The following is a 462,201-nucleotide window of genomic DNA, read 5'->3' on the forward strand; positions in this document are numbered from 1 at the left end:
ATCGAAATAGAGCCACATAAGTTAATTTATTTTTCTAATCTGTCCATCAGATCTGTGAAACATGTCTTGCTGGTTCGCCTGATAATTCTCGATCCGACACCCTGAAAATATCGTGTCACTACCAAACATCGATCGAGTTCCCCTATAGCAGGTCAACATTTGGGAAGATCAAAAACGCTCATAAATTTTAAAATACGCATTCATTCATTTATACAATCCCGCATTCAGTATTTCTACTAAGACAAGCTCAGAGGAACGGATGGGATTTATCGGCCCACTCCTTTGGGACCTTCACTACAAAAAGGTAAACATCCGGAACAACCCAATAATTCTATCAACCCAAGACCTTGTGTGGAGTTGGAATATATTTGTCCTCGCCGGCGGATCTACACTGGTAATACCCACCAGCTCTCAATGAAAAATTCTCCGATTCCATCAAAATTTCACACATTCTTCTTGGTTGGATATAATCTTCAAAGTTGGAATCTATACGTACTTTGATACAAACATAATTTGATCAAATTATTGAAATCATGGTACAATAAAAAGGTAAGGTAGATCTGAAAGCTGATTACAATTTTTTTTCCAAGTGTGCCCGACTTCTGTCATTATTGTGTATTATTTGTTTTGAAAATAAAAAAAAATATTTTCAAGGTCAATGTTTGGAAAAACGAACACTGCGTGGCCGGCGTTCAAAATATTACCCTGTTTTGTCCTGGAATTGAAGGATTAAACAGTTTGGATCACATTTTTGAAAAAAAAATCCGTGCGTTCAATAACGCATTCAAAAAAAATAACAATTATCAAAACATTTTGTCGCATACAATTTTGCAGTATTTTGACAGAAAGCGGGCATAGCCCTAGGAATGTATTTCGGTACTTTTTTGTTTGTTTTGACCAATTAATAACTTTCATTCCTTAATAGGTGGTGAAACATTTTGCATGCGGAAATATTTGTGCCTATGCCTGTCTTGTCGTCGTGGTTGCCGAACAACGGATTTTGTATGCGGTATATGCTGATGTGATTGATAGGTAAACAATTGCCATAATCGTGGTGTCTACGTGATTGTCTGGTAGAATGTAGTTTTATGTATGTTCGCTTTTTATGTATGGGAATCTTTCATTAATTTATGCCGGAATAAACCAGATTGTGCTATTTTTATCGCCACCGGGGGTGTTTAAGTACATTTTTTTTTTTTTTTTTAAATTTGTATGTCGCGTAGAATATATTGTAAAAGAAATTAGACAGCTGTGATAAACGTGAAACTAGAGTCTGATTAACTTGAATTACCCAATTAGGGGAACAGATCAGCTGATATTTTTGAACCTTAATACGAATGAATTCAGTACGAAGGTGATTTTACTATCGTATTTAGTTTCCTCAGACACATTTTCTATGTTTTGTTTTGATTCATTCGATTTTGAATTAAACCATTGCTGATAAATGTGATATAGAATTGGTAACAAATGTGAAATAGTTTTTGAGAGTTATTTTAGAATTCTTTTTATAAAAATTGAATTGGGAAAGGGGATTGAAAAGACTTTCTTTTCCACTTATCTTTTAAGATCTTTTGCATGACAGATTCCAATCGCCTTTCCATTTAGATCTTCGAGAGAATACATATTATTTCCTATGGGCTTTACTATACGACACTTCGTAAATTTCCGGGCAAACTTAGCATTAAAATTTTTCCCAAAATCGCTAAGAACATAGTTTCTTTTATATACCTCTTGACCCGGAGAGAAAATAATCGTACGAGCCCTTGCGTTATACCTTTTTGCGCTTTGTTGATAAGCCTGATGCATATTCTGTCTAATTTTATTTCGGATTAGTTCCATCTTGTCGTTACGATCTAAATGTATAATTTCATGGTCCGCCAATGAGTGGAGCTTCCGAGCTAATTTATAATCTGAACCATGGGTATACATACTATGACCAAACAGCGCGAAAAATGGCGTTACACCAGTTGCAGTATGAATCGATGTTCTTAAGGCGCACTCTATGTCTGTTAGATACAGGTCCCAATCTCTGTGGTCATTTTCTAGATATGCCCTAATCGCCGCCAATACTGATTGATTGACTCTCTCAGATGCATTAGACTGCGGAGCATATGGAGCTGTTTGGATATGATTGATTCCATATGTTTCAATCATGTCTTTGAAAGTTTTAGATACGAACTGTGCCCCATTGTCGGAATGTATCGTCTCGGGTACGCCAAACTTACGAAATATATCCTCAACCATAAATTTTACCACATTGGAAGCTGTTGCCTCTTTCATTGCCTTAAGAAATGTAAATTTGCTAAAGTGGTCCACCACTATAAATATAAAGGCGTTGCCACTTTTAGACCGGGGGTATTTCCCGAGGAAGTCAACGTAGAGTTTCTGGAAGGGAAGATTGGTCACGACTTCATTTCCGATCTGAGGCTGAGTATTTTCATTGGTAGGCTTTGTCTCTTTGCAAACAGTACATTTAGACACGTATTGCCTAACCTGGGATACCATTAGAGGCCAGTAATATTTTTCTCTTAAACGAAAAATGGTTTTTGATATGCCTCCGTGAGCTGACGTAGTTCTATCATGGGCTTGCTCTATTAAAGAATGGGTCAAAGACTCTGGGACCCACAATTTCCACTGAAACTCTTGTGTTTCTGGGTTATAGGACTTGGGATCTCTTTTAAATACCATATTGTCGACAATCTTTAGATCGGGGAGATTCTCCTTTTTATTTGCTATAATTTCTCTAAGCTGTTTGTACGAATCACTTTCAAACTCGGTGGTCTCGAATTCAAAAACCCGATTCATGTCTATTTCGTCGGCATTGGGTAGGCGGGATAGCATATCGGCGACAACATTTTCCTTTCCTTTTCGGTGCTCGATTTTGAAGTTAAATCCCTGAAGTTGCAATGACCAGCGAGCTAAACGACCACTGAGGTCCTTTAGACTCATCAGCCATTGTAAACTAGCGTGATCTGTTATCACGGTGAATTCCATTAGCTCCACGTAAGGACGGAAAGTTTTGATAGCCATCACCGCCGCCAAGCATTCCTTCTCTGTCACGCTATAATTTCTCTGACACTTATTGAGTTTTTTCGAATAGAAAGCGATCGGATGTTCATGTCCTTCGGCATTCAGCTGAAATAGAACAGCGCCGATGCCATATTCCGAAGCATCACATTGAATAAAAAAGGGTTTGGAAAAATCTGCGTGGCGTAACACCGGTGCGGAAGTTAAGGCCCTCTTTAAGTTTTCAAATGCCTCCTTTGCCTTTTCCGTAATTACGAATTTGGGCGATTTCTTCAGGGTATCAGTAAGGGGAGCTGAAAGTGACACGAAGTCTTTAATAAATCTTCGGTACCATCCTGCTGTACCCAGAAAACTTCTCACTTCCCTAGCACTTTTGGGAATTCTAATTTTTCGAATTGCTTCTACTTTTTCGGGGTCAGTACGCAACATGCCTTCTCCAATAATAAAACCCAAATATCTCAACTGACGAAAACAAAATTTTGACTTGGTTAACCCGATTGTTAAATTCGCTCGGTCAAGGCAATCGGCTACTTCATTCAATAGACGAAGATGCTCGTCGAAATCACTTGAAATAATCAACAGGTCGTCCAGGTACACAAAGACATTCTCCTTGAGTCGTTGGGGAATGACTTTGTCCATCAGTCGACATAACCTTTGTGCAGCATTACACAATCCAAACGGCATCACACGGAATTGATACAATGGACGACCTGGGACCGTAAAAGCGGTGTACGGCTTGCTTTCTTCGTCTAATTCGATTTGCCAGAACGCATATTTAAGATCCACGCTGCTAATGTAATGAGTTTCATCAATGCGACTTAGTATTCCTTCAATGTTTTGCAGGGGGTATGCGTCCTTGACCGTGAGCTTATTTAACTTTCGAGCATCCAGACAGAAACGATTTTTTCCGGGCTTTCGTACGATAGTTGTACGATTGCTCCAAGGGCTTTCACTTTCCTCAATAACATTAAGTGCTAACATATTATCGACTTCTTGGTACGTGATAGCTTGAACCGCTGGAGACATTGGATAGTGGCGGTCTTTAACCGGTTCCGCACCTTCCACGAGCTTAATCGAATGCTTTTCTAACTTAGTACAACCTAGCCCATTTTCTTCAAAGGTCTTGAATTTTTTTACTATGCATTTTAATCGATTCTCTTGATCATTTGTTAACTCGTGAGGGTTGAGTTTGTAGTCGGGACCCGTATCAGTCATATCCCTGAAAACTTTTTCTATATTAATTTCAGCAGCTCCTATCACATCAGGGGCTAATTCGAATGTTCGCCAGAAGTCTATTCCAAGATATAGTTCTTGTTCCAATTGAGGACATAGATACAGTGTCATAAATTTTTCCTGCTCTTGGTATTTTATGATGGCTTTAATTTTCCCTAAAACATTATACTGTGTACCTCCGGCGGTGGTTACCCTGCTGGACATTGGTATAATTGGAATGCCAAGTTCTTCTATTATCTCTCGGCAATTTTTCCCTAACATAGTAACCGAAGCGCCGGTGTCTAGGAGCCCATTCATGATTTTTCCTTGCATACTGATTTCCGAGAAAACTCTGGGATCTGAGGCAATACCAGTTACTCTCGAAATCGTTTCTATCAAATATCTTCGCTGCTCACGCCACTTCTTGGATTTTTGTCTCAATTCAATAATTTTTTTCGGGATTACAGTAAACTCTGAGTTAAAAATTCTCTCCTTGACCTTAGCATAATTTCTTTGGCGATTTTCTAATGGAATGTAATGCCTCTGACCTGCAGAAAAATTTTTCGATTCTACACTACTCTTATCTCTAAATACATTATCGTTGTTTTTTTTTAAAATTCGGACGTTTTTGGGTGCTGATTCTTCCGATTCACAGGGTTCTCTGACGGGTGTGTTTCCCCTGTCACTTCCACACCCCTTCGGGAGTTTCCCTGTTGACAGACAGAACACTTTGGGGTTACTGTGTCCGGCTTCCCACACCTATAGCAGAACAATTTCCGGACTTCTACTGGACAGTCCATAAAAACATGCCCCTTTTCTCGACAGTTCCAGCAGATAATTGGAACTCTAATTTGGCTTTGTATCCGGATAGCTGACAGCTCTTCACCAATATTCTCCTCCGGTACTTCTACAGGCTTTTCATAAATTTCATCATATATTTCATTTACTTGGCGGATAGGTCGCTGGGGGAACGTTACAGCTCTATTTGCGCGCCTAGGGAAATTTCTCTCAGCTTCAATACATTCTATTCGTAGCTGTTCAACCGACGAAATGGTCATCTGATATACATGTCGTTTTATATCTTCACGTATATTTCCCCTTAGGATCTTAATCATTTCGTACTCGTAAATAGGTTGAAGTAATCTAGATCGCAAAATTCCCATCTCGTGAAAATAACTATTGATGCTTTCATTTGGCCTTTGTTTCCTTTCTAACAAATCCCTGAGTATGTCGAATTTGGATTGTGGGGTTTGATACTGGCTTATCAGCGCTTCTTTAAGACCCACCCAATCGGTGTAAACATTACTTTGTCTATGCAGCCAATACCATTCTCTGTCTTGACCAGAAACCAGAAAGGCGAAATCCCTCAACACTTCAGACCATGGAATGTTATATTGAGCCTGCATGATCTCTAACCGCTTAATAAAATCCATAATTCTTAAGCCTTTCGGGTCACCACTGAAATTTAAACCAAGTTTATCAACTCGTATTCCTAGTGGTTCCACTCTAAACGTATTCGTTATCGGGCCAGTAAATTGATCTGATAATGGAGTTTGACTAGCACTCGGAAATTGGATAATTGGTGGCATATTCCTATTTACTGCGTCATTATTATTGTTTGACGTCGGATTAGCATTACTATTTGTAATAGAATTAGAGGCTACTGTGGCCGTTGGGGGTACAATTAATTGTTTACGCACAGTGTCGGATAGTTCTCTCATGCCTTTTGATAAAGAATCTATCATTTTCTTCACATCAGATATTTCTGTTTCGACCATTTTTTTAACTTTATCTTCCAATGACTTCTGGACAGACGCTGCTTCATCTTGTACTAGTCCATGTAAGTCGGAAGTAGTTGGACCATTATTATTCAAATTATCACTCACTGTTGGCACATGATTGGTATTCTGATCTCTTCGCATTATCGTGTCTGCTAGATCGATAAATTGCAAAGCACTCATATTCCTATCCTCATTCGCCATTTCGTCCGACCCTATTCGTCTTGCTTACTCTGCTCTGGAAAATAAGTCGATCGGTTTAGGTCAAAATTTTCGGGTCTGCCTCTCTTATTTCTTTTACTATTGCGGGTATTGTAGATCATGACCTATACCCAAAATTTATCTTCTCATTTGCTATCAATTGAATCTCGGACGAAACCTTTTCTTGTAAGTAAGTTTTAAATTCAGTTAACCTTTTTTTCAAATATGAAACATCGGCAAAACAAATACTTTTTATAAATACATTCGATTACAATTACACATACAAATTTTCAAATTTGACAATTACAACATAGATCTACGGGGGAAGTGTAATTTTCAGAAGCAGTGTGTGTGTGGTTTTTTTTTTTTTATTTATTCATTATTATTATTATTATTTTTTTTTTTTTTTTTTAATAATAATTTTAGTGCCCTTTATGAGGTGTATGACTTTTCCTTTAGACATTCTTATTCTTCTCATAAATTATAGTGCTTCGTTAACTTCGGACCCATGACATATCTATTACATTTTATAAATGAAAGCTCAGGGTTTTTATATGCAATACTTGGATTTTTGCATCTCTCAGATCAAAATCGCTATTGCTGCTACTCGAAGTACTTATTCCCGTCTATAATTTATTTGGGTTATTTCACAAAAACAAATTTTAACAGTAGGATTCTCAATACAAATTGTTTTATTCCAGCTCGGAATTACAAGCTATTGATTACACCCTACTTAGAACAGTGGAGAAAACGTTCCCATAATATATTTGATATAGTAATATCGCACTTCGTAACCCATCTCTCTAAAGTTCGGATGCATACTAATATCACAGAATATTATTTGTCAAAAACATTTTCTTTTGTCTATTTAAAATCTACTAGCATTCTATGGCTGTGTGCGTCGATGTTACTGCACAGAGTTACTAACCTAATATCACAGTTTAACACGGCCATGTTTGAGTCGCCATTTTTTACAGTGGTATCAGGTACAATAAAGCTTTATTTTAGAATCTTGGGCGCCATCTCTGTTATGTGTGCATATGCTCGGCATACGATTAGGCCATCCGACTGTCACAGAGACTCCCAGGGCTAGGGATCTCAACCCGCCAATCGAATCCAACACACTAACATTGAAAGGGGACTTTACTACAATTGCTCTACTCTACGATATACAAAATAGGAGTCATCATACAGGGATCTCGGTGGATCGATCCCACACTCGCCCACCCTACCTGGATCCAGTATTTCCATTTCTTGCGTTTCTCTGAATCCCCTTGAACCACACGCTTCGAATCACACACTTACTTCATACCACCTTCCCCCCCCAAGTTATACAAATTTAGCAACACATGTTAGTATCTACTGTTTACAGAAGAATCATTTTTAATTTTATTAAAAAAAAAATAAGTTAGCTTTAAATATTTTCTTAATTTTTTTCTCTACTATTTTTTTTTTTTTACACTAAAATTGACAAACTGTATGGTTTATAAAAAAAAACAAATTAAGAATAATACCGGGCTTTCTTAAATCTATGGCTTTAATTACTCGGTAGAAACCAATATATTATCCTTTGCCTTGCTTTTCCCGCGCAATATTCACGCGTCTATACGAAATTACTAGCCACCTAAAAGAGCTCTCTTAACCGGCCTAATTGCCGCTAAAATTCCACGGCCTAAACTATCAGATCGAATCACAAGGACTCAAGATAATTTTACTGTAACACCTCCTAGCCTTTGAAAATAAACGCGGTATTTTTCCCTTACAAACTGATTATTACTTAAATCCTAAGAACTATAACCTATCTTATTACTAAATCTTTATACTGAATATTATATTTTTTTCTCGAAATTTATGATTATTAACTCTTTTTTTTTTTTCTTTTAGTTCCAAAAAAGGAGACAGCAAACTTTATAGACGTCACATATATATAAATATATCAAGGACAACACAACGGTAAGACACCTTTTACCTGAGCAGTGATTTATAACGTTATTGATTAATTCTTCTTATCTCTCCTTCCAGTTTACGCTTCTTTCCGGAGGAAACAGATTTTGAACGCCAGGCAAACCCTCAAATGAAGCTGGACTTGTTGACTGGTCCTTTTACAATGCCGGCGTTCTGGGCGGGATCAATAACCGGCACAGCAAAAAGCTCAAAGTTGCAGCTGGCCAGTTTACAATTCAAATCTCCACACCCTCAATGTAACTTTTTTTGGCTTTCTTTTCCTGTGGACAACTTGCCACTACCTTGCGTTACCAAAAAGAAAAGGCAATTTCCCGCCGTTGTGCTGACCAAAACCGGACAATTTTCGGTGCTTCCAAAAAAGCTTGATACACCACCGGAATATTCCTGTTGGAGCAACACACATCACATATAACAACACATTACTCAACAAACCACTGTTACAAACTACTTACACAATAAAAAAAATCGCAACACACAAATTAAATTTTTCCACTTCTGCACTGCTCTCTAGCTAAGTTTCACCGGTAACGTCTTATTCTTAACTTTGGCTTTTCTTATGCTCGCAGCCTTTTATACCCCTCTTCTCAGTGAATCCCGCCAGACGCTCATTTTCCACGAAACACCATTTTCCTGAGCCATTTTCAATTTTCATTCCTTTTTCTTTTCAACTGTCAATAGCCATTTTTTATTCTATTGTGAATTCTCATTTCACCTCACCCCTGAGTCTCTCATTTAAAAATCAACGGCTGTCTAACTATTCGCCCAACCCTTTTCACATACGTTACCAACTCGCCCAAACAACGCCAATTTCCTTTAACCTCATACGGCAGCGAGACATCAGCAAAAACATTTTAATATTTCTCTCGAAATCTTTTGTTTTTCTATTCTTCTGATATTTCTTAAATTTTTATTTCAACGTGCCGCTTTTTTTTTTTTTTTCATAATCATTCATTCAAATTGTGTCTAAACAAATTTTGATCATATTTATAGTAGGTTCCCACCTACTCAGCAATCATAGGGCTGCCTAGTCACTTCTTAGCCTGAGTCACCCTGTCATTCACTACCTTTATAATACTCTTTTACTCCACCCTGTTCGAGCCTAATTTCGTACGTAGCGAACCCTAACAAACCATTTCCGGCATTTTGATCCCATCGCCACCCAGACTACACACCCCGCAGAAATTACAAGCAAATTGAAATCTCGAAGCATCCTCACCATCCTCACTAAAAACCCAAGAAAACTGAGCAAATCCATTTGAGGACCAATTATGGGATGCACTACCAACAGAATTGGGATAATTTCTGCGGTGGTTGTGGACAGGTTTTGCCAAAAAACCCGGCCCCATATATTTGTTGCCTTTTTGCGCCGAATGTGAACGGCCTGCAACAAATTATCTACATAGGTCCACGATATCGTATAGCCCCCATATATTGGTACCCCCGATATTCCGTATTTTCATTATTTTAGCCACATTTTTCAACGGATTTGTCTAAAATTCCACACAAAGAGTTCCTTGTAAGTACTTTATATTAGAGGCGCAATATGTGTGATAAATTATTTTAGAGAACAAATGATTCATTCATGTACTGATTCAACAATTGACATCGCTTAACTTAAAAGATACCACCTTGACATTGTTCAGCCTTTGTGGGAAATCAAACATCTGATATCTCAGAACACATTGAAGTAGTACATTGGAAAAATGTAGACTCTGTAGAACTAATTAGTAACGAACTCTAGTGGCATGGACCCCAATGACTCAAAATACCTAAAAATATTTGGCCATCATACAAGAACCCCGATAATACAAACTTAGAGGCAAAAACCCTAAAAATCCTGACCCTATTCCAAGAAGGAGGTGACCCTTTACTACATTTTTCATTTTAAACAAAGGTCTATCGATCATATGTATATGAATTAATGTTTTGGAAAAAGTAGACGGAAACTTAGAATAACTTCAACGGATCTTACAGCTGCAGAAATTCAGGATAGTAAACGTCCTAGCTTGATGCAAACGAATATGAAAACAATACATAATTGCAAATCTGCTTCACAAGAAACGAACCCAGTGCCAGTTAATGGTGTCAGTACTTCCTGAATGAACCCGCTTATTGAGACCCTTTACAAATAAAGGAGTAGATTTTGCGGGACCCTTAAATAATAAAAGTTATTCTGGCAGAGCCTGCTTTTGCTATGTCTGTTGGTTTATTTGCTTTGCCACCAAGGCCATTAATTTAGAGCCCACAAGTGACTTGTCGGCATATGCTTTTCTTGCCGCGGGGTTGTCCGTCGAGTATGTATTGTCATAACGGAATCAATTCTGTGGGCAATATACAATACACCAATTCATGAAAAATATACAAAATAGTCTGGCTTTATCCCTTTATTGTCGTTTTTATAAAAACAACGTTTGTTTATTAGTGGAGAACGATGGTAATGTTTACCAGGGGGTAAGGCAGGGAATACCTAGGTTTCGGAAAGAGCCACCAATCCTCATCAGTTCCCTTGTTTTTGCCTGGGATATTCTCCCCAGAAGTTATTTTAGAAATAACTTCTATGACAAAAAACATTTTTTACCCAAGTGACGAGATCGAAAAAACAATATATATTATATACATATATCTATATATATATATATATATATATATATATATATATATATATATATATATATATATATATATATATATATATATATATATATATATTTAAAAATTAAAAAAAATTAATTTCATAGCAAATACCAAGCGTACAGGAAACTGCAATTTTTTGAATTGGATTGGCATTTCTATTGCAATTAGTGAATTCGAGCTAGCAACATACTTCCCGTATTTCAAATCAATTGTTGTGTTGTTTTTTAGTGTTAGCCTAAGGCGTTGTGGATCAATGGTTCTTATTAAAATCATATCCCAATCTGATCCGATTTAAATATAATTTTAAAAAAAATACTTTTACACCAAACTCCGCCACACCTTTCACATTTCATTGAAATTGGTGCATCAAATATGTGAAATCGGCCGAGAATATATATATGGGAGCTATATCCAAATCTTAACTAATATATTAATTTATCACATTTATTATTATAACCAAATTCCGCCACACATTCTGAATTTCATTGGTATCGGTCATATATATCGTGTTTGGTGCATAAAATGTATGAAATCGGCCGAAATATATATGTTAGCTTTATCCAAACCTCAACTGATTTCAATATAATTTGGCTATTTTTTCTGGTGCCAGATTTTGTCTCTCTCGCTTTGGGTGCATCAAATATGTGAAATCGGCTGAGTATATATTTGGGAGCTATAATCACATCTGAGCGTATTTGAATATAATTTGTCAAATTTATTTTTGTACCAAATTTAGCCACTCATGCCGAATTTCGTTGGAATCGGAAATACGTATCGTGTTTTGTGCATCAAATATTTGAAATTGGCGGAAAATATATATGGGAGCTATATCCAAATCTGAACCGATTTCAATTTAATTTGACAAATTCATTTTGGCTCCCAATTCCGTTACTTATTTTAAATTTCATTACAATTGGAAGTACATGTCGTGTTTGGTCCACCAAATACATGACCAAACACGTCATGTTTGTGTAACCTTCATATGAATTTGTCCCTGATTTCACCTAATCTCGGCCACGTTTTTCTAGGGACTCAAATGAACAATTTGTGGTGCTATGGTATTGGGTATAAAACCATAATTAACTTTGATAATTCAGAAATTATTCTGCCCTCCTTCCATAGGCATTTATTTCTATTTAGACAAGTCAATATTTAAAATAGAATGTGTGCACTTTTATGAGTACTAGACTAGAACTACGGGCAGGCATATATATATATATATATATATATATATATATATATATATATATATATATATATATATATATATATATATATATATATATATATATATATATATATATATATATATATATATATATATATATATATATATATATATATATATATATATATATATATATATATATATATATATATATATATATATACATATATATATATATATATATATATATATATATATATATATATATATATATATATATATATATATACATATATATATATATATATATATATATATATACTAGCTGGCCCGGTCCGCGTTGCCGGCCCGTACTTTTAGTCTTTAAAGCATAATAAATCACAGATCTGACTTATGTAGGCGGCACAATTTTGATTATAAGTAATGACGCCATTATAATTACTCCAATTTTGATTATAAGTAATGACTTGATTATGAGTAATGACTCCATGACTAAATATAAATTAATATTCATGGCAAAAATTATAATTACCGTCGGTTTTAGACATTTTGAAGAGCCTGATCTTATTTTTCAGCTATAGGCTTTAATTTTAGTGTTAAATACCTATATGATAAAGAACATCTATAATAGCCCCATGTGAAAATTCAGCTCAATTTTTGATATTATAAAAATTGAATGCTTTTGCTATAATTTGAAATTTGTATTTCCAACGTTTCAAATCCCGTACTGCGTGGTATTCAGTTTTGTCCACCTCATACTTGAAGGCAGAATGTAGTCATAATAGCCAAAAAAATTACTCTTTTGCTCCGATTACCGTAAGATGGACATTAATTGTTTGTCATTTAAATTTTGTGGTGGAGATCCAATAAAGTTCCTTTATAATTTCGTATTTTTTTCATGTTTCTGCCACAATTTCCGACTGAATGAGTCCCAGATTGACATTTCGGAGTTTATTTCATATAGACGTACATCCCAAATCTACGTTCCCAACCAATATTTTCTTGGGGGTTACAAATTCAATAGAATACCAAATTTTCTTTTCTGACCACACATTGGTTGGGAAAGTGGACTTGGGGGTATACTAATGTGGGGACTATACTTAAATAAATTCATATGAGGATAATTATCTGTAAGATGATTTTCCACTCCATGGTTTTTTACCCCAGGTAGCCTCAAGACTAAGATGCGCGCTTTTCCGAAAAATAAAAATTTATAAGAAGAGGTTTTCTTCCCCCTTAGAAACAAAGATGTTAAATAAGGGCCAAAAAATGAAAAAGTGAGCAAGACCACGAAAATACCTTAAATCATATGATGGTGATACCAAAACGTGATAATTTTTTGCAAAGATGGTTTCTTCTTAAATTATCAACATAAGCTAAAATTAGTACGAAAAATATGGTTAAAATGTAGAATATACTTAAAATCGGGTTGTTCCGTTATCAGGGGTTATGATCCATATCATGACCTGCCAAAGCGATTAAAGGTATCTTGAATGTTTAGGTAGAATTTCTATTTTGCGTTCTTTATAGTCGGCGTTTGACTGATTGCAGTCCCAATGTATTTTGCATTTTGTGTTCTCATTTGACAATTTATTGAAAGAAGTAGGTCCACTTTTTGAAATTAGCCCCATAACGCTTCTTCGGTCATTTTTGTTTGTTTAAATGTGTTCGCATCTTCCAGCTGAAGCACGATGTAGGTCCTGGAGTAGAAAGCATTTAACATCGTATTGCGCTCTCATTTCATTTTTATATTATTCATTCAGAATTCAAACCAATAAAAAAATGTACACTTCAATATAGAAAAAAGAAAAAGAATCTTCAACTGGTTCGCTGATTTTTTTGCGGTAAATTTTTAAAGGTGATTACTAAGTTTGTCGGTAGAATGTACTATTATTTTGAAATTCGATTCCATTGAAAAATTGTCGATTTTTCCCGATTCTAGAATTTTCGTAAAAAGCGACAACGGATAAAATTGTTATTTATAGATTTTATGTATTTTTTGGGTATTACGAATAAATACATAAAATCTATAAATAACAGTTTTATCCGTTGTGGCTTTATATTACCCAAAAAAAAACCTACACATCATATTAGAATTTAAAAAAAAACACTACAAATGTACATTCGAAAATAGTAAGTCAAAATGGAAAAAAATATGCAATATAAAACATTACTATTGTACATTTTAAAAGTCAAAATGAAAATGTTCAAATTTCACATTTTTACGCGATTTTTTTGGATTTTATTCTTTTCTGCCAAGAGGCAATTCCGAATTTGTCTAAATCGTTAAAATCAGACCGGCGGTCTTTATGTTATAAGAGTAGTAACTAACACAACTTTCTTTTACATATAGAGAGATAGATTTAAAAGTAGGCGCGTTCCTCAGCCCCTAAATAAGTACTTAGGGTTGGATGGAAAGCCAACAGCATCTCGTGTAATAATTCTCAAACCGATATCTTCACTATTTTGGCAAATATAAAGATTTCAGATAAATCGTAATAGTGGGCGTAAAAGGAGGCGTGGTCAATATTTTTTTCTTCAAAAACCTATGTAACTCGGGGTATGACGAACGTTTGTACAAAAAATTATGCAAATTGGTCCAGCCGTTTTCAACTGATTCCGTTACCAACAAACAACAATTGATTTTTATATATATAGACTAGCTGGCCCGGTCCGCGTTGCCGGCCCGTAGTTTTTGTCTATTATGCATATTTGTCAAAGCATAATTATTTAAAGATATGAATGTTATAAATGTTCACGTACTGGTCGATTAGTTTTTAATTTTTAGTCAAATGAGCAGTAATTTGGAATTTACTGTACTTTGTACACCTCATAATTGAGGGCTAATTGATTTAAGAATAGCCAAAGTTAATTAATTTTTTAAACCCATTAGCACCTCAGATTGTGCATTAGAGTCCTCATAAGTCCCCCTAACCATGTCGGTCTGTTTGTCCGCCAAAAGGTGGACTTGAGGGGGTACTATTACATGGAGAAAATTCTAAAATTTGTAGATATGTTGAAATTTTTGTGTAAGATTTTCACCCCCAAATCCTTTGAAATATGGTAAAATGCGAAACATCGACCTACATTGAAAACTTTCTTCACCCCTTATAATCCAGGATGACAAATAGAGGCCAAATCGAAAATATAGCAGAACAACATAGCATGTCAAACTGAAAAAAAATCACGTGATTTAAATAAGTAAAAATAGTTTTATCCACCTCATAATTGAGGGCAGACTGATTTCAGAATAGTCAAATATAATTACTATTTTACACCCATTACCCTAAGATGGGAACTATTTTTATTTGTCATTTAAATTGTAAATTGGAGACCCCATAAAGTCCATATTTTTCATCATTGTATAATTCAATGACGATTCAACAAATATTCGGTCCTGTGCTACTTTCACATATTTGTTATTTGTTCATGTTTCACAATTTATTTCATATAGATGTATATCCCAAATCTACGTTCCCAACCAATATTCTCTTGGGGGTTACAAATTCAATAGAATACAATTTTTTTCTTTTCTGACCACACATTAGATGTGAAAGTGGACTTGGGGATACTCCAATGTGGGGACTTTACATGAATAAATTTCTATGTGGCAATTATCTGTACGATGGTTCCTTACCCCAGGGTAGCATAAATACAATTTTTTAGTGGTCAAGACCAATATGGGCCCTACTCCGAAGATTTTATGCGAAGAGGTTCTCTACACCCCTTAGAAACAAAGATGCCAAATAAGGGCCAAAAATAGAAGAAAGTGGCGAAGACTCCAAAGTGGCTTAAATCATACGATGGTTATTTATGATCGATATCATGACCTGCAAAAGCGATTTAAGGTATCTTAAATGTTCAGGAAGAATTTTTGGAAGGATAGAAATCTTTTTCTTTCCCGTTCGCTCTACTATTTTGCACCCTTTATATTTGGTATTTTACTGATTGTACTCCCAAAATTTTTTGCATTTTGAGCTCTCATTGGACGGATTATTGCCACATGAAAGAAGCAGGGCCACTTTTTGAAATAAGCCCCATTAGTCTTTTTCGGTCATTTTTGTTTGTTTAAATGTCTGCGCATCTTCCAGCTGAAGCACGATGTAGGCCCTGGAGTTGAAAGGTAGATGTCAGTTACCATCGTATTTCTCACTTATTTCATTTTTTGGTGAAAAATTGTATATAGTGAAAAATTATTCTTTATTTTGTTCACAAAAAATCCACTGAATTCAATATGATTTTACAAATTGAAAAAAATTTACAAAAGAAGAATAACAAATAGAAAAAATCAAAATCAAAAAAGCCTCAAGACTAAGATGTGCACTTTTCCGAAAAACAAAAATTTGATAAGAAGAGGTTTTCTTCCCTCTTAGAAACAAAGATGTCAAATAAGGGCTAAAAAATGAAAAAAGTGGCCAACACCCCGAAAAAACCTTAAATGGTGATACCAAAACGTGATAATTTTTTTTGCAAAGATGGTTTCTTCTTGAATTATCAACATAAGCTAAAATTAGTACGAAAAATATGCTTAAAATGTAGAATATACTTGAAATCGGGTTGTTCCGTTATCAGGGGATATGATCCATATCATGACCTGCCAAAGCGATTAAAGGTATCTTGAATGTTTAGGTAGACTTTCTATTTTGCGTTCTTTATAGTCGGTATTTGACTAGAAAGCATTTAACATCGTATTGCGCCCTCATTTCTTTTTAATATTATTCCTTCAGAATTCAAACCAATAAAAAAATGTACACTTCAATATAGAAAAAAGAGAAAGAATTTTCAACTGGTTCGCTGATTTTTTTGCGGCAAATTTTTAAAGGTGATTACGAAGTTTGTCGGTATTTTGAAATTCGATTCCATTGAAAAATTGTCGATTTTCCCCGATTCTAGAATGTTCATATAAAGCGACAACGGATAAAATTGTTATTTATAGATTTTATGTATTTATTGGGTATTACGAATAAATACATAAAGTCTATAAATAACAGTTTTACCCGTTGTGGCTTTATATTACCCAAAAAAACCTACACATCATATTAGAATTCAAAAAAGGAAAGAAACGCTACAAATGTACATTCGAAAATAGTAAGTCAAAATGGAAAAAAATATGCAATATAAAACATTACTATTGTACATTTTAAAAGTCAAAATTAAAATGTTCAAATTTCACATTTTTACGCGATTTTTTTTGGATTTTATTCTTTTCTACCAAGAGGCAATTCCGAATTTGTCTAAATCGTTAAAATCAGACCGGCGGTCTTTATGTTAAAGGAGTAGTAACTAACACAACTTTATTTTACATATAGAGAGATAGATTTAAAAGTAGGCGCGTTCCTCAGCCCCTAAATAGGTACATAGGGTTGGATGGAAAGCCAACAGCATCTCGTGTAATAATTCTCAAACCGATATCTTCACTATTTTGGCAAATATAAAGATTTTAGATAAATCGTAATAGTGGGCGTAAAAGGAGGCGTGGTCAATATTTTTTTTCTTTAAAATCCTAACTCGGGGTATAACGAACGTTTGTACAAAAAATTATGCAAATCGGTCCAGCCGTTTTCAACTCATTCCGTTACCAACAAACAACAATTGATTTTTATATATATAGATTTACTTCAAATAAATTTCATGGAAGGTTACGGAATATCGGGAGTTACTTTAATTGGGAAATAAAAATATAAGACCTCAGACGATTTTATTGACGAAACCCATCAGAATACCGAAAATTGAGCTTTAAATACATGGGCGTTCATGAAAACATAAGATAGAAGTGAAAAAAATACACAATGAGTCCATAATTATATATATATATATATATATATCTATATATATATATATATATATATATATATATATATATATATATATATATATATATATATATATATATATATATATATATATATACATATATATATATATATATATATATATAGTTTATATATACACTGGTGGCCAAAACTAAAGCAACTAAAATCGCAAAAAATAAACAAAACGTAATTATTTTTCCAAAAATAATTTTGAACGAAAAATAATATATGGAAAACTAAAATGACCTAATTTTTGCTTGTTCAAAACTGAAGCAACTCTTAGATTTTTTATTTTAAATAATAATTAAATTTTGGCTGGTAGTCGATAGCATCCATTATTTTTGATAGCAGCTGCACACCTACGAGGCATAGAATCTATAACACGCTCAATTTGATCCTTGGGTATGCTTTCCCAGGCACCCCGAATTCTTTGTTTCCGAATCTCGCTTGATCTTCCTGTCTACGATACTCCAAAGGCTTTCTATGGAGTTTAGGTCAGGTGATTGTGCCGGCGATGACAAAACATCGATTTTTGACTCCCGCAACCAATATTTGACAAGTTTTGATGCAAGTTTGGGATCATTGTCATGCTGAAACACCCAAATGAGCTGAATATTTTACTCAGCGTTTATTTCAAAGGCCCAAGTCCATAGAAAGAAAAACAGCGCCACGCCATTTTTGACCCTCCCTCATGCTTCACTGTACTTTTGCAACACTGCGGCTTGAGTCTTTCATTTTTTGGTCTTCTCACCGTAAAATTTGTCACGTCAGAGCTTTTAATATTAAACGTAGACTCATCCCAGAAATTATGTTTTTCCATTGAGCTGGATTCCACTTAATATTATCGTCTCCGAAAGCCTTTTTGATTTTTTAGATATAAATGGCTTTTTTGATGGCTTACGGGCATGCAGACCAGCTACCACTATTAGTCTACGCACTGATCTCGAGCTTATATCCGATGATTGCTCTCTCACCAATCCAGTTGTACTGTACTTTTGCAACACTGCGGCTTGAGTCTTTCATTTTTTGGTCTTCTCACCGTATAATTTGTCACGTCAGAGCTTTTAATATTAAACGTAGACTCATCCCAGAAATTATGTTTTTCCATTGAGCTGGATTCCACTTAATATTATCGTTTCCGAAAGCCTTTCTGATTTTTTAGATATAAATGGCTTTTTTGATGACTTACGGGCATGTAGACCAGCTACCACTATTAGTCTACGCTCTGATCTCGAGCTTATATCCAATGATTGCTCTCTCACCAATCCAGTTGAACTGTACTTTTGCAACACTGCGGCTTGAGTCTTTCATTTTTTGGTCTTCTCACCGTAAAATTTGTCACGTCAGAGCTTTTAATATTAAACGTAGACTCATCCCAGAAATTATGTTTTTCCATTGAGCTGGATTCCACTTAATATTATCGTTTCCGAAAGCCTTTCTGATTTTTTAGATATAAATGGCTTTTTTGATGACTTACGGGCATGCAGACCAGCTACCACTATTAGTCTACGCTCTGATCTCGAGCTTATATCCAATGATTGCTCTCTCACCAATCCAGTTGAACTGTACTTTTGCAACACTGCGGCTTGAGTCTTTCATTTTTTGGTCTTCTCACCGTAAAATTTGTCACGTCAGAGCTTTTAATATTAAACGTAGACGCATCCCAGAAATTATGTTTTTCCATTGAGCTGGATTCCACTTAACATTATCGTTTCCGAAAGCCTTTCTGCCTTTTTGATGGCTTACGGGCATGCAGACCAGCTACCACTATTAGTCTACGCACTGATCTCGAGCTTATATCCAATGATTGCTCTCTCACCAATCCAGTTGAACTGTACTTTTGCAACACTGCGGCTTGAGTCTTTCATTTTTTGGTCTTCTCACCGTAAAATTTGTCACGTCAGAGCTTTTAATATTAAACGTAGACTCATCCTAGAAATTATGTTTTTCCATTGAGCTGGATTCCACTTAATATTATCGTTTCCGAAAGCCTTTCTGATTTTTTAGATATAAATGGCTTTTTTGATGGCTTACGGGCATGCAGACCAGCTACCACTATTAGTCTCCGCACTGATCTCGAGCTTATATCCAATGATTGCTCTCTCACCAATCCAGTTGAACTCTTAAATTGTGTTTTTTTATTTCTCTCACAATTTGTTGATCAGTACGGGCTGAAGTTTTTCACGGCCTTCATCCGTTATAGACTGTTACTACTGATCCAGTTTCATAAAACCGACTTAGTATACAGAAATATTTATGAAATCACAGAAGTATTTATGAAATATTTCTCGGAAATCATTTTCTGCGATATGTTGTTTTTATATTCACTGATAATTTGCTGTTTAATTCATGTACTGTATTTGCTTTTAGCCATTTTTAAACTTTTTTGGGCAGTACTTAAAGAACGAAATCTCAAAAAGGATTTATGACAAGCGAAATTGTCGAAGGAAGCAAAAAGCGATAACTATAACAGTAAAAACTACTGAAATTGCAGCGGTCATATGAATGTATAACAGAGTTGCTTTTGTTTTGTCCAAGCCAAAATCAGGTTAATTGACTTTACCATACATTAATTTTTATATAAAAATGAATTATGGTTTTTTGTTTTACAGGGCATTCATTCTCCTTAGTTTTGGCCACCAGTATATATATATATATATATATATATATATATATATATATATACTGGATATATAACTCCCATATACATTTTCGGCCGATTTCATGTATTTGATGCACCAAACATGATATGTATGTCCAATTTTAATGAAATTCAAATTATTTTGAAATCGGTTCAGATTTGGATATACCTTCGACCGATTTCATGTATTTGCTGCACCAAACACGCTATGTTTCTCTAATTTCAAGGAAATTTGGAATGTGTAGCGGAAATTAAAACGAATATACATTTGTCAAATTATATTAAAATCGGCTCAGATTTGGATATAGTTCACATATATATTTTCGACCGATTTCATGTATTTTATGTATGTTCGATTCCAAAGAGATTTGGAATATGTAACGGGATTTTGATTAGAAAATAAATTAGTCAAATTATATTAAAATCGGTTCAGCCTATTTCAGTATATATATATATATATATATATATATATATATATATATATATATATATATATATATCTATATCTATAAAAGAGGAAAATGTTTGTATGTTTTTTTGTTTGTAATTTATGGACTTGAAAACCGCTAAACAGATTTTCCTGAAAATTTCAATGTATATTGCAATATCGCCTGAAAGTAACATAGGCTATATACATTTTTGAAATTCCACTTGGAACTGGAGATATAGCATCAGAATCGGAGGTACCTCGCAAAAATTTAGATTTTATATGCACATATCTATTGATCGATTATACAGTCTCCAAATTTGGAAAAAGTTACCGGATTTGATTAGAAAATATATTTGCCAATTTATATGGAAATCGGTTCAGATTTGGATATAGCTCCCATATATAGTTTCCGCCGATTTCACATATTTGATGCCGATTTCCGATTCCAATGAAATTCGGTATGAGTCACTAAATTTGGTACAAGAGTAAATTTGTCAAATTTTATTGAAATCGATTCATATTTGGATATAGCTCCCTTATATATTTTTGGCCGATTTCATGTATTTGATGCAGAAAACACTATACGTATGTCCAGTTCTATGAAATTCGGTATGAGTGATTAAATTTGGAACAAAAAAAAAAAATTATATCTAATTATATTACAATCGATTCAGATTTGGATATAGCTCCCATTAATATTTTCGGCCGATTTTACACATTTGATGCACCCAGCGCGATGTGTACGTCCAATTCCAAAGAAATTCGGACAAAGGGAAAATTGCCAAATTATATTGAAATCGGTTGAGGTTTCAGAATAGCTACCATATATATACTTCGGCCGATTTCATATATGTTATGCATCAAATACGATATATATAACCGATTCCAATGAAATTCAGAATGTGTGGCGGAATTTGGTTACAATAATAAGTTTGACAAATTATTTGGAAATCGGTTAAGATTTGGATATATATGTCCAAAAAACATATTTTCGACCGATTTCACGTAATTGACGCACTAATTTCAATGAAATGAGTCAAATTATATTAAAATCGGTTCAGATTTGAATATAGCTCCCATATATAGTTTCCGCCGATTTCACATATTTGATGCACGAAACACGATACGTATTTCCGATTCCAATGAAATTCGGCATGAGTGACTAAATTTGGTACAAAAATAAATTATATTCAAATTCGCTCAAGTTTGATTATATATACTTAAGTTTGATACTATAACTTAAGAACCGCTGGACTGATATTATACAAATTCGGAATTGTCCCCTGTCTGAAAAGGATAATATACAAAAAAATCGCGAAAAAATGTGATATATTAACATTTTCATTTTCATTTTGACTTTTGAAATGTACAATAGCAATGTTTTATTTTGCATGATTTTTTTCCATTTTGACTTACTTTTTTCTAATGCGCATTTGTAGTGCTTCTTATATTTTATTTTTGAATTCGAATATTAATACCAATTTATTTAATTGACTTGATTTCTTGAGAACTGAAATTTATGTCGATTTACATGGAAGTGTAGTACCGAATTATGTGGTGGCGCAACTTAATCGATTTTTAAAATAATAGTACATTCTATTGACAAACTTTGAAGGATCTTTAAACATTTACTGTAAAAAATCGGCGAACTAATTGAAGATTTTTTCAATTTGTTATTCTTCTTTTGTCAATTTTTTCCAATCTGTATTATCATATTGAATTCAGTGGATTTTTTGTGAACAAAATAAAGAATAATTTTTCACTATATACAATTTTTCACCAAACAAAAGAAATAAGTGCTAAATTGGATGTTAACTGACATGTACCTTTCAACTCCAGGGCCTACATCGTAGTTCAGCTGGAAGATGCGAACACATTTAAACAAACAAAAATGACCGAAAAAGCCTAATGGAGCTCATTCCAAAGCGTGGACCTACTTCTTTCACCTGACAATAATCCATCCAATGAAAGCTCAAAATGCAAAATTCTTTGGGAGTACATTCAGTAAAATACCACATATAAAGGGTGCAAAATGGTAGAGCGAATGGGACTTTTAGTAAGGAAAGGATTTCTATCCTTCCAGAAATTCTTCCCAAACATTCAAGATACCTCAAATCGCTTTTGCAGGTCATGATATCAATAATAACTCACGGATAAGGGTACCGATATCCGATTTCATATTTATATAGCCATCGTATGATTTATGCAATTTTTGGGGTCTTGGTCACTTTATTAATTTTTTGGCCCTTATTTGGAATCTTTGTTTCTAAGGGGGTAGAGAACCTCTTCGCATAAAATTTGAAATTTTCATAGTAGGGTCCATATTGGTCTTGACCACATTCATCAATTGATTTGGCTAAAAAATTGTGTTTATGCTACCCTGGGATAGGGAACCATCATACAAATAATTGCCACATACGAATTTATTTAAGTAAAGTCCCCATATTGGAGTATCCCCAAGTCCACTTTAACATCTAATGTGTGGTCAGAAAAGACAATTTTGTATTCTATTGAATTTGTAACCCCCAAGAGAATATTGATTGGGAACGTAGATTTGGGATGTACATCTATATGAAATAAATTGTGAAAACACGAACAAATTACAAATATAAGAAAGTAGCACGGGACCGAATATTTGTTGAATCGTCATTGAATTATACTATGATGATAAATATGAACCTTATGGGGTCTCCAGCTTACAATTTAAATGGGAAATAAAATCAATTCCCATCTTACAGTAATGGGTGTAAAATAGTAATTATATTTGACTATTCTGAAATCATTTATGAGGTGGATAAAACTATTTTTACTTATTTAAATCACTTTTTTTTCAGTTTGACATGCTATGTTGTTCTGCTAAATTTTTGATTTGGCCTCTTTTTGTCATCTTGGATTATAAGGGGTGGAAGACAGTTTTCAATGTAGGTCGATGTTCAAAGGCTTTGGCTTAAAATGTGTATTTGGGGGTGAAAATCTTACACAAATCTAAAAATTTTAGAATTTTCTCCATGTAATAGTACCCCCTCAAGTCCACCTTTTGGCGGACAAACAGACCGACATAGTTAAGGGGACTTATGAGGACTCTAATGCACAATCTAAGCTGTTAATGGGTTTAAACAAGAAATTAACTTTGGCTATTCTTAATTATTCAGCCCTCAATTACGAGGTGTACAAAATACAGTAAATTTCAAATTTGATAAATCATTTGACTGGAAAATTTTGCTACGATTTTTACCATACTAAAAATTAATTTGATTCCTTACATGGGGATACGATTGATATATACTTTTTAATAGATTTGTATAGCACATCCACAAATTTGAAGCCCATGGCTTAAATATTGAAGCCCACGGATTAAATATGGGTACAGGTATTTTAAAACACTTTTAATCGACCAGTATGTGAACTCTTATGTATGTATATATATATATATATATATCCATGAAAATCAAGAGGGGTAGCGAAGCGCACAGGGTTCAGCTAGTATATATACATATATATATATATATATATATATATATATATATATATATATATATATATATATATATATATATATATATATATATATATATATATATATATATATATATATATATATATATATATATATATATATCCACCTTTTGGCGGATATATATATATATATATATACATATATATATATATGTATATATATATATATATATATATATATATATATATATATAGATATATGTATATAATTATGGGCCACATTCATTTCGGCAGCCCTATAGGACTAATTGTGTATTTTTTCCACTTCAATTAAAGCTCAACTTTCGGTATTCTGATGGGTTTCGTCAATAAAATCGTCTGAGGTCTTATATTTTTATTTCCCAATTAAAGTTACTCCCGATATTCGGTAACCTTCCATGAATTTTTTTTTATTATTTGAAGTTGCTAATGATTAAAAGTAAAAAATGAGTTTACGATTTGGGCTTAATTTTTTACCACACAAAGGTAAGGTTTGTGCCATCTTTTCACTTCGCAATATTTTATTCAATTGAGATCATGTGTAAATATACAGCTTTGTTTTGGTAAAACACTGAAACGTTAAACAATACTATTGACCTTCAAATTAATCAAGATATTGAAATTGGGCCGTTGTAACAATTGTTTGAAAACATAAATTGAACTTATTGAATAATAATATTTAGCAACAAGTGATGAATTGCTTCGGATTGGAATCGATGCTAGAATCAATCAAGCTGGTGAACTATAAAAATAAAATATGTCATACACTTTACATGTTGATTTTTGTTAATTTTTTGTAGCCCGTTACACGTTGCTTGGCTTTTTATACCCTCCAACTTGGAGAGGGGGGTATACAGGGTGAGATGTAAAAACTAAATTCAGTTCGCTGTTATTTCTAAGCCACTCGTCCGACAGCTGTTAACATTTTTCCAGTGACAGCTCATTATGTTGTTCATAAGCGTACAAAAGCATTTTGGTGAGAATTTTTCAGAAAAAAAATTATTCGTGATTGAATTCAAGCGTGATAGTGTGATTCCTTCATATTCGGCTGGAAAACCACAAGTGGCTATCGTTAGAGCACTCCAGCATTTAAATGTGAATAAATTTTTTGTGTCTCGTACCATCGCTCGTTACCGTGATGCTGGTAGCGTAGCCTGACGTCAAGTAAGTGGAGGGAAGAAAAAAGCAACATCAGCAGAAATGGCTCGACAAGCAAAGAATCGACGGGCAGCTTGTGACGGTTTCATTGGCCGTTTGAAGGTCATGATTCCAAATGGTGACCAATTCGAACAAATCTAAATTTATTCTAAAATGTGATGCTTTTTCAGACATTTTTTGCTTTCATTCAATAAAATTTAAAAACAAATCTAAAAATTATGGCGTTTGACTTTGTTGTAGTTTTTTATCTCACCCTAAAATTAAATTTGCCATTACGTTTGTAACACCTCTAAATATTCATCATAAACCCCATAAAGTTTATATATTCATGATGTCGATTTAACGATGTCCGTCTGTCAGCTTGTTGAAATCACGATACAGCTCACATTATTTGACGTAGATCTTTAAAATGGGTTCCAGCTTCGGTGACAGAACATTGGTTATATAGGTCCACGTTTTCGTATAGTCCCCATATAACGCAACTCGCGATATTCGATATATTTTTGATTTTAGACCTATTTTTCCACGCATTTGTCTAAAAATTGGTATTCGTAGTTCGTTATGGGTTCTATGTATTTGTAGGTCGAAATGGGTTCTAGCTCCGATGGAGGAAAATTGTATATATATATGTGCACGATATTCGGTATTTTGATAGTTTTACCCACATTTTTCTACGGATTTGTCTAAAAGTTGGTATTTGTAGTTCGTAATGGGTTCCAGCTCAGGTGGCAGAATATTGAATATATAGATCCACGTTTTCCAATAGAGCACATACATCGGTTCCATCAGATATTCGGTATTTTGACGATTTAAGGCGTATTTTCCAATAGATTTGTGTGAAATTTTGTATTTGTATTATGAAGTACAACCGCCATAAAAAATTTCCATATTGGTTTTAGTCATCTTAGTCGCATTTACACACCAAAATATGTAAAGTTGGTATTTAAGACTGGCAATAGATTACAATCGTTGTAATATAAAACTGTCTATATAGACTCCCGTTTTAATATGGCCCCCATATAATTGCTCCAACCATTCTCCAACCTGGAGTTTGTAGTTTAAAGAAGAATACGTTTGAATACAGATACTTTTCCATAAAAATGGTGGATGGTATTAGAATATCGGTCCGGCCGAACTTAATGTCTTTTTACTTGTTTTGGACTTCAAGTCGTTTACGTGGTAGAAGAATACAGCTAAATGCATCAACGCCTGGGAGCATTGATATGTCAAAATTTTCAAAATGTTTCTTCGAATGTAAGTAGATTTTTATACGTACGACGTCAATCGAAGAATATTATAATATGCATTTTTCAACAGTGTTTACAAATTTGAATAATTTTCATTTAAAATTTTAAATTCCAAAATTGGTTTGACAGTTCATTGTCCCAGCAGCTTTGTCGATGCGTCTACCTGTACTCTTCTACCACGGTCGTTTATTTAAATGTCGAACTCTAAACATTATACGACATATAAAAACAGCTCTTCCCCTTTAGATGGTAAATCGACATCGCTGCTATCTGAAAAAAGAGTCTCCCGAATTTTTGATGAATGAGATATAGCAATGTCATCCATTGCAAGAAAAATAATTTCAAGCTTTTTTCATCCTTAAGAGGAAAACCTCGGTAGGTTTTTATCAGTGAACCTTTTGTAACTTGGTCAACCCATATAAACGAACATTTCGGATTTTCGCATTCTTTTATATTTAATTTTCGTAGCATTTAGCCAGAAATGCATTCCAATGCGTCTTCTTGAAGAGTACCAGAATCATCTATATCCGTTTCTTTTCTTTGGTAGTGGAAATTGTGATGTGACGCTGAAACTTTTATTAAACAGGAATGTATTTTCCCCACATATCCATTCGGTGGTATCAACGTCTACATTACGTGTGCCAGAAAGTAATTCTGTGTTGGGTGCTGAAAAGAAGGACAAATATATTCATTGGTAAAAACAACGAAGTTCAATTATTTGTCTAATATGTATTTCCTTATTCGATACTTGAACTCTTGCAGATTTCCGGAAGAAATGATAGAACGTCTCGATTGAGGCACCACGTAAGTATATATTTAACGTAGTATTTTTTCGTACTCATGCAATTATACCAAGGCATTATTCGAAACGAGAATACCTTTGTGGAAGATTTCCAGACTCTTTTTAGGCACGATGGGCACAGGCATTATTTCATTAATTCTATGTAATATTTTCTTGCGTTTTTCTATATAAATCTCAAAAGGTTCCTAGCAATTTCATAGTTATATATTACTAGCTGATTCGGACCGCTTTAAATGTATAACCATATCAAATATGGGTCATGTCGGTCTACGCTGTGTTCATTTGAGTTATAGATTGGGGAAAATGTCTTTTCAAAAAATTATGAGTATGGGGTCACGTTTTGTATAACCTTCATATGAATTTTTGCCTGATTTCACCTAGTCTCGGCCACGTTTTTCTAGGGACTCTAATGAACAATTTGTGGTGCTATGGTATTGGGGATAAAATCATAATTAACTTTGATAATTCAGAAATTATTCTGCCCTCCTTCCATAGGCATTTATTTCTATTTAGTCGAGTCAATATTTAAAATAAAATTTGTGCACTTTTATGAGTACTATATACATACATACATATATATATATATATATATATATATATATATATATATATATATATATATATATATATATATATATATATATACGCTGGACTGATTTTAACGATTCATACAATCGGAATCGCCTCCTGTCCGAAAAGGATAATATCCAAACAAAAAATCGCGTAAAAATGTAATATATTAACATTTTCATGTTTACTTTTGAAATGTACAATAGTAATGTTTTATTTTGCATGATTTTTCTTTCCATTTTGACTTACTTTTTTTAATGTACATTTGTAGTGTTTTTTTATATTTTATTTTTGAATTCGAATTTTAATACCAAATCGAGAAAATATCGAAAAAAAATTTCAATGGAATCGAATTTTAAAATAAAAGTACATTCTATTGACAAACTTTGTAAGGATCTTTAAACACTTGCTGTAAAAAATCAGAGAACAAGTTGAAGATTGTTTTCAATGTGTTATTCTTCTTTTGTCATTCCGTTTGTAACTGCTCGAAATACTTATGCCAGACCCAACAAAGTATATATATTCTTGATCAGCGTAAAATTCTAAGTTTAGATTTAGCGATGTCCGTCTGTCTGTCTGTCTGTCCGTCCGTCTGTTGTAATCACGCTATCTTTCGAATGAATTGAGATAGATGGCTAAAATTTTGCATACATGTTTATTTTTTCAGTAGGCAGGTTAAGCTCGTAAATGGGCCATGTAGGTCCACGTTTTCATATAGCCCCCATATAACGGTACCTCCCGATATTCGGTATTTTGATGATTTTAGCGACATTATTCACCGGAATTGTTTCAAATTTGGCATTTAAAGTTCGAAAGAGATACTACACCCTAAGACAGAAAATTGTCTGTGCATGTCCACGTCTTCGTATAGCCTCCACATAATGGTACCTCCCGATATTCGGTATTTTGATGATTTTAGCGACATTATTCACCGGTATTGTTTCAAATTTGGTATTTGAAGTTCGAATTGGATACTACACCCTAAGACAGAAAATTGTCTGTGCAGGTCTACGTATTCGTATAGCCCCCATATGACGGTACCCCCCTATATTCGGTATTTTCATGATTTTTGCGACATTATTCACCGGAATTGTTTCAAATTTGGTATTTGAAGTTCGAATTGGATACTACACCCTAAGACAGAAAATTGTCTATGCTGGTCCAGGTCTTCGTATAGGCCCCATATATCAGTACATCCCTATATTCGCTATTTGGACGATTTTAGGTACAATACCCACCGAAATTGGCTGATATATGGTATTTGAAGTTCGTAATGGATGCTACAGCCTGTGACAGAAAATTGTCTATGTTGGTCCAGGTCTTCGCACAGCTCCGATATAACGGTACCTCCCTATATACGATATTTTGATGATTTTAGCTACATTATTCACCGTTTATTTCAAGTTTCGAATTTGAATACGGTAATTGCTTATGACAAACAATGACTTTGTAAGCCCACGTCGTATACACCTCAATATAACAGCTATATTTGGTATTTTTAAAATTTTAACAGAATAAAAATTGTGTTTATGCTTCCCTGGGGTAGGGAACCATCATACAGATAATTGCCAGATAATTGCCCATATTGGAGTATCCCCAAGTCCACTTTAACATCTAATGTGTGGTCAGAAAAGACAATTTTGTATTCTATTGAATTTGTAACCCCCAAGAGAATATTGGTTGGGAACGTAGATTTGGGATATACATCTATATGAAATAAATTGTGAAAACACAAACAAATTACAAATATAAGAAAGTAGCACGGGACCGAATATTTGTTGAATCGTCATTGAATCATACTATGATGAAAACTATGGACCTTATGGGGTCTCCAACTTACAATTTATATGGCAAATAAAATTAATTCCCATCTTACGGTAATGGGTGTAAAATAGTAATTATATTTGACTATTCTGAAATGGATAAAACTATTTTTACTTGTTTGAATCACGCTAATTTTTTCAGTTTGACATGCTTTGTTGTTCTGCTAAATTTTTGATTTGGCCTCTATTTGTCATCTTGGATTATAAGGGGTGGAAGACAGTTTTAAATGTAGGTCGATGTTTCGGAGCAGTGCCCATATAAAGGTATCTCCTGATTTTATCATATTTCAAAGGATTTGGCTAAAAATGTGTATTTGGGGGGTGAAAATCTTACACAAATCTAAACATTTTAGAATATTCTCCATGTAATAGTACCCCGTCAAGTCCACCTTTTGGCGGACAAACAGACCGACATAGTTAAGGGGACTTATGAGGACTCTAATGCACAATCTAAGCTGTTAATGGGTTTAAAAAAGTAATAAACTGTGGCTATTCTTAAATCATTCAGCCCTCAATTACGAGGTGTACAAAATACAGTAAATTCCAAATCACTGCTCATTTGACTGGAAAATTTTGCTACGATTTTTACCATACTAAAAATTAATTTGTTCCCTTACATGGGGATACGATTGATATATACTTTTAATAGATTTGTATAGCACATCCACACATTTGAAGCCCACGGCTTAAATATGGGTACAGGTATTTTAAAACACTTTTAATCGACCAGTATGTGAACTCTTATAGCAGTGATGTATGTATAAGTCATGTATATATATATATATATATATATATATATATATATATATATATATATATATATATATAGATATATATATATATATATATATATATATATATATATATATATATATATATATATATATATATATATATATATATATATATCAGCTCTCTACCCCCTTCGAAGCAAAGATGCCAAATAAGGGCCAAAAATAGAAAAAAGTGGCGAAGACTCCAAAAATAGTTTAAATCATATACATATATATATATATATATATATATATATATATATATATATATATATATATATATATATATATATATATATATATATACATATACATATATATATGTATATATATATATATATATATATATATATATATATATATATATATATATATATATATATTAATTAATTTTATTTGTCATTTAAACTGTAATTAGGAAACCCCATAAAGTCCATATTTTTCACCATAGTATAATTCAATGACGATTCAACTAATATTCGGTCTCGTGCTACTTTCTTATATTTGTAATTTTTGCATGTTTTTATTTCATATAGATTTACATCCCAAATCTACATACGATGGATATACATATCTATATATATATATATATATATATATATATATATATATATATATATATATATATATATATATATATATATATATATATATATATATATATATATATATATATATATATATATATATATATATATATATATATATATATATATATATATATATATATATATATATATGTATGTATGTATATCCATCGTATGTAGATTTGGGATGTAAATCTATATGAAATAAATTGTGATAACATGCAAAAATTACAAATATAAGAAATTAGCACGAGACCGAATATTTGTTGAATCGTCATTGAATTATACTATGGTGAAAAATATGGACTTTATGGGGTTTCCTAATTACAGTTTAAATGACAAATAAAATTAATTCCCAACTTACGGTAATGGGTGTAAATAGTAATTATATTTGACTATTCTGAAATTATTCTACCCTCAATTATGAGATGGATAGAACTATTTTTACTTATTTAAATCATGTGAATTTGTTTCTGTTTGACATGCTTTGTTTTTCTGTTATATTTTTGATTTGGCCTCTATTTTTCATCTGGGATTATAAGGGGTAGAAGAAAGTTTTCAATGTATGTCGATCTTTCGGAGTAGTGCCCATATAAAGGTACCTCCTGATTTTACCATTTTTCAAATGATTTGTGTATTTGGGGGGCGGATGATAAAAATTTTACACACAAATTTCATCATAACTACAAATTTTAGATTTTTCTCCATGTAACAGTACCCCCTCAAGTCCACCTTTTGGCGGACAAACAGACGGACATGGTTAGGGGGACTTATGAGGACTCTAATGCATAATCTGAGGTACGAATGGGTTTGGCTATTTTTAACTCATTCAGCCCTCAATTATGAGGTGTACAAAATACATATCTGTGAATAATTATGCTTTGACAAATATGAAAAAACTACGGGCCGGCAACGCGGGCCGGGCCAGCTAGTATATATATATAAGAGAAAAATGTGTTAGTTACTACGCTTATGACTTAAGAACCGCTGGACTGATTTTAACGATTCATACAAATTCGGAATTGTCTCCTGTCCGAAAAGGTTAATATCCAAAAAAATCGCGTAAAAATGTGATATACTAACATTTTCATTTTGACTTTTGAAATGTACAATAGTAATGTTTTATTTTGCATATTTTTTTTCCATTTTGACTTACTTTTTTCTAATGTACATTTGTAGTGTTTTCAATTTATTTAATTGACTTGATTTCTTGAGAACTGAAATTGATGGCGGGTTACATGGAAGTGTAGTACCGAATTATGTGGTGGCGAAACGGAATAACGAATGGCGAATAATAAGGGAAACGAAATAATTTAACGCGATCACACCAAAGTTAAAAGATAATTACTTTTTCAAAATCGCTAAAAAATCACGAAAAAGAGATCTCATTGCAAAAATTCTCAAATCGGTAAAAAATCGAAAAAAAAAGTTGAAGATTCTTTCAATTTGTTATTCTTCTTTTGTCAATTTTTTTCAATTTGTATTATCATATTGAATTCAGTGGATTTTTTGTGAACCAAATAAAGAATAATTTTTTATTATATACAATTTTTCACCAAAAAAAAAATGAAATAAGTGCGAAATAGGATGTTAACTGACATCTACCTTTCAGCTCCAGGGCCTACATCGTGGTTCAGCTGCAAGATGCGAAGACATTTAAACAAACAAAAATGACCGAAAAAGCCTAATGGGGCTCATTTCAAAGCGTGGACCTACTTTTTTCATGTGACAATCATCCGCCCAATGAGAGCTCAAAATGCAAAATTCTTTGGGAGTACAATCAGTAAAATACTAAGGGTGCAAAATAGTAGAGCGAATTGGACTTTTAGTAAGAAAAGGATTTCTATCCTTCCAGAAATTCCTCCCAAGCATTCAAGATACCTTAAATCGCTTTTGCAGGTCATGATATCGATCATAACTCACGGATAAGGGTACCGATACCCGATTTCATATTTATATAACCATCGTATGATTTATGCAATTTTTGGGGTCTTGGTCACTTTATTCATTTTTTGGCCCTTATTTGGCATCTTTGTTTCTAAAGGGGTAGAGAACCTCTTCGCATAAAATTTGAAATTTTCAGAGTTGGGCCCATATTGGTCTTGACCACATTCATCAATTGATTTGGCTAAAAATTTTATTTATGCTATCCTGGGTAGGGAACCATCATACAGATAATTGCCACATAGGAATTTATTTAAGTAAAGTCCCCACATTGGAATATCCCTAAGTCCACTTTCACATCTAATGTGTGGTTAGAAAAGAACATTTTGTATTCTATTGAATTTGTAACCCCCAAGAGAATATTGGTTGGAAACGTAGATTTGGGATGTACTCTATATGAAATAAATTGTGGAAACATGAACAAATTACAAATACAAGGGAGAAGCATGGGACCGAATATTTGCTGATTCGTCATTGAATTATACTATGATGAAAAATATGGACTTTATAGCGTCTCCAACTTACAAATGGCAAATAAAATTAATTCCCATCTTATGGTAATGGGTGTAAAATAGTAATTATAGTTGACTATTCTGAAATCATTCTGCCCTCAATTATGAGGTGGACAAAACTATTTTTACTTATTTAAATCACACGATTTTTTATTTCAGTTTGACATGCTATGTTGTTCTGCTATATTTTTGATTTGACCTCTATTTGTCATCTTGGATTATAAGGGGTAGAAAAAATTTTTTAATGTAGGTCGATGTTTCGGAGTAGTGCCCATATAAAGATACCTTTTTATTTTACCACATATCAAGGGATTTGGCTATAAATGTGTATTTGTGGGGTGAAAATCTTATACAAAAATTTCAACATATCTGGAAATTTTAGAATTTTCTCTATGTAATAGTACCCCCCCAAGTCCACCTTTTGGCTGACAAACAGACCGACATGGTTAAGGGGCCTTATGAGGACTCTAATGCACAATCTAAGGTGTTAATGGGTTTAAAAAAGTAATTAACTTTGGCTATTTTTAAATCATTCAGCTCTCAAGTATGAGGTGTACAAAATACAATAAATTCCAAATTACTGCTCATTTGACTAGAAAATTTTGCTACGATTTTTACCATACTAAAAATTGATTTGATCCCTTACATGGGGATAAGCTTGGTATATACTTTTAATAGATTTGTATAGCACATTCACACATTTGAAGCCCACGGCTTAAATATGGGTGCAGGTATTTTAAAACACTTTTAATCGACCAGTATGTGAACTCTTATATCAGTCATATCTGTGAATAATTATGCTTTGACTAATATTCATAATAGACAAAATGAGTCCCAGTTTGACATTTCGGAGTTTATTTCATATAGGCGTACATCTCAAATCAACGCTCCCAACCAATATTCGCTTGGGAATTACAAATTTATTAGAATACAAAATGTTCTTTTCTGACCACACATTGGTTGGGAAAGAGGCCTTCGGGGTACAGAGATAGGACTTTACATAAATAAATGCCTATGTGGATAATTGTCTGTAAGATGGTTCTCTATCCCAGGGTAGCCTAAATAATTTTTTAGGCAAATCAATTGAAGAATGTGGCGCGAAAAGTGAAAATTTTATGCGAAGAGGGCAAAAAAAAGGAAAAAGTGGCCAAGTGAAAATAGCTTAAAACATATAATGGTTATACCAAAATCTGATCATTTTTTGCAATGATGGTTTCTCCTTAATTAGCGACATTCGCCGAATTTAGTATGAAAAATATGGTTAAAATGTAAAATATCCACGAAATCGGGTTGTACCCTTATACCGGGGTTACGCCCCATATCATAACCTGCAAAGGTGATTTAAGGTGTCTTGAAAATTTAGGACGAATTTCTGGATCCTCCTTTTCTTATTAAATCACTGATAGCAGTACCAAAGAATTGTGCATTTTGAGTCCTTATTGAACGGATTATTGTCAGATGAAAGAAGTAAGTCCTCGTTTGGAAATGAGACCCATAACGGTTTGTCTGTCATATTGCTTTGTTTAAATGTGTTCGAAAGCTAGATGCCCAAAAACATTTTTTCCATTCTTATTTTATATTTTCAAGCTATTTTTTGCCAAGATACCATTCCGAAATTGTATTAATTGTTAAATCTGTCAACCGGTTCTTGAGTTATAAATTGAGAAAAAAGGAAGAAGAAATTGAAAAATCTTCAATTTTTTCGCTGATTAGAGCAAATGTTTAAAGGTCCTTGCGATTTTAGAATTTTTGCAATGAGATTGTTTTTCGTGATTTTTTAGCGATTTTAAAAAAGTAATTATCTTTTATGTTCCACCACATTTTTCGGTACTAAGGAAATATAGATATTTCTCGGTTAATAGCATATTATCTTCTAAAATGATATTATTCGTATAGTTCCATTTACCCAATAAATACATAAAATCTATATAAAACAATTTTTTCCCCTTGTCACTTTATACTCCACAAAAGGAATTTACATCATAATAAAAGTCAAAAAAAAAAAAACACTACAAATTTACATTTGAAAATAGTAAGTCAAAATGGAAAAAAAATCATGCAAAATAAAACACTACTATTGTACATTTCAAAAGTCAAAATAAAAATGCTCAAATTTAACATTTTATGCGATTTTTTTTGATTTCATCCTTTTCCGCCAAGAAACAATTCCGAATTTGTCTAAATCGTTAAAATCATGTCAGCGGTATATATATATATATATATATATATATATATATATATATATATATATATATATATATATATATATATATATATAGCAGGGATTTCCATTTCTCTGTTTGTTCTTTTCATTTTCCAGGTCAATACGAAGCCAGATATATGAGCCCTCCGTTGTCCATCCCTATGAACAGGTCCATGTTATTGACCCCAACAATTTACATATTTAAGTCGCCACTATTCGATTGTCCTTACCTTGTGGAGATTACCAAACTTGTAAAATGGAAATGATTTGATTCGACCATGCGTGTCAACGTTCATCCCATTTGGGCTAATATTAGACATTTTGTGCACAATAAACCTCAAATCGGATGAAGATATATATGGGAGCTATATCTAAAAATAATTTGATTTTCAAATTTTACAAACATATGCACAATGACAAAATCATGATCCACGGAGTGATGTAGGGTGTAAATATCTAATGAATCGCCAGCAATATCTTAAAATACAGTAGCATCATAACAAAAATACAATTATTTCTTTTGGGAAATAAAATTGTGGTCTTTCTTTTTGCCATAAATCTTATTTAAATATTCAACTAATTCATTTACCCTTCGGGGAAATTCTTTTTAGATATTTTGGGAATGTATTGTGCATTTGTACATTTTTGTGACTTGTTCCTTCTTTGTCAACGCCTTTAGAAGTCTTGGTATTAGCGGTTGCGGAGTTCGTTATTTTTCCATTCGTTTGATTTTTTTTCATTTACTTTTACCTGGACCTTCAGAAGATATTTCAGTACTGGCAGTGATGTCCGAAGAAGAAACGACTACTTTTTTCGATTTTTCCAAATTTTTAAAGGGCGTTACAATAGCTTTTGTTTTAATTGTATTTTTTGAAAAATCGATGTTACCCCCAACGTTGTAATGTTCTAGCAGGAAATAGGTTAACTGATTTAATGAGTAGCTGAACATATCCGTTGCTCCACAGTTCCAGGGTAGTATTGTCCAACAACATTCCGGAAGATGCAGTCGTCCAAATTTACATCTATCCGCCTTGCGGTACTGACATGCACACGGTACATATGTATGTTTCGCTGCCCTTTCAGACTTTCCTAAGCTAAGGTACACGATTTCTGACTGCAATCCATCCCTACAAATATAATCAGAACCAGATTAGTATACATTTAATATAAAATACCGTCACCGCAACACCAGTCCAATATGTAATATTGTTTTTCTACCAACAAAATACCAGATTTTAATTCAGTTGCCTGTGTCAATTCCATTTCCCAATTCCAATCTTCATGTAATGAATTGTTACCATTGCGGGCCTCACTTAATTTTTTTTTGTTTTGTTTTTTGTTAAAGCGTCTTTCGTTTTATTATACCCTCCACCATACTATGGAGGGTATATTAACTTTGTCATTCCGTTTCTAACTCCTCGAAATACTCATGTCAGACCCAACAAAGTGTATATATTCTTGATCAGCGTAAAATTCTAAGTCTGTCTGTCCCGATATTCATTTTGAGTTCGAAATGGATACTACAGCCTAAGGCAGAAAATTGTCTGTACAGGTCTACGTCTTCGTACAGCCCCCATATAACGGTACCTCCCTATATTCGGTATTTTGATGATTTTAGCGTCATTATTCACCGGAATGGTTCCAAATTACGTATTTAGAGTTCGTAATGCGAAATACAGTCTGTGACAGAAAATTGTCTATGCAGGTCCAGGACTTCGTACTTTTTTTTTGTTGAAAATTTAAACATTCGATCCGAATAAAATTCTATTCTATTTAACGTTGTCCAGAATTTTGATGATTTTTGACACATTTTTCCACGGATTTGTCTAAAAATTGGTATTTGTAGGCATAATGGGTTCTAGCTCCGATGCAAAAGCATAAAATATTTAGGTCCACGTTTCCTATGGGGCACGATACCCAACATTACTCGGTATTTTCATAATCTTGGTCACATTTACCTACGAAATAGTTTCAAATTTGGTATTTAAGAAGATTTGGTAGATGACAATCCTTGAAGTATACATTTGTCTATAGAGGTTCCCGTTTTGGTATTACCCCCATATAACAATCTGACCCACTTTATGGTTTTTCTTAACAGCATTATTTAAACTCCTCGAAATACTAATGTCAGACCCAACAAAGTGTATATATTCTTGATCAGCGTAAAATTCTAAGTCTGTCTGTACCGATATTCATTTTGATGATTTTAGCGACATTATTCACCGGAATTGTTTCAAATTTAGCATTCAAAGTTCGAAATGGATACTACAGCCTAAGGCAGAAAATTGTCTGTACAGGTCTACGTCTTCGTACAGCCCCCATATAACGGTACCTCCCTATATTCGGTATTTTGATGATTTTAGCGTCATTATTCACCGGAATGGTTCCAAATTACGTATTTAGAGTTCGTAATGCGAAATACAGTCTGTGACAGAAAATTGTCTATGCAGGTCCAGGACTTCGTACTTTTTTTTTGTTGAAAATTTAAACATTCGATCCGAATAAAATTCTATTCTATTTAACGTTGTCCAGAATTTTGATGATTTTTGACACATTTTTCCACGGATTTGTCTAAAAATTGGTATTTGTAGGCATAATGGGTTCTAGCTCCGATGCAAAAGCATAAAATATTTAGGTCCACGTTTCCTATGGGGCACGATACCCAACATTACTCGGTATTTTCATAATCTTGGTCACATTTACCTACGAAATAGTTTCAAATTTGGTATTTAAGAAGATTTGGTAGATGACAATCCTTGAAGTATACATTTGTCTATAGAGGTTCCCGTTTTGGTATTACCCCCATATAACAATCTGACCCACTTTATGGTTTTTCTTAACAGCATTATTCAAACGGTTTTACTGGTATTTGTAGTTCAAAGTAGAGCACGTTTGAATCTAGATACTTTTATATAAAAATGTTTTCTTTACCCAATGGTGGAGGCATGGTATAATATTGTTGCACAACAATTTGAAACAACAATCATATGAAATTTGTAGGTGTAAAGTATAAACAAATGTCTCATGAAAATGCATAATAATGTAAACTAAGACGAACAAAAAACCCCACTTTCAACAAATATTTCTATATTACCATGCTTCAATTTAAGCTTCGTTTAGTAAAAGGAGTTTCTTTGTTTTTAATTTTATTTCAATTTCATTGACAATTTAATAGCCTGTTCACAGAACTTTTGTTTAAGGCAGACAAGCAATTGCTACCCAGACAATCAAGTTTTTATTTCAGTTCATTTACTTTTTTCGTCTGTGACGTTCCGTTGGTTTTAGACGTGGCGTGTCGGTGCCCGGACTTAAGCCCCATTGTAATTGTGGGGATAATTCCCGGTTTGTTTTTGGTCATAATCCCCATAATAATGTGCGGATAGTGTCCGCTTCCAACACAGACACGACCCCCAAGGGGAGTATGACCGTTTGCTGTGTGGACTACTTACAAAAATAATTAATTTTAGTAATCTTTGATTCACGGTAGCTGGTGCAGGACACCCTTAGAGGATAAGATCTCAAGGGTATGGGTATGTCCAAAGACTTTCCCTCTGGATATTTTTGGCACCGGCTAACGCGAATCAAACATTTCTGAAATTAATTATTTTTGTACGTAGTCCACACAGCAAACGGTCACACTTTATTATTTGGATTATGGGGATTTTCACCGAAAAAAGGTCATAATCCCCATAATTGCAATGGAGATTGAGATTTGGATTTTGGATTTTCCATTTCAAATAAAAGTGTAAATGGAGGGGGCGGAAATATCAATCTAATCCGAAAAACGTTAGGTTATACCACAAACCTCGAAATATTAGTTCTAGACCCACGATTTTACATATGTATCTACCTATATCTCCGTCGATTTAGGTATGTGTGTCCGTCTGTCAATTTTTATTTGTACTCACGCTACACGTCACAATTATGACGCAAACCTCACGAAATTGGGCGTTGAGTCAGGGTTAGGGTCAGAATAAATACCTATAGGACTTGCAATGGATCAACAAGAGATTTTTCCGATTTTGTAGTCTTTCAGGTCAATTTGCTCCTAATTTTGCGTGGAAGAAGCGCACCCATTGAGATCGACACAGCACAGCGGATGAAATGGACCATACCTTTTGTGTGAAATATAAATTTTCAAACACAATGATTTACTTTGCTCAAATTTTGTGAATGAACGACTTGAAGTTAGGTGAACCAAAATTTGCCTATAGAAAAAAGCTCTCGGAAACCAAAAATTCTATTTGTCTGCCATATGCCTTACAATTGGAAGAAAAATAAGTTTGGCTATAATAATTTTTTTCTAATAACTTCCAACAAAATGCAATCACTTCTAATTACCAGTTATACGCCCACAATCAACATTTTTGAAATTTGGATTATAAAATAAAAATTCTTGAATGCAAATTTTTTACAATTTTTATTTTTACGTCATTCAACTGAATGTACATATAGTACGAAAACTAATAGGAATAACAATGCAATATGTACGTATGTTATCTCAGGGTACAATTTTGACAAGTACATTGTTTTAAGTATACCAACATTTATTGAGACCAGCGCATGCGTGGTTCTATTCTATTAACTAACGCTGGAAAACAGATATTAACTTGGCCAGTGCAGGAGTATACTGCCACAAAGACAAAAACGTTGAACTGAAACGTTTTAGATTTATTTACATTTGCTCGAGAAAATCACAGCTTTTCTCCCTTTTTTTGCAAATATATTAACTTATAGAATTTGCTACGCCGAAATTAATTTCTGAAATGGTTATTTTCGAACTTTTGGTAATAAGTGTGGTGATGGTAACCATTAGAGAGGCAAAACATGTGTCCAATCTCCATATGGAAATCCCTGAAAGGCACATGACATTGAGTGACCAATTCTTCGTTGATGTTAGAGCACTTCTTAAGCGACAAACTGTGGATGAGGTATGCATACGATAGATATTAATAAGAAGATATATATATGGTTTTGTAGATAATGGATGCGCAAAGACAGTACAAAGAAGACGATTTCGGAATGCAGAGTGGAGAAAAATCTATTGGAACGGTTGTACCCACTCCAGTTCCAACTCCAGTGCTTGTTGAAAACTGGCCCAAAACCAATCACAAACTCGGTCAAGTAACAGCTGTTTCAATTGATACCCAAGGAAAACCTGTAATTTTTCATCGTGCCGATAGGTATTGGAATGCCAAGTAAGTCCCCGATGTCATTATCAAGATTAATACTTATATATGTTTCTGTCCTACTTTAAGCTCATTTAATGATAGTCACATCTACCATATGATTGAATATGGTCCAATTAAGCAGAAAACTATATATATTCTGGACCCGAAAACTGGTGATATTATTTCAGGATGGGGTGAAGACCTCTTTTACATGCCCCACGGAATGACTATAGACACACATGGAAATTATTGGATCACTGATGTGGCTATGCATCAAGCTTTCAAAGTAAGATATTATTTTTAGGACGTCATGACAACAACTTATCTATGTTTAGAGTACATTATTTTTCTTTTCGTCCAGTTTAAGGCAAATGAAGCTAAACCTCAGTTGATAATTGGAAAACGTTTTAGGCCAGGCTCATCTTTAAAACATCTCTGCAAACCTACCTCAATAGCGGTGGCAACAACAGGAGAAGTAAGTACATTCAGGCAAAATAAAGAAAACAAGAAGGCTTTTACACTTTGTGAGAATTTAAGTATGCATATACTTAATAGAGTAGCATATGTTATTATTGAGCAGACACAAAGGATAATGAAGTTATTTAACTTTAATCTTCTACCAAAGCGTGCGGGTGTACGCATGATATTATGAAGGCAGGGCAGGATATGTTTCAGAAAGTGGTAAGAAAAGCATCATACGAATGTCAGAACTACTACCAACAAAACTACTTGTTGTGTTCCCGAACTTTTTAATGATAAAATTAGTTAAAAAGACATAGGGTAAGTGTACCAGTAGTCGGCACTTTTAGGATTTTCGATTTTTCAATCTTTCAACATTCTGAGTGAAATCTTTCAATTGCAGAAAATAAAGTTGTTCAGATTTCAAATTATATTTAGTTTTCGATATAATAAACAAAAATTGAATTTGTTTTTATTAAATTGGCAAAGTTTGCAATTTTACTAAAATAGTAGTTTTTTACCAGTAGTCGGCACCATTTTCCAATGCTCGGCATGTCTATTTGTCAGTAGTCGGCATATGGTACTTCAGTAAAAAAAAATATTTTGTATATTTTTTTTAATTCAAATAGTATAAAACAAAATTCACAGTGTAATCCAGAATTTAATAACTTAATTTCGTTTTTAAATAGTGTTTTATTTCATTATCATTCTAACTCAAAGGTAGAAAATCAAGAATAGTATGGTTACCTTCAGTAACGTATGAATTTTCAATTAAAATAAAAACGAGATTAAATAAAAAAATAAAATGTACCTTTCTTACATTTGGAATTTGTGAATCGATCTTTTTCCTTTAGATAGCCAACATTTTTTTTCAAAAATGCCAGTGCTATCTTAGACGTCAAATAGTTCATTTAAAAAACCTACTTAATTTAGAAAAGTTGGTCAAAAAGCACTAATAAAAGCAACTGCCGACTCAAAACTATTTTTTTATTTGAGTAGTTTTTGGATTATTTGTTAATACTTTTCTCAAGTTTTGGTGAAATTGGTCAAAAATTATATTTTTCTAGTAATCGGCAGCCCCTGCCGACCACTAGAAAATCGCTTTTTTTCTGTTCCTAATGTCGGCATTAAATAATATAACAGAAAAATGCTTGATTTGTATGTTTTTAAGTTATAAAATGATCTTTAGACTCTTATTTACTATTATAAAATATTTCTGATTCCAAAAGTATTAAATTTAATTTACTTAAATCGATTATTAAGTTGACGCCACCACTAATTTTACCGTTATTCTCTCGGAATAAATGATCGGAGCTCATTGTTTTTTTACAGAAAGAGAGCAGAGAACACTGTTGACGTTTTTTCGCAATTATTTCATTATTTGGTAAATTCTATTCTTAGTTATTTATGTTTAAATTTCAAAACTGCCGACTACTGGGACATGCCGAACTTAGGCGCACTTACCCTATATTACATTCGCTTTGAGAGGGCTGATTAGTGTCAGAAAGTTGTAGAAAACTAGTGTTAAAATGTCAAACATGTTACTATTTTGCTAAATTTTCAGAAAAAGTAAAGAACATGATTACGATTTCGGACATTTTTCTAATTTACCAATTTAAACTAAATGTCATAGAAACTCTGCTTCTATTTCTGATATGCAATGGATTGAGAAATATACATTTAGATATATACCATAAACCAAAGCCCAATAAGTAAGTGGGAGTGTTTTCTTACCTTATAAATATAATATCACTCAATAAATATTAATAGGACGTTGTTAAAAATTTCCTGGTGCGGGTTTTGCACCACTCGACAACTCAAGATCAAGTGACTGAATTTGGCATTCGATTTTGATTATATATTTTTACTGAAATCCATTCCATTTTAATGAAATCCAGCTTTGAGTTGTGAATTCTAGTCATCATTCGAATAGAAGGCAGAAACACCCAGTGACTGGAACCCAAGCTGGATTTCTTTCGAATAGGAATCGAACGAAGCAGAAAAGGCAGAAAAATACACGTTCGAAATATGTTTGGATCCAAGTATGTATATATTTGGGGCAACTTGCAAACAAATATATATTTGGATGCAAGCATATTATGCTTGGGTCGAAGTATATATGTGTTTGCAACATTTTGTAACATATTTAAAATTTAATTGTTTGAGTTTAAACATATTTTTTATGTTAGAACATATTTTTTAACGGGTGAGAGAAAATCTTTGTGATACAGTGCGTAACAATAGCTCTCTCACACATTTTATAACAAAGGGCTGTTTGTATTGTGCAGCAGAAGACGCAAAAGCGATGACAAGGGGGTGAAAACTTTGTTTTTGCTGCGCGGTTAAACTCTTGTGTTTTGTTATTTTTTGATGCTGTTGCGTGGAGAATGATGAAAATGTTTATAAGTGTAAAGATTGTAAGATTTTCTAAAAGAATTTTAGTTTTATTTAATTATTTGGTTCCTCTTTTATTGAGCTTACAATCACGTCACTTGGGTAAAAAAAGTTTTTTTGTCATTGAAGTTATTTTTAAAATAACTTCTGGGGAGAATATCCCAGACAAAAAACAAGGGAACTAATGAGGATTGGTGGCTTTTTCCGAAACTTAGGTATTCCCTGCCTTACCCCATGGTAAACATTACGTTTTTTTATAAAAACAACAATAAAGGGATTTGCATCCATTTTGCAACAAGAAAATACTATGAATTCAAGCATATACATACACTTGCATCTAAGCATATATTAACTTGTAGTACCCAAACATATTATATGTTTGAGACTGTAGCATACATATATATATGTTTGCTGCAAAATATGTTTGGAGACATATGTTAGAGAGGCAATTTTTTTCTCCGTGTAGAGATGAAGAAGTTTACCATATTCGGTTTATCAACTGAGTCTTTCGCCGTGATAAAAATATAATACAAAAATTTATCAGGCCATGGAAAAAACAACGTGCCATACGCTATTAGGTGTCACGCGTTATCAATAAAACAACAACCACAAGGAGATGTTTAATAACGATATAGCTATCTATTTGCAGTTTTCGTTTTATCGGTGACGTGCCACATGGGCTGGCTGGCGAGTTTATGGTATTCATTAACCCATAAACGACAAGTTGGTATACTGTAAAGGAAAAAATAGTTCTATGTCACTTTTACAATCGTCACTTTTTTCCGACAAAATTTATAAATTTGGGACTTAACAAAGGTCAATTTCATATTCCTTCTTCTGAGGAGAAGTGCATTCCACTGCATTCGTTCTGCGTCAATCGAAACAAATAGCGCTTATAAGGTTGACATTCTTGTAATTTAGCTCTAAATACCAAGATAGAACCCACATTACAGTCTAAGCGTTTGGGCTTAACCCTTTCAGTGTTTTTGTCAAATATATTTGACATTTAAAAGTACTCTCTCTCTCTTTGCCATTTTTTGTTTTTCTTACGAACCATTAGTTTTGATATTTTTTAATAACAGACACGTTCGCTATTTAAAAATATTGCAGTTATATTCTATTAGTTTCGTTTTCGAATTTCTGAGCACATTTTAGTAAATTAGTACGGAATTTCAGATTTTTATCTCGACAAAAATTTTCATTGACACTGAAAGGGTTAATGTAAATTCAGTTTTTTAGACAGGCGTTTTCCCCTACAAACGCTAATTATTGACACAATCCAAATTCATTATTTTTGCCTCGCATTTCGTAATTGGAAAGTATTAAGCTTCATACATTACCAAAATGGTAGCGTTTCGTGCAAAACTACCCACCTTCTCGCCACAATCTGCCATTGAATATTGTGCACATACGCAACCATTATTGTAGGAGCCTTAATATTTTTTCTAACCCTTTTCGGAGCTTATTATTAACATACTAAACAAGTCAAATAGCTAAGTACCCATTACGAACTTTGAATACGAAATTTGAAACAATTCCGGTGAATAATGTCACATACAGACGGACGGACTGACCGGAAGACAGCATTTTACGCTGATCCAGAATATCCAGTTAAAAAGTATCTGTCGGTTTTGCCGACAGATGTATACCCTCAGCCAATGCACCATTACTTAAAAATATTTTGACTTCTTTTATGATTATTCAAATGTTTAAAACCTTCCGTTCCGAAGTTCCGAAGAACTGGGCCAATATTCGCCATTTCGTATCGGAACTAAATAAATATGATAAAAATATTGCGACGTGCCAGGTTTGGACTATATTGGTAACTTCCTTCACTTTATATGAGAAATATGATAATTTTTAGAAAATGTTAACGTGTATCTCATGCACACGTTAACAATACTTCTATAGTCGATCGAAGTATTCTAATTTAATGCTTCATCCAATACAGATAAAAATATTTTTATGGGCAATATTACAAGAAAATCGAACATTTATATCCAACTAGCTGGCTCGGTCCGCGTTGCCGGCCCGTAGTTTTTGTCTATTATGCATATTTGTCAAAGCATAATTATTCACAGATATGACTGACATAAGAGTTCACGTACTGGTCGATTAAAAGTGTATTTTACTATACCCATATTTAAGCCGTGGGCTTCAATATTTAAACCGTGAGCTTCAAATGTGTGGATGTGCTGTACAAATCTATTAAAAAGTATATATCAATCTTATCCCCATGTAAAGGATCAAATTAATTTTTAGTTTGGTAAAAATCGTAGCAAAATTTTTCAGTCAAATGAGAAAAAAAAACTGAAAAAAATTCGCGTGATTTAAATAAGTAAAAGTAGTTTTATCCACCTCATAATTGAGGGCAGAATGATTTCAGAATAGTCAACTATAATTACTATTTTACACCTATTACCATAAGATGGGAATTAATTTTATTTGCCATTTAAATCGTAAGTTGGAGGCGCTATAAAGTCCATATTTTTCATCATAGTATTATTCAATGACGAATCAGCAAATATTCGGTCCCGTGCTACTTTCTTATATTTGTAATCTGTTCATGTTTTCACAATTTATTTCATATAGATGTACATCCCAAATCTACGTTCCCAACCAATATTCTCTTGGGGGTTACAAATTCAATAGAATACAAAATTTTCTTTTCTGACCACACATTAGATGTGAAAGTGGACTTGGGCATACTCCAATGTGGGGACTTTACTTAAATAAATTCCTATGTGGCAATTATCTATATGATGGTTCCCTACCCCAGGATAGCATAAACACAAATTTTTAGCCAAATCAATTGATTTTTTAGCCAAATCAAGACCAAAATGGGATCTACTCTGAAAATTTCAAATTTTATGCGAAGAGGTTGTCTACCCTCTTAGAAACAAACTAACAAATTAGGGCTAAGAAATGAAATAAGTGACCAAGACCCCAAAAATAGCTTAAATTATACGACGGTTATATAAATATGAAATCGGGTTGAATCGGATAGAAATCCCTTTCTTACTAAAAGTGCCATTCGCTCTACTATAAAGGGTGCAACCTTGCAATGAATTTGGCATTTTGAGCTCTAATTGGACGGATTATTGTCACATGAAAGAAGTAGGTTCACGCTTTGAAATGAGCCCCATTAGGCTTTTTCGGTCATTTTTGTTTGTTTAAATGTGTTCGCATCTTCCAGCTGAACCACGATGTAGGCCCTGGAATTGAAAGGTAGATGCCAGTTAACATCCTATTTCGCACTTATTTCATTTTTTTTGGGTGAAAAATTATTCTTTATTTTGTTCACAAAAATCCACTGAATTCAATATGATAATACAAATAGAAAAAATTGACAAAAAAAGAATAACAAATTGAAAAAATCTTCAACTTGTTCGCTGATTTTTACAGCAAATGTTTAAAGGTCCTTACAAAGTTTGTCAATAGAATGTATTATTATTTTATAATTCGATTCCATTGACATTTTTTTGGATTTTTTCCCGATTTGAGAGTACATTAGAAAAAAGTAAGTCAAAATGGAAAAAAATCATGCAAAATAAAACATTACTATTGTACATTTCAAAAGTCAAAATGAAAATGTTAATATATCACATTTTTACGCGATTTTTTTGGATTTAATCCTTTTCGGCCAGAAGACAATTCCGAATTTGTATGAATCGTTAAAATCAGTCCAGCGGTTCTCATGTTATAAGCGTAGTAACTAACACAACTTTCTTTTAAAAATATAAATTTCATATTCATCTTAGGTTTCTGGCAATGACTTGTTTTACTAGTTATGACAGATAAAAGTATTGAAAATTGTGACCCTATTGTGAATGAGGTACCAGAAGGGGTTCAGAGATATATATCATCTTCAAAACAGATTAGCAAAAATGTTTGTATGTGTGAAATCTGAAGAGGGTTGAATGCTTATTTCGCTTTATTTGAGCGTTTTGTTTTACAAAACCTTGAACCCTATGTGGCAGGTAGGAAAAGAAATGGTCCGATCTTTACCAACTTTATACCCTCAGCCATATGGCTACAGAGGGTATATATCATTTAATAGGTTAAAATGTGCCTAGTCGAAATAACGGTTTTAGACCCTAGGTCTCTTTAGATAAAATCCGTTTCAGAACATTTGGAGTCGATATAGCGATGTCCGTCCGCCGAAATTTTTAAAAAGTACATTTTTTGCAAGGATACACCGATTTGGTTCCAGCAAATCCTAATATTTGCGTCAGTGTTAGGTCAGGTGTGAAAATGGACAATATCGGTCCTCTCCATCAAGTGCCTTCCCCACAAATTGTCATCATTTTAAATAATTACCACTGTGACGTAAGAGTCCGATTGTCTTCAAATTTCACATATCCCAATATTTATATTAACCCAATGTCTGGTGTTAAGATGGAATATATCGGTCCACTCCTTCTGATACCTCCCCCACAAACACTCAAAATTTTGAATACCCATGAAGCTCATAAAAACTACATGCGATTCCATTCCAGACATGGTAAATCTCAATATTTCAGCACAAGATCTGTTATAAAGATTGTAGAGATCGGACCATTTCTTTTGCTACCTGTTCCACATAGGGTTCAAGATTTTGAAGATTTTGCTTGAAAATTCATAACAGAAGTCAAAATATTTTTAAATAATCGAACATTGGCTGAGGTTATACATCTGTCGGCAAAACCGACCGATACTTTGTTACTTGTTATAACAGATTTGTGTTGATGGAAATATTAAGATGTACCTCCTAAATAGAATCGAATGTTAATTTCGATTTTTATGTGCTTCATGAATATTCAAAATTTTGAGCCTTTGTGGGGAAGGAGGAGTGGACCGATAAATCCCATCTTCACAACAGACCTTTTGATAGTGGAAATAATGGGATGTGTGAAATACGAAGAGAACCTGATGCTTATTCGGATTTTATAAACGTGTTGGTTATTAAAAAAATTGATCCTTTGTGGGGGAGGTACCAGAAGGAATGGTCCGATCTCTACCGCTTTTATAACAGATCCTGTGTTGATGGAAATATTCAGATGTCCCAAATGTAAATGGAAGCGAATGTTTATTTCGCGTTTTATGAGCTTAATGGATATTCAAATTTCGAGTTTTTGTGGGGGAGGTACGAGAAGGAGTGGACCGATATATTCCATCTTAACATCAAATTTTGTATTTACAAAAATATTAAGATGTGTGAAATCGGATTCTTACAACACTTTTTATAAGAGTTATAATTCTTCAAAATGTTGACCATTTTTGGGGGAAGCACTTGATGGATTGGACCGATATTATCCATTTTTGCACCTGACCGAGAACTGAGGCAAATATTAGGATTTACAAGGTTGGAGCAAAATCGGATTATTGTTTCCCTTTATGTGCAGAAAAGATTTCTTTGTTTTTTTTTTTTTTTTTTTGAAAATTTCGACCTTTTTTTGGGGAGATACCAGAATGAGTGGACCGATGTATTCCATCTTAACACCGGACCTTGGGTTAATATAAATATTGGGATGTGTGAAATTTGAAGACAATCGGATTCTTACATCACATTTTATAAGAGTTATAATTATTCAAGATGTTGACCATTTGTGGGGAAAGCACTTGATGGAGTGGACCGATATTATCCATTTTTGAACCTGGCCAAGCACTGACGCAGATATTAGGATTTGCTGGAGCAAAATCGGATTATCGTTTCTCTTTTTGTGCAAAACATATATTTTTGAAAATTCCGACCTTTTGTGGGGGTGGTACCAGAAAGAGTGGACCGATATATTCCATCTTAACACCAGGCCTTGGGTTAACATAAATATTGGGATGTGTGAAATTTGAAGACAATCTGACTCTTACATCACATTTTATGAGAGTGGTAATTTATTAAAGTTTTGACCATTTGTGGCGGACGTACTTGACGGAGAGGACCGATATTGTCCATTTTCACACCTGACCTAACACTGACGCAAATATTAGGATTTGCTGGAGCAAAATCGGATTATCATTTCTCTTTCTGTGCAAAAAATGTACTTTTTGAAAATTTCGAACTTTGGAGTGGACCGATATTACCGAGCACTGACGCAAGTATTAGGATTTGCAAATTTGGAGCAAAATCGGATTATTATTATTATTAAGTTTGACAAAAAATATTCCGACGTACCATGTTTGGACCAAATCGGATACACCCTTCGAGAATTATCGTGCGCACCAGCCAGCCAGACGGACGGACGGACATCGCTAGATCGACTCCAAATGTTCTGAAACGGATTTGGTCTAAAAAGACCTAGGGTCTAAAACCGTTATTTCGACTAGGCACGTTTTGACCGTATCAAATGATATATACCCTCTGTAGCCATATGGCTGAGGGTATAAAAAATGGGTTCAAGGTTTTGTAAAACAAAACGCTCAAATAAAGCGAAGTAAGCATTCAACCCTATTCAGATTTCACACATACAAACATTTTTGCTAATGCAATATCTGTTGCGAATCTGTGAACTCCTTCTGGTACCTCATTCACAATAGGGTCACAATTTTCAATACTTTTATCTGCAATAAGTTGTGAAACGAGTCAAAGATTCTTTACGACTTGCTATATCTAAATATATCTCTCATTGCCAGAAACCTGAGATGAATATGAAATTTATGATTTTCCATAAATCTATATATATATATATATATATATATATATATATATATATATATATATATATATATATATATATATATATATATATATATATATATATATATATATATATATATATATATATATATTTTTTTTTTTTTTTTTTATATAAAATTTGTAAATGTAAAATTTGAATGTATATCGCCTTCTTTTAATGACGCTGTTCGTAGCATAAAACACTAGCACGTGTCGGATTTGTTCCATAAAAATCGGGAAACAAGAAGTTAGTAAAATCAAACCAAGCACATTGCTCATTTTCATTGACTGTTCATTTTCTCCAACTATATTGCTTTTGAAAAATTATTATACCCTACAACACTATGTGTTGGGGGTATTATAAGTTTGATTGGCCCAAAAATTATGAAACACCACGAAATATTGATTTCCCACATAGGAAAGTATATATGGATCTTCCTATCTCGCCGAGCTGAGTCGATATAGCTATGTATGTCCGTCCGTTGAATACCCTACAACACTATAATAAACGATACAGTTTACATAGGCAAGATACTCGAAAGAATTCCACAAGATATTGTGACAAATAATAAAAGAAAACCATCAGGTTTCGTTCTTTAATTTTCGAATAATAGCAACTTAAACTAATTTGCTCATTTCCAATTTATTGGTAGATGTTGCACTTAAATGGTCTTCCTAGATCTGGAACCAATATTTCCCAAAGACCTATAATCTCTCAGAAGTGGCAAAAGATTAACATTTATTATTGGTTTTTGACTGAAACGCATCTATATCAGATACAGACATTTGACTATATTCTTCAACGAAATCCGCCTTAACGAAATAGTCAGAAGTGCGTCTTTCCTGTATTTGTGAATTCTCCAAAAAGTCACTGGAATGGACATTTTCGTATTTTGTCTACAAAAGTTGGCAAACTCCTTCACACATTGAATATTTTTGGATGGCCATCCAGAACTGCTTGGCTTTTGCAATGTCCGGTAACCCCCATAATTACGACCTGCTGACAATTTTGCAGTTTTTTGGTCCATTTCAACCCCTAAATATATGGCGATCATCTTCAAAAAGAATAGGTTTTTATTCTGACCCTCATCTTATCTCCATGCAAAATTTCGTAAGGATCGGGCCATAAATGCGATCTGTATATGATATCCTGATATTCTAACTACTTAGTTTTGTTAGCTGTAGAAATATTACCAAATGTTCAAATCAAAATGAAAATATGCCAAAAATATGACAAAATTAAAAAAATATGAGAAAATTTTACAAAATCAATATTTTCATCTTTAGAGAGATATTTTTATGCGATTTTTTTTCGACGTTTTATGTTTCCTGCCAAGAGGTCATTCTGAATTAATGAGAACTGTCGAAATCAGTTCAGCCGTTCTCGACATATAAGAGATTTTTCAAGCATATCTTCTTTGGTAAACATATATATCGCACATATTTTGGATGTTAACATCAATATAAAGATCAGAAGTAACCTTGTCATGGCTTTGTGATTTCGCCGGGATTTAAAATATTCGCGGTTTAATGAAAAATTTTGAATTTTTTCAACAAAAAAGATATTGTCTATTTTACCCGCTAAATATTATCCGATGACCACCCAAATAGGTAGGCTTCTTGCCAGCCCTAAACCCTAGCTACATGCGAAATTCCGCGTCGATTGGTCTATAATTGCGACCTGTAGAGCAAGTGCAAAATCAGGATTTTTTTCAGTTTTTGGTCCATTTCAACCCCTAAATATTATGCGATCATCACCAAAAGAAATAGGGTTCTATTCTGACCATAGCCCCACCTCCATTTTAAATTTCGTGAAGATCGGACCATAATTGCGACATATATACACTTCATTTAATATCTCTTGACCAATTTGCACATATATCTATTTTGCCAGTAGGCAGGTTAAGTTCGTAAATGGGGTCCAGGTTTTCATATAGCATGTAGGTCCACGTTTTCATCTAGCCCCCACATAACGGTACCTCCTCCCTATATTCGTTATTTTGATGATTTTAGCGGCATTATTCACCGAAATTCTTTCAAATTTGGTATTTGAAGTTCGTAATGGATACTACAGCCTGTGACAGATTGTTGTCTATGGTCTTTCAGGTCCAGATCTTCGCTGTACGAAGATCTGGACCCATATAACGGTACCTCCCGATATTCGGTATTTTGATGATTTTAGCTCATTATTCATCGTTTATTTCTAGTTTTTAATTTGAATATGGTAACGGCTTATGACAAACAATGCATAGGTAGGTTCACGTCGTATAGACCCCAATATAACGGCTGTTATTTTTTTTAAATTTCTAAATTCGTTCCAAATGGTGGAGGGTATTCAAAGTTCGGCCCGGCTGAACTGCTTTTTAACTTGGTTATAAAAACTATATGGCTTGTGCTAAACCATAATTGGTACATATATCTCAGCACTCTGTAACAAAGTTTGTTTTAACGCAATATGCTTGCTTTTCAGGTGAATACAATATAGGGACAAAAACTAAACTAAACAATGTTATATTTCAGTTTTTTATTGCCGATGGCTATTGCAATCAAAGGATTTTGAAATTCAATGCAGCTGGAAGACTTCTCCGAACCATACCTCAACCTCCAGGTGAGTTTTTTGCATAATATTATGAGAGTTTTGTCCCTGTACTTTATTAAAAGTTACATTATTATTAAGGTATGGACGAAGGAACACTAAAAAAAACCGCGGTTAAGTGTCATAGACAAAAAATCTGAATTATTAATAATTTTCGGGAAACTTTCAAGATTCTCTTGTTTAGTTTTGTTTCACGATATAGCTTCCAATTAAAACTTTGAATATATTATATTTAGTTTATTAAAAATCTGTATTTATTGGCATTCGAAAATGCGCAGAACGGTCGGCTAACTCAATTCGAACAAAGTTAGTGAGAGTTTTCGTCTATACCTTTATTTGATAGTATACTCGTAATACATAAACTAACTGGCCCATAGTTAAAGCGTTTAACGCATATTTTTAAAAATATATACACACAATACGTCTTACAAGTTGTTATTGCAGTTGTAATCAAATTGTTGGTGTTGGAGTAAAAAATGTGGAGGTTTTTGTTTTTTTATTAAACATATAAATGTTCTGATCCCAATCTCTAGCCACATAGCTCAATTTCAAATTAAGAAACTTAATAGGTCTAGCACATCTATCAAAAATAATATGTCATCGGCTCATTACAGACTCAATTATTATTATTGTATATAAGGAAGATTTTACAGTCAAATGGGTTGTGATTTAAGACGTCTATTTGCAACTTTAAACATACTTGTATATTAATCTACGTTCCTCGTTTATGATGATACTTATCTCCCTACATTTTTCGACCAAATTAGCCCTTATTTGACATTTGAGATTTTCAGTACAGTAAAATTTTTTCAGGAAATAGTCGTATAATACTCGTTCACTATGGCGCATAGCCTCCATTTATTAGACAGATTTAAAGTATTTTGAAGGTTTCAAAAGCATTTTCGACAATATTTGCAATAAAAGTCCACTGTTTGCTTCATTCCCCATACAACAGTGCCTCTTGATATCCCGTATTTCACTACATTTCATTTTGGGTTCTCATTGGATGAAAGTTTGTTATACGAAAGTAATAGGTCCACGTTTCGGTCAAATGTCATGCCATGTAAAAAATATATCACCCAATGCAATAAAATTATTCCATTTTCATTGCCATATTTGTATCTGTTTTTTTAGTAATTATTTGGAATGTCTTGGTCGCTTAATTCAGCTAAAGTGACTACAAATTTGTGTTCTCCATGTCGGCCAAGCCGCTGGAATGCTAGATTCCCATAAACACTAATAAACAAATGTTGTTTGTATAAACATTCAAATTAAATAAATTATCTAGCTCATTTAAGTTAAAATCTTTTAACATTTTTTATACCCTCCACCGTAGTATATTAAGTTTGTCATTCCGTTTGTAACACCTCGAAATATACATTTAAGACCCCACAAAGAATATATATATTCTTGATCAACATAAAATTCTATGTCGATTTATCAATGTCCGTCCGTCTATCCGTCTGTGGAAATCACTCTAGCTTCCGAACGAAATGAAGTAAGTCGATAAAAATTTACTCAAATGTGAATTATTTCTGCAGGATTTTTGGTATTGAAAATGGGCCATGTAGGTCCACGTCTCCGTATAGCCCCCATATAACGGTAGCTACATTATTTACCGGAATTGTTTCAAAATTGGTATTTTAACTTCGCAATGAATACTACAGCATAAGACAGAAAATGGGCCATGTAGGTCCACGTCTTCGCATAGCCCCCATATAACGGTACCCCCCAATATTTTGATGATTTTAGCAACATTATTCACTGTTTCATTGTTTCAAATTTGTTATTTGAAGTTCGTAAAGGATACTGCAGCCTGTGAGAGAATATTGTCTGTGCAGGTCCACATTTTGGTATAACCCCATGTTACCTCCCTATATTCGGTATTTTTAAGATTTAAATAACAAATTTTATTTATTTATTTATTTTTTTTTTTTTTTTTTGGAAATTGTGAAATTCGTTCCAAACGGTGAAAGTTATTCAAAGTTCGGCACGGCCGAACTTATATCTTTTTTACTTGTTTGTTTTAATCAAATCATATCACTCACTTAACTAGGATGAATCAAACCGATCAGACTCATTATACAGGGCTGTCAGATATGGTGATTTCTCACCAAACGTGGCGATTTTTAATTTGGCGACATGGCGATTTATAGATTTGTTGGCGATTTCGTTGGCTAATTTTAGGAAATGTTCTGTCTCGTTATTTATTAAGCATGTATTTCATTACTGTAGACTTGGTTCAACTTATAACAGACTAGAGTAGACAAAAATCCATGCTCCAAATATGGCTTAAGACATTTGTTATCATGTCAAAGTGAATGCCATTTTAATTTTCAAATGAATTGCTAATTGAACTTTGGCAGAAAAACTACACATACATGATTTAACTATTTCACACGGTCCTGATATTGTCAATGCTTTTTATAACCACTATGTTAATACATTCCGTGAAAACGTACCCGATGAGCCACCGCTAGATATCGAAGAATCTATATCATCATATTTAGATCCTACTTCTACTCATATATACACATTTAATAAAGAATTTAACTCGCTGGATAATCCGGACACCTATCACTTCACATCTACATCCGTTGTCAAACCTCAAATTGCCTGTATAAAGAAGAAGAAATCAAGTGGACAAGACGACATATCAAACTATGTAATTAGAAAATTCCCAGATACAGCTATTAAATTCCTAACAATTATTTTTAATAATTGCTTGAATAACGGATATTTTCCAGAACCGTGGAAGTCGGCGAAGATTATCCCAGTAAAAAAAAGCCTAGCAGCATAAATCCTGACGAATTTCGTCCTATTTCCTTACTTTCAACATTGGAAAAATCTTCGAACGTGTGTTACACGAAAAGTTGGAAAACGAATTTGTTATTAACCCTATTTCCCCATTACAGTTTGGATTTAAACCAGCTCACTCTACAAATCACGCCTTACTTAAATTTCACAATGCTATAACGAGTCACCTAAGAGAGAAAATATGCACAGTGGCAATCTCTCTAGATATCCGGAAGATATTTGATTCTGTATATCACAAAGGCATTATTTACAAATTAATTAAATTGAACGTGGATCCGTTTTTGGTCAAAATTTTTCAAGTTTTTTAAACAACAGAAAATTTACTGTTATCAATGATTATATGTCTAAATTTGGCGCAATTGAAAGTGGTGTACCTCAGGGTAGCGTCCTCAGGGTAGCGTTGGTTTTCCACATGTTTCCGAAAATTCTAAATCTATTTTATACGCGGATGATTGTCTGATATATAGTCATAACAACTCACCAATTACTGCTCTTAATAATGCAGCGTACCATCTTCAAATTATAAAAGCATATTACACGGCATGGGGAATATCCATAAAGGCAGCGAACTCGGAGGCAATTTGCATTAGAAATGCTTCAGGAAAATGCCATAGAACAGCAGTGCCTGAATCCAAACTATTGAATCTCTCGCTTGGTGGAACAGAAATCCCTTTTAGGAACACCTTAAAATATTTGGGAATAAACATAAATAAACTTTTTAAATTCAATGATTAAGTTCATCAGAGCCGCCCTGAAAAAAGCCAAAATGACAGCCGGTCGTTTATCATATATTATGGTTTCCCAATGTGGTTTTCGATTTCTCCAACAGTGGCAAATGAAATTGAAATGTTTGAACGAAAAATCCTGAGAAAATGTGTATTAAAAAACTTTCAGAATCCCTCCAAGCGCTTCTCAAATCAGCACCTTTACACCTGCGCAAACATTCTGCACGTATGCTCTCCCTTCAAAGGAGATTTGTGGAAAACCTAGCCGTACATAATAATGAATTTTAAATGAGATATATGCTGCTGAACAAAATATTTCATGGTCTGGCTCAACTTACCTTTCACCAGTAGGAGTTCTAAATGAAAATCTTGACAACAGTTCTGGCCAGTACTTACTACCTGCTTTTTTCACCAAGACGACTCCCGGAACACATAGGGGATAAGTGAATGAAAAAAAACCAGTAAAGAAAGTCCTAAAGTCGGGCGGGGCCGATTTTATGATACCCTACACCACTTTGCTAATTTAGTTGAGCTCCACATAACAAGTAAAAGTTTTTATGGGAGAATTCAATCATACACCCTATGATTATAATTTAAAATTTAAAGGACTAAATACGCCGAAGCATTTGTATCTTTTAAATTCGGACTTGTATTGCCCATTTGGTGCAAAATTAATTCTAAATCAGATAAAGATATATATGGGAGCTAAATTCAAATCTGAACCGATCTCGATAAAATTTGGCAAAGATATTTCTGAGCTGTATTTGATATATTTCCCTGAATATCGTTGTTACGGAGTGCATATTACGGCTGTGGGTAACAAATAAAACAAATCGGATGAACAATATATATGGGAGCTATAGCTATATCTGAACCGATTTCCATCAAATTTGGCATGCTTATTTTTAGGCCTAATTCGGTTGCATGTGCAAAATTCCATACTATTCGGGCTGATATTAGACGTTTGGTGCACAATAAAAGGCAAATCGAACGAAGATATATGTGGGAGCTATATCTAAATTTTTACCGATTATCTCCAATTTCAATAGGGTTCGTCCTTGGGCCAAACAAATGTTGTTTGGAAAATTTCATCTCAATCGGATAATAAATGCGACCTGCATTTTGATCACAAAAATACATGGACAGACGGACTGACATGCATAAATCAACTCAGAAAGTGATTGTATGCAAATCATCAAAAGGAACTATGGGTCTATCTCGTTTCCTTTTGCCTGTTACAAACAAATGCACAATGACACAATACCCTGACCACCTTGTGGTGTAGGGTATAAAAACGATTCTGTGATATTTATACCCTAATAACAAGGTGGTCAGGGTATTATGTCTTTGTGCATTTGTTTGTAACAGGCAAAAGGAAACGAGATAGACCCATAGTTCCTTTGATGATCTGGTGGTGTAGGGTGTCATAAAGACGGCCCCGCCCGACTTTAAGACTTTCTTTACTGGTTTTATATATATTTTAGACTTAAGTCAAGTAGTATCTGATTAATTACACATAAATAGATCATTTCACACCTCATGTTTATTTACTTGATATACTTATAATTTATTTGTTGCACAATTAATGTTCCCTTTACACTGTAGGTAATTGTCTATTATCACAATAATTGCTTTCGCAATTTTTTTCATGTAAGATCTCTACATTACATACTATATATGATCTCATTTCATATATACCTAGCTAAAATTGTCACACTATTCTAGTGTTAACTAGTGTTTAAGTAGTTATGCAGATATGTACACTGCACGCTAAAATATAGACCGCGAGCAAGTCTAAAAATCTATTTTTCACAATTGTTTACATTTTGTAAATTTCTGTTTATTCACTTTGCATGTACCATTTACGAACGCCAATGTGTAGCAAAACAAAACGATTATAATTTTGCGTTTTTTATCACTGTTGTTATCGATAAGTACAACATATTGTAACCGAAAAAAAGAAGAGAGAAGAAAAGAAGAGTTTGTTGCCTATACAAACCTACATATGTGAGGAGTAGTAAAACAAACTGAAACCGTTATTTGGAAGTGTTTTGTTATGGCGTCTGCATCGAAACAGGCAAATTGGATAGACGTTATAAAAAAGAATGGGAAAATGAAAATTGGGCAAAAGGTAAACAAACCAACAACATGTTCTTCCATAAAATTACAAGCTTCAATTTTCAGGTTGGCTAAGACCTATCTCTGAAGCTCCAGTAAGTTACCAATCAACGTGTGGTCCAATGAACACATCATGGTGCTCTGCTTGCAAAACTGCATTAATATCACATAAAGTTGATCTTAAGAAACATGCAGAATCAGTAAAGCATAGTAACAACATGTCCGCATTATTTAAACAAAGCAGCATTATAGAGTATTTGTGTTAACGTTCCACCCTAATACACAATGGTGACATTGTAGCACGAACCATCCTAATGTACAGTATATGATCTTCTTCTTCCTTTTGTTATTATTTTTTACTGTATGCAGTTACAAGTCTCATTTACTCTTACTCTCATCTATTTATCTTTGAGTGATTAAGATACATGATTGCTTGTACATGCATACACACATAAATACACACATACTGGTTGTTAGTTCTACGCTTTGTTATGTTGATGAAAAGAAATAAAGTATCATAAAGCATTCGAACTTGAACAAAAGTGGTTTCACTAATGTAAATACATTACAAGCATTAATTAATTTCGAGTAAAATATCAAATGTTTTTGTAATATTCATTTTTTGCATTGTAGTTTAAGTTCTTCAATCAAATGGGTCGAAAATGTTTGACATCAAGCTAGCAGTGTTTATAGCAAAGCACTGTTCCATAGTTTCTGTTGACCCTCTTTCCACGCTATTACGAAGCTGTTACCCAGAAGATACCCCATTTGCAATATTAAGACTGCACAAAACTAAATGCACTTCAATTATAAAAAGGATAGTTTCACCGTCAATTTTACAAAGTCTGGTAAACGAAATTGGCCGTTCAAAATATAGCCTCATCATAGACGAGTCCACGGATGTTTCACAAACGAAATGGATGAGTGTGTTTGTACGCTTTTTTGATGCAAAGAAACTTATCGTAATGACACAGTTATTGGGTATTTTCTTGGTAGAAAAAGCAACTGCTAAGCATCATGGATGCAGATAGCTTGGAATTGTTTTTGAAAAAGGTAGGATTAAACATTCAAGGCATGATTGTAATTGGGACGGATGGGGTTGAAATCCTGTGCGGCAAGAACAAATCTTTATTCGTACTTCTTAAAAAACAAAACCCTCAACGTGTGCTCGTGAAATATACTTGCCATTCTCTTCACCTTTGCTGCTCCCAGTCTTCGGATTAAATTCCGAAGACTTCTAATTATACCCTCCACCGTAGTATGGAGGGTATATTATGTTTGTCATTCCGTTTGTAACACCTCGAAATATACATTTTAGATCCCACAAAGTATATATATTCTTGATCAGCATAAAATTCTATGTCGACTTAGCGATGTCCGTCCGTCTACCGTCTGCGGAAATCACTCTAGCTTCCAAGCGAATTAAAATAGATTGATAAAATTTTACTCAAATGTATGTTATATCTGCAGGGCTTTTGGTATTGAGAATGGGCCACGTAGTTCCACGTTTTTGTATGGCCACCATATAACGGTACCTCCCGATATTCGGTATTTGAATGATTTAGCGACATTATTTACCAGAATTGTTTCAAATTTGGTATTTGAAGATTGTAATGGACACTACAGCCCAAGACAGAAAATTGTCTGTGCAGGTCCACGTCTTCGTAAAGCCCCCATATAACGGTACCCCCGATATTTTGAATTTAGCAACATTATTCACCGGAATTCTTTCAAATTTGATATTTGATGTTCGTAATGAATACTACAGTCTATGTCAGGAGATTGTCTGTGCAAGTCCACGTCTTCGTATAGCCCCCATATAACGGTACCTCCCGATATTCTGTACTTTGTTAATTTTAGCGACATTATTCACCGGAATTCTTTCAAAATTGATATTTGATGTTCGTAATGAATGCTACAGTCTATGTCAGGAGATTGTCTGTGCAGGTCCACGTCTTCGTATAGCCCCCATATAACGGTACCTCCCGATATTCGGCATTTTGATGATTATAGCGACATTATTCACCGGAATTGTTTTAAATTTGGTATTTGAATTTCGTAATGGATACTACAACCTAAGAGAGAATTTTGTCTGTGCAAATCTACGTTTTGTATAGCCCCCATAAAACGGTACCTCCCGATATTCGGCATTTTGATAATTATAGCGACATTATTCAACGAATTTGTTTTAAATTTGGTTTTGAAGTTCGTAATGGATACTACATCCTAAGAAAATTTTCTGTGCAGGTCCATGCCTTCGTATATCCCCAATATAACGGTACGATATTTGATTTTTTGATGAGTTTAGCTACATTATTTACCGAATTGTTTCATTCAAGTTTCGCATTTGAGTATTTCAATACTTTACGACAATACGTTTACGACAATAGTTGCCTATGCAAGACAACGACGTCGTATAGGCCTTAATATAACGGCTACATTCGGTATTTTTAAGATTTTAATAGAATTTTTACCGGATTTTATTTTATTATTATTTTTATTTATTTATTTATTATTTTTTTTTTTTTTTTTTTTGAAAATTGTCAAAATCGTTCCAAATTGTGGAGGGTATTCAATGATCGGCCCGGCCGATCTTACAGCTTTTTTACTTGTTTTTTAATAAAAGAGTTTATAATTATTTTAGCCATAGTCCACTACTTGCTTTGCTTTATAAACGTGCATTCGAATTAATCAACACGATAGTTGATAGCAATAATTTTAGAAAACATGTAAACATTTCTGGTACGCGTTGGCTCTCCCATGGGGGTGCCATAAAACGGATTTTGAAGCAATGGGTTCAGCTGAAGTTCCATTTTTCACTAATATCTACCGACGAAAAGGACATAGCTGCCCAACATATTTATAATGAATTCTGCGATAGAAAACATACTTTTTTAATATTTGTAAGCCCTATTACATATGAAATGAATCATTTGAGCTTGGAATTTCAAAATGATAATATAGATGCGGGAAGTATGCAGGCAATTTTTAAACACTCAATTTTAAATAAAAGCCAAAATATTGAAGTTGTTTTAGATTAACTAAACACCGCCACTGACAAATCCAATTGCTTTCTCCCTCTAGACGCTAATGATTTTGGATCAGATTTTGAATTGGAACTAAGCAAGGTGGAAATATACGTAGGAGAAATACGTATACTAAAGAATTTTTTTTTCATACTTGAAACAACAACTTGAAATTATTAAGAGAATACCGGAAAATATGAATATTTTTAAGGTCTATGCACAACTCTCCGTTTCAAAATATGACAATCAATTATCACAAACTAAATTTACGGTTGTCCGAGAAGCCATAAAACAATTTATGGACTCAAACTTTTCATTAGATGTGTATGAAACTCAGTTTAACAAAAAAATCCAACAACTCGATTTTTGGCCAAAAGTTTATAACAACCGTGATGCGGCAGGTACATACCACTTTAAAGAAATATCACTAGCTGTTTTGAATATGTTAGTCATTCCAACTTGTAATGCATGCGTTTACCAAAACAAGGTATAACATCCAATTTGATCTTGTGGATGCCCTTTTGCGGGTAATCAACCATTTTAATAAAAACAAGTAAAAAAACTATAAGTTCGGCCGGAACTTTGAATACCCTCCACCATTTGGAATGAATTTGACATTTTTCAAAAAAATAAAATCGGTTATAAATTCTGTTAAAATCTTGAAAATACCGAAAGTAGCCGTTATATTACGGTATAACGGTAACTCCAGAAATTTCCAAATATTGTTCTTATTCTTACAGAGTGCATATTACGGCTGCGGAGGACAGAAATAACAAATCGGATGAACAATAGATATGGGAGCTATAGCTATATCTGAACCGATCAAATTTGGCATACTTATTTTCAGGCCCAATTTGGTTGTATGTGCAAAATTCCATACTATTCCGTCTGATATTACACGTTTGGTGCACAATAAAAGGCAAATCGGACGAAGATATATATGGGAGCTATATCTAAATATAGCTCGGTCTACCAACGCGTGAACGTGATAGGAACACCTGACCATGAAAAAAGCAAGAACATGCCAAATTTAGTCCGCATACACGAATAGTTTGTCCTTCGGATTTATTAACTTCATAGCAAATGCCAAGCGGGCAGGAAACTGCACACTTTTGAAGTTGAGTGGCATTTCTGATAATCGTATCCTCAATAAAATTGCTTGTGCAGTTTTTTACTGTTAACCTAATACCATTAAAAGGCTTTGTGGGTTAATGCTTCTCAATAAAATCATATTCCAATCTGAACAATATAATTTAACAAACAAACAATATAATTTACACCAAATTCCGTCACACCTTCCATATTTCATTGAATTGATGTCTCAAATATGTAAAAAAATCTTAACCGATTTCCAATTGCTTTGTCACATTTATTATTGTAAGCAAATACCACCACACATTCTGAATTTCATTGGAATCGGTCATACATATCATTTCTAGTGAAATGAAATATATAGCTATACCCTAACCTTCAATATAATTTGGCAAATTTTTTGGTACCAGATTTCGCCTCTCTGTCCGAATTTCATTGGAATCGGTCATGCATATCAATCCAAATTTGAACCGATTTTAATATAATTGGACTAATTTATTTTTTGGATTCGAACATACATATCGTGTTTCGTGCATCTAATAAATGAAATCGGTCGAAAATATACATGGGATCAATATCCAAATCTGAACCGATTTCAATATAAATTGGCAAATTTATTTTCTAAACAAATCCCGTCACTCATTCCAAATGTCATTAAAATATAACATTCATATCGTGTTTGGTACATCAAATAAATGAAATCGGTCGAAAATATATATGTTAACCAAATTCAATATAATTTGACAAGTGTATGTTTGTTTTAAACTCTGTTACACATTCCAAATTTCCTTGGAATTAGAGATACATAGCGTGTTTGCTGCATCAAATACATGAAATCGGCCAAAGTGTATAAGTGAGCTATTTTCCGATTTCAATATAATTTGGCAAATGTAATTTAGGTATATAGCCTATGTTACTTTCAGACAATGTTGTAGTATACTTGGAAATTTTCAGGAAAATCTGAAATAATTTTTAACATATATCAAGTTATTTTCGGTTTGGTGATTTCTGACACTCAATTTGGCGATAGAGCAGAAAAAAAAATCTGACAACCCTGTCATCATAGATGATCGCGCCGTTATGAACAATTCAACATTAGTTCGTTAAACAAATCACTAATTTGAGCTGTTTGATTGCGAACACAGAACTTCGATCAACTCATGTCTGTTCACGACTTTTTCGTTTCGCTTGAGCAACTCGAATGAACATGTCATATCTGACCAATTGATCGGGTTTGATTGCATTTCCACTAAGTGTGATCAAGCCTACTCAATCATACTCATTGCAGCCCTCGGGTGTGTATGTGTCTTCTGTAACTTTTAAAATGTCTTTTGTATTTTATTCACTGGCTAATGTAGTTCCTGTAGCCAGTGTGAACCATAGCTAACCCGCCTTGGTCCGGAGTTTGTTGCGTACGCGTTCTCTACGTATGTACAAAAATTATGTTTATCCTTTTCTGTCATGAGAACACTTCGCAACATTTCAACGGGCAGTGGATAGCGTAATGGATCAGATATGGCGCCACATGCGGTTACATATATACACTAGTGGCCAAAACTAAAGAAACTAAAATCGCAAAGACAAGAAATGCACTATAACTTTTACAAAGCTAAACAAATCGTAATAATTTTTCCAGTTTTAAATGAAGTACTTTGTTCACTTCTAAAAAAAAAATAAAAATACAAAAATAATTTTGAATGAAAAATAATATATGGAAAAATAAAATTACCCAATATATTTTTATACCCTCCACCATACTATGGAGGGTATATTAACTTTGTCATTCCGTTTGTAACTCCTCGAAATACTCATGTCAGACCCAACAAAGTATATATATATACTTGATGTCTGTCTGTCCGTCTGTCTGTTGTAATCACGCTATCATTCGAATAAATTGAGATAGAAGGCTAAAATTTTGCACACGTGTTTATTTTTTCAGTAGGCAGGTTAAGTTCGTAAATGGGCCATGTAGGCCATTTTTCATATAGCCCCATATTACAGTACCTCCCAAAATTCGGTATTTTGATGATTTAAGCGTCATTATTCACCGGAATTGTTTTAAATTACGTATTTAGAGTTCGTACTGGGAACTACAGTCTGTGACAGAAAATTGCCTATGCAGGCCCAGGTCTTCGTATAGGCCCCATCACATCATCATACATTTGAGATACTGTATATGACGTTAGTAATGGATGCTATAGCCTGTGACAGAAAATTGTCTATACTGGCCAAGGTCTTCGCACAGCTTCGATATAACGGTAAATCCCTATATACGATATATTGATGATTTAAGCTACATTATTCACCGTTTATTTCAAGTTTCGAATTTGAATATGGCAATGGCTAATGGCAAACAATGCCTATGTAGGTCCACGTCGTATAGACCCCAATATAACGGCTATATTCGGTACTTTTAAAATTTTAACAGAATTTTTTAAGGATTTTATTTTTTGAAAATTTCCAAATTCGTTCCAAATGGTGGAGGGTATTCAAAATTCGGCCCAGCCGAACTTACTGCTTTTTAACTTGTTTATTTTAAAATAATTAAATTTTGGCTAGTAGTCGATAGCATAACCATTATTTTTGATAGCAGCTGCATACCTACGAGGCACTGAATCTATAACACGATCAATTCGATACTTGGGAATGCTTTTCCAGGCCACCTGAATTCTTTGAAAATGTTGTGTTTATTTGTTTCCGAATCTCGCTTGATCTTCCTGTCTACGATACTCCAAAGATTTTCTATTGGGTCAGGTGATTATGTCGGCCATGACAAAACACCGATTTTGACTCCCGCAACCAATCTTTGATAAGTTTTGATGTATGTTTGGGATTATTGTCATGCTTTGAACACTGCGGCTTGAGTCTTTCTTTTTTTGGTCTTCTCACCGCAAAATTTTTCATGTCTAAGCCTTTAATATTAAACGTAGACTCATCCCAGAATAAAATGTTTTTCCATTGAGCTGGATTCCAATTATCTGAGATTATCAAGGATAATCTGACGTTGCTCCAACTTTGCATATCCCAATATCTGCATCAATGCTAGGTCAGGTGCGAAAATGGACAATATCGGTCCACTTCATCACGTACCTCCCACACAAACGGTCAAAATGTTGTATAATTACAACTCTTATAAAATGTGATGTAATAGTCCGATTGTCTTTAAATCTCACACATCCCAATATTTTTATCCATCCAAGATCTGATGTTAAGATGGAATATATCGGTCGGCTCCTTCTGGTATCTCCCCCACAAAAGGTCGAAATTTTCAAAAAATATTTTTTGCACAAAAAGAGAAAGGATAATCCGATTTTGCTCCAACTTTGTAAATCCTAATATTTGCGCCAGTGCTACGTCAGGTGCGAAAATGAACAATATCGGTCCACTCCATTAAGTACCTCCCCTACGAAGGGTCAATATTTTGAATAATTACAACTCTTATAAAATGTGTTGTAAGAGTCCGATTGTTTCACACATCCCAATTTTTTTTGTTAGCCCAAGGTCTGGTATCAAGATGGAATACATCGGTCCACTTCTTCTGGTACCTCCCCCACAAAAGGTCGAAATTAAAAAAAAAAAAAAATATTTTCTGCACAGAAAAAGAAGCAATAATCCGATTTTGCTCCAACCTTGTAAATCATAATATTTGCGTCAGTTCTAGGTCAGGTGGAAAAATTGATAATATCGGTCCACTACATCAAGAGCCTCCCCCACAAAGGGTACAAATTTTGAATAATTATAACCCTTTTGAAATGTGATGTAAGAATCCGATTGTCTTAAAATGTCAAATCTATATATATAAAAATCAATTGTTGTTTGTTGGTAACGGAATCAGTTGAAAACGGCTGGGCCGATTTGCATAATTTTTTGTACAGACGTTCGTCATACCCCGAGTTAGGTTTTTGAAGAAAAAAATATTGACCACGCCTCCTTTTACGCCCACTATTACGATTTATCTGAAATCTTTATATTTGCCAAAATAGTGAAGATATCGGTTTGAGAATTATTACACGAGATGCTGTTGGCTTTCCATCCAACCCTAAGTACTTATTTAGGGGCTGAGGAACGCGCCTACTTTTAAATCTATCTCTCTATATGTAAAAGAAAGTTGTGTTAGTTACTACTCTTATAACATAAAGACCGCAGGTCTGATTTTAGCGATTTAGACAAATTGGGAATTGCCTCTAGGCAGAAAAGAATAAAATCCAAAAAAATCGCGTAAAAATGTGAAATTTGAACATTTTCATTTTGACTTTTAAAATGTACAATAGTAATGTTTTATATTGCATATTTTTTTCCATTTTGACTTACTATTTTCGAATGTACATTTGTAGTGTTTTTTTTTTTTTTTTGAATTCTAATATGATGTGTAGGTTTTTTTTTGGGTAATATAAAGCCACAACGGATAAAACTGTTATTTATAGATTTTATGTATTTATTCGTAATACCCAAAAAATACATAAAATCTATAAATCCGTTGTCGCTTTTTACGAAAATTCTAGAATCGGGAAAAATCGACAATTTTTCAATGGAATCGAATTTCAAAATAAAAGTACATTCTACCGACAAACTTAGTAATCACCTTTAAAAATTTGCCGCAAAAAATCAGCGAACCAGTTGAAGATTCTTTTTCTTTTTTGTATATTGAAGTGTAAATTTTTTTATTGGTTTGAATTCTGAATGAATAATATAAAAATGAAATGAGAGCGCAATACGATGTTAAATGCTTTCTACTCCAGGACCTACATCGTGCTTCAGCTGGAAGATGCGAACACATTTAAACAAACAAAAATGACCGAAGAAGCGTTATGGGGTTAATTTCAAAAAGTGGACCTGCTTCTTTCATATGACAATAAATTGTCAAATAAAAACACAAAATGCAAAATACATTGGGACTGCAATCAGTCAAATACCGACTTTAAAGAGCGCAAAATAGAAATTCTACATAAACATTCAAGATACCTTAAATCGCTTTGGCAGGTCATAATATGGATCATAACCCCTGATAACGGAACAACCCGATTTCAAGTATATTCTACATTTTAACCATATTTTTCGTACTAATTTTAGCTTATGTTGATAATTTAAGAAGAAACCATCTTTGCAAAAAATTATCACGTTTTGGTATCATCATCATATGATTTACGGTATTTTCGGGGTCTTGGCCACTTTTTTCATTTTCTGGCACTTATTTGATATCTTTGTTTCTAAGGGGAAAGAAAACCTCTTCTTATAAAATTTTTATTTTTCGGAAAATGGCGCATCTTAGTCTTGAGGCTACTTGGGGTAAAACACCCTGGAGTAGAAAATCATCTTACAGATAATTATCCACATAGGCATTTATTTAAGTATAGTCCCCACATTAGTATACCCCCAAGTCCACTTTCCCAACCAATGTGTCATCAGAAAAGAAAATTTGGTATTCTATTGAATTTGTACGTCTATATGAAATAAACTCCGAAAAAAAGGAAATTATAAAGTAACTTTATTGGATCTCCACCGCACAATTTAAATGACAAACAATTAATGCCCATCTCACGGTAATCGGAGCAAAAGAGTAATTTTTTGGCTATTCTGACAACATTCTGTCTTCAAGTATGAGGTGGACAAAACTAAATACCACGCAGTACGGGATTTTAAACGTTGGAAATACAAATTTCAAATTATAGCTCATTTGAATGCTTTTTACAATACCAAAAAATGAGCTGACTTTTCACATGGGGCTATTATAGATGTTCATATAGGTATTTAACACTCAAATTAAAGCCTACAACTGAAAAATAAGATCAGGCTATTCAAAATATCTGAAACCGACGGTAATTATAATTTTTGCCATTATAATTACATAAGTCAGATCTGTGATTTATTATGCTTTAAAGACTAAAAGTATGGGCCGGCAACGCGGACCGGGCCAGCTAGTATCCATATATTTTTATAAACCCAAGATCTGGTATTAAGGTGGAATAAATTGGTCCACTCCTTCTGGTACCTCCCCTACAAAAGGTGTAAATTTTGAATATCCATTAAGCTCATAAAACGCGAGATTACCATCCGATTCCATTTTGATTTGACACATCTGAATATTTCCATCAATCAAGCGATCGGAGTACTCCTTCTGGTAACTCCCCCACAAAGGGTGAAAGTTTTGCTTCGGTCGACTATATCTGGTACCTCACGCACATTTCAACATTTTGTAAAAAATATCACATATCTCATATAAAGTGGAGGAAGTTACCAATAAAGTTCAAACCTGGCACGACAAAATATTTATATGATATGTGTTTAGGTCTGATACAAAATTAACAATATTGACCCATTACTTCATAACCCATTACTTCAGAAGGTCAACAATTTGAATAATTATAACAAAAATCAAAATATACATTGGCTGAGGGTATACATCTGTCGGCTAAACCGAGATATACATTTTAACTTGTGTTTATTGTCCAAGTCTAAATCGGGTTAATTGACTTTACCATACCATGTTTTAAGTTTTTAATTTAAACCAGAAAAAAAAATACAGGGCATTCATTATCCTTGTAATTTCAGTTGCTTTAGTTTTGGCCACTAGCGTATGTACACATAAGGTTTCTGCCTGGATTAATAGCCAGCAACTGATATTAAATATTGACATCTACGGCTAAAATAGAACATGATCAGCTATTTAGCTCAGGACATAACTATTTAGTTCGTTTTTGATAAGCTAGCTATTTTTGTTTAGCCCTAACTCACAATGAAGCTAAGAATTCATCACACAATAAGCTATAGCTCGGATTTGGCTGCTATTTTCGTTTTAGCCGAAAACATATTTTTATGGTTGTGTGTTGTCAACGTAAATTAAAAAAAAACACGTACATGTGTTTTCGAGCTCGTCAGCTAATCTAATTTAGTTTGTCATTCCGTTTGTAACACCTCAAAATATACATTTTAGTCCCCACAAAGTATATATATTCTTGATCAGCATAAAATTCTATGTCGATTTAGCTATGCCCGGTATTTTGATGATTTTAGCGAAACTTTTTCACCGGAATTGTTTCAAATTTGGAATTTGAAGTTCGTAATGGATACAACAGCCTGTGACAGAAAATTGTCTGCGCAGGTTAACGTCTTCGTATATCCCCCATATAACGGTACCTCCCGATATTTGATACTTTGAAGATTTTAGCGACATTATTCACCGATTTTTTTTCAAGTTTCGCATTTGAATGTTGTAATGGCTTATGGCAAAAGTTGCCTATGTAGGTTCACGTCGTCGTATAGACCCTATTATAACAGCTACATTACGTATTTCGGCCCGGCCAAACTTAAAGCTTTTTTACTTGTTTTTTTTTTTATTTTATTTTTTTGTAATGTGTTGCTATATGTTGGCGTAGCTCATTGATAGGCAACATATTTCGAAGGATTTTTTTTTCAGGCAAGGCTGAAAATTTTTGGAGCTATTGCTTATTTGGCGTTATTGAAAAGTATGTTCTCTCCTTGCAAAAAATGTTCGCGTAGGGTCCACTAATTGGTATTGCAGATCTGCTTCATATCAGTTGAACATTTTTTTTTAAAAAACAATGACTCGACTTAATATAAATAAATACCCATGGCAAATTGTCAATATATGTTTACGAGCCGATCGATTTTAAGTGTTTTAATAGACCTGATCCAATTTTTCAGCAATAGGCTTTAATTTGAGAGTTAGAAACTTGAATGATATAGCACATTTATTAACAATTATATATCAACTGTTGTAAGAGCTCAGCCTAATTTTTAGTATTGTAAAGAGCTTAGCAACATTTTCCATTCAAATGAGCTGTTGAGAAGAAGCATAAGAATTTCAGAATAGTAAAATTGAATTACTCTTTTACACTCATTACCATAGCACCTCAAATTGTGCCGCTTAACCAACGGCACCAAAAATCGTCATTTTTAACAATTTTAGGCAACACTCAAATTTTAAAATGTTAAAATAAATTGTAAAATGTGGCGTAAAAAGTCAATTTTATTTTTCTCTTTTACAAGATATTTGCTCAACTTTGATCTATAATTACATATTTTACATTTGCAATGCGACCTATGTGTCACTTCATGCATGTAACCTCTATAAATGAATATATTAAACCTGCTATTTTTGTTAATATGTTCGCAGAGTGCAAAGGATTGATTTAAGAATTAAATGCTTCATTTTCTATTTAGAATTCCTTTCCCTGCAAGTGCCTCACGCTATTACCCTTTTGGAAAAGCTAGATCTTCTCTGCATTGCCGATCGTGAAAATATGAGGGTTGTATGCCCAAAGTAAGTACTGATAGCCATAAATAAAAATGTATACATGATTTATAAATATATATTTTTCAGGGCAGGCCTAAGGTCATCTCAAGGAGAGGGACAACCAGCAGTAACCATTCAAGAACCGGACTTCGGGAGAGTATTTGGAGTTGCAGCGTATGGAAATTTTGTGTATGCAATAAATGGGCCTACTTCCATGCTACCAGTTAGAGGGTTCACTTTAGATCCTCGTTCTGAAACTATTATTGGTCATTGGGGCAATTTCAAAAGCCCCCACTCGATCGCTGTCAGCGTAAATGATTCCGCTTTATACGTCACAGAAATAGGAACAGATCAACTTACCAACCGTATCTGGAAATATGTTTTGGTTTAAACTGCGCACAGCAATTATTTATGTCATAAGCACTGAGTAGCAATTGTAATGTATGTACACACTTATGGCAAATCAAAATAAATGAAATATATTTATGTTCGAGTAGAATTACAATTGCTGTAGATTCGTATACAGAAACTTCGTTATAAAATTTAAATCGGATAACCATGACATGTCGGATAACCATGATCAAATCGGATAACCGGATCACAAGGATTGCGTGATCCGGCTTTAGAGCGGTTTAAATTTGGCAATGAATAGAACCGACATATGAAAGTTATATCTTAATCTTAACCGATTTCCACTTAATTTAAATAAGGAATTGCTCCAGATGTTCTCTGCATACTGATATCATATGACTTATATATCTTAACTGTCCTTCGTATAACCCCACATAACAGTAACTCCCTATGTTAGGTATTTTTATGATTTAAGCAGTATTTTTCAACAGACTTTTTTTTTCAATTTGCAATTTCCTTCATGTTCGGCCAGGCAGAACTTGCTGCTTTTTTAAGTGTTATAAAAACGACAATTATGGGATTATTCCCAATTATTTTGAAAAACAAAATAACTAAGTTATTCCAGACAAATCTGGAGTGGTATTTCTAGGTTATGTCTAATATCGTAGACAAAATATCAATAGTATAGAATGTAACTTACGTCTTTGGGGAACTTAAATATCAAAAAACGGATGAAACACATATATGAAAGCTACAGCTATATCTGAACCTATTTCCACCAAATGAGACACACAACCCCTAAGCCTGAAATCGGGCGAAGATATATATTAGAGTTATATCAAAATTTGCACCGATTGTCACCAATTTCAATAGCCTTCGTCCTTCAGCCGAGCAAACGATCTGTGCAAAATGTCATCTCAATCGAATAATAAATGGTATATGTACTTTACTTTACGCTTCTCACAAACAAATGCACAAAGACATAATGCCCTGTACCACAATGGTAGTAAATTGGTAGCAATGGATTGAAGGAAACGAGTTTTTAATGTTTCTCCAGATTTATAACGACCAGCGTTCCAAAATAAATAGTACACAAACATAGTGTACTGTACCGGTACAGTATGTCTAAAAATTATTTTAGTGATACTGTACCGGAACACAACGATGATCGTAGTGTACCGCAGTCGGAACACTAAAAAATTGTAGTGTACCGGAGTCAAAGCACAAAAAAGTAGTGTTCCGCAATCGGAGCATTTAAATATCGTAGTGTACCACTACTGTTTTTAAAAACTCAGCCATACTTAGTAAAATATTTAGTTTTTTACGCGTACATTCAATGATTTCTCGGTACCACAAAATAACAGGTAAATTATCTGCAGAATAACCCATTACAACGCAACCAATAAAATACCATTTTTCGCGGAAGATTAAAAATTTTAATTTTCAATGGTTAAATACAAATTATTATCACTTCAGATTTGGTCATTTTTTATTCTTTCTACCTATTCTCATACTTTTCTACCATCTTCAATTTCGCAAACAATCTAATGACATGTAAAAAAAAATCAACTTTTATTTCATATTATTGAATTGTATTAGTCATTTGTGATCAGAAACATCCAACATGTATTTTTTCAAAAATCGTAAACAACAAACATGTTCCGCAATGTGCTCCGGTACGGTATCCCTTTTTATATATATGTAAATATTTTTTAAGTGTTGTGCTCCGGTACGGTACATTATCTTAGTGTACCACTCCACCTCGAAACTGTAGAAACACTACGGTACAGTACTATACTGTTTATTTTCGAACGTTATTAACGACACCACACATTTCGTGGGTTTCTAGCTAACCATTAAACGATGTTGGCATTTTGAAGGTCGATTTGAATTAGTTCCATTCGCTACGCCCAATCAGGATTGTTTTAAAAATCACTTGTAGGATTACAGTACTTTGAGTTTTTTTACATTTCCGCATAAAATTTTGAGCGAAGCCATATTTTTTGGCCACATTTTAGCTGTCATTACATTCATAATCAAATAAAACATTGATCGTGAAAATCCATCTATTGGACCAGCGGTTACTAATGCATTGAAAACAGGAAAAGCGTAGTAACCCGAATATATTTCTGATATTTCCACTTCAATAAAGAAACTGTTGCACCTTCCGTGTTCTTACGGAATGAGAGATTTAAAATCTTTACTAGTAAGAAAGCCGTACATCAAAAACATCATGATGAGTCGTTTTTTAAATTTGTTTTACATCCATTCTGATGTTCATGGTAGATGCTGAATTCCGACGAGCTTCAAGGGTGTATGAACTTAAAAGAGTAGCACAAGACGAATTGTGCGAACTGTGCTATTTATGATATGATCGACATTGGCACTCAACAACAACTACCATTTTGATTCATGTCTGTCACTGTCAAAGGTTCCATCGTGACATGATCGAGCCGACCATTTACATTGTGTTCTCAAAAAAAAAAAAAAAAAAAAAAAAAACAGTGTGTCGACGATGACAGCAAACCATGTCATCAACATTTTTGTACGTGTGCTTAAGTTAATAAAACGTACAAACATTTTCCTCCTTTAAAAATTATAACTTGCTGACCGGTCCGCGTTGCTGTCCCATCGTTTTATTATTTAATGCTTTATAATCTTCAAATCAAAATTGTTGTTGCAAAGCTATGCCATTTAAAACAAGTTAAAAAGCAGTAAGCGGCCGGGCCGAACTGTGAATACCCTCCAGCATTTGGAACGAATTTATACATTTTCAAAAAATAAAATCCTTAAAAAAATCTGTTAAAATTTAAAAAATACCGAAAATAGCCTATGCCTACATAGGCATTGTTTGTTATAAGCCATTACCATATTCAAATTCGAAGCTTGAAATAAGCGGTGAATAATATAGCTAAAATCATCAAAATATCGTATATAGGGAGGTACCGTTATATCGGACCTGTGCGAAGACCTGGACCAGCATAGACAATTTTCTGTCACAGACTATAACATCCATTACGAACCTTAAATACGACATCTCAACCACGTTTTTATATAGCCCCCATATAAAGGTTCCTCCCGATATTCGGCATTTTGATAATTTTAGCGACATTATTAACCGGAATTGTTTCAAGTTTGGTATTTGAAGTTCGTAGTGGATACTACAGCCTATGACAGAAATTTGTCTGTGCAGGTCCATGTCTTTGTATAGCCCCCATATAACGGTACCTCCCAATATTCGGTATTTTGATTATCTTAGCGTCATTATTTAACGGAATTGTTTCATATTACGTATTTAGAGTTCGTGATGGGAACTACAGTCTGTGACAGAAAATTGTCTATGCAGGTCAAGGTCTTCGTATAGGCCCTCCCTATATATTTTAAAAAAATTTAACAGAATTTTTTAGGGATTTTATTTTTTGAAAATTTCCAAATTCGTTCCAAATGGTGGAGGGTACTCAAATTTCGGCCCGGCCGAACTTACTGATTTTTAACTTGTTAGAATTCCATTTGGAACTGAAGATAAAGCATCAAAATCGGATGCACCTCCAGAAAATTTAGTTTTGAATGCACATATATATTGAGCGGTTATAGATATAGTCTCCGAATTTGGAATGTGTGACGGAAATCGATACAAAAATAAATTTGCCAAATATCAAATCGGTTCAGATTTGAATATAGCTTCCATATATATTTTCGGCCAATCTCACATATTTGATGCACCACACACTGTCCGATTCCAATGAAATTTTAAATTAGTGACGGAATTTGGAACAAGAATTATTTTGCCAAATTATATTGAAATCGGTTCTGATTTGGATATAGCTCTCATTTGTATTGCTACCTCGAATCCCACTAATAGATAAAAAATACGGTTTAACTTTAAACAAGTAAAAAACCAGTAAAGAAATTCTTAAAGTCGGGCGGGGCCGACTTTATGATACACTACACTACTTTGCTAATTTAGTAGAGCTCCACATAACAATTAAAAGTTTTGATGGGAGAATTCAATCATACACGCTATGATTAAAATTATAATTTAAAGTTCAAGAGACTAAATATGTCGACTTGTATTGCCCATTTGGTGCACAATTAATTTGAAATCGGATAAAGATACATATGGGAGCTATATCCAAGTCTGAACCAATATCGATAAAATTTGGAAAATATATTTCTGAGCTCTATTTGATATATTTCCCTGAATATCTTGTTACGGAGTGCATATTACGGCTGTGGGTAACAAATATAACAAATCGGATGAAGGATATATGGGACCTATAGCTATATCTGAACCGATCTTCACCAAATTTGACATACTAGCTTCTAGACTCAATTCGGTCATAAGTGCCAAATTCCATCCCATTTGGATAAATATTAGAAGTTTGGTGCACAATAAAAGGTAAATCGGACGAAGTTATATGTGGGAGCTATATCCAAATCTGAACTGATCTCGAAAAAAATTAGCAAAGGTATTTCTGAGCTATATTTGATATATTTCCCCAAATATTGTTCTTACAGAGTGCATATACGGCTGCGGAGGACAAAATTAACAAATCGGATGAACAATATATTCGGGAGCTATAGCTATATCTGAACCGATTTCGATCAAATTTGGCATACTTATTTTCAGGCCCAATTTGGTTGTATGTGCAGGATTCCATACTATTCCGGCTGATATTACACGTTTGGTGCACAGTAAAAGGCAAATCGGACGAAGATTTATATGGGAGCTACATCTAAATTTTGACCGATTATCTCCAATTTCAATAGGGTTCGTTCGTGGACCAAACAAATGATCTGTGCAAAATATTATCTGGATAAGGCAATAAAAGCGAACTGTACTTTGTTTACAAAAAAACATCGACAGACGGACGGACATGCATATATCGACACAGAATGTGATTCTATGCAGTTCATCAAAAGGAACTATGGGTCTATCTCGTTTCCTTATGCCTGTTACTAACAAATGCATAAAGACATAATACCCTGACTACTTGTGGTGTAGGGTATACACATTATGTTCGGCCGGGCCAAACTTTTAATACCCCCCACCTTAAAGGTAAAGGAAACATTAGAACCCATTATGAACAACAAAAAATGTGACAAAATCATCAAAATACCAAATATCGGGAGGTACCGTTTTATGGGGACTATACCAAAACGTGGACCTATACATACAATGTTTCGCCACACAAACTAGGATCCATTATGATCTACAAATACCAATTTTCAGACAAATCAGTGAAAAAATGTGGAAAAGCACCAAAATACCGAATATCGGGAGGTAGCGTTATATGGGGGCTATACCAATTGGTGGACCTATGAATGCGATGTTTCGCCACCGGAGCTTCAACCCATTATGGCGAAGAAATACAAATTTTTAGACAAAAATGTGGCAAAAATGTGCCAAAAAAATCAAAATGCCGAAATTACCTTTATATGGGGGCTATACCAAGGCGTGGACTTATACATACAATGACTCGGCACACGAACTACGACCCATAATAACCAACAAATACCAAATTTCAGACAAATCCGTGAAAAAATGCGGCAAAAATCATGAAAATACCGATTATCGGGAGGTACCGTTATATGGGGACTATACCAAAACGTGCACCGACATATTTCATTTTCAATACCAACCATCATAGACACAATACAAATTGCTCTGCTTAATTTTGGCGATCCACGTCAAATAATGTGGGCTGTATCGTGATTTCAACAGACAGACGTCTGTCTTAGATTTTATGCTGATTATGAATATATATACTTTATGGGGTCTACAACGAATATTTAATGATGTTACAAACGGAATGACAAAGTTAATATAACCTCCTTTCAAAGGGGGAGGGTATAAAAATTGATTTCCCTGTACATTTGTCATTTTAATCCCAAGGACAAACTCTTCGGGTATCCGGACTAAATTAAGCACGTATTATAACCTCCACCATACTTTGGAGGGTATATTAACTTTGTCATTCCGATTGTAACTCCTCGAAATACTCATGTCAGACCCGACAAAGTCGATTTAGCCATGTCCGTCTGTCTGTTGTAATCACGCTATCTTTCGAACGAATTGAGATAGAAGGCTAAAATTTTACACACATGTTTATTTTGCCAGTAGGCTGGTTTAGTTCGTAAATGGGCCATGTAGTCTACGTTTTCATATAGCCCCCATATAACGGTACCTCCCCACATTCGGTATTTTGATTACTTTGGCGACATTACTCACCGGAATTGTTTCAAATTTGGCATTTTAGATTCGTAATGGACACTATAGCCTACGACAGAAAATTGTCTGTGCGGGTCCACGTCTTCGTATAGCCCCCATATAACGGTACCTCCCAAAATTCGGTATTTTGATGATTTTAGCGTCATTATTCAGCAGAATTTTTTCAAATTACGTATTTAGAGTTCGTAATGGTAACTACAAATTGTCTATGCAGGTCCACGTCTTCGTATAGGCCCCAAATATTAGTACCTCCCTACATTCGGTATTTTGACGAGTTTAGGTACAATACCCACCGAAATTGTTTGACGTTCGTATTGGATGTTATAGCCTATGACAGAAAATTGTCTATGCTGGTCCAGGTCTTCGCACAGCTCCGATATAACGGTACCTCCCTATATACGATTTTTTGATGATTTTAGCTATATTATATATATATATATATATATATATATATATATATATATATATATATATATATATATATATATATATATATATATATATATATATATATATATATATATATATATATATATATATATATATATATATATATATATATATATATATATATATACATATATATATATATATATATATATATATATATATATATATATTAGCTGGCCCCGTCCGCGTTGCCGGCCAGTACTTTTAGTCTTTAGTGCATATTTTCTAAAGCATAATAGAGCATAGACTTATGTGAGCCGGACAATTTTTATTATAAGTAAAACAACTCCATAGTAATTTTTAAATAGAAATAAAAACATTCATGACAAAAATTATAAAAGATAATCACCCACCGTCGCTTTTAGATAGTTTGAATAGCTTGATCTTATTATTCAGCCGTAGGCTTTAATTGAGTGTTAAAAACCTATATGATATAGAACATCCATAATAATCCCATGTTAAAACTTAATTTTTGGTATTGTAAAGAGCTTAGCGAAATTTTCCCTTCAAATGAGCTGTAATTTGGGATTTGTATTTACAACGTTTAGAATACTGTGCTGTGTGGAATTAGTCCACCTCATTATTAGGGGCAGAATGATTTCAGAATAGTCAAAGACAATTACTCTTTACTTATTTACTTATTTTTGTCATTTAAATTGTGCATTCGAGACCCCATAAAGTTCATATTTTTCATGATAGTATAATTCAAAGACGAATATTAAATATTAATTACGAATATTAAATCATTGATGGTTATACCAAAACGTAATCATTTTTTGCGAGGATTGTTCCTTCTCAAATTACCAACCTTTGCTGAAATGAGTATTCAAAATATGGTTAAAATGTAAACTATACTCGAAATCGGGCTAAGTGTATAGCCGAAGGTCATATATCATGACCTGCGATTTAAAATATTATGAAAGTTAAGGAAGAATTTCTGGAAGAATATAAATCCTTTTTTACTAAATGTTCAATTCGCTCTACCATATTTACTGATTGCAGACCCAGTGAATTGCATTTTTGAGTTCTCGTTCTCACATCAAAGAGATTGTTTTTCATTCACATTTTTATTGGCATATTTTACCGCGATTTTTGGCAGGATAACGTTCCAAAATTGTATGAATAATCAAAATCCGTCAAGCCGTTCTTTAGTATAAGCGTAGTACCTAACATAACATTCTTTTATATTGTGAAAATAATTCTTTATTTTGTTTACAAAAAATCTACTGAATTCAATATGATAAGCCAAATTAAAAAAAAAATTGTAAATTATACAAAATTCATAAAAAAGCAAACTGAAAAAAGAAAAAAAATCTTCACCTTGTTCGATGATTTTTTACAGTCGAAGTTTAAAGGTCCTTGCGAAGTTTGTCGATAGAATGTACTATTATTATAAAATTCGATTCCATAGAAATGTTTTTTCCGTTTTTTTCCTATTTGTGAATTTTTGCAATGAGATCTCTTTTTTCGTGAATTTATAGCGATTTTGAAAAAGTAATTATCTTTTAACTTTGCCTTCAGTTTCTGTTCTCAAGAAATCAAGTCAATTAAATAAATTGGTTTTAATATTCGAATTCAAAAATAAAATATAAAAAGCACTACAAATGTACATTAGAAAAAGTAAGTCAAAATGCAAAAAAAAATCATACAAAAAAACATTACTATTGTACATTTCAAAAGTCAAAATGAAAATGTTAATATATCACATTTTTACGCGATTTTAGTGGATTTTATCCTTTTCGGCCAGGAGACAATTCCGAATTTGTATAAACCGTTAAAATCAGTCCAGCGGTTCTTAAGTTATCAGCGTAGTAACTAACACAATTTTCTTTCTTTATAGATGTTATATTTAGATTAAAAAGTAGGCGTGGTTAGTTCCTCAGCCCCCAAATAAATACTTAGGGTTGGATGGGAAGTCAACAGTATCTCGTGTCTAGCTGGCCCGGTCCGCGTTGCCGGCCCGTACTTTTAGACTTTAATGCGTATTTTTTAAAGCATAATAAATCACAGATCTGACTTTTTTAAGCGGCACAATTTTAATCATAAGCAATGACTCCATTATAATGACTCTAATTTTGATTATAAGTAATGACTCCATGACTAAATATAAATTAATTTTTGTGTTAAATACCTTACCATCTATAAAAGCCCAATGTGATAATTCAGCACAATTTTTATTATTGTAAAAAGCTTAACATTTTCATTCAAATGAATTTGTATTTCCAACGTTTAAAATCCCGTACTGCGTGGTATTCAGTTTTGTCCACCTCATACTTGAAGACAGAATGTTGTCAGAATAGCCAAAAAATTACTCTTTTGCTCCGATTACCGTGAGATGGGCATACATTTTTTGTCATTTAAATTGTGCGGTGGAGATGCAATAAAGTCCACATTTTTCATCGTAGTGTAATTCAATGACGATTAATGAAATGTTCGTTCTCGTGTTACTTTCTAATTTCGTATTTTTTCATGTTTCTGCCACAATTTCCGACTAAATGAGTCCTAGATTGAAATTTCCGAGTTTATTTCATCTAGCCGTACATCCCAAATCTACGTTCCCAACCAATATTCTCTTGGGGGTTACAAATTCAATAGAATACCAAATTTTCTTTTCTGACCACACATTGGTTGGGAAAGTGGACATGGGGGTATACTAATGTGGGGACTATACTTAAATAAATGCCTATGTGGATAATTATCCGTAAGAAGGTTTTCTACCCAAGGATTTTTTACCCTAGGTAGCCTCAGAACAAAGATGGGCCCTTTTCCGAAAAATAAAAAATTTATGAGAAGAGGTTTTCTTCCCCCTTAGAAACAAAGATGTCAAATAAGGGCCAAAAAAATTGAAAAAGTGGCCAAGACCCCGAAAATACCTTAAATCATATGATGGTGATACCAAAACGTGATCATTTCTTGCAAGGATGTTTATTTTTTTATATTATCAACATAAGGCAAATTAGTACGAAAAATATGGTTAAAATGTAGAATATACTTAAAATCGGGTTATTCCGTTATCGGGGGTTATGACCCATATCATGACCTGCCAAAGCGATTAAAGGTATCTTGAATGTTTAGAAAAAATTTCTGGAAGGAATTCGCTCTACTATTTTGCGTCCTTTATAGTCAGTATTTCACGGATTGCAGTCCCAATGTATTTTGCATTTTGAGTTCTCATTGGTCGAATTATTGTCATATGAAAGAAGCAGGTCCACTTTTTGAAGTGAACACCATAACGCTTTTTCGGTCTTTTTGTTTGTATAAATGTGTTCGCATCTTCCAGCTGAAGGCCCTGGAGTTGAAAGCTAGATGCCAATTTTATACATGAAAGATCGCCATTTAACATCGTATTACGCACTCATTTCATTTTTAATATTATTCATTCAGAATTGAAAACAATAAGAAATGTACACTTCAATATAAAAAAAAGAAAGAATTGAAAAAATAAAAATAATCTTCAATCTTTTTAAAGGTCCTTATGAAGTTTGTCTGTAGAATGTACTATTATTTTGAAATTCGATTCCATTGAAAAAATTTCGATTTTTCCTGATTTAAGAATTTTCATATCTTATTCTCTTCTGATATTATTCGTATTACCCAATAAATACATATAATCTATAAATAAATTGTCCGTTGTCGCTTTATACTACCCAAAAAAACTTGGAATTCCAAAAAAAAAAAAAAAAAAAAAAAAAACAGAAAAAAAACACTACAAATGTACATTCGAAAATAGTAAGTCAAAACGGAAACAAATCATGCAAAATAAAACATTACTATTGTACATTTTAAAAGTCAAAATGAAAATGTTCAAAATTTCACATTTTTATGTGATTTTTTTGGATTTTATGCTTTTTCGCCAAGAGGCAATTCCGAATTTATCTGAATGGTTAAAATCAGACAGGCGGTCTTTATGTTATAAGCGTAGTAACTAACACAACTTTCTTTTACATATGGAGAGACAGATTTAACAGCGCGTTCCTCAGCCCCTAAATAAGTACTTAGGGTTGGATGGAAAGCCAACAGTATCTCATGTAACAATTCTCAAACCGATATCTTCATTATTTTGGCAAATATAAGGATTTTAGATAAATCAAGATAGTGGGCGTAAAAGTAGACGTGGTCAATATTTTTTTCTTTAAAAACCTAACTCGGGGTATGGCGAACGTTTGTACAAAAAATTATGCAAATCGGTCCAGCCGTTTTTAACTGATTCCGTTACCAACAAACAACATATATATATATATATATCCTTTTAGAACGCTATCCTTTTAGAATAAAATATTATGGCCGTAGCTAAAATTAAGTTTTTACAATACAATAATGTAATATATTTGCTGATAAGTTTGAATGTAAGAAAATTATTATATTACAGGTAGCAAAATGTCACCTCATTTTCCACTTGCAAGAATCGCTGTTAGTTACTACGCTTATAACTCAAGAACCGGTGGTCTGATTTAACGATTCAGACAAATTTGGAATTGAAAAGGATAAAATCTGAAATGTTCAATTTTTACTTTTGAAATGAACAATAGTATTGTTTTATTTTGCATGATTTTTTCCATTTTGACTTACTAAGTTCGAATGTACATTTGCAGCGTTTTTTTTTTTTTTTTTTTTTTTTTTTTTTTGTTGAAATTGTTATTTATAAATTTTTTTGTATTTTTTGGGTAAAGAGATAAGATATGAACAAAAATAATCTACATTTTATGGTGTACGAAAGGTTTTTCCAATCTGATAAACTTTATTTAATTGACTCGATTTCTTGAGAACTGAAATTACAGGCGGATTTCATTGAAGTGTTGTACCGAATTATGTGGTGGCGAAACTAAATAGATGAGGTCGAAATAATTTCACGCGGCCACACCATAGTTACAGGACAATTACTTTTTTAATTTCGCTAAAAAATCAAAAACAAAAATATAGACTATTCCATTGCAAAAATTTGAAAATTGGGAAAAAAGTCAAGAAAACTTTTTCACTAGAATCGATTTTCAAAATACTAGTTCCTTCTATTAATAAACTTCGTAAAGACCTTTAAACATTTCCTGTAAAAAACCAACGAACAAGTTGCAGATTTTTTTTTTTCAATTCGTTTTTCTTTTCTGTCAATTTCATATAATGTATGATTTTTTTTCAATTTGGCTTATCATTGAATTCAATCGGCCTGATTTTGACAATTCACACCCATTCGGAATGTTCTCTGGAAAACGATAAATCAAAAAAAAAACAAGTAAAAAAGCGGTAAGTTAAGGACCGAACTTTGAATACCCTCCACCATTTGGTACAAATTTGGCAATTTTCAAAAAAATAAAATCCGTTAAAAATTATGTTAAGGTCTATACGACGACGTGGACATGCATAGGCGAGTTTTGTCATAGCTATTACAATATTCAAATGCGAAACCTGAAAAAAATCCGTTTATAATGTAGCTAAAATCATAAAAATACCGAATATAGGGAGGTATCATGGAGATTATAAAACAATTAAAACATATAGGGAGGTACCATGGGGGTTATAAAACAATTAAAATATAAACACAATTTTCTGTCATAGGCTGTAGTATTCATTACGAACTTCAAATACTAAATTTGATATAGTTCCGGTAAATAATGTCTCTGAAACCATCAAAATACCCAATATCGGGAGGTACCGTGATATGGCGACTATACCAAAACGTGGACCTATACATACAATGTTTCGTCACACGAACTAGGTCCCATTATGATTACCATTACCATTACGAACTTCAAATGCGAAATTTGAAACAATTCCGGTAAATAATGTCGCTAAAATCATCAGAATACCGAATATCGGGAGGTACCATTATATGGGGCTATACAAAGAAGTGGACCTACGTGGCCCATTTTCTGTTTTATGCTGTAGTATCTATTACGAACTTCAAATACCAAATTTGAAACCATTCCGGTAAAAAATGTCGTTAAAATCATCAAAATACTGAATATCGGGGGGTACCGTTATATGGGGGCTATACGAAGAAGTGGACCTACATGACCCATTTTCTTTTTATTCTGTAGGTAAATAATGTCGCTTAAATAATCAGAATACCGAATATCGGGGGGTACCGTTATATGGGGGCTATACGAAGAAGTGAACCTGCATGGCCCAATTTCTGTTTTATGCTGTAGTATCTATTACGAACTTCAAATACCAAATTTGAAACAATTCTGGTAAATAATGTCGCTAAAATCATCAGAATACCGAATATCGGGGGGAACCGTTATATGGGGGTTATTCGAAGAAGTGGACTTACATGACCCATTTTCTTTTTTATGCTGTAGTGTCTATTACGAACTTCAAATACAAAATTTGAAACAATTCCGGTAAATAATGTCGCTAAAATCATCAAAATACTGAATATCGGGGGTACCGTTATATGAGTTCTATACGAAGACGTGGACCTACATGGCCCATTTTCAATACCAAAAGTTCTGCAGACATAATACCCATTTGAGTAAAATTTTATCAACCTACTTCATTTCGTTCGGAAGGTAGAGTGATTTCCACAGACGGACAGACGGACGGTCATTGATAAATCGACTTAGAATTTTATGCTGATCAAGAATATATATACTTTGTGGGGTCTTAAGTGTATATTTCGAGGTGTTACAAACGGAATGACAAACTTAATATACCCTCCATACTATGGTGGAGGGTATAAAATACTTGAAATCGGGGTATACCGTCATGATCCATATTTTGTGCAACTACATGTAACCCATTAGATTGGATCAAATTTAAAACTCTATAGTAAATTTTGCAAAGCATAGAGCAAAATATTTGAGTTTTTTTGTGTATTGTTAAGGCTAAAAAAGTTTAGCCTGGTAATTTTAATCCACTAACCGAATACTATCCACTAAGAATTTTCCAACCCCAGATTGGCTGTTGCGCAATGTCGTTACTCGCTATTGCATAAAACGGAATTTTTGGAGGATATGAATCCTTTTCTTACTAAATTTTAAATTCGCTCTTCCATTTTGTATAGACCGCATATTGTAGTGCCTTTTTATATTCGGTATTTCAGTGATTGCAGTCCCAATGAATTTTGCATTTTAAATTTTCATTAGACGGATTATAGCCATATGAAAGTAGTAGGTCAATATTTGATATGAGCCCCATACAGCTGCGTTGCCCATTTTTGTTTGTTTGAATGTGAAATGTGTTCGCATCTTCGCGGAAGTACGATGTAGGACCTGTGATTGAAAAGCTAGATGACAATTCTAGTCAGGAAAGAGCGTATTGTGAACTTATTTTATATTCTTCATTTTACAAACCGAATTAAAAGCAAAAAAAACCAATAACAATTAAAAAATGTAAATATAGCATGTGGAATTGATAAAAATTCTAGCGGTATAAAAAATTAAAAAAAAAAATTCTTATTTGCATATTTTTACGCATATTTTATACCCTCCACCATAGTATGGAGGGTATATTAAGTTTGTCATTCCGTTTGTAATACCTCGAAATATACATTTTAGACCCCACAAAGTATATATATTCTTGATCAGCATAAAATTCTATGTCGATGTCCGTCCGTCCGTCTGCCGTCTGTGGAAATCACCCTAGCTTCTGAACGAAATGAAGTAGGTTGATAAAATTTTACTCAAATGTGTATTATGTCTGTTGGAAATGGACCATGTAGGTCCACGTCTTCATATAGCCCCCATATAACGGTACCTCCGATATGCGGTATTTTGATGATTTTAGCGACATTATTTACCGGAATTGTTTAAAATTTGGTATTTGAATCGTATTGGAATGGTTTCAAATTTGGTATTTGAAGTTCGCAATAGATACTACAGCATAAAACAGAAAATGGGCCACGTAGGTCCACTTCTTTGTATAGCCCCATATAACGGTACCTCCTGATATTCGGTATTCTGATGATTTTAGCGACATTATTTACCAAAACTGTTTCAAATTTCGCATTTGAAGTTCGTAATGGATACTACAGCCTATGACAAAAAATTGTCTGTGCAGATCCACGTTTTACAACTCCCATGGTTTCTCCCTATATTCGGAATTTTGACGATTTTAACATTATAAACAGATTTTTTTCAAGTTGCTTGCTTGTGACAAAAGTTGCCTATGTAGGTCCCCGTCGTCGTACAGACCCTAATATACGGCTACATTCGGTATTTTTAAGATTTTAACAGATTTTATTTTTTTTAAATTGCTAAATTTGTACCAAATGATGGAGGGTATTCAAAATTCGGCCCGGAACTTACAACTTTTTTACTTGTTTTTATCTAACCGTGTATATATTATATATATATATATATATATATATATATATATATATATATATATGTTTCCTTTACCCTAAGGTGGAGGGTATTAAAACTTTGGCCCAGCCGAACTTAATGTTTTTTTACTTGTTTTTTTTTTTTTTTCTAAAATAGTTCTAATTAAAAGAAAGAAATTGCCGATTTGCAGAAAATTGCCTGTGCAGGTGCACGTCTTCGTATGGCCCCTTCCGATATTCAGTATTTTGATGATATTGTAATGGCTTATTACAAAAGTTACCTATACAGGTCCATGTCGTCGTATTGACAAATATGATAGCCACATTCGGTTTTAATTTTTAATTTAATTTAACAGGATTTTTTTGTTTTTGAGAATTGCCAAATTCGTTCCAACTGGTGGAGGGTATTCAAAGTTCGGCACGGCGGATCTTACAGCTTTTTTACTTTTTGTTTGCTTCAATGTGTTCGCATCTTCCAGCTGAAGCACGATGTAGTTCGTGGGGTTGAAAGCTATATGGCAATTTTACACTTGAAAGATCGCCATTTAACACCGTATTGCGCATTCACTTCATTTTTGATATTATTCATTCAGAATTCAAAACAATAAATATAGTACGTCAAATTGAAAAAAAATTCACCGAAAAGATTTTTTAATAGTATATTTTAACGCGATTTGGTTTGCCAATATACCATTCCGAAATTGTATGTCAAAATCCATCAAGCCGTTCTTGAGTTATAAGAGTAGTAACACTAAATTATTCTCGATTTTTTCTCGACTTTAGAATTTTTGCAATGAGGTATTATCTTTTTTCGTGATTTGTTTGGCGTTTTTAAAAATGTAATTATCCTTTAAGATTGGTGTGACCGCGTTTAATTATTTCGACATCCTCTATTCAGTCTCGCCACCACATAATTCGGTCCTACACTTCAATGTAATCTGCCTGGAATTTCTGTTCTCAAAATATCGAGTCAATTCAATAAAGTTTATCAAATTGAAAACTGTTTTTTTGTTTTGTTCCTATCTTATCCTATTCTGAAATGATATTATAGTTCCACTTGCCCAATAAATACATAAAATCTATAAATAACAGTTTTGTTCGTTGTCCTGTACTACCCTAAAAAGACAACAAATCATATTTGAATTAAAAAAAAATAAAAAAAAACATTACAAATGTACATTCGAAAATAGTAAGTCAAAATGGAAAAAAATCATGCAAAATAAAACATTACTATTGTAAATTTCAAAAGTCAAACTGAATATTATCAATTTCGACATTTTTACGCGATTTTTTTGGATTTTATCCTTTTCGGCCAAGATACATTTCCGAATTTGTCAGATTCGTTAAAATCAGACCAGCTGTACAAAATACTTTGTATATACTTTTGAGTGCGGTTGAGGCGCCGGGAAAAACTAGCAATAAACAATAAATATTCAAAACTTACATATTTCCCAGCCGCCATAAAATACCACATGTGAACAATTCGGTGATATATAAAAGAAAGTTATGTTAGTTACTACGCTTATAACTCAAGAACCGCTGGTCTGATTTTAACGATTCTGACGAATTCGGAAAGGTACCGTTATATGGGGCTATGCGAAGACGTGGACCTGCATAGACAATTATCTTGATGGCGGTAAAATACCCACAAGGAACTCCTTGTGTGGAATTTTAGACAATTCTGTTGAAAAATGTGGCTAACATAATCAAAATATCGAATATCGGGGGTACCGTTATATGGGACTATACGATATCGTGGACCTATATAGACAATTATCTTGCAGGGGTTAATACCCACAAGAAACTCCTTGTGTGGAATTTTAGACAATTACGTTGAACAATGTGGGTAAAATCACAAAAATACGGAATATCGGGGGGTACAGTTATATGGGGGCTATACCATATCATGGACCTATATAGACAATTCTCATTCAGGGGGTAAAGTGCTCCTTGTGTAGAATTTCAGACAATTCCGTTGAAATATGTGGCTAAAATCATCGAAATACCGAATATCGAGGGTATAGTTATATTGGAGCTATGCGATATCGTGAACCGATATAGTCCATCTTCGAACTTGACCTGCCTGCAGACAAAAGACAGATTTGTGCAAAATTTTAGCTTCTTATCTTTGTTCGTTTTGACTGTAGCGTGATTGCAACAGACGGACGGACAGGGCGTCTTAGAATTTTACGCTGATCAAGAATATATATACTTTGTTGGGTCTAAGATTATTATTTTGATGAGTTACAAACGGAATGACGAACTTAATATACTATGTATGGTGGAGGGTATAAAAATGTCTCTGTAACTATATATATAATTTTATACCTACTAAAAATAAAAATGTTTTGTTATTTTTCCTTCTATAAATCTAAAAGTTTCATTTGATTTGCAAAAAGTTGCATTCCGGTTGCAAAAGGTTTCATTTCCGCTGCAAAAATTTCATTTCAATTGCAAAAGTTTTCATCTGAAAATGCTATAAATGCCTATGTGGATAATTACTACAAGATTGTGGACAATTACTATATATTGAAAATGGACCATGCAGGTCCACGTTTTGGTATAGCCCCCATGTAACGGTGCCTCCCTATATTCGGTATTTTTATGGATTTAGTGTCATTATTAACCGGAATTGTTTCAAATTACGTATTTAGAGCTCGTAATGGGAACTACAGTCAGTGACAGAAAATGTCTATGCAGGTCCAGGTCTTCATATTAGGAATTTTGACGATTTTAGGTACAATACCCATCGAAATTATTTGAGACGCGGTTTTGAAGTTCGTAATGGATGCTACACCTTTTTACTATGCTGGTTTACGTCTTCGCACAGCTCCGATAAATCGGTACCTCCCTATATACGATATTTTTGATGATTTTAGCTACATTATTCACCGTTTATTTCAAGTTTCGAATTTGAATATGGTAATGACTTATGACAAACAATGTCCTTGTAGGTCCACGTCGTATAGACATCAATATAACGGCTATATTCGGTATTTTTAAAATTTTAACAGAATTTTTTAAGGATTTTATTTCTAAATTCGTTCCAAATGGTGGAGGGTATTCAAAGTTCGGCCCGGCCGAACTTACTGCTTTTTAACTTGTTTTTTATTATTTTTATACCCTCCACCATACTATGGAGGGTATATTAATTTTGTCATTCCGTTTGTAACTCCTCGAAATGCTCATGTCAGACCCATCAAAATATATATATTCTTAAACAGCGTACAATTCTAAGACGATTGAGCCATGTCCGTCTGTGTGTCTGTCCGTCTGTCTGTTGTAATCACGATATCTTTCGGACGAATTGAGATAGAAGGCTAAAATTTTGCACACATGTTTATTTTGCCAGTAGGCAGGTTAAATTGGTCATGTAGGTCCACGTTTTCATATAACCCCCATATAACGGTACCTCCCAATATTCGGTATTTTGATGATTTTAGCGTCATAGTTGAACGAAAACAGACTGGAATCTGTTTTCGTTCAACAGCATTATGTCCCTCTCTTGCACTTGCTAGTTGTGTGGACAGGTCATCTTTCCCAGCTTCGACGACTTGCCTTTCCTTTTGTTCCTTGTCCCCTTTTTGATTGTTGCTGGATTGCTGCGATAGGAACATCTGCTCAATTTCTTCCATAATCGACTTCATTTGCTCCTGGTGCTGCTGGATCATCACATTCTGGAACGCCTGAAACTCTCGTACCATTTTTACCATATCGAACTCGGATACATTCAATGCCCCAGGATTGTCGAGCTCAATATCTCCTGACGCTGTTGTATTTTCTCGCTCCTCTTCTTGAAACTTTTGATTTTGGAACTCCTTTTCCAGTTTTTGCTTATATATATATATATATATATATATTTTTTTTTTTGTATATTTTGCTTCTTCGTTTTTTTTTTACTGCTTTTTTTTATTTATTTATTATTATTTTTTTTTAATTTACTTCTTTTTTAATTGGGACTTTTGATGTCCTCTTTTCAAAATTGCATGTTTTTTTCTTTTTGGGACTTTATTGTCCTCCTTTAGTTATTTTTTTTTTTTAATTTGCCCCGTGGGTCTTTTTTGTTTTTTTTTTTCTTGCTCCTATGGCGTATTTTGTAATTTTTGCCCGTTGGGTCTTTTTTTATTTTTGCCTTTATGGTTTTTTTTATTTTTGCACTATGGCTTTTTCATATAATTTTGTCCCTTCGACTATCTTTTAAAATGCCCTACGGTCTTACATTTAAAATGTCTCAGCGGACTTTTTGGTAGCAGTTCTCCTCCTTTTTGAAGAGCAGCTACTTCTTTTTTGGCTTATTGAGTTTCTTACCACTGGTGGGGGATAACTCAAACCAATTTTATTTAAGGTCGTCGATTCTTCATTTTTCGAAGGACCAATGAATGAGAAGAGAAAACCAACCGAAAGGTTTGGCTGTTGATTCAATTCTAGTTTTATTTCCAAAATATTTTTCTTTATGTACTACTGAAACTAATCTAACTTAACCTATTGAATGGAGAACATTGCAGGGCTGCTTTACATTTCATTCAAGTGATCTTGTGCATCTACTGAGCGCATCGATATCTGTGCGTGTGGGTCATAACCTTTATTATCTGACACATTATCGTATGCGTCAGCGCACAAGATCACCGAATTGTTCACATGTGGTAATTTATGGCGGCTGGGAAATATGTAAGTTTTGAATATTTATTGTTTATTGCTAGTTTTTCCCAGCGCCTCAACCGCACTCAAAAGTATGTACAAAGTATTTTGTACAGCTGGTCTGATTTTAACGATTCTGACAAATTCGGAAATGTATCTTGGCCGAAAAGGATAAAATCCAAAAAAATCGCGTAAAAATGTCGAAACTGATAATATTCAGTTTGACTTTTGAAATTTACAATAGTGATGTTTTATTTTGCATGATTTTTTTCCATTTTGACTTACTATTTTCGAATGTACATTTGTAATGTTTTTTTTTTTATTTTTTTTAATTCAAATATGATTTGTTGTCTTTTTATGGTAGTACAGGACAACGAACAAAACTGTTATTTATAGATTTTATGTATTTATTGGGTAAGTGGAACTATAATATCATTTCAGAATAGGATAAGATAGGAACAAAACAAAAAAACAGTTTTCAATTTGATTAACTTTATTGAATTGACTCGATATTTTGAGAACAGAAATTCCAGGCAGATTACATTGAAGTGTAGGACCGAATTATGTGGTGGCGAGACTGAATAGAGGATGTCGAAATAATTAAACGCGGTCACACCAATCTTAAAGGATAATTACATTTTTAAAAACGCCAAACAAATCACGAAAAAAGATAATACCTCATTGCAAAAATTCTAAAGTCGAGAAAAAATCGAGAATAATTTAGTGTTACTACTCTTATAACTCAAGAACGGCTTGATGGATTTTGACATACAATTTCGGAATGGTATATTGGCAAACCAAATCGCGTTAAAATATACTATTAAAAAATCTTTTCGGTGAAATTTTTTTCAATTTGACGTACTATATTTATTGTTTTGAATTCTGAATGAATAATATCAAAAATGAAGTGAATGCGCAATACGGTGTTAAATGGCGATGTTTCAAGTGTAAAATTGCCATATAGCTTTCAACCCCACGAACTACATCGTGCTTCAGCTGGAAGATGCGAACACATTGAAGCAAACAAAAAGTAAAAAAGCTGTAAGATCCGCCGTGCCGAACTTTGAATACCCTCCACCAGTTGGAACGAATTTGGCAATTCTCAAAAACAAAAAAATCCTGTTAAATTAAATTAAAAATTAAAACCGAATGTGGCTATCATATTTGTCAATACGACGACATGGACCTGTATAGGTAACTTTTGTAATAAGCCATTACAATATCATCAAAATACTGAATATCGGAAGGGGCCATACGAAGACGTGCACCTGCACAGGCAATTTTCTGCAAATCGGCAATTTCTTTCTTTGAATTAGAACTATTTTAGAAAAAAAAAAAACAAGTAAAAAAACATTAAGTTCGGCTGGGCCAAAGTTTTAATACCCTCCACCTTAGGGTAAAGGAAACATATATATATATATATATATATATATATATATATATATATATATATATATATATATATATATATATATATATCTATATATATAAAAATCAATTGTTGTTTGTTGGTAACGGAATCAGTTGAAAACGGCTGGGCCGATTTGCATAATTTTTTGTACAGACGTTCGTCATACCCCGAGTTAGGTTTTTGAAGAAAAAAATATTGACCACGCCTCCTTTTACGCCCACTATTACGATTTATCTGAAATCTTTATATTTGCCAAAATAGTGAAGATATCGGTTTGAGAATTATTACACGAGATGCTGTTGGCTTTCCATCCAACCCTAAGTACTTATTTAGGGGCTGAGGAACGCGCCTACTTTTAAATCTATCTCTCTATATGTAAAAGAAAGTTGTGTTAGTTACTACTCTTATAACATAAAGACCGCAGGTCTGATTTTAGCGATTTAGACAAATTGGGAATTGCCTCTAGGCAGAAAGGAATAAAATCCAAAAAAATCGCGTAAAAATGTGAAATTTGAACATTTTCATTTTGGCTTTTAAAATGTACAATAGTAATGTTTTATATTGCATATTTTTTTCCATTTTGACTTACTATTTTCGAATGTACATTTGTAGTGTTTTTTTTTTTTTTTTGAATTCTAATATGATGTGTAGGTTTTTTTTTTTGGGTAATATAAAGCCACAACGGATAAAACTGTTATTTATAGATTTTATGTATTTATTCGTAATACCCAAAAAATACATAAAATCTATAAATCCGTTGTCGCTTTTTACGAAAATTCTAGAATCGGGAAAAATCGACAATTTTTCAATGGAATCGAATTTCAAAATAAAAGTACATTCTACCGACAAACTTAGTAATCACCTTTAAAAACTTGCCGCAAAAAATCAGCGAACCAGTTGAAGATTCTTTTTCTTTTTTGTATATTGAAGTGTAAATTTTTTTATTGGTTTGAATTCTGAATGAATAATATAAAAATGAAATGAGAGCGCAATACGATGTTAAATGCTTTCTACTCCAGGACCTACATCGTGCTTCAGCTGGAAGATGCGAACACATTTAAACAAACAAAAATGACCGAAGAAGCGTTATGGGGTTAATTTCAAAAAGTGGACCTGCTTCTTTCATATGACAATAAATTGTCAAATAAAAACACAAAATGCAAAATACATTGGGACTGCAATCAGTCAAATACCGACTTTAAAGAGCGCAAAATAGAAATTCTACATAAACATTCAAGATACCTTAAATCGCTTTGGCAGGTCATAATATGGATCATAACCCCTGATAACGGAACAACCCGATTTCAAGTATATTCTACATTTTAACCATATTTTTCGTACTAATTTTAGCTTATGTTGATAATTTAAGAAGAAACCATCTTTGCAAAAAATTATCACGTTTTGGTATCATCATCATATGATTTACGGTATTTTCGGGGTCTTGGCCACTTTTTTCATTTTCTGGCACTTATTTGATATCTTTGTTTCTAAGGGGAAAGAAAACCTCTTCTTATAAAATTTTTATTTTTCGGAAAATGGCGCATCTTAGTCTTGAGGCTACTTGGGGTAAAACACCCTGGAGTAGAAAATCATCTTACAGATAATTATCCACATAGGCATTTATTTAAGTATAGTCCCCACATTAGTATACCCCCAAGTCCACTTTCCCAACCAATGTGTCATCAGAAAAGAAAATTTGGTATTCTATTGAATTTGTACGTCTATATGAAATAAACTCCGAAAAAAAGGAAATTATAAAGTAACTTTATTGGATCTCCACCGCACAATTTAAATGACAAACAATTAATGCCCATCTCACGGTAATCGGAGCAAAAGAGTAATTTTTTGGCTATTCTGACAACATTCTGTCTTCAAGTATGAGGTGGACAAAACTAAATACCACGCAGTACGGGATTTTAAACGTTGGAAATACAAATTTCAAATTATAGCTCATTTGAATGCTTTTTACAATACCAAAAAATGAGCTGACTTTTCACATGGGGCTATTATAGATGTTCATATAGGTATTTAACACTCAAATTAAAGCCTACAACTGAAAAATAAGATCAGGCTATTCAAAATATCTGAAACCGACGGTAATTATAATTTTTGCCATTATAATTACATAAGTCAGATCTGTTATTTATTATGCTTTAAAGACTAAAAGTATGGGCCGGCAACGCGGACCGGGCCAGCTAGTATATATATATATATAATATATACACGGTTAGATAAAAACAAGTAAAAAAGTTGTAAGTTCCGGGCCGAATTTTGAATACCCTCCATCATTTGGTACAAATTTAGCAATTTAAAAAAATAAAATCTGTTAAAATCTTAAAAATACCGAATGTAGCCGTATATTAGGGTCTGTACGACGACGGGGACCTACATAGGCAACTTTTGTCACAAGCAAGCAACTTGAAAAAAATCTGTTTATAATGTTAAAATCGTCAAAATTCCGAATATAGGGAGAAACCATGGGAGTTGTAAAACGTGGATCTGCACAGACAATTTTTTGTCATAGGCTGTAGTATCCATTACGAACTTCAAATGCGAAATTTGAAACAGTTTTGGTAAATAATGTCGCTAAAATCATCAGAATACCGAATATCAGGAGGTACCGTTATATGGGGCTATACAAAGAAGTGGACCTACGTGGCCCATTTTCTCTTTCATGCTGTAGTATCTATTGCGAACTTCAAATACCAAATTTGAAACCATTCCAATACGATTCAAATACCAAATTTTAAACAATTCCGGTAAATAATGTCGCTAAAATCATCAAAATACCGCATATCGGAGGTACCGTTATATGGGGGCTATATGAAGACGTGGACCTACATGGTCCATTTCCAACAGACATAATACACATTTGAGTAAAATTTTATCAACCTACTTCATTTCGTTCGGAAGCTAGGGTGATTTCCACAGACGGCAGACGGACGGACGGACATCGACATAGAATTTTATGCTGATCAAGAATATATATACTTTGTGGGGTCTAAAATGTATATTTCGAGGTATTACAAACGGAATGACAAACTTAATATACCCTCCATACTATGGTGGAGGGTATAAAATATGCGTAAAAATATGCAAATAAGATTTTTTTTTTTAATTTTTTATACCGCTAGAATTTTTATCAATTCCACATGCTATATTTACATTTTTTAATTGTTATTGTTTTTTATATATATATATATATATATATATATATATATATATATATATATATATATATATATATATATATATATATAATTTTTTTTTTTTTTTTTTGGCCTTACATGAGTATTTCGAGGAGTTAATATACCCTTCATAGTATGGTGGAGGGTATGACAAGTAAAAAAGTAGTAAGTTCGGCCGGGCCGAACTTTGAATACCCTCCACCATTTATAACGAATTTGAAAATTTTCGGAAAAGATAACATTCGCCAAAAATTTATTTTAAAAATACCGAATATAGCCGTTATATTAGGGCCTGTACGACGTGCACCTACATAGGCATTGTTTGTCACAATCCATTGCCATATTCAAATTCGAAACTTGAAATAAACGGTTAAAAATTTAGCTAAAATCATCAAAATACCGAACATATGGAGGTACCGTTGTATCGGAGCTATACGAAGACCTGGACTTGCATAGACAATTTTCTGTCACAGGTTTTAGGTTCCATTACCAACTTCAAATGCGACATCTCAAACAATTTCGGTGAGTATTGTACCTAAAATCGTCAAAATACCGAATATAGGGAGGTACTGATATATGGGGCCCATACGAAGACCTGGACCTGCATAGTCAATTTTCTGTCACAGACTGTAGCTTCCATTACGAACTCTAAATACGTAATTTGAAACAATTCCGGTGAATAACGTCGCTAAAATCATCAAAATACCGAATATCGGAAGGTACCGTTATATCGGAGCTATACGAAGACGAGGACCTGCATAGACAATTTTCTGTCACAGGTTTTAGGTTCCATTACCAACTTCAAATGCGACATCTCAAACAATTTCGGTGAGTATTGTACCTAAAATCGTCAAAATACCGAATATAGGGAGGTACTGATATATGGGGCCCATACGAAGACCTGGACCTGCATAGTCAATTTTCTGTCACAGACTGTAGCTTCCATTACGAACTCTAAATACGTAATTTGAAACAATTCCGGTGAATAACGCCGCTAAAATCATCAAAATACCGAATATCGGAAGGTACCGTTATATGCGGGCTATGCGAAGACGAGGACCTGCATAGACAATTTTCTGTCACAGGTTTTAGGTTCCATTACCAACTTCAAATGCGACATCTCAAACAATTTCGGTGAGTATTGTACCTAAAATCGTCAAAATACCGAATATAGGGAGGTACTGATATATGGGGCCCATACGAAGACCTGGACCTGCATAGTCAATTTTCTGTCACAGACTGTAGCTTCCATTACGAACTCTAAATACGTAATTTGAAACAATTCCGGTGAATAACGCCGCTAAAATCATCAAAATACCGAATATCGGAAGGTACCGTTATATGCGGGCTATGCGAAGACGAGGACCTGCATAGACAATTATCTTGATGGCGGTAAAATACCCACAAGGAACTCCTTGTGTGGAATTTTAGACAATTCTGTTGAAAAATGTGGCTAACATAATCAAAATATCGAATATCGGGGGTACCGTTATATGGGACTATACGATATCGTGGACCTATATAGACAATTATCTTGCAGGGGTTAATACCCACAAGAAACTCCTTGTGTGGAATTTTAGACAATTCCGTTGAACAATGTGGGTAAAATCACAAAAATACGGAATATCGGGGGGTACAGTTATATGGGGGCTATACCATATCATGGACCTATATAGACAATTCTCATTCAGGGGGTAAAGTGCTCCTTGTGTAGAATTTCAGACAATTCCGTTGAAATATGTGGCTAAAATCATCGAAATACCGAATATCGAGGGTATAGTTATATTGGAGCTATGCGATATCGTGAACCGATATAGTCCATCTTCGAACTTGACCTGCCTGCAGACAAAAGACAGATTTGTGCAAAATTTTAGCTTCTTATCTTTGTTCGTTTTGACTGTAGCGTGATTGCAACAGACGGGCGGACAGGGCGTCTTAGAATTTTACGCTGATCAAGAATATATATACTTTGTTGGGTCTAAGATTATTATTTTGATGAGTTACAAACGGAATGACGAACTTAATATACTATGTATGGTGGAGGGTATAAAAATGTCTCTGTAACTATATATATAATTAGTTGTTTTCATTTTATACCTACTAAAATAAAAATGTTTTGTTATTTTTCCTTCTATAAATCTAAAAGTTTCATTTGATTTGCAAAAAGTTGCATTCCGGTTGCAAAAGGTTTCATTTCCGCTGCAAAAATTTCATTTCAATTGCAAAAGTTTTCATCTGAAAATGCTATAAATGCCTATGTGGATAATTACTACAAGATTGTGGACAATTACTATATATTGAAAATGGGCCATGCAGGTCCACGTTTTGGTATAGCCCCCATGTAACGGTGCCTCCCTATATTCGGTATTTTTATGGATTTAGCGTCATTATTAACCGGAATTGTTTCAAATTGCGTATTTAGAGCTCGTAATGGGAACTACAGTCAGTGACAGAAAATGTCTATGCAGGTCCAGGTCTTCATATTAGGAATTTTGACGATTTTAGGTACAATACCCACCGAAATTATTTGAGACGCGGTTTTGAAGTTCGTAATGGATGCTACACCTTTTCACTATGCTGGTTTACGTCTTCGCACAGCTCCGATAAATCGGTACCTCCCTATATACGATATTTTTGATGATTTTAGCTACATTATTCACCGTTTATTTCAAGTTTCGAATTTGAATATGGTAATGACTTATGACAAACAATGTCCTTGTAGGTCCACGTCGTATAGACATCAATATAACGGCTATATTCGGTATTTTTATTCAAAGTTCGGCCCGGCCGAACTTACTGCTTTTTAACTTGTTTTTTATTATTTTTATACCCTCCACCATACTATGGAGGGTATATTAATTTCGTCATTCCGTCTGTAACTCCTCGAAATGCTCATGTCAGACCCATCAAAATATATATATTCTTAAACAGCGTACAATTCTAAGACGATTGAGCCATGTCCGTCTGTGTGTCTGTCCGTCTGTCTGTTGTAATCACGATATCTTTCGGACGAATTGAGATAGAAGGCTAAAATTTTGCACACATGTTTATTTTGCCAGTAGGCAGGTTAAATTGGTCATGTAGGTCCACGTTTTCATATAACCCCCATATAATGGTACCTCCCAATATTCGGTATTTTGATGATTTTAGCGTCATTATTCACCGTAGTAGTTTCAAATTACGTATTTAGAGTTCGTAATGGAAACTACAGTATATGACAGAATATTGTCTATGCAGGTCCAGGACATCGTATAGGCCCCATATATATTAGTACCTCCCTATATTCGGTATTTTGACGATTTTAGGTACAATACTCACCGAAATTGTTTGAGATGTTAAGAAAGAAGAAAATTTCCTTTCAAAAAAATTATAAGTATGGGCCAAAGTGTTGGTATAACTCTCATATAAAGGTATCCTCCTGATTTATCTTTCCGGGGCCTTGCCATATTGTTCAATTCTTGGCTTCTAAGGGGATGGAAAACTTCTTCGCAATGTAGGTCCATGTATTGAAAAGCGCCTATATAAAGATACCGACTAAAAATGTGTATTAAAGTGTAAAGTGTAGGTATATATTTTGGTATAGCACCTTAAAACAGTACCTCCCAGGTACACCGATCTATAGAGATTTTAACAGATTGGCGGAAAATCAGACGGATATAGTTTAATTGTCACTGCATTTTACTATGATCAAAAAACACCCTATATGGGGACTCTAACCCACAGATTATAAACGGTTAATATATACTTTTTAACAGGTGTGCTTTATTATTTGGGTCCCTAACTCTCAAATTGCAACCTATGGCTGAAAAATAGGTTATCCGACCATATTAACTCACAACTGGAGTTATTTAAATCCGACAGGGACTCTTCACGCTAACGGAAAGCATCGCTGGGTATTGGAATAGTACCACATTGGTACTGCAGTACTCTCCAAAGTAGCAAATGATTCCACTAAGGCGTTCTTTTAATTTGTATGCGAACAATGACAAAAAATCTAAACATCTGATCTGCCCACAATAATACATTAAAAGATGAATTATTTACCATACAGAAACTCACCACCAATCAATTATCAAAGTCAATTGTCCTCATGTTATAATTTTTGACTATTTTTTGCATTCTCCTCTTCTCAATAAATGTTACACTCTCATCTGTCCAACCATGTAATATAAACGTATGTTTTCATATTTTTCAATCGGCCCAATTACGGTTGTCGTTTCTATAGTCGTCGTCGGATTTATGTGCAAGTCGCCCTCACCGTCGCTTCGATTCAAAATTGGTATTACGGTAAGGCATGGAAGTGACATCGACAGTTTAAAATAAAAGTTGGCAACAATTAAAAAAGCGTTGGCAACACTCCCTTGTTATTTACAAAATAAGATAAAAAATTGTTTGTATTGTTAATTCTAATTTCGTCTCTTTCGGAAAAATAAAAAATATAGTGAAAAAATGGATATTTAAATGCGTTACATATCTTAAGATCAAGTGAGGATGAAGTGGAGAATATATTAGTGGTGCAGCGGCGAGTGCTAAGGCAGCAAACAAACATATTTGCATTGCCTGACTCTTGATTGTGTTGTTCCAAAAGTTTATACTGATCTTTCAAGAGTTCAAAAGCTTATTCTTTCCTTGATGATAGTAGTTACATCAGTCTCGTCATCAGCATTGTTCACTGGCTTATTTTCATGATCTATAACGTCTGTTACAATTATGTTTTTTAGTATTTTTTACTCCAAGTGCACGACGGATTCAGTAACTTTTGAAACTGCATTACATTCGCGAAGGACTCCTCCCAAAGTCATTTGCTTAAAAACACCATCTCCAGTGCTGCTGGCTTCACCCTTATTGTGCACAATTGGTTTTTAGTTTTAAATTTTAAATCTTTCCAAACCTAGAAGAACTTTAGAAAACTAACTAATAAAAGCATACAAAAATAATTTTAATTTTAACATACTTTTTGCCAGTCTCTAATCGGTTACCCGTTTGCATTTAATTTTGTAGCAATGGATTCCAATCTGACTTATAATTAGCTGGAAAATGACCTTTGGCCCTTTTTCCAATTAGGAAACCAACATTTCAAATTGTCTTGCTGTTGTTATTTTCATGGTCAAATATCAAATACAAAAAAAGTTACAATATCAATCGACTTAATGTCGTCTGTTGTATCGACAATTATAATAGCAATCATTTGTCGCTATCGACAAAAAACGACAACCCTAATATCATTATTGTCGCCTCGGCTTCATTTTGCGACGCCGACGACAACCATAATAGGGCCGAATATGTATCTTAAACTTTCACAAATTTTCTGTCCATTTTTTTGTATTATTCGAATTCAGAATAATGTTAGCTAAAGTATAATTCAGAAAAATTTTCAAAAAATAGTTTAAATAGATACTTAATTATAACAAAAATAACCAGTAAAGAAAGTCTTAAAGTCGGGCGGGTCCGACTTTATGATACCCTACACCACTTTGCTAATTTAGTAGAGCTCATACACATACACAATCATACACGCGATGATTATAATTATAATTTAAAGTTCAAAGGACTAAATATGCCGAAGCATTTGTATTTTTTAAACTCGGACTTGGTGCACAATTAATTTGAAATCAGATAAAAATATATATGGGAGCTATATCCAAATCGGAACCGATCTCGATAAAATTTGGCAAAGATATTTCTGAGCTGTACTTGATATATTTCCCTGAATATCGTTGTTACGGAGTGCATATTACGGCTGTGGGTAACAAATCTGACAAATCGGATGAACAGTATATATGGGAGCTATAGCTATATCTGAACCGATCTTCACCAAATTTGACATACTAACTTCTAGACTCAATTCGGTCGTAAGTTCCAAATTTCATTCCATTTGGGCAAATATTAGACGTTTGGTGCACAATCAAAAGTAAATCGGACAAAGTTATATATGGGAGCTATATCCAAATCTGAACCGATCTTAATAAAATTTAGCAAATGTATTTCTGAGATGTTTTTGATATATTTCCCCAAATATTGTTGTTACAGAGTGCATATTACGGCTGCGGAGGAAAAAAATAGCAAATCGGATGAACAATATATATGGGAGCTATAGCTATATCTGAACCGATTTCGATTAAATTTGGCATACTTGTTTTCAGGTTCAATCTGATCGTACTTGCAAAATTCCATACTATTCGGATTGATATTACACGTTTGGTGCACAATAAAAGGCAAATCGGACGAAGATATACATGGGAGCTATATCTAAATTTTGACCGATTATCTCCAATTTCAATAGGGTTCGTCCTTGGGCCAAACAAATGACTTGTACAAAATTTCATGTGGATAGGGCAATAAATGCGAACTGTACTTTGGACATGTTACATGGACAGACGGACGGACGGACATGCATAAATCGACTCAGAATGTGATTCTATGCAGATCATCAAAAGGAACTATGGGTCTATCTCGTTTCCTTTTGCCTGTTACAAACAAATGCACAAAGACATAATACCCTGACCACCTTGTGGTGTAGGGTATAAAAAGTAACAAGTAAAAAAGCAGCTCAGTTCGTTCGCGCCAAACTTTTTATACTCTCCTCCATTTGGAGAAACTTGAAAATTGAAAAAAAAAATCCGCCGAAAAATAGTGCTCAAATGAAAACCGTTATATGGGGGCTATACGAAGACGTGGTCCTGCATAAGTAATTTGTGTCATAGGCTATAGTAACGGTTCCGAACTTTATATACTAAATTGGAAACAATTTCGTTGAAAAATGTGGCTAAAATCATCAAAATACCGACTATTTGGGGGTACCGTGGTTGGGGATATAGTGGTTGGAGCAATTTTATACTACAAAATTTTTTATCAAGTCTTAAATACCAAATTGGACATAATTTAGTAGTTAAATATGACTAGGATTATCAAAATACCGAATATGGGTCTATATTTCAAACACCGAACCGTTGTATAGAAACCGTTAATCAATATTGGCAATGTTTTGCCTCCGGTTGCAGAACCCATTATGAAGTAAAAATACCGAATTTCACACAAATCTATTAGGATATGTGGCTTAAATCATCAAAATACCGAATATCCGAACGTACCGTTATATGTGCGCTTTAGTAAAACTTGGACTTAGATATTCAATATTCTGCCACCGGAGCAAACTATAAATACCAATTTTTAGACAAATCCGTGGAATTTCGGGAGGTACCCTTATATTGGGGATATACGACAACCTATTAACAATGTTCCTCCACTGAAGCTACAAATACCAATTTTTAGACAAATTGGTGGAAAAATTTGGCTAAAACTATTTAAATACCGAAAATCGGGAGCTTTCTTTAAATGTGGGCTATCCCAAAACGTGGACCGATATATCTCATTATAGATACTGTGCCAAATTTAAAAGCTCTACGTCAAATAATATGGGCTGTATCGTGATTTTGACAGACAGACGGAGATCGTTAAATCGACTTGAAATTTTATGCTGATCATGAATATATATATATTTATACTCGTATTTAGAGGCGTTTCCTAATAACTAATAACTAATTGAAATAAATGATAGATAAATAATTAATGAAGAATATATTGTAGGTACATTTAAACATTTAAATTTAAACAAAGAAATCCAGAAGTATTTTTGCAAAGGGGTGAATTAATTACGTCTCAATAATCAATTTTTGTTGGGCATTGACATTCCAATGAATCTCACATAAACTCCAGAAATCCAAATTTTTCGTCGATATTGGTCAATAAACATACATACATAAATATTGTCAAAATGTGTATCACAGATGCAGTGAAATTTGACGTTGTAAATTTCAGAAAATTCATAGATGAATATGTATTTTTGAAATGATTTTTCCTTATTATTTTACCATGATATTTCCCAAGCCCGAAATATTAATTGTCAGCATCGGTAACAAACTCAATTTTGATCCAGTTTGGTTTAAGGATGCGCAGCTTCAGCCTGGGAAGAAAAATGTTTTTGATGGTAATAACGGGAAAGATAAATATGTTGTAGAGAGAATAGTTAGCAGGATGGTTTTACTAGCCAGGAAATGCTCTTAGAAAACAGATGATGGTGGGATCTATGTCTGAGAAAAACGTTCGAGTTCTTATCTCCCACCTACCAAATAGCCAACGTCTTTTGTTTAATAACATGGGACATGTGCTCAAATATCTCCAGCTCTCCTTCATATTCACATTGTCTACAATACACAGTGGTCGCTGCTATTGGCCAAAATAAAAAAATGAAAATCAGATATTCATTGTCAAATGTGTACACCTGAACTCTTAAGAGGTTAAGCTTTTTAGAAAACACAATTGACTTAATTCTAACGGCCCACTTCGAGAATAGCATCAAAAAAGAGAAAATGTAGGTATTTGCTTTTTTCAGTGAAAAATTGGAGTAAAAATAGAACTGTATTACAAAATTAAATACATTTTAAAACGACAAATCTTTGCATTATTATTGAAAAGCAAGGTATTGACTTATTTTTAGTGCAGTAATTTGTGTGTTTAGTAGTTGTGTATAATATAGAAAATGTGAGTGATCTGAGTTGCCTTTAAGATTAATTTTGAAAATAAAATTGGATTTCAGGTAAAGTTTTAATTGTTTTCCCCCCTGAATCCTCCAATGTGATTCTTTTCACGCCATTAGTAATGGCCCTACGATTTTAAAAGTGCTAATTTAACTTTCAGATTTTGTCAGATTTGTATGTTATGCCCAATATACTGAAGTGACTTCGCTGCAATTTTGTCAGTTCTATGGTGCTAGTGACATAGAATATGTTTTTGTTGTTTGGGATTGATAAGGATGTAATTGAGGGGTGTTCAATAATGTTGCGAGCATTGTCTTCTGATTAATGCTGAAAAATGTAAGGCCATTGCACTGGAAACTGCTAAAAAATTAACAAATAGATATCCATGGCACTATCTTCCACCCACAGTTCATAAAACTTTAATACATGCACCCGACTTTAGAAATTTGTCATTGTATAGATTAGATAATTATAGGAGGAGGCCGTGGAGTTTAGAAACAAAGATATAAAAAAGTTTCGACTAAATCATACCCGAAAAAAGTCTCGTGTTTCAACAAACACAGATCTTATTAACCGTCTTCTTCTGAGCTCTGACCCTTTTATAACGGGACAGCGAACGTTACCAAACAATAACCAGTAAAGAAAGTCTTAAAGTTGGGCGGAGCCGACTTCATTTTACCCTACACCACTTTGCATATTTAGTAGAGCCTTACATAACAAATAAAGTTTTTAATGGGGAATTTGTAAGAATTAAATCATATGATTATAGTAATAATAAAAAGTCCAAAGGAACTAATATATGGGAGGAATATCCTCATCTGAATCGATTTCTACTAAATTTGTCGAGACGTTTGCGCCTTTTCAATTCGGGCTTGTATTATCCATTTGGTGCAGAATTATCTTGAAATCGGATAGATATATATGAGAGCCATATCTAAATCTGAACCGAACTCGATAAAATTTGACAAAGGTATTTCTGAGCTGTATTTGATATATTGCCCCGAATATCGTTACTACGGAGTCCACATTACGGCTATGCAGAGCAAATTCAACAAATCGGATGAACAATATGTATGGGAGCTATAGCTATATCTGAATCGATTTCCACCAAATTTGGCATACTGGTTTCCAGACTCAATTTGGCCGTAAGTACCAAATTCCATTCCATTTGGGCTAATATTACACGTTTGGTGCACAATAAAAAGCAAATCGGACGAAGATATATATGGGAGCCATATCCAAATATTTACCGATCTCGATAAAATTTAGCAAGGGTATTTCTCAGTTATATGTGATATATTTCCCCAAATATCGTTGTTACAGAGTTCTGGTCGCACGTATATTCCATACTATTTGATCTGATACAAGTTTGGTGCACAATATAAGGCAAATTGGATGAAAATATATATGGGAGCTATACCTAAATGACCGATTATATACAATTTCAATCGGGCCTTGGGTCAAACAAATTATTTGTGCAAAATTTAACTTTGATTTAATTTTATATTGAATTGTTATTTTATTTTGTTTACAAAAATCAAATTTGGAATTGATTTATATAAAAAATACTTCTATTTTAAGAGGTATCTCTACAGGGGGACCCGCAGGTAAAGGCGGACCGTTCCAAATAATTTTCAGTAAGATTATTTTTTAACTCCTTAGAACGTAAAATATCAAATCACATTACAATCTGGTGTAGAAATGTGACAAGAATTGGGCAAATAACCCTTATTCGGGAGGTACGTTGTAAGGGGACCATGCCAAAACATGCATCGACCATATCCATTTTGTCACATTTTTTATTTTTATCCCATCAAGGTACCATAACCAAAGATTCATATTGATATGTGCACTGAAAGTATTTTTGGCCGCTGTTCCCATACGACCTCGACCACTGTGCAATAGTCAGAAACACTGTTATCCCATTTTGAGGTCATATATAGGATACTGCTGTCGTCAGTCAATATGTCTACTAGGGAGCTTGTTCTTCTCTAAAAAAAACCGTCCAGTTGGTCTTAAATTCATTGCAAACATTTTCCAAGGGCCACCTTTTACCAGAGTCTTCGATGAGAAACTTGTTGAAGCATATCGATGGTTTGGCAGTCTCATCACTCGTTAGATCAAACCACTCTGTTGCTATGTCCTGGAACCCGACAAAGCTTAATGAATTCACGCTTTTCAAGGAGGGTTGTTTTGCAGTCTACCCCGACAACTGTATAAGTCCACTTTGCATTTGTCTCGAAACTGCAACACACTAGTATTTCATCGATGAAAATTTTGCACAATTAAAACTTCTGCTGCAAATTCACAACACGCCAGAACACACTTTATTAGAACTAGGCACTCAGTCCACAAATATTGAAACAAGCTTTTTCAGAACATTTGCCAATTTGTGTGTTTTGATTATCTCTTTGTACGATTCTTGGTAGTGTAGACCTCACTTGTACGTTATTTGGTAAATGAAGTTTAGTGTTCTTTCTTACAGAACATACACCAATGAAAACTAAGGCATTCCTGAGAAATATCACAACTTACTAAGCATTTATTACACAACCTTTTTTCTTTTGCGAATTCAATTCTCTGATTGACACTCATACTATACGCTATGAGCGTTCAACTTTTGCTGCCGAAAGATTGAATAATTTTTCTAGTTATTATTACTATTATTGTTTTTATTATTATTATAAATATAAAAATAATAGTATTTAAGATATGAAAACTTGTTGTTATTTTCACTCAAATGTATGAAAAATTCTATAAAAAAATCTTAAAAAAATATTATTTCATACGAAATTTTGAAAACGACTCTAACAACCGCCGATCTTCTGAGAGTTTACAAATAAGAGAGTCTTCCATATTTAAAACATATTGCCAAAACTTTATATTATTCATGGCATATCAGCATGGTTTTGAGCAATGTTATAGCGTATTGTACTCCTTATGTGAATTAAACATAGATTCATGGAATTGAGGCTGTGGTACCTTCTTCGATTGAAGAACGTATACTTATCCTATGTTGGTGTTTGCAGCACAAAATTGGTCGCAAAAACTAAAATATAAAAATATTGTTTAAGATTACGTCTACTTTCAAGTGGCGACTCTTAAAAGGCGGACTAAGTTTCGTAAAGCGGAAATTAAAAACTGCATTTGCTCCATGATATGTAACCATATTCTAATATTAAACGAATCAGACTTACAAACAATCCTTTGGTAAAGTAAGGATGATCAAGCTCTTCGTCCGATTTTATTTATTTTATGCACCAAACACGCTTCGTATGTTAAATTTCAAAAAAGTTTGGAATGTGTGACCGACGTTGGTCTAAAAATAAATTTTGTCAATTTACATTGAAACCGGTTCAGATACGGATATTGTTTTAATAAGGAACGTAGACCAACAACAACAATTTAATTGAAAATTTAAATTATATGAACACCACAAAATATTCCCATATAAAATTTTGAATTTATTGACTCAGAAACCGCTAAACATATTTTCTTAAATATTTCCAGATATATTATAGCATCGCCTGAAGGTAACATGGGCTATATCATATGGTAGACTCAAAATTCACTGAACAAACATGCAAATTTCCAAATATACTACAACATCGCCTGAAAGTAGCATTGGCTATTTAAAGTTTTAAAAATCCACTTGGAACTGGAGATATAGCATCAGAATCGGAGTAACCAATCAATCAATCATCAATCAAGTGATCATTAATAAATAAATCCGTTGTATTGTTACATTGAACCGAATCGAAGGAGGGAAAAATAAGAAGGGGATACAAACGATCGGTGAGGTATTGTAAAAGCTTCATCGGTCGTGATCCCCTACAGATTACAGAGAGGGATAAGGCCCTGATTAAGAGGACGGTCAACGGAGGAACCACACCGCGAGGCAAAGAAACCGTCAACGGGCAAACTTCCTCCTCCGCCAACTGCGTTTTCGGTGGTAGAAACAGCCTCAGTGGATCCTAAGTCTGCTAAGGCTAAGTCTGCCACCACCAACCCACAACCTTCGAGCCAGAATTCAAGGAAGAGGAAATATTCCCAAACCCTATATCCGGACAATCTCCGTGTAGCGGTCATCGACCAAGCTGAGCCGGAAGGCAAAATCAGCGAAAGTCGGTGGCTTCTCATTGAGGACCGTCTGAGGGAGCAGGTTTTTCTAGGGGATGATCCCTCTAGGCTACAATTTGGCAGTGCTACCGTCTACAAGGGAGTGAAGGTCATCTGCTGCGAAAATGAGGAGTCGAAGAACTTTCTTGTGACAGCAATAGCTGGCCTTCAAGGACTTTGGGATGGAAGTGCACTTGCTGCTGTATCCCTGAAGGAAATCCCCTGCAGGAGGATATTGGCAGCATGGGTGCCGCCGCCCTCTGTGGACCCATCACGCGTGCTGACAATATTGGGGAAACATCCCAATCTCTGTACGGACAGGTGGCGCTTAGTTTGCTCAAGTACGGAGGGAGGAGGCCTGGTCATAAAGGTATCTGTTGATACTGCTGGCCAGGAACACCTTCAGGCGCGTGGGGGGAAACTGCACTTCGGCACAGGATGGATTCGGTTCCGTCTAACGCCGCTGTCGCAGTAGGAAGAACGAAGCCACAGCTGCTTAACATCGTGCAGATAAATCTGCATCACTGTAAGGCAGCAGGGGCTGAGCTTCTCCTAGCCCTCTCCAAGCTTGAAGTTGACATAGCCCTGGTCCAGGAACCTTACATCTTTAAGAATAAGGTAACTGGACTAGGGAGTGAGCGGTTCATCACCTATGCCACCTCCAACGGGGAAAAGGTTAGAACGTGTATCGTTGCTAGGAAAAACTTGAACTTAATCTTCCTCAATAATTTCAGCGGAGGAGACGCCACGGCGGTCAGACTGGAGACTCGGACGGGCAAAATCATCTTCCTCGTCTCCTTGTACCTACCCTTCGAATACCCCGACCCGCCAGGACAAGTGGTAGAGGAGCTGGTCACAAAATTGGGTGGAAAAGGCGGTCTCATCGTTGGATGTGATGCCAACGCTCACCACTCTCAATGGGGCAGCAGCAACACTAATGCCAGAGGTGAGTCCATTTTTGATTTTATTTTAACACATAATCTCAAAATTTGTAACCGGGGAAAGGAGGCAACTCTTTGTAACAAGAATGGAGAGGAGGTCATAGATCTCACTCTCACTAACATGGATGAATCGCTCATACTGAACTGGAAAGTTTCGACTGAGTGCTCCTTCTCGGATCACCGGAAAAAAAAACATTCCAAATTTCGGTAGAGGGATTGCATTAAAAACCGCATAGGAACTCGAGAAAGGCTCGATGGAACCAATTTGCAGAGCACACTGCATGGAAGCTAAAGTCCACTGGAGATCTTCCAGTGGCTTCTGCATCGGATGTGGACGACTCTGTCAAGTTGTTAACAAAGATCTTGATCGGTAGCTATGAAAGAGCTTGTCCGCTAACCTTCCCGGGAAAAAGGCACCAGCCTGTATGGTGGTCAAAAGACCTAGCCCAGCTCAGGAAGACAAGCAGACGTTTCTACAACAGGGCCAACAAGACCAAACTGAGTACAATAGTGAGATCAAGAAGGCCAAAAGACGGTCTTGGGTGTGTTTTACCGAGTCCATAGATGATGTCAACGCGACGGTAGAGTACTTTCAAAGGATCCAAAATCCATTGGAAGCATAAAGCGGGCTGACGGTAGCTGGACTGACTCAGGTCTAGAGACTCTCAATCTACTAGCCAATACTCACTTTCCGAATTGCTCTGATGCGGTATATGACCGATTGGTAGATCTGCCTAGTCAGCATCGTGGAACGGAAGACGTAAGTCTGGCTGATAGAATTGTAAACGCCCCCAAGATCTTGTGGGCCATAAACTCATTCAAACCTTTCAAGTCACCGGGTCCAGATGGCATTTTCACCGCTATGCTACAGCATGCGTCGACGATGATAATACCATTCCTGGAAGTGATTTTTAAGGCTTGTTTGCGTCTTTCTCACATTCCATTATTGTGGAGGGAAGTAACAGTCACTTACATTCCCAAAGCTGGGAAGCCAAGCCATGTACTTCCAAAAGACTACAGGCCTATCAGTCTCTCGTCCTTTTTATTGAAAACGTTAGAGAGACTAATAGACATAGAGATCAGATCTCTATACCCTTGACATCGCTAAGCACTGCTCAGCATGCCCATATGAAACGCAAATCCGTTGAATCAGCGCAACATGACGTTGTGGGTTATATAGAGAAGAACCTGAACAGATCATGTTTCACGTTGGCGGCCTTCCTCGATATCGAGGGGGCTTTCAACAATATTACAATTGAGGCAATTCATAGTTCTCTCGAAAGACTTAGTGTGCCACCACTTCTCATTGATTGGATTGATGTTATGCTTAGCAGCAGAATCATCAACTCAAGCATCGGGGAGTGTTCTGTTAGGAAAACGGTCACTAGGGGTACTCCACAAGGAGGCGTTTTGTCACACTGCTTTGGCTTCTGGTGATAAACAGCATTTTACTCGATCTGGAACGCAGCGGAACAAAGGTCGTGGCTTACGCCGACGATGTGGTCCTGCTGATTGCTGGGAAGTTTCTGCAAACTGTTTCGGATCTAATGCAGGGAGCTCTAGTTAAACTATCCAGATGGGCGCGGCAATGGTTAAGGCGTGAACCCATCCAAAACTGAGCTCGTACTCTTTACAAGGAGGCGGAAAATACCTGTCTTCTCTCTACCAATGCTGGACGGTGTAATTCTAAGCCTTTCTTTGGAAGCAAAATATCTCGGTACTATTCTAGACCAGAAACTAAGCTGGAAGAGGAATATCGAGGAGCGAGCGAGTTGGGGGCTTAAACCCCATATTATCCGATGGATATATGAGTCAATCGTCCGACCAATCCTAACATATGGGGGACTTGTTTGATGGCATTCCTTAAGGAAAACCACCCTCTGCAAGAATATTGATAAAGTTCAAAGAGTTGCATCGCTACTAATTACAGGTGCGGTCAGGAACACGCCACAATCCGCTCTAGATACCCTACTTAATTTAAAGCCGCTAGGCTAATTTGTAGAGGAACTATCTGCTAGGTGTGCCCTGAGACTCAATGAACTGGGACAATGGCGGAGTCAATCCATCGGACACTCTGTCATTCTTAAGTATGTGGAGAACGTAAGTTATCAGGCTAGCTAGTGACTATATACTCCCTAGGCACAGCTTTGAATTACTCGACATCCGCATACCAAACAGGGATATCTGGTCCCGTGGCACTCCACCTTTTAACGGTATAGCTGCCTATACTGATGGTTCAAAGATGGAAAGTGGATCGGGGGCTGGAGTCTACTGTGAAAGTTTAAGTATCCAACGATCTTTCAGACTAAACAGCGACTGTAGTGTTTTTCAGGCAGAGATTTTTGCTGTCAGAATGGCCATAGAGCTGTTGGAAAACAGAATCAATGAACGGGATGGACACTTACTCTGTCACTGTCCTACCCTGATCGGAGTAAGGCATAGGCTTCTAGGTAAGCAAATTCTGCCCGATTTGTCATGCCTCTCCGAAACCGAGCCAGTAGCTATTCTTCAGTTAGCCAGAAGACTAAAATGGCTAAGGACGACACGCTGACTACACCGTGGATGCAAACCCACTAACTCTTTTATTTCCTATCTATTCTGCTCTAACCTCCTAACTTTTTCACTTTCATTTTTTCTAAATTAGGATGATCACAATGGGCCAATAGGTCTCCGAGTGGAGTGGTTGTTTTTACACAACCACACATCCTGTAACCTAACCTAACCATTGTTACATTAAATCCTTCTAATAGCAACAGAAATGCCGGTAAACTTTAAAAGAATGCAGTTCCCTGTACGTTTGGCATTTGCTATTACAGTTGATTAATCCCAAGGACAAACTCTTCTTGTATGGCATGTTCCTGTTTTTTTCTCTTGGTCAGCTGTACATGGCATGTTCACGTGTTGGTAGACCGAGCGATATCTTTGTCTACGCTCCTGAAGGAAAAGCAAAAACATTACATTCGTTTTTATTATATTCTTAAGTTTGTTTTAATTTAAAAACCTCAAACTATTCGTATATAAAATTTTGAATGCATACAAAATCAAAATAGTTTATGTGAGAAAATATCCCAGAAAGTATCGTTCTAGAAGATTAACATTGAAGACAAAAATATTTTTCATCAAATTTCCCTAATTCCATTGTATATAAAAAAATATTTGCATCAACATTAAAAAAAATACACGAAAATAAATCCTTGTTTTCTTATCAATTTTTCCTCGGCTTTTTTTTCGAGTTCACGCCTAAAAGTAAAATGTCGTTTTAGGTAAAAGGTGTCAACAATTTTACTATGAATCTCAGAATAAACAATATATCCACGTACAATAGCTTTTAATATATTACATTCGAAATTTATATATTGCAAGCGAAAATTGTGTGCTTCAGATTTAAATTGTCGATTCAAATCTAAGTCATGCTTTCCATTATGCTTCAATTTTCGTGGAAAGTGTCAAACGAAGAATTGTTCTAGATCAGATTTCATTGTGAGCCTTCGGGCGAAACAAAAGAAAGTTTTGTTAGCTCTCCGCTTATAACTCAAGAATGGCAGGCCTGATTTTGACAATTCACACCATTATGACATATATTTTTTTTTAAATTTCGTAGTTTTTTATAGTTTTTATAGTACCGCATGAAACCTTTTCAATTTGACATGCTATATGTTTTATTACTCTGAATTCTGAAAATAAGATGAAGACAATTAAATTAGTGCTCAATACGAAGTCAAATGTGATCTTCCCCGACTAGCATCTATCTTTCCAATCCTAGAACCTACATCGTGCTTCAGCTGGAAGATGCGGACGCATTCTAAATAAACAACAAGTAAAAAAGCAGTAAATTCGGCCGGGCCGAACTTTGAATACCCTCCACCATTTGAAACTAATTAGAATATTTTCAAAAAAAAAAAAATCCATTAAAAATTCAGTTAAAATCTTTAAAATACCTAATATCGAAAGGTGCCGATAGATGGGGGATATACTATATTGTGGATCTATATAGACAAATCTATATCTGGGGGTAAAGTACTCACAAAGAACTCCTTGTGTAGAATTTCAGACAATTCCGTTGAAAAATGTGGGTAAAATCATCAAAATACGGAATATCGGGGGGTACCGTTATATGGGGGATATACGATGTCGTGGACATATATAGATAATGCTCTTCCAAGGGATAAAGTATCCACAAGGAACTCCTTGTGTGGATTTTCAGACAGTTCCGTTGAAAAATGTATCTAAAATCATCAAAATACCGAATATCGGGGGGTACCGTTATATGGGGGATATACGATATCGTGGACCTATATATAGACCATTCTCTTTCAGGGGATAAAGTACTCGCAAGGAACTCCTTGTGTGGAATTTCAGACAATTCCGTTTAAAAATGTGGCTAAAATCATCGAAATACCGAATATCGGGGGGTACCGTTATATGGGGGATATACGATGTCGTGGACATATATAGATAATGCTCTTCCAAGGGATAAAGTATCCACAAGGAACTCCTTGTGTGGATTTTCAGACAGTTCCGTTGAAAAATGTGGCTAAAATCATAAAAATACCGCATATCGGGGGGTACCGTTATATGGGGGCTATACGATGTCGTGGACATATATATATAATGCTCTACCAAGGGATAAAGTATCCACAAGGAACTCCTTGTGTGGATTTTCAGACAGTTCCGTTGAAAAATGTATCTAAAATCATCAAAATACCGAATATCGGGGTGTACCGTTATATGGGGGATATACGCTGTCGTAGACATATGTAGATAATGCTCTACCAAGGGATAAAGTATCCACAAGGAACTCCTTGTGTGGATTTTCATACAATTCCATTAAAAAATGTGGGTAAAATCATCAAAATACCGAATATCGGGGGGTACCGTTATATGGGGGATATACGATATCGTGGACCTATATATAGACCATTCTCTTTCAGGGGATAAAGTACTCGCAAGGAACTCCTTGTGTGGAATTTCAGACAATTCCGTTTAAAAACGTGGCTAAAATCATCGAAATACCGAATATCGGGGGGTACCGTTATATGGGGGATATACGATATCGTGGACCGATATAGCCTATCTTCGAGCTTGACCTACCTGCAGACAAAAGAGCTGTGCAAAATTTTAGCTTCCTATCTTTATTCGTTTTGACTGTAGCGTGATTACAACAGACGGACAGACGGACGGACATGGCTAAATCGTCTTAGAATTTTACGCTGATCAAGAATATATATATATATATACTTTGTTGGGTCTAAAATGATTATTTCGATGAGTTACAAACGGAATGACGAACTTAATATACCCTCCATACTATGTATGGTGGAGGGTATAAAAATGGCCGACACAGTTGTATGGGGCCCATATCGAAGCGTTAACCTACCTCCTACATATTGCAATAATCCCTCCAATGGAAATCCAAAATGCAAAATTCATTGGGGCTGCAATCAGCGAAATACCGGAAATAAAAAGAGTAATAAAACGATTTATATCCTCCGAAAATTCTTCTGAAACATTCAAGATACTTTTATTGCGTGTAGCGCTATACGGCGGACCATGCGCAATTAGAGATAATGACATTGTGCAACAGCCAATCTGGGGGTCGCGCAATTCTTAGTGGATTGGATAATTGGTTAGTAGATCAAAATTCCAGAAGGGTTTTGGGTTCCCATGCTAAACTTTTTTAGGGCCTACTATATATGGCATTAAGCAAACACAAAGGGGTTCAAATATTTTGTTCTATATTTGCGACAGAGTTTTACATTTGCTACAGTCCTATGTATTAAGTGTAGAATCATTTGTACAATATATGGGTAATGTAAGTCAATATTATGGGATAGCCGCCACATAAGGTTTTACCATAATTTCAAGTTTTTTTTTTTAATTTTAGCCATAATTTTCAAACTAATTTCCAAAAATTTTGGTAATTTGAGTTTTTAGAAAGAAGAAAGCATTATTTTAAAGAATTATAAGTATAGGCACACTTTTTGGTATAGCCCTCATATATAACCCAAGATTTCGGCTACTTCCGGAGTATTGGCCACATGTTTCAATTGATTTGACACCTATTTCGCATCTTTGTCTCTAAGGTGTTAGAAAACCTCTTCGAAGATTTAAGCGATTGACGGACAAACAGACGGATCTTCTTCTAAACATTGCAAATTTCAAACTACAGGTCATTTGAATGGAAAATTTTGCTAAGCTCTTTACAATATTAAAAATTAAGCTGAACTCTTAAATGGGGCTAATATAAACAGTTGATATATACTTGTATATAGATGTGCTATATTTTTTAAGTTGCTTACTCTCAAATTAAAACCTAAAATTGTGTCTCTTATGTGCTTTCAAAAATACATTAAAGACTAAAACTACGGGCTGGCAATTGGGACCGGGCCAGCTGTTATACACTACAAAACATATCAAAACATAACATATCAAAAACGTATGTTTCTAAAAAAAGCTTGTTTATTTTTGAAAAGTTCAGGACTTTTACCTATTCGCTTCAAGTTTTCTTATAATTTCACTGTCCACTTTTTAGAATAGCCTCTAGTTAAGGATAACTCCGATTTCAATTTTTTTTACGTTTTGGTCATGTTTTCCATTTCTAATTTCCATTTCAAATTTGGGATATTTTGGCATTGTTCTCATTATGTAGTTATATTATCAATGGCGCAGCCCTTATATAAAGATGCCCCCGACATTAGTTATTGCAACGGATTTAGGCATATTTTCCAATCGATTTGGCTGAAAATTATTTGATTTCTTCATGAGCCGATATGACAAATTGTACCAAAATGTATCTCATACAATAGAAGTCCCTTTGTATGGTCAATGCTCTTCTTCTACATTGCCGTTTAGAGGGAGTTTTCAACCTTACTTTTAAAAAGGACCAAAACTACCCCTTTCGTGACTCATTTGTAAAATTACATTTTCGACAAAAATAATTCTTGTAATTCAATATTGCCGAAAAAACAATATCCCCTAAATCGAGGGATTTCAAGGGATCTTAATCCGAACATTTCAAAAAATGTGGAAGGTAACTTTGCAATGCACAGTCGTCGCATCCATTGGCCAGAATTCAAAAAATGAAAATCGAATATTCATTGTCAAATGTGCGCACATGAACTCTTAAGGGAGGGGTTAAGCTTTTTAGAAAACACAATAATGACTTCATTCTAACAGCCCACTTCGAGAATACATAAAAAAATAAAATGTAGTTAGTTGCTTTGTGGAGCAAAAATAGATCTGTATTACAAAATTAAATACATTTCAAAATGACAAGTCATGGCATAATTATTGAAAAGCAAGGTATTGACTTAATTTGAGTTTTTAGTAGTTGTGTACAAGATGTGCGTGTTCTGAGTTGCCCTTAAATATTAATTTTGACAATAAAATTGGATTTCAGTTCAATTGTTAATTGTCTTCCCCCCTGAGTCCTCCAATGTGATTTTTTCACGCTATTAGTAATGGTCCTAAGATTCTAAAAGTTCTCATTTAACTCTCAGATTTTGTCAGATGTGTATATTATGCCCAATTGCTTAATTTTATATAAGCCAAAAGTTGGAGGCAGTGGAGCTTCAAACGCCGGCAATACTGCGAGAGGATCTTTAAAAGTTTAAGCTTATCTGCGGAGATAACAGAGATTGATAAAGATGTAATTAATGTCGAAAAAAATTAAATGGAAACTGCTAAAGAGCTAAAAAAGATATCCATGGTACTACCTTCCTCCCACAGAACATAATATTTTAATACAAATACAGATATTATTAACCGTCTTCTTCTGATCTCTGTTCCTTTTACAACAGGACAGCGAACGTTAATAAACAATAATAAATCTATATTATTAAAACCTGTATTTGATTTACTTGAATATCACTGGAATTTATAAATATCCATTAATAACTTATATTGAATTCTTATTTTAGTTTGTTTACAAAAAATGTGAAAATAATAAAACTTGGAATGGATGTGTATAAAGAACACTTCTTCTTTTGGAGGTACCTTTACAGGGGGGCTCTACCAGAAGGCCCAAATTATTTTCAGTAAGTTTATTCTTTAACTCTTTAGAACGTGGGAACCATGCCAAAAGATGCACAGACCATGTCCAGTTTGTCACATTTTTATACCCTCTACCATTCTATGGAGGGTATATTAACTTTGTATTCCGTTTGTAACTCCTCGAATTCATAATAGACCCTACATAGTAATATATTCTGGATTAGCGTAAAATTCTAAGACGATCTAGCGATGTCCGTCTGTCTGTCTATTGTAATCACGCTATTTTTCGAACGAATTAAAATAGAAGGCTACAATTTTGCATACATGCATAGTTTATCAGTATGCAGGATAAATTCGTAAATGGGCCATGTCGGTCCACGTTTTCGTATAGCTCCCATATAACTGTTCCTCCCAATATTCGGTATTTTCATGATTTTAGCGACATTATTTACCGGAATTATTTAAAATTTCGTATTTGAAGTTCGTAATGGGTACAACAGCCTATGACAATAATTTTTGTATGCAGGTCCTAGTCTTCGTATAGCCCCCATATAACGATACATCGCGATAATCGGTATTTTGATGATTTCAACAACATTATTCAGCGGAATTGTTTAAAATTTCCTAGTGGAAGATCCTAATGGGTACTACAACCTGAGACAGAAAATTTTCTGCACAGGTCCACTTCTTCGGTATACTCCGCATTTTCATGATTTTGCGACATTATTAACCGTAATTGTAACAAACTATGACAAAAAAAATCGTATACAAGTCCACATCTTCATACAGGGTGAGATGAAAAAACAGCAAAACAACCAACTTCACACTGCTGTCACTTCTAAGCCACTCGTCCGACAGCTGTTGAAATTATTCCAGTGACAGCTCATTATATTAAATATTAAAAACTGAGCTCGGGTTAAAGCCATTGCAATTCCAAAAAAAATCAAGAACTTACTCCGCAATAAAAAGAAAATAGATTCAAAAGAGCTAAATAGTTGCTTCGTTTGACCGAAAGAGGTGAACAGCCGTATTTGGTTTTCTCCGATGATAAAACATTCGTAGTCCATCAGTTTGTAAACAAACAAAATGATCGTGTTTACGGCCATGGCGATGGTGTGGGCCGCCATAACAGCCGATGGTCGCTCTCCGCTCGTGTTAATTGACCGTGGCATCAGAACAAATGCCGAATATTATCGCGAAAATATTCTGAAGAGTGCATTAAAGCTTTGGGCACGCAAACATTTGGCCGCAGACCTTGGACATTCCAACAGGACTCAGCACTATCGCACTCAGCACGCGCCACCCAAAAATGGTTACAAAATGAAGTTCCTTGCTTCATTTCCAGCGCACAATGGCCACCAAAATCTCCGGATACCAATCCGTTGGACTTTGTGTCTGGAGTATTTTGGAAAGCAAGGTTGGCACTAAAAAATACCAAAGTGTCGATCACCTCAAGCAAGCGCTTCGCCGGGAATGTGTCCAAATACCCCAGGACTTCATTGGCCGTTTGAAGGCCGTAATTCGTGCCAAAGGTGACCAATTCGAACAAATATAAAATTATTCTAAAATTTGATGCCGTTTACATCTTTTGCTTTCATTCAATGAAATTAAAAAAATGTAAACATTATGGCGTTTGGCTTTGTTGCAGTTTTTTTATCTCACCCTGTATAGTCCCCATATAACGGTTTTCATTTAAGTGGTAGTTTTAGGATTTTTTTAAATTATTCAATTTTTTTTTTTTTTTTTGAAATTGTGGAGGGTATTAAAAGTTCGGCCTGGCCGAACTTACCTTCTAGTTTTACTTGTTTTTTACCATAACCAAAGATTCATATTGTTATCTGCACTGAAAGTATTTTTGGCCGTTGTTCCCATACGACCTCGACCACTGAGCAATGTAAACTTTCACATCATCGTTCGGAAGACGGCGTTAGAAGTATTCGGGTAAAAACGCAGCAAATAAATTAGCAATCAATGAGTCATCAGAATATTCACTACTTTCAAGTTGGAAAGTTTCCGTGTCTTGCTTTTGGAATTTAAAAAGATTTTTAGATTTTGTCCCACATTTATTAAACGTTGACAATATCTTGAGTTTTCAGTTGTTTTATATATTCTTTGCAGAAGAATACTTTCAATATTTCAGTGTAGTGTTCAAATAGTGTTCATCATCATTTATAATGGCAGAAGTTAATATTAGGGTCTGTACGACATCAGTAAGTGGGTTTGGTATTTCAATTACACAGTTATAATTGAAGTTATATCGAAAGCTACATGTATACTATTAAAACTTTCTTCAAAATGTCTTTAAAATGCCTCAAACTCGTTAAAACAACAACATTTCTTTAAGACTTATTGAGTAAAGCATTTGAAATTTTTGTTGATGCCGTGTAAATAAGCCCCAAAATCGTATTGACAATATTGATAACAATTAATAATTTGACATTTTAATTCTTTAGATCAAATACGTATAAAGTGTTTTTATTTACATATGTTATATGATGCAATGTAGTTCAATTAAAGAATATAATTAAAATTTGTTGGCAAGTCAGTAGTGTATATAACGCGGTGCAGGCTTCAGGCACAATACATGTCGATGATCTTGGTCCTTTATAAAAAGAGCATCAGACATCCATCCATCAGATGGTTTTTCATTTAGGAGAGTCATCAGAAATATTTGTCAACAGCATTTTTAAGATTTTTAAGTTTTCTTCTAATATAAATTAAAATCTTTCTTTTACTCTCGATTTCAGACTTACTTTCCTTAAAAAGGCAATCATCAACAAGAAGATCTCTACATTTAAAACAAGACCAACATAGACCTTTATAATATACAGATCTCTACATTTAATAAAATCGAACTGCCTGCCGTTAAAACCTGCTCAATATATCGAAAATAAGGAAAAATTGTAATTTGAAAATGGTATAGAAGTATGCCAAAAAATGCAAATTATTGACGTACTGAGCTCCTTACGGAGAACTAGACACTTACTTTAAAGCGCAGACAATGCGCTACAACATAGGTTACAAACAAATAAAAAAGGAACTAAGTTAAAAACCCTCCACATTTTGAACGAATTTGAAAATTAAGAAAGTCCTTTAAAACTTTTCAATTTTCTGTCATAGGTTAAAGTATCCATTGCGAACTTCAAATATCTGGCGAATAACGTCGCTAAAATCATCAAAATGCTGAATATTGAGAGGTACCGTTATATAGGGGCCAAACGAATACGTGGGCCGACATGACCCATTTAAGAACTTAACCTGCCTACTAGCAAAATACACACGTGTGCAAAATTTTAGCCTTCTATCTCAATTCGTTCGAAAGATGACGTGATTATAACAAACAGACAAGTAAAAAACTCCAAGTTCTTCCGGGCAGGGACTTTTAATACTCTCCACCAAAGGTTTTTCATTTTAAACTGCAAATAATAGATGTGTAGGAGAATGAAGTTAAAGTTTTTTTAAATATAAATATTATATGGGAGCCATACTAAAACAGGAGCTTATATTTTCTTTTCTACTACAAGGTTTGTTATCTATTGCTATTCTTAACTACCAAATTAAAAACAATTTTTTGGAGAAATGTGGCTAGGACCATCAAAATACCGAATATTAGTGGGTACCGTTATATGAAAATCGTGAACTAGTATGCACAATGTTTCCATACCGGTTCTGCCACGGGAGGTAGAACTCACTTCAAACTCTATATCTTACAACCGCACTAATTAATAATAATATGAAAAAAAATCACAAATATTTATATACATTAACTTCAGTATTTAGTTTTATTATTTCTTGTTAACATTTAAATTTCATTTTGTAAACGCTGTGACGACGTAAGTCGCTGTTCATTACAACATGCCGTTAGGACAATGCATTTCGTCCATGACCAAAACAAGTAGTAACAAGTTAAAAAGTAGTAGTGGTAGTAAAAAAATAAAAAAAAAATAAAATGCATTAAAAATTCGTTTAAAATCTTAAAAATACGGAATATAGCCGTTATATTGGGGTCTACACGACGTGGACCTACATAGGCATTACCATATTCAAATTCGAAAAGGGTGAATAATGTAGGTAAAGTCATCAAAATACTCTATAGAGGGAGGTACCGTTATATCGGAGCTATACGAAGACCTGGACCTGCATAGACAATTTTCTGTCACAGGCTGTATCATCCATTACGAACTTCAAACACGACATATAACGGTGTGTATTGTACCTAAAATCGTCAAAATACCGAATAGTAGGAGGTACAGATGTATGGGGCCTATACAAAGACCTACCTGCATAGACAATTTTTTGTCACAGACTATAGTTCCCAATACGAACTCTAAATACGTGATTTGAAACTACTCCGGTGAATAATGAGACAAAAATCACTAAAATACCGAATATTGGGAGGTACCGTTATATGGGGGCTATACGAAGACGTGGACTTGCACAGACAATTTTCTGCCATAGGCTGTAGCATTCATTTCGAACTTTAAATACCAAATTTGAAACAATTCTGGTGAATAATGTCGCTAAAATTATAAAAATATCGAATATAGGGAGGTACCGTTATATGGATGCTATAGGAAAACGTGGACCTATATGGCCCATTTTCAATACCAAAAGTCCTGCAGTCCTTCATTTCCTTCGGAAGCTAGAGTGATTTCCACAGACGGACTGACATCGCTAAATCGACATAGAATTTTTTGCTGATCAACATGATATATACTTTGTGGGGTCTAAAATGTATATTTCGAGGTGTTCCATTCCGTTTGTAACAACAACAAACTTAATATGCCCTCCATACTATGGTGAAGGGTATAATAACAAGCAGCAACAACAGCGTTGACTGGGTCGTTAGTCTGCAATGATTGATTGATTGATCGGTAACATAAGCCGTCGGCGAACTGAGCCACGTCACCCAGATATATTTACACACATAATAATATATGAACTCTAAATTAAACTATTAATATAAAGACCACCTTTGTTTCTCCATGTTTCAAATTTTCGCATTGGATTTGCTTCCTGTACTTTGTTTCTTTTGCGATGTGCCACAAATGTTTGAATGGAATAATCATCTCCCAAATTTGCGGATGATATTCACTTATCGCTTTACCTTGAGTGCACACAATTTTGGTGAATCATCTCGCGTTTCCAATGCAATAACAAAACGATAAACGAGACTGCCTAGAATTATTATAACCACGAGTTCTTCAGCTATTTCTGCAGATGTCTGAGACAGCTTATACACGATGGACGTAAATTCGCATCAGAATTCCGTCGCCTTCTCTCTGAGTACGGACTTAAAGCAAGTTTAGATTGAATTTAGTAACTTCAAATATCAATTCCATATGCGTATATGTCACGTAAATCGTATTCATAAATCCAGTGGATATTATTCGTAAATCTAAACGTCCTTTTAATCTATCGTTGTCGGCACACAATGCAACTTGAAAGGACACAGTTAACGACTCACAAAAATATCTTCTAAACTCCAATTTTTCTGTTTGTTTAGCACAATTACATTGAATCTTCCGTTTTTGCAATGCGTAGTGCTATCGATTATCCTGGTCATCAATTAATACTTTATTTTTTATTTTTTCAATTATGAGTTGTTATTGATCCTGGGCGTTACTTACTCATACATAATACATATTACAAACTCATCCAAATTGTTCTGTACGTGTGTTTTGTGTTGCACCGTTCCGGGGGAATGCTGAAACTACAACAAACATTTTGTAAGTCAATGTTTTTAACCTTATATATACCTCATTTATTTTAATCTAATATAAAAGACAAATGGTTTTGTTAATAGATGTTGCATATACGTCTTGCAATACAAATTTGAACGATTAAAAACTTTTAGTATATAACAAAATGTATAATTACAACGCAAAATAGTTTTAATTATTGTCTTTCATATAACCAAAAATTTATTAATGATAAAGTCCGATTTATATTTATTAGCCACTCATTTAAGTCGTCTTGTGTATCAGCAGCGAAAAATATATTCCTCTCTGTAGCATTTGCCTTCAATTCGGGTATTGTGCATGTTATGTAAAATGAACGTGGACGTGCGCACTGATTTCTAGGGGCAGGCCCTATTACATCCTTATTAGCTTTTAGATACAAACGTGACAGGGGCACTTCATTCAATACATTCTCATCCCGCCATATCTGCATACGAATACCGTCCAATGTACACCAGCGTCGATTCCAGTTATGTTTTACGTTCGGATCCTCAACATTTAAGTAGCCCGCATAAATATTTGTTGGAATACGTAATTCAGAACGGCCTTTCACTTGTATCTCTTCCAGTAAATTGGATGAAGTAGAAGATGAAGATAGAACTATGTTGCATGCTTTACTTGATCTTAAATAGATGCGATCTGACATGATAGATTCGTGTGATACAATATTAAATGGAATAAAATCTTTAGTGGTTAAGGTAAATGAAGCTTGGAAACGGAACCTTGAAACAATATCAATTGACGATGACGATGATTTGCAGGAGGAAGATCCTTTTAATTCTTTAAATTTCTGTAAAATAAGTAAAAAGTAGGATATTAGTTTTCATTTTTTTTTTTAATATAATTTTCAGATTTATACAAAAGACCAAGAATATAACGAAACTTTGATCTGCAAATTGGTTCAGGGGCCAAATCACCGCATGATTTTTTCCATTTTGACTTACTTTTTTCTAATGTACATTTGTAGTATTTATTATATTTTACTAGCTGGCCAAGTCCGCGTTGCCGTCCCGTAGTTTTTGTCTATTATGCATATTTGTCAAAGCATAATTATTCACAGATATGACTGATATAAGAGTTCACGTACTGGTTGATTAAGTGTTTTAAAATACCTGTACCCATATTTAAGTCGTGGGCTTCAATATTTAAACCGTGGGCTTTAAATGTGTGGATATGCTATACAAATCTATTAAAAAGTATATACCAATCTTATCCCCATGTAAGGGATCAAATTAATATTCAGTATGGTAAAAATCGTAGCAAAATTTTCCAGTCAAATGAGCAGTTATTTGGAATTTACTGTATTTTGTACACGTCAAAATTGAGGGTCTGTTTGTCCGCCAAAAGGTGGACTTGAGGGGGTACTATTACATGGAGAAAATTTGTAGATATGTTGAATATTTTGTTTAATACAAATACACATTTTTAGCCAAATCCTTTGAAATATGGTAAAATCAGGAGGTAACTTTATATGGGCACTACTCCGAAACATCGACCTACATTGAAAACTTTCTTCTACCCCTTATAATCCAAGATGACAAATAGAGGCCAAATCAAAAATATAGCAGAACAACATAGCATGTCAAACTGAAAAAAATTCGCGTGATTTAAATAAGTAAAAATAGTTTTATAAACTCAAAATTGAGAGCCATTTAAATTGTAAGTTGGAGACGCCATAAAGTCCATATTTCATCATAGTATAATTCAATGATGATTCAACAAATATTCGGTCCAGTGCTACTTTCTTATATTTGTAATTTGTTCATGTTTTCACAATTTAATTCATATATATGTACATCTCAAATCTACAAATTCAATAGAATACAAAATGTTCTTTTCTAACCACACTTTAGATTTGAAAGTGGACTTGGGGATATTCCAATGTGGGGACTTTACTTAAATAAATTCGTATGTGGCAATTATCTGTATGATGGTTCCCTACCCCAATATGGGCCCTACTCTGAAAATTTCAAATTTTATGCGAATAGGTTCTTTACCCTCTTAGAAAGAAAGATGTCAAAAATATGAAATCGGGTCGTACCTTTATCCGTGAGTTATGATCGATATCATGACCTGCGAAAGCGATTTAAAGTATCTTGAATCTTTGGGAAGGATAGAAATCCGTTTCTTACTAAAAGTCCTATTCGCTCTACTATTTTGCACCCTTCATATTTGGTATTTTACTGATTGTACTCCCAAAGAATTTTGCATTTTGAGCTCTCATTGGACGGATTATTGTCACATGAAAGAAGTAGGTCCACGCTTTGAAATGAGCCCCATAAGGCTTTTTCGGTCTCTTCTGTTTGTTTAAATGTTTTCGAATCTTCCGGGTTAACTACGATGTAGGCCCTGGAGTTGAAAGGTAGATGTCAGTTAACATCCTATTTCGCACTTATTTCACTTTTTTTGGTGAAAAATTGTATATTGTGAAAATTTATTCTTTATTTTGTTCACAAAAAAATCTACTGAATTCAATATGATAATGCAAATTGAAAAAAGAAAAAAAAAATTGACAAAAAAATAATAACAAATTGAAAAAATCTTAAACTTGCTCGCTGTCGCTAAAGGTCCTTACAACATTTGTCAATAGAATGTACTATTATTTGAAAATTCGATTCCATTGAATTTTTTTTCGATTTTTTTCCGATTTTAGAATTTTTGCAATGATTTTTTAGCGATATTGAATTATCTTTTAACTTTGGTGTGACCGCGTTAAATTATTTCGATATCATCTATTTCGTTTCGCCACCACATAATTCGGTACTACACTTCCATGTAACCCGCCATCAATTTCAGTTTTCAAGAAATCAAGTCAATTCAAATTAATATTCGAATTCAAAAATAAAATATAAAAACACTACAAATGTGCATTAGAAAAAAGTAAGTCAAAATGGAAAAAAATGATGCAAAATAAAACATTACTATTGTACATTCCAAAAGTCAAAATGAAAATGTTAATATATCACATTTTTACGCCTATATACCAAATTTTTGACATAATTATGGAAAAATGTCCCAAAAATCGTCAAAATACCGAATATCGGGAAATACGGCTATATGGGGCTATACAAAAACGTGGACCTATACATACAGTGTTTCGCCAAAAGAGCTAGAACCCATTAAGACCAACAAATACCAATTTCTAGACAAATCCGCGAAGAAATGTGGCAAAAACCATTAAAATACCGAATATCGGGAATTACCGTTATATGGGGGCTATACCAAATCGTGGACCTATAAATGCAATGTTTCGCCAAAGGAGCTGGAACCTATTGTGACCAACAAATACCAATTTTTAGACAAATCCGCGAAGAAATGTGGCAAAAACCATTAAAATACCGAATATCGGGAGGTACCGTTATATGGGGGCTATACCAAATCGTGGACCTATAAATGCAATGTTTCGCCAAAGGAGCTGGCACCTATTATGACCTACAAATACCAATTTACAGACAATTCCATGAAAAATGTGACAAAAATCATCAAAATACCGAATATCGGGAGGTACTGTTATATGGGGACTATACCAAAACGTGGCCCTATAATTACAATGATTCGCCACACGAACTGGGACTCATTATGACCTACAACTACCAATATTTGGAGAAATCCGTGAAAAAATGTGTCAAAAATCATAAAAATACCAAATATCGGGAGGTACTGTTATATGGGGACTATACCAAAACGTGGACCTATACATACAATGTTTCGCCACACGAACTAGGTCTCATTATGATCTACAAATACCAATTTTTAGACAAATCCGTGAAAAACTGTGGCAAAAACCATCAAAATACCGAATATCGGGAGGTACCGTTATATGGGGGCTATACCAAATCGTGGACCCATACATGCAATGTTTCGCCACCGGAGCTAAAAACCTATTATGACCAACTAATACCAATTTTTAGACAAATCCGTGAAAAAATCTGGCAAAAATAATCAAAATACCGAATATCGGGAGGTACCTTTATATGAGGGCTATACCAAAGCGTGGACCAATACATGTAATGTCTCGCCACACGAACTAGGACCCGTTATGACCTACAAATACCAATTTTCAGACAAATGTGGCATAAATCATCAAAATACCGAATATCGGGAGGTACCGTTATATGGGGACTATACCAAAACGTGGACCGATATATCTCATTTTCAATACCAACCATTCTAGACACAATACAAATTGCCCTGCTAAATGGCGCTCTACGTCAAATAATGTGGGCTGTATCGTGATTTCAACAGACAGACAGACGGACACCGTTAAATCGACTTAGAATTTTATGCTGATTATACACATTATGGGGTCTACGACGAATAATTAGACATGTTAAAAACGGAATGACAAAGTTAATATACCCTCCTTTCCAAGGTGGAGGGTATAAAAAAGCAATTTATTGAGACTGCAGTCAGTGAAATACCGAATATAAAGGTTCCAAAATGATAGAGTAAATTGAACACTTAGTAAAAAAAGGATTTATATCCTTCTAGAAATTCTTTCTAAACTTTCAAGATATCTTAAATCGCTTTTGCAGGTCAGGATATATGACCCTCGGTTAAGGACACAGCCCAATTTCGAGTATAGTTTACAACCATATTTTGCATACTAATTTCAGCAAAGGTTAGTAATTTGAAAAGAAACCATCCTCGTAAAAAATGATCATGTTTTGGAATAAGCATAATATAATTTAAGCAATTTTCGGGGTCTTGGACATTTTATTTTTTTCATTTTTAGGCCTTTATTTGTTTCTAAGGGGGTAAAAAACCTCTTCTCATGAAATTTTCAATTTTCGGAGTAGGGTCCATCTTGGTCTTTAGGCTATTCTGGGGTAGAGAATGATCTTACAAATAATTGCCCTTATAGACATTTATTTGAGTATAGTTCCTACATTAGTGTACCTCCAAGTCCACTTTCCCAAACAATGTGTTGTCAGAAAAGAAAATTTTGTATTGTATTGATTTTGTAACCCCCAAGAGAATATTGGTTGGGAACGTAGATTTGGGATGTACGTCTCCATGACATGAACTCCGAAATGTCAAACACTTTCACTCGGAAATTGCGGCAGAAACATAAAAAAATTACTAATATGAATTTCTTTGATCGTCATTTAATTATACTATGTTGAAAAATATGAACTTTATGGGGTCTCCAACGCACAATTTAAATGACAAAAATAAATAAATTCCATTCTTACGGTAATGGGTGTAGAAAAGTAATTATCTTTGACTATTCTGAAATCATTCTGCCCCTAATTATGAGGTGGACAAAATTAAATGCCACACGCACGGTATTCTAAACGTTGAAAATACAAATCCCAAATTACAGCTCATTTGAATGGAAAATGTTGCTAAGCTCTTTACAATACCAAAAATTGAGCTGAGTTTCCACATGGGACTATTATAGATGTTCTATATAATATAGGTTTTTAACACTCAATTAATGCCTATGGCTGAAAAGTAAGATCAGCCTATTCAAAATATCTAAAACCGACAGTGGGTGATTATCTATTATAATTTTTGCCATGAATGTTTATTTCTATTTAGAAATTACTATGGAGTTATTTTACTTATAATAAAAATTGTGCCGCTTACATAATTCAGATCTTTGTTCTTATAGGCTTTAAAAAATATGCATTTAAGACTAATAGTACGGGCCGGCAACGCGGACCGGACAGCTAATATTATGAAAATAAAAGCTGAATTTATTTTATTTGTCATGTATGTTTAGATTGACAAAATATGAAGTGATAATAATTTGTATTTAACCATTGAAAATTGAAGTTTTTAATTTTCCGCGAAAAAGTGTATTTTAGTGGTTGCATTGTAATGGGTTAGTATGCAAATAATTTTCCTGTTATTTTGTGGTACTGAAAAATCAATGAATGTAGGTGTAAAAAACTAAATATTTTACAAAGTATGGCTGTGTGTTTAAAATCAGTTTTATGATTTCGATTTTTTTAATGTGGTGCATGTGGTACACTACGTTGCGGACATACTCCCTATAATAATGGGTATGCCCAAAACGATTGGGTATGCGAAAAAATTGAGATTTTCTCCTCGAAGTATGTCCTGCACCTATATTTCATAATTTTTGCACATAGCCGGCCTTTGGACGGGGCTTCAGATTTTTTCCTCTAAGATGTCCCCGGCTCCGCAAATCAAAGATTCCTAAAATTAATTATTTTTGTAAGTAGTCCACACAACAAACGGTCATACTCCCCACGGGGATTGTGTCCGTTTTTGGAGCGGACATAATCCCCACATTATGATGGGGGTTATGGCCAAAAACAAACCGGACATAATCTTCATAATTATAATCGAGATTATGTCCGGGCACCGACACGGGTCCTCCAAAACCAACGGACGCAATAATTAAAAAAAAAAACAACTTTTCTTTTTGGAAACATAAACAAATGTTTGACAGTAGAGCAATAGGTGAAATGGGCTTTTGCTCCCAGACGAAAGAAGTAAATGAATTGAAATAAAAACTTGGTAGTCTGGGTAGGAATTGCTTGCTCTCCTTAAAGAAAAGTTTGTATCCTTGATGGGTAAGCTATGAATACTACCTTGATGGGTAAGTTATTTTTCAACTTTCGATTTTTGCAAATTTGCAAAAACTAGACTACCGATATTTTCGTCGACTTTTTATGCCTATTTTGCAGCTGTGCAGTTGTCAATTTTGTCCAAATTTTCATATGAAAATACAATCTACGGTGAGGAAATATACTTAATGGTCCCGGGTCCGTCCCCCAAGAAAAAAATAATTTCCCGGGATCAGGGTAAAAATACCTACCACTGGAAAAAAAAAATCGAAAAAATTGAAGAGTTTTTACTAAACTAGAGTTAAGCCAAAATTTTAGAAAACTAACTCACAAAAACATACAAAAATAATTTTAATTTCTCTGATCAGAGGCCCGTTTACATTTAATTTGGTAGCAATGGATTCCCAATCTGATTTAAAATAAATAACCCTTTTGCCAAACATGAGTTTTTTTCCAACTCGGAAATCAACATTTCAAATTGTTATTCTCATGCTCGACTCAAAAATACAATGTCGGCACAATTTTTTACGGCGACAGATATTCTCAAAAATCTACTTCACGTCGACTGTTGTATCGACAATGATAATAGCAATCATTTGTCGCTACCGACAAAAAACGACAACCCTAATATCATTATTCTCGCCTCGACTCCATTTTGCGACAACGACGGCAACCGTAATAGAGCCGAGATACCATTCCGAAATTGTATGAATTGTTAAAATCCGTTATTGAGTTATAATCGTAGTAACTAACATAACTTTCTTTTATATGGTGAAAATAACTCTTTATTTTTATCCTTTTCTCAAATGATATTATTCCTATAGTACCACTTACCCAATCTATATATATAAAAATCAATTGTTGTTTGTTGGTAACGGAATCAGTTAAAAACGGCTGGACCGATTTGCATAATTTTTTGTACAAACGTTCGCCATACCCCGAGATAGGTTTTTAAAGAAAAAAATATTGACCACGACTACTTTTACGCCCACTATCTTGATTTATCTAAAATCCTTATATTTGCCAAAATAATGAAGATATCGGTTTGAGAATTGTTACATGAGAAACTGTTGGCTTTCCATCCAACCCTAAGTACTTATTTAGGGGCTGAGGAACGCGCTGTTAAATCTGTCTCTCCATATGTAAAAGAAAGTTGTGTTAGTTACTACGCTTATAACATAAAGACCGCCTGTCTGATTTTAACGATTCAGATAAATTCGGAATTGCCTCTTGGCGAAAAAGCATAAAATCCAAAAAAATCACATAAAAATGTGAAATTTTGAACATTTTCATTTTGACTTTTAAAATGTACAATAGTAATGTTTTATTTTGCATGATTTGTTTCCGTTTTGACTTACTATTTTCGAATGTACATTTGTAGTGTTTTTTTTTTTTTTTTTTTTTTTTTTTTTTTTTTTTTTTGGAATTCCAAGTTTTTTTGGGTAGTATAAAGCGACAACGGACAATTTATTTATAGATTATATGTATATATTGGGTAATACGAATAATATCAGAAGAGAATAAGATATGAAAATTCTTAAATCAGGAAAAATCGAAATTTTTTCAATGGAATCGAATTTCAAAATAATAGTACATTCTACAGACAAACTTCATAAGGACCTTTAAAAAGATTGAAGATTATTTTTATTTTTTCAATTCTTTCTTTTTTTTATATTGAAGTGTACATTTCTTATTGTTTTCAATTCTGAATGAATAATATTAAAAATGAAATTAGTGCGTAATACGATGTTAAATGGCGATCTTTCATGTATAAAATTGGCATCTAGCTTTCAACTCCAGGGCCTTCAGCTGGAAGATGCGAACACATTTATACAAACAAAAAGACCGAAAAAGCGTTATGGTGTTCACTTCAAAAAGTGGACCTGCTTCTTTCATATGACAATAATTCGACCAATGAGAACTCAAAATGCAAAATACATTGGGACTGCAATCCGTGAAATACTGACTATAAAGGACGCAAAATAGTAGAGCGAATTCCTTCCAGAAATTTTTTCTAAACATTCAAGATACCTTTAATCGCTTTGGCAGGTCATGATATGGGTCATAACCCCCGATAACGGAATAACCCGATTTTAAGTATATTCTACATTTTAACCATATTTTTCGTACTAATTTGCCTTATGTTGATAATATAAAAAAAATAAACATCCTTGCAAGAAATGATCACGTTTTGGTATCACCATCATATGATTTAAGGTATTTTCGGGGTCTTGGCCACTTTTTCAATTTTTTTGGCCCTTATTTGACATCTTTGTTTCTAAGGGGGAAGAAAACCTCTTCTCATAAATTTCTTATTTTTCGGAAAAGGGCCCATCTTTGTTCTGAGGCTACCTAGGGTAAAAAATCCTTGGGTAGAAAACCTTCTTACAGATAATTATCCACATAGGCATTTATTTAAGTATAGTCCCCACATTAGTATACCCCCATGTCCACTTTCCCAACCAATGTGTGGTCAGAAAAGAAAATTTGGTATTCTATTGAATTTGTAACCCCCAAGAGAATATTGGTTGGGAACGTAGATTTGGGATGTACGGCTAGATGAAATAAACTCGGAAATTTCAATCTAGGACTCATTTAGTCGGAAATTGTGGCAGAAACATGAAAAAATACGAAATTAGAAAGTAACACGAGAACGAACATTTCATTAATCGTCATTGAATTACACTACGATGAAAAATGTGGACTTTATTGCATCTCCACCGCACAATTTAAATGACAAAAAATGTATGCCCATCTCACGGTAATCGGAGCAAAAGAGTAATTTTTTGGCTATTCTGACAACATTCTGTCTTCAAGTATGAGGTGGACAAAACTGAATACCACGCAGTACGGGATTTTAAACGTTGGAAATACAAATTCATTTGAATGAAAATGTTAAGCTTTTTACAATAATAAAAATTGTGCTGAATTATCACATTGGGCTTTTATAGATGTTCTTTATCATAAAGGTATTTAACACAAAAATTAATTTATATTTAGTCATGGAGTCATTACTTATAATCAAAATTAGAGTCATTATAATGGAGTCATTGCTTATGATTAAAATTGTGCCGCTTAAAAAAGTCAGATCTGTGATTTATTATGCTTTAAAAAATACGCATTAAAGTCTAAAAGTACGGGCCGGCAACGCGGACCGGGCCAGCTAGACACGAGATACTGTTGACTTCCCATCCAACCCTAAGTATTTATTTGGGGGCTGAGGAACTAACCACGCCTACTTTTTAATCTAAATATAACATCTATAAAGAAAGAAAATTGTGTTAGTTACTACGCTGATAACTTAAGAACCGCTGGACTGATTTTAACGGTTTATACAAATTCGGAATTGTCTCCTGGCCGAAAAGGATAAAATCCACTAAAATCGCGTAAAAATGTGATATATTAACATTTTCATTTTGACTTTTGAAATGTACAATAGTAATGTTTTTTTGTATGATTTTTTTTTTGCATTTTGACTTACTTTTTCTAATGTGCATTTGTAGTGCTTTTTATATTTTATTTTTGAATTTAATTGACTTGATTTCTTGAGAACAGAAACTGAAGGCAAAGTTAAAAGATAATTACTTTTTCAAAATCGCTATAAATTCACGAAAAAAGAGATCTCATTGCAAAAATTCACAAATAGGAAAAAAACGGAAAAAACATTTCTATGGAATCGAATTTTATAATAATAGTACATTCTATCGACAAACTTCGCAAGGACCTTTAAACTTCGACTGTAAAAAATCATCGAACAAGGTGAAGATTTTTTTTCTTTTTTCAGTTTGCTTTTTTATGAATTTTGTATAATTTACAATTTTTTTTTTAATTTGGCTTATCATATTGAATTCAGTAGATTTTTTGTAAACAAAATAAAGAATTATTTTCACAATATAAAAGAATGTTATGTTAGGTACTACGCTTATACTAAAGAACGGCTTGACGGATTTTGATTATTCATACAATTTTGGAACGTTATCCTGCCAAAAATCGCGGTAAAATATGCCAATAAAAATGTGAATGAAAAACAATCTCTTTGATGTGAGAACGAGAACTCAAAAATGCAATTCACTGGGTCTGCAATCAGTAAATATGGTAGAGCGAATTGAACATTTAGTAAAAAAGGATTTATATTCTTCCAGAAATTCTTCCTTAACTTTCATAATATTTTAAATCGCAGGTCATGATATATGACCTTCGGCTATACACTTAGCCCGATTTCGAGTATAGTTTACATTTTAACCATATTTTGAATACTCATTTCAGCAAAGGTTGGTAATTTGAGAAGGAACAATCCTCGCAAAAAATGATTACGTTTTGGTATAACCATCAATGATTTAATATTCGTAATTAATATTTAATATTCGTCTTTGAATTATACTATCATGAAAAATATGAACTTTATGGGGTCTCGAATGCACAATTTAAATGACAAAAATAAGTAAATAAGTAAAGAGTAATTGTCTTTGACTATTCTGAAATCATTCTGCCCCTAATTATGAGGTGGACTAATTCCACACAGCACAGTATTCTAAACGTTGTAAATACAAATCCCAAATTACAGCTCATTTGAAGGGAAAATTTCGCTAAGCTCTTTACAATACCAAAAATTAAGTTTTAACATGGGATTATTATGGATGTTCTATATCATATAGGTTTTTAACACTCAATTAAAGCCTACGGCTGAATAATAAGATCAAGCTATTCAAACTATCTAAAAGCGACGGTGGGTGATTATCTTTTATAATTTTTGTCATGAATGTTTTTATTTCTATTTAAAAATTACTATGGAGTTGTTTTACTTATAATAAAAATTGTCCGGCTCACATAAGTCTATGCTCTATTATGCTTTAGAAAATATGCACTAAAGACTAAAAGTACTGGCCGGCAACGCGGACGGGGCCAGCTAGTCTATATATATAAAAATCAATTGTTGTTTGTTGGTAACGGAATCAGTTGAAAACGGCTGGGCCGATTTGCATAATTTTTTGTACAGACGTTCGTCATACCCCGAGTTAGGTTTTTGAAGAAAAAAATATTGACCACGCCTCCTTTTACGCCCACTATTACGATTTATCTGAAATCTTTATATTTGCCAAAATAGTGAAGATATCGGTTTGAGAATTATTACACGAGATGCTGTTGGCTTTCCATCCAACCCTAAGTACTTATTTAGGGGCTGAGGAACGCGCCTACTTTTAAATCTATCTCTCTATATGTAAAAGAAAGTTGTGTTAGTTACTACTCTTATAACATAAAGACCGCAGGTCTGATTTTAGCGATTTAGACAAATTGGGAATTGCCTCTAGGCAGAAAAGAATAAAATCCAAAAAAATCGCGTAAAAATGTGAAATTTGAACATTTTCATTTTGACTTTTAAAATGTACAATAGTAATGTTTTATATTGCATATTTTTTTCCATTTTGACTTACTATTTTCGAATGTACATTTGTAGTGTTTTTTTTTTTTTTTTTAATTCTAATATGATGTGTAGGTTTTTTTTTGGGTAATATAAAGCCACAACGGATAAAACTGTTATTTATAGATTTTATGTATTTATTCGTAATACCCAAAAAATACATAAAATCTATAAATAACAATTTTATCCGTTGTCGCTTTTTACGAAAATTCTAGAATCGGGAAAAATCGACAATTTTTCAATGGAATCGAATTTCAAAATAAAAGTACATTCTACCGACAAACTTAGTAATCACCTTTAAAAATTTGCCGCAAAAAATCAGCGAACCAGTTGAAGATTCTTTTTCTTTTTTCTATATTGAAGTGTAAATTTTTTTATTGGTTTGAATTCTGAATGAATAATATAAAAATGAAATGAGAGCGCAATACGATGTTGAATGCTTTCTACTCCAGGACCTACATCGTGCTTCAGCTGGAAGATGCGAACACATTTAAACAAACAAAAATGACCGAAGAAGCGTTATGGGGTTAATTTCAAAAAGTGGACCTGCTTCTTTCATATGACAATAAATTGTCAAATAAAAACACAAAATGCAAAATACATTGGGACTGCAATCAGTCAAATACCGACTTTAAAGAGCGCAAAATAGAAATTCTACATAAACATTCAAGATACCTTAAATCGCTTTGGCAGGTCATAATATGGATCATAACCCCTGATAACGGAACAACCCCATTTCAAGTATATTCTACATTTTAACCATATTTTTCGTACTAATTTTAGCTTATGTTGATAATTTAAGAAGAAACCATCTTTGCAAAAAATTATCACGTTTTGGTATCATCATCATATGATTTACGTTATTTTCGGGGTCTTGGCCACTTTTTTCATTTTCTGGCACTTATTTGATATCTTTGTTTCTAAGGGGAAAGAAAACCTCTTCTTATAAAATTTTTATTTTTCGGAAAATGGCGCATCTTAGTCTTGAGGCTACTTGGGGTAAAACACCCTGGGGTAGAAAATCATCTTACAGATAATTATCCACATAGGCATTTATTTAAGTATAGTCCCCACATTAGTATACCCCCAAGTCCACTTTCCCAACCAATGTGTCATCAGAAAAGAAAATTTGGTATTCTATTGAATTTGTACGTCTATACGAAATAAACTCCGAAAAAAAGGAAATTATAAAGTAACTTTATTGGATCTCCACCGCACAATTTAAATGACAAACAATTAATGCCCATCTCACGGTAATCGGAGCAAAAGAGTAATTTTTTGGCTATTCTGACAACATTCTGTCTTCAAGTATGAGGTGGACAAAACTAAATACCACGCAGTACGGGATTTTAAACGTTGGAAATACAAATTTCAAATTATAGCTCATTTGAATGCTTTTTACAATACCAAAAAATGAGCTGACTTTTCACATGGGGCTATTATAGATGTTCATATAGGTATTTAACACTCAAATTAAAGCCTACAACTGAAAAATAAGATCAGGCTATTCAAAATATCTGAAACCGACGGTAATTATAATTTTTGCCATTATAATTACATAAGTCAGATCTGTGATTTATTATGCTTTAAAGACTAAAAGTATGGGCCGGCAACGCAGACCGGGCCAGCTAGTAAATACATAAAATCAATAAATAGCAGTTTTGTCCGCTGCCGCTTTGTCACATCATTCAAAAAGAAAAAACACTAAAAATGTGCATTTATTTTTGGGGCGTATAAAGCGACAACAGACAAAACTGTTATATATAGATTGTTTGTACAAGGTGTTTATTTTTAAACCCGATAGAACTTGAAATTGTAAAAAATAACACAAAAAATTAAATTTTAATCAAATTTTTTTATTCGAAAGATCAATACGTGACATTAACATTTGAAAATGATTTCGGGCATATGGGCACCGCGGCTGTTCTTGACGAAGTGCATACTGGACGTCCAATTTTTGGCCACTTTTTCGAGCACTGCTGGCCGTATGTCACGAATAACAGGAACAATGCTGGCCTCCAAGGCGTCAATTGTTGCTGGTTTATCAGCATAAACCAGTGACTTCACATAGCCCCACAGGAAATAATCGAGAGGTGTCAAATCGCACGACCTTGGAGGCCAATTGACAGGTCCACTTCTCGAAATCAACTTATCGCCAAATTTTGATTTCAATAAGTCGATTGGTTGCGTTCGCCGTATGGCACGTAGCGCCATCCTGTTGAAACCACATCTCCTCCGGATCAATGTCATCCATATTTTTAAACAAAAAAAATCATTGATCATGGTGCGGTAACGATCTCTATTGACCGTAACGCGAGCTCCGGCCTCATTTTTGAAGAAATTAGGTCCAATGATGCCAACAGCGTGAAAGCGCACCATACGGTGCATTTTTCTGGATGTAATGGAGTCTGTAGGGTCTCTTGTGGTTGGTCTCACTCCATATGCGGTAATTTTGCTTATTAACAAACCCGTTAAGCCAAAAATGAGCCTCATCGCTGAACACAATTTTGCGATAAAACAACGGGTCATTTGCCAATTGCTCTAGAGCCTGATTTTCAAAATAAATTTGGATAATTTCGTAGCGTTGTTCAAGCGTGAGTCTATTCATGATGAAGTTTTATCTTATCTTAAAAAACACCCTTTATTTATTGGGTAAGTGTAACCATACGAATAATATCGTTTCAGAAGAGGAACAAAAAAGTCAATATTTTATCGTGTACGAACGATTTTTATACCCTCCACCATAGTGTGGAGGGTATATTAACTTTGTCATTCCGTTTGTAACTCCTCGAAATACTCATGTCAGACACAACAAAGTATATATATTCTTGATCAGGTAAAATTCTAAGTCGATTTATCGATGTCCGTCTGTCTGTTGTAATCACGCTGTCTTTCGAACGAATTGAGATAGAAGGCTAATTTTGCACACATGTTTATTTTTCCAGTAGGCAGGTTAAGTTCATAAATAGGCCATGATGTTCACGTTTTCATATAGCCCCCATATAACGGTACCTCCCGATATTCGGTATTTTGATGATTTTAGTCTTATTATTTACCGGAATTGTTTCAAATTTGGTATTTGAAATTCGAAATGGATACTACAGCCTAAGACAGAAATTTGTCTGTGCAAGTCCACGTCCTCGTATAGCAGCCATACAACGGTACCTCCCAATATTCGGTATTTTAATGATTTTACTCTCATTACCGGAATTGTTTCAAATTTGGTATTTGAAGTTCGTAATGGATACTACAGCCTATGACAGAAAATTGTCATATAGCCCCCATATAATAGTACCTCCCAATATTCCGTATTTTGATGATTTAAAGAGTTTAGTTACAATACCAACCGAAATGTCGTATTTAAAGTTCGTAAAGGATGCTACAGCCTATGACAGAAAATTGTCTAAGCTGGTCCAGGTCTTCGCACAGCTCCGATATAACGGTACCTCCCTATATACGATATTTTAATGATTTTAGCTACATTATTCACCGTTTGTTTTAAGTTTCGAATTTGAATATGGCAATGGCTTATGACAAACAATGCCTATGTAGGTCCACGTCGTATAGACCACAATATAATTTTTAGAATTTTAACAGAATTTTTAAGGATTTTATTTTTTTTAAATAAAATTTCCAAATTCGTTCCAAATGGTTGAGGGTATTCAAATTCGGCCCGGCCGAACTTACTGTCTCTTTAACTTGTTTCATTTTAATTAACTTTATTAAATTGTTTTTATTTCTTAAGAACTCAAATTGTTCTTAAGAAATCGAGACATTGAAGTGCAGTACCGAATTATGTGGTGGCGAAACTGAATAGATGATTTTGAAATAATTTTAAGCGATCATCCCAAATTTAAAGTATAACTACTTCTTCAAAATCGCTAAAAAAAATAAAAAATCAGAAAAAGAACAACAAACAACAACATTCTATTGACAAACTTCGCCAGGGCCTTTAAACTTTTGCTGTAAAAAACCAGCGAACAAGCTGAAGTTTTTTGTGCTTTTCTATCTATATATAAAAGAAAGTTGTGTTAGTTACTACGCTTATTACTCAAGAACCGCTGGTCTGATTTTAACGATATTGACAAATTCGGAATGGTATCTTGGCAGAAAAGGATAAAATACAAAAAAATCGCGTAAAAATGATCAATATAAAATTTCCCAGTTTCACTTGTGGAATGTACAATAGTAATGTCTTATTTTGCATGATTTTTTTTATTTTGCCTTACTATTTTCGAATGTACATTTGTAGTGTTTTTTTTTATACCTTCCACTATAGTATGGAGGGTATATTAAGTTTGTCATTCCGTTTGTAACACCTCGAAATACACATGTTAGACCCCACAAAGTATATATATTCTTGATCAGCATAAAATTTTTTGTTGATTTTGCGATGTCAGTCCGTCTGTCGGTCTATCCGTCAGTCCGTCTGTCCGTCTGTGGAAATCATTCTAGCCTTCGAACAAATTGAAGTAGATTGATACAATTTTGCTCAAATGCATGTTATGTCTGCAGGACTTTTGGTATTGAAAATGGGCCATGTAGGTCCACGTTTTGGTATAGCCCCCATATAACGGTACTTCCCGAAATTCCATATTTTAGTGATTTAAGCGACATTATTCACCGGAATAGTTTCAAATTTTGTATTTGAAATTCGTAACGGATACTACAGCCTAAGACAGAAAATTGTCTGTGCAGGTTCACGTCTTCGTATAGCCCCCATACAGCGTTACCTCCCGATATTCGGCATTTTGATGATTATAGCGACATTGTTCACCGGAATTGTTTCAAATTTGGTGTTTGAAGTTCAGCCTAAGACAGAAAATTGTCTGTGCAGGTTCGCGTCTTCGTAGAGCCCCCATGTAACGGTACATCCCAATATTCGGTATTTAAATGATTTTATGGACATTTTTTCAAACAGAATTATTTCAAATTTGGTATTTGAAGTTCGTAATGGATACTACAGCCTATTACACAAAATTGTCTGTACAAGTCCACGTCTTCGTATAGTCTCGATATAACGGTACCTACCGATATTCGGTATTTTGATTTTATCGATATTATAACAGATTTTTTTAAGTTTCGCATTTGAATATTGTAATGGCTTATGACAAATGTTACCTACGCAGGTTCATGTCGTCGTATAGATCCTTATATAATAGTTACATTCGGTATTTTTAAGATATTAACAGAATTTTTAACGAATTTTATTGTTTTTGAGAATTGCAAATTCGTTCCAAATGGTGGAGAGTATTCAAAATTCGGCCCGGCCGAACTTACAGCTTTTTTACTTGTTTTATTGTAATATGATTTTTAGACTTTTTTGGGTAGTATAAAGCGACAACTGACAAAACTGTTGTTTATAGATATTATGTATTTATCAGCTAAGTGGATCTATACGAATAATATAGATTCAGAAGAGGATAAGATATGAAAAAAAAACATATTTTATCGCGTACGAACGTTTTTTTTTTTTTTTTTTTTTTTCAATTTCATTAACTTTATTGAATTGACTTGATTTTTTGAGAACGGAAATTGCAGGCGGGTATAGTACCAAATTATGTGGTGGCGAAACTGAATGGACGAAAAAGGGAGACTAACTCATTGCAAAAATTCTAAAATCGGGAAAAAAAAAATCCAGAAAAAATGTTCAATGGAATCGAATCTTCTTCGCAACAGTCTTTAAAAATCTGCTGTAAAAATCCGCGAACAAGTTCTTTGTTTTTACTTTTTTGACAATTTTATATAATGTACAATTTTTTTTCAATTTCGCTTATCATATAGAATTCAACACGATTTTGACGATTAACATCATTTCGGAATGGTCTCTTGCAGAGAAGGATAAAATTCAAACCATAATTCCATAGCGAAAAAATAAGCCAATAAATATGTGAAAAATTATTTTTAATATTAATATATTTTCATATATATATTTTTTTTCAATTTGACATGCTATTTGGATGTGTAAATTTGTTGTTGTTTTGAAATCTAAACGAAAGATGAAAAAAATGATATTAGTGCGGAATACGATGTTAAGTGGACCTACCTTTTTCATATGCAATAATCTGTCCAATGTACAAAAAATGCAAAAATCATTGGGACTGCAATCAATGAAATGCCGAATGCAATATGCGGACTATACGAATGATAGAACGAATTGAAAAATTAATAGGAATACATACCTTCCGAAAACTCTTCCGAAACCTTCAAGATACTTAAATCGCAGGTACCGATATACGGGGACTATGCGCAATAGCAACTAATTACATTGTGCAGCTACCAATCTTGGGGTTGGGAAATTCTAAGTGGAAATGATTCGGTCAGTAGATCAAAATCCAAAGGAGGGTTTGGGTTACGGCCCATTATAACATTAACAATAAACAAATTGGTCTCAAATACTTGGCTCTATACTTCTCAAAATTTACGATAAAGTTTTAACTTTTAGCAATCCAATGGGTACCATGTAAAATCATATGTACAAAATATGGCTCATGTAGATCTTTGTTTTGGTATAGGCCCCATTTAAGGGTGTACACCGATTTCAAATTTTGTTAATTCAAGTTTTTAGATTGAAGAAAATTTCCTTTCAAAAAATTATAAGTATTGGGCCACGTTTTGGTATAACCCTCATATGAATGTATCCCTGATTTCAGCTATGACAGTCCCCATATAGTGCCCAGGTCACGGGCATTGTTTAATCGTCATTGAATTTTACTATGAACAAGAACATAGACTTTTTGGGGACTCTAATGCGCAATTTGAGGTGTTATGATAATGGGTGTAAAAGCGTAATTAACTTTGACTATTCAGAAATATTTTGCCCTCCTTCCATAGGTATTTATTTCTATTTAGTCGGATGAATATTTATATTAAAATTTGTTTGAAATATTATGCTATACAAAATTTGCATTAAAGACTAAAACTACGGGCCGGCAACGTGGACCGGGCCAGCTTATTTAAAATAAATTTTGAATTTAATGGGGTGCCACAAGCAGCAAAGTCCTAATAAATGTAATAAAATGAAGAAAATAATAATGGAAGAAAGCTTTTAACTTTTTATAAAAACCAAAATTAAAACGAATGCTTTTGAATACGAATAAGGGCGAAAGTAACTTTTTTTAAGTAACAAAGTTTACAAAATAATTACAAAACTAAATTTGTATTTTACGATGTTGATAAAAAAAAAATGCTGGGAAAACGGCTTCCGCCATTTAACTTTTCGAACAGAATTCGGAATTTCCCAGCGTTGTTTATGCACATACACATTAATTCCTTCAGCGGAAGATTAAAACTAATCACCTCTCAAATCAGACATAAGCTGGTATTAATTCAGTGTTTAGAAAACGAAAAGTTATTTTAAAATTAAACAACTTTTGATTTGTTATTTTTAATTTTAATAGAAACTTCTAACATAAAACACATTAAAGGAAATAAAAAGGTTTTTTTTTTTTTGCAAATTTTAAATGTTTTTCTTGAAAACCATTTTTTCTTAAAACAAAAATTATTAATTTGTGAAAACTAAACAGTCTGGTCTTACGAATGATAAACTGAAGAAGCAAAGCAATTTTTAATTGTTTCTTAATATGTTTCTTTTTTTACCATATGACATATCATTTGATACGGTCAAAACGTGCCTAGTCGAAATAACGGTTTTAGACCCCAGGTCCCTTAGGACCAAATCCGTTTTAGGACATGTGAAGTCGATCTAGCGATGTCCGTCCGTCTGTCTGGCTGATACGCACTTTAACTCTCGAAGGGAGTAAACGATTTGGTCCAAACTTGGTACATCGTAAAATTTTGTTAAACTTAGATCGAGTTCGTAGATGGGCAATATCGGTCCACTCCTTCTGGAACCACAGCCACAAAAGGTCGAAATTTTTAAAAAAAATATATATTTTCTGCACAGAAAGAGAAACGATAATCCGATTTTGCTCCAACTTTGCAAATTCTAATATTTGCGCCAGTGCTACGTCAGGAGAGAAAATGGACAATATAGGTCCACTCCTTCTGGTACCTCCCCCACAAAACGTCGAAATTTGCAAAAAATATATTTTTTGCACAGAAAGAGAAACTATAATCCGATTTTCCACCAACTTTGCAAATTCTAATATTTGCGTCAGTGCTACGTCAGGTGAGAAAATGGACAATATAGGTCCACTCCATCAAGTACCTTCCCCACAAAGCAAAGCATAAAGCAACTTCGAAATCAGTAATTTCTCTAGGCTCAGACCACCTCCCCATTATTGTCGCCATCAACAGACCATCCGACTTCATAGACTCGGAACGCCGCACTTTCCTTAACCACGGGAAAGCCAATTGGCAAGAATTCAGAGAATATACCAATCGCCGTTTCAGAGAACTGCCCAACCCATCTGATGTTCAGGTAGCAGATAGGTGTTTCCGGGACATCATCAAAGCTGCAGCCGCTCGCTATATACCTGCTGGTCGAATACCGGAAATAAAATTTCCCAGCAGAGGCAGCGGGATTAGCAAACGAGCGAGATGAGCTTCGCCGTACTAACCCTAATAACCCCAGAGTGAGGGAACTTACTCTGGAGGTAAACAGGTTAGTAAGTGAGCATAAGCGGAAAAAAGGGCTAGAACATCTGAAGCATTGCAACATCAGTACCGGAACGAGTAAATTGTGGACAACGGTTAAGTCACTCTCGAACCCTGGAAAAAAAGGCGATCGGACATCAGTCTCATTTATCCCGATGCCTGGAAATGGACAGTCTTGTCCCGCTACTGAAGCCAGGCAAGGATGCCAGCAAAATTGATTCATACTGGCCGATATCACTTTTATCACCAGTAGCAAAGACGCTTGAGGCTTTACTCCTCCCCAGCATAAGATAGTGTTTCCCAGTAGCTCATCATCAACACGGATTCCGTACATTGCACAGCACAACACAGCTTTACACGCTATTTCCACACATGTCAGCAGAGGTCTCAACCAGAACAGGCCGTGCGATAAAGCAGTTATGGTGGCACTTGATTTATCAAAAGCCTTTGATACAGTCAATCATGCCACACTGTTCGAGAACATTGAGCGCACCGCCCTCCGACCAAGTTTGAAACGTTGGATAGTAAACTACATGTGTGGACGCCAGTCGTATGTGGAATTCAAAAACAAGAAGTCGAGCATCCGTAGAGTTAAACAGGGAGTTCCCCAATGTGGGTGATATCTCCGGAACTGTTTAACCTCTACCTTTCTGACATTCCACGCCCTCCAGATGGCATAGAGATTATAACGTACGCAGATAATTGTAGGTTCGCGGCGTCCGGACCCATTATTGATGACATTTGCGATTGCTTTAACGCTTACCTTGTTGATCTTACCGCCTTTTACAACACGATAGGCCGGTCTGTGGCCAACGTCAGTGCTATACAGTGGAAAAATATTCAGTCCTGCCAGAATGCCGCCCTTAGAACCGCAACAGGGTGCCTCCTCATGACAACTGTCGATCACCTACATGAGGAGGCGTAGGTCTTACCGGTGCGACAGCATAACAAAATGCTGTTTATGCAATACCTGCTTGGGTGTTATAGACAAAGCCATCAAAATCACCATCTTGTGGATAGGCAACCTCCGCCCAGGCACGTAAGGAAAGATCTTCATGATCTAGAGAGAGAGGTGTAGAGGTATAAGAGAGAGCCTCTAGGTCAACAGGTCTATCAAGCGGGACTGAATAGTATTCACTCTAATGCAGTCTCAGAAGCCATTGAAGGATATAGAGTGAATACTGTGCTAGGAGAACATCCCCCGCCCGTCGCAGCTGAAGAACGAGAGCTGCCCGACAAACCCGAGTAGTTTTGGATCAATTACGATCCGGATGGTGCAGCCGCCTAAATTCCTACTGGGCCCGGATTAACAGCGATACACAGAACATCTGCCCAGCTTGTGGCCCAGGCCCACATGACACGCTGCACCTAGTTTGCTGTCCAGCCAAGCGTACTTACCTAACTCCGGTCTCGTTATGGACACAACCCATACAGGTTGCATCCTTTTTGAGACTTGACTTAGAGCCAAAACCAGATTGAATGGAGTCAGGAAATGGAAACCGAACGAACACAGATGTATGAGCTGCTACAACAACAAAAAAGCTTCAAAATTTTGAAAAATTATAAAATTTTTTAAAATGTGATTTAAGAGTACGATTGTCTTCAAATTTCCACATCCAAATATTTTTATCACCCGAAGGTCTGGTGTTTAGATAAAATATGTCCTTCTGTTACCTTCCCCACAAAAGGTCGAAATTTTCAAAAAATATTTCTGGTTAATTCTTCTCTAAAATGTTATAAGCGTAAATTATATGATCACTTCAATCAAAATATTGTTTAATAATGTTCTCGGCTTTCTTGTTTGTTTTTGTATTTCTCTTGCATATCTGATTCATCTTACTATTTAATCAATTGTTATTTTTTTTTGTTAATTTGTTTTAATGTTAATAATTTTAATTAAGATCTTATAAATAACCGTCCATGGCCCTATGGGCTAGGCAACTGCGTTAATTGAATATAAATAAAGTAAAGAAAGTCGTAAAGTCGGGCGAGCCGACTTTTTGATACCCTACACCACTTTCATAATTTAATAGAGGTCCATATAACAATTAAAAGTTTTTATGGGAGAATTCAATCATATACACTATGATTATAATTATAATTTAAAGTTCAAAGGACTAAAAATGCCAAAGCATTTGTATCTTTTAAATTCGGACTTGTATTGCCCATTTGGTGGAAAATTAATTTGAATATATGGGAGCTATATCCAAATCTGAACCGATCTCGATAAAATTTGGCTAAGATATTTCCGAGCTGTATTTGATATATTTCCCTGAATATCTTGTTACGGAGTGCATATTACGGCTGTGGGTAACAAATACAACAAATCGGATGAACAATATGGCCTAATTTGGTTGCAGGTGCAAAATTCATACTATTCGGGCTGATATTACACTTTTTGTGCAAAATAAAAGACAAATCGGACGAAGATATATATGGGAGCTATATCTAAATTTTGACCGATTATCTCCAATTTCAATAGGGTTCGTCCATGGGCCAAACAAATGTTGTTTGGAAAATTTCATCTCAATCGGATAATAAATGCGACCAGCAAGAATATATGGACAGACTTTACAACTTGCTATGATGGTATACATCTGTCGGCAAAACCAACTGAAACTTTTTACTTTTTTTTTTTAAAACTTCTTAATTTTTAAAACAAAAATTGTTTATTTGTGCAAACTAAACAAGCTGGTATTACGAATGATAAGCTGAAGAAGGTTAGAAAAAAATAACTCAAAAGACCTTTTTATTTACAAAAATGTAAGTCTTTTTTGAAATATGTATTTTGGAAGTTAATTAGCGTTTTAATCGTTTAGAAGCAAACACAGGAATTTATTTATAAGTTAAAACTAAAGTTGTTATGGAAATGCTCACACTTCACTGGGATAGGACAAGTGATCCAAAACATCTCTCAAACTCCCCAGCGTATTTTTACCGTTCATTACTTTGCGCCTCAATTGCAAAAACAATCACAACACCCGGCATTGTGTAATAATTAACAAAAATAACTTTCTTTTCATTTATTTATAAGAACATTTATCACAATTTAACGGAACATTTGCCACAATTTCCAAGTCTACAGAATTTTCTAATCATGTAGTTTGTTTTGATTTGTTTTATTCCTCTAATGTTGCCATATTTACACTAAAATATAAGAATTTTTTCTCCAAATCGATTGGAATCCGAAGAGCTAAAATAAAAACGATCAATACTAAATTACGGTCTTGAAACCATTCCAATCAGAATCTGTGACGTGCCTAGTAAACTAGCTATAGACGATTACGAATTAATCCACGAAGATCTGACACAACATCATCAGACATATATTCATCGGCTCATGCATGCATCGCACAATATTCGGACAGAAATGCTTTTGTTAAAAATGTATTTTAATTGAAGACGACAATATGCGAAAAAAGTCCAACAGGAAAATATAAGCTCTTGAGCAAAATGTTCCAAAAATGTCATCAAATTTACCGATTCGGAGAGACCCACGCCACCCCTGGCTACGTCGATTATGTTTAACAGCTCATTAAAATAAACAACAACAATGTTCTCTGCTTTAGGAATTACACAAAAAATATTAAGGTGCCATTATTACTTCGTAAGTGAATGCGATTTCTATCGTAATCCGGGATTGCAACAGACGCGAGTAGATGAATTTGTTTCGAATTTTACGTTGATAAAAATACTGCAGCTAATATTTTCTTTTTAGTCAAAACACATTGCTTTGATTCCAAATATTTAGTAATTATTTTTTAATTTTGACAAGGATATTTGTTTTTAAAATATTTTTAATGTTTTCTTCTTTTTGAAAAGACCAAGCTGCGTCTGTTTGACCTTATTCAATTAAATAGGCTTTTAATGACATGAAAAGAACTGAACATCTATGAAGTCTCAAAGATTTTGAGTTGTGAAAAAACTATTTTCAATATCAATAATATGTACTTACCATTTTATTGGTTTCGGTTGTGAGACAAGACACTTTTCTTAAACGCAACATAAATATTTTACATTTTACTGCTGTTTCGTGTTCTTTAATTTTATCCGAATGCAACATGAATTCGATCCCACAATCACGAAAAATCGCCAGACCATTTTGGCATTCAGCAGACTGAGAAGAGCGAATTATGCCACCACATTCGAACGTAACAATGTAAAAATAATTAAAAAATATATCTCGTGTGGGATCTTCTCGGATAGGCAAAAGCATTTCGTCTATAAATATATATTTTTTTGTGGAGGATTCAATCTCTCGGTTGAAGTGATTCGGCCATGATATTCCTTGACTTTCGCGGCGCAATGTTGAAAAGAGTAGCAATCGTTCAGCTTCCACCATTTCAGAAGAAATTTTTGATTCCGGCAAACTTCGACAAATATTTACTACGTGTACTAATTGGTCACAAATTGAGGGACTTTGGCTAACTGATAATAAATGATCCAAATCAATGCTGGTGCCTACTGTCAGATTTCGACAATATGTTTTATTTTTGCACTTATTTGCAAAATCTTCAGATTGAGATCTCTTAAAACTCAAGGATTTCGGAATCTTTCTTGTCTCTCTCTTTATGAAATCTTTGCTTTTTCGAAGTGATTTGTTAAGGGCACTTCTTAAACTGGGAAGCACTTTAGATGATTGCGAATTCGTTGAATTCGACTTAGTATCTAAAACTGTATCAAAACTGCAGATGCTATTATTTTTTGGCGTTTTCATTTCGATTAATTTGTTAGGAGTATTTGGACAGCTGCTGCTTAAGTGTTCCATTTTCGGACATTTCACAACCTCAACTAAAGCACATGTTTTTTCCTAAATTGAAAAATAAGTGTTATAAAACGTTAATTTTTTCATAAAATGTTCTAACTAAGATTCAACATAACTTGGAAAGTTCATTATATTTATTTCAAAATTTAGTACAGAGATTTAGTATTTTTTAAGGAATGTAGAAAACAGCGAAACATTTAGAATGGTGGCGGTTTCTGTTAGATAGCATTTATAGTACAGCTTCATGTGTGTGAATGGAAAGATGAAAGCAATTTTAATAGGAGTCAATATAAAATTCTACCTTTGATGTAAATGATGGTTTCTTCGGAGTACTTTGATTGTTTGATAAAGGTGGAGATATAGTGTTACACACGTTTACCGAATCTACAGAATCCGGATCACTTATATGGTATACTTCCTCGGCTGGCAATTCATAAGACACTGCATCGTTATGCGCGATATAACCTTCATTTTCTTCGGGAGTGTCTTTAGATGATGTTTGTCCACCATGCAAACTTGGTAACCTTGGATTGTTCTAAAAAAAGAAAATTGTATTGCATTCTTTTTTAGATATGAAACTTTTTTATTACGTTTTCAATCTTCTGTAAATTTTGTTCTCCTATGCAAAAGCTATGACTATCAAGGATAGCGTGACTTCGGCACAAGTTGTCAAGAAAAAATTCGCTACGATGCAAAGACAAATCGGATTTACTAAGATTTCTTTGTCTCTTGGGAGGTGAATGGTTCTCCATTACACGGACATTGTTCAGCGACTTATAGTCCATTAACTGACTTTCAAATAACGAAGGAGATGAATATGAGGTTACTTCACCACCAGATGGTTCCGGTAGTGGCGATAATGTTGGTATTTTCTGCGTATTTCGTTTCGCCTTAAGTGAATCATGTTGTATTTGTTCCAAATAACCAGAATATTGCTGCTGACAGTTGTTTGATTGACTATTCTTATTAGACTTATCAACTAGAGCATACAATACATTTGGGTTGTCCTTTAAATTAAAGTGTTGTATGCCAGTACTGTTCTCCAAATTGGGGCTTTCCAAAACATGCAAGCTATCATCCTCTATTTCGGAATATATAGGTTCGTTGTTGCAATTAACGCCATGTGAACACTCTGTTTGGGAACCAACCCCTGGAAGGTTAGTTTGTTGTGTATAGCCAAGATCCTAAAAAAAATATATATATATATGGGGCAATTATTTTTTTTTATTCCAAAAAGTTTTTTTTTTATCTATTAAACTTACAAATAGGCATTACAAGTATAATATAAGTAGCTATGGCTACAATGGCCTTAAGCTAAGTAACGTATGTACATGAAATTCATTTTAGTAATAAATTATATAACTAATAATATTTTTGCTTGCTTAGCTACAAAATCTGCGAACTCATTTCCTTTGATATTTGAATGTCCTGGGACCCACACTAATACATGCTTATCATTGTTAATTATATCCCTAATCATGGAGGCATAAATGTTGGAATTATTTGGGTTCGCGATACTGTCCAGAGCTGATAATGAGTCTGATACTATAGCAAATTTGCCTTTTACATCTTTAGTATATTTTATAGCTTCATATATGGCTATTATTTCGGCAGAGAAAACTGATGAATATTCCGATAGGAGTGAAGACTTAATAACTTCATCTTTGGTTACTATGCTGTAACTGATACAGTTATGGGACTTGGAGCCATCAGTATAAATGAATTGATATTCTTTGTATTTCTCTTGAATGCTGTGGAATTCATTGAAATAAATGTGAGGGATTGTATTTTCCTTGCAATATTTTCGATGAGATGTATCTATTGGGTAGGTGTTAAACATCCAAATGGGCTTCACACATTGCGGGGTTTTGCGGTTATATGGAATGCAATATAACTCACAAAAAATTTTTATACGTGTTAGAGCGGAATTGATTTTGTTGAATTTTTTAGTTTTGGAAGCTTTTTTAAACAACTCCAAAACTGGCGAATTATCATTTAGTAAGATGGTTTTAAAAAGTTTTACTGTCGATATTTCTCTATAATTTTCAATTCTCATGAGATTTTCTTCGCATAACATGCAGTTCTTACTGCGGAATTAAAAATGGTTTTGATTTTATTTAAAGTCGATTTTGCGGTATATCCATACAAGAAAATTCCGTAGTTAATTTTTGATATTATGAGAGAACGGACAATAGATATTAAAGTGTATGTGTTACATTGAAATTTTTTATTGGATAAACATTTAATTACATTTAGTTTGGTCTGAAGAGATATACACAAAGAGTCAATATGCGAATTCCAGTTATATCGTTTGTTGACAATAATTCCAAGGATTTTCAGCGCTACTACCGACGGAATCGTGTGACTGCTACAGATTAAATCTGGGTGACAATCATGTTTGCGACATATATGTAGATGTTTGCATTTTTCCAGCGATAATTGAGCACCGGAAAAAGCACACCATCTTTCTATTTCTGGAAAAAGGTTACCAACATTGACGGTTGAATATTTCTTGTTTGACAAATTTTTTCATTATTATAAAATCATCGGCATAGGAAATAAATTTGAGATTTTTGTGCGATTCCAATAGTTTTGTTAGTTTGTTGTAGGCAATTAAAAATAAGACCACAGAGAGTGGAGAACCTTGAGGGATGCCATTGTACAGATTTTTTGTTTCTAAAAAGTGGGAGTTAACCCTTACTTTTATTTTTCTATTATTCATATAGTTCCTGATGTAGTTATAAGTTTTAGGTCCTATTCCCCATTCTTCAAGTTGACAGAGAATAGCACGTATACCAATCCTGTCAAAAGCTTTTGAAAAATCAAGGGATACTATTGAAAGGTGTTTGTTTGATTTTAACGAGCTGTTTATCTGATAGTCTAAAAATATCAGAGGATTTGCAATAGATTTAGCCTTTTTAAACCCGAACTGAAAAGGACTTAGAAGGTTTTTAACACAAATAAACCACCATAACCTTTATATGCGTGAAGATAAAAACGTTTTAATTTGACGAAGACTTTCCGTTGTATAACAGTGTATAACAGTTCAAAAACGTTTTTGTATATGAGCGAAAAATAAAAACGATTTTCTAGGTTATAATAAAAACGATTTTCAACGTATTAGACTTTTACTCTTAGTCATTTGTTTGATTTACGAAAAACGATTTGTATTATCTCCTAGTAAATAAAATACTAATACAATACAATATGTATTGATCTAAGCATTTCATTGTAGAAATTTTGAGAAAAAAAATTATCATCGAAAAATACGATTTTAAAGGACAAACTATGTTTTGGCCTATATCTCCGGATCAAAAAAGGATACGCGTATATGGAAGGTATCGTTAGAAAGGTGATTCCTTCTACTTTCCGAATATGTATTGATCTAAGCATTTCATTGCAGAAATTTTGAGAAAAAAATTTATCATCGAAAAATACGATTTTTAAGGACAAAATATGTTTTGGCCTATATCTCAGGATCAAAAGAGGATACGCGTATATGGAAGGTATCGTTAGAAAGGTGATTCCTTCTACTTTCCGAATATGTATTGATCTAAGCATTTCATTGTAGAAATTTTGAGAAAAAAATTTATCATCGAAAAATACGATTTTAAAGGACACATATGTTATGGCCTATATCTCAGGATCAAAAAAGGATACGCGTATATGGAAGGTATCGTTAGAAAGGTGATTCCTTCTACTTTCTGAATATGCCTTACTGAATTAATTTTTTTATGAAAGTTACCAGTACATGTCACTATGCACGGAGGTTTAGGTCCAATACCTGCCCAATTAATATATTTTTGTACAAAAGAAAAATATGTTAAAATTCACAATTAGGTTGTTTAAAAAGTTGTCATCAAGTAGGAATCGAACTTAGGTCGTTCTGAAATCAAGCGAAACGGTGGCGCGCGCGCATTCCACTAGCCTACAGACGCACGGGAACAGGCGATAGCTTACATGCTATATATACTGTTATATTGGCTTTGCTTATATGGCAGTATACTGAAAATCTGTTATAAAAGAGCAATCGTAATTTTTTGGAATTTTTTACCTTGGGAAAATTTTCAACATAATTCCCAAATAATGGCACCATAGTGTGTTTGTTTCATTTTCGAAATGAAACAAGAATATATTAAAGTTTTTGGTAATATAAAAAATAAAGCTTACTACAATTTTATAACAATGTCCTTGTCGGGATTTGAACCCACGACACATTAAATGTCAACAGAACTGCTTAGCCGACTCGGCCACAATTTCGACGTGGGCGGGGTGGTATACTGTTTTTAATACTACTGAACGTAAGATAATACGTAGATCTTTTTTTGCTGTTGTCAACTTTGAAAATCAACACAAAATCGGTTACGTTAATTTCATTGATTTAACCCCTTAGACAGTGTGTTACAGGTTAACGTATGTAGGCATGTTTAAGAAACTACATATTCGCAACTATTTTGGTATTTATACTAATAATTGTACTTTTATTTTTAATTTGTATATATTTAAATTCTATAAATTTATATGTACTTATTCTTTATTGATTTATGCTAATATTTGTATAATTCCGTATTTATTTATTTTTATTTTTTTCTTATTCCGTATTTATATATATATATATATATATATATATATATATATATATATATATTATATAGAATTTAAATATATATATATATAAGTTAACGACCGGAACATATGGAATTTTTAACAAACAACACAAAGTCAAACCAACCAAACGTGCCAATGCTAAATCTGCCGATTTAGCAACATCAAATTGTCGAATGATGTTCCCAGACGAAATATGATCCACACAGACAGCAAGAAGTCCAAATGAAATTTGTATCCTAAGGTGCATGAGTGAGCTGATGGTGGGAAATGCAGATTAAGCAGTTTGGAAGTTTAGGTAGTTGTCATTAAGAATCAAAATTGTAAATTCATTGCAGTCGGTTTTGTAAATTCATAAATAACAAAAATAAAAAATATATTTTTTTAATCTTTAAACATTTAAAAACTTAATTGGCGCCCGAGCAGGGACCCTTAAAAAAGGTCCTTATTCGTAAAAAAAACCCTCGGGAAAAGGGTTTTCCGGAAAAAAAATTAATAGATCACGTATCGTGCCCTAGTAACCTCTTCGGAAAATAAGAGGTAAACCGGAGATCTTAAAATAGATCAGCGGCCGTGATGTAGTGTAAGGAACTTAGTGAAAAAATTTTAAGTACAATTTTTAAGTGAACAGTAAAAAAATTAAAAAGGCAAAAGTGAACAAAAAAGAATTATAAAAAAATATAAAAGAAACAGTTTTCTACAAAGTGAATAGTAAAACAAAATTTAAGTGAACAAATAGAAATTATTAAAAATTAAAAGAAACAGTTTTGTACAAAGTGAAAAAAAAGAAATTTAAAAAAAAAAAACATACAAAACTAAAGGGAAAAGAGAAACGTTTTAAAATAACAAAAAAAATAAATGATGAAAAAATATATGAAAACAATAAATTAAAGAAAAAATTCAAGGTAAATCAAAACTTAATTGATAAAAAAAATGAAATAATAAATATTCGAGTGTGATTAATAATATAAAAAAGATAAGAAAAAATAAACGGAAACAATAAATCAAATTTGAAGAAAAAAATAAAGAAACAGTTACAATTTAAAAATAATAATAAGAAGAAAAAACACAAAGAAAAGAGAATCATATAGTGAACATTTATAAAATAAATAAAAAAAAATACAAAAAAATAAATAACTGTTAATGAAAAAAAAAAAACATAAAGAAAAAAATAAACAATCAACTAACAAAAAAAATCACTGAGAAGCAAAAATTATTGAACAATCAACGAGAAGAAAACAGAACAACATCGGAATCGCTCAGAAATCAACAAATATCCAGCTATGTTCCAGATATTAACGTAAGATCATAATAATAAGTTATTATTTTGCTTAAATTAAAAGAAATAGAAAGAATTAAGATTGTACAAATTTTATTTTTATCGCACAAAGTTTTTGTAACACTTAAATATTCATTGTTTTGCTTCCTTATTCCTTAAAACTGATTGTCCTTTTATTACAATGCCTGACGAAACGATCAATAATCTTACGGACAGACTAAATAGAACACTGACAATGACCCAACCAACTGTACAAACAACAGGATCATCAACGGGTTTTACCACATTACAAATGGAACAGATATCTCTAATGATAAAAGAAGCTTTGCAGATATCGTCTGATCATTTGGCTGACGAGGGAGCTGATCACCCCATAGGGACAGTCACTGCAAGGTTAGAAGAATTAGATAAGTTTCCCGACATAGTTAGGTCCTTGAAAGAGTTTTCTGGTAGGCCGGGAGAGTTTAACTCTTGCCGAAAGTCCGTAGAAAAAGTTTTGAAGCTCTATGAGTCGGTAAAAGGAACTGGAAGATACTACGCAATTCTTCATACAATTCGCACTAAAATCGTAGGTGATGCAGATACCGCGTCGTATCGGACACCACTAGATTGGTCACGCATTAAAAAGTGTCTTTCAATGCATTATTCGGACAAAAGGGACATTGGAACGCTGGAATACCAGATGATGACATTGTGTCAAGGTAATAGGAGTATAACAGAATTTTATCAAGCCGTTTACCAGTACCTTTCTCTATTACTTGACAAAGTCTCTTCCCTAGATCTGGAAGAAAGTAGCCTTCACGCCATGACAAACACCTACAGGGAAAAAGCATTAGATACGTTTGTAAGGGGTTTGAATGGAGATTTGCCGAAATTATTAAGCGTACGCGAAAAAACATCCTTGCCACAAGCATTACATATTTGTCTAAAGTTGGACAATATGACATTTAGGAGAAATTATGCCCATGGACAATCCATCAGAAATAATGTACAAAAGGATAAGATCGGTGCGGCGACTTTTACAAATGGGAGAATATTTTATCCCGAACTTGCCTATGTTGGTGGAACACCGTCCTTGATACCACCTCTTTCACCTAGACGTAATATGATCCCAAACTTTAACCGTAACCCAACCAATCATTTGAATTTTAATCCGACTTTAAGTCGCAATCAAAATTTAACATCCTAACGTTAATCCAAATCTCAATAGTAATATTAGTTTCAATCACAACCGTAACGTTCCTGAAACTTTAGAAGGAATTCAGCTTTCACAAATAATCTTCAAAATCGGCGACCAGAGCCCATGGATGTAGATAATTCAATCCAAACCCGCCAGGTCGATTACATGAACAGACCACCTAACAATTTAGCAGTAAAAAGACCAGAAACATCTTTTCAAATTCCAGCGAAATTTCCATATAAATGCTGATTGTATGCCGAAGGAAACCTTCTATGATTACTATCGGCCGGAAGATGGTAATATGAGCCATCATAACCAGAACGTGGATTTTGAATATGATGCTGATTACTTTCATCAAATTCCTGAGGAAGTAACAACGCTCGAAAAGAAAGAAGAAGAAACTGATGATGTTCAGCTTATAGTTAATTTTTTAGATTAAACTGTTCCTCATTACCATATTTCGAAGCAAAAATGGGGAACGACAAAAAATTAAAAATATTACTAGACACTGGCAGCAATAAAAATTACATTAACCCAAAATTTATAAAAAGTCCGAAACAAAACGAAAGAAATTTTAAAGCAAAGTCCATTAAGGGTGACATCGAAATAACACAGCATAAATTTATAAAATTGTTTGATAATACTCCCATAAAATTTTTTCTTCTACCAGAATTAGAAACATTTGATGCAATATTAGGAAACGATAGCTTAAAAGAATTCTCAGCTGTGATTCATACAGCCGAGGATTATTTCACCATTAAGGGAGGTAGAAAAGTCCCAATTAAACAGTTCATTTCTCAGAGCGTAAATAAAAGTAATGTTGTAGCTCATGCACTTTCTAGACCCCCTGGAACGAATATTAACTCTTTAACGGGAACAGTGCATAGTAGCGACAGCTCACCAGAAAAACTTATTCCTAGTGTTGAAGTGCCAATAAATGCATTTAAAAATCAAATTTTTCTTGAAATCAACGACACCCCAAATTACAATTTTCAAATAATTTTTCCAGGATATCATAGACATTCGATATCGGAACCAGAATATGATACTGAAAGACTTATTTCAATTTTAAAAAGATACCTTAACCCATCGGTCATTAATTGCATTAAAACTCCAGAGTTTATTATGGGAAAAATTCAAGAAATTTATCCATATCATTTTGTAAATTTTAAAATTCGTTTTACTCAACTTTTTGTAGAAGATATTTTGTCGGAATCTGATCAAGAAACGATTATAATAGAAACTCATAATCGTGCGCATAGAAATGCTGTATTTTCCCAGTATGTTTTCTAAAATTAAAAGAATATTAAAATTGTGCTCCACATGCAAAAGAAATAAATACGACAGGCATCCAAGTCAACCAAGACTGAATGCCACACCAATACCAAACTACCCAGGTCAGGTTATTCATATTGATATTTTCTCAACAGATAGAAAGTTAGTTTTGACGGCCATAGATAAGTTCTCGAAATACGCTCAAACCAAGATTCTCCAAGGAAAATCAATAGAGGATATTAGGAGACCTTTGAGAGATATTCTGTTTTTCTATGGAGTTCCCAAAACGGTTGTCATGGACAACGAAAAATCATTGAATTCTGCAACCATACTTTTTATGATGAAAGATGAATTGGGAATAGAGGTGTTTACAACTCCACCATACAAAAGTGAAGCCAATGGCCAAATCGAAAGATTTCACTCAACATTGGCCGAAATTTTGAGATGTCTCAAGGAGGAAGGTATTTGTAGGAATTTTGGGGAGCTTTTGGAACGATCCGTAAACGAATATAACCATTCAATACATTCTACAATCGGTAAGAAACCAGTAGATATGTTTTTCGGGAGGACTGTGGATTTTTCCCCAGGAAGCTATGAAAGAACAAGGGAAAATAATATCAAGATGCTGAAAAGGAAACAGGAAAAGAATTTAAACTGTCACAACAAAGATAAAGACGAAATCAAACAATACATACCCGGACAGGAGATTTTTGTCAGAGTTAACAAAAGACTTGGAACAAAATTATCCGAAAAATTCAAACGAGAGCTAGTAAAGGAAAACATACATTCAACTGTAGTGACCGAAAGTGGGAGGGTCGTTCATAAGAAACACATTAAGAACTAAGTTTTATTACATTTATTTACAGATTTTTTCTGCTGCTTGGTTACTCTAAAGGAGAGTTCCAGATGATGGATTACTCTAACTCTAGACTAGTAGTGATCAATACAGGGACCGCGAAAATTCAGAACGGCGTTTTCAAACTTGTCCATACAATTGACTTGATACAATATGTAAATTTGATAGAAACGTTAGAAAATTAAATGGACATACGTGACAACAACAATAACTCATTATTACCGTACCTATCCTATTCCATATCCCAAATTAAATCCAAAACAATGAAAAAAAGATCTCTGGACTTTATTGGTAGCGCCTGGAAATGGTTAGCCGGTAGTCCGGACCACCATGATTTCGAAATAATAGAAAATAAAATAATTAATGTCCTTGTTAACAATAACAATCAAATTGTAATTAACCAATTGACAATAGAGAAAGTAAATCAAATTTCAAAGATTACCAACAATATTTCTAAATTATTAGAGAGTCAAGATATGCAAGAAAAATTGTTAGATTTTAAGTATAAGTTGGAAATTATTAAAGAAGAACTGTCTAATATAGAATATGCCATTCATTGGGCCAAATCAAACATTGTAAATTCATTCATTTTTTCTAATACAGAGGTAAACATTTTAAGAGATATTTTTTATAATGATAACATACCATTTGCTAATATGGATGAGCTATTAAATTTTTCAAAAGCTAAAGTCGCTTCAAATAATAATGAAATAATTTATATTGTTAATATTCCTACAACTAATAATGAAAATTGTGACAATTTGCTAATCAAACCCGTTAGGAAAAATAATAAAATAATTAAGACAATATTTAAAAATATTTTAAGTTGTAATAACAAGATGTTTGGTATTGAGAATGACTGCAAGAATTATAATAAGATAAGTATTTGCGAAATTGATAATATCCTAGACATAAGTAAATCTGAATGTATTCCAAATCTGCTAAGGAGTAAACCATCCCGCTGCACAACACCAACGATGAACATGTGGCACTAGTCGAAGAAATTGACGACAGCATGATATTACTGAACGAGTACAAAGGCCAAATAGAAATCGACAATTCAACAATAAATATAGATGGCACTTTCATAATCCATCACCTAAATTCTACAGTTCGAGTTGGAAACCAAACATATCTAACAAATCAGGTCTCTCTTACCAAGCCTCTGCCTGCCCTATTGCAGCCAAGTAGTTCCAGTATTCAGGAACAAGTGATAACTTTGGAAAGAATGGAAGCAGTAAATGTTAACAATACCCACATAATCGATAGACTAAAAATCGAAAATAAAATAAACCTTTCCATCAACATTGGATTGCTAATGATCTTTATAATTTTGGCTACCATCATCTACTTAACAAAAAGAAGGAAAAGAAATGAAACTCCCAAAAATGAAAATAATTCACCCAAAAGTAAACCAGAGTCCTCTAATGCAGAGCATTAAATAGAAATTTTGGAAAATGCTCAACGAAGCACCCTTTCAAAATCAAATCTATCATTACCATTAAGAGGTCCTAACAGTAAGAAGATTCACGACCTTCCATTCTTCTAATATGTGACTGATCATGCGAGGACGCATGAACTTAGAGGGGGAGGAGTTAACGACCGGAACATATGGAATTTTTAACAAACAACACAAAGTCAAACCAACCAAACGTGCCAATGCTAAGTCTGCCGATTTAGCAACATCAAATTGTCGAATGATGTTCCCAGACGAAATATGATCCACACAGACAGCAAGAAGTCCAAATGAAATTTGTATCCTAAGGTGCATGAGTGAGCTGATGGTGGGAAATGCAGATTAAGCAGTTTGGAAGTTTAGGTAGTTGTCATTAAGAATCAAAATTGTAAATTCATTGCAGTCGGTTTTGGAAATTCATAAATAAAGGTTGTGTTAACAACCATAAAAAAAAATATTTTTTTTAATCTTTAAACATTTAAAAACTTAATTTATATATGATTTTCAAAGTTGAAATATATAATTTCAACGATTCAAAATACTTTTGAATTAAATTTTTTGTATTTATAATTATATTTATATTTCATTTCGTTATTATTTACATTTTTACTGGAAATTTTATTTTATTTTAATTATTATATTTATTTTTATCATTACAGTTTTATTTTTATTTACGTTTTTATGTACAGTTATAATATTTTTTATATTTTTTTATAATTATATTTATATTTTCATTATATTTATTTTTATATTTAAACTAATACCTTTTTACATTTTTATTTATTTTGTTGTTAAATTTAATCATTTTATTGTATTGTAATACCAACACTACGTTATTTTACACATGCTGGTATCACTTCATATTTTTTATCCATTTGCATTTATGCGGCATGTTCTATCTAAAAAGCAAAAATGCAAAGAATGTGTGAACCGTTACTTTTCGCACGCACCATTGTTGTTGTGTGTGTTTCAAGTTGATCGTTTGACAAACAACCCTTGTTTATGTTTCCATGAAAAAAAAGGTTTATGTTACTTTTACAATTCTGGTTCACTATCGCCGCGAGCAAGTGATAGCTCAAGTGGTAGAGCGGTTTTGTTTTCGTGTCCTGTGCCGCGGGTTCGAGCCGCGGTATAAATAAATATATATAAATACGGAATTATACAAATATTAACATAAATCAATAAAGGATAAGTACATATACATTTATAGAATTTAAATATATACAAAACTAGCTGGCCCGGTCCGCGTTGCCGGCCCATACTTTTAGTCTTTAAAGCATAATAAATAACAGATCTGACTTATGTAATTATAATGGCAAAAATTATAATTACCGTCGGTTTCAGATATTTTGAATAGCCTGATCTTATTTTTCAGTTGTAGGCTTTAATTTGAGTGTTAAATACCTATATGAACATCTATAATAGCCCCATGTGAAAAGTCAGCTCATTTTTTGGTATTGTAAAAAGCATTCAAATGAGCAATAATTTGAAATTTGTATTTCCAACGTTTAAAATCCCGTACTGCGTGGTATTTAGTTTTGTCCACCTCATACTTGAAGACAGAATGTTGTCAGAATAGCCAAAAAATTACTCTTTTGCTCCGATTACCGTGAGATGGGCATTAATTGTTTGTCATTTAAATTGTGCGGTGGAGATCCAATAAAGTTACTTTATAATTTCCTTTTTTTCGGAGTTTATTTCATATAGACGTACAAATTCAATAGAATACCAAATTTTCTTTTCTGATGACACATTGGTTGGGAAAGTGGACTTGGGGGTATACTAATGTGGGGACTATACTTAAATAAATGCCTATGTGGATAATTATCTGTAAGATGATTTTCTACCCCAGGGTGTTTTACCCCAAGTAGCCTCAAGACTAAGATGCGCCATTTTCCGAAAAATAAAAATTTTATAAGAAGAGGTTTTCTTTCCCCTTAGAAACAAAGATATCAAATAAGTGCCAGAAAATGAAAAAAGTGGCCAAGACCCCGAAAATAACGTAAATCATATGATGATGATACCAAAACGTGATAATTTTTTGCAAAGATGGTTTCTTCTTAAATTATCAACATAAGCTAAAATTAGTACGAAAAATATGGTTAAAATGTAGAATATACTTGAAATGGGGTTGTTCCGTTATCAGGGGTTATGATCCATATTATGACCTGCCAAAGCGATTTAAGGTATCTTGAATGTTTATGTAGAATTTCTATTTTGCGCTCTTTAAAGTCGGTATTTGACTGATTGCAGTCCCAATGTATTTTGCATTTTGTGTTTTTATTTGACAATTTATTGTCATATGAAAGAAGCAGGTCCACTTTTTGAAATTAACCCCATAACGCTTCTTCGGTCATTTTTGTTTGTTTAAATGTGTTCGCATCTTCCAACTGAAGCACGATGTAGGTCCTGGAGTAGAAAGCATTTAACATCGTATTGCGCTCTCATTTCATTTTTATATTATTCATTCAGAATTCAAACCAATAAAAAAATTTACACTTCAATATACAAAAAAGAAAAAGAATCTTCAACTGGTTCGCTGATTTTTTGCGGCAAATTTTTAAAGGTGATTACTAAGTTTGTCGGTAGAATGTACTTTTATTTTGAAATTCGATTCCATTGAAAAATTGTCGATTTTTCCCGATTCTAGAATTTTCGTAAAAAGCGACAACGGATTTATAGATTTTATGTATTTTTTGGGTATTACGAATAAATACATAAAATCTATAAATAACAGTTTTATCCGTTGTGGCTTTATATTACCCAAAAAAAAACCTACACATCATATTAGAATTCAAAAAAAAAAAAAAAAAAAACACTACAAATGTACATTCGAAAATAGTAAGTCAAAATGGAAAAAAATATGCAATATAAAACATTACTATTGTACATTTTAAAAGTCAAAATGAAAATGTTCAAATATCACATTTTTACGCGATTTTTTTGGATTTTATTCCTTTCTGCCTAGAGGCAATTCCCAATTTGTCTAAATCGCTAAAATCAGACCTGCGGTCTTTATGTTATAAGAGTAGTAACTAACACAACTTTCTTTTACATATAGAGAGATAGATTTAAAAGTAGGCGCGTTCCTCAGCCCCTAAATAACTACTTAGGGTTGGATGGAAAGCCAACAGCATCTCGTGTAATAATTCTCAAACCGATATCTTCACTATTTTGGCAAATATAAAGATTTCAGATAAATCGTAATAGTGGGCGTAAAAGGAGGCGTGGTCAATATTTTTTTCTTCAAAAACCTAACTCGGGGTATGACGAACGTCTGTACAAAAAATTATGCAAATCGGCCCAGCCGTTTTCAACTGATTCCGTTACCAACAAACAACAATTGATTTTTATATATATAGATTAAAATAATTATTGGTACAAATACCAAAATAGTTGCGAATATGTAGTTTCTTAAAAATGCCTACATACGTTAACCTGTAACACACTGTCTAAGGGGTTAAATCAATGAAATTAACGTAAACGATTTTGTGTTGATCTGTCTGTACCTACAAAAGATCAAAACGTTCAGAAATAATGTATTGCAAAAGCTCTGAAAGCTTTTATTAGCAAAAGCTGTTGCTCTTTTATAACAGATTTTCAGTATACTGCCATATAAGCAAAGCCAATATAACAGTATATATAGCATGTAAGCTATCGCCTGTTCCCGTGCGTCTGTAGGCTAGTGGAATGCGCGTGCGCCACCGTTTCGCTTGATTTCAGAACGACCTAAGTTCGATTCCTACTTGATGACAACTTTTTAAACAACCTAATTGTGAATTTTAACATATTTTTCTTTTGTACAAAAATATATTAATTGGGCAGGTATTGGACCTAAACCTCCTTGCACAGTGACATGTACTGGTAACTTTCATAAAAAAATTAATTCAGTAAGGCATATTCGGAAAGTAGAAGGAATCACCTTTCTAACGATACCTTCCATATACGCGTATCCTTTTTTGATCCTGAGATATAGGCCAAAACATATTTTGTCCTTTAAAATCGTATTTTTCGATGATAAATTTTTTTCTCAAAATTTCTACAATGAAATGCTTAGATCAATACATAGTCGGAAAGTAGAAGGAATCACCTTTCTAACGATACCTTCCATATACGCGTATCCTTTTTTGATCCTGAGATATAGGCCAAAACATATTTTGTCCTTTAAAATCGTATTTTTCGATGATAAATTTTTTCTCAAAGTTTCTACAATTAAATGCTTAGATCAATACATATTCGGAAAGTAGAAGGAATCACCTTTCTAAGGATACCTTCCATATACGCGTATCCTTTTTTGATCCTGAGATATAGGCCAAAACATATTTTGTCCTTTAAAATCGTATTTTTCGATGATAATTTTTTTTCTCAAAATTTCTACAATGAAATGCTTAGATCAATACATATTGTATTGTATTAGTATTTTATTTACTAGGAGATAATAAAAATAGTTTTTCGTAAATCAAACAAATGACTAAGATTAAAAGACTAACACGTTGAAAATCGTTTTTATTATAAAAAAAATCGTTTTTATTTTCCGCTCATATACAAAAACGTTTTTGAACTGTTATTCACTGTTATACAACGGAAAGTCTTCGTCAATTAAAAACGTTTTTATCTTCACGCACATCATAACCTTTTAGCAATGATTTTATCAAGCACCTTTGAGCAACATGTATTTAGGTATATAGGCCGATATGACATAACGGATGATTGATCGGAATTAGGTTTTGGGATTGGTATTATTAGGCTGTTTTTATAAATTTGCGGAATGAAAGAATTCAAAATGTTGTTATAAAGTATGACTATACGCTGTTTTAATTTCATTCCTAGGTGTTGAATCATATGATAGTTGATTCTATCAATTCCTGGAGTTGTTCCTTTGAGTTGATTGAGAACAATTTTTAGTTCGAAAATGGTAATGTCATTTTCAAGAAAACTGGCATGTTTGTTTGGAACAAGAAATCGAGGATATTGTGAGCACATTTTCTTTTGTGTTTGAAATTCAATAGGGAATTTAGAATCTTCTGATAAACTCGACCAAAAGTTGCAGAAAAGATTAGCAATTTCTTCTAGATTAGTGATATTAACACCATTAGGATTAGAAATGCAATGAAAGGAATTTTTTGCTTTATACCACAAAATCTGCGAATATTACTCCAAATTCTTCCTGTTACCAGGGGACAAAGTTATTTTTCGAAGGAGTTTTAAATTGAGGTATTGACTCATTAGCAGCCTGTATAATAATTTTTTGAATATTAGCTGTTTCTTTATTAATGTTGGTACTGTATGGCCTTTCTGCACTAAACTTTTCAGATAGATACTTGAAATGGTCCCAATTTGCATTTTTTGGTATTAAAAGCTGGTTTGAGTTTATGTTGATTTGTGGAATTGTTTGTTGAGAAAAGAGTGATAAGTATAGGAAAGTGGTCGCTTCGTAGAGATCGCTTTCAATTTTCCTATTTGCATGTAGTGATAATAAAGAAGAAATCAATGTAACATCAATATGTGTAAACGTTTTGTGGGTGAAAAAATGTGTTGGTGAACCATTATTTAAGATCGTTAAATTTGATTGTTTTATGAATTTAGCTAGAATTTTCCCTCTAAAATTGGTTGTTGTGGAGCCCAGAGAGGATGCCAACTATTCATATCACCCGTAATAAGCATTGGATTTTGAGATGAAAAAAGGTCTACAAGATCATTTGAATTGAAAGATCTTGCCGAATTTAAATATGTGGAATATAAGTAGAATGTCTGATGTGAAATCACTTTTACTATCACTGTATCCATATTGTCAACACAACCTATGAACTCATGGGGTATGGATTTATGAATTAATACGGCTGAGTTTTTTGAGTTGTATAAATAAAAATTAATAGGAATTGGAATGTTGTTGTGTTTTTTGAAATGCGTTTCTTGCAATGATATTATATTAGGTTTATGTACTTTTATCAAATTTTGTAATTCAGCATAATTATTACAATAACCTTTAATATTCCATTGAATTATTTTTAAACCCATGAAAATATAAACAAACAAAAGAGAGAATGCATAAAATAAGAGAAACCTAAGAATTATTTACTCAAAAAAGAAACAAAATTGTCTTAAACATTGTAGTTTTAAATGTCACTGTCAATTTCGCTTTCAGCACTGTTTGTGCACAATTTTTTGTTGTTTTTTATTGGGGAAATTTTATTTTTAATCTCATTTCTCATTCGCTTCGATGTGTTCTTTGGGAGAATGGTGACGTTCGTTGACTTCTTTGAGTTAGCAGATGATGTTGTTACTTTATTTTCGTCTTTTTTCAACAATGTTTTGTTGGTTTTGTTATGTTGTTGATCGTCATATTTGACGAGATTGCGTGTTGTTTGTGCAAATGTTTCGTTTGGGTGACGTTGTTTGTACTTTTCTAATGCAGTCTTGTTGTCACATTTATCGATTGTTTTTATTGTTTGGAGTTCTTTGAACTTTAAAAACACGGGACATTTCTTATTGAGAACGGAGTAGTTGTTTTCACTTCGATTCTCTTTGCTGCAGTTTGCACATTTTGTTGTTCTTGTACACTCATCATCGTCGTTTAAATGTTCTTCTTCGCCACAGTTAAAACCTATTTTGTTATTGTTGCAAAAATTTATTGTATGTCCACAGAGAAAACATTGGCGGCATCGAAGTGGCATGGGTATGTATGGACGTATAATGGTCCGTTCATAACCTATGTTAATAGTCTCTGGCAGGTTTACTAAAGAAAAGGTTACAATAATAAGACCGGTCTCCACCAGCGAATCATTAACCTTTTTTAAAATTTGTTTAACTTCCGTAACGTTTTGTTGCTTCAGTTCTTTTAATATTTCTTCTTCAGGGATTCCTCGAAGATCGTTATTGTAAATAACACCTTTGCTGTAAGTGTGTTGTGATAATTGTGTTCTTTCACTTCTACTCGTATTTCATTATTGAGAGACACAAGTTGGATAAGTTTTGTGGCTTGAGTAGCATTTTTAGTTTTCACTAAAAGTTCTCCGCTTCGAATTTTTTTACACATATCGACTTCACCGCATACATTGTCGATCACTTTTTTAATAAGAAACGGGGAAATATTTTTTAATGTTTCATTGCTGTTTTTTCTTGCAATTAGCAAAAATTTTGGACCAATGGTAATGTTTTTTTTATCTAATTTTAGTTTTATCTAATTCAAACATTGCAGAAATTGAAGTTGAAGTCATTTTGGATAGTTTGAATTTAGATGTAAGTGTTAAGCACAGACGTTCGATCGCTTTCACAGTCAAGAGACGACTGGCAAAAAGTTTTTGCAAATAAGTTATTAATGAGAAAAGATTAACTTGAATAGTATATTTATTTATTTAACGCGTATTTTTTCTGTTTAAAGTTTATGGATACTTATATATCAGCGCATTATTTGCAAAGAAATTTCATCAAAAATAAACAATTTCAGATCTTTAAGGGATAGTTATATCAAAGTAGTTCCGGTACTCCAGAAATGGTTTTACGGAAGTAATAAAATTTAAAATTTATTAGATATAGTAATAACTAATTCCCTCGGAAAAAGTCTTGTCGATTACATCTCAGAAATGCCTTCGGCACAGCTTCTTAATTTCGTAGTGCCATTTTAGCAGTAGCACCGAAAATGTTGCCTAAATATGAGTACGATGTAAAAAATGCAAACCAAATTTCCCGATAAAGTTACCAAATAGTTAAATTAAAATGTTTCTTTTCATAATAAAAACAACGACTTAAACATTAAGTTTGGCCGGGCCGAACTTTTAATACCCTCCACCTTATGATAAAGGAAACATTAGAGCCTATTATACCAATTTTTAAACATATTCATACGTGGGAAAATTGGCAAAAATCATTAAAATACCGAATATCTGGAGGTAGCGTTATATGGGAGCTATACCAAAACGTGGACCTATACGTTCATTGTTTTGCCACCGGAGCTAGAACCCATTTTGACCAACAAATACCAGTTTTTAGACAAATCAGTGAAAAATGTGAGAAAAACCATCAAAATACCTAATATTAGGAGGTATCGTTATGTGGGGCTATACCAAAACGTGAACCTATACACCCAATGTTCCGCCACCGGAGCTAGAACCAATTATAACCAACAAGTACCAATTTTTATACAAATCGGTGGTGAAATGTGGCAAAAATCATCAAAATACCGAATATCGGGAGGAAACATTATATGGGGGCTATACCAAAGCGTGGACCTATACATAGAATATTGCGCCACACGAACTAGGGCCCATTATGACCTACAAATACCAATTTTCAGACAAATCCGTTAAAAAATGTGACAAAAACCATCAAAATGCCGAATATCGGGAGTTACCGTTACATGGGGGCTATACCAAAACGTAGACCTATACATGCAATGTTTCGCCACTGCAGCTAGAACCCATTATGACCAATTTTCAGACAAATCCGTGTCAAAATATCGAATATTGGGAGGTACCGTTATATGGGGACTATACCAAAACCTGAACCGATATATCATTTTCATTTTTTCATTTTCAATACCACCCATCCTAGGCACAATTCAAATTGGTCTGCTGAATTTTGACGCTCTATGTCAAATAATGTGATCTGTATTGTGATTTCAACAGACAGACGGACATCGTTAAATCGACTTAGAATTTTATGCTGATATATACTTTATAGAGCCTACGACGAATATTTAGGGATGTTACAAACGAAATGACAAAGTAAATATACCCTCCTTTCCAAAAACATCATAAAAGTTTTAATTCAATTCGGAAAAAATAAATATTTTAATTCATTATATATATGAATTTAAATAAGCGAATTATGTCAGTCATTAAAAAAAATCTTTTGCTTCCAATACATAATTTGGTCATTACCAAAAGTCAGTTCTTTAGCCAGCATTATAGATTTTGACAGAATGGCAAAAAGACATAATATATCATTATTATGTTCATTTAAATATGAAAAAGCATTTAAAAGTTGCAAAAAAGAATCTTTGGTTTTATTAATAACCTTTTTTGATGTCATAACGACAACAATTAAAATCAATTTTTTTTCAAATCTCTTTTAAGTTGTTCTCATTAAGGGTTTCGGTGGGGTTGTAGTACTGCGGATCATCTCTTGGACCTCACTGATCTACACTACATTGCTATTGGTCAACATGTGGATCTCCCTCTAATGGTTTGGCTGTCAATGAAGCTGTTCTGTTTAATAATCCCCGTTGTGTTGCTCTGCAGCTGTGTTGGCTTCTTTGTTGTTATTCACACCAAGCTTAGTTTCTCAGCGCATTTTGATTCTTTGTTGTCTCGTGTAGTTTTCAGCTAAGGAGGCTCTTTAGTCCCCAAGTATATTTGTCACTTGGTGTTCAGATGATGGTAGCCAGCTCTTTATTAATGTATCATGTCAACTAATGTTTAGAGGTCATTTCTGGTTCGAATGCTTGTCAAATCGTGTCTCACGGTTTGTTATTTAGTTTCTTGGTCTGTTCTTTGACAGATGTGTAGTTTATCGCCTGCTTTTGTGTCATTGCAGGATGATGAAGAATGTTTATTCTCACTTTTATAATAAGTTTGTGATTTCTAGATCATCCCGGTATACTCAATTGTTGTTTCAAATATTTTCGTCTATAGTCGGGGTGAGGGCGTTTCTTGTCAGAGTTGCGGGAAAGTGGAATCAGCTGCATCTGACCCTGCGTAATTTTACTTGTTTATAAAAAGAGGTGTTTTGTGTATGTATTTGTCTGTTCATTGCCACTTTTATGGTTGTTTATTTTTCATAGAATCGCTTTATTATGATGTATTGATACTTCTTCCTGTTTGCCCCACTCCCCAGCTGTTGTTCGTCTTGATGGAGCGGTTGAGTCGGAAGGTTTGACCATGAATAAGCGGGAACAAAACAAATTTAGTTAGCACATTCGAAAAGTTTGTTCTTTGGATTTATTATTTTTTTTCATGGCAAACGCCAAGCCTACAGGAAACTGCAATATTTTAATGCGACATTTCTGTTGCTATTAAAAGAGATTCGAGGTGGCAATACATCTGAAGTTCTAAGAAGGATGGATGGAAATGTTATACTTTCTTTTTAGGTGCGAAAGTGATTTTAATTCCGTATTTAGCTTCTTCAGAAAACGAAAAACGCAAAATTCTTTCCGTTGAAACCACTTTAATTTTGCAAAGTGAAATTGTACTTTTGTGAGAACTTGTACCTTCAAAACACTTTTTAATTAATAAAAATAAAAATGATGTTTTAATAACACATACGCAACTAAATTTAAATTTTTTATCCTTCTATTTGAAATAAATAGCAAATTTTAATTGTTTCTCAATTGACGAAGCCAATTGTTAAAAAAAATGTGTTGCCACATCATTTTTTTCTTGAAAACCAGTTTTTTCTTCCAACAAAAATTTTTCATTTGTGAAAACTTAACAATCTGGCCTTACAAATGATAAACTAAAGCGAAGAAAAAAAAAAACAAAAAAAGCTGAAAAAAGGGATTTTGTGGAAAAATGTATTTTGAAATATATATTTTAATCATTTAGGGACTAGGAAGTAGTGTATTTATAAGTTAAAACTTAACTTCTTATTAAAATGTGAATTTTAATCCGGCACATTTTCCGGTATTGTGTTCATTACATTGCGCCTTAATTACAGCGACAATCGAAACTTCCGGCATTATTAAAAAATTAACAAAAGTAATTTTCTTTTCGCACATAAAACTTTTTTAAACAGAATATTTTTCACAATTTCCACTTCCACAGTGCTTTCTAATCATGTGGTTTGTTTTTATTACTCATTTATTTGTTCTTTCATTCTTCTAATGTTGCCATATTTACACTGAATAATAAGATTTTCGTAGTTCACCAAATCGTACGGAATCTGAAGAAGCCAAAACAAAAACGATCGGTTTTGAATTACGGAATTAAAATCATTCCGATTCGATTCTGTGACTGGCCTGATAGATTTGACGGACTTTTATCCAGTCCAAATTTCGATAGCAATTTGCAGATGTAGAGTAATTAAAACGAAACTGAAATTAGTCATACATAGCGTGCTGCATCAAATAGTCGAAAATGGCCGAAAATTCAATATAATAAATTAAAATATAATATTTATTTAACATAATAAAATTTAATATAATAGTTGTAATATATATATATAATCTTATAATCTTAATATAATTTTTCAAACTTATAAAATGTGAAATCGGCTGAAAATATGTATGGAATCCATATCCAAATCTATATAATATGGAAAATTTATAATATAAATATATAATATATCCAAATCAGAACCGATTTTCGTATAATTTGACTAATTTATTTTGGTACGAAATTCATATCGTTCATGTATCTACAACCGATCAATAGATATGTGCATACAAAATCTATATTTTGGAGGTACCTCCGATCCTGATGCAATATAACCTATGTTACTTTCAGGCGGTGCGGAGTTAAGTTTGGAAATTTGCAGGAAAATCTGTCTAGCAGTGGACATGTTGGCCTATTCATATTGAATTTGATTAAGAAATTTTATGAAAATTTCAACTTGTTAACGTTCCGATAGATTGTATCTTTCAAATTCTTTTCCGCTTCACTTCCAATAAATACTTCCGGTGTAGGTAGAAAGTTTTCAGAATTATAGGATTCAAAATTGTTTAAACATTCGGTGCTTCTTAAACAAGCTACAACAAATAAGGCATACGGACCGTTTCGGTTAAAATTCCTTATTTAGATTGTTAAAAATATGCAATATGTATGACTACAATAACAAAATTTGGCATTTCGATGGGCTTAACACCGTTTTCCTCGAGTGCACACGGTAGGAAAAACAGCTGTAGGGGCTTACACTGCTCGATTATCCGTGAAACGACATCTTTCAGTGCAACCCATCTAGTTAAGTGGGTCAGAGTTACAATACTCTTGAAATACGTTCAGTTCTTGGATTCTTTTAGAACAATGCGCGAACAATTTTAAATCTTTCTGCACAGATTTTCAACATCCAGCGGCAGTGCACTGAACATAATCGGCTTGTCAATAATAACACATATTGTAGCATTTTGCCTGCCGAGTCCCCAAAGTAAAAACTTTTCCGGAATCAACTACAATTACCTACATCTGGAAAAAAATTTTAAATTAAATCTGAGTTTTTATTAAACTAGAGTTAAGCCTTAAAGATAAATCAAGACAAAAAACTGTTTGAATATATTTGTCATAAAAGAGTAATGTTGAACTTACTTATCCATATAGAATACACTTTTTAATGTGTCCAATTTTTTTAACATAAACAGAGAAACGTAAAATCAAAGCCGAACTATGACATATGTATGCATATAACGCCGTTGAATAATTTTGCGTTTCATAGGTGGTTTAAATGTTTTTCTCGTTGAAGAGTATTGTGGAAAATAATAAATAAGTACATACCTAGATCGGAGTTTCACGCTTTAAAATCTTACCAAAACAAAGTAGAAGTTACCAACACTTTCCCATTTTTGTAGAATTCTACCAACTGTGGCAACCGTGTATATGAGCTACGGAAACAAGTAGCAACATATCACAAACAAGTTAAAAAGCAGTAAGTTCTGCCGGTTCGAACTTTGAATACCCTCCACCATTTGGAACGAACTTGTAAATTTTCAAAAAATAAAATCTTTAAAAAATGCTGTTAAAATTGTAAAAATACCGGATATAGCCGTTATATTGGGGTCTATACGACGAGGACCTACATAGGCATTGTTTGTCATAAGCCATTGCCATATTCAACTTCGAAACTTGAAATATACGGTGAATAATGTAGCTAAAATCATCAAAATATCGTATAGAGGGAGGTACCGTTATATCGGAGCTTTGCGGAGACAATTCTCTGTTACGAACTTCAAATATGACATCTCAAACAATTACGGTGGGTATTGTTCCTAAAATCGTCTAAATACCGAATATAGGGAGGTACTGATATATGGGGCCTATACGAAGACCTGGACCTGCATAGACAATTTTCTGTCACAGACTGTAGTTCCCATTACGAACTCTAAATACGTAATTTGAAACAATTCTGGTGAATAATGAGGCTAAAATCATCGAAATACCGAATATTGGAAGTTACCGTTATATGGGGGCTATGCGAAGACGTGGACGTGGAGAATTTTACGGTGATCAAGAATATATACACTTTGTTGGGTCTGACATGAGTATTTCGAGGAGTTACAAACGGAATGACAAAGTTAATATACCCTCCATAGTATGGTGGAGGGTATAAAAAGAAGTAAACAAGTTGAATACCCTCCATCAATGGGAACGAATTAGGAAATTTTCAAAAACTAAAAAATGTCGATTTTGGGGTAAAGTACTCAAAATGAGCTTCTTGTGTGGAAATTCAGACAATTCCATTAAGATGTGTGGTAAAAATCATCAAAATACCGAATATCGGGGGTACCGTTATATGGGAGCTATAGGATATCGTGGACCGATATGGCCCACTTTGACAACTTTACCTGCCTGCAGACAAAAGACAGATCAGTGCAAAATTTTAGCATTATATATATATATATATATATATATATATATATATATATATATATATATATGGTCCATGACATTTACTTTTTGAAGATCATTTCATTTAAATGTTGACCGCGGCTGCGTCTTAGCTGGTCCATTCGGAAAGTCCAATTTTGGGCAACTTTTTCGAGCATTTCGGCCGGAATAGCCCGAATTTCTTCGGAAATGTTGTCTTCCAAAGCTGGAATAGTTGCTGGCTTATTTCTGTAGACTTTAGACTTGACGTAGCCCCACAAAAAATAGTCTAAAGGCGTCAAATCGCATGATCTTGGTGGCCAACTTACCGGTCCATTTCTTGAGATGAATTGTTCTCCGAAGTTTTTCCTCAAAATGGCCATAGAATCGCGAGCTGTGTGGCATGTAGCGCCATCTTGTTGAAACCACATGTCAACCAAGTTCAGTTCTTCCATTTTTGGCAACAAATAGTTTGTTAGCATCGAACGATAGCGACCGCCATTCACCGTAACGTTGCGTCCAACAGCATCTTTGAAAAAATACGGTCCAATGATTCCACCAGCGTACAAACCACACCAAACAGTGCATTTTTCGGGATGCATGGGCAGTTCTTGAACGGCTTCTGGTTGCTCTTCACTCCAAATGCGGCAATTTTGCTTATTTACGTAGCCATTCAACTAGAAATGAGCCTCATTGCTGAACAAAATTTGTCGATAAAAAGCGGATTTTCTGCCAACTTTTCTAGGGCCCATTCACTGAAAATTCGACGTTGTGGCAGATCGTTCGGCTTCAGTTCTTGCACGAGCTGTATTTTATACGGTTTTACACCAAGATCTTTGCGTAAAATCTTCCATGTGGTCGAATAACACAAACCCAATTGCTGCGAATGGCGACGAATCGACATTTCACGGTCTTCAGCAACACTCTCAGAAACAGACGCAATATTCTCTTCTGTACGCACTGTACGCATTCCTGTGGTTGGTTTAATGTCCAATAAAGTAAACTGAGTGCGAAACTTGGTCACAATCGCATTAATTGTTTGCTCACTTGGTCGATTATATATATATATATATATATATATATATATATATATATATATATATATATATATATATATATATATATATATATATATATATATATATATATATATATATATATATATATATATATATATATATATATATATATATATATATATATATATATATATATATATATATATATATATATATATATATATATATATATATATGACGAACTTAATATATATATATGACGAACTTAATATACCCTCCATACTATGTATGGTGGAGAGTATAAAAATTAAAATAGCAGTTAAGTTCAGCCGGGCGAACTTTTAATAAACTCCACCAACCATTCGGAAGGCACTTGAAGAATTTCAAAAAAAAACCGTCGAAATATACCACTCAAATAAAAACCTTTTATATGGGGGCTATACGATATACGAACTAATGTTGCATTATTTATAAGGGGCGGTCATCTATGGTGAGTGTAATCGCTTTGATTCATCCTAGTTAAGTCACTCACTTATTTAATTTTGATTTAATTAAAATACAAATGATTGAATCTGAGCGAAATCATTTTTACTATGCATAATTTTACTAAGGATTTCGTAACTAAAAACAGTCTCCATTAAAGAAATTGGTACCTGTAAGAATCTTCTAGTTTTACAATTTTCTTCGACATCATAAAGGGAGAATCGGTTATCGTAGTAAAAACTTTTACATTCTTGCATATATTTATTGAACAAATAATTTTTAATTTTATTTTGGTTTTTGGAATGTTAGACTTCAGTGACTAATTTGTAAAAAAAAACAAAATCATTATTTTTGATAAAGAACTACGTCAATTGTATGGGTAATAAACAAACTATGTTTAAAGATTATTCACACAAAACTTCGACCTCTTCTTTTACCAGACAGTGTGTAGTTTCTACTTGCTACACTTTCACAATTTTCTTCCATTTCTGACCACGTACCACACCGAGTATGACTGAATTTTTTCATCATAGATGCACAAAACAGTACGTTTGCGGTGATCTCAGTCGTTGATGAGACTTCAACGAATGTAGACATGCGTGGGGGATGGACGCATTGTTGCTCCGCTAACATTAAGAAACCACATTATAGATAGCTTTTGTAGAAAAAAATGCAAATATATTAAGCTTATATTTAATGTTTTTTAATCATTTTGCTAACATAAAGTATGTTTCTTGTAACAAAACGTCTACAAGAAAGAAGAGAGGTCTATGCTTTTCATACTCGTTGCAGCACTCATCATAATAAAGGGTGATTTTTTTGAGGTTAGGATTTTCATGCATTAGTATTTGACAGATCACGTGGGATTTCAGACATGGTGTCAAAGAGAAAGATGCTCAGTATGCTTTGACATTTCATCATGAATAGACTTACTAACGAGCAACGCTTGCAAATCATTGAATTTTATTACCAAAATCAGTGTTCGGTTCGAAATGTGTTTCGCGCTTTACGTCCGATTTATGGTCTACATAATCGACCAAGTGAGCAAACAATTAATGCGATTGTGACCAAGTTTCGCACTCAGTTTACTTTATTGGACATTAAACCAACCACACGAATGCGTACAGTGCGTACAGAAGAGAATATTGCGTCTGTTTCTGAGAGTGTTGCTGAAGACCGTGAAATGTCGATTCGTCGCCGTTCGCAGAAATTGGGTTTGTGTTATTCGACCACATGGAAGATTTTACGCAAAGATCTTGGTGTAAAACCGTATAAAATACAGCTCGTGCAAGAACTGAAGCCGAACGATCTGCCACAACGTCGAATTTTCAGTGAATGGGCCCTAGAAAAGTTGGCAGAAAATCCGCTTTTTTATCGACAAATTTTGTTCAGCAATGAGGCTCATTTCTAGTTGAATGGCTACGTAAATAAGCAAAATTTCCGCATTTGGAGTGAAGAGCAACCAGAAGCCGTTCAAGAACTGCCCATGCATCCCGAAAAATGCACTGTGTGGTGTGGTTTGTACGCTGGTGGACCGTATTTTTTCAAAGATGCTGTTGGACGCAACGTTACGGTGAATGGCGATCGCTATCGTTCGATGCTAACAAACTTTTTGTTGCCAAAAATGGAAGAACTGAACTTGGTTGACATGTGGTTTCAACAAGATGGCGCTACATGCCACACAGCTCGCGATTCTAGGGCCATTTTGAGGGAAAACTTCGGAGAACAATTCATCTCAAGAAATGGACCGGTAAGTTGGCCACCAAGATCATGCGATTTGACGCCTTTAGACTATTTTTTGTGGGGCTACGTCAAGTCTAAAGTCTACAGAAATAAGCCAGCAACTATTCCAGCTTTGGAAGACAACATTTCCGAAGAAATTTGGGCTATTCCGGCCGAAATGCTCGAAAAAGTTGCCCAAAATTGGACTTTCCGAATGGACCACCTAAGACGCAGCCGCGGTCAACATTTAAATGAAATGATCTTCAAAAAGTAAATGTCATGGACCAATCTAACGTTTCAAATAAAGAACCGATGAGATTTTGCAAATTTTATGCGTTTTTTTTTTTTAAAAAGTTATCAAGCTCTTAACAAATCACTCTTTAGCTCAACACCAAAAAAGCAGCTCGACAGTTACTGCTTTGCTCAATTTCCTATTCGTACAAAAAGCGCGTTTTCAAATCACATTTCAAATTTTTATGCGAATATTATGTAAGCCTTTAAATTAATGTCTATTTTCCATCTATACCATATTATTCATCAATTTCAGATAAAAATATTGACAAATACAGTTCAAAAATTCGATTAGCTTACGAACTTAAATTAATATGTACGTATTTCATTAATTTGTATGTTAACAACACGCAGCCATTAAATGTATTTTCGGTTTTTTCAGTTTGAAACCACTTTGGACTTTGCAAGTGAAATAGTATTTTTATTAGAACTTGTAACTTTAAATCACCTTCAAGTAATAAAAATGTTGTTTTGTTTTTTTATCTTTTTATTTAAAGTAATTAGCAAATTTTAGTTGTTTCTTAATTGACGAAGCCAATTGTTAAAACAGTGTTGCCATATCATTTTTTCTTGAAACCCAGTTTTTTCTTCCAACAAAAATTATTCATTTGTTAAAACTAAACAATCTGGCCTTACGAAAAATAATTGAAGCACAATTGATTCCTCATTCATTGGTTATTTTATTCCTCTAATGCCATGTTTACAATGAATAATGCGATTTTTGTAGAAAAAATCGATCAAAAAAACGATCGATTTTGAATTACGGAATTCAAACCATGACATACATGATAATACCGATATTCTATATTTTGTCTGTCATTTTCAAAAAGTTTTATGTGGGTCAGATATTCCTAAGACCGCCCTTTCCACGATAAATGAGAAATTTCAGTTTCTTCGCTCACCTTTTGGTCTAAAAAATGCTACGACAATATTTCAAAGAATGATTGATGACGTTCATTAAGAATTTCTGGAAAGAAATACAATGGTATTTGGACAGAGTGAAGAGTAAACCTTCACACCAAATTTAAAGGCCAATACAAAGAAAACACATTTTATGCAAACGGATGGAATATGGATGGATAATAGAATAATGCCGTATAGTAAAAAAGTAGAGGCCGTTGAACAATTTTTGCCTCATAATAATCTAAAGGAATTTTAGGGATGTCATCGTACTACAGGCGTTTCATTAAAATTTACGCGATGGCAAAACCACTGACAAACTTGACCAGAGGCGAAAATGCCCATGTATAGATTAGCCAGTCAAAAAAAAAGTTCAGATTAATTTGGTTAAAAAGAAAAAATGGTGTTCCAAACATTAAAAGCTGTTCTGACTAAAGCAGAAATTCTAAAGTTTCACAATATTGAAAAATTGGAAGGATAAACCAATCACGTTCATAGCAACTCACAAGCTACAGCGGAGGATGCTAGAAAAGATGATACATTATCACAATACAATACAATTTCGAAAAGCTTCTTGATGTCATAAAGAAAGCATTGTATCCACGCTATTAAAAATATTTCTTAAGAACTACTTAATTAACCTAACTTAGCATTAATTGTAAAAGAGAGAAAGAGAGTATATATTAAATATTAAGAATGTTGCAAGCAAACAAGCTAAACATGCTTATCAGCCTGTAATCTAGATAAAACATTTGACAAAGGATTCCAGTTATAATATCAAAGACGCGCTGCATCTTAAAGACAGAATTCAAGAACTAAAAATTGAAGAGGACGAAATCTTATTATCATTTGACGTTGCATCGCTATTTCCCAGCATACCTATACATTTGGCTTTGAGGACAATAACAGAAAAATGGGACATTATTAAAACACATACACAAATTCCGAAGGACCTCTTCATGACATACTGACTCTTTGCATAAAAGAATCAAGATATTTTATGTGTGATGACAAGGTGTATGAACAGAAAAAAGGACTTCCTATGGGATCTCCGGCGTCACCGATTATTTCGGATATCGTAATGGAGGAGTTATCGGACGCTACAAAAAAATTGATGATAAAACCAAAAATATTAATAAAACATGTTGACGACCTATTTTGCATTGTAAAGAAAACGGAAATTGATAATACTTTAAATGTTTTAAACTCCTATGATAGAAATGTGCAGTTTACCCACGAAACCGAAGAACAAGGAAAGCTCGCATACTTGGACGCCCTTATAATCAGACAAGGCAATGAACTGATCCTTGATCGGTATCAAAAACCGACATCTTCAGGACGACTTATCAACTATTATTCAAAACATACAAGACGAATAAAAATAAATACAGCCGTAAATTTTATTAAAAGGGTACATAGCATAAGCGACGAACAATTTCACCAAAAAAACGAACAACGAATACGTAATGTCCTTCAAAAACGACTTCCCGAAAAACACTATTGAAGATCTTATAAAAGGCGCAAAAAAAAAAAAAAAAACAATAATAAAATCAAAACGAGGGATACAATGGAAAAGTTATACAAGCCAGTTACATACATACCTTGACTTTTGGAGCGATTCTGCAACTCCAATATTTATAATAATGACAAGTATCAATAAGCCTCTAAATGTAAGAATATAATAACGTCAATTCTTTATTTAGCAAAACAAAATCGAAATTAAAAAAAGAAGATAAGTGCAATGTAGTATATAAGATAAAATGTGCAGGGGACGAAACTAACATATGCCAGAAGGTATATGTTGGTACAACAAAAAGCAAACTTAAGACTAGACTAGTCAGATCAAAAATCGGACAAACAACTAGAACAAAAGACGGCGCTTGCCGCACATTGCACGATGACTGGCCATAAACCAAATTTTAAAGACGTTAAAATACTGACACAAGAAAATAATTATAAAAGGCGTTTTACTCTAGAAATGTTAAATATTATAAACATACCAACAGATGTTAGAATGAACTATAAAACTGATACTGACCACTGTGCACACATTTATAGGAACTTAGTTCAAAAGCAATAACTAAAATTGTGTGTTATTATTTTATCCTATTTGTTAATTGTTTTGTATCTTTGTAGTTTTTTCCCTGAAGTCGAAATATCGGAAAATAAAAATCAAAATTATAAAAATAAAACACTGATGTTTTCAACTGACTTTAAGCCAAAATAAAGTTAATAAGAAAATAAAGAATAATTTTTCACTATATACAATTTTCAGCAAAAAAACTCCAGGGCCTACATCGTGGTTCAGCTGAAACAAACAAAAATGGCCTAATGGGGCTCATTTCAAAGCGTGGACTTACTTCTTTCATGTGACAATAATCCGTCCAATGAGAGCTCAAAATGCTAAATTCTTTGCAAGTACAATCAGTAAAATACCAAATATAAAGGGCGCAAAATAGTAGAGCGAATGGGACTTTTAGTAAGAAAAGGATTTCTATCCTTCCAGAAATTCTTCCCAAATATACAATATACCTTAAATCGCTTTTGCAGGTCATGATATCGATCATAACTCACGGATAAGGGTAGAACCCGATTTCATATTTATATAACCATCGTATGATTTAAGCTATTTTTGGGGTCTTGGCCACTTTTTTCATTTGTGGCCCTTATTTGGCATCTTTGTTTCTAAGAGGGTACAGAACCTCTTCGCACAAAATTTAACTTTTCAGAAATTGTATTTATGCTACTCTGGGGTAGGGAACCATCATACAGATAATTGCCACATAGGAATTTATTTAAGTAAAGTCCCCACATTGGAGTATCCCCAAGTCCACTTTCACATCTAATGTGTGGTCAGAAAAGAAAATTTTGATTCTATTGAATTGAAAACTATTGAAAACTATTTTTATTTATTTAAATCACGCGATCATCAGTTTGACATGCTATATTTTTGATTTGGCCTCTATTTGTCATCTTGGATTATAAGGGGTAGAAGAAGGTTTTCAATGTAGGTCGATGTTTCGGAGCAGTGCCCATATAAAGTTACCTCCTGATTTTACCATATTTCAAAGGATTTGGCTAAAAATGTGTATTTGGGTGGTGAAAATCTTACACAAAAATTTCAACATATCTACAAATTTTAGAATTTTCTCCATGTAATAGTACCACCTCAATTCCACCTTTTGGCAGACAAACAGACCGACATGCTTAGGGGGACTTATGAGGACTCTAATGCACAATTTTAGGTGTTAATGGGTTTAAAAAAGTAATTAACTTTGGCTATTCTTAAATCATTCAGCTCTCATTTATGAGGTGTAAAAAATACAGTAAATTCCAAATTACTGCTCATTTCACTGGAAAATTTTGCTAAGATTTTTACCATTCCAAAAATTAATTTGATCCCTTATATGGGGATAAGATTGATATATACTTTTTAATAGATTTGTATAGCACATCCACACATTTGAAGGTCACGGTTTGAATATTGAAGCCCACGGCTTAAATATGGGTACAGGTATTTTAAAACACTTTTAATCGACCAGTACATGAACACTTATATCAGTCATATCTGTGAATAATTATGCTTTGACAAATATGCATAATAGACAAAAACTACGGGCCGGCAACGTGGACCGGGCCAGCTAGTTATTTATAAATCAAATAAAAAGGCCGACAAACAACCATTTCTCAAGCTATGAAAGAAATATAAACAAAATTAAATAAATACAATAAGATTTTACCATCAGATATCTGAAATTTATAATATACTAGCTAACACGGATCACGTAGTTTTAGTGTTTGGTGATATTTTTAAAAACATTATGTTCTACAAAACTACTTTCTCATATGTAGGTGGTTACATGTCTTGTCTCTCTGAAAAAGCTAAGTCTTATTAAAAAAGTTGTTACTGCCAATGTAGGGAATTGCCGTTTTTCATGGTTAAAGTTATTGATGTTTTCCTTGTTTTGTAGGTCATTGCTGTAGTATGTTCAAACCATTTCTTTAACGGGCATAATATATTTGATCCTTAAAGAAATGTTGCATATACAGGGTGAGATAAAAAAAACTGCAACAAAGTCCAACGCCATAATTTTCAATTTTATTGAATTAAAGCAAAAAATGTCGGAAATAGCATAAAATTTTAGAATAAGTCTAGATTTGTTCGACTTGTTCACCTTTGGCACGAATGGCAATGAAACTCCCACACGCTGTCCGAATGTTGCTCTGCGGTTTTTTGGCCCATTCACGGCGAAGCGCTTGATTGATACTTTGGTTGTTGTTATTGTAGCAGTAGTACATGCATGTGTTTGAGTTCTGCTAATCTGGTTCCAGCTCCAGGTTTAGAAATTCGGCTATTTTAATGGGCTGTAACCAGAGATCTTCTGGAGTGAGTTAGGTAGGTTTGGCTGTGCAATTAAAGAGGTGCAGCGTATTGTGCACGATTGTATCGCACCTCGGGCAGGCGTCACACACATCTTCATCAATTCGTGCCCAATACGAATTGAGATGACTTCACCATCCTGAACGTAATTGTGCCAAAACTACCCTTGTTTTGTCAAGGCAGTTGACGTTCTTCAGCTGCAATGGATGGGGGTGGACTCCGAGGACGACATTCACTTTATAATTGCTCAAAGCATCCGCGACTGCATCGGTATGAATGCCACTCAGACCTGCCTCATAGGCTTCTTGATCTAGAGGTTCTCTCTTGTAGCGCGGGACCTCTCTCTCTCTAGATCATGTATGTCCTTCCTGACAGGCCTGGGTGGGGGAGATTTATCCACCATATGATGGTTGGGATGACTCTCACGGTAACAAGCAGGTACTGCAACGAAAGCATATGATTATGCTGATGTAAGGGAAGGACTTTCGCCTCCTCATGTAGATGGTCCACTGGTGTCATGAGAAGGCACCCTGTCGCAGTTCTCAGGGCAGCGTTCTGGCATGTCTGGATATGCTTCCACAGCGTAGCACTAGTATTCGCAGACCACACTGGAGCCGCATAATTGACCACAAACCGACCTATCGCGTTATAAGAGGTTAACAAGGTTTCTTTGTCCGCACCCCAAGTGCTGCCGACTAGAGCCTTGAGGACCTTGTTCCTACTTTTCATCTTGTCGCAGATAGCTGTGGCTTGCGCGGACGATTGAACATGCTGTCGAACGTGACCCCAAGAATCTTGGGGTAGTTCATGATCGGTATTAGATTCCCCTCAACCTGCACATTCAGCTGTGTTCTCATCTCCGCAGACCATGTGGTAAAGAGTGTGGCCGTTGATTTCGTGACGGATATTTTCATATTCCTCGCGTGGAAGTATGAGGCAAGTACCGAGATAGGGGTTCAGCTTTTCGTATATGTCATCGACCACTGGGCCCCACGCCATGATCGTACAATCATCCGCATACGTTACTATCTCAATGCCGTCTGGAGGGCGAGGAATTCCGGATGGAAATGGCATGTAATGCTGTTGTGGTACTATGTTGTGGACTGATTCCGTGCTGGTGGTTGGCAACTGTATAGCTTTCTCCAATGCTGGAGAGGAGTAAACCCTCAAGAGTCTTAGCTACTGGCGACAAAAGCGAAATCGGCCTGTACGATTCGCCTTTACTGGCATTCTTGCCTGGCTTCAGTAGCGGGACCACCCGGTCCATTTTCCAGGTTTCGGGCACTATGTGGGTGGCTAGCGACATATTGAGAACTTTCGTTAAGTACTCGACTCCTGGCGTATCCAACTGCTTCAACATTATCATTGAGATTCCATCCGGGCCCAACGCTTTGGATGACTTAGCGTTACGGATGACATTTGCAACAACACCCATCGTAAACTGTGGTGGTTCCTCCTTGGTGGGAAGAGATCTGATACGACGTAGTACTCTTCGCTTCGGCCTATCGCTCTCGGGGTGCTCGACAAATTGTCGGGGTTCGAGAGCGACTTAACCGTTACCCACAATTTACTCATATCGGTTGCTACACTTCAGATGGTCCCTCCACTTTTTCCTCTTATGCTCCTGTACCAACCGGTTGACTTCCACTGTCAAATCACTGATTCTAGGATCAGTATGTTTGGTACGACGGAGATCATCACGCTCGTTTGCTAATCCCGCTGCAATTTTCATTCAGCTTGGTTTCCTGCACCGCTGCGTTCTTAATATTCCTCCGACTCATAAATTCCACTATCTCATCTATTTTGCCTCGGATTCCGTTGCAATTGAATTGCAAGAATGATGCAAAATCCGGAGTTGGAACAGCAACATGTGGCGTTAGGTGCTGCGGTGTTGGTTGCTGTTCTGGAGACTGCAGTGGAGTGCCATACTCCGACGACGTCTCTGATGAGGACGACGAAGAATTGACTCGCTGGGAACTACGTTCCTACCAGCAAGTCGCAAAATAATCCCTTTCTTTGTAGTCTAGCAAACGCCTTAGTCCGGAACAGTTCTTAAAGTGCACCCATTCTCTACATCCATTACATCGCACCGAAACAGATCTGTGGTGGATGACGTTCTAACAAACCGAGCAGAACGAAGGTCGGGGGTTTTCCTCAAACCCGGCACCGACCAATAAAATCCGGAGCAAACACTCCGGGATATGCTGCTCCCAATGCAGAAAAATAAACAAACACAAACATGTACATACTGGGATGGCAGCCGCTGGCCAAAACTGGGATCTTATTGTTTCGGGTCAATCCGGTATCGTAGAACCCGCTGCCGTGGTATTGATCGACACTTTGGTATTTTTAGTGCCAACCTTGCTTTCCAAAATACTCCGAAAGTCCAACGGATTGGTATCCGGAGATTTTGGTCGCCATCGTGTGCTGGAAATGAAGCGAGGAACCTCATTTTGTAACCACTCTTGGGTGGCGCGTGCTGAGTACTGTTGGAATGTCCAAGATCTGCGGCCCAAATGTTTGCGTGCCCAAGGCTTTAATACATCATCCAGAATATTTTCACGATAATATTCGGCATTTATTCTGATACCACGGTCGATTAATACGAGCGGAGAGCGACCATCGGCTGTTACGGCGCCCCACACCATCATCATGGCCGGCGCTTGAGATCTGGTGGCCAACCGAAGGTGCACATTTTCAGCTGACCTTTTCGGCAAGGAAACACGATCATTTTATTTATTTACAAGCTGCTGGACAACGAATGTTTTCTCATCGAAGAAAACCAAATTCGCTAGTTCACCATTTTCGTCCAAGCGAAGCAACTCTTTAGCTCTTTTGAGTCTATTTTCTTTCCGTTGCGGTGTAAGTTCTTGCACTTTTTGGAATTTCAATGGCTTTACCCCGACTTAATTTTGCAATATTTGCCTAATAAAATATTACGATATGTTCAGCTCACGAACCAGTTTTCAGCCACTGCGTCGCGGTTTTCGATCAACTCGCTTCTTTACTTTTCGAACCATTTCTGCTGATGTTGCTGTTTTCTTCCGTCCACTTCCTTGACGTCTGGTTACACTACCAGTATTACGGTAACGAGCGATGGTATGAGAACCAAAAGATTCATTTACATTTAAATGCTGGAGTGCTCTAACGATAGCCACTTGTGGTTTTCCAGCCAAATATAAAGAAATCTCCCTATCATGCTTGAATTCCACCACGAATAACTTTTTTTCTGGAAAATTCGCACCAAAATGTTTTTGTACGCTTGTAAACAATAAAATGAGCTGTAACACTGGAATAATTTCAACAGCTGTCGGACGGGTGACCTAAAAATGACAGCAGTCTGAAGTTGGTTTCAGTTTTTTCATCTCACCCTGTACACCTGTATTACCAATAAAGGTCTCTTACATACTAATGTATATTTTCGGTATTTTAGAGTTTTCGTCCACCGAATCGGCAGTAATTTCAAAATAGTAAAAAACTATTTTTTAAATAAACACTTAAATGTTTTATTTATTCTGACCACATTTTCCACCATTTCATTATTTGAAACTCAGAAACTTAAGTAATGGGTACAGAAGATCTGTCAACAGCCCCATGCAACAGCTGCATTTTTAGTACTGCAAAGAGCTTAGAATTTCGGAATTTTGAATTCGTTATGTCAAACTTCACCTCAAAATACTCGTTGGTAACTCCATAAAGTTCGTGTTCTTGACCAGAGTAAAATCATATGTCGATTTAATTATGTCCATGTGCCGCTACACCTTCCACTTTAAATCAAGCTAGAGGTCTCGTTGTCAGATCTGTCTTTGAAACTTTGCACATATTTTATATTATTTCTTGGAAGATTGATATAAAATGTGGTTTATGTTGGTCCTCGTTTGGAACTTGGAATTGGAAACTTAGTATCATTTGCTAATAAAATGGGCTGAAATTTTGAATTCGTAATGTTATTGAGGATATTAGGTGCTTGGGCAGCCAAACAAACTCCTATATTATTTGTTCTCTTGTGAATTTGAAACACCATAAACAATTAAATAGTGTTCTTGATCAGAGAAAATTTTGTGTCGATCAAACTCTGTCTATCTGCACTCTGCTGCAATTGCAATACAGTTCCCAATATTAAAAATAAATATTTAAAACATTGCACTGACGTTAACGTTATTTCTGAAATGATTGATGTTGGAATAGGCAGACATCTGTTCCTGTTTAGATATAAAGCCCCACATAATGTTACCACCTGACTGACATTCGTAAATTATGTATTCTCAAATCTTTTTTAGCAATAATTGTTTAGTTCAAAGATTCGAAGGTTGAACAAGTATAAATGATGGGTCAAAAACGATTTTGGTCTACTTTGTTCTTTTACGAAGAAGCTAGTCAACGACTTTTACTTTTTTCAGGGGAAAGCTGATAATGTTCCCTGTCAAACAAAAAATTAAAATTAAAAGGTTGTAGAATTTTCACCAGGAAAAACGATTCTGAACCACTGTGCGGTCTTGGTACAACCACAATTCGCGAAAACCCTAGGACAAGTTACATAAAAAAAACTTTATATTCAGGAAGTATACTCTGGACCAAACGAAATTACTAAATTATGAGTGGTTTTTAACATTTCGACATTCTCCACGTCCGTCCGTCTTTACAACAAGACTTAGTCTTCCTCATATTACGAGGGAGATACGTACGGTAGAGTGGGATTCTCCCGATAATCCTATCCCAGACGGCAAACTGCGGATTGTGACTTTTCGATTTAAATGCTCTCTATTTAGATACCGGACATAATTACAGTTGACCGATGATACAAGGTCCGATTTCCCACCTAGACACAAATTACGGAGGTACATGTAGTTTACGACGTCCCAGCGGGATATCGTGATTTGGAGACGTGGTTAAGTCCGGTAATAAGAATGCCAAAAATTCTATTTAAATACCTCGTTGGATCAATTATGTGTCTGATTATCAGAACCATGGTACAATAAAAAGGTAAGATGGTGCTACCAGCTGATTACTAAGTGTGGCCGGCTTTTGCCAATTTTGTGTATGTATTTATTGTTTTGGAAAATAAAAACAGAATATTTTCAAAATCAATGATTGGAAGACGCGTACATTGCGAGACACGCATTAAAGCTATTCACCATTTTTGCAATGGAATTGAAAGATAGATTTAAAAAAATCCAGGCATTTAATTTTTCCGGCTGTTTAACTGATTTAAGAGGAAAATATTGAATTAAAATTAAAACAACTTGTTGTATGAAAATTTGAGAGGAAGCGGGCCATAACATTTGGGCTGTAATTCTGTAGTTTTACGAAGCTGTTCTACCTCCATATTGTACCATGATCAGAACCAGATTTTTGCATGTTTTTTTTATTTTCTACCCGATTGGAACCAAACTTTGTATTAATATGTTTTGTCATTCAAGTATAGAATATTTGAGCTCATATTAAAAATATGCAAAAAAAGCGGTACAAAAAGGATAGAATTCATGTAGAATAACTGTATGTTTCCCCAAATGCTCGTTCAAGGTAGAATATTAGAAAGTGTTAAAAAAGGTTTAATAAAAATTTGATAGAAAATCAATGATTTAAGGACTATAAAATATTTCCAAACTTTATTAAGTGCCTATCGACGGATTCCTTTCTTTTCCGTTCCATTTTATTTTCTTTACAACACAATTAATAGAGGAAGATGTTGATGGTTAAAGTGCAAAAAATATAAAAAAAATGTAAAATATACAATCAATAAGAGTTGCCATTCATTGCAATTAAAACAACAGTATATACACATTGCCGGTGTCATGTTAAGCATTCCATAAACACAATCCACCTGGAATGAAATGGATTCCTTAAGAAGTAAATGTTAAAATAGACGTGTCATAACAATAACCATGGTTATGGCACCGCTAATCTATAACATTAAATATGATGATATTATTGGTATTGTTTAACTCAGATGAGTGGAGGAATGACAGACATCGGCAACAACAACAACAACAACTCCCAGAGTTATTATGCGATGACCAGAGGGAGGATGATTCGCGTGTTTTGTGATGGTTATTATAAGAATTTGTAAAGAATAAACCACAAGAGATTATCTTTATATATAAAAGAGGAAAATGTTTGTATGTTTGTAATTTATGGACTCGATAACCGCTGAACAGATTTTCCCAAATGAAATCGGTTCAGATTTGGATATAACTGAAATCGGTTCAGATTTGGATATAACTCCCATATATATTTTCGACCGATTTCGTTTATTTGATGCCCCCAAACACGATATGTATGTTCAATTCCAATGAAATTTGAAATTAGTGACGAAATTTGATCTGAAAATATGTTTGCCAAATTATATTGAAATCGGTCAGATTTGGATACAGCTCCTATAAAATAATAATATAAATAATAAAATAAATTTGTCAAATTATATTGAAATCGGTACAGATTTGGGAGCTATATCCCACATATAATTTCGTCCGATTTCGTTTATTTGATGCCCCAAACACGATACGTATGTCCGATTCCAATGAAATCCGGCATGAGTGACTAAATTTGGTACAAAAATAAATTTGTCAAATTATATATTTAAATCGGTTCAGATTTGGATATTGCTCCCACATATATTATATATATTTCATATATTTGACGCACCCAACGCGATATGTATGTCCGATTCCAATGAAATTCGGGCAGAGAAGCGAGATTTGGTACCAAAAAGAAATTGCCAAATTATATTGAAATCGGTTGTGGTTTGGGTATATCTCCCATATATATTTTTCGCCCGATCTCACGTATGTTATGTACCAAACACGATATGTATGTCTGATTCCAATGAAATTCAGAATGTGTGGCGAAATTTGATTACAATAATAATTTTGTCAAATTAATTAGAAATCGATTAAGATTTGGATATAGCTCCCATATCCTCGGCCGATTTCACATATTTGATGCACCAAACACAGTATGTACCTCCCATTTCAATTAAATATGGAAATTGTGATGGAATTAAAATTAAATTTTGTCAAATTATATTGATATCGTTTCAGATTGGGATATGATTTTATGAAGGAGCATTGACCCACAATGCCTTTGCAATGGTATTAGGCTAACAGTAAAAAACTACACAACTACAAAACTACTACTAAATGTCACTCAACTTCAAAAGATTGCAGTTTCCTGCACGATTGTCATTTGCTACGAAATTATTTAATCCGAAGGACAAACCCTTCGTGTATGCGGACTAAATTTGGCATGTTACTGCTTTTCTCATGGTTAGCTGTTTCTGGCATGTTCACGCGTTGGCGGACGAAGCTATTTGTTTAAAGTATTACAATAATGACGATTTTTAAATTTTTGAATTTGTTTCATTTATTTATTTACTAAACCAACAAATATTTATATATAAAATTTTGATGCATATAAAAGCGAAGCGGAGTAGCGAGTAGCGTTTGCCAAAATAATAAAGATATCGGTTTGAAAATTATTAAACAAGATGCTGTTGACTTTCCCTTTAACCCTAAGTATTTATTTTGGGGCTCAGGAACTGGCCACGTCTACTTTTTAATATATAACTAAAAAATCAATTGCCGATGACCGATGTAGACTCTTTATTTACAAATGTTCGTCCTGCCCGAGTTATTTTTGTATGCAAAGAAAAATTGACCACGCCCACTTTTATTCCAATTTTTTCGATTTACTTAAAATCCTTTTATTTACCAAAATAATGAAGATACCTATCAAAAAAAAAAGAATAGTTTTTCAAAAATATTTTTATTTTTCAATATAATCGCCTGAAACTTCAATACACTTAGTCCAACGCTTTTCTAGCAATTCTATCCCTTTATTAAAATCGTTTTCCTCAAGGTCTTCAACTGTAATTGCATCATCATTTAAGGTAAAACGCTTGCCAGCAAGGATTTTTTTTAGATTTGGGAACAAGTAAAAGTCACTGGGAGCTAAATCAGGAGAAGAAGGTCAAGCAACTCGTAGTTTAATTCGTTCATTTTAGCCATTGTTAAAACACTCTTTTCTTTTTTTCTGTTGAAAGCCAGGACGTTTTTCTCGAATTTGTACATTTAATTGATCCAAAAGGTTGCAATAGTTTTACCCTTTTGCAGATAGTCAATCAATAAAATACCTTTGAAGTCCCAAAAACCGTTGCCATAACCTTACCAGCCGATTGAATATTTTTTGCTTTCTTTGGGGCACTTCCTCCAGATTCAGTCCATTGTTTGTATTGTTATTTAATCTTTGGATTATAGTGATGGATCCATGTCTCATCAACAGTTATGAAAGGACAACTAAATGGGTGGTAATGTGTCTATCCACATTGAATTTTTTTTTTTGCAATTAATGTTTACTTCAATTTAGAAATTACTATCGATTCTGAGGACAAAGACTCCAAGACAAAGAAAATATATATACAAGTGTATATTAGAAATTTCCTCCATTTATCACAAATATTATTATTAGAAACAATAAGAAACAATAAACCACAAAACCACAAGGAAAACATCAAAATAACATCAACGTTTACAACTTATATAAGGTTTCTAATAATATGAATTAAACACAAATACTGTGGGCCAGCAAAGCGGTCGGGGTCAGCTAGTTAGTAATAAATTCTTAATGATTCAAAGTTTTATTCTTTTCTAATACATCACAACCTAATAACTAACCTAAGTTGTTGTTGTTGCAGCAGCTCATACAGCTGTGTTCGTTCAATTTCCATTTTCTGACTCCATTTAATCTGGTTCTGCCTCTAAGTCCAGTCTCAAAAAAGATGCAACCTGTATGGGTTGTGTCCATAACGAAATAGGTGCACCTAGTCATGTGGGCCTGTGCCACATGCTGGGCAGATGTTCTGCACGTCGCTGTTAATCCGGGCCCAGTAGGAATTTAGGCGTCTGCACCATCCGGATCGTAATTGAGCGAAAACTACTCGGGTTTGTCGGGGCAGCTCTCGTTCATTAGCTGCGATGGCTGGGGGTGATGTCCTAGTACATTATTCACTCTTATACTTCAATAACTTCTGAGACCGCATTAGAGTGAATACTATTCAGTCCCGCTTGATAGGCCTGTTGATCTAGAGACTCTGTCTTATACCTCTGCACCTCTCTCTCTCTCTAAATCATGAAGGTCTTTTCTTGCGTGCCTGGGCGGGGGTTGCCTATCCACAAGATGGTGTTTCGGATGGCTTTGTCTATAACACCCAAGAAGCTATTGCATTGACAGCATTTTGTTATGCTGTCGCACTGGTAAGGCCTTCGCCTCCTCATCGACAGGTGTCATGAGGAGGCACTTTGTTGCAGTTCTAAGGGCGGCATTCTGGCAGGACTGAATATTTTTCCACAGCATAGCACTAACGTTGGCGGACCACACCGGATACGCATTGTTTACCACAGACCGACCTATCGCGTTGTAAGAGGTCAACAAGGTTTCCTTACAGCTCCCCAAGTACTGCCGGCCAGAGACTTGAGGACCTTGTTACTACTTCTAATCTTGTCGCATATAGCTGTGGTATGCGCAGACGACTTAAAGAGACTATCGAATGTGACCCCTAATACCTTGGGATAGTATACACGAATACATGTTCGTGTAGATTTTGTAGGTGTATACGGTGATATAAGCATTTTGAAAACACCCGAAATTAAATATTTTCTGCACATTTTGTTATTATTGCACATAGCACCATTATTACACATAGCACCATTATTACACATAGCACCATCGACCTGTACATTCAAAGATAGCCCCATCTCCGCAGTCCATATGGTGAAAAGTGTGGGCGTCGATTTAGTGGCGGATATCTTCGTATTCCTCGCAGTGAAAAAGGCGGTAAGATCAATAAGGTAAGCGTTTAACCGATCGCAAATGTAATCAATAATGTGTCCGGACGCCACGAGCGTACAATCATCTGCATACGTTATTATCTCCATGCCGTCTGGAGGGCGTGGAATGTCAGAAAGGTAGAGGTTAAACAGTTGCGGAGATATCACCCCACCTTGAGGAATTCCTGTTTAACTCTACGGATGCTCGACTTCTTCTTTCTGAATCTCACGTACGACTGACGTCCACACATGTAGTTTACTATCCAACGTTTCAAACTTGGCCGGAGGGCGGTGCGCTCAATGTCCTCGAACAGTGTGTAGAAATGGCGTGTAAAGCTGTTGTTGTACTGTGCAATTTTCGGAATCCGTGATGATGAAATCCGTGTTGAGCTACTGGAAAACACTCTCTTATGCTGGGGAGGAGTAAAGTCTCAACGTCTTTTCTACTGGTGACAAAAGTGATATCGGCCTGTATGAATCACTTTTGCTGGCATCCTTGCTGGCTTCAGTAGCGGGACAAACCTGCCCATTTTCCAGGCATCGGGAACTACCAGGGTGGCTCAATCCCACGGCAGCGGGTTCTACGACACCGGATTGACCCGAAACAACAACACTCCAGTTTCGGCCAGCGGCTGCCAACCCAGTGTATACATGTTCGTGTTTGTTTATTTTTCTGTTTTGGGAGCAGCACATCCCGGAATGCTTGCTCCGGATTCTTCTGGTCCGTGCCGGGCTTGAGGAAAACCCCGGACCATGGTTCTGTACGGTTTGCCAAAACACCATCCACCATAGATCAGTCTCGGTGCGATGTAATGGATGCAGAGGATGGGTGCATTTTAGAAATTGTTCCGGTTTAACCCGGTTGCGAGACTATAGCGATAGGGACTATGTTGCTTCGTGCTGCACCAACGTAGTCCCCAGTGAGTCCACGACCTCGTCGTCAACTTCCGAGTCGTCGTCGGAGTATGGAACTCCCCCGCAGTCTCCAGAACAGCAACCTTTACCGCAGCACTTAACGCCACATGTTGCTGTTCCAATTCCGGACAATGCATCGTTCTTGCAGTTCAATTGCAACGGACTCCGAGGTAAAATTGATGAGATAGTGGATTTTATGAATCGGAGGAATATCAAGATCGCAGCGGTGCAGGAAACCAAGCTCAATGAAAATTGTAGCTTACAACGTTGCAATGGTTACAACGTATTGAGGAAAGATCGCACCAGAAGTGGAGGTGGGGGATTAGCGTTCCTGATACACCATTCTGTTCAATACAGACCTATCTCGCTTGAGCTAGTCTCTAGTGACCCGTACATGGAGTGTATGGGGGTAGCAGTCAAGTGTGGTACTGCCGAGGTAGAGGTGCTTAATGTGTATATCCCGCCGGTTAATAGCTGTGAACCGCGTTACTTGCCTAATATAAGCCCACTTTTGGAAGGCAATAACCGCCTGGTACTAGGGGACTTCAATGCCCACCATGAGTTGTGGCATTCCGTCCTAGGTAATGACCAGAGGGGATCAGCGTTGGCAGAGCAGATTGACTGCTCCACATTTTGCACGGTAAACGAGGATGCCCCCACCCGAATAAGAGGAGAGTGTCACAGTTCGCCAGACTTAACCATCGTGTCACCCGGTCTGATAAATGACGTGACTTGGCAACCCGTCATTTCTCTTGGCTCAGACCATCTCCCGATAATCGTCTCCATCAGCAGATCGCCCGATTTCATAACCTCTGAACGCCGCACTTTCCTTAACCATGGGAAAGCCCACTGGCCCGAGTTCAGAGAGTTCACCAACCTTCGCTTCAGAGAACTGCCCAATCCTTCTGATGTTCGGGTAGCTGAAAGGATTTTCCGGGACATCATCAAAGCTGCAGCCGCTCGCTATATACCTGCTGGTCGAATACCCGAAGTAAGACCAAATTTCCCAGCAGAGGCAGCGGGATTAGCGAATGAGCGTGATGAGCTCCGACGTACCAACCCTACTGATCCCAGAGTCAGTGAACTGACAGTGGAAGTCAACCGGTTGGTACAGGAGCATAAGCGGAAAAAGTGGCTAGACCATCTGAAGTGTTGCAACATCGGAACCGATTTGAGTAAACTGTGGGTAACGGTAAAGTCACTCTCGAACCCTGGGAAAAAGGATGATAGGACAGCAGTCACATTTAACGACGTAACTGTGACTGATCCGAAGAGGTGCGCTGGCTGTTTTAACCGCCAATTTGTCGAGCACCCCGAGAGTGATAGGGCGAGGCGAAGAGTACTACGTCGTATAAGAGCTCTTCCCGCCGAAGATGTACCTCCACAGTTTACGATGGGTGATGTTGCGAATGTCATCCGAAACGCTAAGTCATCTAAAGCGTTGGGCCCGGACGGAATATCAATGGTAATGTTAAAGCAACTGGATACGCCGGGAGTTGAGTATTTAACCAAAGTCCTTAACTTGTCGTTAGCCACCCACATAGTTCCCGAAGCCTGGAAAATGGGCAGGGTGGTCCCGCTACTGAAGCCTGGCAAGGATGCCAGCAAAGGCGAATCATACAGGCCAATTTCGCTTTTGTCGCCAGTAGCAAAGACTCTCGAGGCCTTACTCCTCCCCAGTATCAGAGGAAGCTATTCAGTTGCTAACCATCAACACGGTTTCCGTCCACTACATAGCACTACAACAGCATTGCACGCCATATCCACACATATCAGTCGAGGACTCAACCAGAACAGGCCGTGCCACAGAACAGTAGTGGTGGCTCTCGACCTATCAAAGGCCTTTGATACGGTCAACCATGCCACGCCGTTCGAGGACGTTGAGAACACTACCCTCCGGCCAAGTTTGAAACGTTGGATAGTCAACTATATGTGTGGACGCCAGTCGTACGTGGAATTCCGGAATAAGAAGTCCAAGCCTCGTAGAGTGAAACAGGGAGTTCCCCAAGGTGGGGTGATATCTCCGGAACTGTTTAACCTCTACCTTTCCGGAATTCCGCGCCCTCCAGACGGCATCGAGATCGTAACTTATGCGGATGATTGTACGATCATGGCGTCGGGTCCTGTAGTTGATGACATATGTGTCAGGGTGAATAATTATCTCGCGGAGCTTGCCGCCTTCTTCCACGCGAGGAATATGAAAATATCCGCCACTAAATCGACGGCCACACTATTTACCACATGGACTGCGGAGATGAGAACACAGCTGAATGTGCAGGTCGAGGGGCATATAATTCCGACCACCAACTACCCAAAATTCTTGGGGTCACATTCGATAGCATGTTCAAGTCTTCTGCGCAAGCCACAGCTATTTGCGATAAAATGAAAAGTAGGAACAAGGTACTCAAGGCGCTAGCCGGCAGCACTTGGGGTGCGGATAAAGAAACCTTGTTGACCTCTTATAAAGCGATAGGTCGGTCTGTGGTTAGCTATGCGGCTCCAGTGTGGTCGGCGAATACAAGTGCAACGCAGTGGAAATGTATTCAGACCTGCCAGAATGCCGCCCTGAGAACTGCAACAGGGTGCCTCCTCATGACGCCTGTGGACCACTTACATGAGGAGACGAAGGTTCTTCCCTTACGTCAGCATAATCATATGCTTTCGTTGCAGTACCTGCTTGGGTGTTATCGCGGGAGTCACCCTAACCACCATATGGTGGATAGAACTCCCCCACCCAGGCGTGTCAGGAAGGACCTGCACGATCTAGAGAGAGAGGTCCAGCGATATAAGAGAGAGCCTCTAGATCATGAAGCCTATCAAGCAGGTCTGAATAGCATTCATACTGATGCAGTCGCAGAGGTAGTCAATAATTACAGTATGAATGCCATACTCGGAGTCCACCCCCCATCCATTGCAGCTGAAGAACGTCGGCTGCCTAGGCAAACCAGGGTAGTTTTGGCCCAACTACGTTCAGGATGGTGCAGCCGTCTCAATTCGTATTGGGCACGAATTGATGAGGATGTGCGGAACGCCTGCCCAGCGTGTGATACAGACCCGCACAACACGCTGCATTTGTTTAATTGTCCTGCCAAGCCTACCCAACTCCGTCCAGAGGATCTATGGCTACAGCCCATAAAGGTAGCAGAATTCCTAAACCTGGACATTGAGGAAGAACCAGATTAGTCGGAAAAAACAACAGAACGTGTAAAACTGCTACAACAACAACCAGGGTGGCTAACGACAGATTGAGGAGCTTTGTAAGATACTCAACTCCTGGTTCATCCAGTTGCTTCAACATCACCATAGAGATTCCGTCAGGACCAAGCGCTTTGGATGACTTTTCGCTTCTGATGACATATGCAACATCTTCCAACGTAAATTGTGGTGGTAGCTCCTCGGCTGGAAGAGATCGTACACGACGTAGGATCCTTCTATTAGCCCCGTCACTCTCGGGGTGCTCTACAAACTGCCGGTTGAAATAACACGCGCACCCCTTCGGATCTGTCACTTATACGCCGTTAAATGAGACAGATCGTCCTTTTCCCAGGGTTCGAGAGCGATTTAACCGTTGCCCACAATTTACTCGTTCCGGTGCTGATGTTGCAATGCTTCAGATGTTCTATCCACTTTTTCCACTTATGCTCACTGACTAACCTGTTTACCTCCAGAATAAGTTCACTGACTCTGGGGTTATTAGGGTTAGTACGGCGAAGCTCATCTCGCTCATTTGCAAATCCCGCTGCCTCTGCTGAGAAATTTGGTCTTATTTCAGGTATTCGACCAGCAGGTATATAGCGACTGCTGCACCTTTGATTATGTCCCGGAAACACCTATCTGCTACCTGAACATCAGATGGGTTGGGCAGTTCTCTGAAGCGGCGATTGGTACATTCTCTGAATTCTTGCCAATTGGCTTTCCCGTGGTTAAGGAAAGTGCGGCGTTCAGAGTCTATGAAGTCGGGTGGTCTGTTGATGGCGACATGGAGGTGGCCTGAGCCTAGAGAAATGACTGATGGCCAAGTTACGCCATTCGTCAGACCTGGGGACACTGGATATGTCCGGTGAACTGTGGCAGTCTCCCCTTATTCTGGTGGGCGCGTCCTCATTCACTGTGCAAAACTTGGAGCTATCAATTTGCTCAGCCAACGCCATGGCTCTCTGGTCATTAGCTAGGACGGAATACCATAATTCATGAGGGGCATTGAAATCCCCTAGCACCAGACGGTTATTGCCTACCAGAAGTGAACTGATATTAGGCATATAACGTGGGGCACAGCTATTTAACGGCGGAATGTACACGTTGAGCACCTCTACCTCGGCGGTTCCACACTTGACCGGTACCCTCATACATTCCATGTACGGCTCACTAGAGTCAAGCTCGGTCGAGATAGGTCTGTACTGGACAGAGTGGTGCAATAGGAACGCTAATCCTCCACCTCTACCCCTGTGGCGATCCTTCCTCAGTACGTTGTATCCATCACAACTTTGAAGTCTGCAGGTGAAACTCAGCTTCGTTTCCTGGATCGCTACGACCTTGATGTTCTTCCGATTCATGAGCTTACGATTTCGTTAATCTACCTCGGAGACCATCACAATTGAATTGGAGAAATGACGTATTATCCGGAACTTGAACAGCAATGTGTGGCGTCAACTGCTGCATAAAATGCTGTTGAGGACATTGCGAGGGAGTCTCATACTGCAACGACGATGAGCACGCCGAAGATGAAGACTCACTGGGGTCTACATTGGCGCAACAGGAAGCAATGTAGTCCCTATCTCACCGAGACCGATCTGTGGTGGATGCGATTTCGACAAACGGACCAGAACCATGGTCCGGGGTTGGTCTCGATCCCGGCTCGCACCAAGAGAATACGGAGCAAACATTCCGGGTAATGTTGCTTCCACCATAAAAAAATGGACGAACACGAACATGTATATGCTGGGTTGGCGGCCCCTGGTCAACGGATTGTCCCTCCGAGTCAAGAACCGGCCGCCGTGGGATTGAAATAACCTTTATAATTTGGCGTCAGAGGCCAGGTTAGTATAACCACGTTGTTGCAAAAATCGTCAGGCTTAATCCCATTATTGTTGTTTTTATAAAACAACATTTGTTTATTAGTGGAGAACGATGGTAATGTTTACCAGGGGGTAAGGCAGGGAATACCTAGGTTTCGGAAAGAGCCACCAATCCTCATCAGTTCCCTTGTTTTTTGTCTGGGATATTCTCCCCAGAAGTTATTTTAAAAATAACTTCTATGACAAAAAAGAACTTTTTTACCCAAGTGACGAGATCGTAAGCTCAATAGAAGAGGAACCAAAGAATTATATAAAACTAAAATTCTTTTGGAAAATCTTCTTAATCTTACAACCGCACTTATAAACATTTACATCTTTCTCCACTTGTTATGCTTTCGTTTTACCTCAACGAAAAAAACATAACCATGTAAGTTGGTTTTGTCTGTGACAACAAAAACCCTTTCGTCGACGGTGCCTTGTCTACAATTAGAACAGTGTTGGCATGTTTGTTGGTTGTAGTATTTTGTTGTTGCAAAAATCGTCAGGCTTAATCCCATTATTGTTGTTTTTATAAAAACAATATGCACAAAATTAGAAATTGATTTTACTTTCAATTTGAATAAATAAAAAGTATGCAAATGTTTAAAAATCCGATACCTACTGATTATTTAGCTGAACACTATTTTTTATGATTCCTGAAAGGGTTAAGAAAAAGGAAAAGGGAAGGCGAAAACAATATTGGACTGATTCGACGAACTTGGACTTGAATTGGCTATAGAAAAATATTTCCGATGAACACATTGTAATAATAGCTCGGAAGATTCACTATGCTAAAGAGTATAATTCAAAAAGTTCCATTTACCCTTGAATCGCTTCAAAGATGACATGCGCATTGTCCGACTAATGGACGTCCATCCCAAATGCTTTCATATTCAGAAAGACATCGGATCTTTTTACCCTACCATAGCAAATTTTCTCTTCTTTTGATACAAAATTTGCATAGTATTGAGAATTGAGTACCTGTGCTTGGTTGTTGCAAAATAAGAAAGCTTAAGTCCGTCGTTATTTATTTAAAAACAACTTTAAACTTGACTAATATTCAATCACCGCTTTTCTGCACAGGCCATCTATACAGCACATCAATGTTTTTTTTTTTTCCGAAATATTTTAGAAAAAAAATTTTTTATCTGAGCATAGCCCCCAAAATCAACATAAGCCAAATCAGGAACAAGTAAAAAAACATTAAGTTCAGCCGAGACGAACTTGTAATACCCTCCACAATTGGGTAAAGACAACATCTTTATGGAAAAGTATCTGAATTAAACCTTATCCAATTTTAACTCTTATTACCAGAAAGATCGTTTAGATAAGGCAATAATAAACTACATGGCAATAATAAACTACATGGATTGTTTTCTATTGTGAGTCTTAAATACCAAATTTGAAACAATTTCGTGGGTAAATGTGACTAGGATTATAAAACACCGAATATCGGTAGGTACCGTAATATGTGAGCTATAGGAAAACGTGGCCCTAGATATTCAATTTTCTACCACCGAAGGTAGAACCCATTATGAACCACAAATACCAATTTTAATATCGGTAGGTATGTAGACCAAAACGTGGACCGATACCAACCACCCTAGACACATACAAATTGCCTAAATATTCAATGTTCTGCCACCAGAGCTAGAACCCATTATGAACTACAAATACAAATATTTAGAAAAATCCGTGGAAAAACGTTGCAAAAATCGTCAAAATACTAAATATCCGTTTTGGTATAGCCACCACATAATGGTACTGTGGTGGCTATACGAAACGTGGACCTATAAATACTATGTTCCGCCACCGAAGCTAGAACCACTATGACCTACAAATACCAATTTTTGGACAAATCCTTGAAAAAATGTAGTAAAAATCACCAAAATACCGGGAGGTATCGTTATATGGGGGCTATACAAAAACGTAGACTTATATATACAATGTTCTGGCACCCTCGCTCCGGTGGCACCCACTATGACCCATTTTATAGACAAATCGGTGAAAAATTGTGGCGAAAATCATCAAAATATCGAATATTGGGAAGTACCGTTATATGGCGGTTATATCAAAACGTGGACCGATATACCATCCTAGACACAATACAAATTCTTCTGCCAAATTTTGAAGCTCTACGTCAAATAATATGGGCTGTATTGTGATTTCAACAGACAGATGTACATCGTTAAATCGACTTCGATTTTTATGCGGATTATATATATGTATATTTTATGGGATCTACGACGAATATTTAGGGATATTACAAACGGAATGACAAATAAAGCATGAAAGCGACCCACATGATTCAAATTGAAATGCGAACATGGTATTAGGTAACGACGTTACGCCGTGGTAAATGATCATCAACGGCGTTTTTTACAAAGCAAATGAATTGTATCACTCTACTGCAAACAGTGTTGCCAGTATTTTATGTGTCTACTCTCCGAATTTGAATAAAAATGGATGCATTTTTACCATAGACAAATGAAAATATAGACAACGAAAAGTTAGTTTTGTCTTTTTTTTCCAGATGGCTCTCATCATGTTTTGCATAGTCAACATGCTGATTTACGCGTTCAAGCCACTCGACTTCGAAAACACATTTTATCGTTTTTCAAGAATTTCACTGGAATATTCCTATATTTTTCGATGTCATCACGTTCTTTTCACATTTCTTTTATTATGAAATAATTTTCAACTGGCAAATATCCTACAGTTTTTGTTATTTTTAACGTTTTAGAATTGAGTGACTTCAATATTCCCACTCAAACCCCTGAAACGATATGAACGACATCTGCTGATTCGATTTTTTTCGAAGATAAACGGTGAGAGCATTTCGTTGTCTATATTTTCATTTGTCTATCAGCCTGTTCCACGATGTCGAAAGAACACGTTCGCACAACTTTTACACGACAAACAGCTGATTTCCGTTCCACTAAAATCCATCAGAACGAAAATTTGTACGAAAATCAAAGCGAACGAAAACGTAAGCGTTTCAGTGTAATTTTGCGTTCCACTATCTTTTTTCTTACGTACGCATGCGAACACAAATGTCAAAATCAGTCACTTGTGTGTTTGCTGTCGAATGATAAAAATTAAGGAAAATTGTTTTAACATAAACATTCCTTGATTGAAAATGGAAAGAAAAATGTAAGTAAAAATAATAAATGCAATTTAATCTGTGAACAACAAATATACATTTTTTTATTTTCTCAATTCCAGCACGAAAAAACTACACAGCTGCGGGCACTAGTTGAGTATATGGGGGAGAATCCTAAGTTCGGCAGAGGAGTGCCAATTTTTGGAAGCAGCAGGCAATCCCATGAAGACCACTGGAAGACACAAACCTAGAAAAAATCATTTTTTTATTATTTCAAAAATGTAAAAATACAATCATACTTACTGGTTGTTATGTACTTCAAATAAAGTCGAAGCATCTCTTAAATGCCTCCGTGGCACAATTTGAACCTCCTCCTCATCATCCATAAAAAATAGGGCTACAGAAATATTCATTTTTTTCTTTTTTAAGAACACAAATAATCTGAACACAATCACTAGAAATTTTATTTTGTTTGTTTATTTACAATTTGTTTGTTTACAACTGAACTGTCAGTTGATACAGAGCCACTGCTGCTTTTTCGCGTTTAAATTAGACATTTGGCGCTTTTTTTGCCTTATTTCGCGATTAATTTTGCCAAAAAATATTTTGCAACACTGAATCACGTAAGGCTATGCGCAAGAAAGAACGAAAGTTAGTGAAACGCATTCTTATGCGAAAGTGAGTGAGTAGCCTTCGTTCGCACAAATTTTCTTTCGAGATCGTGGAACAGGCTGTATGTTTTTACTTGGGTATACTCATGGTAAAAGAATACAGGTAGTCGCATCGACACAGCTGCTGGCACAATGAAATGTCAAACATATTTTGGAATTAAACATCTTGAATGGAAAATCATTGACATTTGTAAAAATTGCGTCGTATAAGAAAACATATAAAAAAATCTCCTTATTTTTGACAAAACATTTTAAAAAATTTGACATATCAATCCCAAGCTCTGACGCATCTACCCATATTCTTCTACCATGGGTATACCCAAATAAAAATGCATCCATTAACATTGCATCATAACTATAATGGCTTAATAAAAGCCATACTTTGTTATTTGAATTCCTCGCCATATCCAGCAAATGAGTTTTCTGTCCCCAACTTGAAAACAAATTATAAAAATTGGCAACACTACGTAAGCAGCTGATAGTGTCAACAGAACCGTGTTACTTGATGTTCGCTTTGTTAAATAATACAAGAGTATTTGCAAATGCTTTAAAAACAAACATAATATTAAGACCTTACAATTATAATATACGTATCTTCTTTACAAACACAAGCGAATTAAGCACAATAACAATACCAACCAAAATGCAGCGCATTTGGGTGCCATCAGCAAAAGACTTCTTGGATAGTTCTTGTCAACAGTACCGCCTGCTGTCGTACAATATTTTGGCGCAAGAATTACTCACGGATAATATGTTTCTCTATTATGATATCAAACAAAAATATCTTCGTTGGAAAAATAGAATTGCACTTTTGGGAGAGGAAATTCGTAAAATTCGTCCAGATATTTTTTGTTTGCAGGAAGTTCAACATATACATCTGAAAGATATTGTTAACCTTTTGGCTTCTAATGACGATGGTCATCTTAAGCTAGAATACGTTTTTAAAAAAAGGACTGGTAGTCGTTGTGATGGATGCCTTATATTATACGATAGAGAAAAGTTTAAGTTAATTAAAGAGCATTGTGTTGAGTACCACACTGAAAACCATTCGATATCTGACCGAGAAAATATAGCCGTACTAGCAAAATTTGCCCCCAAGAATGATCTTTCAAAAACATTTGTAGTCTCTACGACGCATCTGCTGTATAATCCACGACGCCACGATGTCCGAATATGCCAAATCAACAAGTTATTAGCTGCCATTATAGACTTCGCAAAAGAGTCTACAAAAAATTACAAACTTTGTCCCATCATACTAACTGGTGACTTTAATTGTACCAATGACAGTGGCCCGTTTCGTATACTAACTGCTGAGCGCAGGTTCGTATGTGAAGAAACAAACAAAACTAATCAGCAATTTAAAATGTATCCTTTACATTTCGGAGACGGCACTGCATCTACATATCAAAACCAATGGACCACGGTGGATTACATTTTAAAATCGTCCTCGGAGGAAGGCGAAGATTTTATACAAATTAATAGTACATACCATTTGCCTCAATTGGAAACATGCCAAGCACATGGAAAATTGCCTAACAAATATATTGGTTCAGATCACTTTTGTTTAGCTATTCAATTCTCGATTATTTAGATGAATGTAAATTTAATTTTTAAATTTTTACTCAAGTCAAAAAAGATTAAAATTAAACATATTTATATTACAAACGCACTTAATTTGAAATATTGTCTTAGATTTATGTTTGGAAATACCATCAAGGTAAAACTTTTTGCAGTCGCTTCAAAATCGAATAAGAGCATCTGTGATTATCATATGCTATTGTATTTAATTTAGACTCTATTATAATTACTGGCATTTGTGGGAATTATATTATACTAGAGAAACATATATTATTTCCAATTAATGCATAGTTGACATCATATAACAAAAATTTAACACTAATAAAAACTTACCCGGAATGTTCTAATTGCATAATCATCTCTTGCTTCCAATTTTGCACGAATAGTACTGAGAATATAACCCATTTTAGAGAGGGATACATCTTTGTCCAATTCATCGTTAAAGGATTTGTACGTTTTCTTCTCTTCTTTAAAATTCTCATTTTTTGATTTGCTTGTATTGGAACAGTTTAAGGGGAAATTCAGTTTTCGTTGGCTGGATCGCGTTGGCTTCTTTGGTGGTGAATTAACATGGCGGGTAAAATCAAAATTAATATCGCTACAATCAATTTCATTAGTTGTAATGTTTTGCGATTCACTGCAGTACGAAGTATGTGGCAAAGACGACTGCATTGGTGAGTGATAGCTTCCTGGTGGCGATAACCGGTCAAATCCTTCGTATTCCGTTTGCACAGCAACATTACGGTAGAGAGGTTTAAGTATTTCATAATTTAAATTCTGCTTGTTATCTTTTTTGGGAGAAACCAACCGCAATATTCTTCTTTTTGACGATTTAAAAAAGTTTTTAGAGCTTAAGCGAACGTCAATGTTTTGAGACTCGGAGGAAATGTCTTTTTTTGTTGACCAAGGCGAAAAATTGCGGAAATGCTCAGGCCATACGAACTTTTGCATGTGAGATGTTCGTTTGCAATTTTTCGTTTGAATTGCTTCCGCTTTAATTGGTGTTTTTTTTATGTCTATACATGAGGCAATATTATGTCGACCAATTCCATCTACAGTATCTATATCAACCTTTGGAGATATACGCCAACCTACACTTTGCGAACTTTTTTGTGGCTCGGCACGCGTGGATGTGCTTCGGAAATTGTTTTCATTTCTGTTTAGTTCGTAATTTAACATATAGTTAATTTTTTTATCTTTTTCTTGTATCTTTACATTCTCATCATCTATGTCCCTCAAATTTTTGCTGTAAGTAGCATTTTTGTAATGAATAGCGCCTTCCAAATCACACAGAGATGGATACGTAGCTAATACCTGCTTAGCACAAGACGACAGTTCTTCCGAAGCTAAAAATAATAATGGACATGGTAAGTTTATTAAAGAAGGAAGTTGATATGTGTTTCGTTTGGTCAGGCCAAACATTTTATGCCGCCTACGAATAGGATTTTTAAAACCATTTGAAATCTAACCCAAATCGGAATTATTCTACATTAAAGAAAGTCTTAAAGTCGGGCGGCGCCGACTTTATGATACCCTACACCACTTTGCTAATTTAGTAGAGCTCCACATAACAATTAAAAGTTTTTATGGCAGAATTCAATCATAAACGCTATGAATTTAATTATAATTTAAAGTTTAAAAAAAGACTAAATATGCCGAAGCATTTGAATCTTTTAAATTCGGACTTGTATTGCTCATTTGATATATATGAGAGCTATATCTAAATCTGAACCTATCTTGATAAAATTTAGCAAAGATATTTCTGAACTGAATTTCATATATTTCCCTGAATATCGTTGTTACGAAGTGCATATTAGGGTAACAAATATTACAAACATAACAAATCGGATAAACAATATATATGGGAGCTATAGCTATATCCGATCTTCACCAAATTTGACATACTAGCTTCTAGACTCAATTCGGTCGTAAGTGTCAAATTTCATCCCATTTGGGCAAATATTAGACGTTTGGTGCACAATAAAATGTAAATCGGATATATGGGAGATATATCCAAATCCGAACCGATCTCGATAAAATTTAGCAAATTTATGTCTGAGATGTGTTTGATATATTTCCCCAAAAATATTGTTGTTACAGAGTGCATATTACTGCTGTGGAGGACTAAAATAACAAATCGGGTGAACAATATATATTGCACCTATAGCTACATCTGAACCGATTTCGATCAAATTTGGCTTACTTATTTTCAGGCCAAATTTGGTTGTATGTGCAAAATTCCATACTATTCGGGCTGATATTACACGTTTGGTGCACAATAAAAAGCAAATCGGACGAAGATATATATTTGAGCTATATCTAAATTTTTACCGATTATCTCAAATTTCAATAGGGTTCGTCCTTGGGCCAAACAAATGATTTGTGCAAAATTTCATCTGGATCGGGTAATAAATGCGAACTGTACTTTGTTTACAAAAAAACATGGACAGACGAACGAACATGCACAAATCGACTCAGAATGTGATTCTATGCAGATCATCAAAAGGAACTATGGGTCTATCTCGTTTCCTTTTGCCTGTTACAAACAAATGCACAAAGACATAATACCCTGACCACCTTGTGGTGAAGGGTATAAATATTTTTCTTAATATTGCTTATATTTATGAAGAAATTTTAGTTACTTATTGTTCTATTCGAAATCTTCAATTTACTAGTTTTAAATTTTTTTACTATTTTTCTTTTATAGAAAGTTTTCCAATTTTTTACAATTAACAATTAGGAGAGTCGTAGAGTTCACACTTATGTAGGAAGTACGACGTTTGTTATTAAATTACGGATCAAGTAATACATGTCATTAATGTTATACAAAACAACTTGCAATAACATTCTTTTTTTCTAATAAATCCTTTCTTAATTTTAACAAGAACAGTTAAGTTCGGCTCTCCCGTTCTTTACCATTTAAAAATATTTATTTCCGCTAATGGGTTCTTGCAAAGGCAAATTTAAAAATATCCGCTTAAAAGGTGGCTAATATTATAAAAATACTGAATATCGAGAGATACTTTTTATGAGTAAAACATGGAACCACATGGAAGCTTTTCTGCCATACTAAGAAGTGTTCATTAATAACTTCCAATGGCAATAGAAGCCTATCAGAAGATCTGAGTGGCATTCATACCAATGCAGTCACGGATGCTATCAGAAGTTATAGAATGAATGCCGTCCTCGGAGTCCACCCCCATCCATTGCAGCTGGCTAGACAAACCTGGGTAGTTTTGGTGCAATTAGGTTCAAGATGGTGTAGTCGTCTCAATTCGTATTGGGCACGAATTGATGTGATACAGGCCTGCACCTCTTTAATTGCACAGCCACCTACCCAACTCACTCCAGAAGATCTCTGACTACAGCCCATTAAAGTAGCCGAATTTTTAAATCTGGAGCTGGAACCAAATTACCAGAATACAAACACTTACATGTACTACTGTTACAACAACAACAACAAAACCGAAAACGGCAGGTGCCAATCATTCACATACATTGTAGGTGACAATAACAGCTCAGCAATTAAACACCTCCGTCGCAGTTCCGAGTAAAAAGTTTTATATATGACCAAAACATGAAATATATGACCAAAATATAAAATGCACGAGCCTGTGAGGCTCATTTAAGATAAAGAACGTAAATAAACACATAAGCAAATTGTATTTTAACGGCTGTTCATTACATTGGGAAATTATGCCCATCCTAAGATAAAACTCATTAGATTAATTCTTTCACGTCTCCGGAAAGGAAAAAATTTTCTTAGTACTGCGCGATATGAACCATAGAACGCCCCAGAGGAAGTTAAAGACTTCTTAGACTCTGAAGTACCGGGCGCAGTGACACAAGTTTCCAGACTACTAACAAAGCATTCCACTCAAAATAAGTGCGACAAGTAATTATACATTGTCACCTTACATTCAGGCAAAACAAAAAATTACAGTACTCACATTAAGATGATTTCAGACCAAGTTGTCCAATGATCAGCAATGTAGGCGTTGTCAAAACTGAAGACACCTTTCCAAAAATTGCAACTGTCCAAAAAATAGTGGCAAGACTAATGAGCCTGTTTTTTTAAATTGTTGGAGGGGCTGCTCCTCCTATAAGAAATGTATTTATTAAGAAAAGTCCGAGAACAGCAAGAGGCAGCTGTAAAGAACGTTAAGAACACTTTTGGAATTTTTGGAATTATCTAAATTTTTCATGGAGCCCGAGGAACCAACCACTGAAGAAAGAATCGAAAGATTTCTTAATGAATACCGTAACATGCAAAAAATGAAGCCAAGGCTGTGTTTTTACCTATTCTAAATAAAGTCAAAAGTGGTCCAAAAGGATCTAAATGTATTGATTTTTAATGTGCGACCGCTCGTAGACAAGACGCGACAAATTTAATCACAAAATATTTTATATTACGGTAAAATTAATATTTTTTAATAAAGGTTATAAACTAAACTCAGACGATAGTACTTTGGGTGTGGCAGTTTTAATTAAAAAACAAGTAAAAAACATAAGGTTCGGCCAACTTTTAATACTCTCCATTTTAGGGAGGAAACATTAGAACTCATTATGACCCACAAATACAAATTTTTAGACATATTCATGGGAAAATGTTCCAAAAATCATCAAAATACCGAATATCGGGAGGTACCGTTATATTGGGACTATACCAAAACGTTGACCTATACATACAATGTCTCGCCGCACGAACTAGGATCAATTATGGCCCACAAATACCACTTTTCAGACAAATGCCTGAAATAAGTGGTACCGTTATATGGGGACTATACTAAAAAGTGGACCGATATATCATATATCGTTTTCAATACCAACCATCCTAGACACAATACAAATTGCTCTGCTAAATTTACGTCAAGTAATGCGGGCTGTATCGTGATTTTAACAGACAGACGAACGTCGCTTAATCGACTTAGAATTTTATTCTGATTATGAATATATATACTTTATGGGGTCTACGACGAATATTTAAAGATGTTACAGACGGAATGACAAAGTTAATATACCCTTTCTTTCCAAGCTGGAGGGTATAAAAATATATCCTTCAAGCGGATAACGACTGAGGATCATAACTTTAACTCGTAATTTTTGGAAATAAATTTCAAAAGCAACGGAGCTCAAAAAATGTACATGATTGGTTCCTTATATGTCCCTTCAAACTTTCGCAGACTAGATTTAATTTCAGGTCTGGATAAAATGCTCAACCTAGCCTCTATCTTCGATGGTATGATTGTTGGCGATGACTTAAACTCAAAAAATCCTGAGTAGGCGATCTTACTCATAACCAAAATGACGCTTTTCTGTTCAATTGGCTTCCTGATCACACGATTGATGTTCTCAGGATCTGCAATATTAACCAATATTTTTCTAACGGATCGACGATTCTCGATCCTTTTGTGATTTGCTGACACCTTATTAGCAACGATCTTGTAAACTACAAAATTTCGTCCTTAGGCACCTTTTCGGATGGTAATGTTATGCCTGAATAACGGATATTTCCCCGTTTCGAAAATACTACCTATGAAAAAGAAGAAATAATCTGAGATTGTTGGGGATTTTCTTCTAATATCGCTGTTTTCTAATGTTTTCGATTCCATAATGAAAGTTAAAATGAAAAGTGAATTCGTAATTGAACCTATCTCGTGTTATCAGATTGGATTTAGGTCTGGGAACCCGACCCATATCGATATTGTAAGCAATCTAAGACACAGAATTTCCACCGTCGCTATTTCTCTGGACATACAAAAGGTATTCGACTCGACCTGGCATAAAGGTATTGTCTATAAACTAATTGAATTTGGCGTCAACTTTTTTCTTACCAAAATATTATTTGACTACTTCCAGAACCGATAATTCTGTGTCCAAATTCGCAATTCAATGTGTGATTTCAAGTATTAAGGAGTGGCATCCCCGAAGGGAGCGTTTTTGCGCCCTTTTATTCAATATATACCTTAACGACTTCCCTCATTGCTACAACAATTCTCAAGCGATTCTATATGCGGATGATTGCCTTATTTACTCCCATAACAAATTCCCAATAGAAGCCCTAAACCATCACCCGAAAATCTTAACATCATACGCAATTTTTATAAAGTAAAAGCGAAGCTATCTGCATACGTAATGCAAGTGGAAAACGTCATAGATTTGTGTTGACGCAAAGCAAAAACCTAGACGGAATCGAAATACAGTTAAAAACTACTTTAATGTATTTGGAGTAAGTTTTAATCTGCTGTTTTAATGTTTTAAATGAATTTTTATAAAAGCTTTAAATTTATTTTTTGAAGATTTATCTATTGACAGCGTTTAAAAGTTCCATACGTTTACAGAACTAAAATTGAATTCAGATATTGTTATTTAGTTATAAGACTACTCTGTGGTTGTTTAAAAATCTCAAATAAAAATAAATTGAAATGTACTGAAAACTGTTCGTTTACCCAAAAATCCAGTAAGTGAGAGCGCAATGAGAGAGAAATTTTGACATTTGAGTTGCCGAGAGTTTGCAATTTCTTACTGGGAAAATTTCCCGAGTAAGAATTATTCAGTAACATTAGCCGTTTAATAATCCGATGTTTTATAAACAAACAAACAAATTTAAACAATATATTTTTTGTTAAAAAAGTTATTAGCAACAATGGATAAGAAAAGCTTAAGTAAAGATGAAAATAAAAAATTAAAAAAAAATTGAGCTATCTTCGTCCCTTATTTTGCCTTTACTTATTTATTTATTTTTTTGCATTCTTCTTTCGTGCATTCGTCATATTTTGCAAGTAACACTTTCGCTATTAATATTTTAAATTCAGTTTTTTTTTCTTAATACAAATATTTTTAAAATCATACGTTGTTAGTTATCAACTCCAAAACTGGTCTCCTCCTCGGGAGGAAACTTTAACGCTCCCCGGGAAATTTATCGCTGCTTCTCCAATCACAAAGAACATATACATTTTCCCTTGTTAACTATCTTCCATATAAATTCACTAACCCAAGAATACGTAGGGTTTAAGAGCAAATATACTAAAAAACCGCTAACTTCAGTTAGCGGTTCAGAAAATATGAAGTGAACTAATTAAAATATTCTCATGAGGGATGGTAATATGATTTTCTTAACGATAAATTAATCTCAAGTCAATAGCTTTGAGTGTTCTCTAGACCCAACTTTAAACATTGCCACTGGGTTTCCAGCATTTCCACCTTTTAACAAATCTGATTAAAGTCCCGAGGTTCAATGGAATGCCAAAAAATCAATTCAAAATTGACAGTGTCTAATACGCAATGCTCGCTTTAGATTTCAATAACTATGATATTCCAAAAATGGAAAGTTAGACTTATTGCATGCAAAATTAAACAATATATGCCCAATCCACTGCAGTGTAAAAACTGCTTTAAAATTGATCAGCTCACAGAAAATTTAAAAAATATCGTTCCCAGAGAATCTAATATTGGTCTGGTAAAACTGGTCTGTGCTGGGTAGGAAATCGAAAACCAGCTACAGAATCTACTTTCACAGGTTTACAAAATAATACAACTTAAATATATTAGTCATTTAAAAAATAAATTATTCTAGATTTTATCATTTCTAAACTCATACTAAAATCAACATTACAGTAAACAGTATAAATTTAACACACATCTTACAGGGAGGTCACCTATTGAATAATTCGTGCAGTGAAAATCGGTGTATAAGAGCCTAACAAGAGACGTAAATAATCGTTTTGTTATATGGATCAGAAAATGCTTTGGCCTATCGTTTTACAAAACCAAAGACACCATTTGCTGTTTTACAGAGTAATTACAATTTAAAATCTATGTACATTCTGTACATTCAATATCGCTATGACTATTACAAGGCACACAGAGGTCCAGTTTACGGAGGGGATAAGGATACTAAGTTTGCAAAAATTATTTTTTTTTATAATCACGAATAGTTTTAAACGAAACTGACTGATTTTTATCAATTAGACAATTGTGTATCATGGAAGACATAAGGTTGGACGATGCATATCTTCAGGATTGCATATCGGAGAAATCCTGAATATTTGAAACGCTAAATCGAGAATTCTGTCATGGGAATTCTTCACTTCGAATGTATATTGGTTACTATTTGCTTCGGACGTCAAAAGAATCAAGGCTTCAGAATCTGGCTATGGAAGCCACCTAAAATGATATATTGAAATCACCAAGAATTAGTATACAGTCTGATTAGTTCATTTTATTAGGATTATTGAAGAAAAGTAACAATGTAATGTCCCATCTTATTATTTGTCAACACTCACCCCTGTCTTTCGATCAACTAAGAACCCATGACAATGGTGTGGGAGTAAACCCAGCATGAACTGAACTAGTGCTGTTAATTAAAAAACGAAAAGTAAACAAATTTTCGCTCCCAGTACAGGATGCCAGTACTTCGAGTGACAAAAAATTAACCACCGTGCAAATAGCCACGTCGTTACTAATAACTGGAACTCTCAAGAGCACTCCTCAGTCTGCGTTGAATGTGATGCTAAACATCCAGGCGTTTAATCTTTTGGCTAAGTTTCAAACATCAAGGATTGCACTGAGACTATGGGAAGCGGGGTGATGGTACCATTCTCGTTTTCGTCTTGCACAGATCCTGCACATACCTACAGGTCGAAATAATTTAGGTGAAGGTAATACAGTAAGTGAACACATGTCACTTTATTGACGTAACTATACCGACGTAACCTCCTCCGCATGTCAGCACATATACACAGACGGTTCAAGATGGAAGTATTCTATTAAAATCCAATCATTAAACGCTCATATAAGCGGATTTTAAAGTTGAGAGTTTCACAATCAAGAAGGCAGCCGAAATGGTAAGAACTTTGTTACAGCATAACAGAATTAGTGATTATATCGATCGTGTTGAGATGCATGTAATACTAAACTCTAATACTAAACTCTTTAGATTCTTCACCATTGGCTTAACGCAGACGACTCAGACATAATGAGCTACAAAAAGATAACTACCAACAACCATTTTGTTAACATACAGATTTGATCGCAAATGGGTTGAACATTCTCCATGCAAACAGAGATCTAATATCATAAAATATCTATCGAAGCTTTCTTCCATATCAACACCATTACTTATTTAGTAAAAACATTAGTACTCAGCACGCTTATCAACAACTGTAGGATATTTGTCAGTCTAACAGTGTCCCATAACAGCGTCACCTAAAATTCGACATGCTTAGCCGACATTTTGTTGAACTATTTCAAGATTGACAATTGAATAATTTATTTTTTTGTGTGTTGAAAATATCAATTTATAATTCATTGATATTTTCAACACACAAAAAAAAATGTAAATGTTTGTAATTGAAATGGAAAATGGCATGATGGGGTGAATTTAATAAGGTATCAATTTTGAAAACGTTATAATTTGTAGATTTTAAGATATGGACCTGACGTATTTTGGTGAATTTTAATAGTTGTTTACAGTATGTAGAATTTTTGGCTCAATCAACATGTTGACCATGCAAAAGCGTCCTGAGAGCTATCTGCATAAAAAGACAAAACTAGCATTCCTTTGTCTATATATTAGTTAGTCTAATGCCCAAGGCCCAAAATAAATATTTTTTCTTTAAAAAAAAACACCAATCAAAACTAAGTTCCTTAAGGTATGGACCGATATGTCTAAGTAACGAAGCTTAAGGCCAGTTCTAGAACTCCCACCAAGGACCAAACGTCAAAACCCAAAAGTCAGCAGATAATGACCGCAACAACAGATTCTCAATTCTCGAACGAGGCTGACGAAATAATACAACTGGTTAGATCCCAAAAACCTCCCTCACTATATCTTACAAAGAAACAAAAAAATCTCGTGAAACTGTGAAAAATGCATTATATGGACCTAGTTCGTGTTCTGGATTGCGAAAAGAAAAATTACTACAATTATCAGCTCAAGATATCAAAAGGGCTTCATAGTTCTACACCCATAGAAGATATAAAGGATGCTCTCGCAGCAGAGTGATTCGAAACAAAGTCCATCATCAAAGTTTTTAATAGATAAAGCTCCGCAACTTATATTCAAAGTAGAACTAACATGTGAATCTTCGCAACTAAAAAATGGGAAAAATTCATTCAATTTATCACCTTAGGTTTGTTTGTAATCGTGGAGAAAGAATAGAATAACCTCAAATAAACTGTACAGACTGCCAAGAGTACGGTCAAACTTATTGCAAACTGCAATCTGTATAGTAACACATCCAGCGATTTCCACAAATCGTTGGAATGTCCACATCCTAAAACTGATCTAAACGTCAAGAAGTGCAGCAATTGTGATGGAAACCATACTGCGAACTACAGAGGATGCTCTTTATATGCCCATATAAAAAATTCTACCTTAGCCACAAGGTAGCTGTACGAGAAACTCCAAAATTTAATAACAAAACGGTTGATTCCCTGAGCAAAAAAAGAGGAAAGAATTTACCACTCCCAAACTCCCTTTGAAAAATGACTCAGCCAAGCATGCAAAGCATGATGAGAAATCAATCTATGTTAATGCAAATCGTTTTAAAACAAAAATAAGTGAAATTCTAATCTGTTTTTGGAACTCAAACGACTTAAGCCAACATGAACACGAGGTCGAAAACTTTATTCAATCACTCAACATACACATTTTATTGGTATCAGATATTCATTTTACATCTAGAAACTGTTTTAGAATAAACGGTTACAGAGCTTGCGGTGGCGTCTCGATGGTAATTTATAATAAAATTCAATATTACTCCATGCCAGAATATAAGTGTAATTACATACAAGCTACAACAGTTAATCTATCTTCAACGAATACAGTTATATCTGCAATATATTATTTTCAGCTCTTGTCTGGTCAACTGAACGTTTTTCACCATCTACTGTTATATTTCGACAGCTAGTTATACGCTAAATTGGAAGCAGCTTCTGCGAAGAAGATAAGACTATTACTGCAGTCTGCGAAATAATTACATATAACTGTATCTAACTAAAGCAACATTATATCCGTAAGTCTATTCCTGCACTAAACTGAATTACCTAGTCAATTAAATCACAGATTTATCTCAATCCCACGGCAGCGGGTTCTACGATTGCAGCCTACAACGTTGTTATGGTTACAACGTACTAAGGAAGGATCGCACCAGAAGTGGAGGTGGGGGCCCATAGCCTATTATTGGTAGGCAATAACCGCCAGGTACTAGGGGATTTTAATGCCCACCATGAGTTGTGGCATTCCGTCCCAGGTAATGACCAGAGGGGATCAGCGCTGGCAGAGCAGATTGACTGCTCCACATTCTGCACGGTTAACGAGGATGCGCCCACCCGAATAAGAGGAGAGTGTCACAGTTCGCCAGACTTAACCATAGTGTCACCCGGTCTGATAAATGACGTGAGTTGGCAACCCGTCATTTCTCTTGGCTTAGGCCATCTCCCGATAATCGTCTCCATAAGCAGGTCGGCCGATTTCATAACATCTGAACGCCGCACTTTCCTTAACCATGGGAAAGCTCACTGGCCAGAGTTCAGAGAATTCACCAACCGCCGCTTCAGAGAACTGCCCAACCCTTCTGATGTTCGGGTAGCAGAAAGGATTTTCCGAAACATCATCAAAGCTGCAGCCGCTCGCTATATACCTGCTGGTCGAATACCCGAGATAAGACCAAACTTCCCAGCAGAGGCAGCGGGATTAGCAAACGAGCGTGATGATCTCCGTCGTACCAACCCTACTGATCCTAGAATCAGTGATTTGACAGTGGAAGTCAACCGGTTGGTACAGGAGCATAAGAGGAAAAAGTGGCTAGACCATCTGAAGTGCTGCAACATTGGAACCGATATGAGTAAGCTGTGGGTAACGGTTAAGTTGCTCTCGAACCCTGGAAAAAGGATGATAGGACCTCAGTCACTTTTAACGACGTAACGGTGACTGATCCGAAGAGGTGCGCGGAATATTTTAATCGACAATTTGTCGAGCACCCCGAGAGGGATAGGGCGAAGCGTCGTATCAGATCTCTTCCCGCCGAGGAGGAACCACCACAGTTTACGATGGGTGATGTTGCAAATGTCATCCGTAACGCTAAGTCATCCAAAGCGTTGGGCCCAGACGGAATCTCAATGGTAATGTTGAAGCAGCTGGATACGCCGGGAGTCGAGTACTTAACGAAAGTTCTCAATTTGTCGCTAGCCACCCACATAGTGCCCGAAACCTGGAAAATGGGCCGGGTGGTCCCGCTACTGAAGCCAGGCAAGGATGCCAGTAAAGGCGAATCGTACAGGCCGATTTCGCTTTTGTCGCCAGTAGCAAATACTCTTGAGGCTTTACTCCTCCCCAGCATTAGAGAAAGCTATACAGTTGCCAACCACCAGCACGGATTCCGTCCACAACATAGTACCACAACAGCATTACACGCCATTTCCACACATATTAGTAGAGGACTGAACCAGAACAGGCCGTGTGACAGAACAGTGTTGGTAGCCTTTGACCTATCAAAGGTATTTGATACGGTCAATCATGCCACACTGTTCGAGGACGTGCAGAGAACTACCCTCCGGCCAAGTTTGAAACGTTGGATAATCAACTATATGTGTGGACGCCAGTCGTAAGTGGAATTCCGGAACAAGAAGTCCAAAGCCCGTGTGTGGTCTGCGAATACTAGTGCTACACAATGGAAGCATATCCAGACCTGCCAGAACGCTGCCCTGAGAACTGCGACAGGGAGCCTCCTCATGACACCAGTGGACCATCTACATGAGGAGGCGAAAGTCCTTCCCTTACGTCAGCATAATCATATGATTTCGTTGCTAGAGAGGGAGGTCCAGCGCTATAAGAGAGATCCTCTAGATCAAGAAGCCTATCAGGCAGGTCTGAGTGGCATTCACACCGATGCAGTCGCGGATGCTATTAGCAGTTTTAAAGTGAATGCCGTCCTCGGAGTCCACCCCCCATCCATTGCAGCTGAAGAACGTCAGCTGCCTAGACAAACCAGGGTAGTTTTGGCGCAATTACGTCCAGGATGGTGTAGTCGTCTCAATTCGTATTGGGCACGAATTGATGAAGATGTGCGTGACGCCTGCCCGGCGTGCGATACAAGCCCGCACAATACGCTACACCTCTTTAATTGCACAGCCAAACCTACCCAACTCACTCCAGAAGATCTCTGGCTACAGCCCGTTAAAGTAGCCGAATTTCTAAACCTGGAGCTGGAACCAGATTAGCAGAACGCAAACACATATATGTACTACTGCTACAACAACAACAACAACAACAACAGATTTATCTGTATCCACAAGCCCACAAAAAACATGAAAAAAAAATCATGAAAACTATGGGGTAATTGCATTGGCAACCGCCCTATAAAATTAATATTATCTAGATATGAAAATTTAATGTTATTTTCATCCAAATATATGAAAGATTCAATAAACAAATAAGTACGTTAAAAAATTATTTTGGTTACCTTCCTTATAAAGGGTTCATGCGGACGAAAACAATGTACTACTGATATTATCTACATTGAAAGAATATGGTATATAAAGTGTGGTACTTCTCACGAATACAGAATAATAACGATGCATAAAACTTAAATGAAAAAATTTGAATAATTTTCCACGATTTGCATGTAGATTTCAATTTTAACAATGTTCATTTGGTTGATAATTTTGATGTTTTCTCAATGTTAACTTGGACATTTCATTATTAACATGTCTTTCTTCTTGTGATTGGGATGGCGAAATTTACGTAAATTAACATGGTATTTAATAGAAAAAACATCTTATAACATTACAAAACATATAAAGTTGTCAGTTGTAAATGTAACGAAAATTTCATTCGTATCCGCATTTTTTCCGAAAGGTTCAGGTTTTATTCTTTTCTGTCAAGAAACCATTCCAAATTCATGTGAATTGTCAATATAACTCAAGCCGTTCTTGAGTTATGAGAGTAGTAACTACCATCACTTTATTTTTTATATATATAAAGATAGAATATATAAAAAAAAATATATTATATTTACCCAATGGATACGATCTCCGCTTTCCTTTTTCCAAACAAGTCCTTTGTTCGTTTGTCGTGGTTTGTTTTGATTGTGTTTGGTGATATAAAAGTGTATGATTTGCATCGCCTGTTCTCTCATTTTGAAATCTTCTACTCGCTAAAAAATCGTCTAAAATACTCTCAGCTTTTCTTACTGAAGATGATGTGGAATAACTAGATTTTGAGGACTTTTCATCTACACTAAGTGAACTTCTTGGAGGCTTTGGTGGAGGATCTTTGAATTCACGATGTTCAAACTTAGCGTTTGAAATAGATAAACGCTTCAGAAGTAGCCGACCACCTGACTTATGCAGTTTTTCTATGGCAGGTTTTTCAGCGTTATACGTATATTCTTCTGATATATTATCTAGAGGTGGCGCACTTGGAGTATGTGGTATCGCAAGTTCTGATTGGGGCAAATTATATGGTTTTTCCTGCACACTTTTGTCGTATCTTTCCGAAAAATTATTGGAGACGGTATCGTATTTGGACTCGTCTTTCTGACATTTGGTATTTAATTTATTCTTATTGATTCTGACCTCAGAGACAACACAATTATCACGGAACTCTTGTATTATATGTATAAGAGGAGCATCATTGCTAGTTGTTTCCAAGCGGCTAATCGCTGAAATATTGCGAACGTTTGATATCCGAAGTCCCTTTTTCAGATGAGAGTCGCCCACTTTGGTGCTTCTTGGAATTTTGTTTCCTTTACTCGGTTTAGTGTCAAAGGTCTGTACGAGCAAAGAATACCATATTATATGAACAAAATTCATAAGATTACAATACAAACCTTATGACATTCCGAGCTTATCTTAGCAAATCGTCCTGGGCCACGCACATCTTTACGATAAAACGATTCCGGAACGCCACCATCACCACTGTCGCTGGTAAAGCAATAACAGAATCCATCTTTACATGGCTTAGACCTTCGTTCTTGTTTCTTGTTGGATAAATTTTGATTGATTAAATCCTTATCGGAGTTATCATGTTGTTTTTCTACGAAATGTTTGGTGCCTTCCCCTTGACGACTGTGAGAAGATACACGACGTATCCGTCGAGCTCGAAATTCATTCATGCATTCCTCTAAACTGAATGAGGTACTAGTAGCACCATCATTATCCGTATTTTCATCAGTTTCTAGTGACCATTGCGGTTTAGGAATATCCTTCATGCTATATTAAATAAAATAAGATCAGTGAAATGTAGAAAACTTTATATTAAGGTTTTAATTACTCTATATATTGATCTCTGGTTTATCAACTACAATTGATTCTTAATTCTACAATTGATTCTATTCACCTAACTTACTTTTTAAAATTGACCTGAATGAATGTTTTACCTGATCAAACAAAACAATAAGAGAGCGGTTGAGCGGTTCCAGACAGATCACCAAAACACAAATTTGACGCCGATGGCTCAATTCAATGACGGAGAAAAATTAAATTGCTGAGTAAGTTATCTACCTAAATGCCAACGCTAAGTGAAAGCGGAAAACGTTGCTTCAATTCACGCGTTGACGAGCACATACTTATATAAAATATATGGAATTCAGTGTTACCAAGTTCACAAGATACGTGACTCGCTCTATATTCGTTGTTCCATGGCTCAATAAGAAAGGTAGCTCAACTTCAAAGAAACGAGAAAAATGCAACTCTGTACTGGGGTCTTAAAGTGTCAAATAGACTTTTAAATATGCAAAAGATTGTTTTGTTTATTTTTCATTTTTTTAAGGAAATTCTTATATTGGGGAAACAAGAATGGAATTATGGGGTTATTCCACAATATTGAATCCAAAATAGTAGGATAATATATTTTTATCCCAACATTTTACACATTGCCCATCAACGTCGAAAATATGCATTTATTTGGCAACCGAATTCGAAATAATTTCAAATTATAGTATTTTTTTAAAACAATATACACACATACGCAAAATGTGTATATGTTTTGAAAGAATAAGGACACCAAAAGAAAAAAAATGTATTTAGGGGGTAGCTTTGTTCTACCTTTTGCAATTGTGTCATGCGTTGTTCGACCTCAATTGTCAAAAATCTACTCAATTCCCACACCAAAATTTCTGATTCTGAATTCCTTCAAATCACTCATAGAACTCGATGAAATATCTTACATCGATAACAAATAAGTGCATTTATCAAAAAATTAATTATGACACTTGAAAATAGAAAATTTCCATAACATTTAAAATAATGGAGAAGGATACAGTTATGAATGAAATATATTGATCTGTTCCAAAACTGCAAGAATGTAACAAACTATCACTGAAATTATTAAAACACTAAATCGTCCAAAAACAAATGCTGCACATAATGAAAATGCAAACAGTGTCTACAAACAGTACGAATAAACAAAAAATTGGTGTATGTAATAAACAATGAGGGACCCAGGACAGAACTTAAGGCACACCACTATTTACTGCCAAAACATTGACTGTCAACTTATGTAACTAAAATACTGCTTTCTACACGAAACAAAAGAATACATACCTCAAAGGAGCTTCTCAATTTAAAAAGTATGGTTAATTTTATGTATTGCTTTTTCAAAATCAAGAGAAAAAAGGACACACCGTCATACGTGGTACTGCGATTGGAACGAAAACCAAACTGGCTATAATGAAGCAAATCATCCAAGTAACCAACAACCTGTTTTTTAATCACATGTTCCATCATCTTGGATAATATTGGCATAATGGATATCGGCTGAGGTTTACTTTCGCTACTTTCCAACCCACAGGAAACAGAATTTGTTATATTGGAAGTAACAATATGCACAACATACAAAACAATACACAGAAGTCAAGCCCTAATTATTTATATCCGGACTGTCACAGCCAACCGCCCTCAATTAAATAAACATAAAGCTTCTAAAACCTCATCACAATTCACACATCTCACAAACACCCTCAGGAATACATGGTACACGAACATTACTACTTGACTGGAAATTAGAACTAAAAGCAGTGATTTCTCCGATGAGGTAATTGCTTCTCAAACTTCATAATACTTTAAGTCTGCAGGAACAGTTAAATGGATTCTATGTCTGAAAGTATACCAATATTAAATAATTATTGCTAAAAAAGAGTTTACAATACAGAACTTTAGAAATTGTGGCGGAAGCATGATAAATGTTAACATTATGTGGGTCTTATATCTAAACGGGAACAGATGTTTACCTTTTCAAACATTAATCATTTTAGGATGCAAAGTTTTAAAGATTTATTTTAAATATTACGACCTATATAGCAAATGGAACACTCGACGGATAGAGGAAAGATTTCAATTGGGTAGACTTTAATCGACACAGAATTTTCTGTGATCAAGAATACTATTATATTTATTGTGGCGTTTCAAATTGATGATGAAACAATATACACTCATTTTATGATGGAGGGCTGCCCGAGCTTTTAGTAACCTCACCACATTTCAATTTCAATATTTCATATCATACACAATTTCAATATTTCATACCATTTGATTAGCAAATGATGCTAGAATATCCCCATTCAGTTGGGATTTTTATCGAAAAGTGGCCCACTTCTTTCGCAAACTTCCATCCAATGAGAATCCAAAAGAAATAAGCGACTATTTCCACAAAAGAATTTTAATTTTAAATGACAAAATAGAGCTCATTTTGTCGAAGAATGTAAGGAGATATAATTAAATGAGAGCTACTTATAAAAAAGGATCAATATAAACCACATTTAATATCAATATTCCAAGAAATAATATAAAAGTCTGTGCAAAATTTCAAAGACATATCTTAAATAAGAATACATCTAGCGTGATTTCAAATGGCGGGTGGAGCGGAATATGGACGTAATTTAATCGACATATGACTTTAATCTAATCAAGAATGCAAACTTTATGGGGTCCCCAATAAATACTTTGAGGTGAAGTTTGAAATAAAAAAAAAATTCCAAAAAAAAAAATCCAAATATCCATAAGGATTGGATAAATGTTCCTAAGTACTTTGCAATGCTAATAATTGAACATGGGACATCCGTAAACCGAAAACACATACTTTTTAACAGATACTCTTTACTTATTATTTAAGTAAACTACTTTTGAGTAAGTAGTTTCGTAGAACATTATTATTAAACATATTAATTTAATACTAAAATATAAGTACTCAAATAATTCCAACCACTTAAAGTTTGCGAATTAATATTTGTGCATTCAAAAAGCCAGACTGGATGAGCGACAACACACCAACTTCGTTATTAAACATTCTTACACATTGATTAATGTCGACGTCTCATCTTCTTTCATATCAGCCAGAAAAAATGAGGCTTTGGGATTGACATCACTTTGTAGTTTGAACATGTATATCAGCATTAACTTAGAAGCTGCACGTTTGTCGATTATAATTATACTCTACTTGAAATAGCATAGCATCTATAAGACTAAGAAGGATGACACACTAAGTAAATATTTTTCAAATCGGGTCTCTCAAGTTTTAATACATTCCCAGAAACCGTTATTCTTCTAAGGATGTCGTTTTCAACACAGCTTTTTGCATTGCTTGCTCAATTCTTATCACAACTGCACAGCAATCCTTCACACTTGCTTCCATCTGTTCAACACTCTATAAGATTCAAACAACCCGGGTTTACTTCACCAATTATTCCCATATTATAATACTAGCAGAGAACACGACACTGCAATTAGCAGGTACACTATTATCTTCCACACCAGATTGTTTTATTTATACAGGTTGGACATCTAAACACAATTATCTTTTTTTTTATCAAAATGAGTGCTCTGTCAAGAAGGATCATCGGGCAAGAATTGTGTTCCAAGACGAAGCTCGTTTGAAGAGCAGCCAGAATCATTACAATCATTCTTCATCCACATCGTCGTCGGAGTATGAAATTCCCCCGCAATACCAAGTCGTGCAGCAGTTCAAGTTCCGGACAATGCATCGTTTCTCCAATTCAACTGCGATGGTCTCCGAGGTATGATCAAGGAAATTGTAAGCTTCATGAGTCGGAAAAACATCAAGGTCGCAGCGATCAAGAAAACGAATCTGAGTGCCACCTGCAGGCTTCAAAGTTGTGTTGGATACAACCTATTGAGAAAGGATCGCTCCAGAGGTGGAGGTGGAGGATTAGCCTTCCTATTGCACCACTCTGTCCAATACAGACTTATCGCGCCTGAGCTTGACTCTAGTGGCCCGTACATGGAATGTATGGGGGTAGGGGTCAAGTGTGGAACCGCCGAGGTAGAGGTGCTTAATGTGTATATTCTGCCATTAAATAGCTGTACCCCACGTTATATGCCCAATATCAGTTCACTTCAGGTAGGCCCATCATGAACTATGGCATTCCGTCCTTGCTAACGACCAGAGAGGCAGAGAACTGGAAGTAAACAGGTTAGTCGGCTAGAACATCTGAAGTCTGAAGCGATGAATATGAAGATATCCGCCACTAAATCGAGGGTCACACTTTTCACCACATGGACTGCGTAGATGAGGCTATCTTTTAATGTACAGGAGTACATTGGAGTTGTAATTCCGACTACCAACTACCCTAAGGTATTAGAGGTCACATTCGATACCAGGGGAAGAGTCTCGGAACAAATATCCGAGTGCCCATGATCCCTAGTTCGACGAGGCAAACAATTGGCGCCTCAAACTATCCACTGACCGGTGTTGGTCTACCGAAGATTAAGACCCCCTAACGCTGGGGTGTTACGTAAACCGTACCCATCAGTGTTCCTCGGATCGCAGTCAGGGTACCGACTGTATTCGTACGGTTGCCTCAGTGATACCTGGGCGCCTCAGTGAGTTACAGGCTTAGTTGCCAAGTCCTTACCATGGCAGGGAGGCTATGCCATGGCGGACCTCATCTCCTCCAAGTCCGACTTTTTATATGGAGAAAAATACAATTAAAAACAAAAACATACCCCCAACAACCACCAATGACACTATCGCTTCCAAGGAAGCAACGACCAAGGACCGGAGGGGACGACTCAATACTGATTTACAGTGACGTCATCCATGACAGTATTCAGCAACACAGTGAACAATTGTTCGCTCTCATGGAAAAGACAAAAACGCTGAGGCTCAGTCAGGAAAGTGTTCCTTCTGGCTTTGGAAATGACTCACCACTCTCTGATGAGGAACTTGACATCACGGTCATTTCCTAGTCTCAAAGTGGTAAGTCATTTCAAAAGGCCGCTATGAACACTCCCAACGAGACTTGCGCAGAGTCCCAAATCCAGGAGGGATCATCGTCGGTCACCTCCGATGTTATAAGCCTCGATCGGCAAGACGCCATCAATGTAAGTACTAGCAGTAATCATACCAGCGCCGACCCGAAGGAGGCGAAAGCAAGGCGGGGCTAAGGTCGGTAAAGTACTGTAAGAAATTTATCGGCCAGGACCCAGCGCAGATAACGGAGAGAGAGGATTCTGATTAAGATGAACCTCAAGATACTTGCAATGTACGAAAAGAACCACCCGCATTTACCAAGCTGTTCTCTTAATCAGATTCTTCTAACTCTCCTACCATCTGCTATCAACAGTAGGGTAAACCCACCTGTGGTTCAACCCTCTGTCGAGGACCCTGCGGAGGTCAGCAAATCCACCACTGATAACAAGACCACTCCGGTTGTTGTTCACGCGGTGACGGTTAGTGCTGACCCTGCTGGGTCAAACCCACCTGCCAAAAAGCGCAGGAACAGGCAGTTCCAACGGAAGCTGACACCTCTTAACGCTCAACGTTGAAGAGGGGTCTGTCTACAGAGGAACCACACCCTGAGGCCAAGAAGGCATCTACGACCCCGGCTTCTCGGCCTATACCTAGAACTTCCACTCCGTCCGTCAGCAAGTCGGTCTTGGCCAAACCGCCCCTACTCTAAGCCTGACAAGGTCCACAAGGGGGAGGTCAAGTCACAAACGGCAGGCCAAACAGGACGGAAGAGGAAGTACTCTCAGACCATCTACCCGGACAATTTTCGAGTAGCAATCATCGACAAGGCTGAACCGGGAGGTAAAATCAGCGACAGTCGATGGCTGCTATTCGAAGATCGACTGAGGGAGCTTGTCTTCACGGGAGAGGGTGACCCAAGATGAATGCCGTTTGACAGCGCAATCCTTTACAGAGGCGTGAAAGTCATGTGCTGTGAAAACCAGGAATATAAGGAACCTGGTTATCAAAGTATCAATGGATACGGATGGCCAGGAGTACCTTCAAGCTCGTGGGGGAAAATTGCACTTCGGCGCCGGCTGGATCCGTTTTCAGCTAACGCCGTTGCATTAGGAGGAAGAAAACAGCAGCTACTTAGCATCATGCAGATTAATCTGCATCACTGCAAATCAGCTGCTGTCGAACTCCTCCTATTCCTCACGAAAGCTGAAGTAGACAAAGCTCTGGTTCAGGAACCTTATATATACAATAATAGGGTAACTGGACTAGGGAGTTGGCAGTACGTCTCTTACGCGGTCTCCAATGGTGATAAGATAAGGACGTTTATTGTTGGCAAAAAGAGTTTAAATCTTATCTTCCTTAGCAACTACGGTGGAGGAGACGTTACGGTGGCGAGAATGGATTCTAAATCCGGGAGGGTTCTCATTTTCATCTCTCTCTACCTACCGTACGTGCGACCTGACCCACCTGGTAGAGGAGTAGAGGAGCTGCTCAAAGATCTGGCTGACAAAGGCCATATGGTTATAGGTTGTGATGCCAACGCACACCACTTCCAATGGGGCAGCAACGATACCAATGTCAGAGGTGAGTTCATTTTTGATTTTATCCTGAAATATAATCTCAAAATATGTAATAGGGGCAACGATGCAACATTTCAAATTAGGGCAATCAAAGACAGGGCAGAGGTCATTGACCTCACCTTTACTAACAAGGATGAATCTCTTATACAAGACTGGAAAGTTTCTCCTGAGTGCTCGTTTTTAGACCACCGGAAGATAGTTTTCAAAATCTTAGTAGAGGGTATTCATCAAAAACCACATAGAAACCCAAGAAAGGCAAATTGGGACAAATTTACGGAGCTGGCTATATCCAGGCTTCACTGTTTCGACAACATGGTCTTAACCTCAACCCTCGATATAGACAACTCCGTAAATGCGATAACGAGTGCCTTGATTGATTGCTATGAAAAAGTCTGTCCGGTAACGTACCCAGGCAAAAAATGTCAACCAGTTTGGTGGTCAAAACAATTAGCCAATTTAAGGAGGGATAGTACCAAACTACGTACGGACTGGGATGCCTATAATCAAGAAGACCAAGCGCACGTCTTGGGTATGCTTCACTGAGTCGATAGAAAGTGTCAACGATGCCTCCAGATTTCGTAAAGTCCTTTCGAAGGATCCTAAATCCATAGGAAGTATAAAACGGACTGACGACACATGGGCTGACTCTGGACTAGAGACTCTTAACCTGCTAGCCAACACACACTTCCCCGGCTGTATCGACACGGCAAGCAATCGGCAAACCGATCAAGTGCATCGGGATCATACGGCTAGAGACCAAAACTTAGCTGACAGAGATGTAAGCTTACCCAAAATTAAGTGGGCTATAGATACATTCAAGCCTTTTAAATCCCCAGGACCAGGCGGTATTATTCCCGCTATGATCCAGCATGTCTCAGCGTCAATATCCCCAATACTGGGGAAGATTTTCAAAGCTTGTCTGTGTCTATCCTACATCCCGGAATCATGGAGAGAAGTCACAGTCACTTATATCCCCAAAGCGGGGAAACGGGGTCACTCACTTCCTAAGGACTATAGACCGATAAGTCTCTCATCCTTCTTATTGAAAACTTTAGAAAGGCTGATAGACATAGAGATCAGATCTCTACTACCCAAGGCCGCCATCAGCACTGCTCAGCATGCCTATATGAAAAGTAAATCTGTTGAAACAGCGCAACATGATGTCGTAGGGTATATAGAGAAGAACATGAATGGCTCCTTATTCACCTTGGCTGCTTTCCTCGATATTGAGGGAGCCTTCAACAACGTCACGTTAGAATCCATTCATGAACTAAAGGTACACCAACTCCTCATAGACTGGGTTGATACTATGCTTAGCAGCAGAATCATCAACTCGAGCATTGGGAAAAAATGCGTCAGGAAATCAGTCACTAGGGGCACACCGCAAGGGGGCGTCCTATCACCATTACTCTGGCTTTTGGTTGTTAACAATATACTTATAGATCTAGAGGTAACAGGGACAAAAGTAGTCGCATACGCTGATAATGGCGTCCTATTAATTGCCGGGAAATTCCTGCAAACAATCTCGAACCTAATGCAAGGAGCTCTAGTCACCCTATCACGATGGGCGCGTCGCAATGGACTAGGCGTAAACCCATCAAAGACAGAGCTCGTCCTTTTCACTAAAAAACGTAAATATCCTTCATTTACACCACCGAGACTAGATGGAGTCACTTCAAACCTCTCACCAGAAGCCAAATACGTTGGCACTATCCTTGACCGCCAATTAAGCTGGAAGAGGAACACTGAGAGAGGAACACATGGATCTCTACTATGGTGGCATTCTTTGAAGAAGTCAACCTACTCACGACACATTAACAAAGTTCAAAGAGCCGCATCCCTACTAATAACGGGTGCCTTCAGGCGCACGCCTCAAGCAGCACTGGATACTCTACTGGGCTTAAGTCCGCTGAGCATACTTGTGGAGGAACAGGCATTCAGGAGTGCTCTTCGACTCAGAGAACTTAACGAATGGCGCAGTCAATCCTTTGGACATTCTGCGATTCTAAGACGTGTAAGGAATGTAGGAGAAATAGCCTATGCAAGCGACTATATTTCATTACGATTAAGCTTCTACCCACCTGACATACACATACCTGGCAGAGACACCTGGGCCCATAACAACCCACCTTTCCGCGGCATAGCTGTTTATACTGTGGTGACACAATTTGTTTTATATAAAAATGAATAATATTTTATTTAAGCTCAAAATTGGAATGAATGAAAATGTTTTTACAAACTAAACAAATGTAAAAATTGAAACAATGTGAACTAGGATGTATATAATTAACTAAATGTAAAGTAAAATGACAAAGTGTACCTACACTACTCCCCCTCCTGAAGCATTAATGTCCAACAAATTAAAGGTAACTCGCTTGACTTTTTTAATCTCATTCTGAGTTTCGGTATTCTCGACAAAGGCCGGTTTAATCCTATCTATCGATATAGTCCTAATATTTCCGTCAATTTCTAGTTTGAAACATTTTTTATCTCTTTCTACTACTTTATACGGTCCTTCATATGGATGCTGTAAAGATCGACCGTTTTCTACCCGAACAAAAACATATTTACAACTAGAAAGATCCTTGGATATATAAGTACCTTTAGTAGTATTCTTATGATGAGATATATTGGATCGAATGTCTTTGAAATATCCTTTCAACTTATCTACAAATTCGGTACTGTACTCCGTCGAGCTTGGCACTACTAACTCCCCCGGCAACCGTAAGTCTTGTCCATAAACCATCTGAGCTGGAGTGTGACCTAAATCCTCCTTTAAAGTACATCTCAATCCTAATAATATCATTGGAAGCACATCAAACCACTTTGTTTGCTGATTGCTTGCCATTATCGCAGCCTTAAGCTGCCGATGAAACCTCTCAACCATGCCATTTGCTTGAGGGTGATATGCTGAAGTAGTAATTCTGTGACTACCAAGTAAATTTGTCAATTCTGTAAACATTTTTGACGTGAATTGAGTACCTCTGTCAGTTATTATTCTGAGATTCACCCCAAAACGAGAAACGTATTTAGTAAATAATACCCGAGCTACTGTTTCAGCCGAAATATCCATCAGCGGATATGCTTCAGGCCAACGTGTGAACCTATCAATTACGGTTAACAGATAACGATGGTTGCGTGACGGTGGCAATGTACCTACAATATCGACGTGTATATGTTCAAACCTACCCTTCGGAATATCAATTTTTGTCACTGGCGACTTTGTATGCCTAGTAATCTTCGATTTCTGACAACTTATACACTCCTTTGCCCAAACGTTTATTTCCTTGCTCATGCCTGGCCAATAATACCTCTTACAAATCATCCGACGGGTACCTCTAACACCTGGGTGGGAAACAGAATGCATCTTATCGAATATAATTCTACGCATCGCTAGTGGTATGTATGGTCGCGGTGTCCCTTGCGACACTTCGCACCAAACATTGACGTTAAATAACGGAATTTCAATCAACTTCAAATTATGATATTTCTCCTTGTTTCGTGTAATCTCTGCAAGATTGTCATCTTTTTGCTGCTCAGCACACAATAATTGTAAATTCAAATCATACCTATTCAAGGCACCTATATCAAATGTCCTTGAAAGCGTGTCAGCTACTACGTTGGAGGTCCCCCGCACATATTGAATATCATTCGTAAATTGGGAAATGTATTCTAATTGTCGGATCTGTCTAGGACTCCTCTCTGTTTTTGACTCCAAAACACGTGTCAATGGCTTATGGTCAGTATACACAGTATAACATCTTCCTTCAAGCATATAGCGAAAATGTTTTATATTGTCATGAATCGCCAGTAACTCGCGATCAAACGCACTATACTTTGCTTCTGTATCGGACAATTTCCTTGGGAAGAATGCTAAAGGCTCCGTAACACTACCACGTTCTTGTTGTAAAACCCCTCCTATGGCAGTGCCTGATGCATCGACCGTCAATGTTAGTCTCGATTTACCATCAAAATGACTCAACATTATTCGTGATGCGAAAGCTTTCTTTATGTCGACTAACGCTTTCTCAGCTCTATCATCCCACGTAATAATTTTCTTCTTATTATTCAATGCATTATTTATCATATCATGTATAGGACTAGACAATTCCGCCAATCCGGAAATATACCTGTGATAATAATTGATCATACCCATGAATTTCTGCATTAATTTAACTGTATTTGGTTTCTCAAAATCGCGAATGGCCAAATTCCCTCTTCTGAAACATTGTGCCCTAAAAAATCGACATTTGTTGCTCCGAATACACATTTGCCTGGCTTGATTTTCAATCCGTATTCCTGTAGCCTACTAAATACCACACTCAGATGCTTTAAGTGTTCCTCTTCGTTTTCACTAAAAACTAACACATCGTCAATGTAAACAAATACAAAGTCTAGACCCTTGAAAACCTCATTTATGAAGGGCTGGAAAGTTTGAGACAAGTTTCTCAACCCAAAGGGCATTCGAATAAATTCAAACATACCGAATGGTGTCGTAATTGCTGTCTTGTATACATCTTCTGGAGCCATTGGAATTTGATGATAAGCCCGAACTAAATCTATAGTTAAAACACTCGTTTCCCGTTTAAGTTCGGATAGATATCCTATATGGTGTGTAGGATATCTATCCGGGACTGTGACTGTGTTTAATTGTCTAAAGTCACCACAAGGACGCCAATCATCTGGGTCCTTCTTGGGGACCAAATGCAGAGCAGAAGCCACGCTCGAATCAGAAGGTCGGCAAACACCGCATTTAACTAGATACATGGTACAATGATATCAAGGTAGGGCAGAACTACCATATGATTTCAATTTTTTTTATTTTCTTGGCCTAATACGTCATCTTTTTTTGTTTATGTATGTGTTTTCTTTTCAATAACATTCAAGAAAACATTCAAATTCGGGTGTTTTCAAAATGTTCATTTCAACGCATGCATCGACAAAATCTAGAATTTTGTAGCGAAATAATCCTTTAGAGACATATAGTACATGATTTTGAAAAGAAGTGTTGACCTTTCATTCAGTTATCGCGGTTTTCAATTATTTATTCAAAATAAATGCAACAAGTTGTTTGATTTTTTATTGTTTTGATACTAATTCTGACATTACAAGCCAAACAGGTAGACCTCTATACTTGCAAGTTTTTCAAAGTTGACCTACCTTCTCTTCATTGTACCATGACTAGATACTCAAATTCAGACTTAGCCACTTTATACTTCATATGATCCAACCGCCTGGGTTTTGTGTAGGGTAACGTCCCATTAGTTACAATCTTATGCACAGTCGAATGTTTGACCGGCTTTGTATAGTCGGGCTCTGATGTCAATGAGGGGAACTCCTTTAGTAAATTCGTATATTGATCTTCGTAAGCAAAAATCCTAGGCAACTGAATGAAACATAGTTGCAAACATGTGGATACTTTCAAATTTGCCAAAGGATCCACCAAGCTTTTATTTCTAATATCTACCAAGAATCCGTATTTATGAACGAAATCCGCTCCTATTATCGGCCTACTTATATTCGCTAATGTAAACCCGAATTGAAAGTCACGGCGTAATCCTAAATCCACTTTCAATAACTTTTTTCCATATGTCCGAATCGTTGAACAGTTCGCAGCCGTCAAAACCACATCGGAGACTCTCTTTTCATTTCTAAATTTTGATGCCGGCAAAATCGATATATCAGCCCCACTGTCCACTAAAAATGTCACTTTACTAGATCTGTCATACACAAATAAGCGATGTGTTGATATCTCTGCGTACCCATTGCTAGTCGCTTTCACAACGGGCTTGACTAATTTTTTGAATCATTATTTTCAACATATGAACAAGGCTGCTAGCAATTTCTTGCATCTTTGCCGAATCTTTAATGGAATCTACACAACCAACCACTTTTCCTACTTTCCGATCGTGGCCTGTTTCCTCTAAATCCCTCTCTTCTACCGCGATGTTGCAATTCCTCAAACTGACGATTCATTGTGGAAACCTCAAACGAAAGTTTGTCAAACCCTAGGCAAATATTACTCGTAGCCTGAACCAAGCCTTCTACTACCTTACCCATGTCTGGAACTTGCGATGCATTTCCCCATGCAACGGATACTCCTAGCGCAGATAACTCCTCTTTCTGAAGTATCTCCCAAATATTATCCGCTAACTGAATCAGCTGGTTCATGTCAGACAAATTTGACCCCATTAATGCAACATTGATTATTTGGTAACCTTCGTAACCAGAGTCTTCTTAAAACATCCTGACTAAACTGAGTTCCAGCCGTTAATAACATGGATCTGTAAAATTCTGATGGCTTCTGATCTCCCATTTCAGAATCAGCTAACATCCTATCTATACGTTGGCTATCGCTCAAAGAATGTCGTTTTATCAACACACTTTTTAAATCTTCATTGCTGTTGTTATTTGTTGGATTCTTAATGACATCCAAAACAGACATAATAACCTCCTGAGGTAAAGCTGTAACCACATATTCGTACTTCGTCTTATCCAAAGATATCCCTTTAGTTGCGAATTGCATTTCAGCATGAACGAACCATGCCTCCGGACAATTTGTCCAAAACCCCGGCAATTTTATAGAAGCAGCAGAAACCTCAAACCTATTCGATTGACCTGTCATATTAGAACTATTTGATAACACCGATTGTGCGTTTGGATTAGTGTCTAACGTGCCATTACTATCCGATGTATTATTTTCGCTCGAAACCCGACCATCTGCTCGTTGAGGTGATCTTAACATGATGATGCTTCGGGGAAGGAGTTTACACAACAATAAAGAAATGGAAAAAAAATTATGGAACAATAACAGAAGAAATGTTAAAAATAATTACTAAAATACTAATCCAAATAATAGATACAGAGAGTAAGGAATACAATTCAGCACATCTCCAAATTCTGCAAACTTATATATAAAAATGAATAATATTTTATTTAAGTTCAAAATTGGAATGAATGAAAATGTTTTTACAAACTAAACAAATGTAAAAATTGAAACAATGTGACCTAGGATGCATATAATTAACTAAATGTAAAGTAAAATGACAAAGTGTACCTACAATATCGACTGTTCAAAGATGGAGTGTGGTACGGGAGCTGGTGTCTTCTGTGATACCCTTAATTTCGTGAATCCTACAAGATTGGAAACAACTGTAGCGTATTTCAGGCGGAAATCTTTGCGGTCGAAAAGGCCTCAGACCTGCTGGTCACGAGGAGCACTGAGGTCAGCCGTCCGGTGACTATAGATGTCGATAGTCAAGCGGCACTGAAGGCCTTAAACTCCTTTACTATCAAGTCTAGGGCTGTTTTGAACTGCAGGGAAGCCTTGGAAAACACTGGGTTGTCCATCAAGCTCTGTTGGGTTCCTGGCCATTAAAACATCCCAGGTAAGGAGACTGCAGACGAATTGGCCAGGATAGGATCCGAATCAACTACAATTGAAGTAGACAACTCGGTTAGACCACCACTGTGCCATTTCCTACAGGTCATTCACAAACATTGCTCTAAGAGAATCCAACAAAAATGGCTGGACGAAATGGGATGTACCATCTCCAAAAGAATCTGGCCCACACTCTCAGAGAAGAGAACAAGTTCGCTGATGTCATTGTCAAAACCTGATTTAAAACTTGTGGTGGGTATCACCACAGGTCATTGTAAGGTGAGGGCTATGACCTCGAAATGGGACAGCGACGACATTGACTACTGTAGGATCGAGAACAAGAAATCGAGACAGTCAAACACTTGCTCTGCCACTGCCCAGCACTCATTAATGTGAGACACAGACTAGTGGGAGAACTAGAGTCACATGATCTGTCTTCTTTTTGTAACACTGACCCTATAGTAATCCTTCAATTAGCCAGAAGATTCAAGTGGCTAAAGACGACACGGCAAACTCCTCAGCCGTAGATCACACTCTATAACTCTATCACTTATCTTCGCCTCTTCAGCCAGCCACTTTTTCCTCTTTTCTTAACATTCTTCTAGGATGAACACAATGGACCTATATTGTCTCCGAGTGGAGCTGTTGCCATATGATAACCGCGCGTCCTTTAACCTAACCTACATAACAAAATGCTGTCAATGCAATACCTGATTTGGTGCTACCGACAGATAGGCAACCTCCGCCCAGGCACGTAAGGAAAGACCTTCTTGATATACAGAGAGAGGTACAAAGGTATAAGGGAGATCAACAGGCCTATCAAGCAGGACTGAATAGTATTCACGCGGTCTGAGAAGTTATGGAAGGATATAGAGTGAATACTGTATTAGGAGACCATCCCCCTCCCATCGCAGCTGAAGAGTGAGAGCTGGCCCGACAAACCCGAGTAATTTTGGCTCAACTAAGGTCCGCCTCAATTCCTATTGGGCCCGTATCGACGGTGCTATCCAGAAGGTCTGCCCAGCTTGTGGCACAGGTCAACATGACACGCTGCACCTTTTTCGCTGTCCAGCCAAACCTACTCACCTTACTTCAGTCTCGTTGTGGACCTAACTCGTACAGTTCGGATCCTTTTTTAGACTGAACTTAGAGGCAGAACCCGATTGAGAAGACTCAAATCGAACACAGCAGTATAAGCTGATACAACAACAACAACGAAAGCTACCAATGTATACAGAAAACGTCACAGTTTGGTGCGGTGGCATCATAGGTTCGTACTTCTTCACAGATGCTGGAAATTGTAAGGTAACTGTGAATGGCAAGCGCTATCGAGAGATGACGTAAGAGCTTGACTTGTATGATTTGTGGTTTCAACACATGACACGTAGCTGGAATAACAATGGACTTATTGGGAGACACGTCTGCTGAACAGTTTTTTACGACAATTTTTGTAGGACTAGTTAAGGTTCATGTCTGCACAAACGAGTCCACTTCAATAAACTCATTGACGCACATTTGTGAGACACCGGCCGAATGTACCGAATTACATTTGCATGAAATAATCATCAAATATTAAATTATATCGAGCATACTGTCCCTTTTCTTCCCTTCCCTTCTTCCCTTTTCAAACTGAAATCTGTATTTTGTTGCGCATCTTTCGGAAAAAATCAAGCCGATTGGAACATTAATTTAGGAGTTATTGAGGTTTAAGAGAATTTCACTAATAAATGCATGTTTTTGGACATCATTATAATTTTTTTATGGTTTCAATACATAATTTACTTGTTGAAAACACATAGACCTAAACTCAAAAACATTAGGGATGATTATAATTTAGCATTTTCTGTTCTTAGTATTTTTATTTTTAAAATTTTTTGTTTAGACAGCGAAGAGTAAAATCATGTGCGATAGAAACAAAATTATATATATGGCGATTCAAGTAATTTGGACGTTGCTGAAATTATTACCAGCAAATGACTGGGATGAAAGGCGTGCAGCTGATAGTAAATTTGCTGATTTTATGGACGAAGACGTGGATGAAGAAATTAATAATGCTGCAATTGATAATTATGAAGTTGAGGATCATGAAGATCGCACATACCAACCTGCTGAAGAGTTAGATGCCGAAACTGGTGCTGGTGCGCCACGCGTTGCCAAAGCTTCGTTGTCCTTCGATCGCTTCATGTGAATAAAATATTTTATTCGATTCGACAATGGAAAAACTCGACAAACAGCGACTCATCAACGACAAAACTGCGGCTATTGACGATATTTTGGAACATAACTTGGCAGCACAATAGATTCCGTCAACGCCAGCTATGTATTACTTTAAAGTATGGTGGTTATCCGACTCACGGAGTTATTACCCTGTGAAGGGTAATGATATATTCTGGAAACCCGCGAAACCAACAACGGTAGATAAACCAAGGGTACAACGTAGTATATATATACGTACTTTTTGTCTTTAATACTTATTATATCCTCCACCTTGGAGAGGAGGGTCTATTAACTTTGTTATTGCGGTTGTAACATCCCTAAATATTCGTCTTAGACCCCACAAAATATATGTATTCATAATCAGCATAAAATGCTATATTGATTTAACAATTTCCGTCTGTCTGTTTTCTGTTGAAATGTCGATACAGCCCACATTATTTAAATTTAGCAGAACAATTTGTATTGCGTCTAGGATGGTTGGTATTGAAAAATATGTATAATGTATCGGTCCACGTTTTGTTATAGCCCTCATATAACGGTACCTGCCGATATTCGATATTTTGATGATTTTTGTCACATTTCTCGACGGATTTGTCTAAAAATTTATATTTGTAGTTCAAAATGGGTTTTAGCCCGGTGGCAAAACTTTGAATATTTATTTCCACGTTTCCCTATACCGCACATATAACGATACCCACCGGGGGGTTATGACCTATACCATAACCTGCAAAAGCGATTTAAGGTAACGTGAAAGTTTAGGAAGAATATCTGAAAGGATATAAATCCTTTTCTTACTTCTACTTTGCGCCCTTCATATTCGGTATTTAACTGATTGCAGTCAAAATGAATTTTGCATTTTGAGTTCTGATTGGACGGATTATTGTCATGTAAAAGAAGTAGGTAGGTCCACGTTTTGCAATGAGCCCCATTACGCTCTGTCGGTTATTTTTGTTTGTTTAAATGTGTTCGCATCTTCCAGCTGAAGCACGATGTAGATCCTGGAGTTGAAAGCTAAATTTCAGACATGAAAGATCGCCATTTAACATCGTACTGCGTACTATTTCATTTTTGATATTATTCATGCAGAATTCTAAACAATTAAAAATGTACCCTTCTATATAGTAGATAAATTATAGTAGTTAAATTTTATTGACATATTTTTACTTTATTCATCAAAACGTTCCTGAGTTATAAGCATATCATTTAATAAACAAATTGAATAAAGGAAAAAAAAAATCTTGAACTTGTTCGCTGGTTTTTTACAGCAAATGTTTAAACGTCCTTACGAAGTTTGGTCCTTACTACTATTTTGAAACTTGATTTCTTTGAAAAAATTTTCTCTATGTTTTCCCGATTATAGAATATTTGCAATGCGATTTAAAAAATGTAATTAACTTTTAACTTTGGTTTGACCACGCGAAATTATTTTGACATCATCTATTCAGTTCCGGCAACCCATAATTGTCGTCGCTTTATACACCCCAAAAGTCTACACATCATATTAGAATTAAAAAAAAAAACACTTCAAATGTACATTCGACAGTATAAGTCAAAATGGAAAAAAATCATGCAATGTTGGAGTCATTTTTTTCATCATAGTATAATTCAATGATGATTAAACAAATTTTCGGCTCTGTGCTACTTTCTAATATTTCTAATTTTTTTCATGTTTCTGCCACAATTTCCAACTGAATGAGTCCCAGTTTGGCATTTCGGAGTTTATTTCATATAGACGTACATCCCAAATCTACGTTTCCAACCAATATTTTCTTGGGGATTACAAATTCAATAGAATACAAAATTTTCTTTCCTAACCACACTTAAATAAATGCCTATGTGTATAATTATCTGTAAGATGGTTTTTTACCCAGAGTAGCCTAAATATAATTTTTTGGGCAAATCTATTGATGAATGTGGTCCGAAAATTGAAAATTGTATGCGAAATTGAAAATTGTATACGTTTCCAACCAATATTTTCTTGGGGATTACAAATTCAATAGAATACAAAATTTTCTTTCCTAACCACACTTAAATAAATGCCTATGTGTACAATTATCTGTAAGATGGTTTTTTACCCAGAGTAGCCTAAATATAATTTTTTGGGCAAATCTATTGATGAATGTGGTCCGAAAATTGAAAATTGTATGCGAAAGGCAAAAACAAAAATGAATGAAGTATCCAAGTGAAAATAGCTTCAATCACATTTATGTTTGTTTAAATGTGTTCGAAAGCTAGATATCAATTTTATACATGAAAGATCGCTATTTAACATCGTATTGCTCACACATTTCATTTTGAATATTATTGATTTAGAATTCAAAACAATAAAAAATATACACTTCAATATAGTATGTCATATCAAAAAAAAATATTTTTTCCATTCTTATTTTTATTGGCATGAAGGTCCTTACGAAGTTTGTCAACAGAATGTACTCTTATTTTGAAGTGAAGATTTCATTGAAAAAATGTGTCGATTTTTCCCCGAACTTAGAATTTTTGCAATGAGTTTCTTTTTCGTGATATTTTAGCGATTTTCAAAACGTAATTACCCTTTAAGTTTGGTGCGACCGCGTTAAATTATTTCGACATCATCTATTCAGTTTCGCCACCACATATTTCGGTACTACACTTCACTGTAACCCGCCTGCAATTTCTGTTTTCAAGAAATCGAGTCAATTAAATAAAGTTAATCAAATTGAAAAACCGTTCGTACATGGTAAAATACAGATTTTTTTCGGTTAATAGCTTATTATCTTCTGAAATGATATCATTCGTATAGTTCCATTTACCTGTATTTATTGGGTAAATGGAACTATACTATCTACATATAATTATTTTGTCAAATGTCACTTTATACTCCACAAAAAGAATACACATCATAATAAAATTAAAAAGCAAACGCTACAAATGTACATTCGAAAATAGTAAGTCAAAATGAAAAAAAAATCATGCAAAATAAAACACTACTATTGTAAATTTCAATTCAATTTTATCCTTTTCCGCCAAAAGACATGACTCTACTCATGAAATTTTAAATTTTCGGAGTAGAGTCCATCTTAGTCTTGACAACATTCATCAATTGATTTGGCTAAAAAATTGTATTTAGCCTACTCTGGGGTAGAGAATCATCTTACAGATAATTGTCCTTATAGGCATTTATTTGAGTATAGTTCCTACATTAGTGTACCTCCAAGTCCACTTTCCCAAACAATGTGTTGCCAGAAAAGAAAATTTTGTAATCTATTAATTTTGTAACCCCCAAGAGAATATTGGTTGGAATCGTAGATTTGGGATTTTAAATTAAAAATTTCATGAGAAGAGGTTTTCTACCCCCTTAGAAACAAAGATGTCAAATAAAGGCCTAAAAATGTCCAAGATCCTGAAAATTGCTTAAATCATATGATGGTTATACCAAAACGTAAGCATTTTTGCGAGGATGGTTTCTTCTCAAATTACCAACCTTTGCTGAAATGAGTATGCAAAATATGGTTAAAATGTAAACAATACTCGAAATCGGGCTGTACCCTTAACCTAGAGTCATATATCATTACCTGCAAAACCGATTTAAGATATCTTGAAAGTTTAGGAAGAATTTCTGGAAGGATATAAATCGTTTTTTACTAAATGTTCAATTCGCTCTACCATTTTGCACCCTTTATGTTCGTATTTCACTGATTGCAGTCCCAATGAATTGCATTTTTTGAGTTCTCATTGGACTGATTATTGTCATATGAAAGAAGTATAATGTACGTAGGTCACACATTTCATTTTTAATATTATTCATTCAGAATTCAAAATAATAAAAAATGTTCATTTAAATATAGTATGTTAAATTGAAAAAAATAACACCAAAAATATTTTTTCATTCACATTTTGATTGGCATATTTTACCGCGATACCATTCCAAAATTGTGTGAATTGTCAAAATCCGTCAAGCCGTTCTTTAGTAATATGCGTATTCTTTATTTTTTTACAAAAAATCAATTGAATTCTATATGATAAGCCAAAGTAAAAAATCATTTAAAATTTAATCGTACATTATATAAAATTGACAAAAAAGAAAAACAATTGAAAAAGAACAAAATCTTCACCTTGTTGGATGATTTTTTTACAGCAGAAGTTTAAAGGTCCTTGTGATGTTTTGCAATAAAATGTACTATTTTAAAATTTCCGTTGAATTTTTTTTTCCATTTTTCCCGATTTGAGAATCTGGCAAAAAATCGCGGTAAAATATGCCAATCAAAATGTGAATGATCTTTTTGGTGTGATTTTTTCAATATTGAAGTGAACATTTTTTATTATTTTGAATTCAAGCAGATTTCGGGGTCTTGGACATTTTTTTCATTTTTAAGGCATTTCTTTATCATCTTTGTTTCTAAGGGGGTAGAAAATCTCTTCTCATGAAATTTTCAATTTTCGGAGTAGGGCCCATCTTGGTCTTGACCACATTCATCAATTGATTTCGCTAAAAAATTGTATTTAGGCTACTCTTGGGTAGAGAATCATCTTACAGATAATTGTCCTTATAGGCATTCACTTTCCACACATTGACCACATTCATCAATTGATTTCGCTGAAAAATTGTATTTAGGCTACTCTGGGGTAGAGAATCATCTTACAGATAATTGTCCTTATAGGCATTCATTTGAGTATAGTTCCTACATTAGTGTACCTCCAAGTCCACTTTCCCAAACAATGTATTGTCAGAAAAGAAAATGTTGTATTCTATTGAATTTGTAACCCCCAAGAGAATATTGGTTGGGAACGTAGATTTGGGATGTCAAACGCTTTCAGTCGGAAATTGTGGCAGAAACATGAAAAAAATTACGAATATGAATTTCATTGATCGTCATTTAATTATACTATGTTGAAAAATATGAACTTTATGGGGTCTCCAACGCACAATTTAAATGACAAAAATAAATAAATTCCATTCTTACGGTAATGGGTGTAGAAGAGTAATTGTCTTTGAATAATCTGAAATCATTCTGTCCCTAATTATGAGGTGGACAAAACTAAATACCACACAGCACGTTATTCTAAACTTTGTAAATACAAATCCCAAGTTACAGCTCATTTGAATGGAAAATGTTGCTAAGCTCTTTACAATACCAAAAATTGAGCTGAGTTTCCACATAGGGCTATTATAGATGTTCTATGTCATATAAGTTTTTAGCACTCAATTAAAGCCTATGGCTGACAAATAAGATCAGCTTATTCAAAAAATCTAAAATTGACGGTTGGTGATTATCTATTATAATTTTTGCCATGAATGTTTATTTCTTTTTAGAAATTACTATGGAGTTATTTCACTTATAATTAAAATTGTGCTGCTTATATAATTCAGATTTGTGTTCTATTAGGCTTTAAAAAATTTGCATAAAAGACTAAAAGAACGGGCCGGCAACGCGGACCGGGCCAGATAGTATATATGTAAATCAATTGTTGTTCGTTGATAATTGAATCAGTTGAAAAGCCTAATATTTGCCAAAATAATGAAGATGTCTGTTCCACAGTTAGTACTCATACTCTCCCTCCAACCCTGTTTGCGGTCGGTGGAACTGGCAACACCTACTTCTTTAAATCCATATGTATAAATTTTAAACAAATATCGTAATTGAATGTATGAAAATATTGAGAAAAGCCTCTAGATAAATCGATGAACTGACAAAAAATGAGTAATATAAAGAGGTTTTGGTGAATAGGCAATAAGTCATGGAGTGGACTTTTGTTGTAATTTTTATAATCTCAAATTACTATAGAAGCCATCAAATTTAACATGTGTCTTTCAAACTTTGCACAGGCTTTTATATTATTCTTAGGATGATTGATGTTACAAAAGGAATACAATTGTTTTCATTTAGATTTGAGGTATTTTGAAAGACTCAAAACAATTTTTGAAATTATAAATAATTTGTCAAAAAAATTAGACAAAAAAAAAAACAATTGAAAAAGAAAAAAATCTTCACCTTGTTCGATGATTTTTTACAGCAGAAGTTTAAAGGTCCTTGCGATGTTTTTCAATAAAATGTATTCGGCCCAATTACGGTTGTCGTTACTATAGTCGTCGTCGACTTTATGTGCGAGTCGCCCTCGCCGTCGCTTCGATTCAAAAATAGTATTATGGTAAGGCATAGAAGCGACATCGACAGTTTAAAATAAAAGTTGGCAACAATTAAAAAAAAACGTTGGCAACACTCCCTTGTTATTGACAAAAAAGATAATTTTTTTGGTATTTTGAATTCTAATTTAGACTCTTTCGGAAAAATAAAAAATATAGTGAAAAAATGAAGATTATAAATGCGTTACATATCTTAAGTTCAAATGAGGATGAAGAGAAGAATGTATTAGAAGTGCAGCGGCGAGTGTTAAGGCAGCCAACAAACATATTTGCATTGCCTGGCTCTTGATTGTGTTGTTCATTTCAAGAGTTCAATAGTTTCTACTTTCCTTTATGACTTTTTACTATTGTTTTTTCTGGGCGATCGAGAAGCTTCAATAGTAGGTTACATCAGTCTCGTCATCAGCATTGTCCACTTGCTAATTTTCATGAATAGACGTTAGTCTATTACACTTATGTTTTCCTTATTTTCTATTCCAAGTGCACGACTTGGTGGATTCAATAACTTTTGAAACTGCATTATATTCGCGACAGACTCCTCCAAAGGCGACAAAGACATTTGCTTAAAAATGCCACCTCCATTGCTGCTGGATTCACACTTGTTGTGCACAAGTTTCTTTTTAGTTTTAAATGTTAAATCTTTCCAAATCTAGAAGAATTTTAGAAAACTATCTAGAAAACTATAACAAAAACATACAAAAATAATTTTAATTTTTACATACTTTTTGCCAGCAATCGGAGTCTCTAATCGGAGGCCCGTTTACATTTAATTTTGTAGCAATGGATTCCCAATCTGAATTAAAATTTGCTGGAACATGACCTTTGGTAAATCCTTTTGCCAAACATGGATTTTTCTCCAATTCGGAAACCAAAATTTCAAATTGTTTTGCTATTGTTATTTTCATGGTCAAATATCAAATACAAAATGCTCACAATCGGCCCAATTACGGTTGTCGTTACTATAGTCGTCGTCGACTTTATGTGCGAGTCGCCCTCGCCGTCGCTTCGATTCAAAAATGGTATTACGGTAAGGCATAGCAGCGACATCGACAGTTTAAAATAAAAGTTGGCAAAAAATTAAAAAAAAAACGTTGGCAACACTCCCTTGTTATTGACGAAAAAAAAGATATTTTTTTTGTATTTTGAATTCTAATTTCGACTCTTTTGGAAAAATAAAAAATATAGTAAAAAAATGAAGATTAAAAATGCGTTACACGTTACGTTAATGTATTAGTAGTACAGCGGCGAGTGTTAAGGTACCCAACAAACATATTTGAATTGTCTGTCTCATGATTGTGTTGTTCCAAAAGTTTATGCCGCTCTTTCAAGAGTTCAATAGTTTTTACTTTCCTTGATGACTTTTTACCATTGTTTTTTTTTTTTTCTGGGTGATCGAGAAGCTTCAATAGTAGGTTACATCAGTCTCGTCATCAGCATTGTCCACTTGCTCATTTTCATGAACTATAACGTCTATTACACTTATGTTTTCCTTATTTTCTATTCCAAGTGCACGACCTGGTGCACTTGTAAAAAAAATTACTGAACTTAGTTTTAAATTTAAATCTTTTAGAAAACCAACTAATAAAAACATACAAAAATAATTTTAATTTTTACATACTTTTTGCCAGCCATCGGAGTCTCTAATCGGAGGCCCGTTTACATTCAATTTTGTAGCAATGGATTCCCAATCTGATTTAAAATTAGCTGGAACATGACCTTTGGTAAACCCTTTTGTCAAACATGGATTTTTTTCCAATTTGGAAACCAAAATTTCAAATAGTTTTGCTGTTGTTATCAAATACAAATGTCAAATATCAAATACAAAATGCTTACAATATCAATGTCGACTAAAAAATACTATGTCGTCACAATTTTTTACGGCGACAGATATTCTTAAAAATCGACTTCACGTCGACTGTTGTATCGACAATGATAATGGCAACCATTTGTCGCTATCGACAAAAAACGACAACCCTAATATCATTATTGTCGCCTCGACTTCATTTTGCGACGCCGACGATAACCGTAATAGGGCCGAATATCACCGTCGACTAAAAAGTACTAGTCGTCACAATTTTTTACGGCGACAGATATTCACAAAAATCGACATCACGTCGACTGTTGTATCGACAATGATAATGGCAACCATTTGTCGCTATCGACAAAAAACGACAACCCTAATATACCTGCGTGAAGTTAGCAACGTTGCTAACTATCGATAACATCGAATTTCACCAAAACTACAGGGTGACTCAGAACATCGAAATTTCACATTTAATACCTTTTTTTCAACTGTGCGTCAAAGAAAAAACCTGGAACCGATTTGAAAACAAAATTAATTTATAAAATTATGAATGAAAAAATCCATGAAATAAACAAATTTTGTTCTATAATGAATTCTCATACCCCAGTTATTAATTCCATACATAACGTCGCAAATCAGTTTATGATACAACAACATTTTCAAATTCTGATATTTCACTGGTGGTCAGGACGGAAATCTGGAAAGCCTCCATATAAAAACGTCCGAAAAACTGTGAATGCCACATGAAAGTGGGAACCCTTACGAATATTTTGGCATATAAAATGTTCTCCAAGTCAGTTTTTGGTAGAACAATTTTTCCAATTTTCTCATATTCCATTGGTTTTTCCTCAACGTCTCACCCAGCGTATGTCTTTACGTTATACGACCGACTCTCTACTATGTCGTATGTTTAAGTAAATTTCGCAGCATGGCCGTATCGAGGGTTTGTGGCGCCCGCAACAAATTTGTCGTAGTATACACAAATATGAAACTTCCCCACTACGTCCGTCCATTTTGTGGAACTCGCCTTCTCGAAGTGATATCAAGTACTCTATATCAATGTTATTGTGTATAAAAGATTAAAATGTCTCCGTCCAGTTTAGAGAAACTCGATTCACAATTAGATATGCCTTCTATACATTAGTTCAATCTGAAACCAAATTATAACTGGTCTAAAACCAAATGTTAATAATTGACATGATCAACGGGAGCCCTACTAAATATGTATAGTAGTAGGGTATCATATAGTCGGCCCGTCCGACTTTTGACTTTTCCTGTTTTTATACCCTCCACCATACTATGGAGGGTATATGAATTTGTCATTCCATTTGTAACTCCTCGAAATACTCATGTCAGACCCAACAAAGTATATATATTCTTAATCAGCGTTAAATTCTAAGACGGTTTAGCCATGTCTGTTGTAATCACGATTTCTTTCGAACGAATTGAGATAGAAGGCTAAAATTTTGCACACATGTATATTTTGCCAGTAGGTTAAGTTCGTAAATGGGCCATGTAGGTCCACGTCTTCATATAGCCCCTATATAACAGCACCACCCGATATTCGGTATTTTGATAATTTTAGCGACATTTTTTAACGGAATTGTTCCAAATTTGGTATGTGAAAATGGGCCATGTAGGTCCACGTCTTCGTATAGCCCCCATATAACGGTACCCCCTATATTCGATATTTTGTTGATTTTAGCTACTTAATAAACAGATTTTTCTTAAAGTTTCGCATTTAAATATTGTAATAACTTATGAAAAAAGTTGGCTATGCAGGCCTACGTCGTCGCATAGGCATTCGGTATTTTTAAGATTTTAACAGAATTTTAACGGATTTATTTTTTTTGAAAATTGTCAAATTTGTACCAAATGGTGGATAGTATTAAAAGTTTGGCCCGGACGAAGTTACAGATTGTTTACCTGTTTTTTTTTTAATGAATCATAATTGAAATACTGGTGCAAATTTAGCTCTGAATTGTCTGATAAAAATATTAATTTTTACCAAAGAAATTGTATTGAAAACAGAAAATTGAAAAATTAAAACTAACAAATTATTTCTCTCCTTTATAGAGACAAAAACACTTTTTATACCCTACAACACTATGTGTTGGGGGTATTATAAGTTTGATTGGACCAAAAATTATGTAACACCTCGAAATATTGATTTCCCACATCGGAAAGTATATATGGATCTTCCTATCTCGCCGAGCTGAGTCGATCTAGCTACGTATGTCTGTCGTCCGTCTGTCCATGTTAATTTGTAATCACTCTACAGGTCGCAATTATGGCCCGATCCTCACGAAATTTAAAATGTAGTTGGGCTTAATGTTAGAATAGAACCAATTTTTTTTGAAGATGATCGCATAATATTTAGGGTTTGAAATGGACAAAATCTGAAAATTTTCCTGATTTTGTAGTTGCTCTACAGGTCACAATTATAGACCAATCGAAGCGAAAGTTAGCATGGAGCTAGAGCTTTGGGCTGGGCAGAAGCCTTCCCATTTTGATGGTAATCCGGTAACATTTAGTGGTTGAAATAGACCAAAGCATTTGTGATAAATAAAAGTCAAATTTTCCATTAAGCCGCGAATATTTTTAATGCCACAAATAGACGAACAGGTCAATTCTGACAGTTACGTAGATGCCGATAGTAAAAATATCGGATATATATAGCGAAATATATACAATGTATATATACAAAGGGGATGTTAGCTAGAATGCTTATATCTCCAGAATGGCTGGAGTGATTTTGACAAATATTGTCAATTCAGAATGCCCTCTTGGCATAAAAGTATAAAATCTAAAAAAAAATCGCATTAAAAGATACCAATAATGATGTTAATATAAATTTTGTAGTATTTTGTGGTATTTTTTATCGCATGCGATTTTTTTAATTTGACTTATAATATTCAAGTGCACATTTTGTAATATTTTTTCACCTTACAACACAGGTTGGGGTTATTATATACAGATTGCAATTATCGTCCGATCCTCACGAAATTGTCATAAGGGTAGTTTTAGGCTCAGAATGGCTAGGCCTATTGTTTTCAAAGATGCCCGCAATATATTTAGCGTTTAAATGGACCAACAACTAAAAATTTTCCTGATTTTGCAGCCGTTATAAAGGTCACAAATGGAAACGCAAGGTCACGAAATCTCGCATGAAGTTAGATATAGGACAGCGGGCAGAATGGACCACTACTTTTGTGAGAAAAAAAAACAACAATTTACATTTTACAGTTGAAAATAACATACAGACGATATCCAAAATACACAAAAAGGCGAACTTTTGGCTTTTTGTGCTGATTTCGTTGTCGAATATATCCAAATATCATAGACAAGCAAATCATATAGATGGGACTAAATTCAGAGATACAGAGGGGCCTCTTGCTTTTGGAGATGATCGAAAAATATTTAGGGGTTCAAATGTACCAAAAACAGAAAAATTTTCCTTATCACACCATTGAAACCAATCGACACGAAATTTTGCATGAGAAGAGAGTAAAGGACAGAGAAGAAGTGCATCATTTTGGATGACCATCGGATTATATTTAACTGTAACTAACAGGACGACGGTTTGCGTAAGTATTGGACATATGTCCCTAGTCAAAAAGGTCTATGACACAATTTCAAAAGCGAAATCTTCCAAAATGGATATGGACATAAGGGGACTTCTACCATTATGTAATGTTGTGGGGTATCACATGGTCGGCCCCGCACGACTATAGCCTTTGCTTACTTGTTATATTTGTACCCTCAGCCATATGGCTAGAGGGAGTATATATCATTTGATATGGTCAAAACGTGCCTAGTCGAAATAACGGTTTTTGATCCTAGGTCTCTTTCGACCAAACCGTTTCAGAACATTTGGAGTCGATCTAGCGATGTTCGTACCCTCCACCATACTATGGAGGGTATATGAATTTGTCATTCCATTTGTAACTCCTCGAAATACTCATGTCAGACCCAACAAAGTATATATATTCTTAATCAGCGTTAAATTCTAAGACGGTTTAGCCATGTCTGTTGTAATCACGATTTCTTTCGAACGAATTGAGATAGAAGGCTAAAATTTTGCACACATGTATATTTTGCCAGTAGGTTAAGTTCGTAAATGGGCCATGTAGGTCCACGTCTTCATATAGCCCCTATATAACAGCACCACCCGATATTCGGTATTTTGATAATTTTAGCGACATTTTTTAACGGAATTGTTCCAAATTTGGTATGTGAAAATGGGCCATGTAGGTCCACGTCTTCGTATAGCCCCCATATAACGGTACCCCCTATATTCGATATTTTGTTGATTTTAGCTACTTAATAAACAGATTTTTCTTAAAGTTTCGCATTTAAATATTGTAATAACTTATGAAAAAAGTTGGCTATGCAGGCCTACGTCGTCGCATAGGCATTCGGTATTTTTAAGATTTTAACAGAATTTTAACGGATTTATTTTTTTTGAAAATTGTCAAATTTGTACCAAATGGTGGATAGTATTAAAAGTTTGGCCCGGACGAAGTTACAGATTGTTTACCTGTTTTTTTTTTTAATGAATCATAATTGAAATACTGGTGCAAATTTAGCTCTGAATTGTCTGATAAAAATATTAATTTTTACCAAAGAAATTGTATTGAAAACAGAAAATTGAAAAATTAAAACTAACAAATTATTTCTCTCCTTTATAGAGACAAAAACACTTTTTATACCCTACAACACTATGTGTTGGGGGTATTATAAGTTTGATTGGACCAAAAATTATGTAACACCTCGAAATATTGATTTCCCACATCGGAAAGTATATATGGATCTTCCTATCTCGCCGAGCTGAGTCGATCTAGCTACGTATGTCTGTCGTCCGTCTGTCCATGTTAATTTGTAATCACTCTACAGGTCGCAATTATGGCCCGATCCTCACGAAATTTAAAATGTAGTTGGGCTTAATGTTAGAATAGAACCAATTTTTTTTTGAAGATGATCGCATAATATTTAGGGTTTGAAATGGACAAAATCTGAAAATTTTCCTGATTTTGTAGTTGCTCTACAGGTCACAATTATAGACCAATCGAAGCGAAAGTTAGCATGGAGCTAGAGCTTTGGGCTGGGCAGAAGCCTTCCCATTTTGATGGTAATCGGGTAACATTTAGTGGTTGAAATAGACCAAAGCATTTGTGATAAATAAAAGTCAAATTTTCCATTAAGCCGCGAATATTTTTAATGCCACAAATAGACGAACAGGTCAATTCTGACAGTTACGTAGATGCCGATAGTAAAAATATCGGATATATATAGCGAAATATATACAATGTATATATACAAAGGGGATGTTAGCTAGAATGCTTATATCTCCAGAATGGCTGGAGTGATTTTGACAAATATTGTCAATTCAGAATGCCCTCTTGGCATAAAAGTATAAAATCTAAAAAAAAATCGCATTAAAAGATACCAATAATGATGTTAATATAAATTTTGTAGTATTTTGTGGTATTTTTTATCGCATGCGATTTTTTTAATTTGACTTATAATATTCAAGTGCACATTTTGTAATATTTTTTCACCTTACAACACAGGTTGGGGTTATTATATACAGATTGCAATTATCGTCCGATCCTCACGAAATTGTCATAAGGGTAGTTTTAGGCTCAGAATGGCTAGGCCTATTGTTTTCAAAGATGCCCGCAATATATTTAGCGTTTAAATGGACCAACAACTAAAAATTTTCCTGATTTTGCAGCCGTTATAAAGGTCACAAATGGAAACGCAAGGTCACGAAATCTCGCATGAAGTTAGATATAGGACAGCGAGCAGAATGGACCACTACTTTTGTGAGAAAAAAAAACAACAATTTACATTTTACAGTTGAAAATAACATACAGACGATATCCAAAATACACAAAAAGGCGAACTTTTGGCTTTTTGTGCTGATTTCGTTGTCGAATATATCCAAATATCATAGACAAGCAAATCATATAGATGGGACTAAATTCAGAGATACAGAGGGGCCTCTTGCTTTTGGAGATGATCGAAAAATATTTAGGGGTTCAAATGTACCAAAAACAGAAAAATTTTCCTTATCACACCATTGAAACCAATCGACACGAAATTTTGCATGAGAAGAGAGTAAAGGACAGAGAAGAAGTGCATCATTTTGGATGACCATCGGATTATATTTAACTGTAACTAACAGGACGACGGTTTGCGTAAGTATTGGACATATGTCCCTAGTCAAAAAGGTCTATGACACAATTTCAAAAGCGAAATCTTCCAAAATGGATATGGACATAAGGGGACTTCTACCATTATGTAATGTTGTGGGGTATCACATGGTCGGCCCCGCACGACTATAGCCTTTGCTTACTTGTTATATTTGTACCCTCAGCCATATGGCTAGAGGGAGTATATATCATTTGATATGGTCAAAACGTGCCTAGTCGAAATAACGGTTTTTGATCCTAGGTCTCTTTCGACCAAACCGTTTCAGAACATTTGGAGTCGATCTAGCGATGTTCGTCTGTCTGTCTGGCTGGCTGGTACGCACGATAAATCTCGAAGGCAGTATCCGATTTGGTCCAAACTTGGTACATCGTAATATTTTTGTCAAACATATATCGAGTTGTGAGATGGGCAATATCAGTCCACTACTTCTGGTACCTCTCCCACAAAGGTTCAACATTTTGAATATCCATGCGAAATTAACATCCGATTCCATTCAGACTTGGTACATCTCAATATTTCCACCAACACAAGATCTCTTATAAAGATATACCATTTTTTCTGGTACCTCCCCCACAGGGTTCAAGATTTTGAGAAAACAAACGCTCAAAATAAGCCAGATAAGCATTCAAATCTCCTTAAATTTCACATATACGAATTTTTGCTAACACATGTAGTATGCATCGGTGTAATTTATTAAAAATAGGCTTCAAATGTTTTTATGATGAACATCTTGGTCTGGCACGCAAATATCACCAGCCTTATTGCTCGTCGAATGGGGGGGATCTTTCCATAGTCCATCAATGTGAATACCAACTACCAGTTATTTTTTTTTTTTTGCGTGCACAATTCAGGAAAATTATAAAAAAGACGAGAAGAAATGAGAAACTTTCGGAACGATTAGAAATAGCACCGATAACCCATAACTCCTAGAAAAATAGACAGAAAATCCGTTTCATCTATGACGATTGGACTATGCTAAGATGCTGTCAGCATAGTGAGCCCACCCTTCCTGTTTACCGTATAAATTCCAGATAATGAATCAAATAAAAATCTTTGTTTGGTAAACCCATATTCATACCCCTACTTTACTTTTCCGAACCCTTTAAATCAAACCTTTTTAACTCAATTCAAAACATGTTTATAACAAACATCAGATTTATTGAATACAATTTCATATTACCCTAGCAAAATTAAAAATTTACAAATTTCAAAGCATCTTACAAAAACTATATAAAATGTTGGACTAATACCTCAGGAAAAATTAAAAATGACCAAATTAATTATAAAGGAACATCATTTATGTATTAACTAAGGAAAATCGAAAACTATCTATGCCAATTTTCTCAAAAACTAACACCTATTTTTTTTTTAATTAAGTGATTCAATGGTAATTTAAAAATAAAATTGAGATAAATATAGTTTTCTGAGAAGAATATTTTATAAATTTAAATAATATTCAATTATTATTAATGGTAAAAATATAGAAATGTTGGTTGTGAAACAGTTGCTTAAAAAAAATTTAAATATGGTTATGTATATCAACTTGCATGTAAATAGTAGGTACGTTCATTATTTCAGTATATTGCATTGTTACAAAAAAAAAAAAACGATCAGCTGTTTCGTACATTGACCTCTTTTTCAATTGTTCACTAACACACTCAAAGGCTTTGTTCATCAAGAATTTTACATTAAAATTTTTGGTGCAGTGTTTGATCGATTTGGTCGATAAAATTTTATAAAATGCACATACCAAATAATAAAACAATGTATTAAACTGATAGCAGGATGGATGTGTGGCTAAAGTAATTAAAATCTTCGAAAAAATTAATAACCAAAATGGTCTGCAATTCACCCATACAAGAAAGCAGAGCTTTTCAAACTGTATTTTCTCAGTGAGCGATTTAACAGAGGATACTGGATTTAACATAGATCTGTCTGTTAAACTAGCTCACACAATAACACATCCATCCAGCTAGTACAGCACTGTATATGATCGCCGGACATGAATATGAGCAAATACAAACCAGAAAATACTTGTAAATCTCTTCCCAAAAACCAGGATTTTTTTTTTAATATTTTCACAATTAATAAAGTTGGAAAAGAATTTGCCACTTCGGTTTATATGAGAGAGAACTAACGGTCAACTCAAATGTGGAACCTATTTGTATTTGCTCTATGCATGTCTACCTGTATGCAATGTTATCACTTACTTTTTTGGTTTGCTGGAGCTCCCACGATGAAGGGGTGGAGATGAGGTTGATAAGATTTAATCCCCAACTCCAACGAATATGCGTGTTTTAGGGTAATATACGATGGCTGCTGGATAATGCTGATGGACTTAACACTGTTTTAGTTCACTTGGCATGAGTTTTTTTTTTAGATTTAAATTTAAGGTTTTATCAAAATTTTAATTTGCAAGAGTTGACCACAAAGTCTTACACAACAACAATAGTCTTACGTTCTTTTATCTGTTTCACTTCCAACTGTTTCCAGTAATTACCACGTACAAACACATTTAGGCAAATGCAATGAAATTGATAATTACATTTAACAAAAAGATTCTTAATATTTTTTATGAAAATTAACACAACTTGAGGTGGATTTTTGTGCTCGTTTTAAAAAAGATAACTTATAGGAAACTTTTACGCAATTTTAATGATATTTTTAAACACTTGCGATTATCATCGCGAGCAGCTCCGAAAATCACAAGAATCGCCGTCAACTGAGTCTAGTTTATCACCCGATGGAAGACAAGCAACTGTTTGGGATAGGTCTTGCATATGTTGCTCTTGTAATAACCACCTTTTGGTTTGTAGGGGTTAGTAAATCGAATCAAAGGAAATCCAAGAGAATATTTTATTCTTGTCGAAAAATCAGAACAAATTGACGGAAAAAAATTAGCTCCGAAAATCAAAAGGAGCAACCCAACCAATATGATCGCTGGCAAATGTCTAGGTTTGAGTAGCTCATACCACAGAAAATCCAAGCCAAAATTTTGAATTGAGCTTCCACTTCAAGCAAAATTTTCAAAGGACACCAACAGTTTGATCCTTGTTACAGACAAAATCCTTTACGCAATACCTTTGATGAGAGGGTATAATTTCTGGGTGCTCACAATTGAAAAGGCAGAAGTGACTGATCAAGATGTCTGCCTTGTCACTGGCTTTTCTAACCTCGGCTAATTCAATTAGGTAAATAGCTGAATCACTTATACCACAAAAAAACTCCCAGAATTAAAAATGGCTCCAGCAAATTTTACTGCCATATTCAATGATTTTGTCTTTTGTGCATGTATTTACTTAACGAATAAAAACTACGTTAAAAGAGAATATAAGTTTTCACCACATTTGCAAAGGGGAAGATATGGTGAAACACCTCCGACACTAAATTCGCCGGACATATTTCTCCCTACCCGAAATAAGTGTTGTTAAAAATCGTTGTAATTTCAGGTTTATATTTCACCAAAACAATAAGAGTTAATAAAAAAAATATTTCCCAATAAAAAAAAACTCAACCGAACTAGGGATTGAACCTGGGTGTCCTGTCCACGAGTCTACAATGATCACCACTGGGCTACTGTGATCCTGAAGTATCTAGCGATTCAACGCTTATAGTACTGTATGAGCCATGTAACTATGTTACACGTATTCCTTACGGTAAAAGAAGAAAAATGAAGAGTCGAACAATTACAGAATTCTAAAAATAGAACAACATCCATTGCTGTGGAATACAATATAGTGGAATGTAATTATTTGACAGTGGAACAGATCCACGTGTAATCTGGGTTGTCAAACCTTACTTTCTCGAGGTGCCAAATGAAATAATAATGGAATCAATCAAAACAAAAAAATCTACATGCCCACTATAAATACCCTCTTCCGAAATCAGACTTAACGGATTGAAAAGAGGTGAAGGCTGATACAGCATGTAGATTTTCATTATTGTCGCATATCTTTCGCGTGGTAAGTACCAAGCAATCGGCCTTGGAGGTCTTCTAACTCGTAATAGAAGTTACCTAGCTTTCGTCTAACTCTACACTTAACAAACGTAGGAGCTAGTTTCGCATTGTATCCCTTTTCAAAACTACTTTGGTTGAAGTTTCTGCGGAAAACTTCCTGCCCCACATCATAAGAGACTTGTCGCGATCTAAGATTGTACTGTTTTTCGTTGCGTTCCTGTTACTTTCTCATGACATTTATAGCCTTTGATCTCACTAAGTCAAACGTATCGGACCTGTTAAAATTTATCAACCTGTCGTCTAACATATTCAACTTCCTAAGTAATTTGTAAGTTGACCCGTTCGTGACCATGTGTTGCCCAAATGCCATGGAATAGGGAGATGTCCCTATGGAAGTGTGCACAGTCGATCTTAGGGCACAAGATATGTGGCTTAGCTTGTTATCCCAGTCCATCTGATCTGGATGTACGTATGCTTTAATGGCTGAAATTATTGATCGGTTGACTCTCTCTGATGCATTGGCCTGTGGTGAATGAACAGCGGTATATGTATGCAAAATTTTATAAAACTCCAAGAGCTGATTGAAATTCCTTGCCTTAAACTGAGTTCCATTGTCGGAAACGATACACTCAGGAACTCCGAATGTATGGAATAGCTCTTCTTCTAGATACTTAATTACAACATCAGCTGTATATTTCTTTACTGGGCGAATAAAACTAAATTTCGAAAAATGATCTAGGACAATAAATATCCCTATATTTCCTAACCGAGATCTCGGGTAAGGTCCTATGAAATCAACATATAATTTTTGGAAAAATCTCTGAGTGCTTCCAGTATCACCCATGGGAGGTCTCATTACCTGATTCGGATGCTTGGTGCTTTTGCACACTTCGCAGGAATTTACGTAAGCTTTCACATCCGAAACTAAGTTCGGCCAGAAGTAGTATCTTCGGATTCGTTCCAGAGTCTTGTTGATACCGCAGTGGGACGATAATGGATTGTCATGATGTATTTTTAATACTTCCGGTCTCATTGCACTAGGGATCCACAGTTTCCATACACTATCATCAATTTTTGGATCGCCAGCTACATGATCCGTTCTACGATACAAGAACCCATCTATGACTTTCAAGTCAGGGGTGGTATCCCCATTATTTTCAACCTTACTTATCAGGTCCTTATACTCATCTGAGGCAAAATGTTCAGATTCTAAATCGACAAAAACCCCACCTTTTTCCCCACCATCACCCAGCGAGAAAATCCCTGACAAATCATCCGTGTTGGTACGCGAAAGCGCATCCGGAACTATGTTCTGTGACCCCTTCCTATGTTCGATCTTAAACCGGTAACCTTGAAGTTTCAAAGCCCATCTAGCCAGCCTGGTGCTTAAGTCTGTCTGGGACATGAGCCATTTAAGAGAAGAGTGATCGGTGATCACCGTAAACTCATGTCCCTCGACATAAGCTCTAAATTTTTTTATGCATAGCATCGCTGGTAAGCACTCTTGTTCGGTGACACTATAGTTGCGTTGGGCTTGGTTTAGTTTCTTCGACATAAATGCTATCGGAAACTCATCACCCTCCGCATTCTTTTGCACCAATACTCCTCCTATTCCTGTCTTACTTGCATCACAGTGTATGAAAAACGGCTGTGAAAAATCTGGGCTATGCAAGACAGGGGCTGTGCTTAAAATAGACTTCAACTCTTCAAAGGACTTTTGTGCATCATCGGTCCAAATAAATTTACGATTCGCTTTTAATAAATCCGTCAAGGGGGTTGAAATAACAGCATAATTCCGGATGAACTTCCGGTACCAACCGCACATACCCAAAAATCGCCTCATTTGCTTAATTGATCTAGGTATTGGGAATTCAGTGATCGCTGATATTTTTTCAGGGTCAGTGCGAGTAACTCCGTCTCCAACAACATGTCCTAAATATCGTACCTCTGACCTACAGAATCTACTTTTCTCGACATTTATTGTCAAGCCTGCATTTCGGAGACACCTAGCCACCTCTTTGAGAACCTCAACATGTCTCTCAAATGTTGGAGATACCACTAGAAGGTCGTCCAGGTAGACCAGAACCTCAGTCCTGAGAGAAGCTGGAATGACCCTGTCCATTAACCTGCACATGGTCTGCGGGGCATTGCAGAGCCCAAATGGCATGACCTTAAAATGGTACAGTGGTCTCCCAGGAACTGTGAATGCAGTCTTACCTTTCGACGATTCCTCTAGCGGTATCTGCCAGAATGCGTCTTTCAAATCAAGACTGGTGATAAATTCGGCCCTAGGCAAGCGGCTCAATATACCCTCAATGTGTGGAAGTGGATAAGCATTCCCTTCAGTAACACCATTGAGTTTCCGACTATCCAGGCATAACCGGTTTTTACCTGGTTTCCTATGTAGAACAACCGGCGAAGACCAAGGACTTGTGGACTCCTCTATCACACCCATAGCTAGCATGCGGTCAAGTTCTGTGTATATCAGTTTTTCGATCGCTGGTGAAACAGGGAAATGACGTTGCTTAATGGGGGCGGCTTTACCCGTGTTTATGATATGAGAAATAAGGTTTGTTTTCCCCAAACCCTCCTTCGCGAAAGAAGGAAACTGGTCTATGACCACTTGAAGCTGAAATTTTTGATCCTTGGTTAGAGTTTTTTGATTCAAAGAACTATCACTAGTATCAGGTATATCGAGACTTGCTATGTTGTGGAGAAGTGACGATGGCAGTAATTCAAAATTTTTCCAAAAATCAACCCCTAGAATAAGATTCTGAGAAAGATTGGGAACTATATATAATGTAATTGGGATATTTTTACCTCTGAAAGCTATATCAGTAGTAAACATCCCAGCTATGCGCTGTGGTTTCCCATCTGCTGTGTTTACGGTGGTATTCAACTTCTTATATGGTTGGTTTGTCAACAAAAAATCTTTTGCAGCTTGCGACCCTAAGCATGACACAGTGGCACCGGTATCCAAAAGACCTATCATATGCCTATCCAGAAAACGCACGTCAGCATAAGGACGAACATCTCCCGATCTTTCAATTACAGAAACCGTAAAATTCCTTTTCAGTTCCTTCACCTCTTTCCAAAATTGTTTCATTCTCTTGGAAGATCGAGATATTTTAGGTTCCTCACTGAAGATCCTTTCCCTAAGCTTCAGGTAGTTTTCTAAACGCACATGGAAAGGTATTATTGGACGAGGTCCCGCATGTACTCGAGGAGCCATTTCACCTACGCTGGCATAGTTTTCAACATTTCCATTCAAATCTCGTAACTCATTATTATAACATTCCAGATTAAATTCATTATTTTCATTACAATTATCATTTAAAGAGAAAGCAGGACGACTTTTAATTCTTAAATTGTTTGGGAGGACTGCTGGCAAGTTTTGGGTCTGAGTGCACTCTTCGGTGCAGAGCTCTGGAAGTTTTTTGAAACATTGTTACATTTGGTGCAATTTGGTTTGTACACCTGAGGGGTACCGCACCCATAACAGAATACAGAGCGGTCCGCCATGCACTCCTGGTATCTATGCCCCGATTTTCTGCAATTCCAACAAATCGTTGAGACTTCAGAAACTTCTTCATACTCCAGTAACTCTGGCTCATTGGGGATAGAAAATTCAACTTCAGCAACTCTTCTGGAAATATTATTAGGTCTAGCATTAGAAAAAGCATGTCTTCGATTTAAGTCTTGCAAAAAAAATTCTCTACGCCGACAAATCTCTCGCAACTGACCCACGGAAGATATAGACATGTTCAAAATTTCATGTTGTATGTCCGGCAATAAATTACGGCGTAAAATTTCAACCAATGTCTTGTCCTCTAACGGCTTATCTAGTCGATCTACAAGATCTATAATTGCCTCATAAAAAGCATCAAATGGCTCGTTGGGTTTCTGTTTTCTATCTCGAATAAGTTCCCTGAAATCTATATCGGTCCTTGAATCCCTATACTGTTGACGCAAGGCCTTACAGAGATCAGCCCAATGCACAACGCAAACAGTACGATGGAACCTCCAAAACCAATCACTTGCCTTACCATCGAAAAGTGCACTAGCACTCCGGCACAGCGTTTCAAAATCGCCATTTAGGGTTTGCTTTGTGAGAGCCTCCACCCGGTATATAAAATTATCCACGGGTAAACTGCTGGAACTTCCGTTAAACTTTATCTTCCAGTTGGATATGATTTGGCCAACCTTATCTGGTCGAGAAGCCAAATCCGTAAAAGATACAGGATTGCTAAATCGTGACCTATTTAAAGAGTTACCATCGATGTTAAGTGCACCATAGCCATTATTCGCTCGTTCATTACTAGTTGAAGGCAAACCTAGCAACTGCTCCAAGGTTCGTTGCTCTACATCGGACACATTTGGCATTGTAGGGTTATTATTTGCAACTGGGGATGAGGCGCTAACAGTTTGCGGGACCTGATTAATATTCAATCGTGATAGACTAGCTTCAACACTTTTTTCCACCAAGGAAGCAATCTGAGTAGAAAGGGATTGGACAATTTGGGCTTGTTGGCTACTAACTAGCGAGGCCACCACTTCCTTGATACTGTCAATAGTTAAATTTGTCTGAGCATTTGAAGTAACAAGCGAATTTGAAGCTGTTTCCTGACCAAGTGACTCTTCGGTTCTATTGGCATCGAAATTTTTGGCTTTCGAAGAGGATCTTGTAGTCACCGACGAGGCAGGTTTCTGGGTAACCGAAGAGTTAGTTTGTTTTACATCTTTTATGATTCTGAATTTACATACTGGACAATCTGAATGGTTCTTGATATAGTTGTTTATGCAAATCTTGTGAAAAGAATGTCTGCACACCGTTTCTGACAACACCGAAGGAGTCTGAATCGCCGAATTACAAATGGTGCAAAACGGAGAGTTAGCAACTATACCAGGACCAGCTGGCTGTGTATCACCTGTACTTCTATCAAGGGGCATCGCTAACGCAAACAGTATCTCAAATCAGGCCAATATCAGAAGATTTTAATTAATCAAAAAATAACATTCGAACTACTCGTTCGACAAAAAAAAAATATAATCGGAGGTAGGAAAAAAATAAATTTTCAGTAACTGCGTTTTATTCATCAGGTATTCGGAAATAGTAATGTAGGGTATAATAGTAGAATATAAAATCAGTCAACAAATGAAAACGGACTAGAGAGAAAATTTATAATGACAGACGAATACTGTGGTAAAAAACATAATCGATAATATTTTTTTAATTCCATACAGTAAGGTGGAGAGAAAGGCAAAAATCTCACTCAAGCCAAAAATCGATGTCAGAATTAGGATTTACCCAAAATCTGAATTCAATCAATCCCAAAGCTAGAGGGAAATTCCTACAGGAGAGTGAATAACAGAATAACAAATTTCCTGGTGTTATGATTTAGCACTACTGCTTTCAAATCATAAAAATTCCAAAGAAACTTCATTATCCTGACTTAGAAGATTAATAACAAAAAGAGAAAAGTAATAGAACATAAGAGATCAGATGAAGTTAAATTAAAAAGAAAAAAGAACCCAAGTGAATAATTCTACGATATTCAAAATACCAAGATGATTTGAAGAAATTATAACTGTTTATAAAATTCACTCGGGCCCCACGTTGGGCGCCAATAACTGTAGTATGCATCGGTGTAATTTATTAAAAATAGGCTTCAAATGTTTTTATGATGAACATCTTGGTCTGGCACGCAAATATCACCAGCCTTATTGCTCGTCGAATGGGGGGGGATCTTTCCATAGTCCATCAATGTGAATACCAACTACCAGTTATTTTTTTTTTGCGTGCACAATTCAGGAAAATTATAGAAAAGACGAGAAGAAATGAGAAACTTTCGGAACGATTAGAAATAGCACCGATAACCCATAACTCCTAGAAAAATAGACAGAAAATCCGTTTCATCTATGACGATTGGACTATGCTAAGATGCTGTCAGCATAGTGAGCCCACCCTTCCTGTTTACCGTATAAATTCCGTATTCCAAATAAAAATCTTTGTTTGATAAACCCATATTCATACCCCTACTTTACTTTTCTGAACCCTTTAAATCAAACCTTTTTAACTCAATTCAAAACATGTTTATAACAAATATCAGATTTATTGAATACAATTTCATATTACCCTAGCAAAATTAAAAATTTACAAATTTCAAAGCATCTTACAAAAACTATATAAAATGTTGGACTAATACCTCAGGAAAAATTAAAAATGACCAAATTAATTATAAAGGAACATCATTTATGTATTAACTAAGGAAAATCGAAAACTATCTATGCCAATTTTCTCAAAAACTAACACCTATTTTTTTTTTTTAATTAAGTGATTCAATGGTAATTTAAAAATAAAATTGAGATAAATATAGTTTTCTGAGAAGAATATTTTATAAATTTAAATAATATTCAATTATTATTAATGGTAAAAATATAGAAATGTTGGTTGTGAAACAGTTGCTTAAAAAAATTTAAATATGGTTATGTATATCAACTTGCATGTAAATAGTAGGTACGTTCATTATTTCAGTATATTGCATTGTTACAAAAAAAAAAAAACGTTCAGCTGTTTCGTACATTGACCTCTTTTTCAATTGTTCACTAACACACTCAAAGGCTTTGTTCATCAAGAATTTTACATTAAAATTTTTGGTGCAGTGTTTGATCGATTTGGTCGATAAAATTTTATAAAATGCACATACCAAATAATAAAACAATGTATTAAACTGATAGCAGGATGGATGTGTGGCTAAAGTAATTAAAATCTTCGAAAAAATTAATAACCACAATGGTCTGCAATTCACCCATACAAGAAAGCAGAGCTTTTCAAACTGTATTTTCTCAGTGAGCGATTTAACAGAGGATACTGGATTTAACATAGATCTGTCTGTTAAACTAGCTCACACAATTACACATCCATCCAGCTAGTACAGCACTGTATATGATCGCCGGACATGAATATGAGCAAATACAAACCAGAAAATACTTGTAAATCTCTTCCCAAAAACCAGGATTTTTTTTTTTAATATTTTCACAATTAATAAAGTTGGAAAAGAATTTGCCACTTCGGTTTATATGAGAGAGAACTAACGGTCAACTCAAATGTGGAACCTATTTGTATTTGCTCTATGCATGTCTACCTGTATGCAATGTTATCACTTACTTTTTTGGTTTGCTGGAGCTCCCACGATGAAAGGCCTTTCAGGGGGGTGAGGTTGATAAGATTTAATCCCCAACTCCAACGAATATGCGTGTTTTAGGGTAATATACGATGGCTGCTGGATAATGCTGATGGACTTAACACTGTTTTAGTTCACTTGGCATGAGTTTTTTTTTAGATTTAAATTTAAGGTTTTATCAAAATTTTAATTTGCAAGAGTTGACCACAAAGTCTTACACAACAACAATAGTCTTACGTTCTTTTATCTGTTTCACTTCCAACTGTTTCCAGTAATTACCACGTACAAACACATTTAGGCAAATGCAATGAAATTGATAATTACATTTAACAAAAAGATTCTTAATATTTTTTATGAAAATTAACACAACTTGAGGTGGATTTTTGTGCTCGTTTTAAAAAAGATAATTTATAGGAAACTTTTACGCAATTTTAATGATATTTTTAAACACTTGCGATTATCATCGCGAACAGCTCCGAAAATCACAAGAATCGCCGTCAACTGAGTCTAGTTTATCACCCGATGGAATACAAGCAACTGTTTGGGATAGGTCTTGCATATGTTGCTCTTGTAATAACCACCTTTTGGTTTGTAGGGGTTAGTAAATCGAATCAAAGGAAATCCAAGAGAATATTTTATTCTTGTCGAAAAATCAGAACAAATTGACGGAAAAAAATTAGCTCCGAAAATCAAAAGGAGCAACCCAACCAATATGATCGCTGGCAAATGTCTAGGTTTGAGTAGCTCTTACCACAGAAAATCCAAGCCAAAATTTTGAATTGAGCTTCCACTTCAAGCAAAATTTTCAAAGGACACCAACAGTTTGATCCTTGTTACAGACAAAATCCTTTACGCAATACCTTTGATGAGCGGGTATAATTTCTGGGTGCTCACAATTGAAAAGGCAGAAGTGACTGATCAAGATGTCTGCCTTGTCACTGGCTTTTCTAACCTCGGCTAATTCAATTAGGTAAATAGCTGAATCACTTATACCACAAAAAAACTCCCAGAATTAAAAATGGCTCCAGCAAATTTTACTGCCATATTCAATGATTTTGTCTTTTGTGCATGTATTTACTTAACGAATAAAAACTACGTTAAAAGAGAATATAAGTTTTCACCACATTTGCAAAGGGGAAGATATGGTGAAACACCTCCGACACTAAATTCGCCGGACATATTTCTCCCTACCCGAAATAAGTGTTGTTAAAAATCGTTGTAATTTCAGGTTTATATTTCACCAAAACAATAAGAGTTAATAAAAAAAATATTTCCCAATAAAAAAAAAACTCAACCGAACTAGGGATTGAACCTGGGTGTCCTGTCCACGAGTCTACAATGATCACCACTGGGCTACTGTGATCCTGAAGTATCTAGCGATTCAACGCTTATAGTACTGTATGAGCCATGTAACTATGTTACACGTATTCCTTACGGTAAAAGAAGAAAAATGAAGAGTCGAACAATTACAGAATTCTAAAAATAGAACAACATCCATTGCTGTGGAATACAATATAGTGGAATGTAATTATTTGACAGTGGAACAGATCCACGTGTAATCTGGGTTGTCAAACCTTACTTTCTCGAGGTGCCAAATGAAATAATAATAGAATCAATCCAAACAAAAAAATCTACATGCCCACTATACACAAGATCTGTTGTGAAGAGCCCCCTCTGGTACCTCACCCAAAAAGGGTCACAATTTTCAATACTTTTTCTGTCATAACTTAAGAAACAAGTCAGCGATTCTTTACAATTGGCTATGTCCGAATATTTCTCTCAATCAGAAACTTGCGTTGAATATGGATTTTATGATGAAGTTACCAATATAGACAGAACCCGTCACGCCGCAACATTTATACCGTATTTATTTAGGTCTGGTATGAAATGGACAACCCACTCCATAGAGGGGTAAGAGTTTGCATAATCATAACAGCTGTCAAAATACGACTGATACTTTTGAACTTGTTACATTTGATTTATACATTTCCATATTTGAAAATTGTTGCAGAAATTATATATAACAATTGTGTATGGCTTTGGCCGCTAATCGATAACATTAGATGTGATTAAAGCTATTGGTATGTTGATTGCTACGGCACACCTAATTGAACCTTTAGAGGTTTCATCGAAATTCTTGCTTAGAACATGACACCGGTTAATGAGTTTGCTCTCAAAACAACGGATAATTGGCCAGGGAATTTAAATCGGTCATTAATCGGGCTTTAGGTAACAACTTAAATGCATTTAAATAACAAACTTCTGAAAATTGCAAGGTATATTCTACGAGGTATGTGAGTATGACCTGAAAAAAATATATATTAAAAAATGTATTAAAAAGTATCAAATAATCTTACATTTAGTTTCAATCATAATAGTTAATTTAAACTAGCAAGATTGAAAGTAACTTCTCTTTTGGTGCAGTTTGGAAGGACTTTAATGAATATCCTCATCGGTAACTACCATTTACCATAGGTTTACGCAGTTCTCATGGATAACTATTGCATCATATTCTAGAGAACTGCCAGTTATTTAGGCACAGTTTTAAAACCCAAATTGATTGCCATGCTCATTCAGATTACTGGTCATCATGTCAGCCTGTTTTAACTATAGTGGACTCTCCTCGAAGGCATCATTTTGACATAGTTGTAAACGTTTGTCATTTTGGGGCCGCTAATCAGATTCCTTTGAGTCCATCCAGTTGAGTCCTTAACAAAATAATTTAAAAAAATCTTTAGAGAAAAATAGAACATGTTTTGTTTTTTATTTGATAATAAACAACTTGTTACATTTGTTTTGACAGAAATTATGACATTACAATCCATACAGGTAGGCATCTTTAATTGCTAATCTTCATTGTAGCATGCTACAATCCAATCATCATAAAATGATACAGGTAGCCGCATCGACACACGGCAATTAACTGCCAATGTTTTTTGAAATTAAAAATATTGAATGAAAAATTACTCAAAGAACCTCTGAAATATTTAAATATTTTGGACATATCAATGTTCACAAATGTTGATGCATCGACCTGTATTCTTCTACCATGAAAACAATATTGGAAACATGAGACGATGCGGAAAAATGAAACGAAAAAATTTCTGAAACATTGTAGTGCGTCTTTTTTCAATAAGAAAAGTGATGCCAAATTTAATAAATGGCATTGCATAGATATTCCAATATGATTTCAAATACAAATGTTATACATTTTAATATCGTTAAATACACGCTATAAAATTAACTATTCTTAAACTTGATATTCGTTTGTAATTATTTATTTGTATATAATTTAACAAACTTCAATGCAATACTGTGCAAAACGTTGCAAACTGTACTGGAAAGGGAAAACGGGATGGAAAGGAATGGACCACATGATCTACGACGATTTCGTTTGGTAAATATGAAACGAAGCGAATTTTTGAATATGAAAAAATTCCACTTGTATTTGAGTTTTGATAAACAACGCATGTTTTTCCCAAGTTATGCAAAAAATAAAAATCTAAAATGTTGAAGTGCTTCATTATTTCTTTAAAAGAATTGTTAAAAAGTTATAAATTCTTAGACCAACTAACATATTTTTATAGCGATGAACGTGGTCATTTTCAAAATATAATTGACAAAGTAAATGAAGTTACTAATGTTGCAAAATACCGGCGACTTAAAAATAACAAAAGAAATCGCCAAAGAATCGCATACTAGGCGAATCAATTACTTGAAAAAGGCAAACAAAAAGATTCATTGGGTAAGAAAAATGTCGCTCAACATATTACCAGTGGTAGATGATGCAGATACCAGAGAAGCCCTACAGACACCAGTTGATTCTGTGAAAGAATGTTCTCCTATGGAAGGCATTGCTTTAGAGCGCTAATCTGAAATTCATCCTGGTGATGAAATGTGCCGTGAAAAAATTGTGTCGCCAAACGTATTACCAATGGCAGAAAGTACGGCTATTGAATAATGCCTCAGTTCAGATGGTTCAGATACCAGAGAAGTCCTAGAGACATCAGTCGATTCTGTGCAAGAATGGCCTCTTATGGAAGATAATACCTTGGAGCTGAAATCTGACGTTCATCCTGGTAATAAAATGTGCCACATTATGGAGGAGCACAATTATGGAGGAGCACAAAAATGGAAGATAACTCTTTCAGTGACAACCAAAGCATATTTGAATATCCCATTAAATCGATTGAAGTCATCGAGGTGTCGGAAGTTCAATTAGAAACTATGTTGATAGTGGAAGACAGCCAAAATACGATTGATAAAGAAAATGAATCGGAATTTCCAGAAAGCAAAAATGATTTTACTATTAACATAGTAAGTATCCATTGTATTAAAACAGGAATACAATTTAGTAATTACTATTTTTAAATGTGTTTCAGATCTAAAAGAAAAAAATTATATTCTGATGACATCACAATTTCAAATACTTACTTTTCTAGAAATGTCCAAAATATTTATAACGATGCATTCGTTTTTCAGAGTTATATTCTTAGCAGTGACGAGCTAAACGGTACACCCGAGGAAGATTTCCGTGTGGATTTGTTAAAGAAGTACCGAAAGTCCGCAAGTCCTAATAAAAAACCCAACAGGAGTGTACGTTTGGTAAAACGTTTATCTGCGGATAAAGAGAGAAGAAAAATTACATTCAAAGATTGTAAGTTTTTCGATTGCGAATTTTCGAATGATACTTTTAGTCAAAAGAAACTTTTGCAAGATTTCCTTCGAGTAACATACGAGGCATCCAATAACGTGTGTGACATTAATATACGATCTAGTAGGTTTAACAGTGATGGCAACATATTCGTAGCATATGCTTATTGTAACGATGAAGCTTGTTGTACGTTCGTACTGAAATTATTCCTGGAAAATGAGACTTGCAAAGTGTTTCGGTCCAAAAAAGAACTTCAACACCAAATTGGCTTGCACAAATATTGTCAAGTTAGGGGTCCGAAACGACAACTGATTAAAACAGAACTATTTAATAAAAAGGCAATATTGTATAAGAAAAAGGTAATCAATCAGCAGTCAAAATTTTTACGTTTCGTTGGAAAACAGCAAAATTTAAGGTCTCTATCTACAAATTCGATCTGAAGCCAAGGCCCACTTTGATTATGATGTGCATCCATTTATAAGCACATTCATTATGAGTGAAACAAATTATAGATATTTTATACAGTATTTAGCTACTCCACTAAAAGTTTTTTTATTTAATTTAGAGAGAATGGAAATGTTATTCAAATTTGAGGCCTTGTTGCTAGAAAAAGCAAATTATACTCTTCGGATTGACGCCACAGGCAGCGTTGTGGAACCCTTAAAATGCCCAAATAAACGAATCTTTCTATATTCAATTATTGCACATATAACAGAATGTAAAAAGATACTGCCAATTGCTGATGCTATTTTGTGCAATCACACAAGTTTTGAAATTGCCTCTTTTTTACATTTTTTAAAAGATAAATGCCAAGCCCATAAATTGAGATGGCCATTATGCAAAAGAGTAGTAACGGATTGCAGCTATGCGATTATTAATGCTATTCTAGCCGAATTTAATGGAATGGGAAACATTTATCAATACTTAATAAAATGTAAACAAGTTTTGAATGGTAATGCTGCGCAGCAGATAGATTTCGTGACAATACAATTTTGCACTAACCACTACACTAAAATTATATGTAAAGACATTGATGAACAAGTTTCTCTAAATAATGTAAAATTAAGAGAATTTCTGCGAGAAGCAATGGGGTTAGCATTTAACTTTACTTCGTTGAATGAATGCAAACAATGGTTCGAAATGTTGTCCACAATATTAAGTGGTAGATTTTTCAATGAGAATGTTGGAAAAGCTGTAGAGGAATTTATACGCTTTGTAAAGACGCCTATTGAAGAATATATTTTTGATGAAAATATTGGAAAGAAATATTTAGAAGAAATTGTAGAGAATACACTACAAGAAATTTCAAGTGCAAGTCCTTTCACAAAAGAGTTTCAGGATATATTAACAAGGGTACAATCCTTGGAAATATATGATGAAGATGGACAACCAAATCCATATTACCATCCCAAAATTCTCAATTTCATACTAAAAAAGTATATCGCATTCCTACCATGTTGGACAAATATTATGGGATGTTTTATATCTAAAAAAACCCAATCGTGTTAGTAATGGGCCAATAGAAGCTCATTACAAAAATTTGAAAAATTTGGTTTTGGAGGATCAAAAGAACAAACTCGGGCGCTTCGTGAGGCAATTCGATAAATATTACCTTTCACTAGCCACTGATATTGATATAACATTCCTATACGATAAGTTGTATGAATCCGTAGCAGTTGGAACAAAGGTCAATGCTTCTAAAAAGAATAAAAAACCCAGCAAGTCAAACGTTTTTGGAAGAGAACATAATAAAGACCTGAAAATGGTTACAGAAAGCTGGAATAAAAAAAAACGCAAATCCCGCCTATCACAGCCTATGTTTTCGCAGGAATTTTCAGGATTGCAGAAACTTGCTACGACAGTTGAAACCTTAAAGTGTAGTCGTGAATTTATTGACCACGATCATGGAGTCTATACCCAAAAAAATACATACAATCCGTACAAATTGTATTCAGAAAATACACTAAAACAATTTGATTTGGACAGAATATTTGTATGTAATTTGAAAACACTATATGATAAATATTTCGTAGGTAGACCTTTTGGCGACAATATTATTTCTCTTTTTGATTTGGAAACACTTAGACCAAAACAGTGGATACGCAATAATATTGTAAATGCCGGAATTGTCATTCTTTTAGATGAAAACAAATGTACCTACAAAGCACTCCCCGTACAAATTGATTTTTATGGTTTCCAAAACCACCAAAAATTAGTCGAAGCTTTCTCCCATTCTTCAACCTCCATACTCATACCACACATTATAGATAATCACTATTATCTTATAATATTAAATATTAAATCCAGGGAAATATCTTGTTAAATCCAGGGAACTATCTTGTTTTGGTGGCATTCCTTAAGGAAAACCACCCTCTGCAAGAATATTGGTAAAGTTCAAAGAGTTGCATCGCTACTAATTACAGGTGCGGTCAGGAGCACGCCACAATCCGCTCTAGATACCCTACTTAATTTAAAGCCGCTAGGCTTATTTGTAGAGGAACTAGCTGCTACGTGTGCCCTGCGACTCAATGAACTGGGACAATGGCGGAGTCAATCCATCGGAAACTATGTCATTCTTAAGTATGTGGAGAACGTAAGTAATCAGGCTAAAGCTAGTGACTATATACTCCCTAGGCACAGCTTTGAATTACTCGACATCCGCATACCAAACAGGCATATCTGGTCCCATGGCACTCCACCTTTTAACGGTATAGCTGTCTATACTGATGGTTCAAAGATGGAAAGTGGAACGGGGGCTGGAGTCTACTGTGAAAGCTTAAGTATCCAACGACCTTTCAGACTAAACAGCGATTGTAGTGTTTTTCAGGCAGAGATTTTTGCTGTCAGAATGGCCATAGAGCTGTTGGAAAACAGAATCAATGAACGGGACGGACCGGTGACTATATATGTCTATAGTCAAGCGGCCCTAAAAGCTCTAAATTCTTTTATAATCAAATCTATGGTTGTTCTGGAGTGCAAGATTGCGCTGGAAAAAGTAAAGTCGTTTGTCAAGCTCTGTTGGATTCCTGGACACTGCAACATTTCTGGCAATGAATCTGCCGACGAATTGGCCAGACGCGGATCTGAGTCAGTAGATCTAGAGATTAAGACCTCAGTGAAGCCACCTTTATGCCACTTCTTTCAAGTACTTCATAATCACTATCTTGGGAGATTTCAACAAAACTGGCTATCTGGAAGGGGATGTAACATCTCCAAAAAGATTTGGGCAGTGAACTCAGAAAAGAGATCACGGTCACTCACATCCATGACGAAGTTGGACCTGAAGCTTGTGGTGGGTCTAATTACTGGTCATTGCAACATAAAGGCCATGACTTCAAAATGGGGGGGTGACGACACTGAATACTGCAGGCTTTGCCAAGATGAGGAAGAAACAGAAACGGTGGAACACTTACTCTGTCACTGTCCTACCCTGATCGGAGTAAGACATAGGCTTCTACGTAAGCAAATTCTGCCCGATTTGTCATGCCTCTCCGAAACCGAGCCGGTAGTTATTCTTCAGTTAGCCAGAAGACTAAAATGGCTAAGGACGACACGCTGACTACACCGTGGATGCAAACCCACTAACTCTTTTATTTCCTATCTATTCTACTCTAACCTCCTAACTTTTTTTTCACATTCATTTCTTCTAAATTAGGATGATCACAATGGGCCAATAGGTCTCCGAGTGGAGTGGTTGTTTTTACACAACCACACATCCTTTAACCTAACCTAGCCATCTTGTTTGGATCCTAGACAAGCTAAACACGGCATGTCACCAAGCCTGATTGAATATTATTTGCAAGAGATTTTCTTAATCAAGCAGGAAACATGGTCTATTAAAAATTTTTCGTGCGACAAACAATATGATTCTTATGAATGTGGTATATTTGTACTGCAATATGCCGAAAAATACATAAAAAATCAGCCCATGAAGAATTTAGAAGAAAAAACTTATATAGAAAAGAACTTCAAATCAAAATCTTGAGATACGCAACGACAGATATATGCCTTCATTGTACTTCAACAAGAAATTCAGACGAGCAATGTCTTCAATGTTTAAAAAAAAATTGCGGAAATTGTATGAAGAGTATTTATTCGAATAAAATATATATTAGTTTTCTTTGCAAGTTATGTACCGCTAAAAAAGGAATAACGTTCTCAGGCATCTACGGATTTAATATTCTACTTAACTGCCAAATATTTATGCGGAAATTGATAATTTTTGATATTTTTAAGGATTACATTTTTGAAATGCCGGAGTATTTTACAACATGCCCTTTGTATAATTTAATTGGAATTATGTTAAACTTTTTTGAAAAATTACCTAACAGACATAAAGTCATTATATACAGATTTAAGCTATTTATATTTAAGAAACAAGTACAACTTGTTAAGAAAAAAAAGCCAACTTATTTTAAAATGGAAATCCGAAATAGCTAAATATTTTTATAGTATTACTGAATCGAAGAGCAAGTATGTGATAAAAATTGTTATGATCAAAATATGGATTAGAAATTCAAACAACTTATACTACCTTTTTGTTGGATTAAAAATCTAAAAGGCATAGAATCCTTTTTATTAGTTTAAATTATTTATAAAAACATATTTATATGAAACTGCTTTAAAAATAAAATAATAAAAATACTGTTCCTATTTATTTGTTGTTTTTATATGTAGAATTTGCAAGTCAATATAAATGTATAAATCATGGTACAATAAGGAGGAAGAACAGCTTCTTAAAGCTATAGAAGTACATCCTTGAGGCTATGTCCACTTCCTGTCAAATTTCCATGCAACAAGTTGTTTTCACTTATTCAAAAATTTTCTTCATTTTTAAATCACTAAAACAGCGGGAAAATGAATTGAATGGTTGCATTTTCTTTAAAAGTTCATGGCAAAACTGGCGAATAGCTTTAATGTGCGTCTCGCAATGTACACGTCTTCCAAACATTGATTTTGAAAATATTCTGTTTTCAAAGCCCCAGAAAATCTCCTCAATACCGTTTTAAATTATTTTCCAAAGGGCTAACAATAAAAGTATTTTTTAGTATTCTCCCAGGGTTTCTATTAAGGTAGTTTTTTAATTTTTTTTTTTTTCAACAATTTCCAATAAAAGTTCTTTTTGCAAAAATATTTTCTCAAGGATGGCCCATTAACGTGAATTTTGTAAAAATATTTTCTCATTGACTTTTTGATTTTCCATACATTGTTGTTGTTTTTACCTCATTGAATTCTTTGACCATTAAGTGTCATATCAAATAATTTTTTACGAAAAAAAGACTCAAAAAGTGCCTTATAATGAACGGATGACATCGGCTGCTGCTGTTATTAAAGTTTCCAGGAGACAAGGACCAATGTTTCAGACAATAATGAAGACAACGAAGTTACAACGTCCTTTGGCTACTTTGTGGCAGTAACTTTTGCAACGCGAAGTTGAAGTGTGGAGAGATATTAAAAAGTTGTAAATGGAAAAAAATGCGATGCAAGTTTGTAAGAGGAGAAATGTGGATGTTACAGAAACCTACAAATAAATTTGGATTTTATTAATATTTTTTAAAGGATAGAACTCACCAACGTGGTATTTTTAAAGGATAATTGCCTGCTTATAAATCTGGATCTTTTTAATACATAAAATTACTAAAGCCGACCAAAAAACTTGGAGTTTTTGAAGAATTTTGAAAGGAAATCAGACTGCTAATAAGCGATTTTTAAGGAATTTTTAAAGGATGAATAAACTTAAGGTACGGTCACACTGGGCAAATATTTGATCGAAATTTGTTTTCCCATATTTGACTGAACAAATGTGAAATTCATACAGAGTTGATTCGATGTTCACATTACAGTCAAATATTTGACAGATTTTGTTTGATCAAACAGACACCAAATAACGTCAAATAGTGCTATGGGGAAACATGTTTGACACATGTTCACATTCGTAAAATATATTTTCCCAATAAATTGTTTGATCAAACTGTGAGGAAACAAAAATTTATTTGGCCGAGAGAAATGACAGAGAGAGTGAAAGAGAGACATAAAGATAATGGAGTTTCGGGTATAATTTATTTGGAGAAGGGAAGCAAATGACCAGCTGTTGTGGAATAAATTCCTTGTCAGAACATTTTTTTGCATTTTTGTATGTTTGTATCACGGTAGAAGAATACTGGTTGTCGCATCGACATAGCTGCTGGGACAATGAACTGACAAAACAATAATGAATGAAATATTATTGATATTTGTAAAAATTGTTGAAAAATACATATCATTGCGTAAAAGAAAACATAGAAAAATTTTCTTATTTTTGTCAAAACATTTCAAAATGTTTGACATATCAATGTTTCAAGCGTTGATGCATCCACCTATATCCTATTCCTGAACCTGCAATAATCTACTAGTTTGTCAATTTCTTCGATATAATAAAGGGAAAATCGGTAATCGTAGTAAAAACTTTTACATCTTGCAGTTCTGGAACAGACCATATATTAAATTTTTACTAAACATTCAAATTCAGTTAATTCAAAAATATCAAATAAACAATACCAACTATTGTATTCGTTTGCTTTTCTATTCATTAAACATCATGTTACAAATGCTCCTGTTCTTAAAGCAAAATGCTGCCCAATGTTTTAAACTGATATTTTTCCTTGTTTGACCTTACAAAACATTTGCACCGTCAAATAAATGTTTGACCAAAAAAGAGGAAAATAATTGATCATAGGAGTTCACAGTTTAGTACCATTTAGTACACATTTCCGTAACAATCTGTATCACTTAATCCAATATATATCTCACAGCTCTATCGGTTTACCAAAACCCAAATTGTACCAAATTTAGTACTATTTAGTACACTTAAGTACGAATCTCCAAAGCCTCTTACATACAGCAATCCCTCAGTAATCCCAATTCAAAATTTCAGGATTCAACCCCTATCGATTCACTCAAATACAAATTACAACAAATTTAGTACATTGCAGTACACATAACTAGGAATTTCCAAAATTTACTACATATTCCAATCCTGCAATACAACAGGTCATGATTCCAACTCTATTGGTTTTGTCAAATATTAAATTGCATCGAATTTAGTACACATAAGTATGAATTTCAAAAACAGCCTACAAACCTCAGTGCAATAGCTACCTTTTTTCCAAATTTTAGCAGTCCAACTCTATCGGTTCATCCAAATCGAAATTTTGCCAAATATAATAACATTTAGTACTTTTCGTGCACATAAGTACACATTTTGAAGGCTTAACTCTAATTTAGTAAAATCTCTTAAATTTTTTCGAAATTGTTCTCAGAGGTAGGTATTTTTACCCTGATTCTGGAAAACTATTTTTTCATGGGGGAAGAGACCCGGGACCCCAGATTTTTGACCCCAAAGTCCGGGTTCAAGACCCCGACTAGACGCGGATCCAATTAGCCGATATAGACATCGTTGGCTTACCATTTACCACATCATGTGATCAGCTGTTGGATAGGTATTTTCATAAGCTTTCCAATGAACGCGGATTTTCGGGTCAAAAATCTGGGGTCCCGGATCCGTCCCCCAAGAAAAAAAAAGTTTCCCAGAATCGGGTTAAAAATACCTACCTCTGAGAACAATTTCGAAAAAATCGAAGAGTTTTTACTAAACTAGAGTTGTTCCAATTCGAATACTACCTCCTCAGTAATATTATAGGACTAAGGGATTTTTGACACTACCACTCATGTTGGAATTGTGCCCGCTCTCCCTTCCGTCTGGACTTGTGAAGTTTTACGTCTGATCATCGTCATGTGAACATTTAAACCCGGCAAAGGTTCCTCCAGACGGGGGTATTTGCCTGAATTTAGCGGCTATCTGAAAAGAGAGAATAAACTTTACCCTTAACTAATTGCAGATTGATTGCAAATTAAAATTTACCTGTTTGGGATGTTGCCAAACCACCCAAATGTTTGGGACTGATTTACGCAGTGCTACCACAACACAAATACCAAATGACTGATATGATATTTGTGTATACTACCACAAATTTGTTGCGGGCGCCACAAACCCGCGATACGGCCATGCTGCGAAAAAAAATTTGCGTGGAGCTTCGCTTAGTGTGGCATTTTTTTCCACCGTGGATGCCACAATAACCACCTTAAAAAATATCAATTTCCAAAATAAACCATAGGGGAACCTGGGTGCATTGTTGTGGAGGGATAGATCTTCTCCCACCCAAGTTTCCCAATCCCTCGTTGCGATGCCGCCAGCGCTAAATTTTTGCCAAGAATATTAAAGCTGGAAGTGCGTCGTTATTTTACGGTTTTCATTGCTGAAAACCAAACCCATATGTAATCAACCTGCAAAAGAAAAGAAAATTATATTAGTAATCGGCCCAATTACGGTTGTCGTTACTAAAGTCGTCGTCGACTTTATGTCCGAGTCGCCCTCGCCGTCGCTTCGATTCAAAAATGGTATTATGGTAATGCATAGAAGCGACATCGACAGTTTAAAATAAAAGTTGGCAACAATTTAAAAAACGTTGGCAACACTCCCTTGTTATTGACAAAAAAAGATAATTTTGTTTTGTATTTTGACTCTTTCGGAAAAATAAAAAATATGGTGAAAAAAATGAAGATTATAAATGCGTTACATATCTTAAGTTCAAGTGAGGATGAAGAGAAGAATGTATTAAGGTACGGTCACACTGGGCAAATATTTGATCGAAATTTATTTGACTGAACAAATGTGAAATTCATACAGAGTTGATTCGATGTTCACATTACAGTCAAATATTTGACAGATTTTGTTTGTTCAAGCAGTCACCAAACAGCGTCAAATAGTGCTATGGGAAAACATGTTTGACACATGTTCACATTCATAAAATATATTTTCCCCATGAAATTGTTTGATCAAACTCTGAGGAAACATAAGTTTATTTGGCCGAAAGAAATAGACAGAGAGAGTGAAAGAGAGACATAAATAAAATAGAGTTTCGGGTGTAATTTATTTTGGAGAAGGGAAACAAAAGACCGGCTGTTGTGAAATAAATGCCTTGCCAGAACAACTTTTTTTTGCAATTTTTGTATGTTTATATGCACGCGTATGTATGTGGTATGTATATGTATATCATGGTGCATAAAATTCTTAGTAGAGTAGTATGCTGTTGTGTTCAATTATTTGGGCTGTTCCAGAACCTGCAAGAATCGATTAGTTTTGCAATTTTCTTCGATATCATAAAGGCAAAATCGGTTGTCGTAGTAAAAACATTTACATTCATGCAGTTCTGGAACAACCATATATAAATATATATAGATATAGAAAATTATTTTGAAAAGAAATCTTGACCTACTACTCACTTTGGTGGGCTTTGTTAATTAATTCAAAAATACCAAACAAACAAAACTACTTATTGCATTCGTTTGTCATTATATTCATTAAACATCATGTTACAAATGCTTCTGTTCTTAAAGAAAAATGGTGAGACAATGTTTTAAACCGATATTTTTCCTTGTTTGACCTTACAAAACATTTGCAACGTCAAATAAATGTTTGACGAAAAATGAGGAAAATAATTGATCATATGTGTTCACATTATGGACACACTGGTCAAATTTTTGTTTCCTGGCAAATAATTTTGTTTTCCCAAAATCAGCTGTTTTTGTATTTGCCGTCAAATAATATTTGTTGGTCAGATTGTGACAAAGAAATATTTGACATTTTTCGTCAAATATTTGCCCAATGTGACCTTACCTTTAGTAGTGCAGCGGTGAGTGTTAAGGCAAACAACAAACATATTTGCATTGCCTGGCTCTTGATTGTGTTGTTCCAAAAGTTTATGCCGCTCTTTCAAGAGTTCAATAGTTTCTACTTTCCTTGATGACTTTTTACCATTGTTTTTTCCGGGCGATCGAGAAGCTTCAATAGTAGGTTACATCAGTCTCGTCATTAGCATTGTCCACTTGCTCATTTTCATGAACTAATAGACGTTATTACCCTTATGTTTTCCTTATTTTCTATTCCAAGTGCACCTGGTGGATTCAGTAACTTTTGAAACTGCATTATATTAGCGACAGACTCATCCAATGGCGACAAAATTTTTTTGCTTAAAAATGCCACCTCCAGTGCTGCTGGTTTCATCTTTGTTGTGCACAAGTTTCTTTTTAGTTTTAAATTTTTCCAAACCTGGAAGAATTTTAGAAAACCAACTAATAAAAACATAAAAAATAATTTTAATTTTTACATACTTTTTGCCAGCCATCGGAGTCTCTAATTGGAGGCCCGTTTATATTTAATTTTGTAGCAATAGATTCCCAATCAGATTTAAAATTAGCTGGAACATGACCTTTGGTAAACCCTGTTGCCAAACATGGATTTTTTTCCAATTAGGAAACTAAAATTTCAAATTGTTTTGCTGTTGTTATTTTCATGGCCAAATATCAAATACAAAATGCATACAATATCAACGTCGACTAAAAAACACTAGAGGTGTGTCTGGTTACCCTAAAATTTGTAACAATTGTTACAAATTGTTACTGGAAGTCGTCTGTTAACCCGAAAGTTCTGCAAAAGAGAGCGGTTGGAGAGAGAAATTTTGACAGTTCATTCATTGAGAGTTTGCAAATTCTTGCTGGACAAATTTCTTCTTGCAACTCTTCTTCTTCTCATTCATCGACATTCAATCAGATGTTTTCTATTGTTTGCTTATTTAATTTTATGCTTTCAATTTGAAAAAATGTTTTGGGAATTAGCAAGACTAATTGTTTTTGGAGAATAACTTTACAAAATGTGAAAAACATAAAAATTTGTTGCTAATTTCCTTTTTATTTATAAAACTTGTAAAATTGGTGGTGCTTCCTTTCTTTTAATTCTTTTAATGGGGACAAATTGGTTTGTTTTGACAAATCAGCTGATTATTTGCAAGTTTCCGCAGGAATACCGTCTGTTTACTTTTCGAATTTTCCTTGCAAAAGAGAATAAAACTACCTTAATCTCTCAGAAAGAAGTTGCTGAACAATTCCTGCTGGAAAAGTAACCAGACACACCTTATGTCGTCGCAATTTTTTACGGCGACAGATATTCTCAAAAATCGACTTCACGTCGACTGTTGTATCGACAATGATAATGGCAACCATTTGTCGCTATCGACAAAAAACGACAACCCTAATATCATTATTGTCGCCTTGACTTAATTTTGCGACGCCGACGATAACCGTAATAGGGCCGAATGGGAAATAGATGTCGGAAATATATACAAATTAAAATCTAAAAAAATTCTTAGCCAATTGCATGTGAGTATGCGCTAGTATGTTAGAGAAACTAGGGTAGGGAGTTAGAGGCAGAAAATTTATTTAAACATACGACATAGTAGAGAGTCGGTCGTATAACGTAAAGACATACGCTGGGTGAGACGTTGAGGAAAAACCAATGGAATATGAGAAAATTGGAAAAATTGTTCTATTAAAAAACTGACTTGGAGAACATTTTATATGCCAAAATACTCGTAAGGGTTCCCACTTTCATGTGGCATTCACAGTTTTTTGGACGTTTTTATATGGAGGCTTCCAGTGGAATATGAGAAAATTGGAAATTTTGTTCTACCAAAAACTGACTTGGAGAACATTTTATATGCCAAAATACTCGTAAAGGCTCTCACTTTTATGTGGCATTCACAGTTTTTTGGACGTTTTTATATGGAGGCTTCCAGAGCCAGATTCCCGTCCTGACCACCAGTGGAATATGAGAAAATTGGAAAATTTGTTCTACCAAAAACTGACTTGGAGAACATTTTATATGCCAAAATACTCGTAAGGGCTCCCACTTTAATTTGGCATTCACATTTTTTTGGACGTTTTTATATGGAGGCTTCCAGAGCCAGATTCCCGTCCTGACCACCAGTGGAATATGAGAAAATTGGAAATTTTGTTCTACCAAAAACTGACTTGGGAAACATTTTATATGCAAAAATACTCGTAAGGGCTCCCTCTTTCATTTGGCATTCACAGTTTTTTGGACGTTTTTATATGGAGGCTTCCAGAGCCAGATTCCCGTCCTGACCACCAGTGGAATATGAGAAAATTGGAAATTTTGTTCTACCAAAAACTGACTTGGAGAACATTTTATATGCCAAAATTCTCGTAAGGGCTCCCACTTTCATTTGGCATTCACAGTTTTTTGGACGTTTTTATATGGAGGCTTCCAGAGCCAGATTCCCGTCCTGGCCACCAGTGGAATATGAGAAAATTGGAAATTTTGTTCTACCAAAAACTGACTTAGAGAACATTTTATATGCAAAAATACTCGTAAGGGCTCTCACTTTCATGTGGCATTCACAGTTTTTTGGACGTTTTTATATGGAGGCTTCCAGAGCCAGATTCCCGTCCTGGCCACCAGTGGAATATGAGAAAATTGGAAATTTTGTTCTACCAAAAACTGACTTGGGAAACATTTTATATGCAAAAATACTCGTAAGGGCTCCCTCTTTCATTTGGCATTCACAGTTTTTTGGACGTTTTTATATGGAGGCTTCCAGAGGCAGATTTCCGTCCTGACCACCAGTGAAATATCAGAATTTGAAAATGTTGTTGTATCATAAACTGATTTGCGATGTTATGTATGGAATTAATAACTGGGGTATGAGAATTCATTATGGAACAAAATGTGTTTATTTCATGGACTTTTTCATTCATACGTTGCTAACTATCGATAACATCGAATTTCACCAAAACTACAGGGTGACCCAGAACATCGAAATTTCACATTTAATACTTTTATTCAACTGTGCGTAAGAGAAGAAACCTGGAACCGATTTGAAAACAAATTTAATTTATAAAATTATGAATGAAAAAGTCCATGAAATAAACAAATTTTGTTCGATAATGAATTCTCATACACCGGTTATTAATTCCATACATAACAACAACAACATTTTCAAATTCTGATATTCCATTGGTGGTCAGGACGGGAATCTGGCTCAGGAAGCCTCCATAAAAAAACGGCCAAAAAACTGTGACTGCCAAATGACAGTGGGAGGCCTCAGGAGTATTTTGGCATATAAAATGTTCTCCAAGTCAGTTTTTTGTAGAACAAATTTTCCAATTTTCTGATATTCCACTAGTGGTCAGGACGTGAATATGGCTCTATAATTATAGATCATCTGTAATGGGTAAAGCTTCGCGAAACAAAAAATATCATGTGTTTTTTGAAAAAATATAAATTAAATTTAGAACGAGTGTATTCATGGTACAATGAAGTAGGTAAAGTCATGCAATCATATGTTTACAAGTTTTTCAAAATGTTTTATTTGACATTTTATTGTCAAAATGTATATAGTAAATCAGGGTTTAAAAGCCAGCACTTAATGAAATTAGCCCTAGCCAGCAATTTCTTTCTAAGAGGGTGAGTGTGAAAAGTAAACAGACGGAATCCCTGCAAACTTGCAAACAATCAGCAGATTTCTCAAAACAAAAAAGTTTGTCTGCAAATAAAAGAAATTAAGAACACAGAAATTAAAACGGAATCGAAAAAAAAACAAAACAACAGTGCTTGCGTTTTTTAAAATAAATTAATAAATAGAAGCAGAAGAAGAGTTGCAAGAAGAAATTTGTCCAGCAAGAATTTGCAAACTCTCAGTGAAAGAACTGTCAAAATTGCTCTCTCAAATCGATCTATTTGGAGATATATTGTGTTAACAGACGACTTTCAGTAACAATTTGCAACGATTGTTACAAATTTTAGGGTAACCAGACACACCTATTTTTGTTTAGCCCTAACAAACAAAAAATTCAGTACACAAAATAATCAATAGCTCTGATTTCGGGTGCTGCTATTTTAGTTTCAGCCGAAAACATATTTCTATGGTTGTGTGTTGTCAACGTACGTAACACGTACATATTTATTTGAACTCAACAGCTAATCGAAGTTTATTTTTGAAATTTAACTTGTCAATATGTTCATCTGAAATAATATCGTATACATTGAAAATAGGCATTAACTGAACGGCTTCAACAATATTTACGCATTGTCTATATATGAATATATCAAATCTATAAAATCGCGTTTTTTTATCGCATTTCATACGATGTGAAATTGTTATAAGCAACACTGAACTCAAAAAATGAATATTTGTTTTTGTTTGGCTAAAATGAAACTAAGTAGTAGAAGCCGTCCAGCTTTTTGGGTGTTGAGCTGTTTTTATGTAAGGGCGAATTTAATTTAAGCTTCAGCCGCTCACTGCTATTTTGTTTTAGCTGACGATTTCAAGTAGCATTAGCTCTCTCGGCTAATATTTTTGGAATGTGTGGCTATTTGTAGGCGTAGCTCATTGAGGGGCAACCCTTGAAAAATTTTTAGCAGCACGGCTGAATATTTCCGATGCTATTGCCAATTTGGGGTTAGCATTTTAAACCCTGTTGTAAGTTCATTATACATACACAAATCAGATATAGGAATCTGTTATCTATGCAGTAAAATTTAACAAGGTAAATTACGGAAAATGCAGGGATGGATATGCTTATAAGAAATAACTTCTTAATTTTATAGCATGTTTCCGTTGGAAACCGAACAACGTTGTTCGCTCTCAGAATTAGTTACACGAATTAACCCGTTCATACGGCTCGATTCGTAATTCATAGTAAAATAATTCTTTTTTTCAAAATTTAGTTTTTTGATTTTAATGGGAATTTATACTAAAATACATTAAATTCTCACTAATATGAATAGAAGAAATTATTATTTTTCTCCCAAAGATTTATTATAACATTAATTTTATAATTTTCATTCACGTCTCCAACTTTTTGTGTAAATGTTGACATTTTGAACATATTTTTGTATTTTTTTATTTTTAAATTCTGCTGGAGAGACACTTGTCAAACATTTTTTCTGCCGATACAAACATTTTGAAAATATTCCCTCTTTTGTTTCCTGTTTTCTGTGGTAATTTCAACTCGTGGACAAAATGCGTACCTCGGATAAGAGAGGAAACAAAATTTACTTTCGTTTGAATGTACATACGCTATTCTACATTGTAGTTTTCATTCATAAATTTCAGTCTTCCCAAATTTTTTCAAAATTTCATTAAATTTTTCTATTTTCAATTTTTAAATGTCATAATTAATTTTTTCGATAAATGCTCTCATTTGTTACGGATGGGACATATTTTTTCGTTGTTCTGAGAGTGATTTGATTTGAACAATGTACAAATATGAGTGTTCGCTTAGGAAATATTGTGTGAAGAATTAAGTAGTTTTTTCATAGTTAAGGGTCAAACAACGAATAGAGAGCGAATCCAATGCAGTGGAAACGCCACATTACCATGAGTGTGTTGTGGGGGTTCTTAAATATTTTGACTTTAAGATGAAAATTTGTACTCACTTCAAATATAATTTTGAGCTTAAAAAATCAAAGGAAATCCAAGACTATACCCTGATAAAAATTCACGATCGACGTTCGAATTATTCTTTAAATATCAACGATTTGAGAACCGGAAATATTTTTTAAAATTCCTGCATTGAAGCGCATATCTTAAAGCAGTCTAGATTTCACTTCTATGAAATGAACATGTAGTAAAAATCTATTAAATTCCACTATTTTGTATAAATCCATAAATTGGGACTGATGACTGCAAAAAAACAGGGCAGGGTACGTTCAAAAAAATCCACCGTTTGTTGCTGATATTTTTGATTTGTATCTTCTGTGTATGGGTCTCTTGTTTTATTTTCGTCATGATATCAAGGTGGGGCAGAACTACCATATGATTTTAATTTTTTTTATTTTCTTGGCTTAATATGTCACCTTTATTTGTTTATGTATGTGTTTTCTTTTCAATAACAAAAAAACTGTTCAGCAAACATTCAAATTCGGGTGTTTTCAAAATGTTTATTTCAACGTATGCATCGACAAAATCTAGAGTTTTTGTAGCGAAATAATCCTTTAGAGATATATAGTACATGATTTTGAAAAGAAGTGTTGACATTTCATTCAATTATCGCGGTTTTCAATTATTTATTCAAAATAAATGCAACAAGTTGTTTGATTTTTTATTGTTTTGATACTAATTCTGACATTACACGCCAAACAGGTAGACCTCTATACTTGCAATTTTTTCAAAGTTGACCTACCTTCTCTTCATTGTACCATGATTGAATCTATTCCTGCTTATATTATCAATCCGTTATATATTCAACGAGGCTCCAATAGCCAACTCGTTGTTTTATGTCCATTACAGGAACACAACATTTCCAGGCAAAATTGTTACATTTGAAACTTCAGGAAAAAAGGAAAAACAAGTAATGGGCGCCATACTGAAACGTGGAACTATTTAGATAATTCTCTTCTATGGGTAAAGTATTCAGAAGGAACCCCTTGTGTGGATTTTAAGACAATTCCATTAAAAAAATGGTCTGAAATCAATATCGTGGACCTATATAGATAATTCTCTTAAAGGGGATAAAGCACTCAAGGAACTCCTTGAGTGGATTTACAGACAGTTCCCTTGAAAAATGTGGATAAAATCATCCAAATACCGAATATCGGGTGGTACTGTTATATGGGGGATATACGATATCGTGGACCTATATAGACAGTGAACGGAATGACGAACATAAAATATAAAAACTACAAGTTTTCAATGCTTCAAAACGATTTTCAATGCTCAAACGTTTTACGGTGTTACCTAAATTCGATGTACTCGGTCCACCACATAAGTAAAACGCACTTATTTATAATAGAGTTACCCAAAAGAATCGGGCGCATAAAATTTCTAAATTAAGCATTTCAATTTTAACAATTGAACCTTTTTTCTTGTTTTGAAAATAGCATTCATTTCATTCATTTATTGAATTTAGATTTTTTTGAAAAATAATCTTATTTTGATTGGACGATAAGCATTTGCCACTGATGTTGGAGTACAGGAATTTGATTTGTTGCTATAATTGCCATAATTAGTATTGGCCAATGGCTACGGGATGACGAAGAACGGGTGGCTTTATAGTTTATATTGAAAAAGTTACACACAAAAATTAAGACGATGGAAGAACGTTGGCCTTGCCTTAAACCTATTGGAATAGTGTTCTGAAATATATCTTCAATTGAAGCAAAATATTGCAGTGATTCAGGAAAGAATATGAAAGAATATGAAAATGCACATGCAAGTCGTTCTACAAATCTAACAATGCAATGTGAAAAGAGGTCAACAGCATTCCAGTGATGATGATAAATTCCAAAAGGACTCACAAGATGAGAATAGTGCAGGAAAAATTTTAGATCAAGATTAACGCGTGCATTCTATGTCAAATGCAGGGGGAAATGTGGGGAAGGTTTCGAAATCCCCATTCCTATAAAATTAAATCAAAAATTAGAATAGAACCACCCCAATTGGTTATAGATGAATCAATATATTTAAAAAAGGCTTCGAAAGATCACAGGATGATAATAACGATGATGATGACGGGTACAGGAAGGAAATATCCAGACAATATTGTCTACTTTTGCAAATTTTAATTTTATACGATAGTCCAATTACTTAAGATGAGATTTTATTTATTTTCCATTTTTTGGAACTCATTTGGGGTAGGTACCAAAGGAAGTTGAAATATATTGACATCAAGCCCAATTAATGTATCAAATCAGAAATTCTCTTCCAGAATATGCATCGCTTAATCGCTTTGGCAATTGCAATGGGTCCAGATGTGTAGGAATTTACAATTAATGCATTTGAAGCCAAGGGAGTTGTAAATATTCAGTATTTGTTTCAAACTTTAATTTAAAAATGATTTGTTTATTTTTGTTTTTACGTTTTTCAATTTGAAACTAATTGTCAAAATGACTTTTTAGTTCCTGTAACGACAATGTTGTTCTTGTAAATTGTTAGTTGTTGCTGATGCATACACCTTATAAATACACCTTGGTATCAATTTTTACAACAGTATCATTAGGTAGATTTTAAAATAGGGACCTTGCGTATTTGGGTGAAGCGGCCATACAAAACACTTTTCATCCAGAATATTTGTGTACGCTTCGTTAAATATTAAGTGCCCCGTAAACGATCAAAATGCATTATATCAAAATCGTGTATGTGTGCATTAAGCTTTCAACGCACACTGTTCATGCATTCAGAGAAAGGAAAAGAAAGAAAAGAGAACAGTAAAAAAATAAAAGAATCTGGATGAAAGAGTGCCACAAAAAAAATCATTTACTCATGAAAATTTATTAGTTAAATAAAGAGTGTCATCGGCAAATGATTTTAAAAATTGTTTAAAAATAGATAGCTGGTTGAGTCTCTAATTAAATTTTCGGTATTTCGGCATGAATTCTCCATATTAATTTTCTTTAATAATATGATTATTATATATTTCACATTTAACATTCGAACAGTGCTGCTAAACTTCCAATAACTCCAAAACATTTTTGTTTTCTCAGTATTCCACATCTTTATGTACCCATTTGCTTTGAAAAAAACGTCACAAATGAGAATATGCATGATCTCTTCAGCGCACACACTTCAAAATCGAACGCGATGCACGAGAAAAATTAAAGATTTTTAATTTTGCTTCATGCATCGTATGTTTAACGCATGCATTTTGATCGTTTTCGGGCCACTTTAGATAACGCTGTTGCTGTAAGGATGGTAGCTGAATACAGGTATATTCATCAGCTCTTGTTAACTTTGATGTATCAAATACTTAAAAAATACTCTTTTCTCAAACGTTGTCGTTCAAAGACTGTTACTCGTTTGATTAAATGCAAATGAGAATTTAATATTTTTTTGACGGTTTATTGTACACGCAGCTGTGTTAATGCGGCTACCTATTTAAGTTATATTATCCTCGATTTATTTGCTACTTCTACTTCATTGCTATGGATATTGAAATTTCTTTTTTTACATTCGAAAAAACATTAAGAAGAGTGTATTGTAACTTCTGAATTTAATTTATGTTTGTAGGACTTTTGCAAAAACACGTCCTATTATTACAGATGATATATATTTTTGCAGCCAGATTTCCGTTCTAACCACCAGTGTATTATAAGAAAATTGTATAATTTGTTTTTCCAAAAACTGATTTGGAGAACATGTCGCACAGTATTAAAAAATGTATTAAATTTGAAATTACGATGTTCTGAGTCACCCTTTAGTTATAGGTATAGCCGACTGCTACTTTCAGAACTTTGAGTAGTAAATGTCGACTAATCGCAAGTCGACTTACCTATCCCTAAATATTTCGAGGTTATTGCGTTAGGTGGTTCAGAGACGTAACTAAAATCTAAGCGCTCTAATAAGGATGTCAAACAGTCACCTATTCTTAAAGTCTTGTTTCCCTCGAGCTCCTCTCAACAATGGAATTGGACGATACGTATGCCAACTACAGAGAGTTACTTTAAAGTTTTGTAAAAATAATGGGTCCAGCAAGGGAATGAGGTAATGAAACAGTCTTCGGCAGCATTCGTTTGATATTAATTAGTATAATTTAAATAGAGAATTCATTGAAAATAATCTTGTGGACTTCGCTAAGGAAAATCCAGGCGTAGTGGTCTATGTAAAACCCAGACGACATCGCACTCCTGTATTGGTTGGAGAGTATTGTAAGTTAAATAATGTAGTAGCATACGGTTAAAATTTATTAATAGAAAACTCTTTTTTTGTTAGTAAATGGGGGTCGGGAATGGCTGAATTGTCGCAATTCTACGAAAGAAGATATACTGAAATGGATTGAATTACTAAAAACACAAAATGGACCATCTAGTACCATGCGATTGCGTAAAATGTGGCATACAGACGTTCCTTCTATTCAGGGTGCTTGGACACCATTTATGCTGCGTAGTCCGGAAATGAACTTAGTAACTTTTCCCTCTGAAGAATACTCAACGCCTTTGGATATTGAACAGTCTGCTACAGAGAAGTTATTAGAATTATATAAAGAGGAAAAGCAAACTTAATGTCAGGCAACACGGTCGACATGTTGAACATTAGGAATGGGTTTGTGTTCTAATAACACTTTTCTCCCTGATTTTCTCTGTCGTCGTTAATTATCTTCTTGATAAGACACATGTAGAGATAACCTATGAAAAATAAAAATGCATGCACCAAGTTATTCTCTATTATTGTAAAAACTTAAATTGCCAGGACTATTTCAATAGCTTAGCTGTTTTTGTGGCAGCCCCACTGTTACAGAACAAACTGAGGCAACAGTTCTTAACCGAGTAAAAAGTGGGTCATCCCATACCGTAAAGATTACTGCCACAGAAACGTCGTTGATATTACAGATTATCGGCTTTATTACATATTTACTGTGTGTTGTCAATATAGGATGAACAAAGTCATTTTGTATGGTTCTAAAAAAGGCATGAGTATAAGGTCATCAGCTACTATAACATTGTACGATAACAATATAACATTTTAAAATTACAATATGACAAAAAAAAAAAAAAAAAACAAATAATAAAACTTTCCTTTGTAAGATATGTTTCTTATGTTTGTTTGTAGCTTAGCCGCTGTTATTAATGTAGTGTTTATACGCCTGCCTTAAAATCTCATTCTGAGGAAACTGCAACTCTAATCTAATATCTGCCCTGCAAAATAAAAAAATATAACATCTGAAACAAAGCAGTCTAGGGTCTTGACGAGGAGCTTCATATGGACGCATTATTTCGGGAAGTTCAACCAAAATGTATTAAAAGAAATGTTCGTCAAAGTCACATAACTTACGGATTAGATTTATGCGACCAGCTAAGGACATAGCAACCGTAACAGCTCGATTTATGTGTCCAGCCACATGACTGGTACATTTATATTTGTCATTCTAAATATCGTTTTTTGTACTTTTTTACTTTAGTTGTAATCATGGTACAATAAAATCAAGGTAAGGCTATAATGCCATATTTTAATTTTTTTTATTTACTTGGCTTAATATGTCAACTTTTTTGTTTATGTGTATGTACTCTTTTCAATAATAAAAAAATGTTCAGAAAAATTCAAATTCGAGTGTTTTCAAAAAGCGTATTGCAAGGTATGCACCTACAAAATCTACTGTTTACAATCCCACGGCGGCCGGTTCTATGTACCGGATTGACTCGGAGGCATATTTCTCCGACCAGGGGTCGCCAACCCAGCAAATACATGTTCGTGTTCGTCCATTTTTCTGATGTGGGAGCAACATTACCCGGAATGTTTGCTCCGTATTCTCTTGGTCCGAGCCAGGATCGAGACCAACCCCGGACCATGGTTCTGCTCCTTTTGTCGTAATCGCATCCATAACAGGTCGGTTTCGGTGAGATGCAACGGATGCATGGAGTGGGTGCATTTCCGAAATTGTTCCGGCCTAAACCGGATACAGGAGTATAGCGATAGGTACTACATTGCTTCCTGCTGCGCCAATGTAGACCCCAGTGAGTCTTCATCTTCGGCGTCCTCATCGTCGTCGCAATTTGAGACTCCCCCGCAATCTCCGCAACAGCAATCTACGCAGCAGTTTACGCCCCACATTGCTGTTCAAGGTTCCGGATAATGCATCATTTCTCCAATTTAATTGTGATGGTCTCAGAGGTAAGATCAACGAAATTGTAAGCTTTATGAGTTGGAAGAACATAAAGGTCGCAGCGATCCAGGAAACGAAGCTGAGTACCACCTGCAGGCTTCAAAGTTGTGATGGATACAACGTACTGAGGAAGGATCGCTCCAGAGGTGGAGGATTAGCGTTCCTATTGCACCACTCTGTCCAGTACAGACCTATCTCGCCTGAGCTTGACTCTAGTGACCCGTACATGGAATGTATGGGGGTAGCGGTCAAGTGTGGAACCGCCGTATAATAGCTGTGCCCCACGTTATATGCCTAATATCAGTTCACTACTGGTAGGCAATAACCGTCTAGGGGATTTCAATGCCCATCATGAATTATGGCATTCCGTCCTAGGTAATGACCAGAGAGGCATGGCGCTGGCTGAGCAAATTGATAGCTCTACGTTTTGCACAGTGAATGAGGACGCGCCCACCAGAATAAGGGGAGACTGCCACAGTTCTTCGGACATATCCATCGTGTCCCCAGGTCTGACGAATGACGTAACTTGGCAATCAGTCATTTATCTAGGCTCAGACCACCTCCCCATTATTATCGCCATCAACAGACCACCCGACTTCATTGACTCTGAACGCCGCACTTTCCTTAACCACGGGAAAGCTAATTGGCAAGAATTCAGAGAGTATACCAATCGCCGCTTCAGAGAACTGAACCCAACCCATCTGATGTTCAGGTAGCGGATAGGTGTTTCCGGGACATCATCAAAGCTGCAGCCGTTCGCTATATACCTGCTGGTCGAATACCTAAAATAAGACCAAATTTCCCAGCAGAGGCAGCGGGATTAGCAAACGAGCGAGATGAGCTTCGCCGTACTAACCCTTACTCTGGAGGTAAACAGGTTAGTAGGTGAGCATAAGCGGAAAAAGTGGTTAGAACATCTGAAGCATTGCAACATCGGTACCGGAACGAGTAATTTGTGGGCAACGGTTAAGTCGCTCTCGAACGCTGGGAAAAAGGACGATCGGACATCTGTCTCATTCAACGGCGTAGAATTGACAGATCCGAAGAGGTGCACGTGTTATTTTAACCGGCAGTTTGTAGAGCACCCCGAGAGTGACAGGGCGAAGAGAAGGATCCTACGCCGTGTACGATCCCTTCCAGCCGAGGAGGTACCACCACAATTTAGGTTGGCAGATGTTCCACAGGTCATCAGAAGCGCAAAGTCATCCAAAGCGCTTGGTCCTGACGGAATCTCAATGGTGATGTTGAAGCAACTGGATGAACCAGGAGTTGAGTATCTTACAAAGCTTCTCAATCTGTCGTTAGCCACCCTAGTAGTTCCCGATGCCTGGAAAATGGGCAGGGTGGTCCCGCTACTGAAGCCAGGCAAGGATGCCAGCAAAAGTGATTCATACAGGCCGATATCACTTTTGCCACCAGTAGAAAAGACGCTTGAGGCTTTACTCCTCCCCAGCATAAGAGAGTGTTTCCCAGTAGCCGATCATCAACACGGATTCCGGAAATTGCATAGCACAACAACAGCTTTACACGCCATTTCCACACATGTCAGTAGAGGTCTCAACCAGAACAGGCCGTGCGATAGAACAGTTATGGTGGCACTTGATTTATCAAAAGCCTTTGATACAGTCAATCGCGCCACACTGTTCGAGGACATTGAGCGCACCGCCCTCCGGCCAAGTTTGAAACGTTGGATAGTTAACTACATGTGTGGACGCTAGTCGTACATGAAATTAAGAATTCCGAGTTGAACAGGGAGTTCCTCAAGGTGGGGTGATATCTCCGGAACTGTTTAACCTTTACCTTTCTGACATTCCACGCCCTCCAGACGGCATAGAGATTATAACGTACGCAGACGATTGTACGCTCGTGACCTCCGGACCCATTATTGATAGCATTTGCGATCGGTTAAACGCTTACCTTGTTGATCTTACTGCCTTTTTTACTAGAGGAATATGAAGATATCCGCCACTAAGTCGACGGCCACACTTTTTACCACATGGACTGCGGAGATGGGGCTATCCTTGAATGTGCAGGTCGATGGTGCTATAATTCCGACCACCAACTACCCCAAGGTATTAGGGGTCACATTCGATAGCCTCTTTAAGTCGTCCGCGCATACCACAGCTATCTGCGACAAGATTAGAATTAGGAACAAGGTCCTCAAGTCTCTGGCTGGTAGTACTTGGGGAGCTGATAAGAAAACCTTGTTGACCTCTTACAATAGGCCGGTCAGTGGTAAACTATGCGGCTCCGGTGTGGTCCGCCAACGTCAGTGCTACGCAGTGGAAAAATGTGCAGTCCTGAAAGAATTCCGCCCATAGAACCGCAACAGGGTGCCTTCTCATGACACCTGTCGATCACCTACATGAGGAGGCGAAGGTCTTACCGGTGCGACAGCATAACAAAATGCTGTCAATGCAATACCTGCTTGGGTGTTATAGACAAAGCCATCCAAATCACCATCTTGTGGATAGGCAACCTCCGCCCAGGCACGTTAGGAAAGACCTTCATGATCTAGAGAAAAAGGTACAGAGGTATAAGAGAGAGCCTCTAGATCAACGGGCCTATCAAGCGGGACTGAATATTTTCACTCTAATGCGGTCTCAGAAGCCATTGAAGGATATAGAGTGAATACTGTGCTAGGAGACCATCCCCCTCCCGTCGCAGCTGAAGAACGAGAGCTGCCCCGACAAACCCGAGTAGTCTTGGCCCAATTACGATCCGGATGGTGCAGCCGCCTAAATTCCTACTGGGCCCGGATTAACGGCGACGTGCAGAACATCTGCCCAGCATGTGACACAGGCCCACATGACACGCTGCACCTATTTCGCTGCCCAGCCAAGCCTACTCACCTAACTCCAGTCTCGTTATGGACACAACCCATACAGGTTGCACCCTTTTTGAGACTGGACTTAGAGGCAGAACCTGATAGAACTGAGTCAGAAAATGGAAAAGAACGAACACGGATGTATGAGCTGCTACAACAACAACAGTTTTTGTAGCGAAGTAAACCATAAATAATATATAGAACATGATTTTGAAAATAAATTTTGACCTTTCATTCGGTTTTCTCATTTTTCAATTATTTCTTTAATATCAATGCAACATGTTGTTTTTTTTACGGTTTTTATAGTAGTTCTGATATTATAAGCGAAATAGGTGGACCTCTATACATGCATTTTTTTAAGTTAGCATACCGCACATTTCCGCACAATCCCACACCACTTACCTCTCTTTTATTCCCTCCTTAACAACTCTTTAACATATCCTCATTTTTTTCTTTAAACATACATTAAGTCATTTTATTATAAGTAATGTTAAAACTAATATTGAAAAAACTAACACAAAAGTGTATAAATAAAATTGTATAAAAATATAAATTAAACTATAATAATAAAAAATAGCTCGTTCAAAGAAATTAGTATAGTATATATAAGGATGGCAGTTTAATAAGTATTTCTTTTTTCTTTTAGATTTTTTTTTTAAACGAGCGGTCTTTTGACAATATTCCTTTGGACAAACATTAAGGACAATAAGGATCACACCACAAAATTACTCTAATAAGCAAGCTTTACACTTTCGAGTACTCGACCCACCCTAACGTCTCCTAAAAAAGATGTATTTTCTACACTGGACTCAAAGGGTATCCGACAAACAGTTTCAAAATTTGCCTACTAGGAACGTAAACGAATAATGTCCAAATCAAAACCCAGTAAGACATAAAAGCTGACGTACCTAACTTCAGCAGTAAATCACATAAATAAACTTAAAATATTAATTAATATACGTAGAGGAATACAAATAAAAAAACTTAAAAATATATATTTGTTGTCGGTCCAAAAAATAATAAAACTCGTGGTAGAAAGTATATGTTTATGATTGTCGATATATCTGATACTTCAGGGTCACCTCTGCGACCATTCAAATTCTGATGAAGTCTAACAATACTTCGTCACATCCGCAACTTTTTAACATCACTTAAAATAAGCATTGGTTGAGTTGGAATTACTTACACAGTTAGAAGGTTATACTTAGTCCCGGAACACTGTGACGTTAATAAACGGGTTGGAGGCTTTACAGCTTAAAATCAAAGTTTGAGGTACATTGGGTATTATTTCGAATGCGGAGCTTTGATCGGACGAGTGGAGATTTAATTTATTGTGTCAGTTTACCCATAGATGATACTCGGTCTACAGTATATTGTTGGGAACAGTGGACTTACCACTTTATCTACGGATGTTGGTCAGTGGTGTTAATGGGAATATTGCCCACAAGATGTCGCTGTCCGTTACCGACTCCGACCTGCAGAATCAAACAAGAATGGTTACGTTGGATTTTTTTTCTGTCCATTTCTAGTACTTCATCTTTTTAACTTATTTGTTTATCGGAGTATATTTAAGAAAAAAAAACTGCTTAATAAACATTTGACACTTAAGGCTTGTTATCTCCTCCCTCACAGTCACCTACTGTATCATAATTTTTAACATTTTTGCACATTTCCTTTCTTTTACTTCAAATATTTTTACCTTGTTACTAATTAGACGTTTATTTAACGTTTATTATAATGTCAATATATTTCGCTTATACGCATTGAAAGGCTTATTAGCTCAACACCACTAAATAACTAATCTTTTTTCCCATCAGTACTACCTTCTATAGGTTCGGGAGCAAAAATGGTTCCTTTCCATTACTAGCCATTTTCTGTTCGCCAAAGTCACATAACTTATGGATTAGATTTATTCGACCAGCTAAGGACATAGTAATCGTAACAGCTCGATTTATGTGTCCAGCCACATGGCTGGTACATTTATATTTGTCATTCTAAACATCGTTTTTTGTACTTTTTTACTTTAGTTGTAATCATGGTACAATAAATCAAGGTAAGGCAATAATACCATATTTTAATTTTTTTTATTTACTTGGCTTAATATGTCAACTTTTTTGTTTATGTGTATGTACTCTTTTCAATAATAAAAAAAATGTTCAGAAAAATTCAAATTCGAGTGTTTTCAAAAGGCGTATTGCAAGGTATGCACCTACAAAATCTACAGTTTTTGTAGCGAAGTAAACCATAAATAATATATAGAACATGATTTTGAAAATAAATTTTGACCTTTCATTCAGTTTTCGCGCTTTTCAATTATATCTTTAATATCAATGCAACAAGTTGTTTTTTACGGTTTTTATAGTAGTTCTGATATTATAAGCGAAACAGGTAGACCTCTATACTTGCATTATTTTTAAGTTAGCATACCGCACATTTCCGCACAATCCCACACCACTTACCTCTCTTTTATTACCTCCTTAACAACTCTTTAACATATCCTCATTTTTTTCTTTAAACATACATTAAGTCATTACTTATAAATGTTAAAACTAATATTAAAAAAACTAACACAAAAGTGTATAAATACAATTATATAAAAATATAAATTAAACTATAATAATAAAAATAGCTCGTTCAAAGAAATTAGTATAAAGTAAATATATATTTATATTGTCTTTCCTTTAAGGATTGCAGTTTAATAAGTATTTCTTTTTTCTTTTAGATTTTTTAAACGAACGGTCTTTTGACAATATTAAAAGATAACTTTAATGTTTTCTTTTGTCCTTTGGACAAACATTAAACAATATCCAATAAGGATCACACCACAAAATTACTCTAATAAGCAAGCTTTACACTTTCGAGTACTCGACCCACCCTAACGTCACCCAAAAAAGATGTATTTTCTACACTGGACTCAAAGGGGATCCGACGAACAGTTTCAAAACTTACCTACTAGGAACGTAAACGAATAATGTCCAAATCAAAACCCAATAAGACATAAAAGTTGACGTACCTAACTTCAACAGTAAATCACATAAATAAACTTAAAATATTAATTAATATACGTAGAGGAATACAAATAAAAAAACTTAAAAATATAAATTTGTTGTCGGTCCAAAAAAATAATAAAACTCGTGGTAGAAAGTATATGTTTATGATTGTCGATATATCTGATACTTCAGGGTCACCTCTGCGACCATTCAAATTCTAATGAAGTCTAACAATACTTCGTCACATCCGCAACTTTTTAACATCACTTAAAATAAGCATTGGTTGAGTTGGAATTACTTACACAGTTAGAAGGTTATACTTAGTCCCGGAACACTGTGACGTTAATAAACGGGTTGGAGGCTTTACAGCTTAAAATCAAAGTTTGAGGTACATTGGGTATTATTTCGAATGCGGAGCTTTGATCAGACGAGTGGAGATTTAATTTATTGTGTCAGTTTACCCATAGATGGTACTCGGGCTACAGTATATTGTTGGGAACAGTGGACTTACCACTTTATCTACGGTTGTTGATCAGTGGTGTTAATGGGAATACTGCCCACAAGATGTCGCTGTCCGTTACCGACTATGACCTGCAGAATCAAACAAGAATAGTTACGTTAGATTTTTTTCCTGTCCATTTCTAGCACTTCATCTTCTTACCTTATTTGTTTGTCGGAGTATATTTAAGAAAATAAAACGGTTTAATAAACATTTGACACGTAAGGCTTGTTATCTCCTCCCTCACAGCCACCTACTGTATCATAATTTTTAACATTTTTGCACATTTCCTTTCTTTTACTTCAAATATTTTTACCTTGTTACTAATTAGACGTTTATTTAACGTTTATTATAATGTCAATATATTTCGCTTATACGCATTGAAAGGCTTATTAGCTCAACACCACTAAATAACTAATCTTTTTTCCCATCAGTACTACCTTCTATAGGTTCGGGAGCAAAAATGGTTCCTTTCCATTACTAGCCATTTTCATAGCCCTCAAGATTTTTCCCTTTTTTTCCTAAAACAAGTCGTCCTTAAAATCTAATTCTGAGGAAACTGCAACTCTAATCTAGTATCTGACGAGAAGCTTGACGAGGAGCTTCATACGGACGCATTATTTCGGGAAGTTCAACCAAAATGTATTAAAAGTAATGTTCGCCAAAGTCACATAACTTACGGATTAGATTTATGCGGCCAGCTAAGGATATAGCAATCGTAACAGCTCGATTTATGTGTCCAGCCACATGACTGGTACATTTATATTTGTCATTCTAAACATCGTTTTTTGTACTTTTTTACTTTAGTTGTAATCATGGTACAATAAATCAAGGTAAGGCAATAATACCATATTTTAATTTTTTTATTTACTTGGCTTAATATGTCAACTTTTTTGTTTATGTGTATGTACTCTTTTCAATAATAAAAAAATGTTCAGAAAAAGTCAAATTCGAGTGTTTTGAAAAAGCGTATTGCAAGGTATGCACCTACAAAATCTACAGTTTTTGTAGCGAAGTAAACCATAAATAATATATAGAACATGATTTTGAAAATAAATTTTGACCTTTCATTCAGTTTTCGCGTTTTCCAATTACATCTTTAATATCAATGCAACAAGTTGTTTTTTACGGTTTTTATAGTAGTTCTGATATTATAAGCGAAATAGGTGGACCTCTATACATGCATTTTTTTAAGTTAGCATACCGCACATTTCCGCACAATCCCACACCACTTACCTCTCTTTTATTCCCTCCTTAACAACTCTTTAACATATCCTCATTTTTTTCTTTAAACATACATTAAGTCATTTTATTATAAGTAATGTTAAAACTAATATTAAAAAAACTAACACAAAAGTGTATAAATACAATTATATAAAAATATAAATTAAACTATAATAATAAAAATAGCTCGTTCAAAGAAATTAGTATAAAGTAAATATATATTTATATTGTCTTTCCTTTAAGGATTGCAGTTTAATAAGTATTTCTTTTTTCTTTTAGATTTTTTAAACGAACGGTCTTTTGACAATATTAAAAGATAACTCTAATGTTTTCTTTAGTCCTTTGGACAAACATTAAACAATATCCAATAAGGATCACACCACAAAATTACTCTAATAAGCAAGCTGCAAAATAAAAAAATTAACATCTGACGAGGAGCTTCATATGGACGCACTATTTCGGGAAGTTCAACCAAAATGTATTAAAAGTAATGTTCGCCAAAGTCACATAACTTACGGATTAGATTTATGCGGCCAGCTAAGGATATAGCAATCGTAACAGCTCGATTTATGTGTCCAGCCACATGACTGGTACATTTATATTTGTCATTCTAAACATCGTTTTTGTACTTTTTTACTTTAGTTGTAATCATGGTACAATAAATCAAGGTATTTTATTTTTTTTTATTTACTTGGCTTAATATGTCAACTTTTTTGTTTATATGTATGTACTCTTTTCAATAATAAAAAAAATGTTCAGAAAAATTCAAATTCGAGTGTTTTCAAAAAGCGTATTGCAAGGTATGCACCTACAAAATCTACAGTTTTTGTAGCGAAGTAAACCATAAATAATATATAGAACATATAATATATAGAACCTTTGCGACCATTCAAATTCTTATGAAGTCTAACAATACTTCGTCACATCCGCAACTTTTTAACATCACTTAAAATAAGCATTGGTTGAGTTGGAATTACTTACACAGTTAGAAGGTTATACTTAGTCCCGGAACACTGTGACGATAAAAAACGGGTTGTAGACTTTACAGCTTAAAATCAAAGTTTGAGGTACATTGGGTATTATTTCGAGTGCGGAGCTTTGATCGGACGAGTGAAGATTTAATTTATTGTGTCAATTGACCCATAGATGGTACTCGGGCTACAGTATATTGTTGGGAACAGTGGACTTACCACGTTATCTACGGATGTTGGTCAGTGGTGTTAATGGGAATACTGCCTACAAAATGTCGCTGTCAGTTACCGACTCCGACCTGCAGAATCAAACAAGAATGGTTACGTTGGATTTTTTTTCTGTCCATTTCTAGTACTTCATCTTCTTAACTTATTTGTTTGTCGGAGTATATTTAAGAAAAAAAAAACTGCTTAATAAACATTTGACACTTAAGGCTTGTTATCTCCTCCCTCACAGTCACCTACTGTATCATAATTTTTATCATTTTTGCACATTTCCTTTCTTTTACTTCAAATATTTTTACCTTGTTACTAATTAGACGTTTATTTAACGTTTATTATAATGTCAATATATTTCGCTTATACGCATTGAAAGGCTTATTAGCTCAACACCACTAAATAACTAATCTTTTTTCCCATCAGTACTACCTTCTATAGGTTCGGGAGCAAAAATGGTTCCTTTCCATTACTAGCCATTTTCTGTTCGCCAAAGTCACATAACTTATGGATTAGATTTATTCGACCAGCTAAGGACATAGTAATCGTAACAGCTCGATTTATGTGTCCAGCCACATGGCTGGTACATTTATATTTGTCATTCTAAACATCGTTTTTTGTACTTTTTTACTTTAGTTGTAATCATGGTACAATAAATCAAGGTAAGGCAATAATACCATATTTTAATTTTTTTTATTTACTTTGCTTAATATGTCAACTTTTTTGTTTATGTGTATGTACTCTTTTCAATAATAAAAAAAATGTTCAGAAAAATTCAAATTCGAGTGTTTTCAAAAGGCGTATTGCAAGGTATGCACCTACAAAATCTACAGTTTTTGTAGCGAAGTAAACCATAAATAATATATAGAACATGATTTTGAAAATAAATTTTGACCTTTCATTCAGTTTTCGCGTTTTCCAATTATATCTTTAATATCAATGCAACAAGTTGTTTTTTACGGTTTTTATAGTAGTTCTGATATTATAAGCGAAACAGGTAGACCTCTATACTTGCATTATTTTTAAGTTAGCATACCGCACATTTCCGCACAATCCCACACCACTTACCTCTCTTTTATTCCCTCCTTAACAACTCTCTAACATATCCTCATTTTTTTCTTTAAACATATATTAAGTCATTTTATTATAAGTAATGTTAAAACTAATATTAAAAAAACTAACACAAAAGTGTATAAATACAATTATATAAAAATATAAATTAAACTATAATAATAAAAATAGCTCGTTCAAAGAAATTAGTATAAAGTAAATATATATTTATATTGTCTTTCCTTTAAGGATTGCAGTTTAATAAGTATTTCTTTTTTCTTTTAGATTTTTTAAACGAACGGTCTTTTGACAATATTAAAAGATAACTCTAATGTTTTCTTTAGTCCTTTGGACAAACATTAAACAATATCCAATAAGGATCACACCACAAAATTACTCTAATAAGCAAGCTGCAAAATAAAAAAATTAACATCTGACGAGGAGCTTCATACGGACGCATTATTTCGGGAAGTTCAACCAAAATGTATTAAAAGTAATGTTCGCCAAAGTCACATAATTTACGGATTAGATTTATGCGGCCAGCTAAGGATATAGCAATCGTAACAGCTCGATTTATGTGTCCAGCCACATGACTGGTACATTTATATTTGTCATTCTAAACATCGTTTTTTGTACTTTTTTACTTTAGTTGTAATCATGGTACAATAAATCAAGGTAAGGCTATAATACCATATTTTATTTTTTTTATTTACTTGGCTTAATATGTCAACTTTTTTGTTTAAATTTATGTACTCTTTTCAATAATAAAAAAAATGTTGAGAAAAATTCAAATTCGAGTGTTTTCAAAAAGCGTATTGCAAGGTATGCACCTACAAAATCTACAGTTTTTGTAGCGAAGTAAACCATAAATAATATATAGAACATGATTTTGAAAATAAACTTTGACCTTTCATTCGGTTTTCGCGTTTTTCAATTATTTCTTTAATATCAATGCAACAAGTTGTTTTTTACGGTTTTTATAGTAGTTCTGATATTATAAGCGAAACAGGTAGACCTCTATACATGCATTTTTTAAGTTAGCATACCGCACATTTCCGCACAATCCCACACCACTTACCTCTCTTTTATTTCCTCCTTAACAACTTTTTAATTTATCCTCATTTTTTTATTTAAGCATACATTAAGTCATTTTATTATAAGTAATGTTAAAACTAATATTAAAAAAAAACTAACACAAAAGTGTATAAATAAAATTATATAAATATATAAATTAAACTATAATAATAAAAATAGCTCGTTCAAAAAAAAATTAGTATAAAGTAAATATATATTTATATTGTCTTTCCTTTAAGGATTGCAGTTTAATAAGTATTTCTTTTTTCTTTTAGATTTTTTAAACGAACGGTCTTTTGACAATATTAAAAGATAACTCTAATGTTTTCTTTAGTCCTTTGGACAAACATTAAACAATATCCAATAAGGATCACACCACAAAATTACTCTAATAAGCAAGCTTTACACTTTCGAGTACTCAATCCACCCTAACGTCACCCAAAAAAGATGTCTTTTCTACGCTGGACTCAAAGGGGATCCGACGAACAGTTTCAAAACTTGCCTACTAGGAACGTAAACGAATAATGTCCAAATCAAAACCCAATAAGACATAAAAGTTGACGTACCTAACTTCAACAGTAAATCACATAAATAAACATAAAATATTAATTAATATACGTAGAGGAATACAAATAAAAAAACTTAAAAATATATATTTGTTGTCGGTCCAAAAAAATAATAAAACACGTGGTAGAAAGTATATATTTATGATTGTCGATATATCTGATACTTCAGGGTCACCTTTGCGACCATTCAAATTCTTATGAAGTCTAACAATACTTCGTCACATCCGCAACTTTTTAACATCACTTAAAATAAGCATTGGTTGAGTTGGAATTACTTACACAGTTAGAAGGTTATACTTAGTCCCGGAACACTGTGACGATAAAAAACGGGTTGTAGACTTTACAGCTTAAAATCAAAGTTTGAGGTACATTGGGTATTATTTCGAGTGCGGAGCTTTGATCGGACGAGTGGAGATTTAATTTATTGTGTCAATTGACCCATAGATGGTACTCGGGCTACAGTATATTGTTGGGAACAGTGGACTTACCACGTTATCTACGGATGTTGGTCAGTGGTGTTAATGGGAATACTGCCTACAAAATGTCGCTGTCAGTTACCGACTCCGACCTGCAGAATCAAACAAGAATGGTTACGTTGGATTTTTTTTCCTGTCCATTTCTAGCACTGCATCTTCTTACCTTATTTGTTTATCGGAGTATATTTAAGAAAAAAAAAAAAACAAGTAAAAAAGCTGTAAATTTAATGCCCTCCACCATTTGGTACAAATTTGACAATTTCCAAAAAAAAAAATAAAATAAAATCCGTTAAAAATTCTGTTAAAATCTTAAAAATACCGAATGCCTATACGACGACGTGGACCTGCATAGGCAACTTTTGTCATAAGTTATTACAATATTTAAATGCGAAACTTGAAGAAAAATCTGTTTATAAAGTACCTAAAATCATCAAAACACCGAATATAGGGGGTACCGTTATATGGGGGTTATATGAAGACGTGGACCTGCACAGACAATTTTCTGGCATGGGCTGAAGTGTCCATTACGAACTTCACATGCGAAATTTGAAACAATCCCGGTAAATAATGTCGCTAAAATCATCAAAATATGGGGGCTATACGAAGACGTGGACCTACATGGTCCATTTTCTGTTTTATGCTGCAGTATCTATTACGAACTTCAAATACCAAATTTGGAACGATTCCGTTGAATAATGTCGCTAAAATCATCAAAGTACCGAATATCGGGGGGTACCGTTATATAGGGGCTATACGAAGACGTGGACCTACACAGATTATTTTCTGTCTTAGGCTGTAGTATCCATTACGAACTTCAAATGCCAAATTTGAAACAATTCCGGTGAATAATGTCGCTAAAATCATCAAAATACCGAATATCGGGAGGTACCGTTATATGGGGGCTATATGATAACTTGGACCTTTTACGAATTTACGAACTTAACCTGCCTACTGGCAAAATATACATGTGTTCAAAATTTTAGCCTTCTATCTCAATTTGTTCAAAAGATAGCGTGATTACAACAGACAGACAGACAGACGGACATGGCTAAATCGTCTTAGAATTTTACGCTGATCAAGAATATATATACATTGTTGGGTCTGACATGAGTATTTCGAGGAGTTACAAACGGAATGACAAAATTAATATTCCCTCCATAGTATGGTGGAGGGTATAAAAAAACGGTTTAATCAACGTTTGACACTTAAGGCTTGTTATCTCCCTCACAGTCACCTACTGTATCATAATTTTTAACATTTTTGCACATTTCATTTCTTTTACTTCAAATATTTTTACCTTGTTACTAATTAGACGTTTATTTTTAATTTTCTGTTCACAAAACAAAAGATTTTTTACAAATTATAACGTCAATATATTTCGCTTATACGCATTGAAAGGCTTATTAGCTCAACACCACTAAATAACTAATCTTTTTTCCCATCAGTACTACCTTCTATAGGTTCGGGAGCAAAAATGGTTCCTTTCCATTAATAGCCATTTTCCTAGCCCTCAAGATTTTTCCCTTTTTTCCTAAAAAAAGTCGTCCTCCTCTAGGTTTATCTACAACAAACCCTTTGCAACATTCTGATATCCCATTTTCTTTGAACCTTTTAAGAGTAACTTTCACTCTTAAATACAACTCCTTTTGCAGATAATACCGTATCATTCAATTTTTTTCACGCTCTGTTTTGCCGACACAGATCTTTCGGTTGTCCGAACACTTCCTAAAATTTGGAGACTTAGATTCACCATATGACCCAAATGTCAAAATGACGAAAATGTCAATATCACGCATAACGCCAACAGCCAACACCAAGCGGTATCGTTCCAGTTTTCAGCTAGTTAAAATTTTTGGCATAAGTTGAGTTTAGGGGCTATGCTTGGATTGACCTGAAATTTTTACCGCAGGTAGGTATTTGTAACCTGATTACGGCAATATAATTTTTTTGTGGGGGAAATACCCGGTTACCCGGTTATTCGACCCAAAAGTTCGGATACAACATCCGGTTCTACGTAACCGATATCAATAATATGGGTATCATTTGAAAGCTTATGAAAATATCTATCCAACGGGGTAATTGGAACCTGTTTCGGAGAAATTTAGGAAAATGTATGAGTAATTTTTGAAAAACCCATAAAAACTCGAAAATGGACCCATTATAGGGTCTTAAAATCTATACACAATATTATAGCTAACACTATTGCCTTTCCAAAATGGTGTCATATGTGTTGATATCTTTTGTAGTTCCGAAGATATTGACTTTTAAAGTCGTTACTTATGAAAGCAGTTTGAGTGAACCCAAGTTTTGTGTCGGGTTTAACGTTCTTGTTAATCTGCTTTGTTTTTAATTTGGTGTTGTTAGAATATTATGGATCGCGTAGTGGGTGTTGGACATATCCCAGAGGAGAAAATCTTAAGCCCCGGCCGAAGGCCGGCTACTTACAAAAATTACAATTTTTAGAAAAACTATGGATCGCGTAGCCGGTGTTGGACATACCCCAGAGGAGAAAATCTTAAGCCCCGGCCGAAGGCCGGCAACTTTCGAAAACTACAGTTTTTAGGAAACTATTGATCGCGTAGCCGGTGTTGGACATACCCCAGAGGAGAAAATCTTAAGCCCCGGCCGAAGGCCGGCTACTTACAAAAATTACAATTTTTAGAAAAACTATGGATCGCGTAGCTGGTGTTGGACATACCCTAGAGGAGAAAATCTTAAGCCCCGGCCGAAGGCCGGCTACTTACAAAAATTACAATTTTTAGAAAAACTACGGATCGCGTAGCCGGTGTTGGACATACCCTAGAGGAGAAAATCTTAAGCCCCGGCCGAAGGCCGGCTACTTACAAAATGTACAATTTTTAGAAAAACTATGGATCGCGTAGCCGGTGTTGGACATACCCCAGAGGAGAAAATCTTAAGCCCCGGCCGAAGGCCGGTTGCTTAAAAAAGCTATAAAGGTCAAAGTCAAATGCATCTAGACTGGAGAAAAATATAATTTAATGAATTCTATCTCTTATATCCACGGAACCACAAAAGATATCAACACATATGACACCATTTTGGAAAGGCAATAGTGTTAGCTATAATATAGTGTATAGATTTTAAGACCCTATAATGGGTCCATTTTCGAGTTTTTATAGGTTTTTCAAAAAGTACTCATACAAAAATGCAAATTTTCCTAAATTTCTCCGAAACCAGCAACCCCGTCATATGACCACTTGTTGGATAGGTATTTTCATAAGCTTTCAAATGATACCCATTTTATTGATATCGGTTACGTAGAACCGGATACAAACCGGATGTTGTATTCGAACTTTTGGGTCGAATAACCGGGTAACCGGGTATTTCCCCCACAAAAAAATTACATTGCCGTAATCAGGTTACAAATACCTACCTGCGGTAAAAATTTCAAAATGATCCGAGCATAGCCCCTAAACTCAACTTGCTCCAAATTTTTTGTCAATACTTTTTCTTTCTTTTCAGCTTTGGTATATCCCCCATGATGAGAAGCAGGAAACATCAACCTCTTTTAATAGAGGCAAGTATTCCCCAGCGGTTATTTGGCCTTCCTATGGTAGAGAATGTTGTTTCTGTCATTTCACATGTGGGGCTTTTGATCAGTGTGGGCAACGGATTAATGGCATGATAATCCAGTTTCCCCACAATTTCTTATAAAAGAACTAATGCAAAAAAAACGGCATTTGGACATGGCTAAACATACTTGATACTATGTGTTCCAGCTTTTCAGTGCTCAGGTGTCTCCATAATTTACTCCCCCACAAAAAAAAATTAGTCAACACGGCAGGCATTACAGTGGCCTGCCCATCCGGGAGTGTTCACTGTAGCTGCCGCTGGCTTCCCCAACTCCCCGGAAAGGCCACTTCCTAAAGCCCTTCCACGCATTTTTTTGCCATCGACTTAAGATTTTGTGTTTACAAAGCCCGCAACAAAACTCCAAGGCTGACGAGACATAAAGACAGGACTGGTGTGAGGGCTATATCGAGCTATGTTACGTCCGGGATCTGGCCCAACGTGGGGAAACCTCACCCCCTGAGATTACGCCGGGCTGTGAGTCAACTTTTAATTTAGGGAAGTATTTTTCTTTTAAGTCAGTCACATAAGTCCTTACTTGGTGTGTATTTACAGGTCAGTCGACTGGATCTAAAAAAATTGGAACAGAAATCGGGTCACTCACAATCATGCTCGAATAAATCGGAAGATTACGTAAGTCATAATATTGACATCTAATTACCAAATAGGGTATATAATATGGATGTACAACGATGATAGGGTGTAGAATCTTACTGGAGGTATAGATCGGGCGTATTTATAATTACGAGGTAGGGTATAGATCATGAAAATAACCACTTCTAAATGAAAATCAGGTACATTAGGGTATATCACAGACGTAGTGTATATTGCACTATAGAAGTAAATCTATGAATGGGACAAGCACGACATGTAATTAAATTTACTTAATTCTATTATTGCACTTGTCTATCATGAAATTTAAATCTATATTGCAGTAATACTTTATGTCTTTAACATGGTAAATACCAATAGATTTCCCTTGCATATACTCGAGTCCATACATATTTTGATCAATGGACTTGACAATTTGAGATTTAACAAATTTTTTGCAGAATTTTGAATTAATATTTTTCGAAAATTCGGATAAGACGGTATTTTTCCTGTAGACTTCTTGTCCAGGTCGAAATTTACACACCCTTGCACGTTTATTATATTTTTTAGAACTTTTTATGTAAGCTCGATGTAAATTTTCTTTTATTTTGGCTCTTATGAGTTCTAGCTTGCTTGGTCTATCCATATCAATTAGCTCATGGTCGGTTAAGGATTTCAATTTTCTTGCCAAGTTATAATCATGTCCATTTGAATACATATGAAAGCCAAACAACGCAAAGAACGGTGTAGCACCAGTCGATGTGTGTATAGAATTTCACAATGCACATTCTATTTTAGATAAATACATATCCCAGTCTTTATGATCTTTATCGAGATATGTCCGAATGGCACAAATTACCGACTGGTTAACACCGTCCGATGCGTTGGACTGTGGCTAATATATGGCTGCTTTCATATGGTTTATTTTATAGGTGTCCATCAGTTCTTTGAACATTTTGGAGGTAAACTGTGCACCACTATCACTGTGGATCACTTCGGGAAACCAAATTTATAAAAAAAAATTTCATCGACAAGGAATTTTATCACGTTGCCGACTGTTGCCTCCCTCATTGCTTTGAGAAAGGTGAATTTAGTGAAGTGATCCACAACGATGAAAATGTATGCATTGCCTTTTTTGGATCTTGGGTATTTTCCTAAAAAAATCTATATAAAGCTTTTGGAACGGCCTATCAGTTACTACCTCCTTTCCTACACTGGACATTATATGCTGATTGCTAGCTTTGGTTTCCTTACAAACCTGACAGTTCCTTACGTATTCACGCACTTGAACGGTCATTCGAGGACAATCGTCTGATACGTTCTTTATTATATCGCCATGTGCAGGCATCATAGAATTATGGGCTTTTTTATTATTTCTAATGTTATATTTGAGGGAATCCATAACCTCTATGTGAGTTCCTCATTTTCTTCCAAACCAGGTAACACCATTTTAAAAACATACCCATCTTCTACTTTTAAATCTGGCAACTTTTCTTTGTTGTCGGTAACAGTTTTAATGAGATCAAGATATTCTTGACTCTCGAACTCTAGGGTATCAAAATCTAAGTAGTCATTTTTCGTGATTTCGGTAACATTGGTTACTTTAGCCCTATGAGTGCTACTTCTTTGCCAAGTTCTTGTATAATTTCCCTACAGCCTTTTCCCATTAAACTTACTGAGGCCCTGAGTCTAGCAACCCTTTTAATCGGATTCCTTCGATTTCAACATCTGCGAAAGGTCTAGGGTCATTATATTACTGCTTCGGTTTATGGCATCGACAATCATTTTAAAATTTCTTCTCTTATCTCTAAGTTTTTGACGAACTTTGGGATTTTTTTACAGTATTTTGAACAGTTAAATTCTATCCCTAACTTCATTATAATGTTTCTGACGCTCATCAAACGAAATTTGATGCCTTCTTTGGGTGTAGGTTTTTGTGTCATGGCATTCATTATTGTTCTGGAGTTTAAAGTTTGGAGATATTACTTTCCGGGGTTGTATTTCGGACGCGAGCCCCCTTCATCTCTAAGCCTTTCTTGTAGTTTCCCTGCTGACAAATACCACACTTTGGCGTTGTAGTCCCAGGATTGCCACATTTATAGCAAAAAAGGGATCTCGTGGTCCCTTCATACTCACGGAAACCATGTCCTTTTTTTCTACAATTCCAGCAAGTCAGCTGCGGTTTGGACAACAGACACTTTAATTTCTTCATTTCCATATGATTGTTCTGCCACCAAGTCCGTTTCCTCGTAAAGTTCGCTTACTTGTCTAATTCGTCGAGATGTTGCAAAAGCTGGTTTATTTTCTCGCCTCAAGAAGTTTTTTTCTGTCTCGTTGCACTCGATTTGGAGTTGCACAACAGAGGTGACCGGTATCGGGTAGATAATTCTCCCGATGTATTCTTTCACATTCTTTTTCATTATCTTCATCATATCAAATCCCGAAATTCGTTGAACCAATTTTGTTCGGATTTGACCCATTGTATGGAAGAAGCTATCTGCCGATTCATTAGCGTGTTGCTTTCTTTGGGCTAGGTCAGTGAGAATCTCAAAATTAGAACGAGATATTTGATACTGACTCAATAGTACTTTAGTTCCTCCCAGTCATGAAATTGATGGATTTTTTGGAAGAGTCAATACCACGACGCTGCTCTACCGGAAACTAAAAGGAGGAAATCCCTAATTATCTCAGTCCAGAGTATTTTATACTGCTTCTGGTAATACTTAGTCCTAGATTGTTTATACGAACGATATTCCCTTGGTTAGTTCAATGGGCAGTGGTCTTCCCGGATAAGTATTTATTGGGGTAAACTATTATTGGAACTCGTTGGGGCGTCGCTGTTTGGAACGGTATTGCTACGAAAATGATTAGGAATATTGTCGTTTCGGGCTGAAGCATTTTGAGCGATATTGGTGTTTGGATTTAGAGCTATTGGTACATTCGCAAGAGGTTGTGTAGGCTGGACCGTATTTTGAACGATCTTCTGCATATTAATCAATAATTCGCTTAATGCCTTTATAATTTCGTTCATTTCAGATTGGACAGACTGAACCGAACTCTCTAAATCCTTTATTTCGTTTGTAACAAGAACACAGGTCCTAGGGAATTCATGATGGGGGTTCGGCTATTTATCGTCTCTGAAAAATCATGGACGTTACTGCCACCTGTAGGTGTTTCTTCAGACATTTCTGTTGAGTCACTGGCTACCTTTGTTTTCTTTCCTTCTGAATTATCTATGGTTCTATTTAAATCAAATAACAGTGGTCTACCTCTCTTTTTAGCTTTTACTTTGGACCTAGTCCCTGTACTCATTACACCTTTTTGTCAACGCAAAAATACAATTTAAACACAATTGTAACTATAAATATTTTTATCTGTCTTTACAGGAGGTCCTCTTTTAAAGCTTTCCAGTTCATCTAAACGGATACATCTGCCCTCTGGTTAAAGCCAGAGCGGATACCCTGTTAATGAATCTGGGTCACCATTAAATTTCAAACGGATACTATTCTATGCTATCTTCCAAGATAATTTTTGCGAAACCTTCTGATCAGAGCGGGTCACAACATATCTTGGTATGTATTTTTCATCACAAACTTTCCATGTAAACCACGGGCTTCAAACGTTTTTGTACATCAAGTTCTGGCACCAGTTCAGAATGGCTACAGAAACCTTTGAATTCGTTGTTCCAAATGCAAAGTAGTAATGTTGGTCTATTTTCTTATACTTTTAGTGATCTATTTCCAAGTGTCTCGATGGAATACACTTCCTACAAACCTATGGTATGTCTACAAACCCCATGGTTTCTTTGGTTTGGGCACAATATTGTTATGTATCCCTCTTAGGCAGCCTGAGATGTCTTCACATCACCGACCAGCTCTGCCGACTCCCATTGGGGTGAGTCCCATCCCAACATCCGGCTCAGGAACAACAACAATAAACTAAGGGAATTCAACAACAAAAGAAAAACACTATAATGATGAACACAGTACCAACCAAGTCCATAACCTAGCCGCAATCCCTACCTTCTCATCTCTTCCTTTCCTTGTCCTGATGACCCCTTTTTTCGCACAATCCCACACCAATTACCTCTCTTTTATTCCCTCCTTAACAACTTACATCCTCATTTTTTTTTCTTTAAGCATACATTAAGTCATTTTATTATTAGTAATGTTAAAACTATATTAAAAAAAACTAACATAAATTTGTATGAATAAAATTGTAAAAAATATAAATTAAACTATAATAGTAAAAATAACTCGTTAAAAGAAATTAGAATAAAATAAATATATATTTGTATTGTCTTTACTTTAAGAATTGGAGTTTAATAAGTATTTCTTTTTCTTTTAAATTTTTTTAAACGAACTGTCTTTTGACCATATTAGAAGATAACTCTAATGTTTTCTTTATTTTCGAGTACTCGACCCACCCTAACGTCACCCAAACAAGAGCTCTTTTCTACACTGGACTAAAAGGGGATCCGACGAACAGTTTCAAAACTTGTTTACTAGGAACGTAAACGAATAATGTTCAAATAAAAACTCAATAAAACATCAAAGTTGACGTACCTAACTTCAACAGTAAATCACATAAATAAACTTAAAATATCAATTAATATACGTAGAGGAATACAAATAAAAAAAAAACTTAAATGTATATATTTGTTGTCGGTCCAAAAAAAAAAAAAAAAATAAATAATAAATAAAACTCGTGATAGAAAGTATATGTTTATGATTGTCGGTATGTCTGATACTCCAGGTTCACCTCTGCGACCATTCAAATTCTGATGAAGTCTAACAATACTTCGTCACATCCGCAACTTTTTAACATCAGTTAAAATAAAAAAACGGCATCTTAAATAAAAATCGACATACTTGATCTTAAATCTTAATAATCTTAAATCTTAAATAAAATGTCTCCATTATTTACTCCCCCCATAAAAAAAAAAAAAACAAAAATTAGTGAACACGGCAGGTCACGAGAGACATTACAGTGGCCTGCCCATCCGGGAGTGTCCACTATAGCTACCGCTGGCTTCCCCAACTCTAGCGATTACTGGGAGTAATTCATGGGTTGTAGTCCTTCCACGCAAAATTTTTTTTGTGGTCTTTCTTGTAGCATTTTGCGTTTACAAAGCCCGCAACATATGTGTGTGTTATTTTCAATAATAACAAAATGTACAGAAAATATTGAATTTCGGGTGTTTTCAAAACGCTGATATCAACGTATACACCTACAAAATCTACACGAACATATATTCGTGTATACTACCCCAAGGTAGTATACACGAATATATACTATACCCCCTCCTCATGATACCTGTCGATTAACTACATGAGGAGGCGAAGGTTCTACCGGTGTGACAGCATAACAAATTGCTGTCAATGCAATATCTGTTTGGGTGTTACCGACCGAGCCATTCGACTCACCATCTGGTGGATAGGCAACCTCCGCCCAGGCGCGTAAGGAAAGACCTTCATGATCTACAGAGATAGGTACAAAGATATAATAGAATGTTTCTAGATTAACAGACCTATCAAGCGTGACTGAATAGTATTTATTATAACGCGGTCTGGGAAGTTATGGAAGCATATATGAGCGAATACTGTATTAGGAGACTGTAAGAGCGAAAGCTGCTCCAAAAACCCCGAGTAGTTTTGGCTCAACTAACGTCCTACTGGGCCCGGTTCGACAGGGATGTGCAGAACATCTGCCCAGCTGTGGTACAGGACCACATGGCACGTTGCACTTTTTTCGTTGTCCAGCCAAACCTAATCACCTAACTACAACCCATACAGGTTGCATCCTTTTTGTGAAGAGTTAGATCGAACACAGCAGTATGAGCTGCTACAACAACAACATCGAAATAAACCTTTACTGATAAATAGAACATGATTTTGAAAATAATTTTTTATTTCTCATTCAGTTTTCGTGGTTTCGAATTATTTATCCATAATCAATGCAATAAGTTGTTTGGCTTTTTAATTTTTTATACCCTCCACCATTCTATGGAGGGTATATTAACTTTGTCATTCCGTTTGTAACTCCTCGAAATACTCATGTGAGACCCAACAAAGTATATATATTCTTGATCAGCGTAAAATTCTAAGACGATTTAGCCATGTCCGTCTGTCTGTCTGTCCGTCTGTCTGTCTGTCTGTCTGTCCGTCTGTCTGTTGTAATCACGCTATCTTTTGAATGAATTGAGATAGATGGCTAAAATTTTGCACACATGTTTAGTTTTCCAGTAGGCAGGTTAAGTTCGTAAATGGGCCATGTAGTTCCACGTTTTCATATAGCCCCCATATAACGGTACCTCCCGATATTCGGTATTTTAATGATTTTAGCGACATTATTCACCGGAATTGTTTCACTGGAATTTTTTCAAATTTGTTATTTGAAGTTCGAATTGGATACTTCACCCTAAGACAGAAAATTGTCTGTACAGGTCCACGTCTTCGTATAGCCCCTATATAACGGTACCCCCCTATATTCGGTATTTTGATGATTTTAGCGACATTATTCACCGGAATTGTTTCAAATTTGGTATTTGAAGTTCGAATTGAATACTACACCCTAAGACAGAAAATTGTCTATGCTGGTTCAGGTCTTCGTATAGGGCCCATATATCAGTACATCCCTATATTCGGTATTTTGACGATTTTAGGTACAATACCCACCGAAATTGTTTGAGGTGTGGTATTTGAAGTTCGTAATGGATGCTACAGCCTGTGACAGAAAATTGTCTATGCAGGTCCAGGTCTTCGCATAGCTCCGATATAACGGTACCTCCCTATATACGATATTTTGATGATTTTAGCAACATTATTCACCGTTTATTTCGAGTTACGAATTTGAATATGGTAATAGCTTATGACAAACAATGCCTATGTAGGCCTACATCGTATGCACCTCAATATAATGCCTATATTTGGTATTTTTAAAAATTTAACAGAATGTTTTAATGATTTTATTTTCTGAGAATTTCCAAATTCGTTCCGAATGGTGGAGGGTATTCAAAGATCGGCTTACTACTTTTTGACTTGTTTGATAGTAATTCTGACATTACAAGCCAAACAGGTAGACCTCTATAAATGCGACAATCAATCTGTTGATGAACTTTGTATCGCGAGGCCCAAAATTCATTTTATAAAACCATGGCTTTTAGTTTGGCTAGCAGGTCAACCTTTTCGTTTATTCTAATGTCTCTGTGCGCAGGAATCCAGACAATATGAAATTTTTCAATAGAAGACCTTTCTAAAATATCTGAGTTTAGAGCTTTACACGCTGTAAGGCTATTTGTGAAAATAACACATCTGTGTTGAAGTCAATTTTGAAAAGGAATTTGAAATCTTTTATTTCATTGTAAACACTGCATCCCGTGGTCTCAGTGTTAAACGGGACATCTGTTGCATTAATACAAAACTTCTTATTTTAAAAAAGGACAACTCCCACTCATTAGGAGTAATGTTTTTCGTGGATGGCAACAGGTTGGTTCTGACAGTCAAACTTTTTGAAGTTTGTATAGAATAATCTTGATTTTACGGCATATATATTCAAATTGGTGATAGATGACGCTGTAGCTCGATTTAACAAGAGGGTTGTTTTTAATTATGTCAAAAAAAACATTATTATTCAGCTTGATATTAAGTGTCTCCTTTGCAGGGAGAAGTTTGGCTCTGTACTTTGGAGGCAATTCTCCAGCTAGGGCATATATAACATGATTTGGCGACGATCTACTAACCCCCAGGGATCTTCTTATCATCTCGTTTTGAAGTCTCTCGATATTGTTGTTGATATACTTTGGTGAATTGGCAGTCGTTGTTCTACCATAGTCTATTTTAGCTTTCACAAGACTTTTATATAAGTTTAAAGACTATTTTGGATGTAGACCTCCTTTAGAGGGAGTTAGGCATTTGGGAAGTCTAGTTCTGTTACTTACGGGATTCTTGATATGCGAATAGTGGTCTTTGGCCGATAAGGAATTTGAGATAATTCTGCCCAAAAATTTCTTTTTTTCACCAGTTCTATTCTGTATTCATCGACATTCAGCACAATTTGTTTGATTCTATTTTTAGCAAAGTAAATCGTCTTCGACTTTTCTGGGTTGAAGGATAAGTTTATATCACTACCTTTTCTTTAAAAGGCCACTGCCTTTGTTTATAAGTGTTGCAAGGCCACAGGAAGTCATCGGCATATTGAAAAGTTAGCGTTTTGTTATCTTCCAAATTATGAAGATTTGCCGTGTAGAGCAGAGGAGATAGATAGCTTCCTTGTGGTATGCCGTTTGTCACCACGACTTCTTTATCACCTAGTCTCAGTATCCTTTTAGATAGAAAATTTATAATCCAATTTACTATTGAGGCATTTAAGTGGTGCTTTCTCAAGAGCTGGCCCAAAGTATTAACTCGCACACAGTTATAGGCATTATTTATGTCCAGCGATAAGACTAGAACTTTATAGTTGTTTGCCTTTAGTAGTGCTACACGATGTAGAAACTCATTTAAGCATGTAGATGTGGACATGCTCTTTCTATATGCGAAAGATCTAGCATTAAATTGATGGATTTCATAAAAACAGAAATTAGGGATATTGGTCGATAGTTTGACATGACACTTAGATCCTTGTTAGGTTTTGGAATTGGGACTATTTTATTAATGCTCCAATTATCGTTAATTGTGTTATCCAAAAAGGCATTATACAAAGCTGTCAGCATAGCTCTTTTAAATATACCAGGTAGCGCATGGATCACCTCATTGGTTTTTTGTCGTACCCTCCCGCAGACCCTTTTTTATTTCCGATAATATTTTCTCAAAATGGTCAAAGTCAAAGACAACTTGCTCGTGGACTCTATGTTGATCGCTTTAACCGAGTAAATCTTGCTTATCACCAGATACTGGATCTTTCAGATACTGAAGATAGTGGTTACTCCTGTCATTGTTCTATAGTCTCTCCTCAGCAGACTCTCTGTTTCTTACATTATTTTTCATTTCCAAGCTTCCCTTGGGTTTGCATTTTTATTAATTTCATTGATTTTAGCAAGAAAACTATAATTTTTCGCCATTTCGACCTTCATTTTCCAATTTTCTACTTCTTGTCTAGCTTAAGATAGATTTTGGTAATTGGGGTATTTTCTTGCTTTTTAAGAGCTGCATGCTGATTTCTATGTGCAACAGTCAAAGATTCATTCCACCAATACTTTGGTGTTCTGTTGGCACTTAAATTGTTAGAACGTATGGCATCCTCTGTAGAATGTATGGCATCCTCTATAGAACGTATGACATCCTCTATGGACGGCATGTTAGGTTCTAGATCTAGCTCGCAAAGCGCTTTCATGAGTTTTACTTAGTGGAGGAGGTTATGGCCTTTAGGCTTCATTACCTTTGAAGGTGGAGGCTGTCACCGAAATGTCCATCAAGAACATTCCAGTTCACCCCGGACTCAGTACTGAGAAAAGTTAAATCAGGAGTTGGAACCACCGTTATTGAGACCTAGATAACCAACTTCGGTGATCGACATCCGCAGTTCTCTGCCTAAAGGCAGAGAAGTATGATGATCTCCCCAGGCTTCGTCGCGGGCATTGAAATCACCACATAATATTACATTCTGAAAGTTTTCCAAGAAGAGAAGTAGTTTAGAAACCTCCTACTTGAAACAAATATTTGAAATTGTTGGTGAAAAGTAAGCAGAGACAATGACAAAGTATCGCTGTAAATTCGAGGTTTTAATGATAAGGATGTCATGGTCAGTATCGTATTCAATTATAGAGAATTCTATTTTTTTTTCTTTTTTTTTCATAGGGGTAGGCCACTTCTCCATAGCCATCTGGTCTGAGTTTTTGCAATAGATTGTAATTGATAAAAATGTTTCTGCTTCTCTTATCTTCTTAAAAAAATCAGAAAAAATTATGATGTCATAGTTGTGTTTGTTGACAAAGAATTCAATGAAGTTTTTGTTATTCTTGAAAGATTGTATATTGTACTGGAAAACTTTTAATTAATGCATCATTTTCATTTGAGATTTTATTATTGTTACTACCTTCAAATGTTATGTCACACTTTTGAATACTTTGCATCTACAGCCACTTTATTTGCATCTTTTTAAAAAAAAGTCATACATGAATTTAAGAAGTCCTTTAGTTTGTTTTTCCCGTTCAGTAAGTTTTTGATTTTCTTTTATATAGACAGGCAAGCGCCCGCAGTTGAAGCATTGCCTGATGGCAGGATAAAAAGTGTTAACGTGATTAAACACTGCCCACGAGGGGTGACCATCACCGTAAAAACCCACCTTGATGTCTCAGTAGGTCTAAACCCTGATTCTGTGCTATCATCTTTCCTTGTGAATCTTGTCACAGAGGCCAGATTTCTATCCGACACAATCCCTTTAAAGAGTTCATCGTCGGAATACGAAACTATACATTTTTTTAGAATGCCGAAAGTTAAAAAAAAAAATGGAATAAAAACACGCATGTTACGCTTCTTTGTTTGTTCATTGCAAATGAGCATATTTTCCGCTTCCATTGTTTTAGAGGTAATTTTGTATAAGGTTGCTCCAATTGCGTCTACTTGCTTAATTTTTTCCAATTCTCTTGCGTTAATACCATTGATTTTTTCAAAGGGCCATTTTTTATTTTTTTTGTTATTCATATTCCCTTCTTCACTTGTATCCACTAATACCATGAACTTACCTTTATGATTTTCTGTGTACAGCAGCGTCTCTTCATTAATACGCCTCTTCTTTTGATTCTTGTACAAATTCTCTGTGTTGGAATTTGCATTGTCATTTTTGCTTCTACCGCTTTTGCTCTCACCATCATCCCCGCTGCCTTCGCATACATCGCCTCAAACCCCCTTTTATTTCTCGTAGTCACACATGCATCTCTATTTTCAGCGACATCTTTGGTACCGTTACCTTTAAACTGAGGTACAGTCACTACTGTGTCCATAGCCTCAACTTTGTCTGTTCAGCCATCATCATCCAATCCCGAAATTACTTTTAATTTGGTTTTCAGGAGAAAGCACACAATTTTATGATTTTTTCCAGGGCACATCAATTTATCAAATGCACAAATTTGTTTTTGCCACTCCACCACCAAAAATGCTAAATTTTCCACAAATTAAAATTGCAGCAATTTCGGCTCTTCTATGCAGCACAACCACTGTTAGCAACGCGCCACATCACAAAATTTATCAAATACAGCAAAATCTTCTTTCGCTTTTTAATTTTCGTTCTTGCTCTTCACAGCTCTGTTTCTTTTTGATCCGCACGCTTCCAAGTCTCAACCAGGAATGGGATTTGATTCAATCATAAAGAGATCACTACGATAGTACTAGAATACAGTTAAACGCATTTTGCAGATGTCAGTGCTTCCGTTCTTAACTTTAATTCTCTCACAGTTTATTTTTCTGTGTATTCACATTAGGCATATATTAAAAAATATTTACTACTGGCTTTGCATGCCTTTATTTAATTTTCAATTTATTTTTAATTAATTTATTATTTCTTATATTATGAAATCCAGGAGACGTATAGCTTAGTAGGAGGAGCAACAACTACCAACTATATTATTTATTTTGTATAACATTTTCCTATGCACATTACTGAAGAAGTTCTTCAATATTAGCAATTTGAGTATAATTTGTTAATTTTAAAAGGCGATTTGTTACATTCTTTTGGTATAGCAAAAAAAAATATTTGTTTTTATTAAGTTTGTTCTGTTTTACAAAAGATGATCTGTAACCTATGTCTACAATTGCTGCAAGAATACCATTGTGCGACAAAATTAAATTTTTCAATAATTACATGAAAAGTTCAGCAGATTATAAAGGAAAGCGATACATAGAAGACATGTGTTTCCTTACATTTTGGTTATACAGTTTGTTAAGAAAGACTTAAGGAGGAATAAATACCATTTTATACTTTTTTCATAAGAAAGCCGACTATTCTTTTATCCGATTAACTTAAATTTTATTAAATATAGTTACGTACATGGTTTCAAATTATGTAACAAAGAAAAAAGCGGCGTCTTGTGTAATACTAACACACTATAAAACACATTACCTTTTTTATTTCTTTTGGCACCCACTGAACTTCTAACGGTACTTTACCGTTATCTATGCATGCAAATGCTTCTTTTCTATGATCGATTCAGTTATTTGATGATAAATAGTTTTTGTGTGTCATCTGGATGAAGAGAATTGTGTTTCGCAAAATACCAGGCAAAAGATTATGATTTGAAGTTATTCAGCTAATTTACTACAACCACCAATTGGGAAAAAGTGCAAAGGAGTTGTCAGAAATTTTTTCGGTATCACGCAAGACTATTTACAATGTCATTAATCGAGCCGAAAGAGAGGGAAGACTTGAGCTAAAGCGTGGAGGTGGCCCAAAACCTAAAATTAGCAAACGCGTTGAACGGGTTCTGATAAGAAAACTTAATCAAAACCCCCAAACTTCTACCAGGACACTTGCAAGAGAGTTCGAGGAAGATTTTGGCGTTGTTGTTTCTCATGAAACTGTTCGCCAGATCATATTGAAAAATAAATATGCATCAAGAGCAGCTCGTAAAAAACCTCTTCTTTCTGCAACAAACACAGAGAAACGTCTTTCTTTCGCTACAATCAATATTGTGCAACCAGAGGAGTACTGTGACAACGTCATATTTTGCGATGAAACCAAAATGATGTATTACAACGATGGACCAGGCAGAGTGTGGCGCAAGCCCTTAACGTCGCTGCAAAATTTTAATATAATTCCAACTGTGAAATTTGGAAAAATGTCCGTCATGCTCTGGGGGTGCATATCCAGCCAAGGTGTCGGTGATTTAGCTTTTATCGAAACTACAATGGATGCACCACATTATCTTGATATTTTAAAAATCCATTTGCATAACAGTGCGAAAAAATTTGGTTTTTTAAACGGCGGTAAACCACATTTCAAATTTTATCAGGATAACGATCCTAAACATAAATCACATATGGTGCGCATGTGGCTGCACAGAATCCGGATCTAAACTCTATAGAAAATTTATGGCCTATTTGAAGAAGAAAGTGGCTAAACGGCAACCCAAAAACATGACATCACTTAAAACCGCTATTGTAGAAGAATGGCATAAAATACCTAGTCAATACGTCATGAAAAAGTTGGTTCATTCCATGAAAAAGCGGTTGCAATGTGTTCTAGATGCGAAGGGTGGCCATACCAAATACTAAAAAAACAAACAAATATTACTAGTATTCATTTTTTTAAATATTATATATTTTTCTTTGCTTTCGTGAAAAGAGTCATTTGACATTGTGAAATTTTGATATTTTTTGTTTTAGTTCCATTCTTCCTCCTATTTTAATTTTTAATTTTTTGAGTTTTCTAACATTGCTGTACCTGCGTATAAATAAAATGGAATTAAAAAAAAAATAAAAAAAGGTGCGTGTTCTTTTTGGGGTACGAAGTTAAAAATTAAAATTTTTTTAGATGTGTAAAGTCATTTTTGACATACTGTATGTTGTCTTCGGCAATATTTCGGAATTAATATTGCTTTACCCTCAAGGGAATCACCAAAGTCGTCTTTTTGCTCCTTTTTCCAAATTATATATTCTAAAAAAATTATTTGTTCAAAACCAATGTTTTCAAGCGCTGATAAAACTGCAAGTGGTCTGGATTCATGAATATTATTGGAAATTAAATTTCCATCAATTAAAATAAAACTTATTAAATTAAGGGAACTATTAATTAAGTTTTTAAGTTGCAAGTGTTTAGTTTTTCATAAAAAAAAAACCTAAACTTCCATACAAATTTTGGCTTTGTTTCATTTTTTGCACATTGAATGAGAACGCGCCCACCAGAATAAGGGGAGACTACCACAGTTCGCCGGACAGATCTATCGTGTCCCCAGGTCTGACGAATGACGTAACGTGGCAATCAGTCATTTCGCTAGGCTCAGACCACCTCCCCATTATTGTCGCCATCAACAGACCACCCGATTTCATAGACTCTGAACGCCGCACTTTCCTTTACCATGGAAAAGCCAACTGGAAAGAATTCAGAGAATATATGTAGAACATCTGAAGCATTGCAACATCAGTACCGGATCAAGTAAAATCGCTCACGAACCCTGGAAAAAGGATGATCGGACATCTGTCTCAACGGCGTAGAAGTGACAGATCCGAAAAAAGTGCGGGTGTTATTTCAACCGGAAATTCATAGACCACCCCGAGAGTGACAGGGCTTATAGAACAGTTATGGTGGCACTTGATTTATCAAAAGCTTTTGATACAGTCAATCATGCCACACTGTTCGAGGATATTGAAAGCACCGCCCTCCGAGTTTGAAACGTTGGATTATTAACTACATGTGTGGACACCAGTCGTACGTAGAATCCAGAAACAAGAAGGCGAGCTACCGTAGAGTGAAACAGGGAGTTCCCCAAGGTGGGATGATATCTCCGGAACTGTTTAACCTCTACCTTTCTGACATTCCACGACAAAATAATAATAACTCACAGATGATTGTACGCTCGTGGCGTCCGGACCCATCATAGATTAAATATGCGAACGGTTAAATGCTTACTTAGTTGATCTAACCGCATTTTTCACTGCCATGAATATGAAGATATCCGCCACTAAATCGAGGGCCACACTTTTCACCACATGGACTGCGTAGATGAGGCTATCTTTGAATATACAGGTCGACGGAGTTGTAATTCCGACCACCAACTACCCCAAGGTATTAGGGGTCACATTCGATAGCCTTGTCAAGTCGTCTGCGCATACCGCAGCTATCTGCGATAAGATTAGAAGTAGGAACAAGGTTCTCAAGTCTCTGGCCGGCAGCACTTGGGGAGCTGATAAGGAAACCTTGTTGACCTCTTACGATAGGCCAGTCTGTGGTTAACTATGCGGCTCCCGTGTGGTCCGCTAACGTTAGTACAAGAATGGCGCGCTTAGATCTGCAACAGGGTGCCTCCTCACGACAACTGTCGACCATCTACATGAGGACGCGATGGTCTTATCCGCTGCCAATGCAATACCTGCTTGGGTGTTACAGACAGAGCCATCCGAATCACCATCTGGTGGATAGGCAACCTCCGACCAGGCACGTAAGGAAAGACCTTCATGATCTACAGAGAGATGTACAAAGGTATAAGAGAGATCAACAGAAGATCTCAGAAGTTATGGAAGGATATAGAGTGAATGTTGTTTTAGGAGACCATCGCAGCTCAATAGCAGGAGCTGCCCCGAAAAAACGAGTAGTTTTGGCTCAACTAAGGTCCGGGTGGTGCAGCCGCCTCAATTCCTACTGGGCCCGGATCGACAGCGATGTGCAGAACATCGGCCCAACTTGTGGCACAGGACCACATGACACGCTGCACCTTTTTCGCTGTCCAGCCAAACCTACTCACCTAACACTAGTCTCGTTGTGGACCCGTATAGATTGCATCCTTTTTGAGACTGGACTTAGAGGCAGAACCCGATTGAGAAGAGTCAGATCGAACACAGCAGTATGAGATGCTACAACAACGGTTTTTGTAGCGATTTTTACAATTATTTATTCAATATCAATGCAACAAGTTGTTTGCTTTCTTGACAAGGTGTTTTTTACTTCCGCATGTTTAATGTATTTAAATATATGGGTTTTTCCCGATATATCAATTTTGAGAAAAAAATGTAAAATAAAGAAAACCAATTGTTGCATGTTTAAAAGTCTAATTGACACATTAAGGCTCCAGTGCAGAGTTGCATTTTCTAAGTTTCTTTGAAGTTGAACAACCTTTCTTATTGCGCCATGTTTATAGGTTATGTATTCTTTATGTTACAGTTGGTTGTTGTTTTTATTAATGCATTTGCATATCTCATTAAAATTAACGGTGGAGAATGTTTTAAGAACTGCAGGTAAGTCTGAGAATATAGTAAATATCTTGTAATTTCTCTCCTCTCGTTGTTGCTTTTAGGACATATACAAATTTAATAGTTGTCGGTCTTTGGTTGATTTCATGTATCACATAAGTTGGAGTTTTCTGCATTTATTAAATACATGTGTTTTGCCATAGGTGTGACCCGTGAAAAGTCTACTGATGAGTTTAATATTTCCAGGAGTCAGGTTTGTACCAGAAAACCACTGGCGAGTAGGTGGTTCGGGAAAAAATTGGGAGAACCCTACTTTACAAATAAACTTAGTAGTAATGTGTATTTATAAGGTGTATGTATCAGCTACAACAACTTACATTTTACAATAACAACATTGTTGTTATAGAAACTATAGTCATTTTGACAATTAAATTGTCCGCCGTTCGCGGAAGCATAGCTGAGTGCTACCGGACGCGTCCACGGGTTGCGGATAGTGGGACGCCCGATAGATATATCGGGCAGATGCGAATCAAATAAGCAGTCGCGGACAGCTCAGCGGTTTCTAGGGGGAGAGTCTCGGACTAAATACCCGAGTGCCTGTGATCCCTGGACTCGACGAGGCGGCACTGGCGCCCCTAAACTATACAGTCAACGGCCTGGTCCACCGCAACGGACCCCCTAATGCTGGGGTGTTACGTAAACCGTGCCCATCAGTATTCCAAGGTTTGCAGTCAGGGTACCGACTGTATTAGAACGGTTGCCTCGTCGATACCTGGGCGCCTCGACGAGTAATAGGCTTAGCTGCCAAGTCCTTACCATGATATGGAGGCTATGTCATGGCGGACCTCGTCACCTCCAATGTCCCGATAACTTATGGAGAACGAAACAAAACAAAAAACAACAACAAAAACAAAAACAGGAACCGACAATTATTCAACCACCTCTTCGGAGGTGTCGACCCAGGACATGGCCATGGACAAGATTTTAACTTCGGGCGGGGACGTGACTCTGGAAACGTACAGAGACGTAGTATGTGAAAGCATACAGCGACAGAGTGAACAGCTGTCCGCCCTTCTAGAGAAGACCACTCTAAGGCTCAGCCAAGAGAGTGTGCCCTCTGGCTTTGGGAATGACTCACCCCTCTCTGATGAGGAACTTGACGTCACCGTCATACCCTCATCTTTGAGGAGTGAGTCAGCTTCAAAAACTGGAGAGAGTACTCAATCTGCTGCCAAGGGGGGGTCAACTCCTGTGGAAGGGGTTCCATCGGTACCTACCGATGTGACCTACCTCCGGATCGAGGATGGCGTCGTGGAAAGGGACACTGATGTTCCAACCAACCGCGATGCCTCCGGATCGAAGGAGGTAAAAATAAGGAAGGGTTACAAACGGTCGGTGAGGTACTGTAAGAGCTTCATCGGTCGCGAACCCTTACAAATTACAGAGAGGGAAAAGGCCCTGATTAGGGTGAACATGAAGGCAATAAGGAAGTTCGAGAAGAACCATCCGGAAGTGCCTAAATGTACACTCGAAAAGGACCTTGCCTCTCTCTTTACAGCCCCCGCTAATAAGGTAAGTCCGTCTGAGGATAAGCCAACTAGTGGGGCTGGGTTGAAGGGCAACACCTCTCCCGGCGGTGGAAAGACAGCTTCGGCTGTTGCACCACCAACGGAATCTAGTGTAGCCCCCACCACTTCTAACTCAGGAAAACTGAGGAACAAAGGGAAGGACGCCCCTAACGGAATTTCTGCCCCGGTGGAACCAAAGGAGGCCAAATCCTCTTCTCGGATAACGATGAAGAGAGGACGGTCAACGGAGGAACCACATCCCGAGGCAAAGAAACCGTTAACGGGCAAACTTCCTCCTCCGCCAACTGCGGCTTCTACGCCAGTAGCTGTAGCTGGTAGGGAGGTAGTGGCAAGGCCGGTGCAAGCAGCCTCAGACAATCAAACAATCTCCGTGTAGCGGTCATCGACCGAGCTGAGCCGGAAGGCAAAATCAGCGAAAGTCGGTGGCTTCTCATTGAGGACCGTCTGAGGGAACAGGTTTTCCTGGGGGAGGATCCTTCTAGGTTACAGTTTGGCAGTGCTACCGTCTACAAGGGAGTGAAGGTCATCTGCTGCGAAAATGAGGAGTCAAAGAACTTCCTCGTGACCGCAGTAGCTGGCCTTCAGGGACTTTGGGATGGAAGTGCACTTGCTGCTGTATCCCTGAAGGATATCCCCTGCAGGAGGATTTTGACAGCATGGGTGGACCCGGCACGCGTGCTGACAATATTGGGGAAGCAGAATCCCAATCTCTGCACGGACGGCTGGCGCTTGGTTGGCTCAAGTACGGAGGGAGGGGGCCTGGTCATAAAGGTTTCTGTTGATACTGCTGGCCAGGAATACCTTCAAGCTCGTGGAGGGAAACTGCACTTCGGCACAGGATGGATTCGGTTCCGTCTAACGCCGCTGTCGCAGTAGGAGGAACGAAGCCACAGCTGCTTAGCATTGTGCAGATTAATCTGCATCACTGCAAGGCAGCTGGGGCTGAGCTTCTCCTATCCCTCTCCAAGCTTGAAGTTGACATAGCCCTGGTCCAGGAACCTTACATTTTTAAGAACAAGGTAACTGGGCTAGGGAGTGAGCGGTACATCACCTATGCCACCTCCAATGGGGAAAAGGTTAGAACGTGTATCGTCGCTAAGAAAAACTTAAACTTAATCTTCCTCAACAATTTCAGCGGAGGAGACGTCACGGCGGTCAGATTGGAGACTAGGACGGGCAAAACACTATTCCTCGTCTCCCTGTACCTTCCCTTCGAGCACCCCGACCCACCAGGCCAAGTGGTAGAGGAGCTGGCCTCAGTACTGGGTGGAAAAGGCGGCCTCATCATTGGATGTGATGCAAACGCTCACCACTCTCAATGGGGCAGTAGTAACACCAATGCCAGAGGTGAGTACATTTTTGATTTTATTTTATCTCATAATCTCAAAATCTGTAACCGGGGAAAAGAGGCGACTTTTTGTATTAAGAATAGAGAGGAGGTCATAGATCTCACTCTCACTAACATGGATGAATCACTTATACTGAACTGGAAAGTTTCGACTGAGTGTTCCTTCTCGGACCACCGGAAAATAACATTCCAAATTTCGGTAGAGGGATTGAATCAAAAACCGCATAGGAACCCGAGAAGGGCTCGATGGAATCAATTTGCGGAGCATACCGCACGGATGCTTAAGTCCACTGGTGATTTTCCAGTGGCCTCGGCATCGGATGTGGACGACTCCGTCAAGTTGCTAACAAAGATCCTGATCGGCAGCTATGAAAGAGCCTCTCCGCTAACCTTCCCGGGTAAAAGACACCAGCCTGTCTGGTGGTCGAAAGACCTAGCTCAGCTCAGGAAGACTAGCAGACGACTATACAATAAGGCCAACAAGACCAAACTGGGTACGGACTGGGAAGCTTATAAACTAGCCTTCAATAAGTACAACAGTGAGATCAAGAAGGCCAAGAGACGGTCTTGGGTGTGTTTTACCGAGTCCATAGGTGATGTCAACGCAGCCTCCAGATTCCGTAGAGTACTTTCAAAGGACCCAAAATCCATTGGAAGCATAAAGCGGGCTGATGGTAGCTGGACTGACTCAGGTTTAGAGACTCTCAATCTATTAGCCAGTACTCACTTTCCGAACTGCTCTGATGCGGTATATGACCGATTGACAACACGGTCTAGTCAGCATAGTGGGACGGAAAATGTGAATCTGACTAATAGTATTGTTAACACCCCCAAGATTTTGTGGGCCATTAACTCATTCAAACCTTTTAAGTCACCGGGTCCAGATGGCATTATCCCCGCCATGCTACAGCATGCGTCGGCGGAGATAATACCAGTCCTGGAGGTGATATTTAAGGCTTGTTTGCGTCTTTCTCACATCCCACTACTGTGGAGGGAAGTTACAGTCACTTACATTCCCAAAGCTGGGAAGCCAAGCCATGTTCTTCCAAAAGACTACAGGCCTATTAGTCTCTCGTCTTTTCTATTGAAATCGCTAGAGAGACTAATAGACATAGAGATCAGATCTCTAATACCCCTGACCTCTGTAAGCACTGCTCAGCACGCCTATATGAAAGGCAAATCGTCGTGGGTTATATAGAGAAGAACCTGAACAGCTCATGTTTCACGTTGGCGGCCTTCCTCGATATCGAGGGGGCCTTCAATAATGTTACATTAGAGGCAATTCACAGTTCTCTCGAAAGACTTAGTGTGCCACCACTTCTCGTCGACTGGATTGATGTTATGCTTAGCAGCAGAATCATCAACTCAAGCATCGGGGAGTGTTCAGTTAGGAAAACGGTCACTAGGGGTACTCCACAAGGAGGCGTTTTGTCACCACTGCTTTGGCTTCTGGTGATAAATAACATTCTACTTGATCTGGAACACAGCGGAACAAAGGTCGTGGCTTACGCCGACGATGTGGTCCTGCTGATTGCTGGGAGATTTCCGCAAACTATTACAGATCTTATGCAGGGAGCTCTGGTTAAACTCTCCAGATGGGCGCGCTGCAATGGTTTAGGCGTGAACCCATCCAAAACTGAGCTCGTACTTTTTACAAGGAGGCGGAAAATACTCGTCCTCTCTCTCCCAATGCTGGATGGTGTAACTCTAAGCCTTTCTTCGGAAGCAAAATATCTCGGTACCATTCTAGACCAGAAGTTAAGCTGGAAAAGGAATATCGAGGAGCGAGCGAAAAAGGGCTTAAATGCACTTTATTCCTGCAAGAACTCCATAGGAAAGAGTTGGGGGCTTAAACCCCATATTATCCGATGGATATATGAGTCAGTCGTCCGACCAATCCTAACCTATGGCGGACTTGTGTGGTGGCATTCCTTACGGAAAACCACCTTCAGCAAGAATATTGACAAAGTACAAAGAGTCGCATCGCTACTAATTACAGGAGCGGTCAGGAGCACCCCACAATCCGCTCTAGACACCCTACTCAACTTAAAGCCTCTAGGCTTATTTGTAGAGGAACTAGCTGCTAGGTGTGCCCTGCGACTCAACGAATTGGGACAATGGCGGAGTCAACCCTTCGGGCACTCTGTCATTCTTAAGTATGTGGAAAACGTAAGTAATCAGGCTGTAGCTAGTGACTATATACTCCCTAGGCACAGCTTTGATCTACTTGACATCCGCATACCAAACAGGGATATCTGGTCCCGTGGCACTCCACCTTTCGACGGTATAGCTGTCTATACTGATGGTTCAAAGATGGAAAGTGGAACGGGTGCTGGAGTCTACTGTGAAAGCCTAAGTATCCGAAGATCCTTCAGGCTAAACAGCGATTGCAGCGTTTTTCAGGCAGAAATATTTGCTGTCAGAATGGCCATAGAACTGCTGAATAATAGAATTAACGAACAGGATGGACCGGTGACTATATATGTCGATAGTCAAGCGGCCCTAAAAGCTCTAAATTCTTTCACAATCAAGTCTATGGCTGTTCTGGAGTGCAAGTATGCCCTGGAAAAGTTTAAGTCAGTTGTCAAGCTCTGTTGGGTCCCTGGACACTGCAATATATCTGGCAATGAATCTGCCGATGAATTGGCCAGACGCGGATCTGAGTCAGTAGATCTAGAGATCGAGAGCTCAGTGAAGCCACCTTTATGCCACTTCTTTCAAGTACTGCATAAACACTACCTTGGAAGATTTCAACAGAACTGGCTATCTGGAAGGGGATGCATCATCTCCAAAAAGATTTGGCCGGTGAACTCCGAACGGAGATCACGGTCACTCTTGTCCATGACGAAGTTGGACTTGAAGCTTGTGGTGGGTCTAATTACAGGTCATTGCAACATAAAGGCCATGACTTCAAAATGGGGGGGTGACGACACTGAATACTGCAGGTTATGTCAGGACGAGGAAGAAACAGAAACGGTGGAACACTTACTCTGTCATTGTCCTACCCTTATCGGAGTAAGACATAGGCTTCTGGGTAAGCACTTACTACATGACCTGTCATGCCTCTCCGAAACAGAACCAGCAGTCATTCTTCAATTAGCCAGAAGACTAAAATGGCTAAGGACGACACGCTGATTACACCGTGGACGCAAACCCTAATTCTAATTCTTCTAAATCTTATATTCTACACTAACTATGTTTCTTACCTCACTTCCACTTTTTTCCTAAACTAGGATGATCACAATGGGCCAGTAGGTCTCCGAGTGGAGTGGTTGTTGTTTTTACACAGCCACACATCCTTTAACCTAACCTAACCTAACCTAACCTAACAATTAAATTTGATAGAAAAAAACCAAAACAAATTGTAACAATATGCTTTGCTTTAAAATATTACACTCAAAATAAATATAAAAATAAATTTTAATTTTCTTTGTAAGCTCACAATTCTAAGGCGATTTAGAAAGGTCTTCTATATTTGCGTTTGTCCTTTTGTGAATTTGTCGCAGTAAGCTGTTTTTCGAACGAATCGGTGTAGTTTGCTAAAATTCTACATATAATGCAATACGAACAAAGATTATGCCCGCTTTTTGGTATTTTGAGTAATTGAGAAATATTATGGAATTTTCAGGCGCATATTTAGAATTCTTCCATATAAAGGCAGCCGCCAAAAATGGGCATTTGAAGAAAGTAACCACTAATTTCACACGTATATTTTGTTTTTATTAAAATATCTCCTAAAAAAATATTAAATATCCTTTTAAACAAAATGTATCTGCTCCAGAGTTTCTATTTATGAATGATACACGTTCTCTGCTTTATTCATGGAATTTCTTGGGCAAGTTGTATTTAATAAGGTGTAATTGACAATCATATGGCTTATAACTATTTTCATTTTTGCTTGTGGACTAAGTTGTCAATTTCAATTTCAACCTTACCTTCCTTGAAAATAAATAACTATTTGTTTCGACCAGAATACTTCTCATTTACTCAAAATACCGAAAAGCGGGCATAATATTTATTCGTATTGCATTATATGCAGAATTTTAGCAACCTAAACCGATTCGTTCGAAAAAGAGATTACTGCAACAAATTGCAAAGAACAAACGCAAAGATAGACGGACCTCTCTAGAATTAGAATTAGCCTTAGAATTATGAGCTAAAAAAATTAAAACTTGCAATTATTTTGAGTGTAACAATTGAATGCAATTTATTGCAATCGAATATTCTTTAAACATTTCGTCTTTCGGGGCATTTTTTCTCATATGTAGTTTCTTCTACGATATATTTTTTTGTCTTAGGTTTTTATGATATGCATTTTTTAACAATATTTACAAATTCGAATAATTATTCATTCAAAAATTAAAATTCCAAAATTGGTTTGGCAGTTCATTGCCCAGGAGCTGTGTCGATGCGACTACCTGTATTCTCTACCATGCATAAAATGTAAGTTGTTGTGGTTGATGCATACACCTTATAAATACACCTTGCCTTTGCTTAGTAGCATGGTAGAAGAATACAGGTAGAAGCATCAACGCTTGAGAACATTGATATGTCAAAAAATTTTAAATGTTTTATCAAAAATGAGTCGATTTTTAAATGTTTTTTATACGACGTCAATCGGTTATGACGTCAAAAGTTATGATATGTATTTTTTAAAATTTTTTACCAATTTGAATAATTTTTCATTCAAAAATTTGAATTTCAAAATTGTTTTTACAGTTTTGTAGCATGCAACTAAGGGTTGCGCCATTCGGGCTTACAGTAGAACCTCAGATTTCTTCTGATGTAGACATATAGCGGCAGCATGCTTACTTCCTCGACCTTTATGCTCGTCGGTGTGGTGGGGTCTTGCCACAGTCTACCGCAGATCAGCTACAATGAATTAATTTAAATAGATTTTTCTTAAAGCATTCAACGGGGAAAAACAAGACAGAAACGTAATTTGAAAATAGGTTTAATTTACTTCTTATTTAAGCAGAAAGGATATGCAGTATTATGTCATGCCTCTTTATAGCCCTCCCAACCATATTACCACGTACCCATTTATAAATCTTTGGTAACCCAAACTACCATCCCCTAGACCAACCCCCTGGTGCGATTTAAGTCAAACGACAGTTTTCAATTTAAAACATGATGAAATTCAATATCAATTTAATAAGCAGACATGTAAACATAGTACAATTATAATGATAAACCTATTTCAATTACATGATATAAAAATTTCAGGGAACAGTGTGTCTTGTTTGTTCGGGATACCGTAGTATTTTGTTGTTGCAAAATGGTCAGGCTTATCCCTTTATTGTTGTTTTTATAAAAACAACGTTTGTTTATTAGTGGAGAACGATTTTAATGTTTACCAGGGGGTAATGAAATAAGTGCGAAATAGGATGTTAACTGACAAATACCTTTCAACTCCAGGGCCTACATCGTGCTTCAGCTGGAAGATGCGAACACATTTAAACAATCAAAAATGACCGAAAAAGCCTAATGGGGCTCATTTCATAGCATGAACCTACTTCTTTCATGTGACAATAATCCGTCCAATGAGAGCTCAAAATTCAAAATTCTTTGGGAGTACAATCAGTAAAATACCAAATATAAAGGGTGCAAAATAGTAGAGCGAATGGGACTTTTAGTAAGAAAAGGATTTCTATCCTTCCAGAAATTCTTCCCAAACATTCAAGATACCTTAAATCGTTTTTGCAGGTCATAATATCGATCATAACTCACGCATAAGGGTACAACCCGATTTAATTATTTTTGGGGTCTTGGTCACTTTTTTCATTTTTTAGTCATCATTTGGCATGTTTGTTTCGCATAAAATTTGAAATTTTCAGGATAGGGCTAATATTGGTATTGACCACATTCATCAATTGATTTGGCTAAAAAAATGTGTAATTGCCAAATAGGAATTTATTTAAGTAATTTTAAATACTCCACATTGGAGTATCCCCAAGTCCACTTTCACATCTAATGTGTGGTCAGAAAAGATAATTTTGTATTCCATTGAATTTGTAACCCCTAAGAGAATATTGGTTGGGAACGTAGATTTGGGATGTACATCTATATGAAATAAATTGTGAAACCATGAACAAATTACAAATATAAGAAAATAGCACGGGACCAAATATTTGTTGAATCGTCATTGAATTATACTATGAGGAAAAATATGGACTTTATGGCGTCCCCAACTTACAATTTAAATGGCAAATAAAATTAATTCCCATCATATGGTAATAGGTGTAAAATATTAATTATATTTGACTATTCTAAAATCATACTGCCATCAATTATGAGGTGGATAAAACTATTTTTACTTATTTAAATCACGCCAATTTTTTCATTTTGACATGCTATGCTGTTCTGCTATAATTTTGATTTGGCCTCTATTTGTCATCTTGGATTATAAGGGATAGAAGAAAGTTTTTAATGTAGGTCGATGTTTCGGAGTAGTGCCCATATAAAGGTACCTCCTGATTTTACCATATTTCAAAGGATTTGGCTAAAAATGTGTATTTGGGGGGTGAAAATCTCACAAAAATGTCAACATATCTACAAATTCTAGAATTTTCTCCATGTAATAGTACCACCTCAAGTCCACCTTTTGGCGGACAAACAGACCGATGGTTAGGTTAGGGGGACTTATGAGGACTCTAATGCACAATCTAAGGTGTTAATGGGTTAGGGGGACTTATGAGGACTCTAATGCACAATCTAAGGTGTGAATGGGTTTAAAAAAGTAATTAACTTTGGCTATTCTTAAATCATTTAGCCCTCAATTATGAGGTGTACAAAATACAGTAAGTTCCAAATTACTGCTCATTTGGCTGGAAAATTTTGCTACGATTTTTACCATACCAAAAATTAATTTGATCCCTTACATGGGGACAAGATTGATATATAATTTTTAATAGATTTGTAAAGCATATCCACACATTTGAAGCCCACGGTTTAAATTTTGAAGCCCACGGCTTAAATATCGGTACAAGTATTTTAAAACACTTTTAATCGACCAGTACGTGATTTCTTATATCAGTCATAATAATGAATGCTTTGACAAATATGCATAATGGACAAAAACTACGGACCGGCAACGCTTCACGCAATAACACACCAACGTTGTTTGGTTGAAAGTGAACTGTTCTTCTTTCGTGGTTATTTCCTGCTTATTATCAATTCCATCAACTTGGACAAGCGTGGGTTATTTGATACAAAGCATCCGATAATCACTACAAGAATGGATGGTCTCTTGTTTCAAATTTCAATTTTATTTTTTCCATCTCTCTCTAAACATAGTTACAATAATTTATTGTCTAACAATAGTCTATGGCCTAAAATTACTTATTTTTCTAAGTTTATCTAATTAATACAAAAAGGTGGGTCACATAGCTAATGTTACCTAACATTAATTAAAAAAAATAAACTTAAATGCAAAATAAATTTACATTAATAATTCCCCTAAAAAGATGTGTAAAAAAGAGGACTCTAACAGTTTTATATTTTTATTTCTTACATACTATATTAAAACTAAACTTACATCTATTTATACTACTTAAACTAATTTACATACTACTATTTACAATATATACAGCAAAAGGGCGTTACACCAGTTACAAGGCTGTTTTGTAGACAATGTCGTCGATGCCTAGCGAGCCGAACCAGCGATGATAGAAAAGGAGTGTGTCCTCTCTATATAGAAGACCTTCTTCATCTAGTGTAACTGAGCTACTCGGTGGCCTATAATTGGCCCGAATTAGCCTTTGCACTGGATGGTCTCTTGTTGTTTATAATTGAAACTCCTGATATCTATATACCATAAACATAAATTGTTACTTATTCAGTCAGATAGCGTATCCCTGATCGGAAGGCACGCCGACTCATAATCGGGGAAAAATGGCGAGGGGTTGCCGTTTTTGAAATTTGAAAAAAAATATTATAGGATTAAAAAAATAAAGGATCGGGCTATCAAAGGTTTCAAACCACATTGTGACATATTACTTTATGTCACAAATCAGGAGATCAATATAGATATGGAAAAAACACAACATAAACATATGATATGTTCCATAACCTACTAGTTTTGCATTTGTTTTCCATTTTCGACATCATAAAAGGAAATCGGTTATCGTAGTTTAAACTTGCAGTTCTGGAACAGACCAATAGCAATAAAAAGTTGAATATAATTGAAAAATTTGGTCTGTTTCAGAGCTGTAAGAATGTAAAAGTTTTTACTACGGTAACGGATTTTTCCATGATGATATCGAAAAAAAATTGCAAAAATTGTATATTCGTGCAGGTTCTTGAACGAAGCAATGGTTTTCCAGCTGACTCCATTTGAGTTTAGTGAATCATTTCTTTGGTTAATTAACATAATGGGTTTGTAATAAATATGCCCACCAATGGAATATGGTCTCAGTTTTCGGTCAACAACAACAAGTTTCGCCTTAGAACCTACAATGTTAGGTTAGTGAATTATGAAAAACTAGCTGAACCCGGTGCGCTTCGCTACCCCTTTTGATTTTATATGCATGCAAAATTTTATTTACGAATATATGTTGGTTAAAAAAAACAAATTTAAAAATTAAAAAAAAATTATTGCACTACTTTAATGCGTAAATAACCAAAACCATTAGAAAAGCAGTAACATGACATACATACACGAAGGGTTTGTCCTTCGGATTTATTTATTTCATAGCAAATACCAAGCGTGCAGTAAACTGCAATCTTTTGAAGTTGAGTGGCATTTCTATTGCAATTAGTGAATTCGAGATAGCAACATACTTCGCCGTAATAAGCGTATTTCAAATCAATTGTTGTGTTGTTTTTTAGTGTTAGCCTAAGGCGTTGTGGGTCAATGGTTCTTATTAAAATCATATCCCAATCTGATCCGGTTTAAATATAATTTTAAAAAAAATTACTTTTACACCAAATTCCGCCACACCTTTCATATTTCATTGAAATTGGTACGTCATATATGTGGAATCGGCCGATAATATATATATGGGAGCTATATCCAAATCTTAACTAATTTACAATTATTTGTCACATTTATTATTGTAACAAATTTCCGCCACACATTTTGAATTTCATTGGTATCGGTCATATATATCATGTTTGGTGCATAGCATGTATGAAATCGGCCGAAATATATGTTAGCTATATCCAAACCTCAACTGATTTTAATATAATTTGGCAATTTTTTCCGGTGCCAGATTTTGTCTCTCTCGCTTTGGGTGCATCAAATATGTGAAATCGGCTGAGTATATATATGGGAGCTATAATCAAATCTGAGCGTATTTGAATATAATTTGTCAAATTTATTTTTGTACCAAATTTAGGCACTCATGCCGAATTTCATTGGAATCGGATATACGTATCGTGTTTTGTGCATCAAATATGTGAAATCGGCGGAAAATATGTATGGGAGCTATATCCAAATCTGAACCGATTTTAATATAATTTGACTAATTTATTTTCTAATCAAAATCCCGATACATATTCCAAATTTCTTTGGAATCCTACATACATATCGTGTATGGTGCATAAAATACATGAAATCGGTCGAAAATATATATGAGAGCTATATCCAAATCGGAACCGATTTTAATATAATTTGACAAATGTATATTTGTTTTAATTTCCGCTACACATTCCAAATTTCATTGAAATTAGAGATACAAAGCGTGTTTGGTGCATCAAAAAAATGAAATCGGTCGAAAATATATATGGGAGCTCTATCCAAATCTGAACCGATTTTAATTTAATTTGACCAATTCATTTTGGCTCCCAATTCCGTTACTTATTTTAAATTTCATTACAATTGGAAATACATATCGTGTTTGGTCCGAAAATGTATATGGGAGCTATATCCAAATCTGAACCGATTTCAATATAATTTGTGAAATCAATTTCTTAGATAAAATCTATCACACGTTTCAAATTTCATTGAAATTGGGGATACATAGCGTGTTTGGTGCATCAAATGCTTGAAATCGGCCGAAAATATATATGGGAGCTATATCCAAATCTGAACCGATTTCAATATAATTTGACAAATTTATTTTCGGATTAAATCCCGTCACACATTCCAAATTTCATTGGAATCGAACGTTCATATTGTGTTTGAGGCATCAAATAAACGAAATCGGTCGAAAATATATATGGGAGCTATATCCAAATCTGAACCGATTACAATATAAATTGGCAAACTTATTTTTGTTCCAAATTCCGTTACGTATTCCAAATTTTGAGACTGTATCTTCAACCAATCAATAGATATGTGCATGTAAAATCTAAATTTTTGGGAGGTACCTCCGATTCTGAGGCTATATCTCCAGTTCCAAGTGGAAATTTAAAAATGTATATAGCCTATGTTATTTTCAGGCGATGTTGCAGTATATATGGAAATTTTCAGGAAAATCTATTCAGCGTCCATAAATTACAAACAAACAAAAAACAAACATGCAAAGATACAAACATTTTCCTCTTTTATAGATATAGATATAATATAAGATTTAAACTAAAATAAAAAAAAACAAAAAATATTTTTTTAATCAATTCCGGGTCACTAGTTGGCTAGTTGGGTGTCAAGGACATTCCTTTTTATGTTGTTAAACAAAAAGGATTAAAGTCCTTCGTATTACCGCGAGAAGTGGAACTCAACAAAATTTATAATAATATGTCACGTATAACATATTTAAAGAAAAGGGTCTCCAAAAAAGGATACCACAGTATAGAAATTAAAAAAGAAAGGTCTCAAAAAAAGATACCACGCCATACATAAAGTGAAAAAATAACGCCATAGGTAAAGATCAAGTTAAAAAGCGGTAAGTTCGGCCGGGCCGAACTTTAAATACCCTCCACCATTTGGAACTAATTTGGAAATAAAAATCCTTAAAAAATGATGTTAAAATTTTAAAAATACCAAATATAGCCGTTATATTGGTGTCTAACCACGTGTTATATACACCAATAAAACGGCTATGTTCGGTATTTTACCTACATAGGCATTGTTTGTCATAAGTCATTACCAAATTCAAATTCGGAACTTGAAATAAACGGTGAATAATGTAGGTAAAATCATCAAAATATCGTATATGGGGAGGTACCGTTATATCGGACCTGCGAAGACCGGGATCAGCATAGACAATTTTCTGTCACAGACTGTAGTTCCCATTACGAACTCTAAATGCGTATATGGGGAACATACGAAGGCGTGGACCTGCACAGACAAATTTCTGTCTTAGGCAGTAGTATCTATTGCGAACTTCAAATACCAAATTTTAAACAATTCCGGTTAATAATGTCGCTAAAATCATGAAAATAACGAATATCGGGCTATACGAAGAAGTCAACCTGCACCGACAATTTTCTATCTTAGGCAGTGATATCCATTTCGAACTTTAAATACCAAATTTGAAACAATTCCGGTGAATAATGTCGCTAAAATCGTCAAAATACCGAATATAGAGAGGTACCGTTATATGGCGGCTATATGAATACGTGGACCTACATGGCCCATTTACGAACTTAACCTGCCTACTGTGTGCAAAATTTTAGCCTTCTATCTCAATTCGTTCGAAAGATAGCGTGATTACAACAGACAGACGGACATCGCTAAATTGACTTAGAATTTTACGCTGATCAAGAATATATATACTTTGTTGGGTCTGACATGAGTATTTCGAGGAGTTACAAACGGAATGACAAAGTTAATATACCCTCCATAGTATGGTGGAGGGTATAAAAAAGGTATATCGAGAAGAAGGATACCGTGTCAGACAAAATACATAAAAAGGTTCTCCTAGAAAATAAGGGGATAAAATATAAAGTTTTAAAAAAAATTATATAAATTATAAAAATTCAGTAGAAGCATTTTGAACATATCAGATTTTTCCTGAATTCCATCGAAATTCTTTATTGTGAACAATAACATAGTATTTATTTATCTGAGGACGGATACGAAAGTGACAATGGGATAATTTAAAATACATTAAAAAGAACATATGAGTTAAGTAAACCAAATAATCCATCGAATCATTCCGCACAACCAAAAATTAGAAAAATATACGATATCGTAGACCTATATACACAATTCTTTTTCAGGGTGTAAATTACTCATAAAGAACTCCTTGTGTAGAATACCTAGTAGAAATACCGTACCGGGGCTATACGATATCGTATCGATATAGCCCGTCTTCGAACTTGACCTGCCTGCAGACAAAAGGCAGATCTGTGCAAAAAGCTTCCTATATTAATTAGTTTTGACTGTAGCGTGATTACGACAGATGGACGGATTGACAGTGTTAAATCGTCTTAGAATTCTACGCTGGTCAAGAATATATATACTTTGTTGGGTCTAAAATTATTATTTCGATGAGTTACAAACGGAATGACGAACTTACTATACCCTCCATACTATGTATGGTGAAGGGTATAAAAAAAGGCAGAAGCTTTCACTGGGGAAACAATGTATTTAGATTGCAAAGATCAGATTCTTCATTAGCAAATGTATTGTCGGAATTAAGAAATCAGAAGGGGTATGTTTCATGGAGGCAAGCACCCCATAATGTAGTAAAATTGAATAAACGTCCCAGACACATCCTCGAAATAGAATTAAACATGCTGAGACAAGGAAACATGTCGATCAGGGAATACTAATAAAAAATTAACACTTCTGATTAACAAAACAATCATGATCTAAGGAAACGATCACACGATGACGTAGGAATCAAATGATTTCCGTAAACAAACTGCGTTGAAAGTATTTACATCGGGACTTAATGCACCATATAATAATATTGTAGCATCACCCATTTGATTTGGCAAATGTCCAAGCAAAAGCTCAAGAAATTGAGTCAGACTATCAAAGAGCGCAAACAGCATATAATTATGAGAAGCATATTTAGGGTAATACACAAACTAATGGAAATCGAAGGTTACTACGATATAACCCTACTAGAAGTTAAAACAAGATTTTATGAAATTATTCATTGTAACGTATATTTTAACGTAACGTAACTATTATTAGATGTTTTCATGTTTGCGATACCTAAATGAATAACTACATAATGATTTCAACGAACCGACAATTCTTCGTTGTGTTGTGCTTTCATAATATTCGTTCAGTTTTGTGTTCGAAAAGCTCTCTGTTGAAGGTATAAAAGAAGCAACATCAGCGAGGATTGTTCATTCTTGGTTTGCAGGTTCGTTGGAAGGTTGTCTGGCTAGCACATCACAACACCAAAGAAGATGTGGTCGCTGTACGCGATCGTCTTCTTGTTGTTGGGATGTGTGGCTTTTGAAAACAAGAGTAGTCAAGCATAATAGATTTGTGGACGCTGTTCGCGCCGGTTTCTATGTGCTGGGCTGCTGCTGTTGTTGTTATTAATAATAAAACGATGGAATGTGTATACGTGGCGACGATGGTTGCCGTTACACACTCATCATTGTTTGTGAAGAATAATTACCAATTAATCTACATATTTTGTTTGTATAATTTTTCATTCTTTGTTTGCAGTTTCCAGAATTGTTCATTCTTGGTTTGCAGTTTCCAGAATTGTACATTCTTGGTTTGCAGTTTCCAGAATTGTACATTCTTGGTTTTCCAGAATTATTATTGAATAAAGAGCACCCTTTGTAACGTTTTAAAATAATTAAGGAGTTATCATTTCGGAAGGAAAATAGATTCCCTTAATTTGGCGCCCAACAACCACAATACTACGGCTATAAAGTGACTCCAACTGCGTAGCCGTAACCAAATTGTTATAAAACTAAAAATTCCTGTCTAAGTAATATATTGAATTCAAAAGAAGCTAATGCAAAAACATTGAAAAAATACTGTAAACGAGACGCATCTAGAACGATCGTATTTAATAACTTTTAAAAATAATCTAATTTTCAATAACGTAACGTATGAAAATCAAGCAGAAATAAATATCTAAAAAATAATAGAATACCAATATTTTATGTTTTTGAAACTTATGTAAATGATACAGAACATTTTGAGAACATTAATTATTTATCAATTAAAAATACAAAATAACCACACAAAATTTATAATCATTATACTATAAATTGCATTATCAGCTTATGTTATATTAAAAATATGAAAATATGTCAACATAGATTTACATGAAATTATAAAAAGATAAAAAGAATTACGAAAACAATTGAATAAAGATGTAAATCCGAGACGAATATCTTAAGGAAAGGGGGAGTTAAATTACTCCGAGTCACTAACGTTAATTTGCATGTGTGCAACAACAAATATTTGTCCCATTCAATCAACGTGAAAAAGTCAGAAGGCCTTCTTTTTATACCCTCCACCTTGGAAAGGAGGGTATATTAACTTTGGCATTCCGTTTGTAACATTCCTAAATATTCGTCGTCATAATGGCGTCTATGTATATATATTCATAATCAGCATAAAATTCTAAGACGATTTAACGATGTCCGTCTATCTGTTGAAATCACGATACAGCCCACATTATTTGACGTAGAGCGTCAACATTTAGCAAAATAATTTGTTTTGTGTCTAGGATGGTTGGTATTGAAAATGAGACGCTTTGGTATAGTCCCTATATAACGGTACATCACGATATTCGGTATTTTGATGATTTTTTGCCACTTTTTTACGGATTTGTCTGAAAATTGGTATTTGTAGGTCATAATGGGTCCTAGTTCGTGCGGCGAAACACTGTATATATAGGTCAACGCTTTGGTATAGCCCCCATTTAACGGTACCTCCCAATATTCGGTATTTTTATGATTTTAGCGTCATTATTTATCGTAGTAGTTTCAAATTACGTATTTAGAGTTCGTAATAGGAATTACAGTCTGTGGCAGAAAATTGCCTATGCAGGTCCAGGTCTTCGTATAGGCCCCATATATCAGTACCTCCCGATGTTCGGTATTTTAACGATTTATGTACAATATTCACCGAAATTGTTTGAGATGTCGTATTTGAAGTTCGTAGTGGTACAGGTCTTCGTATAGCTCCTATGTGCGGTATTTCGATGATTTTGGCTACATTATTCACAGTTTATTTGAAGTTTCGAATTTGAATATGGTAATGGCTTGTGACAAACAATGCCTATGTAGGTGCACGTCGTACAGGCCCTAATATAACTGCTATATTCGGTATTTTTAAAATGTTATCAGAATTTTTGCTGTTTTTTTACTTGTTTAATTTTACAAAAATATTCGACTCGTCCTGCTTAAATAGCTGTAGAATTAATTTTAAAATTATTTCAAACTAGCTGGCCCGGTCCGCGTTGCCGGTCCGTAGTTTTTGTCTATTATGCATATTTGTCAAAGCATAATTATTCACAGATTAATTTTTAGTCAAATGAGCAGTAATTTGGAATTTACTGTATTTTGTACACCTCATAATTGAGGGCTGAACGATTTAAGAATAGCCAAAGTTAATTACTATTTTAAACCCATTAGCACCTCAGATTGTGCATTAGAGTCCTCATAAGTCCCCCTAACCATGTCGGTCTGTTTGTCCGCCAAAAGGTGGACTTGAGGGGGTACTATTACATGGAGAAAATTCTAAAATTTGTAGATATGTTGAAATTTTTGTGTAAGATTTTCACCCCCCAAATACATATTTTTAGCCAAATCCTTTGAGATATGGTAAAATCAGGAGGTACCTTTATATGGGCACTACTCCGAAACATCGACCTACATTGAAAATTTTATTCTACCCCTTATAATCAAAGATGACAACTAGAGGCCAAATCAAAAATATAGCAGAACAACATAGCATGTCAAACTGAAAACGCTTCACGTGATTTAAATAAGTAAAAATAGTCTTATCCACCTCATAATTGAGGGCAGACTGATTTCAGAATAGTCAAATATAATTACTATTTTACACCCGTTACCGTAAGATAGGAACTAAGTTTATTTGTCATTTAAATTGTAAATAAAGTCCATATTTTTCATCATTGTATAATTTAATGCCGATTCAACAAATATTCGGTCCCGTGCTACTTTCTTATATTTGTAATTTGTTTTCACATGTTTTCACAATTTATTTCATATAGATGTACATCTCAAACTTACGTTCCCAACCAATATTCTTTTGGGGGTTACAAAATTAATTCCCATCATATGGTAATAGGTGTAAAATATTAATTATATTTGACTATTCTAAAATCATACTGCCATCAATTATGAGGTGGATAAAACTATTTTTACTTATTTAAATCACGCCAATTTTTTCATTTTGACATGCTATGCTGTTCTGCCATAATTTTGATTTGGCCTCTATTTGTCATCTTGGATTATAAGGGATAGAAGAAAGTTTTTAATGTAGGTCGATGTTTCGGAGTAGTGCCCATATAAAGGTACCTCCTGATTTTACCATATTTCAAAGGATTTGGCTAAAAATGTGTATTTGGGGGGTGAAAATCTCACAAAAAATCACAAAAATTTCAATATATCTACAAATTCTAGAATTTTCTCCATGTAATAGTAACACCTCAAGTCCACCTTTTGGTGGACAAACAGACCGATGGTTAGGTTAGGGGGACTTATGAGGACTCTAATGCACAATCTAAGGTGTTAATGGGTTAGGGGGACTTATGAGGACTCTAATGCACAATCTAAGGTGTGAATGGGTTTAAAAAAGTAATTAACTTTGGCTATTCTTAAATCATTTAGCCCTCAATTATGAGGTGTACAAAATACAGTAAATTCCAAATTACTGCTCATTTGACTGGAAAATTTTGCTACGATTTTTACCATACCAAAAATTAATTTGATCCCTTACATGGGGACAAGATTGATATATAATTTTTAATAGATTTGTAAAGCACATCCACACATTTGAAGCCCACGGTTTAAATTTTGAAGCCCACGGCTTAAATATCGGTACAAGTATTTTAAAACACTTTTAATCGACCAGTACGTGAATTCTTATATTAGTCATAATAATGAATGCTTTGACAAATATGCATAATGGACAAAAACTACGGACCAGCTACGCTTCACGCAATAACACACCAACGTTGTTTGGTTGAAAGTGAACTGTTCTTCTTTCGTGGTTATTTCCTGCTTATTATCAATTCCATCAACTTGGACAAGCGTGGGTTATTTGATACAAAGCATCCGATAATCACTACAAGAATGGATGGTCTCTTGTTTCAAATTTCAATTTTATTTTTTCCATCTCTCTCTAAACATAGTTACAATAACTTATTGTCTAACAATAGTTTTTAAGTCTATGGCCTAAAATTACTTATTTTTCTAAGTTTATCTAATTAATACAAAAAGGGGGGTCACATAGCTAATGTTACCTAACATTAATTAAAAAAAATAAACTTAAATGCAAAATAAATTTACATTAATAATTCCCCTAAAAAGATGTATAAAAAAGAGGACTCTAACAGTTTTATATTTTTATTTCTTACATACTATATTAAAACTAAACTTACATCTATTTATACTACTTAAACTAATTTACATACTACTATTTACAATATATACAGCAAAAGGGCGTTACACCAGTTACAAGGCTGTTTTGTAGACAATGCCGTCGATGCCTAGCGAGCCGAACCAGCGATGATAGAAAAGGAGTGTGTCCTCTCTATATAGAAGACCTTCTTCATCTAGTGTAACTGAGCTACTCGGTGGCCTATAATTGGCCCGAATTAACCTTTGCACTGGATGGTCTCTTGTTGTTTATAATTGAAACTCCTGATATCTATATACCATAAACATAAATTGTTACTTATTCAGTCAGATAGCGTATCCCTGATCGGAAGGCACGCCGACTCATAATCGGGGAAAAATGGCGATGGGTTGCCGTTTTTGAAATTTGAAAAAAAAATATTATAGTATTAAAAAAATAAAGGATCGGGCTATCAAAGGTTTCAAACCACATTGTGACATATTACTTTATGTCACAAATCAGGAGATCAATATAGCTATGGAAAAAACACAACATAAACATATGATATGTTCCATAACCTGCAAAAACCTACTAGTTTTGCATTTGTTTTCCATTTTCGACATCATAAAAGGAAATCGGTTATCGTAGTTTAAACTTGCAGTTCTGGAACAGACCAATAGCAATAAAAAGTTGAATATAATTGAAAAATTTGGTCTGTTTCAGAGCTGCAAGAATGTAAAAGTTTTTACTACGGTAACGGATTTTTCCATGATGATATCGAAAAAAATTGCAAAAATTGTATATTCGTGCAGGTTCTTGAACGAAGCAATGGTTTTCCAGCTGACTCCATTTGAGTTTAGTGAATCATTTCTTTGGTTAATTAACATAATGTCTCAGTTTTCGGTCAACAACAACAAGTGTCGCCTTAGAACCTACAATGTTAGGTTAGTGAATTATGAAAAACTAGCTGAACCCGGTGCGCTTCGCTACCCCTTTTGATTTTATATGCATGCAAAATTTTATTTACGAATATATGTTGGTTAAAAAAAAACAAATTTAAAAATTAAAAAAAAATTATTGCACTACTTTAATGCGTAAATAACCAAAACCATTAGAAAAGCAGTAACATGACATACATACACGAAGGGTTTGTCCTTCGGATTTATTTATTTCATAGCAAATACCAAGCGTGCAGTAAACTGCAATCTTTTGAAGTTGAGTGGCATTTCTATTGCAATTAGTGAATTCGAGATAGCAACATACTTCGCCGTAATAAGCGTATTTCAAATCAATTGTTGTGTTGTTTTTTAGTGTTAGCCTAAGGCGTTGTGGGTCAATGGTTCTTATTAAAATCATATCCCAATCTGATCCGGTTTAAATATAATTTTAAAAAAAATTACTTTTACACCAAATTCCGCCACACCTTTCATATTTCATTGAAATTGGTACGTCATATATGTGGAATCGGCCGATAATATATATATGGGAGCTATATCCAAATCTTAACTAATTTACAATTATTTGTCACATTTATTATTGTAACAAAATTCCGCCACACATTTTGAATTTCATTGGTATCGGTCATATATATCATGTTTGGTGCATAGCATGTATGAAATCGGCCGAAATATATGTTAGCTATATCCAAACCTCAACTGATTTTAATATAATTTGGCAATTTTTTCCGGTGCCAGATTTTGTCTCTCTCGCTTTGGGTGCATCAAATATGTGAAATCGGCTGAGTATATATATGGGAGCTATAATCAAATCTGAGCGTATTTGAATATAATTTGTCAAATTTATTTTTGTACCAAATTTAGGCACTCATGCCGAATTTCATTGGAATCGGATATACGTATCGTGTTTTGTGCATCAAATATGTGAAATCGGCGGAAAATATGTATGGGAGCTATATCCAAATCTGAACCGATTTTAATATAATTTGACTAATTTATTTTCTAATCAAAATCCCGATACATATTCCAAATTTCTTTGGAATCCTACATACATATCGTGTATGGTGCATAAAATACATGAAATCGGTCGAAAATATATATGAGAGCTATATCCAAATCGGAACCGATTTTAATATAATTTGACAAATGTATATTTGTTTTAATTTCCGCTACACATTCCAAATTTCATTGAAATTAGAGATACAAAGCGTGTTTGGTGCATCAAAAAAATGAAATCGGTCGAAAATATATATGGGAGCTCTATCCAAATCTGAACCGATTTTAATTTAATTTGACCAATTCATTTTGGCTCCCAATTCCGTTACTTATTTTAAATTTCATTACAATTGGAAATACATATCGTGTTTGGTCCGAAAATGTATATGGGAGCTATATCCAAATCTGAACCGATTTCAATATAATTTGTGAAATCAATTTCTTAGATAAAATCTATCACACGTTTCAAATTTCATTGAAATTGGGGATACATAGCGTGTTTGGTGCATCAAATGCTTGAAATCGGCCGAAAATATATATGGGAGCTATATCCAAATCTGAACCGATTTCAATATAATTTGACAAATTTATTTTCGGATTAAATCCCGTCACACATTCCAAATTTCATTGGAATCGAACGTTCATATTGTGTTTGAGGCATCAAATGAACGAAATCGGTCGAAAATATATATGGGAGCTATATCCAAATCTGAACCGATTACAATATAAATTGGCAAACTTATTTTTGTTCCAAATTCCGTTACGTATTCCAAATTTTGGGACTGTATCTTCAACCAATCAATAGATATGTGCATGTAAAATCTAAATTTTTGGGAGGTACCTCCGATTCTGAGGCTATATCTCCAGTTCCAAGTGGAAATTCAAAAATGTATATAGCCTATGTTATTTTCAGGCGATGTTGCAGTATATATGGAAATTTTCAGGAAAATCTATTCAGCGGTTTTCGAGTCCATAAATTACAAACAAACAAAAAACAAACATGCAAACATACAAACATTTTCCTCTTTTATAGATATAATATAAGATTTAAACTAAAATAAAAAAAAAACAAAAAATATTTTTTTAATCAATTCCGGGTCACTAGTTGGCTAGTTGGGTGCCAAGGACATTCCTTTTTATGTTGTTAAACAAAAAGGATTAAAGTCCTTCGTATTACCGCGAGAAGTGGAACTCAACAAAATTTATAATAATATGTCACGTATAACATTTTTAAAGAAAAGGGTCTCCAAAAAAGGATACCACAGTATAGAAATTAAAAAAGAAAGGTCTCAAAAAAAGATACCACGCCATACATAAAGTGAAAAAATAACGCCATAGGTAAAGATCAAGTTAAAAAGCGGTAAGTTCGGCCGGGCCGAACTTTGAATACCCTCCACCATTTGGAACTAATTTGGAAATAAAAATCCTTAAAAAATGATGTTAAAATTTTAAAAATACCAAATATAGCCGTTATATTGGTGTCTAACCACGTGTTATATACACCAATAAAACGGCTATGTTCGGTATTTTACCTACATAGGCATTGTTTGTCATAAGTCATTACCAAATTCAAATTCGGAACTTGAAATAAACGGTGAATAATGTAGGTAAAATCATCAAAATATCGTATATGGGGAGGTACCGTTATATCGGACCTGCGAAGACCTGGATCAGCATAGACAATTTTCTGTCACAGACTGTAGTTCCCATTACTAACTATAAATGCGTATATGGGGAACATACGAAGACGTGGACCTGCACAGACAAATTTCTGTCTTAGGCAGTAGTATCTATTGCGAACTTCAAATACCAAATTTTAAACAATTCCGGTTAATAATGTCGCTAAAATCATGAAAATATCGAATATCGGGTGGTACCGTTATATGGGGGCTATACGAAGAAGTCAACCTGTACCGACAATTTTCTGTCTTAGGCTGTAGTATCCATTTCGAACTTTAAATACCAAATTTGAAACAATTTCGGTGAATAATGTCGCTAAAATCATCAAAAAAACGAATATCGGGAGGTACCGTTATATGGGGGCTATGCGAAGACGTGGACCTGCACATATAATTTTCTGTCTTAGGCAGTGATATCTATTTCGAACTTTAAATACCAAATTTGAAACAATTCCGGTGAATAATGTCGCTAAAATCGTCAAAATACCGAATATAGGGAGGTACCGTTATATGGCGGCTATATGAATACGTGGACCTACATGGCCCATTTACGAACTTAACCTGCCTACTGAAAAAATAAACATGTGTGCAAAATTTTAGCCTTCTATCTCAATTCGTTCGAAAGATAGCGTGATTACAACAGACAGACGGACATCGCTAAATTGACTTAGAATTTTACGCTGATCAAGAATATATATACTTTGTTGGGTCTGACATGAGTATTTCGAGGAGTTACAAACGGAATGACAAAGTTAATATACCCTCCATAGTATGGTGTAGGGTATAAAACAGGTATATCGAAAAGAAGGATACCGTGTCAGACAAAATACATAAAAAGGTTCTCCTAGAAAATAAGGGGATAAAATATAAAGTTTTAAAAAAAATTATATAAATTAAAGCAAAATTCAGTAGAAGCATTTTGAACACATCAGATTTTTCCTGAATTCCATCGAAATTCTTTATTGTGAACAATAACATAGTATTTATTTATCTGAGGAAGGATACGAAAGTGACAATGGGATAATTTAAAACCAAATAATCCATCGAATCGTTCCGCACAACCAAAAATTAGAAAAATATACGATATCGTAGACCTATATACACAATTCTTCTTCAGGGTGTAAACTACTCATAAAGAACTCCTTGTGTAGAATACCTAGTAGAAATACCGTACCGGGGCTATACGATATCGTATCGATATAGCCCGTCTTCGAACTTGACCTGCCTGCAGACAAAAGGCAGATCTGTGCAAAAAGCTTCCTATATTAATTAGTTTTGACTGTAGCGTGATTACGACAGATGGACGGATTGACAGTGTTAAATCGTCTTAGAATTCTACGCTGGTCAAGAATATATATACTTTGTTGGGTCTAAAATTATTATTTCGATGAGTTACAAACGGAATGACGAACTTACTATACCCTCCATACTATGTATGGTGAAGGGTATAAAAAAAGGCAGGAGCTTTCACTGGGGAAACAATGTATTTAGATTGCAAAGATCAGATTCTTCATTAGCAAATGTATTGTCGGAATTAAGAAATCAGAAGGGTTTCATGGAGGCAAGCACCCCATAATGTAGTAAAATTGAATAAACGTCCCAGACACATCCTCGAAATAGAATTAAACATGCTGAGACAAGGAAACATGTCGATCAGGGAATACTAATAAAAAATTAACACTTCTGATTAACAAAACAATCATGATCTAAGGAAACGATCACACGATGACGTAGGAATCAAATGATTTCCGTAAACAAACTGCGTTGAAAGTATTTACATCGGGACTTAATGCACCATATAATAATATTGTAGCATCACCCATTTGATTTGGCAAAGCTCAAGAAATTGAGTCAGACTATCAAAGAGCGCAAACAGCATATAATTATGAGAAGCATATTTAGGGTAATACACAAACTAATGGAAATCGAAGGTTACTACGATATAACCCTACTAGAAGTTAAAACAAGATTTTATGAAATAGATTCATTAAAGTCTCTTTTTAATGAGGAAATAAATAGAATGTTCAATGAAGGAATAATTAGCCAATTAAATTATGCAAACTATATGACGTTAGTACAAATATACTATAAATATAAATGGTATAAATAACATAAATAAAATATTTATTTAAATAAATGTAAACAAGAAATGCATAATACGTATTGTAAAATAGAAACTGTAGCGGAACATTAGTTTTAAGTATAATTTGTATTTGAATATATTCATTGTAACGTATATTTTAACGTAACGTAACTATTATTAGATGTTTTCATGTTTGCGATACCTAAATGAATAACTACATAATGATTTCAACGAACCGACAATTCTTCGTTGTGTTGTGCTTTCATAATATTCGTTCAGTTTTGTGTTCGAAAAGTTCTCTGTTGAAGGTATAAAACAAGCAACATCAGCGAGGATTGTTCATTCTTGGTTTGCAGGTTTGTTGGAAGGTTGTCTGGCTAGCACATCACAACATCAAAGAAGATGTGGTCGCTGTACGCGATCGTCTTCTTGTTGTTGGGATGTGTGGCTTTTGAAAACAAGAGTAGTCAAGCATAATAGATTTGTGGACGCTGTTCGCGCCGGTTTCTATGTGCTGGGCTGCTGTTGTTGTTGTTATTAATAATAAAACGATGGAATGTGTATACGTGGCGACGATGGTTGCCGTTACACACTCATCATTGTTTGTGAAGAATAATTACCAATTAATCTACATATTTTGTTTGTATAATTTTTCATTCTTTGTTTGCAGTTTCCAGAATTGTTCATTCTTGGTTTGCAGTTTCCAGAATTGTACATTCTTGGTTTGCAGTTTCCAGAATTGTACATTCTTGGTTTTCCAGAATTATTATTGAATAAAGAGCACCCTTTGTAACGTTTTAAAATAATTAAGGAGTTATCATTTCGGAAGGAAAATAGATTCCCTTAATTTGGCGCCCAACAACCACAATACTACGGCTATAAAGTGACTCCAACTGCGTAGCCGTAACCAAATTGTTATAAAACTAAAAATTCCTGTCTAAGTAATATATTGAATTCAAAAGAAGCTAATGCAAAAACATTGAAAAAATACTGTAAACGAGACGCATCTAGAACGATCGTATTTAATAACTTTTAAAAATAATCTAATTTTCAATAACGTAACGTATGAAAATCAAGCAGAAATAAATATCTAAAAAATAATAGAATACCAATATTTTATGTTTTTGAAACTTATGTAAATGATACAGAACATTTTGAGAACATTAATTATTTATCAATTAAAAAAACAAAATAACCACACAAAATTTATAATCATTATACTATAAATTGCATTATCAGCTTATGTTATATTAAAAATATGAAAATATGTCAACATAGATTTACATGAAATTATAAAAAGATAAAAAGAATTACGAAAACAATTGAATAAAGATGTAAATCCGAGACGAATATCTTAAGGAAATGGGGAGTTAAGGGAGTTAAATTACTCCGAGTCACTAACGTTAATTTGCATGTGTGCAACAACAAATATTTGTCCCATTCAATCAACGTGAAAAAGTCAGAAGGCCTTCTTTTTATACCCTCCACGTTGGAAAGGAGGGTATATTAACTTTGGCATTCCGTTTGTAACATTCCTAAATATTCGTCGTCATAATGGCGTCTATGTATATATATTCATAATCAGCATAAAATTCTAAGACGATTTAACGATGTCCGTCTATCTGTTGAAATCACGATACAGCCCACATTATTTGACGTAGAGCGTCAACATTTAGCAAAATAATTTGTTTTGTGTCTAGGATGGTTGGTATTGAAAATGAGACGCTTTGGTATAGTCCCTTTATAACGGTACATCACGATATTCGGTATTTTGATGATTTTTGCCACTTTTTTACGGATTTGTCTGAAAATTGGTATTTGTAGGTCATAATGGGTCCTAGTTCGTGCGGCGAAACACTGTATATATAGGTCCACGCTTTGGTATAGCCCCCATTTAACGGTACCTCCCAATATTCGGTATTTTTATGATTTTAGCGTCATTATTTATCGTAGTAGTTTCAAATTACGTATTTAGAGTTCGTAATAGGAATTACAGTCTGTGGCAGAAAATTGCCTATGCAGGTCCAGGTCTTCGTATAGGCCCCATATATCAGTACCTCCCGATGTTCGGTATTTTAACGATTTATGTACAATATTCACCGAAATTGTTTGAGATGTCGTATTTGAAGTTCGTAGTGGTACAGGTCTTCGTATAGCTCCTATGTGCGGTATTTTGATGATTTTGGCTACATTATTCACAGTTTATTTGAAGTTTCGAATTTGAATATGGTAATGGCTTGTGACAAACAATGCCTATGTAGGTGCACGTCGTACAGGCCCTAATATAACTGCTATATTCGGTATTTTTAAAATGTTAACAGAATTTTTGCTGTTTTTTTACTTGTTTAATTTTACAAAAATATTCGACTCGTCCTGCTTAAATAGCTGTAGAATTAATTTTAAAATTATTTCAAACTAGCTGGCCCGGTCCGCGTTGCCGGCCCGTAGTTTTTGTCTATTATGCATATTTGTCAAAGCATAATTATTCACAGATTAATTTTTAGTCAAATGAGCAGTAATTTGGAATTTACTGTATTTTGTACACCTCATAATTGAGGGCTGAACGATTTAAGAATAGCCAAAATTAATTACTATTTTAAACCCATTAGCACCTCAGATTGTGCATTAGAGTCCTCATAAGTCCCCCTAACCATGTCGGTCTGTTTGTCCGCCAAAAGGTGGACTTGAGGGGGTACTATTACATGGAGAAAATTCTAAAATTTGTAGATATGTTGAAATTTTTGTGTAAGATTTTCACCCCCCAAATACATATTTTTAGCCAAATCCTTTGAGATATGGTAAAATCAGGAGGTACCTTTATATGGGCACTACTCCGAAACATCGACCTACATTGAAAATTTTATTCTACCCCTTATAATCAAAGATGACAAATAGAGGCCAAATCAAAAATATAGCAGAACAACATAGCATGTCAAACTGAAAACACTTCACGTGATTTAAATAAGTAAAAACTTATCCACCTCATAATTGAGGGCAGACTGATTTCAGAATAGTCAAATATAATTACTATTTTACACCCGTTACCGTAAGATAGGAACTAAGTTTATTTGTCATTTAAATTGTAAATAAAGTCCATATTTTTCATCATTGTATAATTTAATGCCGATTCAACAAATATTCGGTCCCGTGCTACTTTCTTATATTTGTAATTTATTTTCACATGTTTTCACAATTTATTTCATATAGATGTACATCTCAAACTTACGTTCCCAACCAATATTCTCTTGGGGGTTACAAAATTAATTCCCATCATATGGTAATAGGTGTAAAATATTAATTATATTTGACTATTCTAAAATCATACTGCCATCAATTATGAGGTGGATAAAACTATTTTTACTTATTTAAATCACGCCAATTTTTTCATTTTGACATGCTATGCTGTTCTGCCATAATTTGGCCTGTATTTGTCATCTTGGATTATAAGGGATAGAAGAAAGTTTTTAATGTAGGTCGATGTTTCGGAGTAGTGCCCATATAAAGGTACCTCCTGATTTTACCATATTTCAAAGGATTTGGCTAAAAATATGTATTTGGGGGGTGAAAATCTTACACAAAAATTTCAACATATCTACAAATTCTAGAATTTTCTCCATGTAATAGTACCACCTCAAGTCCACCTTTTGGCGGACAAACAGACCGATGGTTAGGTTAGGGGGACTTATGAGGACTCTAATGCACAATCTAAGGTGTTAATGGGTTAGGGGGACTTATGAGGACTCTAATGCACAATTTAAGGTGTGAATGGGTTCAAAAAAGTAATTAACTTTGGCTATTCTTAAATCATTTAGCCCTCAATTATGAGGTGTACAAAATACAGTAAATTCCAAATTACTGCTCATTTGACTGGAAAATTTTGCTACGATTTTTACCATACCAAAAATTAATTTGATCCCTTACATGGGGACAAGATTGATATATAATTTTTAATAGATTTGTAAAGCACATCCACACATTTGAAGCCCACGGTTTAAATTTTGAAGCCCACGGCTTAAATATCGGTACAAGTATTTTAAAACACTTTTAATCGACCAGTACGTGAATTCTTATATTAGTCATAATAATGAATGCTTTGACAAATATGCATAATGGACAAAAACTACGGACCAGCTACGCTTCACGCAATAACACACCAACGTTGTTTGGTTGAAAGTGAACTGTTCTTCTTTCGTGGTTATTTCCTGCTTATTATCAATTCCATCAACTTGGACAAGCGTGGGTTATTTGATACAAAGCATCCGATAATCACTACAAGAATGGATGGTCTCTTGTTTCAAATTTCAATTTTATTTTTTCCATCTCTCTCTAAACATAGTTACAATAACTTATTGTCTAACAATAGTTCTTAAGTCTATGGCCTAAAATTACTTATTTTTCTAAGTTTATCTAATTAATACAAAAAGGGGGGACACATAGCTAATGTTACCTAACATTAATTAAAAAAAATAAACTTAAATGCAAAATAAATTTACATTAATAATTCCCCTAAAAAGATGTATAAAAAAGAGGACTCTAACAGTTTTATATTTTTATTTCTTACATACTATATTAAAACTAAACTTACATCTATTTATACTACTTAAACTAATTTACATACTACTATTTACAATATATACAGCAAAAGGGCGTTACACCAGTTACAAGGCTGTTTTGTAGACAATGTCGTCGATGCCTAGCGAGCCGAACCAGCGATGATAGAAGAGGAGTGTGTCCTCTCTATATAGAAGACCTTCTTCATCTAGTGTAACTGAGCTACTCGGTGGCCTATAATTGGCCCGAATTAGCCTTTGCACTGGATGGTCTCTTGTTGTTTATAATTGAAACTCCTGATATCTATATACCATAAACATAAATTGTTACTTATTCAGTCAGATAGCGTATCCCTGATCGGAAGGCACGCCGACTCATAATCGGGGAAAAATGGCGATGGGTTGCCGTTTTTGAAATTTGAAAAAAAATATTATAGGATTAAAAAAATAAAGGATCGGGCTATCAATGGTTTCAAACCACATTGTAACATATTACTTTATGTCACAAATCAGGAGATCAATATAAGTTGTGTTCCAGTACTTTTTTAGTAGTAAAACTAGCAGAAGAGAGAACAGTTCGAAATGTCATTCTCATTTAGGTTTGCTCAAAAGGGAACGGAAAATTAGCAGAAATGCGATAAAATGTCAAAATTCCAAAAGTAAACAGCCTAAATCGGACTGGTGAAACCTTACTGAAAAGAGCGCCAACATTTAAAAAATGAGTATTGAAGACGATAAGTTAAAATTAATAATTTATAATAATAATTAGTAATCTGATTCCTCATTCAGCCAGTCCTCTTCACTGCTGGAATCATCCAAAAGTGAATACATCAGTTGCTCCCTATTTTCTCTTTTTGTTTTTTGCACGACAAATATTAGTTTTTCCTTTAGTTTTCAAGTTGATCATTTTCTTTATTGAAATGTATCAATACATTTTTCAACCTTGTTAGCCCTGCCAATTAAATGTCAATTTTACAATATGCACATTTCTGCTCGGCAAAATTCATGTAGCTAAAACAAGCAGAAATGTGCACCACTCAGCGCCATTTTTTTCTCGAGAGAGCTGCAAGTTTTGCTAGTTTTTGGAGTACGGGAACGCGTTGTAGCAGAATTAGTGCTAATTAGTACTAATTTGCAGGTTCTGGAACACAACTATAGATATGGAAAAAACACAACATAAACATATGAAATGTTCCATAACCTGCAAAAACCTACTAGTTTTGCATTTGTTTTCCATTTTCGACATCATAAAAGGAAATCGGTTATCGTAGTTTAAACTTGCAGTTCTGGAACAGACCAATAGCAATAAGACTGGAAATACATAAAGCGCATATTTGGCTGGCTTAAGTCATCGGCTGGCTTCTTCGTATATGAACAAAGGAGTTTTAGGTTGAACTAGTTCGATTTTGGCCCTAGGCTCCTTTGTTCATTTCCGAAGAAGCCAGCCGATGACTTAAGCCAGCCAGATAAGCGCTTTATGTATTCCCAGCTTAAAAAGTTGAATATAATTGAAATATTTGGTCTGTTTCAGAGCTGCAAGAATGTAAAAGTTTTTACTACGGTAACGGATTTTTCCATGATGATATCGAAAAAAATTGCAAAAATTGTATATTCGTGCAGGTTCTTGAACGAAGCAATGGTTTTCCAGCTGACTCCGTTTGAGTTTAGTGAATCATTTCTTTGGTTAATTAACATAATGGGTTTGTAATAAATATGCCCACCAATGGAATATGGTCTCAGTTTTCGGTCAACAACAACAAGTGTCGCCTTAGAACCTACAATGTTAGGTTAGTGAATTATGAAAAACTAGCTGAACCCGGTGCGCTTCGCTACCCCTTTTGATTTTATATGCATGCAAAATTTTATTTACAAAAATATATGTTGGTTAAAAAAAAAAAAAAAAACAAATTTAAAAATTAAAAAAAATTATTGCACTACTTTTATGCGTAAATAACCAAAACCATTAGAAAAGCAGTAACATGACATACATACACGAAAGGTTTGTCCTTCGGATTTATTTATTTCATAGCAAATACCAAGCGTGCAGTAAACTGCAATCTTTTGAAGTTGAGTGGCATTTCTATTGCAATTAGTGAATTCGAGATAGCAACATACTTCGCCGTAATAAGCGTATTTCAAATCAATTGTTGTGTTGTTTTTTAGTGTTAGCCTAAGGCGTTGTGGGTCAATGGTTCTTATTAAAATCATATCCCAATCTGATCCGGTTTAAATATAATTTTAAAAAAAATTACTTTTACACCAAATTCCGCCACACCTTTCATATTTCATTGAAATTAGTACGTCATATATGTGGAATCGGCCGATAATATATATATGGGAGCTATATCCAAATCTTAACTAATTTCCAATTAATTTGTCACATTTATTATTGTAACAAAATTCCGCCACACATTTTGAATTTCATTGGTATCGGTCATATATATCATGTTTGGTGCATAGCATGTATGAAATCGGCCGAAATATATGTTAGCTATATCCAAACCTCAACTGATTTTAATATAATTTGGCAATTTTTTCCGGTGCCAGATTTTGTCTCTCTCGCTTTGGGTGCATCAAATATGTGAAATCGGCTGAGTATATATATGGGAGCTATAATCAAATCTGAGCGTATTTGAATATAATTTGTCAAATTTATTTTTGTACCAAATTTAGCCACTCATGCCGAATTTCATTGGAATCGGATATACGTATCGTGTTTTGTGCGTCAAATATGTGAAATCGGCGGAAAATATGTATGGGAGCTATATCCAAATCTGAACCGATTTTAATATAATTTGACTAATTTATTTTCTAATCAAAATCCCGATACATATTCCAAATTTCTTTGGAATCCTACATACATATCGTGTATGGTGCATAAAATACATGAAATCGGTCGAAAATATATATGAGAGCTATATCCAAATCGGAACCGATTTTAATATAATTTGACAAATGTATATTTGTTTTAATTTCCGCTACACATTCCAAATTTCATTGAAATTAGAGATACAAAGCGTGTTTGGTGCATCAAAAAAATGAAATCGGTCGAAAATATATATGGGAGCTCTATCCAAATCTGAACCGATTTTAATTTAATTTGACCAATTCATTTTGGCTCCCAATTCCGTTACTTATTTTAAATTTCATTACAATTGGAAATACATATCGTGTTTGGTCCGAAAATGTATATGGGAGCTATATCCAAATCTGAACCGATTTCAATATAATTTGTGAAATCAATTTCTTAGATAAAATATATCACACGTTTCAAATTTCATTGAAATTGGGGATACATAGCGTGTTTGGTACATCAAATGCTTGAAATCGGCCGAAAATATATATGGGAGCTATATCCAAATCTGAACCGATTTCAATATAATTTGACAAATTTATTTTCGGATTAAATCCCGTCACACATTCCAAATTTCATTGGAATCGAACGTTCATATTGTGTTTGAGGCATCAAATAAACGAAATCGGTCGAAAATATATATGGGAGCTATATCCAAATCTGAACCGATTACAATATAAATTGGCAAACTTATTTTTGTTCCAAATTCCGTTACGTATTCCAAATTTTGAGACTGTATCTTCAACCAATCAATAGATATGTGCATGTAAAATCTAAATTTTTGGGAGGTACCTCCGATTCTGATGCTATATCTCCAGTTCCAAGTGGAAATTCAAAAATGTATATAGCCTATGTTATTTTCAGGCGATGTTGCAGTATATATGGAAATTTTCAGGAAAATCTATTCAGCGGTTTTCGAGTCCATAAATTACAAACAAACAAAAAACAAACATGCAAACATACAAACATTTTCCTCTTTTATAGATATAATATAAGATTTAAACTAAAATAAAAAAAAAACAAAAAATATTTTTTTAATCAATTCCGGGTCACTAGTTGGCTAGTTGGGTGCCAAGGACATTCCTTTTTATGTTGTTAAACAAAAAGGATTAAAGTCCTTCGTATTACCGCGAGAAGTGGAACTCAACAAAATTTATAATAATATGTCACGTATAACATTTTTAAAGAAAAGGGTCTCCAAAAAAGGATACCACAGTATAGAAATTAAAAAAGAAAGGTCTCAAAAAAAGATACCACGCCATACATAAAGTGAAAAAATAACGCCATAGGTAAAGATCAAGTTAAAAAGCGGTAAGTTCGGCCGGGCCGAACTTTGAATACCCTCCACCATTTGGAACTAATTTGGAAATAAAAATCCTTAAAAAATGATGTTAAAATTTTAAAAATACCAAATATAGCCGTTATATTGGTGTCTAACCACGTGTTATATACACCAATAAAACGGCTATGTTCGGTATTTTACCTACATAGGCATTGTTTGTCATAAGTCATTACCAAATTCAAATTCGGAACTTGAAATAAACGGTGAATAATGTAGGTAAAATCATCAAAATATCGTATATGGGGAGGTACCGTTATATCGGACCTGCGAAGACCTGGATCAGCATAGACAATTTTCTGTCACAGACTGTAGTTCCCATTACTAACTATAAATGCGTATATGGGGAACATACGAAGACGTGGACCTGCACAGACAAATTTCTGTCTTAGGCAGTAGTATCTATTGCGAACTTCAAATACCAAATTTTAAACAATTCCGGTTAATAATGTCGCTAAAATCATGAAAATATCGAATATCGGGTGGTACCGTTATATGGGGGCTATACGAAGAAGTCAACCTGTACCGACAATTTTCTGTCTTAGGCTGTAGTATCCATTTCGAACTTTAAATACCAAATTTGAAACAATTTCGGTGAATAATGTCGCTAAAATCATCAAAAAAACGAATATCGGGAGGTACCGTTATATGGGGGCTATGCGAAGACGTGGACCTGCACATATAATTTTCTGTCTTAGGCAGTGATATCTATTTCGAACTTTAAATACCAAATTTGAAACAATTCCGGTGAATAATGTCGCTAAAATCGTCAAAATACCGAATATAGGGAGGTACCGTTATATGGCGGCTATATGAATACGTGGACCTACATGGCCCATTTACGAACTTAACCTGCCTACTGAAAAAATAAACATGTGTGCAAAATTTTAGCCTTCTATCTCAATTCGTTCGAAAGATAGCGTGATTACAACAGACAGACGGACATCGCTAAATTGACTTAGAATTTTACGCTGATCAAGAATATATATACTTTGTTGGGTCTGACATGAGTATTTCGAGGAGTTACAAACGGAATGACAAAGTTAATATACCCTCCATAGTATGGTGGAGGGTATAAAAAAGGTATATCGAGAAGAAGGATACCGTGTCAGACAAAATACATAAAAAGGTTCTCCTAGAAAATAAGGGGATAAAATATAAAGTTTTAAAAAAAATTATATAAATTAAAGCAAAATTCAGTAGAAACATTTTGAACACATCAGATTTTTCCTAAATTCCATCGAAATTCTTTATTGTGAACAATAACATAGTATTTATTTATCTGAGGACGGATACGAAAGTGACAATGGGATAATTTAAAATACATTAAAAAGAACATATGAGTTAAGTAAACCAAATAATCCATCAAATCGTTCCGAACAACCAAAAATTAGAAAAATATACGATATCGTAGACCTATATACACAATTCTTCTTCAGGGTGTAAATTACTCATAAAGAACTCCTTGTGTAGAATACCTAGTAGAAATACCTTACCGGGGCTATACGATATCGTATCGATATAGCCCGTCTTCGAACTTGACCTGCCTGCAGACAAAAGGCAGATCTGTGCAAAAAGCTTCCTATATTAATTAGTTTTGACTGTAGCGCGATTACGACAGATGGACGGATTGACAGTGTTAAATCGTCTTAGAATTCTACGCTGGTCAAGAATATATATACTTTGTTGGGTCTAAAATTATTATTTCGATGAGTTACAAACGGAATGACGAACTTACTATACCCTCCATACTATGTATGGTGAAGGGTATAAAAAAAGGCAGGAGCTTTCACTGGGGAAACAATGTATTTAGATTGCAAAGATCAGATTCTTCATTAGCAAATGTATTGTCGGAATTAAGAAATCAGAAGGGTTTCATGGAGGCAAGCACCCCATAATGTAGTAAAATTGAATAAACGTCCCAGACACATCCTCGAAATAGAATTAAACATGCTGAGACAAGGAAACATGTCGATCAGGGAATACTAATAAAAAATTAACACTTCTGATTAACAAAACAATCATGATCTAAGGAAACGATCACACGATGACGTAGGAATCAAATGATTTCCGTAAACAAACTGCGTTGAAAGTATTTACATCGGGACTTAATGCACCATATAATAATATTGTAGCATCACCCATTTGATTTGGCAAAGCTCAAGAAATTGAGTCAGACTATCAAAGAGCGCAAACAGCATATAATTATGAGAAGCATATTTAGGGTAATACACAAACTAATGGAAATCGAAGGTTACTACGATATAACCCTACTAGAAGTTAAAACAAGATTTTATGAAATAGATTCATTAAAGTCTCTTTTTAATGAGGAAATAAATAGAATGTTCAATGAAGGAATAATTAGCCAATTAAATTATGCAAACTATATGACGTTAGTACAAATATACTATAAATATAAATGGTATAAATAACATAAATAAAATATTTATTTAAATAAATGTAAACAAGAAATGCATAATACGTATTGTAAAATAGAAACTGTAGCGGAACATTAGTTTTAAGTATAATTTGTATTTGAATATATTCATTGTAACGTATATTTTAACGTAACGTAACTATTATTAGATGTTTTCATGTTTGCGATACCTAAATGAATAACTACATAATGATTTCAACGAACCGACAATTCTTCGTTGTGTTGTGCTTTCATAATATTCGTTCAGTTTTGTGTTCGAAAAGTTCTCTGTTGAAGGTATAAAACAAGCAACATCAGCGAGGATTGTTCATTCTTGGTTTGCAGGTTTGTTGGAAGGTTGTCTGGCTAGCACATCACAACATCAAAGAAGATGTGGTCGCTGTACGCGATCGTCTTCTTGTTGTTGGGATGTGTGGCTTTTGAAAACAAGAGTAGTCAAGCATAATAGATTTGTGGACGCTGTTCGCGCCGGTTTCTATGTGCTGGGCTGCTGTTGTTGTTGTTATTAATAATAAAACGATGGAATGTGTATACGTGGCGACGATGGTTGCCGTTACACACTCATCATTGTTTGTGAAGAATAATTACCAATTAATCTACATATTTTGTTTGTATAATTTTTCATTCTTTGTTTGCAGTTTCCAGAATTGTTCATTCTTGGTTTGCAGTTTCCAGAATTGTACATTCTTGGTTTGCAGTTTCCAGAATTGTACATTCTTGGTTTTCCAGAATTATTATTGAATAAAGAGCACCCTTTGTAACGTTTTAAAATAATTAAGGAGTTATCATTTCGGAAGGAAAATAGATTCCCTTAATTTGGCGCCCAACAACCACAATACTACGGCTATAAAGTGACTCCAACTGCGTAGCCGTAACCAAATTGTTATAAAACTAAAAATTCCTGTCTAAGTAATATATTGAATTCAAAAGAAGCTAATGCAAAAACATTGAAAAAATACTGTAAACGAGACGCATCTAGAACGATCGTATTTAATAACTTTTAAAAATAATCTAATTTTCAATAACGTAACGTATGAAAATCAAGCAGAAATAAATATCTAAAAAATAATAGAATACCAATATTTTATGTTTTTGAAACTTATGTAAATGATACAGAACATTTTGAGAACATTAATTATTTATCAATTAAAAAAACAAAATAACCACACAAAATTTATAATCATTATACTATAAATTGCATTATCAGCTTATGTTATATTAAAAATATGAAAATATGTCAACATAGATTTACATGAAATTATAAAAAGATAAAAAGAATTACGAAAACAATTGAATAAAGATGTAAATCCGAGACGAATATCTTAAGGAAATGGGGAGTTAAGGGAGTTAAATTACTCCGAGTCACTAACGTTAATTTGCATGTGTGCAACAACAAATATTTGTCCCATTCAATCAACGTGAAAAAGTCAGAAGGCCTTCTTTTTATACCCTCCACGTTGGAAAGGAGGGTATATTAACTTTGGCATTCCGTTTGTAACATTCCTAAATATTCGTCGTCATAATGGCGTCTATGTATATATATTCATAATCAGCATAAAATTCTAAGACGATTTAACGATGTCCGTCTATCTGTTGAAATCACGATACAGCCCACATTATTTGACGTAGAGCGTCAACATTTAGCAAAATAATTTGTTTTGTGTCTAGGATGGTTGGTATTGAAAATGAGACGCTTTGGTATAGTCCCTTTATAACGGTACATCACGATATTCGGTATTTTGATGATTTTTGCCACTTTTTTACGGATTTGTCTGAAAATTGGTATTTGTAGGTCATAATGGGTCCTAGTTCGTGCGGCGAAACACTGTATATATAGGTCCACGCTTTGGTATAGCCCCCATTTAACGGTACCTCCCAATATTCGGTATTTTTATGATTTTAGCGTCATTATTTATCGTAGTAGTTTCAAATTACGTATTTAGAGTTCGTAATAGGAATTACAGTCTGTGGCAGAAAATTGCCTATGCAGGTCCAGGTCTTCGTATAGGCCCCATATATCAGTACCTCCCGATGTTCGGTATTTTAACGATTTATGTACAATATTCACCGAAATTGTTTGAGATGTCGTATTTGAAGTTCGTAGTGGTACAGGTCTTCGTATAGCTCCTATGTGCGGTATTTTGATGATTTTGGCTACATTATTCACAGTTTATTTGAAGTTTCGAATTTGAATATGGTAATGGCTTGTGACAAACAATGCCTATGTAGGTGCACGTCGTACAGGCCCTAATATAACTGCTATATTCGGTATTTTTAAAATGTTAACAGAATTTTTGCTGTTTTTTTACTTGTTTAATTTTACAAAAATATTCGACTCGTCCTGCTTAAATAGCTGTAGAATTAATTTTAAAATTATTTCAAACTAGCTGGCCAAACAATGCATATGTAGGTGCACGTCGTACAGGCCCTAATATAACTGCTATATTCGGTATTTTTAAAATGTTAACAGAATTTTTGCTGTTTTTTTACTTGTTTAATTTTACAAAAATATTCGACTCGTCCTGCTTAAATAGCTGTAGAATTAATTTTAAAATTATTTCAAACTAGCTGGCCCGGTCCGCGTTGCCGGTCCGTAGTTTTTGTCTATTATGCATATTTGTCAAAGCATAATTATTCACAGATTAATTTTTAATTTTTAGTCAAATGAGCAGTAATTTGGAATTTACTGTATTTTGTACACCTCATAATTGAGGGCTGAACGCTTTAAGAATAGCCAAAGTTAATTACTATTTTAAACCCATTAGCACCTCAGATTGTGCATTAGAGTCCTCATAAGTCCCCCTAACCATGTCGGTCTGTTTGTCCGCCAAAAGGTGGACTTGAGGGGGTACTATTACATGGAGAAAATTCTAAAATTTGTAGATATGTTGAAATTTTTGTGTAAGATTTTCACCCCCCAAATACATATTTTTAGCCAAATCCTTTGAGATATGGTAAAATCAGGAGGTACCTTTATATGGGCACTACTCCGAAACATCGACCTACATTGAAAACTTTATTCTACCCCTTATAATCAAAGATGACAACTAGAGCCCAAATCAAAAATATAGCAGAACAACATAGCATGTCAAACTGAAAACACTTCACGTGATTTAAATAAGTAAAAATAGTCTTATCCACCTCATAATTGAGGGCAGACTGATTTCAGAATAGTCAAATATAATTACTATTTTACACCCGTTACCGTAAGATAGGAACTAAGTTTATTTGTCATTTAAATTGTAAATAAAGTCCATATTTTTCATCATTGTATAATTTAATGCCGATTCAACAAATATTCGGTCCCGTGCTACTTTCTTATATTTGTAATTTGTTTTCACATGTTTTCACAATTTATTTCATATAGATGTACATCTCAAACTTACGTTCCCAACCAATATTCTCTTGGGGGTTACAAAATTAATTCCCATCATATGGTAATAGGTGTAAAATATTAATTATATTTGACTATTCTAAAATCATACTGCCATCAATTATGATGTGGATAAAACTATTTTTACTTATTTAAATCACGCCAATTTTTTTCATTTTGACATGCTATGCTGTTCACCATAATTTTGATTTGGCCTCTATTTGTCATCTTGGATTATAAGGGATAGAAGAAAGTTTTTAATGTAGGTCGATGTTTCGGAGTAGTGCCCATATAAAGGTACCTCCTGATTTTACCATATTTCAAAGGATTTGGCTAAAAATGTGTATTTGGGGGGTGAAAATCTCACAAAAAATCACAAATATTTCAACATATCTACAATTTCTAGAATTTTCTCCATGTAATAGTAACACCTCAAGTCCACCTTTTGGCGGACAAACAGACCGATGGTTAGGTTAGGGGGACTTATGAGGACTCTAATGCACAATCTAAGGTGTTAATGGGTTAGGGGGACTTATGAGGACTCTAATGCACAATCTAAGGTGTGAATGGGTTTAAAAAAGTAATTAACTTTGGCTATTCTTAAATCATTTAGCCCTCAATTATGAGGTGTACAAAATACAGTAAATTCCAAATTACTGCTCATTTGACTGGAAAATTTTGCTACGATTTTTACCATACCAAAAATTAATTTGATCCCTTACATGGGGACAAGATTGATATATAATTTTTAATAGATTTGTAAAGCACATCCACACATTTGAAGCCCACGGTTTAAATTTTGAAGCCCACGGCTTAAATATCGGTACAAGTATTTTAAAACACTTTTAATCGACCAGTACGTGAATTCTTATATTAGTCATAATAATGAATGCTTTGACAAATATGCATAATGGACAAAAACTACGGACCGGCAACGCTTCACGCAATAACACACCAACGTTGTTTGGTTGAAAGTGAACTGTTCTTTTTTCGTGGTTATTTCCTGCTTATTATCAATTCCATCAACTTGGACAAGCGTGGGTTATTTGATACAAAGCATCCGATAATCACTACAAGAATGGATGGTCTCTTGTTTCAAATTTCAATTTTATTTTTTCCATCTCTCTCTAAACATAGTTACAATAACTTATTGTCTAACAATAGTTTTTAAGTCTATGGCCTAAAATTACTTATTTTTCTAAGTTTATCTAATTAATACAAAAAGGGGGGTCACATAGCTAATGTTACCTAACATTAATTAAAAAAAAATAAACTTAAATGCAAAATAAATTTACATTAATAATTCCCCTAAAAAGATGTATAAACAAGTAAAGAAAGTCTTAAAGTCGGGCGATGGTTGCCGTTACACACTCATCATTGTTTGTGAAGAATAATTACCAATTAATCTACATATTTTGTTTGTATAATTTTTCATTCTTTGTTTGCAGTTTCCAGAATTGTTCATTCTTGGTTTGCAGTTTCCAGAATTGTACATTCTTGGTTTGCAGTTTCCAGAATTGTACATTCTTGGTTTTCCAGAATTATTATTGAATAAAGAGCACCCTTTGTAACGTTTTAAAATAATTAAGGAGTTATCATTTCGGAAGGAAAATAGATTCCCTTAATTTGGCGCCCAACAACCACAATACTACGGCTATAAAGTGACTCCAACTGCGTAGCCGTAACCAAATTGTTATAAAACTAAAAATTCCTGTCTAAGTAATATATTGAATTCAAAAGAAGCTAATGCAAAAACATTGAAAAAATACTGTAAACGAGACGCATCTAGAACGATCGTATTTAATAACTATTAAAAATAATCTAATTTTCAATAACGTAACGTATGAAAATCAAGCAGAAATAAATATCTAAAAAATAATAGAATACCAATATTTTATGTTTTTGAAACTTATGTAAATGATACAGAACATTTTGAGAACATTAATTATTTATCAATTAAAAATACAAAATAACCACACAAAATTTATAATCATTATACTATAAATTGCATTATCAACTTATGTTATATTAAAAATATGAAAATATGTCAACATAGATTTACATGAAATTATAAAAAGATAAAAAGAATTACGAAAACAATTGAATAAAGATGTAAATCCGAGACGAATATCTTAAGGAAAGGGGGAGTTAAGGGAGTTAAATTACTCCGAGTCACTAACGTTAATTTGCATGTGTGCAACAACAAATATTTGTCCCATTCAATCAACGTGAAAAAGTCAGAAGGCCTTTTTTTTATACCCTCCACCTTGGAAAGGAGGGTATATTAACTTTGGCATTCCGTTTGTAACATTCCTAAATATTCGTCGTCATAATGGTGTCTATGTATATATATTCATAATCAGCATAAAATTCTAAGACGATTTAACGATGTCCGTCTATCTGTTGAAATCACGATACAGCCCACATTATTTGACGTAGAGCGTCAACATTTAGCAAAATAATTTGTTTTGTGTCTAGGATGGTTGGTATTGAAAATGAGACGCTTTGGTATAGTCCCTATATAACGGTACATCACGATATTCGGTATTTTGATGATTTTTGCCACTTTTTTACGGATTTGTCTGAAAATTGGTATTTGTAGGTCATAATGGGTCCTAGTTCGTGCGGCGAAACACTGTATATATAGGTCCACGCTTTGGTATAGCCCCCATTTAACGGTACCTCCCAATATTCGGTATTTTTATGATTTTAGCGTCATTATTTATCGTAGTAGTTTCAAATTACGTATTTAGAGTTCGTAATAGGAATTACAGTCTGTGGCAGAAAATTGCCTATGCAGGTCCAGGTCTTCGTATAGGCCCCATATATGAGTACCTCCCGATGTTCGGTATTTTAACGATTTATGTACAATATTCACCGAAATTGTTTGAGATGTCGTATTTGAAGTTCGTAGTGGTACAGGTCTTCGTATAGCTCCTATGTGCGGTATTTTGATGATTTTGGCTACATTATTCACAGTTTATTTGAAGTTTCGAATTTGAATATGGTAATGGCTTGTGACAAACAATGCATATGTAGGTGCACGTCGTACAGGCCCTAATATAACTGCTATATTCGGTATTTTTAAAATGTTAACAGAATTTTTGCTGTTTTTTTACTTGTTTAATTTTACAAAAATATTCGACTCGTCCTGCTTAAATAGCTGTAGAATTATTTTTAAAATTATTTCAAACTAGCTGGCCAAACAATGCATATGTAGGTGCACGTCGTACAGGCCCTAATATAACTGCTATATTCGGTATTTTTAAAATGTTAACAGAATTTTTGCTGTTTTTTTACTTGTTTAATTTTACAAAAATATTCGACTCGTCCTGCTTAAATAGCTGTAGAATTAATTTTAAAATTATTTCAAACTAGCTGGCCCGGTCCGCGTTGCCGGCCCGTAGTTTTTGTCTATTATGCATATTTGTCAAAGCATAATTATTCACAGATTAATTTTTAATTTTTAGTCAAATGAGCAGTAATTTGGAATTTACTGTATTTTGTACACCTCATAATTGAGGGCTGAACGCTTTAAGAATAGCCAAAGTTAATTACTATTTTAAACCCATTAGCACCTCAGATTGTGCATTAGTCCTCATAAGTCCCCCTAACCATGTCGGTCTGTTTGTCCGCCAAAAGGTGGACTTGAGGGGGTACTATTACATGGAGAAAATTCTAAAATTTGTAGATATGTTGAAATTTTTGTGTAAGATTTTCACCCCCCAAATACATATTTTTAGCCAAATCCTTTGAGATATGGTAAAATCAGGAGGTACCTTTATATGGGCACTACTCCGAAACATCGACCTACATTGAAAACTTTATTCTACCCCTTATAATCAAAGATGACAACTAGAGCCCAAATCAAAAATATAGCAGAACAACATAGCATGTCAAACTGAAAACACTTCACGTGATTTAAATAAGTAAAAATAGTCTTATCCACCTCATAATTGAGGGCAGACTGATTTCAGAATAGTCAAATATAATTACTATTTTACACCCGTTACCGTAAGATAGGAACTAAGTTTATTTGTCATTTAAATTGTAAATAAAGTCCATATTTTTCATCATTGTATAATTTAATGCCGATTCAACAAATATTCGGTCCCGTGCTACTTTCTTATATTTGTAATTTGTTTTCACATGTTTTCACAATTTATTTCATATAGATGTACATCTCAAACTTACGTTCCCAACCAATATTCTCTTGGGGGTTACAAAATTAATTCCCATCATATGGTAATAGGTGTAAAATATTAATTATATTTGACTATTCTAAAATCATACTGCCATCAATTATGATGTGGATAAAACTATTTTTACTTATTTAAATCACGCCAATTTTTTTCATTTTGACATGCTATGCTGTTCACCATAATTTTGATTTGGCCTCTATTTGTCATCTTGGATTATAAGGGATAGAAGAAAGTTTTTAATGTAGGTCGATGTTTCGGAGTAGTGCCCATATAAAGGTACCTCCTGATTTTACCATATTTCAAAGGATTTGGCTAAAAATGTGTATTTGGGGGGTGAAAATCTCACAAAAAATCACAAAAATTTCAACATATCTACAATTTCTAGAATTTTCTCCATGTAATAGTAACACCTCAAGTCCACCTTTTGGCGGACAAACAGACCGATGGTTAGGTTAGGGGGACTTATGAGGACTCTAATGCACAATCTAAGGTGTTAATGGGTTAGGGGGACTTATGAGGACTCTAATGCACAATCTAAGGTGTGAATGGGTTTAAAAAAGTAATTAACTTTGGCTATTCTTAAATCATTTAGCCCTCAATTATGAGGTGTACAAAATACAGTAAATTCCAAATTACTGCTCATTTGACTGGAAAATTTTGCTACGATTTTTACCATACCAAAAATTAATTTGATCCCTTACATGGGGACAAGATTGATATATAATTTTTAATAGATTTGTAAAGCACATCCACACATTTGAAGCCCACGGTTTAAATTTTGAAGCCCACGGCTTAAATATCGGTACAAGTATTTTAAAACACTTTTAATCGACCAGTACGTGAATTCTTATATTAGTCATAATAATGAATGCTTTGACAAATATGCATAATGGACAAAAACTACGGACCGGCAACGCTTCACGCAATAACACACCAACGTTGTTTGGTTGAAAGTGAACTGTTCTTTTTTCGTGGTTATTTCCTGCTTATTATCAATTCCATCAACTTGGACAAGCGTGGGTTATTCGATACAAAGCATCCGATAATCACTACAAGAATGGATGGTCTCTTGTTTCAAATTTCAATTTTATTTTTTCCATCTCTCTCTGAACATAGTTACAATAACTTATTGTCTAACAATAGTTCTTAAGTCTATGGCCTAAAATTACTTATTTTTCTAAGTTTATTTAATTAATACAAAAAGGGGGGTCACATAGCTAATGTTACCTAACATTAATTAAAAAAAATAAACTTAAATGCAAAATAAATTTACATTAATAATTCCCCTAAAAAGATGTATAAACAAGTAAAGAAAGTCTTAAAGTCGGGCGGGGCCGATTTTATGATACCCTACACCACTTTGCTAATTAAGTAGAGCTCCACATAACAATTAAAAGTTTTTATGGGAGAATTTAATCATACACGCTATGATTATAATTATAATTTAATGTTCAAAGGACTAAATATGCCGAAGCATTTGTATCTTTTAAATTCGGAATTGTATTGCCCATTTGGTGCACAATTAATTTGAAATCGGATAAAAATATATATGGGAGCTATATCCAAATCTGAACCGATCTCGATAAAATTTGGCAAAGATATTTCCGAGCTGTATTTGATATATTTCCCTGAATATCGTTGTTACGGAGTGCATATTACGGCTGTGGGTAACAAATATAACAAATCGGATGAATAATATATATGGAAGCTATAGCTATATCTGAACCGATCTTCACCAAATTTGGCATACTACCTTCTAGACTCAATTCGGTCGTATGTGCCAAATTTCATCCCATTTAAGCAAATATTAGACGTTTGGTGGAAATAAAAGGTAAATCGGACGAAGTTATATATGGGAGCTATATCCAAATCTGAACCGATCTCGATAAAATTTAGCAAATGTATTTCTGAGCTGTATTTGATATTTTTCCCCAAATATTGTTGTTGCATAGTGCATATTACGGCGGCGGTGGACAAAAATAACAAATCGGATGAACAATATATATGGGAGCTATAGCTATATCTGAACCGATTTCGATCAAATTTGGCACACATATTTTCAGGCCTAATTTGGGTGTATATGCAAAATTCCATAAAATTCGGGCTGATATTACACGTTTGGTGCACAATAGAAGGCAAATCGGACGAAGATATATATGGGAGCTATATCTAAATTTTGACCGATTATCTCCAATTTCAATAGGGTTCGTCCTTGGGCCAAACAAAAGATCTTTGCAAAATTTCATCTGGATCGGGCAATAAATGCGACCTTTGTTTACAAAAATACATGGACAGACGGACGGACGGACGGACATGCATAAATCGACTTAGAATGTGATTCTATGCAGATCACCAAAAGGAACTATGGGTCTATCTCGTTTCCTTCTGCCTGTTACAAACAAATGCACAAAGACATAATACCCTGACCACCTTGTGGTGTAGGGTATAAAAAGAGGACTCTAACAGTTTTATATTTTTATTTCTTACATACTATATTAAAACTAAACTTACATCTATTTATACTACTTAAACTAATTTACATACTACTATTTACAATATATACAGCAAAAGGGCGTTACACCAGTTACAAGGCTGTTTTGTAGACAATGTCGTCGATGCCTAGCGAGCCGAACCAGCGATGATAGAAGAGGAGTGTGTCCTCTCTATATAGAAGACCTTCTTCATCTAGTGTAACTGAGCTACTCGGTGGCCTATAATTGGCCCGAATTAGCCTTTGCACTGGATGGTCTCTTGTTGTTTATAATTGAAACTCCTGATATCTATATACCATAAACATAAATTGTTACTTATTCAGTCAGATAGCGTATCCCTGATCGGAAGGCACGCCGACTCATAATCGGGGAAAAATGGCGATGGGTTGCCGTTTTTGAAATTTGAAAAAAAATATTATAGGATTAAAAAAATAAAGGATCGGGCTATCAAAGGTTTCAAACCACATTGTGACATATTACTTTATGTCACAAATCAGGAGATCAATATAAGTTGTGTTCCAGTACTTTTTTAGTAGTAAAACTAGCAGAAGAGAAAACAGTTCGAAATGTCATTCTCATTTAGGTTTGCTCAAAAAATAAGGGAACGGAAAATTAGCAGAAATGCGATAAAATGTCAAAATTCCAAAAGTAAACAGCCTAAATCGGACTGGTGAAACCTTACTGAAAAGAGCGCCAACATTTAAAAAATGAGTATTGAAGACGATAAGTTAAAATTAATAATTTATAATAATAATTAATAATCTGATTCCTCATTCAGCCAGTCCTCTTCACTGCTGGAATCATCCAAAAGTGAATACATCAGTTGCTCCCTATTTTCTCTTTTTGTTTTTTGCATGACAAATATTAGTTTTTCCTTTAGTTTTCAAGTTGATCATTTTCTTTATTGAAATGTATCAGCACATTTTTCAACCTTGTTAGCCCTGCCAATTAAATGTCAATTTTACAATATGCACATTTCTGCTCGGCAAAATTCATGTAGCTAAAACAAGCAGAAATGTGCACCACTCAGCGCCATTTTTTTCTCGAGAGAGCTGCAAGTTTTGCTAGTTTTTGGAGTACGGGAACGCGTTGTAGCAGAATTAGTGCTAATTAGTACTAATTTGCAGGTTCTGGAACACAACTATAGATATGGAAAAAACACAACATAAACATATGAAATGTTCCATAACCTGCAAAAACCTACTAGTTTTGCATTTGTTTTCCATTTTCGACATCATAAAAGGAAATCGGTTATCGTAGTTTAAACTTGCAGTTCTGGAACAGACCAATAGCAATAAGGCTGGAAATACATAAAGCGCATATTTGGCTGGCTTAAGTCATCGGCTGGCTTCTTCGTATATGAACAAAGGAGTTTTAGGTTGAACTAGTTCGATTTTGGCCCTAGGCTCCTTTGTTCATTTCCGAAGAAGCCAGCCGATTACTTAAGTCAGCCAGATAAGCGCTTTATGTATTCCCAGCTTAAAAAGTTGAATATAATTGAAAAATTAGGTCTGTTTCAGAGCTGCAAGAATGTAAAAGTTATTACTACGGTAACGGATTTTTCCATGATGATATCGAAAAAAATTGCAAAAATTGTATATTCGTGCAGGTTCTTGAACGAAGCAATGGTTTTCCAGCTGACCCCATTTGAGTTTAGTGAATCATTTCTTTGGTTAATTAACATAATGGGTTTGTAATAAATATGCCCACCAATGGAATATGGTCTCAGTTTTCGGTCAACAACAACAAGTGTCGCCTTAGAACCTACAATGTTAGGTTAGTGAATTATGAAAAACTAGCTGAACCCGGTGCGCTTCGCTACCCCTTTTGATTTTATATGCATGCAAAATTTTATTTACGAATATATGTTGGTTAAAAAAAAAAAAAAAACAAATTTAAAAATTAAAAAAAATTATTGCACTACTTTAATGCGTAAATAACCAAAACCATTAGAAAAGCAGTAACATGACATACATACACGAAGGGTTTGTCCTTCGGATTTATTTATTTCATAGCAAATACCAAGCGTGCAGTAAACTGCAATCTTTTGAAGTTGAGTGGCATTTCTATTGCAATTAGTGAATTCGAGATAGCAACATACTTCGCCGTAATAAGCGTATTTCAAATCAATTGTTGTGTTGTTTTTTAGTGTTAGCCTAAGGCGTTGTGGGTCAATGGTTCTTATTAAAATCATATCCCAATCTGATCCGGTTTAAATATAATTTAAAAAAAAATTACTTTTACACCAAATTCCGCCACACCTTTCATATTTCATTGAAATTAGTACGTCATATATGTGGAATCGGCCGATAATATATATATGGGAGCTATATCCAAATCTTAACTAATTTCCAATTAATTTGTCACATTTATTATTGTAACAAAATTCCGCCACACATTTTGAATTTCATTGGTATCGGTCATATATATCATGTTTGGTGCATAGCATGTATGAAATCGGCCGAAATATATGTTAGCTATATCCAAACCTCAACTGATTTTAATATAATTTGGCAATTTTTTCCGGTGCCAGATTTTGTCTCTCTCGCTTTGGGTGCATCAAATATGTGAAATCGGCTGAGTATATATATGGGAGCTATAATCAAATCTGAGCGTATTTGAATATAATTTGTCAAATTTATTTTTGTACCAAATTTAGGCACTCATGCCGAATTTCATTGGAATCGGATATACGTATCGTGTTTTGTGCATCAAATATGTGAAATCGGCGGAAAATATGTATGGGAGCTATATCCAAATCTGAACCGATTTTAATATAATTTGACTAATTTATTTTCTAATCAAAATCCCGATACATATTCCAAATTTCTTTGGAATCCTACATACATATCGTGTATGGTGCATAAAATACATGAAATCGGTCGAAAATATATATGAGAGCTATATCCAAATCGGAACCGATTTTAATATAATTTGACAAATGTATATTTGTTTTAATTTCCGCTACACATTCCAAATTTCATTGAAATTAGAGATACAAAGCGTGTTTGGTGCATCAAAAAAATGAAATCGGTCGAAAATATATATGGGAGCTCTATCCAAATCTGAACCGATTTTAATTTAATTTGACCAATTCATTTTGGCTCCCAATTCCGTTACTTATTTTAAATTTCATTACAATTGGAAATACATATCGTGTTTGGTCCGAAAATGTATATGGGAGCTATATCCAAATCTGAACCGATTTCAATATAATTTGTGAAATCAATTTCTTAGATAAAATTTATCACACGTTTCAAATTTCATTGAAATTGGGGATACATAGCGTGTTTGGTGCATCAAATGCTTGAAATCGGCCGAAAATATATATGGGAGCTATATCCAAATCTGAACCGATTTCAATATAATTTGACAAATTTATTTTCGGATTAAATCCCGTCACACATTCCAAATTTCATTGGAATCGAACGTTCATATTGTGTTTGAGGCATCAAAACACAATATTTCATCAAAAAAATGAAATCGGTCGAAAATATATATGGGAGCTATATCCAAATCTGAACCGATTACAATATAAATTGGCAAACTTATTTTTGTTCCAAATTCCGTTACGTATTCCAAATTTTGAGACTGTATCTTCAACCAATCAATAGATATGTGCATGTAAAATCTAAATTTTTGGGAGGTACCTCCGATTCTGATGCTATATCTCCAGTTCCAAGTGGAAATTCAAAAATGTATATAGCCTATGTTATTTTCAGGCGATGTTGCAGTATATATGGAAATTTTCAGGAAAATCTATTCAGCGGTTTTCGAGTCCATAAATTACAAACAAACAAAAAACAAACATGCAAACATACAAACATTTTCCTCTTTTATAGATATAGATATAATATAAGATTTAAACTAAAATAAAAAAAAAAAAACAAAAAATATTTTTTAATCAATTCCGGGTCACTAGTTGGCTAGTTGGGTGCCAAGGCCATTCCTTTTTATGTTGTTAAACAAAAAGGATTAAAGTCCTTCGTATTACCGCGAGAAGTGGAACTCAACAAAATTTATAATAATATGTCACGTATAACATTTTTAAAGAAAAGGGTCTCCAAAAAAGGATACCACAGTATAGAAATTAAAAAAGAAAGGTCTCAAAAAAAGATACCACGCCATACATAAAGTGAAAAAATAACGCCATAGGTAAAGATCAAGTTAAAAAGCGGTAAGTTCGGCCGGGCCGAACTTTGAATACCCTCCACCATTTGGAACTAATTTGGAAATAAAAATCCTTAAAAAATGATGTTAAAATTTTAAAAATACCAAATATAGCCGTTATATTGGTGTCTAACCACGTGTTATATACACCAATAAAACGGCTATGTTCGGTATTTTACCTACATAGGCATTGTTTGTCATAAGTCATTACCATATTCAAATTCGGAACTTGAAATAAACGGTGAATAATGTAGGTAAAATCATCAAAATATCGTATATGGGGAGGTACCGTTATATCGGACCTGCGAAGACCGGGATCAGTATAGACAATTTTCTGTCACAGACTGTAGTTCCCATTACGAACTCTAAATGCGTATATGGGGAACATACGAAGACGTGGACCTGCACAGACAAATTTCTGTCTTAGGCAGTAGTATCTATTGCGAACTTCAAATACCAAATTTTAAACAATTCCGGTTAATAATGTCGCTAAAATCATGAAAATAACGAATATCGGGTGGTACCGTTATATGGGGGCTATGCGAAGACGTGGACCTGCACATATAATTTTCTGTCTTAGGCAGTGATATCCATTTCGAACTTTAAATACCAAATTTGAAACAATTCCGGTGAATAATGTCGCTAAAATCGTCAAAATACCGAATATAGGGAGGTACCGTTATATGGCGGCTATATGAATACGTGGACCTACATGGCCCATTTACGAACTTAACCTGCCTACTGAAAAAATAAACATCGTTCGAAAGATAGCGTGATTACAACAGACAGACGGACATCGCTAAATTGACTCAGAATTTTACGCTGATCAAGAATATATATATTTTGTTGGGTCTGACATGAGTATTTCGAGGAGTTACAAACGGAATGACAAAGTTAATATACCCTCCATAGTATGGTGGAGGGTATAAAAAAGGTATATCGAGAAGAAGGATACCGTGTCAGACAAAATACATAAAAAGGTTCTCCTAGAAAATAAGGGGATAAAATATAAAGTTTTAAAAAAAATTATATAAATTAAAGCAAAATTCAGTAGAAGCATTTTGAACACATCAGATTTTTCCTGAATTCCATCGAAATTCTTTATTGTGAATAATAACATAGTATTCATTTATCTGAGGACGGATACGAAAGTGACAATGGGATAATTTAAAATACATTAAAAAGAACATATGAGTGAAGTAAACCAAATAATCCATCGAATCGTTCCGCACAACCAAAAATTAGAAAAATATACGATATCGTAGACCTATATACACAATTCTCCTTCAGGGTGTAAATTACTCATAAAGAACTCCTTGTGTAGAATACCTAGTAGAAATACCGTACCGGGGCTATACGATATCGTATCGATATAGCCCGTCTTCGAACTTGACCTGCCTGCAGACAAAAGGCAGATCTGTGCAAAAAGCTTCCTATATTAATTAGTTTTGACTGTAGCGCGATTACGACAGATGGACGGATTGACAGTGTTAAATCGTCTTAGAATTCTACGCTGGTCAAGAATATATATACTTTGTTGGGTCTAAAATTATTATTTCGATGAGTTACAAACGGAATGACGAACTTACTATACCCTCCATATTATGTATGGTGAAGGGTATAAAAAAAGGCGGAAGCTTTCACTGGGGAAACAATGTATTTAGATTGCAAAGATCAGATTCTTCATTAGCAAATGTATTGTCGGAATTAAGAAATCAGAAGGGGTATGTTTCATGGAGGCAAGCACCCCATAATGTAGTAAAATTGAATAAACGTCCCAGACACATCCTCGAAATAGAATTAAACATGCTGAGACAAGGAAACATGTCGATCAGGGAATACTAATAAAAATTAACACTTCTGATTAACAAAACAATCATGATCTAAGGAAACGATCACACGATGACGTAGGAATCAAATGATTTCCGTAAACAAACTGCGTTGAAAGTATTTACATCGGGACTTAATGCACCATATAATAATATTGTAGCATCACCCATTTGATTTGGCAAATGTCCAAGCAAAAGCTCAAGAAATTGAGTCAGACTATCAAAGAGCGCAAACAGCATATAATTATGAGAAGCATATTTAGGGTAATACACAAACTAATGGAAATCGAAGGTTACTACGATATAACCCTACTAGAAGTTAAAACAAGATTTTATGAAATAGATTCATTAAAGTGTCTTTTTAATGAAGAAATAAATAGAATGTTCAATGAAGGAATAATTAGCCAATTAAATTATGCAAACTATATGACGTTAGTACAAATATACTATAAATATAAATGGTATAAATAACATAAATAAAATATTTATTTAAATAAATGTAAACAAGAAATGCATAATACGTATTGTAAAATAGAAACTGTAGCGGAACATTAGTTTTAAGTATAATTTGTATTTGAATATATTCATTGTAACGTATATTTTAACGTAACGTAACTATTATTAGATGTTTTCATGTTTGCGATACCTAAATGAATAACTACATAATGATTTCAACGAACCGACAATTCTTCGTTGTGTTGTGCTTTCATAATATTCGTTCAGTTTTGTGTTCGAAAAGTTCTCTGTTGAAGGTATAAAACAAGCAACATCAGCGAGGATTGTTATTCTTGGTTTGCAGGTTTGTTGGAAGGTTGTCTGGCTAGCACATCACAACATCAAAGAAGATGTGGTCGCTGTACGCGATCGTCTTCTTGTTGTTGGGATGTGTGGCTTTTGAAAACAAGAGTAGTCAAGCATAATAGATTTGTGGACGCTGTTCGCGCCGGTTTCTATGTGCTGGGCTGCTGTTGTTGTTGTTATTAATAATAAAACGATGGAATGTGTATACGTGGCGACGATGGTTGCCGTTACACACTCATCATTGTTTGTGAAGAATTATTACCAATTAATCTACATATTTTGTTTGTATAATTTTTCATTCTTTGTTTGCAGTTTCCAGAATTGTACATTCTTGGTTTGCAGTTTCCAGAATTGTACATTCTTGGTTTGCAGTTTCCAGAATTGTACATTCTTGGTTTTCCAGAATTATTATTGAATAAAGAGCACCCTTTGTAACGTTTTAAAATAATTAAGGAGTTATCATTTCGGAAGGAAAATAGATTCCCTTAATTTGGTGACTCCAACTACGTAGCCGTAACCAAATTGTTATAAAACTAAAAATTCCTGTCTAAGTAATATATTGAATTCAAAAGAAGCTAATGCAAAAACATTGTAAGCAAACCTATACGGATATATGTAATTAAAGATGGTGTGTTACTTATTACTGGAAAAAATACTGTAAACGAGACGCATCTAGAACGATCGTATTTAATAACTTTTAAAAATAATCTAATTTTCAATAACGTAACGTATGAAAATCAAGCAGAAATAAATATCTAAAAAATAATAGAATACCAATATTTTATGTTTTTGAAACTTATGTAAATGATACAGAACATTTTGAGAACATTAATTATTTATCAATTAAAAATACAAAATAACCACACAAAATTTATAATCATTATACTATAAATTGCATTATCAGCTTATGTTATATTAAAAATATGAAAATATGTCAACATAGATTTACATGAAAAGATAAAAAGAATTACGAAAACAATTGAATAAAGATGTAAATCCGAGACGAATATCTTAAGGAAAGGGGGAGTTAAGGGAGTTAAATTACTCCGAGTCACTAACGTTAATTTGCATGTGTGCAACAACAAATATTTGTCCCATTCAATCAACGTGAAAAAGTCAGAAGGCCTTCTTTTTATACCCTCCACCTTGGAAAGGAGGGTATATTAGCTTTGGCATTCCGTTTGTAACATTCCTAAATATTCGTCGTCATAATGTCGTCTATGTATATATATTCATAATCAGCATAAAATTCTAAGACGATTTAACGATGTCCGTCTATCTGTTGAAATCACGATACAGCCCACATTATTTGACGTAGAGCGTCAACATTTAGCAAAATAATTTGTTTTGTGTCTAGGATGGTTGGTATTGAAAATGAGACGCTTTGGTATAGTCCCTATATAACGGTACATCACGATGATTTTTGCCACTTTTTTACGGATTTGTCTGAAAATTGGTATTTGTAGGTCATAATGGGTCCTAGTTCGTGCGGCGAAACACTGTATATATAGGTCCACGCTTTGGTATAGCCCCCATTTAACGGTACCTCCCAATATTCGGTATTTTTATGATTTTAGCGTCATTATTCATCGTAGTAGTTTCAAATTACGTATTTAGAGTTCGTAATAGGAACTACAGTCTGTGGCAGAAAATTGCCTATGCAGGTCTTCGTATAGGTCCCATATATCAGTACCTCCCGATGTTCCGTATTTTAACGATTTATGTACAATATTCACCGAAATTGTTTGAGATGTCGTATTTGAAGTTCATAGTGGTACAGGTCTTCATATAGCTCCTATGTGCGGTATTTTGATGATTTTGGCTACATTATTCACAGTTTATTTGAAGTTTCGAATTTGAATATGGTAATGGCTTGTGACAAACAATGCATATGTAGGTGCACGTTGTACAGGCCCTAATATAACTGCTATATTCGGTATTTTTAAAATGTTAACAGAATTTTTGCTGTTTTTTTACTTGTTTAATTTTACAAAAATATTCGACTCGTCCTGCTTAAATAGCTGTAGAATTAATTTTAAAATTATTTCAAACTAGCTGGCCCGGTCCGCGTTGCCGGTCCGTAGTTTTTGTCTATTATGCATATTTGTCAAAGCATAATTATTCACAGATTAATTTTTAATTTTTAGTCAAATGAGCAGTAATTTGGAATTTACTGTATTTTATACACCTCATAATTGAGGGCTGAACGATTTAAGAATAGCCAAAGTTAATTACTATTTTAAACCCATTAGCACCTCAGATTGTGCATTAGAGTCCTCATAAGTCCCCCTAACCATGTCGGTCTGTTTGTCCGCCAAAAGGTGGATTTGAGGGGGTACTATTACATGGAGAAACTTCTAAAATTTGTAGATATGTTGAAATTTTTTTGTAAGATTTTCACCCCCCAAATACATATTTTTAGCCAAATCCTTTGAGATATGGTAAAATCAGGAGGTACCTTTATATGGGCACTACTCCGAATCATCGACCTACATTGAAAACTTTATTCTACCCCTTATAATCAAAGATGACAAATAGAGGCCAAATCAAAAATATAGCAGAACAACATAGCATGTCAAACTGAAAACACTTCACGTGATTTAAATAAGTAATCCACCTCATAATTGAGGGCAGACTGATTTCAGAATAATCAAATATAATTACTATTTTACACCCGTTACCGTAAGATAGGAACTAAGTTTATTTGTCATTTAAATTGTAAATAAAGTCCATATTTTTCATCATTGTATAATTTAATGCCGATTCAATAAATATTCGGTCCCGTGCTACTTTCTTTCACATTAGATGTGAAAGTGGACTTAAGAATACCCCAATGTGGGGACTTTACTTAAATAAATTCCTATGTGGCAATTATCTGTATGATGGTTCCCTACCCCAGGGTACCATAAATACAATTTTTTAGCCAAATCAATTGATGAATGTGGTCAAGACCAATATGGGCCCTACGCCGAAAATTTTATGCGAACAGGTTCTCTACCCCCTTAGAAAGAGAGATGCCAAATAAGGGCCAAAAATAGAAGAAAGTGGCGAAGACCCCAAAAATAGTTTAAATCATACAATGGTTATATATGATCGATATCATGACCGGCAAAAGCGATTCAAGGTATCTTGAATGTTTGTGAAGAATTTCTGGAAGGATAGAAATCCTTTTCTTACTAAAAGTCCCATTCGCTTTACTATTTTGCACCCTTTATATTTGGTATTTTACTGATTGTACTCCCAAAAAAGTTTGCATTTTGAGCTCTCATTGGACGGATTATTGCCACATGAAAGAAGTAGGTCCACGCTTTGAAATGAGCCCCATTAGTCTTATTCGCTCATTTTTGTTTGTTTAAATGTGTTCGCATCTTCCAGCTGAACCACGATGTAGGCCCTGGAGTTGAAAGGTAGATGTCAGTTAACATCGTATTTCGCACTTATTTCATGTTTTTGGTGAAAAATTGTATAAAGTGAAAAATTATTCTTTATTTTGTTCACAAAAAATCCACTGAATTCAATATGATAATACAAATTGAAAAAAATTGACAAAAGAAGAATAACAAATTGAAAAAATCTTCTACTTGTTCGCTGTTTACAGCAACTGTTTAAAGATCCTTACAAAGTTTGTCAATATAATGTACTTTTATTTTAAAATTCAATTCCATTGATTTTTTTTTCGATATTTTCCCAATTTGTGAATTTTTGCGTGATTTTTTAGCGATTTTGAAAAAGTAATTATTTCGATATCATCTATTCCGTTTCGCCACCACATAATTCGGTACTACACTTCCATGTAGCCTGCCATCAATTTCAGTTCTCAAGAAATCAAGTCAATTAAATAAATTGGTATTAATATTCGAATTCAAAAATAAAATATAAAAAAACTACAAATGTACATTAGAAAAAAAGTAAGTCAAAATGAAAAAAAAAAAAAAAATCATGCAAAATAAAACATTACTATTGTACTTTTCAAAAGTCAAAATGAAAATGTTAATATATTATCCTTTTCGGATAGGAGACAATTTCGAATTTGTATGAATCTTTAAAATCAGTTCAGCGGTTCTTAAGTTATAAGCGTAGTAACTTACACAACTATCTTTTATATATATAGATTATTTCAACATGATGAGTTCCTATATAAAAGGGTTGCCAAATGAAATTACCTCTTTACTTTTGCCATGATTTTGTTTTAAAAAAGTCTTATTAATTTCAGTTTAAATATAAAAATGGTGCCAACTATGCTGATATCTTTTGTAGTTTTAAAGACTTTAAAGTCGATATCTTTTGGAAAAAGTTAAAGTTCATAGGTATTTCCATGGCTCACCCTTATAGGTTGCTCAACTTTAAATAAACTATGAAAATGAAACTCTGTACTGAAGACTCATTGTGTCAAAAAGACTTTTTGACATGCAACAAGTAGTTTTGTTGATTTAACATGGATGGAGTATTGATTTTTATCCATGAAAGTATATCCAAGAATAAGTGACACAATTTCTGGCCCGTTAACGTTGAATTACGCATTTCTGTTGCATCTAAATTCGAAATAATTTCAAATTATTTTCTTTTTTAAACAATATTCACATATATACAGATTGGGTATATGTTTCAACAGAATTGATGCACCGAAAAAAATATTTAGGATGTAGCTTTGTTTGTTTACATAAACTGATACCCATTTTGTAAATTTTTGTAGAACCGAAAAAATCCCGGATTTTGTGTCGAATAAGCGGGTATTATAAAATTACTTTGACGTAATCAGTTTAAAAATACCTATCTGACATACAAAATTTCAGGTCAATCCAAGTATAGCCCTTAAAAATCCCAAAAAATTAAATGATAACACTAGTCGTACAAAAACTTTCGAAAAGATGGTGGGGGCAGTGACCCCACGCTGATAAGAACACTAATATGCTTCCATCTAAGGCCAAGAAATCGAAGGAAGATGGTTCGACATTAAATTAACGTCCATCAACATATTGTTACGTTCTTGGATTTTACTTAATCCCGTGTAGACGTTGTTTTATTTCCCAATACAGCTCGTACCAAATAAAACGCGGGTTCTTTCGGATTACGATTATTACAATGATTTTATTCACACAACTTTACTTTGCACTTTACTTTACTCGACGGTTTCAATTCGCGATCTGATTCACAACTGACTAACTGCCTTTCCATTTCCCCTATTTATATGAGCCTCGCCTGTCGCTACAGAAGTTTCTAGACGATCTGGTAACGCCTAGATTACGAACAATCTACCAATGCAACGAACACATACAAACTTACATTGAGTGAACAATAACAACAACACATACAAACTTACATTGAGTGAACAATAACAACAACACATACACAGGCGAGGGGGTAACAAAGAAAGAGGAATTAAGCGATCATCAATGATGACGTTTAACAAGAATTGTACGTCAGCAACAAAATAGAAAATGAAAGAGGAAATGGAAGGATGTAGAAAAATCTATACAGTAGTTGTTGTTGTGAAGTTATTCAAATAAACTGCGTAGTAGAAATTTACGTTACAATTCAAATTCTTAAATTAACGGAATTCATCTAAATTAACTTAAATCTAAAGTTATATTCGTAACATTGCCCCCCGCTTAAGCCTGTTCGTCCCGAATAGGCACAGTTCCCGTTCCGTAGGGGGTCAGCCGCTCCAAATGTACAACTTTCATCTTCGACCTGGGACTGTCGCTCCTCTGGATGCTATAAACGACGTCATTTATTTTCGTGACAATCTTGTAGGGTCCTTCCCAGTGCGTTTGTAATTTGGGGCATAGTCCTTTCTTTCGTTGTGGGTTGAACAATAGTACCAGTTGCCCTTCTTGAAACCCATCGGTATTTGCCGCTCGATCGTACCTTGCCTTCATGCGGTTGCTAACCATTTTTATTCGATGTCGGACTGCATCGTGGACTTTACTAAAAGAGTTTTGACTGTCTTCATCGTCGTTTGGGGTAGCGCCGAATATCAAATCGCCAGGTAGCTTTAATTCATTTCCGAACAGAACTTTGGCTGGGGTCCGGGATGTGGAATCATGAATGACCGATCTATAAGCCAGTAAAAACTTGGGAATATGCTCATCCCAGTCTCGTTGGCCACTGTCCACCACTTTCCGTAGATGTTCTTCCAGGGTGCGATTGAATCTTTCCACCATGCCATCTGATTGTGGATGTAGGGGCGTCGTTCTGGTTTTCTTGATTCCGTAGGAGTCACACATTTCCTTGAAGATCGCTGATTCAAAATTCCTCCCTTGATCGGAATGAACCTCAGATGGAACACCATAGCGACAAATCCAATTTCTGCTGAACACATCCACAATTGTCCTGGCTTCTTGATTTGGGATAGCATAAACCTCTGGCCATTTACTGAAGTAATCCATGACCACTAAGACATACCGGTTCCCAGAGTCGCTTGTTGGAAACGGTCCAGCTACATCCATTGCGATTCTTTCAAAAGGGGCTCCTGAATTATACTGCTGCATGTAGCCTCGACTCTTCCGTGTTGGACCTTTAGCTCTTATGCACCTTTCACAATTGGCGATCCAGTCGGCAATGGATTTTTGACAGCCGACCCAGTAGAATCTCTGCTTTACCTTTTCAGTGGTTTTTGCTATGCCAAGATGTCCTCCACTTGGCCCATCGTGAAACTCCGACAAGACATCTCTTATTTTGGAGTCTGGGACGACGATCAAGTTCCGGTGAGATTTACCGTCCTCACTTTCCCATTTGCGATATAGGCAACCATCTATTATAAGTAGACTGTCCCACTGGGCCCAATAGGATTTTAAAAGAGGGCTTTCGGAGGTAATTTCTTTGCGACTAGGTCGTTTGCCCGTTTCTATGGCCGAAATTACTTTGCCCAGAATGGGATCTCTTCGTTGTTCCGTCGACCAATCTTCACCCGACTCAAATTGCAATAGTCGGACATCAACGATATTCTCTTTATTCTCAGCCTTTGAGCAGTGCTTGCATTCTACTTTGCATGGCCGACGAGACAGGGCATCAGCATTACCGTATTTTCCGCCTTTTCTGTGCTCGATTCTGAAGTCATAACTTTGGAGCCTCTCGATCCAACGGGCTAGTTGACCTTCCGGATTCTTAAACTGCAGCAACCATTGGAGAGCAGCGTGGTCGGTCCTCAGCAGGAAATGCTGGCCATATAGGTATTTGTGGAAGTGTTTAACGCACTCAAGGACAGCAAGCAGCTCTCTCCTCGTCACACAGTAATTCCTCTCAGGTTTCGACAATGTCCGGCTGTAGTACCCGATGACTTTTTCCTGTCCGTCGATTTCCTGGGAAAGGACGCCACCGATGCCGCACGCACTTGCGTCTGTGTCCAGGACAAACTTGCCGCCAGGTATAGGGTATGCCAAAATGGGGGCTCTGCATAGCATGTCTTTGAGCTTTCTGAATGCCTCCTCCTGGTCGTTGCCCCACTGAAACCTCTGGCCTTTTTGCGTCAAACGGTGTAGACAGGCGGCGATGTTGGCAAAATTTTGGACAAATCGACGGTAGTATGTGCAGAGACCCAGAAAGCTTCGCAGCTCATGGAGATTTCGGGGCTGCGGCCAATCTCTGACGGCTTGAATTTTCTCCTTATCCGTCGATATGCCCTCCGGCGTCACGTGGTGCCCCAGGAACTTCACCTCTCGTTGGAAGAGACTGCACTTCTTTGGGTTCAGCTTGAGGCCTGAAGACGAAAGCTGCTGTAGAACATCCTTTAAGTTCTTGATGTGTTCGTCGAAGTTGCGTCCCATGACTATGATGTCATCCAGGTATATGAGGCACGACTTCCACTACAGCCCTTTTAACACACGCTCCATCAGCCTTTCAAATGTAGCCGGGGCGTTGCAGAGTCCGAATGGCATGACATTGAACTGCCAGAGACCCCCATTTACGCCAAAGCTGTTTTCTCCTTATCTTTCTCGGCGATCTCTACTTGCCAGTACCCACTCTGCAGGTCGGGGGTGGAGAACCATGACGTCACGGCTAATGTGTCCAATGTGTCGTCGATTCTTGGGAGCGGATAGCTGTCTTTCTTGGTGACATCATTCAACTTTCTGTAGTCCACACAAAATCGGGTGCTTCCGTCTTTCTTCTTGACCAAGACCACTGGGGAGCACCATGGACTTGACGATGGTTCTATTACACCACTCTTTTCCATTTCACTTATCAGCTTCTGAACCTCGTCTCTTTTTGCCAGGGGAACACTTCTTGGAGGCTGTTTAATGGGTCTCGCGTCTGCTGTATTGATTTCATGCTTCACCACTGATGTTCTTCCTTGGTGCTCTTTTGTCAACGCAAAGGTAGAGGCATATTTCCATAATAGCTGCTTAGCCTTGTTCCTCTCGGAAGGTGATAATTGGTGTGTCCACTCTTTTATGTAGCCGTCGAGGTGCTTCTTCTCCATGGCAGCTGGCTTTTCGGTGCTAGTTTCCAAATTAACTACAGCTTCAGCTGGTGTGCATTGTCCAACATCGGAAAATTGGCAAATTTGCTCTTGCTTGTTTGACAGGTTCAAAACTCTAACAGGAATTAATCCGTCCTTGTTGCTTTTCACCAGGGCATTCGCTATTAGGATGTTACTGTTTCTGTTTTCTGCTGGTTCCACCACCCACAACTTCTCGGCTCCACAATCTCCATTCATTGGTACCCATATTATTGCTTCGGCACAGGGCGGTATTATCTCTGGATGGTCCGTGGTCAGACGTCTAATGGGTGTACTTTCATCGTAGCCCACGTTTAACGGAATTTCGACGTTAGACCAGGTCATCACACGTTCTTTCATATCCAGATTGATACCAAAGGCAATCATAAAATCTGCGCCTATTATCACTTCGTCTACGATATCGGCAACTATAAACTCGTAATTCTCCGATTTATTGGCAATAGTTAGTCTCAGGGTAATCTTGCCGTGTACTGCCGCGGGCTCCCCCGTTGCTGTGCGCAGTCTGACTCCATTAAGTTGCGTTATTTTTCCCTTTACCAGATCTGATCTTACGATGGACTTTGATGCGCCAGTATCTAACGTCAGAACTCGCTTATCACCATTGATGTACCCAGTTGTTGTTAGGTTGTGACTTTCCTGTTGTACTATTGCTATGGAGATTGTGGGGCCATCGTCGATGGGAGCCAGTTCATGCCCCGCTGGACTGGCTCGATTTAGTTTAACTGTGACTCATTGGTGGACTGTTGGGCCATTCTTCTACCATCTTTCGTTGGAGGTGGTGACGATGACCTGGATCGTTTGCGCTTAGCTCTGCATTCGCGCGCAATATGACCTGCTTTATCGCAGTTGTAGCATCTAACCCTGGGCTTAGTCATCCCAACTAACTTTGTCTCTTCTATTACCCGCCTCATGGCGTCTTCGATCGAGTTAACGAGAGATTTGGGTTCGCAACCTACGTTCCATGCAGCAATAACATCTTCATAGTTGTTTCTAGAAGCGACAGGAATACTCTGTATAACATCAGCAGCACTGCCCTTCAATGCCAGAAGTAGTGCAAGCGCTTTGTCGCTGTCGTTCCACGAATTTCTAGAAGCCACTGTCTCGAACTGTAACTTGAAAACATTGAATGACGTAGAGCCGTCGAATACAGGAGGTTTGATTTTTAGTGTGTTATCAGGAACTCGCACCGGACCACCTTTGATTTCCAGTTCCGAAATTTTCTTCTCCAGATTTGTAACCCTGTGGTCGTGGGACAGAAATTTCTCGTCAACCGACTGCACTTTCTTATCCAACTCTTTAATTTGGACCTCCACGGTTTCCATTCTCCTTCCAATAACTTCTGTAATGTACTCGAGTTTCTCGTTCGTTATTCTCGAATTTTCTTCGACTCTTCTGAAATTTTCCTCAAACATTTTGGCTAGCATTTCTCTGAAATCGTCACCCCTGGCAGCTACTGACGAGACTTCCCCACCGTTGGATTCGCCCATTTCCGATAAATCCACTTCATCCTTACTGTCAAACTCATATGTATCGATGTTCATACCACGGCGCTCGAACTCATCCAACAGACGTTTTTGTAGTTCAGCCTTGTTGCCAGTAGAGGACAATTCCAATTTATTAAGTTCCTTCTTCAAGTCTTCCACTCGTAGATCCTTAAACTTCATCGTAGTATTATCGTAATCCCACTTCTGACACCAATTGTTACGTTCTTGGATTTTACTTAATCCCGTGTAGACGTTGTTTTATTTCCCAATACAGCTCGTACCAAATAAAACGCGGGTTCTTTCGGATTACGATTATTACAATGATTTTATTCACACAACTTTACTTTGCACTTTACTTTACTCGACGGTTTCAATTCGCGATCTGATTCACAACTGACTAACTGCCTTTCCATTTCCCCTATTTATATGAGCCTCGCCTGTCGCTACAGAAGTTTCTAGACGATCTGGTAACGCCTAGATTACGAACAATCTACCAATGCAACGAACACATACAAACTTACATTGAGTGAACAATAACAACAACACATACAAACTTACATTGAGTGAACAATAACAACAACACATACACAGGCGAGGGGGTAACAAAGAAAGAGGAATTAAGCGATCATCAATGATGACGTTTAACAAGAATTGTACGTCAGCAACAAAATAGAAAATGAAAGAGGAAATGGAAGGATGTAGAAAAATCTATACAGTAGTTGTTGTTGTGAAGTTATTCAAATAAACTGCGTAGTAGAAATTTACGTTACAATTCAAATTCTTAAATTAACGGAATTCATCTAAATTAAATTAAATCTAAAGTTATATTCGTAACAATATTAAGACACAACAATGGTATGTTTCATAATGATATTCAAAATTTCGAAACCACAGTATTATTAGGAATGAATACGAGTGAAAAGCCTATGTAAACAACTTACAACAAACAAGTAAAGAAAAACAGCAATTCGTTTTTATGACGCTGATCAAGAATATATATACTTTGTTGGGCCAAAGATTATTATTTCGATGAGTTACAAACGGAATGACGAACTTAATATGCCCTCAATACTATGTCTTATGGAGGGTATAAATAAGGAAATTGCTACTATGACCAAATGCTTGTTTATATGAACAGTATCTAACGTATCTTAACACATAACTTCAACACCTTATCTTGTTAAGAGATGTTAAATGATCAAAAGGCGCTCGAGAGTTGTAGATTGCAAAGCCTTTGTCGTCAAATTGGTTAATTTATATTGCGTAGAGATTTGTATAACTTCAAGTTTATTTTCACATATTTTTCACGAATAAAGAAGAAATGTTTATTGCTGTTCATTTGTAATATTCTGGATTTTGTGCCAAAAGAACTGCTACAGAACTATCGACAAATAGCACTGGTGTAATACTTAGTCCAATTAGAAAATAAGTCTACTTGGCTGATCACTCCGTTATTTAGGTCTCTCATAATCCCTTAATGACATTTTACAAGTTTTTCGTTAAATTGTACATCTCTTAACAATATTATGCTGTTGAGGTTGATATGTTCGTTGTTGAGTTTCATGCTCCCCAACCACTGGACTTTTCTGTATATCACAATATCTACCTTGGTGGTGGGCTGCCTGTTTTGCAGGTTGTGACTGATCTAAGAATAAACTGGCTCTGGCTTGATTTGATCCGAAGATTGGACGTGATGATTGTCATTAGTTGCATGTATTTACTGTACCCCTTTCTGCTTTTGTAGTTGCTCCTCTACAGGTATCTTATCTTACCATACCTCCTAGCAGTTGCGACCGATGATATCTTGCTATAATAAACCGAATGTGTTCAGCTACCAACCGGGGTACCAGTAACTGAAGTCTCTGCTCCATTGTTCGTAACATCTCAATTTGTTGCAACTCTAGAGAAGCTTCAGCAGCGTTATTGTTCACCATCACCTCTTCATTAATTCCATTAAATTCATCTCTCATATTTTGCTGGGTTATGTTGCAAAATGACGGATCATTAATCGATGTGTGCGTATCACAAGTTGTTAGTAGGTATCACTTGCGGACTTGTTTTTGTTGCAGTTGCTGTATTCACAATACCTAGCGGAATTCCTTGCCTTGGCATCGTGCCGACTGTTGAAGTTTCCGTGGTAATTGGTGTAGCAGACTGCATGTTTCTACTCTTTGATCTAGTTCCTTTCATTGTAAATGTTAAATAGGTAATATGAAATCTAAGACAATCTTGGAAGAAAACTGTCCAAAAATTTGATAACTGTTCAAAATTCTTAACAACATTTCATGTTTGGGTGAGAGTGGTATGATTGTGCCGTCAGCAAATTCAACTCATACGAGTCAAACCCAATTTTGACATTAGTAATCTCCTTGTATGATGTGTGATGAATGTATTGAAAAAAATGTACATGCATTTAATAAGCAATTTCTTTCTGCCACGAACGGCCTCCAAAGAAAGGCTATCAACTACATTAACATTTTTCTTTGGCTTTTGAATGCTAGGTTTTTGCATGGGCTACGAAACTAACCCAGCAAGGAAATAAATTGGTTTAAAACTAACTTAAAATTAGTTTTAAAAAACCACAACTTGTTATTTTTTATTTATTTCATTTACGCCAATTAACTATTTTAACATAGGAATGAGCAAGGCAGTGGAGAATTGTCCATTAATTATGATTAAACTAACTATAGACTAATTTAGTTAAAAAATATGTATAAGTTGAACAATTTTATTTTATTTACTTATTCTTTTTTTGTGATAGAATTCAAATTCTTTATTATTTATTTGAAGGAGTGCAATTTATAGATACCCTGGCTGTACCGTTCTGAAATATATGTACTTGTATCTTGAGGCTAGCAGCACTAGCTTTATTATTGTGTGTTGAATATATATCGAAGTATTTTTGGAAATGTATTATGCTAAATATTGCAAATTAGATTATATAACAAATCATCTTTGTTTTTGAGGCATGTTTTTGCGTTCAAATTGACAAATTGACTTCTAGATGACTCTCCGTAAAAGTTAGTTAAAAATGCATTATTCAACAACTAACTTGTTGAATCACGCTATCTTTCGAACGAATTGAGGTAGAAGGCTAAAGTTTTGCACAAATAGACATGCCAGTAGGCAGGTTAAGTTCGTAAATGGGCCATGTAGGTCCACGTTTTCATATAGCCCCCATATAACGGTACCTCCCGATATTCGGTATTTTGATGATTTTAGCGACATTATTCACCGGAATTGTTTAATATTTGGCATTTGAAGTTCGAAATGGATACTACAGCCTGAGACAGAAAATTGTCTGTGCAAGTCCACGTCTTCGTATAGCCCCCATTTAACGGTACCTCCCGATATTCGGGTATTTTGATGATTTTAGCGACATTACTCACCGGAATTGTTTAATATTTGGCATTTGAAGTTCGAAATGGATACTACAGCCTAAGGCACAAAATTGTCTGTGCAGGTCCACGTCTTCGTATAGCCCCCACATAACGGAACCTCCCAATATTCGGTATTTTGATTAGGTAAGTCTCTTCTAGATACATTGTATACACACATTTTCTTGCAGGTGTGTCTACCTATTGTCGCTTTTCAGGTTATGATGTTCCATTCTTATTTTCAGGTTATAATTCTTAATTTCAGGCTTGTTATATTTTCTTTTCTGGAAAGAAAGTCTAAAAAGAGTAATATATTTTTCTTTTTAGATTTTCTTTCCTTCGCTGAACTTGCTTGTTAAGTTTAACCTTTTCACTTTTTAGGTTACGATGTTTCATTGTCATATTCACGCTTAAGTCGCTTAAGTCGACCCGTCCGTAGTCTGATAACAAAAAGGCTGAAGGACAGAGTTTGGGTGGATTTGGAGTAGAATTAGAGAATACCAACAGGCGAAAGGTAAGGTACATTGGACCATGCCATATGCTTTTCACGCTCATATATGTCTCTTATTATGGAGTTTTCATGGCGACGAAGAGTTATGGAAGTTGAATGGCGTATGAGCAAAACGGCTGGACTGCTGATATTTCATACATGAATGTTGGAGTGCATTTTTTCTCGGAAACTTCAATTTCCATTGCCACTGTTGGGGAAATAGAAAACCATATTGCAACTGAAGCATTTCAGATGCAAATGGCTTCTGATTTGGCTGCGTTGATTTTTATTCCCCATTTCTTTGGTATATCTGATCCAAGTGAGTAAAGCCATGACATAGAGCTTGTTCCGGGGACATATCGGGAGCATAAATCAAGCAAATAGTTCTTTCAGGAACTCAGATGCAGACTTGTCCATGTCTTGATTTATTGTTGTTGACTTGGACAAAGAACTTACGATCGGAAAGGTAGTTACTTATAATGTATATAATATGTAATGTAATGTAATGTGACAAGAAATTGATCGACACCCAAGTCAATCAAGTTGTAGATAATTCCTTTGTGGAAGACGGAATCAAATGCCTTCTCAATATCTAAGGATATTGCCACTGTGCAGATTTGGTTTCTCAAATTTGCCATGATGCCTCGTTGGAACTTAAGGAGAACGTGCTGTGTTAAATGCTGTCGCTGGAAACCGAATTGAAAATCCGATATAGGGTCGAAAATGAATTCATTTTCCCTTTCAGAATATGTTACTACTTACTTTTTAGGGGGTTATTTTTTTGCTTCTTTTCGTAAGCGCATTTTGAAGGAAAGCCGTTTAAATTTGCATTGTTCTACATAAGCTCATCTAATTCATTGTTCTACATAAGCTCCTCTAGATATATCGTTGCCATATTGCTTAACCGCCGTCGTATATTTTGCCGCTGCTGGTCGTACGCTATACGCTGTCTACTATGACGTTTATACGTCACATTCGAAAATGCATTTCAAGAATTTCGCTTGGTTATTCCCGTATTTTTATACCCTCCACCTTGGAAAGGAACTTTGACATTCCGTTTGTAACATCCCTAAATATTCGTCGTAGACCTGAGTTTATTTATCTGTTGAAATCTCGATACAGCTCACATTATTTGACGTAGAGCGTCAAAATTTGGCAGAACAATCTGTATTGTGCCTAGGATGGTTGGTATTGAAAATGAGTCCATGTTTTGGTATAGTCCCTATATAACGGAACCCCCCGATATTCCGTATTTTGATGATGTTTGCCACATTTTTTTTCGCGGATTTGTCTAAAAATTGGTATTTGTGTGTTCTAATGGGTTCAAGCTCCGTTGGCGAAACATTGTATGCATAGGTTCACGTTTTTGTATAGCGGTACCTCCCGATATTCGATATTTTGATGATTTTTGCCACATTTTCACACAAATATGTCTGAAAATTTGGTTCTAATGTTTCCTTTACACTAAGGTGGAGGTTATTAAAAGTTAGGCCCGGCCGAACTTAATAGTTGTGTTCCAGTACTTTTTTAGTGGTAAAACTAGCAGAAGAGAGAACAGTACAAAATGCCATTCTCATTTAGGTGTGCTCAAAAAATAAGGGAACGGAAAATTAGCAGAAATGCGATAAAATAGGTGTGTCTGGTTACTTTTCCAGCAGGAATTGTCCAGTAACTTCTTTCTGAGAGAGTAAGGTAGTTTTATTCTCTTTTGCAAGGAAAATGCGAAAAGTAAACAGACGGTATTCCTGCAGAAGCTTGCAACTAATCAGCTGATTTGTCAAAACAAACCAATTTGTCCCCCATAAGGAGAATTAAAACAAAGGAAGCAATACTAATTTTAAAAGTTTTTTTAAATAAAAATGTTGGAAATAGTCGTTTATTTTCTTATTGCATATTAACATTTACGTTTTTAACATTTTGTAAAGTTGTTCTCCAAAAACTATTAGTCTTGCTAATTCCAAAAAAATATTTTCAAATTGAAAGCACAAAAAGAAATAAACAAACAATAGAAAACATCTGATTGAATGTCTATGAATGAGAAGAAGAAGAGTTGCAAGTGATTGCAAGAAGAATTTTTTCCAGCAAGAATTTGCAAACTCTCACTGAAAGAACTGTCAAAATTTCTCTCTCCAACCGCTCTCTTTTGCAGAACTTTTGGGTTAACAGACGACTTCCAGTAACAATTTGTAACAATTGTTACAAACTTTAGGGTAACCAGACACACCTAATGTCAACATTCAAAATTCCAAAAGGAAACAGTCTAAATCGGACTGGTGAAACCTTACTGAAATGGACGCCAAAATTTAAAAAAGTGAGTTTTGAAAATAAGTTGAAATTAATAATTATTTTTGTATGCTGTTTATTTAGAAAGTTTTGTTTCAGAATGCGTTGATGAGTTAATTAATGCGTGATGATGCGTTAATTAATGTTAAGTCTGCTAGAAGACTTAAGGCCACAAGTTGGGAAGACAGCCAACCTAAAAAAAAGGACATGTTCAGTAATAAGCGAACATCATTGATTTTAAGCTTAATTTTTCAATTAACCTTTCACTAATTTTGCACTGTTTTCCAATACGTTTTCTTTGTCTGATTCCTCATTCAGGTTGAAACATTTTTCAACCTTGTTAGCCCTGCCAATTAAATATCAAATTTACAATTTGCACATTTCTGCTCGGCAAATTCATGTAGCTAAAACAAGCAGAAATGTGCACCACTCAGCGCATTTTTTTTTTATCGAGAGAGCTGCAAGTTTTGCTAGTTTTTGAAGTATGGGAACGCGTTGTAGCAGAACTAGCACTAATTAGTACTAATTTGTAGGTTCTGGAACACAACTAATGTTATTGATGATTTTTGCCACATTTGAAAATTGGTATTTATGGGTCATAATGGGTTCTAATGCTTCCTTTACATTAAGGTGGACGGTATTAAAAGTTAGGGCCGGACGAACTTAATGTTTTTTTACTTGTTCAATGCATCACGTAATTTCCACTTTTATTACAACCTCCACCTTGAAAAGGAGAGTATACTAACTTTGTCATTATTTATGCAACAAAATAAATATTCGTCGTAGACTTTTTACAAGTTTCAGTACGGTCGATTGAACTTCTAGGGGTTCAAATTGTACTGAGTAGATTCTGAACCAAATAAACATATATTGTTGAACAAAGACGGACAACAATATGAATATTTTAGCTAGGATAACGCAACAAGTATTTAGACGATACTCACTTTTGTTTGTTGTCTGCCAAATAAATAAAACAACTTTATTCAAAGTAATGACACTGGCGGTCAAATACTAGCAAACCTTTAAGAAGAAGAGTAGCCCTTTTTTCTTGATTGTGGTGGGACCTCGCCGATTGTTATTCATCGATGTTAATGAAGTCTATATCGATGGGTTGGGAAGATTTCCAACGTGCTGGGCCCTTTGCACTTGTGTAGCTGTCAATGTCATAGCTATTTTTTCCAGATCATTTAGCAATCTATTCATTCTCTCAGAATCATGTTCTATAGGCTTTTTCTTATTTTGACATATGTTCGAATTTTGAATGTTGTGGCTCTGATGTTGTTGGTCTCCGGCCTGTTGCTGTTTCTCTCCCTTTCCCCTTAATATTGTTGTTGCTGATGAGTTTGGAGACCAATAAGGGTTTGATGTTGTTGGTGTGTCTGCCCTAACCTTTGGTCTGCATACGGATGGACATTTGAAATTCCCCGATTGCTTCTAGCAACTAAACCAGTCATGCATAGTATTGTGCCGAGCTCCGCACATTGTACACGTACCCATCCAGGTGCAGGCTCTGACGAAGTGACTCCTTCCGAGGAAGATTATGCGATACTTATGCATTAAAACTACGCTCTCCCTCTGTTCATTGTTCATCACCTTTAATGCCGGGCAGAACCTTAAATGGTGAATGCCAAAGCATAGCATGCATACATCAAATTGATCCATATTCATGATGAAAGCTGTGATAGATATAAAGGGCAAAAACAATGCAGAGGAAAAGAGGTTCCATTTAAGGCATGACCTATTATTCAGAGTCACATAATTTTGAAACACATACACTACACTACTACTACTAACAACCACTGACTGGAAGTATACGCAATTTAACCATTGGTCGAGATATGATACTTGTCGTAGTTTTTACATCAACTACTCTTACATGGTCATCATGTCCTTCATATACTTTTAAAACTTGTCCCATCTTCCAGTCATTCGGTGGTAGAAGTTCATCTTTTGTTAAAACCATACCATTTTCCTTCAGACTTCGATGGGGATACTGCTATTTATATCGCTTATGCAGTTCCTGGATATATTCATTTTCCCGTCTCTTGCTGAACATGTGATAAAAAGCTTTAACCCTTTCCCACCGATTTATAAGTGATAAATCATCTGTTGGCATTTCTGGAGCAAATATTAGTTACCTACTTCTCAGAAAGTGCGCTGGCGTTAAAGCTTCTAAATCATCCGGATCTTTAGATAACCGTGTTAACGGTCTCGTGTTTAAAACACTTTTAATTCCAACTAAAATCGTTGAAAATTCCTCAAAATTTCATTACCTTTTGGAAAGGAGATTTATAACTTTTAACACCTGCTTCCGATAATCCCCCCATATGTGGAACACTGGGAGGGGTAAATTTCCGTTTGAAGCCATTAACTATATACTTTTCTTTGGAGCTTTTTTAAGAAACTTTTGGTATTCTCTTATAAGTATACTTTTCGCCTCTACAAAATTTGTTCGTTATCAGACATAAAACATCTGGGCAACCCTCGTCTACCAGCTTCACTTGATAATGCTGAACAAGCTTCGAGGTGCACGGCCATTGTCGAAAAACATACAAACATACGACTTTAGATAAAGGAAATTACTGCAACTATGCATGATTTAACTCCTCGTGCGACAGATTCTTCCCATTTGAAAACTCAGATTTTTATACCCTCCACCTTGGAAAGGTGGAGTATATAAAGTATATATATTCATAATCAGCATAAAATTTTTAGTCAAATTAACGATGTCCGTCTGTCTGTTGAAATCACGATACAGCCCACATTATTTGACGCAGAGCGCCAAAATTTAGCAGAGCAATTTGCATTGTGTCTAGGATGGTTGGTATTGAAAATGAGATATATCGGTCCACGTTCTGGTATAGTCCCCATATAACGGTACCTCCCGATATTCGGTATTTTGATGATATATGCCACATTTTTTCGCGGATTTGTCTGAAAATTGGTATTTGTAGGTAATAACGGGTCCCTGAGCGTGTGGCAAAACATTGCATGTATAGGTCCGCGTTGAGGTAGAGCCCCCATATAACGGTACCTCCCGATATTCGGTATTTTGATGATTTATGCCACATTTTTTCACGGATTTGTCTAAAAATTGGTATTTTTTAGTCATAATGGGTTCCAGCTCCGGTGGCGAAACATTGCATGTATGGGTCCATGATTTGGTATAGCCCCCATGTAACGGTACCTCCCGATATTCGGTATTTTGATGGTTTTTGCCACATTTTTTCACTGATTTGTCTAAAAATTGGTATTTGTGGGTCATAATGGGTCCTAGTTCGTGTGGCGAAACATTGTAATTATAGGTCCACGTTTTGGTATAGCACCCATATAACGGTACCTCCCGATATTCGGTAATCTGATGATTTTGTCACATTTTTTCACGGATTTGTCTGAAAATTGGTATTTGTTGGTCATAATGGGTTCCAGCTCCGGTGGCGAAACATTGCATGCATGGGTCCATGATTTGATATAGCCTCCATATAACGGTACCTCTCGATATTCGGTATTTTGATGGTTTTTTGCCACATTTTTTTCATTGATTTGTCTAAAAATTGGTATTTGTGGGTCATAATGGGTCCTAGTTCGTGTGGCGAAACATTGTAATTATAGGTCCACGTTTTGGTGTAGCCCCCATATAACGGTACCTCCCGATATTCGGCATTTTAATGGTTTTTGCCACATTTCTTCTAATGTTTCTTTTACCCTAAGGTGAAGGGTATTAAAAGTTTGGCCCGGCCGAACTTAATGTTTTTTTATTTGTTCACTTTTTATACCCTCCACCATATTATGGAGGGTATATTAATTTTGTCATTCCGTTTGTAACTCCTCGAAATACTCATGTCAGACCCAACAAAGTATATATATTCTTGATCAGCGTAAAATTCTAAGACGATTTAGCCATGTCCGTCTGTCTGTCTGTCCGTCCGTCTGTCTGTTGTAATCACGCTATCTTTCGAACAAATTGAGATAGAGGGCTAAAATTTTGCACACATGCTTAAAACAGAAAATGGGCCATATAGGTCTACGTCTTCGTATAGCCTCCATATATCATACCCGCCGATATTCGGTATTTTGATGATTTTAGCGACATTATTTACGGGGATTCTTTCAAATTTCGCATGTGCAGTTCGTAATGGATACTTCAGCCCATGCCAGAAAATTGTTTGTGCAGGTCCACGTCTTCGTATAACCCCCATATAACGGTACCCCCTATATTCGGTGTTTTGATGATTTTAGCTACTTTATAAACAGATTTTTCTTCAAGTTTCGCATTTAAATATTGTAATAACTTATGACAAAAGTTGTCTATGCAGGTCCACGTCGTCGTATAGGCATTCGGTATTTTTAAGATTTTAACAGAATTTTTAACGGATTTTATTTTTTTTTTTTTTTTGGGTATTAAAAGTTCGGCCCGGTCGAACTTTCAGCTTTTTTACTTGTTTCTTGATGCCTTTTTATACGAAATACATATACATCCTACAAGAAGAAAACATGTTTATTATTAATTTTCCTTTTTCAATTATTGGTGCGCAATGTACAACTTCTTTTCGTTGTTCTGGTGGATCTTGTAAAATTATATTTGATTTTGGCCAATTATTTTCAGGACTAAGTAACCACATTGGACCAATCCACCATAGCGAATAATTACAAAAATCTGTCCATAAATGAACAGAACAATTTTTAACATTCAAATTTGAGACAACATATTTCACCAAGGATAAGAGCAATACTGCACCACAGAGCTCTAGTCTTGGTAAACAACTTTGCTTTTAGCTATCAACAATTTTAGAGTTGTGTTGATCTCTGTATTCATACGAATATATAATGTAGAACAATAGGCTTCCTCAGATGCATCACAGAAACCATGTATTTGGATTGTGGCCTCTAGGCAGAAATTAATCCATCTTGGGATTTGTATAGAATAAATTTTTGAAATTTTATCCACAAAATGTTTCCATTTAACCAATGATGTTGGCACTTCATCATCCCAATTAATACCTTCTAACCATAGGTCTTGCAACAAATTTTTTTCCTGTACAATTAAAGACGTTATCCACCCTGCTGTGTCAAATAGTTTTGAAACTGTTGACAAGATTTTCCTTTTAGTTTTTTGGCCAGTCGGTAATGACATTCCAACGAAAACCTAATGTTATAGTGGAACTCATATCTTCAATTCTCAATAAATTGTTCATTCAATAAATCCCCTGATCGGACGTTTGAAAACAAACTCCTGCCGAATGCAATGTATCAATTAGTTATTCTTGCGCAGAAGCAACTCGTGTTTTATTATTTTAGACGCAATTGGACCTTTTTCTCGAAATAAGGAGCACATTTTATACCAAAAGTAACTGTGCATAGTTCATAATCTTATATTTCTTCATTAACATTTTTTTCTGAATAATATTCTTTCATACTGCCGATCAGAAGGATGCACAAAGATCTATCGGTACATTTCAATGTCACCGTTAAACACATACTTATACCAATTCAAAATTACAGACACTAAATCATTTTGCTATATTGGCCCTGTATTTAAAGCATCATTTAAGGAATGTGAGAATTTCGTCTTACTCGATTCATTAAAAACCACTCTCACTTTTTTGCTTGTACTTTCTGGTTGAAATACAGCAAGGTGTAAAAAATATGAACATTACTTTCCATCAATAAAAAAAATACTCATTCAAAACATCATTATATGATTTTTCCAGTTCCTTATTTTATCTTAAGTTTACTTCCATATGCTCATAATGCTTCTTTGCTTTAAATCCGGACGAATCTAAACACATTTTGTTAGGAAATTCATCTTTAAATTTTACAACGAAATTCCCATTTGATCGACGATATGTCGTGTTTCTCACAATAATTGTCCGATCCCGTAGCAATTGGCATTGTATTATAGGCTTCTTGCTCCCAGGATTTCTTTAATGCCGAACTAATGTCATCTTCTCTACATTCTTCTTCTTTTACTAAAGCTAAACAAATTGTATTTGCTTTTATTGGCCCTTTTATAGGTACCAACCATATATTGAATTTTGAGCTATCATGCCTGCCAATATGTTTTTCTTAAATCCTTCCAATAATATATGTGGGACAACATCGCTCCCAATTAGCATATCTACCTTGGCAGAAATCATAAACCCAGGGTCTCTTAATTTTAATTCTTTTATACTTCCTAAGTCAGAAATGGATATTGTGTGTGTCGGCAGCAAACTCATTAAAGTTTTAATTTTGTTGGAGTTTGCAACAACTGTTCCATTCAGTCCACTTATCTTAAAATTTGCCTTTTCGGTACAAATTTCTATTCTTTTTACAATTTTCTGAGTTTTCAATCTTCGCTTTGAAGCAGAGTCAATGAGTGCTCCAACAGTAAATATTTCTCCAGCATGTTTAACTTTTACTAATGCTGTTGGCAACATAATATCTTCATGACACACTGAAACATGTGTTTCCACATTGGAAGCTTGAACTATTGAACTGAATGAACATGGCATTTCATCAATAGCATTTTCAGTGGTAAGAAAAGTATTTGTATTGTATTATATGTATTGGCTGAACAGACAGATGCTTGATTATCCCTTGTTACATTCTTGATTGTGTAGATTTCTCTTGTACATTACTATGCTTCTTTTTTCAAAATATGGTTCTTATAACACACGAGACGCCGGTGAATAATACCACAAAAATCATGAAAATACCGACTGTCTGGGGGTACCGTTATATGGGCGTTATACTGAAACGTGGAACTTTTTAGATAATTCTCTTCTAGGGGGTAAAGTACTCAGAAGGAACCCCTTGTGTGGATTTTAAGACAATTCCATTAAAACATTTTGTCTGAAATCATCAAAATACCGAATATCGGGGGATACCGTTATATTGAAGCTATACGATATCCTGGACTGATATAGATAATTCTCTTCCAGAGGATAAAGTAGTCATAAGAAACTCCTTGTGTGGATTTTCAGGCACTTCCATTAAAAATGTGGCTAAAATCATCAAAATACCGAATATCGGGGGTACCGTTATATGGGGGCTATGCGATATCGTGGACCTATACTGACAATTCTCCTTCAGTGGGTAAAGTAATCGTAAAGAACTACTTGTATACAATTTTGGACAATTCCATTGACAAATGTGGGTAAAATCCAAATACTGAATATCGGAAGGTACCGTTTTATAGGGGCTATATGATATCGTGGACCGATATATCCCAACTTCGAACTTGACCTGCCTGCAGACAAAATACAGGGCTAAATCGTCTTAGAAGAATCAAGAATATATATACTTTGTTGGATCTAAAATTATTTTTTGATGAGTTACAAACGGAATGACGAACTTAATATACCCACCATACTATGTACGGTGGAGGGCACCTTTAAATGTCAAAACAAGTTGTTGTAATGCTACATTCACCCTAATTAAATGCAAAAAAAAATAAAGCTTGTGTATGTCTTCTTCACTAAAAGTGTTTTACAATAAACAAATTTTTAAAAAATGTATAAGTATTCGCCAATATATTTTAATAACACTATTTGTTGTACACCTCACTCCCCTGAACTGCTTAACTTTCGTCGTCTTCAATGTTAGGCGCCAAATAATAACGTATATGACCCAAATCTTGTGTAACAACTGCACTTGTCCACACGATGGACTGGCCTTGGTGAAGGCATTCAGGTAACAATAGGCGAAGTTAGGGGATAGGCTCTTGCATTTCAATAATGACTGCCTCATCATCTTTGTCCACACTTGAACTTTGTGCCAATTTAACATTTACCGAACCAACATCACCAAATGCCGAAAATTTTACACCTTCCTTGGTACAAATCTCGGATGCGTGCAAATTCCATTGAATGCATGCGTACAACACATAGGTAATCGGTTTCGGGAATGCCCAAATGTTCTTTCTCGAGATTCATCAGTTACATTTCATAGTCGGAGACTTTTTCATGATTGGGCGATTCAAACATAAAGGCAAATGTGTCGGCATTATCCTTTGCTTATTAAGCTTTTCACGAGCGCTAAGATGCTAAATAGAAGCTAAGATGCTAAATAAGTGCAAAATCAATTGAAAATTGTGACCAAGACCCTGGATATAGCTGAAATCAGCGGATACCTACATATAAGGGTTATACCAAAGAATGGTTCTATACTTCTAATTATTTGAAAGAATGTGTTGTTCTTTGATAAATCTCAAATTACACACAATGTAGACCGACCTGATACATATTTTTTACAAATTATTATTCATGTAACCCCTAGGACTGTATCAAATTTAACACTAACTTTTGCGGAGTATAGAGCCCTTTGTGTATGGTTAAGCTATATAATATGGACCTCAAAAGAGTTTGACCCGGGAACCCTTCTTTTGGGATTTTTATCTACCATCCGAAAAATTACCTTACCCCATGATTGTCTGCGGTGTAGTGTAAAAGATAGCGCATAGTCCCCGTATAACGTTACCTGTGATTTAAGTGCCTCTTCATATTCGGTATTTCACCGATTGCAGTCCCAATGAATTTTGCATTTTGAGTTCTCATTGGATGGACTATTTCCATATGTAGTCAATTTTTTGGTGTTTCAGAGCTCAGAATCGATGGGGATTTCTAAATTGAATTCCTTGCAATATGAGTAATTTAACTATCATAAATAAAGTTTCATCATTTTATAAAATTTCGTCCTTTTGCATGTTTTTCTTACAATTTCTACTGAATGAACTGTAATTTGACATTTAAAGTTTTCGGTCTTGTGAAATCGACTGTTTACTATTGGTTCCCCAATAGACATAACCCCAATTTAAAAGTATGTTGAGATCATAAGTGTTTTGAAGCTTTGAGAAGTATTTTTTAATCCAAATAAAAAATTTTGGTACGGCAACCATATAATTATATTATGCATAGAAAATATGCCGAATTTCTCCATTTTTTTTGTTTTTTTTTTTTTTTTTTTCAATAAGAATTTTCAATTCCAAAAGGCATTCTGAAACAATTCTACTCAAAATTCTATATCAAAATAGAACAGCAACTTTTTTCAATTCCGCGATTTTTCCAGATGCTTTTCGTAAAATGTTCTTTCATGAAAACGTTTAAAATGTAATTACAAATACCCAAAAGAAAATTTGAGTCAAATCGACCCAGCCGTTCTCAACTGATGTGTTACTATACTTATTTACATTTTTACATATAGATTTAAAGAAGTAGGTGTGGCCAGTTCCTCTAACCCCAAGTCAAGATTACGTCGTATACTAACTATGGAACCTATATCTTCATGATTTTGGCAAATATTAGGATTTTAGGTAAATCAAAAAGAATGAGCGTTAAATTGGGCGAAAAAATGAGCGTAAAATTGGTCACTTTTTCCTTTCATAAAAAACTAAGTCGTGGTAGGACGAACATTTAAAAAAATTATCCAAATCGTTCCCGCCGTTTCAACTGATATATAGATAGATTAAAAAGTAGGCGTGTCAGTTCCTCAGCCCCTAAATAAATACTTAGGGTTGAAGGGAAAGTCAACAGTATTTCGTGTAATAATTTTCAAACCGACATCTTCATTATTTGGCAAATATAAGGATATTATATAAATCAAAATAGAGGGCGTAAAAGAAGGCGTGGTCAATATTTTTTTCTTTAAAAACATAACTCGGGGTATGACGAACGTTTGTACAAAAAGTTATACAAATAGGTCCAGCCATTTCCAACTGATTCCCTTACCAACGAACAACAATTGATTTATATATATATATATATATATATATATATATAGATTTACGATTTTCACATTTTGTAAAGTTGTTCTCCAAAAACAATTAGTCTTGCTAATTCCGAAAAATATTTTCAAATTGAAAGCACAAAAAAAAAACAAGTAAAAAAGCTGTAAGTTCGGCCGGGCGGAACTTTTAATACCCTCCACCATTTGGTACAAATTTGACAGTTTCAAAAAAAAAAAAAAAATAATAAATAAAATAAAATCCGTTAAAAATTCTGTTAAAATCTTAAAAATACCGAATGCCTATACGACGACGTGGACTTGCATAGGCAACTTTTGTCATAAGTTATTACAATATTTAAATGCGAAACTTGAAGAAAAATCTGTTTATAAAGTAGCTAAAACCATCAAAACACCGAATATAGGGGGTACCGTTATATGGGGGTTATACGAAGACGTGGACCTACACAGACAATTTTCTGGCATGGGCTGAAGTACCCATTACGAACTTCACATGCGAAATTTGAAACAATCCCTGTAAATAATGTCGCTAAAATCATCAAAATACCGAATATCGGGGGGTACGGTATATGGGGTCTATACGAAGACGTGGACCTACATGGCCCATTTTCTGTTTTATGCTGCAGTATCTATTACGAACTTCAAATACCAAATTTGGAACGATTCCGTTAAATAATGTCGCTAAAATCATCAAAATACCGAATATCGGGGGGTACCGTTATATAGGGGCTATACGAAGACGTGGACCTACACAGATTATTTTCTGTCTTAGGCTGTAGTATCCATTACGAACTTCAAATGCCAAATTTGAAACAATTCAGGTGAATAATGTACCGTTATATGGGGGCTATATGATAACTTGGACCTACATGGCCCATTTACGAACTTAACCAGCCTACTGGCAAAATATACATGTGTGCAAAATTTTAGCCTTCTATCTCAATTTGTTCGAAAGATAGCGTGATTACAACAGACAGACGGACGGACAGACGGACATGGTTAAATCGTCTTAGATGGTTTTTGCCACATTTCTTCTAATTTTTCTTTTACCCTAAGGTGGAGGGTATTGAAAGTTCGGCCCGGCCGAACTTAGCTGCTTTTTTACTTGTTATACCCTCCACCATTCTAGGGAGGGTATATTAACTTTGTCGTTCCGTTTATAACTCCTCGAAATATTCAAATAGACCCTACAGAATATATATACTTTATTCTGGATCAGCGTGAAATTCTAAGCAATGTCTGTCTGTCTGTTGTAATTACGCTATCTTTCGAACGAATTGAGATAAAAGGATACATGCATTGTTTACCAGTAGGTAGGTTAATTTCGCAAATGGGCCATGTCGGTCCACGTTTTCGTATAGCCCCCTTATAACGGTACCTCCCGATATTCGGTATTTTCATGATTTTAGCAACATTGTTTACCGGAATAATTTATAATTTCGTATTTGAAGTTCGTAATAGGCACTATATCCTATGACAAAAAATTTCGTATGCAGGTCCACGTCTTCGTATAAGCCCTATATAACGGTTTTCATTTAATTGGTAGTTTTCGGATTTTTTTTTTCAAATTTATCAATTTTCTTCTTCTAAATTGTGGTGGGTATTAAAAATTCGGCCCACCGAACTTAGCTGCTTTTCTACTTGAATAGGTTTTAACTGTCGAATATCCTTTAGTTGCTGATATTTTCAACATTTTAGAATTGAGTGATTACAATATTTTCAGTTATTCACCTGCTGATTAGAATTTTTTTGAAGACGAACCCATTCCATTCTATACTTTACTTCTCCGGATTCGGGACGATTCATACAACACCATCAGAATGAATGAATGAAGCGAGCTCTACGGGAAGAGCAAAGCTTCGGCTGCAAGAGTTTTTACTAAGTACTCATGGTCAACAGGGATATGCAATGCTACGGACGCAAGAGACCTTAATAAGTACTCAGCCGGGATCTACAAGATCATTTAAAACAACGAATGCAAGAGACCTTAATAAGTACTCAAGCAAGATCTATCAGTGTAGCAGTCACCTTTAAGGAGAATCCAAGCCAAATCTAGAAGGATGTACAAAGCTATGGTTGCCAGAGTCTTTAATAAGATGCTGTTCTATTGGGGTTATTTATACACGCAGAAACGAAACTTAAATTAAAATGACCGATAGGCCATTTTATCGGTCACACCGATATTATTTAGCATTCTAAAATTCTACGTAAAAACAATAAATATTTTTAATACGACGATAATTTTAAGCAAATATACAATAGTGGATACAGTAACGATGATCAACAAATTTAAAAATTTTATCAAGCTCACAATTGGGGAAGAGAAGAATGGTTCCATGTTTAGACATCCTTATAAGAAGGAATATTGGGTAACTAGAAACTGATTGGTACCTAAAATCGACGGCATGCTCCCGAATAATTAATTGTTACTCTTAGCATCCCTAACAAATGGCAGTTAACAAAGAACGAATCCTGTCAAATAGAATATTTAATATAGTTGATGAACAATTTTTCGACAACAACAAAAATAATTCCCAAAAGCTCTAATTAAATATTGAACGAAAAGAAATTTTATCAATTACAAGAGTACTTAAAAGTTACAGAATAGGCCTACTAATCTCAAATTGAATGGGAAGGAAATAGTCCGTAAGCCAAATTTAGGCATAACCAAAAATACGTTAAAAACAAGGCTTTCCGCACACAATTCAGACACCAATGTTAACATTAGAAATCTAAACACTCTTAATAAACTGATAGTAAAGAAATTTAAGTTTAAACGAGGCTTTCGTAATATGCAAACAACAACCAAGAAACAAAGTTTTCCAAAGTTTTATGAAATCATTAACTTTTAAGGTGGGTTATCCATCTTCGGTTCGAAAGCCGGCTAAATCTTCAGACTTTCATCCGATCCTTCGGTCCGATAACACTTCAACCACTCCATATAAATTTCGGTCAGGAGACGAACCGAATATACATCCGAAATCGCAAGCTTTTTGACATAATTATAGTCTTCAAATAAGTAATGTACCCATATATATTTTTATACCCTACACCACAAGGTGGTCAGGGTATTATGTCTTTGTGCATTTGTTTGTAACAGGCAGAAGGAAACGAGATAGACCCATAGTTCCTTTTGGTGATCTGCATAGAATCACATTCTAAGTCGATTTATGCATGTCCGTCCGTCCGTCCGTCTGTCCATGTATTTTTGTAAACAAAGTACAGGTCGCATTTATTGCCCGATCCAGATGAAATTTTGCAAAGATCTTTTGTTTGGCCCAAGGACGAACCCTATTGAAATTGGAGATAATCGGTCAAAATTTAGATATAGCTCCCATATATATCTTCGTCCGATTTGCCTTCTATTGTGCACCAAACGTGTAATATCAACCCGAATTGTATGGAATTTTGCATATACACCCAAATTAGGCCTGAAAATATGTGTGCCAAATTTGATCGAAATCGGTTCAGATATAGCTATAGCTCCCATATATATTGTTCATCCGATTTGTTATTTTTGTCCACCGCCGCCGTAATATGCACTATGCAACAACAATATTTGGGGAAAAATATCAAATACAGCTCAGAAATACATTTGCTAAATTTTATCGAGATCGGTTCAGATTTGGATATAGCTCCCATATATAACTTCGTCCGATTTACCTTTTATTTCCACCAAACGTCTAATATTTGCTTAAATGGGATGAAATTTGGCACATACGACCGAATTGAGTCTAGAAGGTAGTATGCCAAATTTGGTGAAGATCGGTTCAGATATAGCTATAGCTTCCATATATATTATTCATCCGATTTGTTATATTTGTTACCCACAGCCGTAATATGCACTCCGTAACAACGATATTCAGGGAAATATATCAAATACAGCTCGGAAATATCTTTGCCAAATTTTATCGAGATCGGTTCAGATTTGGATATAGCTTCCATATATATTTTTATCCGATTTCAAATTAATTGTGCACCAAATGGGCAATACAATTCCGAATTTAAAAGATACACATGCTTCGGCATATTTAGTCCTTTGAACATTAAATTATAATTATAATCATAGCGTGTATGATTAAATTCTCCCATAAAAACTTTTAATTGTTATGTGGAGCTCTACTTAATTAGCAAAGTGGTGTAGGGTATCATAAAATCGGCCCCGCCTGACTTTAAGACTTTCTTTACTTGTTAAATATAAAAAGAACACAGCAAGTCTTTTGTCTTTAATCTTGTAATAGTACATTTAATTTGAACAAAAATACTTATAATTGTGTAGACAAGGACAATACACAGTAGTTACATTGCTTCCAAATTAATTTTTCACATGTAGATCTTGTATTTCATCAAGTGAAAAAATATAAATTGTAAAAATACGTACGTTGTTTACTTTGACTTTCATGGTATATAATTATCCTATATTTAAACTAGATTTATCAATATAGTACTTTTAATTCTTGTAGTTATGGAGCTTTATATGAGCGGAGCAATTATTGTCGCTCATATTACAATATTACATTTTCTTGTAAGTCGATAAGGAAATTTTTGGTTGTATTTCAATAAAGAAAAAATACATATAATATACATTATTATATTACTAAAATTATAAATTAATAAATCAATATTTATGTTAAGATAATTTTTTACCCCAAATAGAATGTATTAAATAAGTTACCACAATTTATTAATATCAAGTTATAAATTGGATGAATAACTTCCACCTCCCAACACTAAATCAACACTAATGCCACATTTGAGATTTCAAACAATATCCCACATCACACACAAGTTAATACTATTTAGTAATTTCCGTACTTTTTAGTAGATATTTCCAAGTTCCCCGCCATATATCAACCAATTCGCACACAAGGTGATTCTAATTCCAAATTTTCAGACTTCCAACTCAACTCAATTCAATACCCAAATACCAAAATTTAGTAACATTTGTAATTTTTAGTACGTAATTCCACCACTTCAAACCTACACACCAACATCGACCACTATTCATACATCTATCGTACCACCTCTATATCTCAACACTACACACCAATTCTGACCCAAACCAATTCTGACCAAAACTCAGAAATTTAACTATCCCTACGATCATTTGTACCAAATTTAATAACATATAGTACATATAAGTACTAATTTCCAAAGCTTCCTACATACCCCAATCACACACATCCATCACACAATATTTACTTCATACAATCTAATAGAAATCTTATTTTCAAATTTCAGGCTTCCAACTTTACCGGTTCACCCAAAATTTAAATTGTACCAAATTTAGTATCATAAGTCCGAATTTCCGAAACCATCTAAATAACTCAACCCTACAATGCAAAAGTAATCTTTGTTCAGGATTCCAATCCTATCGGTTTTCCCAAAACTTAAATTGAACCAAATTTAGTACACATAAGTACGAATGTTCAAAACTACCTACATTTTTCAGTCCTCGAATGCAATTGAAATCTTATTTTCAAGTTTCAGAAGTTACAGAGTTTACAACGGGTGTTGTTAACGACTTTTGGAAAGGCATCCCATAGTGGAAGCCATATCAATACATAACACAGAGACTTTGGTTTCCTGTATCCACGGAGGCCTCAGCTTTCCACCCACACAGAGTCTTCGGATTCCTGTAACACACGGAAGCTTCGGCTTACCCACAGGGACTTTAATTCCCTGTTCGTATAATTACGGAGTAGTTGGTAATCGTAGCACGTAGAAGTAGTAATAATCACCGCGTGAACCGAATTCCCGAATATCATCGCATCGTCGTTCCGATCATCAACCGAATTTCCGAACGTCATCGCATCGTCGTTCCCGATCATCAACCGAGTTCCCGAACCTCATCGCAAGATCTAAACAAAATAAATTGTTTTATTTCGTAAGGTTTAGTGGGTTCTTATGCCGACCCTGGAGACGACTGAGCATATCCAAGCTGACGAAAAAACCACGTTACAAATGGCTCGAGCAGGGACATGGTTCGGAATCGAACTGCGGAAAAACCGACACCACCAACGACGACGGATCTACTCAGAAATGTGACAAAAAATTGAAGCCCAAATCACTGGGATGGATCTACTTACTTAAGAAGGAGCAACTTATAGAACAGTGCCAGGCTGCAGAAACTGAGGGATATACGGTCGAACGCCTTAGAAAGCAGTTGCAGACTTTTTGCGGAGAAAACGGCAGGGAGGGTCGACCGAAAATCCATTGCGGGATCTGGAAAACGAACTTAAAGACGAAGAAAAGGTAGTTACAAAACAGCCTTTGTATTGTCCCGAGCTGCCTCCCCGCATCGATGGAACCTACGATTCACGAGGATGGTGATCTTCTTGAATTCTTGGAAAGACTGGAAGAGCTTTCTGATTGTTATCGGATTCCTCATAGTCGACTGATTTCTACGTTACCGAGCATTTTGGAAGGCAACGCCCTCAAATGGTACATCTTGGAGCGCTTTCCGCACGGAGGCCGAGAAATTTTCCTATCAAAAAGACACTTGTCCCAACTTGAACACTCCTTCTACAATCGCGGTCAATACAATCGGTATAAAGCGAAAGATTTTATTCTCCAAATGCTAACCAGCGCCAAACAACATCCCACACTTCGCACCATGGATCACCTGGAGCGAATTTACGACGGTCTCCATCCCGAATATCGCCATTACGTCCGTCGAAGTGATTTCACTACTCTTGACGAATTGATTTCGCTCACAGACGACTACGAACTGCTGAAAAGGAACGAAACCTGTGCCGAGCGGCCACATACATCACACATGGTGTCTTACCCTACGGACGAATACAATCGTGCCACGCACTGCAGGCGTTGCGGCAAACCAAGGCATAGAAGATTCAAACGCATAAAAGGGTAGTGTTAATATAAATCGGACCCAGTGGGATTCAGTTCAAACACATAAATTTGAACTGACACTTACAGTCCTTAAAATTCTCCTTACAAGCACATAAACTTGAAGGAAAGACGATGATTATCAGAAAAATCCAAATTTGTATTCTTTTATACAAATAATTTCTTAACATAATTGATTACTTGCATAAAGTAAAACTAGGTCAAATATTATTAATACAAAGTGAATAAATGAAATTGTTAAATATTGAACCTAAATAAACGTTAATAAATGGCTTGCATGAAAATGCTGAATTAACAAACTACAATAAAGCTGTAAATGCGTTACAACTAAACTACAACTTAAATATAAATATGTATGTAGATACGTATGTGTTAACATTCTCCGCCGCGTTGACAGTGTCCAAGCAGAAACGGAGCCATTTGTTGCTGATTGGTGAGTTCTTACAGCTGGAGTAGGTGTAAATTGAGCTGGTTTGTTGAACCTTAAATATATTCTCCAACTCAGCAGACCAAGCAGAATAATAATGCAGCAACATAACGAGGTGTAGCTAACTGCATGATGGTGAAGACTGGTGGAGTGGATAAGTTGTGGCAAATGCTTAAGAGTTGATTCATTCAACTGCCGTTGTATATTATTCAATACTTCCAGATGAACCTTGTAAGAAGTAGTGTTCGTGAGCGTTAAAATCTTTTCTTTTTCCTGTGGTGGACTTATAGAATGGATGCCTTTTAATCTCACATATGAAGTGTGTATGCTGTTTGAGGGTTGAAAATGACCATGTATGGTAACAAAATGGTTCTTCATGACACAGTTGGAACCCATCTCCATTATTCCGGTATTCTTGATGATGATAAGATTTGTCTCCGTACCGCATACAATAGAAGATTCAACATCGACAGTAGTAGCGAAGATCCATCTATTTTGATGATGCAATTGGGTCCATACTGCAGATCCAATAATCTTGTTGAGATTGCAATTGGCAGTTGAATGATTATTAAAGATATTGACTTCACAGGGGTTGGCGACTGCGTTCCTCCGGTGTTTGGACCGCTGATTTCTACAGATGTATTCGTCATTCTTTTTTTAAGGCATCTTGATATGTCCTCAGGTTGGAAAAGTATGTATTCGTCTCTGTGCGAATCTGTAGCCAAGTATGACTTTTCTGGCTTAATGGCTATTAGAGTGCCATTCCTTATTGTTGGAACGGGTACTACCTTGAATAATTCAAAAAACTGTTGATTGACTAAGGGTATCTTGACCTCGAAGATGACTTCATGCTTTGTCACTGCACCCTTGACGCTCATAAGTTTATAGAGCTCAATCAAGTTCTCATCGTCCGTTGGTAAAGCATGCGAAATTGGAAGATTAGCCTTGATTATGTTAATTTCTTCTCTCAATTGATGAGGAGACAGTAAAAGTGGACTTTTTTGCCATTATGTGTATCGGTAAGTACACTAATGATTTCCGACTCTACTCTCTGCAGGTTCATTGCGGAGAATACCAGGTACGTTGACAAGAGTCCGACAAGCTGCGAGTTTTTTAACTGGGAAGACTCTTTAGCCACATCATTATTTATTTCTCAACCATTTCTGAGATCTCTTGTATCTTTTGTTGATTGCCGATCTCATCCTGTTTTATGACATTAATGGTAGAGTCAACTATTGAAGTTTGGGCTTTCAACAGACTTGTCATGTGCTCGTGCTCGATTTTTGCCTTGCTAATGGTTTTAAACATTTCTTCTGCATAATCAGCATCAAGGACACCAAAAAGCAAACGCGCAATTTTGCCGACTATATTGAATGGAGATCTTTTAAACCGTCTGTTGGTCAATAACTCCTTTTCCTGTAGTAGTTCATTTTTAATGTGTTTGAGATTGCTCACGAACATGTCACACATCTCGTGTTGCTGAATTACAGGACACATCTGCTTGCAGCGATTGTAAACCGGTTGAAAGCGACTTTATTTCTGATGCAAAAGGCGTTAAATCGTAATACACCAACATTTTCCCTTCTGCCGTGTTAAGTTTTACTGTTCCCAAGCCTTCAAAATATAATCCCAGATCATTGTGAAATTGCGTTATTTTCAGCATGTCGCATAGGACCACAGGCATTAGAAGCAATGTTAATATTACTGATAGCATTATGGGGCAATTTGCGATCTTCATTCTTTTCCTCGGGATGGTATCTTTCCGATCTTCCTCTTGCCTAGAAGAGCCGATGTCACCCTGCGTTGTCTGGTCTGTGGATAATTCACTATGCTCCTCTGGAAACAGTGGAGCCAGCCTCTGAATGGCCGGTTTGTATACTCCAGTTGATGTTTTCACATCAGCAACTCGTACAGCTCCATCGTCACCAGCGAACACATTGAGAATTCTTCCCAATGGCCACTTCATCGGTGGTAAATTATCGTCCTTGATGATGACCATATCACCTTTCCGAAGATTGTACATCTTTCTCCTCCATTTGTTCCGTTGTTGCAGTTCGTGGAGGTATTCATCCGAACATCTTCTCCAGAACTGCTGCTTGATATGTGAGAGCAGCTTCCAATGAGATGTGCTGGATGTCTTAACAGATTCTGCTCTGCTGTCTACTGTAGTTAAGTGTAGTTAAAGCCTCCCCGATTGAAAAGTGTCCTGGTGTTAATGCTTCAAGACAATCTGGATCGTTTGACAAAGGCGTGAGCGGCCGGGAATTTAGGATTGCTTCTATCTCGATTATGATCGTTTCCAATTCCTCATGTGTTAGGTTTTCCGTTGACACGCTACGTACCAAGAGGCGTTTCGCGGACTTCACTGCTGCTTCCCATAAACCTCCGAAATGGGGTGCTCTTGGTGGGATGAAATGAAAGTGAATGCCTTTAGCGCTTGAGGTTGAAATAATTGATTTTTGTGCTTTATCCGAATATATATTTTCAGATAGCTCTGCTAAATTATTCTTGGCTCCAACGAAGTTCGTAGCATTGTCGCAATATATGTTTTGGCAGTGTCCACGCCGCGCAATGAAGCGTTTAAGTGCGCCAATAAAAGCTTCTGTGGATAAATCAGACACAAGTTCTAGGTGAACTGCCTTTGTCGCAAAGCAGCAGAAGACAGCTACATAAGCCTTGGTTGGTCGCTTACCCCTCACTTTGTAATGTATCGAGAATGGCCCACAATAGTCAACTCCAGAGTTTATAAATGGCCGTGCGGGAGTTACTCTTGTTGCTGGCAGCTGTCCCATTATTTGTTGATACAGCTGGGGTCGTGCTCTGGTGCACCTTATACATTTTTGAATCGTTGATCTGGCAGTTATTTTCCCTCTGATTGGCCAAAATCGTTGTCTTATTGTGTTTAACAGCATTGAGGTCCACAATGTTTGTTTTCTTCATGAATCGTCGTAAAAAACAATTTTACTAATGGACCGTAATATGGCAATATTATATATTTGCCTCCGGTTGAAACATAGAATGTTCCAATCTTCCACCTACGCGAAGGACACCTTCTTCATCCAAGTACGCCGACAGGCTTCATAGAGAGCTGTGTTTGCTAATTTGCTTCTCAGCTTTCAACTCTTTTATTTCAGTTGCGAATTCTGCCGATTGTATAGCATGAGTAATTAACCGGAGGGAGTCATCTAACTCCTCAGGGTTAAGGGCCTTACTTCTGGGCTGCTGAGACCTTTGTATCCGCGCATTTCTTATGAATCTGAGGACGTATGACACAATCCTTTGTAGTCTCCTGAAGGAATTTTTGTGATCAGTTCCATCTATAAAGTGGATGTCAGAGGTTACTATAGCAGTCGTAGCGACAACCTTTAGCTCCATGTTATTTGTAAGAGCATTTTGAGGAGGATTTAGCAGGCCACAACTCCTCATTTCCATGAAGAAAAACTGGACCATGAAACCATAATCGGCTCTTATATAGTTCTTTGAAGCTTTAAAGCAATCCTTACTCCATTACCCAGTTCAGCTGCTACCACTGCGACACATAGCTCTAGTCGAGGAAGTGTTTGCTGTTTCAACGGAGCAATTTTGGATTTAGCGCAGATCAGGCGTACAGCTACGAGACCATCCTTTGTAACAAAGCGAATGTATACAGCAGCGCCAAACGCTTTCTCCGACGCATCGGCAAACACATGTAATTGCACCTTTGGCGGAATCTGCCCACCGAATACATGCCGTGGTATTTTGAAATTGTTGAGACCTCCAACTCGCTTCGAAATGTTTTCCAAGTAGCACAAAGTTTTTCGGGTAATGGTTCATCCCATCCTAATGCAAGTTGCCACAGCTGCTGGATAAACATATTTGCTTTTACAACAATTGGTGCAAGCAGACCAAGTGGATCAAAGAGTTTCGCTAGCTCAGACGTAACTGATCGTTTCGTTATTACTTGACAATGCTCAATATTTGACTTCACGCAAAAATCATCGGCGTGAGGCATCCAAAATAGTCCCAACGTCTTTATCGTTTTGCTTCCATCAAAATCTAGATTGACTTCCCGATCACTATAAGGTATATCCTTTAGCAATCTTGGACTGTTTGACGACCATTTTCTTAAGTTGAAGCCGTGCTTTTTCAAAATGATTATCAATTCCTTTTGCGTTTCCATCGCTATGTTTAAGCTATCAGAACCACCGACACCATCGTCCATATAAAAGTTTTCTTTTAGCATTTCTGAACCAAGGGGATAGCGATCCTAGTTGTCGTCTGCGATTTTCTGTAGACACTTTGTGGCAAGGTACGGTGCTGCACGAGTTCCATATGTAACAGTATTGAGCTTATAATAGCTAACTATGTGCGATGGGTCTTCATTTAACGAATGACCCGATGACGTTTTCGCGGATGCATCAAATACCACCCTTAATTTTGTCGTGGTACTATCTGGTTTAAGCACACAGTGATGCGGAATGAAATATTTAGGGTTCGACACTATATTCACGTCAATTTTCTTCATGTGTCCTAGCATTTCATATTCCTGCATGAACTTGATGTATTGCATGCGGATATCATCCTTCTGAAGAAGCCGACGTTCAAGACTCATGAACCGGTTATACGCCATCGCATGAGATTTTCCCAATGTTGTTGGAGATTCTTGGAAAGGAAGACTAACAATGAATCGACCATTCTGATCCGTCTGGACATGCTGATTATAATGAGACTCGCACCGGGTTTCCAGCGGAGACATTACCCTTTCTGTTGATGCTACTTCTTCGAGTTTCCATAACTTCTGAATTGCTTGTGCCAGTAAAGTTTCACTATCGAAAATTGCACATGTTAGCGCTGCTGATGTGACGTTCGTTGATGATTGTTCTATTAAGCCGCCTACAATCCAGCCAAACGCAGTATTCTGTAGAATAGGTTGATTATTATTCAGTTTAATTGTACCCGGTTGCATTAGGCTGAAGTAAAACTCCGCCCGAGTAGGATGTCAATTTTTCCTTGAATATTAAAATTTGCATCCGCCAATTTAATGTTCGTTGGAATCTGCCAGTTAGATATGTCCAAATCGTGATTCGGTTGTGCAGGTATAATCGTTGGTAAAACAAATGCTTCCAAATAAGATGAAAATCCAGAATTGTTAGACAACATTTGCATGTTCACACGATGATAAGCCTTCTTCTGGATTTTTCCAACTCCGCAAAAAAAAAACAAAGAGGTCTCTGTTGTTGCAATTGATAACCTTTTAATCAGCCGTTCTGTAACAATATTTACTTGTGAACCGGAATCAAGCACAGCTCTGAACTCGCCTGACATACCATTTGCAGCTTTTATGGTGACTCACGCAGTGGCAAGAATTACGTTCTTCTGATCTTCTGCTGATGCCGAAGAAATTACAGCAGTATTTACTGGTGTATGATTGCTACTTGTGGTTGACGTTTGATTTAAGCCTGTTGATGATGATTGAGATCTCCTTGATAAATGTAACAACGTATTGTGTTTATTATTACATTTCTTGCAGTTACGAGATGTGCAGTTTTTCGCTATATGATCAGCCTTAAAACAGTTCAGGCACATTTTATGTTGTTGTACCCATTGGAGTCTTTCAGATTCCGACATCGCCAAGAATTGCTTACATTGATAAAGACGATGTTGACCATTTTTGCAAAGCTTGCAATTACTGTGATTCTTCATTGATGTTATGGACGAAACAGCTTTGCTTGAACCTTTGTGAGCAGTTGCCACTTTCCCAATCGATTCCATTGACTCAAACTGCAATCCCAAAAATGCAAAGAGTTCTTTCATGGAAGGGACCTCCTTTGGTCTTTTTAACGATTGCATAAATCGTATGTACAACGTATGATCCAACTTCTTCGTAATCAATTGGATCAATAGCGCGTCCCACGACGAAGTGTCAATATCCAGGTTGTTCAGGGCCAGCATACATTCCCTCGTCGTATCATGCAAAGCTTTGATAGAAGCGGTTGATGAGGTTCCTGTTGGCTGGTTCAGAATACGTTCTACCAATGTTGAAACAAGAACCCGTTTGTTATTGTACCGTTCTTGGAGCAACATCCATGCAGTTGCCTAGTTGTCCTCTGTCAAGGCTAAGTGGCTTATGAATTTTCCAGCTTCGCCTGACAAATTTGTTTTTAAGTACCACATCTTTTGGACATTAGGAAGATGCTGCTTGTCCACCATCTCCAGAAAGAGTTCATAAAACTGACGCCACTTCAGACAATCCCCATTGAATTGAGGGATTGTTACCTTTGGTAGTGGAAGTGAGCTGTGTGCTACCAAGTCAGTTCCCAATTGAGGTGTGCTTGTTATATTGCCACCGCATTTCTCTTTCAGTATTGCCAGCCTTATCAAGTTGCTTTGAACCGCATCTTCTAGACTATCGTAGTTGTCTTGATTCAGTCCGATTCTCGAAGGATCCTCGACCTGTTGCCAAACTTCATCGTACAGTCCTGTAATTTGACTCCACAGCCCTTTAATCGACTCTTCTTTTATCACATAGACTTGTTTTGACTGTCCCGTCTCTATATTTTCCATACTCTGCAGAACGCGACCGATGGCTGTCATTCTCGCCTTTACCCTTCGGGCCAGTCCCTCAACTTGAGCCGACGCAGGTTCCTTAACCTTGGCTGATGCTTGGGGTTCTGAATCATTTTCTGGCGATCTTGCCTTTGCGGGTTTATCTGGATTGCCCTTGGCAGACTTCAGCTTCTCCAACTCCGCCTTTATATAGTCCACTGTTGCATTGAACTTTTCGCCTATGGCCTGGTGCAGATTCTCCGCTGTATACGGATCTTCCTCTGTCAATGATGGATCTTTGCGGATCTGGTTTTCTGCCGATTCAAACGTCTGCCAAAGCTGCTCTAGCTCCTTACGCTTGCCAATGTAGAATTCCTCAGTTCTTCTTTCAAGCGGTGCCTCCCTAATTGTCGCTAGGAATTTTTCGAAATTACTGCCCCTTACTTCTTGTTGGACTATAAGGTCTTGAAGAGATGCCATTGTTGATATTTAATTTTTTTCCAAAAAAAAAAAAAATTATGTACAAGATGCGTGTGTATCACGTCTGACAAAACCGGTTATATGTTGCCGAGTCCTTTACCACTTGTGGGGCAGAAGGCTGTGTTTAACGACACGTATCACGATCAACCTCTTTTACCACTTGTGGGGTAAAAGAATGTGTGTAAACGAACGCGTATTACGATTCAAATCCTTTACCACTTGTGGGGCAAAAGGATGTGTGTAAACGATCACGTCGGGGTCACCAAAAAATGTTAATATAAATCGGACCTAGTGGGATTCAGTTCAAACACATAAATTTAAACTGACACTTACAGTCCTTAAAATTCTCCTTACAAGTACATAAACTTGAAGGATAGACGATGATTATCAGATAAATCCAAATTGGTTATGTTCGCTTTACAAAAGACAACTGACTAACTCTTTATTATTTTCATTCTTTTATACAAATAATTTCTTAACATAATTGATTACTTGCATAAAGTAAAACTAGGTCAAATATTATTAATACAAAGTGAATAAATGAAATTGTTAAATATTGAACCTAAATAAACGTTAATAAATGGCTTGCATGAAAATGCTGAATTAACAAACTAGAATAAAGCTGTAAATGCGTCACAACTAAACTACAACTTAAATATAAATATGCTCATATTGCGGCAGACACGGCATCCTTACCACAAGCTGCGATTGCCGAAGGTCCCAGGTGGCGGAGGTCGATCGCCATAGGCGGTACTACATATGGGTAAACGGTAATGGTCAAGTTTGTGTTAGCACGAATGAAGCTTGGAGGATTGAGGATGTGCATACATTATCGCCAGTTAAATGCTGCCAGCGATCCAGACGCATATCCGCTGCCGTAGATTAATGCGATCTTGGACCAGCTGAAGGAAGCAAGATTCATCTCATCTTTGGATCTCAAAAGTGGGTATTGGCAAATACCTTTAGGTAAAACTTCGCGCTCATACACAGCTTTCACCGTACCGGGACGAGGACTCTTCCAATGGAAGGTGATGCCATTCGGGCTACATTCTGCTCCAGCCACGTTCCAAAGAGCTCTCGATACCATCATTGGCCCCGATTTGCATCCATTAGCATTCGTATATCTCAACGACATAATTTTTCTAGGAAGAACATTCGAAGAGCATCTACGTACACTAGAAGAAGTTTTCCGGAGATTAGAGAAGGCAGAGATGCAGTTGAACTTTGAGAAGTGAGACTTAGTAACATCAGAGGGGATCGGAACAGATCCAGGAAAAGTAGAGGCTGTGAGAGACTTACCTAATCTAAAGGAGCTACGACGGATACTAGGTGTTGCGTTTATAGGCGTTTTGTACCAAACTTTTCAAATCTAGTAGGACCGCTCAACCGATTGTTCAAAAATAATGTCAGATGGGTTTGAAACACCGAACAGAAAGCAGCGTTTGTCCGGTTAAAACAAGCGCTCACTGAAGCCCCCGTTTTATGCTGTCCCGACTTCAATCTCCCGTTCTTCCTTCAAACCGACGCTAGTCAGGAAGGTCTAGGAGCAGTTTTATTCCAAAGACACGGCGACAACGAATCGGTGATAGCATACGCGAACCGAACTCTTACCGATTTGGAGAGGAAATATTCGACGACTGAAAAGGAGTGCCATCCTGTAGGGAATAAGAAAGATGCGACCATACCTTGAGGGATATCGGTTCACTGTCATCACTCGCTGAAATAGCTCCATTCTTTGCAAAACCCATCAGGAAGATTAGCGCGTTGTGCGCTCAAACTACAGCAATATGATTTTAAGAGTATCGTAAAGGAAGTCTAAACGTAGTGGCAGACGCCCTCCCCCACAGTCCCCTGCCATCTTCAGAAACGGATCGTTTAATGACGATAAGGCCCGTGGATTAGTATGATCGAATGAAGCGTTCTGTAGAAACCACCCCCAAGAAATACCCTGACTTATAAATCATAGAGGGAAACTTATACAAACACATACCTCGCAAAACCAGCATTGATCCCAGACCAGAGTGGAAGGTTTGTGTTCCGCAGCAAAACCGAGCAGAAATTCTCCGGAAGTACCATGATGCACTCGAAGCCGAGCATCTCGAAGTCTTCAAGACTTTAAAGAGAATTCAGGAGAACTATTATTGGCCAGGAGTGACTAGCTATGAAAGGTATTACGTTAGGATCTGTGATGTCTGTGCCAGATATAAACCCGACCAGACTGCACCTCGAGGACACATGAATACCATGAAATGCAGTTCGCTCAACAGGTGGAATCCCATCACCGGCATTGGGACAATTACCTTCCCGAGGTCGCGTTTGCCATTAATACGGCAATACACAAGTCTACAAAATTCACCACAGCAGAATTTTTTTTGGTAGAAACCTAATAAGGGAACCGAGAGTGCTTCCTGAAGATATCTTGCCCGAGCGAACCAATAGAAGCAACATAAAGCAACTGTGGGGTAGTGCCCAAGTTAACAATAGAAAAGCATCCGAAAACCAGCAGCCCCACTACAATTTACGAAGGAGGAAGTGGACACCAAAAGTGCATCAGCAATAGACAATTTCACTTACAAATTGGCGGAGAAGTTCTCTGGCCATATACGGTAACCAGCATCATACAAGCAAATATCGTTGAAATAAAAGACGAAAGGGGGAAAGCACTAAGGGCGCACGTCTAGGATCTGAAGCCATTTGTTCCTCGTGTTGTAAATTGGCAATAGGAAACGTAATAGGTATTACCTATTACAACATCCATTATGATACTATACCAAATTCCTATATAAAGGTGCACCACCACTGAAAGGCGGTCAATCTTATCCTGTCATCCGTGAAGTGAACATGGTACGTAAGCCCACAAACCCCTCAAAACCGCCGACGTCGTGCCGCTTCGCCTCCGCAACACCTAAGGCGTACTTACCACCACCCGAAGCTCGTCCTAAACTTGCTGGCATTCCCCTTGGGAGACCTTTTGCCTCAACGGAGGCAACCCATGTTATACGAAGCATACAATCACCACCACCTTTGAGGAAAATACCAACTCGCGAATTGACTGTAGAGGGGAAAATAATCCGTAAACCCAACCCGGTAACGAAAATATTCCAGTTGGTACCCCCTTCGACACCTTCGGGTGATCGCACTCGCTTCGTGAAGATAGGTGCTTCGCCGCCACCTCCTCTTACGATTATGGGTCAGCAAGCCGAAGGGGTGGTGAAACCTCCGCAGAAAGAGATTTCAAGTGTGGACATTGCCAAATATCTAGGATCCATTACTATCCCGAAGCCGAGGAAATTGCATAAGCACTTGCAGTATCTCTTTGAGAGGAGGGGTAGGCCGAAAGTGCAGGTGACTATAACGAATCAAACGCTCGCCCGATTGAGATGTCATGGATACGAGCACATCATAACAATGGCCGTTCTGGGGAAGAAATTAACCTGAATTAATTTTTTTAAGTAGTTTTACCTTGGAAATTTATTGATTAGAGAAATTAACTGTGAAGTACTAACAGAAATATGGATAAACAAAAAAAAATCACACACCACAATAGTGACATGAAAAAGTCGAACGATGCTGATTATTCTTTATATTAAAACCATTTTGGTTTGTGTTTTTTTACTTCCTTTTTTTCGTATATTATCATTTCATTTTTTATATACATGTTTTTTTTATATTTTTTATTGTTTTTGATTTTTTGTTGTTGTTTTTTTTTTAATTTATTTTTTTTGTATTATTTTTGATTTTTTTTTTTGTTTATCCATATTTCTGTTAGTACTTCATAGTTAATTTCTCTAATCAATAAATTTTCAAGGTAAAACTACTTAAAAAAATTAATTCAGGTTAATTTCTTCCCCAGAACGGCCATTGTTGTGATGTGCTCGTATCCATGACATCTCAATCGGGCGAGCGTTTGATTCGTTATAGTCACCTGCACTTTCGGCCTACCCCTCCTCTCAAAGAGATACTGCAAGTGCTTATGCAATTTCCTCGGCTTCGGGATAGTAATGGATCCTAGATATTTGGCAATGTCCACACTTGAAATCTCTTTCTGCGGAGGTTTCACCACCCCTTCGGCTTGCTGACCCATAATCGTAAGAGGAGGTGGCGGCGAAGCACTTATCTTCACGAAGCGAGTGGGATCACCCGAAGGTGTCGAAGGGGGTACCAACTGGAATATTTTCGTTACCGGGTTGGGTTTACGGATTATTTTCCCCTCTACAGTCAATTCGCGAGTTGGTATTTTCCTCAAAGGTGGTGGTGATTGTATGCTTCGTATAACATGGGTTGCCTCCGTTGAGGCAAAAGGTCTCCCTAGGGGAATGCCAGCAAGTTTAGGACGAGCTTCGGGTGGTGGTAAGTACGCCTTAGGTGTTGCGGAGGCGAAGCGGCACGACGTCGGCGGTTTTGAGGGGTTTGTGGGCTTACGTACCATGTTCACTTCACGGATGACAGGATAAGATTGACCGCCTTTCAGTGGTGGTGCACCTTTATATAGGAATTTGGTATAGTATCATAATGGATGTTGTAATAGGTAATACCTATTACGTTTCCTATTGCCAATTTACAACACGAGGAACAAATGGCTTCAGATCCTAGACGTGCGCCCTTAGTGCTTTCCCCCTTTCGTCTTTTATTTCAACGATATTTGCTTGTATGATGCTTGTTACCGTATATGGCCAGAGAACTTCTCCGCCAATTTGTAAGTGAAATTGTCTATTGCTGATGCGCCTAACACGCGCACCAACTTTTGGTGTCCACTTCCTCCTTCGTAAATTGTAGTGGCGCTGCTGGTTTTCGGATGCTTTTCTATTGTTAACTTGGGCACTACCCCACAGTTGCTTTATGTTGCTTCTATTGGTTCGCTCGGGCAAGATATCTTCAGGAAGCACTCTCGGTTCCCTTATTAGGTTTCTACCAAAAAAAATTCTGCTGTGGTGAATTTTGTAGACTTGTGTATTGCCGTATTAATGGCAAACGCGACCTCGGGAAGATAATTGTCCCAATGCCGGTGATGGGATTCCACCTGTTGAGCGATTAATGTTTTGACGACGCGGTTTTTTCTTTCAATAGGGTTTTCATTTTGGGCATAAAATGCAGTCGTTCGATGTTCAATTCCATGAGTCGCCAAGAATTCCTTCACAGATTTGCTTGTGAATTGTACCCCGTTGTCGCTTAGGAAGATCTTAATTCTCTCTCGCAAAGCTCTTATAACTTCGTTTGCTGTAGCCTGGCATGAAAGAAATAGCTCGACCCATTTGCTAAACTTGTCCGCTATCACCAGTAGCATCGTGTTTCCTCTCGTAGAACGGGGTAGGGGCACAACGAAATCTGCACACACAATTTCGCAGCGCGAACTGCATTGCATGGTATTCATGTGTCCTCGAGGTGCAGTCTGGTCGGGTTTATATCTTGCACAGACATCACAGATCCTAACGTAATACCTTACATAGCTAGTCACTCCTGGCCAATAATAGTTCTCCTGAATTCTCTTTAAAGTCTTGAAGACTCCGAGATGCTCGGCTTCGAGTGCATCATGGTACTTCCGGAGAATTTCTGCTCGGTTTTGCTGCGGAACACAAACCTTCCACTCTGGTCTGGGATCAATGCTGGTTTTGCGAGGTATGTGTTTGTATAAGTTTCCCTCTATGATTTATAAGTCAGGGTATTTCTTGGGGGTGGTTTCTACAGCACGCTTCATTCGATCATATTAATCCATGGGCCTTATCGTCATTAAACGATCCGTTTCTGAAGATGGCAGGGGACTGTGGGAGAGGGCGTCTGCCACTACGTTAAGACTTCCTTTACGATACTCTATGTTAAAATCATATTGGTGTAGTTCGAGCGTACAACGCGCTAATCTTCCTGATGGGTTTTGCAAAGAACGGAGCTATTTCAGCGAGTGATGACAGTGAACCGATATCCCTCAAGGTATGGTCGCATCTTTCTTATTCCCTACAGGATGGCACTCCTTTTCAGTCGTCGAATATTTCCTCTCCAAATCGGTAAGAGTTCCGAGTCTTTGGAATAAAACTGCTCCTAGACCTTCCTGACTAGCGTCGGTTTGAAGGAAGAACGGGAGATTGAAGTCGGGACAGCATAAAACGGGGGCTTCAGTGAGCGCTTGTTTTAACCGGACAAACGCTGCTTTCTGTTCGGTGTTTCAAACCCACCTGACATTATTTTTGAACAATCGGTTGAGCGGTCCTACTAGATTTGAAAAGTTTGGTACAAAACGCCTATAGATTAGGTAAGTCTCTCACAGCCTCTACTTTTCCTGGATCTGTTCCGATCCCCTCTGATGTTACTAAGTCGCACTTCTCAAAGTTCAACTGCATCTCTGCCTTCTCTAATCTCCGGAAAACTTCTTCTAGTGTACGTAGATGCTCTTCGAATGTTCTTCCTAGAAAAATTATGTCGTTGAGATATACGAATGCTAATGGATGCAAATCGGGGCCAATGATGGTATCGAGAGCTCTTTGGAACGTGACTGGAGCAGAATGTAGCCCGAATGGCATCACCTTCCATTGGAAGAGTCCTCGTCCCGGTACGGTGAAAGCTGTGTATGAGCGCGAAGTTTTACCCACAGGTATTTGCCAATACCCACTTTTGAGATCCAAAGATGAGATGAATCTTGCTTCCTTCAGCTGGTCCAAGATCGCATTAATCTGCGGCAGCGGATATGCGTCTGGATCGCTGGCAGCACTTAACTGGCGATAATGTATGCACATCCTCAATCCTCCGAGCTTCATTCGTGCTAACACAATTGGGGAACTATGTGAACTGTGAGACACTCCAATTCGCCCTTCTTCTAGGAGGGTATCAACTTCTTTGTTTATTTAAAACATCATTGCCGGATAACGAGGCATGTATCGTTGCTTGATTGGGTTGCGGTGTTTAAGCTTTATATGAAGTTCGACGGTTCTCCTCCGGACTTGACCATTAACGTTTACCCATATGTAGTACCGCCTATGGCGATCGACCTCCGCCACCTGGGACCTTCGGCAATCGCAGCTTGTGGTAAGGATGCCGTGTCTGCCGCAATATGAGCATATTTATATTTAAGTTGTAGTTTAGTTGTGACGCATTTACAGCTTTATTCTAGTTTGTTAATTCAGCATTTTCATGCAAGCCATTTATTAACGTTTATTTAGGTTCAATATTTAACAATTTCATTTATTCACTTTGTATTAATAATATTTGACCTAGTTTTACTTTATGCAAGTAATCAATTATGTTAAGAAATTATTTGTATAAAAGAATGAAAATAATAAAGAGTTAGTCAGTTGTCTTTTGTAAAGCGAACATAACCAATTTGGATTTATCTGATAATCATCGTCTATCCTTCAAGTTTATGTACTTGTAAGGAGAATTTTAAGGACTGTAAGTGTCAGTTTAAATTTATGTGTTTGAACTGAATCCCACTAGGTCCGATTTATATTAACATTTTTTGGTGACCCCGACGTGATCGTTTACACACATCCTTTTGCCCCACAAGTGGTAAAGGATTTGAATCGTAATACGCGTTCGTTTACACACATTCTTTTACCCCACAAGTGGTAAAAGAGGTTGATCGTGATACATGTCGTTAAACACAGCCTTCTGCCCCACAAGTGGTAAAGGACTCGGCAACATATAACCGGTTTTGTCAGACGTGATACACACGCATCTTGTACATAATTTTTTTTTTTGGAAAAAAATTAAATATCAACAATGGCATCTCTTCAAGACCTTATAGTCCAACAAGAAGTAAGGGGCAGTAATTTCGAAAAATTCCTAGCGACAATTAGGGAGGCACCGCTTGAAAGAAGAACTGAGGAATTCTACATTGGCAAGCGTAAGGAGCTAGAGCAGCTTTGACAGACGTTTGAATCGGCAGAAAACCAGATCCGCAAAGATCCATCATTGGCAGAGGATGATCCGTATATAGCGGAGAATCTGCACCAGGCCATAGGCGAAAAGTTCAATGCAACAGTGGACTATATAAAGGCGGAGTTGGAGAAGCTGAAGTCTGCCAAGGGCAATCCAGATAAACCCGCAAAGGCAAGATCGCCAGAAAATGATTCAGAATCCCAAGCATCAGCCAAGGTTGAGGAACCTGCACAGCTCACTTCCACTACCAAAGGTAACAATCCCTCAATTCAATGGGGATTGTCTGAAGTGGCGTCAGTTTTATGAACTCTTTCTGGAGATGGTGGACAAGCAGCATCTTCCTAATGTCCAAAAGATGTGGTACTTAAAAACAAATTTGTCGGGCGAAGCTGGAAAATTCATAAGCCACTTAGCCTTGACAGAGGACAACTAGGCAATTGCATGGATGTTGCTCCAAGAACGGTACAATAACAAACGGGTTCTTGTTTCAACATTGGTAGAACGTATTCTGAACCAGCCAACAGGAACCTCATCAACCGCTTCTATCAAAGCTTTGCATGATACGACGAGGGAATGTATGCCGCCCTGAACAACATGGATATTGACACTTCGTCGTGGGACGCGCTATTGATCCAATTGATTACGAAGAAGTTGGATCATGCGTTGTACATACGATTTATGCAATCGTTAAAAAGACCAAAGGAGGTCCCTTCCATGAAAGAACCTCTTTGCATTTTTGGGATTGCAGTTTGAGTCAATGGAATCGATTGAGAAAGTGGCAACTGCTCACAAAGGTTCAAGCAAAGCTGTTTCGTCCATAACATCAATGGAGAATCACAGTAATTGCAAGCTTTGCAAAAATGGTCAACATCGTCTTTATCAATGTAAGCAATTCTTGGCGATGTCGGAATCTGAAAGACTCCAATGGGTACAACAACATAAAATGTGCCTGAACTGTTTTAAGGCTGATCATATAGCGAAAACTGCGTTTCGTCCATAACATCAATGGAGAATCACAGTAATTGCAAGCTTTGCAAAAATGGTCAACATCGTCTTTATCAATGTAAGCAATTCTTGGCGATGTCGGAATCTGAAAGACTCCAATGGGTACAACAACATAAAATGTGTCTGAACTGTTTTAAGGCTGATCATATAGCGAAAAACTGCACATCTCGTAACTGCAAGAAATGTAATAATAAACACAATACGTTGTTACATTTATCAAGGAGATCTCAATCATCATCAACAGGCTTAAATCAAACGTCAACCACAAGTAGCAATCATACACCAGTAAATACTGCTGTAATTTCTTCGGCATCAGCAGAAGATCAGAAGAACGTAATTCTTGCCACTGCGTGAGTCACCATAAAAGCTGCAAATGGTATGTCAGGCGAGTTCAGAGCTGTGCTTGATTCCGGTTCACAAGTAAATATTGTTACAGAACGGCTGATTAAAAGGTTATCAATTGCAAGACCTCTTTGTTTTTTTTTTTGCGGAGTTGGAAAAATCCAGAAGAAGGCTTATCATCGTGTGAACATGCAAATGTTGCCTAACAATTCTGGATTTTCATCTTATTTGGAAGCATTTGTTTTACCAACGATTATACCTGCACAACCGAATCACGATTTGGACATATCTAACTGGCAGATTCCAACGAACATTAAATTGGCGGATGCAAATTTTAATATTCAAAGAAAAATTGACATCCTACTCGGGCGGAGTTTTACTTCAGCCTAATGCAACCGGGTACAATTAAACTGAATAATAATCAACCTATTCTGCAGAATACTGCGTTTGGCTGGATTGTAGGCGGCTTAATAGAACAATCATCAACGAACGTCACATCAGCAGCGCTAACATGTGCAATTTTCGATAGTGAAACTTTACTGGCACAAGCAATTCAGAAGTTATGGAAACTCGAAGAAGTAGCACCAACAGAAAGGGTAATGTCTCCGCTGGAAACCCGGTGCGAGTCTCATTATAATCAGCATGTCCAGACGGATCAGAATGGTCGATTCATTGTTAGTCTTCCTTTCCAAGAATCTCCAACAACATTGGGAAAATCTCATGCGATGGCGTATAACCGGTTCATGAGTCTTGAACGTCGGCTTCTTCAGAAGGATGATATCCGCATGCAATACATCAAGTTCATGCAGGAATATGAAATGCTAGGACACATGCAGAAAATTGACGTGAATATAGTGTCGAACCCTAAATATTTCATTCCGCATCACTGTGTGCTTAAACCAGATAGTACCACGACAAAATTAAGGGTGGTATTTGATGCATCCGCGAAAACGTCATCGGGTCATTCGTTAAATGACTTAATGTACACAGGACCAACTGTGCAAAGCGAACTGTTTTCTATCCTGCTACGGTTCCGATTACCAAAGTTTGTCTTCACAACTGACATCTGACATCTTAATTCACCCCGATGATCAGAAATATCAACTGATCATTTGGAGGGAAGACCCATCGCACCCAGTTAGCTATTATAAGCTCAATACTGTTTCATATGGAACTCGTGCAGCACCGTACCTTGCCACAAAGTGTCTACAGAAAATCGCAGACGACAACTAGGATCGCTATCCCCTTGGTTCAGAAATGCTAAAAGAAAACTTTTATATGGACGATGGTGTCGGTGGTTCTGATAGCTTAAACATAGCGATGGAAACGCAAAAGGAATTGATAATCATTTTGAAAAAGCACGGCTTCAACTTAAGAAAATGGTCGTCAAACAGTCCAAGATTGCTAAAGGATATACCTTATAGTGATCGGGAAGTCAATCTAGATTTTGATGGAAGCAAAACGATAAAGACGTTGGGACTATTTTGGATGCCTCAGGCCGATGATTTTTGCGTGAAGGCAAATATTGATCATTATCAAGTAATAACGAAACGATCAGTTACGTCTGAGCTAGCGAAACTCTTTGATCCACTTGGTCTGCTTGCACCAATTGTTGTAAAAGCAAAGATGTTTATCCAGCAGCTGTGGCAACTTGCATTAGGATGGGATGAACCATTACCCGAAAAACTTTGTGCTACTTGGAAAACATTTCGAAGCGAGTTGGAGGTCTCAACAATTTCAAAATACCACGGCATGTATTCGGTGGGCAGATTCCGCCAAAGGTGCAATTACATGTGTTTGCCGATGCGTCGGAGAAAGCGTTTGGCGCTGCTGTATACATTCGCTTTGTTACAAAGGATGGTCTCGTAGCTGTACGCCTGATCTGCGCTAAATCCAAAATTGCTCCGTTGAAACAGCAAACACTTCCTCGACTAGAGCTATGTGCCGCAGTGGTAGCAGCTGAACTGGGTAATGGAGTAAGGATTGCTTTAAAGCTTCAAAGAACTATATAAGAGCCGATTATGGTCATGGTCCAGTTTTTCTTCATGGAAATGAGGAGTTGTGGCCTGCTAAATCCTCTTCAAAATGCTCTTACAAATAACATGGAGCTAAAGGTTGTCGCTACGACTGCTATAGTAACCTCTGACATCCACTTTATAGATGGAACTGATCACAAAAATTCCTTCAGGAGACTACAAAGGATTGTGTCATACGTCCTCAGATTCATAAGAAATGCGCGGATACAAAGGTCTCAGCGGCCCAGAAGTAAGGCCCTTAACCCTGAGGAGTTAGATGTCTCCCTCCGGTTAATTACTCATGCTATACAATCGGCAGAATTCGCAACTGAAATAAAAGAGTTGAAAGCTGAGAAGCAAATTAGCAAACACAGCTCTCTATGCAGCCTGTCGCCGTACTTGGATGAAGAAGGTGTCCTTCGCGTAGGTTGAAGATTGGAACATTCTATGCTTCAACCGGAGGCAAAACATCCAATAATATTGCCATATAACGGTCCATTAGTAAAATTGTTTTTTACGACGATTCATGAAGAAAACAAACATTGTGGACCTCAATGCTGTTAAACACAATAAGACAACGATTTTGGCCAATCAGAGGGAAAATAACTGCCAGATCAACGATTCAAAAATGTATAAGGTGCACCAGAGCACGACCACAGCTGTATCAACAAATAATGGGACAGCTGCCAGCAACAAGAGTAACTCCCGCACGGCCATTTATAAACTCTGGAGTTGACTATTGTGGGCCATTTTCGATACATTACAAAGTGAGGGGTAAGCGACCAACCAAGGCTTATGTAGCTGTCTTCTGCTGCTTTGCGACAAAGGCAGTTCACCTAGAACTTGTGTCTGATTTATCCACAGAAGCTTTTATTGGCGCACTTAAACGCTTCATTGCGCGGCGTGGACACTGCCAAAACATATATTGCGACAATGCTACGAACTTCGTTGGAGCCAAGAATAATTTAGCAGAGCTATCTGAAAATATATATTCGGATAAAGCACAAGAATCAATTATTTCAACCTCAAGCGCTAAAGGCATTCACTTTCATTTCATCCCACCAAGAGCACCCCATTTCGGAGGTTTATGGGAAGCAGCAGTGAAGTCCGCGAAACGCCTCTTGGTACGTAGCGTGTCAACGGAAAACCTAACACATGAGGAATTGGAAACGATCATAATCGAGATAGAAGCAATCCTAAATTCCCGGCCGCTCACGCCTTTGTCAAATGATCCTGATTGTCTTGAAGCATTAACACCAGGACACTTTTCAATCGGGGAGGCTTTAACTACACTTAACTACAGTAGACAGCAGAGCAGAATCTGTTAAGACATCCAGCACATCTCATTGGAAGCTGCTCTCACATATCAAGCAGCAGTTCTGGAGAAGATGTTCGGATGAATACCTCCACGAACTGCAACAACGGAACAAATGGAGGAGAAAGATGTACAATCTTCGGAAAGGTGATATGGTCATCATCAAGGACGATAATTTACCACCGATGAAGTGGCCATTGGGAAGAATTCTCAATGTGTTCGCTGGTGACGATGGAGCTGTACGAGTTGCTGATGTGAAAACATCAACTGGAGTATACAAACCGGCCATTCAGAGGCTGGCTCCACTGTTTCCAGAGGAGCATAGTGAATTATCCACAGACCAGACAACGCAGGGTGACATCGGCTCTTCTAGGCAAGAGGAAGATCGGAAAGATACCATCCCGAGGAAAAGAATGAAGATCGCAAATTGCCCCATAATGCTATCAGTAATATTAACATTGCTTCTAATGCCTGTGGTCCTATGCGACATGCTGAAAATAACGCAATTTCACAATGATCTGGGATTATATTTTGAAGGCTTGGGAACAGTAAAACTTAACACGGCAGAAGGGAAAATGTTGGTGTATTACGATTTAACGCCTTTTGCATCAGAAATAAAGTCGCTTTCAACCGGTTTACAATCGCTGCAAGCAGATGTGTCCTGTAATTCAGCAACACGAGATGTGTGACATGTTCGTGAGCAATCTCAAACACATTAAAAATGAACTACTACAGGAAAAGGAGTTATTGACCAACAGACGGTTTAAAAGATCTCCATTCAATATAGTCGGCAAAATTGCGCGTTTGCTTTTTGGTGTCCTTGATGCTGATTATGCAGAAGAAATGTCTAAAACCATTAGCAAGGCAAAAATCGAGCACGAGCACATGACAAGTCTGTTGAAAGCCCAAACTTCAATAGTTGACTCTACCATTAATGTCATAAAACAGGATGAGATCGGCAATCAACAAAAGATACAAGAGATCTCAGAAATGGTTGAGAAATAAATAATGATGTGGCTAAAGAGTCTTCCCAGTTAAAAAACTCGCAGCTTGTCGGACTCTTGTCAACGTACCTGGTATTCTCCGCAATGAACCTGCAGAGAGTAGAGTCGGAAATCATTAGTGTACTTACCGATACACATAATGGCAAAAAAAGTCCACTTTTACTGTCTCCTCATCAATTGAGAGAAGAAATTAACATAATCAAGGCTAATCTTCCAATTTCGCATGCTTTACCAACGGACGATGAGAACTTGATTGAGCTCTATAAACTTATGAGCGTCAAGGGTGCAGTGACGAAGCATGAAGTCATCTTCGAGGTCAAGATACCCTTAGTCAATCAACAGTTTTTTGAATTATTCAAGGTAGTACCCGTTCCAACAATAAGGAATGGCACTCTAATAGCCATTAAGCCAGAAAAGTCATACTTGGCTACAGATTCGCACAGAGACGAATACATACTTTTCCAACCTGAGGACATATCAAGATGCCTTAAACCAAAGAATGACGAATACATCTGTAGAAATCAGCGGTCCAAACACTGGAGGAACGCAGTCGCCAACCCCTGTGAAGTCAATATCTTTAATAATCATTCAACTGCCAATTGCAATCTCAACAAGATTATTGGATCTACAGTATCGACCCAATTGCATCATCAAAATAGATGGATCTTCGCTACTACTGTCGATGTTGAATCTTCTATTGTATGCGGTACGGAGACAAATCTTATCATCATCAAGAATACCGGAATAATGGAGATGGGTTCCAACTGTGTCATGAAGAACCATTTTGTTACCATACATGGTCATTTTGAACCCTCAAACAGCATACACACTTCATATGTGAGATTAAAAGGCATCCATTCTATAAGTCCACCACAGGAAATAGAAAAGATTTTAACGCTCACGAACACTACTTCTTACAAGGTTCATCTGGAAGTATTGAATAATATACAACGGCAGTTGAATGAATCAACTCTTAAGCATTTGCCACAACTTATCCACTTCACCAGTCTTCACCATCATGCAGTTAGCTACACCTCGTTATGTTGCTGCATTATTATTCTGCTTGGTCTGCTGAGTTGGAGAATATATTTAAGGTTCAACAAACCAGCTCAATTTACACCTACTAAAGCTGTAAGAACTCACCAATCAGCAACAAATGGCTCCGTTTCTGCTTGGACACTCTCAACGCGGCGGAGAATGTTAACACATACGTATCTACATACATATTTATATTTAAGTTGTAGTTTAGTTGTAACGCATTTACAGCTTTATTATAGTTTGTTAATTCAGCATTTTCATGCAAGCCATTTATTAACGTTTATTTAGGTTCAATATTTAACAATTTCATTTATTCACTTTGTATTAATAATATTTGACCTAGTTTTACTTTATGCAAGTAATCAATTATGTTAAGAAATTATTTGTATAAAAGAATACAAATTTGGATTTTTCTGATAATCATCGTCTTTCCTTCAAGTTTATGTGCTTGTAAGGAGAATTTTAAGGACTGTAAGTGTCAGTTCAAATTTATGTGTTTGAACTGAATCCCACTAGGTCCGATTTATATTAACACTACCCTTTTATGCGTTTGAATCTTCTATGCCTTGGTTTGCCGCAACGCCTGCAGTGCGTGGCACGATTGTATTCGTCCGTAGGGTAAGACACCATGTGTGATGTATGTGGCCGCTCGGCACAGGTTTCGTTCCTTTTCAGCAGTTCGTAGTCGTCTGTGAGCGAAATCAATTCGTCAAGAGTAGTGAAATCACTTCGACGGACGTAATGGCGATATTCGGGATGGAGACCGCCGTAAATTCGCTCCAGGTGATCCATGGTGCGAAGTGTGGGATGTTGTTTGGCGCTGGTTAGCATTTGGAGAATAAAATCTTTCGCTTTATACCGATTGTATTGACCGCGATTGTAGAAGGAGTGTTCAAGTTGGGACAAGTGTCTTTTTGATAGGAAAATTTCTCGGCCTCCGTGCGGAAAGCGCTCCAAGATGTACCATTTGAGGGCGTTGCCTTCCAAAATGCTCGGTAACGTAGAAATCAGTCGACTATGAGGAATCCGATAACAATCAGAAAGCTCTTCCAGTCTTTCCAAGAATTCAAGAAGATCACCATCCTCGTGAATCGTAGGTTCCATCGATGCGGGGAGGCAGCTCGGGACAATACAAAGGCTGTTTTGTAACTACCTTTTCTTCGTCTTTAAGTTCGTTTTCCAGATCCCGCAATGGATTTTCGGTCGACCCTCTCTGCCGTTTTCTCCGCAAAAAGTCTGCAACTGCTTTCTAAGGCGTTCGACCGTATATCCCTCAGTTTCTGCAGCCTGGCACTGTTCTATAAGTTGCTCCTTCTTAAGTAAGTAGATCCATCCAAGTGATTTGGGCTTCAATTTTTTGTCACATTTCTGAGTAGATCCGTCGTCGTTGGTGGTGTCGGTTTTTCCGCAGTTCGATTCCGAACCATGTCCCTGCTCGAGCCATTTGTAACGTGGTTTTTTCGTCAGCTTGGATATGCTCAGTCGTCTCCAGGGTCGGCATAAGAACCCACTAAACCTTACGAAATAAAACAATTTATTTTGTTTAGATCTTGCGATGAGGTTTGGGAACTCGGTTGATGATCGGGAACGACGATGCGATGACGTTCGGAAATTCGGTTGATGATTGGAACGACGATGCGATGATGTTCGGGAATTCGGTTCACGCGGTGATTATTACTACTTCTACATGCTACGATTACCAACTACTCCGTAATTATACGAACAGGGAATTAAAGTCCCTGTGGGTAAGCCGAAGCTTCCGTGTGTTACAGGAATCCGAAGACTCTGTGTGGGTGGAAAGCCGAGGCCTCCGTGGATACAGGAAACCGAAGTCTCTGTGTTATGTATTGATATGGCTTCCACTATGAGATGCCTTTCCAAAAGTCGTTAACAACACCCGTTGTAAACTCTGTAATTTCTGAAACTTGAAAATAAGATTTCAATTGCATTCGAGGACTGAAAAATGTAGGTAGTTTTGAACATTCGTACTTATGTGTACTAAATTTGGTTCAATTTAATTTTTGGGAAAACCGATAGGATTGAAATCCTGAACAAAGATTACTTTTGCATTGTACGGTTGAGTTATTTAGATGGTTTCGGAAATTCGGACTTATGATACTAAATTTGGTACAATTTAAATTTTGGGTGAACCGGTAAAGTTGGAAGCCTGAAATTTAAAAATAAGATTTCTATTAGATTGTATAATGTAAATTCGCACTTATGTGTACTATACGGTACTAAATTTGGTACAATTTTGATTTAGGTGAACCGATAGAGATTGAATCCTGAAATTTGGAATTAAGATTACTGTTGGAGTGTGTGATTGGGGTATGTAGGAAGCTTTGGAAATTAGTACTTATATGTACTATATGTTATTCAGTTTGGTACAATTGATCGTAGGGATAGTTAAATTTCTGAGTTTTGGTGTTTGGGACAGAATTGGTGTGTACATCCCAAAAACGCCGTTCTCAGCAGCTGGGCATGGCTCGGTCCACTTTACAACGGATTATTCGCATTGATTTGCATTTGTTCCCGTACAAAATTCAATTGACGCAAAGAATGTAGGCTGCGGACAAGCCTCGTCTCGTATTGGGAAATTCCAAAAAGGCTATATATATATATATATATATACATATATATATATATATATATATATATATATATATATATATATATATATATATATATATATATATATATATATATATATATATACATATTTATATATATATATATATATACATATATATATATATATATATATATATATATATATATATATATATACATATATATATATATATATATATATATATATATATATATATATATATATATATATATATATATATATATATATATATATATATAGCCTTTTTGGAATTTCCCAACACGAGACGAGGCTTGTCCGCAGGCTACATTCTTTGAGTCAATTGAATTTTGTACGGGAACAAATGCAAATCAATGCGAATAATCCGTTGTAAAGTGGACCGAGCCATGCCCAACTGCTGAGAACGGCGTTTTTGGGATGTTCTTGGGGACCTCTCTATGGCCTCTTCGGATTAGAAAGAGCCTTACCAGCCGAAAATTTTTCGTATAAACGCTTAATGGTGTTCTTAGAAGGCGCACTTTTTAAACGCGGTATGTCATTAAGCGATGTGACATCTCTGTCAAAAGTTATGGCGTTGCCAGATTGACAACCCTGTATATACATATATATAGCTGCGAGTGTTGTCAGTAGAAGTACCAGGGTGAAGTGTAGATACAAATACGGTTTTACATTGTTCTACAACGATAATCGTGTTAGAAGTAGAGGGATCAATGCCATTTACAACCGCGGAAGAGTTTGTAGGAGTTATAGTTGGAGCATGCACCACAACTGCAGGTGGCTTAGCTTTTACACCTTTTGAGGAATTAATCCTTCCAATCGAAGTGGAAGCATTGGAAGTTAGGTCTATGTCTTTACGGCTTTCGTTAGATGGATTATTAGTTTTGGGAGGGGGAATTGGCGAAATTGGAGAATTTAGACTTATTAAGTTATCGAGCCCTAAGGTATTTTGGCCAAGATTGTTAGATTCAACTAAAGTCTTTTTTCTCTTAGGAGAGTCATCAGAAAATTCAAAGCTTACCAATTTCTCAATTTTTTAAATCTTATCTTTAACTTTTCAATTTCAGCCTTAGTTTCTTTAAGTAGGCAATGATAATCAACTTGTAAATCTCTACATTCAAAACAAGACCCACGCAGACCTTTAGCCTTGTCTGTAATAAAGTCAAACTGTCTACCGTTGAAACCAGCACATTTAAGATGCCAAAATTTATCACAAATAAAGCAAGATATTAACCATTCATTGATGTCTCTAACAGCACAATCTTTATTTGAGCAAGCCATTATGAGAGTATTAAATATCGAACAATAGGGAAAATGATTCAAGTAAAAAGAGTTATTATTATTATTTTTTTTAATTTAAAATAACTAAGGAAATAGTGTAATTTTGGAAATGGTGTGGTAAGTAATTTATTGTAACTGCCTAAAAGTATGCTAAGAAAAGCTAATTATTTACGAACAAAAATATTAAGGGGAACTAACCACAAACGTCAAAACACAGAATAACACAAAGGAAGCAACAAAGGATATAAACAAAAAAGAAGAATATAAACACCAATGCAAAAAAGGCGCAAAAAAATGTAATTATAACAAAAAAAAAAAAAAAAAATAATAGGAAATCCCTGAATGAAACGCGAAAACTTCACACAAATGGAATTTAAATAAATTCAATTATTTGAAATATCACTATTTAGCACTTGAGAGACACAAAAAACATGATATTCGACTCACAGAAAAACACTTGTAAGCGAGCAGAGCATATATTATAAGTCGCCCGGTACGTGATTATAGTGTTTCAAAAAACCTAATTCCATTTTTCAAAGGTTTTAATTTGAGAGTAATATCCCCATATAAGATTGTTCTCTAACCCGAAAGTAGCCTAAACACACATTTTAAGCCAAATCGATTCGAAAATATCATCGAAACCCTCGAAATATGTAAAAATGTAGAAGTACTTTTATATGAGCGCTACTCCGAAACACTGACATTGAAAAGATGATAAATAAGGGCAAACTCAATTGAAAAATGTGACCAAGACCCTGGAAATAGCTGAAATCAGCGGATACCTTCATATAAGGGTTATACCAAAGAATGGTTCTACGCTTACAATTATTTGATATAATGTGTTGTTCTTTCTTAAATCTCAAATTACCAACATTTGAGGAGTTTGTAAGGGGCTAAATCATATGTGGGAGGCTATATCACAATGTAGACCGACCTGATACATATTTTGTACAAATGATTCTTCAAGTAACCCCTAGGACTCTATCAAATTTAACACTAACTTTTGCGGAGTATAGAGCACTTTGTGTATGGTTAAGCTATATAATATGGACCTCAAAAAAGTTTGACCCGGGAACCCTTCTTTGGGATTTTTATCTACCAACCGAAATAGTGATATTTCAAATAATTGAATTTATTTAAATTCCATTTGTGTGAAGTTTTCGCGTTTTTACTTACCACACCATTTCCAAAATTACACTATTTCCTTAGTTATTTTAAATTAAAAAAATAATAATAATAACTCTTTTTACTTGAATAATTTTCCCTATTGTTCGATATTTAATACTCTCATAATGGCTTGCTCAAATAAAGATTGTGCTGTTAGAGACATCTATTAACGGTTAATATCTTGCTTTATTTGTGATAAATTTTGGCATCTTAAATGTGCTGGTTTCAACGGTAGACAGTTTGACTTTATTACAGAGAAGGCTAAAGGTCTGCGTGGGTCTTGTTTTGAATGTAGAGATTTACAAGTTGATTATCATTGCCTACTTAAAGAAACTAAGGCTGAAATTGAAAAGTTAAAGATAAGTTTTAATTTAAGTTTTAAAAAAATTGAGAAATTAGTAAGCAGGTTTGAATTTTCTGATGACTCTCCTAAGAGAAAAAAGACTTTAGTTGAATCTAACAATCTTGGCCAAAATACCTTAGGGCTCGATAACTTAAAAGTCTAAATTCTCCAATTTCGCCAATTCCCCCTCCCAAAAGTAATAATCCATCTAACGAAAGCCGCAAAGACATAGACCTAACTTCCAATGCTTCCACTTCGATTGCAAGCATTAATTCCTCAAAAGGTGTAAAAGCTAACCCATCTGCAGTTGTGGTGAATGCTCCAACTATAACTCCTACAAACTCTTCCGCGGTTGTAAATGGCATTGATCCCTCTACTTCTAACACGATTATCGTTGTAGAACGGCGTAAAACCGTATTTGCATCTAGACTTCAACCTGATACTTCTACTGACAACATTCGCAGCTATATAAAAGTTAATCTAAATGGTGTGACTGATCAAGATTTAAACATCTTTAAATTTCGTTCCTCTCAGCAGCGTGATATTTCGTCATTCAAAATAACTGTTCCTCCCAGATTGTTTAACATTCTTGTTAGTAGTTCATTTTGGGCCTAAGATACCTTTGTAAAAGAATTTATATTCCGATAACGCTCTAATTCAATTAGACCAGTGAATATCATACTAGCGGCAAAAAAACTAATTGATGTTTGCAGGATTCTCTAAAAAAAATGTTAGAGGATTAAACATTAAACTGAGAAACATATTCCTTAAAAGCTTCTTGACACTGAGGTTCTCTCTGACAATTATCAAGTTTACAGAAAGGATCGAGCAGTGAAAAAAGGAGGCGGCGTTTTGATAGCACATCATAACTCGATTCCTTCTGAAATGATTGATGTCTCAGCTGATTCCATTAGTGAATTTGTCTGTGCTAAACTAAATATCACAGGTAACACTGTAACACAGATCCTAACTCTAGACTTGAAATTTATATAAACCATGCCAATCTAATTGCTAAAGTGTCTTCTTTTCTTACGGATAATTCTTCGTTAATGTGTATGGGTGTAATATTGTAGATTATGTTCCCTCGTCATACCCAATTGGTTTTCATGCCTTTTGGGATATTATATTTGAATCCTGCTTGTACGAATTGAATGACATTTTAAATATTAAAGACATATTATTGGATTTAGTCTTCTCTCCTTCGTTGAACATTTCGATATCCAGATGCTCTCCCTTTGTACTTCCTAATGAAAGCTATCATCCCACGCTGATGATAAGTCTCGAATTGAGAGTCTCTTCTCCTAATATAATATCTACTAATGCTTTAATTAAAAGTCTTAACTTTGGAAAAACAAACCTTATCGATCTTCGCTCTCTTCTATCGAACACTATATGGCGTATAAGTGACGATATTGACTCCAGTGTCTCAACATTCCATGATCAACTTAAATCTGCTTTATCTTATTCGGTACCTACTGTTAAGCAAATTATAGACCCGCTCCCGCTTGGTTTACGCCTGCACTGAGACGTTTACGCAATTTAAAAAAAGATTATTTAAAAAATGCAAGAAATCGAATACGGCATTGAATTATTCAAAGCTTTCCTCTGCAAGATATAAATACAACTCTGAAAATTCCAAATGTTATTCTCAACATTTAATAAAGATGAGAAAGAACTTGAGAAGAACCAAAAATTTTTTTCAAATTTGTAAATTCTAAAAGGAAAGCGCAAAAATTTACAAGTCAAATGAAAATTTATAGTATTGAATCTAGTGATAACTTAGATGTTGCTAATTTATATGCCGTCATTTTCAATCATCTTATACGTCGAACACTTTTAACGGTATTTATAACTATAATATCGATAAATTAAACTTTTTTCCTAGTATTATCTTAACAGAAGATGACGTTTTTTCTGGGTTAAGAACATTAGGTTCTTCGTTCTCCCCTGGTCCTGATAGCGTTCCAACGTATATACTAAAATCTTGTGTTAGCGAACTTTACGTGCCGCTCACTAAATTTTTTAATTATTCCTTAATAAAAGGTTATTTTCCATGTTACTGGAGGTCGAGCTTTGTCATTCCTCTTCATAAATCAGGAAATAGGTGTTCAGACGATTATTATGGATGTATCGCTAAATTAAGCGCTATTTCCAAACTCTTCGAACTTTTAGTTTTGCGTAGGATATCACATTTCTTAAAAACTATAATTTCACCTTCTCAACATGGATTCATGAAAGGTAGATCTACAATCACTAATCTCTTAGAATTTTTTTGTCATGTACATAACGGTTTTGTTAGTAAACAGCAGAATGATGTAATTTATACCGATTTTAGCAAAGCTTTTGATACGGTAGTGCACAAGCTTTTGCTCCTTAAATTAGATTTAATGGGTTTCCCAACATCACTGCTAAACTGGATATCCTCCTATTTAGATTGTCGCACCCAAAATGTTCTTTTTAATGATATATCTTCGAAAAATATTTATGTTTCATCTGGTGTACCGCAGGAAAGTCACTTGGGTCCACTACTATTTGTACTTTACCTGAACGATCTTCCGATAAATATTTGTTTTTCTAAAATTCTGATGTACGCTTATGATGCAATTTCATCACAATACCATTTACACACCCTCGTAAATTGGTGTAGTACGAATAGTATGTCTATTAACCTAAAAAATGCAATAAATATTATCTTACTACCATATTGGCTCTTACAAATTGGATAATGTTGAATCTTTTGTTGATTTGGGCGTAATCTTAGACCCTAAGCTATGGTTTCATTTACACATTGATTCTTGTGTTAATAAAGCGGAATCTTTACTAGGATTCATCAAGCGTTGGTCCAAAGAGTTTAATGATTCTTACGTAACCAAAAGATTGTTTGTTAGTCTAGTTCGTCCAGTATTAGAATATGGTTGTATATTATGGAGTCCATTTTATAAATGTTATTCTGATAAAATTGAATCAGTACAAATTCAGTTTTTAATTTTTGCCTTGCTTAGTTTAAATTGGAACCCCTCTGAACTTCTTCCACCATTCGAGAGTCGTTTAATGTTGATCGATCTTCAATCTCTTGAAGATTGAATCTTTATGTTAAGAGCATTATTTATCATTAAATTAATACGTGCATTGATTGATTCCCTTTTTCTCACTGGTGAAATAAACTATAATGTTCCTTTTCGTAGAACACGTAATTTTGAACCGTTGAAATTGTCCATTGCAAGAAGAAATTATGAACTAATCAGCTCAATGAGATCACTTTGTGTAATTTATAACAGCTTAGATAATTCTATCTATCGTTTAATGTTGATCGATCTTCAATCTCTTGAAAAAAGAAGTTTTATGTTAAGAGCATTATTTATCATTAAATTAATACGTGGATTGATTGATTCCCCTTTTCTCACTGGTGAAATAAACTATAATGTTCCTTTTCGTAGAACTCGTAATTTTGAACCGTTGAAATTGTCTATTGCAAAAAGAAATTATGAACTTAACAGCTCAATGAGATCACTTTGTGTAATTTATAACAGCTTAGATAATTCTATTTGCTTAAATAGTCCCTTGAACACAATAAAAACATGTATTCTACATATGTAATTTATGTCGTGAAATGTCTATGTTAATGCTGTGTTACCTAATATTTTTGTGTTTCGCCTTTGAGCAGCAGTTGTACATGTTATATTTAAGGTTAGTTTTACTTCATCAAGCTGCTTGTTCTTCTGCCATTTGATCTACAATCCCCTATGCGGAACAGTAGACGTGGCCCATGAGCAGCACTTTTAGATTGTTGCTTTGTAAATTTATGTTTACTAATTTGTTTGTAACTTAAAAAATGACTTTTGTGTTATATTCACTGGCTGATGTATTTTCTGTAGCCTTTGTGAAACCCTCGCTAACCCGCATTGGTCCCGACTTTGGTTATAGGGAGGTTGCCCCTCGGTCGGCAGGGGCGGGTGTGAGAGGCATATATATATATATATATATATATATATATATATATATATATATATATATATAGTATATATATATATATATATATGTATATATATATATATATATATATATATATATAGTATATATATATATATATATATATATATATATATATATATATATATATATATATATGTATATATATATATATATATATATATATATATATATATATATATATATATATATATATATATATATATATATATATAATATATATATATATATATATATATATATATATATATATATATATATATATATATATATCTATATATCTATATATATATATATATATAGATATATATATATATTTGTAGGTCATAACGGGTCCCTGAGCGTGTGGCAAAACATTGCATGTATAGGTCCACGTTGTGGTATAGCCCCCATATAAAGGTACCTCCCGATATTCGGTATTTTAGTTTTTTTTTTCCACATTTTTTCACGGATTTGTCTAAAAATTAGTATTTGAGGGTCATAATGGTTTTCAGCTCCGGTGGCGAAACATTGCATGTATGGGTCCACGATTTGGTATAGCCCCCTTATAACGGTACCTCTCGATATTCGGTAATTTGATGATTTTTGCAACCTTTTTTCAGGGATTTGTCTGAAAATTGGTTTTTGTTGGTCATAATGGGTTCCGGCTCCGGTGGCGAAACATTGCATGTAAGGGTCCATGTTTTGGTATAGCCCCCATATAAAAGTAACTCCGATATTCGTTATTTTTATGGTTTTTGCCACATTTTTTCACTGATTTGTCTAAAAATTGGTATATGTGGGTTATAATGGGTCCTAGTTCGTGTAGCGAAACATTGTAATTATATATATATATATATATATATATATATATATATATATATATATATATATATATATATATATATATATATATATATATATATATATATATATATATATATATATATATATATATATATATATATATATATATATATATATATGCCTCTCACACCCGCCCCTGCCGACCGAGGGGCAACCTCCCTATAACCAAAGTCCGGACCAATGCGGGTTAGCGAGGGTTTCACACTACACAGGCTACAGAAAATACATCAGCCCGTGAATATAACATAAAAGATATTTTTTAAGTTACAAACAAATTAGTAAACATAAATTTACAAAGCAACAATCTAAAAGTGCTGCTCATGGGCCACGTCTACTGTTCCGCATAGGGGATTGTAGATCAAATGGCAGAAGAACAAGCAGCTTGATGAAGTAAAACTAACCTTAAATATAACATGTACAACTGCTGCTCAAAGGCGAAACACAAAAATATTAGGTAACACAACATTAACATAGACATTTCACGACATAAATTACATATGTAGAATACATGTTTTTATTGTGTTCAAGGGACTATTTAAGCAAATAGAATTATCTAAGCTGTTATAAATTACACAAAGTGATCTCATTGAGCTGTTAAGTTCATAATTTCTTTTTGCAATAGACAATTTCAACGGTTCAAAATTACGAGTTCTACGAAAAGGAACATTATAGTTTATTTCACCAGTGAGAAAAGGGGAATCAATCAATCCACGTATTAATTTAATGATAAATAATGCTCTTAACATAAAACTTCTTGTAAATGCGCCGAAATTGCGCTCCGATAAATAAAGGGAAAAAAAGAAATAAAAAACACAAATAGTTTTAGTTTTAAAATTCAAAGAAAGCAGTCGCTTTATTGATAAATAATAAATAATAGAAAAAAAGGGGAAAATTAGCAAACAGATTACCTGTGTTACGATCGATCGATACGAAGAAGAATAATGCCGAAAGGTGGCGTCGGCGCAAACCAATACTCGTTAGAAAACTGCTAGTTGACAGTTCAATGATGTAACAATAAGGAGTAGGCAGTTTTCTAACGAGTATGCAAAATCAAACACAATGAAATTAGAACGACAAAAAAGAGGGGCATTTCCAAACAATGCAAATAAATTAATTTAATATTTCTTGCGTAAACATTAGGCGCCCACCTTGCAACATTATGAATGTTGTAACACAGGTCGATAAGTATGTATTGTAACAAGTATGTACTATATAATGAAAAAAAAAAAAAAAAAAAGGAGGTGCAGTGTTTTGTGAGCAATTCAAATTTATTTTGGTAGAGTTCATGTTTTCAAAAATTCGGATTTTTACTATGTTCTACTAATTGTAGCAGACTCCAGACAATACCCAACCAAATATGGTGTATTGTGCTATAGGTAATCCGGGCGTCGTCTGCACCCGATGAGTCACCACCTTCGAATACACATCCGGGCCCAGCACCAACGCAACCCGACTTGGTCGAAAAAAGGAGGGATCTGCTAAAGGCAATCCAAGGAATGCCTCCTTGACCTTTTCACTGACGGCTTCGCGAGGAGTAAAAACATGACGAAGATCTGCAACCCTTGCCACTAAAGAGATACTTTGAGTGACATCATACACGGACGTGACCGTGATTCGACAAAGCCGAATTCCATATAGGTCGGAAGTGGGTAGTTTCAATTGGTCTACCATTGTCGCACAAATGAGACTCTGTATTGAGCAAGTATCCAGCACCGCTCGGACTGGAAAAGTCGGTCCGACACATTGAAGTCGTACTACTAGACTTGGGGATAAGGTCGCCACCGATTGTAAAGGCAGTATGCCCAGGGAACTACCAGATGAATGGCAGAAGGATCGTGAAACCTCGGACGAACGAAGATCGGATCTAGTACTCGGACCAGACATAGAGCTTGGGTACGGACGAGACCTTGTATGCTGGCGCGGACGGAACATGGGTGGAGAAGCTCGACAAACATCTTTTCTATTATCATGCAGCAAAGCATGATGGTCCCCACCGCATTTGTAGCAGCTTTTGGTGCTATGGCAATTACGCGCTTGGTGCCATTTGCCAAGGCAACGCGTACAATCTCGATGCTGGACCACAACATTGAGACGCGATTCCAGCGTCATTTCTAAAAATTGTTTGCAGGTGCTCAGCGAGTGCCTGCGCAGACAAACCCGACAGCTATATTTATGTGGGGTGTCCGAATCGACCGCAGTAACGGTCGTTCTCCCCAATTCTACCAAACGAGCGGTCGCGATTGAATCCACAGCTATGGATTCCGATCTGTTAGGAAAGAGTTGTCGACCCGATGAACCCGCAGAGACGGATTCAATATTCAAATGCCGTTCGTTTGAACCCGCAGTTACGGATTCCGCGTTATTTATATTTAAATCCGCAGTGACGGATTTCGATAAAGTGGCAGCAACATTATTGGAATCCGCAGTGACGGATTCCGTTGACATTTCTATCGGATCCGCAGAGACGGATTCCGATTCAGTGAGTGTCACTGCAGCGATTGGCTTCACCAAATCATCCACTACCTCCGAAGTAGTCCTCTGTTTTTTGTCGGCCCTTTCCAAATGGTTATCAATTGCCGTCACGAGATCGATGTTGTACATATTAGAAGAATCCATTTTCTAAGAAAAAATTGCGAATTTAAAGGGAATTCGAGATTGAATGGTCGATCAAAGCGACCAGTTTAGATATGGGCCGCTTTACAACGCCATTTGCTGTGCGAACATCGACAATTCGAACATGACCATCAATACCCGGGTAAATATTTTCTACTCGGCCTAACTTCCAAGATGTCGGAGGAAGTTGTTCATGACGAATTACCACAAGATCGTCTTTTTGGATTTCGCGTTCGGGAAATTTCCACTTATAGCGCATGTGCAAGCTTTTTAAATATTCCTCTTTCCATCTAAGGCAAAACAAATGAGCAAGGGCCTGTACTTTTCGAAACCTATTCACGAGCGATAAAGGTTCGTTAGATACTACAGGCTCAGAAGGAGCGAGTAATGGAGCGCCAATCAAAAAATGACCTGGTGTCAAAGCTACTAGTTCATCCGAACTATCAGACATCGGACATAGAGGACGCGAATTCAAACAAGCCTCTATTCTGGCTAGAACGGTTGCCAATTCTTCTAAGGTAAGTCGAACATTTCGAACTTGTCTTCGAAAGTGTTGCTTGAAACTTTTCACTCCAGCTTCCCAGAGCCCACCCATATGTGGAGCACCCGCTGGAATGAAATGCCAATTGAGGCCCTGAGTTGCAAATACATTACAGACCGATTCGCAACTATTCCGGATGAATTCTCGGAAATTCCGACGTAACTCACGGGAAGCACCTACGAAATTCGTACCGTTGTCCGAATATATCAAGCTAGGACAACCTCGACGTGCCACAAATCGATGAAAAGCCAGCAAGAAATTGGCAGTGGACAAATCGGATACTGCCTCCAAATGTATGGCCTTGGTAGAAAAACAAACGAACACACAAACATATCCTTTTGTAATCTTACACGCACGGCTAGTAAATGACTTAATCTCAAATGGACCGGCGAAGTCGACCCCAGTTGTTGTGAACGCCCTATCAATTATTGTTCTTTCAGGTGGAAGCGCCGCCATTATTTGGCTACAATGTCGTTTCTTCTCCAAGATACATACTTTACAATTATGAACCACCGAACGAATCAAAATTTTTACTCGAGGAATCCAATATTCCATCCTTAGCGTACGAAGCATAAGCTGAACGTCTCCATGAACACATTTTATGTGGATGTATTCGACTAAAAGTTTCGCGAACCTACTTTTATAGGGAAGAATTATGGGATGACGCTCCGAATATGAAAGGCAGGGCGCACGTACAAGACGACCATTAATTCTCATGACACCATTTTCGTCAACAAAGGGATTGAGGGGAACGAGGGAACTGTTTTTAGAAATGGGTTCCTTGTCGATTAGTTTTTTATAGTCTTCAGCAAAATGAAGCTTTTGAGTTGTAATTACGAGGCGAGTACGAACCTCTTTTAATTCTTCGGCCGAAATCCGAGAGTTTGGGTAATTAAATGTGCCTCTATACCGCGAATGGGTCTGGCGAATGAATCTTAAAACATACGCCATTGTGCGAAGTCCCTTTTCAAATGAGGAATACCTTTCGAGAATATCTTCGAAGGAAGGCGGAAAGAACGAAAAATGACAATGAACAGACCGTTTTTCAATGTCAGTCCCAAGCGGAGCCAGGTCTCGAATAGACCAATCCGACTTCTTTTTGCTAAGCCATTGAGGCCCATGCCACCAAAGAGAGCTCACAGCTAAATCTGCGGGCGATAAACCACGACTTCCCAGGTCTGCTGGATTATCCTCCGACCTAACGTGATACCAGTTATGATTCCCCACATTTTCCTGAATTCTACATACTCGATTAGCTACAAATGTAGTCCAAGTGGAAGGAGTTTTTCTTAGCCACGACAACACAATAGTGGAATCCGTCCAACAATAAACTTGACGAAATTCTAAATCGATCTCTTTGACGATAATTTTTAAAAGTTCAGAGGCTAATACTGCGCCGCAAAGTTCAAGACGAGGGAGAGAAATAGATTTCAATGGAGCCACTTTTGTCTTACTAGATAATAAATGCACGAACACATTTTTATCTGGAGACTCGATTCTCATATATGCTACCCCCGCGTATGCCTTAACAGAGGCATCCGAAAAGACGTGCAATTCAGCCGAACACTCAGGGGTATACCGAAGCCAACGAGGTATTTTTATCAAATTTACCTTAGGGTAACAATCGACGAATTTGCGCCACTCCGAATAAGTAGCGGGCAACAGGGGCTCGTCCCAACCAGTTTGGTCTAGCCACACCTTTTGCATTATGATTTTTGCGGTCACAATAACCGGGCTAACCCAACCTACCGGGTCAAAAAGTTTGGCGATTGAAGATAGTACTTCCCGCTTAGTATAACTTGATTTAGTTTCAATAGGACAAACCTCAAAGTAAAACGAATCCAACCTCGCGTTCCATCTAATTCCTAAGGGTTTTGAGCCACTAGCTTCCTCAAACGACAAAACTTGAGCATCAACCAAATGCTCTGGAGGAAAACAATCCAAAATTGACTTGTCATTAGCTGTCCACTTCCTCAATTCAAACTTAGCCGAAGAAAGTGCTCCGATCAACTGGTCCCTAGCAATAAATGCCGTCTCGAGGTCATGTGTTCCGGCCAAAACGTCATCTACGTACATGGATGATCGCAATATCCGCGAGCGGATATTCAGACTCAGTCTCGTCAGCGAGTTGTAGAAGCGTCCGGATTGCTAAGTAAGGCGCACAATTAAGGCCAAAAGTTACCGTTTGCAATTCATAGTCGAGAATGGGTTTGGTTGGCGAGTCCCGATAAAGAATTCTTTGAAGCGGTGTATGTTTGGGGTCTACACGTATTTGCCTATACATTTGAGTAATGTCTGAATTGAACACGAACCTATACACTCGCCAACGAAGTAATAAAAGTACTAGGTCGAGTTGCAAAGAAGGTCCTACATGTAACATGTCGTTCAGACTAATGCCGGTCGAAGTTTTATTGGAGGCGTTAAAAACAACTCGCAATTTTGTAGTTTGTTTTTCGAGATTAATTACCGGATGGTGAGGCAAATAACACGAAAGATAATTATGGCAGATTGGAATGTCTGTTGGCTTCATGTGGCCAAGTTCCAAATACTCGATCAAGACCTTATCATACATAGCTTTCACCTCGGGTTTTTTAGATAACGACGCCTCATTACGAATAAATTGTCTGAGGACGCTTGGGCGAGATTCTCCCAAATGTAAATCTTCACCGAACCCAGATCGCAAAGGAAGCGTCACCACATATCTACCTTCGGAGTCTCTACGCGTCGACCTGATATAATTTTCCTCACAGAAACGATCTGATGGAGTCATCATTTTCCGCTTAGGGATTTCTTCTAACTCCCAAAAGCGCAACAAAGTTTTGTTTAAGGAGTCCTCTTCCGCGACGTCAACCATAGTGGCAAATGTTCGAATTTGCGATGAAGGAATCGGTCCAGTGACAAGCCATCCGAAGACAGAATTTTGGGCAAGCAACGTTCCACAGAGAATCGAATGACATCCCTCTAATAAAATTTTTGGATACAAATCAGCACCCAACAAAAGATCCACTGGACGGGAGTCGAACAAGTTATGGTCTGCCAGACGAATATTTGGCATTTGGGCTCTAAAATCAGAGGAGACAGTGACCGAGGGCAGGTTTCCAGAAATGGACGGCAACACCAGCGCACGAGTTTCTAAGTTGATCGATGGATCCAAAGGGCTTCCAATCTTCAGAGAACAAATTTTACGAGAATTGGCCGAAATTGCACAATTCACACCAGAGATAACAGCATTAGTTGAACCTACCGGAAGTTTCAACCTATTTTGCAAACGTTCAGTTAAAAAAGAAGATTCGGAAGCAGGGTTTATTAAAGCCCTAGCTGAATACGACATACCACAATGCAGAATATTTACCATTGCGGTTCCTAAAAGGACTGATTGATTTTGAGAGGCGTGGAATACTTGCCGAGAAACACCCGCGGAGGATGTAGAGGGACGAGATGAATTGGCTGGCGCGAGAAGTGGTGGATTGGTTGGAATCTGGCTCACCGAAGAAACAGGTGGGCTTGACCTTCTCGGGGAAGAATCATTACGATGTAGCAAGGTGTGATGGCTTCGCTTACATTTCGAACACCGATGCTGACTAATACAATTTTTTACCTCATGTCCCTTACGCAAGCAATTTACACATAACCTACGACGTTTCACAATAGAAAACCTAGCCGAGGGGGACATATTTTTGAAACGAGGACATTCAGATAGCAAATGGGAAAGTTGGGGACACAGGAAACAATAATTATTCTGCGGAGGATTAGGAGAGCGAGAAGAATTGGTATTAGTCATATGACTTCGAAGTTTTTTAACATTAGACTTTGTGGGCTGATCATTTCCTCTCATACCATGTAGACACATGAGTGTCTGAATTCGTTCCGACAAAAAGCTATCTAGGTCTTTCCACAACGAAATAGATGATTTATCTTTAACACTCTGCTCCCATAAGGTTTGTGTAATTTTAGGGAGCCTTTGCAAACAAATAAAGACTAAAAACGGATCCCAATTATCCGTACGAACGTCGTAAATGGACATTGCAGACAAACAACCATTAATACCACGCTGGATTTGTTTGAGGCCCGAACATGTCTCAGTTTCAAGTACCGGGAGAGAAAATAATGTCTTAAACTGACTATGAATCAACAAACGCGGATTATCATACGTAGATTTCAACGCGTCCCAAGCTAGACCAAAACTGCGGTTAGTTAAGGGGAATTTAGCGACAATTTCACGAGCTTCCCCACTAGTTTTTCGAGTTAAGTGACAGAGACGCTCAATATCACTTAATCTGGAATTATTAATATAAACCGCGCTAAAAAGATCTCTAAACGTTGGCCAGGAGAGAAAATCACCTTCGAAGACATCAGTATCGCATGGAGGCAACGCAAGATTGTGGACCATATCAAAATTCGGCGGCTCAATAGCAAAACTCGAGCTATCCCTAGGGTTCCCAATATTAGATATTGCGGAGCTAGAAGCCTGCGTACCCACATTCCGAGCAGTGTGGGTAGACGAGTTCGTTTTATTTAAATCTAAGTTTCTGCCCTGGACTTCCTTTGGAATTCCAGACGGGGTCTGGTCATCCTTAGGAATATCAGAGGGATCCTGATTTAAAGAAACCACTGAACTAAAAGATGAGCTCAATGATGATTTTCGAGACCGCCGGAATTTATGCAAATATTTATTAATGAGCGCGACACACTCCATATATAAGTCATGAACAACCTCATATTTCCCATCGACAACCACAATGTCTTCAGCCGTCGTATCCTCGGCAGTCGATAAATAGTCGAGACATTTTCCAAAGGAACTTTCTAAGTCAACCCATTTTTTATTTAACTCGGCACTTTTTACTTCTAAAATGAAAACATCTAAGTCTTCTTCTTTCGCGTCTTTAATTTTAGCACAAAACTTGACCATATTATCGGAAACTCTAGTGAAATTCTTGAGAGGATTTAGAGCCATGATGCTGCGAATAATATAAATTCACTCGAAACGACAAATAAACCGAAGAAAATATCCAAAAAATTCTTTTGATGAACCCAAAAATTGGAAAAAAGTGAATATTCCAATGAACGAAACGATAAATCCTTGTAAGGCTTGCAATAATATAAATTCCTTTACAAAACAAAATCCAAAATTCGATTAAAAAATCAGAAAAATCAGCCAAATAATTAAGCTTAACCAACAAAATATTCCAAAAATCCAAAAAAATCGATTAGAAAATCGAAAAAGTTAACCAAATAATTAAGCCCGACAACGAAAAATTCAAAAAAGTTCGAAAATTCGACAAGAAAATCTAAAAAGTCAAATAAATAATTCCAAAAACCCAGCAAATAATTCCAAAAAATCAATCCGAAAAGCGAAAAGGACAACCAAATTAGCGAAAAGTTTCAAAATTTTGCACAAAATATTTATTTTCCCTTTATAAAAAAGCGACGAAATCCACAAAAATATGTAAAAAAAGCAAAAAAAATCACGAAATATTTAAATAATATTAATAAAACAAGGTAATAATTGCAAAAATATTCGATAAAATATATAGAAATAATTATTTTTGCAACTATTTTTATTAAAAACGGCAAAAAATTACTATTTTTATGTCCAAATCCAATAAAAATAATAATTTTTACAAACCGAATAAAAATTCTATATATGCGGACTGTAGGGTACACGATAAATTAAAATGTCCAAAATTACCTTAAAATGTGATTATACACACGCCACAATACAATACTCAAAAAATATTTTTCTTTGTTCCCAACGTGTTGACCAGTCACTATTGACCAACCCGATTAGTGTAGGGTACACGCAAACAAAAGAAAAAACGAAAAAATAAAAAGATCAATTTCGAAAATATGTATGTGAGACGCGTGTGTGTATGCTGTGTGATGACGAGACGATTGACCGCTCAACGTAAATATGTCACACGCGTATGTATGTAAATTTAATTATGTATTATTGAACAGCGAAACAAAAGGAAATATTACAAGCAATGATTTTAGCAATTTGGTGGTGGTTTTTTTCTTATTGTTATTCACTTTCACACAGTGGTAATCGAATAGGAATATGAAATATTCACTCTGAGGAATAATTTGAATTATTTTTATTAATAAAATGATCGAAATTTAACACGATTGTTAATTATATTTTATTAATAATATTACCACTGTTCGCAAACACAAAAATGCAATTTTTAAACAAATTTTAACCACTTTTTCCACAGATTATTTTTGCAACAAATATCTATTTTCACTTGTTTTCACTGTTCAATAATAATTTCTTGGAACCGAAAAAAATTGATGCGACGAAAAAAAAGGAATACGCGGTGCGTTGTAAAGCGGCCGTTTGTTGTTGTAAAACGAAATGCTTTTGGACTTTGGACACTTTTGATTTTTGTTATTATTATTTTTTTTTTTTTTTTGAAACGCGAGCTCACAAATAAATAAAAACACTGCACCTACCTGATGTTTTGTTTATGTAGATGATGATGATGATGGGGGATGATGTTAATGCGGATGATTATGATGTTGATGATGAAGGCTGCGAAAATATAAAGGGAACGAAAACCAATTAGAATATTTCCCAAGGCTCGCGTCCGGTTCGAATGGACCAAAATGTAAATGCGCCGAAATTGCGCTCCGATAAATAAAGGGAAAAAAAGAAATAAAAAACACAAATAGTTTTAGTTTTAAAATTCAAAGAAAGCAGTCGCTTTATTGATAAATAATAAATAATAGAAAAAAAGGGGAAAATTAGCAAACAGATTACCTGTGTTACGATCGATCGATACGAGGAAGAATAATGCCGAAAGGTGGCGTCGGCGCAAACCAATACTCGTTAGAAAACTGCTAGTTGACAGTTCAATGATGTAACAATAAGGAGTAGGCAGTTTTCTAACGAGTATGCAAAATCAAACACAATGAAATTAGAACGACAAAAAAGAGGGGCATTTCCAAACAATGCAAATAAATTAATTTAATATTTCTTGCGTAAACACTTCTTTTTTCAAGAGATTGAAGATCGATCAACATTAAACGATAGATAGAATTATATAAGCTGTTATAAATTACACAAAGTGATCTCATTGAGCTGATTAGTTCATAATTTCTTCTTGCAATGGACAATTTCAACGGTTCAAAATTACGTGTTCTACGAAAAGGAACATTATAGTTTATTTCACCAGTGAGAAAAAGGGAATCAATCAATGCACGTATTAATTTAATGATAAATAATGCTCTTAACATAAAGATTCAATCTTCAAGAGATTGAAGATCGATCAACATTAAACGACTCTCGAATGGTGGAAGAAGTTCAGAGGGGTTCCAATTTAAACTAAGCAAGGCAAAAATTAAAAACTGAATTTGTACTGATTCAATTTTATCAGAATAACATTTATAAAATGGACTCCATAATATACAACCATATTCTAATACTGGACGAACTAGACTAACAAACAATCTTTTGGTTACGTAAGAATCATTAAACTCTTTGGACCAACGCTTGATGAATCCTAGTAAAGATTCCGCTTTATTAACACAAGAATCAATGTGTAAATGAAACCATAGCTTAGGGTCTAAGATTACGCCCAAATCAACAAAAGATTCAACATTATCCAATTTGTAAGAGCCAATATGGTAGTAAGATAATATTTATTGCATTTTTTAGGTTAATAGACATACTATTCGTACTACACCAATTTACGAGGGTGTGTAAATGGTATTGTGATGAAATTGCATCATAAGCGTACATCAGAATTTTAGAAAAACAAATATTTATCGGAAGATCGTTCAGGTAAAGTACAAATAGTAGTGGACCCAAGTGACTTTCCTGCGGTACACCAGATGAAACATAAATATTTTTCGAAGATATATCATTAAAAAGAACATTTTGGGTGCGACAATCTAAATAGGAGGATATCCAGTTTAGCAGTGATGTTGGGAAACCCATTAAATCTAATTTAAGGAGCAAAAGCTTGTGCACTACCGTATCAAAAGCTTTGCTAAAATCGGTATAAATTACATCATTCTGCTGTTTACTAACAAAACCGTTATGTACATGACAAAAAAATTCTAAGAGATTAGTGATTGTAGATCTACCTTTCATGAATCCATGTTGAGAAGGTGAAATTATAGTTTTTAAGAAATGTGATATCCTACGCAAAACTAAAAGTTCGAAGAGTTTGGAAATAGCGCTTAATTTAGCGATACATCCATAATAATCGTCTGAACACCTATTTCCTGATTTATGAAGAGGAATGACAAAGCTCGACCTCCAGTAACATGGAAAATAACCTTTTATTAAGGAATAATTAAAAAATTTAGTGAGCGGCACGTAAAGTTCGCTAACACAAGATTTTAGTATACGTTGGAACGCTATCAGGACCAGGGGAGAACGAAGAACCTAATGTTCTTAACCCAGAAAAAACGTCATCTTCTGTTAAGATAATACTAGGAAAAAAGTTTAATTTATCGATATTATAGTTATAAATACCGTTAAAAGTGTTCGACGTATAAGATGATTGAAAATGACGGCATATAAATTAGCAACATCTAAGTTATCACTAGATTCAATACTATCAATTTTCATTTGACTTGTAAATTTTTGCGCTTTCCTTTTAGAATTTACAAATTTGAAAAAATTTTTTGGTTCTTCTCAAGTTCTTTCTCATCTTTATTAAATGTTGAGAATAACATTTGGAATTTTCAGAGTTGTATTTATATCTTGCAGAGGAAAGCTTTGAATAATTCAATGCCGTATTCGATTTCTTGCATTTTTTAAATAATCTTTTTTTAAATTGCGTAAACGTCTCAGTGCAGGCGTAAACCAAGCGGGAGCGGGTCTATAATTTGCTTAACAGTAGGTACCGAATAAGATAAAGCAGATTTAAGTTGATCATGGAATGTTGAGACACTGGAGTCAATATCGTCACTTATACGCCATATAGTGTTCGATAGAAGAGAGCGAAGATCGATAAGGTTTGTTTTTCCAAAGTTAAGACTTTTAATTAAAGCATTAGTAGATATTATATTAGGAGAAGAGACTCTCAATTCGAGACTTATCATCAGCGTGGGATGATAGCTTTCATTAGGAAGTACAAAGGGAGAGCATCTGGATATCGAAATGTTCAACGAAGGAGAGAAGACTAAATCCAATAATATGTCTTTAATATTTAAAATGTCATTCAATTCGTACAAGCAGGATTCAAATATAATATCCCAAAATGCATGAAAACCAATTGGGTATGACGAGGGAACATAATCTACAATATTACACCCATACACATTAACGAAGAATTATCCGTAAGAAAAGAAGACACTTTAGCAATTAGATTGACATGGTTTATATAAATTTCAAGTCTAGAGTTAGGATCTGTGTTACAGTGTTACCTGTGATATTTAGTTTAGCACAGACAAATTCACTAATGGAATCAGCTGAGACATCAATCATTTCAGAAGGAATCGAGTTATGATGTGCTATCAAAACGCCGCCTCCTTTTTTCACTGCTCGATCCTTTCTGTAAACTTGATAATTGTCAGAGAGAACCTCAGTGTCAAGAAGCTTTTAAGGAATATGTTTCTCAGTTTAATGTTTAATCCTCTAACATTTTTTTTAGAGAATCCTGCAAACATCAATTAGTTTTTTTGCCGCTAGTATGATATTCACTGGTCTAATTGAATTAGAGCGTTATCGGAATATAAATTCTTTTACAAAGGTATCTTAGGCCCAAAATGAACTACTAACAAGAATGTTAAACAATCTGGGAGGAACAGTTATTTTGAATGACGAAATATCACGCTGCTGAGAGGAACGAAATTTAAAGATGTTTAAATCTTGATCAGTCACACCATTTAGATTAACTTTTATATAGCTGCGAATGTTGTCAGTAGAAGTATCAGGTTGAAGTCTAGATGCAAATACGGTTTTACGCCGTTCTACAACGATAATCGTGTTAGAAGTAGAGGGATCAATGCCATTTACAACCGCGGAAGAGTTTGTAGGAGTTATAGTTGGAGCATTCACCACAACTGCAGATGGGTTAGCTTTTACACCTTTTGAGGAATTAATGCTTGCAATCGAAGTGGAAGCATTGGAAGTTAGGTCTATGTCTTTGCGGCTTTCGTTAGATGGATTATTACTTTTGGGAGGGGGAATTGGCGAAATTGGAGAATTTAGACTTTTAAGTTATCGAGCCCTAAGGTATTTTGGCCAAGATTGTTAGATTCAACTAAAGTCTTTTTTCTCTTAGGAGAGTCATCAGAAAATTCAAACCTGCTTACTAATTTCTCAATTTTTTTAAAACTTAAATTAAAACTTATCTTTAACTTTTCAATTTCAGCCTTAGTTTCTTTAAGTAGGCAATGATAATCAACTTGTAAATCTCTACATTCAAAACAAGACCCACGCAGACCTTTAGCCTTGTCTGTAATAAAGTCAAACTGTCTACCGTTGAAACCAGCACATTTAAGATGCCAAAATTTATCACAAATAAAGCAAGATATTAACCGTTAATTGATGTCTCTAACAGCACAATCTTTATTTGAGCAAGCCATTATGAGAGTATTAAATATCGAACAATAGGGAAAATGATTCAAGTAAAAAGAGTTATTATTATTATTTTTTTAATTTAAAATAACTAAGGAAATAGTGTAATTTTGGAAATGGTGTGGTAAGTAAAAACGCGAAAACTTCACACAAATGGAATTTAAATAAATTCAATTATTTGAAATATCACTATTTCGGTTGGTAGATAAAAATCCCAAAGAAGGGTTCCCGGGTCAAACTTTTTTGAGGTCCATATTATATAGCTTAACCATACACAAAGTGCTCTATACTCCGCAAAATATGTATCAGGTCGGTCTACATTGTGATATAGCCTCCCACATATGATTTAGCCCCTTACAAACTCCTCAAATGTTGGTAATTTGAGATTTAATTGTAATTATATATATATATATATATATATATATATATATATATATATATATATATATATATATATATATATATATATATATATATATATATATATATATATATATATATATATATATATATATATACTAGCTGGACCAGTCCGCGTTGCCGGCCCGTAGTTTTTGCCTATTATTCATTTGTCCAAGCATAATTATTCACAGATATGACTGATATAAGTGTTCACTTACAGGTCGATTAAAAGTGTTTTAAAATACCTGTTCCCATTTTTAAAGCCGTATACAAATCTATTAAAAAGTATATATCAATATTATCGCCATGTAAGGGATCAAAATAATTTTTAATATGGTTAAAATCGTAGCAAAATCTTCCAGTCAAATGAGCAGTAATTTGGAATTTACTGTATTTTGTATACTATATAATTGAGGGCTGAATGATTTAAGAATAGCCAAAAATAATTTCTTTTTAAACCCATTAGCACTTAGATTTTCACACCCTAATACACATTATTAGCCAAATTCTTTGAAATATGGTAAAATTAGGAGGTACCTTCTTTATATGGGCACAACTCCGAAACATCGACCTACATTGAAAACATTCTTCTACTCCTTATAATCCAAGATGACAAATAGAGGCCAAATCAAAAATATAGCAGAACAATATAGCATATCATAGCATTTCGCGTGATTTAAATAAGTAAAAATAGTTTTATCCACCTCAAAATTGAGGGCAGAATGATAAATAAGATGGGAATTAATTTTATTTGCCATTTAAATTGTAAGTTGGAGACCCCTTAAAGTCCATATTTTCATCATAGTATCATTCAATGATGATTCAACAAATATTCGGTCCCGTGTTATTTCTTATATTTCTTACTTTTTTATATTTGTAATTTGTTCATGTTTTCACAATTTATTTCATATATATGTACATCCCAAATCTACGTTCCCAGCCAATATTCTCTTGGGGGTTACAAATTCAAAAGAATACAAAATTTTCTTTTCTGACCACACATTAGATGTGAAAGTTGACTTGGGGATACTCCAATGTGGGGACTTTACTTAAATAAATTCCTATGTGGCAATTATCTGTGTGATGGTTCCCTATCCCAGGGTGGCATAAATAAAATTTTTTAGCCAAATCAATTGATGAATGTGGTCAAGACCAATATGGGCCCTAGTCTTAAAATTTCAATTTGTATGCGAAGAGGCTCTCTACCCCCTTAGAAACAACAAGTAAAGAAGCTGTAAGTTCGGCCGGGCCGAGCATTTAATACCCTCCACCATTTGGTACAAATTTGGCAATTTCCAAAAAAAAAATAAATAAAATCCGTTAAAAATTCTGTTAAAATTTTAAAAATAGCGAATGTCTATACTACGACTTGGACCTACATAGGCAACTTTTGTCATAAGCGAAACTTGAAGAAAGATCTGTTTATAATGTAGCTAAAATCATCAAAATACCGAATATAGATGGTACTGTTATATGGGGGCTATCCGAAGACGTGGACCTGCACAGACAATTTTCTGGCATGGGATGAAGTATCTATTACGAACTTCACATGCTAAATTTGAAACAATTCCGGTAAATAATGTCGCTAAAATCATTACCGTAATATGGGGGCTATACGAAGACGTGGACCTGCACAGATAGTTTTCTGTTTTAGGCTGTAGTATTCATTACGAACTTCAAATTCCAAATTCGAAACAATTCTGGTGAATAATGTCGCTAAAATCAGCAAAATACCGAATATCGGGAGGTACCGTTATATTATATACTTTGTTGGGTCTGAAATGAGTATTTCGAGGAGTTACAAACGGAATGAGAAAATTAATATACCCTCCATAGTATGGTGGACGGTATAAAAATGCAAAATAAGGGCCAAAAAATGAAAAAATTGGCCAATACCCCAAAAATAGCTTAAATCAAAGATGGTTATATAAATATGAAATCGGGTTGTTCCCTTATCCGTGAGTTATGATCGATATAAAGACCTGCAAAAGCGATTTAAGGTGTTTTGAATGTATGGGAGAATTTCTGGAAGAATATAAAACCATTTCTTACTAAATGTCTCAGCTGAACCATGATGTAGGCCCTGGAGTTGAGGGGTAGATGTCAGTTAACATCCTATTTCGCACTTATTTCATTTTATTTGGTTAAAAATTGTATATGGTGAAATATTATTCTTTATTTTGTTCACAAAAAATCCACTGAATTCAATATGATAATACAAATTGAAAAAAATTGACAAAAAAAGAATAACAAATTGAAAAAATCTTTAACTTGTTCGCTGATTTTTTACAGCAATGCAATGAGATCTCTTGTTCATGATTTTTTAGCGATTTTGAAAAAGTAATTATCTTTTAACTTTGGTGTGACCGCGTTAAATTATTTCGATATCATCTATTCCGTTTCGCCACCACATTCGGTACTACACTTCCATGTAACCCGCCATCAATTTCAGTTTTCAAGAAATCAAGTCAATTAAATAAATTGGTATTAATATTCGAATTCAAAAATAAAATATAAAAACACTACAAATGTACATTAGAAAAAAGTAAGTCAAAATTAGAAAATAATCATGCAAAATAAAACATTACTATTGTACATTTGAAAAGTCAAAATGAAAATTTTAATACATCACATTTTTACGCCATTTTTTGGATATTATCCTTTTCGGAGAGGAGACAATTCCGAATTTGTGTGAATCGTTAAAATCAGTCCAGCGGTTCTTAAGTTATAAGCGTAGCAACTAACACAACTTACATTTATGACGATTAAACAATGCCCGCGTTGTTGTCCGTCAATCGGTAAACATCACTATAGATCGGCGGGCCTGGGGACTGTACCAAAATATTAATCTACTCACAAAGTATCCTAAAAACAGCAAATAATGGCCAAATCAGTTGAAAAACGTGGTCAAGACCACGGTCACAACTGAAATCAGGGATACATTTATATAAGGGTTATACCAAAACGTGGCCCAAACAATATTCTCTTGGGGCTTACAAATTCAGTAGAAAACAAAATTTTCTTTTCCGACCACCAATTAGATGTGAAAGTGGACTTGGAGATACTCCAATGTGGGGAGTTTACTTAAATAAATTCCTATGTGCAATTATCTGTATGATGGTTCCCTACCCCAGGGTAGCATAAATACAATTTTTAGCCAAATCAATTAATGAATGTGGTCAAGACCAAAATGGGCCCTACTCTGAAAACTTCAAATTTTATGCGAAGAGGTTCTCTACCTCCTTAGAAACAAATATGCCAAATAATGGCCAAAATATTAAAAAAGTGACCAAGACACCAAAAATATCTTAAATCATACGATGGTTATATAAATATGAAATCGGGTTGTACCCTAATCCATGAGTTATGATCAATATCATGACCTGCAAAAGCGATTTAAGGTATCTTGAATGTTTGGGAAGAATTTCTGGAAGGATAGAAATCCTTTTCTTACTAAGAGTCCCATTCGCTCCACTATTTTCCACCCTTTATATTTGGTATTTTTCTGAATGTACATTGGACGGATTATTGTGACAGGAAAGAAGTAGTTCCACGCTTTGAAATGAACCCCATTAGTCTTATTCGGTCATTTTTGTTTGTTTAAATGTGTTCGCATCTTCCAGCTGAACCACGATGTAGGCCCTGGAGTTGAAAGGTAGATGTCAGTTAACATCGTATTTCGCACTTATTTCATTTTTTTGGTGAAAAATTGTATATAGTGAAAAATTATTCTTTATTTTGTTCACAAAAACTCCACTGAATTCAATATAATAATATAAATTGAAAAAAATTGACAAAAGAAGAATAACAAATTGATAAAATCTTCAACTAGGTCGCTGAATTTTTACAGCAAATGTTTAAAGATCCTTATATAGTTTGTCAATAGAATGTACTTCTATTTTAAAATTCGATTCCATTAAATTATTTCGACATCATCTATTGTGTTTCGCCACCACATAATTCGGTACTACACTTCCATGTAACTCGCCATCAATTTCATTTCTCAAATAAATTTCTTAAATAAATTGGTATTAATATTCAAATTCAAAAATAAAATATAAAAAACACTACAAATGTACATTAGAAAAAAGTAAGTCAAAATGGAAAAAATCATGCAAAATAAAACATTACTATTGTACATTTCAAAAGTCAAAATGAAAATGTTAATACATCACATTTTTACGCGATTTTTTTGGATATTATCCTTTTCGAAGAGGAGACAATTCCGAATTTGTATGAATCGTTAAAATCAGTCCAGCGGTTCTTAAGTTATAAGCGTAGTAACTAACACAAATTTCTTTTATATATATAAGATAGATATAGATTAAAAAGTACTGACAACGACAGTTCCTCAGCCCCAAATAAATACTTAGAGGGGGATGGAAAGTCAACAGTATCTCGTGCAATAATTTTCAAACCGATATCTCCTCTATATTGGGAAATATAAGGATTTTAGATAAATCAAAATTGTGGGCGCAAAAGTGGGCGTGGTCTATATTTTAAAAATCTAACTCGGGGTATGACGAAAGTTTTTACAAAAAATTATGCAAATCGGTCCAGTCGTTTTCAACTGATTCCGTTACCAACAAACAACAATTGATTTATATATATATACTAGCTGGCCCGGTCCGCGTTGCCGGCCCGTACTTTTAGTCTTTAAAGCATAATAAATCACAGATCTGACTTATGTATGTAGGCGGCACAATTTTGATTATAAGTAATGACGCCATTATAATTACTCCAATGACTTGATTATGAGTAATGACTCCATGACTAAATATAAATTAATATTCATGGCAAAAATTATAATTACCGTCGGTTTTAGATATTTTAAAGAGCCTGATCTTATTTTTCAGCTATAGGCTTTAATTTGAGTGTTAAATACCTATATGATAAAGAACATCTATAATAGCCCCATGTGAAAATTCAGTTCAATTTTTGATATTGTAAAAAGCATTCAAATGTGCTATAATTTGAAATTTGTATTTCCAACGTTTAAAATCCCGTACTGCGTGGTATTCAGTTTTGTCCACCTCATACTTGAAGGCAGAATGTAGTCAGAATAGCCAAAAAAATTACTCTTTTGCTCCGATTACCGTAAGATGGACATTAATTGTTTGTCATTTAAATTTTGCGGTGGAGATCCAATAAAGTTCCTTTATAATTTCGTATTTGTTTTCATGTTTCTGCCACAATTTCCGACTGAATGAGTCCCAGATTGACATTTCGGAGTTTATTTCATATAGACGTACATCCCAAATCTACGTTCCCAACCAATATTCTCTTGGGGGTTACAAATTCAATAGAATACCAAATTTTCTTTTCTGACCACACATTGGTTGGGAAAGTGGACTTGGGGGTATACTAATGTGGGGTCTATACTTAAATAAATTCATATGAGGATAATTATCTGTAAGTTGATTTTCCACTCCAGGGTTTTTTACCCCAGGTAGCCTCAAGACTAAGATGCGCGCTTTTCCGAAAAATAAAAATTTATAAGAAGAGGTTTTCTTCCCCCTTAGAAACAAAGATGTCAAATAAGAGTCAAAAAATGAAAAAAGTGGCCAAGACCCCGAAAATACCTTAAATCATATGATGGTGATACCAAAACGTGATAATTTTTTGCAAAGATTGTTTCTTCTTAAATTATCAACATAAGCTAAAATTAGTACGAAAAATATGCTTAAAATGTAGAATATACTTGAAATCGGGTTGTTCCGTTATCAGAGGTTATGATCCATATCATGACCTGGCAAAGCGATTAAAGGTATCTTGAATGTTTAGGTAGAATTTCTATTTTGCGTTCTTTATAGTCGGCGTTTGACTGATTGCAGTCCTAATGTATTTTGCATTTTGTGTTCTCATTTGACAATTTATTGAAAGAAGTAGGTCCACTTTTTGAAATTAGCCCCATAACGCTTCTTTAGTCATTTTTGTTTGTTTAAATGTGTTCGCATCTTCCAGCTGAAGCACGATATAGGTCCTGGAGTAGAAAGCATTTAACATCGTATTGCGCCCTCATTTCATTTTTAATACTATTCATTCAGAATTCAAACCAATAAAAAAATGTACACTTCAATATAGAAAAAAGAAAAAGAATCTTCAACTGGTTCGCTGATTTTTTTTTGCAGCAAATTTTTAAAGGTCCTTACGAAATTTGTCGGTAGAATGTACTATTATTATGAAATTAGATTCCATTGAAAAATTGTCGATTTTTCTCGATTTTAGAATTTTCATATAAAGCGACAACGAATAAAATTGTTATTAATAGATTTTATGTATTTATTCGGTATTACGAATAAATACATAAAATCTATAAATAACAGTTTTATCCGTTGTGGCTTTATACTACCCAAAAAAACCTACACCACCTAAACCTCATATTAGAATTAAAAAAAAACACTACAAATGTACATTCGAAAATAGTAAGTCAAATTGGAAAAAAATATGCAATATAAAACATTACTATTGTACATTTTAAAAGTCGAAATGAAAATGTTCAAATTTCACATTTTTACGCGTTTTTTTTGGGATTTTATTCATTTCTGCCAAGAGGCAATTCCGAATTTGTCTTAATCGTTAAAATCAGACCGGCGGTCTTTATGTTATAAGAGTAGTAACTAACACAACTTTCTTTTACATATAAAGAGATAGATTTAAAAGTAGGCGCGTTCCTCAGCCCCTAAATAAGTACTTAGGGTTGGATGGAAAGCCAACAGCATCTCGTGTAATAATTCTGAATCCGATATATTCACTATTTTGGCAAATATAAAGATTTTAGATAAATCGAAATAGTGGGCGTAAAAGGAGGTGTGGTCAATATTTTTTTTCTTTAAAAACCTAACTCGGGGTATGACAAACGTTTGTACAAAAAATTATGCAAATCGGTCCAGCCGTTTTGAACTGATTCCGTTACCAACAAACAACAATTGATTATATATATATATACATATATATATATGTATATATATATATATATATATATATATATATACATATATATATATATATATATATATATATATATATATATATATATATATATATATATATATATATATATATATATATATATATATATATATATATATATATATATATATATATATATATATATATATATATATATATGTATTATTTTGCCATGAATATTTATTTCTATTTAGAAATTACTATGGATTCATGACTCATTATATACAAAAAAATAAGCATTAAAAGTAAAAGTACGGGTCTGCAACGCGGACCAGTCCAGCTAGTATATATATATATATATATATATATATATATATATATATATATATATATATATATATATATATATATATATATATATATATATATATATATATATATCTATATATATATATATATATATATATATATATATATATATATATATACATTATATATATTTGCATAATTTTTGTAAAAGCTTGTGTTTATTCTTGTCTTCATTTGGCACTTCTGTGTATCCTTTGAGTGAATAATAAAAAAAAGGCAGTAACACGATATATATATATATATATATATATATATATATATATATATATATATATATATATATATATATATATATATATATATATATATATATATATATAAAATCAATTGTTGTTTGGTGGTAACGGAATCAGTTGAAAACGACTGGACTGATTTGCATAATTTTTTGTAAAAACTTGTGTTTATTCTTGTCTTCATTTGGCTCTTTTGTGTATCCTTTGAGTGAATAATAAAAAAACAAAGGCAGTAACACGATGACGACGACAACGATATATATATATATATATATATATATATATATATATATATATATATATATATATATATATATATATATATATATATATATATATATATAAATGTCACATGCTGTAGCTTCTATTACTTACTTCAAATACCCATTACGAACTCTAATTGCGTAATTTGAAACTACAACGGTGAATAATGACGCTAAAATCATCAAAATATCGAATATTGCGAGGTATCGTTATATGGGGGCTATACGAAGACGTGGACCTGCACACACAATTTTCTGTCTTAGGCTGTAGTATTCATTTCAAACTTCAAAGGCAAAATTTGAAACAATTCCGGTTAATACTTTCGCTAAAATCATCAAAATACCGGATATCTGGAGGTACCGTTATATGCGGGCTATACGAAGACGTGGACCTACATGGCCCATTTTCGAACTTAACCTGCCTACTGGAAAAATAAACATGTGTGCAAAATTTTAACCTTCTATCTCTATTCTTTCGAAAGATAGCGTGATTACAACAGACAGACAGACGGGCATCGCTAAATCGGCTTTGAATTTTACGCTGATCAAGAATATATATACTTTGTTGGATCTGACATGAGTATTTCGAGGAGTTACAAACGGAATGACAAAATGAATATACCCTCCATAGTATGGTGGAGGGTATAAAAATGGAGCTGGGCTTTTACCTGGGGATATTATAGATGTTCTATATCATATAGGTTTTTAACAGTCAAATCAAAGCTGAAAAATAAAATCAGGCTATTCAAATTATCTGACATCAATGGTAAGCGAAAATCTATTATTTTGCCATGAATATTTATTTCTATTTAGAAATTACTATGGCTATTCAAAATATCTGACACCAATGGTAAGCGAAAATGTATTATTTTGCCATGAATATTTATTTCTATTTAGAAAGTACTATGGATTCATGACTCATTATATACAAAAAAATAAGCATTAAAAGTAAAAGTACGGGTCTGCAACGCGGACCAGGCCAGCTAGTATAGCTAGTATATTAAAGATTCATACAAATTCGAAATTGTCTCCTATCCGAAAAGGATAATATCCAAAAAAATTGCGTAAAAATGTGATATATTAACATTTTCATTTTGACTTTTGAAATGTACAATAGTAATGTTTTATTTTGTATAATTTTTTTTCATTTTGACTTACTTTTTTTCTAATGTACATTTGTAGTGTTTTTTATTAAGTTATTAAGTTTTTTATTAAGTTTAAGTAAAGTCCCCACATTGGAGTATTCTTAAGTCCACTTTCAAATCTAATGTGTGGTCAGAAAAGAACAATTTTGTATTCTTTTGAATTTGTAACCCCCAAGAACGTAAGTTTGAGATGTACATCTATAATTAATTGTGAAAACATGAACAAATTACAGATATAAGAAAGTAGCACGGGACCGAATATTTGTTGAATCGTCATTGAATTATACAATGAAGAAAAATATGGACTTTATGGGGTCTCCAATTTACAATTTAAATGACAAATAAAATTAGTTCCCATCTTACGGTAACGGGTGTAAAATAGTAATTATATTTGACTATTCTGAAATCAGTCTGCCCTCAATTATGAGGTGGATAAAACTATTTTTACTTATTTAAATCACGTGATTTTTTTTTTTTTTTCAGTTTGACATGCTATGTTGTTCTGCTATATTTTTGATTTGGCCTCTATTTGTCATCTTTGATTATAAGGGGTAGAATAAAGTTTTCAATGTAGGTCGATGTTTCGGAGTAGTGCCCATATAAAGGTACCTCCTGATTTTACCATATATCAAAGGATTTGGCTAAAAATGTGTATTTGGGGGTGAAAATCTTACACAAAAATTTCAACATATCTACACATTTTAGAATTTTCTCCATGTAATAGTACCCCCTCAAGTCCACCTTTTGGCGGACAAACAGATGCACAATCTGAGGTGCTAATGGATTTAAATCATTCAGCCCTCAATTATGAGGTGTACAATATATATATATATATATATATATATATATATATACATATATATATTCAACAAATTTTTTTGGAAAATCAGCTAAAACCCACAAACTTCAATAGTTTAGGTGACATTATTTCAACCGCATACAAACAACAATAAATGAAAAAAAAAAACATTTGTTTAAACATGAAGAATTGTTTATTCTAGCTAGAGTCTTCAAGTTAGTAGATTCATTTGATCCGTCCTTATCTACTACGCGTACTTAGCAGAGCTACTATTAAACAAATATATGTTTATATTGCGAATTTCTTTGAAAAAAAAACCTTGTTGAATTGAAGTAGGTTAAGTTAGACTGGTGCAAGTAGTTATTAAGAAATAAACATTGAGAAATAAAATTAGAATCTAAACTATGTCCGAGCGTAAAGTTTGTTCTTTCCTTTTCAAATAAACATTGGTCCTTCGATAATAATAATCAGCGGCCGTAGGAAAATAAAAGGCAAATTTAGGCACACAAAGGCAAATTTAAAAGATTTAAAAAAAATAAATAAAATAATAATAATAAAAGACCACAAGGGACACAAAACAGACCACGCGGGCAAACTTAAAAAAAATTAAAATAAGACCACCATTTGGAAAGAGGCTGGAAAATGAAAAAAAAAAAATCCGAAAACTACCACTTAATTAACAACCGTTATCGGGAGGTACCGTTATATAATATGGGGAGCATACGAAGACGTGCTTATGAAATTTTTTGTAATATGCTGTAGTATATACGAAATACGGAACAGTTCCAGTGAATTATGTCACAGGCTGTAGCACCCATCACGAACTTTAAATACGAAATTGTAAATAATATCGGGAGGTACCGTTATATGGGAGCTATACGAAGACTTGGACCGGCATACAAAAAATTTTGTCATAGACTGCAGTACCTATAACGAACTTCCAATACGAAATTATAAATAAATCCGCGGAATAATGTCGCCAAAATCATGAAAATAACGAATATCGGAAGGTTCCGTTATATGGTACGATATCGTGGACCGATATAGCCCATATTCGAGCTTGACCTGCCTGCAGACAAAAGACTGATCTGTGCAAAATTTTAGCTTCCTATCTTAATTCCTTTGACTGTAGCGTGATTACAACAGACGGACAGACGTTTGGACAAAATAATACAGAAACACTATATTTGAAAAGAAACTTTGGGCGACAATAAAAAATAAAGAATGGCATCCAGAATAAATTTGTACTAACCCAAAATCAAATCCTAAGAAGGATTTAAAAGGTTTTGGGAAAAGGTACAATCAGGCATGGTGAAATAAGTTGCTGTAGAGAAAACACTGTTGTCTCTGGAAAATAAATTAGAAGAGGCTAGAGTAATTCATGAGAAACAGGGCACACAGGGGGAGAAAAGTGATCCCCAGTACCAAGAAAAGGTATGGGATCTGATTCAAGCCTACTACGAATAGGCTAAAACATATGTAGAAGCTATGAAAGAAGAAGCATGAACCTTAAATAAAAACCAATAAAAAAACATTAAGTTCGGCCGGGCCAAACTTTTAATACCCTCCACCTTAGGGTAAAAGAAACATTAGAAGATATGTGGCAAAAACCATTAAAATGCCGAATATCGAAAGGTACCGTTATATGGGTGCTATACCAAAACGTGGACCTATAATTACAATGTTTCGCCACACGAACTAGGACCCATTATGACCCACAAATACCAATTTTTAGACGAATCAGTGAAAAAATGTGGCAAAAACCATAAAAATACCGAATATCGGGAATATATGGGGGCTATTCCAAATCATGGACCCATACATGCAATGTTACGCCACCGGAGCTGGAACCCATTATGACCAACAAATACCAAATTTCAGACAAATCCGTGAAAAAATGTGGCAAAAATCATCAAATTACCGAATATCGGGAGGTACCGTTATATGGGGGCTATACCAGAACGTGGACCTATACATGCAATGTTTTGCCACACGCTCAGGGACCCGTTATGATCTACAAATACCAATTTTCAGACAAATCCGTGAAAAAATGTGGCATAAATCATCAAAATACCGAATATCGGGA

General features: G+C 35.4%; 7 protein-coding genes, 5 long non-coding RNA genes and 1 pseudogene across 21 annotated transcripts in view; 9 read left to right on the plus strand and 4 right to left on the minus strand.

Annotated features, from left to right (window-relative positions):
- The window catches only part of LOC131804273 (uncharacterized), an 11,151-nt gene extending 2,484 nt beyond the window's left edge, over positions 1-8,667 (plus strand). Inside the window, exons 4-7 of one of the 2 annotated variants that reach the window (XR_009343042.1) lie at positions 51-549; positions 926-1,032; positions 8,103-8,171; positions 8,241-8,344. Coding sequence is in view for 1 of the 2 variants with exons in the window: in XM_059126881.1 (XP_058982864.1) it covers positions 260-304; positions 926-1,032; positions 8,103-8,171; positions 8,241-8,595 (576 nt within the window). In the remaining variant the exon portion in view is untranslated. Of the gene's footprint in view, positions 1-50; positions 550-925; positions 1,033-8,102; positions 8,172-8,240 lie in introns of both variants that reach the window. The other variant, XM_059126881.1, reaches the window with a different exon arrangement.
- Positions 8,668-27,266: 18,599 nt separating this feature from the next.
- On the minus strand, positions 27,267-259,526 carry LOC101898043 (uncharacterized). Of its 7 annotated transcripts, none has more exons than XM_059126914.1 (8): positions 217,888-218,012; positions 217,370-217,751; positions 216,557-217,310; positions 202,869-203,881; positions 149,023-149,616; positions 148,734-148,967; positions 147,623-148,477; positions 27,267-27,435 (listed from the first exon to the last, which is right to left on the minus strand). In XM_059126914.1, the coding sequence occupies exons 2-8, from the start codon at positions 217,748-217,750 to the stop codon at positions 27,397-27,399; spliced, it is 3,870 nt and encodes a 1,289-aa protein (XP_058982897.1). In that variant the 5' UTR covers position 217,751; positions 217,888-218,012; the 3' UTR covers positions 27,267-27,396. The 7 variants fall into 7 exon arrangements, with proteins under 7 accessions (XP_058982897.1, XP_058982887.1, XP_058982880.1 ...); XM_059126904.1 differs by lacking the exons at positions 27,267-27,435; positions 217,888-218,012 and adding exons at positions 123,072-123,937; positions 259,193-259,526; XM_059126897.1 differs by lacking the exons at positions 27,267-27,435; positions 217,888-218,012 and adding exons at positions 123,072-123,937; positions 250,277-250,405.
- On the plus strand, positions 40,564-71,792 carry LOC101897772 (peptidyl-alpha-hydroxyglycine alpha-amidating lyase 2). Its single transcript, XM_005189308.4, has 7 exons — positions 40,564-40,914; positions 40,964-41,181; positions 41,242-41,440; positions 41,516-41,629; positions 53,180-53,267; positions 71,215-71,314; positions 71,375-71,792. Exons 1-7 carry the CDS (start codon positions 40,750-40,752, stop codon positions 71,676-71,678), a joined length of 1,188 nt encoding a protein of 395 aa, XP_005189365.1. The 5' UTR covers positions 40,564-40,749; the 3' UTR covers positions 71,679-71,792.
- Positions 107,866-188,741, plus strand: LOC131804301 (uncharacterized). 2 transcript variants are annotated; one of them, XM_059126953.1, is made up of 2 exons: positions 107,866-109,419; positions 188,431-188,741. In XM_059126953.1, exons 1-2 carry the CDS (start codon positions 108,912-108,914, stop codon positions 188,448-188,450), a joined length of 528 nt encoding a protein of 175 aa, XP_058982936.1. In that variant the 5' UTR covers positions 107,866-108,911; the 3' UTR covers positions 188,451-188,741. The 2 variants fall into 2 exon arrangements, with proteins under 2 accessions (XP_058982936.1, XP_058982947.1); XM_059126964.1 differs by lacking the exon at positions 188,431-188,741 and adding an exon at positions 112,059-112,567.
- LOC131804302 (uncharacterized) lies at positions 200,067-200,631 on the plus strand. The gene is made up of 2 exons (XR_009343068.1): positions 200,067-200,336; positions 200,409-200,631. It is a non-coding gene; the product is annotated as an uncharacterized LOC131804302 (long non-coding RNA).
- On the minus strand, positions 200,338-200,913 carry LOC131804308 (uncharacterized). Its single transcript, XR_009343073.1, has 2 exons — positions 200,590-200,913; positions 200,338-200,533 (listed from the first exon to the last, which is right to left on the minus strand). It is a non-coding gene; the product is annotated as an uncharacterized LOC131804308 (long non-coding RNA).
- On the plus strand, positions 201,274-202,890 carry LOC105262325 (protein angel). Its single transcript, XM_011297021.3, has one exon. The coding sequence runs from the start codon at positions 201,463-201,465 to the stop codon at positions 202,546-202,548; it is 1,086 nt and encodes a 361-aa protein (XP_011295323.1). The 5' UTR covers positions 201,274-201,462; the 3' UTR covers positions 202,549-202,890.
- On the plus strand, positions 203,767-208,932 carry LOC109614012 (uncharacterized). The gene is made up of 3 exons (XR_002195312.2): positions 203,767-203,902; positions 208,005-208,323; positions 208,395-208,932. It is a non-coding gene; the product is annotated as an uncharacterized LOC109614012 (long non-coding RNA).
- A 185-nt stretch (positions 259,527-259,711) lies between the features above and the next one.
- On the minus strand, positions 259,712-272,447 carry LOC131804304 (uncharacterized). 2 transcript variants are annotated; one of them, XR_009343070.1, is made up of 5 exons: positions 271,763-272,447; positions 271,000-271,699; positions 263,643-263,826; positions 261,566-261,916; positions 259,712-261,513 (listed from the first exon to the last, which is right to left on the minus strand). It is a non-coding gene; the product is annotated as an uncharacterized LOC131804304 (long non-coding RNA). The 2 variants fall into 2 exon arrangements; XR_009343071.1 differs by having other exon boundaries at positions 259,715-261,513; positions 271,564-271,699; positions 271,763-272,433.
- Positions 272,448-280,654: 8,207 nt separating this feature from the next.
- On the plus strand, positions 280,655-281,750 carry LOC109613117 (uncharacterized). The gene is made up of 2 exons (XR_002194807.2): positions 280,655-281,392; positions 281,453-281,750. It is a non-coding gene; the product is annotated as an uncharacterized LOC109613117 (long non-coding RNA).
- A 1,253-nt stretch (positions 281,751-283,003) lies between these two features.
- On the plus strand, positions 283,004-283,907 carry LOC101900461 (large ribosomal subunit protein mL43). The gene is made up of 3 exons (XM_005175690.4): positions 283,004-283,238; positions 283,296-283,402; positions 283,467-283,907. The coding sequence occupies exons 1-3, from the start codon at positions 283,102-283,104 to the stop codon at positions 283,754-283,756; spliced, it is 534 nt and encodes a 177-aa protein (XP_005175747.1). The 5' UTR covers positions 283,004-283,101; the 3' UTR covers positions 283,757-283,907.
- A 104,627-nt stretch (positions 283,908-388,534) lies between these two features.
- On the minus strand, positions 388,535-405,787 carry LOC105262258 (proliferating cell nuclear antigen-like; annotated as a pseudogene).
- Positions 405,788-425,115: 19,328 nt separating this feature from the next.
- Positions 425,116-429,750, plus strand: LOC131804610 (uncharacterized). Its single transcript, XM_059127654.1, has 2 exons — positions 425,116-426,162; positions 429,745-429,750. The coding sequence occupies exons 1-2, from the start codon at positions 425,116-425,118 to the stop codon at positions 429,748-429,750; spliced, it is 1,053 nt and encodes a 350-aa protein (XP_058983637.1).
- Positions 429,751-462,201: the final 32,451 nt, after the last annotated feature.

The sequence above is a fragment of the Musca domestica genome, unplaced genomic scaffold (genome assembly GCF_030504385.1).
Source record: "Musca domestica strain aabys unplaced genomic scaffold, Musca_domestica.polishedcontigs.V.1.1 10, whole genome shotgun sequence".
NCBI lineage: Eukaryota > Metazoa > Arthropoda > Insecta > Diptera > Muscidae > Musca > Musca domestica.

What these genes read in the sequence shown, in the direction of transcription:
- LOC101900461 (XM_005175690.4), top strand. Translation starts at nt 283,102, where the DNA reads ATGTCAAACAGTCACCTATTCTTAAAGTCTTGTTTCCCTCGAGCTCCT. An exon ending in GGGTCCAGCAAGGGAATGAG is followed by an intron (nt 283,239 to 283,295) that starts GTAATGAAACAG and finishes TAATTTAAATAG; the next exon opens with AGAATTCATTGAAAATAATC. An exon ending in TGTATTGGTTGGAGAGTATT is followed by an intron (nt 283,403 to 283,466) that starts GTAAGTTAAATA and finishes TTTTTTTGTTAG; the next exon opens with TAAATGGGGGTCGGGAATGG.
- LOC101898043 (XM_059126904.1), bottom strand. Translation starts at nt 217,750, where the DNA reads ATGAAGGATATTCCTAAACCGCAATGGTCACTAGAAACTGATGAAAAT. An exon ending in ATTTACAGAAGATTGAAAAC is followed by an intron (nt 148,968 to 149,022) that starts GTAATAAAAAAG and finishes TTCTTTTTTTAG; the next exon opens with AACAATCCAAGGTTACCAAG. An exon ending in AACCATCATTTACATCAAAG is followed by an intron (nt 148,478 to 148,733) that starts GTAGAATTTTAT and finishes TTTTCAATTTAG; the next exon opens with GAAAAAACATGTGCTTTAGT.
- LOC101897772 (XM_005189308.4), top strand. Translation starts at nt 40,750, where the DNA reads ATGGTTATTTTCGAACTTTTGGTAATAAGTGTGGTGATGGTAACCATT. An exon ending in CGGTGGCAACAACAGGAGAA is followed by an intron (nt 41,630 to 53,179) that starts GTAAGTACATTC and finishes GTTATATTTCAG; the next exon opens with TTTTTTATTGCCGATGGCTA. An exon ending in AACCATACCTCAACCTCCAG is followed by an intron (nt 53,268 to 71,214) that starts GTGAGTTTTTTG and finishes TTTTCTATTTAG; the next exon opens with AATTCCTTTCCCTGCAAGTG.
- LOC131804301 (XM_059126953.1), top strand. Translation starts at nt 108,912, where the DNA reads ATGGATTCGGTTCCGTCTAACGCCGCTGTCGCAGTAGGAAGAACGAAG. An exon ending in CAGCAACACTAATGCCAGAG is followed by an intron (nt 109,420 to 188,430) that starts GTGAGTCCATTT and finishes ATATCGTTTCAG; the next exon opens with ATTGGGATATGATTTTATGA.
- LOC131804610 (XM_059127654.1), top strand. Translation starts at nt 425,116, where the DNA reads ATGAACCTGCAGAGAGTAGAGTCGGAAATCATTAGTGTACTTACCGAT.
- LOC105262325 (XM_011297021.3), top strand. Translation starts at nt 201,463, where the DNA reads ATGTTCGCTTTGTTAAATAATACAAGAGTATTTGCAAATGCTTTAAAA.